A 566,809-nucleotide genomic window follows, 5' to 3' on the forward strand; every position below is an offset into this window, starting at 1 on the left:
TGTACTTGGCCCCCGGCGACCCGGGCGATTTGCGGGTCTTCCTCTTGGTTTAACGAAGGCTCTAGCCCGGTTCCGGAGCCCACCAAGACGCTGAAGCCATCAGTTCTTGGCTTGCATTTCTAGAGCCACCCGTGTAGTTGCGAGACAGTGAGAAAGTTCGCCCGAGTTGCAATCCTGCCCGTGCCTCTGTCTAGGAGCGACTGTGGCTTCGGGTTAAGCCTCTGTCTTTACCTGTAGTGGGAGATGTCTGCTCGTCACCCACAGGCGCGGCCCATGTGTGTCTGCCACGTTGTGTCGTGCATGTGCCCTGGTCCTGTGCTTCTCAGTGACTGAGTTCTCTCGTCCACCCATGCCTGGTCTGTGACCTCCGGCACCGTCCACCACTCGCAGCCCCCGCAGTGCTCCCAGAAGCCCTCCACTCTCCTCTCTCCATCATCTCACCAATAGCTGTTTTCCTTCTCTGAGCGTCCTGAATCGAAGCCCCGTTATTCCTGGACATGGACTGTTCGTGGGGGCGGGGTGTGCTGAGCCTGTGACCTTCCCGTCAGTAGATTAATTCTGCAAGACTTCCTCTTTGGTCAATCTCCTATCCCCCACCAGGACAACTAAAATTGCTAGATGGCGGCGCTTTTATTAACCAGAGATGGTTTTATAATCGTCAACTCAGAGTAGCCAATTAGTCCCTCTCCTCACGCACTCACACAGACACGTGTCCAGGGCTGTGCTGTTCTAAACTCGCTGACCCGCATTCTCCTATCAGGAGCCCTCCAAACGGAAAATGGCTCCAGCAGCAATACCGCCAACAAAAACACAGCCTTGCAGGGCAGCTGCGTCTGCGATGCGCTCAGCCCAGACCCGCCCACCTGCCTAGCACCGCCCACTCGCCTAGCACCGCCCATGCACCCTTCAAGGCCCAACTCCTGGGGCACCTCCTCTATGAAGTCCTCCCGAGCTTCACCGGTCAGGCCAACTCCCTCAGCCTCCTGTCTCTGGCCGCAAAGTCTTTAGGCTCAGCCCTGCCCAGTGCCTGCTCAAGGGTGTTCATCTCCGCAGAGGTGGTGAATGTAATCTCTCATGCTGAAAAAGTGTGGGACGGGGCTGCCTGGTGGCAGAGGTTACTGTCAGAGATTGACAGGGCCTGGAAACCCTCATGCCTCCTCCTCCTGGGTTGGAAATCCTGGAGCAGACTTTCAAGGCAACTTTCAAGGCCAAATACAGACGCCAAGGTCAAATGCAAACAAGCACAAGCGCCGCTGAGCGTTAGGGCTTGCAGGACGTCAGGGAAGGAGCCCAGACTCTGGTTTTGGGGCTGGGAGAGATTTCCAAGCCCTCTTCTTTCACATTGGACAAAGGACGTTGTCACTCTGAGCTGTGGCCATCTCCCTGCCTCGAGGATAAAGTGGGTGAAGCCTGAGGGCTGCTCAAGGGTTTTAATGACCTACATGAAATGGTGGCTTGATGGGGCCCATTGCGCTAAAGAGATTCTTATAAAATAGACACGGGGGCAGCTAGAAGCTTCGGGCTCCTCCGTGTCCAGTGGCCTTGGGCAGCCTCCCAGCTCCATGAAGCCTCAGTCTTTGCATCTGTGTAAAGGGGACACTCACTTCTGTCCCGCTTCATCCATAGAGTGATAGACACGTAAGCTAATGTGTGAGAGAACGCCCTGACAATGGGGAAGTTCCTACAAGTATGAAGCTTTGCTTGCAGATCTCAGAGAAAAGAACAACGGGTGGTTGTGGAGTCCTAAATTCCCTATTGCCATGTGTTTGCTCACTTAGAGGACAGTGAGGATGGCTTTGATTCCCCAACGTGAACCACAGTCATCGTTTCTTTACCCAGTGTGGTCAGCCCTGAGACTTGGGCTGAGGCTCCAATGCCATCCTGGGGGCTGGGCCTGCTGGAGCTCCTGGAACCCCGGAGGGAGTAGCCCTGTGCCCTGGGGGCCCCTCTGTCTCTGCAGTCTGACATCGTACAACCCCCAGCTCTCAGCCATGCTGACATTTGACCCTCAGTTCCTTCTCAAAATATCCCTGACAGTTCCCTGGATGAAAATGCAGTGGCATTCAATGAAAATTTATGTGACGGGCCCCAGAGGAAAGAGTCAGGGCCCTGATGGGTTTGTTTAAGCCCCACCCACCACCTCTGCTGACCCCAGCCCTAATGACAGGGTGAGCTCCCAGCTCCATCAGGAGTCGCAGTGGGAGGCTCAGCATGAGGCTCCGGTTACCAGCCGCCCGCAGCCTGCCAGGAGGAGCAAGCAGGGGTGGACACCAGTCCCCAGACCTCAGGCCCTCGGGGTCCGCTAGGGAGCTGCCTCCTGCACCCCTCCCTGCACCGCTGCACCATTCTGACGCTGGCTGCGGTCTGGCTTTTCCTTCCCAGACCTTCCCCTGATCAAAGCGAGTCCTTCTCAGGTGCCCGACCTGCCCAGGTGGCCCTGCACCCGAGGCCCAAGATCTGCCCAGTGGAAGGAGAAGAGAAAGGAGCTTCCTTGCCTGGGGTGTTGAGGACCCTGATGGGGGAGCCCCTCATCTTATCACCCATTATTTTGCAGGACTGAAAAGCTGCCTCCCAGCAATCCCATGCAGATGTGATCACCTAAGCAACATGGTGACCTGCAGAAGAAGAGAAAGAGAGGGAGAGAGGAAAGGAGCGTGATGTGCAATATCGGGATCTGTCCTCCGCATCTGTGACCTGCCCAGACGGCCCAATGGGACACTTGACCTTGCCTCATGGTGCTGTGGTCCAATGTATGACTCCAGCGCAAGATGAGCCTGAGGAAGGGTGGCACTTAGCTGGGTAGGATTTGTGCCTACGTGTGCCACATTTCTTGGATAAAAATTAAAATGGTTAATAACCTCCTAGAATAATGTGGAAAATCGGAAAGGATTCTGCAGGACGCAAGCGGCCAGAGGAGGCACACACAGCATCAAGCCCCAGATGGGGGCCCTACCTCGCTCCTCTTCCTCCCTCTTTCTCTTCCCTTTGGTTTTGTGGACTCCATGGGGCTTCTCCACCCCTTCCTCTGCCTTCATGCCATGTGAGAGGAGGGAGAAGGCTCATCCCCCCAGCATCGTTCAACAGTACCCAGCCCCAGTCACGCCAGGACCCAGAATTGATCAGATGCCAACAGAAGGCACTGAGGGTGCCTCAGGTAGAGGGCTTCTGGCATCTGGAGCGTGGCATGGGGAGAGTAGGAATTTGTGGGTGTCAGGTGGGAGGTTGTGGGTTCCCCCAAAGGGCTGGCTGGGAGGAGGTGGTAGAGCAGGTTTCAGACCTTGTGGGTGGACACCTAGGCAGGATTTTCCTGCCCCTGCAACCCAAGGGCTTTCAGGCTGAGGTTCAGATGGGCTCTTTCCCCAAGAGCACTGTGCTGGGTTGGGTCCCCGAGTCTCTGCATCAGTTCCTCACAGAGTTTCCAGTTCTCTGGAATCTCTGGAACCCCGGCCCCTGGAGTTCCCAGTTCTCTGGAATCTCTGCAACCCCGGCCCCTGGAGTTCCCAGTTCCCTGGAATTCCTGCCCCTACATCTCCGCTTAGCCAGTCCTTAGCCATCCTTCAAGGCTGGACACACAACCCTCACATGTACCAGGCAGACCCCAGCCCCATGCATGCCCACTGTAGACCATCGGTGGAGGCTCTCCCTCCTCCTCTCTCTCAATCACCTGCCTGAGGAGGCCGAAGGCCAGGTGTGACCAGCCAGGCTGACCTAAGGCCCCTGTGACTGTGCTGGGCTCTCCTCTGCCACCTAGTGGCCAACCCCTGAAACTGCTGCAGGCTTTGCCTCTGACTCAGGGGCTGACCACGTGGCCCCTTCCAGGTCACTGGATGCTCTTGGGGGCTCTTCTCCTCACCCTCCACATGGGCAGCATTGCTGACCTCAGTAGCTGCCCACAGAGGCTGTGCTGCTCTTCTGCGGCCGGGGTTGAGCCCTGGGTTCAGATGGGGGATGAGGGCTCTCTGTCCTTGACGTCAAGCTGTCTGATCTGTTTGCTCTTGCCACCCTCTGCTTGGTCTCTGGGGTGCCACCTTCTACCCAGCCCTCACTGAGTGTGAGGGCAGCCCGCTGAACAAATTGGAGGCACGTTCCTGGGGCCGGGCTGGAGTCTTGGGTGCCTCAGCCTCACACACATCCCAGAGTCAGGCCCCCCACCCCCGCTAGTTATCCACAAGGGCCCACAGGACACTTGTGCCTCTTGGAACCCCATCCTCCCAGGAATACCCCAGAAAGGCAGAGAGTGACCTTCATTTCATCTTTATTCAAAAATCTTAGTCTCAATCAGCAACCCAAGATGGCATCCCCCTCCGTTGTAGAAGGTCCTCCGAGTCCTCATGGGAACAGAATTCCTGATGCCTCCAAGTCCTTGAGGGCCTGTGGTCCTTGCTGCACAGCAACACACTTCTCACCTGACTAAGGACTGGGTTGGGGGCTCACTGCTCATTCCTGGAGGGGCCACAGAGCCTGGTGCAGCACTTGGTGTATGGGGGCAGATGGATGTGCAGCCAACCATGGCCAGCCATGCCCACTGCAGGGCTGCTTATGCCAGCCTCTGCCTCCCTTGTAGGACAGTGAACTCCAGCTCCAGCAGCCTCCCCCAGGACAGCTGCTGTCTCTGGCCACTTACCAGGGCTGGGCTCCATGGAGGTCATGGCAGATGCAGATCTTCCCACAGCTGGGAGGCTGCCAAGGCCAGAGGCAGGTGGAAAGAAGCCCATCACCTGGGCAGAGGCCCCCAGGGCAGATCCTGGTACTCACCCATAGCCCCCTGCCTCCTGTTACCACAGGCTAGACAGGGATGCTCAAAGCCCCCAGAATCTGCTTCCTCGCTGGAACCGAGCCTTGTGTGAGGCCGCTAGCGGACTCTTAATGTCCAGCAACCCCCATGTCTCTGAGCCCGGAGTCAAGTCAAGGAGCATGCAAGCCCCAGCCTGAGAAGCTTCTAGGCACCCTCAGGCCCCCATCAGACAGGGGGAGATGTCAGGGTCAGGAGGAGTCCAGAGGTTGCCCAGCAATGGCCACCTGAGCAGGGACTGAAGTCCCTGTGACTTGCATGACTAGACTGCCTGTCCAGAGAAGGTTCCCCTCACCCCAGCCTTGCCCCCAGATGCTATGACGCGCCGGGATTCTGCCCATCCCCACACCTCTGGTGTGTGCACCAGCTGCTGCAGAAGCAGACCAAAGGGGAGCAAACACGTGTTGTGCTGGTGTCACACAAGGCTCCCTGTGCCCTTCCACAGATGGACGGGGTGGGGATGTCAAGAACACACAGCCAGTCAGGCAGCCCCAGATCCTGTGCCCGTGCCTCACTGCTCAACTCTGTGGCCCCCACAGTGAGGGTGTGAGGCATGCCACCTACATGGGGCCTCATGCAATGTGTCTCTGTAGGGATGTCCCAATGCACCAGCTGCAGAATGATGAGCACTGGAAGACTGCCCCTCCCAGGCCCCCTCCCTGAGACCCGGATCTGCCTGCTCTCACCAGGAAGACGTCCTTTCCGTGTTCGATGGGTTGGACTGAGGAGGGGTGGTCAGGACATATCCCTCGGCTGTACACACCTGAAAACACACCCCTTCCAGCATCCAGCTCTGCAAAAGTGAACCTTAGGACTTCCTCCACCCCACTAACAGCACTTTGGAGAGAACTATGTCCACCACTTGGCAGGTTTCAACTATTTGAGAGTAGCATCTCGATCCACTTCTTCCAGAAACTGTCTGTCTGGGTATCCTGAGCAGCACAGCCTACTGAGCTTCATCAAACTTCACATTTCTTAGATTAATTAATTTTAGAAAAATAGAGAACTTAAGCTCCGATACACCTAGGACACCCTGCTTTGAATATGTATGAGCATATAACAGATTAGCATACAGAGGCTCTGACAAGGCCTGCAGCAAATGTATCTGACTTTATTTCATCTAGTTGTTGCCAACCATTTTCATGTATTGCCTGTTAGCATCCTACCAAATAGAGACTCATGGGGCTGAAGTGACCAGCTCATCCCAGGAATTTCATGGGACTTTCCTGGTTTTAGCAGTGGAAGTTCCACACCCCTGGAAACCCCTCAGTCCCAGGCAAACCAGGACAGTTGGTCATCCTACAAAAAACCCACTTTGGGAAAGCTGCTCTGATGAATTATTTCCAAAGCACATTCCACTTAATTTTCCCTTCCCTTCTTCAGATGCTTAAGAGAAAGAAAATATTTTTTTTAAAAAAAAAAAAAAAAGCAGGATAAGAGCCGCAGGATGATGGAGTGAAGCTAAAAGCCCCAGGTCCAGGGGGAGGGAGTGGCAGGGAGGAGCAGTGGAAGGGGTGGCCCAGTCATTATCATCAGGAAGGTGGTACCCCCCCGGGGGGGAGATGGGGCATCCATCAAGAGCCTTTGTGACCCTGTCCAGACACTGAAAGATTCCTGGATCCCAAAAATGCCAAGATAATTCATGAGGCTTATATTTCATTCGAGACTTCACAATTATTTATTGGAAAAACATCTTCTCTAGGAGGAGGGGAAGGGTAGAGAGCCTTTCTCCTCCTCCTCCTCCTCATCCTCCTCCTCCCTGTCTCCAGGCAGCTCGGCAAAAAGCTGCATTCCATCCCCATCCCGGTCCCTGGAGTCCATCCTGCTGACAAGGCAGAGCTCTGTCCCCAGGTCATACCACAGAGGAAACCCCTGGGCTATTACAGCCTCTGCCACAGGATGCCTCTGACCAGTGCCAAGTCCAGCACATAGGGGATACAGGGAAGTATTTCTTTCTTTTAGACATGTTGACCTATTTTTTTTTAACTTTCAATTTAGTGCGCTCATAGCATAACAATAAGGTGGGGGAAAATCTAATTTAAAAACCCACAGTTCTCTCCACCCTAACAAATTGTGTTCACTTTTCTCTCTTCCTTTCTGGCTATCGTACATGCATATATATAATTGTTCCAGAGGCATAACCATGGTGCAAATAGAAGTTTGCATTTTGCTTTTTTCAACAAACACATCCTAAAAAAATTCTCCTTATTACTGTTTGGTCTTCATAATTATCTCAGACAATGGGTGCAACCATTCCAGCGAGAAAATGCAGAGTATTTACCTACCCTTTACCCTGTTTGGATTTTGAAGTTAATTCTAATTTTTCATCATATGGCCAATGTTGTAATGGGCATCTATGTATTGGGTTGTTGCACAAGTAATTACAGTTGTTGCCATTTCTTTCATGGCAAAAACCGCCATAACTTTTGGACCAACCTAATACATAAATCTTTTCTTCTGTCTGGATTAGTTATTTACATGTATATTAAATAATGAAATTTGGATCAGCTTCCCTGTGATGACTCAGACCCATTACGAGAATGACTGCAAACGTTCCAAAGACAGAAAGTCACAGTTGATTATTGCGGCTGGGTACAAAGGACACAGTGCTGATTTTGCTTTTTTATTCTTTTTTATAAATACAGATGAGTACATAAACCATATATAAAATGAAGAATCATTGCTGGGTAATGTCAGTGGAAATGCAGAGGAAGTGCCTTTGAAAATCATTTTTATATAAGCAGTGCAAACACTGGCCAAAAAAAAAAAAAAAGTCAAAATAAACTTTTCCAGGACTCTGGAAATTAACCAAAGGCTTGCAACAATTCAGGGAGCATTTATTCAGGAAAAGCGGCTGAATCGCCATAAGAACAGTGAGATTTGTGGCACCATAACTTGCCCTAGCCCAACCCCTCTCTCCAGCTCTGCAGTAACCCCAGAAGTCAATGGGCCTGCAGTCACAGTGAAAACCAGCAGCCTGGCAGACAAGCTAGGGGGCGGAATTCAGCTGGAGCTCCTCCAAAGCCCCATTCCCAGAGAACTGCCATTACTCATCCTATTCATTCCAGCTCTCTGGCAATTGTTTATTATGATAGCAGCTTGAGGTGATGAAACAATAGAGGTAAACAAGATGATGGAAAAAACCTAAAAGGAAAAGCTTGGGAAAGAAATATCCAGAAGGAGGCTTTGAGAAACTCCAACACATTTGTGGGACTCCAGAAGGCCACATGCATGCCCAGGAAAGACCTGATGGGGCCTGAGGCATCGCACGGGCTCAACTCCAGGTGCTGTGAAAGCAGGAAGTAAAGGATTGTGCCCAGTTGGAACCTGCTTGCCTGAGAGTTGAAGCATTGCCCCCTCACAGAGGCAGGGCCCCTCAGCAAAGGCTGTGAAACTTACTGGTTCTAGGTAGTCAAGGAAATTATCCAGTCATGATAGGCCAGCTATCCCGAGTACAAACCTCAGTGGCCACACAGGACAAAGAACACAGAAATAGCTCGGGAAGCCACTAAACAAGCAAATAGCAGCAACAACAACAAACCCTGAGGAGAAGGAGAATCTGATTTCCAGAGCTGGCATATTATACTATTTTACATGTTCAGTTTTCAACAAAAAATTAGGAGGCAAGCAAAGAAACATGCAAGTATGGTCTGTCAGGGGAATTAGAGCAAAAGCACGGGTGTTGGACTTACTAGATAAGGAATTTAAGTCAGCTACTTTAAATATCTTTAAAGAAATAAGGAAACTATGTCTAAAGAACTGAAGGAAAAAATGAGAACTGTGTCTCATGAAATAGAGATTAATAAGGAGATAGAAATCGGTTTTTCTTTAAAAAACACATAGAAATTCTAGAGTGGAAAAGTATAGTAACTGAAATAAAAACTTCACTAGAGGCAGTCAATGGCACATTTGAGCTGGCAGTATAAAGAATAAACAAGCTTGAAAATAGGTCCACGGAGTTTTTTCAATCTGAGGAAACAAAAATAAAAAGAATGAGGAAAAATAAACAAAGCCTCAGAGATCTGTGGGCCTACAAGCAAATACATAGTGGGACTCCCTGAAAGGGAGGAGAAAGAAAAGGAGGCAGAAATAACATTTAAAAAACAATGACCAAAACTTCCACGCGTGATGAAAAATCTTAGTCTACACATCTAAGAAGCTTAATAAATTCCAAGTAGAATAAATGGAAAGAGATCCATACCTAGACACCTCATAATCAATTGCCCAAAGCCAAAGACCAAGAGGCATCTTGAAAGCATGAAGAATCAACTCATCACATACATATATCCTCAGTAAGATTAACCGCGAATTTCTCACCAGAAGCTATAGATGCCAGAAGGCAGTAGGAAAACATACCTGACATGCTGTCAAGACTGTCAATCACGAATTTAATATTTAACAAAACTATCACTCAAAGAGAAAGAGAAATTGAGACATTTCCAGATTAAAAGAAAAACCTGAGAGAGTTTGTCACTAGCAGTCCTGTACTACAAGAAGCATGCACCTACTATGTACCCACAAAAATTTAAAATTAAAAAAATTTAATCAAAAAAGGAAACACTGAAGGAATATTTCAGGCTAAAATGACAAGAAATACACAGTAACTTGAGTCCATGTGGAAAAATACAGAGCACCTGTAAAGGTAAGTATATAGGTAAATATAAAAGATGGTATACAAGTATCATTGTTTGAAACTCATTTTTCTCTATCTGATTTTAAAAAACAACTTGTGTTGATGGTTTTTCACTGCATAAATATGTAATTTGTATAACAATAATAGCAGAAAGGAAGGAGAAAGTAATGGTAGTACATAAGGGTGAAGTTTTTATATACTATTAAAATTAAGTTTATAGTCATCTGACCTAGACATTACATTAGGATGTAATTGTAATTTCCGGGGCCACCACTAACAAAATATCTCAAAAATATATAGTAAAAGAAATGACAAGGGAATTAAAATAGTACACTAGAAAATATCTTCTCAACACCAAAAAGTCAAAAATAGAGAAGCAAAAAAGACATAAGAGATACAGAAAAAGTGCCAAGATAATTCAATGGGAAAGGAATAGTTGTTTCAATGAATAGTGCTGAGACAATTGGATAGCCACATATGAAAAATGAAGTTTTACCCCTATCTCATACCGTATACAAAAATTAACTAAAAAGAGTAACCTAAATGTAAGAGCTAAAACTATAAAATATTTAGAGAAAATAAGTGTAAATCTTCATGAGTTTGAGTTGGGCAATGGTTTCTGGGAAATGACACCAAAAGTATAAGCAACCAAAAAAAATAGACAAATTGGGCTTCATCAAAATTAAGAACTTAGATAAATTAAAGCACATTATCAAGAAAGTAAAAAGGCAAGCCACATAATGGGAGAAAATATTAGCAAGTCATAAATTTGATAAAGGACTAGTATCTAGAATACATAAGGAATACTTATAACTCAACAATAGAATGAAAAATAATCCAATTTTAAAATGGGCAAAGGATTTGAATAGATATTTCTCCAAAGAAGATACACAAATGGCCAGTACACACATAAAAAGATGTTCCCATAAGCCATTGGGAAACCTCATCTACTAAGATGGCCATGTCAAAAAGATGGACAATAGCAAGTGTTGACAGGGATATAAAACAAGTGGAACCTTTTTACATTGCTGGTGGGAATGCAAAATGGTGCAGGCACTTTAGAAAGCAGTTTTGAAGTTCTTCAAAAAGTTAAACATATATCACCATATGATCCATTCTACTCAGATACATATCTATGAGAAACGAAAATATATGTACATGCAAAAACTTTGTACGTATATATTCATAGCAACCTTATTCATAATAGCTAAAGAACCCAAATGTCCATCAGTTGATGAAGAGACAAACAAATTGTGATATATCCATGCAATGGAATATTATTCAATCATAAAAGGATGAAGTGCTAATATATGCTTCAATATGCATGAACCTTGGAAACATACTAAATGAAATAAGCCAGACATAAAAGGCCACATATTATATGATTCCATTTGTATAAAATATCCAGAATGGGAAAATTCATGGAGACAAAAATTAGATTAGTGGTTGCCAGGGCCTGGGGGGAAGGGGAGATGAATGGGAGGTATAAGATTTTGTGATAAAGTTGTTCTGGAATTAGATACTGGTAATGGTTATACAGCATTGTGAATATACTCTAAATCACAGAATTGTACACTTTAATGGGTAAAAACATTATATACAGTACGATGTCACTTTGGTAGAAAATTCACTTACATATTATATATATTTAGAAAAAGATCTGGGAGGATATAAACTATTAACAGTGGTAATTTTTAGGTGATGTGAATATAATGTTGCTATCATTTTTGTGTTCTGATTTTCTAAAATGGAAATACACTGCTTTTGTTAAAAAACGATTATTTCTAGTTTAAACAAAACAACATATGATTCACTGTAAAGCCAATTCCTATGTAGCTTTTTAGCTATTTTTTAATAGCACATCAGCCTCTGGAAGAGTTTCCTAGTTAGAACCTCCTCTTACCTACCCACCCCTAAGGGTGGCCACTGTTCAATTTTTATAATGATCACTCCTTGCTTTTCTTCTCTCAAATGCACCCTTGCATTGATTGTATTTATCCCCAAACATATACAGGCTAACCTAGTTTTGAACTTTTTTGAACTTCATGTTAGTGGAATTGCACCATAGATAGTTCTTGGATCTTGAGTCTTCAGCTTGTCATACACGTCAGTTCACCCTATATTGTTGCATGTGGGGATAGTTATTTAAGTTTCGATTTTGACTAGCATCCCATTGAATAAATATACCACAATCTATCCATGGTACATTGAAGGACACTCGGGATGATTGCAAAGAGTGCTGCTGTGACGATTATGAAACGTTGCCCTAGTACCCATGGGCACAAGTCTCCCTAGGGCATATGGAGAGTGAAATTCCATTCATAGGAATGCATATCCTCAAATGTACTGGAAAATGCCACTGTTTTCCAAAGGGGTTGAAACAGTTCATACTCCTACAGTGGTATGTGAGTTCCTATTGGGCCACACCCTCAGCAACATTCTGCATTGTCATGGTTTTTTTATTTATCGGTCTGGTGGGTGTGTGATGGTATCTCACTATGGTTTGATTTGCATTCCTCTGATCATTGATGAGGTGGAGCACATTTTCATTCATCTATTGGCCATTTGGATATCTGCTTTTATGAAGTGCTACTTACATCTCTTGCCCATTTTTGTCTACTGGGTTCTCTGTTTTTTATTATTACTTTGTGGGAATTCAAATTCTTTTTTTTTTTTTTAGACCAGAGTCTTGCTCTGTCACCCAGGCTGGAGTGCAGTGGTGTGATCTCGGCTTACCGCATCCTCCACCTCCTGGGTTCAAGTGATTCTCCTGCCTCAGCCTCCCAAGTAGCTAGGGTTACAGGTGCCCACCACCACGCCAGGCTAATTTTTGTATTTTTAGTAGAGACAGGCTTTCACTATGTTGGACAGGCTGGTCTCGAACTTCTGACCTCAAGTGATCTGCCTGCATTGGCCTCCCAAAGTGCTGGGATTATAGGTGTGAGCCACTGCGCCTGGCCAGGAATTCTTTTTATATTTTATAACATGAGTTCTTAGAAGATATGCGGGTGGCATATATCATCTCTCACTTTGTGGCTTGTCTTTCCCTCCACAATGATATCTTTCAGTGAGCTAGAGGGGGCTACATTTATTGTACACCAGTACAACGATCTTTTCCTTAATGGTTAATTCTTTCTGTGTCTCGTTTATGAAATTCCTTTCTACTCCATGGTTATGAAGATAAATTCCTACAATATCTTATGAAAGCTTTATCGTTTAACTTTTGTTTTCAGTTTTTGTTTTGACCTGCCTGAAATTGAATTTCGTGTGTGACGTGAGGTAGCGGTCTGCTCAGTTATCAGAGCTGTGTAACAAATTAGTCCAAAACTTTGCTGTATAAAACAATCACATAGTTTACTCACAGATTTTTGTGGGTGAGGAATTCAGAAAGGGCCAAAAAAGTGAAGTTTTTGTTTGTTTATTGTTTGAAGTCCACAATGACTGGGTTCTGAGAAACTTTTGAAGGCCGAGAGCCAGAACCAGCTCATGCACTCACATATCTGTCATTTGATGCTGCAGTCAGCTAAGGCACTGTTTCTCTGCACGTGGGGTGGTGGTTTCTCCATATGGTCTGGTTTTGGCTTCCTCTCAGCGTAGTGGCTGGGTTTCAAGGACAAGCATTAAGAGAGGCGGGAAAGAGAGAGAGAGAAAGCCAGGTGGAAGCTTTATTGCCCTTTTTGACTTAGCCTCAACAGTCACTTCTGCGCATGCTGTTGGTCAAGGTATTTGTAAAAGTCTGCCCTGGTGCAAGGAGAGAGAACACAGACCCAGGTCTCGATGGAGAAGTGTCAATGTCATCTTGAAAGGACAGCCTGTGGGATGGGATGTATACAGGTGCAGTCATCTTTGAAAAATGTAATCCACCATGGCATCCAATTTCATTTTTCCACATGGATATACAATTTACCCAGGATCACTTATGGAAATGTTCGTCCTTTTCTCACTGGCCTGAAATGCCACTGCTTACACATATCGAGGTCCTGGATATGGGAGCTTCTGTTTCAAGATGTTGTTTTCTGTTCCATTGTTCTATGAGTCCATCCTTAGGCCAGTGTGACACTTTCTCAGGTATTACAGCATTATAATAAGTATAGATGTCTCACAGGTCAAGTACATATTGTGATATTGTGCAATTATTTCTCTTTCTTTTTTTCTTTCTTTTTTTTTTTTTTTTGCAGTTGCAAGATTTAATAGAGTGAAAACAGAGCTCCCATAAAATGGGAGGGGAACCAAAGGGGGTAGCCATTGCCGGCTCGAATGCCTGGGTTTATATCCCGACCATTGCCCCTCTCCCTGTGCTCTCAGGCAATAGATGATTGGCTATTTCTTTACCTCCTGTTTTTGCCTAATTAGCATTTTATTTTATTTTTTTTTTTATTTTTTTTTTATTATACTCTAAGTTTTAGGGTACATGTGCACATTGTGCAGGTTAGTTACATATGTATACATGTGCCATGCTGGTGCGCTGCACCCACTAATGTGTCATCTAGCATTAGGTATATCTCCCAATACTATCCCTCCCCCGCATTTTAATGAGCTCTCTTTACTACCTGATTGGTCGGGTGTGAGCTAAGTTGCAAGCCCCGTGTTTAAAGGTGGTTGCGGTCACCTTCCCAGCTAGGCTTAGGGATTCTTAGTTGGCCTAGGAAATCCAGCTAGTCCTGTCTCTCAGTCCCCCATCTGAACAGGAAAACCCAAGTGCTGTTGGGGAGGTTGGCTGATGACCACTCTAACTGCTTCCGGCTGAACTGGGGAGTAGTAGGGGTCATGCAGTTGAGATTTCCTAGGGAAGGGTGCCTTTGATATCATCAACATTGGAGCAAGGGCTAGCAGGCCGGTTCAGGGGTCCATGGTAGATCTGCCATGGACTGCATCTGGGGCTCGATTTGAAGAACCATTTGTAGTTTTACAGCTTTGATTCTGGAAGAGACAAACCTAACAAGGAGGCTAAAGATGCAGGGATTGAAATGTATGGCCTAAAGTGCAGGGGATTATTTCTTTGGCACATTTCACAGGCCCTGACTATCTGCTTGATAGTATTGAATAGGCCTGGTCCACTAAATAATAATTTGGCCATCTGATGGGTGCTATCAATGCCTAAGTGAAAGGTTTGGTGAAGGTTTTAAGTAATTTCCATTGGTTAGTTGCAGGAAAAAGTATTTGTCCTTTTTCAGTGGCTAGCCATGCTGAGGGGAGGAAACTATGTCTTCGTGAGGTTCCCCATTTCTTTTGCTGAGTACTGGGGCTTGGTTTCCTGGAGGGGATTACCTCATACTGGGGGTCCTTCTATAAGCATTTCTAATGGAGGGTCCTGCCTTGCAGCTCTTTTGGCTCCAATATCCCCTGGGCAGTTCCCTTCTATTTTCCTTTCCTTTCCTTTTTGATGACCCTGGCAGTGTAAGACTGTCACCTCTTTAGGTTTCTGTACAGCCAATAATAATCTCCTAATGGCTTCCTGATGTTTGATAGGTTAGGAATTCCCTTTCTCTCCATATTGCTGTGTGGGCATGGAGGACTAGGTAAGCATACTTAAAGTCTGTATATATATTTGCCCTTTCTCCTTTTCCTAATCCTAGTGCCCGAGTGAGGGCTATTAGTTCTGCCAGCTGAGCACTAGTTCCTGGAGTGAGGGGATTACTTTCAAGTATTCCATTATCACTGACCACTGTATACCCCGCTTTTTGAAGTCCTTTTTCTACAAAGGAACTTCCATCAGTATACAAGTTGAGGTCGGGATCAGTCAAGGGAACCTCTAGAAGGTCCCCTCGAGCAGCGTAGGTTTGAGCAATCACCTGTTGACAGTTATGTTCTATCTTTTCTTCATTGTCTGGAAGAAATGTGGCTGGGTTAAGAGTTGCACAAGTGCGCAGTTGCGGCACTGGCCCTTCAAGTAATACAGCCTGATATTTAAGTAAACGGTTGTCTGACAGCCATAAGTCTCCTTTAGCAGTGAGTATGCCGTTCACATCATGAGATGTCCACACAGTAAGATCTCTTCCCTGTATTATTTTAACTGCTTCAGATACTAAGACTGCTACTGCTGCCACTACCTGTAAACAATGAGGCCAACCTTTGTGATTATTTTTCAAAAATGGCTTAATTCTTCTTGGCCCTTCATGTTTTCATATACATTTTAGTGTCATTTGGTGTCAAATTCCACCCTAACCCTTGCCTTCCACCCCTCCCAAAAAAAACTATGGACGCTTTGTTTTTGGGGGTTTTTTAGAGGTTTTTTAAAAAACTTCTATTTTAAGTACAGGGGTGCACGTGCAGGTTTGCTACATAGGTAAATCTGTGTCACAGGGTTTGTTGTACAGATATTTTATCACCCAAGTATTAAGCTTAGTACTCATTAATTATTTTTCCTAATCCTCTCCCTCCTTCCACCCTCCACCCTCCAATGGATCCCAGTGTGTGTTGTTCCCCTCTATATGTCCCTGTGTTCTCATCATTTAGCTCCCACTTATAAGTAAGAACATGTGGTATTTGGTTTTTTGTTCCTGTGTTAGTTTGCTATGGATCATGGCCTCCAGCTCTATCCATGTTGCTGCAAAGGACATGATCTCATTCTTTTTTATGGCTACATAATTATATTGTGTATATGTATCATATTTTCTTTACCCAGTCTATCATTGATGGGCATTTAGGTTGATTCCATGTCTTTGCTATTGTGAATAGTGTTGCAACGAACATACCCGTGCATGTGTCTTTATAATAGAATGATTTATATTCCTTTGAGTATATACCTATGGGATTGCTGGGTTGAATGGTATCTCTGTCTTCAGGTCTTTGAGGAATTACCTTGCTGTCTTCCACAATGGTTGAACTAATTTATACTCCCACCAACAGTGTATAAGCGTTAAAAACTATGGACTTTTTGACTGGGATTGCATGAAATCTACATACCTATTTGGGAAGAATTTACATCTTCATATATTAGCTATTTCTCATCCATGAACTTAATGTATTCTTCCATTTGGGAGGCTGAGGCAGAAGAATCACTTGAACCTGGAAGGTGGACGTTGCAGTGAGCTGAGATCGCACCACTGCACTCCAGCCTGAGGGATAAGGCAAGACGATCTCAAAAAAAAAAAAAAAAAAAAAAAAACCAAACAAATAAAATAAATAAATGAATAAATAAATAATGTCTTTATAAAAAGTTCTCTTTTTCCATCATAGAATTCATATGCATTTTGTTCAAGCTTATTTCCAGGGACTTCATTTTTTTTAAAAAATGGTTTGTTTTTCTGTTTTTTTCCCTAGTTGTTTCTGGAATGTAAAATGTAATTGATCTTTGTATATTGATTTTGTATCCAGCAACTTGTTACATTCTTATTAATTCTAATAAATTCAACTTAGATTCTTTATGTACTTTTAGGCACACAATCATAATATCTGTGAATAGTGGGGGAGCTGAACACAGCTCACTAAAAGCAGGACACCCATGTGGGTGGTTATGGGTATATTTGGCTTTCTCTAGTTGGTCCTATGTTAGAAGCAGGGACAAAAATTAGGGAAGATGTCAGCTGTTCATTGAATCCTGGCCACTTGGGGTCAGTTGTTACAAAGGCTCTTGTTTGGCTTCCTGGACAGGTTGCTGGAGATGGTGGCCTGCCTTCCTCCACATCTGGCTTATTGACAGCAAGCTGGCCTCGGGGCTGGTCACTGTAGGAAAGGGGTGGGTTTCCGGGGCTGGTTGCCGCAGGTTGCAGGCCAGAGCTTTGTTTTTGTTTGTTTGTTTGTTTTGAGACGAAGTCACGCTCTTGTCACCCAGGCTGGAGTGCAATGGCGCAATCTCGGCTCACTGCAAGCTCTGCCTCCCGGTTTCAAGCAATTCTCCTGCCTCAGCCTCCCCAGTAGCTGGGACTACAGGTGTGCGCCACCACACCCACCTACTTTTTTTTGTATTTTTAGTAGAGACGGGGTTTCACTATGTTGGCCAGATTGGTCTTGAACTCCTGACCTTAGGCGATCAGCCCGCCTCGGCCTCCCAAAGCGCTGGGATTACAGGCATGAGCCACCACGCCCGGCCGCTCTGTTTGTATACACGGTCTGACCAGTGTCCATCTGTGTAGTCAGCTTCTCACTCTGCAACAGGTAACTAAAGGAAGCATGGAGATCACTCAGCTTCCAACCTGGCTTCTCTCTTCTCAGCTATAAGACTGAGTCAGGATCCACCATCTAACTCTGCTGTGAGCAGGGTCAATATTAAATGATCCTGTTCAATGTTTTCACCTGTTTTCCAAGAAAGGGTCTGAATGATTTGAAGAGGAAATATTTTTGTTTAGAAATAAATTATTGTCAAATAACATATATCAAAATTTGAGAAAAAATAAGCATTCAAGGTCTCTGACTTGACTGAAGAAAGCTTCAACATGTGCATCTATAGTGAGACACAGTCATTTTTGTGGTTGGTGGGGAGCTGCTTTTCCTACAGAAGTACGGAACCATGCATGACGCTGGCAGAATCCAGGTCAATGAGCATGTGCTTAACCATAATTTTTAAAAATACATATTTTGTTTTGTACCAAAGGGCTTTCATCTTCTCCTCCTTTGTAAAAATCACACAGCTTTTGAGTCCGTTTGTGTTGGCTTTCATTGAACTGTCCTGGGTTTTATCAGCCCAGAGACATTCCCTCCAGGACTCCTACGGGTGCCACCTCCAGAGCGGTAATCAGGGCTAAGCTTAATTAGAGAGAAAAACTTCCAGAAAGGGCAACTCCATCCCTTTTTATGGTAAAATAAACACATTTCCAAAAGGGGCCTTTCCTTTAATTAAATTCTCTGCAATGTGGCAGCTGCTTGGGAGGTATTTTTGCATATTTGGGTTTAAGAAGATGTATGTACATAGAGGTGATGTCACATTTGGAATGATGAGTGTTTATAAGACCAAGTTTATGAGTTTACTAACTCGCAAGCCAGCTATCTTCATACCAGAAAGGACAAAGCCAGCGTCCAAGCGTGGGCCTTCCCACGTCCAGCCATCTCGTAAAAACAGGCGAGGTGGGCCTCGGGAGAGACACAAATGTCAGGGGCGCAACACAAAAACCGAACAGGAATGTGGGGATGGGGGCTGCCGGCCCCTGGCGCTCAGCGGGAGGCCCCACCATAGAGCTGGGGCCCAGGGAGTTTGAGTATTTACCCCAGAGGTTACCCAGGATGGACGTGTTCAGTCTGGGCACACAATCAAAGCCCGCGCGGGCCCCTCAGGGAGGGTCTTTCCCCTCCTGCTGGGAGGCAGGGTCCCCAGCGCCCCCTGACCTCGCCCTTGCAATTGCTCAAACTTCAGGACCGCTCATCCCAGGCTCCACGGGGCTGCTGCAGAGCCAAGAAGACCCTGTTCTACTGAGCGACCGTTCAAGGGACAGTACTTTTTAGGGGGGTCAATATGAATCTCCTAATTTAACCTCTCCGCTGCCACAGCCATTCAACCCGTCCCTACAGAGCTCCTGCAGCGGTGCTCACGTGGCCTTCGGGAGGATCCACCAAGGTCACCTGCGTCACACCGGGGAACGACTCCCTCCCTCCCAAGAAAGCTCCGAGACAAAACCTGTACCAGGAAGGGTCCCTCGGCTCGTGGTGCTGCAGTGAGCCAGGCTACACCCTGGCTGGCAGAGCCCCGGGGCTTCCAGCAGCGCAGCCCTAGGCCTGCGGAGGGAAGGCTGCACTCCAGCCTGTCGGGGCCGCCGGACAGCTCTCCTGGGAGGCTTGGGCCTGGCACACTGGGGCCCTCGCTCCCCTCTCCATCGCCCTCTAACCTTGGTTCAGCTCCCGGCCCGCCCCTTCCCAGTGGGAACAAAGGCAGTAGCGATGTCCTCGCTGCCGCCTTCTTCCTCCAAGAGGAGTCCACTCCCTGCAGTCCGGCCCCGCTGCCTCTCCACGCGGGCTGCCTCTTTCTCATCCCTGCGCCGGCGCATCCTCTCAGATCCACAGCAAGGAGGGGACGTGCGGGGGAGGGGTCGGCTGGCTAAAACCCAGGCTCGCCCACAGAATGGTGGGACCCCTGCCTCAGGTGGTGGGAGATGCGTGCAGGGTCCCAGCCCCAGGGCAGGCGCCTCAGCCTCTGCGCGGGGCCGCCCTGCTCTTCCCTGGCTCGCTGGGATCCAGGCCCTGGTCTAAGCCCCTGGCCTCACCTGCCCTGCGCAACCAACGGCCCCAAGGTCCAAATGCAGGGACCCTCTCGGTGACCCAGGACGTGCTCAAGTTACCTTCTTCCTGGCACACACACCCACCCCTAAATTCAAAACTATCCCCGGCCATTTGGGAAGCAAGGCTCGCTCTCGCTCCCCTGGGGCTGTCTCCTTGCGCGGAGGGCTCCAAGCTCAGGGCGGGTCGGCTCAGGCAGGGTCTGGGGGCTCGGCGGGGCGCGGGTTCAGGCAGGCCCAGGGAGCAGGCGCATGGGGCGACCGCAGAGCTCCAGGACACACAGTCCGGGTCAGTGTTCCCTAGAGACCCCTCCAAGAGCCCCTCCTGGACACCTGTGCCGACGCGCAGCCACATTTGTCCTCTTCAGGTGGAAACAGGGCCAGTCTGACACTCCCCAGTCCACGCCCTGCACACCCCCAGACCCTCCACCCTTGAGGTGGACGCCGCCCTGAGAAACCCTCTCTCCTTCCTCTGGCAGCGTCACCTGCCGTCTGCACTGGCACCTGCCGCAGTTCTCTAAGTGCACCTGGGGACGCTCACTTGTGGCCTCAGGAGAAGGATCTGGAGGACGAGGAAGACAGAGGCAGGGACATTTTCTGATGCATCAGAGACCCGCGCCTACTGCGTTAGCCCCAGTAGAGACAGCCCTGGATTTTAGAGCCGGTAAAGCCTGGGGTCACTGTGGAAGGCTCTGTCCCGCTCCTGAGGAGACCCTCCCTCTTCTGCCGGGTTCAGGCGTGGAGATCAGAGGGCAGGCAGGGACCAGAGCATCTGACTCCCGGGACGCCTCACGACCCCGAGAGAGGAGCATAAATGTGGCCTAACAAGAATGCCCTTCTCACCCCCTTGCATCCTCCCCTCCCGCAAGCATCCCTGGTGAGGGGACAGGCAGGACACACCATTGAAACATAATTTGAGAACACAAGAAAACAATATGAGGCTGATTTCTTAGCATGCTGAATGGAGAGACGGTCAAAACAAAACAAAACAAAAAACAAACTAGATGGATTTCGCAACTGGAGGCGGAAGGAGCTTTGTAAGAGCCCAAGGAGAATCTAATTAGAGACTTCAACTAGAGTTTTGCAAATGAATTATTTACAATTCTTCAGAGGGAAATGATTATAATAATAACCTTTACAATGCTGAAATTAAGCTTATTATGCTCTTTTCCTCTGCCCCAGAAATTGTCTGAGGTCTGTCATCAGGCAAGATGCAAGGCGTAAGCTCTGCCTCCCGCTCCGGGCAGCGCCTGGGGCCAGCCTCGGGCCCTGGCTCAGCCCAGAGTCGGGGATGTGGTCAGCCAGGCGTTTAAAAGAGAAAGCCAGCAAGCGTCCTTTGCGTCTTTCCGTCCTTTGTTTCTCTCTTGTGACTTGAGGATGCTCTAAGTCAGGCTTGAGGAGTTGCAGAGGCTCAAAGAAGAAATCACAGCATCTATTCCTAGGGTGGGCAGGCCCCGGAACTGCCAAATGTAAAATAAACCATGTGAACTGAATGAGAAGAGGGGTAGAGGTGTTATGAAAAAGCAACTCAAAACAGGAGATTCCTTATGGCCTCCTTGGCACGTGCTACTTGGATTGGGAACTGAGGGTCAATCTGTTTAGAAGTCAGCGCATCCCAGGGGCTAGGCAGCTGATGCTGGTCCTCACAGAGCCCCCGACAGGGGTGCAAAGCGGGTAAATGCTACACCTCAACATCCCTCTTCAGGCCCTGCACTGCTGTCCTTCGATTTTATTAACTTCCTCCTTGACATGGGCCAGGCCTCCTCCCAGCCCTTCCTTGCCTCGGGTCCCCCAGGGCGTGGCTGCAGACAGGGCTGACTCTGCAGGTTGGCAGGCACTGCAGTGGCTGTGTCTAGTCACTGTACCCGAGTCCCCATCCCAAGTCCACACCACACCTGTAGTGGGTTGAATGGTGGCCCCCACAAAAGATAAGCCCATGTCCCAGAACCTGTGACTGTTTCCTTGTTTGGAACAAGGACCTTTACAGGTGTGATTAAATGAAGGCTCTCGAGGCCAGATGATCCTGGGTGATCTGGGTAGATCCTAAGTAGCCAACGACAGATGTCCTCCTAAGAGACAGAGGAGAAGACACAGGGAGAGGCAAGGGCCGTGCCCATGCGGAGACAGAGGCAGAGATGGAGGAGAGCTTGGAGCCACCAGAAGGCAGAAGAGACGAGAATATTCTCCAGGAGACCCTTTGGGGAAGCACAGCCCAGACACACCTGGATTTTAGACTTCTGGCCCCCAGAACTGGGAGAGAGTAAGTTCCTGTTGTTGAAGGCACCCAGGTCATGGTCCTTTGTGGCAGCCCCAGTGCCATCAGCCTTCCCCAGTGATCCCTCTCCATCTGTCTCTGCCACCGCCCTCCCTCCCTGAGAAGGCAGCGGTGGGCGGTCATGCCCTGTCCCATCTGCTCACTCACACAGGCCTCATTCTTGGCCAATCTGTAAACAGGCACCTGCTTGGGCAGGACTCTGGCAGCAAGTGCTGGAGTCCAAGTGCACTCAGCATCAGCCAGAGCAGCCTTATAAGATCATGGGCCCACCAAGGGCAGGGAGGCCCATAGCTGGAGACGCAGGGCCCTCTCACCAGTGGCAGCCACAAAATGCAGGAGGGCCTGTGATGAGCCCTACCTAGGTTGGGCGTGCAGCCACACCTCATCCCTGAGGCAGTCCCTGGGATGATACCGATGGCTCGGTCTTGGACCAGGTTGTGCAGACAGCTTTCAGCTACCAAGCAGGTGGAGGCAGCAAAGACATGGAGGTGGGCTGTACTAGTGAGGGCTGTCCAGAGGGACAGATCAATAGAATAAATGTAAGGGAGTTTAATAGGGAGAATTGGCTCATACGATTATAAGGCAAAGCCCCACAATAGGCTGCCTGCAAGCTGGGAAAAGAGAGAAGCAAGTGGTGTGCTCAGTCTAAGTCCAGAAGCCTCAAAGCCATGGAAGCTGACAGTGCAGCCCTCAGTCTGCAGTCAAAGGCCCAAGAGCCCCCGAGAGGCTGCTAGTGCAGGCCCCAGAGTCCAAAGGCTGGAGAACCTGGAGTCTGATGTCCAAAGGCAGGAGGAGAAGACGCAAGCATCAGGCATGGGAAGAGAACGCAGAGACTCAGCAAGCTGCTTATCCCCCTTCTTCTGCCTGCTTTGTACCAGCTGCGCCGGGAGCCAATTGGATGTTGCTCACCCACACTGAGGGTGGGCCTTCCTCTCGCAGTCCGCCCACTAGAATGTCAGTCCCCTCTGGCAACACCCTTGCAGATACACCCGGAACGATGCCTCCCTCGCCATCTAGGCATCCCTCAATCCAGTCAAGTTGACACTGAATATTAACCATCGTGCTGATGAAAAAAATCCAAATCCTATAAAATATTTGAAGAGATTTATTCTGAGCCAAATGTGGGGACCATGACCCATGACACAGCCACAGGAGGTCCTGAGAACAAGTGTCCAAGGTGGTTGGTTTATAACTTAGTTTTATATGTTTTAGGGAGATGTAAGACATCAACCCATGTATGCAAGGTATGCATTGGTTCAGTCCAGAAAGGCAGGACAACTTGGAGTAAAGTGGAGGCTTACAGATCATAGGTGGAGTCAAAGATTTTCTGATTGGCAATTGGTTAAAAGGGTTAAGTTTTTAATGTTTTTTTAAATTATACTTTAAGTTCTAGGGTACATGTGTATAACGTGCAGGTTTGTTACATATGTATACATGTGCCATGTTGGTGTGCTGCACCCATTAACTCATCATTTACATTAGGTATATCACTAAACCTATATAGCGATACTATACCTATATAGTATAATGCTATCCCTCCCCCCTCCCCGCACTCCACAACAGGCCCCAAAGTGTTAAGTTATTATCTAAAGACCTGGAATCAATAGAAAGGAGTGTCTAGGTTAAGAGAAGGGGGTGTGGAAACCAAGGTTTTTATTATATAGATGAAGTCTCTTAGGTGGCTACCCTTAGAGGAAATAGAGACTTTTAGAAGGTTTTAGACTCTCAGTTAATCTCTTCAGGAGCAGAAAAAAGACCTGAAAATGGAGGAGAATTCTCCATAGAATATTGATTTCCATCACAAGAGACAGCTTTGCAGGGCCATTTCAAAATATGTCAAAAAAATACATTTTGGAATAAAATACTTTGATATTTCTTCAGGGCCTGCTATGTGTCATGTGATGCTATGGTAGAGTCATGCTGGAATTTGATATCTTACTGCTACCAAGAGTCTGCTTTTTTTTTTTTTTTTTGAGATAGAGTCTTGTTTTGTCACCCAGGCTGGGGTTCAGTAGTGCAATCTCAGCTCACTGCAACCTCCACCTCCTGGGCTCAAGTGATTCTCCTGCCTCAGCCTCCCAAATAGCTGGGACTGCAGGCAAGCACCACCACACCCAGCGAATTTTTCGTATTTTCAGTAGAGACGGGGTTTCACCACATTGGCCAGGCAGGTCTCAAACTCCTGACCTCAGGTGATCCACCCACCTCAGCCTCCCAAAGTGCTGGGATTACAGGCATGAGCCACCCCACCTGGCCAAGAGTCTGCTTTGTCAGTCTTAAGATGTCTGTTTTAATGCTAATGCTGGTCAGCTGTGCCTGAACTCCACGGGGACGAAGGCATAATGAGTCATGTCTGACCCCTTCTTGGCCATCATGGCCTGAATTAATTCTTTAGGTTTCTTTAGAATTCCCTTAACTGAGAAGGGGGTCCGTTCATTCAGCTGCCAAGCTTAGGATTTTATTTTTGGTTTTTACCATCACACGGGGAACCTGCAAGTCAACGGCTCCCTGGTGTGTGTCTACCTCCAGGCACAGGCCTCAGGCCAGTCCTCCTCCCCTCTTCCTTGCTCTTTTCCTGTCTCTCCCTGTGGAGTTGCCACCACACAGCAAACTCCTCCAAGACCCCAGTCATCAACCCTCCACTGATCTCACATCCTTGGGCTTCCCCAACTCCATTCACCTGGATGGGAGCCAGGGTTCACCTTGCTTGGATCAAACTAAACCATTTCTCTCTCTCCTCCTCCACACTCGGATCTCCCTCTTCAGCAAAAGTGTCGGACACTCTGACTTTTGGGGATTGAGTTTCTCTGGCCCCCGCCATTCCACCTGTCTTCCTTGGATTGTCCCCACTGCCCGAGAGGGAAGGATACACCCACCTCATCTTCCCCCATCGTCTCCTTGACCTGCTCTTGCTAGACTGCAACCTCTTTCCATTTCTCTTTGCAACCATGTTCCCTTGTGGGGCTGGATTGCAGCCCATGTGTTAGAGAAACCTGGCTGGAAGTTTAGGTTGCTCTGCCCAGAAGCCGTGAGAGTAACGGGGAGGTGATAGATGTGAAGGATGGAAGACCTTGTAGCAATTTGGACAGAGACTGTATGGCGCCGCCCAGAGAGACGGTGTTCCCTACCCAGTGGTGTTTATTTATAGGATGGCCATGACTACGTAAAGGTTATGAACCCATGTGATTGGTAGAAAACAGGAAAACCCTGAAGGGAGGGCTTTCCATTTTTAATGCCTATTATTGTTACAATGCTCTTTGCACAAAAAGAAATACAAGGTTTAGCTCATTTGCCACTTGGCTATCATTCCATGGCTGGGGGCGTCATTCTCCCACATAGCAGCACTGAGCAGCTTGGCATTGGTGGGTTGTTTTGTGTTTTTTGTTTTGTAAATACAAACCTCAGGCTTGTCAGAGAATAACCCAGAAAACTGGCACTATTGCCAAAAACCGTAATGGCAGGAAGAGTGTGGAATCCGCAGCTACAACTGGCTCCACGTCTGCAGGGAAGCAGCAGGGGACGCCTCCGTTACTGTGAAGTCCTCTGCGTGGAGATGAGCTCGGAGCAGCCGAGGAGCCACCACTTTCAGCATCAAACCTTTGAAGCATTTTCGTAGAAGTTTTTTTTTTTAAATGGATTAACCACTTCTCCAACCTCTTAAGAGAACCACACTAAACAGTATTCTTTTCTCTACAAACTCAAGGTCATCAACATGAACATAGACCTCTCTTGAACTGAGATGGGCCACAGTGAGGATCCCAGGACTCAACGGGTGGGGGTTTGCAGGAGACCTCAGAGACTATGCCTCTACATGAGAGCTTTGTAAATTCTTTGTAGATTCTTTTATTTCTGAAACAGTGCAGCCAAGTGCTGATGTTCGTTGAAGCTGGGTGATAGGTACACAGAGGTCCCTGGTAATCTCTACTTTTACGTAAGTAGAGGATGGAAATTATGTGTGGAAATTTCTACCATAAAATCTTGAAATTTTTTCCCCTGTTTTGTACAGTTTTTCCTGTCTTCTAAGAAAGATCTTGGTGTCGGGCTGGACAGATGTCATTCCCTGCTGTTTCCAGCATGCCCACCTCTAACCTGCTGCTTCTCATCAACTAGGACCCTACAGTCTAGAAACTCCTAACTCCTGTTAGCACTTCAGGTAAAGCACAGGTCCCCAGGCTCTGCCTGAAGGATTTTTTTTCGTAGGAATTTACTCCAAAGATATACCCCACTATACAAAAACACCTGTATATAAAGTTATCTAGTAGGGCACCGTGGCTTATGCCTGCAATCTCAGCACTTTGAGAGGCTGAGGCGGGTGGATCACTTGAGGTCAGGAGTTCGAGACCAGCCTGGCCAACATGGTGAAACCCCATCTCTACTAAAAAAATACAAAAATTAGCCAGGTGTAGTGGCAGGCACCTATAATCCCAGCTACTTGGGAGGCTGAGGCAGGGAGAATTGCTTGAACCCAGGAGGTAGAGGTTGCAGTGAGCAGAGATCGCACTGCTGCACTCCAGCCTGGGTGACAGAGCAAGACTCTGTCTCAATAAAATAAATAAATAAATAAATAAAGTTATCCAGTATAGCAGGGATTTTTTATAATTAAAAAATATTGAATGCCCACACACAGGAAATGTGTCGAATTAATGGTGGCACAGAGTGGGGCACTATGCAGCTGTGGAAAGAGAAAGATTGCTGTGAACTCACGTGGCATGTCAAGACACCATATTAAGTGATATAAGCAAGGGGCACAGAAGTATATATATAATGTTAACTTTTGTTTAAGGAAGGAAAGGAAATAAGTACATATACTTATTCTTACAAAAAGAAACCAAAATAAACCAGACATGAAATAGGTTTGGAGGAATGGGTAGGAATGGTATGGGTAGGATAGGAAGGAATTGGTACTTCTCTGAGTATACCATATCTCTTTTGTATAGTTTTTGATTCTTGGAACCAAGTTAATGTTTTACATATTCAAAAAAATTGAGTCAACAAAGAAGGAAGGGAAAAACATAAAGCTATATACACACAGAAACAAATGAATCCAGCTGCATCTCACAGGGCTGACATAACTGCTGTAATTCCCAAAGTCAACTGTGCCCACAGCCCCCATCCCACCAATTCTTGGTGGAAATGATTTGGGGCCAGCTTCAGGAACATGCCTTCACTCCTGCTCTTGAAGCCTTGAGCTTCTGTACAAGAAGTTCAGCCTCCTCTGCTGGAAAGGGAGTTGTGGAGGGGGAGCTGAGGCCCCACATGAGTGATGAAGCCATCTCGGACATCCATCCAGGCTGAGTCCTTGCCTGACTTCACACTATCTGCTACACCCAGATGAGACGCCCCAAACAAGAACCACCCAGCTGAACACAGTCAACCACAAAATTGTGAGGATAATGAAATGTTTTTACACCTCTAAGTGTTGGGTAGTGTGTTATAAGGCAACAGATGACCAGAACAGTAACCACATAGAAGGGGAAAAAAAACATATTAAAGTAACATTTGAGGATAACCTCAGTCGAGAGAGAAAAACATCCTTTTGCTGGGTATAAATCTTGAACTTTACTCAGTATGTTTATTTTTGAAACTATTTTGTGTGTGTGCTATGATTGTGTAAATGAGTAATTATAAAGATGTAGGAAAAGGAGAAACAAATGTGAAATAGTGGAAGGCAAGTCAGAACTTTGCAGCATTAGGCTAACCTGAGACCGGTTTGGACGAACTTATAGCCAAGATACCTATATAAATATGAATACCACACACAAAACTTGAAAATGTTTGTGTGTGTGGTATTCATATTTATATAGGTATCCTGGCTCTGTCCATGGAAAGTGCTCTGAAACAGTGACACCCATCAGCAGTGAGCACACTAGTGGCCACACTTGGTCTCTAAATCCCATTCTTCACTAAGAGAAAGCAGAGTTCTTTGGAGAAGTGGTTGAGTCCAGGACCAAAGCAAGTGAGAGAAGCCTAGAATGTCTTGTTTCTGCCACAAAGTAAAAAAAAATATGCTCAAAATATGATTGAAGCATATGAAAAGGAGGGGGCTCCCACCGGCCAAACCAAAGGCAACGTGAGTATCAAGATGAATAGTAAGACCAATGGGCTAGAATGCATTAAATTTGTTAAAAAGAGAGAAACACCATGTGTCCATATTTATTTTAGAAAGAAACAGAAGAGAAGAAAATGTCTTCTACTGTAAATAGAATATCAACTAATAAATGTGGAAGGAATGATAAGGGTTAGAAAATAATAATTTTGCAACCAATACAGTAATAAATGATTCACGCAAGAATCAGCAACAGATGCTAAAACCAATGAGTCAAAGTATATTAGGAAACAGCTTGTTTCTTCAGTTTCAAAGTTTCAAAAAAATGTATGTTGACAGTGGAGGACTCTGCAACATCACCTTAACCAAGTGATCAAAGTAACATCTCTAACCATGGGACAAAGGGACTTTGTGTGCCTCGTGATATGGTACACTGAGAAGGACACAACATCAGTTGTTTCGTGTCCTTGCCAAAAATGCAACCATAAATAAAATCATAAGGCAACCATGAGACAAATCCAAATTGAGGGGCATTGTACCAAACAAGTGGGCTGTACTCTTCAAAAATGTCGTAAAACACAAAAGACACACAATGTTATAGCGGCATTATTCAGAACAGCCAAAAGGCTGAAGCAACTCAAGTGTCCATTGACAGATAAATGGATAAAATCTGGTATACACCTACAATGCTGTATTATTCAGCCTTAAAAAAGAAAGAAAATCTGACACATGCTACAACATGGATGAATCCTGAGGACATTATTTGAGTGAAATAAGCCAATCACAAAAGATTATATGATTCCATTTTAATGAGGTACCTAGACAGAAAGTAGAATGGTGGTTGCCAGAGGCTGGGGAGAGGAGGAATGGGGAGTTAGTGTCTCATAGGTACAGAGGTTCAGTTAGGGAAAATGAAAAAGTTCTGGAGATGAATGGAGGTGATGGTTGCATGGCAATGTGAATAAACATGACTGACACCACTGGAATGTACATGGTTAAGATGGCAAATGTTAAATTATGTGTTTTTTACCACAATTAAATAAACTTTTTTAACAAGACAAAAGGAAGCTCAAGAATATTAATAGACACGACAAACAAAAGCATTGTGCAATCCTGCATTGGGAGTTGGGGGTAGAGATGCTACTAAGCACATTATTAGGACAATGGGCAAGATGTGGCTGCAAACTGCATTTTTTGATAATAGTATTATATCAATGTTACATTTTCTGAATTTGATAACTTTATCATACCGTGCTGGAGAATGTATTATTATTTTTATTATGAATTATTTTTAGGAGGTGTGCACTGAACTTTTAGAGCTTAAAGGTGATGATGTCTGTGACTTACTTTTGTATGTTCCAGGCAACCCAGACCCTGGATCTGCTTGGTCTTGCCCAGCTTTTTAGGCACTCGGACGCTAGGCAGCTGAGCTGGGAGAGGGGCATCCACCAGCCTCAGAGCCACCACATGGCTCTCCACTCCTTCCATCCCTGATAAGCACAGGTGACTCCATCTGGAACTTCATGTCCTTGAACTCCAGGACTCCTCAGCCACCAGGAAGGACCGGGAGCTCTGAGGCTGGTTTCCGCAGGAGTCGGCCCGAGCTGGAGACATCTGACCAGTGGTGATGGGGCCGGCTCCGCTCCCTCCATCCCACCAGGCCAGGTGAGGTAGAGCCAGAGAGGGCATCTGAGCGGGAGGCAGGGCCCCTTCATAGTGTGGTCCCTGGCTCCCCTGTCCCTGGGGGTTAGGAGGGTCTTGGGGGCAGCCGGGAGCAGAGCCCAGGGCCGCAGGAGGAGCAACTTTGGCTGCCCTTTCCTTGGGGCTCTGGCCAAACGCCAGCCTCTGCAAGAGTCCAGACCCAACTTTGCCCAGGGTGCCTGTGGAGGGTGGGCTGCTCAGACCCGTGCGTCCCCACAGAGGGGCCGGAGTCCCACTTCCATGGGGGCAGGGAGTGCCCAGTGCATCCTTTTCCCTAGAATGCCTCACCTCTGGGAAAGCTGTCACTGGTTTCGAGCCAGCTGGTCCGCCTGGGACCGTGTCCCCTTCACCATATTGGGCAGGCTCAGCGTGGGCTCGGCCATGCCATGGGACAAGGTATGCCTATGGGCTCCTGGCTGCCTGGGCCCCCGCCTCGGCCCACCTTCACACACAGCTCAGCAAGAGCTTGCTCTGGGCACTGGGCTGAATTCCTTCACAAGGGGGAGAAGGGGAAAAATATAATCTAAAAATACAATATGACAAAGTGCTGGCCTTCAGCTTGTGTGGGCCACTGGTGAAAACTGTGCCAGCTTCCTGGCAGGCTCGGGAGGGCAGGGAGATGCAGGTTCCCGCAGCTCACAGTAAAGTGTTGTGAACCCACGAAGGACCGCTCCAGGCCTGCGCTCCAGCACCAGCCACCGCCGTCCACCCCACACAACAGAGGTTTCATCACCACATTCTTAGTGCTTTGGAAAGACCTGCTTGACCTTTCTATGACCTAAAATTAACGCTCCGAAAGCTCGAAAGCTCCTTAAAATATTACCTTTCTCCTCCCTCCCGAAAATCTTAAGTTTGTGTCTCTGCCAAGGACTGGGGGTTAGATCTGGAGCAAACCAAGGGCCGGCTTTCCCGGAGAGGCCCTGGGGGCCAGCATGGCCTCGGTGCTGGCCTTCTTGTCCCTCTCGGTGAAAAAGGGTGATGGGAAAGCACGACCCTTGGCCCGGCTCAGTGCACTTCATGCTCCCTCCTGGTAACATCAAAAAGATGAAAACTTTTAATCCCACCCTGGACCCAAAAGTGTTGCTCTTGGCTCCAGAACAACAAAGTAAGAGTAATTAATAGAAGGCCAGAGACTCAGGAAAACAGCAACTGATTTCATGAGGCTATGAGGACCCTTTACGAGAGCCTGTGGCACCCCATCCTGCTCGCTCCCCGGCAGAATGGCTGTGGCTCCCGAGAACAGATGGCAAAGGGATGCACCTTTATGCCAGAGACGCACAGCATTCCCTAAACTCCCAGTCATTCAGCAGCAAAGCCTCCCGTGAAGGCAGGACAGGAAAGAGCCGCAGCTCTGTGAGTTAGGGGAGGAGGTGCTATGAACCACACTCCCTCGGCATGGTGCAGGGCACCGGCAGGTGCCTGGGTCACCTTCCTGTCTTAATTGTACCAGGTCTAGACCCAGCTACTGGGAGGTGAGGTAGACCCAGCAGTCCTGGGAGCTCTCTCCCCGCAAAAAAGACCAGTCCCTGTATGCATCTGCAGATTCCCCAGCAAAGGCAGCAAAACATACCCCCAACCCCTGCTGGGGACCTACCCTGAATATTTCCTACCCTTAGGAAATAATAATCTTCCTTCCTTCCCTCCTTCCCTCCCTCCCTCCCTCCCTTCCTTCCTTCCTTCTCTCCTTCCTTCCCTCCCTCCCTCCTTCCTTCCTTCCTTTATTCCTTTTTTCCTGTCTTCCTTCTTTCTCTCTCTTCCTTTCTCTCCTTCCTTCCTTCCCTCCTTCTCTCCCTTCCTTCATTTATTTATTTATTTCTCTCTCTCTCTTTCTTTCTTTCTTTTTCTTTCCTTCCTTCCTTCTTTCCTTCCTTCCTTCTTTCTTTCTTTCAACAGAATCTCACCCTGTCACCTAGGCTGGAGTACAGTGGCGTGATCCCAGCTCACTACAGCCTGAACCTCCCAGGCTCAAGTGATCCTCCCGCTTCAGCCTCCTGAGCAGCTGGGACTATAAGCATGTGCTACCATGCCTGGGTATTTTTTTTGTAGAGCTGGGGTCTTGTTATGCTGCCCAGGCTGGACTCCCCTGGGTTCAAGTGATCCTCCTGCCTTGGCCTCCTAAAGCACTGGGATTACAGGTGTGAACCACCACGCCTGGCTATACACCTTTTAAATGTTGTTTCTGCTCACATTTGGTGGGGAAGAAGCCTCTATCTGAGGTTTGTTTTCTGAGAAGCACATGGGGTGTGGAGGGAGGGGCCTGGGGAGAAAGAACGTCACCATTTGACAGCCATGCACAGGAAAGGTGGGTGAACCTGGGCAAATCTCTGGAACCATCTAAGCTTCCCAATTAAAACGTCAGCCCCACAAGACCGGTGTCTGCTTGGTGTGTGCACACATATGAACTCATCAAGTAGGCAGGGAAGATATTCACATTCCAAGAAGAAAATACAGCTTGGAGAGTGTAAATCTCGTTCAAGGTCACAGGCTGAACACTGGCCAAGCCAGGAATAAAAATCAAGTCCTCTGACTCCAAGCCCTGGGCGCTTTCTGCTGCAGCACCTGGGCTTCCAGAAATCTTAAGCATCTCAAATACAGCCATGAAATGGAGAATCAATTTTAAAGTCCCTCTGAGCGGCAGTAAAAATATCTACTGGAGAGGCGGCCTCACCCCAAGATCCCAAGGGTTGCATTAAATCTAATATTAAGATTACGAGTGTGACAGAGTTGTTTGTCGGATCGGTCCTGTTGTAAGGAACAGAGATGTACTCAGGTTGCTGGGGTTAATGAGGTCAGGGCTGGAGAGACGCAGGAAGCTGGGAGAAACGTTGCGAGCTCAGAGCAGGCCTTTCAGAGGGCGGGAATGTTACCCAGAACACGCTTGTTTGCCACTGCTCAGCCACGAAGTCCGTCACTGATTCTCAGGTACTCCACTTCCAGGCCCCGGCCAGGCCAGCTGGCCCCTTTCCCTTCTCTCCAGTCTCAGCACTTGGCTTTCCTCCTGCCCCTCCTGGCTTCTGTCTCGCATCCCCACGCTGGACTCACCAGACCCTATCACTCTCTCCTGAGCTGCTTTAGAGTGTGCTTGTGGAGCAGAGCTTTCCTGCCAGGTCAGGCCAGAGGCCACTGGGCAGTCTGCCAAGAGTGGCCTGGGGTCAGTTTCCTACCCTGGTCCATCCAGTTGGCTGTGGCCAGCATGACTCAATTACAGAGGCAGCCTCCTCAGAAGGCAGAGTGGGGCTGCGGTAGGAACAGAGACAAAAGCAACGGATGCCAATTTCCCCCAATAGTCTCTCTTTTTTTTTTTTTTTTTTTGAGACAGGGCCTCGCTCTACCACCCAGGCTGGAGTATAGTGGTGCAATCAAGACTCACTGCAGCCTGGACCTCCCAGGCTTAAGCAATTCTCCTGCCTCAGTCTCCTAAGTAGCTGGGACCACAGACACAAAAAATAATTTTTTTTTTTATTTTTCATAGAGATGAGGTCTCACCACGTTGCCCAGGCTGGTCTCGAACTCCTGAGTTCAAGCAATCCTCCTGCCTCGGCCTTCCAAAGTGTTGGGATTACAGGTGTGAGCTACTGAGCCCGGCCACCCCTGATAATTTTTGATGCCTCCCCATCTTGTCCCAAATGACCCTCAGTATCAGCAGAAGGAACAGGTGTCAGTGCGTTCAGGCTGCTGTAATGAAATGCCATGACCCGGATGGCTCCTGAACAGTGAGATCTGTCTCTCGCAGCTGCGGAGGCTGCGAAATCCAAGAGCCAGGCAGATGCAGTGTCTGGTGAGGGCTACTTCCTGGTTCACAGATGGTGCCTTCTTGCTGTGCCCTCACATGGTGGAAGGGGCAAGGGAGCTCTCTGGGGCCTCTTTTTTAAGGGCACTGATCCCATTTCTGAGGACTCTGCCCCCATGACCTCATCACTTCCTAAAGGCCCCTTCTCCTAATACCATCACCCTGGAGGTGAGGATTTCAACCTATCAATTTTGGAGGGACACAAATGTTCGGCCCATAGCAAATAGAAATTGCAGACAACCTCCCGAGGTGCTGAGTCCACATTGGTGAAAAAACTTACTTGTGCATAAAATGTTTGTTCCTTACATGCACGCAAGCTTACGGTGATGGCCTGGCTTGTTTGTCAAGGCTTGGTGTTTCTGCGCAGCACAGGGCGGGCTGTCGCTGGTTGCCCTGATTTGCATTCCCCTCCCCGTAGTGAGAAGATCCAGTCCTCACCACTGAGCTCAGGAGGGCTTCTCGGCCAGGGAAGTGTGGGCCAAGTCATGTGGGACACTTCCCATCAGAAACACAGAGAGCCAGCCTGTGGTTCTGGAAGTCTCCCTGCCCTCTTTGCATGAGCCTGGCAATGTCCCAGGTGGAGCCGCTCCTGTCCAGGACGTTAGGGAGCAGAGCCACAGCCCATGGGTGGTGGAGTGAGAAGTCGCCCTGTAGTTGTAAGCCCTGAGAATTGGATTGTTCCCACAGTCCTTAGAGGCTGTGAAGGTTTTTGCCATAAATCTAGCTTGTTTCTTATTGATACACCCTCTTCTTTTTATCTGTATTTGCTGTGTGTTCCTGTTTTTCATCCTTTAAAAAAAAAAAAAAACTGGCAGGGCGAGGTGGCTCACGCCTATAATCCCAACACTTTGGGAAGCTGAGGTGGGCGGATCACCTGAGGTCAGGAGTTCGAGACCAGCCTGGCCAACATGGTGACACCCCATCTCTACTAAAAATACAAAAATTATGGTGGTGCATGCCTATAATCCCAGCTACTCAGCAGGCTGAGGTAGGAGAATCACTTGAGCCCAGGAGGTGGAGGTTGCAGTGAGCCAAGATTGTGCCACTGGACTCCAACCTGGATGACAGGGTGAGACTCTCTCAGAAAAACAAAACAAAACAAAAACAAAGTCTCTGCCTTGTTTTATGTGTCTCTTTGTGAGCAGCATCTAGCTGAATTTGGGGGATGAAGGTTTAATCCTGTAGTCTCCGGTTTTTGTACATGAGTTTAATCCCTTTACAGTTATAGTTAATACTAAAGTAATTAAAATTGTTTCTATTATTGTATGTGATATTTCATTTGCCATGATTTTTGTTTGCTTTCTTTTATCTTTTCTGCCTTTTCTAAGCATGATAACATTTTTGGATTTTTCTTTTCCCCCCAAGATGGTTTGGCAGCTGTAGATTTTTGTTTCTATTCTTGACAGTGACTATCCTTCATTTTTAGTCTACATTCGGCACTCTGGGTTTTTTCTAATGAAATCTAAAGTATCTACGTCCTTTTTCTAAACAAGGAACGTTATTTCCTGTATCTTGCCCTATCTTTGTTATTGTTATTGTTTATAAATGCACAAAGGTGAAGTGTTTTTACAGCGAGCAGGTACTTTATGGACACATTTGACCAGCAGCATGCAGAGATGGGGTTTATGTTTGGTCGACTTGCTCACAGTGGCTTCCGGCCCGAGGGTTGTGTCATTCCTGGGCTTGGGACCCTTCTTGGCGTTGTCTGTTCAATCTCACTCCCCCACCTGATGCTCCTCTTTCCCGGACCTCCTCCAAGACGGGCCAGAGTTGCCCGGCCAACTCTGCCAGTCTCTTGCCTGCTCTTTTGTGGTGATTTTCTTTTGAAATCTCAGTTGCTGTGTGATGCGTTCTTGGAGAATTCCTTACGTCCGTCTTCCGTTTCACCCGAGATCTGTTTGCCTGAATTTGCTGAGGATTTTATTGCATTTGCTGGTTTCCTTTTTATTTCAATGAGCATCTTTTTAATTTTCAGGTTTACTAATTAGATATTTTCCATTTCCATCAGTTCTGATCCTTTTCATTTCTGCCAAGTTTTGTGTATAGCCAATTACTCTTTTTAGGCTATTTCTTGTCTTTCCTCTTTAAGATGCTAAAAAACTTACTTTAAGGTCATTTTCCTGTTGCTGTGGTTCTCCCCCGTGTCCCTCTCCACACTCCTCCTTCTCTCCCTGTCCACGCCTCTCACATACACTCAACCCTGTCTGCCCTGAGGGTTTGCATCGGTCTTCGCCCAGCCTCCAGGGATGCCCTCCGTGAACCAGGTTTCATGTCCCACAGAGCATCGGCTAAATCACAAATAGAGTAATGGCATTGGTGGTGCCTTACCTGGGTCCTGGACAGGAGGCTGCTTCCTCTCACCTCCTGGTCCTTGAATCTGTGGAAGCTAAAGCCCGAGAAGCACTCAGCTGGAATTTTCTTTCTGTTCCCTCTCTGGGGTGGGGGTCTCTCTGTGCAGTCAGCTGGCCTCTGCTCCCAACCGTGGGGGCTGCACCAGGTGCCAGCACTTCCCCGACATTGGTTCCGGACCGGAAGCCCCATCTCAGACCCCACCCACGGGTTTTGTTCTGTCTGTTTTTGGTGTCTGTGATGCTTGGCTTGTTTTGTTGAAATATGTTTTCTCTAATGCTGCTGCGTATTCGGAGCAGAGAAGAGGCCTCAGTGCATGAACTTGTAGGGCCGTGCTGTCCAGAAATCCGGAAGTTTCATTTCTTTGTTTACATAAATCAACTTAAACCCAACTTGGAGCCCCACCCTGTGGGGCTGGCAGAAAATGCAACTCTCTCCCCTCCTAGAGTCCCTCCAGGATCCAGAAGCTTCCATGGTGCCCAGAAGAGCTGAAGGGCTGGGAGCTGTCACCACTGCCTCAGTGCCACTCGCACGCAAGTCCCGCTGCCCTCAGGCTGATGGCTGTTCCTCCACCCTGCCCGATGCCTGGGGATCCTTGCCGGGGATGAGAGCCTCAGGGCACAACATGGGCAGCCGTGTGCGCTCCACCCTCCCAGGCTGTGCCTTGGAGCTGTGCTCAGACCTCAGGTCCTTGGGGACACCAGCCTCCTCCTTTTCCCAGCCTCAGTGAATCTTGCCCTCTCCCTCCCACTCGCCTCCTGGGTTTGGGTTTTTATGAAATGGGTTTAGGTTTTTACAAAAGACAGAAAGAGCCTTTGGCTTTGAGCTGCTTTGGCGTTCTGCCTGGAAAAAAAATCCCCGAGGCAAAAAAATTACAAAGAGCCGGGTGATCTGCTTGAAATTGGATGAGGGGGAGAAATAAGAAAGCAAAACAAAGATTAATATCTCCACCCACCCCCTCAAAGTGTATTCCATCACACATCCCATTAAGAGCTGGCGAATGAATGGGCTGCCATTCTGAGAAGGGCCAATTCTTGGGGGAAACAGCTGGCAGTCACCACGTCCAGAAGCCGGCGATGTGGGGGCAACTGAGGCAGGGGCCACGGCCCAGCCAGTCGAGCAGAACTGGAAGGATCACAGCCCAGCCCCGGCTCGGAATGGCCCCTCGGCAACCACCCTGAGTTACCGACAAAATGCCGACGGACTGTTTCAAACTTGTATTCTCTTAAGCACGTTGGGAGAGTATGTTTCTGTGGTTTAGAACGCTTACTATCAAAAGAGCATTTTGAACATAATTTTGTCCCTTAAAGAGGTAAGCTTCAATTACTTGAGAACTTCATGGAAGCCTCGCATTTTGCAGCAATGCCGGGTCCGTGCGTACCATCGTCTGTCCTGGTTGTGTCTCTGTGTTCTCCATGTGAGAGGGCGGGGAGGGCCGACCAGGGCTGTTGAGGCTCAGGTTCCTCGCGAACTCTGCAGGGACTCCTGGGCACGCCACTCCCCTTTTGCCCCCCATGGCATTTATCTGTAAAGTAAGAGTTCTGCTGGGTTAAATGGCGCCACCTCCAAAAGATATGTCCAACAGGAACATCAGAGTGTGCCCCTAGTTGGCCCAAGGGCCATGTCATTAAGATAAGAATCTCGAGATAAGATCATTCTGGTTTAGGGTAAGCCCTAAACCCAATGCCAGGAGTCCTTAGAAGAGAAGAGAAGGGGAGAAGACACAGAGCCACGGGGAAGGAGGCCACGTGGAGACAGAGGCAGAGGTTAGAGTGATGCATCCAGCAGCCAGGCTTCCCCGCACCTGCCAGGAGCTGCAGAGAGCCCCGGAGAGATTCCCACTCACAGCCGCAGAAGAAACCAGCCCTGCCGCCGTGATGTAGGACTTCCGGCCTCCAGAACTGTGGGAGGACACATTTCTGTTGTTTGAAGCCACCCAGTTTGGGGTCATTTTTTATGACACCCCTAGGAAACTAATTCAGGAGGTTAAACTAAATCATTTCGAAGCCTCCTCAGAAATCTCCAGGCTATGGTTAGGAAGCGGGGTCCTGAATGTGGAATCCCTCTGAAGAACACAGCACACATATTCCCGTCTCCATCGTCTCCCTTCTCTCTGGAATCCGGGCCGGCCGAGAGGAAGCTGCCCTTCCCAGGCTGCTGCACCAGAGGACTGGGGGCCTGCCAGTGAAGCTTACAAGAGAAATGGCTGTAGGATGCAAAGATAGTTAGCCTGGGAAAGAGGAGACGTCCAGGGCCGTGGTAAGTTGAAAGCTTCTCATTTGGAAAAGAGATTAATCTTATTTTCGGTATTTCCAGAGGCAGCCCTGCAAGAGGAGTCAGATCTCTTTTCTTATTTCTTTCTTTCTTTATTTAGAGATAGAGTCTTGCTCTGTCGCCCAGGCTGGAGTGCAGTGGCACGATCTGGGCTCACTGCAACCTCTGCCTCCCAGGTTCAAGCGATTCTCCTGCCTTGGCCCCCCGAGTAGCTGGGATTACAGGTGCCTGTCACTATGCTCGGCTAATTTTTTATTTTTAGTAGAGATAGGGTTTCACCATGTTGGCCAGGCTGGTCTCGAACTCCTGACCTCAAGTGATCCGCCTGCCTAGGCCTCGCAAAGTGCTGGGATTACAGGTGTGAGCCACTGCACCTGGCCAGGCTGGTCTCGAATTCCTGACCTCAAGTGATCCACCTGCCTTACCCTCGCAAAGTGCTGGGATTACAGGCGTGAGCCACCACGCCCGGCCCAGATTTCCTTTCAGTACAATTTCCTACAGGGAGAAGACTGCAGCCCTGGAAGGGCAGAACCTGCCTCTGCTGGTAGCTGTGCAGGCAGGTAAGGGTGAGAGAGGGTCACAGCCCTGTGGGTGTTTGGGCTGGACAACCTGAGACCCCTTTTAAATCTGAGTTTTTGAAAGTTCATTATTCCTTGGGCTTTTTAGATCTCACCAATACAATTTAATTCCACAAAATCAGAAATCTCCAGTGAGCAGGGCCCAGGAATCTGCATTCATGCAAAGAGCCGTTGTGTCTCAGGCAGTCTGGAGACTCAGGCTAGTGACTGAGTGTTCCCTCAGCTGAATACAACCCGACCACAGCCAGCTACAGCCCCAGGGCTTGACCCACTGGGGACACCCCAAGACCACCTGCCCTGGCTTGGGAGGAGCTCCCCTTCTCTGCTGCGGGGTTGGGTCCTTGCCCTATGCAAATGCCCTTGTTGGCTGCAGATGGATCAGCCTCTCTCTTCCCATTTCTGAATTTTGGCCAAGATTAATAATAGGAGATAATTTCTTAAAATGCCCTTTACTCCTCTTTCCATCTTTCCCTAAAACCCGCCTCCTTCTAGAAGCCCTTTCTAGCCGCTATTTTCTGTCTGTCTCCATTATTCTCTAACTTAGCAAGCAAGCCATTCCCTTAGTTTATTGAATTTATCAGCTGGGGTGAATGTGTTTGTTAGCTTACTTTTTAAACAAAATTTTTGTTTTGAATTGACACATAACAATTGTACATGTTTCTGGGGTTCACCGTGATGTTTCCATGCGTGCACACGTGGTATAATAATCAAATCAGGGTGGTTAGCATGTCAACCCCTCAGACCTTTATCATTTCTGTGTTGTGATAACATTGAGATCCTCTTTGCCAGCTCTCTTGAAATATATAATACATTCTTATTAACCCGCTGTGCCATAGCACACCAGGCCTGTTCTTCCTGTCTCACTGGAACTTTGCACCCATTGACCAAGCTCCTACCCCCGCCCATCCATCCTCTGGGAACCACTGTTCCACTCTCTATTTCTATGAGATCAACGTTTTTGGATTCCACATGCGGGTGAGATCATGCAGAATGTAACTGTCGGTGCCTGGCTTATTTCAGGTAACATGATGTCTTTGATCTGTCTCTTTCTCTCTCTCTACTCTAAGCTCCCTGGGAGCAGGGGCTGTCTTTCTCTTATCCATTCTCAAAGTCCCAGTCCTTAGCACAGGGTCCTGATGCACAGTAGGCGCTTATATCCACCAGTATTAGGTTCAGCAGCAAAGAACAGAGACCCCGAATTACCATTGACCCAACCACACAAGATTTTGTTCCCTCAAGCAGAAACTCCAAAGGTGGACAGTGCAGGTGGTGTGGGCAGCTCGGCTCCACACAGCCGACAGGGATCCAGGCCCCTTCCACTCTCTGCTCCACTGTCTCCCAGTGTTCTCGTAGTCTGAGATGGCTGCTTAGATCTAACCTATATATCCATATATCAGACAGCAGGAAGGAGGAGGGATGATTCGGGGCACAGCCACTTCCCTTTAGGGAAGCAGCACACAACACTTCCAGTTACATGCCATGAAGCGGATGTTAGTCATGTGGCCAACCATAGATACAGGAGAGTCTGGGAGGTATAGTTTTATTCCAGTCAGCCATGCACGGTGCTAGAAAGAGTTCCATTTCTAGGAAATAGGGGTGTGTCCAGCAGCCTCTGCAGTGGAGCTCAGTAATTATAACTTGAATAAATAGGTGACTCAGAGCTCAGCCCGAACTGGTAGAATCTTAGGTCACCTTTATTTGACAGGGAGGATGCCCTGCTATTTACGGGCATTGATCTTTCTGCCCATAAAAATGCTGCTGGCATTGCTTCAGTGACTCAGGGACATCAGACCAGCACCCAGGTGGATGGCAAATCCCTGGAGAACACAGACATCCTTCCCTTCCCTTCCATCATGTTCATTTGTCCCTCATTCCTCTTTCTGTCCCTGCAGCACCGGGCCCTCTGCCTTGCACACCGTGGGTTGAGCAAACGTTTGTTGCTGGTGATGATGGTGGAGGGAAGGATGGTGTTCTCCACAGGGTTTGTGAGGGGCACTCACCTGCCTTGAGTGTTTTCCAGATGGGCTTTCACAGTTCTCTAAAGTCCAGTATAAATACGGCGGGGAAATGGGGCAGGGCTGTTGCCATCTTCCAGTCGGGAAAGGACTGGCAATTGTCCTCATGGCAATGGTGCTCCGTTCATCACCAAATCAACGTGCAGAGCTCAGGGTGCAGACGGAATCATCGCCTTTCTTAATTATTTTTGGTTAATAAGGAAAACACGGGCTCCTGGGCCCTAGACAGACCCTCCTGAGTTGCAGAATGATCAATCTTTCATGGCTGTGCCTTCACCTTCATAGCAGTCACTTCTTCCTGCTTTGGATGAATCAAATCCTATTTTCAACCAGACTTATCAATGTGCCCTTAAGAGGATTTGAAACCCTGTCGCTACTGAAAAAAAAAAAATTAGCTGGGCATGGTGGTGAGCACCTGTAATCCCAGCTACTCAGGAGGCTGAGACAGGAAGAATTGCTTGAACCCGGGAGGTGGAGGTTGCAGTGAACCGAGATTGCACCATTGCACTCCAACCTGGGTGGCAGAGTGAGACAAAAAAAAAAAAAAAAGACAATTACTTATGTGCACCAAACACACACTCACTGTCTCTCTCAACCCATAACTCACTGCAGCCAGGTTCCTACTCACACCGCAGCCTCAGTTTCTCTTATGCTTCTGCCGTCCCCTGTGAAGACCACACCCAGCCACCCTGCAGCGTTTGTGCCCCTCCGCTGCTCCGAACGGCTGAGCCCCTCGGGATGCCTCCGAGTAGATGAAGCTTCCTCATGCCACTGCGTCCTTCCTCTCCATCCTCCTTCATCCGGAGGTCTCTGCTATGTCGTTTCTGGGTTTGCCATTTCATTAGAACTGTTTCTCCAGTGCTTTCCTAGATGAGGCACTTAGGTGATAAACTCACTGAGGTTTTATGTATCTTCAAATACCTTCTGCTCCTAACACTTCGACAATCTCTTTATTGAGAACAGGGGTTCCTGGGGTGCAGTCTTTTGCTCTTCCACTGCTTTTAGCTTGCAGTGTTGTAGATGAGAAGCCTGAGACCATTCTGATTGTTTTGCTTTTTTAGGTAACATATTCCTTTTGACTGAAAAATGGTTGACTTTTCTTTTTCCTCAATGCAGAAAGTACAGCACTTATAATTTTCCATTCCATTTTATTTAGTAAAATTTGTATACAATAAAATGGATCCATTTTAAAAAGTACATGTTTTGACATGTTTATACATCTATGTATTCATTAAAATTTCCATCACTATCCCAGTCAACTCGGTGGCCCCTGACAACGACTGGTCTGATTTCCATCACTATGGATGCAATTTGTTGTTTCTGGAGTGTCACACAAAGGGAAGAATACAGTGTGTATGCAGAGTTCGGAGGCTGTTACCATGACATAGCACAGAGGGCATCTTTTCTCATCAGCTGAACCTAGAACTCCGTGAGCCCTTCCATGCCTACTCTGCAGGCGTCCCCCAACTCAGGGGAGAGTTCCGATATGTAATGACTGCCCTTCCTCCATCTGTGATTTTCCGCGCTCCTGTAACTTGTTACTCTCAGATCAGATCTCCTGGGCCCGACCCCCAAGCCTCCTGCATTCCGTCGGCGTCGGCCTCTTTCCCGCTCTGCTGTGTCTGCCTAGCTGTTTCTCACCCTTTTCCTTCCTCGGGTCAGCGTCTGCATCAAGAGTGAGTCTTCAATCGTCTGCCGGATGTTTTCATGATGCGGGCCAATTTTGAAGCTCCTGGACTTCGTTCGCGCCCTGGAATTGGGATCTTCTCACGTGCCCTGTGGGTTTTGATCTCAGGTGTTCGTGGGCCTCCTCCCACGCTCCGTTTCGCTGGCCACGTGGGTGGACGGCTCCCTCTGACCTTCCTCACCTGACAATACCCAGGCGCTCCCTCCACCCCCTTCTATGCCCACCCGGCCAGATGGAACGTTCTTTTTTTCCCACCTTTGTCAGCAATTTGGGGCACAGGTCTATTGCTGCAATGTCCTTAATGCCCAACAGGTTAAAGACAACAATAACAACTAAGGGATCCGCCCCCACCCGCTTAAAGGTTCTCAGCCCCTCCGAGGCCCCTAAGGAACTCTCCTTGCCCTCCTCCCCTCAAGGACAGAGAAGACTCCACCCGCCCACTCGCCTCCCTCTGGGAGGTCACGTGGCCTTCACATCCCCTTCCTCAGACCAGCTTCCCGCTCACAGGGTCAGAGGCGGTGGCCCCTGAACCATCCAACCGCAGGGCCGGAGGCCTTGTGTCACTCAGCCAGTGGCCGCAGCAGTAACGTGGCTCTGCAGAGGAGCTGGAGAGGAGACGGGGACTCTCCAGGCCCAGGTGCGCCCTGGGCACCCTCCCAATCTTCCTCCTCACCACTGGGAGGATGTGGCACTCTCTTCTCTTACAATATACACATGGTTTCTATTTGCAGACTTTTCTAAGTGACCGGTGACTGACAGTCTATGCTATTTACAGATACCTTGTGGAAAAATAAACACAGTCTGCTCCTCAAGGTAAAGTTGGCATTTTAATAAAGAATGAGAAAATAGGGGGGATTTTTTTAAAGAAAATAATTCAGTGGAGATTGCACTTTAAAAACAGAGGCTTTAAAACATTTTCCACTGTTATATAATTTTGTGGCTTAAAACAATATTTGTCTTCTACAAAAATTCTTATATATGGACACTTTAAAAATTTAAGGACAGAATTTTTTTCAATCTGTTCGAAAATCTTCCAAATGAAGGATCCTAGTGAGTTTTAAATATGTTTGTTAAAAACTTTTAAATACAACTCCTCCCAATTAATTTGCAAGAGCAAATTATTAACATCAGGGAAGATGGGCACTGACTGGACAAAATTTGAACAAAATCTTTTGCATAATTGGTGGATGGAATTGAAAAGTTACAGCATATTTAATAAGTACAGCCTTCTTTTATTTGGATCTACATGACTTTGTAAGCAATTTCTTTCCAGCAGTGATTGTCATTAAAACCAAGTTACAAAATAAAATGAACTTAGACCTTTGGATTTTGGGGTTTTTATTTATTTATTTATTTTTTGAGACAGGATCTTGCTCTGTCGCCCAGGCTGTAGTGCAGTGGTGTGATCACAGCTCACTGCAGCCTCAACTTTCTGGGCTCAAGCAATCCTCCCACCTCAGCCTCCGAGTAGCTAGGACCACAGGTGTGTGCCACCGTGCCCAGCTAATTTTAAAATTTTTTGTAGAGATGGGGTTTCACCGTGTTGCCCAGGCTAGTCTCAAACTCCTGGGCTCAAGCGATCCTCCCACCTCTGCCTCCCAAAGTGCTGGGGTTGCAGGCATGAACCACCGTGCCCAGCCAGAAACAGACCTTTGAATCACTATGTCACAAACTATTAAAGCAGCCATAATAACACTGCTCACACTAATGGTAAATTTCTCTGGTTTGTGTTTTGTTTGTTTGATTTTCGGTGGTTTTTGTTGTTGTTGTTGTTTTTGTTTTGTTTTGTTTTTTGAGATGAAGTCTCTCACCCAGGCTGGAGTGCAGTAGCGTGGGCTCGGCTCACAGCAACCTCCTGTCTCCCAGGTTCAAGCAATTGTCCTGCCTCAGCCTCCCAAGTAGCTGGGACCACAGGTGCAAAAATTAGCCACCACACCTGGCTAATTTTTGTATTTTTAGTAGAGTTGGAGTTTCTCTATGTTGGCCAGGCTAGTCTTGAACTCCTGACCTCAAATGATCTGCCCACCTCTGCCTCCCAAACTGCTGGGACTACAGGTATGAGCCACGGCGCCCGGCCCTTTGGTCTGTGTTTTTCTAAAGTGCATTAGTACAGTAGTGCAGTAGTATACATATATCATAAACAAACACTGTGTGCTGGTATCAGTTTATTACCATTCAGCTCCAACTCTGCCCTCCTTGGACCTGCCCTGTGATGCGGGAGCTGGGCTGTGAATGTGGCTCCTTTGCAAGCTGGCAGCGCCAGGCTTCATCCATGGAGGGTACTGGGGGTGCTGTCAGGCATGGCAGAGGAAGGGGCCTATCTCCGGGTTCCACGTCCCTCCCAGCTTGTTCCTGCAGCACGGCAGCCGGCAAGGCATGGGACGCCCAGGACGTTCACCCCAGTGGGCATCAAGGGCACCACCATGTGGGTGGTTCCCCAGCAAGTTCCACTGGCCCCCACAGGACAGCTTCCCAGCGGGTTCCATTGGCATCCAGAGGGTGTCTTCCACAGGGATTTCAGCAGCTCCACTCCCGAGGTGGCCTCGCTGGGAGCTCTACAGTCACCCTGGTCCTGCTGCTGACCTGGCGAGCCGCTTCCCAGGGGAATTTCCAAGTACCCTAGAAGGCAGGCGCTCAGCTTCTGCCTGAGAGGTTGTAGCTGCTGCCCGTATCTCAGATTCCTGTACTCTCTAGGGTTCCTTAGGGCAAACTTTACCCTTTCAAATGACTCTGAGGCTCCTGTTGGAGCAGCTGCTTTGGAGGGACATGGATTTGTCTGGTTGCTTACTGGTGGGTTTCCTTAAGACGGGTTTCCTTTTTGTGCAATGTGTGATTTTTGTGTCAGAAAGTGGCTGGCCTCTTGCAGTGGTTTTGCCTTTAAATTGACATTCGTTATTATACCTTCAGCTCAGGAAAATGATCTTCAGTCATTTCTGATTGTTCATTGGGCCCAGCTGTTGCTCGCACTTCCCCACAGCGCCTCTTTCTGTGCAGCTTTAGCAGGAAGCGTGTGAGAGAGGGGCAGGCGCAGGTGCAGAGGATGGAGCCACGGACCGACTAGCCCATGGGCTCTTCCAGGGTCCACGTGAACTGATCTGGGCAGCAGGAGGGGAGTCGGGTTTAAGAGGAATGGATGGGGCTCAGGTAGCAAAGTCTCAGGGAAGACAGCGCTGCAGACCTGCCCCGGGGCAGCCAGAATCCAGGACCACCACCGGAGGCAGCTACTCACCAGCCTCCACCCAACAGCCATGGGCGCCAGGCCTCCCACACCCAAGCACAGCTTCCTCCAGGGCTTGAGAAGCAGCCAGAATGGAGGGGGCCACAGAGAAAGCTGCAACCCCCTCCAAAGACCATGCTAGGAACACCAGGAACCACTGTGGACCTGGTGCCCAGGCTGGTCCAGGGCCATCCTCCCTCCCAACTGTGGAGGAGAACAGGAAGACATAGACCAACCACTCCTGGCAAGGGTGAGTCGGATGCTGCTGGGTGCTGGTGGGTGCTGCTTGGTACTGCTGCATGCTGCTGGATACTGATGAGTGCTGCTGGGTACTATCATGTGCTGATGAATACTATTGGATACTGATGGGTGCTACTGGAGGCTGCTGGGTACTGCTGAGTGCTGATGGGTTCTGCTGGGTATATTGGGTACTTCTGGGTATGACTGGATACTATTGGGTACTGATGAGTACTGATGGGTGCTACTGGCTACTGATGGGTACTGCCAGGTGCTGCTGGGTACTGATGACTATTGCTGGGTACTGAGAGGTGCTGCTGGGTACTGATGGGTACTGTTGAGTACTGCTGGGTACTCCCAGGTGCTGCTGGTTACTGATGTGTACTGGTGAGTACTGCTAGGTACTCATGGGTATGGCTGGGTGCAGCCAAGTACTGCCAGTTGCCATTTTCTTTTGGTCCACGAGGTGATTTAAACAGTAACACACCTGCAGGGTATCAAGCTTGGCCCCAATAAAAGCAGTTCCGTTCCGTTGGCTGGGACCTGTCCTCTGCAGGCGTCCGGGTTGTCAGGCCCTGCATGCAGTGTCTTCTCAAGATGGCACATCTGAGCCATTAGCAAATGCACTGCAGACCATTATCTCCTAGGCCAGCACCCATGGCCTGGGAGGTGCTGGTGGATGTTCCCCCAAAATTGCGGAGGGTGGTAGGGGAGGCCAGAGACTTGGCCAAAAAAGTTTGGGAGATTCCTCAAGCTATGTCCCTGGGGGCTCACCCAGGCTCATCCCAGCACCCCAAATGTTCAGAGAAGCCTGCCTTGCTGCAGGGCCTGGGCTCGACTTCCGGGGCAATGCTCAGCCACGGTCAGGTCCAGGAATACAGAGTGATCCATCGAGGCCTCTCCCTGGGAGACAAGCTTGTGTCGGGGCACCCCTGTGCTAGCTGGAGGCCAGGACAGAAATTCTGTGTGCTATCCACCAGGCCACGCTGCCTGCCCTGGGGACGAGATGGCTCAGCTGCAGACACAGTTCTGAGACAGACCCTTTTATGCACCACCTCCTCCTAGGAGCACTTGTTCCAGCCAACACGCATCGTTAATCTCAAGTCATTGTAAGCAGCTCAGTGAAGGATTTCCACTTTTGGGATTCGGATGATTCATAAAAGTGACAGGACTCTCCCTTCCGAAGGAGAGTGACGCATTAAGAACTTGACTTATGGAAGCAAATCCAAACGTACATAATTTTTCTGCTAAAATTGGGATGGGGGAGGATTAGATATGACCTCAAAGTTGCTTCATTTTATTCCTCAAAAACAGACACTTATATGACTGATTTTAAAGCCCCTTTTTAAAAATAATGGGAAACTTATATGTATATAAAGTTCCAATGAAAAGCTTAAAAAAGGAAACTAAACAATTTGAATTTTCAGTGCTACAGGGATAGTAATACAAATTATGGGATCTCTGCAAAAAATGCTAGGCAGTCCTTAAAAATAATAAATATATTTACTAGACACAGGTAAAAAGCACTGTGAACGTGTTAAACACAAACATGAGATACACAGCACCAATGGCTCACATTTGCTGGGGAATCAGGAACTCCAGCCACGAAGGCAGGCGGCCCAGTGCGGACTCAGGCTCGGGCACCCTCCACCTTGCTATCTTGGGATGCTATTTAGACGGTGAGATTCCGAGTGAAACCTGCTTTAATTTCTTTTTATAATGGCTTAAATTCGATTTAATACCAAATGAGTGAATAAAGTAGGGTTTTTTTTTTTTAGAAATGGGAGTTGCTTCTGATTCTTCGGTAAAACAGGCTATTCTAAGTAGTTTTCCCCAAGGTCCACCCATGGACGAGCTCCTGGAGGGATCCAGGTGTGACCACTCCTCCCCAGGGAAGCCTGTGCTGGCTTTGTTAGGTCGCCCCCCAGCTCCCATACCAATGGGCACACCCTGCAGGGACCTGGGAGGGGTAGCAATGGGATTCACAGCCTTTTCCAGCCCAACCAAGGGAGCTGCCTACTTGTTCCACCCTCGCAGCCTGGGGGTTTCAGTCCATGTTCCATGGACCCTTACCCAGCCCATGCCTACCTCAGGGAGGACAATCCTAGTTGGGCAGGGGTGGGGCAAGGGCCCTTGGCTGCCAGCCCCCCATCCCCCTTAGCAGCCTGTGCACGTCATGCTTTTGTTCAGTCTCCTTTTTAAGGAATGGTTCCACCGCTGGGAGGAAATGATTTTTGAGATCTGTTGGTGTGGCTGGAAAAGCACTGAGCTTGGAGTCCAGGGACCCAGGTACAGCATGGCAGGGCCACCTGTGGCAGTGTGGCCAGGGCCTTGGCCCCTGCTGCCTGGAGACTGTGTTCTTCAGGAGGCAGGAGGAGGGGTTGCTGAGTGCTGTGAGCACAGACTCATGTGTGTGGGGGCGCTTGGCTAGAATCTACCTGAGGAACTCGGTGTGGGGGCAGCTTGGAGAAGTGGAGATGGGATGGGCATCTTTAAACACGAGTGGCAGACCCCTGGGAGGGAAAAGCTCTTGCTGTGTGGGGTGCCAAGGGGCAACACTGGTGGGCAGTACCAGAGAGGAGCCTTGTTTCCTATTAAACTGGGATCTCTGGCAACCGAGAGGTGCCTGGGGGTGCTGCAAGGCCCCCGTCAACAGGAGTCGGAAGCAGGGGTTCGCATTAGGAAGACAGAGGGACCCCTGCAGGACTTACCTCCTCCTGTGATGGGGGCGCACTCCAAAGCCCTGTCACTCTGCCTGTGTCACCGTGACAACCGTGGACCCACGGACCCATAGGGAGGAAAGATCCCCGAGGATTTGGGGCTGTGCCGGGCTCCTGCCACATATCGAGCAGACATCAAGGATGCTCTGCTGCTTCTTTAAAGGAAAATAGAGCTGGGAGCGTGGTGCCCCAGGGAGGGGTGCGGCTCACACGCACAAGAGGCCCTGGGTGGGGAGCACCATCCCCCTTTGCTCTCTGGCTCATGGCCCTGCAGGAGCTGGCTGGGAAGCCACGCCGGCCACCCTGCGTGGGGTGCACGGCCCCCTCCCTGGCAGGCAGCTGCAGCACACTCCCAGGTTGATGAGGATTTGTTAAAGTCGCACTATTTTTTTCCGCCTACTTTCTTCCCATGGACCTCCCTCTCCTCCTCGAAGTGAGAGTCCAGGGCCAGCGGGCTGAGCCCCTGCGGCCTTCTGCACAGCTGCCTCCAAGAGCCCCACATACACACCACATTCGTTCCGCCATATATGGCCTCCCGTGCCTTCCCTCGCCTCTCCCCCATCCTCTCTCTCTCCTAGGAGGAAATTTGGCCCTTGTCTTGACTGTCGCTTCTTCGCAAGGATGTCAGAAATCTGGCTGGAGATCCCGGCAGCCTCCCCCGTCCCCTGTCCCTGCCTACGCCGGCATTCCATCGCATCCCTGCGTCTGGCTTTATCTCCAGTGCTGAGCCCTGCGACCTCATGTTCTGGGCACCAGTGTCTGCTGGACTTAACAGCCTGCAAAGGAGGACCCTGGCCACGGATGTGTGGCTTGACCCAGAGCTTTGGCCACAGGAGGCATCCCTGCTCCCAGCACCCACCTCCTCCCATCTATCCATAGCCTTGCAAGATTCCTATCTAATCAGATACTGCCCTTTATCCCTCCAGAGCAATTGCATAGGACAGGACGCTGGAATCTGTTCATGTGTGATGTCATTGCTTGGTCAGCAGCCTCAGAGCCTGATAATTGCCAGTATTGATCCTGTAAACACTTCAGGACATCACAAAGGATCGAGGGAAGACCTTTTTAAATAGGTCAAGCAGTCCCTCTGCAGGAGGACCACCTCTGCAGGGCGGCTCCCGGAGGCCAGGGAACAGCAGTGAGGGCCCTGCCACAGGACCCAAAGGGGGCTGAGCCTGCTCGGGTGCCCGCCACCCTCCAGGCAGGCCCCCAAGCCTTTCAGAAGAGCCTTCAGATGGCTCCTACAAGCCCTGCAGGGCCCAAGTCCTGGCCTTCTGTGGCCCACGATGGGCTATCTGCCCCTGCTCCCACCAGTTTCACCTGCAGAACTTTTGCACAATCCAAAGGTCACCTTTAGTCACACTTCACTGCATTGTCTCTACCTGCCCAGTTGCCTCAGGATGTCCCCTCGGGGCAGGGCCTTTATTCAGCTCTTTGTTGTGCCCTCTAATACCCTGACACCAAGATCGGTTGCAGGAACCATGAAGGATTTGAGTGAATCCCATTGACCTTAAAGAACCAGAGATCCCACTGCTCCAGCATCACTTAGCCTGGCCGTTCCCTTGTATGATGTTCAGGCTAATTTTCTTGTACCACCGAGTGAGGAAGAGCTTGGCCCAGGATGGATCCATTTGCATTCAGGGAAGTAAGAGAAATGGATTGGACTTTCCAGGAAAGCAAACAGTACAGTTTGGAGGCATGGGGAAGGTTCTGAGGTACAGGGGACGTTCTGATTCTTGATCTGCAGGTATTCACTTGTAAGTTTATTGTTCTGATCACTTAAGATCCCAGCCCTTTAGAGCATCTTCGACTGAAATGCAAGGGATCCCTGTGCATATGCCTGTGTGTGCAAGCATGTGTGTGTGTGTGTGTATGAGCATGTGAGCACGCACATGTATTTGAGCAGGTGGGTTTGTGTGTGTGTATGAGCATGGGAGCACACACGTGTATTTGAGCGAGTGGTTTTGTGTATGTATGAGCATGTGAGCGTGCACGTGTATTTGTGTGAGCAGGTGGGTGCGTGTGTATGAGCATGTGAGCACACACATGTATTTGAGCAAGTGGGTTTGTGTGTGTATGAGCATGTGAGCACACACGTGTATTTGTGTGAGTAGGTGGGTTTGTGTGTATGAGCATGTGAGCACACGTGTATTTGAGCAGGTGGGTTTGTGTAAGTGTGTATGAGCATGTGAGTGTGCACATGTATTTGAGCAAGTGGGTGTGTGTATATGAGCATGTGAGCACACACGTGTATTTGAGCAGGTGGGTTTGTGTGTATGAGCATGTGAGCACACGTGTTTGAGTAGGTGGGTTTGTGTGTATGAGCATGTGAGCACACGTGTGTTAGTGTGAGCAGGTGGGTTTGTGTGTGTGTATGAGCATGTGAGCACACACGTGTATTTGAGCAGGTGGGTTTGTGTGTATGTGTGTATGAGCATGTGAGCACACGTGTATGAGCAGGTGGGTTTGTGTGTGTGTGTGAGCGAGCATGTGAGCATGCACGTGTATTTGAGTAGGTGGGTTTGTGTGTGTGTGTATGAGCATGTGAGCAAGCACATGTATTTGTGTGAGCAGGTGGGTTTGTGTGTGTGTATGAGCATGGGAGCACACACGTGTATTTGAGCGAGTGGGTTTGTGTATGTATGAGCATGTGAGCATGCACGTGTATTTGTGTGAGCAGGTGGGTGCGTGTGTATGAGCATGTGAGCACACACATGTATTTGAGCAAGTGGGTTTGTGTAAGTGTGAGCATGTGAGCACACACGTGTATTTGTGTGAGTAGGTGGGTTTGTGTGTATGAGCATGTGAGCACACGTGTATTTGAGCAGGTGGATTTGTGTGTGTGTGTGAGCATGTGAGCACACGTGTATTTGAGCAGGTGGATTTGTGTGTGTGTATGAGCATGTGAGCACGCACATGTATTTGAGCAGGTGGGTTTGTGTGTGTGAGAGAGAGCAGGTGGGCATATATGTGTATGTGTGTGTGTAAGCATGTGGGTGTGCGTGTATGACTGCCTTCTCTCCTCTACCACTGGGAGCAAATTCCTTTGGTCCCTGTCTAGGGCTCCCGGCTGCAGGTGTGAGGCCCCATGCAGTGCCCATCAAGGGTGACCCAGGCTGCTCTTGAGCACAGGTCTGCAGCACCCACACTCACAGCCTAGGGAAGCCGAGCTGCCTTTTGGGGATGTCCCCACTTTCCCAGCTGCAAGAGCCTTGAGGCAAACCTACCTCTCCTTCAGGCAAGTGAAAGAAGTCACAACTGCATGTACACATACAAGTGCACACCTGAACATATGCACACACACACGTGCACACACACGTATGCACATGTGCACATACGCACACATATGCACACGTGCACGCCCATATACTCACACACACACACTGTTCAGAATGCCGGCATTCCCAGACAGTAAAGCTTTTTAAGTCAAAGCCCCCACGCCCACTCTGCCCTCCCCACCTGCTGCCTCCTTCCCACGCTGATTTACCGCCCCCAAGACGTCCCGCAGAGAGTGAAGAATCCCAGACTCCCTGAATTTCTTCGCAGATTTTACTTCCTTGCCAGAAAAGTTCAAGGTTGGGTCAGATCTTCCCCTTTCCACCATGGGCTGTGCTTTCCCAGCCCCCTGTCAAGCCGCATCTGGGGGTTCCCTCTTGGGGAAGGAGGCCTCATGAGCAGAGGGTCCCAAGGAGCTGAGGGTGGCTCTGCACACACCTAGCAAGGGGGCTCCAGGGACCATGGGCACTGTGCCCTGCTACATTCCCCTGCACATACTCTCAATGAGCCCTGTCCCCTTCCTGTGCACACTGCACCTGGGCAGACACCCATGTGGGGGCAGGGAGGGGTGGGGGCCTGTTGGTAAGTGAGGTGGTAAACCCGGCCAGAGCACCTTCTGCTCAGCCTGGGTGCTCGGCCTGGAGACCAACGTGGCCCTGACCTTTCCAGGCAACTGGTCTCCACCTGGGAGTGCCCGTGGCCCCTGCCTGCCTGTCTCCTACAGGGTGGCCACCCTAAACTTTGCTCCAGGTTGGGCCCTCCTGTCTGTCCCTCACTGGACTGGAAGCATCCTGCAGGCAGGCACTGCCTCTGTGCCTTCACAGCAGTTGCTGAGCACCCAGCACTCGAAAGCACCATCACCTGGTGGGAAACTTTCTGGGAAAGTCCCTGAGGGTTCCCCGCAAAGCCACTTGGAGACACAGATGATCAGCCCCAGTCATGCGCTGCTGTGGATTTTGCACATGCAGTTGGTCTAGCCTCGGCCCCGCCATCACCTTGTCTTAACACCGGTTGTTATATTTAAATTCGTAACCTTTTTTCTTATTAAAAAACAATATGCATTTTTTGTTGAAAACTTAAGGAGCACAATTTTAAATAAGCAAAAAAAAATTTAAGTATAATTTTCATCTCACCACACAGAGCTAAGTGCTGGTAACATTTTGTTGATTAAGCTTTCAGACGTAGTCAATACACAAATCACTAACCTTTCAGTCCTGCCTAGTTGAGCCATTCTTACTGTATAAACTGACCTTTTTGGAGGGCATTTAACCTGCCTCCATTCTTTAACTATTAGAAACACAGAGTCCATCAATATCCTTGTGAAGCATGGTGCACCTCCTTAATGATCTCTAATACTTTTCTAAGTGTAGAAATTGCCATGCCCTCCATCTTCCTTCCTAAAATGTTCTAGGCTTGGACCAGACACTTTCTCTGGTCCTTCTGCCTCAAAAAAATCTCCCATTCGTGAGATAAGATTGGAACACCTTAATAGGGTGGGAAGTTTGGGTTTTTTTCTTGCTTGCTTAAAGAGTTAGGAGTCTTGTATTTTCACTGTACAGCCTCAGTGTGAAGGCCCTGCTGTGGGGGAAACTCAGGAAGAGAGCATCCTTTGAGCCCTCAAGGGCAAAAACAGGGACATCCCTTCAAAATGTTAGCCAAGTTTATGTCCTTCCTCCCTGAGCCCCAGTGAAATGACAGAAGAAGAAGAAGAAGAAACATAAGAACTAGTCCCTGACTGTGCTGGAAAAACAGATCAGGCTCTCCCCATCTCAAGGACAATGAGGAATTTCTAGAAACGAGAGTGGAAGTGATCAGCTTGGAAGCACCGCATCATGGTTGAACAGCTGTGGGTGCAAGGAGGGCAGTCTCCACGTGAGACAGAAGAGCCCTGGGAAACTCAGGCTCCGAGGCCACACTGAGAGTGGGAGGCGGCGGTCACTGGCCGGCAACCCCCACGGACTAGAACAAGGCTCTAAGGCAGGGCGCGTCGGGGAGGCCAGTTGGTGCCCGAGGAAGGGACTGAAGCTGGAGGTGAAGGGGAGCGGAGCCCCAGGGACCTGATGGCCACCAAACAAAAGGAAAATCCGGGCCCCCAGAGCAGCCTCCTGGAGACCGTCCCCCTCCTGCCTCCCTCTGGGGCAGGCTGTTCCCGACCTCAGAAAGCTGCACCAGTCAGAGGTGCATTTCCTATCCAGTCCACAGAGCTGCTTGTGAAGACAGAGGTGCAGAAAACCACTGGGCAGTGACAGTGACCAGCGGGTGTTGGGAGCCTGCTCGGCCACTCACCAACCAAGCAACTCACCCATGACGGCTCTGACCCCCCATATGCCAGGCCTCCGCATCACAGAAGTGACAGCTCCTGCTTGTGGTGGGCCTCTGGGATTGTCTAGGAGGGATGATGCTCCCAAGGCAGAACCCACAGCACCCAGGTTTTTCCCTCTGTGAAGGCTTCTAGGGAAGTGGGGCAAAAATATCTGTTGTTATCTTAAGGTCAGGCTGGTTTCTGCTTTGCTATGACTGCTAGGAAGCTCAGAGCCTAATTTGCAACTCACCCCTAGCAGCTATACAGGATCACTTGGTGTGCATTTGTGGTTCTCTTTTGATTCTTGGCTTCATCTTGATTTCTTTTCCTCTTATTTTTTTTTCCACCTCAATTTCACTCATAGTGTCTATCTTGTTAGCCAGTAGTGCCATAAAGTCTGGGGCTGGGGGTCGGGGGATTGCTCAGGACCCAGGGGCTGTCTTGGCTTCCATCTCCCACCGCAAGCCTCTCTGGTGCCGAGTTCAATTCAAGGACTGGGGATGCTCAGTGTTTGTAAACATCCCCTCAGACGGAAACCCAAATGGTGAAACTGGCTGCTTGCAGAGGTCTTTCCTCAGGGACACGCCCAGAGTCCTGGAGGGCGTTCCTGCTGTCCCTTTGTTCTCTCTCTCTCTAATGTTTCTACCTTTGTGTGTGTGCATCACAAAGGTGAGAAGCAGTCAAACTTGGGAAGAAGAAATGGCTGAAATGCTACCATTTACAGCTCAAGCCATGCTTCCTCGCTGACGTTGGCCGATGCGTGGTCAGAGTTGGTGCCACCTGCTCGATTTCACATGTTGTGGCCAATGACATCACCACAAAATGACCCAAGTGTCGGGAAGCTTAAGGGTGTCCAGGCATCCACCAGCGGGAAGGGTCGGTGAAGACTGGACAGCCACATCCACTTCTGAGCAGTGACCCTGTGGCCTTCAGCGGCTGGGCGGGGAGTAGGGAGGATGGTCCGCCAGCCACGAGCCCCACTGCAGCTTATCCGGGTCAAGAACACACCACACAAGCACTGCAGGGCCATGGCTGTTGGAACTACCCCTTGAGTCTGGGCAGAAACTGAGAGCAAGCATGTAGATACTTTGCTGTCCCTTGATGCGGCCAGGGCATTTTTGCCTGTATTTTATGAAAATATCAGTCCACAGTGGATTGGACATTTTAAAAAGCTGGTTCTTCATCACAGAAAGTTTGAGAAGCACATGTCTGAAAATATTGTAAGAAACACCAATATCAAATCCAGTAATAATCATATTCGCTGCCCTCGCTCTGCTTGTCCTCCCACAGGACAGCTCTCTTGGATGAGCGTCACAGCAAAAGGCTTGTCCAGATCATCTCTCACTGATCCGGCCTCTAGGAGACTTAGCCCTGTAGGCACTGATTCAAATTACACAATGCCTTTCTCTTAGTTTTTGCCATCATTATTTATAAAGACACACTGGAAACTTGGATTACAAAAATGTTACTATTTCAGGGACTCAGAAGACGACAAGTCAATGGCTATTGTACCCCGCAGTGCACCAGGCTGTGCTGTGCTTCCTGGAGGTGTGAGCCCAGGATCGTCCCTTCCAGGAGGTAGATCCTCACAGCTCTCACCGCTTCCCCAAACTTTATGGCAAAACAGCTGTGACAAGCCGTCAGCGGGGCCTACCATATCTGACAGTTTGGAGTAACTTGGCCATTGGCTTGAATCAATCGTCAAATTGGCTGTTGGCAAATGGATGAAACAACCCAGAGCTTGTGCGTGGCACTGACTGTCCAGAGCCAGGAACCCGCCTGAGGCAGACTCTGTCCCGGCAACATCAGGTCTGAGTGGAGGGGGATAAACAGAACAAGCAAACAGCCAGAAAAATACATGGGGGGAGCTTGGGGAAGGGGGATTTGAGCTGAGGCCAGGGTGGAAAAAAGGCCAGAGCCACTCACTGTTTGTGGGTAGTGAGGTCTCCATTTGGGGATGTAACTCCTGGGGCTGGAGGAGGGTCTGACGGCAGCAGACGTGGGGCCGGTGGGGAGTCCGTACAGACACACACACAGCTGATGGGTGATGCTGGCCCTGATGAGGTGTGATGGAGGAGATGTAGAGGAGAGATTTACTTCCAGAAATACCATGAATCACTCCCTGTTTTTGCAACACAGCGCCGTGACTCTGTGAGGTACAAAATAATTATAAAATGCTGTCCTTTCCCAGTCTGTTAGCTTGTTTTAAAGTTAAGTAATTTCTCCCCTCCCTGTCCTTTATTTTAAACCCAAGACCTTAAAACAATGAGCTAAAACCCCAAGACTTCCACAGGTTGTTTTGGAGGCTTCTAGGGAACTGGGGCAAAAATATTTGTTGTTATGTTAAGGTCGGGCTGGTTCCCCCTTTGCTGTGACTGCTGGGAAACTCAGAGCCTCATTTGCAACCCACCCCTAGCAACTGTACAGAATCACTTGGTGTGCATCTGGGGTTCTCTTTTGATTCTTGGCTTCATCTTGATTTCTTTTCCTCTTACTTTTTTTCTTCACCCCAATTTCACTCATAGTGTCTATCTCATTGATGGGTAGTGCCATAAAATCTGGGGCTGGGGGTTGGGGGATTGCTCAGGGCCCAGGGGCTGCCTTGGCTTCCCTCCCCCACTGCACGAGGATGGGGCCTCTCTGGCGCCGAGTTCAATTCAAGGACGGAGGATGCTCAGTGTTTGTAAACTTCGCCACAGACAGAAACCCAAAGGGTGATGCTGGCTGCATGCAGAGGGCAGTGGCGAGGTAGGAACTCCACCCTTTCCTCCACTCCAACAGCTGCTGCCACAGCAGCCGTGGGCCCTATGGGCAGCCCAGGTCCTGCATGTGCTCCTGTCTGGGCTGTGCTCCCTGTCCTCCTTAGAAGAATCGAGACTTTAGAACAGCAGCCAGGCCATGCCCTCTTCCCCCAAGCCCCACGCCCTGCAGGGGGGCTGTGGGAAGTCTGGAAGCCGCCTCCGCTGTTCTGTGGATGGTGACCCTTAGCTCTTGTCTCTCAGTTGGCTTGGAGCAGGGTCCCCAGGTAAGCCCCTACATTAGTTCATTCTCACGCTGCTATAAAGCACTACCTGAGACCAGGTAATTTATAAAGGAAAGAGGTTTAATTGACTCACAGTTCCACAGGGCTAGGGAAGCCTCAGGGAACTTACAGTCGTGGCCAAAGGGGAGGCAGACGCATCCTGCTTCATGTGGTGGCAGGAAGGAGAATGAGTGCCCAGTGAAGGGGGAAGCCCCTTATAAAACCATCAGCTCTCCGAGAACTCATTCCCTTTCATGAGAACAGGATGGGGGAAACCGCCCCTGTGATTCAATTACCTCCACCTGGTCCCTCCCCGTGACACGTTGGGGGTTATGGGAACTACGGGAGGAGATTTGGGTGGGGACACAGCCAACCCATATCAGCCCCACATTCCAGGTGGGGCAGCCTCCCTTGCTAATGCAGTTCACGACTCCGCCATTCCTGGAATGTTGACCGGGCCACACTGAAGGGCACTGAGGCCACAGGAGGGTGTGCAGACACTCACTGCCCTTGGTGGCCATGATTAGGGTGTCAGCTGCCCTCCTGGTTCTGGCCCCCTCTTGTTCTTCATGTTTCCATCTGTTTTCTGGTGGCTGTGGGGAGCTCAGGATGCCCAGGGTTTCCATAAAGTTGTCCTGCAGAGTGAGAACTCCAGGCTTCCCACATCCCTGTGAACAAACAGGCCTGTCCCTGGCCCAGAGTAGCCAGGGCCTTCCCACTGCTTGGCCCCACTTGTGCTGGCCACAGAGCACGGTGGCAGCCTCAGCTACTTGGGGCCACTATTGTTTGTCATGAGATCTGAGCTAAGAATATGCTGTGTGCCATGGTGAGGTGTATTTGCAGAGTAAAGCCTCAGAATATTTGCTTTGCATGTGTTGTTTGGAAACCAAAGCCTTTGAATTGTCCGTGAATTTCTTGGGCTCCTCCCGCAGTGTGGGGTCTGCAGGCCCAGGGGTCTTCTCTCCCTTGCTGCAGAAACACACCTTGCAGCCATAGTCTTCAAGCCCACAGGGTACACTGTCAAAGAAGAAATGTGTCCTTAACTTGGGTACAAATCTGTAATCCATAGAGTAGAAGGAAACCCACATCTCTGATCATCCCTGATCATAAAATCTCATCCTAACCCTCTCTGGACCTGAGAATCGTGTTCGTGACCCACACTCAGGGTCTCCCCAGGTTCACTGTGAATAAGCGGGATGTTTTCACTGAGAAACTTTGTGATTGTTCCCTCCATGTTAGACAGTGAGTCATGTGGCAAAAACCGAGTCAGGAGGAATTCTGCTGAATCAAGACTTTACTCTGATAGCATTAATCATGAGACAGACCTGCTAACACTTTTGGGCGTTCCCAAGACAGAAACTTACAGGCAAGTGGGAAAGGCAGCCAGGAAACTCAGCCTCCTGCATCCAGACTCCTCCACGGTCGCATTCTGCAGGGTTTGCTGGTCCCCTCTGCCAACCTTGTGGCTCAGCCACCCCCAGCAGCAGAGCCGAGGGTGTGTCTGCTCCAGGAGACGCTGGCCTGGAGGTGCTGTCTAGGGCAGGAGACACTGGCCTGGGTACTGTCTCCCAGGGAGGCTCAGCTCTGCCCGCCTGGCTTCCTCTGTGTCTGGTCCTGCGCAAGACATGGTCCCTGCCACACCCATGGTCCTGGTGTGGCAGGGATCCGGGGGGTGGGGACTGCATCCACGCTTCTGCTGTTCCGCTGGGACCAGGGCCCCTCGCGTTGTGCCCTCTGACGTGGCTTCACCTTCACTATGGCGGGGTTGGGGAGACGGAGGGTCCGCAGCAGCCCCATGCAGGCCACCTGCTGCTCCCACCTCAACCCCCTACCCCGCCCCCCGCCCCCCCCAGGCCAGGTCGTCCCGGGGGCTCTGCACCAAGTGGGTTCTGGAAGTTTCTAATTGCATCTGGGTGGGAGAGGGAGCTGCTTGGCAGCTCTATGCTGCTTCCTGCACTTTTCAGAAGAAAAAAATCATCTCCATCCCCATCTGTTTTCTTTTTGAGATAAAATCTATTTTAGGACAGAAGTATGTGCCCTGCTTTGCCCATGCTCACCTCCCCCACAGCTGGGACGTGGCTGCCTCTGTGGGTGGCTGCAGCTGTGCCCCGGCCGTCCCTCCAGCGCAGAGCCGGGCAGGGGGTCAGACCCTAGGAGCGCCTCTCACTTTGGCAGCCCCAGGAAAACTCATAAATAACAGTGTGCCCGCCCCCACCGTTGGCCCACCCTGTCCAGGGCCCTGTCTCCCTCAGGCTCCAGCCTCCAGGCTGCCAGGGAGGCCCTGGCCTGAGGAGTGGCCTTGCAGAGACCTCCCAAGGCAGCATGTGGACCCCCGAGACGCAGAGTGTGCGCTCAGAGATCCTCCCACCACTCAGAGTGCACACTCGGAGATCCTGCCACCACTCAGAGTGCACACTCGGAGATCCTCCCACCACTCAGAGTGTGCACTCAGAGATCCTCCCACCTGCACACGTGTTTTTCTCTCTTAACTCCATTGCAGAGAGGGGGCCGGGTCCCAGCGACACAGAGAGGGGGCCGGGTCCCAGCGACACAGAGGGGTCGGGTCCCAGCGACACAGAGAGGGGCCCAGGGTCTCAGCGACACAGAGGGGTCGGGTCACAGAGACACAGAGAGGGGCCCAGGGTCCCAGCGACACAGAAGCTGTTTTAGCTGAAATCACTTTGCCTTAAAGGCTTCCTGGGTACATGACGGATGTCCTCGTAGTTCCAAGCATGAGTTATTCTGGTCCCTTCTGGAACACGTTTCTAGAAGGAGGCCAGGTGAGAGGTGAGGCAGCACCGGGGCTGTGTCTGCCTACAGCAGAGACACCAGCACATCCTGGGGGCAGAGAGGGACGAGATCTGTGTCTGCCCAACCAGGCTGTCAGCTCCATCCATCCACACGGGGCTCTCTTCCCCGCCAGGGCGTCTTCCCCGCCACAGTCCCGGAGCACCTGCAGCACAGCCAGCTGCAGTCATGCTAGCGCCACCCGAGCCAGCACAGGCCTGTAGGTCGCGTGGCCTAATCCTCAGCCTCCCTGAGTGGAACGGTCCAGAGCGAACATTACTAGACGTGCGTTACAAGAAGAGTGAGTGGATAGCTCAATAGATGATGAGAAAAGATCCCTCGCAGCCCACACTTAGCATGCTCCCCCTGTCAGCACACTCAGTGCATTCCTGGGGGCCGTTCCTGGAAGTTGTCAGCAACAGGAACGTGGCGCTGGAAGCAGGAAGGGCCCAGATCCCAGAGAACCAAGGCAGGAGAATGTCATGCGTGGAGAGCCTCAGATGCAGCCCACCCTGGGCCGGCACTCCCAGCCGGTTTTATTGTCCCCAGGTCACAGAGCTGAGTTTGACAGGAGCTGCGGGGCGAGTTTGAATCTGATTCAAGGTGATGTTTTCTAAAATATTGGCAGGGTTTTTAGGACACTGAGAAAAGTAGGAAAAAATAAAAATAACAGAGGGTTTTAGACAACAAATAATAGAAAAATAAAGAACTGGTCTGAGCCACCCAGGATCGCTGTCCCTCCCTGGTGACCTTGGCAGTGCTGCATGAGGACCAGGCGTCACAGCCCTCAGAGCCCGTGACGATGCTGGCCTCGTCTGCCTGAGGACCCAGGGCGAGCATGGCGCCGGGGAACGTCTGGGGTGATAAGAGGATGTTCTCCCCACCGCTAATGAAACTGAAGGAGTTATGGACCCACTTCCAGGCCTGCGTGTCTATGCCACGTGTCAGCCCTGCCATCCCTCATGTCAGCACCATTTCAGCTCCAGGCCTCGGGTGTGAATCTGGCATTTCTCAGTTTCTCAGCAAATCTCCCACAGGGCCCCCAGCAGTGGCCACTGCACTCCAGGAGGTCCTGCCAAGCAAGTGGCCAGGACGGCGGGTCCCTACCGGTGGCCTTCAGCAGCTCCCGAGGACCGGCACGCCTATGGAGGGGACGCCATAACTCCAGGCCACCAAGCCCTTCCCCTCACTGCCCCAGAAGAGTTTTAATCTTTAGGACAACGCAATCAGAACCAGATGTTCCCCCAAACAGGGGCCGGGCCAAGGCGCGCCCTACACACAGCGCCGCTGAGCCAACAGAGTTGCGTCTTTTGTCTGGCGTGGTGGCCCACGCTGCGCGCACAGCCAGGGACCCAGCTGCCGACACCTTGTTTCCCCCCAGGCATGTTGACCACAAGGCACAGAGCCACGCTCGGGTGGGCCCAGGCGCAGCATGGGGCTCGAACCCTGCTGGGCAGCCCAGGGGACCAGCGGCTCCATCCTCGGGATTCTTCTCCTGGCTTCTGGGTTCTGTCCCTCCTCTCGCCCTGCCCTGTGGCCACGGGAGCCTCCCAACCCCAAACTAGCCTCATGATTTTCAGCTCAGCTTTCCCAGGGACTGACTCAGCCCTTGGTCTCCCACTGCCAAATTCCCAACCCAGGTTGTCGCTGGGAGCCAGGTCCTGGGGGTCAGAGGGTCAGGGTTGCTGGGCAGCTCATCAGAAGGCTGTCCTTGGGGCATGGGCCCACCTGGGACACAGGTGCCACAGAAGGGACAGTCCATGGCAAAAAATCCACAGCAGAGATTCCCTGGAGTGGCAGCAGGCTGTGCTGACAGAGCGAGTGTGTCCTGCCCGTCCCAGCTGCACCCCTTTGCTCATCAAATCCCAACTTCATCCTTCTCTCCAGCTCCAGTTGCTGCCTGCTACCACAGAGCCCTCTCACCCACGTCACCGGCTGTTTTTGTTTGTTTGTTTGTTTTTTGAGATGGAGTTTCACTCTTGTTGCCCAGGCTGGAGTGCAGTGGTGTGGTCTCGGCTCACTGCAACCTCCACCTCCCGGGTTCAAGCGATCCTCCTGCCTGAGCCTCCTGAGGAGCTGGGATTACAGGCACCCACCATCACGCCCAGTGAATTTTTGTATTTTTAGTACAGAAAGCGTTTCACCATGTTGGCCAGGCTGGTCTCAAACTCCTGACCTCAGGCAATCCACTTGCCTCGGCCTCCCAAAGTGATTACAGGCGTGAGCTACTGCACCCGGCCTGACGTCGGCAACTTTCAAGGCCCTGCCCTCCTCCGTGCGAGGGCCCTCGAGTCATCCCCTCCTTTGGGAGTCGGTGACAAATACCTGCTCCAAACCCACTAAGGTAAGACACACTCACCTCAGAAGTCACTTCTCAAAGGGAAATGGACAAAGAACTGCAGAGGACTCACAGTTGCTGCTGTGAGCCCGTGTGCAAGGTGCCAGGCGTCTTCTGCGGTGGTGGATGTGTCCTGTCTCTGAGCTGTGTGCTCCGGCAGCCACAAGCCACATTGGCTATAAAACCCTCAAGATGTGATTGAGGGGCTGAGGAACAGGACTTCTCATTGAATTTCACTTTAATGAATTTGGGTCTCATCTGAATAGTCACCTGCAGCCAGCGGGACCGTGTGGGACAAAGCCAGCCCTGGAGGACCCAGGGGAGCCTCATACTTGGGGTGCCAGAAACAGCACGAGAAGGTCAGAGCCAAGACGTCTTTGAATATGGGGCTAAAAAATGTGAACACCTGGTAAAGCTCTGAAAATGAAGTCGATATATGACTGGAGAATGTCAGTAGCGCCAGTGCCCTGTCCATACGGTACAACAGCATCAATAACCGGCCAGGAGTAGCCCCGTGCCGGGAAAACAGGCCCTGAGAGGCGAGTGATACATGCAAGTGAACATTTGACCCAAACAGACAATGTTCCAGTTGGCCAGTACTTAAAACCTTGAGCACAGGACAGTGCTAGGGAAGCACTGACTGGACGTACCTTCTCAAAGTCCACATTTGAAAACCTGAACGCAGACCTGAAGCCACAGCATTACGAGGGGCGTGCAGGGAGGCCCTCTTCACGGACGTCACAGAGAACAGACTGAGTGAATGCTGTTCACACCTTCCCTGGCCGCTCCATTCTAGAAGGTGCCAAAGGGATTTGGGGGTGCAGGGTGGTGGTGCATACAGACCATTTCTTTCCACAGAAAAGCATTTATTTAATGAGTAAATGAACACTCTATTGATGTTTCCAGGAATTAATTTTTCCCAAATAAAATGACTTTATCCATAAACTCTCATCACCATTCCCCGATGCCGGAGTGAGGTCCCACAGCACAGAGGTTAAGAGCGACGCTGCGGCAGCCACCCTGGGCTCAGGAGGGGCCACCAGGTACCAGCGTCGCTCCAGGGCTGTCTCTGAGATAAGCGTGAGGTCCAGCTGGGCACCTGTGACTTCAGCCCTTTCACAATGATAAGCATCTCATTCCATGCACTGACATTCTTCCTTAAAATAACTTGAGTGATTTTGGTTTCCTGCCTTCAACTATGACAGACTTGGTAAAGTGGAATCCCACGGAGCCATGAATAATAAAATCAGATCTGCTGATGAACCCATTTGAGTTTTCACTCAGACTATGACAGAGCCTAGAAAAGCTAAGGCAGTGATTTTTGTTTGAATGCTGATCTTATAGAGAAGATTTATTTCTAACATAATTTATTCTTATTGAGGTTCATTTAGGTACCGTGCAATCCACCTGTTGTGACAATTCAATGATTTTTTAGTCAATTTCTAGCGTTGTGCAACTGTCACCACAGTTTTATTTTCATGTTTCAAGCATTTCTATCACCCCAAACCAAAAAGTTCCCTTGTGCCCATTTGCAGTGAATCCCTGCTCCCATACCAGCCCTACCAGGCACCTGCAGAAATGCCTTCTGTCTCCATAGATTTGCCTTTCCTGAGCACTTCAAATCAGTGGAATCTCATAATGTGAAGTCTTTTGCATCTGATTCTTTCATTAAGCATGATGTTCTTCACACACATCCGTGTTGTAGCATGTGTCTGTACTTTGTTCGTTTTGAGTTGATGAGTAATGTTCTACTGCATAGACAGACCACCGTTTGCTTATCCACTCACCAGCCAGTGGGCATTTGAGTCTGCTGTCTGTTGTGAATCATGCCGTTGTGAGCATTCTCGTACAAGTCCTTGGGTGGGTATGTTTCATTTCTCTTGGGTATGTACCCAGGCATGGGGTGCTGGCTAATAAGGTAACTATGTTTAGCATTTTGAAGAAAAACGGCCAAACTATTTTCCAAAGTGGCCGCACCATTTCAAATTTCCACCAGCAGTGAACGAGGGTTCTGATTGCTTCATGTCCTCACCAATACTTGTGATTGTCTCTTTAACGACAGCCATTTCAGTGGGGGTGAGGTGGTGTCTCTGATTTGCATTAACCCTAAGACTAATGATATTGGGCATCTTTTTGGCTTATTAGCCATTTGTACAGCTTTGGTGAAATAGCTGTTTATATCTTTTATCCATTTTTAATTAGGCTGTTGATCTTGTTATTGAATGATGAAAGTTCTTTATATGTCCTGGATTCAAATATTTCACCAGATATATAATTTGTAAAACATTTTCTCCTGTCTGAAGCTTGTCTTTCATTATCTTAATCATGTCTTATGATGTATATATAAAAGCTTTCAATCTCGATGAAGTCCAATTTATCATTTTTATGGATTATGTTTTTAGTATCAAATCTAAGAACTTGTTTCCTAACCCAAGGTCCCAAAGATTGTCCCCTATGTTTTTTTTTCTCAGAGTTTTATAGTTTTAAGTTAGGTCTATGAGTCACTTTGAGTGAATTTTTGTGTATTACATGCAGTAAAGGTCTAATTCGTCTTTTTGCCTGGGTATCTAACTGCTCCAGCACCATTTGTTGAAAGGACCATCTTTTCTTTATTGACCGTCTTGGCAGCTTTGTTGAAAATCAGGTGACCATAGACGTGCTTATTTCTGAACTCTCGATCGTCTCCCATTGATCTGTGTGCGATGATTACCATAGCTTTACAGAAAGTTTTAAAATCTGGTGGTGGAAGTGCTCTCATTTTGTTCTTTTTCAAAATTGTTTTGGCTATTCGGATTTCTTTGCATTTCTAAGCAAATTTTATGGTCAGTTTGCCTACTTCTACCACAAAAATCCTGCTGGGTTTTAGCAAGATTTCATTGACTCTATACATCAATTTTGGAAGAATTACAATCTTGACAACATTGAGTCTTTCAATCCATAAACACAGAATGTCCCCGCCAGGTTATCTAGATCTTTAATTTCTCTCAGCAAAGTTTTCTAGCTTTTAATTTAAAAGTCTTGCACTTCCTTTGTTGGTTTCATTCCTAAGTAGTTTTATTCTTTATTAATACTATTGCAAATGGAAGTGTTTCTTAGTTCCATTTTTTGATCATTCACTGCTAGTATATAGAAATACACTTGATTTTTATATGTTGATTTTGATCTTGTATCTAGTAATCTTGCTAAACTCATTTACTAAATTTATTAGTTTTGTGGGTTCTTCAGGGTTTTCTATTATATGTCAATAAAGAGAGTTTTACTTCTTTTTCAGTCTAGATGCCTTAGTTTTTCCTTGCCTTATTTCATTAGCTAGCACCTCTAGTAAATGTTAAATGAATGTGAAGAGAGTGGACCTCCTTACCTTTTTCCCAATCCTAAGTGGGAGGCATTCAGTCTCTTACCATTAGGTATAATGTTAGCTGCAGGATTTTTATAGATGTCTTTAATAGAAATGAAGATGTTCCAGTTCATTTCTAGTTTGGTGAAAATTCTTTTCATGAATGGGTGTTGGATTTTTTGTGTGTGTGTGGGGAGATTTTGTTAAGTGTTTTTTTCTGTGTTTATCAAGATGACCATGTGGTTTTTTACCTCTATTCTATCAACATGATGTATTAAATTAATTGATATTGAAATGTTAAACTGACCTTGCATTCCTGGGATAAACCCCACTTGGTTGTGGTGTATCATTCTCCTTATATGTTGCTGGATTCAGTGTGCTAATGTTTGATAAGGGTCTTGGGGTCTAAATTCATGCCTGATATTGGTCTGTAGTTTTCTTGTCATAACTTTAGTTATTTTTTGTATTAGAGTATACTGGCCTCAGAGAATAAATGTTGCCTCTTTGTTTATTTCCTATGTTTGTGAAGAATTGGTACTATTTTGTTAAATATTTGATAGAATTCACCAGTGAATATTCTGAGCCTGGGCTTTTTTGTGGCAAGATCTTCAATTACTAATTCACTTTTTGCACTTGTTATTGGTCTATTTTGATAATGAGTCAATTTTAACTTTTTTGGTGATTTTCTTTAATGTTATAATATTGGTGGTATAAAGTAGGTTTTTAAAATAAATTCTAAGTCTATAGTAAGTAAATAAATATAAAAAAACACTCTTTCTCACCACTAAGAATATTCAACTGTTAACATTTATTCACTTTTTTTGCCAATATTTTCTCAAAATACTTTATTGTATTTACAAAAATAATAACCAGGGCCGGGCATGGTGGCTCATGCCTGTAATCCCAGCACTTTGGGAGGCTGAGGCTGGTGGATCACCTGAGGTCAGGAGTTCAAGACCAGCCCTGCCAACATAATGAAACCCTGTCTCTACTAAAAATACAAAAAGTAGCTGGGCATGGTGGCACACGCCTGTGGTCCCAGCTACTCAGGAGGCTGAGGTAGGAGAATTGCTTGAACCTGGGAGGTGGAGGTTGCAGTAAGCCAAGTTCACACCACTGCACTCCAGCCTGGGTGACAGAGTGAGACTCCCTCTAAAAGAAAAAAAAATCTTGAGCTTAACATCTACAGAGACACATTCACAAGTTCCAGAGACTATAGAACATGGACCTATCTTTTTGGGGGGCACCCCTCAACTCACTACAGGGAGTTTAGACAATAGAACCTGCGGTTGCAGAAGAACACGTGGACACGCCCAGAACAGTAAATACCTGTTGGTTATGTTCCTGCCCCAGGCTCTTCAACACCACACAGATTGGCTGAGCATCCCTATTTGGGAGGCACCAGTGACCTAAAGTTCTGTAATTCCATTTGAAGTACTTATTAATTGAAAATGTCCTGAGCATTTTTCAGGTCTTCTAGCTCAAAAGAAGTTGCTAATGAGGTGCAAATATGCAAATGGAAATATGGCTGGGGCTGGAGGCCACCTGGCGGGTACCTACCTGGGGCTTTGGAATCAGGAGGCAGCCCTGGCACCAATGGTGGCGCTCCTACTGAAAACCAGTTGCTGAAACTTGGTCAAGTTTCTGGACCTCTAGGAGCCTCAGTTTATTCTTCCATAAAGAGTAACACCTACTTCTCCAGGCAGGCTGCTGTCAGTTTGGATGGAGTCAATATGTAAATATGTGGCATAGTTCCAGGAAATCGTAAAGCCCCAGTAAACAGCAGGTCTTACGACAATCATGAGGGTGAAACAGACGCGAAGTCCTGACCAGTGAGGCCTGCCCATCGCTCTGGGGGAACCACATCCTGATGGTTGGATCTGGTTCCCAGTGCTGTGCTTACGGTGGAACACCAGGTTGGCGGGTGCCCAGGTGTGCCAGGAGGGTGTGTGTGCAGCACGGAGGAGCTGGGGTGTTGGGGGCTGTGTGCTCATGGTGCTCAATCTCCCGGCTGTTCCTCGGTCCATGGATGGCACCTTCCCCTCTGCTGACCCCTTGATCGCTGGAGCCCCCCACTCTGGGTTTCCCCAGCCCCACACACTGCTCACCCTGCCTGGCCTCCTCTGCCGGTTCCTCTTCTCTCCAGCCTCTTTTTCTGGGGCTCGGTGTTTCTTCTCTTCTTTGTTATTTCGCTCCCTCGTTATTTTGCTCCATGTTGTGGCCATAAATGCCACCTAACTGCTGACAGGCTCAGGATTCTATTTCCAGCCAGGCTTCTATTTCTCAAGCTCTAGGCTCAACTATCCAAGGTTCTAAATAAACTAACAGAGAACTCGGCTCATCCTGTCCAAAGCCAAGGCCCTCCTGCCCTGCTCCCCACCCCCCAGCCTCCTGCCTCCTCTGCACCATCTGGCATGTCCCCAGCAACCCTTCCCTGCTCTCCCTGGCCCACCTACCTGTCACCCCCTGCCCTGCCCCTCCGTCACCCCCAACCTCCCTGCCCTACCTTCCTAGTTGGCGCATCTCCCAGCATCCTGACATACGCCATTGTATGTCTGTTCTCTGTCCCCACCATGAAAGCCCCTGGAGAGGCTGGCAGTGCCTGGCAGCCCATGTAGACAGTGAGGAGTGAAGCAGGTGTTTAGGGCCACGTGGGAGCTGCGGGTGCAGAGCAGCCATCCCGGCCCAGCACGAGGCAGGACGTCCCGGGTCCTCACCGCCCAGAAAGCAACGGGCTGCTCCATGGGGCAGTGGTGGACTGTGCCCTGGGATCCTCTGGCAGAGGAGACCGCAGAGGAGGTCCACCAAAGTGCCCTGCGCTTCCCAGGGGGGTGGGGGGAGTCTCACTTTGTCAGTTTTGTGTCTCCCCAGAATATTGGGGAATGGTTTGAGGCGCCTGGCTTCTGCAGGCCGCACCACTGTCACCTCCATCATTGGCTGGGGTCAGGGTTTGGGACCAGGGCTGGCGGGCACTGGGTGGGGTGGGGCCTCCGGATGAGGCCGCGGTTCCAGGCAGCACCACCAGGTGGCGATGGAGTCCACGAGCCTCCCCAGCGGGGCCTGGGTGTGGGAGCAGCCGGGTAGGGTGGGGTGGGGCGGGGCAGGTGGGGGTCCCCGCCAGGCGCGCCCACCCCCTAGCCTAGCAGCCCCGCTCTCCTGCGGGCTCCCCCGTGGGCCAAGTCTCCTAAACTGGGCCAGCCTGGAGTCAGGTGCGTGCAGCCCTGCCACTCTACCTCCTTGCAGCGAGGCCTGGAGGGCGTTCCACGCGTGGGCACCGCGGCCTTCGGAGGCCTCCAGAGTCGGCCTCAGTGGGCGCGTCCTCCCTCCTGCTGGAGGGGACTGGACACCGTTAATGACAGCGAAAATCGCCTGGAGTTGATGACATTAATCTCCACCAGGCCTAATGAGCAACTCAGTTCCCCAGGCCAGCTGTGGGAGGGGCCTTGGGTGGGGGCAGAGATTAGCAGAGGGGCTAGGTGCCAGTGATGCCAAAACCCCAGGGGAGGCAGCCAGGGGTTAGGGTCAGGGGTCAGGGGAGGTGGGGTCCCCAGGGGAGAGGCAGCCAGGGGTCAGGGGTCAGGGGAGGTGGGGTCCCCAGGGGAGAGGCAGCCAGGGGTCAGGAGTGAGGGTTCAGGGGAGGTGGGGTCCCCAGGGGGAGGCAGCCAGGGGTCAGGGGAGGTGGGGTCCCCAGGTGAGAGGCAGCCAGGGGTCAGGGGCTCCCAGTCACTCAGTTGTGAAACGTGCAGTGTGTGCCACGTTAAGTCTTCTTAGCTCCTTTGCCAAGCAGCCCGAACATTTCAGAGGTGCAAGAGGGCAGAGTGCCACTACCTGAATGCCCCTGCCTGGCCAGGCGTCACTGTCCCTGTGGTGATGGGTGGGATGCAGCTGGCTTTTGGCGGGAAAGAATCTCTGGACAGGGTCACGCAGGCATCCTTGGTGAATCTGCAGTCCCAGCTCCGCCTGGGCCCAGCGGGCTGGGGGAAGAGGGTTTTCCTGCTGCGACCCACAGCAGAGGCTCACAGGCACCACAGTGGGGACAGGGGAAAACAGCGCAGCCACAGGAAGGATCCAGGGACTCAGGCCAGGCTGCTCAGGAGTCTCCAACCTGCTCTTGCCCTGCCCTGCTCTGCCCCGCCCCCTCCTGCTTCCTGCCTGGTGCGTCTGGCACGCAGGCCCGGGGAGGGTGCCCAGCCCTCCTCTGGGGGGCTTTCTCCTTGGCTTCCCTCTTGCCTTTGCACTCCAAGGCCGGCAGGAGGACCCTGCCTCCTCACCCATCAGTCTCCCAGGCTGGGCTGCTGGGCACAGTCCCGACTGCAGGTTTGGCACAGGGCAGAGCGTCGTCCCTGAAGCAGCAGCACGGGGCCTTCCCAGGCTGGGTAGGGTCTATCCAAGACCCTGCACTTGTTCTTCTGTGTTGACCTTGGTAGCTCAGCCCTGACCTCGGGAGTACCCCAAACACTCTGTGAGCACCTCCTACCGCCCCAGGTAACAAGACCTGTCCCTGAACCGAGGTGCCCTGCAGGAGAGAAGGAAAAACCAATGGAGTAGCAGCAGCAGAACAGCCAGCCCCACTGAGGGCCGAGCAGGGGGCTCAGGACATCGAGGATGGGCTGAGGGCTTCAGAATCATCCCGAGACGCGGGGAGCTGACCTCCTTGGGATCAGATGAAGACCCCATGCCCTCCCCCTAGAGAACTTTGCACACACAGGCCCTCCCCCTAGAGAACTTTGCACACAGTGTTCAGGGGGTCCCAGAGCTCTGAAGCCCCCACAGACTGTTGGGGCACCCCAGATGCAGAGCCCCTGGTGTGATGGGCCGTCTGCCGGCAGGTGGAGGGTGCCCTCTGGGGTGCTCGCCTAGGCCGTGTGGGTTCTCTGTCTTTCCTGTTCGCTGCATTTGTGCTGCCCTGGCATCCGGGGTCTCACTGACTGGAGGAGGTGCCTCTCCAGGGCTGGCGGATTCCTAGGGATAGAAAATAATTCCCTCGGAGCATGTGCGTGGTGTGTGTGCAAGCCATCCAGACCCCCAGCCACCCCTCTCTCCCACTCTCCCGTGGTGCGTGTGCAAAGCCATCCAGACCCCCAGCCGCCTCCTCTCTCCGACTCTCCCTTCAGGACCTAATCACCCCCTGTCCTAATCAGCCCGGGCCAGGCTCTGACAACGTGGAGCAGACCCTGCCCCCGGGGTCTGCTGATCCTGCCTCTCCAGAGTGGACCACCAAGAATGGCTCTTCCCATGTCTCTCGCTCACTCCTTCGGCCTCTGACCGCCCGGGGTTCCCCGGCCTACTGTGCGGTGTGCTACGCCTCCTCCTGGGAACGGTGGGCCACGAACTGTCTTCTGAAGGCCAGTGTTCTGCTCCGTTCGCCCCACACCTGAATAGCAATGAGACTGCACCCGGGCTGCCCAGCCCACGGGCACCCAGGACCATGCATTGGGGGATTCAAATAGTGAGTCTGTTCTCTCACAGTTCTTTTAATTTTTTTAGTATTTATTGATCATTCTTGGGTGTTTCTTGGAGAGGGGGATTTGGCAGGGTCATAGGACAATAGTGGAGGGAAGGTCAGCAGATAAACATGTGAACAAGGGTCTCTGGATTTCCTAGGCAGAGGTCCCTGCCGCCTTCCGCAGTGTTTGTGTCCCTGGGTACTTGAGATTAGGGAGTGGCGATGACTCTTAAGGAGCATGCTGCCTTCAAGCATCTGTTTAACAAAGCACATCTTGCACCGCCCTTAATCCATTTAACCCTGAGTGGACACAGCACATGTTTCAGAGAGCACGGGGTTGGGGGTAAGGTTATGGATTAACAGCATCCCAAGGCAGAAGAATTTTTCTTAGTACAGAACAAAATGGAGTCTCCTATGTCTACTTCTTTCTACACGGACACAGTAACAATCTGATCTCTCTTTCTTTTCCCCACATTTCCCCCTTTTCTATTTGACAAAACCGCCATCGTCATCATGGCCCGTTCTCAATGAGCTGTTGGGTACACCTCCCGGACGGGGCGGCTGGCCAGGCGGGGGCTGCCCCCCACCTCCCAGATGGGGCGGCTGGCCGGGCCGGGGCTGCCTCTGTTCTCTCACAGTTCTAGAAGCCAGAAGGCTGGGGTCCAAGTGCCTGGGGGACCATGACCCCTACAGAGGCTCTAGGGGAGGCCTTCCTGCCTCCCCCAGCGTCTGTGGCTCTGAGCACTCTGCGGCACATGGCAGCATCCCCCCCAGGCTCCTCCATCTCCCAAGGCCCCCTTCCCTTCTCCGTGTGTCTCCTCTTCTGTCCCCAGTAAGGATCCTCCCACTGGATTCAGGGTCCCCCTGGAAAACTCAGGCTGAGCCCATCTGGAGAGGCCTTCACCTATAACTACCTCTGCACAGGTGCTTTCCCGAATCAATCCACTTACCGGGTTCCCAGGGTAGGATGTGAACACAGCTTTTGGACGGAGGCTGCCATTCAGCCCACTACTGCCCTTCTCAGTGAGAAGGGGCTGGTTGGCAGGAAGGAGAGGGGGCTCCGGACACACGGTGGCAGTGCCCACCCCCGGCTCAGCCCAGGAAGAGGCCTTGGCAGGACAAGGATGTTGCTAACTTCGGGGACCATCAGGCTCAGCCTCAGGCCTTGAAGTACCTGCCCATCCATCACCCTCCCGGTTACTCCCTTACAGACTCAGAGCACTGGGAGCCACCTCTGGTCCTCAGGGTAATGGAGCCTTCTGGACCCATAGCTGATCTCCCCCTACTGAGAAGTGAACTGGCCATGAGGCCTCATGAACGTCCATACTCAAGTCTACCCTGAGAGAGGCTGGCATGCAGCTTGCAGAGGAAAACGGAGGGCGGGACTCAGGCTGTAGGTCACTGTCTGGAGGAGGCACATGCTGTGCTGAGACTCTGCAGACAGGCCAGGCCTCCCCGGCCACCTCTGTGTCTCTTGAGGCGGAGGAAGCCTTTCCTCCTCCTCCCCGTATGCTGCTGATGGGAGATGAGTGTCTGGGGGAGGGAGGCTTAGAAGGGAGGCCCCACTGACCTTCAGGCTCACAGGATGAAGGGGAGGTCACCAGGTGGGGAAAGGTATTCCAGGCGGGGGAACAGCCTGTGCAAAGGCCTGGAGGCAGGAACTGGTTTGTGCCTTCAAGGAGCCCAGCCGGCAGGATGGAGCTGGCTTTCCCATGCTGGCGGTCAGCGTGATGCTGGTCTCCAAGACAGCCGTGGGCCCACTTGTGTGAAGCATGTGTTCTGTGTCTGCGTGGGCTGAGGAGAGCTGAACAGATGCCAGTCGGATTCTCTTTTGAGGGCAGAAGGCGCGAGGCAGGACTCTCAGTTCGGTGGCAGTGGGCATATGGGTGTGGGAGACCGTTTCTGCCAGGATCTGTAGGGGAATGCAGGAGCCCAGGGCAGAGGAGTTGGGAGGGCTGGCAGAGGCAGGGGGAGCTGGGCGAGGTGAAGCCCGGAGTGACACAAGATGCCCAGTCTTTCAACGCCCCATCCTCCTTGGTCCCAGCCACAGGGGGTTTCTGTCCTTGCAAATGAAGAAGCTTGACTGAGCTGAGAGCTCATAATTCTGCTCTTTTGTCCAAGATGTGCACTTCTCATGTTTTCACCTTTCTAAAATTTATCTTAGAATTTGTGGCACCAAAAGGACGGGGGTGTCCTCTGCTCCCCTCTCTCATGGTGCAGTTTTGGTCTTCCAGCAGGCGGCTCTGAGACCCCGGGTTCGCTGGGGGTGCCGGTGAGCTCCTCCCATGCGAAGGAAGGGAGGTGGCAGAGCCGGGCAGAGGGAGGTGCTGAGCCGTGACACGGTCTCAACAGAGGCCTCAGCCGGCCCCATGGACTCAGCCCTGCCCTGCATGACAGTGAGGGCCTGGCCTCTGTAATCCCACGTGGACTGCTCCTAAAGTGTGGGCTACCCCGAAGGCACCCCTCTCTCTCCAGCTGAGGGTGGTTTCTGGAAAGGGGTGGAGGCTGAGTCCGAGGCTGAGCTGGGAAGTAGAAAGTGGCCTCAGTCTGGCAGGGGCGCTGGGGGTGCATCTCAGTGGCCCCCGGGGGCTCCCCTAAGACTGCTGTTAACTATCTTCCAAACAAGGACTTTGTAGAACAAAGCACGCATTGTGGCGTCCATAACAACAGTGACAATAGCCATTTGTGGCCAGAAACTGAACTTAGTGCCTTTATACTCATTGCCTGATGCCATTCTCAGGACAGTCCCATCTGGAAGAGTGGCAGGTCAGGTGAGGTGGTTCAGCCCGCGTCACCCTCATGCCTGGGGCCTGGCATTCTTACTGTAAATGACTGGAGGCTCCAAGTGGCTTTACTGACTCTCTGGTGGCAAGGGCTGCCCTGGCCGGCCTGGCCAGACAGACACAGCCCCCAGGGAGAGAGATGCTTTGCCCACCTGACTAAGGCCAAGGCCTCCTCTGGGTGTGTTCTGCACATGGGGGAATGGGGACCGGATGTCCTTTGGGATGGGGGGTGAGGGAGCTCAGAGGAATGTGCTAGAAAATACTGTCCCTGCATTTTACCTTTTTCTTTGGGGCAGCTATTGATTCCTTGAGGAAACCGTGTTCTGTGGCCGAGGCAGGGAGGGCAGCTTTAAAGTCGATTCTCAGGAATGTGAATACCATGAATTAAGGGTGGTGTGTACTCCTGACGTCAGAAAAGGGGAAACCTAGGGATCCACAGTCTAGATCTGGAAGAGGATGCTCGAAAATTTCAGCCCCTGTCCCCGCAGACTCCTCGGAAGGCATGGCTGGGTTTTTGTTTGCTTTTCCCTCACACTGTCTTAACACAGGCAGGGTCCACGGGTGGCCGGCCCTCTGTGAGTCTCGCCTCCCAGGGCGGCCTTGGTCAGTCGCCCGCCGCAGACGCTGCCCACTCACCCAGCACCTAAGTACCATCCAGTTCCCAGCTGTTAAATATTCCCAGGTGTTTCCAGTTGTTCATTCAATAATGCTGAAATGAGCGTCTTTGGACACAAGAGGTTTTCCGTAACTAGGTTTGTGTCCTGGGCACAGGTGCCCAGAAGTGTAATCAGGTCCGGGCACAGCCGTTTGCAAGGCTCTGAAGGGCTCTGCAGCCTCTCGTGGTGACGGTCCCCCAGCCATGGTGCTGAGGGCCGTTCGTGTCCACACACCCTCCCCAGCATTTAACGGGATAGATTGTTGAAATATATACAGGCCCCAAATCGTTTTTCTCTTTTACTTTTGCTTGCAATTTTTATTTTGTTTATTTTTTGAGACAGGGTCTCACTCTGTCACCCAGGCTGGAGTGCAGTGGCATGATCACAGCTCACTGAAGCCTCGACTTTCTGGGCTCAAGCGATCCTCCCACCTCAGTCTCCTGAGTAGCTGGGACCACGGGTGTGCACCACCATGCCCGGCTCATTTTTTAAAAAAATTTTTTGTAAGAGTGTCACCATGTTGCCCAGGATGGTCTTGAACTCCTGGACTGAAGCAATCCTCCCGGTTTGGCCTCCCAAAGTACTGGATTATAGGCGTGAGCCACTGTACCCGGCTACTTGTAATTTTAAGAACTACAGACAAAGCTTGTTAGTTTTCTGTATGTTTATCACACAGTTGTGTCTCATCTTTTGGGATTTGTCCATGGTTTTTAAAAAATTTCTACGATCATTGCACAGATTGTCAACACTGGCCCTGGCTGTCTTGGTTTGGTACGTTCCATTCATTGAGACTGGGGTTATTAAATCGCCCTAGAAGTTTTCACATTTCTATTTAGTCACATTTATCAATGTTAAGTCAACCACCCTCCCCGCCTCCACCAGCCTCAGGGCACCCACTCCCACCAGTGTCATGGCAACCTGGGAAGGTTTACATTTGAGTCATGTCGACGCCAGGCCCCACACGTGAGCACTCACCGAAGGTAGTGGCAAGACTGCCACTGTCACCATATGGGCCCTGTGTTGGGTCTGTCACTAGCCTCTCATCTCCGGGTGTAGTGATTCCGGAGGGTGCTCTCTGCTAGAAAAAAATACATCCCATTTTAATCACTCCATCAATCTTGATTTTAAACATTTTCCTGAAAGCTGTCTGGGTGGGATAGTAGGAAGCCGACAGGCTCATGAGGACGTTCTCACTCAAACAGGTTGCAGGTGTAGGGGCTCAAATCTGTTTACAAAGTCAACTTCTGTGTGTGCTTTAAAGAGAATCGAATGGGCCCCTCATTTTCCTTGGAAATACACTTTTCATGGCAAAAGAATGCCTTTGGCCATGTTCCTTTTCAAAATCAGTGTGCCTTGCTGTTTGGATGTGAGGAGTTTGTTAGCCCCGAATCGTATGTTCCTTCTTCATGACTGTCACTGGCAGTGGGGAGCCACCCTCCAGTGCACGCAGAGCTTACACTTTGCATGAAGACACGTCTTCCTAAAACAGACGATATAACAAACCTATTTTCCTGTCGCAGCTTTTTTGATTTGCATGGTTCTTGGGACTACTGGAACAAACTTCCTAGTATCATGGGAACCTCCTCCACCTGCCCACCAAACTTGGCTTTGACTAAAACTCGGTTTTGTGATGGTACAATACAGAGGAAGTCTAGATTTAGAATGAATTTCCTGGTAACTGGTTTGTGAATAGAATATGGTTTGCGTCTGTGCCCCTGCCAAATCTCACATTGAATTGTCATCTCCAGTGTTGGAGCTGGGACCTGGTGGGAGGTGATCAGATCACGGGGGCCGAGTTCCGTGAATGGCTTAGCTCCATCCCCGCTCGGTACTGTGGAGTGAATGAATGAGCTCTCATGGATCTGGCTGTTTCAAAGTGTGTGGCCCCTTTCCCATCTCTTGCTCCTGCTCCAGCCATGGAAGACGTACCTGCTTCCCCTTCTGCCATAACTGGACGTTTCCTGAGGCCTCCCCGGAGGCCGAACAGATGCCAGCCTCATGCTTCCTGTACAGCCTGGGGAACTGTAAACCAATTAAACATCTTCTCTTTATCAGTTGCCCAGTCTCAGGTATTTCTTTATAGCAGTGTGAGAACGGACTCATACGGAATATCTGCAGTTTCTTCTTGCCTTTCTAAAGAGGCATGAGGGCCTCTGGGTTTGGCTGGCCAGCTCTCCATTGCACGGCACACCTGGTGGCTCCTGCCAAGTCGCTGCCAGCTGGGACCAAGTTAGAGAGGCGCCGCTTAGAGAGCTGCCCACTGTGACGCTTCATCCGTTCCCTCTTCAGCAGCCCTTCCCACCTGGAGCTTGTAGGAGAATCCACGATGTTCATCCGTGTGATTATTTTTTATTTCTGCTGTATGCTCCTGTATGCGCCTGGCCTAACATCTCTTCGAAATGTCTTTTTGTATTTCTAGTGATTCCGCTTGAACAGCATCTCATCAGCTTCGCAGCTGTGCACGCAGCCATTACTTGTAGAATTCTCCTGGTACCTGTGTAAATTTTATCCTTAGTCCTCCAGTAATTCACTAGCCAGACAGCACAGTGCCAGCTCCTGGTCTGGCATCGTTTGGTGACTTCCTTCTGGTCATGATACTCACCTTGGACCTGTGTGTACCACCTTCTTCTCTGGGGAAGGCTCCCACGATTGCTTCTAGGAAAGAAGAGAACCTCCGATTGGCTAGAATGTGGTTGTAAGGGCCGGCCACCCTTGCTGGTATCATTAGTTGGCTGTGCCTACCCAGAGAGTCCAGGCAGCACCATCCCTGACCCTCCGCCTTCCCACTGGCACAGATGTCTTTCAGGTAGAGTGTGGACCTCATAGGAAGGCCCTGGGGGTTGTGAGGTACCTGGGTACAGTGGTTCCTCATGTGTTGGTAAGGTTTGCAGGTGTTCTTGGTTCTGTGGCAGAGACTCTGGTGTCTCTCAGTACCCACCCTCCCTTTCTTCTGTAACAGCAGAGCTGCTGTCTCCACTTGGACAGGTGGGCACCTGTGGAAGACTGCACATCCTGGCCTTGCTTGCAGCTGCTGTGGCCACAAGCCCCAGGGGGTCTTAAGCAGAAATGCTATGTGCAGCATCTGGGGAGAACCCTTAAGGAGCCATTCTGGGTTCTGGTGCCAGGTGAGAAGGCCCGAGAAGCAGCTAGGCAGGGGGTGGGCTGTGGTCCCCCCAGCAGGAGTAGGAAGAGAGAGGCGGTGGCAGAGGCTGCCGAGGGCCCCTGGGAGGCTGAGAGCCGCGGCTCCAGCCTGGCCTCCTGCGTCTTTAGGGAGGTGGATTTGTCAAGGTGGTGAGGAGCCCACATTTCTGCATAACACTTTTGGAGCTTGATCTGTGTCCACATACTTGGGCATATGGCGGTCTCCACTTGAACCCTGGCCCCTGGCCCTGCGAATATCTGTGGTTGGCTCGGTAGATGTGTGTCACCCACGCAGACATTAGCTTTGCCATCATCTGTCATTTTGTCATATATCTAACTGCCCATTACTGGGAGTTGTTTACTTTCCAAAGGGGCTTTACTAATAACTTCAACACTGTAACACATTAGTCTGAGGCCCCAAGTACATATTAGGGACTCAGTGTGACTTCAAAGAGCAGCTGCATCCAGATTGAAACTAAGAGTGTGTCAGGGACATACAACTCCCTACAACTGCACCCCAGAAGTTTAAGTGGAACCACTTCCTGGGTCCTCCCAAGCTGCATTATGACCTGCGCTTCCTGAGAATCTGATGTAAAAGACAGCATGTGTTGAAATTATAGCACGATTTACTTGCAAACCCGAATTTCCATTTTTTTGTACACTCAGATATCAGACAAAAACTTTTAAGAAACTGAGAACACCGCAGCATTTTAGTTTTTGTACATAAATCCCAAGACTTGCACGAATTACAATGCCACACTTCTTTTTTCCCACATTTTCATATGAATTTATTTTCCATCACTATCAGAGAAATGTTCTTGCATTTGAAATCAAATCAACAAGTTTAATTGGCCAGAGAGTTCCTTTTAAATAGAAATTTTGAGTGCATTTAAAAATAAACCTTCAAGTCTCATATATTATTCAAGTCTCATATATATAGTATAAGTATAGTATATATTTATATTAAAGTCTCATATATATATAGTACCATATAATATTACCATCCTTGGCTGGGTGCAGTGGCTCATGCCTGTAATCCCAGCACTTTGGGGGGCCAAGATGGGCAGATCACCTGAGATCAGGAGTTTGAGACCAGCCTGGCCAACATGGTGAAACACCATCTCTACTAAAAATACAAAAAAGCCGAGCATGGTGGCGTGCGCCTGTAGTCCCAGCTACTCGGGAGGCTGAGGCAGGAGAATCACTTGAACCCAGGAGGTGGAGGTTGCAGTGAGCCGAGACTGTGCCATTGCGCTCCAGCCTGGGCGACAGGGTGAGACTCTGTCTAAAATAATAATAATAATAATAATACCATCCATAAATTATTGGCTAAAGGATCTCGTATCAATGGGACGCTGAGTGGAAACCCTTTTCAATCTGTAATTCTAACCTTTACGTGTTTACTTTTTTCTAAACAAAGGTGTTGGGCCTAGAAACTTGGTAACAGTTGCTTGCTTGTGGTGAATGTGAACGCGTTGAAGTATTGCATTTGTCAAAATGGGATGGCAAGAAAGCATTGCCGCCTTCAAACCCCCAGTGAAATAATGGGCCCAGTGGCCTCGTGGAAGAAGAGTGGGCCCCACCTCTGAGGGGCTCCTGCTAGGGGTGTGAGCCTGAACTGGCCAGTGCTCTAGGCCCACCCTCCTGTCCCTCCTTTACTTGTCAGAGGAAAGGGCTAGGACACAGCGGATGTACAAATGCATAAATGGCCGGATTTCTTCTGCAAATACATTGCAAGAAAAAAACCAAACCAAAACAAAACAAAACAAAAAAAACCAAAACAGCAACAAAAAAAACCTGAAGACAATCTGAAACAATGGGGAAATCTCAACATTGGCTGAATATTTGATCATGATACGAAACTGCTCACTTTGACAGCATGATAAGATACTGTGTTGTCTAAGAAAAGAGTCTATCTTTGAGAGAAATCTACTGAGATATTTACAGATGAAATGATAAGATGTCTGGGATTTGCTTCTGCCTCCTAACACTCCTGTTTGTGGTGAGGAGGGGGTAGACTAAACACATTTGGGAGTGTTTACAGCTGTTGAGGCAGGTTGATGAGCACACAGGGCCTCAGAACTAGTCCCCTTTTGTATGTGTCTGACTTTTTCAGAGACAGAGGAGAATCTAAAGACCAGAAGATACTAGAAATTTATGGTGGATAAAGGATTAGCATCCCAAAATAGATTTTAAAGCTTTCTAGTTCACAGCCCCAGTAATGAAACAAATGGGCGGAGAACAAATGGGCGGAGAAGACAACCCAGGAATCCTTCATTCCATCTGCTTATTGGGGAGCAATGATGTCTTCATCTCTTGGGCTAGAGGAGTAGACCAGCTTCCAACTTTCTACTCTAGCACATGAGATGGACAAACCCAGGGAGGCGCTGCAGGATCTGAGCCTGAGGGTCCTTGGGCCTTGAGCAGAGGAAGCCTCTCCCGTGAGTGTGGGCTGGCCTCCTGCACTGGCTTCTATGCCCATGGAGATGAGGCTATAAAAAGACTGGCTGTGTCTCCTGGTGCATTCTCCACTTGCTCCTAGATCACGTGCTGTGGGAGACGCTGACGGCAAGGCCTCGAGGCGGCCCTGTGGAGAGGCCCATCAGGCGAGGGAAGGTGGCCACCTACAGCCACAGGCATGTGCCTGGAGGCCAACCCCCAGCCTGGTCCCCCAGCAGCTGGGCCCCCAGAGGAACCCTGGCTGAGCATTTGACTGGACCCCCAGGGAAGACGAGACAGGGACCCTGCTGAGATGCACCCAGACTCCGGACCTTCAGAAACTCCAAGGTAATAAATGTCTGCTATTTGAAGCTGCTAAGTTTTGAGGGAATCTGTTGCAAGCAATAGATAACTAATATACTATAACCAGTAAACATGCCAACTGAATCAGTAACAATAACAAAACCACTCCAGCCTCAGTGGCTTCAGGCTCCAAGTACCTCTTCTTATACTGGGGCCGACTGAGCCCCCCTTGCCACAGGGCTATGCCTTGGGGCCAGCAGGGCCCTCTGCTCCAGAGGCCTCTTTCGGGGGCTCAAGGGCAACCTGGGTGCCGTGGGCTGGGTTTCTGGGATGCAGACTGGGTGGGCTTCAGTGTGCAAGGTGGTTGAGGTGTCCTTGGGTTGGCAGCTGTGACAGGGGAGGAGGGAAGGCAGTCAGCCTAGGGAGGGGCTCAGGCACTTTCCGGGAAGCCAGCAGGCCTTGAGTTGTCCTAAGTTGGGCCAAGGTGGCCTGGTGCTTACGCTGCCCGGCACCCAACTGATTAGTCACTGGATGCGGGAGCCTGGGAAGGGGCGCTGCTGAGGGTCAGGAGCTGTGGCTGGTGTTTGGACTCCAGTCTCAGAGGTGTGTTTGCCCGGCTGTGGGCAGGTGGCTAAGCCTGGGCCCTGGGCCTCTCTCTTTGGCCTTGTTCTCTCCAAGATTATTTCCAGCTCTCTATGGCTTGGTAAGTGTTTTGGGGGAGAAGATAATGTAAAGATTTAAATTACTGGACATTTAAAATGAAGACACTCCTATGGGACCTGATTATGCAGGCAGAGGGGGACGGGCCTGCCGCTGGTCTGGGTCTAGGGGCCGTCCCCATGGGGTCCAGTGATTCCCATGCAGCCATCCGGATGGGACCCAGGGCACTGGCCATTCGGCCCACAGGGTCCCAGACATGCGAGAGCCAATGAGGAAGAGAGCGCACGGGCAGAAACCAGAGCTGGGAGGGCAAGTAACGCAGTCTTTATTTACACCACAAGATAACACGTTGCGTGATGTGGTACAGAATACTGGACTCCAGTGAAGTGGAAAGAAGGTGACCGTCAGAAGAGGATATCATTGGTCGGTGAAAATCCACCCACACAAAACAAGACAAGAATGAGAAAACCAAACACAAAACCTCCAACTCCACTGAGCAAAAGAAAGAACCATCGGGCACGTCCAGACAATCCAAGAGAAACGGATTAAATTACAGAGGTGAATGGTGGCCACGGCCAGTGCGCAGCTCACGGCGGGCGCGAACAGGCATCAGGTAGGTTACAGTGTCGTTACAACTTGGTTTTCTACCACATTCCGTAAGAAGCTCTTGGGTGAGTAAGGTTCAAGCCCCCTGTATAGATAGATAGATAGATAGATAGATAGATAGATTATATATGTTTGTCATTCTCATCAATTGGAAAATAGCGCCTCCACTATGGAGCACACACGGCAAAAAAAACAAACAAAAACTGTTCGCTTTCTTTTTCTTTCAATAGCAGACTTTTAATCAATGCCAGAGACAAAGTGAGGCCGAGCTAAGAACACGCTCAGCTTCGTTACAATGAAGAAATGGTTTCCTTTCGATGCAAAGTATAATTGTAAACCACAGTGCTCGCACAGTTCACGACTGCTTAAAGTGAAATCTTAGCCATACATCACCTAAAAGTAATTAAAAAGTCAACACAGCTGTGCGGAAAAGGGGACTCTTTCGAGTCCGCCCAGTTCTCAATCAGAATAAACCGTCACAAGGCCAGTGAGGGCGGGCGGCGCTCGCCTGGCCCGTGGAAGGAGATAAAAGGAAACAAACAAAACAAAACAAAACAAAATTCCTCCAAATCAACTCGAGAGAGACAGGCAGTTCACTGTGAATTCTGAGTAGTTTCCCTAAAACACTGTTTCCACATAAATACAATAAACTCTATTATTGGTATGTCACAAGTGCTAGATAAACTTTTTTTCTTAATATGACAAATGTTTAAGTAGTCCTTTTTATTTTTCTTACAATAAAAAGTACAATTTCTTAAGAATAAGTTCAATAAGACGCAAACTTCCCCGCCCTCCTCTCCTTCAAGGTTTTGTTTTACAGAAAAATTTCCATCTTTTGTATCTGCAAATGTCATGAGAGGGGAACAGAAAGGCATTTTTCTTCTTCCCCAAAGCTGCCGAGTTTGGCGTGCAAAATCTGTATACAATATAAAGTCATGCCGGTCGTACAGTCCATGCAACCTCCAGGTGTAGGAAACTTAAAAAAATATATTCATATATATTTATATCTATATATTTATATATGTATCAATGCCCATAAAACACGTGGGCCCAAAGTCTACAAAAAGAAGAATGGAATGAGCACGTGGCTGTGACCAGTAAAGAAGGAATGTTCTGATCAAAAAGAAAAACAACAAAGTCCATTGCTAGTGCTGCAAAAATCAAACTTGCTTTTGTGTCAGACCATTACGAAATGGTCCTTCCCCTTGCAAACAGATTTTCAAAAGAAGTAAAGAAAAACTGAAACACCTTGACAAAGTGGCCCTCCAGAACCAGAGCCCTGGGACGCTGGGGAGGGGCGGCCAGTCCCAGCGGGCCACGGCCTCCGGGACAGCCGCCTGCTGGTGGGGCGTGGGCACGTGGGCACGCTGCGGCACGGCGGGAAGCCGCGAGGGCAGGGCAGACGCCAAGAGGCCCAGTGGCGTCATCAGGGTTTCCCTCAAAGGGATATAAAGTGCTCGCTTGCTGACTCCCAGCCAGTGCCCCCAAGGCCTTTGCAAAGGAAGAAAAAGGCTAAAGGTCCAAGGACCCACAGGGAGAACACATGAAGGAACCCTCCCTGACGTGGTCCCGCCTGCAGACGCCGAGGCAGATCCTCTGCCATCTGCCCTGGACGCTTGCTGTGGAGAAGAGCCGAGTGTGTCTTCAAAGAAAAGGCTACACAGTAATGCTCTCAGCACATTTGTGAAGCTGGAGTGAGCTGACAGATGAAACGTGCCTCCCCCTGCCAGGCCTTTGCAGAGGGCGTCTCCATTTGAATGAGATTAGAATTAAGTCCCCCCACTGATAACCTGGCCACTGAGCAGTCCATGTTATCCCATCATCTGCTTAAAAAAAAAAAGTGAGATGATGCATTCCTCCCCATAAGCCACGGCGGGGTAAGAGGGCAGGTGGCAGGATCCCCAGAGGGCTATGCAGAGAATGAGGCCAAGGAGGCCAGAAGAGCCTGCTAGCTGGGCCCTGCCACTGCTCTGTGCCATGAATGGGGAATGGACCAGCTCCTCTTGCCAATCTGGGCTTCAGAGCAAAGAGTGGCCACCAGGGAGGGGAAAGTCAAACAAGTCCCAAGACCGTTCTGCCTGCTCTCAAACCACTGTCTCAGAGCTGACCATCAGCAGCCCAGTGACCAAGTGAATCCAAGAATCTGCACTCATTTGGTCAAAAGTTTGAGTTAATTTCAGAAGCTACCCTGTAAACTTTACCAAACTCCGAAACTCGGCTCTGGGTCCCTCCTGAGCACGGTGTGTCTGAACTTCTGCCCCCAAGTCTGAACCCAATATACACTTTGGAATGAAACTGGTGGCTTCATGTGCTGGAAAATAAGTTACCAGTAAAACGTGACTGTCAGTTACTGTTGAAGAGAAAAAGAGTAAAGACTGGCTGTCCTGGTCAGGCAATCATACCCTCCCTGCAGGTTCACCAGGCAACAAGGGTCCCTGGGTTCCTTGCAGCCACAGGCTCCAAAATCCAGGGCTGGCCACGTGGCTGCAGTGGAAAAACCCAAGTGGGTAAAGAGCCCCACGTGTGCCCCATGCATTGCTGACATGCTCAAAAGGTCTTTGGAAAACTCAAGTTAGAATTCTATCCTGACGATGTGGTCAGAGAAGTTTAAACATGAGTTTCATTAATGCTGACTGCCCCCGGCATCTGGCAAGCCTCCCAGGGTGGCCGGGCATCCTAAGCAACCCTCCCTGCCCTTGCCACGGAGGGGAAAAACACACCACCCCTCGTAATACTACTAGTGTTGAAAGTTAAAAAGAGCCCCTGGGCTTCTTTATACAGCTCCTAGGACAGACCAGGAAAGACACAATCGTTGGTGTCACTCCGAAAAGACCTACGGTCCCTCCTCTCACTTTCTGAAAATAGAATCTGACAGCAACAATTCTGTACGCTGCAGAAAACTCATCGTACAAAAATAAAAACAAAAATAATTAAAAACCTTTGAAAGGTAAAAAAAAATGTACAAGCAAGAATTCAGAAAGGAAAAAGATTTAGACATTATTACCATTCAGAAAATTGCTAAATGGTGAGGAAAAATGTAAAATTCATAAAACAATGCTTATTCAGGATCTTTTTGTGAAAAAATTCATACAAAAATCAACAGCAAATTTATATTCTTTGCTATAAAAACTCATTAGGTACATATGTGCATGAAGGCTTGGAGACGGGAGCGGTTCTGTTAGAAAATAATTAAAATGAAAGTACAAACTTGTAGGGTAGTTGCCCAGTGGCGAATGTGTTGGCGATCTGAAATCTAGCCAATCTGGAGCTTGAGAAAACATGAATTTCAATCAATCAGGATCCCTTTCCATAAGCACCTTGAGAGCAAATTCACAAGCCATCCATTTGCAGGGACCTTCGCAATCTGCATTCATTTTATATATATATATATACTTTTTCTATAAATGCATTATAAATATTTTATCAAGATTTCATAAGAATCAAGTAAGTTTCTTAGCTTGGAATACATTGGAATATATATTATACATATATATATTTATTTATACCTAAAATTTAAGCAATACTTCATGCTACTTGCTTTTAATAAAAAGCATTCCGATCGTAACACTGCAAGTGTGCCTACCACATGCTTCACGACCAGATGGAGATGCTCAATCGTATGTGACGTGTGAGAACACTTTGGATTCGTTTAAAATTTGTTGGACTTCAAAACCTCCAACGGGATTTGCCACTTTTTTGGAACTACCTCCATTTTTCTTAAACAGCAATAAAGCAAAACAGGGACCGCCGGGCTGCAGCCCCTGGCCCCGGAGATGACGGCTGGTGCCCGTGCTTGAGGCGTCAGGCCAGCTCGCGGTGCCAGCACTGCCAGGCTCGGCTGGCCACAGGAAACTGTCCCACCGATTCCTGCTGTTTGTTTTTTCTTAAGGCATTGTTCCTCAGACTTCAGAAAACCCAGCCACAAAAATCCACCAGAGCAATAAAAAAAAAGGCACAAACTCGCATCTTCCGATGGCTTTTGAGAAACTCAAGCCAGCTCCCCCAGCTCACATTCCTGTTTCTGTCCAGTTTTGTTTTCTTTAAAGGTCCCTCTGTCCCCCACCCGGGTGCAGACCCCCCGCCGCACACCGCTATGGTTCACAGAGGCGGGCCACAGCCGTAGAAAACGTCCTCTTTAAAAAAAAATAAGCTACAAGATGAGTCGAGTGGTTTACACAGAGACTGTGGAGTTGTGGGTAATAAACTTTAAGCACCAGTTTTAATCAAGTTTGTTTTGTATTATTAGATCTTTGATATTTGTTTTCTGTGCCTCGTGTCAACTGAATTCGGCAGCTCGGCCGCCTGTTGCCACAGGCTCCTTTCTTCCACGGCGTCCCTTGCGGGACCCGCCAGAGTGTGCTTGGCTTCCGCGTGTCCGTGTGTCTGCGCGTCGCCGGCGTCTGTCCCGTGTTCCCTGTGAGGCTGCCACGCCCAGGCGTGCATGTGCGTCTCGAGACCTGTGGGCCTGGGCGGCAGAAAGGCTTCCCGTGGCTGTTGCACGCTGGGTGTCCCTGGGTGCTCCAAGAGAGCCCCACGGTGGGACGCAGGCGTGACACGGGAAAGTTTCTTGGCTGAGCTTCAAGACAGAGACAGACAGACAAGAGAACAGCAGCTTCGAGGGAGTGCTACAGGGGCGGCTCCTCTTCCATGGGCTCCTCATCTGGTCTGTGGATCCCGCAAGAGAAGGAGATGGGGGCGTGGGGCAGGTGCACCACAGAGAGGAGAGAACAGAACGTGGGTTAAAGGCTGTGTGCTGCCCCACCCGCCAGCCTAGCCCTGGCCTGGCAGCCCCGGGTCCATCTGTTCAGGATCTAATGCTCCTCATGCGTCTCTAAGGGGCTTTGGCACTGGAAGGAGGGGGCCACACTGGCCTGTCTCTAGTCTGTTGGGCAGGGCATGTGCCATAAAGGTTCTGACCCTGAATAGTGTGTCAGTGGGCACAGTGGGGCTGGGTGAGCCTGCAGGCGGGCGGCAGGGCAGGTGCTCACCTCTTTTCGGCGGGCTTCACGCCCACGGACAGCGAGGCCATGGCGGTGACCGTCTCGGCTTCTTCGTTCTCGCAAGTCTGAGCCTCGATCAGAGAACGCCCCGCTGTGGAGGTTGTGCGCTGCAGGCAGCGCCAGTACTTGCCTGGGGTGGTGGGGTGAGGAAAGTCGCTCAGTGACTACAACTTAGCAGGATGCACTGAGGCCCGGGAAGGTCCTGCGGGACCCTGAGCCTCAAACCAGATTGATCCCTTATGATTTTAAAAGCACCCGTCTTTGAAGAGACACGAAGCAGAAGACTGCATGGCTACAAACTCACAAAGACCCAAAAAATCTCTGGAAATGTTTCCCCATTGTGAGTGGCTCGAGTCCCTCCAGGAGCAGGCCCACCTAGGACTGCAGAGGGAGGCTCCTGTAGGCCTGGCTTTCCACGCTCACGGGCCCCTTTCTGCCCTGGGTGGCCAGGGCAGGGGGCTGCCAGCCTGCTGGGTTGAGCCTTCCTATCTCTGGGAGCAGGTGAGCTGGGGGATTGTCGCTGGGGCTGAGGGGTCTTCTGCCTGGGCCCTCACAGAGGCTGGGGGTGGAGGGGTACTGCGTCAGGCGCAAGGGGGTGTATGTGGAGGGCTGGGCCTGGCCCAGGGTCAGCTTCAGGGCTCTGAAGCCAGGACTCCCTCACACAGGGAAACGGGGAGCTGAGCTCTGGACTACCCCTGCTTCTGTGGACAGTCTCAACCATCTGGGTCATCTCAAAGGCAAGACAAGCTGGGCTTGCGACAATGACAGGGTGTGGGAGGCGCCTCTGAGATAGGCTGCGTGCCACGCCCTTGCACCCAGGACCTGCTGCTTGAGGGTCGGTGCCAGAACTCAGAGGGCCTACACCCTGCCTCTCTGCAGGGCCAAGGGTTCTTTGAGGTCAGGACGTGGGCTTCTCTGGTCCAGGGAAGAGGCCGGAGTCCCCAGGGTACAGGCTCACAGCCATGGCCCCCGCTGCTAGCTGGGGACCTAGAGCAAGTGACTCCACACTGAGACTGTCTGGGCCTTGATTCTCTAGACTTACAAATTGGGCTGATGGAACCATCCCAGCAGGCCGGGGGAAATCCAGTCGGGGTTAAATGTGAGTCTCTACCAGCTCAAGAAATGCAGCTGAAAGCAAGGCCTTCTGCTGCAGGCCTGGGGAAGCAGCCGGCAGTGGGATGGAGAAGAGCTGGGGGTATAGGGGGACAGGGATGGGGTGTGGTGCAGTCCCACCCCCAGGGGCGTGTCCCCTGTGAGCACCCAGCCAGGCAACTTACTGTGGATCTCCATGACTTTCTCCATGGAACGGACAGCGTTTGCATTGGGTCTTTGCTGTAAAACCTTTTCTGGGAGAGGATCAAGCTGGAAGAAAATGCATAAGAATATAAAGACTGCCAATATAATCCACACGTGCGTTAGACGGGTGTTCCGAGACTGCAACTGTTTCCTGAGCACAGAGACCCTTGTGGGGTGCATTTGCCCACAGAGTAGAAAAAAATAACTTTAAAAAGCCAAATGTGCCGTGGTATTTATAATTTTTTTGTAAAAGTGGATTTTTTTTTAGGACGCTATAAGATATTTGTGGGTTCCTACAAGTAGCAGGAAGAAAGACAGTCCCCAGGAGTGGGGCTGGCACCTGCACGTGAACTTGGTATCTGCCATCGACGCCACAGGGTTCCATGAGGGGGAGTGACGCTTACTTCATCACTTTTCTTTCCTTTGTCTTTTATTAATAAGTAAGAATGTCTGAATATCCCCTGATCTTGGTTTTCTTCCAGGGCAGCGGAAGGTGGGGTCGGGGGAGATGAAATGGAAGAAGTAGTCAGATCTCTCAGAGGGAATCCTTCACACCGAGTTTTTCCCTAAGTACTGGCAGCAGATAAAAGCAGGGAAGAAGTTTACAAGTCAATGACAGGGCAACAGGGCAAAGCATTTGCAACACAACAATTAAAAATGGTTGACTGGCCGGGCGTGGTGGCTCACGCCTGTAATCCCAGTACTTTGGGAGGCCGAGGCGGGTGGATCACTTGAGGTCAGGCGTTCCAGACCAGCCTGGGCAACGTGGTGAAACTCTGTCTCTACTAAAAATACAAAACTTAGCCAGGTATGGCGGTGGGCACCTGTAGTCCCAGCTACTCGGGAGGCTGAGGCATGAGAATCACTTGAATCCAGGAGGCGGAGGCTGTAGTGAGCCAAGATTGTGCCACCGCACTCCAGCCTGGGCAACAGAGTGAGACCCTGTCTCAAAAAAAAAAAAAAAAAGGTTGAAATGGATTATAAAAATATAGAAATACAACAGTTCAAGAACCTTTAAATAACTGGAAGAGCCCACAAAACCAGGGGAAACCTGCTGGGTCTGGAACAAAGCTGGACCTGAGTCAGAAGGCCAAAGCACCCATGTCCCCAGGTGTCCTGGAGCCAGCCTTGCTGGGGCTGGAAAGACCACTGTCAGGACAGGACGGGTGAGCGAGGACAGACGCACGACGACGTGTCAAACAGAGGCCATGGGAAGGAGCGTTTGGGTTTTAACTCTGGCTTCTGGGTAGAGGTGAAAAGACAAAGTGACCCTGAGAATTTGCCTGCTTCTAGACACTGGGAGTGGACAGCTACTATCGACAGTGGCAGCTCCGCCAGGCCAGGGCGCCAGGCAGAAACCACAGCAGGGCCTCTTTGGAGGCACACATACCCACAGCAGGCTTCAAATGAGCACAGCCGGTTAACTTCCAGGAAGCATGAGTTCCCAAACACAAAAACCCCAAACAACACGGAAGTGAGTCAGCACGAGCCTGGGTCAGGAGGGATGATGAGCGAGGTTCCCAATCCCATTCTCCAATGAAGGGAAGCAGGCTCCTTGGAGAACAGCTCGGTCCAAGGCTGGGGCGGGGAAAATACAAGACACGAGAGCCTGGAGCACCTCGTGGTGCTGGGAAATCAGGACGTGCCTGAAGGTCAAGGGACGGGGCCATCACAGGACATGCAGGGCCAGTCTGAAAGGTGCCCCAGGGCCAGAGCAGGAACCAGCTGGGCAGCAAAATCAACACCGTGGTATTGAAGCATGACCCAAAGTGTAAGAAAGACAGATACACAGGAGTTCACCGGGATATGAATAAATAACGAAATACACACACAGGGGAGCAGAGACAACTCCTTGAGCATTTCAAATAATGCACGTATCTACTCCCCTCTCCAGGAGGTGGGGCTTAAGGCCTCTCCAACTCTGTCCCCCTGAGTGTGCACTGCACTGTGACTTTCTTCCAAATAATACATTTGGAAAGGCGGTAAAAGCGTAACCCGATGGTGGAAGGACCCGGCAAACATCACTCTCAGCAAATGATCAAGGTCAGTGAGCCGTGCTGGCAGCACATCTGACAAGCGAATGGCATTTCGATCCTATGATCTTCCTCCCCAAAGCACAGAACCAGGAGAAGAAACTCAAACATGAACTGAAGGGCAGTCTGCAAAATCTCTGGCCAGTGCTCCTTGAAAAACCATGAAAGACTGAGAAAAAAGACACGAAATGACTAAATGTGACGTGTGATCCTGGACGGGACCCTAAAATGGAGAAAGGGCAGTTGTGGTAAAGCTGGTGACATCCAAATACATTCTGGAGTTAATAGTCATGGACCAGCATTGGTTTCTAAGTTGTGACAAACGACTCATATCGAAGTAAGATGTTCACAGTAGAAGACGTTTTCTGAGGGGGGATATGAGGAACTTGTACACGATCTCTACAATGTTTCTGTAAATCTCAGACTATCCAAAAATAAAAAGTTTATTAACTTTTAATAAGTTTTAATTGATTAGATCCTTAAAGATCGCAGTTACTGAAATGATCAGTTATAAATTATAAAAAGTAAATATAGTGAGTATGTATTAAAAATAAATGACATTTCTGTATGATGAAACAACCAGAGATTTATGAACGTGACATGGAAGATGTGAGACCCAAGCCAGGGGCAAAAAAACCCAGGAATGCACACCTAGGTACATCAGAGTAAAACTGCAGAACATCAAAAACAAAAAGAAAATTCTAAAAGCTGCTAGAGAAAACAGAATCTTCAAAGAGGTAGCCATTAGCCACACACCAACTCCTTAACAGCAATGGAGGCAAGCAGACAGTGGCTTAAAATCTTAAGCCAATCAATGTGTCAAGAGCAAATCCTTGTCAACCCAGAATTGTTTATCCAGTGAAACTATCATCCAAGAACAAGGGTGAGATAAAGACCTGCCTCCTCACAAACGCGAGCTGGGGAAGTTGACCACATGAGTGTTTTCCCAAGGGACACTCTAGTGGATGTATTATACTTAAGGCAGTATGAAAATAATCCTAGAAGACAGTGTGAGAAATGAGAAGGAATGATGAGCCAAGAAAATGACATAAGTACAGGAAAGCCTGGATGAACAGGGATGACATAGAGCAATAATAATGGTGTCTTATCAGTGAAATCAAACAAAAGAAAGAAGGAAATGAAACACCAGTCAGTGATATAACCTGGGATGGGGCACTGAGGCTAGGGCTGCCAGATTTAGTAAAACAAAAACAAACAAAACCATTCACGGCCCTGGTTAAATTTCAGTGTCTGATAAACAAGTAGTTTTGCAGTGGAAGGATACCCACCTGGGTGCTCTGTGTCTACTCTGGCACCCTAATTGGGGCTGGCCCAGTCCGGGCTTTGGTTTGCATGGAGGTGGGAGTGAGGATGCTGACTGTGTTGACAATACATGCTCCAATTGTTAAAGATGACGAATGAAAAACAAGAAAATAGGTTGCATATCTTTGGACTCAGTAGAGGGAACAAATGGAATGCAGGAAACCCTCAATTACCCCAAGAGAAGGCGAGAAAAGAGAAAAAGGAAAGAGCCACAGAAACTGGGGACAAACAATGAATAAGATGCTAAGAAGGCATCTGAAAAAAGGGATCAAACTAACAGCAAATGACCCACGTTTCCACTTAAAGCACAGACCACAGGATAGGACGTGAAAATAATATATTGCCCAGGCTTTTGCTGTTTATAGGAGACACATCTGAAACTTCAGGGGAAGGCTAAAAGTCCCAAAGGAAAACTGACGCTAGGCAGGCAAACCTGGCCAAAGGGCAGCTGGGGTCACAGCTCCAATATCTGGCACAAAAGATGTAAGGGAAAGGCCATTACTGGATATACAGGTTATTGTGATAAGACTTCAATTCATCACGAAAGGGCATAATGATGTCAAATGTCTATATTTAGTAAAGCAGCTTTAAAATGTCTAAGTAAAAATGGGTGCAATGGAAAGAAGACAAGAATATGTGTGTCCCACCATCGTGGGAGACTTTGCCATGTCTTTCTCAGATCCAGCAGACAATCGTCGGTCAGGAAAACCAAAGCGTGAACAATACAATTAGCAAGTTCTGTTTAATGAACACAAACAGAACTCTGGGAAACAGACGGAGAGGACACATTATCCCAAACACATGTGGAATGTCTCTGCAGGCTGACCACGCACTGGCCCGTAAAGCAAGTCGCCACAAAAAAATAAATGCCAACCACACTTCCTTTTCTTACCACAGTGCAATTTGTTAGAAATTGATAGCAAAAAGAGAACCATGAGTCCTTATGTTTGGAAATTAGAAAACACACCAACTCATGGCTCAAAGAAGAAATCATAACAGACATCAGGAAATGCTGAGAATTAAAAAGTAATGAAAAGTGCTACCTATCACGATGTGAGATGCGGCTGGATGCCATGTTGGAGCCATTTACAGCCCTAACTGCACACATCAGGAAAGACTAAAAATAAATATCCAATGTAAGAAGTTAGCCAGAGAACACAGTGGTCCTAAAGCAAGAAGGAAAGAAGATAGATGGGAAAGCAGACAAATTCTGAAAAGAAAAAAGGATGCTGCAGTTGAAAACTGATTCTCGGAAGTGCTTGAGTAAACTGACAGGCTCCGGCAGGACTGACGGAGGAAACCCAAGTTCGGGGGGGTACACAGGGACAACCCCAGGGATGAAAGGGGGCCCCGGCTACAGGCAGAGCAGAGACGTGAAAGGCAGGAAACTGGGGACACTTAACTCTTGCCAAGAAATCTGAAGAAATTCTGGTTGAAATGGAGACATTTCTGGTAAAATGTAACTTCTCAAAATTAAGAAGGAATAGGAAACTTCAATAGACCTATAACCATTAAAGTCACTGAATCTGTAATTTAAAATTTTCACCCAAAGTAAACCTGCGGCCTAGGAGAGTTCTCCCAGTCAAGGAACAGATTATCCTGATCCTACCTCCACTCCTCCAGAGGACAGGGAGAACACTCCTAGGGAGCCAGCTACCACCCACCAGCCTGGAGCACAGCTCTCCTGGGGGCCTTGGACCCATCCACCAGCCTGCAGGACAGTCCTCTGGGGGGCCTTGGACCCACCTACCAGCCTGCAGGACAGTCCTCTGGGGGACCTTGGACCCACCCACCAGCCTGCAGGAGAGCTCTCCGGGGGCCCTTGGATCCACCCACGTCCGTCACACTCGTAGTTCTCGAGAGTGACCGTGGACTGTGCTGGGCAACACAGCCTGAGATGTGAAGGACACGGGCTGGCCAGCCTGGCTCTGTCCCAGTCCTCCGCCGGTGGAAACAGGGCACCCTTCAGTGCTTCAGCTCAGTGTGTCACATGGCACTCGGGGTACAAAATTCAGGACAGGCTGTTTCCTAGAGGAGCGCACTGATGGGACTCCATCCACTGGGGCATTTCTGAGCCTTGGGGGACTGGCTCATGGTGCCCTGGGCTTCTGCCGTCCCCTGCTGCCTGTCTGTAAGTAGTAAATCTGCTGCACAGAATGTGTGTGTGGGTGTTGTCTCCCTGGACTCACACAGGCTGGTCACCAATGTGTGGAGAACCTGCTTCACACCACCGCTCTCTCCTTCTCTCCCTCTGTCCATCTGTCTAATTCACCCCACTAAGAACAAATAGGGAAAAGACAATCCAATAGAAAAACGGGTTGACATGAACTTCACAAGGAGGGAAAGCCCAGGTGGCCAATAGGCAGATGCGGGGCTGCTCTGCCGTGGCGGTCATGAGGAAGGGACCCTGGAGCCCTGCAGAGGGGCCAGTTTTACCCCCGTCCAGCTGGCAAAGGTCAAGGGCAACAATGCCAAGTGCTGCTGAGGTCTGGTCACGCCACTGCTGAAGACAGTTTTAACCCTTAAAAAGCCGCTTGATGTTATCTCCTAAAGGTGAACAAACACATCCTGGGCCATCTCCCCTCCTGGACGTTTACCGGAGACACGGCCACCTAGGTGTATTGGGGACTTGCCCGGAAGTTCAGCGTAACTCTGTCTGTCACAAGCAAACCCGGAGCAGCCCGCACCTGCCCCGGCCCGGGCCCGTGTGGGATGCACGCAGGCTCCTTTACAGAGGGGGCCCCAGGGAAGGGGGAGCGCTGAGATGTCCCTTACATCCCAACACCCAGGTAACAGGGCCCAGAGGGACGGCCCCGCTGTGTGTGGCCACAGCTCCTTCAACTCTGAAGGCCACGAGGCTGGGCTCTGTCTTGCTGAAAGTCGGCCAGGAAGGCTTTGGCAGCCCGGATGGAAAGAGGAGCAAGCGGGACACACGACGTGGACCCTGTGCGCGCCACAATCGGCTGCATGCAGATAAAACATTCACCGTTGGCACGGGGGGAGTGTGACTGAGTGTGAGTGTGTGGTGTGTGTAAGCATTCATGTGTATGAATGTGCGTGACAGCATGTGCTTGTGGGGTATGTGTGCGTGTGTGGTGTGTGTGTGCACGTGAGACTGTGTGGTGCATTCATGAGTATGCACGTGCAGATGTGAGACTGGTGCTTCTGTGGGTGTGCAGATGTGTGGTGTGTGCATGCACAAGAGGGCATACCTGTGTGGTGCATGTGATGTGTGAGACTGTGGTACCTGTGTGGGTGTGCGTGTGTGTGGTGTGTGCATGCACAAGAGGGTGTGTGGTGTGTGCACGTGTGACTGGTGCCTGTGTGGGTGTGCGTATGTGTGGTGTGTGCGTGCATGAGAGGGTGCACGTGTGTGCACGTGTGACTGGTGCTTGCGTGGGTGTGCATGTGTGGTGTGCATGAGCAAGGATGCACGTGCATGTGAGACTGTGGTGCCTATGTGTGGTGTGTGTGTACAAGAGGGTGGCCATGTGGGGTGTCAGTGTGAGAGGAAGAGTGACTGGAAGCAGGCAGCCAGCTCTCAGGTTAATCCAACTCAGTCCCTCACACACACTTGGTTTTCGTTACTTTGTTAGAGCTGTTTCACAACCACACCTTTCACAAAGCATCAGGACATAACTAATAAGCTAAACTCCCGGGGGAAAACCTTTTCCACACGACACCACCCTCCTGCTCCACGAATGTCTTCCACGAATCCTGGAGTGGGTTAAATGAGATGGTGGCATTTTAACCCTGAAATGCCCCATGACTAAAGTAGAAAATTGGCCCAAGCAAAAACCTGCTTTGGGCATGGTCTCAGACAGGAGAGACGGTCCTTTCCTAACCTCCCGGGGGCACGGGCCTGGGCCACAGATCCCCGTGGCCGTCTGGTGCAGGGTCTTTGATGGAAGTTGGCTGGAGGCCCGACTCGGTGCTGCGCCCACACGACTCCACGGCCCATCTACACTGCAACATGCAACACTCGTAGGGAACTTTTCACTGCCCATAGTCACTGGCAGTTGCAGATAACTGAACATGGAAACTATTAAATAAAATGGTTGCTGGGAACAGCACAGGCCTCCAGACCTACGCGCTGAAGACAGAGGGGTCGCTCTGATAGCGGGGACGCCAAGGCCCCTCTGCGCTTCCTGTCCCGCACACCCTATAACTCAGCCACTTCTGCAGCAACAGGGTCCCCGCAGGCCACTGCCGTCACAGCTGGCGGCCCCGCCTGTGTGTGCCAGATCGCCTGGCACACTGTATATCAACCTTCATCAAAGGCTGCCGGGCAGAGGGGCGGGGCCCAGGCCAACTCTTGTGCATTAAAGAGACTTTTAAAGAGACCTTGATAAAACTAGTGCTTCCTCCTTTTTGACGTGTTTAAGTAAAAGAACATTTTCTTGTTAGAAGCGCAAACACGCATCAGGAAGCAAGAACAGGCCACGGCTGAAAGCGAAGTTCCCTATTGTTATTTAAAATAACTAGCCAGAAGAACCATAAGGCTTCGGGATGGTAGAATATATACGTCAGTTGCCTTTTAACTGGAGCAAAAAGGGGGAAAAGACTGTTTGATGTGAAGAAAGGACCTGTAAAGTGCTTTGGACATTTTAAACAGCAGCCCGGTCTTTTATCCAGCCTGTCGCTGGCCAGCTCACCCGCTGCAGGGATGCCACCTGGATCTTTGATCTACTTGTGATTTATGTTAACATGAACACCATCCCTGACCAGCAAAGATGGCCAGAAGGCAGGGCGTGTCCTGGTACCTGCAGCCACTGCCCATGTCCCCTCTCGGCACCCCTCTGGCTGGCGCAGGCCCCTGCGATGGCCCAGGCTGCAGGTCCCAAGGGGCTCCCCTTGGCGATGCAAGGTCCTGACCCCGCCAAGGCCCTGACCTTGGCCATTGCCTGCTGTCGCTCCTCCGGCTAAGTCTTGTGCCCTTGGGGCTTGGCACACATGGGGTCTCGCATACTCCAGGTCTGCTGTCCCGGGGTCACGCACCCAGGGGTCTTGCTCTGTAGTGGGTCATGGAACCGTTCCCATCCCCCATCCTCCCAAGCCGGGCCGTGGCCCTGCAGTCTTTTTTTGTTTTTTTTTTTAGGCGGAGTCTCGCTCTCTCGCCCAGGCTGGAGTGTGGTGGCGCGATCTCGGCTCACTGCAGGCTCCGCCTCCCGGGTTCACGCCATTCTCCTGCCTCAGCCTCCCGAGTAGCTGGGACTACAGGCGCCCGCCACTGCCCCCGACTAATTTTTTTTTTGTATTTTTAGTAGAGACGGGGTTTCACCATGTTAGCCAGGATGGTCTCGATCTCCTGACCTCGTGATCCGCCCGCCTCGGCCTCCCAAAGTGCTGGGATTACAGGCGTGAGCCACTGCGCCCGGCCAGCCCTGGTCTTTAAGGCAGCACTGTCAGCTGTCGGCGGAGGTGTGCAAGGGGACGTATGCGCCCACCCCTCAGAAGATCCAGGGGTTTCAGTGGGGCCCAACAGACCACCTCAGGCCTGGCCATGCGTCCCTCTCTCCCCTTTCCCCTTCTGCCTCGTGCTCTTGGCTTGGCCAGCCCAGCCTCCCCCACACCTGCGAGAGCCCAACTGTCCTCCCGTGAGGTGCCTGCACTTCTGGGCTCTCACTGACCCCCAGGGTCACCCTGCCCTTGGCGTCCTCTACTTCTTCAAGCCACCGAACCTCCCTCCTGTCTGGGAGACCACTGGCCAGTGCCCACTTCCCTGACCGCCAGCTCCCTGGCTTCCCAAGTCTGGGTCAAGGCCCCATGGGCCCCATGGCAGCCTTTGGGTGAGCCGAGGCTCAGCGCTGCCGGTCCTGGGCCTCCCTCAGCGGCTGCGCATGGTCACCGGGGCAAGGCACTGAGCCCTGCCGATCATCTGCAGGCCTCACCCACGGCCCTTAGATCAGGAGTCACTGCAGAGAGACGGAGCCTCGTAGGTTCTAAGGAAGCTGCCCCTCTCCCTCTAATGGCAAGGGCTGGAGGAACACACAGCTGACGCGCACCGCCCTGGCTTCCCTGGCCTGGAAAAGCTCCCCTTGCTGTGCCGGGCAGTTTGTGTCACCTGGAGATATTGCTGGTGTGCTTGGCCTTCAGGCCTGTGTCTGAATGAGACCTTTCCTGGAAAATAAAGCAGGTTTGTCTCAGAGTGAATCTTTCAAAATTTAGGATTACAGTGCTGGCCTTTCTGGGAAAGCCATGGCAGCAGCCCTGCTGGGGGCGGGGGAGGGGCCCGGAGGATGCCCTGTGCTGCTCCCACTTCTGGCGCAGGGGGAGACCCCTGACTGGAGTGCCCCTGGCTGGAGGCGGGACCTGCAGTCCCAGGTCCCACCTCCGCCGTCTCTGATGCTGCCCCTCACATCGGCCTCAACAGAAGGGGAGGGAGGAAGGTTCTGGTGCTGTGGCGGCCTGGGGCCCTAGAAAGGTGGGGGTCTTGACTGCTCACAATAAGACCCTGCTCTCAAGAGCAGACCCAGGTCAGGAACGTACGGCTTCCTCGGCTAAAGCAGCACCCAGTTAGCAGCGAGTTACCAACCGTTTGGAAAGCAACCTGCTTCCCAGGGACAGACGGCAGAGGTGGTGGAGGTGGGAACTGGCTGTGACCAGTGGGGTTCCTCTCATAATGGGGTTTGCACTGGGAAGAAGACACCCTTTTGTTCTAACGCTCACAATGAGAATTCCAGCACCCACGCCCATGTGCAGGAGGCGTCCTCTGCGAGGTGCCCTGTGTGCTGGCCACCTCGAGGCCCACTGCGCATGCTGAGGCCACTCACAGACAGTGGGCCAGAGAGTGGACCCTCCCTCTGCATTTTCCAGAACAATGCGAACGATGCCTGCACACCAGACCCCGCGAGCGCCGTGCTTAACTACAGGGGTCCGTGGCCTCCTGTGCGGCCTGACGTTTCCCCACCGCTCGTGACCTCGAGTGCCTCTGGGCGCTGCCCTTAGTTGCACGGCACCCGGACCGTCCTGGAGTGAGCAGGGCCAGCTTTCCATCGGGGGAGGCTTGCACAGAGTGTCCTGGGATGGCTGCAGTCCCTGCCATCCCTCTGCCCGCCCCACAATGCCAGGCCAGAGCGCCTGTCAGTAAGAGCCATCAGACACCAGAACCCAGGGGCGTGCAAGGCACCTGTAAGTGTGTGACCGCCTGTCTGGTGAACAGAGGGCCTGGGACCAGCACCTTGGTCTGGAGCACCCACAGGCAGGCAAAAGCCAGCACTGACCCGAGGGCATCTGAGCTGCTGTCCCACTGGTTCCCCAAACATAAGGGACTGGGGAGATTTTTTTGTAAAGACAGGTGAGGTCGGATGGTAGAGTGCTGCCTTTTCCTTGAGCTGAAAATGAGGATGCTGCTTCCAGAGAAGTCCCCCAGAGTGGGGGCTGAGCATCAAATGGGGGTGAAAATGCAGGTTTCCTGCAAACCGCTGAGCACCAGGACACCCCCACTAAAGTGCCCTGTCACCCCGACTCTACTGAGACTGTCCTCAGGACTGCCGGGCTGGGGAGGGCAGTCCCAGAGGGCACAGGAGGCAGACTCCCACCCTGCCCCCTGGCAAGGCCTCTGCATCTGGTGTGCTGGAGCCTCAGGCACTGCCCTGCCCTCCGCTTCCTGTGGTCAAGTGATCTGGACACATGGCCCTTGAGTCCCCCACGTGCCAGCTGGCTGTTCTCCGGACCTGCACTGGACACCCAGCGCAGGCAGCCAGGCAGAGCTCTGCGTGGGGAAGCCACCGACTGAGTCGTGTCTTGGGGATCTGGACTCACACCCAAAACCCTGTAGACGGGTTCAGAGGCTCAGGAAGAGCAGGTGTGGGAAACTCAGAATGAAAGGTACCCCTCCACTTTGTGTCACACACTTCAGACACTCTTGGAGGTGGATATGACATTGGTAGCTGTGGCACTGCCTCCTCCTCCCATCTCACTGGCCCACGCCTGGTGGAGGCCCTGCTGGGAGCAGGGAGGCCCGGGCCCCAGCGTCATGCTGGAATGGAACGCTGCAGGTGGCGCTCTCACCCCGAGCCCGTGGAACATTCTTTTTCTCTGCCCAGGTCTCAGAGGCCAGCTGTACAGACCACAGCGTCTCTGACTCCCTCCGGCGGTGTTGGTAGGGACACAGCAGGGAGCCCTGTCCCTGGGGGCTCAGAGCAGCAGACAGGCCTGCTGGGCAGAAGAGCCCCAGCCTGCCTTGGGGCCACTGACCGAAACCCACATGAGGACTCCCTAGAGAAGCTGACTGTCCACAGAGGAAACGAAGAGAGAAAGAAAAAGAAAACCTCTGGTCACAGTGTGCTCCACGTAATGGAGAGAGGGACCCTGAACTGAAAGGGTGCAGTCGCACCGCAGAGGACCCTGAGCCATCTTCTCACGACAAGAGGGCTCCTTCCAGTCCTGCCCCCTGCACCTCTTCCAGCCATCGTCACGGTTCTGCCACATTTAGAGCTATGCGGGGGTGGGGGGCAGGTGCAAGGCGGAGCTGCAAGCATCCACGTGGTCAGAGACCCACTGGCTTTTTCATGCTCTGGGGCTCTCGGGCAGCCAGGCCACAACCCCGAGCCTGTCAGTGTGGAGCATCCTGTGGGGTCTCTGGGGTCTTCCTACCTCGTTTCCCAGCAAGGCAGAAACACATGCTTCCGAGGCGTCGCAAATGGCGGTCAGGTCGTGGCCTCCCTCGAGGGCCAGGACAATCCGGCCGCCAGCCAGGCCCATCAGCTGCTTCGTCAGGTACCCGAAGCCTGCAACGGGAAACGGGAGACTGCAGTGTGAACGGGGGAGGACCGCAGCCAGCACAGCCCAGAAACGCGTCTCATGGCATCGTAAGAAGACTGGGGGCTGGGGTGTCGAGACACATGGCCAGGCCGGGTTTCGTTTAATAAATTCGCTGAAGAGTTTCGGCTTTGGATTTCCTCTTTGATCTGTTTGAGAGGAGGAATTATGGCTTCAATGCTTTGATTTTTAATCAGCAAATCATCTGCTTTAGGGGACGAGGGCAGCCAGCCCCACCCAGAGGCTGCAGGCCACCTGCCCTTCGGCCCCCGCAGAGGGGCTATGGCCATGCTCTTGTGGCCGTGGCCCAGCGGGCTCTGGTTATCTGACATGCTCCAAACATGTATGTGTACACATGTGCACAGGCTGCATGTGCTCCTGAAGCGTTCTCCCACGTCCAGGTCTGAGCGTTTGGCTTTGATCAAGAGCCACAGTCCCGCCACTGCACCCACATCACTCACCCCAGGAGGGAATGCCTGGTGGATGAGGGTAATCACCACCCTCAGCCAGGCCAGGCCGGTGCTGATTAGAGAGCCCGGAACCACGCGCCGCTAATTAGTGGCCCCGATCATGGGCTGGCGAGGCCGTAACTTCCCAAAGCCTCGGTTCATCCCATCTGATGGAAACAGTGACAGGGGCTTCGAGGCAGCTGTGCGGACTGAGGAGGAAGCTGAGGATGTGGTGGCCGCGGTGCTCCGGGCCGGGTGCTGTGGGGCGTTGGGCACAGTGGAAGCTCTTTGCCCTCTGTCTGGTCACTTTGCTGGCCACTAGGCTGCACGGCCTGGTGGACTGTGGGAGGCCCCAGGGGAGCACAGCCACCGAGGGCTGCCTCAGGTCTCCTGGGTGAGCCACACCCTCCCCACGCAAGGACCTGAGAGACGGGCCCCTCCTTGGCCGCCTGTGCCGACAGGAGTGGGGAGGGCCATACACTGTGGACGCTGGGGCCTTGAGGGCATCACCAGGGCTAGGACCAAGGCCACAGGATGCTTGGGCCTCGGGAGGCTCTCCAGGATCCTCGGGGACTCCAGGGTGGGGGAGGCGGCCAGGCCTTTGTGTGCGCCAGGTTTTCATCTCCTTGTGAGTTGCTGAGGCACAGCAGGAGCACTGCTGGGCAGTCCCTCCTCCCATCCTGACAGCATGGCCCCTAACGCTGATCCTGAGAGGACACACACATCCTGGGCTCCCTCATCCAACTCTGAACTCAACTGTGCCCCCAGCAACTTCCCTTTACAGTTCCAAGGAGCACCGCCTGCCAGAGAAGCGGCATGGGGCACATCTCAGCTCTTGGTGGGACCAGGACCTGCCCCTGGAGGTGGCCTGCAGGTCCCTAGGCACCCGCATCCCAGAGAGGGAGCCTCGTGTGCCCTAGGCCCTTCCTGGGCAAAGAGTGCCCGAGGTGCCTGGGTCTGAGCTCCCGCTGCCTGCTCTGGGCTCTCTGGGGCCTCCCAAATGGACTGGTTCCCAGTACGGTCAGAACCTTGGTCATTAGTAAAAAGGTGCCCTTCCTTATCTCGTTATTAAAAAGGGGACCTGACACGCGGAACACAGCGGATCATGGACATGAGCAGAACCGGCTCCTCAGTCATATGCAGAACCACTTACATCTGGCGGAGAGGTTGTAGCCCCCAAGAGGGGTGGGGTGGCCCTCCACGGCATCGAAGCCTGATGACACCAGCACCACATCCGGGGCAAACTCGCTGGCGATCGGCATGACCACCGTTCTGCAAAGGACAGGAGAAGGCGTTACTGGGTCAGCTGAAAGAGGGACGGGACGGTCACAAAACCCCAAGGTTCCCTCTGGCATTGATAATGCCTGCCCCGCACCCCCTCGGCCACTGGCGGGCTGAGGGCTCCACACAGCAGGCTGGAATCTGGCGACCACGCTTAATTAGAAGGGAATCAACCCACGTGTGATCCAGGCTCATTTCACATCTTCACAGTGCAAGCCAGCAAGCCCCACGACACTTGCTTGGTGAGAGGGAGTCACGGTGCAAGCCAGCAAGCCCCACTGCACTTGCTTGGTGAGAGGGAGTCACGGTGCAAGCCAGCAAGCCCCACTGCACTTGCTTGGTGAGAGGGAGTCACGGTGCAAGCCAGCAAGCCCCACTGCACTTGCTTGGTGAGAGGGAGTCACGGTGCAAGCCAGCAAGCCCCACTGCACTTGCTTGGTGAGAGGGAGTCACGGTGCAAGCCAGCAAGCCCCACTGCACTTGCTTGGTGAGAGGGAGTCACGGTGCAAGCCAGCAAGCCCCACTGCACTTGCTTGGTGAGAGGGAGTCACGGTGCAAGCCAGCAAGCCCCACTGCACTTGCTTGGTGAGAGGGAGTCACGGTGCAAGCCAGCAAGCCCCACTGCACTTGCTTGGTGAGAGGGAGTCACGGTGCAAGCCAGCAAGCCCCACTGCACTTGCTTGGTGAGAGGGAGTCACGGTGCAAGCCAGCAAGCCCCACTGCACTTGCTGGGTGAGAGGGAGTCACGGTGCAAGCCAGCAAGCCCCACGACACTTGCTTAGTGAGAGTGAGTCACGGTGCAAGCCAGCAAGCCCCACGACACTTGCTTAGTGAGAGTGAGTCACGGTGCAAGCCAGCAAGCCCCACGACACTTGCTTGGTGAGAGGGAGTCACGGTGCAAGCCAGCAAGCCCCACTGCACTTGCTTGGTGAGAGTGAGTCACAGTGCAAGCCAGCAAGCCCCACTGCACTTGCTTGGTGAGAGTGAGTCACAGTGCAAGCCAGCAAGCCCCACTGCACTTGCTTGGTGAGAGTGAGTCACGGTGCAAGCCAGCAAGCCCCACTGCACTTGCTTGGTGAGAGTGAGTCACGGTGCAAGCCAGCAAGCCCCACTGCACTTGCTTGGTGAGAGGGAGTCACAGTGCAAGCCAGCAAGCCCCACTGCACTTGCTTGGTGAGAGGGAGTCACGGTGCAAGCCAGCAAGCCCCACTGCACTTGCTTAGTGAGAGTGAGAGCATTGCTGTTTCTTGGTATGCTGTTTTCTGTATAATTTCTGTAACCCCCATGGGACAAGCTGCATTAACCTGGGGGAGTGAAGCCAGCTCCCTGTCCCACTAACACCCCTCCTTGGCCCCGTGCCCACCCACCCTGGCCCTGTCCCGTCCTCTCTGTCCTGGTCCTCCCTGCCCATCCTCTCTTCTGAGACTGGGTCAGCTCCACTCGCCCCATCAGGCTGCTCTTGCTGCGACAATGCACTTTCCACAGCTCCCACTGAAGACACGTGCAGTCACCCACTGCCCCTAGTGCTGGGACTGAGTGTGGCCGAGAGGGCGGAGAGCCCTTGCCAGCCCTGCTGGGGGAGCCCACGTGTTCCTTACTCACCCTGGAACACCAACACACACAGGTGTAAGGGAATTACAACACAAGACACTTAAGAATCTTTAAAGGGAAAACTGATGACAAATGTAAGAGAATTCACTGGAAAAGACAGAACCACTGAGAAATTCTTTAAATTATATTAGGGAAATAAGGAAAGTATTCTATTTGGAAAGGGGAAAAAGCACTCCTTAACACAAAAGAACTTATCAGTCTTTAGTCTAATGATCTTATCAGTGTGTGCTATGAATCCATGCGTATGCTATGAATCCATATGTGTGCTCTCCGTGAGTAGGGAAGTTCAGCAGTTTCATGTCTCCTTTAGGCTGCCGCCTTCGATCCTGAGTTAATCACCACCACTGACTTTCAAAGTCTCCTTCACTCCCTCTGTGGGTGAGGGGAGCAGAATCAGGGCCTCCCTTTCCTGGCGGACAGCAAGGACCTCATGAGACAGGTGGTCTGGTGTCTTCCTGCAATGACGGCCCAGGTGCAAGGGGCCTGTGCAGGTGAGGACGGTGGAACAGAAGTGGAGCCTTTAAAAAGGGGCTTCAAAAAGTTCGTGGAAAAATTGAATTAAAAGATAAAAAATATAAACTTTATTTCTCAAGCTCCATCAAGTCCAAGACACTTTTGCAATGGTGACCGCAGCCATTTAGTCCCTCCCGAAAGGACTGAGTGTCCTGGGAATCTAACCATGTCAATGCAGTCTCTGTTGTTTTTTTTTTTTTTTTTTACATTAAATGAAGAAAAATAAGTGCCCTTTACAGGTTTTTCTAAGATTAGGAAAGAAGAAGCAGCCAACTCAGGACTGGAAGGTGGATGCCTAATGGTTTCTCTTCAAAGCTCTTGCAAAGGTTTTCTAGTTTAATGGAGTGAGCAGAAGCATTGTTGTGGAGGACTCTTGGTGGCGGCGGAGGGAGGGGTGCTGGGCACGGTGGCTCACGCCAGTAATCCCAGCACTTTGGGAGGCTGAGGTGGGCAGATCACCTGAGGTCAGGAGTTTGAGACCAGCCTGGCCAACATGGTGAAACCCCATCTCCACTAAAAATACAAAAATCCGGGTGTGGTGGCATGCACCTATAATCCCAGCTACTCGGGAGGCTGACGTGAGAGAATCGCTTGAACCCAGGAGGCAGAGGTTGCAGTGAGTCAAGATCATGCCACTGAACTCCGGCCTGGCTGATAAGAGCAAAACTCCACCTCAGAAAACAAAAAAAGACTCTCGGGGGAAACTCTCCCAGTGATTTTCTGTGAAAGTGCTGAGGAACTTTCTCAAAACACTCTCACAATAAGCAGGTGTTATCATTCTTTGGTCCTCCAGAACAGGCAACATGCCTTGGGCATTCCCCAAACCTGCTGTCATGACCTTTACTCCTGCTTGACCAGCCTGCTACTGCTGTGACTGGGCCACCTCTGGCTCTCGGTAGCCGGTGCTGTGGTTGTGCCTTGTCTTCAGGATGGTCCTGGGAAAGCCGTGCTCCATCTCCTGTTATGACACTCAGGACCCTGAGTCCACCTGTTGAACATTTCCACCGAAAGCTCTGCTCCTGTCGGCAGCTGATCTGGACGCTGTGGTTTTGGTGCCCACTGACTGGAAAGTCTGCTCAACTTTAATTCTGCAGGCAGAGTTGTGTAAGCTGAGCCGGTTGAGACGCCCATGGTGTCAACTGTTGCTTCTGCTGTTAATTGTGGGTCCTCTACAATTAGGGCATGAACTGGATGAATTTTTTCCTCACAAATTGATGTGGATGGTCTGCAGCTGGGGGCTTCATCTTCAACACCATTGCACATTCCTTCTTAAAATGAGTCATCCATTTGTAAACTGCTGATTTCTTTGGGGCATTGTCCCCATAAACTTTTCATAAAGTATCAATGATTTCACCACTCTTCCTACCCAAGCTTCACTGTAAACTTGCTGTTTGTTCTGGCTTCAGTTTTAGCAGAATTCACGTTGCTCTGAGAAGGGCTCTTTTCAAACTGACGTTTTATCCTTGGTGCCTCAAACTAGATCCTGTCCAGATATAACACGTTAGTGCGAATTTATTTTGGTGCAGAAACATTTTGAAACCCATGCAGTTTTTTTCAAAATATGCATTTTCTACGAACTTTTAAAAGTCTCCTGGTATTTCCACCATGAAGCCTAGTTTGCACGATTCCCACTTGTGCTGTGAGCTCTGGGGGTCCCCTCACCAAGCCCTTGTGTGAGTAGGTCCATGTTTTAGGGTTTCACCACCGCCTACTTCCTGGAGCTGCTCAGCCCAGCCTGTCCTGCACCGAAGCACACTTCTGTGTCCCCACGGCCTCCCCAGCACACGCGTGTGGGCCAAGTGCATCACCCGATGGGCGCCTCCCTTCATATGGATTTTCAGAGGCCCCTCCCTGGGGGCAGCCAAAAATGCACTCACCGGGCCCAGTGTCCCTTCCCACCACCAAGGACCTTCCAGAAACATCACGGCAGACGGCAGCAGGGCTGGCCCTAAAACTTTTTCATTCAGCTTTTATTACAAATGAAATTCCCCACTGATGTCACTGAAAGTATCAACTTTGACCAGAAGAAACAAAAATGCTGAAAATTCAATGTGACCCCTTTTCGGGGATGACCGCAGATCAGAATCTTATTGAAAAGTTCCTCTGATTTCTGGTGGTGGAGGGACACAACCCCCAAGGGCTTAAACACCAGGTGAAGATCCCGCGGGCTACTCTCTAGAGGGCCAGCAGTCATGAGTCCCATCAGGGACGCTGAGGCAACGGGAGGGCCCATCTCAATGCTGGGAGCACGCGGTGCCTGATCCTGGTGCCCCGCGTCCCATGAGCAAGCTCAGACGGGAGAAGAGTGATGCGTGGGACTGTGTGGCTTCAGCCTGTTCAAGTCAGTGCTGACAAACTCTGCCCTCCAAACATGCGTCAAATCCACACCTAGGCACCTTGCCCGCCAAGAAACTCACTTCTGGAACTTAGATGGGAGTCACAGGAGACCCTGGGTGGCTTCTGAGCAGTCTGCTTCTGTTCTTTTTTCTGAAGAGAGCCAGTCCACACAATTTCCCCTAGACCTGCCTCTGCGGCAGCTGTAGAAAGTGCTTTCCAAGGACACAGGAGCTGTGCCCCGAGGGCCATCGTTAGGGGCTGAGGAAACAAGGTGAATCTAGACAGGGGCAGCGAGCTTCCTGCCACGGGTCAGATAGGAGGCACCTGACCTCAGTCTGTGGGCCACACGGTCTCTGCCAGGACCACGTGATGCTGCCCTTGTGGTGCCCAAGACAGGACAGACAGTGCATCGGCGTGCGAGCGTCCCTGTGCTCTGATAACACTGTGCCAAGAGCACAGGCGGCAGGACTTGGCCCACCAGCTGGAGTTGCCCAAACCTCTGCTCTGGTCCTGTCCATACAACTTCTGTAACATTCTTCCATGCATGATTCTGGTCCCAGAGTGAGAGGTTTCTTCTCACCTACTGGGACCCCACCACAAAGCATGGCGATTTCGCAAACATGGTGTACAACACAGGAAACACCGCACTGGCCTCAGAGCGTGCGTGGAGTTGGTGTCGGCACTCCCGCCGCAGGGCTGGGAGGGGAGAAATCAGTCTAGTCAGTGGCAGGATGGAGAGAATGCCTTGGAATCCAGGAGTCCTTTGACTCTTGCTGGACCCAGGGCCCTGCCCTGGACACTGGAAGGCACTGGCCCCACAGTCCTTTCTGACCGACATTCCGAGGCTTCCTCCATGGCTCTGACCAACCTAATGGGCAGCAGGACTGAGGGGGGCCGCAGGACTGAGGGGGCCGCAGGACTGAGGGGGGCAGCAGGACTGAGGGGAGCAGCAGGACTGAGGGGGGCAGCAGGACTGAGTGGGGAAGCAGGACTGAGGGGGCCACAGGACTGAGGGGGGCCGCAGGACTGAGGGGGCCGCCCTCTGCTTTCAACTGTCCACATCATCCCAAGGAGACTCGCTTCTAATTATTTTAATAAAGTTCTTGTCATAAAACCTTTTTCTTTGGACAGAAAAACACATTTCCAGCCATGCTTTTGGTGTGGATTTTAAAGCCAAGACCTTTTTCAATGAGAACCACAGGCGTTTTGTGTGGACGCTGTGTCCTTGGCGAGGCACTCTGACTGCTGCTTTGCAGCGAGCGCACGTGGAGGCTTTACTTCCCCACTTTGAAGTGCTGCTGAGCTATTTTACTTCTAATCCCCCTCCAAAAAGAAGTCCTGTGAAAATCGCCGTTAAATGAAGTTCATACCAAGAGAGTCTCTGCTGTCTAGGCTTGGTGTGTGGTGTTGCCTCAAAGCCAGTCAAAACAAAATGGGAAAGATGAGCCCAGGCTCGTGGGCACTGGCACGTCGGCCACACGTGAGGCTGCGTGGGGCACAGTCGGATGCACGTGCCCACACACTCATTTTCATTTTACTGGGCTCAACACCCTCTAGGTTGTGATCCCAAACACCTGCTAGACATAAGAAGGTCAGAACGTGAGGTGCATGAGTGCACCTTCAGCACCCGTTTGTGGCGCGACTAAGAAACGTCCCTTCTCCTCCATGGGACATGACTTCTTTGCCTGTAAAAAGGAAGCTGAGCATGGCACTCCCTGTGTCTTCAGGACTGTGCTTACCCTCCACGACTTTCCTACAAGAGGAAGCTGAAGGAATGTCCCTGTTTAATAGATGCTGCAAAAAATGGGAAACTGGACTCACATTTTATTCCCAGAATTAAACTTTTAATAAAGAACTCAGTCTCGGCCGGGCACGGTGGCTCACACATGTAATCCCAGCACTTTGGGAGGCCGAGGCAGGCGGATCATGAGGTCAGGAGATCGAGACCATCCTGGCTAACACGGTGAAACCCGGTCTCTACTAAAAAATACAAAAAGTTAGCTGGGCGTGGTGGCGGGTGCCTGTAGTCCCAGCTACTCAGGAAGCTGAGGCAGGAGAATGGCATGAACCTGGGAGGAGGAGCTTGCAGTGAGCCGAGATCGCGCCACTGCACTCCAGCCTGGGCGACAGAATGAGACTCCGTCTCAAAAAAAAAAAAAAAAAAAAAAAAAAAAAGAACTCAGTCTCTAAAAAAATAAGATTGAGATGTTTGCCGTGGGCCTCTCAAGCCATCACTTTAAGGAGAGTATTTCCATGAGGTCACTTTTGGCCTTTCTTGGGGCAACCTGAGGGGAGAGAGGGGTGGGCTCGCAGTTTCCCAAGGCAGTAGGCCCACTGATCGTCCACTGATCGTCAGCTCAAGAGGCAGGAGAAATGGGTGGAAAGAGGGGATCTTTAGAGAAGGTGGACAAATGCCTGTAAGGTGCACCCCTGGGGCCGGCAAGCCCAGGGAAGCCATGACTGTGGTGCCCAGAGGGTGCCTGTGCCCGTGAGGCACGTACAGAGGGAAACGTGGTGCTAAGGGGAGAGAGCGGCTTCTCCTCGCGGTGGCCTCTGCATTTAGGGAGGTCCCGTGTGAAGCCGTGGGGTGCCACGCATCCCCTTCCCGTGGCCTCAATGTGGCTTCTCTGGCACCTTCGTTACCGACACAGCACTGCACCCTTCACTCGGTCATCAGCCAACCTGCACCTGCAGCCTGAAGACGACATCTCCCCTCAGCTTCCCAGGGAATAGAGCTGGGCTGGGACAGCAGACAGGTGCCAGCCACTCCCCTTGGTTTCCCGGGAAACAAAGCTGGGCCGGGATAGCAGGTGGGTGCTGGCCACTTTCCTCGGCTTCCCAGGGAGACAGAGCTGGGTTGGGACAGCAGGCGGGTGCCAGCCACTCCCCTCAGCTTCCTGGGAAACAGAGCTGGGCTGGGATAGCAGTAGCAGGCGCGTGCCAGCGAACTCTCCTTGGCTTCCTGGGAGACAAAGCTGGGCCAGGATAGCAGTAGCAGGCGGGTGCCAGCCACTCCCCTCAGCTTCCGGGGAAACAAAGCTGGGCCGGGATAGCAGTAGCAGGCGGGTGCCGGGCCACTCTCCTGGGCTTCCCAGGGGAACAGAGCTGGGTTGGGTTGGAACAGCAGGCGGGTGTTGGCCACGCCCCTCGGCTTCCCAGGGGGAACAGAGCTGGACCGGGACAGCAGGCAGGGTGCCGGCCACTCTGCTTCCTCGAAAGGCCATCGCTCGTGCAGCCTCCCAGCTGTGCTCTGCGCAAGGGGCTGTGTCACGGGGCACGTCTAGCTCTAAACCACCACATACCATCAAATTATGGCCTGTACATACCATCCTCAAAAGCCACAACTGCATCTAAATGCAATAATTCACTTAACAGCTGGGTTTCAACATCTGGAAAGAAATGACCTTCCAGTTCATTCCCCTAGTAGGACCCTAAACAAAACTCACCACACCTTCCGTCAACACAAGCCTCAGAGCAAACCGAGCTTATGGGGCCAAGAGGCTGCAGTCCTGTGGCCACCCACAGCCGGCAAGCCTCTGGGGACTCCGTGGGAACTGGGCTCAGGGCTGGCACGCCATGCTTGAGTTTCTGGCTGCCGTTCTGCCCCAATAAATGCCCTGGGGCATCGTCCACACAAACTGGCTCCTCACTGGCTCTCCCTACTAAGGGGCCTCCAGGTGGAGATGCTCCCAACCACCCACTTGGATGGACACTTTCTCACTTTTTCCTGAAAACAGACTGAAGCAAAAGCGTCCCCACTGAACCCTCATCCACCCCCACCTGAACCTTCTCCCGCTGGATCTCTGCCCAGCACCCTTCAGCCTCCTCTAAGCCAGCACCTCGAGACCTCACCAAGTGCCCTCTCCCCCAAAATCAGCCCCTACTCCCCTCAATCCCATCTCACTTCAACCTCTTTGAGATGGCCCCACCTCACCAGCCTGTGGCCCTGTCCCAATCTCTGCCGCTGTTTTCTGGGCTTGTCCACTGGCCCCCAGATCCTACCCTGGAATGCTCTTTGCCAGGTCCAAGTCTGTCACCTAAGCTGCCACAAGACGGGCCTGTCCAACATGCAGAGCTGGCCGTGATGCTTCTTCATTCCACAGTCAGAGGCCCCGATAGAGCCCCTGCCATCAGGGCCAAGGTCTGGCTCTGTGGATGCAGCCCAGGTGAGCGGGTTTGCACCATCGGGCTCTGTTCCTTCGGGACGGCCCTTCTCCCATAATGTCCCGTGCCAGGCTCGTTCTTCCAGGACTCAGCTGGGGGCTTGCCTCCTCCAGAAACTTCCTTGGCCCCACCAAGTGGGCAGGTCCCCTGAGGTCTTACCGGGCCTGCCTAGAGCTTGTCCTCCCAGTCCCCCGCTATCCTCCAGGGCAGGCACTGTGCCGGCTCCACTGTTCGCTTCTTACAGGGCCGGCCCCACAGGCGAGCGAAGGCTGGCGCAGGACGAGCTCTCTCAGCTCTGAGGCTGTAGCTTATATGCTTTTGCTTCTTTTTGCTTCTCAGATAAATTTCTACATAGGAAAATACTTGGATGCACTTAAAGAGACATAATTGCTTTTAGAAAAGAAGGTGGCACGGTCTGTATGAAAACTTCATAACCCTGACTTCCTCAGGCAAGAAACCCAGGGACCAGCGTGGTGTGTGCAGCGGGTGCCACTCAGCAATGGTGAAAACAGCAGACATCAGGCGCTGCGACTCCTAAAACACACCTGTCTACAAAAGGCAGCAACAGCAGCAACACAGCAACACAGCTTACGGAAGGAACGAACATTCAAGAGCCTCAGCCTTCCCGTCTTACTTGAAAGTTTGGGGAAAGTGAAATAGCTTTGCCCAGTTGCTCAATTTCAAGGCTAATGCCAATTCGTGAAGCTATCACAGTTATTGCTTGAGAAGATCCAGTTTCAGAGACATCTTTGATAAACTTCGTAATATCACAGTGGAATCTAAGCTACGAACCACGGGCATCTGGATGTGGCGCTCATCCCTGACGGAAGAGTCCCCATGTCCCCGCGCACAGGTGAGGGATGGGTTACAGAGCACCATCTTCATCGTCATCGTCATCTCCCTACAAGCCCCCACCCCCAGCGGCTCAGACTTTACTCAGCAACTTCAAAGCCGCGTCTGGCACCGGGACTGGTTTGAATTAAGGTTCCCTTTTCTCCTACGAGTCTCCGGGCCTGAGGAGAAAGTGCCGGCTGCTTCTGGATTTCATTAGGGGCAATTTTCTTATCTTTTCTTCGTCTTAGGCTTGATCCCCTGAAAATGCAATGTGGCAGGCAACGGGTCTGAATAACAAGGTGCTGCCTGGAAGGCATGCATTGTCCCCGGGGGGCCCCCGTGGGGGAGAAGAGCAGAAGAAAGGGGAAAACCAATTTCTGACCCTTCTTCCCCATCATCGGATGCCCAGGGAACCATAAATTGTAAACTTCAAAGTGCTATTTTACATTAAAATCAATAAAAAAAAAACCCTGAAACAATTTTCCTTTTCAAAGATGCTATTTAAGCTTTAAAAAGTTCACTTGATAAGGTATTATCACGGACACACTTGGCAGGAGATTAAAGCACACGCCAAGAGCAACTCAGAAAGGCACGTTCATCCTAAAGGCTGGCTGGGCCGGCCGGGGCCTGGGGAGGGGGAGTGACCCTGACGGCAGACGCCCATTGCTGCTTTGGGCCTGGGCTTGCCCGCCAGCAGGGATGCCACGGGGTGAGGGTTTCACCCCAGGACCCAAGAGCCGAAGGCACCACTGAGAAACGCCTATGGGGTGAGGGTGGCTCCATCAAAACCTGGCCTGGGACCACTGACCTGAAAGAGGGCAGCACCCCCTTTCTCCCCGTCCACCAGGAAAGCCCTGCCTTCTCTCTCTGCACGGGAATTTGGCCACAGTGGGCCCTGGGTCCCCCGGGTGGCACCAGTGTTCACTCAGGCAGGAAGTCCATCAGGCAGCATGCACACCTCTTATGGTGGCCAGAGACTTTGCTTTCAGAGAAGCCTCCAAGGGGGGCCAGTTCTCTGGGGTGACAACTAAGTGAGGGGCAACGGGAGCACATTCCATGAGCAGATGGTGACACGCCCACGCCAGGGGTCCGATTTCATATGAGCTCATTTTCGGAAGTGGTACACATTGGGGGACGTCCTTCTCTCTTAAATTAGGCAGGGCATCTGTCAACATTACATTAAATCTGATCAAGAGTAAGAAGAAACATCAAAATCAAACCGATGAGATCAGGGGAAAAGTGGTTCAGGTACAGATCAGGGCAGGTCCACTGAGGAGCAGATGAACTCCCACCGGCACAGCCCGGGCTCACTGCCGGAGCAGCCAAGCAGCCTGGGCTCCGTCAGATGGGGTCTGTTCCCTCTGGGAACCACTGAGTGCCTGGGGAGGGGGGCCCACGTGTCCTGGGCCAGGGCCTTTATGTTACCAGATCTCAACAACCTTTCCAAGGAGGGCAACGGACCCCAGTTAGAGAAGAGTGAGCAGACACTGAGAGGGGTCTCGTGACTTATTCACCGTCCCCAGAAAGCATGTGGTAGAGTCCACACAAGACGTTTACACATGTCCTTGTGAAGGGCCTCACCTGCCGGAGACGTGCATACTCAGGTGCACACGAAGACATGTGCATGCAAAGACACACAAGCACACGTGTGTGTACTCATATACAGATGTGCACACACACACAGAGATATACACACAAAGACGTGCATGCAAAGACACACAAGCACACGTGTGTACTCATATACAGATGTGCACACACAGCGATATACACACAAAGACATGTGCATGCAAAGACAAGCACATGGGTGTGTCCTCAGAGATATGCACACACACGTATACTGCATGCACACAGACATGCATCCACACCCACACAGATGTGTGTAACACACATAGGCATGGACACACACCTGCAGACATGCACATGGCTGTAGACACCTGCACAAGCACTGAGAGACATGCACACAGATGAACACCCACCCACACAGACACACACACAGATGAACGAACACCCACCCACACAGACACACACACACAGATGAACACCGACCCACACAAACACACACACGCACGTGGACACACACATATGCAGACGTGCACTCACATCCATACACAGACACATGCACACACGTCACAAAGACACGTCTGCACACGTGCGTTTTATATGTATGTAAATCAGAACAAGACCATGGAGACAGAGAAAGAGAAAAGCGCTGAAGACTGTATGGGGCTTTGACACCATACTGACAGCGTTTTCTAACAGAGACACGGCATGTCAGGCTCAGCCACGCTAATAAAACCCTTCTCCTCACGTGGCTCTGGGAACCGATGTGGGCTGTGGGCTGCTGCCCTGGACGCCCGTCACTCCACCACGGCAGGTGAAGCTGCCATTTTAAAACGATGACAAGAAAACCTGCGCTGCTCAGCATCCCATTTTGGGTCACAGGAATGACCCCAATCTGGCCTAGACCAAAGGAGAAGGAACCGCTTGATGACAAAAGCAAACACTGCGTCTTTAAACGGCGCGCCCTGCGGCTAAATGCTGAAGGGTCACAGCCACACGAAGGAAATGGGAGGGAGGGCGACAACTGCCTTTGATTTTTAGGAATAAATAAAGAAGAAATACTTATTTCCATTGGACATCACATCACAGGAGGTTTGCGGAAGAAGAATTAGGAGATCATGAGACCCTGCAGGTCTTTGCCTTCGTTTCTCATGAACATAACACTCTGCACAAAAGTCCCTGCCTCTGTCTCCATCACTCTCTCACCATCGACCCAAAGTGAGCTCCTGGTTTTATTTCATGCACAAAAGGGAGCACTAAGAGCTGATGGTAAGAAGATAGTCGCCAAGATTCCACGCTTGGCACTGAAGAATGAACTGAGACAGCTCCTCCGGACCCCACAGCCCCGTTCAGCCACAGACCAGTTTCAGACACGCTCATCTCCAACAAGTGCTTCCTGGAATGTGTGCACAGAGGAAAAGCTGCTACTTCAGGTGTCATGTGAAGCCGGGAGGCTCACCTGAAGGCCGCCAAGTACTCAGCGTCTCCCATGGGGGGGTCCAGGCCGCCGGTGAAAGCCATGTTGACGTTGAAACCCACGCCGGGCCCTGTGCCCACCTGTGGCCAGAAGGAGAGAAACACACGTCATGGACCCCGAGCGGGACCTGTCTGACAGGAACGCCTGATGCAGGTGGCACCGGGATGGGCTCGGCCTTGGTGGGCCCCTGGGGAGAGCCCACGTGTCCTGATCTCCTGGTGCATATTCATTAAGACGCGTGTGAAGGGGCCCCACTGACAGGGGCACACTGACATCAGCAAGGGGGCCCTTTTCCTGGCTGCTGTAGGCTCTCGCCGACCCTGCCCTTGGCACACCAAGGCCCTGCACTGACATTTCTGCGGACCCGCCGCCCTGTGTTGTGTGCCGTGTGTTACATCAGGGAATCAGACCTGGGTCTCTCTGGGCAGAAAGTGTCTCCGATGAGCCTGTCATTTCCTACTTCCTCTAAAAAAATAATATCCAGAGGCAGACGGAGCGTCTTCCTGGATGAAAGCCCTGCTGTTGGAGCCTCTGTTCAGAGTGGGCAGGCTCTGAACGGGGACCTGGGGCGTTGTCAAGGAGCCGCTGGGCCTGCCGTTCCTGGGGCCGCCATGCAGCCCCGCGCCGGGCAAAGGACAGTGGACAGAGCCCCTTGCCGGAGGGTGTCCTGTGGAAGACAGTGGCCTGGGCCCTGCCCGGAGGAAAACGGGCACCACACACCTCCTCCTTCACAAACACCTCTGTCTGCCTGGATGGGAACCAGAAACAATATCCAGCCTCTCATTTGTACTTCAGACAAAACACAGGCCACCTGTGCACACGCGATACGATGCAGGCTGACGTCTGACTGAAGTTACTGTCTGGGCTTAAGTGAGCACGAAGGCCGCACTCACTGCTGCCGGGCAGCTGTGGACCGTCTGCCCCGTGCCCCCACAGCGGCTCCCCGCAGTCCCCCTTTCCCCCCAGAGGCCCTTATATACCCCACCTACCTCATCAGGAGCCCCGCTGCCTGGGAAGAAGTTCCCATCGTCGTAGCGGTGGAGGGACATGTACAGGACGCTGGGGTCGCTGTAGAAAGCCTGCTGGGTCCCGTTTCCATGGTGCACGTCCTTAAAGAGCAGGGACAACTACTTCAGGGCTGAGGCAGGTATTGGAGGGTGGCCTCCCCTGAGGGCCGTCCCCAACCCCAGTTGTGCTTAGTGACAACGGCTCCTGCTCAGGAATGACATTACCCTCCAGCTGGGCCCGTACCCGGCAGGCGCGATTCTGGGGCTGTGTGGGTCAGGGCTACGTGGTGCAGGGTCGCAGGGGTTCTAAGGGCCAATGTTCGCGTCTGCAGCACTGTTTCCCTCGCCCTTAGCGCCATGGCACAATCCTGACTCCAGCAGCCGATGGGGCTGGAGTTCAGCCAGGCCTAGAGGCCACCATTTCCCAGACGAAGCCATCTGATCAATTTCCTACACCTGCCGTGTCTCTGACAAGTGAGCCACTTCCTCAGCCTCTGTCAGGAAGGAGGTCACTGGCTGTGGCCTGCCCGCTTGCAGGCACGTGGGAGGTGCCAATTCCATGCCAGGCAGGGCGTTCGGCAGGAGACAAGTCCCAGGTGTCCGTGAGTGACAGGCACACACAGTACGGGGTCCAGGCCCCTGTGCCCAAATGGCAAGCACCGTTTCTTAATCACAAAACCCACAGGTCAGATGCAGCAGAGAGCACAGGCAGCCTGGGGCTTTACTGACCGTGGCTGTTCTGCCCCGGGCCACAGGGCAGGTGGTCACCAGGATGGGCGGGCGAGGGGGTGGCCCCGCTGAGAACAGCTGTGTGCCTGAGAAGACAGCATGCAGCCCTGATGTTCCCAGCACGAGAACTTGCTGCTCCGTTATCTGTGCTCATCACAGAAAAGGCGGAAGGGCAGCTACAGGTGAGGAGCGATGGACAAGAACCTTCCACCCCACAGAGTAGGTAATCGCTGTGAAGACGCACATGGAGGCTTTCCCGACATGTGGCTTCACACTGAGATGACCCTGTCCGCATGGTGTGTACATGGGCAATATCACAGCTCAGCGCGCAGGGAGCACGCCACACAGGGTCTACGCAGCCTGTCTGCGTGTCCTAGCGCTTCACTCTTTTGGGGATGGGTCCCCAGTCTTTAGCCATCAGCGACCTCACACTGCTCTCTTCCCAGGCACTCCTACCTGCTCCCTTAGGAGGAGCTGAGGGAGGGCTCCCGGCTCGCAGGTCCTTGGGTGTGGGGGACCCGCTGCTCTGCCGCATCCCCTGACCTGCCTCTCCGAAACAGCATGGCTGTCCTGGCTGTGCCATATTGTTTCTTTACCCAAACTCAGAAGGACTTCTCCAATTCAAATCATAACCCTACCTGACAGGGCCTGCTTTTTTCCCTTAAAAATTATGAAATAAATCATAAATACCAAAGAGAACACTAAATATGTATATATCTGGCTTTAAAAAGAGTAATAAGATGAATATCTTGAATATTAATTTCCGGTATAAGAATGAGTATACCTATTCGTGGAATTCAGATTCGGACATCATATAGCATTATTTAAAAAGAGATGACTCTTTTGGGGGCAGTGGCACCCCCCATTCCAGCAGGACCAGGTGCCCACACAGCAGCAGGAAGGCACGGGCTTCACTGGGGTGACTGAGAAGCAGACTGCCGCCTTCGACCAGGGTGAGGGTCCTCCCAGGCTCCCAGGCCACACACGCAAAGTAGATGTGGACACAGCCTCCTCCCCAACACCTGTCTTCCAAGAAGATCTCGTCGAGGGTGGCCCTGGCCGCTGCCGTCACCCACAGGCACATTTTTAGACACGCCAGGACCCCATTCGCCAGGGTCGGCTGACGGAAGCTGTACAATGACTTGTAGCAGGTTTGGGGCTTTACTTCTCCGCATCTTTGAGACCGTTTCCAGAAACCTAAGCTTCCCACATCCAAGAGCCCAGCTCCTCTGTCCACACGCTGCTGTCCGCTCGGGGACGGCAAAGGAGCAACCTGAGCTGCGCTGGCCAAGGCGGCTCTGCTTACCCAGTCCACGATGAGGATCTTGCTCACGCTCAACCTCTGCTGCAGAAGCTTGGCTGCCACGGCCACGGAGTTGAAGTAGCAAAAGCCCCTGCGGGAGAGAACTGACGCTGGAGACGAAGCGCAGGTGGGCGGTGGCCAGTTTCTCCACGGCCCGCCAGAGAGCCACTCGGGGTCCACGCAGACCTAAGAGGTCTCTGTGAGTGCAGAGCTCCTGAATACGTCGCAGGGAACCCTCAGTGATGCCGGAGAATCGGTTAACAGACAGACACGTACACACCCCACATGCAGACACACTCACACGCGTGCGCGCGCACACACACACACACACACACACAGCTCCCAAACAAGCCACTGGGGAATCTTAGCCAATGCCATAGGGTCGGCTAACCGACACGGACATGCACACACCCCACACAGACACACACACCACAGACAGAGACACACACACACCCCCCACAGACACACACACCACAGACAGAGACACACGTACACCCCACACAGACACACACACCACAGAGACACACCCTCCCACACAGACACACACACCATGCAACACGCCCTACACACATACATGCCCCACAGATACGCCCATACACCACAGACACACACCCCACACACACTCCACACAGACACACACCCCACACACACCCCACACCCCACAGATAGAGACACACACACCATGCAAACGCCCTACACACATATATGCCCCACAGATACGCCCATACCCACCCCCCCCACGTAGACACACATGCACAGATACACATGAACACCCCATACAGAAACACTCACACACACACAAACCACAGACACATACAAGCACACACACACATATACACATAAGCATATACCTATCACACACATCCACAGTTCCATACTGAGACAGACAGACACACACACACACACACACACACACACACACTCTCCTGCTTGGAGGTCCCCCACGCTCCTCTGGTAGGGAACCCTATTTCACATGTTACCAACATTTCCCTCATCTTCACCTGGAACCCTTCCTCTCAGGAGCTGCCGCCACGCCCCAGGAGACATGGCAGCCGTTCATCTCAGTTGCTTCCTGCTGACCTTCCTATATTCCAATACATAAATTACCTTTAATTTTAGAGAGTCTTACTCAAGAGACCAAGAAAACAAGCTATGAAAGTGATTCAAATAACAACGAAAACCTTCTTGATCTCAAATTCCCTTTGTCCGAATGACCACAGAAACGGAGAAACACTAGTTGTTTTGTTTTCAGAATCCGGGCTGGCATGGGGAAGCCCACACGCCCCAGGACATCCTAGACGCTGAGCTCCTGCAGCGGCTCACGGGGAGCACAGCGAAGAGCTGCAACAAAACACAATTCGTTTGTCTCCTCTGAGGTTTATTATTTGGAATATCCAACAACTCAGGTTCAAATTAGAAAAGAAACTTCAGAGAAATGAAACAAACAGGAAGCCTGGTGCCCAAGTGACTGTTCTGGGATGTGGAGCAAACACGTGGTTTTCAGGTAAAGCTACAAAGATTCCAACAAGCATCCCTCCCTGGCGGTTACAATCTCCTCCCTGTACACGAAGGACACTCTGCTCTAACACGCGGATCTGACTATCTCTCACGTACAATCTCCTCCCTGTACATGAAGGAGACTCTGCTCTAACACGCGGATCTGACTATCTCTCACGTACAATCTCCTCCCTGTACACGAAGGAGACTCTGCTCTAACATGCGGATCTGACTATCTCTCACGTACAGTCTCCTCCCTGTACACGAAGGAGACTCTGCTCTAACACGCGGATCTGACTATCTCGCACGTACAGTCTCTTCCCTGTACACGAAGGAGACTCTGCTCTAACACGCGGATCTGACTATCTCTCACGTACAGTCTCCTCCCTGCACATGAAGGAGACTCTGCTCTAACACGCGGATCTGACTATCTCGCACGTAGTCTCTTCCCTGTACACGAAGGAGACTCTGCTCTAACACGCGGATCTGACTATCTCGCACGTACAGTCTCTTCCCTGTACACGAAGGAGACTCTGCTCTAACACGCGGATCTGACTATCTCTCACGTACAGTCTCCTCCCTGCACATGAAGGAGACTCTGCTCTAACACGCGGATCTGACTATCTCGCACGTAGTCTCTTCCCTGTACACGAAGGAGACTCTGCTCTAACACGCGGATCTGACTATCTCGCACGTACAGTCTCCTCCCTGTACATGAAGGAGAATCTGCTCTAACACGCGGATCTGACTATCTCTCACGTACAGTCTCCTCCCCGTACATGAAGGAGAATCTGCTCTAACACGCGGATCTGACTGTCTCTCACGTACAATCTCTTCCCTGCACACGAAGGAGACTCTGCTCTAACATGTGGATCTGACTATCTCTCACGTACAGTCTCCTCCCTGTACGTGAAGGAGATTCTGCTCTAACACGCGGATCTGACTATCTCTCACGTCCTGCCGGCCCCTCCGTGGACGCCTGACTTCCCAGGGGTGACAGGGAGGCCCTTTCCCGGGCCCCTGCGGTTCTGTCTTGTTCTGACTGCTTCCTGGCCACAGCCTGATAGTGAACTTGTATCTGCACTTGTTCTTGCGTTGCCATCTGACAAACTGCTGCTCCAACTCTCCAAGGCAGAGCCCTATGCCACCTCCTCCTCACCGAAGCTGGCAAGATCAGGCACGCCTTCTCCATCTCCAGAGCATGGGGAGACGCTCTTTCTAGCACCACCCCTCCTCACTAGAGCGGCTACCGTCCCAGGAGACAGCATGCTCTTTGACGGGATAGATCATTCATTCACCACCCAGGCTGCAAGGCACTCCACAGACAGCTGCGGGTCTGTCCTGCCACTGGCTCTGGACACACAGGGATGGATCCGGGAGGACCCACACCCCACACTCGCCACCCTGCCCAGATCCTCAGCTGTATGGACCGTCGGCAGTCTCTGAAAGACCCGAAACAGCATCAGGATAGCTGCCTGCATGGACGTGGCTCTGTGGCTTGCTGCGTCAGTACCAGGCATTCGGCAGGCAGCTAAAAGGCCATGCGCAAAATGACCTGAGTCCTCTAGACAAGCAAGTGCTGCAGTGACTCACTTGAGGGTGAGTGGTGTTTCCTCTCCCAAGTGTTGACAACTACTCAACAACCAGAGGCTTCTCTGGACTAACCTCCACAGACCCTTTCCCATCCTTTCCTCTGATCTGTCTCCGTCATAACCGAGCAGTGATGCTCGCAGACTTTGGCATCTGCACTCCACACCCAGGAGCTGGAGCCAAGCCGGCATGCGGCACATCCTGGGTGGCCAGCAAACAGCAGCCCAGCTCCCCGCAGTCACTCACACACCCACCCAGCCCTAAGGGAGGGAAGGAAGACCTGGGTTCCCCTGCTGTGCGGGGCTGCGGCGTGTACTCACATGGGCGTGCTCTCCTCCGCATGGTGTCCAGGGGGGCGGACCACAGCAAAGCCATTCTGCAGGTGACACCAGACAGCCAGGAGAGAGCAACAAAAGACACACTTTGTAGCCACGGGAAAATGGTTGCACACTCAACTTTTAGCAGAGTTGGGCTACACAGGAGGACAGTTTCTTGCTGCACCCTGGCCACAGTGATGGGGACAGGATGCAGGGCCAGCTGGGAGCCTTTCCGGGAAGCCTGGGCCCTTCTCCTAAAGAGGTCTGGGGGCTACTAATGGTTCCCCCGAAACGCAGTCACTAGGATAACAGGTGGGTGCCTGCCCACTCTCAGAACTGTCGGTGAGGCGTGGTGCCCTTGGCTCAGGGGTCGGGGTGATGTGGAAAGGATGTGCTCACTCCCCGTCGGCTCGGGACCAGGACCCGCTAGGTGGCCACTGGAGGAAGATGAAGCAGAAGGGGCCCCACTCAAGGACTTGGCCGCGGGGCAGAGACGTTGTGTCCCAGCTTGGCCTTCACGTGACTGCCTCTGTCCTTACTGCAGTTCAGCTCTCAGGATGGCGGGCAAGTGGGCAGCCCACGAAACAGCTCCTCTCACACTGGGCAGAAACGCTGTCCTCTGCCCCATCACTTCTGCGTCAAAAATCCATCTGCAAACCACTCTGTAGTTGCTGCCATAAAAATGGATTCCAGTCCTCTCCTGGTCTCACCAGCAACAGGACACTGTGTGGTCAAGGTCTGTAATGAAGCCTCAAAAAAAGTGCCGGCCAACCATGAGTGACAATGCCATGGACGGGGTGAGCCGGACGCCGCAGGGACCAGGCTCAGGAAGGGGCGAGGGCAGCCCATGAGGTGGCGGCAAACGCTCTCAAGAGGCCCTGGCCTCCCTGCGTTTCTGCACTCAGTGCTTCCGAGTGTAGGCTGCAGACCCCTCGGTCCCGACCCCTGCTGAGGGTCTGTAGTCCACGTAGTCCTGAGGCTCTATGTACTCTTTTCACTGCCCTGACACCTGCGCCGATGGTGCTGAAGCACCGGAGGGTAGACGGCGGGCAGGGAACAGCACCAGGGCGTGTGTGTGTGTGTGAGCAGCTTCTCTTAACAATGTGCTCGATGAAGCAGTATTCAGACATTTTAGTAGATCTCCGCCCTCAAACACGTCCTTTTAACATCCCGAGTAAAGAGACGGGAAGGAAGCGTGAGAAACTGTGAGCTTTCCAGTGAAAATTACAAGTTTGGAACACACGGCTCTGCCCCTGTGAGCCTGCTGGCTCTCTCACTACTTATAAGACTTCTGGTGAGATGGGGGTGATATTAATGGTTTCAAAAATTAATGACTTTTTTGATACTGTATGGGTCAGAATATGGAAGATCCATGTAACTCCGTGAAGCTAAGTTTCCAAATGACCAACGCACGGTGCTACCAATCACCCATGAACGAAGGATCGATTTGATCTCCAAGAAGGGCTAATGGTTCAGTTAAACAAAACGGAGGGGGAGGAGGCCACGATTTGATTTCAGATCCACACTGCAGCTAATTTTCAAGACACTACCACTTGCTGAATTTTTGGTATACTGTCAAAGAATACCCACAATTAGAATACCTCTGAAAAGTCTATTAAAATCCTGCTCCCATTTCCAATTACGTATCTGTGTGGGGCCAGGATTCCTTCATGTACTTCAACATGTCCCAAGAATGACGCCGGGCAGGTGTGAGAACCAGCTGCTGTCCACAGGCAAGACATTAGTGCTATTTTTATTTTTTTATTACTTTTTAATTTTTTAGTTTTTTTTGAGACGGAGTCTCACTCTGTCACCCAGGCTGGAGTGCAATGGCGTGACTCGGCTCGCCGCAACCTCCACCTCCCAGGTTCAAGCGATTCGCCAGCCTCAGCCTCCCAAGTAGCTGGGATTATAGGCATGCGCCACCATGCCCAGCTAATTTTTGTATTTCAGTAGAGAAGGAGTTTCGCCAAGTTAGCCAAGCTGCTCTTGAACTCCTGACCTCAGGTGATCCCCCTGCCTTGGCCTCCCAAAGTGCTGGGATTACAGGTGTGAGCCACTGTGCCCGGTCGCTATTTTTAAATTAATAAACATTTTGAAAATTTCTCAGTTGTAATCTCTAATAGAGTCAATATTGTGGATATAACTCATGTAAACAGAAGCTCTTTGGAGCTTTTTTTTTTTTTTTAAGAGTATAAATTTTTAAGAGTATAAAGGGTTCTTAAGACCCAAATCATTGAGAATCTCTGTACTATGCACATACCCTATCACAAATGTGGGCAATGTCTCTTTGATTCAATAGCGAGGCTGTGCTGACAGAGTGGGGTCCACGCCTCCCCATCACAGCCGCCTCCCAGCCTGATGAGAGGGAGACGGAGTGGGCGGCCCCTCCCCACACTGGGAATCTATGGCAGGCCTCCTGGAGGGCCACCACTGTCCAGGCCCCGACTGACCTTCAGCTCCCCTGTGGCCACCTTGAAGACCAGCTCTACCACGCAGCCCACAGCCAGGCGGGCTGCCCCCGCCGAGTGCACCTCGTTCCATATGGTGTCACTGTCCACCTGTGGAAACAACACCCCACAGTGAGGTCACCCTCCCAGGCCACCGTCATCACCAGCCCTGGCTGGGCAGAGCAGCTCAGGTTCCGTGGGCTCTGCTTCTGAAACCCCAGGGCCTACCAGAGCCAGGGCAGCTGCAGCCCACGTTCAGCCTTCAATCTTTTTAAGACATGCCAAAAAGTTTAAACAGGAAAATACAAGAGAATTTACCAGAAGAAAGATGCATGTGTCCTGACCTGTTCTGAGGCATCCTCCTTTCCCTCAATTGCTTCAGTATACTTCCATCTAAAAGTAATGATGTCAAGGTGATCTATTTCCTTTTTTTTTTTTTTTTTTTTAACTGGAACTGTAGTTAAGAGAGTTATTCAGCTTGAGTATCTCTGATCTGAGAATCTGAAATCCGAAATACTACAAAAGCATTTTGTAGGCTGAGGCGGGAAGATCACTTGAGCCCAGGAGGTCGAGGCCGCAGTGAGCCATGAATGCACCTCTGCACTCCAGTCTGGGTAACACAGTGAGGCTCTGTCTCCAAAAAGGAAAAAAAAAAAACTGGAAACTTTTTGAGCGCTTACGTGACGCTCAAAGGAAATGCACTCTGGAGCATTCTGGATTTCAGATTTTTGGATTAGGGATGCTGAACTGGTAAGTACAATGCAAATATTCCAAAATCTGAAAAACACCAAACTCTGAAATACTTCTGGCCCCAAGCATTTCGGATAAGGGATAGTCGACCTGTCAAATAATTAGCAGCAAAATGAAATGTAAGGGGAATCACGACCAGTCTCTTCCAATAGTGACTTTCTCCTGTGCCGAGTTTAACTGGAAGCTCCACATGTTGACCAGCGTAGCTAAGCGGGACTGGCCGTGTGGGCGGGTGAGGAGAGCTGCCCTGCTCTGCCCTAGTGACGGTACACGGCTCTGCCTGGACACCAGCAAGTCAGCCCGCTGGCCTTTTCCACTTCAGACAGAAAACGTGTTTCACACAAACACGTCAACAATCCCCGATTGTGTGTTGGCTCATTTATTTATTTAGGCACACCAGAAATTTCTTACAGCCCTGGCTCAATTCAGGAGGAAAGTCGACAGACAGAGACCTGGACAGCCAGTTCTGCACAGAGCAGTCTCCTATGGGAGTCTGGCCAGGGGAGGGAGGTGTTAAGATGAAATACACAGCCCTTGGGCTGGCCCCAGGGAACCTGAGCATCTGTCCCCAAGTGTGTCCCTTGCCTGCAAGCTGCTGTGGGGTAACACACCGGGGACTTGGGGGTGCCCAGCCCGGTGGAGGTCTTAGAAGCCGTGTCATAGGTTGCTCAGCTTCCACACGGTGCTGACCAGGGCGATTGCAGGTCCATTGCAGGACGCCTCCTTCTCAAACTGAGCCCCTCTGAGCGCCGAGTGCTTTGGGGCTCCTAAGCAGGAGCCAGGCGTGTCCACCCTGCCTCTCCCTTCCCCAGACCAGGCCCTCGAGGGCTCCTGTCCACCACCAGGCAGACTTGCCACTTGATAGACACCGCTCATTATGTGGGGAGGGAGGATTTCTTTCCAGGCGGTCTTGAAGCTTCATCATCAAAGCAAGGTGAGTTAAAATGCATTTTCAAGGGGCTGAAGACATTTCCTGAAGTGTATTCGGTGATGGTTTTCTTTTCAAAAAATTAGCCAGATGTGGGCCGGGCGCAGTGGCTCATGCCTGTAATCCCAGCACTTTGGGAGGCTGAGGTGGGCGGATCACAAGGTCAGGAGATCGAGACCATCCTGGCTAACACGGTGAAACCCCGTCTCTACTAAAAATACAAAAAAAAAAAAAAAAATTAGCCAGGTGCCGTGGTGGGCGCCTGTAGTCCCAGCTACACGGGAGGCTAGGGCAGGAGAATGGCGTGAACCCGGGAGGCGGAGCTTGCAGTGAGCCGAGATCGCGCCACTGCACTCCAGCCTGGGCGACAGAGCCAGACTCCGTCTCAAAAACAAACAAACAAAAATTAGCCAGATGTGGTGGCCTGGGCCTGTAGTCCCCACAACTCAGGACGCTGAGGCGGGAAGATCACTTGAGCCCAGGAGGTCGAGGCTGCAGTTAGCCATGAATGCACCGCTGCACTCCAGTCTGGGTAACAGACTGAAGCTCTGTCTCCAAAGAGGAAAAAAAAAAAAAAAAAAATCCAAGGTGACATCGCAGGAGTGAGAGCTGGGCAGGGCAAGATTCTGCCACCTGCTCTGTGTCAGCCAGCAGAGGCGGGGTCCCAGACAGGCCAGGCCCCGAGGCTGCCCCTGTGGGGACAGCACCCAGAGATGGTTTCTCTCCAACATACAATGAACTAGGCTTTGGGATTAGGCCAACACTGCAGGGAGCGGAGGGTGTACTACACCCGTGTTCTGAAGGGTCTTCTGGGGATTCTGCACACCTGGGGTGCCAAGGAGCTGCTCGGTCTACCAGGTGCCTGTGTCTGTGCCCCCTCCCATGGGACCCTGGGGTTCAGAAGCTTCTGGAGTCTTGCACAGAGTGAAGGACAAAGCCCCAGCCAAACTGCAGGACCCCAGTCCCCAGAGAACTCAAGAGACCCTCCTTCGCCTGCTTCAGGACCACGGCTCCAGCTCCCAGGGACCAGCCTGGAGCTCCAGGCCTCTTGCAGGGAGCCTGGCTCAGGCGTGCAGCGCCACCACTGAGCAATAGCCTGGCTCAGGGCAGGCGGCCGCAACTGCTAATGCAGGAAGGAGCAAATGGCTCACTCTGTGTTTCGTTTCTTTTTTTTTTTGTTTTCTTTTCCTTTCTTTCTCTCTCTCTCGCTTCTCTCCTCTCCTTTTCTCTCTCTTTCGCAATAAAGACAGGAAAAAGGCGGGGGGAAACATGGAGAAAGCTTCCCACGGATAATCCCATGGAGTCTAAAAGGGACATGCCGAGGGCTGGCAGGGCTGGGAGGCCTTTGGGAAGCTCAGAGGAGCCGCGGGGAGCCGGGCGTACGAGAGCAGGCCAGGACTCCGCTGGGCGAGGCCGAGCAGGGACACCAGCTCCTCACCCAGTTGAAACTTGCGGTCACTGGAGAGGAGCAACGCAGGAGCTGATCTGGTTTGAAAAAGAGGTCAAAGCACTTTACAGCTCCCATTTCCCAGCGCCGAGGAGTGGTGAGTTTTCCGTGTTCCAAGCCCCACTGTTCTGCCTCCGGGAGAGTTTGCAGCTGCTTTCGGGGAAGGTGGCTGGCTCTGCTCACCTGCTCTGCCCTCCCTGACAAGAGCACCTGCTGTGTGCCCACACTTCGGCTCCCGAGGTCTACTTTGCTCCTCCTGACACCCCAGGAGGCTGGCCCCTCCTGGCTCTGGAGGAGACATGAGGCTCAGGAGAGCTGCATCTGTGCCAGCGACAGCAGGTGCATCCCACACCAGGGCAGGGGTCTGCACCGGCCTCCTGTCTGTCTTCTTCCTTTTGGAAAACAATGGGAAGAAAACACATCCTGCCGGTGGCTGTACCTCAGGAAGCCCCACGGCCTGCACTGTTCCCTGCCCATGCCAACAGGCTACCCTCTCTGCCCGCGTCCACGTGGGGAGCTTTTCCATCAGCATCTGCACACCCAGACGTGAGGGTGCAGCTCTCATCTGCTGTGCCTCAGATCTGGATTTAACACTTGGGAGGGGCTGCTGGGCTCACCCCCTCAGCTCTGAGTCTGCACTTAGCTTTCATTTGCAAATGATAAATTCTGCCTTGCACAGGCGTGCTGGCTGCAGGGCAGTGCAAATTCAATCCTTTTCAAGTCTGGCCAAAAACATGCCCCAAATTAAGAGATTGCAGCCTATTTACAATACAAAATAAAATAACTCTAGGAGGGCTTGGTGGTGGTATGAATAAATGCCGTTTATTCTCTTTCTGACGGGATAATTTTCAAAGCAGTGATTTTTATAAAAACTCAGGAAGAAAACAATTTTGTTTCATTTCCATAACAGAATCCAGACCTTGAGCTTCACCCTGCGATCAGTGATTACACACACACTGCACCGTTTCGGCTGCAGCGGCTCCTGCTGTCCACCGGCTCCCGTCCTCCCTGCCTGTAACCGTCTGTGGTGATTCGCGGCACTGCAGGACCATGATGGCCCGGATCTGCTCGGACGCTCCGCCTCAGCTTCTCATGGCCGCCCTCGCTATTGCCACCCCTGCCCAGGCTGCATCAAGGAGGTCAGGGGCCAGGGGAGAACTCTTTTGTTATTGAGAAGTTTGATTGCAAGACCTGACCCTTCCTGTGTGGACGGATGGGCAGATGCCCAGACTGGAAAGTCCTTGTGAACTTATGCGCCCAGGCCAGGTCCATATCATCAGCTCGTAGAAGCCAGCACAGCCCAGTGATTCATATGCCCAGGCCAGGTCCATATCATCAGTTCGTAGAAGCTGGCACAGACCAGTGATTCATATGCCCAGGCCAGGTCCATATCATCAGCTCACAGAAGCCAGCACAGCCCAGCGAGTAGCCCTACAGACTCCACGTGGCCCATGAGTATCACGGTCACTGCACTGGGAGCCCCACCTGTAGCTTCGGGTGGAAACTAGGTACAGAATACAGAAGCACGCATCCTACCCGCACCATACTCGTGGCCTGATGTGAGCAGATTACTGCCACAGACTTCGAAGGGGATGAGATGCTGGCTGCATACAGGATCCTGTTTCTTAAAGCGAGAGCCACTGCACCCCAGAGCCCCAGCCACCTGCGCCAGACAACCTTCCCCAGAGAAAGGTGCCCGAGTCGGCGATCAAAACGCTCTCGGCTCACACGGCCTTTGAAGCCGCACATGGGCAGCCCCTGCGTATGGAAAACACCTGGCAGCAATTATTCACTTTGAGGGAAGCAAGGCTGCGATTTCTGTGACCACTGGGACTCGAGAAGAAACAGGACATTATTTACACATTAAAGGAACACTTACCCCAACACCACCGCAAGGGAGCCGGACGAACACGGAGGCGAGCGAGCCTGTGGGGGGGAGGGAGACGGTCAGAGAGGCCAAGGGCACGCGGCCAAGGTGCTCGACAGGCCCTGGGCGCACTCCGGGGTCTTCAGTGGCACTTGGGCATTTGTGGGACAACGAGGGGCCACTGCTCCCCCTTGTGACACCCTGTGGCCCTGCTGCAGGGTCAGTGTCTGGCCCTTAGAGGTGCCTTGACTCCTGTGAGGGCTGAGCTGGGTCACAGACCCTGGTGGGGACACCTCAAATTGTTGTGGCATCAGCCTGTCAGGGGCCCAGGAGAGGCACCAAGCCACTGGGGAGCACGAGGTACCCCTGGTGGGCGTCTGCCTGCAGCCCGTGCCCCTGAGGGGCTGTATCTAACAGCAAATCCTGCTCCAGGACCCCGAGCCTGGCTCCTCAGTGAGCTCCTAGGGCTTGTCTAGCAGCCCCCTCCCATGGCAAACAAGGGGCAAGTCCCGGGATTAAACATGGGTCCTGAGGCCTCTTAGACCCTGAGATCCTCGGGAATGTATGCAGCGACAGCCCCTCCCTGCGACACAGGCGGAGCGTGTACAGCTGACTGAGGGCTCCAAGGACGCTGCAGCTGCACGCCAGGCCTCCTCCCATGGAAATCGGGGCCCTCGAAACCCCCACCCCACTGCTCTGGCACCCGCGCCTGCTCCGGCAGTGAAAGTGCTCCCAGGACAGGGGTGCTGTCTTTTTCCTGTTTGACCCAGTGCTGGCTGAATGCACGTCACCAGCTTAAAACCCATCTGTGGAGGACAAGAGACCCCCACTAACCAGGGGCGGGACCTACCATTCCTAGCGGCTGCCTGGGCCCCAATCCCTCACTCTCCGCAGCCCCCGGCCCCTTCCTGGGCTGGAGCTGGAGTGACATCTCACATGCTCCAGGGAGACTGGCTTGATGTAACAGGCTCCTTTATCCAACGTGGGACCCCACTTTCTGGCCTCAGCTGGGCTGTACCCCCCGCTGTGGGGCTCCTCTCCCATTCTCAGCCTGCTCCAGAACAGTAGCCTCCACTCTGTGTGCTCTGGTCCACGCTCCTAGGGCTGGCTGCCGGGGGCCATAGGAAGGAGTTGGCCATAGGTCCATTAGGGCCTGTCTGCCTCTTGCCTGGAGGGCTTGCCGGCCCGGTTAGCACGAGAGGAACCCTTCCTCAGGGAACAGCGTGCCTGGCTGGGAAGAGCAACTGCGATGGCCCCAAGCTGCAGGAGAGTGGCTGGCACAGACGAGAAGCTAAACAGAGGCCTGCTTGCCTTAGCCCACGGATGCCCGCACCCCCTACGGACGCCCACACCCCACCGACAGATGCCTGCAACCCCCCCCGACACCTGCAACCTCCCCACAGACGCCTGCACCATCACCCCACCACGGACGACTGCACCCCCATCACCCCACCACGGATGACTGCACCCTCCCCATGGATGCCCGCCCCCCGCCCCGCCCCCATGGACACCCACACCCCCCATGGACGCCAGTACCCCCCACGGATGCCCACGCCCCCCACAGACGCCTACACCCCCCACGAACACCTGCACCCCCCACGAACACCTGCACCCCCCACGGATGCCAGCACCTCCCATGGATGCCAGCATCCCCCACTGATGCCCACCCCCCCCATGGACGCCAGCACCCCCCACAGACACCCACCCCACCCCACGGACACCAGCACCCCCCACGGACATCCACACGGACACCAGCACCCCCCACAGACACCCACATGTCCCACAGACAGCCACAGCCAGGCCCTAGTGTGAGGCCCGATGCACAGAGCTGACTCAGGCTCTTCTCACTCTGTGGAGGTCACAGATCTGCATCAAGGCCGGAGGCTTGTAGAATGGCCACGTCCACGGCCCGGGGCTGGGGAGCTGCCATGCCAACAGGGAGCAGGGCAGGAGGCAGGAGGCAGGGGGCAGCAGCTGCAGCCACTTTCAGAAGGGGCTCAGGGGCTCCCAGGCCCCCCAGGCAAAGGGAGGATAGGCCCGGCCCCCATCTGCTAGGAGGGCCCGGCCAGCTGAGGGGCGCAGGCGCCATGCAGATGCTGTGACGTTTTCCAGACAAAGGCCTACGTGCTCGGAGGAGCCAGCCTGTGTCGGAGGGAGCCCGCGCTCCTCTCCACCTGGCCTGGCTCCAAGGGCAGGGTCTGTGCCCGCCTTGTCCCTCCTCCCTGCCTGGGCTGTACAAGGCATTGAGCCAGCAGGGGCTTCAGTCGGCCCTGGCTCTCCCTGCAGCGCTCAGCAGGCATGCCTCGGCCTCTGGGTCCTGGCCCTCACGCCCACTGAGGGCAGCAGCACCAGCATGCCTCCCCTTCCTGGGCGCTGTCCTGGGCCTACTTCCTCCGTGTCCATGGCTCACGGACCCGCCACTGCCTGGAGTCGTGGCTCCTGACCCTGGTTCCCGTGTCCACATGTCAGCGTGGCACATGGGACAACATCAGCTAACACTTCTCGCCTGAACCTCATGGTGGTCAGCCCTCATCCCCGCAGGCATGTTGGCCCTGCTCTCCTCTGTGCCTTGGTGACAGCAAGTAGTGGACGTGGGGCTGACCATGCGGGGAAGCGGCCTGCACGCCGGACCCCTTTGGGAGGTGCTGGGGCTGGGCAGGAGCTGGCGGGATGTGGTGGGCAAGAGAGCTAGTGCGCAGGTGGAACGAGACTGAAAAAGGAGGAGGGCGTGGGTGCCAAGGTGCCAAGCCACCTGCTGTCCTGCTTGCTGCCCGTCGTCTGTAGTGGGGTCACCTAATGCCAACCTCACCACAGTGGGCGGGTGCTGCCTTGGAAGGGCGGTCATGGCCTTGGTGAGTGGCTGAGTAGCTGGGGCTGGGAGTGGCTCCGTGGGCCACGTCCTTCCATCACTGACTACTCCAACGCACGGGAAAGACACTGCCAGAAACTAGGGAGCTCGTTTTCCAAATAATGCACGCGCTCAGCTATATGAATTCACAGTAGACACACGTGTCCAGGTATCTGCAAGAGACTGAATCTCTTTGAAATCATAGCCAACCATGTCTACATTAAAACCACAAGTCATCCGACTGTTTTGAGTTTGCTCATTATCTAGCAAAGACCAAAACAACAAAGAAAAAGTACACGATTATGCATCCAAATGCATGCGTATAGGAATGGAGTTATAGGCAGAGTTTTGGTGACAGTTGTGAGGAGCCCAGCGGCCTCCTGTGGTTTGGAGCCACAATCACCAAGCCCAGGCCACGAAACGTTCCAGCCTGGTGACAGGGCCTGAAGCTCTGCAAACGACCAGCCTTACTACTTGTCTGTTTGCCGCGGGCTGGCAGACAGGCGTTCTGTGCCTGGGGCAGGGAAGGCTCGGCTCCAGCCATCCTCTCGCTGCTGCTCCTGCTCCCTGGCTGGGAGGAGGCCCTCGCTGTGCCAAGTCATTTTCCTGCCGCACCCTACCCTGAGCATCACCGGCACCCACTCGCCAGGGGCCCAGCTCTGCCCGGATGCAGCACCCTGCCAGCTGACATGAGCAGATGAGCCACGTGACTTTCAGTGACGCCTAGGGCAGCGGCCAGCCTGCCTCAGGCCCACGAGCCAATTCAGCCACGCCTTATGTGTGGCATCTCACCACATCAGAAAGGAAATATGAAGGCCCTTGCACACGGCTTAGCGGCTTGTGGATTCCATTAAAAGAGGAAAGAAAAAAAATCACACAGTAGTGTTTAAACACCTCATTAGGGTTATGTTCACAAAACTCAAGATAATCATCAGCTATTACCATGTCTGAAATACTTAGACTGATGATAATGAAGTTTCTGGGTTAGGACAATTGTCGGAAATTCAAAAATCGATCTTGAGTTGTGAGAAGGTAATGGGAGAGGCATCCTCACAGGAATGTGAACAGATTTTAAAGCACAAAGCTTTCCAGGAAAGAACAAGAAATAGAATGATCAACCTTCCTGTAAACAAAAGAAACTGACTAGAATGGTTGCCTTCGGAGAACAGGAATGGTGCAAAGGGATGCTGCAGAGACACTTCAATAAAGAAACCAAAAACAAGAAAGGGGTCTTCCTTTTTGATCATCTCTCTTAAACTTTGTTTGAAACTAGCTTAGAAACCTAAGCAAGGTGGTGGAGCTAAGCCTGCCTTCATCCTTCTGCTGGTGGAGCTGGTCCTGCCTCCATCCTCCGCCCACTGAATTCCACAGGTTTGAAAGACTGAAGGTGGTAGGGGATGGACCAACAGCCGGTCCTTTGAAAATGGATGAAGGTGTCAGGAGCAGCCGCCATTCTGAAAGGCGTGGAGGTGGGCGCACAGAACTGCGTGTGTGCAGGACACGGCCTGATGAGCTGATGCTTTGAGGCTGCTCAGCAACTCCCACGCCTGCTGAAGCCCCTGCTGTGGCAGCCCCGGTGACATCGAGGCAAAGATCTTGTCCCCTCATGGGGCCCACAGGCAGCCCCTCCCATGCTGGAGAACCCGGCCAGAAGCTGAGGTGTTACATGGGGAGGCAGTGACGTTTCCTGGTAAGGACTGGAGAATCCTGAGGGACAGCACACTCTAGCCTCAGTGCCTCGATGCATGGCCTTTGTCCACCCAGCTCCCGGACAGAAAGCCGCCTGCCCTCTCTGCCGCCCTTGCCCTCTAGGGCTCCCTTCCCCAGCCCCAGCGGTGCTCCCCGCCTCCGCTAGGTACTCCACAATCCATGCGCCATCTTCTCCCCAAGGAGCGCGTGCCCCCTTCCTAGGGGTAGCTGCATCAGCTTCTCCCTGCAGGGCGATCTCAGACTTCCTGGCCGCCACCCTCTCACAGACCACCCAGTAGAGGCCGGCCTCCATGATGGGCCTCCCAATGTTCTTTTGCCCTGGGACAGCGTGTCCTCCGGTGGCTTCCTGAGGAAGAACAGCTGGAGGGTGAAAGCTCTGGCCCTTGCATGCCTGGAATGCCTCTGTGCCACCTTCCTACTCACCCGGCAGTTTGGCGGGACACAAACTTCAGGAGGGCAATGAGGCGCCCTTAAAACTGGCATGGCCGCAGGCCCCATGGAGTCTGCAGGTGCCCTGGCTCTCACCTGTCCCTGCATTCTGAGGCTCTGCTGTTTCTCCCTAAGAGGGTCTTTCTTACCCCTGGTGGGTCCCTGCAGCCCAGAGACTCTGCCTTTGGCCTGGGGCCTTCTGAATTCCAGACACCTCCTCCTGGCCTCTGCCTTCCCTGGGAACTCCTGCTGTTTGGACCCTGCACACTGCAGTGAGCTTTGGCCTTCTTCTCCATCATCTCACTTCCCAGTTTCCCAGAGCTGTCACGTTTTGCTCCAGTTTCTGGGAGATGACATCACCGTATCTTCCAGTCTGAGGAGGATTTTCTTTTTCTGCGGTCAGGTGTTTAATTTTTGTCTTCTCTGAACGTTCTGTGCTTTCCCCTTTTCCACTGAACTTGTCCACGTTACGTGGATGTGGCATCCTCTCTGAGGGTGCTAATGGCAGCTGGGTTAGTGCCTCACACTGTCTGCCCCCAGCCTCCTTCCCCTGTGTGGCTCCAGCTCCAGGTCCCTGTCCAGCCGTTCCTCGGGCCCTGGGTCCTCCTTGGTTGTCCGCTCCTAAGGGGGAAGTGCCAACGGCTGGGTGGAAGCTCTGGGCCCACAGGGGGTGATTAGCCGTGAGTGCCAGCATAAGGGATCTCAGGGGCTATTTGTTGGGAACCCCTGATGTCAGCTTCTTTGGGGCTGGTCAAATCCACAGAGGGGTCTCCTGTCTGCTTGGACGGTAAAGGTCAGCATGCTGGCAGCCCAGTGGGGAGGGGTAGGGGCTTGGCATCCATGCCCTCATCTAGAGCAGCTGTCTCCAGTCCAGGAAGCCCCTGTCTTCCACCGTCCCTTCCAGAGGGACGGTGGAAGGGTGCTGTACCCCTTCTAGAGCAGCAGCAGGCGAAGCCGCTGTGTAGGGAGTCGGGGCCCAGAGGCCTTTCCACCAGCTTTGGCCCAGGCCCTTGACTGAGTGCCTCCCTGAGTCCATAGCCTCTGCAGTTGCTGAGCCTGAGCTGTCGGAGTCTGTGGGGTGGGTCGGTGGCCCTTGTCCCCGGCACTAGCTCAGGATCCACCTCGTGAACCTGCTCAGCCACACCCCGGCCCACCTGCTTCCTACTGCTGTTCACTCCCTTCTCACTTTCCCCAAACTTGAGGCTTCTGTCCTTTTAGAAGCCTCCATACCACAGGGCAGGGGGGACTCCGGAAGCAGCGTGACCGCCACCCCAGGCCAGAGCCCATGCGTGTCCTCACAGCCCTACTGGCTCCATGGTCTGTGACCCCGTCTGTACCTACAGGGCATCCAGTACAGAAGGTGCCCTCGGCGAGTGGATGAAGGCGTGAGCGAGTGAGTGAGTGAACGCATGAAGGACTAGGAGTGCAGGTCTCTGTGAGGCTGAGTCTGCCGGGCACAGGCCTGGCACGGAGGACACCTCCTGCAACGTGTGCCCTGCCAAATGCAGTCAACGAGCCAGGCACGGCCCACCCTCTCCTTGCCCCTGCAACCCCTGCGTTCATGGTTCCTAGTTCTCCCTCTCTGCCTTCCTAGGGTCCTGCTCAGGGAAGAGCCAATATGCTCTTCCCAGGGCAAAGGCACAGAAGATGGGGAAGAAAACCAGTGGGCAGTGACTGTCCTGGTTCAGGGTGGCTGGGAGGCAGGGAAAGACGTTATCGAGGAACAAAGGGAGCCCTGGGATCCCCCATCCCCAGGTCCGTGTTCTGTGCCCTGGGATCCCCTGGCCCTCGGTCTGGGTTCTGTGCCCTGGAAGCCCCCGACCCTGGGTCTGGGTTCTGTGTCCTGGGAGCCCCCGGCCCCGGGTCCGGGTTCTGTGCCCTGGACACCCCCGGCCCCGGGTCTGGGTTCTGTGCCCTGGGAGCCCCCGGCCCCGGGTCTGTGTTCTGTGCCCTGGACGCTCCCCGCCCAGGGTCTGGGTTCTGTGTCCTGGGAGCCCCCAGCCCTGGGTCCACGTTCTGTGCCCTGGAAGCCCCCGGCCCCGGGTCCACGTTCTGTGCCCTGGAAGCCCCCGGCCCCGGGTCCACGTTCTGTGCCCTGGAAGCCCCCGGCCCGGGGTCCACGTTCTGTGCCCTGGAAGCCCCCGGCCCGGGGTCTGGGTTCTGCGCCCTGGAAGCCCCCGGCCCCACGTCTGGGTTCTGTGGCCTGGGAACACTGGAAGCCCCATGGAGCTGGCTGGGAGTTCACCTGCCTCTGCTGAAGATCCCTGTGGAAAGCCTCTCACCAGCTCCCCGGGCAGAGGATGCCCATTAGAAAGTTCTCTCCATGAGGCTAAAATTCCCCTCCACCACCTGTGCAGGTGCTTTCAGCCAGAGCCAAGACACCAGCAGCCTTTCACCCCTAAGCAGTGGACACTCCCTAGGCCTCCTCCTGGTCTTGCTCTGATGGGCCTTAAAGCGGAGCTCAAAACAACTTCAGGCTCCCTGCAGGGCAGGGCGGGCAGCATGCTGGCTGTGTTCCTAATCAGCCTCTCAAACCTAAACTCTGATTCAAGATGCTTCTAAACCAACGGTTCTCAGCCCAGTTTTTACACAAACACACCTGCTACCTGGCACGTTCATCAACAACCAGTGGCTTGTGAACAGAGGGTGAAAGGTTCCCTTTCAGGCCCTTTACCTTATAACCTGGCAGGCGACACCCACAGGTGCCCCAGACACAAGGGGTTGAGAGCTGGAAACACAACCTCAGGGGACTTCAAACCCAATATGGGAGGAAAGGAAGGTCCTGAAATACCTAGAAGTTTCTTACTGTCCAGTTTCTGCCGGTTGAGGGGGTTCGTGCCATACAGGAGGGTGTGGGCTTCCGAGTGCACCGTCTGTAGCTCCTCCAGGGTGGCCTTGCGTCCGCGGATGCACTGTGGGGACAGGCGAGAGGACACTCACACGTTCTGCAGAAGCTGCTGCTTCAGCTCCACAGACAGAAACTCCAACTGAAACCATTGCCCAAAAGGAAACTTAATTTGATACAAAAACAAGCATGTTATTTGGTTACTGCAAAAGAAGAAGCAACATCACCCAACGTGATATTTTAAAATATTTAAGAAATATTTTAGAGGGCTTACACTTAATTATAGCTTTGAAAAAACACTTTAAAAGATAATTCCAGCCTTCAATGCATTACCCTTCACTGTCGCACGAATGACTTGGCATCAAATTATTACTTTGCTTTCCAGCTGCCAGGGTCTGGTCTTAAAATAGAGGTGAGCTGCTGAGCTCCCTCACGTTCAAGGGAAACCCCAGCCGCGCTCCCGGAGTCTCTGAGCCCCAGGATGAAGCAGCCTTCCTTGGACCGCCCGGGGCCACAGCTGCCAGGGTCTGGCATCTGTCCTGGATGGCTAGCTGGCATCCGGCTGCGTCTCTCTGAGGTTTGGAAATTCTTCAGATTGAGATCCCTGGGCTAATTCAGATTTTCTCCAGAAATTCACAGGAAAATTAGTGTTCTTTAGTTGAGCTACATTTATTTAGCCTTTTAAAGGGGACGATGGCTTTGGACATGAGATTCGAGTTAACATTTCACATGGAAATGGCTCTCAGAGGGTTAGGCCACCACAGGATGAGTCAGACGCCACTCAGGTGGCCCCGGTTGTGGCTGTTACCTGCTTCCCCCAGGCCTGAGCAGGATCTGCTCTCTCCCTCCCGACTGCAGCCCTGCCCCAGCATCCGCTGAGCTCCTGCAGGCCTCGGTGTCCACCCTGTATGTGAGACCTGTGGTGGGCGAAGCTCGAGGGCTCTCTATGCCAGCCCAGCACCTGGGGCTCCTCTCAGACCACCAGGAGCCGTAGCACACAGCCTTCCTGCAGGACGCATTGCACCTGGGGGTCCTGTCCATGCAGGGTGGAGGAAGAAGGGGCGGAGCCAAGAACTCAGTCCCCGCCCACAGGGGAGAGACCTCCAGAGGGCAGGTGCGCTGGGCAGGGACGGATGCTCTGCGGGTTCTCTTCTCATGAACAACAATTCCACAAAACCGGGCTTCCTCTATGAAGGTCTCTTGTTTAACAAAGAAAAGATGTGACACGGCTTCCGGTGGTAAAAAACGACTCTATGGTCCCATCCACATAACCTAGTGCTGCTTCTACTTTGGGGACATAAGTCACATGTCCCTGGAAAGCCAGGCAGGAGGGACGTACTCTCTGGGTAGGGGTCAGGGTGCAGTTGGGGCCCTGGGCGGCTGCGGGGGCTTCTAATTTATTTTATTTTATTTTTTTTGAAACGGAGTTTCGCTCGTTGCCCAGGCTGGAGTGCAATGGCGCAATCTTGGCTCACTGTAACCTCCATCTCCCGGGTTCAAGTGATTCTCCTGCCTCAGCCTCCTGAGTAGCTGGGATTATAGGTGCCCACCATCACACCTGGCTAATTTTTGTATTTTTATCAGACATGGAGTTTTGCCATGTTGTTCCAGGCTGGTCTTGAACTCCTGACCTCATGTGATCCACCCGCCACGGCCTCCCAAAGTGCTGGTATTACAGGAGTGAGCCACCGCACCTGGCCAGGGCTTCTCATTTCTAATGACTTCAGGAAGCCCACATGTGTGTACAGGCACAGGCAGCTGTGGCCAGGGCCAAGTTCCCTCTGGACAGACGGGCCTAGGCAGCCCACGCTTGGGAAGGTCCCCGTAGGGGACCACAGGCTGTGCCCTGCGGTGCCAAGAGGCAGGTCATGTAGTGTGGACTTTGGGTGAAAGAACGGCAGGGTAGCCATGTGTGTCCTCCCCACTCAAAAGCGACCCACTGGATAAGAGACTGAATTGCAGAAAGAGAGATCTGACGTTAGACCACAAATGAAATTCACAAATTAAAGTTGATGTTAGAATAAGGCAAAGAAGAAAAGTAGAAAAACCCTCTCCTTACAAACACATGAAATGGACACAGAAAAGACACAGGATCAAAGCCCCAAAAGCTCTGCGACACCGCGACGGCTGGGGCTGCAGGTGCGCGACACCGCAAGGGCTCGGGCTGTGCGTGCGGGACACCGCGATGGCTCAGGCTGTAGCGTGCAATATTGTGACGGCTCAGACTGAGCACCTGAGAGGCTTTTCCAGAGCCACTCTGGGAGCGGTGGTGATGGTGGCCCCTTCCTGCTTTCTTGGGAGGCTGACCTCGTTATTTCTGTCTCCCTTTAATTCCTAGGATAAGACAGAAGGAGTCTTTGCTCCTTACAGCAAACACAGGCTTGGGGCAGGGTGCAAATCCCAGTGGTGGCCCTGGTCTCTGTGGCATCTGACTTCCAGCCCACCCACTTCTCCTCTCCTTCCTGGACACCGTGCCTGGAGGCAGGACAAACCAAGCTGGGCAAGCAAATTGGCCAGGAGCTGTTCTGGCTCCCGGGAAGCCTCTGCAGGAGGGCGGGGCCCGCACACACACATGGCTATACTCAGAGGACCCCCGACTGCTCAGAACGTGTGAGGCAGCTTCCCAAGGCCTGCTCTGGAGTGAGGCAGGGAGCGAGACAGCTGCACTGGGAGCCACGTCTTGCTGGGCCGGCCTGCCAGTATCGACAGGGTCCCAAGCTTGCAGAAAGTATCTCCCAGCCCACTCTCATCCTTCCTCACCACGCGAAGCCAACTCAGCAGTGTGAGGGGAGGGCCTCACCCCCCAGGCCTCCAGGCAGTCGTCTACCCAGAGAAGGGGTGCTGACTCTGAGGCCCTGCCCTCGGGCCTGGGCTTCGGTCTTGCTGTGGCCTCCAAGTGGTCCGCGGACTGGGGAAGTCACAGCCCCATCCACCCCATCTTCTCCTATCGGGTACCCACTCTAACCATGCCCCGTACCCATGGCCCCTCTGCTCGGCCATCTCAGGAGGCCAGTGACCCCTGGCAGGCTGGCACTGGAAGTCTGGTGGGTGACGTCACGTCCCCCTGGGCTGAGTTAGCACACTGCTCGCTCTGAACCTGGAGGGGCACCCGCACTGGAGAGCTGCCCCACGTGTGGGAGCAAGGCACTGCTGTCCAGGGAGTATGGCCTCCACCGCCTCTGTGGCTGTCTCCCAGCCACCTGTCTTTCTCCAGCTCTCCTCTCCCTGAGATCCTGCCAGGCTCAGGTCTTGTCCCACAGCCCCAACACCTGGGGACCCTCTGCCAGCCCCTGGCCCAGTCGTGGCTGGCACCTTCACCCATGGTGCTGAGGACAGGCAGAGGAGCCGAGGGCGGGCGGAGGAGCTGAGGGCGGGCGGAGGAGCGGGCTGTTTCTTCCAGGGTCTTTGCTTTCTCACTCCTCCCTCCCTTGCTTGCATTTGCTTTGCTTTTCTGGCTGAGAGACCCTCTCCCAATCCCCTGGCCTCAGCGGAACCTCCTGGGGGTGGGGGCACATGTAGGGGAGGGACAAGGAAGCAGGTTATGGAGCTCTGGAAGCCTCAGGAGGCCTTGGGCAGTCCCCAGAAGGGGCAGCAGGACAGCTGTCTGGTCCTGTGGAGGGAAGGGACGTGGGGAAGGAGTTTCCTGCAGCCAGTGTCTGCTGGGCAATGCTGCCCTCCAGTGGCACAGCCGTCCTGACCAGATCCCTGAAGCAGGTGCCAAGAGCCTCTACAGTGGCTCCTCCCCGCCTTCCTCCTCCCTCCTCCCAGAGGGCACTGCAGGAGAGGGTCCTGGGCCTGACTTTTAGAGAATTCCCCCCTGAAAATTATGTATCACCAATAAAACTGGTAAAGGAAACGGGGGGTAAGATGAGGCACAGATTAAAAGTTCACAAATATCCCAGCTTCTAAAGGAGGGCAGGCGAACCTGCAGGGCGGGACCCTGCAGAAACTAAGCCAGGAGACCAGAGGCCCTCCGTGCCACGCCAGCTCCACGTGCTCACTCATCTCTGCCACAGCCACTTGGGCCCTGGGCTGTCGGGTGTCCAGGACTGTTGGAGGGGTGGGTGTGGATGTTCCTGTCCACCCTGTGCGCTATCTGTAGGATGGTGGGATTCCTGGTGTGGGGAGTGGACATAGCAGGTCTCTACTGGTGGGCCCTGGCATGGGTGGGGCCTTGTGCGACCCTGCACAGTGTTGCCAGCCCCTCTCTACAGACAAAGAAATGGAAATTTGTCCAAGGTCACCAGCTCCCAGACGGGAGTCTCTTCTCTTCCTGCCCTCGCTATCAGCAGGGCCTGGCCACACCCTCCTCCCTGTCAAGAGCTCAAGATCCCCTGTGACAGCTGCCTCCAGGGTGAAGAGCACCAGCTGGGACAGCCTCACCAAAGTGCGGCCCCCGTCCTGCCCTCAGGTGTTAATCGGCTGATCCTTCTTGCCTCCTTGGGCCTGGGAGTCCACTGCAGCCAGATTCGGGGCAGGGCTCTGGTTCCTATCAGGAGGCGGGGCCGGGCCCTCCTTGTATGAGAACAAGTGAGGCCGCTGCCATCGCCTGGCGGCCAGGGAAACTGAGGCACAGCCAGAGCTGCAGCATCCCCGAAGCCTCCTCGTGTGACTCAGCCACATAAGGGAGCTGAATTCAAACCAGGCCAGGGCCCTGCCTGCAGCTCCATTCCCTTCACGACCCACTGCCTCGCCAGCACCTTAACTCTGAGGAGGGCCCCAAGGGCCTGAGGTCTCCCTGTGTTCTCGAAGAAGCTTTTCAAAATCTTAAAAAAAGAGAAAATTATTTTAACAAAAAGCCAACAGGCCTGATCTGAGATATAATCGGATCTCCCCGTGGCTCCTTCCTGGCAGCCCTGGGGGAGCATGGTGGGAACTGGTTTCCTTGGGGAAGTGACCCGGAGGCAGAAAGCAACAGCCCTGGACCTTGAGAAGAGCCTGCTAGGTGGGAGGTGGGAGCGAAACATCAGGAAAGGTCACAGACAGAGGCAGCAGCTTCCTGCAGGGAGGGTACGGGACTCCAGGGAGACAGCCCCGGGCTTCTCAGCAGATAGCTGCCCGCCCAAATGCAGACAGTGAAGATGCTTGTGGCCCTTCCCCCGGGGCTGTAAGCCCAAAGAACCACCTGCAAAACCAACACCCTGAATCACGCGGGCCCACGAGGGTCCCCTCTAATGGTGCCCAAAGCCGCAGCTGCCCACCTGCCCCGGTCGGCGTTACCTCGCATTTGCCCCGGAGGCCCGTCTCCTGCAGGCGGGACCAGATGCTCTGGATCCTCCCGGCGTGCTCGGGGTGGCTGCTGCTACTCCCGCAGGTGCACTGGTGCTTCAGCATCAGCGTGTCATACACGAGGCCTGGGGCGGGGCAGAGGGGCCAAGATCAGCGCACATCCAGGGGCGAGCCGACCACCCACTGGCAGGCTGCCCCCGGGTGGTGGCGGAACCACCACTTCCCTAGAAGGAGACGGAAGCTGGGACGGTTCTTTAGAAAAATACCACGTTTGCCAAGACTCCTTGACTGGCCAGGCCCAGAGAACGTGGACGAATGCAGAGGCCAGGCGGGTGGGAGGGCCTGCCTGTCACTCATGCTCACAGTAACGCCCCAGGACCCAGGCAGGGACGTGCGCAGCTGCCCTGCTGCAGCAGGCTGAGGAGAAAACAGTGATGAGGAGGTCTGCCCTGGGTGGCTGGACCTTGCAGGGGTGAGCTCTATGTGGGACTTGTGCTGGGGAGGACGGTGCTGACTTCTAGAAGGAGGCGACTCTAGCCCCCTACCCTCAAAGTCTGCCTGGTCCTGGACCAATAGTAACTCCAGTTCTGCTGGACGGAGAACTGTCCAAGGTACTTGAGATTCCAAAGAAACACCAGATTCGAGCTCTGCCTTTAGAAACTTCCAGAGGGACTGGAACACATATGCTAGAAAACACACGCAAAACCCATGTACACAGGTCTACTTAACCTCTGACTGTGAAAAGAGGCCAGCCATGTGCTCACCACAGCACTGAGCTCAGCATGGACGGGCCCCCAGGGTGCGGCAGCCACAGAAGAGGCTCCTGGTGGGGGCCCCAGAACCAACTGGGCCGGCAGCCTGGGGCTCTGCAGCAGGAAAGGCAATGTGCCTGAACCCGTGTTGGATGCCACCCTGTCTCAGTCAGCATACGTGGGACCGCTGTGAAGGGGAGAGTATCTGACCTGTCTGCAGAGGCTAGAGATGCGAGGGAAGGCCAGGTGGCCCTCCGGGGCACAGCTCTGCCCCGGCCCCTTCTCACCAGGCCTTGGCCCCTGGTGACACCTGGCAGGAGGGCTGCCCCGAGGCCCTGCCGGGACATGTCTGTGCTGCACACACCTGGTCTTCCAGGACTTAACAAAGGGAAGGCCAGGCTGGGTGAACAGACGCCTTCCGCAGGCAGGTCACTGGCCAGGGGCACCTGTGCTAATGTGGGTTCATCCAGGCTGATAAGGGCGGGGCGCACGGTGAAGAGCCTGGGCAAGCTGCCCAGACAGACCTGCTCTATTGCTTCAGTGTGCTGGCCCAGGATGCGGCCCTCCCCACTTGTGTTCCTATTACTGGGAACACAGGCAGCATCCCCAGCCAAGGGGAGCTGAGATTCAAGGTGGTCCAGTGTTTGCAGGGTCCAGCTACAGGATACACTTGGTGCATATTAGTTCCCATACTTCCTGGCTCAGCCTCTTGTGAGTCAGGCTAACAGGAGTCAGTCTCCTGCACTTGAGGAATTCTGGAGGTACTTGCACAACAGTGCTGTGGGATGGGACTTCTGGTAAAAAAAAAAAAAAAGCATCAGGGTAGGTGCAGGCTTACAGGAGTCAATGAAACTAGGACTCACAATCAGTACACTGTGTGTGGGCATGGCTGTGCTTGGGAGTTTGTAATGGCAACACAGACACATAGGCAATGACGGACACTGCCCCGTGAAATACGTAAGTGTGTGTGCAGAAACAACCAGTTGCTCACGGATACAAGGAATGGGGACTGCCCCTACAGTGGAATCATCATGATAAGGTCACGTGCGCTAATATTTACTAAGCACACGGCTGGAACTTACGAGGCAGACACCTGCTTTACTGCCTTTACAGACAGAAAAGCTGGAGCGTAGAGAGATGGAGAAGCGGCAAAGCCCACACAGCTGAGGGTGGCAGAGCCAGCCAGGAGACCACGTGGCTAAAGGAACGCACTGCGTCGCTGTGCACGGACACGGGAAGATGGCTGAGAGTGTGAGGTACTAACAGAAAGCATCAGACACAACAGAGTCCCGTCTCTGTGAAACAAATTATGTTTGTGTCTATCTGTCCATCTGGCTATGCACAGAAATAGATCTGGAAGGTTTAAAGCAAATACTAACAACCTGCCACCACTGGGGAGTGGCATTACGGGCAAACGGCATTTCCTGTGGGTTTCTATCATGTTTTTCTTTACAATGAACATGTACTGTTTTATAAATTTGTTTAAAAAGTAATCAAGACAAACTAAGAAAGGACACCAACGAAGCGGGACTCCCTGCAAGTCTCCTGGGACCAGCCAGGGTGGGCCAGCTTAGTGGGAGGATTCTCCTTGGTGGCGGTGACTGGGGTCTCCCTTGTCTGAGCTGCATTCTTTCAAGAACACACTTATTGCAGTCAGCTGCCCAGGACTTGTGGAGTGGGTCATCTGGCTGCTCCTGTGACCTTCCATGGTTTTCTTTCTGAGAAGCAGCATTTTACTTGCTGGATACCTACTCTGGAAATTTGTCTCTGAATATGAATAGCATCCTTCTAAGACCTGAGAGTGAGAACCTCGCAGACTGCAGAACACTAAGCCACGTGATGAGAATCATCTGAAGAATGAAGCCGTGCTGTATTTACAGAACATTTTTCTTAGTGCGTCATTAACAAGAAATATTAGATCATAACAACATGAAGAGCGCTCCTGCCTCTGTGCTTGTCTCAGAGGCAAGCCCTGCCAGAAGCCAGCCCTCCTTCCCTCCTCTCCCCTGCAGGGGTGGCTGGGTGGCGGGGCGGCCCAGGACAGCAGTCTCCTCCCCGGCTCTGGCTAGCTCCAGGCAGACAAGTCCAGGGCCCGGCCCCTCCTGCCTCCTCAGCCGTGGTGGACGCCTTACTTGCCTCCTTCTTGTGAGGGAAAACCAAGGACCCCTGCTGGCAGATCGCCTCCCCGGGGTGAGGATGGTATGAGGGATGGCACAGACAGAGGACGTGTGGCTCCCACAGCGTGTCCCAGGGGTCCCGGGCTCTGCTCTCGTGTAATCACAGCCCCCCGCCAGCCATTCACAGCCCTGTCACTGGAGCCTCAGCGTCAACGCTGTGGACGTGGGCGAAGTGTGAGGGAGTAAGCGGAGAAGCGTGGGCTCATGATTCCTGAGCCGGACCAGAAGCTGTAGGTTCTCATGGCCCCACGGGCATGGGCTGTGGACTGTTCTTGGAGGAGACCATGGGTCTCTGGGACAGGAAAGTGGGCAAGTGAGCCCGTGACAGGTCCCCAGCATGACAGAACTGAAGGTGTGGGGTGTAGGGCGGGGAGAGGGCCTCTGTGACAGACCTGTGTGGTCCCCACCATCCAGCGTGGCCCTCGTGCCTGCCCAGCCCCTCCTCAGCCTCTGCAGAGCTGGGCCGGGAAGAGCCCCCCGCGCTGTGCCCACTGTGGCCCGCGTTGCACCCTCAGGCTGCACAAAGGCCACGTGTTACCTGTCGTGAACCTCGGCTTGGTGGGGGGCTCCTGCACAGACACGGGGAAGGTGGCAGACGCGGGTGAGGACTGCGCCCGGGACAGAGGCCTGTGGCCGCCGAAGGACACGGGGATGCCGGCGGCCTCCATGGACGCCTGGTAGTTCCTCAGCTGGTGGATCCGCTGCTGCTCCAGCAGGAGGGCTTGCTGCGGGGAAGAAACGGCCGTGTTGGCGGTTGCGGATGTCTCCCGCCCCTGGGCTGCAGGGCTAGGGGTTGCCCTCTCTTGCAAGTCTCCCGTCCACGCACAGGCCATACATGGGCCACAAGGATGCCGGGAGGCCAGCTGCGTGGAGAGGCCTTCCCTGTGAGTGCCCTGAAGCCTGAGTGGGCCCAGAGCCAAGAACGAGGCCAGCACAGGCTCTGCCTCCCAGGACGGTCTCTCTAGGGAAGGCAGGCTGTCCACGTGGGATCCTGCCATGGGTTACGTTAACAGGATAACACAGGTTGAGTCAGGGGGTCCCAGGGAGGCCTGGCCCAGTATGGGGTATCAAGGAGGGCTTCTCTGAGGAGGTGCTGAGCCAGGAGCAGCCTGGAGCAGGTGCAGGGGAGTAGGGCCTGGCAGGTGTGGAGAGAAGCTCTTGCTGGGGCGGCAGCCTGGCCCTCGCTGGTTTCACTGGGGGATATGCGAAGGCCATGTAGATGTGGGGACCACAGCGTCCACTCTGCCATACCACACACATACGGTGAGTGGGCACGAAGCCCAACCCCCTTGTTGGGTTTGTGGGTCTTAGTTCTGACCAACAGCATTGAATCTGCATGCCAAACTTGGGCGAGAAAGCACCATCGGCTCTCAGACTTGAAAGTGCCAACTGGGCTTCATCTGCAGCCGCTCCCCTCCCTGGTCTCACATCCCACACACCCTCGTGCAGGCTAAAAGCAGTAACAGCCCATCAGCTTCTGGGCACCCAGGACCTTTGGGGCCTAGAGCAGGCCTGCTGGTGGGGATGTGCCTCTCTGATGAGATGGAGCTGGGCTGGGCTCTGTGTGTGGGGGGGGCACTCAGCCAGGGGCCTGGGACACCCTGAGGGATTCTGGGAACAGGCTGAGGTGCAAACCCCCATACGAGGCAGAGTGGAGTGGAGGGAGCAGGGCAGAGATGAGGTCACAGCTGCCAAGCCTCTCCCCAGACAGCAGCTGAGGGAGAGCACAGCAACCTGCCACCCAGGCCGAGGCACAAAGAAAGCCGGGCGCCTCCTTGCTGGGAGCTCTGCGCCAATCCTGTCTTAGTTTTGATGAACAAATCCTGTGAACATGGAAAACCAGGTACCTACATCCCAGCTCCTGTATGAAGGCAGAGCCCAGCCCTGTGCTGCCAGCACTGGGGGAAACCAGAGCTACCCGGCCAGGCTCCGATCTGTCCTGCCTTTAGGAATCAGGCTGGGCGTGGTGGCTCATGCCTGTAATCCCAGCACTTGGGGAGGCTGAGGCGGGTGGATCACCTGAGGTAAGGAGTTCGAGACCAGCCTGGCCAAAATGGTGAAACCCCATCTCTCCAAAAAAACAAACAAACAAAACAAACAAACAAACAAAAAATTAGCCAGGCGTGATGGTGGGTGCCTGTAATCCCAGCTACTTGGGAGGCTGAGGCAGAATAATTGCTTGAGCCCAGGAGGCGGAGGCTGTAGTGAGCTGAGATGGCACCACTGCACTCTAGCCTGGGCAACAGAGTGAGACTCTGTCTCACACACACACACACAAAAGGAATCAGAGCCAGGAGGGAGCAGAGAAGAAGGAAGCCCTGAGACAGTGGGAGGAGCTGCAGCAGGAGCTGGAGCAGGAGCCAGCACCCACAGGCCCCCAGTCTGCTGCTGACCAAATTCAGCTGGGATTGCCGTGGGCCCCACGCGGTTAAGTGGTTAATAAGCAATCCTCCCCGACGCGGGCTGGAGGTGCCCCGCCTTATGTTTACCTCGGCAAATTGCTCCGTGTACTACGACGTTTCCCTGATAAGGGGTTCTGCCTATTACTCTCCAGAGAGAACAGAAAATAAGTGTTTCTAATAATCATCTCATGCTTGGAATATAACAAGCCTCTTTTTCTCAAAGTAAAGGCTGATCTATGAGAAACTAGCCCTAAAAATTATTAATGTAAATAGTTTCCCATTTCTTATCAGCCTAATAATAGCACACTGAATTTCAGATCTTCATCAACTTACAAGGCCCGACCACAGGAAGAGGCCCCCACCCTGGGCCTGTCGGACAGGACCTGTGGACGAGTGTTCACCATGAAGCACCGTGTGTGTGCCAGAGAGGCCCGGGGCTTTCTCTCTCTGTCTTTGCCAAGCGTTAGTTCTGCTGGGCTTTGTAGTGTTTAGTGCCCGGGGTGCTAATTAAGAAGGCCCAGAAATTAGAGACAGGCCCCCCTCTGAACAAGAAGGAGAAATAGCACCCAATGCCAGCCACTGGGGGAAGCTCGGTGGAGAAGGGCTCCTGACCCAGAAGCCTCTGGAGACCACTGAGCACTGATCCCGTGTGTGGCAGGCTTGGGTCTAGGTGCTCCAGGTACAAGGCCCCACACTGATTCATTCAGTGGCAAGCATTTAAGAACTGTAGCTGAGAATTAAGGGGAACAGTTTACTGCAGGGCGTCCTGCTCCTGGCTTCCAAGGTGCTGCTGGGGGTGGAGATGCAGCGTCTGGCCACACAGCTGGCAGTCAGGAAGCTGGGGAGGTGCTCAACGGCACGGCCGGCATGGAGTCCAGAGAGAAGGGAGGGAACGAGCCAGTGGCTCCTGCAGCCGAGGCAGCAGCTCTGCTGCTGGAGGATAGAATCAAATCCTACAGAGCTGTGGTTCCTCGGACTGGCTTCCTGCCTACAGGGAGGAAGCCACTTTCCTGAGGGCACTCTAGCTGCAGATACGGGGCTCCAGCTGGCTGCCCAAATGCCTTAGGTATTTCTGCTGACTCAGAAGTTTAATGTTTCAATGGAAATTAACCAGTCATTCACTGGCCTTCTTCATCAGTCTCCTGTGAGTTTGGTTACTGGGTGTCAGTGCCCTGAAGCCTTACTGGCTCTGGGTGCCACAATCGCACCCGTCTGTCTGGATCTGCAGGGCTGCTCATTAGCACCTCTGGGTCACAAAAGGTCTTGACTTCTGATCAGGCCCTGCCTGCCTTTTTGATCAATTAATACCTCTAGTTCCTTCACTTCTTTAAAAAGCATGCTGTATCTCACTAACACATGGATTCTGTGTTCATTTACAGCCTACAGACAGGAAGGAAATCCATTCTCTGGGGCCTGCGCATGGCTGGAAAGCAGTTACGTAACCACCCACAGGGGGCAAACATCTCGTATCCCTAGGAACGGCTGGGACAAAATGGAAGCCACATCAACCTCCCTCACTGGCCAGGACAAGACAGGTGAGACACTGGACAGTGACCGCGCAAGGATGCCCTGCAGCCCCCGTGATCACCACAGAAGATGCCACCTGGGGACCGAGGGTGGCTGTGCGTGCCAGCCTTCTGGTGCCCTCCCCGCCTGCGGTCACCTGTCTGAAGAGCAGCTCCTGCTCACTGGGCTGGCGCTGGCCCGGCTCCACCTCCCGTGGGGGCTCTGCCTCTTCCTCATCGCTCTCAATGGGCTCCTGCTTCACCTGCACGCCGGCCTGTGCGTGCGCCTCCTTCTGCCCCGGCAGCCGGTCCAGGTAGGGCTCGTCCAGCAGAGCCTGGTGCTCACGGAGCTCCTCCTCCGTCTCCTCCGGGTGGCTCTCCGGCTGCCGGGCTGGCTCGCTTGGCTTGGGGATGATCTGCAAGGCGGAGGTAACACATGAAGCACAGAGAGCTGGGTCCTCTGAGCTCATCTGACAGGAGAAGGGATGCTGCAAACCCCACCCTCTGGGGCAGACAATCAGGGACTCAGGGCACCTTATCACCCTGCCACAGGCCAGCAGGCACCTTTATCTCCCAACAGGCACTGGGGTGCCTGAGTGCCTAAGAAAATAATGCCCAGTAGGACCCCAGCCCAGGGTCAAGGTGACCTGGCCCAGGGAAGGAGGCTGACTAACATTTGGGGTTTACTAAGCACCTCTTCTGTGTCAGGCACCGAGAAACAGAAAAGAAGCTGCAGGTGTCAACAGAGTCTGCAGAGGAGAGCTTGAGTGTGAAGGGGAGAGGCCAATGCTGACCTCACAGCCACAACTGCTAAGAGAAACAGCCCACCACCCACTCAGCGGAAGACAACCACGTCCACAATGCTCACTGCCCAATCCCACCAACACGCCACGGCCTCCCCTCCTGCAGGATCCCACCGATGTGCCATGACCTCCCTCCTGCCGGATCCTGGGAACACTCCAGGACCTCCCTTCCTGCTGAATCCCAGGGATGCCACGGCCTCCCCTTCTGCAGGATCTCAGGGACACCATGACCTCCTTTCTTGCAGGATTCCATGGGTGCTCCATGACCTGCCCCGCTATGGGGCCCCAAGAACCGCAACATCCTCCCTCCTGTGGGACTCCCTAGATGCCCCCGACCTCTTTTCCTGTTGGATCTCACGGACGCTTCTCGGTCTCCCTCCCCGGCCTCTCAGTGCGGAACAGGCGGCAGGTGCTCCTCTCCTGCTCCCCGCCTGCTCCTCCGTCTTGGTTTGTCCTGGGCCTGCTCCTCGGCTCATTTCCCCATTCTGGATTCCAAGTATCAGCGACTCCCAAAGGTGGTGCTGAGCCCAAACTCGCTCTTTACCTCCAGACCTAATGGCCTGCCAGACGCCTCAGCTTAGCCTAGAGTGCCCATGAGCCCCAGCACAGCAGGTCCAATGCCGAACGCAGGGCAGCTTCTTCCAAGCCTCTCCCTTCTCTAGGACCTGTTCTTGGCTATTGGGACCTCTCTCTGGCCAGCTGTCCAGTCACACCCCAAGCTCCCAATTCTGTCCGCCAAGCACTGCCCATGCATTGCTCACGAGAAACGCCTCTGGACGGTGCTGCTTCTCTCCAGCCTCGACCTCCTGCCTTTCCTGCTTTGCCCCACCTGGCCTCTCCTGCCTGGATGACAGCATGGCTCCTGGGAGGCCCCCACCTCCAGCGTCAACGCTTTGCAATCTTCTTCATGTAGCAGTGAGGGCACGCTTTCAAACGGGCCAGTGGACCTGGTCACTCCCCTGCTGAATGTCCCCCAAGTGCTCTTCTGCCATCCTGCCTCTGCTGAAGAGCCCCTCCATCGTGTGGCCATGTTGCCCCTGCAGCCTCCCTGCCACCCTGCTCCCGACCACGCCGCTGGCTCTGCATCCCTCATGCCACACTCGCCTCCAGCCCGCTGCTTGCCTTCCTTCCTCGGCCTCCAGCCACTCCAAGAGGCTTTGTGAGCCTCCCGTGCATGTCACCTTTTCCAGGGTCAGCTGATCTTCCTGATAGGGCAATGTGCCCTCCTCCAGCACCCCCCGACCCCAGTCCTCTGGCTTTTCTGTGGTTGCCATTCATGTATCCATCTTTCCTGCAGTCTGCAGTTCCCAGGAGGGTAGGGACCACTTCTGACTCATCCACGTGGCACAGGCATTGCTCATCGCACATTCACTAAAAGGATGGGGCAAATGCAAGGGGTGTCCGCGTAGTGGGGCAAAGTGGAACAGGGTGTATGGCTGACCTCAATGCGCTCTGGGAGCTGTGGGAAGCCAGCAGGGCTGCAGCGTGGAAGGCCAGAGAACAGGAACACAGGGTGCCGGAGACGAGGTGGGGCTGTGGGAAGGGCACTCTGGGCTGAAAACAAGCAGGTGCACGTTCTAGAAGCATGCCCTGCTGCAGACAGGCCAGAGGTTGAAAGGGTGAGGCCAGCCCCACGTCTGGCTAAGGCATGGGAGAAAGAACAGGTTTCCATGACACCAAAAAGGAAGCAGCTCTAGGCCCAGGGACAGACTGCATATGGAGAGGCAAGAGAGGGTGGCCAGGACAACTCCTTCGTTTTGGGCAATGGAGCTGCCCCATCACATCTGGGAGCCAGAAAAGGGATGAATGTGAGCAGAGCAAAGGCTGGAGTTGAGAACAAGAGGGGAGAGAGGGATGCGGGAAGTGGCAAAAAAAAAAAAAAAAAAAAAAGCTCAGGAGAGAGGGCGGGGGTCTGGAGTTAGACTAGGAAGGGCGCACAGGGAGTTTCTCAGAAGAAGGCACTGACTGAGCTGCATTCCTCTGCAGACTGTGAAAGAACGTCCCACAATCCCAAAGTCCCAGATCGAGGGGTCTCTCCGGATGCTCGATTCATCTGTCCCCGTGGGGAACGGCCTGAAGGGCAGATTCGAGGGACGGTGGGACAAGCCGAGTTCCTGGCAGAGAGAGGAGCTACAGCGCGTGGAGGATGGATCTCGGCACCGCATCCGACTGTTTCCAGAAGGAAACTGAGGTGTGCAAGGAAGACTGACACCTGAAATCCCCCGAGCCCTTGCATTTCAACACCCTTAGAGCACTGCATGCTGCTCCACACTCACGCGAGGCGGCCTCTCCAGCAGCCTGAACTACGGGGCACGGGTTGGTGGGCACTCAGTGTCCGCTTGCTCCCAGGGGTCAGCCGTATCAGACGACACCGGTCCCCACGCAGCAGGGCTGAGACGCAGACTCACACACACACAACATGGTGAGTTTTCAGCCTCCAGAGCCCTGCTGTGCCTCACTGTGGAACATCAGAGACTTCAGATTGGGCGGGGGGTTTGTTTTATGATTGATCATCCCTTAACTTTCTTTCTAAGAGCAGTTTAAAGTACGGCAGTAAAAGCCGAGTGAAGAAAACGCAGATCCATTGTTTATCTCTAAACCGAAGGCAGCTTTTCTTCAGAAAAGCTTTCAACCTGGCACAGGGAAATGGAGCCAGGTCCAGCCGGGTGCAGGCAGCGTGGGTGTCGGGGCGGGCCGGCCATCGGCAGTGTGGGAACCAGTAGGCGGCGTGGCACGTAAGGAACTCAGCTTCAGAAAGCCAAACTCGCAGGGAGGAGAGTGCAGCGGTGGGTGGCCGCGCGTCGGGAACAGGAACGTGCTGTCCACGGGTGAGCGTGCCGTTGGGAGAGGAATAAGTTCCGGGACCTGATGCACAGTTTGGTGGCCCCGATATTCACGGACCTTACCACAGACACAATGAGAGCCCCGTGAGGCCAAGGGGGCATGGATGAGGTCCCTTGTGGCGATCATTTCACAACGCATACAAGTATCAAATCATCACGCCGTACGCTGTAAATACATGCGACTGTTTCCGGTTAGACTTTCACAAAGCCGGGGAGAAACAAGTTCAACTAAGGAATCTAGCAACATTGTCCCCATTTGCTCTGACAGGTTTCTCAGTGGTTGACCAAAAAAAGCATGTGTTTCAACACTAGTTTCACTTGATGATTTTGAGGTCTGTGATTGCTTCTGGTTTCTCAGTCCCATCTTCTTCCTGCACACTGAGAGCCTGAGAGGCCCTGTGGGGGGCAGGGAGAACAGGGAGCCTGGCGGTACCGCTGTCGCTGTGAGCAGGGGTGCCAGGTGCAGCAGGGGCGCCGGGTGAAGCAGCGCTGTTTCACAGGGGACCTCGAAGATGGCATCCAAGTCTTGGCTTTCAGGACACTCATCAAGAGGGCACCCATACGCTCAGTTCCTGCAGCTCCCCCAGGGCCCGGTGCAGTCTGATGTGTAACGGGATGTGACTGACTGAGTGGTGTATGGGAGGTTTCTTGAGAGCGGGGCCCTTATCACTCGGTGCACCGGAGGGAGAGCAAAGAACAAAGAATCTGAAAGCAGAACAATTCCCTAAGAAGGTGGCACAGAGCGCTGAGGACAATGCCCTGGATGAGGAGCAGGAGGGATTCGGGAGGAGGGAGAGCAGCAGCCAGGACGGGCCTTCAGGAAGCAAGAATGTCCTGGAGGCTGCAGGTGTGGAAGGAAAAGCAACAGGCTAAGGATGAGGAGACAGGGCTCAGACCACAGGCTGAGGACATGGGGACAGGAGCTCAGGGCTAAGGGTGCGGGGACCAGAGCTCAGGGCTGAGGGCGCGGGGACCAGAGCTCAGAGCTGAGGGTGTGGGGACCAGAGCTAAGGGCTGAGGGCGCGGGAACTGGAGCTAAGGGGAACGGAGCTCAGGGCTGAGAACGCAGAGATGGGAGCTCAGAGCTCAGGGCTGAGGGTGCGGGGACCAGACCTAAGGGCTGAGGACACGGAGATGGGAGCTCAGGGCTGAGGAGGTGTTCAGGGCCTCAGAGGGCTCCTCACAATGTGGGCTTTGCTCATCAGTGGATGGGCAGGAGAGGCTGCGGGTCTCTCCGAGGGGTGCATGGTCCTGCCTGTGCCACAGGAAGGTGCTAATGAGTCAGCGCGAGGGCAGGGGAATGCCTGCAGAGAAGCGACTGCACAGAGGCAGCAGGGCCGGGCAGAGGCTGGCACAGAGGCTGGGTCCAGCGGCAGTGGGGACCACCCGTGGACAGGAGAGTGAGCAGGAGGCACCAGGACTCCTGGCCAAGTGCCAGAGAAGGCAGTGGGGACCACCCGTGGACAGGAGAGTGAGCAGGAGGCACCAGGACTCCTGGCCAAGTGCCAGAGAAGGGCCACCACAGAGGAGGTGCTGGCCCCGGGACGGGGAGGTGGGTAGAGGGCAGCTCAGAGAGGCTGAATCCCAGCATCCGGTGGGGCCCTGAGAAATCCAGCAAGAAAGTGCAGATTCGAGTCTGGGATTTGGGAGACAGATCAGAACTGGAGCAGTACGCAGGTGGAATAAAGTCAAAGCTGGGAGCACAGAGGAGCTACGCAGAGCTGGGGAGCTGAAGAAACAGGGATGAGGCCTCAGGGACCAGTGGTAGGGTGTCGGGAAGCAGGGAGGCCACAGAGGCTCACATACAGATACATACACACACAGATACATATACCCGCAGAGGCACACACAGACGCACACAGACACACACACACAGACACAGACAGATGCACAAATAGACAGACATGCAGATACATATACACATGAAGAGACAGATACACAGATACACAAATACACATAGGCACAGGCACACAGAGACAAGGAGAGGAGACCAGAGGGCCAGCAGAAGGGTGGGTACAATGCCAGGAAAGGGCAAGGGGAGAAGGAGGAAGGTGGGGGAGGGAAATGGGGGGGCGGGGAAGGGAAATAGGGGGAGGGGTGGGGGAGGAAGGCTAGGACCTTAGAGGGGACCCTGTGGGGCTGCCCCATCCCAGCAATGACCGAAGTGGTGTGCCTGCCTTTCTTTAGCAGCCCAGGGGCCATTCTGAAGTGGATAAAAGTGATGGAGGGCAGCAACCCCATAGAGGACACAGAGGCAGGTCCCTTCTCTAGGGTGGGGTGGAGGACAAGGCAGCTGAGGGTGGAGGGGAGGGGTTCCTGCAGCAAATGGCCACTCCCAGGAAGCCAGGCTGATCGAGGAAAAGGGTTTGTCTGTTTGCCTTTTAAAGGAGACGGCCCAGGGAGGACTCGGTGGACACAGAAGCTCCAAGACTTTTCTTCTGATGCTTTCCTTTAAATTTCTTTTTTTTTTTTTTTGAGACAGGGTCTTGCTCTGTTGCCCAGGCTGGAGTGCAGTCATGCATTAGGCAGTCCTCCCACCTCAGCCTCCTGAGTAGCTGGGGAGTACAAGCATGCACCACCTTGCCTGGCTAATTTTTGTAGAGACGGGATTTCACCAGGTTGCCCAGGCTGGTCTCGAACTCTTGAGCCAAAACGATCCACCCACCTTGGCCTCCCAGAGTGCTGGGATTACAGGTGTGAGCCACCATGCCCAGCTTTAAATTTCAAACTTAAAGAAAAACTTCAAGAACTCTGTAAGAAAATCTCAAACGTCCTTCCCCTATGCACAGATGAATGGCGGTGGAGGTAGTGGGGGTCATAGCGGGGGTCAGCCTCTCTTCCTGGGGGGCTGTTTCAGGGGCCCCAAGGCCACTGCAACCTGCCTGCCTGAGGCTTTCGGCAGCCGCGTCTACCGTGCTGTGCATCAGGAGACCTCCCCACTGTTCCAAGGGCTCTTGGATGGCCCTTCCCCGGCTGGCTGCGGATGGCGTGTGCTGCCAGGGGCCGCATCTCTTTAGTGTCCTTTAGTGACAACATTCCCAGGTCTTTTTCCTCCCTTTCACGAGGATGAAGCCTCTGAAGTGTCCCCCGCTGCCGCACGCCCCTCGGCCTGGAGGAGGGATCATCTCCACACCGTGGGCCTCCGGCGAGGGCTCTCAGGCAGGGCCTGAGGAGGATGTCACTTTGGCAGTGGTGCCACGTCAGAGCCCTCTGTGACGCAGGCCAGGCCCCTTGCCTTGGCACTGACGCAGGCGCCTGTGGGTCACCTCCCTGGGCCATGGCTGCAAACAAAGCCTGCTTCTCTCTCTCTCTCTCCTTTGACATTCAGTTCTGAGTCTCACTGGCTGGGCTGTGGGCTGGGGCTGCACTGCAGAGCTGGCTTTGGGAGGTGAGCCGGACGCGGGCAAACAATTGAAGCAGCTCTGTGCAGCCCGAAGGCCTTGGGGACACTGAGAGCCCCTTTCATCAATTCAGGAAGAACAAATGCACCTCCATATTTGGAATAATTACATTTTTAAAAAGTCAGGCTGGAGTTCACGGCCAAAACCGAACTGGTAAACTGCCAGTATTTTAAAACAATCGGACACACTCGTAATTAGACCACCCAAAATATGAGTCCAAGTTTTCATATTCAAAACCGAGGATGTCAAGTTAAAGGGAAACACACCCGAGGCCCTCCGCTCTGCAGGAGGCAGGTTCTTGTGCAGAGTCCAGAAACCATGGGAAGAACCACCTTGAGAAGCAAGGCTTCTTGCTGTAGGGGTGGAGGACACCTTCCAACGAACGTCCTCTTTTAATAGAAAGAGGTATTTCGCCTGGACACACATCACCCACTGCTCGCAAACCAGACATAACTGAGGCCAAGTCCGGACGTGGCCAGCGAACACGGAGGGCCAGTTTCACCTGCAGAGTTCCAAGGTCCACTCGCCCTCTGATGGTGTGCGTTCTCCAGAAAGTTCCTTCATGCAGCAAACCCTTATAAACACCACTGCATACAAGGCACGGGCAACAGAAGCTGACACAGTTGGAAAACATCTGCCACCATCCCGACCACAGGCTGGGGAGAGGAGAGCAGAGCCAGCTCGGGGTCGATCCTGTCCACCTGGTGGAGTTTTCTCAGCCAAAAGGGGCAGCTCTGCAGGCTGCAGGCCTCGGGAAAACTAGAGTGGCTACATATGGCTGCAGGGAACACCAGGGCTAGGCACGGGCCGCCTCTCTTTCTTTTTTATTCACAGTGATGTTTCCAAAACAACTGCCCTCTAAGGTACAGGCTGAAGGAGGGGCAGACCAAGCCGGCCCCAGCTGCAACCCCAATGTAGGCTGGAGCAGCGCAGTGGGACAGGAGGGTTCACAGCTGCCAGAGCTGGGCAGATGCCCTCAGGGAACAAGCCCCTGGGGACGTCATCCTCCAAGAGGAAGGGCCGGGACGTCAGTGTTAGGCGGCCCTGGGCAAGATTCTTGTCTTCCTGGGCATCCTGGGAAAACACTGTCTAAACGTTTCAATCAACTGTCATTCACTCCCGTAAATCAATCAGAGAACAAACTCCAGTGAGAGTACCCGGTTTCTAAATCCTTCAAGAGTATACGGCATGTGAATAGGTGTTTCCTGTCTTCCTCAAACCTCCTACCCCATCACTCAGATAATGACATAATAAAATTAACAAACCTAAGTTGGCATTAGGAAGACGGATGTGAAAGTGCTTTTGACACCTGGGAGTAAAGATGCCTGGCAGGCGCCCGACACGCCCACAGCCTGTGCCCTTCCCGTCCCAATGAGGGGATTTGCTGGGTGCCCCATCCATTTCTGATGCGTTCCCTGCTGTCCGCTGATGAGGGCTTGGGGGTGGAGGGGCATGTGGGGTGGGGGTGGTGAGCCTATTTTGTGGTGTCCAGTGGGCAGCAGGGGCCAGGCTGTGGCCTGTGCTGGGCATCTGGTCTGACGTGGCTGCCACCCTGGAGCAAGGCCCCAAGGGGCCCATCTCCTCAATCCTGAGCCTGCAGCCCCATGATGGCTCACACACTAGGATGGATTTGGGCCACAGCCGGCTGCCATCTCCCAGGGGCCTTCCCCGACTCAGCCCCACTGGACCGGACACCACGCAATCAAAGCCTTTGACCACTGCGCCAGGGCTGAGCTGACTCCTCTTCTGGGCTGGAACTGTGGGGCTTGAGAGAAGGAAATTGGGACCAGGCAGGCAGGAGGGGCTAATGGTATCAGGAGGTCAGGGCTGCGGGAAGAGGCAGCAGTGTTGGTGGTGTAGGGGTCTCTCCCCACGGCTTTACCTCTGCTCTTGCTGGGATCCTGGTATTTCACTTTCCAACTCCTGTCTACGTGTGCTAGGAAAGTCTATCTCCTCCCCAGTCCTAACCCCAATTTTTCACCCTCAGGAAAACCACAGAAGACCCTGAGCCTCCGGACAGGTGGACAACCCAGGACCGGTCCTGAAATCCAGGGAAGCAACGGGGGTGGGGTGGAGTGAGGGGGGCACTTTCACAGGAGAGACAATAAACGGAGAAATGATTCCGTCTGTCGCCAAATCTGCCAAAGGTTTCTCCACGTTCCCCTCCCATCAACTCATCCTCTTTCTTCCTTGTAACAGCTTTACTGGGATATAATTCACATACCATCCAATTCACGCTTTTAAATGATATCATTTGTTGTTTTTAGTATATTTACAGAGCTGTGCAGTCATCACCATATCTAATTTTGGAATATTTTCACCATCCCTAAGAAGAGGCGCTGTTCCCCAGAAATGCTCCCCATCTGCCCGCAGCAGCCCAGGCCTGGCTCCCACGAGTCTGTGTCCTGTCTCTGTGAGTCTGTCTGTTGGGGACGTTTTATGTGCATGAAATCATACCACACGCGGCCTCTCGTGCCTGGCATCCTGCTTCCAAGGCTTCCCGTGCTGCCGCTTGTCAGTGTCATTCCACTTTATGGCTGAATGACATTCCGGCGTGTGGCCACGTTATATGACATTCCGGCGTGCCGGCGTGTGGCCGTGCGTCATTCCACGTTATATGACATTCCAGTGTGCCGGCATGTGGCCGCACGTCATTCCACGTTATATGACATTCCGGCGTGCCGGCATGTGGCCGCACATCATTCCACGTTATATGACATTCCGGTGTGCCGGCGTGTGGCCGCGTTATATGACATTCCATGTTATGTGACATTCTGGTGTGCTGGCGTGTGGCTGCGTTATATGACATTCCATGTTATGTGACATTCTGGTGTGCTGGCGTGTGGCCGCGTTATATGACATTCCACGTTATGTGACATTCCGGTGTGCTGGCGTGCGGCCGCGTTATATGACATTCTGGTGTGCTGGCGTGTGGCCGCGTTATATGACATTCCATGTTATGTGACATTCCGGTGTGCTGGCGTGTGGCTGCGTTATATGACATTCCACGTTATGTGACATTCTGGTGTGCTGGCGTGTGGCCGCGTTATATGACATTCCATGTTATGTGACATTCCGGTGTGCCGGCGTGTGGCCGCGCATCACAGGATGGACACCTGGGCTGTTCCCATGTAATGTGGCTATCACGACTGATACGGTTATTACGACTGATACGGTTTGGATCTGTGTCCCTGCCCACATCTCCTGCTGAAGCCTAGCCCCCAATACTGGAGGTGGGACCTGGCAGGAGGTGGCTGGATCATGTGGGTGGATTTGGCATGAACGGCTGAACACCGTCTGTTGGTGCTGTCCTCACTGTAATGAGTGGGTTCTGGTGAGGTCTGGTCGGTTAGAAGTGTGTGGCCCCTCTCCCCACCCCTTGCTCCTGCTCTTGCCAAGTGATGTGCCCGCTCCCCCTTCGCCTACCACAGTTGAATGTTTCCTCGAGGACTCCCCAGAAGCAGAGGCCAACACCACGCTTCCTCTACAGCCTGCAGAACCAGAAGCCAATCAGACCTCTTTTCTTATGAATCACGCAGTCTGAGGTATTTCTCTACAGCAGTGCAGGAATGGCCTGAAACAGGGACTCAGGTTGCTGTGAATGCCTGAGTGAGTTTACGTGTAGATGTGTGCTTTCATCTCTGGCCGCAGAGCTGTGGGGCCATGTGGTGGCTGTGTCCAACCTTTTGAGGAACTGCTGGACTATGTTCATAGCAGCTCATCTCATCTCTTACCTTAAAGATGCTCTATGTCAAATGCCAGCATTTGATCAACACGTAATCAGCATGTTAGTTTTCCTCTTCACGAGCATCACAGTGCTAGCCTTGCCTACTACCTCCTCCTGAAAATGGACTTATCTGAGTGACTTTCAAGATGTCTGTAGGTTATGCAGACCTCTGTGGGCTGGCCGGGGCCCAGAACCAGCTCTGACAGTGTCCCTTCGACTTCCTGCTGGAGTTCTGCACCTGTACAACTGCACCCGGGCCCCCCGGCCCTGTACGCTGCTTACCCTGTACGCTGCTCATGCACTCAGGCAGGCTGCAAGTGCCGGATGGCCTGGGAGATGGGCACTGTGGGTTGCTAGTTTATTTAAAGGTATGTTTACTAAATGGCCTTAGGAAACCCAAGAAAAAAGTGTTGCCCAAGTAGACTATTCCATTCGCTGGCACTGATGCACCACAGGCAGGACGTGGTCCAGTGGAACTCACATGGGCTGGTGGGAGAGGGCACTGGTCCAACGGAACTCACACGGGCTGGTGGGAGAGGGCACTGGCCCTGCGCGTCCCACTCCCTGCAGGTGAACTGTTCCTGAGCCCAAGCTCCCAGCAGCATCCCTTCTGCCCCTGCCCCTGCCCAGCTCTGTGCTGTGGGCCAGAGCATGTGCCTCCTCGGTTCCCTCTTTCTGCCTCCTGGCCTCCCTTAAGGTCAGAAAGGGGCCAGTGCTGAAGCCTGAGGCTGAAGCGCACAGCACACAGCCGCCCTGGGGCCTGGGAGCGCTGAGCCGGCAAACCCACCTTGTTCATCTGCAGTTGCTGCTGCTGGAACTGCTGCTTGTGTTTCTCCAGAAACTGCTGATGCTGCTGCTGGATGACCAGGTGCTGCAGAGCCTGGGCGTTCTGGGGCAGCGGGGCCGACTGGGTCCGCCCCAGTGGGCGGTGCTGCCGCAGCTTGTGGATGGAGGGGGACACCCGGTCTGCACCAACCAAGGACTGTGCGTGGAGGGGCAGTGCTCCCAGGCCTGAAAGATACCAGTCTGAAGATAATTGGAGGAAGAAACAGCAGAGGGGAAGAGGAAGAAGAGAGGAGGGAGAGAGGGCTATTGAGTAAGTGATGGAGACAACTGCGCCCTGTGCCCGCCAGCCCAGGCGTTCTGCCCTGGTGCCCCAGAGCTGGCTCGCTAACTGGGCCCCTTCCAGCTGAGGCTGGGGGCCGTGAGCTGGTGCTTTGGGACTATAGGAACCATAATTTGGAGGCAATTTTCTATGAAAATCAGGTCGACACAGGAAACGTCAGGAGTCCTGTGTGGCAGGTTTCAAAGAGCAAGCCCTTCCCCAGAGTGGCTACCACACAATTGTTCCTGGGGGCCACAGGCCCTAGAAAAGTGGGTTTTGGTCTGAACAGCACGGTGGGAGGGGAGAGAGGGCCACCAGTGTGCTGAGGAAGGCTGCCACGGTTCTGGGAGCCTCCACATATTTCCAAAGACAGCCTGAGTTGTGAGAAAAACAATTGTCCTTAGGGTTGACATCGTTTTAAGGTCTCTTCGAGCACTGATTTTATGCACAAAGATGGCGTAAACATTTTAAAAAGTCCTTATGCATATTGTCAAAACCCCTTTCTGAAAAGATCTGGCTAATCCCTGCCAGCGAGTGGAGGATGCCCACTTCACCAACCCTGTATGTTTTGATTAAAAGAATCCATTTTGATAGATGATCTTGCTTTAATTGGCATCTGTATCTTGATTTACAATGCAACCTAGTGAAGTACATTTTTTCCTTCTGCATGCGTTCATCGAGATATATATAAATTGTTGGTTTAGGTCGTTTAACATTTTTCCATGGTTTTGTGGGCAAAAGGATCTAACGAACCCTCTGTCCTGCTCTGTGAATATCTGTTCCTCTGGTAACCTGAGTGGGGTAAACACTAAACTAAACAATGCTGCTCAGGATAAAAATGACCCTGACCCGCTCAAGGGCATCTGACCGGGTGAAATGACAAAGGAAGTAACCACACCAGCTCTTGGAGGCCCTGGTGGGGGACTCTTTGGAACTCGGCATCCGCCTGAGGCAGCCTGCTGTTCCTGCTGCCAGGCGGGGCTACATGCCTGCTGCAAGGGCTACGGGACCTCCAGGGATACCAAGGTGGCCCTGCCGGCAAGTGGCAGCTCCTGTCCTGTCCCTCCCCCAGGACACTGATGCCAGGGCTCGCAGGGCAGCTGGGTGTGTCATCAGGTTTAGTGGAGTCCAAGCCTCCCAGTGAGAGCCATGCTGCTTAGTGCTTCTCAAGTCCCTTTGCAGGGGCTATTTCTAAATTTAAGAAATACTACGTGATATGCAAACACAAAGGACACATCCAGACAGACTAAACCCAGCAAGACCCCAGCAAGGCTGCTCTTCACTACCTTTTCAAAAGTTATTCACTAGTGTTCTCTAAACCACCATCCCTTTTCACCCAACCCCACAACTTTCCGGAAAGACATGTTATCTTAAATTTTATCATCAATGCTTGGCTATTAAATTACAGTGAATAACTAAAAATCCATTCAGAATCATTCCCTGAAAACGTAAAAAAAGAAAAAGGTAAACCATCCTAAAGAAGGCATTTCAGGCTGGGCGCGGTGGTGGCTGTAATCCTAGCACTTTGAGAGGCCGAGGTGGGTGGATCACCTGAGGTCAGACTGGCCAACATGGCAAAACCCCGTCTCTACTAAAAATACAAAAATCAGCCATGTATGGTGGCACATGCCTGTAATCGCAGCTACTCAGGAGGCTGAGGCAGAAGAATTGCTTGAACCTGGGAGGCAAGGTTGCAGTGAGCCCAGATAATGCCACTGCACTTCAGCCTGGGCGACAAACGAGACTCTGTCTCAAAAAAAAAATAAAAAAAAGAAGGCATTTCAGAATTTTTCAATTGTTGACGTGTGTATTACGTGGGATTGAACTACTTCACGGAGGAAATAAGGAAGTCAGTCACACAAAGCTGCTTTCAGGGGACGCAAAGGCTACGTAGTTGCTGGAAAGGTCTCTCCTCGGAAAGCAATGGGAACCTGAAATACATTTTCCTTAGCGTTGTTTTCCCCCAAAGCCTCAGTGTGCACACCATTCAGGGGTGGAGGCGGTGATGAGCTGCACAGTCCCCTGCCCAGGCCTGACCCTCTGCAGAGGAGAAGGACACGCCAACTTCATAGGATTCAGCTTCCTGGTGTGACACACGGTAAGGAACAAGCGACTCGAGCCAGCGGTGTGAGTGGGGGCTACACAGCGCTCCCAGGCTCCTTCTGGTCCAGGGCTCTGCCTCCCGCCATCCTCCGCATGGGCCCAGGAATTTCCCAGGCCACCAGCTTCACACGGGGACACAAGCCTACGCCCCATTGGAACAGGGCTTCATTTTCAGAACTGGTGTGAGCAGAGACCCCTGTGCAGACCGGCCCTGTTCCTTTTCCAGTTGCACTCCCCACGGACCAGCCCCTCACTCTCTCTCAGCCTATCTCGCCCACTCAGAATTTCACTCTGCTGCCTCCAGGGTGCAAAACCCAGGGCCGCCATACACAGGGACACCCTACCCCTGGGTATCCTTGAAAAGCAGCGCCCTGACCTCTGCATAGCAATGCTATTTGCTGGCAGGGTGGTTTCCAATTTGGATCCCTGAGATCATTAACAAGAGCTTCTGATGACAGACCATGATGTGGTCTTCAGGATATGCTGTCAGGGACTTTTGAGCATAAGTCCATCAGGACACAATTCTGTGGTCGGTGACCCAGCTGCAGGGGCTGGCTGTGTGGTGCTGGGCGGGGTGTGGGGCAGAGCCTGGCTCCTGTGGTCCCAGTGGCCCCCTGCTCTGGGCTCCTCCCCTGGGCATCTTAGCCAGGGTTTTTCCAGCTTCTGCTCTTTCTGCCCTGAGCACTGGCAGAAGCCCTTCCCTGTGCCCAGTGCAAGGGCAACAGCTGACCCTGGCTCCTGAGCTGACCCTGGCTCCTGGTGCTGGACGGCTGTGTCCCTATGGCTGCCGGCTCCTGCTCCTCCTGGAGGCACTTGGGGCTGGGCCTGAACTGTGCTCAGTGGCCAGCTCCCCTGGAAGTCCATACTCTAACACACAATCACAATAATTGCAATGACAGTTCCCGAGTGAGCATGCTGGAATGCACCCAGCCATCCAGGGTCTAAGTTTAGAACACCCTGCTCAGCAATACCCAAACTAATTAGTGAGTGTGCAAATGCATCACTTAGACACACCCCACCAGGTATGGGGATTTAAGAAAAAAGAAGGTGAAAGACTGGATTGCTCTCAAGTTCCGGACCCAGTTTTGAAGAGCGGGTCTGCACACACTGGGATTCTGTTTAGGTGATGAATTCACATGAGATGAACAATTCAGGGTGCCTGAGTCCTTAGAAGTCCATCTGGTGTATTCCATTGCTTTTTCTGCAAAATTCTTTAAAATCCTTCCATTGAGAAGCAAACCAGGCAAGAGTTAGATCCAACTCACAGTTTGCAATCCCGGCCGCCCAAGGGAACAATGTGGGTGCTCTGGATTCGCTTGGACCAATCAGCATCTGTTTGAGCTTCTGGGGATGGAGCTGAGGCCAGGCCAGGGCTGAGGACCACAGCCTCGCGTGCCAATTATAGGACATGAACCACGGCCAGCTGTGCTCAAGCCCTTCCTGGGACTCGCTGTTTTTTGGGGAAATGAGGCCTAAACAGTAGCATGCCATCGCTAACACAGAAGCCAGGGGCACCCTCCACTCAGCATGTGACAGCGGGACAGTGGGTCTCCACTGCCAGCTCAGGAAGGCTACGTAGCCTTAAGACGCTGGTGGCATGCTCTGTTTCAGGATGCTAGAAAGATCTGTGACAGGGCCACCTCCACGAGGCATACACATCTCCCTCCACCTGTCCTTAAGACGCTGGTGGCATGCTCTGTTTCAGGATGCTAGAAAGATCTGTGACAGGGCCACCTCCACGAGGCATACACATCTCCCTCCACCTGTGCCCTTCCCTCTCCGCCTGCAAGCTCCTACTGAGATCTCAGCTCCGACGCCACTGCTCCGGGAAGCCTTCCCTAGGCCCACCTGCGGCACAGCCCTGGTCTCCAGCCTTCTCCTCCACATGCCTGTACTACCAAGCTCCTCCTGGGTCTTGGGGGGCCCTGTCTCTCGGGTCCTGACAGCAGATTGCATGGTTCTCAAAGTCCTGCTTCTCAGCCACACGGGCATCATAAAGGACTTAGCTGGGCTGTCCAGGCAACAATCATGCCCACAGTTTTGCGTCCAACTAAAGCAGCAGCACAGGGCTCTGCACAGACACTTTCCTTCTTACCCGGGAATGGGCTCCTGAGCTCCACTCCCCGCCTCAGCTAGTTATGCGGAGACTAATCTCCGAGGATGTACCAGACACTCTGCAAAGATCTGAGTCCACAGTGACCACGTGCGGAGTGCCGCACTGGAGCAGCACATGAACAGGGACATAGAAGAGGCACGCCCAGCCTGTGACTGGCGAGGAACTGCCCGGAGCGGTGCGGAAAGGGGCTGACTGGAGGTATGTGGCGTGTAGGAGGCAGCTCTGGGAGACCCTGGACCATGGCTCACCCCTCTGGTCTCTGACAGTGACCTCACCCACAGAGGCCTCTGTTTCAAAGCATTTGTGGCTGGAGGGCTGTTCTAGCTTTGATATCCTATACACCTATGCACCACGATTACCAGCGATAAGGTGGGTCTGTCTGTGGGCCAGGAAAACACAGGCACTGCTGTCCAGGAGACCAACTCAAGCAAGAGTTCGTCAAAAACTGCAGGAAAGGGCAGAACATGGAAACGAAGATGCAGTGTGATCCAGGGAAGGAGCAACAAGGCAGGGCTGGGGCAGGGATGGAAGCCTGGGATGAGGGGGCAGACGAACCACACCTGATGGGGAAAAGGGCCCTGGGAAAGAGCCCTGGCTCTGGGGGCTGGCTGCGGTCTGGTCCAGCATTGAGCCGGCTGGCCTGGCTGCTGTACCGGACTAGGGAAGAGAAACGAGGCTTCTAGAGGAAGGCTGGAGTTCCTGCTCACAAGCTGGGACTTCACTCCAGGCCAGTGCCGCCCTGCCAGGACCTTCTGTGACAATGAGAACATTCAGGGGACAGCCGTGGGCCGTGCACTGGATGTGGTGCACATGTGACTGAGAAACTGAATTCTAATTCTGACTTATTTATTTAACAGCTCCCCGTGGCTGGTGGCTCCTGACCTGGCCAGTACTGCTCTAGACAGCGTGGGGGCCTCCAGGCCTTCAAGGAGAGTCCGGTGGATACAGGAGGACAGACCGGAGGGGAGGAACCTGCACAGGAGGCTTCTTCCCACAAGAAGATGGGGCAATCCCAGCGGGTTCCAAATGAGGGCCCTGCTCATGGCGGGGCTGGGGGAGGGCCCCTGAGACACTGAGGACGGACAGGGGCTGGCTGGGGGAGTGAGAGAGCATGGGAGGTGGCAGGTTAAGAACAAGGCAATGACTACAACAATGATGCCAACACCTGCAGGGGCACATGAGTGCACAGCCCACTTAACCCTCATCAGGCTCACGGGGGCGGACCGCTTAGTATCCCCACTTCCTAGATGGGAAAACAAGGCACACAGAGCATAAGCGGCTTCCCAGGGTCATGGAGCAGGAGAAAGCTGGGACAGAGGCGGCTGTGTGGCTGCACTACGCTGCACACGTGACACTGGCTCCGAGGCTCCCTGCCAGGGGGTTTGCAGGATGAGCTGCTGGCAACCTGGGGAGGCTGTGCAGGAGAGAAGGGGCTTGCAGGGTTTTGGAGGTGGCGGCATAGGACTGGAGGGGCTTGCTGGGCACAGGCGTAAAGCAAGGCCAGAGCAAGCTGGGCAACCATGCATGGGCCCCCTGGTGGCACAGAGCCTGGGCAGGGCACGGTGGGCAGGTCCCCATGCCAACGAGCAAGCTGCACCTGGGAGGAAAAGAGGGATGAGCGCACACAGGGAAGAAGCAACGCCGAGTTCAGTGCGTTTCTCAGAGAGGTGAGACCCATGCACACTCGATATCCAGGTTCTATCAAAAAGGCTGTTTTCCAAAAACCTGATACACAAGATTACGCATGCTATTTAATCGTGCAGAATAAACTGATTTAGAGAAGGAAAGAAGATAAGTGACAAACATCTCTGACGAAGTGAATCCCAGGAATCCTGAAGATCAGGCACATTTTACGTTTTTAAAGACAGGCGAGAAACTCAGGTGTCCTTCACTACCCACACTCGTGCCAGCTGATCTAGAGCATCCAAGAGACTCAGACGCAACCTCAGATACATTCCTCCAGAGAGATCCGCGTGCCTGCCACTGTGGCCGCAGCTCAGAGAGGCACTGTGAGGGCTGCCCCCTCCCTCGTTACACCACGGGCTCCTCTGCTCTGGACAGGCAGGGACACGAATTCAAGCTTCTGGAGAAACAAACAGAAAGGGGCTCAGGCACAAAACAAAGATTGCGCCATTTGGCTTCTGGGCAAAGAAGGAATAAGAAGGAATCCTCTCTGTCTAAACAGAGACACATGGGCAGCACAAAACAAGAAAACACCAAAATCCACCAGACTAGTCAAGCCAGAGGCCCAAGCCCACCCAAGCCAGCCCCTAGCCCCACGCATCCTGCAGCGCAGCCTCCTACAACACGCCAAGCCCCTGAGTTTTCACCAAGTTCACTGCCAGAGTTTCACAGGTGCAGCTCTGAGGGTATTTCAGCTTTCAATTGGCAACAACAGGTTTCCAGGAAGCCAAACACAAAGCTATGAAGATGTACAACGATGACCCGCACGGCAAGGGGGTAGGTAGCTGCTCCCTCATTTATTTATTTTTGAGACGGAGTCTCGCTCTGTTGCCCAGGCTGGAGTGCAGTGCCACCATCTCGGGTCACTATAACCTCTGCCTTCCAATTTCAAGCAATTCTCCTGCCTCAGCCTCCCAAGTAGCTGGGATTACAGGTGTGCGCCACCACGCCCAGCTAATTTTTGTATTTTTAGTAGAGACGGGGTTTCACCATGTTAGTCAGGCTGGTCTTGAACTCCTGACCTCACGTGATCCGCCTGCCTCGGCCTCCCAAACTGCTGGGATTACAGGTGTCAGTCACCGTGTCCGGCCGGTGTGCCCTCATTTCTGAAGTGACACTTTCACATTGCTGTTGCTATGTAATTTCATAAGGACGTTCCCATTTTCCTCTAAATTGTATTTTTCTAAATGTAACCACTCCCCCAGACAGTGCACATTTGTAAAAGTTCGCTAACACAAACTGACCACAAGAGTCGGTTCTGGGCTTCCAGCGCTGGCTCAGCTTGGTCCAGACAGAAACCCAAATCGCAAGAGCCGGTGGCCTCTCCCAAAAGGTGAGAAAGGGGAAGTGACTTCTGTTTCCACTCCATCTACCTGACTCTGGGAGTGAGGCATGGATTTTCACTGCAGTCACGGTGGCTACATCACGTGATGGGGATGTGTGTTTGGGAACTGTGGGGGTGGGACAGGCGTGCATTCCTGTCTCCTCCAAAGGCAGGCGAAGGCGGGGCACCATCCAGAGCGTGGGCAGCCTCAGAGCCTGGCTGCACCCAGGCCCATTTGTGCTCACCTGTGACGAGGGGTGCTTGTGCCGGCGGCTGCTCCAGTAAGACCATGTGCTGCAGAAGAGGGCTGTGCGCTGCCCCTCCGTCCCGCTCCAAGGGCGAGGTGCTCAGGTAGGGAGTGAGGTGGGTGCCGGGGAAAAGGGAGAGCCTCTGCTGGAGGGCGGGAAGGGTGAGTCTCTCGGCGTCCTGCTGGCCCGCCGTGCCCTGGAAAGCACAGCCAGGATGCTCGGGTGGAAGGACCCATCACCACCACCCCACACCACACGGACCCACGGGGGCTGACTTACCGCAGAGGGGCCGGTGGCAGGCAGGCCCAGCGTGATGTTGGGCAAGGATGGCGATGTGTAGAGGGGAAGTGGAGCGGCCGAGCCTTCTCGTGCCACAAGTCTGTGCGCCAAACTCGTCTGGGGACAGAACACACGATGACCATCACAGTCTGTCACGGCCAAACATCAGCAATATACACCAAGAAAAACAACGATGAAAACACCTGCACTGAATTCTGATATATGAGCGTAAACGTACATGTAACAAATGAGACAGCAATGAGAGCATGAGATTTCAACACGTGCCACAACATGAAAGCACAATTCACCACTCCAGTTTCCTCCTCCCGATACGAGTTCTTCTTCTGTCACCTTGTCCAGCATCATCTCGTTGATTTCTATTCAGTTTGATTATTTACCACAGAACAGTTAGAAGGAAATCTAGGCTAATATAGTTTACAATGCCGTTTTGCAGTTTCTAGGATAATATAGTTTACAATGCTTTTTTGTAGTTGGCAATGTCTTTCCAGACATAACATCAAAGGCAGAAAACAAAAAGGAAATAACATTTAACTGTACATTTAAAAATAACTATAAGGGTATGATTGGATTGTTTGTTACACAAAGGATAAGCACCGGAGAGGATGGACATCCCACACTTCGCATGACGTGATTATTACAAATTGCATGCCTGTATCAAAACATCTCATGTACCCCACAAATATATACATTATGTACCCACAAAAATTAAAAATAAAGAGAAAATCATAAAACAACTGCCTCTACGAAAGGTGGGCAATGATGACAATACTGGCCATGTATGAGGCAGACGAGGGTCAGCACAGAGAGCTTGCAAATCAAACAACTAACAGTGAGAAAAGCACGCGGTGAGGACCAGTGACGGCAGAGCTCAGGAAGGGGAAGGCGCTCAGGAAAACACATCATGGTCATCAAAAAAGGTATTCTGAAACCCAACAAATTGGCAAACACTTTTGAAACATGGTAATACCATCTTGGCCTAGAGGAACGGCGAACACTGTTGGGTGAATCACAAATCAGTTAGTGGCACCCTTTCTGCAGGACAATTTGGCAATCTATGTCAAAGGCCTTCAAAATCTGTCTAACCTTTGATGCTGGAGCTCCACTCTTGGGATGTAACGTTAAGAAATAAGGAGATGGCCTGATGCCCATGAAGCCTCCGCTGCAGGGCCGAGCACCCAGCAGGCATGGCAGAGCTATGCGGCTTCCCCGACACCTTGGTGTTAACAGAACGGAGGGGCATTGCACACCGGGATGCTCTGGGGGTTGGGAACGATCTAGCTGATTACTTGGACACTTGTTTATGATACATTAAGTTAGAAAAACAGGTTATAGATCATGTACCTTTTAAAGAATGGGCTTGGATAAAGCAAACACAAGCCAGGAGTAAAGATTAGAAGGCCACACAGGAAGAGTCAGCAGCAACAGTCTCCAAGGACTTGAACTACTGTGATATTTAACATCTTTTTGCTTGTAGAATGAACGTGTTTTGCTAAAAAGGACAATAGTTTATCACCACTATATCCCCTACACAGTAGCTACTCAAGGAATGTCTGCTGAATGAATGGGCAAACAAAGAGAAGGAATAAAATGTTGTTGTAATCATGCTAGTTAGTGGGGTTTGGCAGATAGAAATCCCCTTGCCAGAAGCTAACGTTAATAATGAATAGATAACAGATTTCATTATACTCTCTACCTCCATGACAGCAACGTTTTTAGCTCCCCCAGATGAATGAGAAAATGCCATGTTTGTCTTTCTGTGCCTGGCTTAGTTCACTTAACATGAGGGCCTCTAGTTCCATCTATGTTGCTGCAAATGTCAGGGTTCTATCCTTTTTGATGGCTGCATGGTATTCCACTGTGTACAGCACCACATTTTCTCTGTCTATTCATCCACTGAAGGACACTGAGGTTGATTCGACCTCTTGGCTATTGTGAAAGATCCATGGCTAAGACCTCAAAAGCACAGGCAACAAAAACGAAAACAGGCAACTGGGACTCTGCTCAACTAAAAAGCTTCTGCACAGCAAAGGAAGAGAATCACCAGAGTGAAGAGACGACCTGTGGGAAGGGGAAACATGTGCAAGCCATTCATCCGACAAGGGAGCAGTATCCAGAACATGCGGGAACTCCAGCAACTCACCAGCAAAACCTGAAGCAGCCAGTATAAAAGTGGGCCAAGGATCTGAAGAGACATTTCCCCAAAGACATATGACTGGCCATTGGGGATAGGAAGAAACGCTTCTCCTGACAAACACTTACACTCAGGCTGTTCCTACAGAACAGAAAGCCCGGCCTTCTCACTTAGGAGCAAACTCACGGCGCACCTCGCCCCAGAGGAAACCCTGCAACTCCCTTTAGATTTGCTCACATATTACATTGTGTAAGGAATGATTAAAGGGCTACTGAGGAAAACATTTTTCCTAGGCAATTTTTTTTTTGTCAAAAGTTAAAGAATTATCAGTAAGTTATGCTGTAGAGGAAATGCTTGTGTTATCATTTGGGAACAAAATAAGGAGACGTTCTAATGTTTGCAAAGTTTTCATTTCCTTTGTAAGCAAGGTTTTTTTTAAGCCCATTTCTGGAACTAAAGGAGGCTTCTGAGAATTTGTTCCTTGGAGATGCCGACTGGTCCACCTGAGAAATCGCAGGGCGTTCTGGCATCTGCTGCCTCGGGGCCGAGCCCTGCGGGAGGCATTCTGAGGCTGGCGCCCCCGGACCGCATCTCAGCATGTGCTCAGAGGGAAAGTCCGCGGGCCTGAGGTCAGAGCATCCAGGCACGCGTGTAAATAACAGCAGCAGCGGCCACAGAGGAGCTGTCCCCTTACGCACCTGGGCGACTTCCTCTCACTCTCTGAGCCCTGCCTCCTCCCTGTAGAGGAGGTGCCGGCACACTGGGCTTCCCTGGCCTGTAGAGGAGGAGGTGCCGGCACTCTGGGCCTCCCTGGCACTGTAGAGGAGGAGGTGCCCGGCACACTGGGCTTCCCTGGGTCCAGGGGGCCTTCAAGGTACAGTAGTGTTTCTAGGGACCCCAGGGTGAACAGAAAAGGCAGTGCTGAGAGCCAGGCTGGGAGGCCCCTGCTCCCCCCACATCCTCATCCACTCGAGACACCCCCTCTGACGGGCAAGCTCACTACACTCTGCACCACGTGAGAACGGAGAGCCAGCCCCTGGCCATGAAGCACAGGTGTTCTCACAGACCCGTCCAACTCTAGAGATACTGAAACCCAGAAAGGGCGCCTGGGTGTGATCCAACATGCAAAGGCTGCCCGTGCCCACTCTAATGAACATCTGATGTGGAACATGAACAATGGCACCTCTTGGTATTTCCTGTAACTCCTTCTACATGTTCTATTAATTTCCAGTAGCTTCATTTACGTATCGTGATTTCTAAAAATTAACACAGAACTGGAATGATGCAGACCCACCCAAACAAGGCACTGTTCCAATATTAACTACCATGTACATAAGTGCCTCATTTTAAATAAAAACATGTATCTAGGACCACAATCAACAAGATGCAACCAGTGTTAACCTCAGGGCAGGAAGTAATTTCTAGGTTGCATTATAAGGCTTATTACTGGTAGACCTCAGCTATGACCACAGCCATACAGAGGACTGTTAAAACTTCTAATCATCTAAATAAGTACTGAAGTTGGCAGGCTGAAGAAGACAGGTAATAAAAGAAATCGATGTATGAAGTAGAAAGAGTAAGAGAAATTGGGGATTAAGCAGCCTGGAGACAAAGGGCAAAATTCGTTCTGAGCAGTAATTCTAGTCTCTAAAAATGTTTATACATAAACGGTCTTGAAATTTGAAATGAAAATGCTAAACACTCATGCCTCTGTATCCCAGCTAAGATTTGCCAATCCTTTGGAAGGGCAGGATTCATTTCTAAATATTTAAGAAGGAAAGTCAATAACTATATTTAATAAATTATAGCCTTCTGTAAGTTGGAGAGAATTCAGAAAGAACCTCCCACTCAGTAGAACTCTGCCCCATGAAGCAGACACAGCATTTCCAGCTCAACTCATCAGAAAACTCACTGCTAAAGCGTACCCCTCCCACCCCTGCCCTGCAGTCAGGCCCACCCAGGCCCAGGGCACCACTCAGCCTGCGGGACTGCCTCTCTCTGCCTCTCTCTTCTTCCCCGTGCTCTGGGGGTGGCCTCTCCTTGTCAGTGGGGCATTGTGTGGAGTGTGGGGCAGGTCCTTGCTGCCTGCCTGGTTCTGTCCCTGGGCCTGGCACAAGGCGCTCGGGACACGTGTGGGATAAAGGCAGGGGGCGCAAAGGAGCTCAAGGAACACGGAGCGAGGTCCTCGGACCTGCTGCCCTGGAAAGCCTCCGAGTATGGTCAGTGTGCGACTCGGCCAGCCTGGGCGCCACTCCTCCCTGCCTTGCCACTCAGCTCCTGCGTCTCTGACATCTTTCCCACCTAGGGACTCCAAGCGTCCCCTGACTCCTCTCTAGCTTGCCAATGTCCCTCCCAGACTGTGGCACCACTTGGGGTCTGATGAAGGCAGGGGACCAGGGGTGCTGAGCTCTGCGGTCTGAGATGCCTGGTTCCCGTGATGCCTGGAAAAGTTCCCCGCTCTGTGGCTTTGGCCGGCCCTGCCATGCTGACCACGGGTGACGCTCCAGTCGGCCCTGACACATAGTTTGTTGGCCGACATCGTGTTGTGTATTTCTCAATACAAAATAAAAAATGTTAAGTCTCACTTAGCAACTATACCCACGTGCCCACGGCCTCTCAGCCACCCTCAGAGCACTGGCGACCACAGCGAGCTGGGCAGCAGGGATCCTGTCCACCTAGAGCACCTGCCATGCGTGGGCTTGTGCTGGGACACCATCTAGTGACATCTGCTCTGGAAGAGGTCAGGAGAAAGGACCAGGCTCAGGGCTGTCCCCGACGTGCCTGGAACTAGCGTGTTCATAATGAAAGGAGATGTCTGTGATGAGAGGAAGGCAGGAGAGTAACCTCCAACTGCGTCCTTTTTAGGATGGCTCACAGGCCACTTTCCCTCACCCCAAATTGGAAGGTGAAGAGTGAAGGGCAAGTGCAAAGTGGGGTCATTTCAAGCTCATCCGTCCCGAGTCCGACTCTAGCCGTAGGACACAGGACAAACGCTTCGCACTGACCTCCGCCGGGATGCTGGGGACGGCGGGCGCGATACCGTTCTCCGCGCTGACGCTCCCGGAGCTGTTGTTGGGTGAGCTGGGTCCGGAGCCTGGGGCGCTGCTGCACGCGGAGTCTGCGGAGGCAGAAATACCCTGGTGAGTGTTACTCCATGCGGAGGGAGGGCCGTGCTGACCTGTGGCCCGAATGCCCGGTGCCTTCCACGGACCTGCTCGTTAGCTTGCGACAGGCAGAAGTCCCAACAAAAAGAACATGGCCATGGTTTCAAAAAAGAAAGTATGATGCTGATTTCTGATTTTCCAGTTTTGCCACTGACTTCACTTTTTCTAGGACATGTACGTTACCAATTTTATACCTCGTTTGATTTTCAAGACAATTTTAAACACCAAAAAGATAAATCCTTAAACACTTATTAGTGACCTAACAACAGAAGACCAGAAAATGCAGAAGCTAAGTGACTTTGAAAAGCAAAAGGTCAGCTTTCCTGTGCTCACTATAAAAAGCTTAGTTCAAAATAAAGCAACCTACTATTAGTGTTCACTCTGAGCTGAATCCTCTCATTTTCCCTACATAGCAGCAAGCATCCAGGGGAAAATATAGCCAGTGTCTCCTGAGATCTATCCGTGCTACTGGAAAACACACGCTCGGACAGTCTTAGAGGATCTTTAACCATCGGTGCGGCTTGACCCTGGTTAATGAGACCAGGTTCCGCTCTGACTGAATGTGACTTCCAAAAGGGGCCACGTCCAATCCAAAGATCCCTTCACCTCTGAAGGGGTCTGCTGCTATTTTGGGCACACACATCCACCGTGGGAGGCCGCTGAGGCTCTCGATATTCACACAAGGATTTGTTTGGCTTGTCATATGTTTAGTTTAACGGCATTTTAACAATGGCATCATCTGGTTAAAGCTTTCCAAAGAAAACACAATGTGACCCATTTGCCTCGAGAACTCTAGGCGTCTGCTGTTCAGCAACGACTCTGGGTGCTCAGAACCTCGCCCCAACCTATATGCGCAGCGCATACAGGTCAGAAGGAAGGGACATGGTGGGGGCCCTGGAGGGGAGGTTAAGGGATGTTTTCCCCAAGCAGCCCCTCAACGGAGCCATCCCCAGCAAAGCCTCCTCCACGGTCTGCTTGCTGCCCGCGTCCTCCTGGAGCCCACGAGGACGCAGGTGCCCACTCATGCTGACTCACGTGGTATCCACGCCTGCTGGAGGTGGTGACTCTGCAAATATAGCCCCGAGCCACAGTGAGGAGGATGAGGAGGGTGGGGGAACAGGTAAAGCCACCCACAGCTCCCCCAACCTGGCAGACCTGATTCCAAACTTTGCCTTTATTAGCTCATCCATCTCTCAGTCACTGTTTGAGGAAGGTGCCATTATGACCCCGTTTCCCAGAAGAGGAGATGGAGGCATGGAGCAGCAACATCACTCGTCCCAGGCCACGTGGCTTGAGGGAACTGTCATGGGCGTCTGCATACCAGAGTTAACCCAGCTGGGTGGTGAAGGCGCACCTCCTCTGTTGACCACGCTGCCCACCAGGAACACCCTGGGAACATCTTGCCCTCAACAGCAGGGCAGTCTAAACCTCCCAAGGGCAAACCAGGGTGTCCACCCAGAAGCCCTACACCAGCCGCTCCCCATGGCTCTTGGAGCTCAAAAGAGTGTGGGGTCAGCTCACTGTCCTGGGCATTGAGCATGAATACAGGACTGGGTCCCGACCCTACCCCATCCTCTTTCTTTCCCTGGCCCTCTCACCCTCTCACTTCCACCAGACACTAACTCCAGAGGTAGGCTTCTCCCGCTGCCGAGGCCATGTTATTTGCACTGTGAGTGGGCATTCTGAGAATGCCACCTGGGCTGAGCCAGTGTTTGCATTTCACTCAAGAAAGCAGGACCCGCCTTCTCCAGGCCCCTCCAACTCTCCCATCTCTGCCCCACCTGCAGCCCACCGTAGCCCACCCTAGACCCCTGCTCTCTGATGTCAAGCTGTCTCCAGCTACACACCAAGATCCAGCAGATCTTCCCTGTAATGGGTGCCTCCCAGCTGTGTCGTCAGATAAATACCCTCACGCATGTGCCTGGGGAGTCCGGACAACTTTTTGGGGCGGTAAAAATTATATGTGTAACTTTCCACCCACTTTTAACTCAACGAGGTTAATTTTATTTTTTTGCATTCTACTTCCAGGAATAGGTCTAAGAAAATTCATATAAATGCATAATCTTCATAGTATTACTTAGATCAGCAAAACGGGAACACCATTGGAGGTGCTCAAAAGGCGTGTGGCTGAAATTGAGTGGAGAGGGATGCAGGATGGCGCAGGAAGATGGTGAGAACTCAGCTGTGAGGAAGGCGCAGAACATGGGCTGCGGGAAGGCGTGCAGAGTGAGAGAACTCAGGTGTGAGGAAGGCACAGAACACGGGCTGCGGGAATGTGCAGAGTGAGCAGGATTCACTCTGGACAGAGTGCGTATGGGAATGCATTTTCTTCTTTGTGCTCTACAGTAGACACCCAATTAATTAGTGACTGAGAAAAAGCAGAGTATCCACCTGGCTCTCTTTCTGCCAAGAACCGCGACTGCCTCCACCGCTCCATATGGGACCACCCTGCCTAATACCTGTCTTCTGGAAATCGGCTCCACTCCTCCGTGTGGGACCACCCCGCCTAGAACTCCTAATACCTGTCTTCTGAAAATCAGCTCCACTCAGAGCAGCCTCCCCATCGTGGCAGCTCCCTGGTACCAGTGCCGGCCAGGAGATGCACAACCCTCTGCCTCTCTGCCCCAGCCCCACTCACCCGCCAAGTCCCAGTGCAAATGCCACCTTCTGCAGAGCTCTGCTGGCTTAGAGTGGCTTGTGCTGATCTCCCAACTCCTAGGTGCCTCGGCACGGGCTCCCTTTATGCCACAGCTCAGCACTGATCACGCCCTGCCACGCATGGCTCCTGGGTGAGCTCAGCACTGATCACGCCCTGCCACGCATGGCTCCTGGGTGAGCTCGGCACTGATCATGCCCTGTCACACATGACTCCTGGGTGAGCTTAGCACTGATCAAGCCCTGTCACACATGGCTCCTGGGTGAGCTCAGCATTGATCACGCCCTGTCACACATGACTCCTGGGTGAGCTCAGCACTGATCATGCCCTGTCACACATGACTCCTGGGTGAGCTCAGCACTGATCACGCCCTGCCGCATGGCTCCTGGGTGAGCTCAGCAATGATCGTGCCCTGTCACACATGACTCCTGGGTGAGCTCAGCACTGATCACGCCCTGTGACGCATGGCTCCTGGGTGAGCTCAGCACTGATCAGGCCCTGTCACACATGACTCCTGGGTGAGCTCAGCACTGATCACGCCCTGTCACGCATGGCTCCTGGATGGTCTCACGTGTGATGTGCTGCTTGCTCAAATTACATCACAAGCTCCTTCCAGGGAAGGACTCTGTCTCACTATTTTTGCGCCCAGCCCAGTGCTGACTCAAAAACAGCACTCAGTAGTCACTGGGTGACAACAGGAACACCAGCTTTAACACTCAGAAGAAGCTTGCTGAAGACTCCGTCTCACCCACTGCACACTTTAAAAAAAAAACAACAAAAAAACGCAAAGGTTCACGTGTCCATTAGAGCTGGCCAAGCAAGGCACTGCTCATAGGAAAAAAGGCTGCATTGGAGTTTGAAAGCTTTTAACTCACATGATTCCTCGTTTCAACTGAATCTTCCCCAGTCAGCTAGACTTAGTGAAACTTTAGATCATAACATTTCTTGATGGCTGTAGAAAAGGTCTGTGTGTACTATAATGGCCAGAGGAAAGAAACCTACATCAGAAATGACACATATGGAGTTCCCCTGGGCATGAAGATGTCAGATACTTTTTAATAGAAATCCACAAATATTCAGACCCAGACCCTTACACCGTGGTTAGGAACTCCTCAAGTAGAGAGGGGACAGGGCACGAGAAACAGGCAGGGCCCTGTATTTAGCGGGTAGGTCTGGCTCTCACCTCACTGCTGAAGCAGAGTCCCTGTGTGATGCCAATGCTCGCACACACGGGGCATGGCACCAGGAGCCCCTCCCCGGCTTCCCTAGGTCAACAGCCTGCTCAGTGGAACTGTGCCTTTCACAGACCACCTACCATGAGCCTTGGCCTTCAAGTTGAACACTTTCTGTTGTGCAAACATGTCCGCTGCCTCCCCTCTATCCAGGCCATGCCCAAGCAGCTCCTTTATCCTGGTGCTGTGATTTCAGGAGTGGTGGGGTGAGGGGTGTACCCTGGTGGTGGTTGGGAATGGGTGGTCCTCTGGATGGGGATGTACCCTCAAGAGGGGCGGGTGAGCCTTCAGGATGGGGGTCTGCTCGGTCTTGTCCTTCTGCGTGTCCACCACTAGATGGGGCCAACCGTGACACGTCACTAGGGCCAAGCTGAAGCAACTTCACTCCTTGCTTCCCTCCCTGCTCAGTTGATGGGTGCTCTGGCGTGGGAAGACGTTAAAATGCCCCGGTGGTTCAGACACTGCTCAGGGGCAGCGGAACAGGGCAGAGCATGCGATTCACCACTACTAGGGTGGGACTGGTTAAGACCCACCTTCAGAGGAGCCTCAACTCAAGCTCCTGACTGCATCTCCCGCAGTGCCAAGCTGGGGCACCCTTGTGCACCTCAGCCCACCTAGAACCAGCTCTGAGTCACTAATGCCAGGAGCAGGGCCCGGCTTAGACATGCCGGAGTCATCAAACCTGGTCCCCTGGGCCTGGCACTTCCAGCGCCATGGGAACAGGACCACACTGGGGGTTGACAGCGTGAGGCAGACACGTGGGTTTTCAGAAGCTCCTGAGAGAAATCGCCTATGGCAGGAAGGCCTGGCAGAGAGGGCAGCGGGGCGGGTGTACCTGCTCAGCCGACATACCTGTGACATCCAACGGACGCTTTTTTAGAGCAGTGACCACTGGCCCGTCTTTCCTGCGTAACAGGGGGCTGCTCCGTCTTTCGGCCACTTTCTGCTTTAGCCTGGACCGTAATTTCAGATTCGGTTCAGAAGCTGCACAAAAAGGAGATGTCATTACAGCCAGGCAGACACCACTGGCTCAAGGTTATCCTGTTGGTGGTTTTTTAAAAATACGCACTCTGGTGAGTAAATATTTGCTCAACACTGCTGTGTTGCTGCAGGGGAGAGCGCAGGGAGCTCACGAAGCAGGGGATTCTAAATCCCATTCATCAGTCCCAAATAATGAATAAAACGAATCTGGTGCTTTGGATAAATTTCTGTGGCCACAGCATTATGCAAGCGCTGGCACTGTCTTCACAGAATCAGGCCACCACTGTTTACCAGGAGATGGAAACAGGACTGACAAGCTGATTTACTGGGCGTGGCAGGAGGCTGCTGAGGTGTGAAGTCACTTAATGGCGATGTCTCGTAACTAATGCTCTTCTAGATAATACACCCCTATCTTCATAGCTGTGTTGCTCTAAAATCAGAGAAAGACTGACAGGGATGTGAGGCTGGGCCCAGGGATGTGAGGATGGTGTCCACGTTGCACACTTTCTTGCTCGCCCATGCATCGCCCCAGCTGTGTCAGTCAGTGAGGCCTCCAGAGCGTGAGGCTGCTATCCCCACCCCGACCTGGGGAGGCTCAGCAGAGCCCATCCCAACATCTGCGCCGGCTTCACCTTTCATCTGACCACAGGGTGAAGGTACTGGGCGTGGGTCGGTTTCTGTGAACAGCTCTGCCTGTGTGGACAGAGCCATTTGCGAATCTACACCTTTCAGCCCACCGTGGTCCCCAACTCATCTGCATCTGGAACCCAAACCTCCGGCGCGAGGCCCGCCTTGGGAAGCACTAGGGATCTAAAGGCAGCGACCGGAGTCAAAGAAATCCCCAAACCCACCCGGGAGAGGTTATCGGCTTTCAGAGTCCAGAACAGAGCCAAGAATACCGCCACGGAGACGTGTGTCACACAAGCCTTTGAGTTCTGAGGTTTTACTTGGCTACTTTCAAGATTCTACCACTTGGAGATTTGCACATTAGGGAGATTTTACCTCTTCTTAAAGAATCAGCACTCCTGCTGTTCTTAATCTTTCTGGAACAGGCAGTGCACCGCCTCCAGAGCAACAAGGAATGAGACGGAGTTTCTCCTGGAAGCAGGACTGATGTGGCTGGGCGATGGGGACCAACATGACTTCACTCTTTGGGACGTGCAGACAGCCCAGGACCTTCTCCACTTTGGAAAAGGCTTCGAGTCAGGGACAGTTTTTCTGCAGGTCTTGGAAGGATGTGGGAGAAGCAAGCTCCCTAAAACAGCCTTCCCAGAGAAACCAGAGAGGCGCTGTGAGAAGGTACCAGACTCTAAGCCTCTGCAGGGAGCGAGGCCTCTGTGCTGTGGCACGGGGGACCTGGATGACGACAGATGACGGATTCAGCCACAAGCCGGCCTCTCCACGGGCTACTGACGAGGGCACACTTCTGTGCCTAACACAACCGACCGAGGCAAGCGTAGATTCACAAGCTCCACTTCTATTTCCACGCTGGGTTTCTTGCCATTATTCAAAAGACAAAACAAAACCAAAAAAAACAAGCCAAAAAACCCAACTGATGACTAGGCAAGAAAACAGTACCTCTTCTCTCACCACCAGATCTCCACTGAAACCCACATGGGCTCTGCAGGGATTCCCCGGGCCTGGGACAGGAGCCACTTCTGAGAGGCAGGGGCTGTGTGTGCCCACAGAAGAGCACAGGGTCCCTGGCCCTGTGTGAAAGGTCTTCCTCAGTGGCTGCCCTGCCACATAGAGTGGGACACGTGGCATCGGGAGGCGGGCATGACATGGTCACTCCAGGCTACCATGGACTGGCTGTGGTACTGCAGCCCAGTGCACCGCCTCCCCCAGGCCCTGTGGGGGTCATCACGCTGCCACCAGGTCATCAGTCAGGCGGCAGATCCTCCACAGCCCTGCCGGGCACTCCAGACTCTTTGTGCAAGAGACTCTTGAGGAGAGTCCCATGGTGGCTGCTTCACCCCACCCCTTCCCTCCACTCCCCTCCCCTTCCCTCCTCTCCCCTTCCACAGGCCTCTGCTCCACGCCCCTCCCAAGGCTGCCCTGACCCCCCACAGCCCCACTGCCCCCATCACAGCCCCACTGCCCTGTCTTCCTCACAGCAGCCTTCTCACCATCTGGAATTCTTCTGTCCCCTCACCTGTTTACCCCCTGCCTCCCAGCCTGCACACCTGCCTGGGCTCCCTGATTCTAGCCGACTGCACGTCCCTGGTCGACTCTGCCTGCAGGGTGGCTGCAGCTGACCAGGAGGCTCCAGGACACCATGCCAGCACTGCCAGGGACAGCATGGCATGAGGCTGGGGCCCTCCGCTCGTCCCTGCCCCGTGGGCTATTCAGCACTCTGACTCCCCCGCAGAACCTATCAGACAAGCAGGGTTTTGGATGCGGGGCTCGGGGAGGGGATTGAGCAGCAGCACGTGGACCAGGAGAGAAGGGGGATGCTGGAGACCACCCGGGGCACATGAAGTGGCCTTCCTGGGGAGAACAGAGAAGCCCTAGGGGGCAGAAGGCAGCCGGGGGAGCCGCATACCACGAGGACCGGCTCACTGCCTGCTTTCAGGGTGGCCAGCCTTCCTGCTTCCTGCCCTCCCTCATTACTTCCAGGCCGGGCATCTCATAGATTGACTTAAGACATAGGGACCTACAATATCAGCCCTTCAAATGCATGTGTCTTAAAGCTTGCACAATGCCTGTAACTCCAATAATTCTGCCAAAGGCAGCCAAAGTGGAAGATGCAGGTAAGCCGGCACCTGGTGACTGTGAGGGTCGAGGCTGCACGTGTACTGGCTCAGTGCAGCAGCCCCTTCACCGCCCTCGCGGGCCTTCCACTCATTCCAGGCACGATGTGGCCAGGTGGAGGAACTGCAGAAACTGGATCCCACCCCTAAGAGGGCTGCAGGTACATTGACAGAACCAAAGCATCAGGCCGGAGGCCTCATGGAAGAGTTGCTCCCACCAAGCGTGGGTGAGGGCAGGAAGGATGCCAACTGTACTTCCAAATGCAGTGTCTGCTCCTTAGGGAACAGGGAGCAGGTGGGATTGTTTCTCCTGAAGCCAATCAAGTAAATGACTAATTAAGGCGATACAACATTCCAATCACAACCTTAAAATTCAACGCAGTGCCCAATGCCTAGCAGGTGCCTTCATCCTTCTGCCAGAAGCAATTCTGATGGAGACACAGGCTGGCTCCTCCAACTTAAACATCCTGAGAGTCAGCTGCAGGTGAAGCGGCTCTCAGAGCCGGAACGCTTTAACTCTTAGGGGCCGGGTTTACAGAGGGGACAGGCGTGCACCTGGCACCAGTGTGGAGGGCGGTTTCTTTGTGGGCCTGATGCAATGTCCAGCGGCCAGCGAGGAAAGAACCCATTGATGTAGCATCAGAGAATGCACGCAATATCGCCGTGGGACAGGGCGGGCAGGCAGAACTGCAGAGAGAAGGAGGCACCTGCTTCCAGCTGCTCTGCCCTGAAATCCTAAAGTGACACCAAAGGAAATATTAAAGAGGATAAAGACAAGAGGACAAAAACTAAAGTGCAGAAGGAAGGGGCTGGAGAAAAAGTTGAGAATTGTCAGAAGGGGGAATAAAAGGATAAAAAGATGAAAAATGGGAGTGCAAAGGTCGTACAACAAATTACTGGAAACGCCAGGAGAAGAGAGAATCAGCAGGGTGGAGAAATCATGAGCAGCAATTCCAGGCCTACTTGTCCAGCTGAAGAGGAGCTGGACACGGAGGCCAAGAATCCCCCACCTGCGGGATCCCAAACTGCTTCAGAGCTCTGGGGACAAAGGCTCGGCCTTGAGAACAGTTTTGTACTTGGCAACAGCCACATCGAGGGCAAGACGATGACCTGAAAACCCTGCAGGAAACCCGTCCCAACCAACTGATCATCCAAGAGTGCGACAGAATAAAGTGATTTACCAGCAAATGAGGACTCCAAAAACTCATGCTCCATGCACGACTTCTCCAAGAGCCACTGGAAGACGTGCATGACCAAGATGGCGAGGCCGCAGAAAGGAGGCCACGGAGCCCGGGAGAGGAGGCGGGGGCCAGGCCGGGAGAGCAGACCGTTCACACGCACCGGGCAGTGGGGCCAGAAGCACCAGGCGGCCTGCTGTGCAGAGGAGGGTCTCCTAGGTCTGCTGAAATGTGGGCCTGAATTGATAGCAGGCAGGTGTGAAACTAAGCAAATGAAAAAAATGATCAACTTCCGGAAAAATTTCTACGAGGTGAATGCAGTCCAGGTGGACTCTGGTTCTGCTGTGAACGTGACACACGCTGTAATAACGCAGGCGGGACAGGCAGTCAGGGACGGCCGTTCTCCTATCATGAACATCATGGGGGTCTATGTAAATGTACGTTTATTTACTTCGGTGAAAATAAAAAGATAATTCTGGCCGGGCATGGAGGCTCATGCCTGTAATCCCAGCACTTTGGGAGGCTGAGGCAGGTGGATCACCTGAAGTCAGGAGTTTGAGACCAGCGTGGCCAACATGGTGAAACCCGTCTCTACTAAAAATACAAAAATTAGCCAGGTGTGGTAGTGGCACCTGTAGTCCCAGCTACTCAGGAGGCTGAAGCAGGAGAATCCCCTGAACCCAGGAGGCGGAGGTTGTCTCACTTGGGCGACAGAGCGACGTTCCGTTTCAAAATAAATAAATAAATAAATAAATAAAAAGATAATTCTAAAAGACAAATGACAGACTGGAATCTAACTTCTGTAATACATGAAAACACAGCATTGCAAACAACATATAAACAGTACTTACAAAGGAACAAGCAAAGACGATGCCCCACAGAAGAACAGGTGAACGCACTGCCGCTAAGCAACCTCCATTCAGCACTGATGGAACCGCCTCACGTGCCCTGCGTGGCTCCAGATGCTGGGCACAGGGTGGCTCTGAAGACAGAGCCTGCTCAGGGCAGCCCCGCTGCCCAGCTCCGGGGCACCAGCCACCCTCGACTTTGAAGCACGTTGCTCACGTGCTCCTGGGGAGGGGGCAAGCACACAGCCATGCCCGCCCTTGACTGACGGTGACGGCACTGCTCACTCAAACACCAACAGGCTCGCCATCTTCACCACTGGCCACATTGCCTAGAATGAACTGCAACACCATCCCGCCTGCTCGTGGAGGGGGTGGGGAAAATGGACTCTCAGGCTGCTGGGGAGGGGGTATCATTTGCTCAATGTTTTGGAATATACATACTCTGAACCAGCAGCTCCATTTTCAGGAACCTTTCCTACAGAAATACTAACACAGTGAGGAAAGGTGCTCAAAGTTGCTGGCAAAATGGTAACCAGAAAACAGTCCAACTTATATCTATGTCTTAGACTACTTGAGAGAAAGGCGTTGAGCTTCATACGTAAAAATGGAATAATGGCCACCATATAATATTAATTAAAAATAAAGGTAGAGGAGAAAACGCAAAATGGGTATTTTTGTTAACAAGACAACTCAGATACATACAGAAACACAGGTACACACACAGACACACAGATACACACACAGAAACACAGATACACAGACATACAGATACACACACAGAAACATAGATACACACACAGGTACATACACAGATATACACACAGATACACAGAAACACAGATACAGAAACAGATACACAGAAACAGACACACACACAGAAACACAGATACACAAACACAGAAACGCACACAGATATACAGAAACACAGATACACACCCCACACACAGAAACACAGACACACACACAGATACATAGAAACACAGATACACACACAGGTACACACACAGATATACACACAGGTACATAAACACAGATACAGCAGCAGGAAGTCTCACCACGCTGCACCTCCTCAAGTATATACCACACCTTCACATACAGCAGCAGGAAGTCTCACCGCGCTGCACCTCCTGAAGTATGTACCACACCTTCACATACAGCAGCAGGAAGTCTCACCACACTGCACCTCCTGAAGTATGTACCACACCTTCACATACAGCAGCAGGAAGTCTCACCACGCTGCACCTCCTGAAGTATGTACCACACCTTCACATACAGCAGCAGGAAGTCTCACTACGCTGCACCTCCTGAAGTATATACCGCACCTCCTGAAGTATATACCACACCTTCACATACAGCAGCAGGAAGTCTCACCATGCTGCACCTCCGTATGTACCACACCTTCACATACAGCAGCAGGAAGTCTCACCACACTGCACCTCCTGAAGTATGTACTACATTACACCTTTACATACAGCAGCAGGAAGTGTGGGCACTGCCCATTTCTTCCTGGTCCCACCCCTCTCCAGCAGTTTCTGCAAACTGCATTAGAACAAGGGACAGCAAGCAATGGTCAGAGGCAAACAGAGAGCCCCTTCCCAAACTCAGGGATGAATGTGAGGGTGGAAAACACACTCTGTCCTATTTCACAGTACCCTGAGCCTACTCTACACACAGATAAGAACAAACACTTGTAACTTTATTCAGGTCACTAGTACACAGGGCGAAAGCCATGAGCCTATTGATGAGCTGTGGGACTTGACTAATGAAAGAACCATGAAGCCATGAAGTGGATGCCCACCGCCCCACCTTGCAGACCTGCGGACACAACGGGAGGTCATCTAGTCTGCCCAGGATATGGTGTCGTGGGCGCCAGCCTGGCCACAGGCCCTGTGCTCTTCCTCACCAAGCGGGACAGCTTCCCCCCAAAATGGAGGAAAACCCACCCTATCTGCACATCTAAGCAATGGATGGATGTTTCCCATGGGCAGCCGTGACCTTGAGTGACTGGTTTCAGAAGGCCCCAGGTGAGGAGGGCAGAGCTAGATGAACACTTTTCAAGCCTGACCATGGAGGCAAGTGCAGAGGGAGCCCAGGACCTTTGACTGACTGCCCAGATCCATGATCCATACAGGGGCCAACAGAATTCGGTCCCTAGGACCAGCCCAGCCTCCTCCCAATTCACACCCAACTGTGGGGACCAAGCCCTACCAGGCAGGCTAGAGAATGCCGGAACAAGGCTGAAGTTACCAACTTCTCACCAAACGTGAGCTCTGGGATTTTGCTTCCTTAAAAGAGCCAGGACAATCCATGGCAGTGCCACAGCCCAGGCCAGCAGCCGGGCCCCAACACATGCTGGGGAGAGTGTTTGCTGCTAGGACCATGTGCCCAGGGACACATGAGGATGCTGGACAAGGAGTGCTGTGGAGTGCACGGTTTTCAGTGCTCAGGCCCAAGAAGCTGCTGACAAATGGGAACGAACTGTGCTGGCTGGACAACAGTTAGTTAGTTGTTTTGGCCTCCTTTCATCTATCAGCAGTCACATGAGGGGAAAATTTAAGAGTCATTATAAAAAATACACGGTGACTAATATCTTTAAGAAGATCACGATGAAGATGTTACTGGGGAAAACTAAGATCCCTCAACATCATCAAAATGACAAAACGTTGCTTGCTTTTAAAAGTGGAAAAGCCTCCATTCCTCAGCGTGAACATGGACTCAAAGGCTCTGTTTAAATGCAGTTTCTGGTGAAGCCATCTGACACCCACACAGTGCAGGAAAGATCCAGCGTCCTATGTCCATGACAGTGATCCACACAGTTCTGTCTCTTCTGACTATATTTAAAAATACACATTTGGCGGCTTCACAAGTCTGCAGAAACCCAAAGTCAGGGTGACACTTGAGGCTGCACAGACATGGGAAGGGACCAGGCACCTCACCCTGGGCCGAAATCTGGCGGGAGGTGAAGACCTCTGAAGTGGAGACACCCCTGCTGCCAATCTCCCAGGAAAGGGGCGGGGCCTCTGGCAGGAAGAGCTGGACCTGAGGCCCTGGGTAGAGGTCTCTGACTCTCAAGCCCAGCGGTGGAGGCTCCTCCTGGGAGATGGCACTCAGGTGAAGGCAAGCCAGGAGCGAGGAGATGAGCCCTGAAAAGCCAACAGAGCAAGATGGGCCCTTCTGGCCAGATTTTGGGTATAAATCTTGGTGTTCCCATCCTTGTGGTCCTTCTCTAAGTGGAGGTGAGTGGCTCCTGCTGGTTTCTACCTGAACTGTAGGCATGGAGGCAAGGAGGTGGGGGGATGCTGGGTCTGGCAGTTACCAGTCATTGGATGGAGAAAAAAATCAAAAACACCCTAACAGCGTAGAGAAACAAGAGCAGAAAACACCTCGATCTGGTCCTACTCGAAGGACTTTGCAAATATTAATTAATTCACATCTCATGATAGCTCCAGGAGAGAAGCAATTTAAAGGTACATTTCACAGATGACGAAACTGAGGCACAGAGAGGTTCAAGAGCTTCCCCAGGTCCCAAGGTGGCGGGTGAAGGAGCTGGGTAGAAACTCAGGCACCTGGTCCTGCCCACAGGTGCAGGCGATGTGAATGCCCAGAATATGCCCAAGCTCCGAATAGGAGTCACTGCATTGCTTTCACCAGGGAGGTCAGACGTTTGAGCTGGTACAGGCGTTACCTGTCAGCAGAGCCAGCAAAGGACATGCAAAAAATGCATGGGGTGACGACAAAATTCACAAGACAGTGACAAAGCTTTTCACATGTTCACAGGTCATACAATTGCCCTTTAGAGATGCAGAAATGGGCAAACTGTGTGCCGGGTCAGGATAAGTTAATGTAAAATCAAAATCATATAATTATTTAAGTCTACATCACAATTATTAAAGACTATTTCAGTTCATTCAAGGAACTTCATAACTAAAATTTAATGACGTGTTTCATATTACCAATTACTGCAGAAAAGCACAGATATAACTTACTTAGAATGAGCGATGTCATGTGTTTGAAAGTAGATGTCAAGGGTGATACAGGGTGTGTAACTACACACTATTCTCTTAAGTGGTTTAAACGTTTTCTCGGAAATCTTTATGTTATTATTATTAATGTGGTAGTGATGACTTTTTAAAAAACTGATAATGCAATCAAATCTTAATTAAGTTCTTCTGGAGCACTATGTATTCTAAATAACATTTCCCGGAGTGTGAAAACAGAATTCTCTCTTCCGTTCTCAAGAAAGCAGGGAGTTGGAGGGTGGTGCTATCACAAGGTTAGAAGCACAGTAGAAGGTGTTGGAGACTTTGCTTCCAATCATCCCCAGAGAAACACAAGGCAGCATGGGAAGCCAACAGCCACGGAATCTACGAGAGATGGCGCGGGCCCTGCCTATGGGAGAAAGGCCTCTGATGGTGAACAGCAGGGCAGGGCCGTGACAGTGTGCCGTCTCCCATGCTGATAGCCTTCCTTGCTATGAAGTACTCAAGCTGGTTCTGTTTCTTAGAACAGGAGGCTGATCCCCAGGTAGTGCTGACATTTGGGATGGGGGAGGAGCCAGTGCAAATAGCTCCTAGGGCTCCCCCATCCCTGCTGTTCTGTTGCGAGTTGGGGTGTGGAGCTGCTGAGGAACTGCTCTGGGGCCTGATGGGATGGGTGGTGTGTGCTGTCCTTTCCTGGGGCCCTTGGTGGAAAGGCTCCAAATGGGGAGTTTCTGGGAAGGCACGTCCCCACATGAGGCCGACTTGCTGGGCTTGGTGCTCTCGCTGGAAGCTCCCTCCTGGGTCCATGGCTCTGGAGTCTGAGTGCCACAGCCATCACTCCCAGGACAAGAGGAGACTCTGGGGATGGGTGCATGCCACAGCCGTGAGGATGTGGGTGTGGGCAGACCCACTGTGCTGATGAGGAAATGGAGGCCAGGGGAACGGAAGGCATTTGTTTCAGGGCACACAGAGCTATTACATGAATGAGCACACATCCAACCCACAGCACTTGATGACAACACCTCCGGGCTCCCACCCTCCACCCTCGGCATCGCTCCAGTTTCTAGGGCAGGGTTCTTCCGGGTAGGCATGTTCCTTGCCTCCCCATTCCCCGGGTCTCTCTCCCAGCATAGGGCCCACCACTCACCGCGGACTTTGGTTTTGTTGATGGAATTTGATTAATAATAGCATCAGTCCCCAGAAAGGGAACCTGGAGGGCGATTTGTAAGAATCAGCCCACAGATTCTCTCCTGATACTACTGGGCACATCTTTCTGGAAAAAATACTGATCTCTAAATCCGTTCTTTCTGTCAAGCTTTAGGGCGCTCTCCAGGTGAAATCCAGGACCATTCTCAGTAGAAGCATCAGTAAGAACCACAGGCTCACACCCATGAAACAAAGCAGCAGAAGCTCTAGGTTCACTTTTCCCAATAAAGGTTTATGGCCCAAATGGAAATGCGCCCATGTTTGCAGGGTTCTTGACTTGGAGAGGACATGGCCGTGCTGATATGGCCCACTCCAGCAGGGTCTCCACCAGCCCGATACGGCCCACTCCTCTGAGGTCACAGCTGGCCTGTTATGACCCACTCCTCCAGGGACTTGGCCGGCCCCATACGACCCACTCCACCTGGGACATGGCCAGCCCGATACGACCCACTCCACCTGGGACGTGGCCAGCCTGATATGACCCACTCCACCTGGGACATGGCTGACCCAATACGGCCCACTGCTCCAGGGACACCACCGCCTCAATAAACCCTAATAGGTGTACTGGGAACATGGCCGGCCTGATATGGTCCACTCCACCTGGGACATGGGCCAGACTGATATGACCCAGTCCACCTGGGACATGGCCAGCCCAATACAGCCCACTCCACCTGGGACACCACCGCCTCAACACACCCTAATAGAGCCCACTCCATTGGGAACAGGGCTGGCCTGATATGGCCCACTCCACCTGGGACATGGCCCACTCCACCTGGGACATGGCCGACCTGATATAGCTCACACCTCTAGGGTCACAGCTGGACCAATACAGCCCACGGCTCCAGGGATGTGGCTGGCTGATATGGCCTACTCCTCTAGGGTCACAGCTGGCCTGATATGACCCTCTGCTCCAGGGATGTGGCTGGCCTGACACGGCTCCCAGCAGCCCCTCACAAAGCCTCATTGTTCCAGTGAAGAAGCCCTTGTGTGACTGAGTACGTTCACTGTTTCCGCCCAGAACTGGCCAAAACCTTTGGATAACAGAGAATTTGTTTAGCAAAAAAAAGCGGTGCCCCTAGGCTCTCATCTCCAAGAGCCGCCCCCTAGGGAGGACGCCTTGGGATTTCCCACACTGTCTTGCAGTTTGTAGGATCCACTGGCCACATCTGGGATGAGGCACTGCCCGCCCTCAGCACCTGCTCCAGCTCCTGCCCTCACCAATTCTCTGGGCAGAGCCTCTGGAAGGCACTCCCTGGCCCCTGCCCTTCTTGCTACCCCAGCGCACTGCCCACAGCCACCCTAATCATTATCTAAAGCCACTGCCGTGGCCCCTGAGAAAGTCACAGAGGGTCCGTCCTGACTTGCCAGACACTGCTGCAGCCGCCTCTCCCTGCTTCTAAGATGGTCCAGGCACCTGCTTGTGCCTAAATGCCCTTCTCCCTTGGCTTAGGACAGAACTGTGGCACATAACTCTGAGCCCAGCTGGGATATCCCCTGCAGGACATAGCGAATTTCTTTCTCATAAAGATTTCCCTCCCACTCTGGGGACCTGGAAGGCCCTGCTGCTGGCACTGCCCAGCGCCATCCCTGAAGGCCACAGGCTCACCTGCTCTCAGACGGCACATGGCCCACCAACAGGAACTTGCTTCACCCTGTGACCACTGCGGGGACGCCCCTCAGTGTGGCAAAATCTAACACACCACCGAAAGAAAACTAAACTGAGTGTGCTTTCAAAGTGAGTTTGAGTGTTCAGCAGTGGTGTACATGCGTTAGGTTCATTTCTTTTGAAATAAATAATAAGGAAATGTTTAGGGATATCTTTTAAAAACGATGCTCTATGAAAGGAGAAAATATTTAAAAATCTGCAGGTGATTCCTTCTCTAAGTGGAAGACAGCGGTGGGCCCTGCGTGGCTTGTGGCGTGGAAGGTGCCCGTGCAGGAGACCTCCCGGCCCACAGCATGCCTGGGCACTGACCTGTTTTCCTAAGAGGGAAGTCATCTTTGGCGTCGTACATTCCCAGGACCGGGTGGTTATAGGAGGTCGACACTCCGCTCTGGGGTGGAGAACTCTGGTCAAGGGAACTGTGCTGCGTTTTCCTGGAGAGAAGGCAAAGACAGATGGTTTAGTTTACCCAGCGCACTGCCCCAGGCATGCTGCAGCCGAGAAGCCACACACGATGATCTTTCCCTTGAAACCTCAGCCCCACCTCAACAGACACACCTTTTCCCTAGGGTCAAGCTGAAATTAAATGGAAACAAACAGGATGCTAAACAAGCAAGCAAACATCCGATGCCCACATCCTCCTCTGCGGGACCAGCAGTGCTTGGGGATGGGATGGGCAGCACCTCTGGCCGTTTTCCTGGTGGCTGTTCTCCACCTGGCCCTGTCCTCTCAGATGGCTCCAGCCCAGTCAGTTCGCTACCAGGGCCACCACTGGCCACTCAGAGAGCCTATCCCCGGTGGGGAGAGGAAGAGGAAAACAGTAGGCTGCTGCATAAGGAATCAAAGGTGAGTTCATAGGCAGCTGAGACGGGGCAAAAAACGGTCTAAGAACAAACGCTGTGATGTGTGGGACTCTCTCTGCCACCTGGAGAGAAGAAGCCCATGGGGCTGTCTCTCAGAAGGCACCCATCGTCATCCGTGCCTTCACCAAACTCACCCTGGTCACCTCCCTCTCTGGGGGAGGAACAGGATGGCAGCTACTGATACCCTGTGCCCAGGGAGCTGACCTACGAAAGGGACTTCCTGTATGAACAGCTGGGTACAACTCCACACCCTCCAGGCAGCAAGACAGGAATCGTCTGCCAGGAGAATGGCCGGAGGACGGACATGGGGAGGAGGCGGGCCCTGGGCCGGGACGGGGATGTGGGCTGCCACCCGGATGACCATCAGCAAGGCCTTTTTTGACGGCACTGACAGCTCAGTCTTGCTCAAAACACTGTGCTGAGTGGAATAAATTCTGAGTCTTTAAACTGCGTAATCTGCTTAATGACTACAAACAAATTTGCCGACTTACTTATTTGGAATTGGTTAGACTATTTGAATACATAGTATGGCACACCAATGCACCTGGAGTTATTTGAATTAAGAATGGGAGCTTGTAAATGGGTACAGGTGTATATTTAAATATTTGAGAGCACACCAGTGCAAAGAATGTGCTGAAGGGAACTCATAGACAAAATTGAGGAGCCGAGCCCAGGCACCTGGGCAGTGGGGTGCTGGGCCGTGCATCACAGGAGGAGCTCAGGGAGCTCCGGAAAACTGCACAGCTTCAGGCCACGCCCCAACCCCGCCCACTGCTCAGGGCACACCTCCAACCCCAAGCAGCTTCTCGCTGTTTCCCGGGGAATTCCACCATGCAGTCAGGCTCGGACTGCAGGGCTGGGACACGCCTGTCTGCACCTGTGCAGGGGCTGTGGCCTCCAAGTGGGACCACGTCCTTGTGCAAGCCTCCCTTCTCTTCCCTGTAGTTCTACCCCTCGTCTCACAATCTCATGAAAAGGTCTGGGGGCAACACTCTTTCTCTACCAAATAGTATTTTCAGATTGTATCCTATGGGGAATGTGATCTTGGCTGATTCCAAACTTCTTCAACACCAGGTGACAGTCTGGGACCATTTCCGCGTTCACTTTTTCCTTCATGGGAAACACGGAGTGACTTGTACATGCATCCCACGAGTTAAAAAGATCAGTATTTACATAATAATAAATTTAAATAAATGGAATAAAAATTATTATATTTGAACGGTAGGATTTGCTTACAGTGAAGTAGGAGTTGCAAAAGTTACATTGGTTTAAGATCTAACAGACGTTCTCTTACTATTCTGATCTCTTGAGGTGCTTTCAGTGTTAAAATCCCCACTTTCCTGTCAAACCTTAAAACGAGCAGAGCAGCAGGTGCAGGAGGGGCTGGGCCCTGCCCCCCAACTGCCAGCGCCTCCCCGCTGGACCACCTCGATGGATCCAGAGACCTCACAGGAGCGACCTCACCTCCTGCATAGCCCAGCTCACCGCCAGGAGCACACCATGCAGAGCCCGCCCCACCGCGCACCCGCCCTCCAGACACCAGGAGAGGGCGGCCCTCACCGTCAGGGCAGGTCACACCCGCCCAGCCCTGGTCACATGGTCCCAGGCCAGACCGCACACGCGTGCCCTCCGCGAAGAAGCGTCCAGCAGGGCGAGCAGAAGTGAAGCTCTATCCCTGCTGCAATCACACCCGCACCGCACACAATTACTCTCACTCACATCCGCACATCACACAACTGGTAACACTCACATCCGCACATCACACAACTATTCACACCCATGCCTCACGCTACTCACACCCACCCATACCTGCACCTCACACTATTCACACCCACACACACCTCACCCATACCTATATCTGCATCTCACTACTCACCTCCACACCTCACACACACACACCCGCACTTCACAATACACCCACTCACACCTGCAGCTCACCCAACTACTCACACCTGCACCTCACTACTACTCGCCCCCAATTCACACTACTCCCACCCACACCTCACATTACTCACACCCACATCTCACTTTTCACACCTGACGCTCGCACCTACACTACTCACACCCACTCACGCCCACACCTCACCTCACTACTCACGCCCAACTACACTCACACCTGCACTGCACACTACTCACACCCACATTCCACACCCCACACCCACCTCACACCCACACCCCCCTCACAACCTATACCCACCCACACCCCCTCACCTTACACAAACTCATGCCTACCTCCCGCACTCACACCCATCTACCTCACACCCACTTACACGCACACCCCACCCACACCCCACACACCCACACTTCATGCCTCACACCCACCCACACCCCACCTCCCACACACACACCCGCATCTCACACTCACACCTGTCACCTTTCCCACACCTCACACTCATACCCCACACTCACCTCACCCACTGCACACACCCACATCCCCCATTCACACCCTACACTAAGCTAACCCCGGCCACAGCCCACACTCACACTCACCCCGGCCACACTCCACACTCACACAGTCACACTGGCCACCCCACGGAGCCCTGAGGGCAGAACCTACAGAGCTGCTCCCTCTACCTCACCTGACCATAAATTATCTTCCGATTTTTCAACCTTTCATTTCCTGCAGCCTGGGGATGGGACACAGACGCTGGGCCAGGAGCCGAGGTGCAGCCCCCACGGGGCCCTGGGGCCAACCCGGATGCCACACCTAAAGGCAAACCTTGTCTTCCGGAGGAAGATGGAAAAGCAAATACTGTTTTCTTCTAAACACTGGCTTGACTGTAGAATAAAGCTTCATACAAACTCAACCATTTCAGTTCCAAACCATTGCCCTTTCATCAGATTCGTACCAGTGATTTCCAAGAAATACAACGAGGAACCACATACGCCAGGATACTCCAGCAGAAATGTACCATGATGGGAGCCACATGTGAAATTTACAATTTCCTAGTAGCCACATTAACATGGATAAAAATAAATGGGTGGAATTAATTTTAGTATTCGATTAAACCATTATAAAAACCATCCTTTCAACTTATAATCGATATAAACATATTAATAAGACACCGTAGGTCCTTTCTTCAGACCAAGTGTCTGAAATTCCATGCTCTGCATCTATGGCATGTCCTGGTCGGACCCAGCCACGTTTCAAGTGCTCGGGAGCCACGTGTGGCTTGTGGCAGCCACACTGGAAGGTGCCATCTTGTCTCAACAGTCTTAAAGCTGGAAGCGGTGACTCACGTAAACACCCACAGAGTCCACGCCCTGATGAAGCCACAGCACCATCCATCTCTGCAGCCTCCCAGCCCTGGTCTGCTTTCTCTCACAGTCGATTCACTTTGCTGACTCTGAATTTCCCATCAGTGGAGTCATGGGGGTGGCCTCTTTGTCTAGGCACCGTGCCTCTGGGGCTCCCCCAAGCTGCTGCAGGCGCCAGCGGTCCGTTCCTTGTCACTGCGGAGTAGCAGTGCAGGGGCCCCAGTTTGCACGGTAGCGTGTGCAGGGGCCCCAGTTTGCGCGGCCGTTCCCCTGTTGATAGCTTGGTTGTTTCCACTGTTTGGTGACTGTGACCGTAAGATGACGACTCGTCGTGTTGCTTGCTTTCATGTCTTGGGCAAATACGGAGAAGCATTGCTGGGTCACAGGGTTGGTGGGTATTTGTCTTTGTAGGAAACTGCCTGCCTGTTTTCCCACGTGTGATTCAGATTCCAACAGGCAGCACACAGAGGTCCAGGGACACCGCATCTGCTCCAGCACCCGGCCTGTTTCACTCCGGCCATCCCCACAGGTATGAAGGGGCTGCTTGCCGCAGTTTTGATTTGCATTTACCTGATGACCAGCCATCTTGAGCATCTTTTCCACACTTACTGGCCATCCCCATGCCTTTTTTTGTGAGGTACCTGTTCAAACCTTTTGACCGTATTTTTAAGTGGGCGGCTTGTCTTTTTACTATTGAGTTATAGGAACGAGCTCTACATTTTGGATACAAGCGGTTTGTAAGATATACGCATTGTGAATATTTCCTTCCATTCTGTAGCTTGCTTTTTAATTTTCTTAATGGTGCCTTTGAAAGAGCAGAAGTGTTTCAGTTTGTGGAAATATCATGTTTTGGGTTTTTGGTATCTAGCCGATGATTTTGGCGACCTAAGAAATCTTGCCTCCCCCTCCCCATCAAGGTTGGGAAAAGTTTCTACTAGGTCTCCTTCCAGTTTGATCAGTTTTGCGTCTAGGCTCAGGTCTATGACATCTGAACTAATCATGCGTGGTGTGAAGCTGGGATCAGGGTTTCAGTTCTTTCCCTATGAAGAGCCGGTTTTCTGACAAAGTTTCTGCCACCACTCCATGATGTTTAAGTTCAGGGTTCAAATACGGCAAAACAAGAAAACCACCAGGCTCCAGGAAAACAAACCTGTCCTATGGCTGACTTGAGATCAAGTCCTTCCCCCTCCAGCCTGAAGGTCCCCAGAGCCCTCTGAGAAGAAGTACCTCCGGCCCCTGCCATTAAAGCCAGGGCACGCCGCCCTTGTCCAGGCCAAGACACTCACCTTGAACACCCAGCTCACCCAGGGAGTTCCAGGAAAAGTCAGTCCTCCCAGCCCCAGCCACTCTGTTTGCCACCCCTCCTCCCTGGAAGCCCCCCATCTCCCGTCTCTCAGCACGTCCCTCAGCGCCCTGAGGCTGCCCCAGGCCACTTCTTCTCCCGTGGCCTCCTTGACTGCAGGTGCAGCCTTTCCTTGGGCCTGCTGCTCCGTCCTCCCCTCAGGTCCAGGCCACTGCCCGGCTTCTATTCCTGCTGGCCTCGGCCCCCCGTCCACTGTCCACTGACTCCTGGGCGAGGGGGCGCCAGCTCCCCACCTTCTTCCATGCTGCCGTGGCCACCCTCTGGGGGCTGCCCTGTGCTCACCGTGACCCCTGCTTCCCAGCAGCCCCACTGCTCTAGTCCTCCAACTCCCGCTGCAGCCTCCCAGACTCTGTGCTCCTCTTCAGAAAGGGCTGCCCGTGCTTGCCCCACTCCTATCACTGTCTTCTCAAAGCTCGCTTGCTCGGCTGCCTCACAGGGGGACCCAAGGCGGCCCTGCCCTGGTCCAGCAGGCTCTGCACTCCAGCTCTCCATCCTCCGCCAGGCCCCAGGCCCACCCTGCCCCTGGCTCCTCATCCTGCCCTTTCCAGCTTGGGCCCCAGGGGCACCATCTGAACCACGATCCACACTCCTGTCCCTTGCTCCTTCTGCCCTGCAACCCCACGCCCTGCCCCAGCCAGTAGGACAATGGAGTTTCTCCACAACCAGTCCAGGCAGTGGACTGGCTCTGGGGGCACAGATCGGGGTCTCCCCCAAAGCGGGCTCCCAGGTGCCGGTTGCCAGCGATTCTCAGGAAGCCACCTCCTCTCTCAGGTCCCAGTGGGTCACTGCTGTCACGTGCTGCCTCCCATGGACGCCGGTCTCACTCCTCCTTGCAAGTTTGTGTGTCCCTGGTCGAGTTACCCAAATCCAGACGGTGTGTCTGCCGTGAGTGCAGCTTATGTGCCACTGGCAAGCACAGCGGCTGCCAGAGTGGAGGACGTGGGCCACCTGTGCTGGAAACACCTTTTGGGATGTGTCGGGGTAGCGGGCGGCCTCCACGGAAACAAGGGGGATCGCGTCTGAGCTGTGGGGGGGTCTCACTACACATAGCTGTCCATTTTGAGGCTTGAGAATAGCTATTTTTTTTCCAACGAAATTACTGATATTTCGATTTACAAAAACTCCCTTATGGGATTTTTTTCTAGAAATGAAATGAACCTTGAGAGCAGCAGAAAACTACATTTCAAAGCGATCCTCTGTTGCCCTTGCTCACTGTTTCAAGCCGCATCACCTCGCCACTCGCTCGCACTGTGCTCTGTGAACTCTCCCCCGAAGGCCTTCTTTTGCATGGCAGGTCGGCTCTCTTCAGTCCTCAGACGAACAAGCCTTTTGTGGTCTCTGTCAATTGCGTGGGCCCTGGCAGGGTTTCTTAGTATAAAATAATAGAAGTACCACGGGGGCTTCCTGACTAGCCTAAGAATTATTGAAACGTCAGGTGGGAGCGCTGTCGGAGCACAGAGGATTCAGACAAGAGTTCCAGTTTAAGTGGCTCTTATTGTGGCTGAAAAATGGCACAACATTACCAAGAGTAACGACAGGCACCAGCCTCCGGAGCACTGCTCGGTCCCTCTGCAGGGGGGCCCACTCCCATGAGGACGGCCACCGTGTGAGTGGACCCCCAGACCACGTCACTCTGGAGGGGGGCCCACCCCGTGAGGATGGCTGCTGTGGAAGTGTACCCCCAGACCACGTCACTATGGAGGTGGGTCCCCCTGTGAGGGCAGGGGCAGCTGCCGTGTGAGTGTACCCCCAGACCATGTCACTCTGGAGGTGGGCCCCTCCGTGAGGACGGCTGCCGCACGAGTGTACCCCCAGAACACGTCACCCACATCCGAGCACCACTGTGCTTGGGGTTTCAATTCCTCACCCTCCTTCCCTGCCTCCGGTGAAGAGCTGGCTCCATGCAAATCTACCGGCGATCAGACAGTCCTCTGGGCCCCCAGAGAGGAGGCCGGGGTGCTCCCCACACCCACACTTACCCGTACCAGTAGCGAGGGTCGCTGGAAATGCAGTGGTTCAGATTCCGGTGGGCCAGCGCCTTCTTTTTATTGAGGACAAATTCTTGTAACTTCATCTTCACTTCTGTGCTGGCCACGGCACCTGGCGTGGGAGAAAGCATAGCAGGGGGTGAAGTGTGGCTCTGCCCTACAGCAGCAATGCAGGGCAGCGGGGCCACAGAGGGAGGGAAGGGCTGGGGACGGCTATGCACCTTCAGGACGCTGTGGCCTCCTGAGCGCTTCCTCAAAGAACCAAGGCCGGGAGGGGTTTTAATGAGAGGTTTTCTTCCCATCAAGATTTTACATCATTGCATTCTATTTAAAATGCAGATTTAATCATCCGAAAGACTTATTGTTAGCTAACACAAAACCCACTTCTGAAGGAAGTTTTAATATTCTTACATAAAAGAACACTCTGAATTAGGCAGTGGCAGCGTGGTGGTTGCATTCTTGCTACCGCAAAGCAGAATCTAAGAGAGAAGGCTTTGTGCAAATGGATGCATCACGCAGGGACAAAGCCAGTCTCACAGGCAGGCGTGCTTCCTTCTACACCTGCGCCGACATGACGGCCGGCTCTGCTTCCAACAGCATCAAAGGGCAGCGCCTGTCCTCCCCAGCTTGGCAGCTCAGACTCAGGCAGAGTGACTGCACCAAGTGGGACCGAAGTCGAAACTGTGGTTTTCTTCCGTGGCGGTGATTCTTTTTCAAAGCCTCATTAAAGGGAACTGGCAAAAAAGGCCACTCTCACCGCCTGAACACAAGGCCTGTTAGCACGGAGGCTGCTCGCCTCAGATCTCCAATCTAACCACACAGTACTTCTATCCTTCTTACAGCACCTTAAGTATCTTCCTAGTGTTGCATAATATTCAGATAGCGTTTGTAATGGTCAAAAACACACCTTGAGGTGAGTGAAGCATGTTTACAAAACCACTTCCCGACTGGGAGACAGTTTTGGTTGTTAGAAACCACGCTGCAGTGAACATTTATGAGTGGGTAACACTGACTACCTTTAGAATTACTTGCTTAGGACATCTTGGCAAAGTGACTACATCTAACAAACTTACTATTCTAACCCTCGGCACATCTTGGTAAATTGCTGTCCAAAATATCCCTACACATAGGCCAGGCCCGAAGGCTCACACCTGGAATCCCAGCACTTTGGGAGGCTGAGGAGGGCAGACTGCCTGACCCCAGGGGTTCGAGACCAGCCTGGACAACATGATGAAACCCTGTCTCTACTAAAAATACAAAAATTAGCCGAGTGTGGTAGCATGTGCCTGTAGTTCCAGCTACTTGGGAGGCTGAGGTGAGATAATCACCTGAGCCCGGGAAGTCCAGGCTACAGTGAACCAAGACTGTGCCACTGCACTCCACCCTGCGCAATGCGAGTTTAGACCCTGTCTCAAAAGAAAAAAAGAAAAACGAAACTTCTCTACACGCTGACCCCCTGAACCACCCATCCACCTGCAGCAGGGGCAGCTGCTCCTCCTGCTGGTCCTCAAATCACCATTTGCCCAAATCCAAAAGCCAGCAGGCATCACTGTGAGGCACCCCTGAGCACCACTGGACACGCGCCGATTTCCTCTCTTGCAAGATAATTCATGTCCTTGGCTTATGTGTTCTTAGAATCTTCCGGCGATGTGCACAGTGGTGTTGTGGGTCTGTGTGTGTGTGTGTGTTTCATACTTGTATCCACTGGAGTTGCGTGGGTTTCTTATGATAATGGCTGTATCGAGAGCCTAGTATATGCCAGCCCTGGCCTGGTTCGGCCTCGCATGAGAGCTATAAATAGGTATTCTCATCCCCCGACTGTGGATGGAGAACACAAAGGCGGCCAGGTGCGCCTCAGGTGAGGTTGGCTCAGTTACCAAGTCTCATGGACGCCCTGGTTCGTGGCTCTCGGCTGCTCCGTGTGTGTGTGCATTTACCCTGCCTCTTGTTTCCTTTTACAATTTGGGTAAAATGTTCAAATGCTTGTTTTTATAAAGTCTATTTTAGTTTTTCCTTTGTGAGTTTTCCCTTTCCTTAAAACTCTGCCATTGTTCCTCCTTTCAGTGGTTAATAAGCCATCATTTTAATTTTATCCTTGGTTCTGGTGCTGGGTTTTCATTCATTTGGTTATTTGCTAAATTTTTTCATGACTCACTCTGATGGCTCAGAAATGGATTTGGCATATAAGGCTCTATGGATATTCTGACCAACTGCTAATAAATGATTAATATCATTAGAAAGATGTCTTTTCCTTGCCACCTTCATCACATACCAAATGTCTTTGCTGCCACTCACAAATGGAGTTTTTGTTAGTTAGGCTCATTCTGTGTTCCCTACGGCAGAACCCCACTCCCATTACATTAAGGTGGAACTTTAATGTCTGGTCAAGGGTCAGTCAGCAATGAGACGCCTGGAAACAGGGTCTACCCAGGCTGTGGTGGGGCCTGCACTAGCCAAGCCAGGGAAACACAAAGACATTAACTACACGACCACCAGCATGAGTCCGGGAAGGGCCACCGTGATGCATGAGGCTTCAGGCTCAGGGCTCTCTGTCGGTCTGAGAAAATCATGTCATTGCCCGAGTCAAGCTGTGCCTGTGACGTCCCCCAGCTCATGCTGCTGAAGATGTCTCATCACCTAAGTTGTGACTGCGGTGAGCACTGCCCCAGGTAGGGTGGCGGTGGGGGGACAGGAGGGATGCTTTTTCAGGGCACCCGGCGTTAGACTCGAACATCACTTAGAAGCACTTTTAGCTGAACTGTCTGTCTGTAAGGGGACTGGTCAGAAGATCACACACTTATGGAAACCATTCGCTTCTACCATTCCCAGGCATGTGAGCACTGGCATTCCTAAAAGATTATCAGCAACAGGCTGCTAACTTTGGAAAAACAGACCCAGACATAAACCAGAGAGTTAACCTCGTAAATATACAAACTGCCTCCACAACTAGGAATAAAAGGAAAGGCCGGGCGGTGGGGAAGATAAGTGAGCAGAGAACACAGAAGGCGAATTTCAAAAGGAGAAGGCAAATTTGCCAATGAGTATGTTAAATCAGCTTAACTTTACTGATAAAAGAAATAAGAAGTGAAATGGGTAACTTCAATTTTTTGCCTTTACACGGATAACATTTTTTTGGGTACTACCCATGCTGCTGACAGTGCAGGGAAGTAGTCCAACCGCAAAATGATGCTGGTGACAGCGACAGTGAGGATGAGGACCCAGATGGCCAGTTGTTGGAGGGGACTGCCCTGCAGGTCCCCCTACATGGCCGTCCTTGAGTGGAGGCAGCAGAGCAGGACAAGAAGCAGGTTCTCGGTGTGCGGGACGAGGACGCCCTCAACACTTTCCAGTAGACCCAAACTCAGTGCAGTCAGCCTTACCTGCTCAAAACACCAGTTCCCAGGGACAGCTGTTACTGTGGATCCACTGGCCCTCCACGGGGGAGGGTGCGCACTCCAGGAACAGGACCCACTTTATGACCCACGTCCTCTCCCTGCTTCTGCAAACACCATTCGGTGGCAAAGGGTGACTTGGCCACAAGCCTGGGTCCTGCCTGGCTCCCTCTATGCAGGGCTGGGTGCTGGGCATGACTGGCGTTCATGCCCCATGCAGTGGGGGGCAGACATGACTGGGGTTCACACCCCACCCATGCCCAGCATAGGCCTGGCCAGCAGGAAACACGAGGAAGGTAAGTCTTCGATTCATGACCTTTCTAACCACCAAGGAATCTTCTTTTGATCTTTCAGACTTTACTAGGAGAGTATTCAAAATGAGGGGCTGATTCTGACCCCCACCCCGTTTCTGCACTTCTGGTTATGCACACGCTCATCTGTCAACAGGTTTCTCACTTAAAGTTCTAGAATGAAAAAACCCATTCAACAAATGGATAGCAGATCTCCCTAATTTTTACTTTTACTTTTTTTTTTTTTTTCTTAATTCACATTGAGTATCACTCATCCCCTGCATGGAGGCTTCTACAGAGGCTCTATGAGATGCCAGCCCGTTCTGGCCAGCAGAGATGAAGCGGTGGATAAAAGAGGCCAAGTTCTTCCCATACCAGGGGGCAGAGAGTGCACCCGAGACCTAAGGAATGAGCGAGCAACAGCTGAGCGGGGCAGAGAGAGGAGGACAGCAGCTCTGGGTGGGGCGGGGCGGGGCAGGTGGGGAGGGACGGCTGTGTTCGGGGAGGGACGGCTGTGCTCCCGGAGGGCCGTGGCCTGGGCCTGGCGAGTCCAGACGACAGAGCTGTGGCAGGTTCTGCTTGGCTTCTGCCTGAAAGTGCTCCTTTTTCTCTCCACCCCCTTGCCTCTGAGGAAGGCACAACTTCATGGAAAGGACACCTAATGACTTTCAGGATCAGCCTTTCACGTCATTTTTACACAGAGCAAAGGACTTGCTCAGTGACCTCCCTCCATTCCCTGCAGGGCTGCGCGTGTGGACCGCAGTGAGAGAAAGCGGGGCTGTATTCGCTCCACACTGCTCGGGCCGAGTCCAGCCTGCCCCTGCTCCTTCCCCGAGCTTATGTGAAGAGCCGTGTCTTAGATTCCCAAGTGCCGTTAATCTAAATCAAAACCTAGCTGGTTAAAGACAGTGTGTTCTTGCTAAACATGATGAAAACTGCCACCGTTCTGTCAAATGAATTGCATTACTTGGTATCAATAAATAAAAGTGCAGAATTATTTAAAATTAAAAGTAATGTAAATGTTTATAAGTGTAATGATATTTATTAGATACTCAATAAGAAATTCACTTAAAAAAAACCCAAGAGAATAAACAGATGCTGTGCACCGTGTTTTCAAATGCTTAGATGCTGGCGGTGCTTCGTGTCCCCCGCGCCGGCCCGCCACTGCTCCTCCAGCCTGCACAGACAAGAACCTCCTTCATGGGGGAAGACGCCGGCTTGGGCCCCGCTTACATAAGAGCCCCCGAGTGGCGTCCACCACAGGGGCCTGCGGCCCTGCGTCCTCACCACAAGACCACACTCTGAGGGCTGCAGAGCCGACACAAGCTTGCCAAGTACCCAACTGTACACAGTTTATTATTAATAATAAAATCTGACCACCCAAATCCTCAGTGAAAACCACCGGGACGGCCGCCTGTGACGGGGCTAGAGGGGAGCAGGAACATTCCAGAGCTCCAGTTAAGGGTGGACGGCGCTTCGGATGCAGCGCAGGGATTGTTTTGGGCTGGTAAACGGATCCAAAATGTTTTCTGAAGTGAAGTCTTTTCATATTCTGTGAGCCTCAAGATGGTATTTTTATTGGAAGAGTCTGGTAAACTCTGAGGAAGTAATTTAGACCAAGCTGCTTTTTAGCAATCTGAAAAACTCTTATTTGTTGGTTAGTTGTGGCACAAATCACCCAGCTGATATTTAAATTTTAAACTTCAATTCTTTGATAAGCAACTATTTTCCCTACTCCAAAGAAAAATACATAGGATACACCCTGGGCTACCGGCGAACCACAGAAGCGTGGAGGGGAGGCCGGACCCCAGGCAGAGGCCCCAGTGCTTGGGCCCGTGGCGCACACCCGCGATGTGGGTCCCACGCACGCCTCCTGCACTGCAGCGTCACCAGCACAGGCCAGACAAGTCAAAGCCCCGCGCACAGGGCTCCCACGGGGACCGCGTGCTATTGTCTACGGAAGGCAGCTTTCTAAAGTGGAAAGCAACCCCACAGGGTGGGCCCCGCCCAGCAGGCCGTGGAGCCCCTAAGATACTCAGATTCCTCACACGTGAAGCCAGAGGGCTCAGCTGCGCTCCTGGTCCTCAACCCAGGCAACGCACTAGGCAGCTTCAGAAGCAAGAACACTGCCAGCCGGGTTCCACTTGGGATCAGTTTGGCAGAACACCCTGGAGTGAACAGAGACCCACAGCACAGCCGTCCACTACCGAGAGGGCCCGGATCTGCATGCAAAGACCAGGCGTGCGTGTGTGCAGCCCTGTCTGCAGGGTCCTTCTCCTCAAGGCCTCTGCAGCCATGTCTGGAAGCTCTCCCCTATGCCGCCCCGTCTCCTCAAGGCCTCTGCAGCCATGTCTGGAAGCGCTCCCCTGTGGGCAATCCCTGGGGATTAAGTCACCACCTTATCTAATCAATGTGCCAGGAGCCAGGGCCATCAGGCAGATTTGGTACTCACTTTCAAATCCTGATGCAAAAATTAGACCTACAATGGAATATAAACCCTCCTCAGAGGCCTTCTACCTTGAAATTCTACCAGTTAAAGTGAAAAAACATTTAAAGTGCATTTATTATTTCAAGAGTAAAATGCTGTGATAATTGATAAAAGTGTTAGTTTTATGGACAAAAACAATTACTAAGAACTTGGAAATAGCTAAATAGAGGAATAAACTAAAAACTCAGAGAGTGCATTAGCTATGTACTCTTAGGAAAAATATATCTAGTCTGAAATAGCAAATATTTATAAAAATGTACAACATAATATAGGCATAATAATACAGTTTAGATTATATCCCAATTCTAATTTAGCATTAGTTATAACATTCATTACATTAAAAATAAACTTACAAACTGAATTTACTTAATAGTTATTTAATTCTTTTTAGAACACAAGGATTTCAAATACAAACAAATGAACAAAAATGTCCTATTTGGAAAAACTTCAAATCTAGTGCAGATTAATTAAAAGCAAAATGCCAATTTCACAATCTAAAAATTATATGAAGGCAAATCACCAAACACACCAAATATTAACATATCCTTTCACTCCAGACAAAACGAAGAACATAAACAGTATAAAGAACAGGTTAGGAAACCTGGAGTACTCCAAGCACATGGTGTTTTCAATAATGTAACTTCAAGAATTTTTATTCAGGTAATTCAATTAAACCTACTGGAAATGGTCAGAAGATCTAGACAAAGCACCCTAGCCTTCTGTGTGAAGGCACAGAGAACAACTAGGGCAGCATGGAACACCAGGGCCGAGGTCAGAAACAGGGACCGCGGGGAGCAGGACCCCACCCTCGGGTAGCCTGTTCTCTAGACTCAACAGTGGGTTTCGGAAGAGGCCCTTGATAGGGCCACAAAAACTGAGGAAAATTAAAGGACCCCAATAAACCTCATGAGCTTGTGCGTAGGACCTCAAAGGGATATGCCTTATGAGTAACGATGGCCAGAAATCCACCAGGCCTTTGAAGGCCTGAAACCCAACTCAGAATCAGCTCCAGACCTGACTGCATTCAGATGCTTAAGAAACTTGGCCACTTCTGGTCAACTGCAAGAAGGAAAACAAAGTCCACTCGAAAAGAATGTGTCACCATCCCAGGTCCCCCATCATCACAACAGTGCAAAGTCAGACATGCAACCTAAAATATCCAACCATAGAAATAAACACAATCTGACCAAAAAAAAAAAAAAAAAAATGAGAGAAACAACAGGCAGGAAAGCCTTGCCACAGGGCCAGAGAGTGTTACCAGTCAGACTCCAAAATAACTGCACTACGTGCAGAAAAAAATAAGATCAAGAAAGTCTATGGAAAACTATGAAAAAGGGCCAAATGAAAATCCTAGAACTGAAAACCAAATAAATGTAAAATCCAATGGATGAGTTTAACAGCAGATTATTGTGCAGGTAAAGCACAAATTAGGGAAGTGGATGATAAATTGGAAGAAAATACCCACACTGAGGCAAAAGAAAAAGGAAACAAAGACACAAAAATAACTTAAGAAACTTAGGGGATACTGAAAGCTAATCCAACACAGGTGTATAACTAAATCCCAGATAGATTAAATGGAGAGACTGGGGCAAAGTCAGTATCTGTTGAGGTGAAGTTTGAGAATAATCAGGTCTAAGAATTCATAACAGTATAAAACAACAGATTTAGGAATTACAAATCCCAAAAAGAAGACATTAAAATGAAAGCAACTACAGTTAAGCACATTAAAGAAGAACTTCAAAAAACCAAAGACAAAATCTTAAAAATAGCTAGGGAAGAAAGATTATTTCCAAAGAAGGAACAATAGGATGGACAGCTCATTTCTGGAGATTAACAATGGAAGTCAGAAGAGAATGGAATGGCATTCTCAAAGTGCTGAAAGAAAATAAATACAAACCTAGAATTCTATACTCAGCAAAAATAACCTTCAAAGATTAACCTGAAATCACATTTTGAACAGAAAGAAAATTCATCACCATTAGACCCACATTAAGGTAAACAAAGAATATCACAGATGAAAGTTCAGACATGCAGAAATTAATAAAAGTGGAAAGGATAAATTTATGAGTAAATCTTGACTATATAAAATAATAACAACAATGTCTTGTGATGTTAAAGATAAGTTTAGAGTTAAATACAGGTCAAAATAGTATATAAATTAAGAGTTAAAGTATCCCAGACCCTTACTTTGCCAGAATTGGCAAAAGTATTAATTTAGATAAGGCTGTGATAGATTAAAGACAGTTGTTGAAATCCTACTGATAATCAGTAAAGAAACAGCAAAATAGTGATTACCAAGCTGGTGAAAAAAAATATATATATATATATATATATATATCACTAAAAACATACACTAAAGGCAAGACAAGTGCATTAGAATAGTTGAGATAATTATAATTCATATTGTACAATGATAGATTTAAGCATAAATATATCAATAATTACATTAAATGTAAATGGGCCAAACTAATTGAAAGACAAAGATTGTCAAACTACGTATCAAAACTTGTGGGATGCAGATAAAGTTGCATTTAGAGGAAAATGTATAGCTATATAAGCATATGTTAGAAGACAGAGCTGAAATCAATGCTCTATGTATCTATATCAAAAAGCTACAAAAACCACAATACACCCTAAGAAAACAGAACATAGAGAAATAAAAATACTAGAAATTAATGAAATCGATATTCAACAAACAACATCCATAAAGTCAAAAGCTAGTCTTTGAAAAGAATAACTGATAAACTTCTGGAGAGAGTGACCAAGAAAAACAAAAGCAAAACAAAACAGCAGCAATAAAGAGAAAAAGCACAAACAACCAATATCTGGAGTGTAAAAGAGGACATCATTAAAGGTCTGACAGACATAAAAAACACCAGAAAAGGACATGACACCAAAAACCACTAAGTCAAAAATACAAAAATGTATAACAAAGGCATATATTTCTTTTAAAAAAATACAACTTAGCTAAAGTGAGCCGGGGGGGAAAAATGTCCCAGGAACTATTTTAAAAATTGAATAAGTAATCAAAAACCTTTGCACAAATGAAATCTTAGGGTTAAGATGGCTTTAGCAGTAAGTTTCACAAGATATTTATGGAAAAAGTAATATCCATGTTAAATAAACTTTGCCAGAGAATACAAAAGGAGAGAGGAATGATGCTTAACTCATTCTGAGGCCAGCACAGTCATGACACCAAAACTTGACGAGGACATTATGAGAAAGGAAACTGTTTGGCAATCTCCCTCAGGAACACAGTTGCAATCATACAAAATAAAATGTTAGCAAATCCAAGTTTTCACTACATAAAAGATAATATATTACAATCAAGTTGACTGGGGTTATTTTAAAAATGCCAGTTAGAATTTATATTCAAATAAATCCATATGCTTTACTTCATTAACCACATAAAGCCAAAAAATCATACAATCATCTCAAAAGATGCTGAAACAGCACCTGACAAAAATCAATATCCATTCATATTGAAACCCCGAGCAAACAAGGAATGGAAGGGAAACTTCCATGATCTGATAAATAGCACCTGTCAAAAACAAGTAGACAAATGAGTAAAAAATACAAAGCCCCTACAGAAAACATGGCACCTAACAGTAAACTGGGAACCAGACAAATGTTCCTGCCATCAGGACCACAATTTGATACTATATTGGCAATCTCAGCCCATTCTATATAATAAGCAAGTAAAAGACATAAAAGGTATTCCAATCAGAAAAGAGGCAATCTTCTCATTATTTATAGATGACAGGATTCTAAATGTTGAAAATTCAAAACAATCTATTAATGATTAGGATATCTGAGTTTAACAGGGTTGCTGGACACAAAGTCAATGGTCAAAAACTGACTGCTTTTCAAAATTATAAAAACCAAGCCATTCACAATAGCAACCAAAGCCATCAAATGGCTTGACATATATTTAATCAAATATATGCAAGCCTCCTAAACATAAAACTATTAAGAAATTATTAAGAAAAATTAAAGAAGGTAAATAATCAATGTTGTAAAAATATCAGGTCTTCCTAATTTGAACCACAGAGTCAATGCAATCACAAACAAAACCCCACTAGTATCAATTCCAGGTACAATCAGCTCCTAGGAGATAATTAAAGAGGATGTATCCAAGATTCTGAAGAAAGGAAAGATTTCTTAAGGCACAAAATCATCTAAAGGAAAAGACTGAAACTGTATTAGAAGGGAGAATTTCTGTGCCTGAAAGATAACATTAAGAGAGTGAACAGGCAAAGTACAGAGTGGAAGAAGAGATTTACAGCATGTACAACTGGCCAAGGGTTGATTCCATAATATATAAAGAACAACTCCAAATCAAGAAAAAGGGAGACCTCGCATCAGAAAAATGGGCAAGAGACTGGAACAAGCACTTCACAAAAAGGGGAATATTCATTCGGCAAAAAAAACTTATGAAAATAAACTATCTTATTGGTAATCAAAGAAATGTAGCTGAGGGCATGAGGAGGAGCTGAAATTAAAGTGACTGACAGCAGCAAGTGTTGACAAGGACATGGAGCCACAGGAACCCCTGTACATGGCTGGTAGGAGTGTAAACTGGTACACTACTTTGAAAACTTTTGGGCATCACGTATGAACACTGACAACATGCATGCCCCAAAGTTCAACAACTCCACTTCACATTTGCCCACATGTACCAAGAAACATGTACAAGAATGCACATAGCAATACTGCTTTTAATAGCTCTGGTTAGGAAACAAGCCAAATATCTAACAACTTTAGAAGAAATGACTACATTGGTGCATTTATAAATGGGACACCATGCAGCAATATATAATAGATAATGAATGACCTCTTGCTAAATGCAAAATGGGGATGAATTTCACAAGCATAATGTCCACAGAAAGAAGCAAAACGCAAAAATCCTACATATTAAGGGTTCCATTTACATACATTTCAAAAGCAGGCAAAATTAATCTTCCATGTTAAACATCAGGAGAGGAGTTATCTTTGGGGAAGGGGGAAGTGCATAAGGACTTCTCTTCTGACTCATGGGCCAGCCCTACAAGAGTAAATCCCTCTACTCTCCTTACCTGGAATCCTGTTACCTGAGGAAAATGTATACCTCGACTCCTTTTCAGTATTACCAGGGAACAGACAAATTTAACTGAGCATGTAAGTCCTGGGCAGAAACTCGGAGTGTCTATGAAAGTCCCTTCACTCTGGTGATTAGATCCTGACTGTCTGTGTCACTTAAAACAAGAAGTTGTCCATGGAAAGGATATAAACACACAGTGAGCCAAGGGCTCTTTTAAGTGAAGATCTGAGAGGATGCTCAGAGCTGACTCAGCCCCACGGTGGACCCTGCACCCCGGGGACACGCCAGGGCTCAGACACACTGGCGACGCTGGGCACCGTCCTCGTGCAGAGGAGCCCACGGGTCATCGTCCCAGCAGCCCACAGTCAGCAGGGGCGACACTGTTACCTTTTCCTCAGTAGATGCGTCCCTCTAACTGTCCAAAGTGGGAAACAGCAAATACAGTGTTCTCCTGGATAGTATGAAGTGTGGGCTCTCCTTAGAAGAAAACAGACCATGCTGGTCTCCAGATGTACAAACACAGCCCCCACAGAAGGCAAAATTCAGAGTGGAAGGAGCAGATAGCAAGAGCACGCTGCTGGCCCTCACTGGGCCGTGGGTCACTCTACAACCTCACACCTGCTTTGAAGGCACTTATAAAATGCTCCCGAAAGAAAAGTACTTTGAAAAATGCAGGGCAGAACTCACAGATGAAATTCACTGTGCATCTGGCATGCTTTATGGCTTTTAATATTTTTAAGTCTATTAGGAATCCTGCCAAATAGTCTTTAAAATGTTTAAATCAAACCAAAAGTCGGGCTGAATGCCCCTTGCTTTGATGTTAATATTGAATCCTGCAGCCCTGGATGAAGATAAATCCATGGACTCTGGTTCACTGGGGGAGCTAACCATGGGTGGGCTGACACACTGTCACACTCACTGTCCCTGTCAGGGGGTGGGGGTCCCATTCCTGGCCTGCTTCTTAGAAACCCAGCACAGGCAAAGTGGCAAGAGTCACCATGGTGAGGCTCAGCTGCCCCTAGATCTTTCCCTACTCCCCGTGTGCTGCCCCAGTGCCCTCCTGCACTCACTCCTTCTGCCCCTCACCTTCCGGAGTCCATGCCCCCACTCCCTCCCTCTGCCCGGCCTCCCTCCCTCTGCCCGGCCTTCTGCGCCCGCACTCCCTCCCTCTGCCCAGCCTTCCGTGCCCGCACCCCTCCCTCTGCCCGGCCTCCCTCCCTCTGCCCGGCCTCCCTCCCTCTGCCCGGCCTTCTGCGCCCGCACTCCCTCCCTCTGCCCAGCCTTCCGTGCCCGCACCCCTCCCTCTGCCCGGCCTCCCTCCCTCTGCCTGGCCTTCCGTGCCCACACTCACTCTCTTTGCCCTTCTCCTTGTTCTTGAGCTGCTGCAGCTTCTGCTCCCGGTGCTGCTTCTCCAGCTCCTGCTCCTGGCGGTGCCTCTCCAGCTTCCGCTGGTGTTCCAGCAGCTCCTGCTGGTGCTTCATGGCCAGCATCTCCTGTTGTTGCTGCAAGTGGAAGGAGGAGACAGACGGTCAGAGCCCAGGCTCCACACACACACAGAGACCCAATGAAGACCCAAGAAACCAGCCCAGGCCCTACACGTCTGCCCTGGTGTGGCCCTGGGCACTGCCCTGCCCTGCACTGCTGCTATTTCAGTCCAAAAAAAGAAGTCAGGGCCATTCCGGGCTCTGGGCATTGTCTTACCTTCGAAGTGGAAAACATTAAAAACAAAAGCCATTGGCTTGCTAGAAGAAAATACGCAAGAAGAGTTATGTTATCTTGCAAGTTGGAAATGCTATTTTGAGAACGACACAAAGACAGTGAAGAGAGCGTGAAATGGTACAACCACTTCAGAAAACTGCTGGGCACTTCCTTATAAAGTTAAATGCACATCTGCCCCGAGACCCAGCAATCCCATTCCTAGCTATTTATCCGAAACACGGAAGCACACCCACAAAAAGCCTGTACAAGAATGTGCATGGGAGCTCTGGTCACAGACCAGCCTTGATGCAACCCACATGTTCCCTCGAAGGTGGACACTTGGAGAAATGATGTGTGTTCATCAAAGAGAATACCACCTAACCATAAAAAACAACAACCTACGTGTACACAAGAAAACACAGGTGAACTGCTAAACAGCAGGTGTTGGCAGAGGGTGAAAGAGCAGAGAGAAGAGGCAAGACTGAAAGACCCTCCGCTGAGCCTCTGCACTTGCAGCTCCAGATCCGCACATTCCACCACAGCCTGGTGTGGAAATACGGGTGGTTGGCCCTCAGTGTCTCCAGGCTCTGATCCTCCGCTGGCTCAATCAGTGGAGGTGAAACCCAAAAATATGGAGGGCTGACTATATTCACATGAAGCCCTAAAACAGAAAAAACTAACGCACAAGGATGAAAATCAGAAGAAGGCTGCCTCTGCGGGGGTGAGGTAGGGTTGGGGGTGCCGAGGCCGGAGGAAACGCCCCAGCGGGTGGAGTGTCCGACCTGTTGACTGTCTACAGGGAAGGGCACAGCCACCCAACAGCACCCTTAAGGGCTGGCATTCTACCGAGTATAAATTATATCTCATATTTCAAAAACTGACGTCGACATAAAATGTTTGTCTTAATAACAAAAGGCAGAAGGTAAAAGAAAAACTGCAGTATTTATGACATACAAATTTTATATAAATGGTTGTTATCCATTAATGAGAACATGACAGGCAGCCCACTAAAACGTTGGGCAGAAAAGAACAAGATGCACAGAAGAACTGTTTAAAAAGAAATCGGGATAAATGTTCAAGCTCACTAGTGAACACTTCCCATTTCACTCACGGTATCGGAAAAGGTGAAAAGGAACAATTTGGCCTGGCGCTGACGAGTGTGGGAAGGTGCAACTGACCAGACGCCCTGAGAGGGACTCCCGCAAACCCAGAGCACCTCTGTCCTGGGACCCAACCCAGGCTCCAGGGCTCCCGCACGTCCTTCCGCTCCTCTGAGATGGCTCCGCTCTCGTTCGCATGCTCCAGGGTTCTGTCTGCACACACTTTCCTCGGCTTCCACACAAACCCCTGGGCCAGCCCGGGGGAAGTGCCAGGCCTCCACAGGTGTGAGGAGCTCTGCCACCTGCCTGCCTGGGAGAGCCTCTCTGCCACCCTCTGTGGCCGCACGTGTCCCGGTCATGGTCTGTCTGCTGTCCCCAGTGATTGTTCCGTTACCAGTTGTCTCTTGTCCCAGTGTCTTGTTTATTTTAGACATAGGGTCTCGCTCTGTTGCCCAGGCTGGAGTGCAGTGGCGCAATCATAGCTCACTGTAAGCTTGAGCTCCTGGGCTCAAGTGATCCTCCTACCTCAGACTCCCAAATAGATGGCAGTTAATTAAAAAAACAAAATTGTAGAGAAGGGGTCTTGCTATGTTGCCCAGGCTGGTCTCGAACTCCTGGGCTCAAGCCATTCTCCCACCTCAGCCTCCTGAGTAGCTGGGACTACAGGTGCACACCACTGCACCCAGATACGTTTTCTTCTTTTTTGATGAAACAAGATCTTGCTCTGTTGCTGGGGCTGGTCTCAAACCCCTGGGCTCACGTGATCCTCCCGCCTTAGCTTCCTAAAGCTCTGGGATTACGAGCGTGAGCTGCCTCACCCGGCCACTGGTGGGTTGCTTTTTGTTGGTCTTGCTCCCCTTATGGAGGAAGAGGGGACGGTGAGAGGGTACGGGATAAGCAGGCATCCTGGCAACCAGAGTGGCCCGAGGAACTTTCTGTGGAGGAAATTTAGTGAATCAGGGGCTCCGGGCTGGCTCCAGAGTGGGGCTTCCACCAGCTGGTGATTCTTCCTGGAGGATGAGGCTCAGGCCAGGGAAAGGATGAGCAAAGCATAGAGTGGGGTGTGTGTGCGAGGCAGCCACCGGATGCCCGAGGCATAGAGTGGGGAGTGCGTGCGAGGCAGCCACCAGACGCCCGAGGCATAGAGTGGGGTGTGTGTGCGAGGCAGCCACCGGACGCCTGAGGCATAGAGTGGGGTGTGCGTGCGAGGCAGCCACCGGACGCCCGAGGCATAGAGTGGGGAGTGCGTGCGAGGCAGCCACCGGACGCCTGAGGCATAGAGTGGGGTGTGCGTGCGAGGCAGCCACTGGATGCCTGTGCTCCATGAGTGGCTGCGCTGGCACAGCAGGACTGGCGCCCATGGGATGCCACCCACGTCACACTGTCGTCCCTGTGTATTCTTCAATCCCTCTACGACAGGGGTCCCCACCTCCGGCCGTGGACGGGTAGCAGCAGTCCCTGGCCTGTTAGGAAATGGGCCACAAAGCAGGAGGTAAGTGGCAGGCTAGGGAGCATTCCCGCCAGAGCTCAAGCTCCTGCTGGATCAGTGGTGGCATTAGATTCTCACAGGAGTGTGATCCTGTTGTGAACTGTGCGTGTGGGGGATTTAGGATGCATGGTCCTTATGAGAATCTAACGCCTGATGATCTGAGGTGGTGGAAGTTTCATCCCGAAACCATTCTCCTGCGTCCCCCACCCCTGTCCACAGAAAAAACCATCTTCCACGAAACCGGTCCCTGGTGCCAAAAAGGTCGGGACCGATTGCCGCTCTACAACAAATGCGCATCACTTCAGAGCAAGAGGTGATAACAAAGGAAAATGAAAAGTGGCTGAGGGGTAGGAAAGCAGATGAAAAGGATTACATCGGACGGGCAGAGGCAACCCCGACAGAGTAGGGCCAGCAGGGATGGGGGGCTGGGTCCCTGAGGTGCCACAGCCTGAGAGCCCACGCGGCGTGCTCAGGGTGGGAGGCGGCACAAGCCTTCTGCTACAGGGCTCGCTGCTCCAAGACAACAGGGCTGCCCGCACGGAGGAACCTGCACATCAACGTGCTTGTGCACCCAAGTGTGCGTTCTGAATGTGAGTGAGCGCGTGGGATTGAGCATGTGTGCTCCAGGTAACTGTGAGCGTGCAAGGGCGCTGCCCTTCTCTGTGGGCGCCAACCTTCAGCGGCGTTGGCAAGGTGACGGGGGCAGGCGGTGTGTGTCCGGGAACATCTCCTGCATCTTGCTGGGTCCTTCTTCACATGAGAGGCCCGAGCCGACTGGCAAGCTTCACACCCTTGCTGCCCCTGCACAGCCAGCTTCCAGGTGGCCACCACACCCTCTCCTGCGAGAGCCTGGAGGTCCAGCTCAGCCCCCGGGCACCCAGCACACACACCTTTCCAACCCCTAGGCTTCTGGGAAGATCCAGCCTGCAAAAACAGCCTGGCCCAAGCCCTTTCATGGTCACAGGCGGTGCAGGGGATGAGGAATGGCCTCACCAGGGCATCAATCCCGTTCCTGGACCTCGCTTCCCACTGCTGAGGACTCAGCCGGTTTCCACGACCACCCAGAACCACTTGTAAATAGGGAAGAAAGGATTTCAGCTTGCTCACAGCCTCTTCCTACTCAAGATGAGACATGCCAGTCACCCCGCATGTCTGTGACCTGTGTGAAATTTGAATCACATTGTGTCCACGATGTTAAACGTAACATCAACTGTGTAATTTTGTAAGGTAAAACTCCTCATTCTTCCATTCTGTAAGTAAAGCCCCCAGCCCAGACAAGGGACAGAGACAGGCATTGGCCAACCAAATGGCATTCGGCAACCTCAAACTGGCGCTGGCAGTGAACAAGCAAAATGAACATGATTGCCCCTCATGAGTGCCCCATGTGGATGGAAGGGTGTGCTGGGCCGCTGCCCCCCATGGCCCACCCCGAGGAAGAGTCCCCAGGCAGAAACCGCCTGCCCCATTGCAGTGACCCCAGCAGATAGCTCTGGACTGAGGCTGCCCCAGCCTCCAGGACGGAGACCACAGCGCTGGTCTTTCCCGGCCCACCTGGGCTGGGTCATTGCAGCCTGCAGCCCACAGCCAGCCTCCCCGTCCACTGTCCCATGGCAGCGGAAGTGGCCTGGATGGCAGAGCCCCACAGGAATCGCTTGGAGTCCAGGGCAGTGGGACCTCGGGCTCTAGGCAGGTCTGCCCAGTCACACCTGTGGTCACACACAGCAAGGATTTACAGCAGCAGAGAGAGCAGATCAGCATCCAGACATTGGGGACAGGACCTGCCGGCTCTCCTCACAGATGAAAAGCCCTGTCCACAAACACGCCCACCCACCTACAGCCCTCACAAGGGGGGTGGGACTCAATTCCAGCCAGGAGCACGGGGATAGAAGAGCTGCAGAGGTGGCAGGAGGTAGGCCCACACCCAAGGAAGGAGGGAGGAGAGGAGGGGCTGAGGCAAGACCCTACCCAGGCAGGTGCAATGCAGGCTTGCCTTCCAGCAGGGGTGCTGCTCCTGGCAGATGTGTGGGCACAGGCAAGGCAGGAGGCCTGGGTGGGCCGAGGGAGAGGGGGCACCCACCACGCCCGGCAGCAGCGTGTGCGCAGGAGGGGCAGGGAGGGCCGTCAGGGCTAGCTGCACACACCAAGCATCTCACCTGTATCTTTCCCATGGCAAAAACTTAATTCCGAACAACCAACTTAAATGAACTTCTTGGGGATGGTGGGATAAACATAAGCAAGCTCTTGCCGTGTCCTTCATCAGGGCAGCGCTGGCCTCCGAAGACTCACAGGCGGCCCATAGCACGCTGGCTGGAGGGCAGTGCCCAGGCCAGGCTGCCTGGCTGATAAAACCTGCTCCACCCACCTGCTTGCTGCCAGCGCACTTGCACCTAAATATTTAACCTCTCCGTGCTGGGTTAAATGTGGCACCTGCCCCCAAGGGTTCCTGTGAGGACTGGAAGAGGTGGCATGGGGAGAACACTCAGAAGAGCTGGTCTGGGCTTGCCTCCGTGCGGCCTGATTGTCATCAAACCGTCACTTTTGAAAGATGTCGCCTAGAGACGCCGACTTCCTGCAGACACTAAATATCCTAAGGTAAAATCAGGCCCCCTCAAGGCTAGGGAGATACTACCTGGAGCACACCTTCCTAACGCGGTGTTCCTTGCCGCCACATGCAAGCAAAGTCCCTCTACCAGGACAAACATCTGGGCATGTACAGATTCAGGACTCTGCCCTGGGGACCCGGAGCTGTGTACACAGGGAAAGGTGCCCCGAGAGCATCCCTGGGCCACACTGTCTGCAGATTGGGAATGCCACCAGCAGGTTAACCTATAAACATACAACCCACAGGGCTTCGGGGTGCTTCTCAGCTCAGAAAACAAACACAGTCCTTTGTTGAACTGATCTCCTCGTCATGGCGAGCCCCTCCCCTCTGGCTGTCACCTGCACAGGGCCCCTTGGCTCCCTCCCTCCCGCTGCTCAGAGCTCACTCAGGGCGGAAACGCAGAGCGGACAGATGCAGCCTAATGCAGTCTCACAGTATCTACTTGTCAGCCAGAACCCAGAGGGAAAGTGAGCTCTTTCCACCATCATTTCAAAAAGAATGAAAGCAACAACCATGGCTGCTGGGGATTAAAATTCACAGGAAGGCAAAACTCCCAGAAACATGACTGTGGTGGAGTTTTAATGAAACCAGCAGTCACAAACAGTGACTGATTCCCTACCTGCCCCCGGCAACGCTGTGTGATCTCGGCTTCGCTACTTGTAGGGAGGCATTCCACCTTATTAGATTTATAACAGATTATCTGTAGAGCAAAGCCTGCAAAGTGAAAGCCATCAGGACAAACTGGATTTCAACACTCCCTGTTCATAGCACAAGCTGAGACGTCAGGCCTGTTTCTTGATCTTCAAAGAAGACACAGGGACCCTCTGCCCTCGGCATGCTCGGAAAATGCTGGAACCACAAGGGAAGATGGCCATTTCACTCTTCTTCACTCCTGCCCCACATCCTAGCATCGTGAATAGGTACTTATTCTCCATGGGAACCCTCAGTTGGCTTCTGGAGGGCAGGTGCGTCACTGGAATACCAAATTCAGGCTTCGAAAAACAGGACTTTGAGATGCGCTTATTTTTAAGTTAGCTAAAATTGTCTGCAACTAGTCCCTCGCTAACTTTACACGTCAGACTACTCCATGGGGCAAGGGCTGTTGGGAAGCAATTTTTTGCAGACTGAAACTATAATGAGCAATTTAAAATAAGATGACTACGACCTCATTCTTCTAAGAAAAGCAAAAACAAAACCAATCATAGCTGATCCTATTACTCTAACCAGACTTTAAGTTTACGTTAAGCGTACACTGAACTCTGAACCAAATATAGGAGCCCCAGAATTTAGCTGCTTTGACTCTGACTTCAGAATTTAATATACAAATATTCAAGTGGTAACCCAAAAAGATTTTCACTTTTAAAACGAAACTCTTGACTTTCTTGTGTCTCTTTTTCAACTTGCCAGGGGAACAGCCCCAGAGTGGGCAGATGCCGCGCCCGCATAAAGCGGCAGGGGCCAGGAGGAAAGGGCGGCAGAATGGACGCCACGGACGGTAAGCTGCCGCCCATGGATGGGAACACCAGGTGCAGACCAGCTGGGGTAGGGCCACGGCATCCATGGCTCTCCAGGTGTGTGCCCACGTGCCCTATGTGTCACCTGGCCCCACTGCCCACTGCCACGTGCATGTGCCTCTGCCTAGCTTGGGAGGCAGCTCATGCTAAGCAAAGGTGTGCACGAGGTCTTCCCGTCTATTCTTAACCTTCACCCAGAGGCACCACAGAGGGACTCTGCTCCAAACCAAGAGTGTGCTCCTGCCCCCTGCCTCCCCACCGCACCCCTGTCCTGGCGCAGAGCCCTGGATCAGGCATTCGGCACAGCTCAGGTGAGCTCTAATGCTCACTGACAGCTGCCTCAGGTGACCAGAAAGCTGGGCCTGGGCAACATCTCTTCACCTTCCTCGGCCAGGTATTAAAGAGAATAAGGATCATGACCCACGCTCCCAGTGCCAGAAAACTAGGTTCCTTTCCGTGTTAGTTCCTCCCTGAAAGGAAGAGTCACACTATCAACTAAACAGCTCTGAAAACTCTCTCCTATCCACTGTGCTCTCCATAGCACAAGTCACATGGACACACACACACACACAAGCACACGAAAAAGAGGCCAGCCTTGCTAGTGTAAAAAAAAAAAAAAAAAAAAAAAAAAAGACATGCCACTAAAACAGTGTGTAAATGATTTTTACTCTTCATGCATTCGACTGGGAATAGGCTGAAGTTAGGGAAGAAAAGGCACGCCTTACACCAGTGCAGGGAGAGAGGGTAAGCCTTGCAGGAGGGCGATGTGCAACCTACATACAAAAGGTGCCCTGTACCTGCCCTGGAGGCTGTGCCCTATGGGGGGGTCCCTAAGTGTCTGTCCTGGAGGATGTGTCCTATGGTGGTGGGGGGGTCCCTCAGTGTCTGTCTTGGAGGCTGTGCCCTATGAGGGGGGGTCCCCCAGTGTCTGTCCTGGAGGCTGTGCCCTATGGGGGGGTCCCTCAGTGTCTGTCCTGGAGGCTGTGCCCTATGAGGGGGGGTCCCTCAGTGTCTGTCCTGGAGGCTGTGCCCTATGGGGGGGGGTCCCCCAGTGTCTGTCCTGGAGGCTGTGCCCTATGGGGTGGTCCCTCAGTGTCTGTCCTGGAGGCTGTGCCCTATCGGGGGGGGTCCCTCAGTGTCTGTCCTGGAGGCTGTGCCCTATGATGGGGGGTCCCTCAGTGTCTGTCCTGGAGGTTGTACCCTATGGGGGAGGTCCCTCAGTGTCTGTCCCGGAGGATGTGTCCTATGGGGGGGTCCCTCAGTGTCTGTCCTGGAGACTGTGTCCTATGGTGGGGGGTCCCTCAGTGTCTGCCCTGGAGGATGTGTCCTATGGGGGGGTCCCTCAGTGTCTGTCCTGGAGACTGTGTCCTATGGTGGGGGGTCCCTCAGTGTCTGCCCTGGAGGATGTATCCTATGGGGGGGTCCCTCAGTGTCTGTCCTGGAGACTGTGTCCTATGGTGGGGGGTCCCTCAGTGTCTGCCCTGGAGGATGTGTCCTATGGGGGGGGTCCCTTGGTGTCTATCATGGAGGGCTATCCCTCAGTGTCTGCCCTGGAGGGCTGTGCCCTATGGGGGGGGTCCCTCAGTGCCTGCCCTGGAGGCTGTGCCCTATGGGTGGGTCCCTCGGTGACTACCCTGGAGGCTGTGCCCTATGGGTGGGTCCCTCGGTGACTACCCTGGAGGCTGTGCCCTATGGGAGGAGTGCCCAGTGTCTTCTGGGGAGAGGTGCACCCCATGGGGTGCCTGTATCCCCCATGGGGGTTGCCCTGTATCTCCTGGGAAGAGTTGTGCCCTATAGGGGTGCCTCGGTGTCTTCTGGGGAGAGGAATGCCCTAAAGGGGGTGCCCTGTATCTCCTGGGGAGAGGTCTGCCCTATGAAGGGTGCCCCGTGTCTCGTGGGGAGACATGTGCCCTGCAGGGGGTGCCCCACGCCTCCTGGGGAGAGGTGTACCCTAACTGCTGGGGAAAGGTGTGCCCTGTGGGGGTGTCCCGTGCCTCCTGGGGAGAGATGCACCCTGCAGGGGGTGCCCCGTGTTTCCTAGGGAGAGGTGCACAGTGTGGGGGGTGCCCTGTGCCTCCTGGGGAGAGATGCACCCTGAGGTGGGTGCCGGGGCCCAGTCTTGTGCTTGGGGTCTCCCACATGCCCCTGCTCCATCACTCACCAGCCTGGAGCATGCTCTAGCCATGGCTTCGTGGCCTGTCCTTGGACCCTCTCTGGGTATCCATGTTTGTGTCCTGCCTCTCCATATTCTTCTGGGAGGCATTGATCAGAAATGCAAGAGAGAGGCCGGGCGCAGTGGCTCACGCCTGTAAACCTGACACTTTGGGAGGCTGATACAGGCAGATCACTTAAGGCCAGGAGTTCGAGCCTAGCCTGGCCAACATGGGAAAAACCCATCTCTACCAAAAATACAAAAATTAGCAGCAGGGTGTGGTGGTGCATGCTGGTAATCCCAGCCACTCAGGTGGCTGAGGCATGAGCATCGCTTGAACCTGGGAGGCGAAGATTGAAGTGAACTGAGATGGCACCAATGCACTCCAGCCTGTGCAACAGTTGAGCGAGACTGCCTCAAAAAACAAACAAACAAAAACACAGAAGTGCAAGAGAGAACTTCCACGCTTACCTGGGATCCGCTTCTTGGTGGAAAAGCACCATCCGAGAAGGAGAGGCAAGGCTGTGTCTAAACCACCACAAACAGCCAGGAAACCGGAAAGTCCAAGGGGACCACGAGCATTAAAATTCTCCTAAAAGATCCTATTTACCCAACATTAATAATTTAAGTTATATTTTAAAAATGACTCCCTTTTCAATTATAAAACTCTATTCAAATTCACTGATGATTTAATGACACTAATTAGATTTTGTGTTCAAGAAATCTGTCTGACAAACACTATTGCCAAATGTCACTAACAAACAATATGATGGCTTATAAAGAGAGTTTAAATCATCCAAACAAAAGCCTCCTAATGTAATGAAACCACTATGTAGTTCAAATGGCTTTTATAATCTCTATTTTAATGAAGAAATAAATGATTAAAATGCAAAGAGAAAGGCAACCTTGAACTTCTTTCTGTGCTTTTGAGACCCTGGCCCAGAGACTGGCTCCAGAGCCATGGTTCTAAGGTCTCTGGCCATCTCTCAGAGGGTGATGGGGTGGGCTTTCCCAGGGACCCCTCCAGGAATGAGGAGCATGGCCTGAAGGCCTGGCCTGTAGGAGCGACGTGAGGACTGGGGTCGGGGTGCTCTCTTCCAAGCAGTGAAGCCAGCTCCTGGGGCACCAGAAGAGGAGAGGCAGAGGGGTTCTGGAGGTGAGACCTGGCCTCACCCTGAGATGGCAGCACTGACCCCAACTCAAGTGTCTTCTTTATGTCTTCTGGCCTCCTAGGACTACCTTGAGGAGCCCCAGTCAAACACACGGGGCTTAGGCTTACTTCTCAGCTTCTCATCTACGTCGTCTTCTTGTAAAAGCTACAAATTCAACCAGCACGGAATGAGACATCAGCAATCCCATCTCTTTAACCTCGCTCTGCACCGACAGCCATGGCGGCTTCGGGGTGGGGTCCTAATCATGCACTGTGAATGCTCCAGGTGGATCAACGGCAAGGACTGCAGGGCTCACCAGGGTGCAGTGACAACAGGAAAAATGGAATTCAGCAGGAGCCCCTGAGGCCATCCTCAGCCAGCATCTGTGTTGGCCTGCAGGAAGGCAGGGAAGCCGGAGTGAGTGAGTGGTCCTCATGTCCCCGAGGCAGGCGGGACCAATGGCCGACGGGGGCTTCTGAGAGGCACAGGGCAGTGCCTGGGTCAAGACTGCTGTCAGGGAGTCCTCGGGCTTGATGTGGGGTTGCCAACATGCAGAATACGAAGGAGCTACGGTACTCATTTTAAAAAATTACTTCTAGGAGTCATAGAATGTGAGCCTATGGCGCAAAAACTAAATAAAACGAGTGGCCTCTTGAGGGCTGCTCTTCGCAGATCATGGAAAGGCTGGTGAGCTGAAGCCCTGGGCAGGCTGCAGGGATTGCCTGCAGTGACTCCCCCGGACCCGCGCCTTCTGCCTGGCATGCACCTGTTTCCTGCAGCCAGCTTGAAAACTCTTCTCCCAGGCCAGAAAAACAGAGGCCAGCTGCAGTTGCCCATGGTCAGGGCCGTGAGGGAGGCAAGACTGGCCTGTCCACTGCACCGAGTGGTGCCATCAGTAAAGTGAAGACTGTGTCCTCTCTCATGTCCCACCTGCCAGGAGTGTCAGGATCACAGGGATCCCAAAGGGTATGGTGCTTGTGGAGCTCTCAACTGCCCCACCCTAAACTCGAGTGTGCTTGTTAAAGTGGACAGGGTGCCAGTGGAGGCTGGTGGGCCAATCTCCACAGGGACAAGTGACGTGTTTGTTACACACGGCTGCTAGGTCGCTCTGAAATCTGAAGGCAAAAACGATAAAGCATGGACTTCAAGAGCTCAGGAAAGTGTCCTCTCCTTGGTTTGTCAAACACTGACATTAGCAGGCCCATGCATCTGGGAAAAAGCAGCAGCAACAACTCCCAAGCCAACAAATGCCAAGGCAACGGTGCCAAGTCCAAAGACCCAGAGCCCGCAAGCAGCCCCTCAGGGTCCAGCCAGAAACCTCCCAGCCCCCGTTCCCTCAAGGCCAGAGGGGGCCGAGTACAGAGCTCTCCGGGCTCACCTTTGAAGCACAGGCACTCACAGAATGGTTTGGCACCCATGAGAGGGGACATGGAGCTGTCCCTGAGCCTGTCCTCCAGGGCCAGCCCAGCTTTGGGATGCAGCCTCCCCCACAATCTGCCACTAAGTCTACAGACAACTGATACTACTTTACCTCCATTTCTCGACAGTGATTATGAAATAAAGACACTGAACAAAGTGTCTTACATATAAAGGAAGGGAAACTGGGATCCTGTGGTCAAGAGAATTATCAGCTAGGGCAGAAACAGAGGGATGCACCCCTAAGCTACTCTGCACACTAGGTGGGCACACTAATATCTGTGTGTGGGCTAATGCCAGGTAGCCAAGACCTCAGGTGAACAACTTCTACCCATGGACCACGTGAGCATCTCAGAAGCACCAGGTTGCATACGGTCATAGGCTTTTGATGCCCTACATCTGTGCTGTCCAACAGTTGCCACGAACCACGTGTGGCTCGAAATGCGGCTGGCCTGAATGGAGACATGCCCTACGTGCGACCCAGTGGCTTGCCAAGACTTAGCATGAACAACAACAGCAGCAGTGTTGGTGGCGGCCTGCCACTTCCCAGATCAGGGCACGAGAGACCCTGTGGCTTCCATGTTGGCCATGCTTCCTCTCGGGTTGCTCCCTCTGGGAAGCTGGCTGCTATGCTGTGAGCAGCCCTGTGGATGAGGACCTCAGGCCTCCTGCCTGCGGCCATGTGAGTGAGCCTGAATGGAGCTCCTCCCGCCTCAGTCCAGTCAACCCTGCAGATGAGACCACAGCCCTGCCTGACATCTTAATAACAACATAATGGGAGACCCCATCAGCGAAGCTGCTCCAGGATTCCTGACCCACAGAGCAAGACAATACAAACTTGCTATTTTAAACTGCTAAGTGTTGGGGTAATTTTGTTACACAGATATAGATAACTTAGTCTGGTTTTGTGGGATTTTTCACTTTGTTTACTGTGACCACTAGAATATTTAAAATTACTGGTGGAATTTTAATATACTCATGTATATTTCTATTAGACGGTGTTGCTCTAAATGGTTCTAAATGCAGTGACAGCATATTATAATCACAGATATCATAACTAGCCTGCCAACTATATAACTTTGCTACATATCACTAGTACATATTTCCAATTGATTTAATTTTAAAATCTGGTATCAGATTAAATATTTGTAGACAGTAAGTACCAAAAAAAGTCTTTTTTTTCTTACCGCATTTAAATTAAAAGAAAATATTATCTTTTTCTAATTATAAAAGGTTAGTAGAGAAAATAGAAAATATAGAAAAGTCCTAAGGAAAAGAAAACACAGATTTGTCAATACACCTCCCAGCAACGATCATTAAGGTTCTGGTGCTTCTTCCCTTTGGTAGCTTTTCTATTTCTGAGCATGTTTCGGATGAAATTAGGCGATAAGCATTTTTCCTATTTGGAATATGCTTCCACTCAATGACTTTGGACCGCCGTTCCCACTCAGCACCACGTCCTCCACAATACACGCAAGTGCTGCCCGCGGTTTGTTGCCTGGTGTTACCGTCCCAACGCAGAAGGCCTCCTGCAGGAACCCTGCATCATGCCTGGGGCCCCAGCACACTCCGCGGAGGCAGGGCTGGAGTCACCGGGAGTTGAGGGTGCCGGAGGCCTGGCCCACCCGCAGCCCCGCACCGCGCCTCACCTTGATGTGCTCGTGGAGCTGCGCCTCGTGCTGCCGGGAGAGCTGCTCGTGCTGCCTCTGGAACTCAGCGATGAGGATCTGCCTCTGGATCTGCTGCTTCTGCTTGAGCGCCAGGAGCTCCTGCTGCAGCTGCTGCTCCCGCAGGGCCGGCTCTGCCACAGGCAGTGAGAACTGGTGGTCCAGGCGCAGGTCCATGGGCACTGCCGAGGGGGCCACTTGCAGAGGCAGCGCCGTGGCCACATCCACTGTGGGAAAAACAAGCAGGAGAGCCGGTCACTGCCGCCCTTTGCTGTCCCTGGGCCCCAGAGCCCCCACCCAACACACTGGCCACCTTCACGGGGCGGGGGGGGGGTTGTGACCATTTGAGGATTGGATACCCCTCTCCCCCTGTCCCCCTCTTGCCCAACAAACTCAAAATGCAAGACTCAGAGGCCTCTGGGGCCCATTCCTCAAGGGCAAAAACCACAAAAGCCCATGGGAGGTCAGGCCAGGACGCACTCCACAATCCCTGTTCCTTCCTCCACCCTCCCCGGGAGGCCGGCTCTCAGAGGACCCCGCTACAGGCCCAGAGGCCTTGCTGACGTCATTTCTAGAGGCCAATAATGAGAAAAATAAAGAAAAAGGTTGTGGCTGTTCAAGGAAAAGCGCGGGCGCCAGGTCTCAGCCAGGAAGACTGCCTGTCCTGCTCCTCTTCCTCCTCTTCCATCGAAGTCACCGTGCCGCTGTGAGAGCCACAAGAGCGTGTGCCCCAGAAGTGGTCCAGACAGACGCTCGAGACCCGGAGCCCGTTTCCATGGTGAGACAAGCGCCCCCTTGGAAAACATGTTTACCAGACACAGCCAACGAGACGTGCTCCTGGCTCTTGGCACAAGTGCGTTCCTCTGGGCATGCGTTTCTGCACCTCGCGAAGAAATGGATTTTCTGCCCTGTACTAATGTGCTATTGAGAAAAGGCTACAAGTAATTTTGATGAGGAACAGAAGCTGAATCAATTTCATTCCTTACAATCAATACCAAATGAAAGTGAGAAAAGTAACACAGGAAGAAGGGTAGGTTTAAATTACAGATATCACAAACAGCCCGACCTGCGCACCCCTTTTACGGCAGGTCCCTATTCTGAAAGCATGCAGTGTGTGCAGGCACTCACTCTGAGCCAGCACTGCTCCTGGCACAGCCCAGGGACATCCCAGCGTCACTTCTCAGACACGCGACTCTGCCGAAAACTTCACTGAGAGTCCAAGTGAGAGCCCAGCCTGCCTGCTCCCCTCCCACAGGCCCACCCCTCAGAAAGCTCCCCATAACCAACACTCATGTGACCTGGGCCAAGTGGGGAGGTGGGGCCTTGCCCTCTAGGAGGGTCTCAAGCTCAGAGGGGTGTCTGGGCCAACAAGAGGGCTGCTGAGAAAACAGCTCCTCGCCCCTCAGGGTCAGCACCTTTGGGCGTGACCTTGTCCAGGTGCATCCCTGAGAGCAGCCCACCCACGTTCACCCTGACACTCAGCCCGTCTCTGGACTGGCTTAAGACCAGGCCTTGTCAGCAACTCAGTTCCTAGGAAAACCTGCACTCCACAGTCTCAAAGCCACCGATTTGGGTGAAACAGCCCATAGGTGGCAGCTGCCCCTGGGTGCAAAGCATTTCCACAGTCACTGCCCAGGCAGCAGGTCCCACACTGGCTTTGTCTCCAAACCACTGGAGGTCCTGGTCCCAGGACTCAGCCTTCTCCTGAGAAAAGGGTGGGAAATGCTTTGGGGGAGGCCTGGGCACTGGCCGGAGCTTGGGGTTCTGATCCCTGGGTTGCCGCTTAGCCGTGGGAGCTGCAGTCACCTGAGCTCCTGGTGCCCAGGGTGAGGGGTGCTCTCAGCTTCTCTGGCTGACTTCACTGTCTCCTCACCCCTCCCCTGCCCCACCGCAGTCAATCATGCTCCTAACCTGGCCCTGCTGGCTGCCCTGGCTGGACTGGCTTGAACCTGAGGAGTGCCCAGGCCTCAGGCCACGAAGACCAGCTCAGGCCACTTTCCTGGACAGTGAAAAGACACAAAGCAACCCAGAAGGTGACAGAAGCTTCTGAATATATCTGATCACATTCCACAGCGCAGCACGGGCTGCCTCGTTGTTATTGTTGTTTTTTAAATGAAATCCTCCTCTCTGACTGTTTCTGTTTCTTTCCCCAAATCAGTGAAGTGCAACCCCCAACTTTTAAAATGCATGTATTTAGTTTTTAATTGGGTGTCGACTTTGACACAGTAAAAGGTTTTCATTTGCTATTATGTGAGAAGAATCTACGCACATAAACTGCGTGTTCAATGTGCGGAAGCAGGGAGTAGGGGTCCGCCCACCCCCCACCCCGCACATGGGTGAGGACTGTTCCATGTGCAGGAGCAGAAAGCAGGGGTCCACCCACCCCCCACCCCACACATAGGTGAGGACTGTTCCATGTGCAGGAGCAGAAAGCAGGGGTCCACCCACTCCCCCACCCCATATGTGGGTGAGGACTGGACCCTATTCATTTCCTTTCTTCCCTTTTCTGATCATTTTTATGACAAAATATAGCAAAATGGAAAAACTGCGTAAGCAATGCTGGTTTTATGAAACATCAGCGTTCACCTACATTTGCTTCAGACTTTCTTTTAAGGAATAAAATATATGAAAGGCAGGGAGGAGAGCTAAGTCAGCAAACTCGCAAACTCGGAGAAAAGAGAACGGGGCCTGGCTTCTTGAAGAAGACTCAGCTGGCGGGCTCCCTGCTGTGGGCACTGGGGGCTACGGGTCCGGCTCTCACAAGCACGGCGGTGCTAAATGCTTTCCTGAACACACAGTCTCGTGAATGACTGTCAGGTTGCGGTTCCCTCTTCCGCGTTCATGGCTGTGATTGGCACGCGGTTCTCCTGGGACCAGTGCCCTGCAGTGACTTCCTAGAGTGCCTCAGGTGAGCGGGCCCGTGCTTTCCAGGGATAAACACAACTTTGTTCTTCTAAGTTACACAGTCAGCACCCATGGGTGAACCCATCGGGGAAGGCATACACTTGTATAATGTAGAAGAACAAAGTTGCATTTATCTCCAGGAAGGGATAAAGTTAGAAAAACAAAATAGCATCAACAACGACCATGTTATTTAGAATGCTGGTGTCTATATTTGTAGGTGAAACTGGTCTCTCTCATATTCTTTCTGTTTGGTCAAACAGAGACATTTTAGCTTGAACAAATAAGCACAGGGAATAAGTAACTGCACAGCGTTGCATCTTGGAAGCTGGGTTATTGCCTACGTCTCGCCTCATTTATCCCTGTGTGGGGGGCCTGGGTGGGACCCCTGCTTATAAGATGTGCTGCTGTCACCCAAGGTCCCATGTAGAAACAGGGTCCCACCACAGGCGCTGGGCAGAGGCCTGACCCGCTGCTGGCTTTAGCGCATCCCCCTCCATTTCTAATTTCTCACAGATGGAGGGAGGGGGCAGCATTGTAAACGTCTGGTGTTAATCTCTTTAAAAACCGAACATAAAACAACTTTTAAGGGATTTTTTTTATTAACTTCAAAAACATGACATGCCCGCATTTCCACTCCTCATTCAGTTCCCAAAGAACATTCATGGCTCCTGCTGTGTGCCAGGTGCTGTGGGAACGGGCCCAGGGCAGCCGCTGGGGCGCCGAGGAGCACAGGAGCTGATGGCAGGCCCAGGGGAAGGGCCCACAGTGGGCTGCGTCTCACCGAGGGCAGGGGCTGCCTGAGCAAGGACCCAGAGGTCTGGGTGCAGGTGGAGGGTCATGGGGACGGGGGAGCCCAGAGACCAGCCTGCCATCTGCAATCCTAGAGTGTCACTCAGGCTTGGGGCCGGGAGAGCAGCCAAGAGCGCGAGGGGAAGCAGCAGCAACTCTGGTGCTGGGGAGGACCCAGCTTCTCAGGACAAAGTGGGGAAGGCGGGGCAGGCTCTGCACACCCAAGGTTGGCTGGCCGAGTGGAATTTTCTTTCTTCAAACTTTTCTCAGATTCCCCTGAATCTGGAATCACAGGACATCTTAAAAGGAAACCCAAGTTCATGTTTGCTCCAAAGCATCTAATAGAGATGACACTAACATGATCTTGATGCAAATGCCACCGAAGCTATTTCATCAGGGTCAGAGGCAAAATTCAGTGTACTGAAATTCCCATCACAACGCAGGCACCTGGCCAGATCTGAGCCCGGGGTGGTCAATGCTGATGTGGGCCAAGGGCCCCCACCACCTGGGAGTTTTCAGAAATGGAAAATGATCACAAGGTTCCTCACAGGGATGCCGGCCAGCATTCATCATTGAGCGTGGAGGAGATGCGCTCACTTGGATGCCAAGGAGGACAGGCAGCGCCCTCTGAAGGTAAGAATTGCTCCCTGGATGTAGCCTCATCTGGATAACCTACACAACTCATCTTTCCATCCAGTCTACTCAAGAGCTATTAATGCTTTAATTCCTAAGGCATTCATTCTTTAATCTGTTCCTTAAGCTGTTTTCTTGGAGATTTGTACAAGTTCTGCAAATTAATTCAAATTTCATCTTAAAAGGAATTTGTCAACTGGACTGAGAGACAATCAAAACAGTCAGACACGGAACATGCTGAGCGCCACGCTGCTGCCGGGGAATTCTCTTCTGAAGCTTGGGTGACGCTCCTGCCCGCCTCACAGGCACACAGCTGAACCTCCTGTGCGTGCATCACCTGAACGGTCACAGCTCGACCCAAGTCTGCTCTTAAATTCCACCACCTGTGAAACAGCCAGCGAGCAGCCTGGCCCAGCACTCCCCACTCCCAAAAGACAGGACCCTATGGGGGAAGAAACTGCTGCCCAAATCTTCTGAATGTCGCTTACAAACTCCTTTTTCTGCTAAAACCTTCCATTCTGTGACAGCACAGAGAGGATGATGCAGACTGCAGCTGGGAAGCTGCTTCCTACTCCTCCAGGCCCCTGCTGGGTCACCCTAGAGCTGCCAAGGCCAGCAACTGAGGAGGAGGAGGGCAGGCAGGCAGGGCTCCTTCCAGCCACTCCAGCTTCTCCAGCAGTTTAGCGCATGCTGGAAGGTGCTGGCGCTGATCCGCCCCTGGCAGTGCTGGTGAGAGAGGCAAGTTACTCCTCGCAGATCTGTGTCTCCAGCTCGGTGCGCGTCTCCCTACGGACATGGAAGAGTGCGGGTCCCCTGAGGAGCAGGGAGGCGAGGGGCCCTGCAGAGCAGCCACCTTCTGCTGAGAAGGAGCCTGGACTCACTGGCACAGTGCAGCCAGAGGGGGCTTCGGTGGGCACCGAGGCTGGGGAGTCGGGCTCACCAATGCGCAGAATGCTGTCGCTGTTCTCACTACGGCACCTCCTGCATTTTCACTCATTGTGGGGAAGGGATGTTCACACTGCCTTGGTTTACCGGACTGCCACGTGAAACTCCACTATCTGCTAAAGTAAGCTAAGAGCAGAGCAGAGAAAATCAACAGCAGCACACGCCGCCTGCATCCCATGCGCACCTCCGGCCACGGCCATTGCTCACCTCTGAAGACAATGCTGCATTTATGTTGGATTCAATAACACAAATGGAGCGTTCACAGGGCAAGGAGACCCACCCCAGGGCTCCTGAGGGCTTCCTAATGAGGATCCTGGGAGCCGGGTGGGTGGGGATGAGGCCCAAGCTGTCCCAGGCCCGGCCCCACACACCAGCTGCAGAGATGAGAACCACAATCGCATTCACGCATTCGTGCGCCTACGGCTGTGTCAGACGTGACTTGTGCTATTTCTGTATCAAAAACCATTCAAAATGCCACGAGTTCCCAACAGAAGCTGCTAGTGCTTTTGACCCAAAGCACCCTGAAGAAAACAATAAAACCTTCTCTCCTTAAAGAATGCAGCATCAAAACAAAAAAGTCTGTATTCTCATGAATATTCTACGGTACAGCAGAAAACGGCTTTTATAGGTTGTGCCTTGAGAAACATATTAAGACAATCAGACTCCTGACGTCAGTGAGAGCACAAAGGCCGCATTCAGAGTCCAATGGGAGACGGTCAGTGTGCTGTGAATGAATTCTCAATCACAAACAGAAAAACCTGTTAGTCTCTCTCTCTCGCTCTTTTAAAATAAATGTTCATAAAGAAGCATACTGATTTTCCACGACATGCTTAGGTCCTCTTCTCAGGACGCGATTTCATGCCATCATACAGATATGGAAGAAAAAGAGGCACTATTCTTTAGGTAACACAGTCAATGTTTAGGGTCTCTTCAAGTAAAGAATGACTCATTCAAATCAAGGGAAAAATAATAGATATTTCAACTATGTAACCATGATTTCCTCTTACACTGATATTTTGCCTCTATGTGGGGGTGGGGGGAAGAGAGAGGATGGGACAGAAGAGGAGGGAGACAGCACATCAGAAATGCATGACTTAGCTACAATGTCCTTCACCCTTTATTTATTGTGCAGTGTGCCATCCATGCTGAAGAACAAGTATGTTTAGTAAAAGAACAGTAATGAAACCAGCACCAGTGCATCCTCCGCTTCAATGAGGCCCAAACGTCACCCTCTGCGTCCCTTCAAACCACATGCACCCCCTACCCCGTGAGCAACATCCTGACCTTGTTAAGTGTCCTCTTGCTTTGCTATGATAATAACATCTGCATATATGTGGCCCTGAAAACACGTCCTTTGCTTTCTGAAGACTGAAGGCAGCAACACCAGTGCAGTGGAAGGAGGAGTTGACGATGGTTCCCGGGACAGGACAGTCTCGAGTCCGAGTCTGCCGTCAGCTTCTGGGACAGGGGACCAGAGCTTCTTCTGGGGTGAAGCCACGGGTGACCCCCAGGAAACCAAGTACACCCCGTCTAACATCTGGCAGGGCAGTCATGTGGACCAGAACCAGGTGCCAGAAGGTGTGGTCTGGGGGGTGAGCTGCCCTCCATGGTGGCCACCTCCAGCTCTCAGGTGGGAACTGGGCAGAAGACCCCCTTGGAGAAATGAGTGACCTCGGGGAATCGAGGCAGTGGGGCAAGGAAGAGAGAGTGGGGCCATGTGGTCAACAGAGGTCAGGCACAGACAAGCGGCTGAGTGTTGCATCCTCAGGTTTAGGCAGCGAGGCAGGCAGTCTGGTGAGGCCGGCCCAGACGCTGCCTCCGAAGCTGTGCCACTCACCCCGGGCAGGCGCTCCCTCTGTCTGCACTGCTGCTGGCCTGGACGGGTCCAACTCCTCCAGGGGATTCCCTCTGTCTCTGCCCTACCTTAAGTCTCCCGCTTCCTTTGTCCCAGCCATCGTCTTCCTTGGTTTATTTTCTCACTCTGCAGAACTCAGGCTCCAGCTGTGTCTTAAAAAGGGAGGCATGAGAGTAAGTTCTGCACATCTGAAAACGTGTCGATTCTCCCCTTCACGCGTCCTGACTTTGGCTGGGTATAGAATTCCAGCTTGAAGACCATCCTTCGCCTTCGGGATTCTGAAGGCGCAACTCTGTTGTCTTCCTCTCCCAGTACTGTCAGGAAAATGGGCGCCACGTGATGCTGCACCTTGAGTGTGACTCGATGTCTCTCTCCGGGTATCTATAAGGTCTTCTCCAGGCCCCCAGCGTTCCGAAATTTCGAAGCCGTGTGGTTTGGTGAAGACCTTTCACACCCACTGCTGGGCGCCTGGCTGGTCCTTTGGAGACGGCAGCTCCCGTGCTCCCATCGTAGGGGGCTCCCTGAAGCACTTCATCAAGGGTTCCCCTTTCCCATTCTCTCCTTCTGGAACTTCTACCCCTTGAGTAGGAGATCTCCCAGAACAATACTGGGTCTTTTCCATCCTCCCTGTTTTCCTTGTCTTTGTCTTACACGCTTCTTCATGTGTGATTTCCTTAAATGTATATTCTAACCTTTTAAATGAGGTTTCATGATTTTTGCTATTTTGTTTCTAACTGACAAATAAAACAGCCATTTTCAGAGGACAATGGACCCTGGATATTCTTTTTTTAAAATGTCATCCTGTTCATATTTCCTAGATAAAATATCTTGTCTAGTCTCTGAAGATAGTAATGATAGCTCACTAAAAGTTTGTGTGTGTGTGTGTGTGTGTGTGTGTGTGTGTGTGCTGAGTGTCACCCAGGCTGGACTGCAGTGGTGCGATCTTGGCTCAATACAACCTCCACCTCCCGGATTCAAATGATTCTCATGCCTTGCCTCCCGAGTAGCTGGGATTACAGGTGTGCACCACCATGCCCAGCTAATTTCTCTCCCTTCCTCCCTTCCTTCCATGTTGGCCAGGCTGGTCTCAAACTCCTGACCTCAGGTGATCCTCTCGCTGTGGCCTCCCAAAGTGCTGGGATTACAGGCCTGAGCCACCAAGCCTGGTGACAAGTTTTCTTTTCCCTGTGGAGTCTCTGTTTGCTCTCCACCGTCCCTGCAAAAGCCTCCCCTCAGGTGCCTGGTTGCCCCTGGTTATGTGTTGCCGAGTGTGAGTGGAGGCACGAAAACCACCTGCCAACTGTGGGCACAGTCTGGTTCTCAATGCCAGGCTTCATGGAGGGTGACTGGAGGTGGCATCATCAGGAACCCCCTGGCTCAGTGCCCAGAGAACCTTCCCCTAGGGCTGGCCTACTGTCCACGAGAGGCGCCTCTCCATCCTGGGACTAGAGGGTGAGAGCTGGGCCTTCAGTGTACCAAGGGAGGGACCCCCTACTCAGTGTTTGCTGTGGACACAGTGACTAGCCCCCCGTTCTTGCTGCAGTACCCACATCCTCAGCTTGCTCCTGTCCCCATGCAGAGGCGCTCAGGATCATAGTCGCTGGAGAGCACCCCTTTGTGGCAGCGCAGCTTCCATCTGGTGAGTTCTCAGTGCTCCTCGTGGTTGGCTGAGATCTGTTTTTTGGGTCTGCTGAATCGCTGTGACTCTGTCACCTGCTGTCAGTTGCCAGGCTCTCATTCGTGTCGCCCCTCTTCTGTTCTCCCCATCTTTGTGAGCTTATGACCTTTCTCTGGAATATATATTTTTATCTTTCATGAGAAATTCCAAAAATACACAAAAGCATGAAGAATAGTGTAATCAAGCCGATCTCAGGTCCTCTGCTCATCCACCACTTCCCCACCTTCTAGATGACAGGGAAGCAGGCCCCAGTCGTCACTGCGAAGACTTCCAAATCAAATGCCATCAACACACGCAAATAAATGGACAAGTCTGTAATATTATGAAGTAGCCAGAAAGTGTCCCCATAGTTTCATAAACACTTTTAAATATTTTGTTCAAATCACGATCCAAATACATTGTAATTAGCTGATGTATCTTTTAAGACCCCTTCCCCTGACCTCCTGCTTCCTGCCCCCCACCACCCCCACCCCGATAATTTATTAGCTGAAGACATCGGGTCATCTGCACTTTGCTGATTACACCCTGGTGCTGACGAGCAAGGCTCTGTCCCCCGTTCTTCTGAAAGCTGGGTGCTCACCGAGAGGCCTGGTCAGAGGCAGCTTAGACTTCCCAGCAAGGCCTAAGGCGAACCCCTGCTCTCTGGGTGGCTTTTTTGTGTTGCGAAGGCTCAAAATGATCACTGACTAGATTCTCTCATCAGGGTTAAAAACAGAGCTCTTCGAGTCCCATCAGCCCCTCTCCATGTGTTAGCAGGACCATTTCTATAACGGGAAGGAATCCAAGATCAACTATCTTGTTACTCTCACAAACAGCGCTTATGAGAAAGGCAGTGTCATGCTTGATTCTCTTCCTCGGTTTGCCCATGTCTGAAAATCCTGAGTGGGTCTCGTGGCAGCCTCCAAACTCGAGCAGTGAGGAGGGTGTGTTTTCCGGTCACTGTTTACGAATGCTCACAGTCCTGTCCTTGACGAGCAGGAGCCCCGTGGTTGGATCGGGCGGCCCTCCAGACCCTGTGAGTGCTCTCTGAGAGCAGCGCCCTGTTCTGCTACCAGATGCTTTGGGGTCTTCCTGTACATTTCTTTTTTTTTTTTTTTGAGATGGAGTCTCGCTCTGTCACCCAGGCTGGAGTGCAGTGGCACGATCTTGGCTCACTGCAAGCTCCGCCTCCCGGGCTCACGCCATTCTCCTGCCTCAGCCTTCCGAGTAGCTGGGACTACTACAGACGCCAGCCACCACACCCGGCTAATTTTTTTGATTTTTTCAGTAGAGGCGGGGTTTCACCGTGTTGGCCAGGATGGTCTCGATCTCCTGACCTCATGATCCATCTGCCTCGGCCTCCCAAAGTGCTGGGATTACAGGCGTGAGCCACCGCGCCCAGCCCTCTTCCTGTACATTTCTTGACCCCTGTGTGGGTCCCTTTCTTGGGAAATAGTCTTAGAGACCACAGTCTGGAGACTGGGGTAAGCGCTGTTATTGGGTTGGGACTTACGAACTATCGATCTTTACTGGCGTTTTTGTGAATTTCCTGAGGGACGGACATGCGTGTTTGACCTGCCATCCCTCCTCAGAGCTATGGAGAGCACCTCGCGCTGAAGCTGACATTCAAACGCCTGAACGGTCATAACTGAGACCCATTCCAAACGCTGACTTACATGTGATGTCATTTTCCCCCAGTGTTCTTAACTGAATTGCAACTGTTGTATTTACCATGGTGGGGAGGGGCACGCACGCAAAGTAGAGACGAGGTAGAGAAAGTAGAAGTATTCTTTAAGGTAAAGATATAAAAATATTCTGTAGATAACATGTAACTTAAGTGGCCCTACCTTGGAGCTTCGTATGTAGGTGAGTTTTTATATGCCACTTCTGTTTCTCTCATTTAGATGGATATATGCAATGCCAAAGACAAAAGCTTATGTTAACAATCACTGTAAGTTAAATTATGCTTGAAAAATAAGAATAAAAAATATTATGGTGCAAGAAGAAGGTGCTTTGTATTGCTTTCCATTGAAATCAAAATGTAAAGAAATAAATGCAAAGAGAAGATACAGTGGTATTTATGGATGTGCACAGGGGAGGCTTTCTCTGTGTGGGGCTGGGCGGGAGAGAGACGCGTCACAGGCAGATTGCATTCGACGCCGTGCTCGGAGTGGCGTTCTCGGTGCAGAGTTCTAGCATGAAGGCAGCTGCAGCACATGGCCAGGCCTGGATGGCACTGCGCTTTAGCCTTCTAGAAAAGAAGGGAGGTGGAGCTCTTCAGGCTCCCTGAGAACTGCAGCAGAGGAGACTGCTCGCTCGAGCAGGAGGTGGGAGAGGGCCCACACAGGAAACTTCCCCTGCCTCCTTGTCCTCTTCACTACCGGGGAATCACAGGGCCTGGGGTGAACTCTGGCCCACGGCCTTTAGTGCTGATGTATTAATTCATTTAAGGGACACCCCGCTTGACAGGTGTGGGAAACTGATGTACAGACAGTTTTAAGTGACTTGCCCAGGGCCACACACTAGTGCACAGCAAACCAGAACCCTGGCATCCTAACCTGGCTGAACAGTGAGAGGAGGCTGGTCTTGCTGGAAACATCAGGGGCTGAAGGAGTGTTATGGGGAGCTCACAGGTCACCCAGGGGGGTGCCTCAGGCTGGGTGTGGTCAGCAACACAGGGATTTGGGAGCAATGAGAGGGCCTGGGTCCTAACCTGCCGTAGAGACCCAAGCATCCCTGAGGCCTCAGAACTTCTGCTCCGGAGTCGATGGTCTTCCAAAGCCAGCACTGGGGGCCTGCCCGACCCCTCGGCCTGCTCTGTGTGGCTTGGGCTTTGGTTTCATTCCTGACCAAAGGCCAGGCCCCCCTGTAATTACTATTTGCTGAGAGCCTACAGCCCACAGCTCTCCGTGAATAAAGTCACTTTTTCCTAAAAAGCTCCTGGGGCTGTGGCAGCAACCTAGATCTGCTCCCACAAAGCTGCTCAAGGCCGAGACAACAGCCCCAGAGGCACAGCCAGGCCCCACCTCCCTTCTCAACAGCACCAGAAAAACAGGTGACGAGAGGGGAAGCCCGGCCAAGCCCAGCCTGCTGAGCACAGAGATGGAAACGACACATTCCTGAAACAGTATTTTCACTGCTAAAAATAAAAAGCTACAATTAATACCAGGTGTGCATTTTACTCCACTGTCTTTTTGTTTTTGTTTTTATGTAAATCGGCTTTCACTTGCACCAAACTCAAAGCACCTTCCAAATCTACGTTTTCAAACTGCTTTCTTACTGGCAGAAAAAAAGTCTAAGTAGATGCATGCATAATAAGGTATGAACTCAGCCCAAATCTGTGCCACTGAGAAGGGTGGTCCCTGCAGTTGGCAGGATCTTTCCCCAGCCTCCACCCCCCTGCAGGCATCTCCAGCATCCCAGGGCTTCTCCGGGTCTGCTGGACCCGAGAACATTCTGATGGAGAAGGCGAGCGGGTGCTGCTGGAGGGCTGGCTGTCTCCATGCCCTCACCTCATCCACGAACCTTGGAACCAGCCTGAGGGGACACTGGCGTAAGATGGGGACTACCTATAGTAGGAAGCTCTGCAGTCTCCAGTACCAGACTGCAGGATGGTATTTGTCAGGAAAGCCTAATGAGAGTAATCTCCACCCAGAATCTCCTTTTAGGTTGTCTCACAGGACACTCAGATAGAAAGACCTGGTCTCTCCAAATTTCCAGTGTGGACTTAAGACACGAGAAGAAACAGGTAACACCTGGAGACAGGCAAAGTGGGGCAGTGGACGGGGCGTAGACTTGGGTGGGGTGTGAGTTCAGACCCAGCGGGGTGACTCTGGAGAAGGTACCCTGGCCTCCATCTATCGGGGCGACAGCAGGATGTCTGCTTGTTGCAGGGCAACCGGAGCTCTGGGAGAAGGGCTGGCATGGGTGTGGCTGGTATTCAACACAGGACTCTGGGAGAAGGGCTGGCATGGGTGTGGCTGGTCTTCATCACAGGGACAGGATGCACCCTCCACGCGGGAGGGGCGGTGGCAGGGCCATGCAACATGGAGAATCACCGTCCAGGAGAGACAAGGCAAGGCTTCCTCGATGGAGCTGTACCCCCTGACCTCATGAGCTCCACACACTTCTGGGACAAAACAGCAGGCCCAGAAAAAGCTTTTCATCACCCAGGGTGATAAACCCAGTGATCAGGATGCCACGAGTGTGTCCAGGAGGGCGCAGGGCTGCAGGTTTTGGCATGTCCTGTTAGTTGAGCACCAGGAAGGCAAAGAGCATTGACAAGAAAGGAAGGGCCTGTCCACGCCGCCTGAGCAGCAGCAGACTGATCGCCGCACCTGGATGTAGGCTACGGGGTGCAGCACAGCCCAGGCAGCAAGCCCAGACTCCTGGGTGCTGGCAGCGCTGAGTGGAGCCTCAGCCCTACAGGCACACAGCCCTGCAGGGCTCCTGTGCCATAGGGTGGCAGGCAGAAGCTACCGCGAAAAGGCCAAGGGCCTGACCTGTCCACTGGTCCAGCAAGAGAGCGGGAAACACCAAGGGGAAGAGCTCAGTAAGCCCAGTGTGGATGCCTAGCCCTGGAGACTCCAAACCCCCAGCAAGTGGGTGCCCACCCAGCACAGACAAGGTGGACACAGGTGCACCTGGGAAGAATCCTCCCTGTCCCTTTTTAATAATAGAATTATTCTAGCAAAATCAGTGTCAGCTTCACACACGAGTCAAGGATAAAAATACGTTTGACCGTGCTCAGATTTAGAAAATTCCATTTTTTACTCTAACTAGAAGCCAAGAAGGCTCATTGGAAAATACAAAAATTACACTTTCAGGATATAAGAAAGAAACCAAAGGACCTGCCTTTCCCTCCCTCCAGGATCACTAACCAGTATGAGTCCTGTGGTCTCGAAGCTGAACCGCTTTAACTGAAACAGACTTGGGTTCTAAAACATGCATGAACTGAACGTCCACGGTCTGACTGTCTTCTGTAAAAGGAGGGTGTGGTGACTGCCGTGGTGACTGCCAAGGCGACCACAGACAGTTGCCCATCCCTGACCCATAGTCCAGTAGGGAAAGACTTCACTGCAGCCTCCATCCCTCACCCCCAGCCCTGGCTGGGGATTCCTCAGTCTGCAAAACCTTCTGTATGCAAAGCAGTGGAGATGAGGGACTGCGAGGTACTAACACAGACACGACACTAAAATGGAATTATCAGCTTCAATGGATTCGAGTAGGACTCAGAAACACTCCCGCTTCATAAGGCACCAAGAAAATAGGAGCTGATTTGTTCTCCACTGAAGAGGGAGAAAGAAACACTGGCTTTCATTTCCTCAGCGCCCTTCCCACAGCTCCTGGTTAGGAGTCCGGGTCCAATGCATCCATCGAGCTCTCTCTCTTCCAAGGGAAATAAAAAGCTCTTCATAGTGTAGGAGAATGAAGGGAAGAGAATTCGAACAATGAAGCAGATTCTGGTAAACCTCATATTCCTGTGTAAAGCAGGAGTCCTCATTTCTAAGCATCTAGCCTGGCGGCTTCTGTGAACCTGTGAGCTCCTCTCTGCGCAGGGCATCCTGCTGGCCGGCCGTGTCCCGGCGTCCCCATGCTGTGCAGGTGTAGTGACTGCAGATAGACAGCCGACCACAATGCTGACCACGATGCAGCGGCCCCTGTGCCCGGGCCACGGGCCCTCCAGTTCAGGCAGTGGTGACTCGGCCTGGGCTTTATTAGAAAAGGCACCCTGAATACACAGGGCTCCGTAGGGAAGGTGTCTGTACTGCGGAGGGTTCGGGAACACAAACACGATTTCCCAGGCAGAATGTCAGGAACGGCAGGTAGCTGGCAGGCAGGCTGCGATGGGCCCAGGGAAATGGGCAGAGGGCTCTGATTCGGATCACGTCCAGTGAAACCGGCCCTTACAGTCTGCCATCTGCACTGCCAGCCCCTACGCTGGCCCAAGAACCCCTGCTTTCAGGGAAAAGAGGGTCCGTGGAGGGCTGCACCACTGAGGTGTGCTCAGGAAGGGCTTAGGGATGGACCAGGCGTCCCGGGCCTGGCACAGAGAGTCTGCCGCTTCTCGCCCTTCAACAGCCAGACCCTGGGAATGGGTCAGGTTTCAACCCTGCATCCAACCCTCCAGGACAGAGGGCACCCCAAGTCTATCCTCTGGAGCTCCTATCAGGGCAGGTGCTGAGACCACGGAGGGGCCTCTGATGGCCCCTTCCTCTGTTTTCAGACACCAAAGCCTCTTAGGGTCCCCATTGCCCCCAACAGAGCTAACCCCTGCTACCTGGGTCAAAGAGCTAACTCAATGTCACAGGGAAGGTGTCTGTGCTCCTCCCTACCCCACCTGTCATCAAAGCTGATTGCTAGGGCCTCCCCACCTTCCCCCGTCCCCGAGCCGCCTCTGTCCCTCAGCACTGAACTCCTGCAGGCACTCATCCTTCCGGCCTGGTCTCCCCACCCCACGTGGCTGGCAGGTGGCAAGGCCTACATTTAGGCCAGGGACTCAGGTGCCAGAGTCTGTACTCTGAGCTGCAAACCTCTACATACTGTCAGAACTCTGGAGAGGCAATATTTGAAGATAGATGGCTGACAATTTTCCAGAACTGGTGGGAGACATGCATCTACAGACACAGAAAGCACAACGATGCATGAAAAAGCAGAATGGAATCAAGACAACTTCAAAGCGAAACAGCAGACCGCTGAGACAGAGTTCAGAAGACCCCGCAATATGGGCAACGTTATCCAACAAAGGAAATGCAGTCACAGAAGCCAGGACCAGTGAGCCTCTGAGAACTAAGAGAAAGCCACTGTCAAGCTAGAATCGCATTCACAGGGAAGCTATTCTGCAAGAAAGCTCAGGATATAAACATATACCAGGCTGAAAACTAAGAAAGTTTAAAAAACTCACCAGGAAGCAGTCAGGGGAGGATCAACAACATGGAGGTGGGCAGAGAAAGGGGGAGGGAAGAAAAGGTGAGCAAAGAACTGGGGGCTACGGAGAGAAATCTAAACAGACTTCATCTGAACAACACAGGAAGAAGAAGAAAGAAGAAGGAAGAGGAGGAGGAGGAGGAGGGGAGGACGAGGAGGGAGGGAGAAGAACAAAGAAGGAAGAAGGAAGAAGTTTACCTAACTTGTGGGGTTGAAGTGAAGGAAAATTTAAATAGTAGAGAACGGCAAGAGGTGAATGGGGAAGGGGTGCTCAGTGTTAAAGTGTCTGTAACCCACGTGTTGTAGAGGTCAGGGACATAAAATAGGGACTTTAGACATTTTAAGCTCATGCAGTAACGTTTCACCTTAACTGCCAGGAATAAAGCACATCACCTCCAAAGCAGCGGTCAGGTTGGGGCAGGATCCATCAGAAAGAATTTTAAGGAGAAGAAAGAAATAATTTGTTGGATAACGAATATGGCTGTTAGTTACACCCAGTGGCTTACGCCTGCAATCCCACACTTTGGGAGGCTGAGGCAGGTGGATCACTTGAGCCCAGGAGTTCAAGACCAGCCTGTGAGGCATAGCAAAACCCCATCTCTACAAAAGCTACAAAAAATAGCCAAGTGTGGTGGTGCATGCCTGTGGTTCCAGCTACTCAGGAGGCTGAGGCGGGAAGATGGCCTGAGCGTGGGAGGCAGAGGCTGCAGTGAGCTGAGATTGCACCACTGCACTCCAGCCTGGGCAAAAGAGCAAAAACCTGCCTCAAAAAAAAAGAAAGTAATTAAATAAATGTTTTAAAATACGGCTGTTATATACATGCACACATACGTGCACACACACACACACACACACACATGGGTATGGCTGGTTGCCTCCCAAAAGAGGTGCACCATTGCATCTATAAAGTCTTACCAAAAATAACCAAGCTTGAATCTGATCAAACCTCTAGATCTAACTGCCAATTTATAGGAAATCCAGGCAACAAAGGAACATTTTAAATGACATGACAGGGCTAAAATCAAGTAAAATTTAGAACCTAGGAAGGAAAACTCTGTGGGACAAACAATACAGTGTCTTCAACAGATAAATCTCAAGGACTGAAAAAAAAAAAAAAGGTAGGAAGAAGAAACCTAGAGATTAACTGAGGACTTCATGACAGGTGCCAATCACAGTGTATGAACACTGCTTGGACCCAGAGACTCCTGGTACCAAAAGTCAAACCACAAACTAAAAAAGTGATTTTAAACACCATCAGGGATATATCAACATTGGGTAAAAATCTGCTAATAATAAAGAATGGTTCATCTTGTCTAAATATGTACATCATCAATGCAGTAAAAGAGTCCCTATCTTTTAGAGAGCTAGGCACTAGAATGTTATTGATGAAATGACATGGTGACTGGGGTCTGATTCTGAAAGACTGAGAGGCTGGGGATGGGAGGGAGGCCTAAACGCAAGTACTGGAGGGACTGCCCTGGCCTAAGCCACCTGACCACGCCCCAGGGCTCACTCCACCTGCTCTCCCCACCGCTGGGTATGCCTGTAATTCTCTACAATAGAAAGTTCAATTTCAAAAAAAAAAAAATTTCTAAATATCTATGGGCCAAAGAAGAAGCCATAACAGTTAAAAAGAATAAGAATGAAAAAAATACATACAAAATCTTGTAAGATTCTGTTTACTATAATTAGAGGAAACTTGGTAGCCTTAAATACTTATTATGACAATAATAATACGAACTGAAAGACGAGATATATCTTTAAGAAATTAGAAAAGCAACAGTAGAACAAATCCAAAGAAAACAGATGAAAGCAGATAATACATAAATGAAATGAAATGTAATCATTACATACACTCATATACACCAAAATAATTTTAAAAAGTGATTCTCTCAAAAGACCAATACAAGACAAACTTCTGTTATGAGTGATTTAGAAAATAAAAAGAATAGGCACAAATTAAAAAACATTAGGAGTTTAATCACCTAGCCTCAGATATGGCAGAGATTTAAAAAATAAAAAAATACAAAGGAACAACTTGAGGCCAGTAAGTTTTAAAACTTACATGAAGTAGACACATTTCTAGAAAAACATTCCAAAGTTGACAAAAAATAAATAGAAAACAGAATTAACCCTATAATCATGAACTAAATTGAATTAATACTTTAAAATCTTTTCACAAAAATCATTTTAAAGGCAGCGACAGCCACGTTTCAACTAATGGATCATGCAACTTTAAACAAACTCTTCAAGAGAATGCAAAGGGCAGGCAGGATCCTGAGCCAATCCTATGAGGGGAGAATAAATATCCTTTTAAAAGAACTGGGCAAAGTATAAAAAAGACAGAAAAATTACAGTCTTGGTCATAAATACAGTCACAAAAATCTCAAATAAACTATGAGCAAGCTTAATCTAATAGTCTATAGAAAAGACAGCAGACCAATACACCTGGTGTTTTAACACAAGAAAACACAAGAAAAGGCCGGGCGCGGTGGCTCACGCCTGTAATCCCAGCACTTTGGGAGGCTGAGACAGGCGGATCACGAGGTCAGGAGATGGAGACCATCCTGGCTAACACGGTGAAACCCCGTCCCTACTAAAAATACAAAAAAAAAAAATAGCCGGGTGCGGTCGTGGGTGCCTGTAGTCCCAGCTACTCCGGAGGCCGAGGCAGGAGAATGGCGTGAACCCGGGAGGCGGAGCCTGCAGTGAGCCGAGATCGCGCCACTGCACTCCAGCCTGGGGGACAGAGCGAGACTCCGTCCCAAAAAAAAAAAAAAAAAAAAAAAAAGAAAACACAAGAAAAGCAACCTATGTACAAACCACCTATAAATCCAACTCACCGTTAATTATGATCATCTTCAGAATGAAAGTAAGTATATGTTAAAATCCAGCTATTCATTATAAAAGCTGTTAGCAAACTAGAAATAAAAGAGCGCTTCTTTAACCAAAAAAGAGTTATCTATTAAAAGGTCCCAGCAAATATTGCTTTTAATGGTGAATCCTGAAAAAGCTGATGTAATGATACAGGCACAAAGGGAGGGAACACAACTCCTGATCCAGACTCCAAGGCTACAGATACTGAGCTCCTCCCACCCCCACCACCTGCAAAGAGAAGAATGACAGGGAAGTCAATAGAGCTAATAAGGAAATGTAATACGGTGTTAGATAAGATCAACATAGAAATCCAATTCCACTTCAACATACTGCAACAAGCAGAAAACCTAACATAAGAAACAAAAAAAATACAAGGCACCTAGAAGTATTTCTAACAAAAAATGAGAACGACCTTTATGGATAAAAATTATAAAATATATTGAAAGACTTTTTTTCTTTGTTTGAGACAGGTTCTCACTCTGTCACCCAGGCTGGAGTGCAGTGGCACGATCATGGCTCATCGCAGTCTCCACCTCCTGGGCGATCCTCCCACCTTAGCCCCTCAAGTAGCTGAGACTACAGAGGCGCGCCATCACGCATGGCTAGTTTACGTATTATTATTTTTTAAAGAGGGGGTTTCGCCATGTTGCTCAGGCTGGTCTTGAACTCCTGAGCTCAAGCAATTCATTTGCCCCAGCCTCCCAAAGTGCTAGGATTACAGGTGTGATCAGGCCACTGTGCCTGGCCCTGAAAGACATTTTTAAATGGTCTAAATAAATGGCAAGATAGCTCGTATTCAAGGATAGGAAGACTTACTATTCTAAAGATAGTGATTCTCTCCAAACGGAACTACAGGTCCAGTGCAAGGTAGTTCATGATCTTAAAAGCTGAATATAAAACTACATGGAAGAAGAACTGAGAAGCAGTTGAGGTGGTCCCAAAGAGGGTAGATGCAGGTCCTTTGCAGATTACTGTGGAAAAAACAGGGTGTTCCACAAATGCAGCTGGGACAAACACTTATCCTACTATTCTACGGGGAACAAAAAGATGGGATTCGTCCCTATTCACACCACAGGCCAAAATGGATTCCATGTGGATTAAGACTCAAATGTGAAAGACAAAATGTTGAAATTTTTAGCAGACACTATTGGAAAATATCCTTGGAATAGAAAACTCAAGATGTGAAAAGTGCTTCTTACGACAAAATATGACGTTGTTACATCTGACTACATTTAAATTAAAATTTTCTGCTCACTAGACAGCCTTAAAAAGTGAAAGGCTGAATCTCAGAGGAGCTACTTTAACACAGCAACTGACAAAGGACCTGTATCCGTAACATGTAAGTAACTCCTATAAAGCCGCCAGAAGGAGAGAATTCCAAAGAACAGCAGAAGGTATGAATGGGTTGGTCACAGAAGACCCTGACAGCAGGGGAAACAAAGGATCAAACGCTGGACCATGTTAGTGAGGGCGGAAAGGCAAATCAGACCCCTGGAGACCCCACTTTACGCCCACCGACCCAACTACGGGTGGAGAGGCAGGGAGCGGGGGCGTGGGAGCAGCAGCAGCATGAATGAGACGGGGCCTTCTAGAACAGTGGGCTTTCTCATAGACAGCCGAATCTCGCTTTCGTGACCCAGCAACAAGCCCTCTCCTTAGGACAGCCACCCTTGAAAAATTCCTGCACGTCTACACAAGGAGAATGGTACAAGGATATTCATTATAGCAGCATTAACTACAAACCGCCCAAATATCAACAGAGCAACAGATAAACAGTGGAATATTGAGAGTGTAGAATTGTATCTGGCATGAAAGTGAACGAATCCCAGCCATGTGGAATGACGTAAATGAATCTTAGAAACAATGCTGAGTTAAAAAAACACAAAAAACAAAAACAAAAATAAACAAGCTGCAGAAAACGACGTCAGTATGATTTCGATTATTAAAAGCTCGGAAAAGCAAATCCAAACCGTATGCTGACTGAGGAAGCATACTTACACGGCAAAACTAGTTTTTTAAAGAAAGTAACTCAGTGCTAAACCCTATTCTCAGCGTTGTGTTTTGGGGAGTGGTGAATGGCTTTACTACAAACGTGTACATTTATTACCCGGCCTGTGAGCACAACGGCTTGGGGCTCCCTTGGAGGAGACCGGCCCTGCTTAAACCAGCACAGGGAAATGTCTTGCCCCACTTCCACCAAAAGTGACTCGCTTGTGACACAAGGTCCCCTTTATATTATCATAATAAAGGAGGAAACGCCAGTTTAGAGGACAGAGTGACGGCACAAAATCCTACCATCCTGAATTCCTGGTGACAGAGGACACTCAACAGGTGGGATAAGAACATTTATACAATGACCTGCTTGGGATCTGAGCCTGGAACGCGGCTGAGACCAGAACCCTCTCGAGTGAAAACCAACCAGCTCCTGCGGCACCTTCCACGGGACAAGGACGAAAAAGCACTATTCCTTCGCCGGCCAACTCTTAAAGGGGATTTATGGCATGAACCTGATCACAGAAAACACACTCCACAAACACTGAGGGTCCTTTACACATGCCATCCTAAAAGAAGGTGGATGCTGGCCTGTCCTGCTTTACTGGACAGTATTTGAAAGGCTGGATGAAGCAATCTTAAACGTTACAATACCTGCAGATCAGAAGCCTGACTGCAGGGTAAAATCACCTAGCTTTCATGCATCGAAAATCACTTTCTCACAAAAAGATTCACTTACATTCCATTTTAAATGGATCTATTCAAAAATTTAAACAAAAATGTCTGACAGAAGAAAATATATTATTTCTTTCATCCTATTTTTAATATTATAAACAGAATTGTTGCCCTCACAATACAAAATCACTAAGCAGTATAAAAGCCAGCTTCCAGAATGCTGGAAAGAATTGGGCTCTGCCCTTCCTGAGAGCCCTGCCCCGTGCTTCTCCTGGGGGCCGAAAGTCCTGGTTGCTAACGGTGATGGTCCCCAGGGTGGTCCGGGCCCCTGCACACATCTTGACTGGGTTTAGTCAAATGAGGATGAAGAAATCCCCAGCACTGAGTTTTATCTTGAGATAAAAGAAACATCAAAGGAATCTGCATTTGAAATTGCCATTCCGTTAGTTTCTCACCTCACTTGGCTTAACTTGAATGATATGGTTGCCAGCCAACACCAGACTCCAATTCTTGGGACTTTGTCTGAAGCAAGGGCTGTGGTTTCTAAACCCAATGATTCAAAAGCTGAAGCTGCAGACACACCTTTAAATCCCAGGCAGTGACTTTTCCACTTTGCTTTCACTGAGCTGTCAGATGTTCTTAAGCCATATAACATATTCCCCAGAATCCAGCATCTTAAACTGTCTTCAAGGACTGCTATAACTGATCATGCCTTTGCTTTCAAAAATAAGCCCCGAAAAAAAGGACAAAAACAAACAATCCAGAGGTAGTGGCACCACGCGCCACCGAGGAGCTTCCTCGAGAGCAGTCCCGTGCCCTGCAGACGCTGAATTTAGACTTCAGCGTGAAGGTACAAAGGGTTCCATTCTCCTTAGCTGACTATTTCATCAAAAGCACAGGGTCACTTTTTAGAAAACATCCCTTAAGTGAAAAATGCTCTTGAAGACTTTGCTCTAATGTGACCGATGGGAAGGTTGGGAAAACGATGTTCTGTCTCACTAAAATTTTAATCTGTAAGCCCAATGATAAGCATTTTTACAAAGAAACAGATAAAAGTGATGTGAACTGGGATGCTTTAGATTTCTAGAGTATTCTTAGGAGCCAAAATCATCTCTAACCTTAATTGTGAGACTTGGTTGAAAGGGTCTTTCTACCCACGGCCTCCTGGCTGAGCTGGGCGGGCAGGGGGCATTTCCCTCTTGACATTTAAAGAATTGCTTCCTGTAAAGAACACAGGCTAGGGCACTGACCCGACTCCCTCAACCCCATTCTAAAAGCAGTTTAAAAAAAAGAAGAAAAAAGGAAAAAAGATATAAATCTCTCCAAAAACACAGATCCCACAAGCAGACAGCAGCCATAGAATTCTGGAAGCCAGTCGGGGGCTGGCTGACCAGAGAGCTGAAGCCAGGCTGGTCTGAAGGCCAGAATGGCCCAGGGAAGGCTGAGCTATAAAGAGCATGTGACCCCTCATCCCTTCTGCCCCCCATACAGGGACCAACCCCATTCCCCCAGAATTCCCCAGGCTTGGTGCTATCAGGCTGAGGGCAGGAGCGCCAGCATGGGCAGTAAACAGGGGCAGTGAGAGCTGACATGCCAAGGGGTGAGGCTGTGTGAGCCAGGCCTGGACTCCAGGGAGGAGCTGGGAGGGTCCTCTCTGGGCTAAGAGAACAGGACAACAGGCAGTGGCATCCAGGACCACCAGGAAGTGATCAGGTCCCTGTCTGCCACCTGGCCAGGAAGATAAGCAGTCAACATGCCCCGCCCAGCTTGTTAGAGACTCACTCTTAGACGCTGGCCAGCCAGGATCACCAAACATTTGGGAAAGACTCTAATTTGAAAAACAGAAAAGCAGACCAAAACAAAGGCCCCCTCTAGCCTCTGTACCCACGTGGGTTCCAGTCTGTTGACTTGTTCACTTCTTTACTGTCTGCCCCTCCCTGCAATCGCCCAGGAAAACGCAAAGCTGGAGGAGGTGTGGCATCTGGGTTGCTCTCTCTGGTCCCGCCAGTACCCAGAGCTGTCCCCAGAATATGAGACGGCCACGATGCTGGAAGGAAGGACAAGAATGAGGAGGAGGAGGGCTTAGCACAGCTCATCAGTCCCATAACAGCAAAGTAGGGGCCAGGGAGGGGCGGGCGGGGCACAGCCACAAGGACAGATGCTGGGTAGCCAGGAGGAATGCTGAAGGGTGAGCCGTGGCGGATGCTGAAAAAGAACGCACTCAGCAACGGCCATGAGGTTTCTTTAAACCCAACAGCACAACTCAGCGGTGCCCGCGCCCCTCATTCCCTGCTCGCTGAAGACTGCTACTCAAGTTCAACCACTCACTGGAGGATTGAGCTCTCCACAAGAAACTTCTGGACCCTACACAAACAAGCCTGCTGCTGTTGCTACTGCATCTGGAATTCACTCGGGTTCTGGAGGCCCATCTATTGTCTATCCCCAAAAGCCTGCATCTGCATAGTCACACCAGCTTGTGTTTTTCCAGCTCGGAGAGTGGCCGGAGCCACTACCCAACTCCAGCAACAAAACTCCTGATGTGCTTACGCTGGAAAACCCAGCATCAGGGTTCCCAGGAGAAAAACCAAGGGGAGACGCACAGGACAGCCCACATTCAGCACACACTGAAATAAAAGCATGGAACACACACTGCCTGACAGGGACAGAGTGAGCCTTCATCTCCAGCTCCCTGGAGCGCTTGCAGTGCACAGGGCAGGGCCTGCCCTCCATGAGTACACAGCTGGATGAGGGGGACCCGCAAGAAAGCAGAAAGCTATGCAAAGCATGTGCCTAACCGCCTGCTAGTCCCCATTTCACAGATGTGGAAAACTGAGGCAGGGAGGTAGAGAAATCTGCCTAGGTCACATGGTTGGGAGTGAAAAGCTGAGTCTGGCTGACATAAAGTTGACAGGCTCACTCTGGGTGTTAGCTTCTTGTGCTTGATGTGTGTGACACGTTACTATAAACTCAATGGCTTGAAACAACGTATGTTTATTATCTTACAGTTCCGGAGGCCAGAGTCTGACATGGGGTTTACGGAGCGAAAGTCAGAAAGCCAGCAGGGCTGTGCTTCTTCTGCAGGCTCCAGGGGAGAATCTGCTCCTGGCCTTCTCTAGCTTCCGGAGGCTGCCATGTCCCCTGGCTCCTGGTCCCTTCTCTCCTCAACACCAGCACCTGCATGGCCCTGTCGACACTCTGTCTGCATACCTCCTCTGACTCCGATCCTCTTGATTTCTTCCTTAAAGAACCCTCGTGAAGACAAAGGGCCCACCCTGATGATCCAGGACAACCTCCTCATCTCCAGTGAGTAACAACCCCATCTGCAGAGCTCCTTTGGCCGGGTAAGGTTACACAGTCACAGGGGCTGAGGATTAGCTGAGGGACATTTCGGGGGTTCCATTATTCTGTCAACCGCACTCTGGCTCCTTGGCCGAGATCAGACTAGAGGGGCAAGAACAGAATTGGGGCCAGGTGAGGAGGCACCTGCAACAGCCACATGGGTGACACCTGTGGCTCGCCACGCGTGGCAATGCTGGAGCTGTGAGCAGCCGCCAGGCTCAGCACACGTGTTGATAGCTTTAAAGAGGTATATTTTACACTCTGCCCTTCTCAAATGTACAATCCAACAATCTTTTAGTAGATTTACCAAGATTTTAGAACATTTTCACATTTGACTGGGACCCTTCCCTCTGCACACACTTTAATGGGCAGCTGCCAGTGCTGGCTGACAGGCCATGCATGGGACTGGAGAGAAATAGGAGTCAAGGGGACTCTTGGGATCCTGAGCCCGGAGGTTGCCCTGAGTAGGAGAGGCCGCGGGAGAAGCAAGTTTGCAGGGGAAGATCAGGAGCCTGCTTTCAAACTTGCTGAGTCTGAGAACGCCCAGCTGGGGATCGACGGCAAGCAGGCTCTAGGATCTGGAAGGCAGGTGAGATCCAGGCGGGAGCAGACATTCGAGCGGCAGAATCAAGATGGTGTTGTGATCTATGATTTGACTGGATGAGGCCAGGATATCACCAAGGGAATGACTCAGTGGAAACAAGGAGTGGGCCGGAGACAAGCCCTGGGGCGCTTGGATGTGATGATGCTGGAGAGATAAGAAAAACCCACCAAGGCACCTGAGGACTGGTGGCCGGGGCGGGGGAAGGTACCAGGAGCATGTGGTGTGGTAAGGAGGTGCTTCCACCAAGTCAACACTGGTGAGAGGCCATGGGCTGAGGCCGGGCATGGAAGCTGGCAACAGGGAGTCACTGGTGACACGAAACCAGGGGCTGGCTGCTGGGAGCCCAGAGAAGCAGGGTCGACGCCCCAGAAACCTGGGCTCCCTGCAGGCCAAAGTGCCCTCCCTCATCTCACCTGAAATCAACAGGGAGGGCACCAAAGACCGTCGCCAACCTCCTCACATCTGGAGTGGGCAAGGGCTCAGGACGGGGCTGGCTCAAGGCGCAGGGAGATCGAGTTCTGCCCACCTGGACTCCATCTCTCTTCTCTGGTCAACAACATGAATGGCGGCAACACTAGGAGACATCCCCGCAGGAAATGCCACACCTCTCTCTAATCTCCAGACAGCAGACACCCCTTCCCCACTAACCAAAACAGAAACAAGACACAAAAACTTCAAAACAAGAAAGTGTGGACTGGCAAAGCTGTCTGCACCAGCGCCTCTGCACCGGGCTCCCTGGAGGACGCGGTCATCAGTTCCGCGCAGGCACTGGGGGTCTGCGAATCTTGGTTCATAAAAAATCACCCTGAATAAATAATGAACGGTGCAACCTCTCTGGAAGGCAATTTGATAATGTGTGTTAAAGTCCCCAAGTAAATATTTATGCCATTGGCTGGACTCATAAAAGTTATGATATATTCATAGAATGCACCCAAATTTATTTTAAAATAATAGGTACTTTTAACACATTAAACCCTAATTTGTTTAAAAAATCAAACATATATACTCTTCAGCATATATATGTACATGTGCTTACATTGTATATAGCTTTTACATTTTAATTAGGGCCATATTATGCATGCTTTTCCCCTAGTAATCACTGTGAGCACTTTCCACATCAATGAATATAAAAACGCACGTGTTTATATATATACACACACACACATAGATATTCACACATACTCACATATGTACATGTATATGTAGTATTTATGCGGAAGATTCCATTCAAGAACAAAAATGAAATGTTCTCACACATCTTCCCAGAGAAAAAAAAAAATAAAAGAAAAAGTCTCCAAAAAACCTTGGCACTAAGAGCTGATGTTCTCATGTTCTGACCTTAAAGACAACTGGCGATGAGGAGGAAGACGATGAGGAGGGCGCCCTACCAGCCCTGATCTTGCCCTCTCAGGACACCTGGGGACACAGGTGCTCACTGTCCACACCTGCTGCGCTGCAGACCACTAACAACCAAAACCTTCTGAAGAAGAGAAGGCTTTGTTTAACTGAGTTTTTAATTTTATGTGATGCTGAATATTTATGGTATGAACATCTGAGCCTTTGCTCTTGAACTGAATGTCCTTCCAGGAACACAGCCTCCTTCTCTGGGTGAAGCTCCACCTGCCAGACCCTCCGCCTTCACTCTGCCCTGCTGCACTCCTTCCTCCTGTGGGCTACTTGGGCCCCTGGGAACAGGACTGACCGGGAAGGGTGTGTGTCCTGCCCCTTCCCTGTGCCGGGATGGGAGTCTGGTGAGAAGGGGGTGCACAGGGGTTCCACCCGCCATACTCGGCATCTTTCTAGGCAAGTCAGAATGTGCACAGGAAGGAAGCTCTGACTAAGCTACCTCGAACTATTCTCAACAATTTCTAAATGACACAGTCCCTGGTTTGTCAGAAGAGAAGTAAGTAGCAAAAGACAGGTGACTGCATTCACGCCACTTTCCCTTCCCCCAGTGTAACCCCAAACCCCGAGCCCCCTTACAGCTCTCCTATAGAAAGGGAGCCTCCTTGGCAGACATTCTCACACCCTGGGCCATGGCAGGCTGCGGGCACTGGGCCTAAGGGTGGGCTCAGGAGGACACACCTCCGCAGGGCTCCAAAGGGGACCCGCTGGTGGCAGAGCCTGAACACAGCACAGGCGGTAGCAGGGTCTCCAGGAGCCGGCAGCATCGCTCCCGGAAGCTCTCCAAAAGCAAGAGGCCCGTCGACTCCCCTTCATGGTGGATAATCAAGCGACCAGATCTTCAAACCCAACTTTCCAAAACCTAGTGGTTAACCTAAAATTCCTCGCATTTTAAATGGAAATGGTAATGAAACTGAAATTTGGGGGAAGAAACTTAATGTATCTGTTTTCTCATTTTTCTCAGTGATAGAATCAGTAACCATTTTAAGGCTAATAACTTGATAAATGTCAGTCTAAATATATTATTTATATGTTATAAAGAGAATCACCAAAACTCAAAATAACACTGCAAGTAACAAAATCAGAAGGTTGGAGAAAAGAGACGGCAGAAAGTGTCTGTGCCGACGGGCTACTCTCTCACATCGTCTGAAGGTGCTGGAACAGGAAAGCACAGTTTAGGGAAAGCGTATGAGCTCATAAGAGTTCACACAATAAGAACTAAAAAGAGAGCACGGCCTTCCAAATCACCAGAAGGAAAAGAAACCACACACACCAGACCAAATAAAAGGTAAGAAAGCCCATATCCAAGAAGTCAAATAGGAAACAAAACAAGAAGCATTCACAACAGAAAACAGGGTCGGGCACAACAGCTCACGCCTGTAATCACGGTGCTTTGGGAGGCTAAGGCGGGAGGGGGATCGTTTGAGGCCAGAAGTTTGAGACCAACCTGGCCAACATCATAAGACCCCATCTTTCCAAAAAATTAAAAAGTCAGCCAGCAGTGGTGACACGTGCCTGTGGTTCCAGCTACTCGGAAGGCTGAGGCAGGAGCACTGCTTGAGCCTGGGAGGTAGAGGCTGCAGTGAGCCATGATCATGCCACTGTACTCCAGCCTGGGCGACAGAGTGAGGCCCCAGCTCAAAAAACAAAAACAGATAAACAGAATATAAAATTGGATGAAAATTTTAGGAGAAATATGTCCATTTTATCAACATTCATAAATAACACAGAGTCACATGAAAATTACCAGATTGGATAAAAAACAGGACTGAACAATCATTATATTAAAAACAAATCCATACTGGTACCAAAACAGAGATATAGATCAATGGAACAGAACAGAGCCCTCAGAAATAACACCGCATATCTACAACTATCTGATCTTTGACAAACCTGAGAAAAACAAGCAATGGGGAAAGGATTCCCTATTTAATAAATGGTGCTGGGAAAACTGGCTAGCCATATGTAGAAAGCTGAAACTGGATCCCTTCCTTACATCTTATATAAAAATTAATTCAAGATGGATTAAAGACTTAAACATTAGACCTAAAACCATAAAAACCCTAGAAGAAAACCTAGGCAATACCATTCAGGACATAGGCATGGGCAAGGACTTCATGTCTAAAACACCAAAAGCAATGGCAACAAAAGCCAAAATTGACATATGGGATCTAATTAAACTAAAGAGCTTCTGCACAGCAAAAGAAACTACCATCAGAGTGAACAGGCAACCTACAAAATGGGAGAAAATTTTCGCAACCTACTCATCTGACAAAGGGCTAATATCCAGAATCTACAATGAACTCAAACAAATTTACAAGAAAAAAACAAACAACCCCATCAAAAAGTGGGCGAAGGACATGAACAGACACTTCTCAAAAGAAGACATTTATGCAGCCAAAAAACACATGAAAAAATGCTCACCATCACCGGCCATCAGAGAAATGCAAATCAAAACCACAATGAGATACCATCTCACCCCAGTTAGAATGGCAATCATTAAAAAGTCAGGAAACAACAGGTGCTGGAGAGGATGTGGAGAAATAGGAACACTTTTACACTGTTGCTGGGACTGTAAACTAGTTCAACCATTGTGGAAATCAGTGTGGCGATTCCTCAGGGATCTAGAACTAGAAATACCATTTGACCCAGCCATCCCATTACTGGGTATATACCCAAAGGACTATAAATCATGCTGCTATAAAGACACATGCACACGTATGTTTATTGCGGCACTATTCACAATAGCAAAGACTTGGAACCAACCCAAAAGTCCAACAATGATAGACTGGATTAAGAAAATGTGGCACATATACACCATGGAATACTATGCAGCCATAAAAAATGATGACTTCATGTCCTTTGTAGGGACATGGATGAAATTGGAAATCATCATTCTCAGTAAACTATCACAAGGACAAAAAACCAAACACAGCATGTTCTCACTCATAGGTAGGAATTGAACATTGAGAACACGTGGACACAGGAAGGGGAACATCACACACCGGGGACTGTTGTGGGGTGGGGGGAGGAGGGAGGGATAGCATTAAGAGATATACCTAATGTAAATGACGAGTTAATGGGTGCAGCACACCAGCATGGCACATGTATACATATGTAACTAACCTGCACATTGTGCACATGTACCCTAAAACTTAAAGTATAATAATAATAAAATAAAATAAAATAAAATAAATAAAATAAAAACAAATCCAGTGTAAGGCTCAGATTAGACGGGTAAAAAGCCCCAAAAGGCAAATAGAAACAAATTGAAATGTGCAATCGAGATATCGGTATCACAAAGATTGAATCCAACACTAAATATCAAACATATTTGACCATTTCCTAAGTATAAAGCATGCAATCTACAAAGATGACGGAACTGTCTGAGGCACACACTGTGGGTACCTTCGAGTAAAAACACAGAACACACAGAATGAAGACACACATGGTCAGCACTAGATATGAACTTGCTCTTGTACACTCACGGCAGAGCAAACACACAGGAGGTGTGCATACAGAGGATGGGAATAGTACAATTCTTACTTCAGCCAACAGATAGGCCTCGAACCTCTTATCATTAAGCCATGTATGCCTTTTGCTGCAAGCCTCCATGAAACATTTACAAAAACCAATGCCACATAAAGAACACAGTTTCCAAATACACACAGTGTAGACTAAACACTGGAACACACTGCAACAGAACCAGAAATAAAACCAGGAGAAACAAAAATCCAACCATGGGAAAAATGAGTCTCTTTCTCTTAAACGCTTCAAATTCTAGTGAAAGTGGTAAAAATTTATAAAGTAATGAACACATCACATATCGAAAATTGTAGGAATTGCCTAAAATTGAGCTCAGAGAACAATGAATAGCTGCCTACATGTAAGTAACTACAAAAGGAACCCAAACAAATAAAAACATTAGACTCAAAAAGTTAGAAAAATAACTAGAAAATTAAAGCATACACTGTGCACTGAAAAAGAGGAAGAAGATAATAAAGATGAAAGAAATCTGACAGATTGCGGATCTAGGCAGAAGCGATAAAGCCTATGGTGGGGACAGTTTGTGCTTGGTAGGGGAAGACAGTGACCTCGGAGAAGATGGTGCCAGAAGACTCTTAGGAACTGGTCAGCGGCCTTTCATCATGAAAATCTTCAACGACACACAGAGTTAGCGAGAGGAATATAATAAACACCCACGTATCCGGCTACCACAATGATCAACCTTAGTCATTCAGCTTCATCTACGAACATCCATCTTTTTTTCTTTATTTCTAATCCCATGGAATGACACATCTCAACTTTAAATGGATAACAGATGGGAAACGAGCCATATATTTTATTAAAGGTTTCTCACACTAATATTGTGAATTTAAAAGATAATTATAGATTCACAGGAAGTTGCCAAGAAAGTCCAGAGAGGTTGCAGGTACCCTTCCGCCAGGTTTCCCCCACTGGTTCCACCTTCTGTAGCCAAAAAAAGCCAGGGACCGACCTTGGTACCGTGTTGTCATCATGACCAAGGCGAGGTACTCCCTCACCACGAAGACCTCCCTCCCACCAGCCCTTGGACTCAGCTCATTCTGCGGGCGGTGGCGTGTGACCCGCTGAGTGAGGCACAGAGGCCTCACCGCCCTGTCTCTCTTTACCTTCCCCGTTTACAGGCGCCTTAAATGATTCCTCTACATGAAGGAGAACCCTGTCAGATGGTATTAGTGTTCTTGCGAATACCATTTAGAAGAATAAAAGAGAAGCGAAGGGGATGGAGCGGACATCGGCCCGTTCTCTGACATAAACCGCTGAGGAAAGCCAAGGTCTGTGCACAGGAGCGGGGGACACCATGGTGCCACCTGACACCACATCAGGGGAGGAGATGGGAGCATTCTGGGAAACCCTCTGGAAAAAAAAATCACAGCTCCAACCAACAAAGCTAAGAGCATCTGGTTACCCCACAGGGACTACTGAATTGCAAAGCAAAACAAAAAAGACAGGAGTGTGGCAGGAGCTTCGGAGACCCTGTGCCCCTCCCCAGGGGTTAAGAGTGGCCAGCTGGGAAGGACGGCCCATGCCCATCTCTGTGTCCTCAGCACTCACCGCAAGGCCTGGACTCAACTGTGTCACCTCGAGTTGCGCCTCAAAGTGCGCTGAGAGTGGGACACACACACACACACACACACACACACACACACACACACACAGCCTTCAACTGAAGAACAGCTACTTCCACATCTGTCCACATTCTTAAGGGTCCCCTAAATGTATGACAAACTCAAAAATCTCATTTTTCAGCCAGTCATCGTGGACGAGAGCCATTTTTATAATGCACACACAACTTGAAGTGATTCTTTTCTGGTGAATATTTCTTTCAAAAGGTCCTATTAAATGACAAGCCGAAACTATTGAAGCTATCACGAACTTTGAGGAAATAAAACTTTCCTTAACAGGTCACTTAAAAGGCTTTTTTTCTTCTGAGTAATAAGCTGTATCAACAACGCAGCAAGCTTTACTCAAAAACGTATTCCAAATTTGATTCGAACAGAAAATAAAGTCCTTCCTTGCCAGCATTAAATCCAAATGCGGCTGTAAACTTGCTGCCATAAGGGGCTCCAAAGACCCTTCCCACCCAAGGGATGACACCCTGTGCCAGCGCAAGGCCAGAAACAGATCAGAAACGCCTCCCTTCGCTTCCCTGGCTTTTACGGCAGCCCGTGATGTTATTCTCGTGGAATTCCGTGTGCAGAGTCCCTGGGTGCTGGCCGTACCAGCCAGGGCTGTATCTGGAGGGAGCAAGACCATCTGTGTGCTTCTGTTCCACAATTTAATGAAAACGCAAGTGTTAGATTTTTTCCCTGCTCCCTATTTCAGAACTATCCTTAAAGCTCTTTAGAAAATCCTTTTAATGTTTCTAATTTGTTCTATATCCCCAGGAAGAAAAAAACATCTTTTGGAAATATTTGCAAGCTCAAATTGAGCAAGAGCTGAAAATAAAAACCTGGCATGCAGTTGGTAAGTTGGCTTTCAAGAAGTGCACAAATGTACTTCCTGGAAACTATAAATAGAACCAGGCCTTACCCCATACCAAAAAAAAAAAAAAAAAAAATGGTGAAATGTGCTTTAAGTTCTCATACAGAAGCGCAGCCATGAAAGACAAGCATGACCCCCAGAAATAACAGACAGAACCATCCGTCTGAGATGCTGCTACAATCACGTTATGGACAAAGCATTCCTGGAAAATCTTTCTAAGACTCTACAATTCCAATGCAAAAGCAATTGAATAGAAACAATAACAAAAAACTAATGTTTCAGGACTGAGCACGAATTTAAAGTATTTTTGCTTTGTGATCTCCTTTCGTCCTCACAGCCCCCTGAAGCAGGTCCCAGCGGGGACCTGGGTATCACAGACGGGAGATGCAGCCAGTAAGCATTGTCACCTGGATTCAAAACTGGCCACACCTCCTGGAACACCACCACCTCCCTGAAACCACTGCAGCCCATCTCTCCAGCCTGCTCACACCAGCACAAGTTACACGTTACTCCTGAAAGCTATCCAAATACCCTAAACCCAATGGATAAAAATATATTGTCTGAAAATTAAAAATAGTTTCAGTGGTCTAGGAAGCCTACAAATCCCACTGCAGTTGCTCTTGCCTTCTCAGTTACGTAAGATCAAGTTTACATAAGAACGCATTTCAGAATTTCCTTCTTAGCAACCTCCAAACGTTTGGTTATGTGTTTCACCTAACAGCTGGGCCGAAGTAGGAACCACTATTACTTAACAGTAACAGTTGAAATATTTAAAAATAGAAACCATTGGAGAAGAAGAGAGGGCACCAAGGACGAGGCCTGAAGGAGGTAGCCCCTCTCTCTGGGGCGAGCCGGCCTCTTCCAGGCAGCAACGTACATTCCGCCGGGGCTTTCTGGAGACCGGCGTGGGCTGCAGCATCTTTCAAGGGCGCTGCGGGTCACTGGGGGTGGAATAATCCAGCAGGCAGGTGGAAATGCAGAAGGCAGGGGGCTGGTTCAGACTTCTGTCCAGAAAAATCACCTGGGCAGCTTGATAAAAAGTGACTTACGCCTCCCAGCCTCAGTTCCTGAACCAGTAACTACTGTGTGATGTCCCCAGGGGCATTAAATGCCAATGAACACACGGTACGTAGCTGAGTGACAGATGGGTGGCCTTGGTAAGGGGACCTGTGGCCATCAGTGTCCTCATCATTGCTGTAATTAGGAGCAACCACGAGTCCCACTTTGAGCAGGACCTTGCTGCTGGCTGTGGAGGCTGTGCGCTCACACTCTCTGCCCAGCAAAGATCCCGGAGCCAGTAACTCTCTTGCCAGCAGGAACACTTTACAAAGTAGGATTTGGTAGAAGATGCATGCCAGCACTAAGCAAACATTGTTTAAAAAAAAAAAAAAGGGAAAAGAAACAAAGTCTACTTTGTGGACCTTGCACGGAGGAGATCCACTGCCCGGGAGAGTTCATGTCCATGTATCTTTCTGCTATGAATGCCCAGCGCAGGCCCCTCCCACGTTCAGCGCAGGCTCGCCAACGCCTACCACTCAGTGTTCCAAACTGGGTGCCTTTGAAAGCACTGCACAGATCCATACTAATCCTCATCCCAGCGCAGGGTCTGCTCCACCCACATTCCCCATGAATTCATGCAACTCCATCAGCAGTGCTTAAAGCCAAAAATCCTGAGGTCACCCTCGACTCTTCTGTTTCCTGCACAGCCCATCTGCAGGCTAAGGAAATCCCATCTACGTCAGATATCTCTAGAATTTGTACCATTTTCTACATTCCCACTCCACCTACCCGGACTGAGCCCCATCCACTGCCTGGGTTGCTCCCAGACCCTGGTGGGTCTCCCTGCTCCTCCGATGCCTGTCCCACGTGGCCACTGCATTCTCTGTGGCATACGTCACGTGGTGTCGCTTCTCTGCTCAGAACCTCCAGGAGCCTCCATGTCACTCAAAGCCATGCCTAATTGATTAACCCGGCCTTTTATGTCTCCCGCACCGCCCACTCCCTCTTCTCCTGACCAGGTCTTCGGCCTGCAAATGTCTGCTCACCTTCTAAGGAGGCCTGCCCTCACCAGCGGGTGTAAAATCGCAGCCCCTCCACTCCCGAGCCCTGCTCTGCCTTCCCTGCTCTACTGTTTACTCATTGCCTTTACTAGTTTCCTCTCTTCCTCCCAGGGTAACATGAGTACCATGAAATAGGGGTCTCTGTGTCAATCATAAATACATGTATTCCATATGCCAAGGGCAGGGGATGGCATTAGAAGGCCCAATCAATATGAATGAGTGAATGAATGAATGAGTTGAACGCAGAAATCCACCCTCCTGAATCCCCAGTCCTTGACTGCTCACTCTCCTCCACAGCGATTCTCGCCTCTCACATGTTCTAATATTGTAGGTAATTTACAATCAATAAGCTGGAATTAATGAGCATATTTAGAATCCAGCACCCAATTACTAGAGAATTCAAAATCTTCTCACACATATATTAAAGATTCATAAAAATTGACCACAAAGCAAGTCTCAGTAAAATTCAACAGCTGGGTAATTTCTAACCATAATGGAGTAAATTAGAAATGAATAACAAAAAAGATGACTTGGAAAATTCAGACTTTCGGGAAACAAAAAACACTTCTAAATATTTCATTTTTTCAAATAAAAAAGGAACCAAAAAGCAAATTTCAAAATAACTCTCTTGAGAAACACCAAGACTTTATGAAGTGTTAATGTAATATGCTTTACAAATTAAATAATACAAATTAGAACTTATCCAAAGCAGCCCCATTTGAACCCCAAGGGAAGCACAGCACAGAACCCTGAATGCCTCCATCCGAAAGGAAGAAGGGCTAAAAATTAACAAGTGAAATGTTCAACCTAAAAGAACAAGCATATCCGAATAAATGCAGAGAAAGGAGAACAGCTATTAAAACAGGAATTAATAAAACAGAGAACACACCCACAAGAGCAGATCCACGAAGGCAGAAGTCGGTCTGCGGGAGAGTAAAGCATAGCTGGACTCCCACCACCTGCAGGGTGCCCCCACCCCAGGGGGGGATGAGAAACACCTGGATGGAGGGGTGGAGCCTGGCTGGGCTCAAGAGCAGGAGAGGGAAGCCAGGAAGGCGGGGAAGGCAGGTCGGCAGGGGAGGGCAGGCCCGCCCAGGAAGGCCCACGCAGGGCTGGGTGCTGTAGAACTGAAAGAAGTGCCAGCCCCTTCCTCAGGCGCCTGACTAAACCGCCTTCAATTTCTTCCCCTCGCCCGTGGCCACGTACTGCTACCCAAGGGACACCTCCAGTCCTCCCTCACCTGGTCAGACACCTGGCTCTGATGGCCCCTCGGAGCCCCTCATTGGAAACACAGAGGGCCTGAGTTTGGTTCTGCATCACGTGTGACAGTGTGTGCATCTTGCTGTGAGGTCCAGAAATGGAAACCTTCCTTAAAAGATGGGCAGGTTCCTCTGGTAGGGGACATGGTGTTGGTACGGCGAAAACATGACATTAGGGTCAAATGTGGCTGCTGAGAAGGAACTCCCTTTCAGCTGCACCGCGACACCCTAACACAGACAAGGGTCGGCAAAGAGCCATCTCCCTCGTCCTGGCGGCACAGGCTTCCAGATGCCACTGAGGGGCTCCGCAGGCCCTCTGGATACATTTTACAGTCCACAGCCTTAAAGCACACAAAGCTGGTAATAAAAGAAAAAAGATAAAAAGCCCTTTAACCAGAAATGATGTCATGATGCAAAAATTCATTCCTGGATAATACTTTTGGCCACCAGTGACACTCCGAATACACAAACCAAACCAAATTCTCAGTGGAAAAAAAAAATCCTTTCTTCCAACCAATCATCACTTAGAACTGTGGAATCCTCCCTGAGAGATACTCAGTGAGATTTCTCTGTATTCTGTATCAACACGGTTGAGGGGCACTGCTGGGACTGCCACATAGCTTTCTCTCTCCCTCTAAAGTAGAGAAACAACCAGTCACCAGCTCCACCCCATCCAGATTTGCTGTGGATGTGTGGACGGTTTTAGAAGCACCCAGAGGATATTTCTCAGACAGCACCCCCAATTCTCCACGACGCCCCAACCAATAACCGTCTGCTTTCTTACCACCCATGTTCCTTGCTAAGGGCAGACAGTAAGCTCTTCAGAAATCTTTGGGTCGACAGCAACAACAACAATGTAACATGTAATGGGGGGGGTGATAAATGTAGATAACCCAAACAATCTAATGTCCACCCAGGATGGAGAAACTTTCTATCTTTCTGCCTCAGGCACTGCGGACAGGGAAAGAACCAGTTGGAAAGTGAGGCCGGCAGGCTCACGGGTGGGGCTGGCAGGCAGCAGTGTCCTGGGCCGCGTGGGGAGGCACGGTCCCACCTGCCAGCCACAGGGTGGCATTTCAGAGCCACAGGGCATTTCTGGTCAAAAATAACAGAGTGAACACAATCACGTTGTCAGGATCCCTCCAAGATTCTGCTGAAACAGTGTGTGGATTGTTTAGAAAGACACACCAACACAACACACACACAGGAGATGAGAGAGCAGCCACAAAATGCTGGAAGTCAGAAAGGATCTGGGTGAATAAGGTATCAGAGACAGCAAAGCTGACCCATCAGCCAGGGTGGGCCAAGGGAGGGGCAGACCAGTCTCGGTCACACAGCCCTCCGGGGCACAGGGGCTGGTGGGACCAGGACTGGAGGTGAAGGAGAATGAAATATCTGCTCAGGGAATGCAGGGCCCCAACCACCGCTTACCCCACGTGGCTGGCAGAGCCCAGGGACTACTACCCTCTGGAGAGGGAGATGGAACAGCACTGAAAACTGCGGACCAGTGGAAGCTGGCCAGCTACACGTGAGGTGTCCTGGTCTTCCTGCCCCAGCATGGGGGCAGGGCAGGCAGCATTGGGCCCTCCCAGTGAGGTCACAGGGGCTAAGCAGCCTGCTGGACACCATGCCAAGTGGGACCGGGCAGCCCCCAGCGGCCAGCACCCTGCATGCCCCTGCAGGTCCCGCCAGCCTCAGTGCCCTCTGCTACAGATGGCAGATACCGTGCTCACCAGAAAGGCCAGGAAGACTGTCATCACAGAAGGCAGAGCCTGGACAGACAGACAAGCACCTTGGGGAAATGCAGACAGAGAGAAGGGAAGACAGGCCCTCCAAAGACAAGCGGAAGGAGCGGGAGGCAGCCCTGGAGTTCCAGGACAGGAGGGCATGCCTCGGGTGCGGAGGAACATAGTCTCTGCCCGGTGAAATGAGCAAGCAAGCCTCAGAGGGCTAACACCATTAAAAGCCAGAAGGGCCCTCTGAAGGCAAATGTGACTGACTCAGCAGCTTCACGAGAGTCATCGCCCTGCAGATCAGGTCCAGCGGACTGCAGGTCCAGCAGCTGCCACTGCAGGGTGGCCCGGGCCCTCTGCTAGGTCTCCCAGCTGCTTCCATCCACCAGGCATCTTCTCAAGACACATTTTCAACGCAATTCAAGCCCTCCTGTTGTTATGCTTCCCAGCATCAGCTGGGCTGGGTTTCACTTGAGACAGTTGCTCCTAGGGACATTGCCACAAAGGGATGGGAAGGTGGAAGGGACGGTGGTTGAGCTGCAGGAAGGGCAGAGCCACGAACCTGGGGCCAGGCACACCAGAGGGCACCAGGAAGCAAGAGTGCAAGAGAACACAGACCCCTCCTGTGTGCCAGACGCTACGCCAGACACTTGCCCTTGCTGCCTGCGCCCTGGCCCAGGACCAAGCAGCCCCGGGACACCAGGTGAGGAGCAGCCTGCTGGAGGCCATGTGGCCAAAGGGAGACAGGAAGACTGTGCTGCCCCCATGTCTGCCAGGCTCCCAGGCCTTGGAGCAACTCAGCTGAGCCCAGGACCTGATCCTTCACTGGCCTCTGTCAATACTGAGCCGGAACGGGATGGCAGGAGGGAGCTGTCACTGTGAGAGTTAGGAGGAAAGTGAATGGGGTGCAAATACAGGCTGTGTACGCCACGTGAAAGGTGGTGTTCTTGGCCCCGCAGTGTTTCCAGAGAAACCTGATGTTACTGCTCATGGGAGTTCACAGATCTGAGGGGAAGGAGAGCAGAAATCAGAAGTGACTTGTCTCCAGGTGGCAAAAAGCAAACAGCATCAGAGAAAAACAGAACGATCTGAAGGTTTAGGGGCGGATAGGGATGAGATATTGGGAAGGACTGGAGAAGGGGGCATGGGTATGAACAGACCTTGAAAAATAACACCTTTTGAAATTCTTAAGAGGTAATATGCCTTCAGCCATCGAAGGGGAATTGGAACTTGAGGATTACTCGACACCACATCTAGTGAACAAGGTAGTGACCAAGCAGGAGGGCGCAGCTTCTGGTCCAAAACTATTCTCTACTATAAAGTAACAAGGGCTGGGCACAGTCGTTCACACCTGTAATCCCAGCACTTTGGGAGGCTGAGGTAGGCAGATCACTTGAGGTCAGGAGTTCGAGACCAGCCTGGCCAATGTGGTGAAACCTCGTCTCTACTAAAAATACAAAAACTAGCCGGGCGTGGTGGCGGGCGCCTGTAATCCCAGCTATTCAGGAGGCTGAGGCAGGAGAATCGCTTGAACCTGGGAGGCAGAGGTGGCAGTGAGCCGAGATCCTGCCACTGCACTCCAGCCCTGCACTCCAGTCAACACAGTGAGACTCTATGTCTCAAAAAATAAATAAAAATAAAAATAAAATGAATAAAGTAATGGGGCCAATTCGCCTAATTGCCAAAAGTGACTCTTAAAGCATTTCTAAATTGCTCATAATTGTACACGACACACACATGGCCTCCAGGAGTAACGCTATATTGCAGTCAGCTTCTAAAGCCATGTGGGGGGCAGACTCCTGCGTCTGGCCTTTGAGTCATGGCTATTCATACCGGCCCTCAGGTTAACTTGATGGAGGGCAGTCAACAAACTCTCAACATTAGTTTGAACTAAGAGAATCAAACCATGGGAATTCTTTTCAGATTTTTCAAATGTTGACGAAAAAGGCCAAACTCTGTAAAATAGTTGAAGAGGTTTATTTTAAGCCAAATACGAGTGACCATGGCCCAGGACACAGCCTCAGGAAGTCTGTGCCTGAGGTTGTCACGTTACAGGTTGGCTTTATGCGTTTTAGGGAGACAGAAATTACAGGCAACACATGTAAGGTATATATTGGTTTGGCCCAGAACATCTTGAAGAAGTAGGGTGAGGACCTCACAGATCCTAGGCAGACTGAAAGGTTTTCTGACTGAAGAGTTGATGTCAGCATAAAAAAATGTTTGAGTTAAGATAAGCGGAGATTCTCGTTATGTGGATGAGGCCTCCAGGAAGCAGGCTTCAGAGAGAATAGATGGTAAATGTCTCCTATGGGACTTTAAAAGGTGACTTGTAGTTAAATCTCTCCTGGATCAGGAAAAAGAGACCTGGAAAGGGCATGGGATTCTCTCCAGAATGCAAATTTCCCCCCCAAGAGGCAGTTTTCTATAGCCACTCAAAATAGGTGGAAGGAATATATTCTGGGGTAAAATACTTTTATTTCCTGCAGGGCCTGCTCTCTGTCGCCTGCTGCTATCCCAGAGTCAGGGTGGAACCGGGAATCTTACTGCTGTGTCTGTTTTATCAGTCGTGAGATCGCTGTTTTGATGTTAACGCTGGTCAGCTGGGCCTGAACGCCAAAAGGAGGGGGCGTCTAAGGAGGCCTGTCCAACCCCCCATTCCCATCAGGGCCTGAACTCATTTTTCAAGTTTCTTTGGGACCCCTTGGTCAAGAAGGGGGTCCATTCATTGGGTTGGGGGACTTAGAATTTTATTTTTGGTTTACACAAACAGTTTTACTTTGATGTCTTTACATTCTACACTTCATTTTACCTCTAAAAATTAAAACAAAGCAAGCAAGCAAAAAAAAAAAAAAAAAAAAAAGCAAAGCAGGTGACATGTTCCGTGGCGGACATGACCGTCCTGGCCAATCCTTGCCCGTGGCTGGCAAGCTGCCGAGTCCGTGGGCCGGAGGGCATTGATTCCTCAAAGACACTTCCCTGATCGGAGGAAAATAACCCAAGCAGTCACGGCAGGCGCCGCCAGGACGAGGCCGCCACGGCCTCTCTTCTTCCTGCCACTCCTGCCCAGTCCTTCCGTGGGGGCCACTCGAGGAACCACCAGAGATGGCCGTGGGTCCTTCACTGGACCCTATCCAAACCCCAGAAATGCCAGCTTTATGATGAAAACTCACAAAGGGGCACCACGCAGGAATATTACAACCAAGGACTTTGTTACCACGGGCTCTGTGTATGAAGGTAATTAACAGCTTCCGGTGCCAATAAAGGGAGACTTTCGAAGCTTCCCCTGAGGTCACACGTCCTTGCAGATTTGTACCAGATTCCACTTTCTTCTCACCAAACGAAACAATGCAACAACCGCCACAAAACACATCTAGGAGGCAGCATGAGCTCCAGGCACCAGCCAACCTCAAATACTTCCTGTTCCAAAATGTAAGAGCAGTGTCTGGAAATACAGCTCCTTTGACAGTGTGCTGGTCAAACACCCCTTAGATGTGGGAATCCAACGCTGAAGCCAAACGTGAATTTTGCGTTATTTTGGAGAGTTTCTCTACAGTTTCTAGTTAATCCCCTTTAAGGTTCCAGAGTTTTCTTTTAAAAATGGTGCTTTTGAAACATAACCTTAAAAAGAGCCTCCCTAACTCTGACAGATACACGTTTCCCAGGACACAGGTACAGAGGGTGATGAAACCGCCACCCCTATGCCTCAGGAAACCGTGGAACGTGCTTCTCTTTAGTCCAGCATCCCGGTCTTAACATCGGCCTCTACTTCCCCTTTTGGCCGATGGAAGGGCATCGCATTTTCTGAGGATGTCTTTCTCCCCAGTAGCACAGCCCTCAGGGCAGTCATGTGTCCTGCCCTGTAATGTATATGCTGAGCGACCCTGGGACAGCGGCCACGGGATCTGAGGCTCTGGCTTTCCTTCTGTAGGAGCAGTGGGGGGCACAGGAGCCAGGGCACTCGGTCACGGTGGAGAGCAGCGCCATGAGGGCCGTAAGCCCTCAGCATGCCGTCTGTTTAACAGTAAGTCCTTCATCCACACTTCCTGTTGCTACTGACTTTTTTTGTTTGCCTCCGGTTTGCTCCCGGATGCCTGAGGTAGGTGTCCTCCCCGAAGCACCCCTCTCCTCAACCGAGGCTGCTGAGCACCTGCTCCCGGATGCCTGAGGTAGGCGTCCTCCCCAAAGCGCCCCTGTCCTCAACCGAGGTTGCTGAGCACCTGCTCCCGGATGCCTGAGGTAGGTGTCCTCCCCGAAGCGCCCCTGTCCTCAACCGAGGCTGCTGAGCACCTGCTCCCGGATGCCTGAGGTAGGCGTCCTCCCCGAAGCGCCCCTGTCCTCAACCGAGGTTGCTGAGCACCTGCTCCCGGATGCCTGAGGTAGGTGTCCTCCCCGAAGCGCCCCTCTCCTCAATCGAGGCTGCTGAGCACCTGCTCCCGGATGCCTGAGGTAGGCGTCCTCCCCGAAGCGCCCCTGTCCTCAATCGAGGCTGCTGAGCACCTGCTCCCGGATGCCTGAGGTAGGCGTCCTCCCCGAAGCACCCCTCTCCTCAATCGAGGCTGCTGAGCGCCTGCAAGGCCTGGCTGGAAGCCAGCTCGACCTCCAGCCTTGGAACCCAACACCCACCACTTTAGTGATTTTTTTCTACAATAAACATACATTGCTTTTATAATCAGGAAGGGGAGGAGTTTTAGCTACAATGAATCTGAAACAAATGACTGAGTAGTAATAGTTTTTAAGTTCCCCGTAATTCAGCCCTTGGGCATAGTTGGGTTTATAATCCTGTATGACATTTTGCTGGTCTCTCCTGGCTGACTAATTCCATACCTTCTCCTCTGTCCTCAAACTGCAACATCTCCCCAGCCTAACTCAGTCAATGGCTCTGTTTGCTCACTCCATGGGAAAACACAAGGCTCTGGCAGAGAACCGGGGGTCACGAGCTCCCGCCCCCACCCCACCCTGCCACCATGTCTCCGCCTGGGATCTGCCTCGGTGTCAAGTCTCCTCCAAGGGTGGCCCTTCCCCTCACCAAGCCAAGGGTGGCCCTTCCCTCACCAAGCCAAGGGTGGCCCTTCCCCTCACCAAGCCAAGGGTGGCCCTTCCCCTCACCAAGCCAAGGGTGGCCCTTCCCCTCACCAAGCCAAGGGTGGCCCTTCCCCTCACCAAGCCAAGGGTGGCCCTTCCCTCACCAAGCCAAGGGTGGCCCTTCCCCTCACCAAGCCAAGGTGGCCCTTCCCTCTCCAAGCCAAGGGCGGCCCTTCCCCTCACCAAGCCAAGGGTGGCCCTTCCCTCACCAAGCCAAGGGTGGCCCTTCCCTCACCAAGCCAAGGGTGGCCCTTCCCCTCACCAAGCCAAGGGTGGCCCTTCCCTCACCAAGCCAAGGGTGGCCCTTCCCCTCAGCAAGCCAAGGGTGGCCCTTCCCTCACCAAGCCAAGGGTGGCCCTTCCCCTCAGCAAGCAGACAACAACTCCCAGGAAGGGGGAAGAGCAAAGCCACGTCCACAACTGTGACATTCCACTTATTCAAAACGCAAAGAAATAGGAGGCAAAGATGGAATAATACTAACAACATGTCTGTTATATCTTAGTGGTAGGCAAATGGTTATGTGTTTTCTTTTATGATAGAGCTACTTTACAATTAAAATTTTTAAAACATTTTAAAAAAGAAAGAGAACAAAGTCTACAGATAAAAAGTTATGAGGGAAGTTGAAGAAATCAAAGTTGATCTAAGACAAATGGCATTTTGGCTTTTTCCTCCTCCAGTACAGCTGACAATATCCCAAACCCAAAAACCAAAATCCAAAATGCCTCCAAATCCAAAACTTTTTCACGGTGACACTCAAAGGCAATGCTCATTGGGGCATTTCTGATTTTGAATTTTTACACTTAGGATGCTCAACCAGTAAGAATAATGCAAATATTCCAAAATCCGAAAAAAAAAAAAACAAACCCAAAATCCAAAACACTTCTGCTTCCAAGCATTACAGATAAGAGATACTCAACCTGTATAGACTTTCCCAAAGCACATGATATGCTCACCTGACGTTTCTAAAATCTCAAGATGGCACACGAATACATGGTATGAATAATGCTTTTCTGTTGGAAGTGGGAATTTATTAGGACTAAGTGTATTGAAAAAGAACCATAATCAGAAAAAGACCTGTGTTGAACATAACGGCATTCACACGAGGGAATGGTCAGGAAACAGGACAGATCAACAGTGGGGAGGGCTGCCCGGGCGCCCTTCCTGCTCCAAGTACACACTCATCTGTTCAAAGGGAGCGAGCTCTCACAGTGACTGCTGGAGTCATTCCTGACAATTGAGTGTGTGTGTGTATCAGTCTGTTTCCACACCTTCAAACATCAAAATGTCTAAAGAATAGTTAAGATTAAATTCAATCATTAGGAAATGTATAACAGCAATTGAGGACTGACATAACATATACCTAAAAATGTTTATACTCCCATACCATAAAAATGTGGCTTTAAAGACATTTTCCTATCAATTTTCCAGTTATCACCTAACCTGAGATTAATATTTCTTTGCAGTATTTTTCAGTGGGTTGAAATGACCAAAATGCAGTTTGAAAGAACACGCTTCACATTAGAGGCTTCTAAGGCACAGGCCACTGTGCAGGCTCAATGATGGATGTCATACAGGACTGCTGCACATGCATGCATGCTTTCTCTGCCCACTGTTCCTGGGCATCGCTGCTACGTTATTTAAAATTACCCTGCAAACACTCCCACCACGCCCACCAACCCATGCCTGAATATGCAATAAATGCCAGGAGACACGGCACTCTCTCTGACTCAGACCAATGGGAACCTGATGACAAGGGAGGTAAATGGCCAGCGTCATGGGGCAGCCTTCCCAACATGCCACTTCTCAAGTCCGGCGGCTCACCCCAAAGGAAGAGAATGAGGGTGACAGGCTGCAGGAGAGGTCCAGGCCTTGAACGGGGATATAAAGGCTACATCACACACATTCCTCAGTACTAGTCAACGGGACACTGAGATGACATTTATTGAGGAACTACTAAAAAGCTGACACATATCTTTCATCTTTATGAGAACTCTGTAGAGAGGCATTATCATCCCCGGCTAAGAAATGAGAAAACAAAACTGAGCTATTCAGCAACTCGCCTAAGCTCCCACGCAAACAGGCAGCAGAGGCGGGCCCCAGGTGCCCTCTGTGGGAGGCTGAAGCCCCGGCCTGTCCTCACACCAGGCAGGGATCCCATGGCAGGTCTCGACAGGCAGGGTGCGCTTCCCAAGCCAGAATATTAATTTGAAGCCCACCTTTTTTGGTTCACTTGGAAACTATGCATATTTACCATCTTTTCCCAGCCCATCAAGCTATCAGAAAATCCTCTTACCCTCGTGCCACGCCTGGTTAAGCACAAGCAAGTTGTCTCAAAAATGCCCCAGCCACAGAATTCAGTGTTTACACGAAAACAACACCGGCAAAGTGAACTTGAGAGAAAGTGAAAACCAAAACTGTCGACATAAGCCAAAATTTTAAAATTGTGCATCTTCATCTGGTACTTAAAGCTCCCCACCGCTCCCCCAGGCTCCAGTGTGCTGGGGTAAAAAATAAACTGCTTGATCAGTAATAATGCAGAGTAAAATCAAGGTGTAAAAAACAGACAGAAAGGAGCCCCCCGAACACCCCCCAAGAGGCCAGGGGACCGTACCCCACAGACACAGAGAGCCTTCCCGGAGCAGGGCAAAGACACCTCCAGAACTCCGGGTTTGGAAAATGACAGAAAACCTGGCCGACTTGGAAGAATCACAAGGCAAAGAAGGAAATCTCTTCTTGGAAACGTTCAGCCTGGCTTCAAGCTGGCTTCAACTTCCTTTCGGGGTGATGAGTGGGTCTAACTGGGGCACCGGAGGGCACAGGCGGCAGCAAAGGCTGACTGTCAAGGAAGGTGCAGCAGAGCCAAAACCAGAGACCCAGGCCTCGGGACGCAGTCCCTGCAAGGCCCAGCCACACTGCCCTGCAGGACGCATGTGGAACGGAACACTGGTTCCCTCAGCCCCACGCCATCAGGAGGTTCAGGTTTTATTCTCGGAGAGGCTGCATGGCTGGGAAGAATGGTACCCTCACAAGGAGTTTAAACCCTGGAGGATTCTATGTGGAAACGGGTTTTACAGACAAAGAAAAGGGGGAAAAAGTCTGTTTCCATGGCCTATAGACTTGGAGTACCTTAAAATGTTACCTATGGGGCTGGGCGCGGTGGCTCACGCCTGTAATTCCAGCACTTTGGGAGGCCGAGGCAGGCAGATTACTTGAGCTCAGGAGTTCAAGACCAGCCTGGCCAACATGGTAAAACCCCGTCTCTACTAAAAATGCAAAATTAGCCAGGTGTGGTGGCACACACCTGTAATCCCAGCTACTTGGGGAGACTGAGGCAGGAGAATCGCTTGAACCCGGGAGGTGGAGGTTGCAGTGAGCCAAGATTACGCCACTCCACTCCAGCCTGGGCGACAGAGTGAGATTCCGTCTCCAAATAGACAAATGCATAAATAACTAAAAATTACCTATGGAATGAAATATTTCTGATCACCACCGATACTTTTTTTTGTTAAAGAGCTGAAAGGTACTTGGAAGACAGATGATGCCACTGACTCATTTAACCAACAAAAGCTGGTGGCAATGGAAAAGGCGCGGTCTGTCCACGGTCACGTGGCCAGTGGGACCCAGCCCCGCCCACTGCAAGCTCAGAGGTCTTTCCTACAGGCCCTCACGGGGATCAGGGCCAGGGGTTACACCTAAGCCAGGCAGTTGGTGCCTTTGGGAAGAACACATCCTTTAGCACCAGAGAGAAAAAAAACAACAAAAAATCAGCATTTCTCTACCATTTACATGGCACGGAGCCATTTCATTTCCAAAAAGGATGGCCTCTTTTACCACCAGGAAGAGCACCCAAATTCAGTGAACCTGATACCCCACACCTCCCCCCTCGCCCTCTCTGCACTCCTCCAATAAGGCAGAGCGTCTGAACACCTCTTTGGCTCAGCGCAGGGCCGGCCGGACAGGGCAGGGGTGGGCGGACTTACCCGTGCTGGGCATGTGGTTCACGCGGGCAGGATTCAGCAGCTCCACTGGCTGGTCTCGGCCAGAAAGTCCATCTGGAGAACAGAGAAGGCACTGGCTTCAGAAACTGCGCGCATTTCAGCCAACATACTTTATGCTGGGAGTCTGCAGGGAGTAACTCCCCAAACAATGAAATGCATGTGTCCTTCCTACTTTTACAGGGGGACACTTTCAGCTTCATCATAGATTATTTGTATTTGCCAATGTAGAATAATCAAAATAGCCTCCTACTGAGATATGGCAAACGCCCGTTTCTGGCCTAAGAGCCACTGGCTTAGCAATTTGGGTTTACTTCTGTTCAGCAACCACATTATACCCACTCGTGCTGATCAGAAGTCGGCTCTTCTGCAGACCACAAGCATTAAGATAACAAAAAGAGAAGAGCAGCTCTTCCTCTTCTCAGATAGTGACAAACGGTCTGGACGCTCACAGAAACACAGCACAGGGAGCCCTCGGAACCCGCCAGGTGTGCAGACAGGGAAGGAGGCAAGCTGAGGCCACTCTAGCTGCAAATAGGCATGGAGGAGAACGCTTCACCAGGTGTTCTCAAGGTATAGAGTCCTTTCTTTTAAATCCATTTTTAGACTGTATTATGGAGCGGTTTCCATCTATTCAGACTCACTGCAAAGATGAGACTGGAACCCACCCACCACCTAAACCTGGCACAGGCTGGATTTAGACCGCCTGGGATTTTTCTATATTCTCCCAAGCAGAAAGGAAAGAAAACTCTGGCAAGATTTCCAGGAATCACACTTTTCTTTTAAAATTAGCTTCTGACAAGTGGTGTAAAATGCCCTGCAATAATATGCATATCATTACAGACTTGCACGCGGAGGTCATTTTCCTTACTAAGCGAAGGAGAGCACCAGTTTCGCAGGGCAGCCATGGAACTCTGTAGATACAAGTTTTAAAACAGGACAAAAACGACTAACATCAGGTCAAATGACTGCAAAAAAAAAAAAACCCATTTTTTTATCCAAAATAGATAATTCCTAGCATTGCCAACCCGTGCATGTCCTTGGAGATGTTCAATATTCAAGAACGGAAACAAGGGTCCCAGGAGATTGGAGGGCATGCTCTTGAAGTTAGAACTGGGAAAGTGTGAGGCCAACATGGACCTGCAGGAGCTCAGCAGGTGAGGCTGCTCTTGGGCAATGCAGAGATCAAACGTGGGTGCCAGAAATAAAAATCAAAATGAAGACAACAACAAAAAACCACGGGGACCTCTCCAACCAACCAGCAGCTCCTCCCAAGTCTCGGCAACTCTTAAGGTTTGAAAACAGAAGTAAAGACAGTAAGACACTGGGCATATTCGGAGGCAAAACAGTTCTGCTTCCCTGGGTCAGGAGAAAGACCGGCAGGTCATAGTTACACCTTAGAAGCAACCACCAGACCTGAGCAATCGCCCCAAGTCTTCACACATTCCAGGGCTTTCTCAAAGAACATGGCCACCTTAGGAGATGGCCTGGATGCTGAATTGTAAACATGATGCCATGTCTCAAGAGAACCTTCACTGCAACTCAGAAAGAGACCCCAGATAGTGGTGGAAAGTACTTTTCAAGCCTTTTTTTCCCCTAAAAATAAATATATTTGTATTCATTTTTATAATAAATAAAAATAAATAAATGCTCATTGTAGACAAAAAATAAAAAATTCGAAAAGGTGCCTGTATGTATGTATGTTTATATGTGTGTGTGTATTTAACCCAAATCCCACTATAAATACTTTCAGAAACAGCAGAAGGCCCTTTTGAAGATCTCAATGTAGCTGCAGTTTTCCAATGGGAAGGGGTCAAGAGGAGGGGGCTTGGGGGGACCACCCTGGTCAGGGTTCTGCAACAGTTCCTACGAGCCAATGCCTGTCCCCCAGAACTGCCTCCCCTGTAGTCAGCTCAACGCCCAACCTTAGCTTCCACCTCAGCAAAAGCCCTAGAACCAGAAAGTTTGGAAACCAAGAAGCCCCCAGTGGTGAGCAGCAGCGGTGGGGCCAGAGTCCCAGCTCACATGAAGCCCTTTCTTGAGTTTGGAAGTGAACTGCTTATGCCTGAGCCCAAAAGGCGGATCCCTCCAGCACCGAGTTCATACATGAGGCCTAATTACAAGTTACTTTTACTACACTGAAGCAGGAAGACACATCAGATCTCAGTGCAACCGATTTGACTTGTAAGTCACGATACGTGGTGTTCCTGTATCCACAAGCATCACTCGTGTGTTTCAGATCAAGGTGCAGCTTAGTGGGTCTTGGCTCACCTACATTTCTGGGCACTGGGCTGGTCCGCGTCCCACCTACCCTTCAAGAAGACATTTATTGCATGCTTGCACTAGCTGGCACACCAAGGAGAATGCCGTTCGATAACAGCATGTGGATTCCCTGCGTAAACCAGACCTTGACCTTAACATGTCCAATCCTGTATACTGGCGGGTGGGGTGGTTTCTGACACCAGCCAACTGGCACCAACTGGGCGTCCAATGATCCAGTTCCACTCTGACAATAACTGCCCAGAGCTAGCACACACGCCACAGGGGCTCAGGTCCACAAGGCTGCCCCCATTTCAGACACAAGTCCTGGGCCTCCTGGACTTCTAAAGATCGGCTATAAATCAGGAGTTCCCACAAGCCCCTCTCAGGTTCTGTAATTTGCTAGAAGGGCTCACAAAACTCAGAAAAACACTTTACCATGTTGATGGGTTTATTGTAAAAGATGCAAATAAACAGTAACATGAAGGCAGGGTCTGGAGGGGTCCTGAGTGCAGGAGCCTCTGTGTCAGTACCACTGGGGTCAGCAGGTGCGGCTGAACATGCTGCTCCTCTCGTCTCTGCGTCCTGGTGACTGGCCCCATCCCGAGGCTATCCAGGGGTCCTGCCCTAAGTCACTTCATTAGCATAAACTCAGAAGCACATAAGAAGCTCCTCCTTAGGAATAACGAAAGGCTCGCTGGACACTCAGGAAGCTCCTGGGATCCTAAGAGCTCCCTGCCAGGAACGAGGACAAAGACCAGATAAGGCTTATTCTTCCACCACACAGAGATGCTGCTTGTTCTCGTTGTGTGCCACTGGGCCTGGCTAGTCTCATAACAACCTGTACATTCAAACCCCCAACACTGCCATGTTCACATCTTTGTAGAATGACATGGAAATGCTCGAAGGGAAAGCTGTTCTGAGGCGGCACTGGGTTAATAGGAAGTGCCTGCCTCTCGCGGAACAGGGCAGCCATGTGGAACTATCAGAAAACAGCAGGAGTGTCTCAAGCACAGGCGGCCTTGGAGGCGGCGGCACAGACATGGGTCTCAGTGCCGGACGCTAACCCCACATGTGGAGGCCCCGTGAGCCCCAGCCAGCTGGAAGCACGGCCACAGTCTCTTTAAGACAAGATCCCGGCCTGAGCCGTCCTTGGTCGTCCACCTGGACAGCATGACAGATGCCGCATCCCTCATTATGAAAGGCTGGGGCTCAGGGCAGCAGCCATGATCGAGAAGCCAAACACTAAAGGCGTTTTGCCAGAGGTGGCTGGTGGAACACAATCCTGGGGGTAAAGCAGTGGCGGTGAGTGCACTTTGCAGGCGCAGGGGCCACCAGGCCTGGGAAAGACAGCTTTGGAACGGACCTAAACAAAGCGTGGCCAGTGGGGCAAAGAACGTCTGTCACCAGGGTGAAATAGACAAGCTGCGGTACACAGCCAGCTGGAACGCATGACGGCATCCGTGAATGTGCACAGAATAGATTCTTAACGCTGTGTTTTTTCAGATATCATATTCCAGAGTGAGTTAAAATGAAATTAGTGATGAGAGGTGGAATTTCCATATTTATCTGCCTCTGGGCTGAAATTTCTCAGGCTGAGGAGAAAGCGGTGCTAAGAACCCAGCGTTTACAAGCAGGAAAATAATGAAGATGGGAAGCAAAGTACCACTTCCTCATCACACGCCTGCTGCAAGCAGGTTCCCCCTTATCTGTCTCCGCTTGAGAATCTATTTTTGGAAACCCTGCTGGACAGGGACGATCGTACTGAGTGTCCTCAAACAGCATTTAATCAGCGCTGGGGCTGCAGACCAGATGCACACTGAGAGGGAGGCCGAGGAGCACGGGTACCTCGTGTCCTCACCAGCACATGATGTGCCCCAGTGTGCTCAATGCACCCACAGTCAACTGCAGTGACCACATCACTCTTGCCAGGAGTCCCTTTCGCGCCGACAGGACCCAGCCTGAACTGAGCATTGTTTGAGACTCGGAGTCCGCCCATGGGAGGAACAGGACTAAGACAGACAGTGCTTTTGCTTTTCAGAATCCACCTTGCATCAGACGGGTAGGTATGTCTAACCAGAAACCCGGCCTTCTGGAGCCAAAGGAACCTCACTTTCACCCGGAGGGCCCAGGCCCCCCACTTCACACTTGGGGAAATGGCCTCAAGGGCTGTGCAGTTTCCTAGGATCACGGAGTGAGCACCAGCCGGAATCCAGTTCTGTCTCAATTAAACCAGCGGCTTGTCTGAAGCTGGACCTTGAGCAAACAGGTACCCACCAAGACCAGTGCCCTCCACCAAGGGTTTCACATCACAATACCGACACACAAGAAAGGAGGTTTCTTGAGCCAATAAAGAAAGTACATGAAAGCCCCACGCACAGGCTCCTGAACTGGGAGGGGAAGGGAGTGGGGAGAAAGTGTGGTTTCCACCCTTGGGACCTGCCTGGGAACACCTAGTCCTGCCCAGGTTGGGGTGAAAGGGTGTCTCTTGAAGGTTTCATTTGTCTTTCCCAGATGACCAATGACACTGACCATCTTCTTACATGTTTATTGGCTTTTTCACTGGCTGTTTTGGATTCATGTCTTTTTGACCTGTTTTTTGCCCCCAGTTGGGTTGTCTTTTTCTTATTGATTCAGAGGAATTCTTTACAAATTCTGAACATTAATCCTCTGTCAATTAAATGCTGCAGATATCCTCTCAAAGGTCCTATTTCTCAATCTTTCAAAGCTTCTGCTTTTATGTCAGGTTCAAGAAACTCTTCTCTTCCTGGAGGCTGCAGAGATATTTTAACATATTTTTACCCTGAAACTTTGCAGTGTTCCCTTTTATATGTAAGTCTCTCATCTACTGGCACTGATGTTTGTATACGCTATGAGACAGGGGTTTGGGGTATGTTTTCCTATGATAACAGCCAAATGTCCCCTCAGTGTTATTAAGAGGTCTTATCTTTCACCATGGATGGGCAACATTAGTTCCCTTATAAGCCAAATCTCAATCCTGTTGGCCAACTTGTTTTTGGTTTTGCCAATAATCACACTGTCTTAACCACCATAACTGTACAATAACTCTTAATATTGGCAAGGCAAAAAACCCTACTTTTTTCTTCCAGATCATCTTGGGCAAAATTGGCCTTTTACTCCGCCACATAAATTTTAAAATTAACTTGACAAGTTCCACCAAAAGAAAAGAAAAGAGAAAAAGAAAGAAAGAGAAGGAAGGAAGGAAGGAAGGAAGGAGAAAAAAAGAAAGAAAGAAAGAAGGAGAAAGAGAAAGAAAGAAAGAAAGAGAAAGAAAGAAAAGAGAAAGAAAGAGAGAGAGAGAAAGAGGGAGAGAAAGAGAGAGGACGAGAGAGGAAGGAGGGGAAGGGAGGGAGGGAGGGAGGGAGGGAGGGAAACGAACAGTGCCTGGGATTGCACTGCATCTGTCATTTTGAGAGAAGATAATCTTTACAGTACTGCATCTTTCAATCCATGAACATGGGCTATTACCTCCTTTCATTTCTCTCAGAAATGTTTCAGAATTTTCAGTGTTGCGGTCTTGAACATCTTTAGATTTATTACTAGGTATTTGATATTTGATTTCCATTATCAATTTCTGTTTGCTTGCATATGGAAACACAATTAATTTTTACTTATTGGTTCTGTATCGTAGAATATTAATTTCAATCATTTTTCTGTAGTTATCGTGTATTTTCTACATATAGAATCAGGTCACGTACAAATAATGACAGTTGTTTCCACCTTCCAGACCTCACACCTTTTCTTCTTCTTTATTCTGCTGGCTCAGTCCTACAGTACAGTAACTAAAGAGAAATGGTGATAAAAGACACTTTGGTCTTGTTTCTGATCTTACGAAGGATATTTCAATGTTTTACTGGAAAGTGTATTGCTTGCTGCAGGTGTCCAACAGGTAACTATCAGATTAAGGAAGTTCCCATCTACTCCTAGTTTGCCAAGACATATTTTTAAATCACATGTTTGCTTAACTGTATTAAACTTTTCTGCATCAATTCAGCTTATTAAATAATTTCCCCTTCCATCTGATAACGTAGTAAACTTTTTTTTCTCATGTCAAACTAACTTTGCATTCCTGTGACAAACCAGCGTGGTCAGGCCCAGGGGGTTTTTGGGAACAGGAAGGCAGCAAGAGCTCCACACAAGCTACACCTAAACTCTTTTCCACGCTTGATTCTGAAGACTTGGAGACCTCAGTCCCACATTTCACCTTAGCACCTCACTTCAATATTTCGTTATGAGCATAAAATGAGAATTGGATAAATTAACATTCCTTTTTTTTTTTTTTTGAGACATTGTCTCGCTCTGTTGCCCAGGCTGGACTGCAGTGGCTGGATCTCAGCTCACTGCAAGCTCCGCCTCCCAGGTTCACGCCATTCTCCTGCCTCAGCCTCCCGAATAGGTGAGACTACAGGCACCCGCCACCAAGCCCAGCTAGTATTTTGTATTTTTAGTAGAGACGGGGTTTCACCATGTTAGCCAGGATGGTCTCGATCTCCTGACCTTGTGATCCGCCTGCCTCGGCCTCCCAAAGTGCTGGGATTACAGGCGTGAGCCACCGCTCCCGGCTGGATAAATTAACATTCTAAAGTGTGTTTGGTGGGGGGTTGCTGACATAGACAAAAACAATGAAACCGCTGTGACTCAAGAGTAGTATAGGTCACACCTCACTGTGCACACCCCACTGTGCTAACAGAGCTGCTTTTCAGACACGGGAACGGAAGCTTAGGGCTACTGGGAAACAGTAACGACACAGTCTTCATTGCAGCCAATCTCCCCATCCTTTCATATTTTTCAAACAAAGGTGTTGTTTTAGAACAGCTGTGAGTTTATAGAAAAATTAAAGCTAGTAGAGACTTATCCTATACTCTGCACCCTCCATGCCCTACAACTAACATCTTCCATTCCTGTACTCTGCACCCTCCATGCCCTACAACTAACACCTTCCATCAGGATGCTGTGCTTAGGTGTCATGACAGAAAAAGCCCGGACTTGATTCAGATTTCCTCCGTTTTTCCCTGGTGCCCATTTTCTGTCCTAGCGCCCATCCAGGGTCCTGCCTCTCTTGGCTGCAACAGTATCTCAGACCTTCCTTGTTTTTGACCACCTTGACAGCTTTAAGCAATCCTGCTTGGGTATTTTATAGAATGTGCTTCAACTGGGGTTTGTCCCAGGGCCTCACTGGGACTCCAGGGACTGAGCTGCGTGAACACCTAAGCAAGGGCTGACGTCAGACCAGAGAAGCCCCGATACCTTCAAACCGAACTTCATGGGCAACGGCAGAGTTCCCATGGTTTAAAGAAAGAGCTTAGCCTTAAAGCAAAGACAAAAGAAACCACTTGGTTCTCGTGTCTGGGGCAAAAGGACTTGTCTTTTGCCTGAATAAGGAGGGACGGAAAACTCCTTCTGCTGGGAGGATTGGCCATGAGGAAAACAGCCTCTTGGCCTGCACCAAACTGGCAGGTGTCTGTGAGAAAGCGCTGCGCGAGGGCCCATGTGGCCCACCAAGACCTGCACCTCCTGGAGGGCGTGGTGCGGTGCACACTCACATGCAAACCTTCCCTCCACACGGCGTGTGAGTCAATGTGGAATGAAGTGGGTATCTATTTGGGTTTGGGGCCATCATGCCATCCCCTCAGGCCTCTAACCTGTGTGACCAGAGGTAGTAGAATTTTACTGGCACTCTGATGCCCTTGTTCAATTAAATTATAAAAGGAAGTTCAGTGGGCTGAAATGTCATGGCTTGGAAACAAAATGATCTACAAGGTCAGCCAAATACTCAAATTCCCCCTAGGTCCTTCCCCTGACCTGAACCCCCAGAGGGGTCTCCATCTGCCACCTCAAGCAGGACCTGCACCTGCGCTGGCCTCCTCCCAGCTCAGCCTCCTGCTTTGCTGAGTGACCCCAGCAGCCCATCCTCCCTCCACTGTGCGGCCCACACCCTGGCACTACCCCTGGGCCTGGCAGATACTAGGCATAGGCTTGATGCTCCATAAACTTGTGCCCACCCAACCGGCCCTCCCTGGGAGCTCTGCTTATAGCCTCGAGCATCCCAGGCCACTAGATTCTGCTTTTCCCCACTGCGCAGGTTACTGAAAATTACCAAAGTTCCATAACAGTGCTTGCATCTGCCCATTAATAGAAATTAAACTTTAATGAGTAAGTGCTGTGAATTCCTCAGGCATGTCCAACATAGTTTATGTGCATTTATTAGAGAAAATGAAAATGGAAAAAGATTCTTTCCCTAAGCAATATTTTTCCTTCAGGGTAATCAGGCAGTCTTAAAATGTCAAGGATAACCTAAGAAGTATTCCTGTTGTCTCTCCACTAAGAATCAAAACTAGCTGTAGCTGCCGGCTTACAGGAAGTACGGGTTTGGCAGAACCTGCTAAAGGACACTGGATTGGCTATGATCAGTCAAGCCCTGAAACAGAAAATCCCAGGACAAAGGACTCAGTGAGGCGGAGAGTGGGCAGGGGAAATTTCAGATATGCCCACCAGTCCCGATGTTTTGGTCTGGATTTGAACAACTGGCTGTAAAAAGACAGTTTTTAAGACAACCAGTAAAAATTAAACATCGTTTGGGTATAAGATGATATGTAGGAATCATGATTCCTTCTGCTGAGTGTGATAATGGGGTTGGATCTGTTAGAAACACACATTCAAGTATTTAAGGGATGGTGCTGTGGCCTCTGAGATCGGTTTTAAATTCTCCAGAAAATAAAGGTGTGGAGAGATGAAGTGGTCACGATGGAGAGCCTCAGGGATTTCCTGGCGGGAGGTGGCTGTGGGCACTCGCTCTATGCACTGGTCTCTTTCCTTTCATATATCTTTGAAACTTTTCATAACAATTTTTCAAGAGATGCCAGGAATAAAGACGAGCCTGCCCCCACCTTCTATTCAATATGTCTTTCCTGAGCATCTGCTGGGTGATCTACCTAACTTGTTCCTTCACGAATATCCCAACAGTCTTCAGTTCATCCCCAGCCCCTATGTGTTCAAGCAGACACACACGTCTGGTTCACAGCTCAGCGAGCAGGCCCTGAGCGTCTGGGAACGTGAGAGTGAGCAACGCAGAGGCCTGGCCCCGGCCCAGCAGAACCGGCAACCCACACTGGCTGCCTGCGTCCAGTCCCGCCATGGGGTCTGCCTGGTGCCAGCACCTGCCCAGACACAGGGCAGAGGAGACTGCAGGGGGGTGTCCAGCTGCTCTCACGTGCCAGGCCAGGCTTGCTAACACCTGTGGCTTAGTCGGGTGATAGGGACAAAACGTGCAAACTGAGCCCGCTGGACACGCAGACTCAGCAGGCAGGCAGAGCCCGGTGGGGAGGCAAACGCGGGCAGGAGTGAGCCACGGGGGAAAGGGAACAGCAGGTTACTCGGGGATTTTCCCAGGGAAAATGTGGCAGTGGAAACACAGCACCTCGCCCCTTCCCCTCCCCCGTCGGAGAAACCATCCATGCACCCAGGAGGCGTGGCAGCCGGAGAAGCACCGGGGTTGCTGCAGGCCACAGGACGCGAGGAGCAGTGTCAGGAATCAGTGTGGAAAAGGGGCTGCCCGGGGGCTGAATGGGGCTGTCCTGTTGCCACAGGTCCTGGCACCGAGCATAGAGCCAGGTGTGTGGGCGGGGGCCGGCCAGGCGCTGGCTGAGCAGGTGATGGCCACGGCGCCGGCAGGAGTGAAAGCAAGCCGCTCTTCCTGCTCCGCAGGGCCCTGCTCTGTGCTCTAAGGGCCGGAGAACAGCGTTTCCTGGAGGGAGTGTCTCAGGGCCTCTCCTAGACGGTTCTGCAGGGCCTGGCATGGCCAGGCTGCTTCCTCCCTAAGTAAGACAACACGGAGAGACAGCTCTCAGCTACCCCTACCTACCAAGTGGCACAGGCCAGCTGAAGCGTTCATAAGTGATTTAGCAAATCAGGAGAAAATGTCCTCGCCTGCCTTTGAAAACAGCACCATCTCTGCTCCTGAGAGGATGTCCACTGCCCAGTGGCGAGGGCACATGTGGGTGCGTCACTGCACAGCTGTGCTGTACAGCGCTGGGAGCGTGCGAGGAGGATCACCTGGCATGCACCGTGTGCAGTTTCACCAGAGCCAGTGGGAGGAGTCACACACAACAGACGTCAAATAGGAACGCTGCAAAACACACAAATAGCATCTCCACAGCTAATGTAAAATAGTTTTCTGGATAGGTTCCCTTCAGTTAATGATGAAAGGTGATGCAGCTATCGGCAATGGCTGGAGACTAGCTCTGCGGTCTGCTCGTGGATAACCGCGCTCCCTCGCTGCCGGGCCACCCGCACAGCCGGGCAAACCAAAAGGCCCACTTTTTCATGCTGTACCCACCACTTCTGTTTCCCCGCAGGCATCCTACTTTCTAAACTAACACCTTTTCACTCCCGAGAATTCTAACAAATATTATACAATTCCTACCCGCATCTACCCTCCACCTGGACGTAGAACCCGTGTGGGAGGCAGTCCTGCAGGGTTTGGGGTGGAATATCCCCCCTGTCGAGTGGAGACGAGGCTGACATGAGGAGTGAATAAACGAACACAGATAAAGAACGAGGCACACAGTACGTGCGGGGCGAGAGACTCCCTTTGCTCCTCCCGCTTCACCTTTGCTTCAGTGCCGCAGCCGGGGCCCGTGCCCTCCACGCCAGGGCATCTGAGCCGAACAAGCTGCTCACCAAACGTGACTCAGCAACGAAAACCACTATACAGACGAACCATTCTCCCAGAATATTTTCCACACTGCTGAACATCACAAACTCGCTAAAGGTGCTTGTGGTTAGGTGGCAGGAAGCTGGAAAATAGGTGCATGTTAATAAGTAGCTCACGAAAAATGAGTCACTAATTTAGAACAATAAACTCAAAGTGGCCATTTGCGGAAAGTCTAGGCAGGCACATTAACTGCGCGGCTGGGAGCATCAAAGCAGAGATCCCTCCCTGGAGCGAGGTGGAGAACGGAGGGCGCTGACCACAGTGGACCACACCCTCTCCTCCTCTCACCAAACCAGACCTGAAAGCACCGCTCATTCTCTGTGCAGAAAAAGGATCCTTTGATGCCAAGTTTAAGGCAGCATTTCGGAAGTGACCAATCTGTGGTCAGTGGCCAGTGAGATGGGGAGAGAGTGAGGCTGGGGCTCCCCCAGCGCCCATAACACTCGGTGATGTTCTGTGCGAGTCAGGCTGACCCTGCCAGCAGCTACCCAAGTGACAGGCCGGTGGCTTCACCCAGCAAAAGTCTGCTCCAAGGTGCTTCAGCCAACACGCCCCTTGGGTTGAAAGACTTACTCCTCTTGCACTTTTTTTTTTTTTTGAGATGGAGTCTCGCTCTGTCACCCAGGCTGAAGTGCAGTGGCGTGATCTCGGCTCACTGCAACCTCCGCCTCCCGGGTTCAAGCAATTCTCCTGCCTCAGCCTCCCGAATAGCTGGGACTACAGGCGCCGGCCACCACGCCTGGCTAATTTTTTTGTATTTTTAGTAGGGATGGGGTTTCACCGTGTTAGCCAGGATGGTGTCAATCTCCTGACCTCATGATCCGCAGCCTCAACCTCCCAAAGTGCTGGGATTACAGGCATGAGCTGCAGAGCCCGGCCACCTCTAGCGCTTTTTAGGACAATATTTGCCTCAATTCACTGAAAATGTATTTCATTTTCTAAACTATTGTTGCCATATCTTGCTAGAACTAAACATAACATCCTGCTTACATTCTAAATGAGAAACAATAACAGCTAAGTAACTCCTAGCAGGAGCTGACGATGGTCAGGCACTTATCTCTGGGTTTCATTCACAGAAGTAGTACTCATGGTTCTCACCAGAGAAATAACTGGCACAGATACTGTTATTGTCCCCATTTTAAAGAAGCCAGGGAGATGATAAAGACCATCCTGATCAAGGTTGGGACCAACTTTCAAAAGCAAACTGACCCCCACTCTGCTGTTCTGCCTCTCCACACGGACTCATTCAAGCCTCAAGGTCAACATCCCATCACTGGCTCATTCATTCAAGTTTTCCTGAACTAGCGATTAAGTGATGGCCACAATTTTGGGGACACAGTGTTGTAAGTCCCTGCACCCCAAACTTCCACTGCTGAAGAGGTGATGACACGTAAATTAGAAGACCGTGTGGGATCACGTGCTGGAATAACAATCACGCAGGCGGAACACGGCAGGGACTGTTCTTTTAGACAAAGTGACCTGAGAGGGCCCTGTGAGGTGGTGGCATTTGAGCCGACACCTGAAGGACATGTGGGATCAACGATCCCAACGAGGTACACACGAGGTGGAGGGAACAGCAAGGGCAAGGCCTGGGAGGGGAACAAGCCTGGGGGTTCCCACGGGGCAGACAGAGGAGACACGGCTGCAGGTCCGAAGGCCATGGTAAGGACCTTCCATTCCGACTTCAGCCACCATGCGGAGTGTCGCCCAGGGCGGGGAGGGGCTGCGGAAGGCGGGGGAGGCGGAGAGAGAGCTGGGAGAGATGGGGAAAGGGATCCATCAGGACTCTGCGATGGACTTGGCGTGGGTGTGCCACACTCACCCAGGTAGGGAAGACAGAGAGACTTGAGTGGGGAGAAGCAAGCCGGAAATCCAAAATGCAGATTTGATGGAACCTGCTGATTTTAAGAGAGCCAATCACCATTTTGAAGAGCAAACAGTACGTCTAAACCTCCTTTGAATCATTACTTTGTGACTTTCTCAGGAAAAAAAAAATCCAAAATGTTCAGAATTTGTGTCAATGGTTCAAAATTCAAGTTCTCCATATTCTACAACAACATGTATTTCAGCAGCATCCTTTACTCTACCCGAAATCTCACTATCCAAATACCACGCCATCCTGGGAGGGGCTCTAATCTTCTAAAATATTTATTCATTCCTTTAGCTGAGCTATTAAAGAAAAAAAAAAAACAAGGAGCTGAATATTAAGTGACACACACTGCACTCAAAACTCTTGTGTCAGGAAAGAATGTGCACAAAATATACATAAGCAGTGAAGACTCGTTTAATGTGTCAGCTGGCTGCTCCACACTGGTTCTGCCGTCTCTCACCCCGCGACAGCTGTGCTCCTTCCTGCTGTGACGCGTCATCCAAGGGGAAGCTCTGCTTCCGGGCCTCCCGCCTCTGGAAGGAGGCCGTGCACAGCCCTCCCGCCTCTGGAAGGAGGCCCAGCGCAGCATCCTCCGTGATGGCCACCGCGGCCTCTCCCATCGGAATTGCAGGGAATACCCCGCTCCACATCTCCTATGAGGATGCGTGGATGTCCTCTGGTTAAACAAAGCACCCTGCTTTTATTCCATGACTCTGACAAGCACTATCAGGAGACACGTGTGGTCCAGACATCACCTTAGGTGCTGAGAACCCAGCTGATGAAGACACAGAGTCGGCCCCCAGGGGTCCGAGAGGAGAGGTCCAGGTGATAACATCACTGTGTCTTCAGTACCCGGTCTCTAACCCTGCAGGTGGCTCCCCAGAGATCCCGGGGCCACCTGGCCAGAACCAGTGGGGAAGAACAAGGAATTGAAGGCTGTGAAAATGTGACATGAGATTCAGATAGTCCAGGGCCCCGCACGGCCCAGCTCCAGGCAGTCAGCTCCACGTGCCTTCCTGCCACTGGGGCTGCCACTGGCTGGAGCCTCCAGCAGCTTGTCTTGGGGCAGACACAGTGGGTACAAAATCAAGCACTGGTTCACACAGCAGGCCATTCTCCTGAAGTATCCAGAAGCTGCTATGGGTTCAGCGTGCACTGGCAGTGGTGACACAGGCATCGGGCCTCCTTTAGAGGAACGTCTTGGCCTCTCCAAGGAGAAGGGGCCAGAAGAGGCACTTCCTCCCTGGGACCTCGACAGAAAGGACGGTTTTCAGTGGCCTGACTGTGGACTGCTGTGTTCCAGCCAGAAGCCCGCTGCCAGAGGCCACAGCGAAGGGGCACGACAGTGGACTGGCTCATGGGCCTCCCCAGCAGAAGAGCTGCCAGAGATGGGACTCGGGGGCGGTTTTCCCTCACCCTTGGCGGGATCCTCCCCTCTGCAGACCCGGGGAACCTGCCCACGTGTGTTCACGTGCCCCCGCCACACGCCTGGTTCACCTCGAGACCTGCATCAACTTACCGGTGCAGCCAGCACGTCTGGAAAGAGACTCGTCAGCTGGCACCTGGCCCTGTGGGCGCCGTCAGCTCCCTTAGAGGATGACGTGGGGTGGAAAGGGCCTTTCCACATGAGTGGTTTCCATGTCCTCAACTTTAAACGATTTCAAGACGTTTTACTCTCCTTAATTTTGGTACTACCGAATAATATACACCACGTAGTTTTATTTTCATATCTAAAATGTTTTCAAACAAAATTTTATTTCTAAAAAGTGAAGATGGGGGAGACACACAGATGCCACCACAGCTAGCGTCGTGGGTGATCTGGGTAAAGATTTCCATTCCCAGCCAGGCACAGTGGTTCACGCCTGTAATCCCAACACTTTGGGAGGAATGAGGCGGGAATATTGCTTGAGGTCAGGAATTCAAGACCAGCCTCAGTAACATAATGAGACCCTGTCCCTATCAACAATACAAAAAATCAGCTGGGTGTGGTGGCGTGTGACTGTAGTCCCAGCTACTTGGGAGGCTGAGGCACGAGGATCTCTCGAGCAAGATCACACCACTGCACTACAGCCTGGGTGACAGAGCAAGACCTGCCTCCAAAAATAAAAATAAAAAATAAAAACAAAGAGTTCCATTCTCCACACACTGGCCCCAGCTGTAACCACACAGTACCTGCAGTCCTAGCTCCTGCTTGAGATGCCCCAATCTACCTCCTTGTATTCTAGAACACGCTCTCCCACTGCACAAGGCTCATTATTCAATGGTACAAATGTACATTCAAGATAATCACATCATTATTATTTAATTCAATAGTACTCCAGCACACTCCTCCCTCCAACAAAACCAGCTTTTCTGGATCCTCTAAGAAGCAGGTGTACCATGTGCAGAAATCACTATTACATTTCTGTTATGCACAGAATGAATATACCCTACACATCACAACCTCCCCTACACCAAGACTAACTTAATCTTATCACTATTCCTTTTTATACAACAGAAGCTTCAGTTTCTAAATATACAGTGATTTCTTTGTATTGCATTCTATTTTAATCTTCTAAAAATAGAGCCACCACCAGGAGAAGCGACTTGCTGTTGGATGTTCACTACGCTAATGTCACTGGCAGGATGTGGATTTCTGCCCCTTCCAGACTTTCCAGCTTGTGGTTTCCACATGACGACTGTCATGGTGGTTCCAGGATTCTGGCCGGGAGTGTGGGAGCAGGATCGCCCAGCATCAAAGCCAGGATCCACTCCCAGGAGCCTGTGATGCCACATGAGCCAGCTGATCAGTGTGGGCCTCACCGTCAACAGCCATCGAATGGGTGCCAGGATGCTCTCCAACCTTGCAGGACTGAGAGGACTGGACTAAGCACCCACAAACGTACTCACAAGCCGCAGTGCCACAGATAGCCTATGCCATGGACATGGCCCACGCCACCATGGACACAGCCCACGTCACCATGGACACAGCCCACGTTGTGGGAGCAAGTCCTCTGACTTTCCCCTCCTTCAGCAGATTGGCTGAGAGCATTTCTCAGGTTTTAGCAGAAAGTTAAAGAGAAAAATCAAAAGGCACGAGGGAAAGAGCAGAACAAAAAGGAAGCTGTTGCCTCCAAGAGCTCTCATGTCCCACGGAAGTTCCTTCTTGAGGATGGGAAGATGGTCTGTGCCCGCCACCTCCTCCCCTTGCTTCTCCGCCAAAGGACAAACACTGCACCAAACCAGAGGGCAGTCAATAGGTTAAAATGTTTTCTTAAACGATTTTCCAAGGTTTTAAATGCTTCATAGCTCTAAGAACAGAGTTATCCAAAATTTTAAAAATATAATCCCTTATCTTCTGTTTAATAAAGTTATTTTTGAATTTTGAAGAAGCAGAAATCCGATCATTTCTCTCCTCCCTCCCTGACGCACACACCCTTAAGACCCAGCCTGTTCTCCGCCAGGAACGCACCACCTGCGCTTCGCCGGCCACCGGTTTTGCAACGGAGAGCCCGCTGGCCACGGCGGCCCGCACTGCACACTTCCTAGCAGGCTTCCTGTGTAGCTGGCAGTGTGCCTGGCAGAGCAGAGGCACAACACACATTCCCATCACACTTCATACGCGGCATTAAGCTCATGACATATTTTCATCTTCTCCTAAGATATTAGAGTCTCGGGAACAAATCCACTTCCTATCACTCAACGTGCAACTCAGATGATAAATCTTGTACCACTGCGTTAGCGTGGTAAAAATCAGAATCATACGGCAAAGAAAACACAGAAATTACATCAAAACAAAACAAAGATGCAGCTTTCGTAATCTAAAGCAAATTTCTTTGGTTTTATACCCATAAAGTCCCACACTTGGGCATGAAGGCAATCTTGAATTAAAACGAACACCCCTGTATGCTGTTATGACCGATGTCACATCTAATATTCAGACAACTAGAAAGAAGGGCTAGCCTTTTAACTCAACTACAAGAAAAGAGGAACTGGAAAACAGCAGTGGCTGAATGTGTACTCCTTGCTTTGATGTTCTGAATTAACACGCGCCTGTAGTAAAAGCCAATTTTACACTTTGAAAAGCACAGAGCCTCCTCATGTCCACAACACAGAGCTACAGAACACAGCAAGTCAACCAGAACTTTAGGTTCCCAAACCTTACTGCACTGACTCGATAAGGATCCCTCGCTTCCCACTGTAAGAACAAAGAAACAGTTATGAAGATAGAATAAAATCTCGCCCTAATATTGTAGGCAGAGTTGAATTCAAGAGAAGACCCCAATTACCAGAAAGGAAAGAAAGCAAACGGCCCTCTGAGCAGGTGCACTAAGACCCAGCTGCCTGTTCCTGGGGCCCAAGAGTCATCAGAACTGGAGACAGGCACCAGGGAGCCAGTGGGCGGCTGCATATCTGGGTGGGCAGGAGAGGTGGCCATGAGCGTGGCTTGGACAGGGAACTGGAACTGAGACCCTGTGTCCGGGCAGAACTCTTGGAGGACTGTCTGGTCTATGAAAAGAGAACTAGAAAACCCCACCCACCAGGCCTGGGAAGCAATAGAGGGTTGCTAGGAAGAGGCTTCAGTGAGAATCTAAGACCCTAAACCTGGGTCCCTGTGGATGTGGCCTCCAGATTCATATTCTTTGAGTAGTTCTGGAATCTCAAGTCTAGAAATAAGGGTAAAACTAGTCTAGAACCTGGGAAACCCTGTAGCCCCAGGAAGACAAAGAAAAATAGCTCCTTAGGGCTACACCCACAATCCACAGCACACAAAACACACAAAGAAGGATGAGAGGAAGGGAGGGAGGAAAGTCCCCTGCTGAAGAGTTTACCATGCAAATTTAACATCACAAATGATAGATGGAAACAACCCACCATGTGGGAATCGGCAAGAACAACAAAACCGAGAAATGACTCCAAAATGTCCACAAATATTAAAACAATGTGGAAAAGACAACAAGCTGCGCTAAAAAAAAAAAAAAGTTAAATGAAGAAGAGAAACTATCATGAAGGAAAAAAACCTGGAAATGGGAGATGAGAAGTTTTTAAAAAGAATTAAGTGAATTTTCTATAATTGAGAAGAACAGATTAGATCTAGTTAAAGATAAAAACAGCAAATTAGATATAAAGATAAAACTAGATCTAGATAACTAACCAGAATGCAGCACAAAGATAGGAAAAGATAAAGGAGAGAAGCAAGGATAAAAGAATAAGATGGTCCAACATAGACCTAGTATGAGTTCCTAAAGAATGGAAAAAATGTACAAATGCAGTATTAAAACAGATAACGAATGAGAATATTCCAGAATTCAGACATAACAGTCCTTAGATTTAAGAAGCATGCTAAGTCTCTATTAGGATAAATAAGTGTGAATCGACATCTAGACACAGTGCAATAAAACATTTAAACACTAAACATGGAAAAAGATCTTAAAAGCACCAAGGTAGGAAAGTTAGATGATCTAAGAACATTGAATTGAGAGGCAATGTTTCAACAGCAACAAAAGTAGCCAAAAGATAATGAAATGTCTTCAAACATGCTGAAAGACACAGCAACCTGCAATTCTACACCTATCTAAACTATCATTCGGGTAAAAGGGAAAACAAAAACATTTTCAGATAAACAAAACTTGAGTACTTACCATTCAGAAACCATTGCTGAACTAACAAGGGATTATGTCAGAAGGAAGAAAATCATATCCCAGGTGAAAGAGTAAGATGACAGAAGCAATGGTAAGGCAAAAACACTAGTAAATCATGTAAGTACACATTAATAACTACTGAATATTCAATTAATACAAAGGTTCATACAGATACCGAGACTATGTGTAATCTTGTTTTCTCACTGTGTGTGTGTGTGTGTGTGTGTGTGTGTGTTTCAAAGTCACTGTTTAAAACACCTGGTTGGTTTCCTCTTAAGAACAACATAGACCTTAAAATTAAAGGGCTTCCCTTTTTCCTTTGACAGCTAAGAAACTCAGAGCCAATTATGCAGGGTTTATGACCTGCATCTCCGGGCTCTACTTCTCTTTGAGAGACCGTCATTTTTTCTTTGCTCTGAGTCCTTTGTCTTTATTCTTACACAGCCTTCACTAATGAAATAAGAATTAAGTACAGCTGTCCCTGAAATTGTACGCACAGGCACCAAAACACTTGACACGCCAACATGCCACAGCCTTGGCTTCTTCTCATTATAAGGAGGAAGAGGAGGCCACTGAAATATGGTCTAGTGTGAGTAACTCTGCACAACTCTGCTGAAACAAAGTTCAGTACCACTAAAAGCAGGGTACGAGCTCAGCAATCCTACTCTGAAACACAAAAAGCTCCCAAGAGCATGACTGACAGCAATCACTGCCAGGCACATGGGCCATTCTTCCTGTGCTGCACTCAACATCACACGTGCATGTCGGAGAGCCCGTCTTTGGAAACAGCTACACACTTGGGCAAAAGCAATTCTTTGTGAGAAATAATCAGCAAAAGATTGCTTATCCTTTCTACACTCAGAAATTAGTTAAGAGTAACCAGCTCTTGGAAAAGGATAAACCACTCTATGCAAATACTCCTGCAAAGGTTCTCGATTAATGCAAATATTATGTTTGTCTTTTATTTTAATGCAAACAGCATCTGTTCTGCACAGTCCATGCCATCACTTTGTAGTCTGTGTGGAGCATCTCAAGTGTGTTCCAGCTGCGTTTCAGAGTTTGAAACATTCTCAGAGAGGCAGAGCCACAGAAAGCGGTTCACTGAAGAAAACAGCAAACAAGTTCAGTGGGGCTCCTTCTAGGAGGCTTCTTTCTCTTTTAAGGCAGGAGAGAAACAAATCCAAGAATGAATTCCCAAATTTACTTCTGCAGAGGTCTGGCTTTAAGTGTGGGATTTTTCTTTTTTAATAGTTTTGACTAAGGAAAAAATTAGGTTTGCTTTTTCTGTGAATTCTGTCGCAGGGGAAAGAGATTCAGAACAACACATGGGGGAAAGGACAGGCTGGTCGGGGCCAGGCTGCCATCCAGAGCACTGACCCAGCGCCGAGGCGGGTTCCAGCCCCTCCCAGAAGGCCAGGACTTCACCCCAGCAGCATCCTCCTCTTTCATAGAAGGTGTTGGCCATCTAGAAGGCTCCCTGCCAACACTGGCTTCCTCAGATCGCTCCACTGATACTGTTCTGTGTCTGCCCCTAAGAGGGGCATACCCTTGTCTGTTTTTGTGTCCATGACCCTGAAGCAATGACTAGTTCAGCAGCAGAAGGGACTGGATGGGCAGATGACTGGATGAATAAATCAAGCTACCTATGGGGAAACAGATAATGTGGAGAAACACTGACTTGTCACCCTTCAGATTTCAAATATAGTCAACTTCCAAATCTCTACCCAAGCAAGAGTACCTGGAAACAGTTTGACCTTAACATGCTAATAATACTAATTTTACCATTCCATTTGTTAGAATGCAGGTATACTGCTAATCGGATCCACTAGACCAAGAATCCACGTGGGATAGCCTAAGAAGACAGAAGAACCTGGGTATTTTCAGATGTCCCTCAACAGAAACACCTATTCTCACATAAACTTGCTGTTAAAACTCTAAAATATCCATGTAGACAAATAACTCTGGGTAAATAACAGAATAAGCATTCCTATAAACCCTTTAATAATTATCTTAGTTATTAATTTCATTTCAAATTGCCTGATTTTCCATATATACTGCTAATCATCTTATAGAAGAATTTTGTTTTTGACCAAAAAAACTCTGAATATCGATATTTAATAAACATGACTGCTTCAAAAAACACAAGTGCAAAAAAAAAAAGAAAAAAGGTGAAATAGGCCATGTGGTCCAGCCTTAGCAGAGAGAAAAATCACAAAAGCTGGACAAATATAAACACATCTTCTTGATGACACTACTAAGTTAAAAAAAAACAGTGAAGAATTACAGGACCAGACAAAGGCTGGGGGGTGAAGATGGCATTTGGGGCTGATTTTCCCCTGTTGGTATTTGCAGAGCCCCACCCCCAGCCATCTAAGAATCTTTAGTACTTTTGACCGCCTCTTGCAGATATTAGGGTTAGGAGGAGAACTCCAGGGACTGACAGGCAGGAGAGAAGGAGGGAAATGTGGGTTGGGATCTGGAAGCAACCCCTAGGGAAAAAAAGAGACTCCACAATAAATGGACCCTCAACAATTGCAGCTCTGCTTCTAATGACTCTGTAATCCTTGAAATAGAACTGAAGTGATGACTCATTGCTAGGGCCCCCAAGCACCAGGCAGAAACAAACTTCAGTCTACTAATGAGGATGATGTCATCATCCTAGGCCTCAAACTGTCTCAACAGATTTTGCAAATAATATTTTCAACACACACACTTACACATTCACATATCAGGCAGAGGAAAAGACAACCCAACAAAAAAAACCCAACAGAACAACAAACAATAGAAAAAGACCCTCAGGTGCTCCAGATAATAGAATTCTGAGAAAGAGACTTTGTTACTTATTTGCTGCAATACCAGGACCCATAAACAATAGTTTCAAAGTAGGAATATCAATAGTGTTCTAGTAACGATAAAAGAGTTGAATGCAATTTAAGATCCTGCGGCAGTTTTAGAAATAGATTTTAAAGAAATGATGATTTCTATGTTTAAGAAGATGAGTTGGAAACTTGAAAAGAGAATTCTAGAACTGAAAAATGCAAAAAGTGAAATTAAGGACTCCATCATTTAACAGATTAGACACAGCTAGAGTGAATTTGTGAGTAGGAAGGTGGGCCAGAAGGACATTTCCAGAATGATCTCAAAAGTCAAGGGCAGGAAGTTGGAGAAACAGAAGGCACCGAGACAGAATGTGCAGGCAGACACAGGAAAGGAGACACTGAACGGGTCAAAAGCACGTCTGAAAGGACCCTGGCCAAGAACTACCCCAAATGGCTAAAAGACACCAGGGAAAATTGCTGAAAACAAAAACGGCCGTGGAGGGGGAGGGGGGATTACCTACAAAGAACAGCAGTTAGGATGACTGGTGATTTCTCAACGGAAACACGTAAACCAGAAAACAGTAATATCTTTCACAGTGCAGAAGGACTGCTTAGAAGTACTAGAAGATGGTAACTGTCAAACTAGAATCCTCTAACCAGCACGGGCATTCTTCAAAGAGTCATTTTCCAACAAAGACTGATCATCTTACACCAGAAGACATTCTCACACCTGATCTCAGAGGGAAGACTGGAAATGAACACCCATATAAAGAACAATGAAAAGGGTTTACACGTGTGGATATATGGAAATGAATATTGACAAATAATAAAGTATGCCACAGAAGAGACAGGACAAAGGAGTAAGGGCACAGTGAAATGGCAGATGGGCACACAAACATTCTAGGCAATCATGTTCAATGTAAACAAACTAAAGGCTCTACTCCGAAGTGAAGACTGCCAGACTGCATAGAAGAACATAAACTAAAAAAATTCCCAAACACATGCTTTTCACAAGGAAATATCTAAAACATACAGCTATGCAAAGTATGGAAAGAAAACAGTTGGAAAAATATGTACCTTGCAAATAACAGCCGAAGGAAGGCTGGCATAGCAATATTAACGTCAGACAAAGTAGACTTTAACACAGGTACTGATTCCTGACTTTGACAGCGTATCACCCCATTTTTTTGAATATAATGCAACTAAAGTAAAAATCAACAACAAAAAAGAACTAGGAAAACCTTAAAATACACTTGGCCAGATGCAGTGGCTCACGCCTGTAATCCCCAACACTTTGGGAGGCTGAGGTGGGCTGATCAATTGAGCTCAGGAGTTCAAGACCAGCCTGGGCAACAAGGTGAAACCCTGTCTCTACCAAGAATACACAAAATTAGCCAGGCGTGGTAGAACTGTGGTCACAGCTACTCAGGTGGCTGAGGTGGGGGACTGCTTGAGCCTGGAAGGTGGAGGCTGCAGTGAGCTGAGATCACACCACTGCACTCCAGCCTGAGTGACAGAGCAAGACCCCGTCTCAAAAACAAAACAACAACAAAACAACAACAACCAAAAAAACACTTATAAATTACCTATATGCCAAAGGGAAATTGGGTAATAAAAATAGCACACATTAAATTTTCTGGGAAGCAGCGAAAGCCATGCATAGAGGAAAATGGCCTTAAAATCCTCATATTCGGGTTCCACTTCAAAGGCTTAGAAACAAACGGAAATTAAACTCATAAAAGTGAAAGGAAGTAATAAGAACAGAACTTACTGAAACAGAAAAGAGATATAGACCGAAGTGACAAAACCAAAACCTGGTTGTTTAAAAAGACTAATGAAGAGGAAAGATCTCTGCTGACAATGTTGAAGAAAAAAGGAGTTTCTTCTCAGCCCAGAGCCTGTGGTATGGCGTGAGCCCCAGTCCCTAGATCACAGCCTGCAAGTAGGAAATATGGCCTTGTGGGGCAGGAGAGGAAGAGAGAAGTGACACAGTGAAACGTCCTTTGTCACACAGAGGGCATCTGACAGCCAGCTAAGGAGAAGAGGATCTAAGGGTGAAGCTCCTGCCAGAGCCCAGGAAGGAAGGCTGAAGACTCAAGGAGCCAGATGACACCGCTCCCTTGCCTTCCACCCCCAACGCTGTGATTGATTTCCTAACTGCATGCCAGGCCGCCACCTCTATAAGCTGAGCAATTCCTTTTGGTGAAGTTCAGCTGAAAGACAGAGGTTGGGGTGTCCCATCCAACGGAAGCCCCTCTGCGGACCGCGTGTCCAGACTCTGCAGGCGCCCTGTGACGACTCTCTTGCACACACGCACACACACACGCTCATGCAAAAGCATCGCATGGTGGGTAAGACCGTGGACTCTGAACCCAGACGTGCAATTCAAACCAGACTCCCTCACTCACTAGCTGTCAGATCTTAGGCAAGTTTTATATGTCCCAGTTTCTTCATCATAAAATGGGAAGGACAACGCTTGGATCTCAGGGTGCTGATACGAGTATTAACTAAGTGGTACAAATAACGGGTCTGGAGCAGGGTCTGTTTATTGTCCAATAAACATGCTAAGTTTCTATTATCCTTCATCGTGGTACAGAATGCCCCAAACCGGCCTGCTGGCCTCATCTCTCTTCCCGCCAGCAATCCCAACACTGTAGCCTCAAGTGTCTCTATCAAATGCCTATCAGGCCACTCACTCCTGGGAGTACCGCTTCTCTGTGGCCCTGCTGTGTGGCCTGTGGCCTGTGGCCTCCGGCTCTGCTCCTGCAGCCTGCAAGGTTGGATGTGAGGGGATGTGAGGTCCCCCTGCTGCAGTGTTCTCATGCCTGGCCTCCCCCTGGGCACGCCTTCCACCTGGGGCCCGAGCGCTGCCTCTCTTTCCCATGGAGGGCAGGAAGGCGGCTCACATTGCATTGTGCAAATGGCTCTGTCTTTGCTGGGATGGGGACTCACACCTTGAACCTGAGAAGGAGGCACGGAAGCCTATCCTGTCAGCGGCCACCAAGAAAACCCAGCTTCCTACGTGGAAGATGACAAGGCCAGGGCACTGGGGTGGAGACGGAAGCCAGCCTGGGAGCGGCTGGAGCGGCAGTCTCCGCTCCCCACAGGTACATGCACCTAAACTCGATGCGGCACTAAGGTTTCAGGTGGACGTTCTGGATGTTTTGTTTGTTTCTGTAGAGACAGGATCTTGCTACATTGCCCAGGCTGGGCTTAAGCCTCAGCCTCCTGAGATGGGGTGGCCGGGGTGGTGTTAAAGATAAGACTGAGCCCAGCTGGCCCATTCTGTAAAGGCAAACAGAAAATCAAGAAACGTGCAGGTGAGACAGGTACTGCCGAGGCCTAAATGCACTTTAGGAACTAAATTCAACAGAATGTACACGAGCCCAGGTAACACGCTAGAGATGAGACTAAGGAGGGCGTACAGAAGGCACCAAGTCCAGAACTCCACCCCAGCAGCTGCCGTGTGCTGAGATGGAGCGTGGTCACAGCCAGCCAGGCTCTGCACAGACGGAAGCAAACCGTGGCAGGCCTGGGCTCTGGGAGGTGGGCAGGCCCTGGGGACCCTGTTAGGTGCATCCATGGGGCATCCTAGGACATGACAAAACACGCTTCAACAGTTGCCAAAAATGGGCATCTTACTAGCCTGCCAGCCAGCATGTAGACTTCCCAGGCTGGGAGCCTCAGGTCCACAGAGGAGGAGCCTTCTGGTTCCCCCACAACCCACGGGCTAGAGACAAGGCTGGACAAGGGGTCTCCCTGCTGAAGAAAAGCAGAAGTCAGCGTCCTAAGAGGGCCTGGTGAGATGGTGGCCCAGGCCCACGGGGAGGAAGGGGCAGCAGTGGGCTGGTCCACTCTTAGAAGGCGAGGTTTCCAACTCAAACCACCCCAGAACCTTCCCTCGCTCCTTAACAGTGGCAGGAGCCCGGCAGGGACACCCCCCACCCGGCCCAGCCAGGAGGTTCTGCTGCCAGCCTGCCCAGGGCAACTGAGAGTCTCGAAAAGCCTATGTCGGAGGGTCCTCGGGTTGCCTGGCGCCATGAAAGCACTGCCTTCGTGAGCCCCCGGCCCCTACAGGTTGGCCTCTTCCCTGAAGGCCCCAGACACAGAGGCCCTAGGTGGGAATCCAGCAGGGTGGCATCTGCCCCCTTGTCGCTCCAAGGGAAAGCCCTGAGGGACCCTCCCAACCACGCCAGCGCCGCCTGCAGTGACGCCGGGCCACGCTCACCCCAAGGCCCAAGAAGGAGCCACGGTCCACTGAGACCCACGACAAGGTATCCACGTGGCTTTTTATAAGCTAGTATTTCCTCCTGTGGTGTCTCCTTGGGGGAATCCTAAATTTCTGTGATGTGAGATAAAATTTTAGTGGGATTACAGAAACCTTGGCTTAGTATCAGAGACCACAATAACACACTTTAGAAACAGAGTAGCAATTTGGTTCTCTGCGGAATCGTAAGTGGAAGGGATGTATTTTCCTTGAGATTTTAAAAATAATTAGGAGGAAGAGATAAAAGAGAAGCTTTTGTGAAAGCAGAGATAGAAATTTAATTAGAAACAGACGAGGATCTTCTCAAATCACCCTTGCCTTGTTTGCCCAGGTCCGAGATGAGGTAATGCCATTAGCAGGCAAGACTGATCTCTACTCTGAGGGGGCCAGAGCCTGGCTCTGACACTCTTGGCCAAATGTCCCCATCCTCAGCCTGGCTCCATTTTCTGGGCAAGAGTGTGGGACCAACGAGACCTGGGCTAGTGCAGGGGTGGGCAGGCACCACAAGCGGGACACCCCCAAGGGTGCACACGGCTGAAGGCGCAACGGGCACAGGGCATTCTGTGGGCCACGCTCGCAGCCCAAGAACACAGACGAGGAGGCCTGTGCTCAGGCACTAAGGACACGGAGGGACTGTTCTGGGATCCACCCAGCAGCTCTTGGAAAAGCTGGTGCCCTGGTGAGCAGGAGAGCGTGAGGCTCTAAGGAGTGGATCCCTCACTGGAAGGTCACGGCACCACTGAGACAGCCTGGAAGCTTCTGTGCTTCACGAAAGATCTACGCGTGAAGCCCCCGGGAAGCCAAGCCCCAGGAAGGGCCCATTATGCCGATGAAGACACGAGAGAATGAAGGATGTGGACACTGCCCCAAACACTCGGGACCAAGAGAAGATCCCAGAACCTGCTGCGGCGGTGACACAGGCACATACACACCACTGCAATTACTGCTAGAAAATATGAAAAACACTACCCTCCTTCATGTCTGCTGTGTCGGTGCCCTAGCCTCTGCCCCAGAGGTCAGAATGGCTCCAAGGGCACGGGGCCACTGTGCAACTGCACATCAGCCATCCCGAAGCCCGCCCTGAGGACCCCCGCCCAGCCCAGCCCCCTACACATCAGCTGTCTCGAAGCCCACCCTGAGGACCCCCGCCCATCCCAGCCCCTTGCACATCAGCCGCCCCGAAGCCCGCCCAGTCCCCTGCCTGGAGATCACCCCTTCTCTTCACAACAGGCAGCAGGTGAACAGCTTCCCCCTCGGAGCTGCCCCATGGGCCTCACTGCACAGGTGTGGAGGCGTCCACGTCTACACCACCAGGAACCCCCAGGCAGGGCAGCTCTTGGCACTGATGCCCAACGGGTATTGCTAGGCCCGCACGGAGCTGCTGTCAAGGACAGGGGCAAGGGCAGGGAAGTGAGGCTCTACACACAGCAGCATCTTCATGCCTTGCCTGAGAGTATGTTCTAGAAGGACACGGGAGAGAAGAATAAACAGGGTCAGGACAGTCAGGAAAGGCCTCCAAGTTGGAGGTGTTAACCACATCTGAAGGGGTTCCTGAGAGACACGGGGGCACCGACGGGGGGACAGAGCCCAGTGCTGCTGTCCTGGGCATGCAGAGCAAGCCGCCTGCCTGGCCCCAGCTGTCCGACTCGGCTGAGCCTCGCCTCCTGCTGCTCGATCTAAGCTGGCTGCCCAGTGACGCCACTCTGCCCCTTCTCTGCAGAGGGGAAGCTCCGTGAAGGCAGAGCCCTGTCTGGCCACTGCTCCCCTCAGTCTGAAAGGAAGGGTACGTGGGCACCTCTGAGAGCCAGTGGCTTACTCAGGGCACACAGGACCTTTGGGGTGGGGGCCATCCTCGAGCGGGGGCTCAATGACTGAAAACAAAAGGGGGAAGACACAGCCCTGGAAAGGAGGGGGCTGACTTTCCCAGGCCAGGCGGGGAGCTCGTGGGGAGACGGGCTCTGGCCTCAGCCTAAGGTCACACCCCAAAGGCCATCCCAGACACCGGAGTTCCTGCCGCTCGGGGACTCCCAGCAGGCACAGGCTTCACCTCTTTCTGCTCGGGCCGCCCCAGCCTCCACTGCGGAGGAGCAGATGCGCCTGCCAGGTTCCATTCAGCTTCGGTTTGCAAATGGAAGCACAGGCATTTCCAAATGCAGCTCACATTTGTGAGTGTGGCAAAAGAGCGAAAGACCGTGGGGGCAGGAAACTGGATTTTGTTTGGTTGGTTTCTAAATGTCTGTTAAGAATGTGCTAATGTAAGACTACACATGAAGGTCGCTGGGCAGATGCAGCGGTTTATCTTGGAAAAAGAAGTGTGGCTGCCCACGGCTCTGACAGGACAGCCAACCACATGCGACCAGAGGGAGATGGCTTGGGTGAGCCGAGGCCCTCCTGATCCTAAGTGGCCAACAGGGTGCTTTGAGTGATGCTCCCTAGGGCTCGCAGCCTGAACCTGCAGAGGTTGAGGAAGCTGATGCAACAGTCGAAGAATAGATCAGCCTTCCTGGGTAGAAGCCAAGGTCTCTAGAAGCCCCGTCCTGTCTGCAGCATTTCTTGGGGGGAGGCTCTTCTGAAAGCCATGCCTTGCGGCAGGTCCCAGGGTGTAAACACTGTGCAGGGGGGACACCTGGCCCACTGCTGCCCCGTCGGAGGGTCCTGCCCCTTCCTTCCTACTCGGTGTTCCGGGGACCTGAAGGCCCCCATATGCTGCTGGAGGTGTGGCAATGGGCTTTCTTTTTTCCATGAGCTGGAAGCTGCCTCTCAGAACTGTCCAGCTTCAGAGAACCCTGAAGATGGACTCTCCTGCCCCTCCCCCTGCAGAGCAGGGCAGGCCCAATGCGGGCTGAAGTGGACAGGGGTGCAGAGCCTGACAGGGGCTGGAGAGTGGGGGATGGGGGCCAAAGAGCCAGGGGCCAGCCCTGGGGCTCTCCCACCTCCCTTGAACCACTGTGAACCCGCCCCAGGGGAGGACTTGCTGCTCCAGGTCACCCTTAACCCCCAAGTGACAAGCAGGGCTCCCACATGTGTGCCAACCCCAGGATGGGTCCAGCACACTCAGGAAAAATCACAGCCTCTGACAGTACTCCAGAGGCATCACAGATGAAGTCATAAAACCCTCCCCTTCAAACGTGTGACTTCTCAGCAAACACCGCCACAGACTTTCGTATCAGGAAGTCAATCTTAGCCCAGCAATGGGTGTGGTTTCAAAATAAATCACTCCTCCAGAGAAGCCAAGGCCTCCCACTCAGAAACAGCACTTCCAAAATCAAAGAAAAACCCCACTGTTAGTGGCCTCCCAGCACCACCCCTCTGTGCTTTCTGGGCACTGCATGTGGGACAGGTGAAGAGCCCTCCTGGGGGGAGGTGCGGTGGGGCGGGAACCCAGGCCCTCCCTTTGCCCCTGACTCTCCTGCTCCGCAGAGCCTTGAGGCACAAAGGACAGAGCAGGAACACGAGGTGATGCCAATGCTCACCAGGCCACAGCGCCGGCACCAACACAGGCACCCCACAAAGACACAGCCACCAGGCTGGGTGCAGGCTCAAGGTCAGCCAGCTCTGCAGGATCCCAAACAACAGTGTCAGAGACACCAGGCTTCTTGGAACTTCCAAACACCATTTTAAGGTTATGCATGAGCTCAAGCATTCTGCTAGGTCCTGGGGGTGAATGGGAATGCGGGAACCATGCCATGGGCTGGCTGGTGCTGAGTGGGCAGTGCCCCGATCAGGCTGGAGTACTGACCTCCTGGGCCTGGTGGGATGAGGTGAGGCCAAAGCGAGCTGCCTGTCCATCCTCATACACCAACCGTATGGCAGGAGCGTGGCCTGCCTTGCCCAGCTCCCCCTCTAAGGACAGGGAGGGGGACACAGAGCCCCTAAGCCTGCGCAGAGGCTGCTGTGGCATCCAGAGGGGCTGCCAGCCAGTGAAGGCTGCTGAGACCAGAGGTGAACCATAAGGCCAAGGGGCCAGGCCAGCCGGAGCCCACCACACTGCCATAGCCCCTCGCCGGCATCCCAGCACAGTGCCCGAGGCAGGGAGCCCACACTCCAGGCAGGCCTACTTCCTGTAGCAGAGCCGCTAGGTGGGAAACGTGCCCCTGATTCTCCATAGGCCGGGACCCTGGTCCCAGGAGCCCACACTGAGATTCTGACTGTCCTCAATGCCCTGCACTGCAAGCCACTGGCTTGGCCTGCCCAGCCCTCCATGACCTCCGCACAGCCATCCTGCCTGCAGCACAGATTCACAGCCCACCTGCCCAGGGGGGCCTGGCCCTGTGCTGGCCATGCTACCCCCACCTATTCCAGAGGTGCCTCCGGGGCTGCTGAGGACAAATGAGGCTAACAATTACATACCAGCTGTCCCGAGGCAAGAGTCCACGATTTCATGACACACACCTTTGCTCCCTCTGGGAAATTATAAGCCACTGGCCAAGAAATCATCATGGCTTCCACACACCCAAAGGCAAGCGCTGCAGCTCACAGCTCACATCCCACCCTCTCTCCCTCTGTCTCCACATTCTACATCTGCCTCTTGGGACCCTCCCAATGTCACCATTTCCAGGTAGCCCAAAGGGGACTGTGAGCTTGTAAAGTGGAAGAGGCTCTTCCTTCACTTAGCCAGCACTGACGGTGTCTACAAGGCACCCGCTTGGCCTCTATAGCTCCTGGGACTCCTGCTCCACCCCACACCCAGGTGCTGTGGCCTTCCCCAGGGGACACCAGGTCATTAGTTTCGTCTCCCCCAGCCCTAACCACTGGAGGTCCCCTAAGCCACAGGGGACAAGGCAGGGCTACTGGTAATCTCTCAGGACACCACCCTGGGCATCCTGGGCACAGTGGCTGTGCACAGCTGGTGCTCACAGCTGTGCAGAGGGAGAGTAAGTGCCCACATGGTCTCCGCGGCAGCTGTACACTGCATGGGGGGTGCCGCTTGACCACCTAGCACTCCTGTGGCACTGGACACATTACTTGACCTCTGATGTTGCCATCTATGACCTGGGAGATGGTGGGACCTACCACCGTCCAGGATCTAGGGCAGTGCCCGGCCCACAGAAAGTTCCCATCCACTGCACCTATAATTACACTTCGTAAACACTAATCCGTGACCATGGACACGCATACCACACCCGTCCATATCACACCAGACAGACGGCCTCTGATACAGACCCTCCCGAGGAAGCCGATGGAGTCTGAAGAGCACCAGTGGCCAACAGTTCCCAGCGGAGCACCAGGGCCCATGGCACCACTCAGCAGTTGCCCAGGGTCCCCAGATACAACGGTGGACAGCAAGGACTCCCCAAACCCTTGAGGACGTGCTGAAGGCAGCAAAAATCTACAACTGTTCCCGGAAGGGCTTGGCACAGCTATAGAGAGTTGTACACACAAGAAACTAGCCACAAACCGGAAACGTTAAACCACAGCTCCGTGACACTTCCTCACCAGGAGGCGGAGCCCTGAGCCAAGGCAGACCTGGAGGGCTCCACAGAAGAGGCCTGTGCCAGGGGCCCTGCGCCCTTCTACACGGCAATGGGGACTCAAATCACAGGGACGAGGCCCCTCACGAAGAGCTCTGCCCTGGGGCAGGTCCTCTGCATCCCCTCGCAGGCTTCTCCCTCCGTCAAGGACAGAGACTGCTCCAGCCAGCTGGTTAGTTTCCACCCAAAGCCAGCCGCTTGCCATTGTTCCCAGCTTCTGAGTTCTTACATGGTAATTCTGCACATTCCAAACAGTCTTTCAAATACCGTCTCGTCTAAGAATGAGTGCACTTTCCTAAAAAGACAAATATCAAGCACTTAAAACACACACACCAAGCTACAGGCTATACTTGAATTCCAGGCATAAATCTGAATTTCTCTAACTGTTGTCCAAATTAGGTCAAAGAGTTACCAGAATAATCAGAAAATGTTTTGAGAGGGGTTTAAATTCACTTGGTTGTAATTTTTTTTATTTGCTCAATTCATCCCATTCTCGCTGCTGAGCTTTCTCCTTAGGAAGTTGGAATGGGTGCTGGAGGAAGTGAACTTGGTCCTCAGCAAACTGGGAATGCCAACAGCGCTGGCCACTCCCAGACTCGGGCTGGTGGCCAGGACGGTGGCCCTGGCGGGCCAGGCCCCACTGACAGCCCTAGGCAGGCCTGTCCTGGAAGGAGCAGGGCCCATTCCACACTGTGAAGAGTGACCCAAGAGATCAGAGATTAGACTTGGGTCTAGATTTTTCTCAGGATAAAGTGTGATTTTGAAAAGACGCTGAGTAAATAAGCCACATGTCAAGGATAAAGATATTCATCATGAAAGTAAACAAATTTCTCTCTGAGTTCTAACTTACCACAAAAAGGAATCAACATACTTCTTCCCTGCTGGCTTTTACCAAGCATTTCCACAGTACAATCGGTTTGGTGCTCATGACCACCTGGAGGGACAGAAGAACCTGCCCTGTGACTAGATGGCCTGCAGGCCAAGGAAGACAGGGTAATCCCAGGTGACCACCCATTTCCTGTCAGGGACACAGCCCCTCAGGAGGGCTGGACAGAGAAAAGGGAACAGGACTCCCCAGGAAACCGCAGAGATCCAGGTGTGAGAACTGAACTTCTCTTAGCCTTTTCATCAGTTGTCAACCAAGAACAGGGTCAGACAGGCAAGCTTTTGTGCAGAAGCCTACCAGGGGACCTTAGGGCACCAGGTGGATGGTGCCAGGCTCCCTACCCCCACAAAATGGAAAGAAACAAAGAAATGGCGACATAGAAGAATGGAATTGAGCTGGCTTTTAAAGAAAGACTAATCGCACTGGCAAGAAATCTCAAGGACCCATCACTTCCATAGCTGAGCTTCCAGCGGCTTGATTCTAGGAGCTACCATTGGAAACGTTCAATTAGAAGACCCTCTTACTGTGCACACTAAGACCTAATTTACCAGCAGATGGAAGCCATCCAAGCACCCCCATCATTCAGACGTACATACATTCATTATCTACATACATTCATACATCTACACAATTCACACACCCACATTCACACACCCACACACATTCACACACCCACACACATTCACACACCCACATACATTCACACATCTACACACATTCACACACCCACACATTCACACACCCACACACATTCACACACCCACACACATTCACACACCCACACACATTCACACACCCACATACATTCACACATCTACATACACGTGCATGCATGCATGCACCTAGCAAATATTGTACATTGTCTGTGTGCCCAAGGAAGGGTGGGGTCTGACTTCCTGGCACTGGCCAGGTAACTCCTGCAGGTGTCACCTCAACACCTTTTAGCTGAGTGCCAAACTCCATTCCAGTCTGCAGGAATTCTCTGCAAGCTCCATTCTTCAGAACCCCAGTTTTCCCCACTGAATGAGAAGCATGAGGCCCTGCTGGCCTCCTGGAGGAGGAGGGTCCTTATTCATGCCCCAGTGGGCTGGCCACTGCGAGCCCGTGCGCTTTCCTAAAAAGACAAATATCAAGTACTGGTCACCTCGTGGCCGGGACTGCCGGGTCACCGTGTGTTCAGAGGCTGAGTTTCTACACAGAAGGTTTCTAAGGGAAGATGACTCAAGTCATTTCAACTTAAAGACACAGCAAATCTTCCAAGTTGCTCGAAAAGGGAAAAAGTACAAACTGTCCACACACAACAGTATAATTACAAGGCCAGCAATGATGGGTTTGGTTCTTACGACCCAAGGCTGGCTCGGATCTCATCCCAGCACTTTGTTAATTGCACATTATCATGTGTCAGGGCTTCATAGACAAGAGCAGCGAGTGGACCTGACTTATCTCCCCGCCCCCCAAAATGATGTCCTTACACAAAACACAACAGGCAACTCTGAGAGAGAGTCAACTGCACGCAGGTGGCCCTTGAGGTCCCAGAGCCTACTCTCTGGATGAGCTCAGGATGTCACCAGCCTTTCAGGAGCCTGATGACTCCCACGGCAGCAGGTAAGGACCCAGAGTCCTGGAGGCTGCCCCATCAGCTCTGTCTCGGGCTGCACTGGAGCAGCTGTGTGGACCCTGTGGCCTGTCCACATCCGTATGTGTAAAAATGAATGGATGACGGAAACAGAAAAGCGCCGTTGGTGACACCTTGGAGAGGGAAATTCTGAGCAAGCCGAAAGAACTCGCTGTGGCCTCAATGGGATGCTCATTAGCTGCCCCCCGATGTATTCAACTGGAAAGGAGAAAGAGCAGAGCTGGCAACATGCAGAAAAACAGGAAATTTCATGGTGAGACACAGTGAAGCAGGCGATAGAGAAAAGGAAGACTTTAAAATGAGATAGAATGAGGCGATAGAGAAAAAGAGGCCTTTAAAAATGAGAATCCAGAATAAGCTGAAATAGTCCGGGGGCTAAAAAACCTAGACATTTATAACCTAATCAGGAATATTATAATGCTTTCAAGTCTCCTCGGAACTGGACCACTCCCTTGTTCCAAACAAAGATGTGCTACTTGCATTCAGCATTTGTATAATTTCTTACATGCACTAACAGGGAACTATCTGACATTTCTGAAATCATTAAACCATCTACTTAATGGAAAGGAGTAAGACGACCTGTTGACGGATACGACAGATGTGAGCGTTACTGTGAGCAGCACGTGCAGACTTAAGTGGCTCTTAGTTCAAACCAAAATATGCACAGACCTCCAAAAAACCCCAGATACAGAGTAAATTATACACTGGTAGGCTAGCTTTTGGCAAGGAAAATACAGTGTCCGTTCCTCATTCAGAAACATGGCAAATATGTGCATTAATATTAAATATATCCTAATTAGTTACAAATCTCTGAAAATACTTACAACTCAAAGGACCGGGTTTATCTGATAGACACACAACCTTCACTTTTCTCATTAATTTGGAGCTGAAGGAAATGCAAGATTCAGAATTTAAAACCAGTAAAAAGGTTGGGGCTTAGTATGTTTTTTGGTGTTTTTTGAGACAGGGTCTTGCTCCGGTTGCCCAGGCTGGAATGCAGTGGTGTGATCACGGCTCACTGCAGCCTCGACTTCCTGGGCTCAGGTGATCCTCCCATCTCACACTCCTGAGTAGCTGGAATCATAGGTGCATGCCACCATGCCTGGCTAATTTTTATACTTTTAGTAGAGTAGGGGTTTGAGAAGGGGTTTTGCCATGTTGCCCAGACTGGTCTTGAACTTCTGAGCTCAAGCAATCCATTCACCTTGGTCTCCCAAAGTGTTGGGATTACAGGTGTGAGCCACTGTGCTCGGTCGGCTTAGTGTGTTTTTTGTTTACACATTCTAAGTTTTCAGTGCTGTTGTGTTTGGAATAATGAGGAATACTCAATTCACATGAAAGCAACAGTTCATCTTGGTGATTGTGTTTAGGACTATGAGAGCCGATTCTGCCGGCATCCTCCCTAGAGCTCTCCATCCCCCGATGTGGATCTCCGGATTATCGGGTAGACACTGTCGTCATCCCCATGTTACAGACACAAAGCCTGGGTGGCTGAGGCCGGCACAGCTGCTGAGTGAGAGTCCAGTTCTGGACCCCGAAGACAGGTTGCCCTTCATCCTTCCAAGACGTGGCCTCTCTCCTCAGGATGTGTGTCCCACATTCAGAGTCCCTGATGGCTCCACGTCCCATAATTAACCTCTCAACAGGGAAGATGTCCACCTGGAAGTTACACAGAGCTTCGAAATTTCCTGGAACTTGTGTTTCGAGTGGGGGAAAAGCCACTACAATGCTGCCATACTCAACAAGACCAATACAAGTCTCAGCAGACATCACAACCTGGCGCCAGATTCCAACAAACTCTGCACAGTAATGACAAAAAAGCACAGTTTCAAAAAAAATCAACAAAGAAACCCAGCTCTCTCTGTGAAACCTTCCATTTACTTGGCCACTTTCCCACGGACATTCAATTAAAAACAACTGTGGGAAAAGCGAATCTAGCCATTAGACACTGCAGAAGCTGGCTGGGCAATAAAATCTGCCTCTCTCCTAACAGCCCAGAGAAGCCTTTTAGCATTTACATTCAACAGAAGCCAAAAGCCAGGAGCCCCAAGAGGGGGCCCACATCATCGTTCCAATCCAATCCGAGTTCAATAAATGTCTCTGATAGGACACCAAAACACAGGCAGCAAAAGAAAAAAATAGCCAAACAGGATACCAGCAAAATAAAAATCTTCTGAGCTTCAAAAGACACCATCCAGAAAGGCAACCTACAGAATGGAAAAGAATATTTGCAAACCATATATCTGATCAAGGAGCTGTATCTAGAATATAAAGGGCCAGACAACTCAAACAATAAAAAGGCAAATAATCTAATTTTAAAATGAGCAAAGGATTTAAACAGACATTTCTCCAAAGATGCACAATGGCCCATGAGCATGTGAAAAGATGACTGTCATCACTAGTTGTTAACCTCAGGAAAATGTAAATCAAAATCACAATAAGATGTCACTTTCTATCCACAAGGATGGCCAGGATCAAAAAGATACAAGACCACCCTGACTGTCAAACCCAGCATCGGAACCTCTCGCAGCCAACCATCTGCACTCACCCCCAATGCACCCCTGCGCTGCTGCTGTGGGTGCCCCAGGCGATGCCCTCTGACTCTGGCAGAGCAGGGCAGGCAACTGTAGGGGACAAGAGCAGCAGAGGGGCTCACCTCTGTACCTCCCTAGACCCTTAGACAGGCATCTACCCTGGCCCTCTCGTCCCAAGCTGTCCCTATATTCCTGCAACGGCTTCTTCCCTCCCTAGCGACCTGGCCAGAGAGTTGCCCACGATGAGCGGCAGAGTCAGAGACCAGACCTGCAGGTCTGAGGGCTGAGCACAGGAAGGATAAATGATACCCCACACAGGGTCTACATCCTCATTCCCGGAACCTAGAAATACACCACCTTAGATGCTCAAACGGACTTTACACATGTGATTAAGGATACTGAGATGAGGGATTATCAGATAAATTCCGGGGACAGGAATTATACAAGGTGACAAGGTGTCTTGTCACAGCAGAGCAAGGAAGCAATCAAAGACTGCAAGGGTTATGTCCAAAAGACTCAAGGGCCAACTCCACAGGGCCTCGTGGATCAAGGAGGACAAGGTGAACATCAATGAGAGTAACAGCAGCAAAGGCCTAAAAGGCATGGAGCACACTTAAACCCACAAGCTCACAATTACACACAAAAACAAACGACAAAACTCACCAGTGACCTTCAGATGATGTAAAGCAACGAGCTCATTCCTCTGAAAGATGGTAAATAAAGAAAGCCTTTCCTGTGTGAGCCGAAGAGCTGATGAGGGCACTTCCTCTCTGCAGAAGTCTTTTACCTGATTCAGGAGTGAGTGTCTTGGATTATCACTCTGCAGCCCCCAGGAAGGAAGGAATGAAGCTAGACAGCCACCTTCAGGACCCGCTCATCACCCAGCAGAACGCCCACGCCCCCATGCCACAGTCTTGCCAACTAGCCCCGGTCCGGCGCAGGCTCCAGCTGCAACCGCCAGGTCACCAGAAAGAGAGGGAGGAGGAACTTGCTCAACACGCCACATGGACACAGGCAGTGAGAGCTCTGCCGTGGCCACACAACAGGACAAGCCAAGCTCCCCAACAAATAGACTGGAGAGCAAGAGGGAGGAAACGGCTGTGTCCATCACAAGTGACAGTGGCCCATTAGAACCCACGAACCTTACTTAACACTTATTTGAACAACAGCCACATACAAAAAGAAAAGAGACTGAAAACTTTTTGAGACAATGGGGATTTTAAATGACTGATTATTTGATGGATTCACGTGTTGATGTGTTAAAGCTGTGACAATGGTATTAGGGTCGCATGTTCGGAAGACACCTGCATGACGGTAGAACTGCTTTGGAACAATACAGTGAGGCAGGCCTGGCCCTGCTCAGCCATCGCTGAAGATGGGGACAGCAGCCTAGTCCGCTCCTTATTGTCTTTTCACTTTCGTAAATGTTTGAAATTTTCCGTAATAAAAAATGAAAGATAGCCAGTGAAGGTGCTAGATTTGGACGGGGGTATCACTCTGTTCTGTTTTGCTGTTTATTATTTGTTGCAAACATAAACCTGGGCTCACAATTGTGGAAGGTTACACCCTCCCAGCTCATTCAGAGAGAAATTTCAGAGCCAGGGGACCTCATGGCCACTAAGTTTCCACGATTCCCTGGAAGAGTCACATATAAACACACTTGTGATCATTACCAAACGACAGGACAAGCCCAGTGCACCCCGGCGTCCCCTCCCAGTTTTAAGGACGAATCATGTATGGGCCCCCGCAAGAGATGGGAATGAGCCAGGGCGCCGCTGGTCTCTAAGCCACGAGCCACAGCCATGACTAACTAGGAAACTAGGACAACAGCTACCATTCAACAGCTAATTCAACAACAATACAAGTAACCTTCACGGTAAAAACGAGAACCTCATTTGCCTACCTCGAAAATAACCAAAGCAAAGCAAGCCAGTGAAGCTGGGGGGCCCTGGGAACCCTACTTTCCCAGATGGCCCTCCACGGCGGGGCTCTCTCAGCCCAGCACAGTGCAGAGCTGTCACCGTGACTCAACGGAGGGCAAGCCTCATCCCCAAAGCTGCTCCAGAAAAGAAAAGGCTCAGAAGTCCCAGGTGGATGGCCCTTCCCTAGGCCTGGCCTGGCCCCCACGCTCCTCCCAGCTGTCCTTCTGACCCTGGGCCACTCCCCCTTCTGCTGCTCCTCTTGGTTTGAAGGAGGGGAGGGGCATGGTGACATCTCTTTTTAATTAAGGCTTTCTTACAAGTAATCTTTGCAAAGAGCCCTGTCCTGGAGTGATTTTGTGTGAGAGGGAAGAACAGATCAGCGGAGGGGCTTCCAACCATAAACATTCCCAGAGCTGCGAATATGTGCCCCTGGCCACAGGATTACACGTAGGAAGCCAGCACACGCTACGCTATCATTACCATCTCACCCATCTCCCGTGGCTGACGGGGATCGGGGGAAGAAAGGGTGGGGGCCGGCCGGAAGCCCCGTGGGCCGAAGCCACCCCAGGCCCTCAGCCCAGACCACCAGGCCGCGCAGGCTGGCCTCCTGAGGCTGTCCCTGGCAAGCCGCCCCACGCTGGAGCCAGGCTGCCGGCAAAGCGCTGCTCACTGCCGCTTTCTTCACATGTGGTTTGATTGACGCAAATCAAGAGGCAAGCAAATGATTCATAACTGTCCAAGCACAGGGCTCACCCAGAAACGGCAGGAGCCCAGACTTGCTGATTCACCAAGAAACGGCTTTGTGTACCGGAGGCGCTGTTGGTCGGGACGCTATCATGTATGCACACGGAGCTCTGCAAATGTGATGGCAGTGGCGATGTCATGGCCCACGGAGTGACAGCAGACCCTAACCCCACCAACAGGCAGCAATGCAGGGCCGCCACGAGGGGGACACACATGGAAGAACAGCAGCCACCGCCCCTGCCTGCACGGTCTGTGTGTGTGCGGGTGGCACACCTGGGTTCGGTACTGCCACCCTGCGACTCCAGGTCCAGCCTCAGAGTGAGGCTGGGGGCCTCTGCAGTGCCTGGTCCCACTCCCCACCCCTCAGGCTGCCAGGCACACCCATGATGCAAGAAGGCAAGATAGAACGCCAGGACCCCTGCCTTCCAGGAGCTCACAGGGAGGGGAAGACACCCAGGGGAGCCCCAGATAGCTCCTCATGGTGCCACGTGCCACCCTGAAGGTATGGGGCGGAGAAGATGAAGCTCCTCTGTCGCCTGCCTCATTTGGGAAAGCTTCCCAGAGGAGGAGAGGCCTTAAAAGGATGGGCGGGAAGGCACCAGGCGGTGGTGGACAGGCTCCGCCCAAGCAGATGGCCAGCATGCTCTGAGCCAGCGCAGGCCAGGGACCTCTGGGGCTGGGACTGCCCTGGGGCCAGGCAAAGAACCAGTGTTCCTCCACTGCCAGGGAGGACTGCGCAGGGACCTGACTCACGGCAGACACCGACCCCCACGCCAGCAAGTTCACTCTGGTGGCAACGCAGAGAACCTGAAGATGGCAGACAAGTTAGAGCAGCTGCACCAGTCTTACAGAGGCAGGGAGAGGCCCCGAACCAGAGAGCGGGTGCGGACCCTTGGCAAGTATGCCTTGGAAGTGTTGAGGGGAGAAGGCGTCAAGTCGTGGTCCCGCCAACAGAGAGGCCTGTCTAACTGACTCAGCAGCCCCTCTGCCTCCAGCTCCCTGTGTCTGGACCCCAGGCCACAGGACGGGGGCAGGAGTGGGACAGGCACCCGGGTTCTGCATGTATGGCCTGTGCCACCTTCAAAGCAGCCCTGACGGACCTCCCAACTAGGCCAGAGATTGCTCCATTGGTCATCAGTGCTGTTCCTGAAACGGCTTCACCAGTCATGGGGACCTAAGTCCCTCTAGCTGGAGATGAGACACCGATACACCGCAGACACCATCTGCTCTCCAGACACAGGCCACTTCCTGGACATTGCCTGCTGCCTGGACACTGCCCGCTGCCTGGACACTGCCTGCTGCCGGAACACTGCCTGCTGCCTGGACACTACCCGCTGTCTGCTGCCTGGACACTGCTCGCTGCCCAGACAAAGGCCGGCTGCAGAGGCCAGCAGAGCAGCAGAGCCAGGCGAGGCAAGACGGCAGAGGGAGGCCAGGGGGAATGACAACAGGCTCCAGGGTGAAGCCACCACCAAGTGATCAGGTCTGTGTATGAGTTCATTCTTCTTGCAACACTGTCTGTCACCGTGCCACAAAATCCCCCAACCCTGACCCCCTAACACACACCCCTCTAGCCCTTGGGGAACACCATTCGAGAGTCAGCTGTGGAGCCTCCCCTGCTCTGTGCAGCCCCTTTCCACTGCCGCGCCCTCCTGGGCCTGCATTTGCCCCTGCTGGTGGCACCTGGGACTCTGCACGGCACTAATATTTTGCAATTCTCTTAACCATTCTTGAAAGCAGGGACGGGGTCCTGCTCACCTTGGTGTACCCAGCACCTGGTATAGTGGGGTCCCGAGGTTAGCAGAAGGATCAGTAAAAGAAGAAAACATGTATTTGGAGGACAACCATGCTCCCAGAGCCGAGCCCGGTGAGCTCAGCTTCTGAAGCTCCCCAGAAATAGCAGATGCCCTCTTGTTCCCGGTCTGTCCAGTAAGGCCTTTCCAAAGGCACAAGGGTGAGAGGTGGGGAGAGGAGGAGCACCAAGCTCATTACCAGAAGGGAAGCTGGGGAAACGACAGGGAAGCCCAGAAGTGCAGACCCAGGTGGACAGGCCCTGGGCCACCACCCTGGGAGTACGGGCCGGTCAGCAGGAAGGAACATGTTTATGGTCTCTGCGCTGTTGGTGCCAGTCACGCCATGGTGGCCCATCGCTGATCATCACACGTTCTGTACTCCGGAGCAGGAACCAGGGTCTCAGGGCACTTCCACAAGCTCACCGGACATGTGCCCACTCTCACCGCACGCATCCCCGGAACCAGTGAGGCCAGTTCTAGCTGCCTAAAAGGGCCACACAGCCGCCCAGCCTGGTGTAGCCACAAGGACCCTGGCTTGATAATGTCTGCTTTGGAAAGACACTTCCAGAACGCCCAACAGCGCTTAGCAAACTCACACAGAAAACACCTGCGTTCCACAGCAACTCCACCCGGGCCGGGACCCAGGCCTGAAGCAGTTCCTACTACTCAGGTTCTCAGATCTGCCGGAAACAAATAACTGAGAATACTCTCCGCTCAGCAGGCCCCAGTCATACGCCCCAGTCACACACCCCAGCCACACACTCCAGCCACACACGCCAGCCACACACTCGGCTCCCCGTCTCTCCTGAGCAGGCCAGCCACACACCCCAGCCACACACCCCAGCCACACACCCTAGCAACACACTCCAGCCACACGCTCCAGCTACACACTCCAGCCGCACACTCGGCTCCCCGCTGGTGGAGGCCACCTGGAGGCTCAGGGTGTCTTGAGAAATGAACAGGTGCTCACCATTGGCTGGAAAGGGTTGAGTTTTCAAATTATCCCACCATTAGAGAAAAAAAGAAAAAAAAAAAAACAGACTGGTAACAAAGCATCAAGCCAAGTGGGGGTGACTTCACCCTGAGGACCCTCCAGTGGCAGTCTTCCAAGAAGAGGTGCCCACCAACCAGTATTTTCTACAAGGCCACAGAAAGCATTTGTTTAAAAAAAAAATTGACAATCTAATTGGTAAAGAAAAGGATAATTTTTAAAATGTAAAAACATATTTTGGGCCAGGACAAGGGCTCACGCCTATAATCTCAGCATTCTGGGAGGCTGAGGCAGGCAGATTGCTTGAGCCCAGGAGTTCGAGACCAGCTTGGCCAACATGGCAAGACACCATCTCTACTAAAAGACAAAAATTAGCCGGGCATGGTGATGAGCAGCTGTAGTCCCAGCTACTCAGAAGGCCGCAGCAGGATCGCCTGAGCCCAGGAGACAGAGGCTGCAGTGAGGCGAGATCATGCCACTGTACTCCAGCCTGGGTGACAGAGGGAGACTGTCTCAATAAAAACAAAAAACATGTTTTGTACCACATGTCAGTCAAAATAAGTGGCCGAAGGCTGTGGTTTGCTTTAATTCACCTTCTAAGGTGGCTCTGGACCTTCCTTCAGGAAACGGCTTTCCTGCCCATCAGTGTGGCTCTCTTCCTCTTTAAACATGAGGACCATTGGGGCCGGGGCCGGGAAGACCACACTCCTGAAGCCAGGTGCAGTAGTGTGGACATGTAGTCCCAGCTACTCAGGAGGGCGCCTGGAGCCCAAGAGCTCGAGGCCAGCCTGGGCAATAGTGTCAGACCCTATCTCTTCCAAACAAACAAATAAAAAGACTATGCTGCCGGCAGGACTGAAAAACCAGAAAGAAAGAAAAGTGGGGCTGGTGTGGGGCCACACCCTGCCCCAGGCGGGGAAAGTGGTTGGAGGTAATGGGGCAGCAGGGCCCACAGGCCGGAGGGCTCCCCTCCTGATTCCAGGGCATCAGCAAACTCAAATTTCATAATGGCTTTTGCTTGCAAAAGCAAAGTGCCTGATTTGCTGTTTCTCCCAGGAGACTCTGGGCTGCTAAGAAGGCAAAGCCTGAGGTCTGTGCCTGACCAGGAGATGCTCACGTCTCTGAGCTGAAAACAGTGACTGAACAAATGACTCATTAGAGGGATCAATGAACAAACTGGCACCAGGCACTAAATTCACACTTGATCCCCTCAGCCTTATAATAAACTCATGAGGCAGTTCTACTACATCCATCTTACAGACGAGAAAATCAAGGTTCAAAGAAACTAAGTAATGCTCCCAATATCTAGGCAGAAAAGCTGGGGTTCAGGCCCGTCTCTCTGCCTCTGAAGTCTGTCCTCTCTCCAACGTCCCAGCAGAAAACCTCTCCCTAGAGAGGACACTGTCGGGGTGAGGAGCAGAAGGGCAGGGGTGGGAGCAGCCCAGGGTGGAGTGAGCTGGGACAGCTCCAGCAGCAGCAGAAGCCAGAAATCTCACACAGCCCCCACAGTGCCTCCCACAAATGAAGGTCTCCTGAGAGCAGGGGACCTGGGGACAAGAACCAGCCACACCAGGCCAGGCCCGCAGGGGGCATGGGATGGGGGCGACTGAGTGAGGAGTGTCCCCTACCCTCACCACGAGAGTCCAGGTGGAAACCGCGCCCTCAGGATGAATGGCCAGCTCTCACCGGGCTTCTCCACGCCTTCCCCAGGACCCTTCCCTAATGTTTCCAAAGTGGCCACAAACCATGAGTGGCCTGTCTGACGTTTCCCTCCCCGAATTCTAGGATCAATAACTGTGGTCCACAGAAAGTGCGGATCCCACCTCTCGGGAGCATCTCATCCCTTCCACTCCTGCGGAAGAGGACAGCACCCCCCAACCCCAAAGTGCCTGTGTTTCCTAGCACCCTGGGATTCCAGCTCGTCAGCTAAGAACTGGCCATGCTGATGAAATCTCCTTATGCCACTTGAGACATGTGCTGGTTCTTGTGGCATCAACCCTGAAAAACATGTTGGTCAAAGAAAAAAAAAGGCATCTGGAAATTTCTACCTTATATTCTCTCGTTTTTAACAATGCCAGCAACCCAAGAGTGGGGGCAAAGCTGATGTGCGAGTGCCTCGTACTCCCGAGACGCTGTGTTAAAGAAGGAAAGAAGGCCACAAGCCCTGAAAGCACATTTTGCCCCAAACTCCACTTCACGTTACATGCACGAAGAACATTAGAGGAATACAGAGCTGTTTCTGGGAAGCCAGCTCCACTGTATGAAACATTGAGTCAGCATGACTCAGCCGTGCCGACTGGTCCCTCCGATGGGCGAGCCAGGGGCACAGAAGGCAGGCAGGTGACCCGGGCACTGCACGCCTCCCCACCTGGTCCCAAATGCTGAAGCCTCCAAGCAACTTAAAAAGGGTAAGGAAAACATTGTGGGAGCAGGTGCATTGTGGCCTCTGCCAGGAGGCTCGGGGGCCTCTCTCCCGCGTGAGGAAGACACCAGGCACAACAAAGATGCGACGCAACATCCTGGAACTGTCTGCTGTTAACAGGGGATGGCAAACTCCATCCAAGTCTTGTCCCCATGCACACACGTGTGTAAACCATGTACACCACTCCACAATGTACACACCACTCTACAATGAACACACCACTCTACACACAATGTACACACCACTCTACAATGTACACACCACTCTCCACACAATGTACACACCTCTACAATGTACACACCACTCTCCACACAATGTACACACCACTCTACAATGTACACACCACTCTCCACACAATGTACACACCACTCTACAATGTACACACCACTCTACAATGAACACACCACTCTACACACAATGTACACACCACTCTCAATGTACACACCACTCTCAATGTACATACCACTCTACAATGTACACACCACTCTTAATGTACACACGACTCTCAATGTACACACCACTCTACACACAATGTACACACCACTCTCAATGTACACACCACTCTACAATGAACACACCACTCTACACACAATGTACACACCACTCTCAATGTACACACCCCTCTACAATGAACACACCACTCTACACACAATGTACACACCACTCTCCACACAATGTACACACCACTCTACACACAATGAACACACCACTCTACAATGAACACACCACTCTACACACAATGTACACACCACTCTGCAAACAATGTACACACCACTCTACAATGAACACACCACTCTACACACCATGTACATGCCACTCTACAATTTACCCACCACTCTACACACAATGTATACACCACTCTACAATGAACACACCACTCTACACACCACTCTACAATGTACACACCACTCTACAATGTACACACCATGCTACAATGAACACACCACTCTACACTGAACACACCACTCTACACACAATGTACACACCACTCTACAATGTACACACCACTCTCCACACAATGTACACACCACTCTACACACAATGTACACACCACTCTACAATGTACACACCACTCTGCAAACAATGTACACACCACTCTGCAATGTACACACTACTCTACACGCAGTGTACACCCCACTCTACAATGAACACACCACTCTACACACAATGTACACGCCACTCTACAATTTACCCACCACTCTACACACAATATATACACCACTCTACAATGTACACACCACTCTCAATGTACACACCACTCTACAATGAACACACCACTCTACACACAATGTACACACCACTCTCAATGTACATACCACTCTACAATGAACACACCACACTACACACAATGTACACACCACTCTGCAAACAATGTACACACCACTCTACAATGAACACACCACTCTACACGCAGTGTACACACCACTCTACAATGAACACACCACTCTACACACCATGTACATGCCACTCTACAATTTACCCACCACTCTACACACAATGTATACACCACTCTACAATGAACACCCCACTCTACACACCACTCTACAATGTACACACCATGCTACAATGAACACACCACTCTACACTGAACACACCACTCTACACACAATGTACACACCACTCTACAATGTACACACCTCTCTACACAATGTACACACCACTCTACAATGTACACACCACTCTACACACAATGTACACACCACTCTACAATGTACACACCACTCTACACACAATGTACACACCACTCTACAATGTACACACCACTCTCCACACAATGTACACACCACTCTACAATGCACACACCACTCTCCACACAATGTACACACCACTCTACAATGTACACACCACTCTACAATGTACACAGCACTCTCAATGTACATACCACTCTCAATGTACACACCACTCTACACACAATGAACATACCACTCTACAATGTACACACCACTCTCAATGTACACACCACTCTCAATGTACACACCACTCTACACACAATGAACACACCACTCTACAATGTACACACCACTCTGCAAACAATGTACACACCACTCGACAATGTACACACCACTCTACAAACAATGTACACCCCACTCTACAATGTACACACCACTCTACAATGTACACACCACTCTGCAAACAATGTACACACCACTCTACAATGAACACAGCACTCTACACACAATGTACACACCACTCTACAATGTACACACCCCTCTACACACAATGTACACACCACTCTACACACAATGTACACACCACTCTACAATGTACATACCACTCTACAATGTACACACCACTCTCCATGTACATACCACTCTACAATGAACACACCACTCTACACACAATGTACACACCACTCTGCAAACAATGTACACACCACTCTACAATGTACACACCACTCTCAATGTACGTACCACTCTACAATGTACATACCACTCTACACACAATGTACACACCACTCTACAAACAATGTACACACCACTCCACAAACAAAACATGTGATGTTCCAGGATTCGCTCGCCCACAGTCAGCCACGCATGCAGGAGCAATGCTGAGGCTGAGGGTGCAGAGGGAGCTTGACAGTCAGTGGAAGAATGCGCTCTACAAGAGGACACCACGGGCCTGGCCCGCAGAGGACTATGAGGGCAGGGGCTGGCGAGTCAAGCTGGCTGGAAAGGCCTCTCTGAGGAACTGAGGCTTAAGCTAAAAAAACTCTGCATGACGCTGGGTCTCTGAGATCCGGAGGAAGGGGCTCCCGGCAGCAGAAGTGCCCAGGGTGCGGGCCTGAGGTACAGGAGCTGCGGGGCTCCTCAAACAGCAGAAAGCCTGGTCTCATGGCTACCGCCCCCCATGAGCAGGATCAGTGCCGACGAGGCTGCAGCGAGTGTCGGGCTGGCCACCGCGAGGGGCCTGGGACGCCACTGCCGGCAGAGGCTAGAAGGGGCCTGACCACACCTGGGCGTTTCCACCATAAGAACACAAAAGCCCTGCGAGCAGAGAAGAGAGCACTGCAGTACAGAAATCAGGAAGGCAGAGTTGTAAGCACTGATTGCATTTGTTTTAATGTGACTTATTTAGTCGTAAGTTTAGCTAATTTCGTTTTCATAACGGCTGTGTTTGGCAACCCACTTCCGCGAGCGGTAACAGCAGTGCCGGCCACCACGGGCGGTCATGGAATTGGAGAGGATCAGGCGGCCTTGATGGCGTTTTGGTGGAAGCACTGTCACAAAGGGATGATGGGCAGGCTGTCGGGAGTTAGGAGAAGAAAAGCAAAATACATTTGCTAGCTTCTGGCTTGAATGCCTGGGCTGACTGGAGGGGCCATGTAGTGCCGGGGAGAAGTGGAGAGCAGTTCCAACATTGCTGGGGGACAGTAGTGCTGCCTCGGGATCTACAGCGGTGAGGCCCCGAAGGCGCCAAGGGCGTCGGCGCAGGGGCCCCCAGCCAGTCACAGTTCCCGCTTCTGCACCCCAGGGCCTCTGAAAACTGTGAAGTCCATGCTGCGGTCTCCACGCCCAGTGGCTTTCCACGTCTCTCCACATGACACTCACCTGCTGCCCATCACAGGCCGCAGACACACTGAGAGGAGCCCAAGTGGTGTCTGAAGCAGGACTCTCCACCAGGACAGTGCCGGTCCTGAGCCCAGCTACAGGGAGCCGACCACAGCGGAGCCGAGGACACCGATGGCAGGACTGGCTGCGCTTCTGATGAATGTGGTTTGGGATGCTGGGTGAGGGACAGAGGGAGCGGGCCAGGGAGTGGGCAGAGTGAGCCAACGCATGGGGGCAGCCCTGAGCCACTGTGCTGACCCAGTGATGGCCAACAGCATGCTCCATCACGGGGACCCTCCGCGGGGCCTCGGGGAGCATCGCAGAGCTGCCTCCCTGAGGAATGGGGGCAGGTGCATTGTGGCCCTCGTAGTCAGGGGTGACCCTGAGAGCAGCTTCCACACACGCCAGGTGACATGCATGAAAGCCCATCAGGTGCCCCTGGGCATCCGGTGCCAACAGAGGCAGAGGCAGGTGAAAGGCAAGATGCCCCTGCATGAAGATGGTCCCAGCACACACAGAGCAGGCCACCACAGTAGGGACTGGGTGGGAGGTGGGGCCTCCAGGATCTGCAGGGGGAAAGGCACCAGACGGTGAGCGCCCACGCCCCAGAGCCAGAGGCCCTTCCACTCTCCAGTGTCCTGGAGACCAGTGTCCCGGTTCAAAAGTAAATACACAAGCAGCCCTCCCACAGGAAGCTGAGGAGAGTCTGGGCTGCAGACTGGGGAGACCCAGGATCGGGAAACTTTTGTTTCATTGTGTTTTTTAATGTAAGTAATTAGGGTATATTTAGAGGCTCAGAAAGGAAGCCAGAGACAAGTGACAAAACTTACAAGGAAAATGAGAGGATATTCACAATGAAAGGAGAGATGGGATCAAAAGCATGAAGGAAGCCCAGAGACAAGTCGTCTAAATGCATCCATCAGTCTACCAAGCCATCAAATAAAATACATCCCACCCCACACCTAGACAATCTACAGTCTACCTTCATGGCAACCTGGAAGGCCAGGTTCAAAGTTCAAAGTTCAAAGACTGCAGATGGTACAGAGAAAGCGTTACACAGTGAGAAAACAGGCAGCTGGATGAGCACAGAGCCACGGTGGAGGGGGACAGAGCCACGCTAAGGAGGAACACAGCCATGCTGGGGGTGGGAGGGGCAGATCCCTGCTGGGAGTGGAGAACGCGCCGCGGCTGGGCCCCCAAGTTCGCGGCTGTGCAGCGTGGCCAGAATGCTGAGCCGGTGCTCTTCCCTGGCATCCTGCACTTCCTGGGTAAGGAAGGAGAAGCCTTACAGCAAGGGGTTCCACCGAGGCTGGGGCTTCGCTAGTGTGCGGGGAGGCAGAGGAGCAGTGCCGGCTGCCAGCAAGTGTCTCCGCCGCGGGACCTGTCATCCCAGCTGGTGGGGAGAAAACGAAGCTGGGTAAAAGGGGCTGAGAGAAAGCTGGCCAAAGGTTGGGCTTTTGAAGTACTAGAAACTTCCTCTTCTGGGGACGTGGCAGACAAGTCATCTTACAGGCTCTTGTGCTGTGGAAACCCCAGGTTCTGCATAAGACATACCTTCTGTCACACTGCTGGGCTCACCAGCAGTAAGGAAACCCTCCAACAAGCCAGAAATATATAATTAAGGGAAACAAAAGCAACTCGAGCTGACAGGAGAGTTGAGGGCAGCGGGTGGAGGACTGCATGGGGGTCAGGACCGAGGTGAGCCCAGAGCTGCAGCGTTCAGGATGCAGGGGCTGGAGTCCAGGGCAGCTCCCAGGAAATGCACGTGGCATGCCTATCAGAAGAACGGCCTCCTCACTCCCATCCCTCTATTTCCAAACAGTAAGACCAGCGAGACATACGCTCCCAAGCAAACACAAGCCAACACAGAAAGAAGTGAAAAAAGGCAGCAAACACATCAAAAGACAGTCAAGTTCTTCAGTTACTCATATCATGAGAAATGGTACGATTACTGTTTCTGAAACTTTCAAAGAATCTCTTAATGCTTTATTCACTATCATTTTCCCCATGTATGTTTTGATTAAATAAAAAGTTTATGAAAATACTTGAAAAATTTTAAGTAATGAATCAGAGGAAGCAACAGAATTGTCAAAATTAATCATTTTAGGAAAAGAACAAAGTAGACTTTCAAAAATAATAAGTGTAATTGATGCATTTTAAAAAAAAGAAAACCCTCAATGAATGATTTAAGCAATAAATGCCATGCAAAAATAAAAAGGAGATTCGGTGAGTGAGAAGATCCTGACGAAGAAATCAGCTGAGCAGAGGGAATCAAAATACAAAAATGAAGGAGAGCCCAAATCCTGTATTTTGTATTCTGAAAGTAAAAGTCCAAGGAGAGTTGAAAACCCATAAGAGCCACCTGAGGAGGTGTGACAGCTGACTCTGCAGGACTGGGAAGGAAGGGAAGGAAGGGAAGGAAGGAAGACTATGGAGCAATATTTAAAGGGGCACTAGCTGCGGATTTCCAGGACTGATAAAACACACAAACTCACAGACACAAAGGCAAACATATGCCAAGACAACAGGGTGCTCCACACCCAAACACACCCTGACAAAACTGGGAGCATCAAGGACAAAAGAAGATGTGACGAGCAGCCAGTGAGACACAGACAGACAAGGAAGGAGCGGCTGCTATGCTGAGGTAGGCCGGCCAAGGATGAGAAGAATACACCAAACGTGATGAAAGGAGAAAAAGAAAACTCACCTCCAAGTTTTGCCTAACAGTCACTCAGGCATGTTGGTGAAATAGAGACATTTTCAGATCAGACACACATACACACGCAAGGACTGTATCACCAACAGGTCTACTAAAGCTACTCCTAAGGGGTATGTGTTCATAAAGAAAAGAGAAAGTGACCCCAGCAGGAGAGTGTCTGATGCAAGCAGGAAGGACAAGTGCACAGGGAGTTGGACACTGGCCTGGGCAGGGAATGTCCTGGGGACCTCTCGGACAATACGAGGCATTTGATCACGTCTATACCAGGATGGGGCATGCGTCACACTTCGTGAGCCCACAGTGATCCATCAGCATGAACTGCAGCCGTGCCTGGATTTCCTGTTTTCCCTGTGGTCCTCCTGTTCTGAGACCCCACCCAGGACCCCACTGTCCTTCCTTTATCCTCCTGACTCCTGAGGCTCCTTCGGCTGCGACGGTTTCTCAGACTTGCCTTGTTTTTAATGACCTTGACAGTTTAAAGTACTTGATTGGGTGTTTGCTAGAATGTCCCTTAATCAGAATTTGTTTGATGTCATGACCAGATGGGGTTGTATGTTTTTGGGAGGAAGGTCACAGAGACCAAGTGGCACCTCCTTACATCATCTCAAAGGTGTACTGTTGACACGACCTTTTAAAAACTTGGGATGGAAATGAAAATGCTAAGTGTCAAAACTTGTTGTATGCACCCAATGCCTACTTCAAGGGAACTGTGTAGCTTATAACAGAAGGAAGGCTAAGAACTAATGGGAGCTGCACATCCAACCTCGGGAGAGAGAGAACACTGGGTGCAGCCAGCCACAGAAAGTACCAGGAAGATAAGAGCAGGCATTTAAAACACAGAAAGCTGACTTACAACTAAGGGAATCCACAAAGCCAGAGTGACTCAAAACGATTAATACAGATTAATCAAGAAGAAGACTAAGTCATGTTGTAAATGAAAACGGGTACACAGAGACAAATCCAGCAAAGATGTAAACACCAGAAGCAAATCTATGACAATAAAATTGAAAACGTAGATTAAGTAGGACTCCTAAAAACTTTCTTTTAAATCCATATGACAGGAATTAAAAGTTCAGGTTATCAGTAACCATTAAAGATGTTAAATCAGTAGTTAAAACATCAAACCACCAAGGAAATATGAACCCCAAATAGTCTGAGGTTAATTTTTACAAACTTTCAAGGAATAATTAATTCTAATCTTAAATAAACTATCCCTGTAAGTTAAAAAAAAAAAAGACCTTAAAAAAGGAAAATTACCGTCCACTCCAATTCAAGAACAGAGATGAAGAATCCTGAAGCGCTAGCAAAGTATGAAAATGACAAGATTTATCACAAACAAGCTGAATCCACTGGAAGAGATAAGGGAAGTTTAACAGAAAATTAGAACAGAAAACTATACGATCATCACAACAGACGGAGTAAAAGCATTTGGCTAATGGAACACAGCTATCCATGAACTTAACTTGAAAAAGGGAATCTAAAATAACCTATGTCAAACATCATACTTAAATTGGGAAAAATGTTAAAAATCTTCTCTTTAATGTCAAGGACGACAGAAGGAAGTCCAGTATTTCTGCTCTTACTCAAAACTGAACTGGAATTCCCAGCTAGCACAGTAAGACAAGGAAAATAAACACAGGAATTGGAGAGGAAGACACTAAACTAGCATCGTTACTTTAACAGTCTTTGTCTTAGAAACCCTGAAGAATTTACAGAAAAAAATTTTTAGAAATTATAAGATTTTAATAAGATGATTGGATATAAAAATAAAATATAAAAATCAACTGCAATTCCAAAAACTAGCAAGGGAAAACTTAATTAAAAAAAAAACGTATTGTCTGCAACAGAAAAACAAAACAACTACAATCTACCAAAGAATAAAGAATAAATCTAACTTGACACGTACAAGACCTTTATAGAGAAAATTATAAAAATCTATTGAAAAAAGACAGTAAAGAAGACCTGATGGAGGGAAAGAGAAGCCACACACACAAATATACTGTCAGGATGCCAACCCTGCCTTCAAATTCATCCATAGAGTCAATGCAATTCCAATCAAGTTTCAGGCTAGGCTTTTTAAAGGAACTTGTCTCTAGACAAGTCACAGCTTAGGAGGAGCTGGGACAATTGCAGGGAGGGGGCTGAGACAGGGGAGTGCGGCTGCAGCGCCTGTCAAGGAGACAGTGCCCTGCTGGCCCCAGGACAGGCTCTGGAGCAGCTGAGCACAGGGAGGGTCCAAAACAGATTGAACTTGGAGGATGAGCTGGCCGCACAGCTATCCCAGAGAAAGGGTGTAAAGTGTCAAACATTATGGTTCTCAAAATGAGAAAAGAAAATGAAACTGATCCCCACCCTGCACCCCACACAAAAACCAAAGGCTTAAGTATGAAAGACAAAACGTCAAAGGCCTTAAGAGAAAATATACAAGGTTATCTTTATGGCCTTGAGGTAGGGAAGGTTTTTTGGTGGTTGTTTTGTTTTTAAATGAAATACGAAAAAGCACTAACCACAAAAGAAAAGGTCTGTGTTTTGTCTTAGTCGAGGTGTCATTTAAGAACTGTTTTTGCATATAACTTTTCTTATGTTACAATATGTGTGTGTGTTTCCAGATCAAGGAAGTCGAGTAAAACACTTCTAAGTAACATTTTTTCCTTCTTCACTCACTAAACCTTTACTGAACTCCAACTAAGTGCCCAGCACCAGGCCAATAAAGAATAAAAAGACAGGAGGAGCAGAGGTCTTTTCTTCTGGAAATCCAGGCTGGGGAGAGAGCACACATCACAGGGCAGGAGCAGCAGCCCCTCAGCCACTGTGTTGGGCACGCAGGGCCCCTCCCAGCCACCTGGCTCATCTGATGTGGGAGCCCACGGAGAGCAGAGAGCACCCCCCAAAGTCCCCGCCTGATGGGGCACCAGAGCTCTGCCCGCTGCCTGATCCTGCCCAAACTCTGAGAATGCCCCTGGTTATAACCCTCCGTTTCCCTACTGTACACACTGGTGCACAAATCTGCATAAACCCTCACTTCATAATCATCCTTCAAATTACACCTAACCTTATCCTCTTGATGGTTCACCACTTCCTAAATTTTAAAACAGCATCGTGATCTTTACTCACCATTTTTGAGTTAAGGAAAACAAATGAGAGAATAAAATTAACAAAGTTCTATCAACTACAGAAAAGATCTTATTTTCTAATCCAATTACGGCAAATAAAAAAGGCATCAAGAGTTAATATAAATGTACACTCCATTGAAATGGCTTAATCAAAAGACACAACATTAACCAGGAAAAATTCACTCAAGTCTTGTCATTCAAACTTAAAATATATCAACATTTTTACTAAATTTATTTTTTTTCAAATGTGCACTAACATTTTCCATGTTATCAGACTTTACTCTTACCTAGTTCCCTGTCAGCTGAGCTAATTCCTTAACTATAAAGAAACAGAGCACCCTAAGGCCAGGCTGTGGGGACACCCAGAACCAACGGCACGTGACATGAAGCACCAGCGACATGGGGACACCAGCACCAATGGCGTGAGGATGTCCAGCACCAATGAGTGGCCCATTTTATGTGGCTGAAGGACACCTTCTGTGTGGACTAGGGAGAATATGGTAAAACTGGAGACCCTAGGAGTCTTCCATATCACCCCAAGAGAGTTTTGGAGAGAAAGGGGATTTAGAGTGTCAATCTTTAGAAAAATCAAACAGGCAGGGCAAGCTCCTGAAATGGGAGTAGGCACACACACACACACACACAGGCACGTGCGCACAAGCAGTCACGTACACACATGTACGCACACACAACCACACATGCGCGCACGCATGCATTCAGTTCGCACGCGCATGCACACACACGCACGCACACACTCACATACGCACTCACGTACGCACACACGCGCACGCACTCACACACACACCACACACGCTCCCGTGTTTAGTGTGTTTCTAGGGCACTATGGGGAGGGCCGGGGTTCTATACAGGGCCTGGCCCACCTGAAAGTCCATGTGAAAGGCAGCCTCCAGGGCTCCTATCAAGTGGGTGGCTTCGCTCATTCACTCAGGAATTTTTCGTGGCACAGTAAGGCAAGGGGTGGGGATTTTTCTTTAAAAGCTTTATCCAATCATGACTAATGGAATAAGTGAGCCAGGCCTCAAGAAAACCGAGGACAAAAGGAAAGAGCCGTTCAGAAGGCAGCGCCTGCCTCCACCTGCTGGTGCGTGCCCGGGACAGGGAGGACGGCAGGTTTTACCAAGCACTTTCAAACAGAAATCCAAGTTCCCAACAAAGAAAACCCCAAATACAATAGTCCCTGGGGTCCTTGTTCAGCCCCCTTTTGACTGGGACGCTGCCGTCGAGTGCCAGGGGGTGTTATGACAAAACTGAAAAGCATGGCGGGTAAGAACGTTCCAAGGCATGGCTCGCCTGCCAGGGCTGGCCCGGGCTGGCCAGGGCCAAGTGCACACGGGGATGGGCCTTGCCAGGCCAGCTGCGACACCACAGGCTTGCTGAAAATAGCCGGTGTTTGTTTACATGGCCTGGGCTGAGAGCCTGATCGCCCTCAAAGAGGGGTCCCCTGGGTGGCGGGGGGCCTGAGGGCACACAGGAAGAGCTGCAGTGGGATTTTCAAAGAAACGTCATCATCTAGAGACCCTGGAGCTCTGGAAAGCAGGAAGGCCGCTAGGTCGCCCCTCTGGAACTTTGGTTTTCATGGGTGTCAATGCGCAGCAACCCACGGTAGGGCCCGAAGCCAGCCTGCTGCTCAGGCCTGGAGAATGAAAACAGCTTTAAAAGACAACCTACAATTAACACAGGGACAATTATCTTCCTAATTTAGGTTAATTTCTACTTACAGCCCTAGCTGGCAGGTCGGGGGAAGGGCAATATCTATGTAAGAGCTTCTTATTTGGTTCTTCTAAGTCCACACAGATATCATAAAGAAGATTTCCAGTGTCCACCATCGCCTTCTAGAAAAGGGGCCTAAGCTCAAGAGTCCCAGCTAGCTGGGCCTTCTCCCCGGGAGCCGCCGATTACATTTGCATGAAAATAGAACCTTTGTTTGCAAGAGTTCCCGCTCCAGTGGATCCCTCCTTTGTCTGCAGCACAGCAACTGATGGGGCAGGATGCTGGTGTGTGCACACAGCCCAGCTCAGGACAGCCACGCCAGGGGCTGCGCGCACGGCCCAGCTCGGCCCAGCTCAGCCCAGCTCAGGGCGGCCACACCAGGGGCTGCGCGCACAGCCCAGCTCAGGACGGCCACGCCAGGGGCTGTGCTTGCCCATCGTGGCAAGGCAGGCAAGGGGACGGCCAGGATGGTAGGTGGGGCCCCAAGTGTTCCGGTGTTTTGTCAGTGTGGCTGGGGACTCCCAGCCGGGCAGGTGCTGCAATGCGCTGGCTCCCAGAGCACCTGCAGAAGCAGTCCCAGGGGACCCTGAGGTCACCTTCACCTGGTACGGCAGAAGACAAGATGCCCTCACTCACTGCTCTCTGCGTTCGAGGATAAACCCCTTTCTAGCACTGGCTGTTTGTTAGATGTGTGACAGAAAGACCCTGGAGAGCTTCTGCACTGAGATGGGCAGTGGAGGCTGAGCCCCGCTGTCCATCTGGAGCACAGAGCCAAACAAATCTGAAGGGCTGGCAGTGACCCCACCACTCCAGCGAGAAACCAGTACCCCTGTGGGCATACTTGGCAGGGCCCAGAAAATACAGACCCACCAACCCACATCTAAAATGCATCTCTTTACTTCCAGAAAAGCAAGTCAATATATCCTATCTGGGAACTCGAGCCAAGTAATGGGTCAGGTCAAATAAGGCATGATCCAGTGTCATGAACTAGCAGACTAAGGCGGGAGGCTGGGTCGAGAGGATACTGTTTCTTTTTTGTTTCTTTGTTTGGAAGGGGGGTGATGGAAGTTCATTACCAGAAGCCAAGGAGGCTCTCTTTCACCAGGTCTCTCACGTGGACCTAGACCGTCCTTTTAATACCCAAACAGAAATTACAAGAGACTAAAAGCTGGGTGGAAACAGGTATGCAACAGCACTAAGAGCAAAACCTTGCTCAGGCCTTTCAGTGGGAAAAAGAACATTTCCGATTTGAAGTTATCACTCAATAAATAGCAAGCTCCATTAGATACAGTTTTACTTAAAAAAATAACAGCTGAATGTCCCTATAGACATGAAATGAGACCACCCACCTGGCCTTCAGGTTCAGGTGTGAGGCCAGCGGCCAGCTCCCAGGTAGCCCAGAATCCCTTGGAAATGACTTTCCTTCCCAGGTACCTGCTCCAGCTGGGTCAGTCCTCACAAGGCGTTTCCCAAAGGGCATCCCGTGAGGAATTTGTGTCCATGGGATACAAATTCCCTGAAATAATAAACTGGACAAGTCTCTTCTCGACAGATCCCAGCTGGCTTCTCTACTCGGGAGCTTCCCAGAGCTTGAATGTAGCAGTTGCCTTCTGAATTTCTCTGAGCTTCCCCCAAAGGGGTTTGACCAGGGCCTGTCCCCTGCCCTCGGTTTTTATGGTGAATAACTGCAAACACCTTGCAAAACCGCAGGGTCCCAGAAAACCCTATTTGAGAAGGGCCCTACCCTCCACAATCAAAGGGGGATACAATCTACCCCAGCAGGGGCGGAACATTAACAAGGGCGGAGAGCAGCAAAGGAGCGTGGGAGAAAGGTCACATTCTTGCTACCATGAGGTAGTTAAGGGGTCAAGAGCCAGGCAGAAGCTGAGAGCAGGAGCCCGAGGCCCACCTGCTTATGGACACAGGGATCCCCAGACCAACGCACAGGGCACCTCCAGGCTTCCTGCAGTGGCTACGCACAGGGCATCTCTGGGCTCTCTCCAGCTGATGCGCTTCTAGCTGCTGTGCCTGGCCACGTGGTTTTCCTGTTTTGGGTCCACTGCACCCTATACTGGGAGGCTAACCTGTATCACCTGGACATACAGTTTACGTGCTCCCAAAATACCTGCACTCAGCGGATGGCATAAAAACCTGACGGCGAGAACGCCAGCCTCCTTCCTCCTTACAAAACCTTTCTAGTGGGAAAACATTTAACAAGTATTTGCTAAGCACCTGTTAGGGCCCTAGAACTCTAAAAGTAACAGGAGGACTTTAAATCATCCACTTGCAATTTACTAACTTGCCATTTGTTAATTTAACAGAGACATTTCTAGAGAGAACTGGGCCACACAAATACCCGCCCATCGTCTCCCAGCCCACCCTCTGCTGCCTATGGGAGGAAGAGCAGCTCATTCTCACAGGTTGGGCAGAAAGCTCATGGATGCTCCGTGCAGTGCAGGGTCGCTGAGGCGTCACATTTACGCTAAAACAGAAGTGCCCCATGATCCACCTCTATCAACTCCCAGTGACTCAGACAAGGACCGCAATCACCAGGCAGGGGCAGCCCCTTCTGAACCTGGGCACAGAACACTCAGGGAAGCTGTTCGCCGTGAGGACGTGGACACTGGGAGCTCCTGATGGGCCTTGGCAGAGGCCTGACTGATCAGATCTGCACTTTGGAAAGGTTCTGAAAGCTGTGGATAGGCTGATAGGGAGTCTGGAGCCTACCTGGCTCCCAGGGCAGAGATGAAAAAAAAGAGAAAGAGACTGCAAGGAGGTCGCGCCACTGTGTTTCAGAAACTAAGTCCCCGTTGAAGGTGGAAAGGAGGGAAGAGCTCTGTTAGACCTAGGCTTCTGAGTAGGTGGGGCTCTCTCTTTCTGGGAAGGGACAACAGTAGTGGGAACAGCTGGGGCACACACAGATGTATTTGTGGGCACCCCAGAATTCCTCATGGCTGAGGCTCAGGATAGCAAGCAGAGCTGGCTCCAGAACAGGGAGTTGGAAGGAAGGGGAGCAGGTGGGCCTGCCTCGGAGGCCTCGGAGGCAGCACAGCCCACCCAGGCCAGGAGCTCAGCGTCTCAGCTTCCTCATCTGTAAAATGGGGCGATGCCACTCCTCCCTCAGGGTCATGTGAGCACCATCCAGGTCAGGACTGTGCGCTCTCAGGACAGGACAGAGGGCCACAGAAGCTAGGCCTCTGCTCTGACTAAGGGGGTGGGTGTGTGGGAGGCCCGGGAGAGACTGTCCAACGGCTTCGGGACAACGCCCGTCTGATAAGACTTTTAGTGCTAGGGAACAGCTGCTAAGGGTTTTTTAATAATGTGAAAAGATGATTATAGGCCGGGCGCGGTGGCTCACGCCTGTAATCCCAGCACTTTGGGAGGCCGAGGCGGGCGGATCACGAGGTCAGGAGATCGAGACCATCCCGGCTATAACGGTGAAACCCCGTCTCTACTAAAAATACAAAAAATTAGCCAGGCGTAGTGGCGGGCGCCTGTAGTCCCAGCTACTTGGGAGGCTGAGGCAGGAGAATGGCGTGAACCCGGGAGGCGGAGCTTGCAGTGAGCCGAGATCGCGCCCCTGCACTCCAGCCTGGGTGACAGAGCAAGACTCCGTCTCAAAAAAAAAAAAAAAAAAAAAAAAAAAGATGATTATAGTAAACTGGCAAGGGTGAAAAGCAAAAGAGCAGATTTTTATTCATCCAAAAGCTGGTTACATAAAAACCAACGAGAATGAGACAAGATGGGAGCCGGAAGGAAACACATGAAAATGTTCACAGCTGAACCCAGGGTGACAGGACTAGGAGTCAGAGACTCTCTCCTTCATACGCCTTTGTCCTTTCTAAAACTTCCCAGAGCAAACAGGTCCTCCCTTATCATTAGAAAGGAGAACAATGCACCCTGGTTTGTTAAAGGAGAAAGCTCTTGGCATTCTCACTTTGTAATTTGCTGTTTCCTTTCAAGCTCAGCCTCTGGGAGGCTTTTCATTCTGTTTTGTGTCTCGTTTACCATTCCCGTTCAGTTTCATTTTATTTCTTAAATGGACATCCTCACCAAAACCACCACCACCAACAAAATCACTACCAATGACTTTTGCACAAACAGACCAAAGAAGTGGGCCACCTGTGTGAGTTCTAGGGCAGCTGTCTCTCCAAACCACATCACAAGTGCCCCCAGAGCCCTTCATTGTCTTTCTCAGCCTCTTCACTGCTCTGTCACCAACTCACACTTCATTTGCAACAGCTTCTTACAGGGTGCTGAAGGAAGAGCCAGTAATTAGAGCTACCAGGCAATGGGCGCATCTACAGAGGGACTCTTCATCTTCACAGAAGCAGCAGAGAGCTGAGGATGCTATCACGCCCATTTTACATGAGGACACTGAGGCACAAAGAGGCTCAGGGATGGTCCAAAGTTAATCCAGCAAGAAAAGGGGAGCACCAAACTGGAGCCTGCACAGGCTGACCTGGAGCCGTGTCCTTGAGCACTCTGCTTGTTCAATCAGAAAGCCACCACTCTCAAAGCACACACACACACGCACATATGCAGGTATGCACACATGCACGCACACAGAGGATGTGCTTAGCTGTATGTGTGCCCTGGGCGTGGACACCAGCACTCTGCCCAGAAGGAGGCCAATACCCGCCTGGACCAGGGTCTCTGCAGACAGTGGCACAGGGCGGTCATGGCCAGTCCTGCAGCGCCCTGGCCCAGCTGGTTTTCTGGTTTTTCCCCATTTCACTGGCTACAATGGCTCCTTTTTCAGATGCAGGCAGCCAGCTGAGTGCTGACACTCTAATTCTAAAGGTCACCCCGTGACATTTCCTGCAGCCTCAACTACCTTCCAAGGCCTCAGCAGATCAGGGTCACAATGCTGGCCGGCATTTAAGAGAAACTGCGCTGTTTTCTTTTTTAGGACTTCGCATTTATCTAATCATTTCTGGATCTTTTTCCTTGAAAATAAGTCACTAAATAACAAACCGAGGCAGCACTGCTTAAATGTGTCCCCAGACAGGGATGAAATGGGGTGCCTGTCCACTGTCGGGCCCCGGAGCTGTGCTTCAGTCAGGTCAAGGGAGCATGGGAACCAGGACTTTCACCTCCGCCCGGGAGATTCTTCGGGGCAGATATATTTAGAAAGCGTGGATTAATGATTAATGATTAAACTCACTCACCAGGTCTGTCAAAAGTGGACAGTCCTGGAGCCATTTGCCCTAATTTCCCTCAACATTCAATATTTGATTGTCCCCGCCAAAGAAGTGATCAGCTCTCCAGATGGCTCCAAAAGATGTTCGTGGGGCTGCAGGGAACAAATAAAACTCCCATTTCTGTTTGTTTTCATGTAAAAAAAAAAAAAAAAAAAAAGGAATTAAGTCTTATGCTGCTTCCTACAAGGGCTGGCCTATGCATCCTTGGGTCAGGGGCACGGGTGGCTCCCCAGAAGCCTCTGGACCCCATGTGCTGCTCTTTGTAAGCTCTGACAGAAGTGGAGACTGAAGACAAGGCAATCACAAAGGTGCCTGAGCCCCCAACCTTCCCACGAGCAGCCAGCGCTCACCCAAACCTTGGCCGCAGGATGAGGCAGGCCCACAGCTCTGTCAGACAGCAACCCAGGGTCTCTGAAGTGGACTTCGCTCCAGAAAGGGTCCCATGCTGTCCCAGAGAGCAGCGATCCGTGCCACCAACCTGTGGGCAAGCCACAAAGGTCCCCGCTAGAAGATGGGACCCAGAGCTTTGCATTGCCATTTAACTCAGACACTGGTGTGACAGCATAGGGTTGAGACGGGGTTGCAGAGGTCAAGTCCAGACTCTGCGGCTCCCTGGCTGCCCGGCTATGAGCTACTGTGGAGCGGTGCTGTGCTGCGGTTTCCTTAACGGAGGGAATCCAAAGCAGGACATGAGAACGCCTGTGCATCACCTGTGGTCACTGCTGGCTAATGAGGCCTGGGGATGCCAGGCCCCAATGGTAGCGCCCATCACAGTGCCAAGGACTTGCCTCGGGATTGCACCACGCTGTCACCATGAGCCCCATCCCCTCAGCACCCTCTGGGCTCAGCCCCACCTGACACAGGGCTGTGCCACAACGAAGGCCACAAATGCAAAAAGAAAATCTTAGAAAGACTATGTTTATCACTTTAGAACTTTTGAGAAAATTGAGACCTTGAAAGTGAAAGTGAACTTTCAAAACAGAAAGGTAAATAGTGTTCTTAGAATTCAAGCGGCAACATGTGCCTCTTCCACAGGGCCCCCAAGTCAAATCATTATTCCCGGTGCCGCGGCTGCTAAGTGCCTCTGTCCCTACATGGCCACCACTACTGATGCTGAGATGAGAAGACACCAAAAAAAGGCAGGAATTAGCACAATATTGAAGAGATACCTGTGTGTCATGGGTCTTTAGGGTTGCTAAAATATTTCACAGGATAAAAAAAATTAATGGACTAAAACATAAACAAGAAATTCCAAACCAAATAATTCTCCTCACCAAACATTTGCTGACAGCAAGCTCAGGGAACAGCAGAGGCCCGTCTCGGTATTCCGGAAGCAGCCAGACCTAAGATCAAATCCAGGCTTGACGACAGACTGGGCTGGTGCCCTGGACAAGCGGTGGCTTCCAGAAGCTGGGGGAGCCCCTGGGCATCACGTGGAGATGAGAGAAGATGCTTCCAGAACCTGACACACAGTAGGGATCCGGAATCGCCAGAGCTCTTGCACCTCAGAGGGAAACAGGGTATCCTGAAGTTCAAGTGCATGCACACCGTGGATACTCTAGGGTCCCAGCAACCCCAGCTATTACAATCACACTGTCACTGGGTGAACGCTGTGCACTCTACAGGGGCCTCCTCATTTAGTCATCATAGCCACTGGGGATGCAGGTGCCCCTGCAGCCTCATTCCACCCACATCCGGTGCACAGCACACACAGGATCAGCAGTGATAGGAACAGCCTGCCACTCTTTACAGAGCCGTGAGACTGTGGCTAAATCATTTATCCAGCACCCAACAACGTGGAAATCATGACACTCCACCTACAGGGGCTAGGCTAGAAAGGCATTTAATCAAACATTTTAGAATGATTTTCATTTAATTATCTCTCGGAGACTTAACTGTGTCATATGATGAACAACATTATTTCCTCCTAAATGTACTGAATCCGGAAGCAACCCTTCATGGCCATAGCCTATTTTTTTTTTTTTTTTTTTTTTTTTGAGATGCAGTCACTCTGTCGCCCAGGCTGGAGTGCGGTGGCGCCATCTCGGCTCACTGCAAGCTCCGCCTCCCGGGTTCATGCCATTCTCCTGCCTCAGCCTCCCGAGTAGCTGGGACTACAGGTGCCCGCCACCACGCCCAGCTAATTTTTTGTATTTTTAGTAGAGACGGGGTTTCATGTTAGCCAGGATGGTCTCGATCTCCTGACCTCGTGATCCGCCTGCCTTGGCCTCCCAAAGTGCTGGGATTACAGGCATAAGCTATTGCACCCGGCCTGTCATAGCCTACCTTATTCCAAATATCCAAAACCTGGAACTGGGGGCAGCCTGCCACCATGAATATCCTCTCAATGTCAACACATCCACTGCCAACATCAGAGTGAAAATGCCTCATGATTGGTCCATCCTGTACAATAGGTTTATTTGTTTTGTTTCAAATGCCAAGTAGAGATATTTAAGTACAGGGACAGAGCGTGGTGCAATGATCAGGACGGAGGTGCCTAACAATCCCAATAAAATGCTGACATGGGCTAATCTCAAGCAGATATTCTGATCCCCTCGCACAACCACGGCACTGGGGTGCCGAAACCAGAAGAGACATGCACACGAGGCAGGGCGAGTGGTGTTTATTACAGCTGTACAACTGTACAACGGGAGGGCAGCGACACGTGCTTATTTGTATTAATGTTTAACAGACTAAGGGCCAACATTTGCTTACTGGCTAAGTGATTTTCAATAGGATGCACTGAAACAAAAGCCAATTCCTTGAGTGAGAAGCGTCATGGGTAGAATCACGGAGCAAGGTCCTGCCCACCTGCACTGGTGGCCTCCCAGCAGCTCTCATAGACCCTGGACCCAGCACAGTCCAGCTGGGGCCCAGGGACTGGCACAGCTGTTCCGCTCTGCTCCCGGCATGTCACAGGGGAGGCACACACCAGACGAACCAAACCAGCAACAGAGCGGAGAGCCTGCAGGGACGCAGCTGGGGACTAAGCAGATGGGAGACCGGCAGTCCTGGGGCTCGGGAGACAGGGGAGACAGAGAAGGAAGAGGGGTCCCATCAGAGGACTCCCTGCAGTGCTCCATGAATTTCTCCCGAATTCCATCCGTAAGTGCCTTTCAATCCATGCCACTGAGGGCATTTCTGCTCCTTGTGACTAAGTGAACTCCTCTAGGGCGTCCCTCTCTCTAACACAGAACTTCTCTTCCAGTCTCCTCAACAACCTTGGGAAGGAGCATAAATTCAGCAACACACTGATGCTGGCCCAGGCTGTGCGCTGTGAACCTACTCCCATTCCAGTACAAGCATCCCCTCTTTTTACCCCAACTGGGAAATTCAAACAGATGAAGCCTCATCCATTCAAATCACTGATAAAGGATGATCCTCAAACTCTCAGTCTAGAGCCTTCCTGAGAGTGCGCTGTAGGTAGCTACTGGCCACATGTGGTTACTTAAATTGAAATTTAATTTAATTTAATTTGAAATCCAGTTCCTCGGCCACACCATCCATGTGTTGATGTGGCTGCTGACAAGCTCAACAGTCAGGCATGACCAGTGGCTGCCCCGATGGGCATTGCTGCTATGGACCATTTCCGCCATCGCAGAAAGTCCTGGAGTGGAGGACCAAGGAGGCCTCTTCTTTATAAAGCCCTCTTTGTATCCCAGTGTCTTTTCCTCTTTTTCCAAATGAGCAGGAAAAAAAAAAAATTCCCAACTGAACTTGACTCTGCTCCACCCATGTGGATGAAGCCAGGCTGAGCTTCCCTGCAGAACAGGAATGAAGACACAGAAGTGGAAATAGCACACCTTTGTTTCCCGGAGAACCCCAGGAGCTGTAAAAACACCCGAACTCCCCTCTCCGGTTCTTACAGAATTTTTCCGACTGCTCTTTCCTTCTTTATCCTCTTCCATAATTGCACGCTGCGTGATGGGAGGGAGAAGTGAAAGAGAAGGGAAAGAAGCTCGTTTTCCTCATTCCGTACATCGTGTCCACGCAGTGCCAGGAAGGGCTGCAGAGAGGAACGTCTTCGGGGTCCATGTGGGACCCCTCCCTAGGGCAAGGGCCCTTAGCTCTGGGCTTCTCTTTTCCTGGGGCTGCCCGTCCAGAAGGACAAGCCCTGCCCCCTCCTCCGGGCTCCAAGAGCACTGCTCATTCCTCCTGCTGCTGCTGCTCAGCCGGGTCCCTCAGCCCCGGCGGGGAGCAAGGCCTTCCTGCAGCAACCCCTCAGGCCAAGCATAGCCAGCACCCCTCATGCCCCTCATGGAGCCAGCCGGGCACCACCCCCTTACTCAGCGGCAGAAGGCCCCTTCTGGAAGGGGGTATCTCCCTCTTCCCAGCCTCTGGTTCTAAAGTCGGTCTCCCATCCCAGCCACGACGAGGGGCGATGGTGGGGCGTATGCAGCGTGGGAACTGACCCTGCCGTGAACATTCCTCCTGCCTGCTGAGTCCTCGATCTGCTCTCAAAGTAACAGCTCCAGGGCGAGAGCAGCAGCCCACAGCCAGTGATGCCAGGCGAGGCCAGTGATGCCAGGCGAGGCTCCCACACTGGCCCACATTTCTAAATTCTGCTGGTGCTTTCTTTCTTTTTTTTTTTTTTTATTTTTCTCTCTTGAAACAGGGTCTCCCCTCTGTCACCCAGGCTGGAGTGCAGCGGTATGACATGGCTCACTGCAGCCTCGACCTCCTAGCTCGAAGGATCCTCCCACCTCAGCTTCCTGAACAGCTGGGACTACAGACGCATACCACCATGCCCAGCTAATGTTTTTAATCTTTTCTGTAGAGAGGAGGTGTTCCTATGTTGTCCAGATTGGTCTCAAACTTCTGGCCTCAAGCAATCCTCCTGCCTCAGCCTCCCAAAGTGCTGGGATTACAAGTGAGAGCCACTGTAGGCCTATTTCTTTCTTTATGAAAAAAAGTAAGAGTAAATTGTGATCAAATACTACAATGCTACTGCGGTGTGATTCCTGAATGGTAAAAACCTTACCATGCTTTGTTTCTCCATCAGATGCCTTGCTCCTCACTACTGCCAAGGAGATTACGCCTAAGACTGATGGTACAAGTCTTTTCTTTAAAACAAACAAACAAAAAAACACAACAACAACAAAAAAAACAGGCAGGGGGTGGGGGATTCAGAGTCCTTTACTGTGAGGTCAAGAATAATTCCTAGCCATGGAAAATAATCTCTAATGATGCTATAAACAGACAGCTCACCAAATCAATCAGAAAACATTCTCAGTATCATTCTCAGTCTGTCAAGAACAGAAAACCTAACTCCTGCAGGCTTTACTGTGAAATGCTTAGAACTCTGTCCTGATTGGAGAACATGGCCCCTTGTGATGGACAGGCAGGCGGCGGCCAAAGCCCAGAACCCAGCATTAGCCAAAGGAGGCATCAAGCTGAAGTCTCGGGTGAGTTCATTTCAAAGTCAAGGGCAAGGCCACCCTGGCAGCAAATTCTTCTGGCTACTCAAATTCGAATATTGCAGAACTAGCACTAGAGTTGCCAAGCTATAAAACACGAGCAGAGAGAGGAGGCCCTTCCACAGGAATCCAGATTAGCAAAACCCCTTGCTCTCTTCATCAAAACTCAGATAAGTTAGCTGAAAACCTGGGGACGGAACAGCTTCCCCCAGGAAGGAGAATCCACGTGGGGCCATGACCAAGCACTCCAAACACTGCAGCGGGCGCTGCCCCTCTTCCAGCGACACAGTGGGAGCAGCCCAGCCATCCAGTGACTTTTTGTGGACATGGCCCAGCCCCTCAACCCTCGAGCCAGGACCCAGTCCAAGAGCACAGCACCCTCCACTCTCCCTGGGCCTGAGCATGGCACCAATGTGCTTCACGCAGAGCGTTTCGTGGGCGCACCCCTGCAGGAAGAACCATCGCTGCTCAAGGCAGTCATCTAAGAACTGCTCACTCTTGAGAAGGGCAGGTCATCTTACTCCTCCCCAAAAGAGTCTCTCAAGTTAGGCTCTCACCCATAGGAGGGACTTGCTGGGCGTGCGGGGAATGGCATTGTGGTGACAGCCCCAAGCAGGGGGCCACACAGGCTCAGGCCCGGAGCACCTTGGCAGGGAGAGGAAAGGTGTGGGCACTGCCTGGGCACTCTGCATGCTGGGCTGGGCGTCACCCCTGCCACCTCGGGAGTCCTCAAACCCCCCCCGGGTGGGAGAGGTCATCACCTCCGCGTACTGAACAGAAGCCCAGCTCAGGGTTCAGGGTGGGCCCCTGGATTCAAAGTGGCAACAGAGCCTGACTCCAGCCTCAGGGCGTGAGGCACCTGGCCCTGGCCTGTTCCCATCCCACACCCGGCTGCTCAGGCCTGGGGACAGGAGGGCACAGGGACAGGCCTGGAGGACAAGGTCCCTGGAATCCCCGACAGCTTGACAATGTGAAATAAGTTTCGCTTCCTTTTTATCTACGCTCCCGGATTGACTTGTCCTCCTCTGATGCCTGGTTCCTCTGCCATCAAGACCCGCCGTCTGGTGTGAAGGGAAACGTCCCTCACCCTTCTGCAGTCGCCACCGAGCACTCGTGGTGTGGCCCACAGGGCATCCTGCGAGAGCGTCACAAGCACCCCACGAACAAGACACGGCAGCGTGCTTCCTCGATCTCCCCGCTCCTTTCTCGGGACAGCCTGTGGCTTGTTCTCCCTTAAGAATCCTCTCATCAATGTTACGTTGTCAGCTTTCTCTGTTTTCTTTCTTTCTTTTTTTTTTTTAATTCACAATTGAGGAAACCAACAGGTTGAGCTGCTGCCTCAAGTAAAAAATTCAAGTCAGCCCTGATGCTGTCCATGTTTTTTGTAAAACTTGCTCACTTGTAAACAACGTCGGGCAGCAACTGCAGGCCTCACCCCTCACTCTTCAAAAGCGACTGCGACAGCTGCATCCCCCGTGCTCAACTGCAGGGCGCGGCACTCGCCTATGCTCTCATGAAGCCCCGTGCCAAGGGCTTCTCCGGGACCCCAGATACCCACCAGACCCTACAGGCCTGCCCCGTGGCCCTGGGAATGCTTGGCACCAAGGTCCCACTTCCCACCTCAGTCAAGCACCTGCCTCCCAGGCCTCACCAGTCTTCATCTCAGCCCGCCAGGTCCTCTCGAGCCCCTGGAGTGCCCTGTGAGCCACAGCTTATAAAGCAGATAGGACCAGCTCTGCATCAGACCCCTGTGTGCAGGCCCAGCTCCCCGACCCGTAAGCAGTTGACCTCAGACCAGCTGCTTAACCTCTCTGAGTCAGCTTTCTTACCTATAAATGAGGATAAAAGCAGGATATTCACAAAGCCCAGAGCTAGAATGCCTCAAGCAGTGTGAGCTCGGGGAAGAAGTCCACACAGGACACAAAGCCCAGAGCTGGGAAGGCCTCAAGCAGTGTGAGCTCGGGGGAAGGAGTCCACACAGGAGCAGTACCTGTTGCAATATTTTTATTACATGCTGGGAAGATTAAATGAGATAAGCCGTGTAAACACCAGGCACATAGAAAGCATGAAATGATACCAGGTGGTGGCATGGTGTTACTTTCATTATTAATAATTTGAAAAAGCAGATTAACAGCTCAGGCCCTGCTGAACTCAGAGCCCCCATGAGGATAGAGGCTATAACGTAACAGACATGAAACGTCCTGAAAGCTCCACGTGCAAAGTGAGTTGCTTATGCCTGCGTAAACTTCTTGTTCTTCAAAAGATATGCTGTTTTTAAAAGGGACTGACTGGTGAAAAAACCTCACACACAAGGCAGTGCCCCTTTGCCAGGTCCTGTAAACACTACCGTGTCCTGCCCTCGGCTCCTGGGGTCAGGAGCTCTCAACGAAGGTGTGACCCTTGTGCCCAGCGTGCAGACTCCAGGGGTAACTGCTTGCTTCTGAATCTCCTTAATGGAGCTTAGGAATGACACGCTATGGACGCTGACTGTCCAAGCAGAAACAAGGCCCCCTTGGGGGCTTTCTAAAGTTAGTAAATACATGTATATATAATATATATACACACACATAGGAGAACGCGAATGACTGGGCACCCAGGGTCTCTGTGGGGAGCCACATGGCCCAGCAGAGAACACAGTTAGCATCACAGAGTCCAGCCGTCCCCTCCCCACGTCAATAGGACAGTCCCGCGCTTTCTTCCAGCCGGCCTGGGGCATGTCAGGAGGCAGGGCCTGTACTGCAGGCTCTGTGTTCTTAGACAGCCTTTGCAGGGGGCAGAGGTGCCCACTGCCACATGGGCACACACAGGAGGCTCACCACGTTTCTTCAAATGCAGATGACAAAGCAGCTTGAGTAACACAAATACGGCCACACTCATCTGAGGATTGCTGCTGTGTTTTCTAACTGCATGGCCATGACCAAGCAGTCGGTTTTCATCCAGGTTGGTAGTCAGGTTTCTGAAAGCGATGGCAGTCGCCTCAGGGCTGACACGGGGAGTCTGCTTGGCACACCTTCACCCTCGTTACATTTTCTGGACAATGGTAGGGAACATTCCTTACTCCGCTGGCCTGTCAGCTTGGCTAAGCCTGGTGCAAGTGGCTCGCTGTGGGTCCGCGGCTCCATTACGGGGGAGTCTGGGTCATCTGTGAGCCCAACAGCGCCCTGCAGGCACAGACAGCCCTGGCTTCTGCCTCTTTCTTTGTGGAAGCCACTCTGTCAGGCCTGGGATGGAGGGGCAAGAGGCTTTCAAATTTTTCCTTATTGTTGTATATTTTTTAAAAAACTATTTATTTTAATGGTGAAATAAGTTCTAAAAGTTTCTGGACTTGTAGGTAAATGAATAAGAACTGAGTGTGGTTTTTAATCATGTTCACATTATTGGTGACGGTGCGGCTTAGTTTCATTTAGTGACTAAATTCTAGCCATCCCTAGACTGATGGCCACGAAACGTGTATTTCGAGTTGAAATACATTTATTTAACACACATGCACACACAATTACACGTGCACACAGGAAGCTTTAGCAAGTACTTCTCTGACCCCATTCCCTAAACACGACTGGGAACGAGGCTGCCGCTGCCCACACGGGCCCTGAATCTGACAGCATTCAAGGAGACCACGGAGGAACCGTGACAAAGAGCTGGTAGCCACCGGCATTTCAGATGAATGCAGCACCCTGGGCAAGCACAGTGTCTGCGTCTCCCCCACGCTGAAATGATTCCTAGTGTCCTAGACTGCCTGGCTTCACATGAGAAACACTCTGCTTAAGTAACTACTTCATCACTCAAGGTCCCAAAGAATGCTGCCCACCTCGGTCAGCCTTGCTTCTAGAAACCGAGGATTCTGGGTTTGGAGGCACCCCAGCTCTTCCCTGGGAAGTCATTTTCCTGAATAGATCTGACTTCCACTTATTTTCCTATCATTTCCCATCTTTTCATACATTTAGAAGGCAAAAAAAGTTCATCTTTCTAGTGATTCCAGGAGCTCCCTGGCCCATCCACAGGTGGGTGAGCTCCCACCCAGGTCCAGCAAGTCAGTGACTACAACAGAGGACACAGCCTTCCAGTGGACACGAGGACCTCAGAGGCCACCTGGCCAGGCCCCATCCACGGATGTGTCCCTGCCCAGGTGCCAGCAAGGACTGACTAATACCTGACCCAGGGCCAAGCTATCCTGTGTCCCATACTCGGCCCGTAGAGCCATCAAATCATCTGGGCCCCGACACACTTGTTTCGTACCTTTCCCGGTCATGATACAAAACATAAGCTGGAAAGGGTGCTCTTCACCTAAACAAGGTCAAACACAGGCACTACATCAGGCACCCCATGTTCCCCCTATATGCCCCCCACACTGCCCAGGTGATGGCAGAACCCAGGTCCTCGGGCGCAGAGCATCCAGGGCCCAGGGCCCACAGGGTTTTACATGGTGAAAAGGGGTAGGGGGTGAATGCTAAGGGGCGAAGGCAGGACCCCACCCCAGCCAACAACCGGGAGACCCTGGCCTGGTTTCCCACACACCCCCGAGGAGCCAGACAGGATCGAGAGAACCTTCTGGAAGGAGCTGCAGGGATGCATGGGGGCGTTCAGGAATGTCCAAGGAGGGCCTGAGCCTCCCGTGTGCACCTCCCCAAGGGCGCCTGCACCCTGGGCCCAGGGTAACCCAGAAGCAGCAGGAGCCGCAGGACCATAGGGGCCACCGGCAGGGTGGGTGATGCCATCCTTCCCACTCTCGCCCTCCGGCCTTCATTCAGCACTCTGGTGAGCCCAGAGGCCCGAGTCGTCCGGATGGCCCATCTCAGGCCACACCCTCCAGCTCTGTGCCTGCCGTCCATCCTGGGTGCCCACGAGGGGTCTGGAAACCCTGACAGGGAGGGAGAAGAGAGCCCTGGGCACAAAGCCCAGGGCCTGGGGCAGGCTCCGTGCCCCAATGGTCATCCTCAGATGAGTGGGGGCTGTGCTCAGGACCCTCAGGGGACCATGGGCTACTTTCAGAAACAAGAGGGTGTTCTGTTTAGAAGCAGAGAGCCGAGGAGCCGGAGGCCCCAACACAAGAGCGGCTCTCCGTGATGCCCAGAGGCGGCCACTGGGCCCCAGGAGAGAGGGGCTTGAAGGATGGGTACCCCAAGCTGTCAAAAGACCAAGTGGCTACAAAAGGGAACCCCCCTCCCACCACTAATCAGGGACCTGCCAGAGATACGAGGGCCCAGTGGTCACTAAGGCCCATCTCTGCAGCTCCGTCCTCTCACCTAGATAAAGTGAGTGTCTGCTTCCTGGACCTCGCAGACTCACCAGGGACCCTAAACTTGGTTTTCCAAATAGCCAAACGACAACTCCTGCTCAAGAAAACGCATGCAAGAGAAGCCCTCCTCACTCAGATGACGTTCTCATGACCGCACTTGGTCTAAGCAAATGCTGCTGGGATGATTTTCTTCAAGTTCTCTTTTAGAACAAGCAAAATGGAATGAGGATGTCGGAGTGTTTCGTGCTTTCTTTCCAGAGGGTTTCCCAGCCTGAAACGCCACCCCACAGCCACTGTGGATTTGGGGACTGTCACACACGTCTCCACGCACCCCGAGCCACATCACGTTTTGCCACTATCTCAGAATTCCTGATCTCCACCTGAAAACGGAACACAAGGCCCGGCAGCAACAGCCAGCAAAGTGTCCCCATCCCCCCCAAAGTGAGCGGCCACACAGCAATGAGTGGCCACACAGCAACGAGCTGCGAGGAGCCAAGGATGGCCCATCCCACCCCCAACGGTGAGAGCCGGGCCCATCACAAGCCCTCTCTGGGCCTTGTCACTCACCCTTCCTACACCCCATCACTCACCCTCCCTGGGCCCCAGCTTCCTCATCTGTGAGATGGGGGTGGTCAGCGTGCAGGAAGCCCTCCTTGACGATGAGCTATCAGCTTAGGGACAAGAGAGCTAGAGACCCGGGGGGGAGTCCACTGCCTTGGGGACACGAGGGAGCCAGGGTCACTTTCTTCCTCATCAAGCTGGCCCCCTGGTGACACGGGACAAGAGGATAACCTGCTTGGTACTCAGCAACAGGCTTTCCTAATAAGAATTCCACACTTCCATGAGGCTGTAATCAACTTGGGAGTGAGGAGTTCCTTAGCTTCCTGTTTTCAGAGAGTCTTCTTAGCAAAGTGAGGAATCTGCAGATCTCTCTGAAAGATCAGCTACCAAAGGAAAATAACAATAATGAAGATATCGTTGGTGGAATACATAACCTCCATCCACAGCCAGATACTGCTTCCGGAACCACACTTCGTATCCAGGTGAGCTCGTTTTTTGTATTTCAAAAGCACAAAGATCTATGTTCATGGTGTAGTCCAGGCAGAGTGTGGTTAACAGGCCTCCGGGTGTCCCCCCCTTCCAGCCCAGTGCAGGGGTTCAGCCGCTGCAGAAACTCCGAATCTGCTAACGTGAAGTGCCAAGACTGCTGTCCGCCAGCGCCCTCACTCCCCCAGGGCCTGTACCTGTAGCAGGAGGCTCACGTTCCGAGTCCTCATTGCTCCCAGACCCAAGGGCAAGGCTGTCACAGGCGAAAGACGGGTTCCCCTTCCTCTACACCCAAGCCCTCGGAAGCACGCTGCAGGCCCCTGGAGGTGCCACAGTGCTCCCAGCTCCCCCAGAGGCTGAGTTCAAACATTCTAAACGGATTCTTGATAACAAGCCGCCGGCTCGCTGGAAGACACTGAGCAGTTACATAACAGCACAGAAAATCCCTTACAAGTTTCTTAAAAAAGAGTTAATCGTACTGACTTGGTGCTTTACCTTCAGCCCAGACTTTCGCTTAATCCCGGAAACTGCTCCAAAGGCGTTTTTCTCAGGGCGTTCGGCGCCGTAACTCAGGAGAAACCCAAGTCCTGCTCTCCCGGCGGCCTCGCTGGGGAAGAATTCAGCCGCTCCACCCTGACATCTGGTTTCTATTTCATATCCATGTTGTCACATTACATAACAAGCAGATGATACGAGAGATCACCACAGTGTTTCGGCTCGAGAGTCACAAAGAACGCCCAGAACACTGTTTATATTGGGGGCCATGAACGTTCACCAAACCAGACTTAGTGCAGAGGCTGCACCCTTCCAGGCTGAAACCCAGCACCTACAGCAAATGCCCAAGGAAGCAAGAAGCGGGACCCCGCCTTCTCAGCCACCTCTCACTAACACTCAGCTCCACTCCTGCTTCCTTCCTCTCACTCCACATCCGAGTTAGAGGGAAATACGATTTATCTCTGGCCTGCATTTACTTCTCCTGCACCTGGCGGGAGGCTCTGGCCTTGCAGGCGTGCAGGAGCCCCTGCCAGTGAGGGCCAGCGAGGGGCCCAGGGAGAAGATGGAGGTCAAGTCATAGGGCCTCCACCGCAGGCAGAGCTCCGCCAGCAAGTATCCTGGGAGCTGGGGGGCCTCAAGGGAGGCAATCCCCCCACACACCATCCCCTTCCCCTTCGCTCATCTGGGGAAGCTGTGAGGACTGGTGTTGATAAAACATTCCAACCACACACTCAGACCATGGATGTGGCCGTGCCAGCAGGGAGGCCAGCAGCCCCTAGCAGAAGGGTGTTCTGGAAGCTGCCCCCTCCCATGCTGCTGCCTGGTCCCATGGGGCATGAAGGGAGGGTGGCCAGGGTGGCCCGAGCCAGCATCAGGCACAAGGCCCAAGGAGTTTCTCCAGAGCAGCCTGTCCTCTTCGGTCCAGAAAAAGTCAGATTCCACAGCAGGGTTAGCCGTCCAGTTAGGGAACCCACTAAGGGGCTCTGTGCGTAGAGGTGCTCAGAATCAAACCACTAAACCCCAGGACCCCCTGCTGGGGGAATGGTCCGTGGCAGTCATTCAGCCTTGGAGTGAACCGTTCTGCCCAAGTGCAAGTGAGAACACAATACTTCTTATTATATACAGAATTGCCAAAGCCAACGTGATTAGTAGAAAAACCGACATGTCAGTGACTTGGGGGTCTGGTTTGCCCCAGATGTGGGTGGAAACCCCAGGCGTCCCTCAAGCCTGGTCCAGAGCTCCACAGACAGCAGATACACAAACTCTGAGTGACAGCATTGGTGTTTAGCAGATTCTGGATTTTGCTCCCCCCCGAACCAAGTATAGAGAATGTTTCACAGAGTAGCTTCAACAGAAAATGGCCACAGTGTGTCTGTGAGAGAGTGTGATGTTCCCGGGGGGATGGCTGGGGCCAAGGGAAGGCCCCTCCCATGAGCCCTGCCTCCATGAGACTGCGTAGGGCAGGACTGCCAGGCAGAAAGAACACAGCACAGGCACAAGGGCAGACCCAGGCTGGCAGGGCTAAATGGCTTCAGGAGCTCCCCCCTCTGCCCCCCAGGGAGTAAAGGCAATGATGCAAATATGATAAGCAAACAGAGGTCCCAAAACACAGAAAGGGCCAGGACCCTGATGCCAACCAAGCAGACCCAAAACTGGGTCTGGGAGCACAGGGCAGGGTCGCTGAGTGCAGAGGGGCCTCACTCAATGTCCAACACTTCCCTCCAAAACAGACATGCTGGTGAGAGGCTTCAACCCTTCCACTGGCCTGACACCTGGATCTCTGCTGCCCTGTGCCAGGTTAGCCACGTCCAACACCACCACGGCCACCGGCCATTTAAGAAAACGAACCCTGACGTTAACCTGCTTGAGCCCTAATACTAAGCAAGAGCAGCGCCACAATTCCAAAACTGCAGAGAGCGCCTTTTAAACATTCTGCTGAGATCTGCGCGGTCGCGGTCTGACAGGCAGGCCTTCTTGGCTACCTGTGGTTTCATTCCAGCATTAACAGGCACCTAAAAGGCCTGTGAGCTTTTGTGGGGTCAAGCAGCATCAGCTCCACTTTACAACCCCGCAGAGTGAGGTGTTAGCTCTGCAGCTCCAGGGCAGAGCCTTGCAGCCTTAGGGCCAGGGGGACGGCCTGGCCCCTTCCGAGCTCTCAGCAGCCTGAACTCCACGTGTCCCCTGCTGTGTCACTGGCATGCTGGTCTTGCATGGCACTGAGATGTGTGGCACAAGCAGGCACCAAGCCCGGAGACACCCGACGCTCACCGTTAGACTGGGTAGCATTTGTCAAGCGCCGAGCAAACAGTGGATGAAGTGTCCTCAGCCGGCGTCAGCTGTTCTGATCCGCAGAACACATAACTCCTGGCACTCCTTTCCAAGCATCCGGGAAATGTAGAATCCAAGTGTTACACCATCCAGTTGAAGATGACAGATTTACGATATAAAACGGCACCCGCGACTGAGGACTTTGTAGGAATGGAGGCCGCTGTCATTATTTCATGGGTGAGGGGGAGAGGGACACTGTGACCCATGACAGGAAAGGACAGCTCAGCCCCTCCAAAACCACACACAGGGGACTCCGTTTCTCACAAAACTTCAAGTTTCTGTTCTACGCAAACATTACAACACATTTTAAACTACATTCTGACACGAAGCTCCCGTGCTTTTTAATGGCAGGTGTTACAATGATCATGGAACAGTGATGGGGCGGTGCTTCCTCACGGTGACATGGCAGGGAGAAGTCTGGACCGGAGCCAGCAGGGTCCTTGACCTAAGAGGCCTTGGGCAGCCCACGGGGCAGCTCTGAGCAATCTCCTGTGAAAGGAAGAGCTCAGAACGGGTTCCTCTAAAGGTTCCTTCCAGAGCAGGGGTTCTGTGGTTCCCTGGGGCCCTAGACTAACATGAGGAAGGGGAAACAGAGAAGAATGCCCACTAAAAGCCTTACCCAAAAATTGAAAGCCAAGAAAAATCACACCAGATCATCTCAGTTTAGACTTGAGGAACCTCGGCGCTGACATCACTGTCACCATCACAAAACACTGGCCACCAAGGTGCCACCTACCACACTGCAACCTGGAAGGAGGGGCGGGCAGGGGCACCCCTGGGCAGGGCAGGACACCAGGCCAGCCAGCCACCCACGCTACAGAGGAAATGCAGCCCCTCCCAACTAAGAGAACCCTGGTACCATCACCACAGCCTTGGTGCCAGGGCTCCTAGCACCTGACAGGGAAGATGAGAAGGACATTGGCTGCCGCCAAGAGGCCTGCTGCCCACCCCCAACTGCACGGTGGTGGTGCTGCCAGCACCACCATCCATGCTGGCCCAGGAGCCCACACGCAGGGCACGCACGCACGTAGTTCCACATTAGGCCCTTTCTTCCTCAATTGTTGGAAAGAAGGCCAAAGCCAGATGATGGTGAAATTCACGAGGAAAATGTCCCCGACTGTCCTCCATTCTAAAGCAAACGCTAAGAATGGGCTGCTGGGCTTCAGCAGAAGCCAAGTCACCTTTCCTCTATGCGTCCAATGAAACGAAAACATCCACACTTGTCTTTATAAAAACGGAAAACTGCATCTGGAACAAGGTCTGTGGCGTTTCTTCCAGCGTGTCCCATGGACATGAAGTTGGTCTTCCTATGGGTCCTCCAAGGCACACCCCTCGACTGCACCACAGCACTGAGGGCAGAATGTGGTGGTGGCCCAGCTGCCGTGGCGCCGGCAGACTAGCCTGGTACACGGAGAGGGGAGCCTGCTGACTGTGGGTAGGCCACGTTCCCCCAGTGTCTTCATCTGCAGAGGGAGACCGGGAGCCTCTGAAGACCGCTCCAGCTCTGCACTGTGGGGGCGGCCGGCCAGCAGGCAGGCAATGCTCTCAGGCCCCACGCTCCTCTCACTGGCTGCCGACGGGAGGCAGACGAGGTGCCGGGGGCAGCCTGCAGAGCAAGGAGTCAAGGTGGCCAGCCTGGGGCAGGGTGTTCCCCCAGCCAGGGAGCTTCACTCAGGCTTGGGCTCTGTCCCGTGCCTCCCCGGGGGCGTTCCGAGGTGGCGGAGGAGGAAGCTGCAGCCCGTTATCCACCGCCCAGTCTCTCCCTCTCACCAGCACACAGATGTTCTCAGCGGCAGAGCCTGGCTTCTGCCTGAATTCATTTCATATTTTTAAATATGCTCTTAATGGAAAGCAACAAAAGTACTTAACAAAATGCGCTGATGTAAATGTCCCTGCAGCAGCCAGGGACTAATTTTAGAAGGGGCTTTGAGGAGAAACCCAAGGGACACTCACTTGCTGGAAACGGCCTCCTCCCCAAAGAGTGTGAGGATCTGGATTAGAACCAAGTATCCCCAGGCTGCCCAGGAGCCCGCTCCTCCAATTGGGGGCTGGCCATCCCACCGAGCACTGATACCGCAGGCTGGACTCTTCCTAACCTCACGAGAGGTGATGACCGGAATCATCCCAGTTTTCCATGGCACTTCGCAAACACAGCTGGTCAGGCCCTTAGCACCTCCTGACCCCCCGATCTCCCAGACTCTCTGCTGGAAGTTAAGGACACAGAGAAAGTTTCTTATGAAAATAAGCGCCTCAAAAGAAAGCCAACGTACAGCACTGGTGACAGAAAGGAAGATTCAGAAAAGCCTTCACGCCTGGCAATATGGCACACGCACTTTTAGAGACGTCTAATTATACTCAGGGCTGAGTTGGCTGAAGAGTGAGGAATATACTCCAAAGACAGGAATTCAAGGCAGGGCAAATAGAACATGAAAGCCAGCCTGGAGCCCAGGGCCTGTCCTGGGGCAGCCACCTGCACTGCCTCTTACCACTGCACCGTCCCTGTGAGTGTGCGTGGGGAGGGGCTGTAGTTCCCTTGGCAGGGGAAGCCAGAAGACAGGCCTGCAAGGGACACATCCGGGCCTGGGCTTGGTGCTGGCTAGAAGGGGTCAAATCGAGAGAGGACTCCCCTCAGAACTCATAATCCCAGACCCCTCGCAATGGTTTGGGGAGAATTCAGACAACCCATGAGGCCTGATGAGCATCCCTAGCACCTGCAAACACAGGCATGTCCCAGGTGGCACCTCCCAGCACCAGGCAGAAACCTTCTCTAGAGGAACACGCTATGAACCTCAAAAAAACATCCAAGAAGGACGGACATAAAGTCACAATCAAGAACCATGGGTAGCGGGAGTAAGTCCCGGAAAGACCTCAGTTGTAGGAAAATCAGGCACTGACCCAAAACACATACGAAGGACACTCGACAAAACAAGAGAGGTCATCCAGGGTCAGGCTGGAGCTAGAGGCCTCCAGATCCTGTCACTTAGTGACTGTACAAACCTGGTGGCTTCCTCAACCTCCCTGTGCCTTAGCTTCCCATTTGCCAAAAAGGGGGATTAGAAGAGCCCACACTCTCCCTGGAGCAAGGCTAAGGAAGAAAGGAGACAGATGTCTCAGCTGTTATTATTAATAACTATCAGAAGTGTCACATGGATCTGAATGATCCAAATGGAACTTGTAGAAACAAAACTGTCATCATTAAAATTTAAAACTAAATGAGTGAGTTAACTAATCAAGTATTAATAGACAGAGCTGAAGAGAGAATTAGTGAACAGTAAAATAGCACGGAAGAAATAAACCAGGATGCAACACATAAAGGTAAAGAGATAGAAAGCTGGAGACGTTAGAGGACTGGAAGGACAGAGGAAGATATGCTAACACACATCTGTAAACCAAAAATAAAATTCTAAGCTCCCAACCATCTGAATGGACCCCTCCTCTCAAGCCAAGGGCATTCCAACATTAACCTGAAAAGCTAGTTCAGGTCGTGATGGGGACGGGCATTCAGATGTGCCTCATGATACCCTCCTCCCTTTTGGAATTGCTGATAGAACAGACTCTTTAAGTCTGATGAGAAACATTTCAGTCTATTCTCTCTGAAGCCTGCTACCCGGAGGCTTCGTCGGCATGGTAAATCCTTGGTCTCCACAAACCCTTATCATAATCCAGACATTCCTTTGTGTTGATAATAACTCTTTCAACCAACTGCCAATCAGAACATTTTAAAATCTACCTATAATCTGAAAGCCTCACACTTCGAGTTGTCCCGCGTTTCTGGACTGGACCAATGTTCATCTTCCACATACTGACAGACGCCTCATGTCTCCCTAAAAATGTATGAAACCAAGCTGTTCCCCGACCACCTTGGGCACATGTTGTCAGCACCTCTTGAGGCTGTGTCACAGGCACGTCCTTAAGCTTGGCTAAACAAACTTTTTAAATTGAGTGAGACCTGTCTCAGATACTTTTGGTTTACACACCTGTAATCAGAATCCCAGAAAGAAAGAAGAGAGATGATGGGAGAGCAACGGGCAATGCCGATGCACGAGCGCTAGAGAAACATTCAAAATGAAACCCAGCATGCCCAACCACATGCTAAAACACGCCTCAAAGCCCCTACGCTTCAGAGAGCACGACAGACACCATCAACCCGGCAGACCAGGTGACAGTGAGAAAGTCCAGAAACAGAAGTACAGACGGAACTCCAGGGCAGGATAAAGGTGCCCATCTCAACCACTGGGACAAACAGGGATGTTTTAATAAACAGTACTGGAGACAATTGGGTTGCTGTCTGGGAAAAGATAACATTAAATCCAAACCTAACACCATACACAAGGGTAAACTCCAAACGAATTGGGGATGCAAATGTAAAAAACGAAACCGTACAAGCACTCAAAGAAAACATCTTCTGGAAGTCAAGGAAGGCTTTCTAACCAGGACTGAAAATCCAGATGCAATTTAAAAAAAACAGTAAGTTTGATACATGGAGGAAAAACCTTTTACAGGGTGAAAGCAGCATGAGAAAGAATGTCAAAATACAGTGGACAAACTGTGAGCAGTTACTTGCAATACACATGAAAGACAAAGGCCAAAATCTCTTCCATCAGTAGAACTCTTACAAACTGTGTGAACAGAGACCAAAAGCCTAACAGAAAAGCCAAAAGCAAAGACAGAAAAACGGCCCTTACAAACTGAAATATCCTTCATCTACCAAATCAGCAAGTAAGTAATACACTCCACTCCAAAGCCCCGTGGGAATAGGCTCGCTCAGACACTACTGGCGGAAATGCAAACTGATATAAGTTTCCTATAGGAAATCTTGAGAAAAATCTAATAAAATGATATAATCTACTTATCTTTTGATAGAAATCACTCCATAAACCAACTCTGAAGATAAAACTCAGATGGCAGGCCCGGTGACTCTCACCTGTAAATCCCAGCACTCTGGGGGGCCAAGGTGGGAAGATCACTTGAGCCCAGGAGTTTGAGACCAGCCTGAGCAACACAGCAAGACCCCATCTCTACAAAAAAATTAAAGATAAAAAAATTACCTAGGCATGGTAGCACGGGCCTGTAGTCCCAGCTACTTGGGAGGCTGAGGCAGGAGAACTGCTTGAGCCCACGAGGTGGAGGCTGTAGTGAGCTGTGATTCTACCACTACCCTGTACAGTATACCAATGGGCCCTAGGTAAGAGAGCGGCTGGATGAATTGCAGAGTGTATGGCTGTCCACAGGAATGAGCAGGAGCCTGTGGACAGACGTGGCGTGGTTTCCAGGACATACTGCTAGGGAAGAGGAGTTCCCTGTAGGACATTCTTTCCGTGCAAGAAAGTGGGCAAATGAAAGCACACAAGGCCACCCAGGAAAGAAAGGGTAGCTCATGGGGACAGGGTGGAAAGGACAGGGGACAGCAGGGGTAGGGGACCCGCTTCTCTGAGTCTGGCTGCTACACAGTTCTGGCTTTTGAAGCTGCAATTGGGTTTCACATCATCAAAAAGTGAAAATTAATACAATCAAAAAGTACACAGGGGGAAAAATTCTAAACTGAAATACAAACAGAAACAAATAACCAAACCCCATTTCAGATGAGTAACAACCACGCTGGGGCAGGGTGGGGTGTGCGTAAGAGCTTGCCAAAGTGGCTTTTAGACCCGGTATCTGGACCATACGCCTTCAGCGACTGCTGGACTCTAGTTGGGGGTTTCTTTTTCACAGAGGCATAGGTTAATAATCTCTGAGTATTCTGGGATTGAGACTGAACAAATAAGTAAGTACATGATGGATTCTGAGAGCTCCACGTCTCCTTGTCAGCAGAGGGAGTAACAAATGTGAAAGGAGAAGGCCAGCCGGTGGCCTTTGTGAGGCTGGGCTGGAAGTGAACTGCCATGTGTGTGGGTGGGGCCGGCGTGTGTGGGTGCAGGGGCCGATCTACACACATCTATTCACAGCTCTGGCGGCCGAGAGCTGGTTTCTAAATAGCATTCCCCGAGAAAGGAACCAGGCCGCCTTGAGAAAAAGCTGATTCCAGGCCAGGACAGGGTAAGTACAGGCGAGATTAGGACATTTTGTGTATCCAAGAGAGTAAAGAAGGGTCCCAAAACGGGAGGGACCTGCCAGAAACGCCAGCATGAAGGGGCTCTCATTGGCCAAACTGGAACAATTTGGGCAGCAGAATAGATATTGATAATAAAAGGTTATAACCCAGTTAATAAATTAGGAATCTATGAGTTCAAACTAATATAAGTAAACAATAAGGAAACACATAAATAAGGAGGAAAGGAAAGCTCTTTACAGGAGAAAGTTAACTACAGGAGTCCACATTTCACGTTGTCCACAGGTTCTTGGAAACCGCAACTTTAAGCCAACGACAGAGGGTCCTCAAGCAATGCCAGTCGTTTGACTATAACACTGGTGCACTGGTGAGAAAAATAACCTTGGTTTTATTCTGTATTATTTCACTTAAAAGTCAGTTTCCAAGAACCTCCTGAGGTTAATGAGGGCTTCCCGTCCTGAATGTAGCAAGAACGGTGACACTAGATGACCATTTCACTTAAAAGTCAGTTTCCAAGAACCTCCTGAGGTTAATGAGGGCTTCCCGTCCTGAATGTAGCAAGAACGGTGACACTAGATGACCAGTAGCCACCACCACGACAACAACAGACTCCGACAAAGAACCATCAATGATGCTGAGACTTGTGGGTCAGTGCTCGGGGAGTAGCAGGCTGTCTGCACAGTCCCAGATTATCTCCCTACCAGATACCTGCTAATTATGCAGGAAACAATGTAACTTCACAGTGGAAACACCCGCCAGCATCACCTTCACTGAGAGCTTCCGGGCAGCATCAGCAGCAACGAAATACTGCGGTGGCCGCCAAGCCCAGCGGCATCACTGGAATCCAATCACGAGGAAACATGCCGAAATCCCAAGCTGAAAAACATTTTACAAAATAGCTGCCCCTACGCTTCCAAAATGTGAATGTCACGAAACATAAAAATGACGAGGAGACTGTCCCGGAGCAAAGGGGACTGGGGAGGACGTGAGAATTGAAGGCCCTGCAGGGCCTGTCATCTGCTGTTGATAACGAGACATCACTAGACTATCAGCGAAACATAAACAAGGCCTACAGATGAGAGAACAATGCCTGCTCGCTGTTATTTTCCAACTCTACTCACTGACCGTAGTTGAAGAGTGACCACGCTTATCTGAGGCAACATGGCCTGGATTATTAGTTGGGGGAAGGCATCACATCTAACACTAACTTTCAAACGATTCTGAAAAAAAAAAAAAGGATGCATATCAATAAACAGTAATTCTTTGGACTATTTTTTGCTGATTTTCTGTAAGTTTGAAATTACAGCAAAATTAAAAGTTAAAAAGAAAAAAGTTAAGGAATAAAATTCCCCATTATTATTGGAAGACACTAATCTTCAGATTCAGGAAGTCCAAAAAAATATCAACAGGGGTAAGTGAAAACGCTTACAAAAATGTAGAACACTAAGACTACAAAACACCTAGAGAGACACAACGGATTCCTGCCAAGGAACGGAACAGCCCCAGTGGAACTGAGTGAACCAATCACATCCTCAGAGCCCTGGGGAAGAGCAGCTGCCTCCCCAGCACTGTCTTCTGTGAGGGATCATTCAACAATGAAGGAAAAGGAGGCAACTCTCAGACGAACAAAAAACGGAACTTCTGCAGGAATTTCTAAAGGATATTACTTCCAAAGGATATTACTTCCAGAAGAAAAGTAAGAGCAAAAAACCAGAATATCTGATATTCAACAAGAAACAGCAAGCAAGTAATATCCACATATAGGAAACTTTAAGGAGCAGTGGCCATAGGAAGCTGTGACAATGAAGGCAGCACACGGCCGCAGCCTCCCGTTAGCTGCTGGAAGGAAGCCACACACACCCAGATATTTCAATTCTGCAAATGATTAAGAAAACGAAACCAACAACAAACATAAAAATGGGTGACCCATGTCAGAAGACACTGACAGCCACAGCAGGCTGGCGGTCAGGCACAGGCCAGGCGAGGGCCACCTCCCGGGACCGAGCAAGGCGCCCTGGTCAGCCTGAAGACACTGGCACTAGGTCTAAGACGGTGTGGCCGTGCTGGAGGTCACGCAGAGTTAAAAGTAGCTTACCCGTGACCCGGCACTCCCATTCCCAGGCAGGAACCTGGCAAAGACCCAAGTTTGCGTGTGTCAGAAAACACACAAAAGAATGTCCACAACATCATGTTTGAGAGCAGCCACATCTGAACATGAATCAAAGTTGTGAAAATTCACAAAATTGAATGCAAGACACTAATGAACACCAGTCACCGACAGCTACAGGCAGAAACCTGGTTCTCAAAAACAGTCCTGCCTGAAAAAGAACCCACGAAATAGAAAACGTATAGTATAATTCTATTTACATGAAGTTCAAAAACATAAAACTAAAATCATATTGTTTAGGAACATGTGCATGTATGATAAAACTTTTTTTTGGAAACAGCAGAATGAAAAGCAAACATGTAAATGTCCTTGTAGTGGTCTCTGTCTCACAGAGCACACGGTCACTGCTATTGTATTGCTTTAAATGATGCAGATAATGTCTATGAATTGTTTAATTCTTTAATTAGAGATTTATAATTAAAATTTAAAATAAATGCGTGTGGAGGGGATAAAAACAGAATGACTAAGCGGGCTGAGAAAGTGATAAATCACCTGTAATCCCAGCACTTTGGGAGGCCGAAGCAGGCGGATCACCTGAGGTCAGAAGTTCAAGACCAGCCTGGCCAACATGGTGAAACCCCGTCTCTACTTAAAATACAAAAGTTAGCTGGCGTGGTGGGAGGCGCCTGTAATCCCAGCTACTCGGGAGGGTGAGGCAGGAGAATTGCTTGAACCTGGGAGGCGGAGGGTGCAGTGAGTCGAGATCGCACCATTGCACTCCAGCCTGGGGAACAAGAGTGAGACTTCATCTCAAAAAAAAAAAAAAAAAAAAAGTGATAAATCAAACAAACAAAAAAATTTAGAAGGAATTATAGAGAATGGAATGCTGATCTCCACCAGTGACAAATGACATAGGTAAATCTAAATTTGCCAAATATGGAAATAAGGAAATTGGTAGGACTCTTCTGTTATGTAAAAATATGTATTTTAATCAAAACTATTTTGCTGTTGAACTTTTCTAGCTATTAATTATTGGCAAATACAAAATCCATGATTCTAGTGGGTTTCTGATAATCTATAAAATTTTCTGAATCTTTTTGAGTCTTTTTATGTGAATTTATTTTGGTTCTTCCCATCTTAATGAAACTGCTGACATCTCAAGCCATACTGAACACATGTGCTACCGTAAGGTCAACCTCAGAACACAGCTCTTGTTAAGACAAGGCCTCTAGAGTTTTCCAACCATGAAAAAGATTCATTTTTGCTTTCAAATGATCCCCAACTTGTAAGAACTACATATTCTCTCCAACTTGGGTATTTTAAAATCAATTATGAAAACTGAAATAATTATTTTATCTAATCTTTTTTATTTTTCAAAACATTCTCTCATATTTACATGATTTATACCGCTTTCCTTGTATAACAACTGTCCTGTAATAAAACCTTTGATAACGAATAACTACATAATGTACTGTTATTTTCTTTTCCCCAATATTCTATTCAGGGTTTTAAACCTATGTTTACAAACAAAATGTGCTTATAACGTTTGCTTTATTATTGTCTCTTGCAGGTTCTAAAATCAAGATACTCTAAGCTTCATAAGATTAGCTTGCAGCCAGGCGCAGTGGCTCACGCCTGTAATCCCGGCACTTTGGAAGGTGAAGGTGGGCGGATCACGAGGTCAGGAGATCGAGACCATCCTGGCTCACACGGTGAAACCCCGTCTCTACTAAAAATACAAAAAATTAGCCGGGCGTGGTGGCGGGCGCCTGTAGTCCCAGCTACTCAGGAGGCTGAGGCAGGACAATGGTGTGAACCCGGGAGACGGAGCTTGCAGCGAGCCGAGATAGCGCCACTGCACTCCAGCCTGGGTGAAAGAGCAAGACTCCGTCTCAAAAAAAAAAAAAAAAAAAAAAAAAAAGGTTAGCTTACATTTTTCTGTGTTTTGAGCCAATCTTAAATAAGGTGAACGTGTGTAAATGTTGGAAAAATATTACATTATCCCTGAAGGAGTAGCAGCTTTCAACAATTACCTAACTGGGTCCTTTGTGGGGTTCTCAGAAGTTCTTCCTTTTAGTGACAACCAACTCATGCTGCTTCCTGTCAGAGTACAGGATGCTTTTCTTCTAAGGTCTGACATTTTATAGTTACTTGCTCTGGCCCAGTCAAAGCCCTCCAAAGCCCTGCCATAGAGCACAGAACATCACAGCTCCCGCCCACACCAGGACTTCCCCTAGACACTGGCTTCATCATTCTCAGGGCAGCATCTATCCCTGATGGCACATCCGGTTGTTAAGGGGGAGGGTCTTCACTGCGAGTCGTCCAGGTTCTTGACATGTTGAACAAAGAATTGGACAAAACACACAAACAAAGCAATGAAAGAATGAAGCAACGAAAGCACAGATTTGTTTAAGCGGAAGTACACTCCACAGAGCAGGAGCAAGCTCCAGAGCAAGCTGCTCAAGACTCCCACTTGCAAAATCTTCTGGGGGTTAAGTACCCTTTAGAGGTTTCCTACTGGTTACACCCTATGTAAATGAAGACTTGGCTCATGACCAATCAGAGGCCAAAGTGAAGTTACACCCTATGCGAATGAAGACTTGGCCTGCAACCAATCAGGGGCTGAAGTGAAAGCTCAGCCTGCAACCAATCGGATGCTGAAGTGAAGGCCCCCTGTCTCCAGATCCTATTCTACTGCCTTGCAATGACAAGTTTAGGGGAGTAAAGCCTTACACTTCAGAGCGCAAGCTCACTGGTTAAGAGTCAGTTGCTTGGCACAGCCCCTTGGGCCAGTGACTTCCTTTCTCAATGCCTCTGTTTTCTCATCTGTAAAATACAGATGATGTAAGGTTAGTAGGACCCATCCGTAGGCTGTTGTGGGGATCACAGCTGTAAATATGTAGAAAACACTTAGCAAAGTGCCTGTGCAGGGCAGACTCCATCACTGCCAGCCATATTTACCATTATGTAGTTGTTTATTTACCCATCTACTGTTTGACTTTCCCACTGGCACTGGGTGTGGCAATGGGTGGGGGCTTTTCCTGTGTGGTTCACCAGTAGACCCCAGTGCTTACAGCAGCCTGGCATGTAGCAGATGCTCACAAGAGGTGTCTTGACTGGCTGAGTGCTGGTGTGTGGACGGGAACCAGCCTAAGGAAAGCACTCTTGAGACTCTTCATCCTGCCCGGGTGTGGGTAGCCTGGGTCTGTCACTCGGCCCCACACCCGGGGCCCCACTCCTGGCTTCGATAAGCGACGTCACCAATGTCTGCCCCAGCACCTGGACAGACTCTTGTGGCCCTTCCTTCTCGGGAAGCCCAGAAAGAACTGCAGTGACTGAGACAAACCCAGCGCTGCTGCGGGGTGTGTGGAGGCATCTTGCCATAGTGGGTGGGGTGCACGTGCCACAAACGGCTCACTCTTGATGATGAGGGTGACTCACGCATCCCCTTGTCCCCACAGTTCTGTTTCTTGGACTTTATCCTAACAAAACAATCATGATAAGAACAACCAGCCCCAAACATAAAGACACATGTGCAACAATGCTCGCTGAGGTGTTATTTACTATACAAAAAATTTAAGTCCCATTAACAGAGGATTTTTAAATACTGAAATATTACGGAGCTACAAAAAAATCCCATTGCTGTTCTATCGTGTATGTAATAGGTACAGGTATGGACATGGGGAGACAAAGAGGGAAAGAGAGAAAAAGAGAGAGAGCTCCTGCTTGAGAATCTACAAAATGTCACCTGTGACTTTCTCTGAACTGTGTGCCTCCCAGCTAAATGTGGTCTGGCAGGGTAAAGAGAGCATTTTCCTTTCTTTCATCTTTCAGCATTGTTGGATGTTAAGTAAAGAAAAGACTACATCTTAACTTTTGAAACTGGGGAAGGGGAGTATTTTCCCATTTATTTAATAAACTGCTTTCATCCAACAAAATCAAAGCAATAAATGGGGCAGATCCTCGGAGAGCCTGTGTGTGGAAGGCACTGTGCAGTGCTAGGTGAGAGAGGAGGCGTCTGGGAGCTCAGGCCACGCCCTCCAAGAACCCGCGGCCAACGACTTAGGTGTGTGCGCCTGGAAAGTGCTTCTTCACGTGTGGACATGGGAGAGGTAATGCTGAATTCATGTCTCCGCCCAATCTGGATTTAAGGAGGAAGATGCCGGTGAGAGCTCAAAAAGCATCCCCTGTCACGGGGCCCCGGGGCAGCCAATCACACACACCTGGGGGCCTGCACAGGGAAAAAACGCTGCCACTCAAGCAGGCAGAAGCGCCACAAAAACATTCATTTTTATTTTTTCTAAAAAAAGACAAGAACATCCATTGCTGTTGAAATATTTAACTTAAAAAAGAAACAGTGCAAATTTCAGAATGAAATATATCCTCTATTGCTTCCCCTAGAATCCAGGCCACAGAAAGTGCATCTGAACGGGACCACATGCGCTACGGTATGCACTGATGAAACACTGACAAAGGCTGGTGTAACTTTTAAAATGCGAAGGATTAGCACAATTGAAGGTGTGAAACTAGAAGGCAGCTGAAAAAATTAAAAAGTAACTAACGCACATAAATAAGAAATCTGGGGTCTCTGGAAAATATTTTCAAACATAGAGTACTTGGACAATCCTGAATTTGAAACCCAAATTGGACACGCAAAGGCAAAAATGTAGCCACAATTAGCTGAAAGAAACACAGCCCTGAGCCATCCTACAAGAAAACCAATCCTGCCACAACTCACCAGTGCGAACTTAACATGGAGAAAGAGGTCCTCACCGCACAGTATCCTGAACAGAAAGGCTGGTGAGAGTGAAAATTAAAAGCCAAGAGAACAATAGCAATTTTTAAACTCCTTCAGATAAAGTAAATAAATCCTACTCCCTGTAAAGCCTATTGCCATTATGTGTTTGCTCTCCAGGGGCCAAGCAAAGCCAAAGTGCCTGCGTGGCATGCTGTGGCTTCCTGCTCAGCAGCCCACCCGCTTCAGTGCAGCAGCCAGCACACTCAGGACCCCCAGGCAGATAGCACGCAGGACTCTGACGCAAGTGGTGACAGGATGGTCGGAAGAGCCCCACTCACGAGGCACCACAGCTCACAGCACAACTGGGAACCCACGCTGCAGAAAGCCTGTTCTCTGTCTCCTGTGGAAACCCTGGTCAGTTGTTGTTAAACTCGCCATCCCTTGGAGAGGCCATAACAGAAGGGGGCGTGGGCGAGGTGCTGCTGTAGGGACGCAGCGACAGGGACGGGAGCCAAAGAACAAGAGACTGAATATGGCTGCAGCGCCCTGGCTTAGGAAGAGCAGAGTCTACACCGACCTGGGAAGGAAGAACAACTGCAGCTCAGACACTTCCAAAGCACAACTTCAGAAATGAGCAAGATCTTTCCTCTAAGACACATGCTCTCTTACAGCAGCTAAAGGCAAGCAACATCCTCTTCAACAAATGGTGCTGGACCATCAAATTGCCACAGGCAAAGGAATGAAGTTGAACCCCTACCTCATACCATATGCAAAACTTAAGGCAGAATACACCAATGATCTAAATATAAGAACTAAAACCATAAAACTCATAGAAGAAAACACAGGGGGTTAGTCTTCATGACCTTGGATTTGGCAGTGGCTTCTTAGATATGACATCAAAGGCCAAGCAACAAAAAACAGATTAACTGCACTTCATCAAAATGAAAAACTTCTGTGCACCACAGGACACCATCCAGAGAGTGAAATGACAACCTACAGAATAGAAGGAGATATTTGCAGATTATATATCTATAACATATGAAGTACCCCTACAACACAACAACAAAAAAACAAACAACCCAATTCAAATATGGGCAAAAGACGTGAAGAGACATTTATCCAAAGAAAATATGCCAACGGCCAATAGGTACATGAAAAGATGTTCAACATCACTAATTATTAGGCAAATACAAATCACAACCACAATAAGATACCATTCACACTCACTAGGATGACTATTATTTCAAAATTGGAAAATAAAAAATATTGGTGCGGATGTGAAGAAATTGGAACCCTCATACGTGGTGGGCAGGAACATAAAATGGTGCAGTGTTGTGGAAAACACTTTGGTGGTTTCTAAAAACTTAAACACAGGGCTGGGCGTGGTGGCTCACGCCTGTAATCCCAGCACTTTGGGAGGCCGAGACGGGTGGATCACCTGTGGTCAGGAGTTCGAGACCAGCCTGGTCAACATGGCAAAACCCCATCTCTACTAAAAATACAAAAATTAACCGGGCGTGGTGGCGGGTGTCTGTAGTCCCAGCTACTCGGGAGGCTGAAGCACGAGAGTCACTTGAACCCCGGGGGACAGAGGCTGCAGGAAGCCGAGATTGTACCACTGTACTCCAGGCTGGGCAACAGAGTGGGATGAAAAAAAAATAATAATAAATTAAGCACAAAATTATCATAGGATTCAACAATTCTGCTCCAAGGTATATACCCAAAAGATGTGAAAGCAGGGACTCAGAGACGTGTGTACACATATGTTCACAGCAGCATTAGTCACAATGGCCAAAAAGTTAAGACGGCCCAAAGGTCCACCAAGAGATGGAATAAATAAGATGTGATGTATGCACACAATGGACTGCTCATCCTTAAAAGTTTTAGGAACCAAATTCTGACCATGCCACAATACGAGTGAACCCTGACACATTATGCCAAGTGAAAGAAGCCACGCACAAAAGGACAAATACAAGTCCATTCACAGAAGGGCCCTAGAGGAGTCAGATTCGCTGAGAAAGCAGAATGGTGAATGGTGGGTGCCGCAGCCAGAGGGAGGGAAACAGGATTGTTTACTAGGTATGGAGTTTCTGTTCGGGAAGATGAAAACGTTCTGGGAATGGATGGTGGTGATGGTTGCCCAACAATGGGAAAATATTTACTGCCACTGAACTGTGCGCTTCAAAATGCTTAGAATTATAAATTTATGTTATGTATATTTTACCACAATAAAAAAGCATGATGAACAAAGAAATTAATATACATGTTGGTAGACAGAAACAACACCCAAGTGTTATTTCAAGAATTAAAAAGAAATATGTTATTTATTAAAAGAATCAGGGATTGCTTTATTAACTGATATGAAATAATCTTCAAGACAGAATAAATGGCAAAGCAAGGAGTTGGAAGAAAACAACAGATGGCAGTATGTTTTAAACTCTCTATGATTTGCTAGATACTTCTGGGGCCATGGGCATCCCAGCGAGCCAGCAGCTGGCTGCTTCTCTGGTCCGAGACCCCCACATCCACCGCACCTGAGGCCTCTCTGAATGCTGATGGGAGCCTGTGGGGCAGTTCACATGCCACCCCCAAGCACACAGAGGTCACCCCTGTCATACTGCTAAAGAGAAGTGCACAACAGGCCCAGGGGTACGACCTTCCCAGGCCATGAGTGCAGGCATGAGAGGCACAGTCTGAACGAGACCACATCACTCACTGGCGGTGCACCTGTTTCTGGAAAAAAACCCTGACTAGGATGATTCACCAACTGCCTTCGCTGAACAAATGTTTCAGAATCTGAGAAGCAGAGCCCCAAGGAAGCCACAAGAGCCTGGGGTCAGAAGGCGGCAGCCTCGCCTGGCTCTGCTGGCAGCTGGGTTTCCTGGGGCACCTGGCTTTGCCCTGGGAGCCTAGCCGTACCCACCTGGGAGGGAGGGTGTGCCTTTCCCACGGGGTGGCCCAGGGCTCGGCTGAGCCAATGGCATGAATAAGGCAAGCCGGGGCCCGATGAACGTTCCTCCCCTTCCCCAGGGGTTGGGAGGCACCCCCATGCAGCTCAGAAACTGGGGCCCAGGTCCCCTGCCCTCAGAACCTGCTCTGCAGAGCCCAGGTGTCCAGCGAGTGAAACTCAGCTGTTCTGCCCCTCAGCTACAATACGGAAGTCTTTTCTCAATTTTACACACAAAGTTAATTATCGTAGACAGCCTGGACTTTTTTTCATTCATGAAACTCCCTTAAATTTGGTTCATACCACAGTTTATGTGCATAGGCAGAAAACAAGTCGAAACTGCAATCTTGAAATCAGACGCTAGCCCCCAGCCAGCCAGCCCAGACTTGGCCCGGGACTGCCCTTCTGCCTACAGGGCTTTCCCAGAGAGACTGCCTGGCTCACAGGATGGGACTCAGAACCAGGGCCTGACAGCCTCCCCAAAGCGTGCCTGTGCCCTGCAGGCCCTCGGAAACCCAGAGCAAGCCTAGAGACACCCTGGCCAAATTCATGGGCATGGCCAAGCCCTGCCTGGTTCCTGGCCCACACTGCTCCCTGCAAGCTAACATCCAGCAGAGGCCCCTGGACAGTCTCTGGACAGTCTTCCTTCCCATGCTCTCCCCGCATACACACCATCCAGGGGCCTGGGGTGGCTGCCATTTCTTCTGAATGTCTGTACAGGCCCATGCCTGGCCCTGTCCACAAGGCCCCTCACTGCACATCCCTCCACATCTGCCAGTGACTGGTCCCCGCCCTGAGCAATGTAAGCTGGATGACACGCTGAAAGCCACACATTCCCACCATCCACCTATAGCAGGGGCTCAATCAATACTTGCCAAATGCCTGAATCAGCCCTGAAATGACTGGAGGCCCAAGTTCTTTCTTCTAGCCACCCTGGAGGAGCCCTGGCGCTGGCCCAAGTGTGCTCCCCGGTAACCCAGGACTGTGGGGAACCCAGCTCCCAGGCTTCTGGCCTCTTCACGGGTACCCCAGATGAAAAATGTTCTACAAAAACAAGGGCAGGATGAATGTAGTCCGGGACCTCCTGACGATCTCAAACGCTGCTGAAAAGGCCTTAAGATGAGGTTTGCTGTGAGCAACAGGAAGCATTCTGTAAGGCATTCTGTCCTTGAGATCTGGACAGTGAGGTACTTGCTGTCCAGCCCCTGAGTTTCCCAGACCTGAATGTAACACTGTGCAAGCCTCACACACAGGGATCTTTCTTAACCCCTACAGAATGCCCACTGGAAGGAGGCAAATACTCCCAACGAGGAAAACATCCTATCCATGAGAGTGGGGAGCTGGTGGGGGAGGAAAAAGAAACACCAAACATTTCAGGAAATAAATCACATCTGTGCCCGGCATCCTCCCCCAGCGAGCACAGCACACATCCGAACTGCCAGGCTCGGCACCTCTGAGAAAAGGACTTTGTCGGGTGCAGCCATACGCCTGACCTCTCGGGCGCCCGCTGGCCCTCTTTATCTCCAGCAGCCCAGCCCGGAGCTCAGAGGGCAGGCCAGCCCTGGCCAAGAGTCAGGAGCGGTGGAGCTGGGCTTGGTGTTTATGTCTGATCCAGACAACTGGGGGTTTATGACGATTTACTGACGCAAGAGCTCCCCGAAGCAGCATGCCAGAAATTAATCAAGGGAGGAGGAATTCTTTTTAAGAAACCACTTGGCTGCTGCGAACCTGCCTGAAAGGCTGGGAGTGTAAGCTGAGCTCCTTCCTCCAGGCCCAGGCCACCAGGCAGCAGCAGCACACCCAGGACCCACAGGCAGAGCCCAGGGCCAACTCCTGGCCCCAGATGGAGGCAGGCGGCATGGAAGGTCCTGCAATGCCAACCCCCCACATCCCCCCCAGTGCAGCTACCTCCCCACCAGCCGATCCTGGGCTAGCCCACTCCCAGAAGGACTCAGAAGGGGTCCACGGGGACCCCACCAGCTGTGCAGACCCCAAAGGCGGGTCCTCCTATTGGAATGACAGGAACCCTCCATTATCTGCTAGTAAAATTCCTTTCTCAGGAGTTGAGTTTTATGGTTTACCATCACTCATCACCAAAAGAGAAAAAAAGGTAAAACATACAAGTTTGATTCTGCCCCGTCATCTCAGTGAGACAGGCACAGCCTCTGCAGCAGCAGCTTGGGCTGGGAGGGCAGGGGCCACGTCGGGCCAGCAGCTCCTCTCCAGCTTTCTGCACACCCCTCCTCCCACCGGGACACCCCTCCTCCTTGCTCCCCCATTCCTGCTCCGGCTGGGGGAGGGAAGCTGGCATCACACAGACACCCGTGCTCCATTTGTTTTGTGATCTGATGTCCAAGTTATTCTGAAATTTCAAACACTGAAGGACACAGGTTATTTATATTTATCAAAAAGGGCATGAGTCTGACAAGGCTGACTAAACTAAACCTTGCCAGACACTCAGGGCCTGGGCTGGGCTACAAAGGGTTCTGGATCCCAACAGGAGGACAGCAGCTGACATCCCTGGGCAGGAACAGGCGCTGGGCTCCGTGCCTGCCTCACTGGATCTTCACGACAACCCTATAAGGTGAAGTCTCTTAGGAGCCCCATGTCTCAGAGAAGGGAGCAGAAGCCTAGTGGGAGGCGGCCACGGGTGTCTGTGTGATGCCAGCTTCCCTCCCCCAGCCGGAGCAGGAATGGGGGAGCAAGGAGGAGGGGTGTCCTGGTGGGAGGAGGGGTGTGCAGAAAGCTGGAGAGGAGCTGCTGGCCCGACGTGGCCCCTGCCCTCCAAGCCCAAGCTGCTGCTGCAGAGGCTGTGCCTGTCTCACTGAGATGACGGGGCAGAATCAAACTTGTAGGGGCCTGGATCAGCGGCCACAGAGCCGATGGCCGGAGGCCGTATGCAGGCCAGGTACAGCTGCCTGGAGAGCCATGGGAGAGCCACAGGAGAGCCAGAGGGACACTGGGAGTGGTGCCAAGTGGCCCAACTGCCAGCTTTCCATAGGAGCATCGGGAAGGGGAGGTCCAACCAGGCCCCAGGGGGACCCTGTGCCAAAGGAAGAGATGCCTCACAGGAGACCCCGCGAGGGAGTGGCAGCTGCTAACCCTGCCTGGTTCCAAAGGCCTGAGCAAGGGCCACTGGGGCCTGCAGCCAGCAACCTGGCAATCAGGACTGCAAGAGGGCGACAGGAAGGAGTGTGGCTCACCAAGGACACCTGAACTCTGGCCCCACCGAACACTGGCCTGGACTTCCGCTCCAAGAAGCTCTTCTCCACCAACACTGAACAGGCTGCCAGTGACCGCGCACAGTGGTTGAAGGCAGCCACGTGGCAGAAGTGGCACAGGTCAGCCAACCTTCACACTCTGTTTTCTTATCTCAGAGGAGGATGCTGATTCTGACAAACAAAATGGCTGCTTCCCCATAATGCTAACATCCCCTGGTCATGAGGCCTGGCCTTCTACAGGGAGAAAAATCGCTGGCTTCCTTACTAGACTATCTGTAATTCAATGTGTCAATACAAGTATATTTATCTTTAAATGTTTTAAGTGAGCAATTATACTGAATAAAATATACTTTTAAACGTAGTATACTAAACGTGGTATTTGTAACCCAACCACTTTGGTTTAATGTGGCAAAAGAGATCTCACCCTCAGCCTTCTCCATCCCAAAAAGGCCACTGAAGAGGACAGGCTGTGCTGCCACCCCAGCCCCACATGCCACGCTGCTGACACAGACCTGCTGCCCTGTGCGTGCGCATTCCCAACCTGCCTGACCTTGGCTGCCCGAAATTCGGAGTGGGGAGGAAGGCAGATATGCCTGAATACAGCCCAGAGGACATACTGAGAGAGCGGCCAAGTGAAGCTCTCAGCCTGCCCAGGAGGAAGCGGGGCTGATGGGCCATCGGAGCAAAGCGCGGCCAGCACTGTCGTGACATTGATGGCACGAAACTCAACGTCCTGCACATGATTCCTAAAGCTAAATCTGGAATGAATTCTTCCTTCATATTCGAGGGGAAAACGGTAAAAGCCACGAGAAGGAGGCAGGATGGGGGAGGGAAGACAAGCAGGAAGGGGTGGGGTGGCCCTGCCCACTGCATTTCTGGTCAGGGAGATTTTAGAGCATTTATAAGGTGCGACATAAATCACCTCATAAAATATCTGAATAAAAGTGCTATAAGAGCTGCTCAAGGCTGCAGATATATTTCAGTCCACTTTAAAATATGCCCAACAGTTATTTTACTGCAACATAAAGATGAATGCAAGCCTGGAAAGCAAGCTGGGACTCGTGAACTAAGCCGCCCAGATAGTGAGTTCTACGGGGGAAGCCTTCAGGAAGCACACACGGGCCAGGTGAGCGAACTGCAATGACACGTCGCCAGGGCTGCACTGGACCCACCGTGCGGGGACTGCCAGGTAAACCTCAGCTTCCACTCTGGGCTACAGCGGGCCATACTAACCCTCCAGCCAGGAACACAGAGGACAGGATGCAATCTAAAACACGGCGATGCACGAGGAGCCCAGGCCTGGGAGAGAAGGGAGGTGGAAAGAGGGCACACTCGGCCCGCGTGTCCTCCAGAGGCTGAGGAGCGGAGCAGCACCGGACGGCTCGGACCCTGGGAAACGAACGCCAGACTGAGCGTGGGGGTGAGGAGAGCCCCGTGCCAGGAGTGAGGGCAACACGGACCTGACCAGTCCTCACAGAATCCGCAGCTTGAGCGTAAGAAGGGATACAAGAGGGAAAGGTGGACATTTCACAGTAACAAAAAGGCAGTTATTCCAATTTTATGGAATAATTTTATGCATAAAATTCTAAATCTGCCTAGGCTTAAAATAGCTTCAAAATAAACAAAGGCTAAACCTGACAGAGCTAAAAAGAGAAACAATGCCAATCCACAGTTACATCAGGGGGATTTTAATATTCCATTCCCACTATCTGACAGAAAAGCAGACAATAAAATAGTAAAGATAACAGGAGATCTGAGCACAATGATTAATTTGATTAAATGGACATGTAGAACTGGCAAATCTCCACGGCTGACTTCTTCTCTTCAAGTATACATAAAATGTTGACAAAACTGACCATATAATCAATAAAGCAAAATTCAAAGAATTTCTAAAAACTGAAATTACATAAAATGAGTGACCACAGTGAAATTAAACTAGAAATCAATAACAAAATGAAAGCAAAATACTAGCAAATTCATAAAGCACTGAAATTTAGAAATATATTTCTAATTAACACAAGTCAAAAAAAGAAACTAGATAATATTCTAAACCAAATTATAATTAAAATGACATTAAAAAGCTCACATAATCTAGCGAAAGCCATACATAGGTGGAAATTTATAGTTTTAAGCACGTGGATTACAGAAGAAAGTCTGAAAAAAAAAAATCAGTGATCTAAATATTTACCTTAATCAGTAAAAACAACAACCCCAGCAAATTAAATCCCAAAAACAAAAATAATAGCAATAAGAACAGAAATTTATTTTTTTAAATTCAATTTTAAAAAATCAAGAAAACCAAACACAGTTCTTAAAAAATATTAATATAATAAATAAGCTCCTAGCAAAGTCCAATGAAGGAAAAATGAGAGAACAAACAATATCAGGAATTTAAAAGGGGATGACACTACAAATCCTACAGTCATTACAAAGATAATGAGAAGGTATTTAAACAACTTTATTTCAATACATTTGAAGATGCAGATGGAATGTAAAAAATTCCAAGAAAAACTAAACACACAAAAACTGACACAAGAAAATCTTAAAAATCTAAACAGTCCTATATCAGTTGAGGGTGTAATTTACAAATCTTCCCACAAAGAAAACTCCAAGATAAGTTCATAAGCAAATCCATCCCAACTTAAGAAAGAAATAGCATCTTTCCTACATAAACTCTTCAAGAAAATCAAACAGGTGTCAGCAAACTATGGCCCATGGGCCAAGTACAATCTGTGGCTTGATTTTATATAACCTGAAAAATAAGATGGGATTTTACATTAAGTGGTTGGTAAAAAAAAGAAGAAAGAAAAGAAAAAAGGGAAAAAAACGTGCAATAGAGACCATATGTGGTCCACAAAGCATGAAGTCTTTACTGACTCTCTACAGAAAAATTTTGGCAATCCTAGGAATAGAAGAAGAAAGCAACTTCATATTTTAAGAGATTAGTATAACTTTAATATTAAAATGTGACAAAGCATTTCAAGAAAAAATAACACGTCAATCTCATATCTTTAGATGATAAAAATTAAACTGACTATAAGCAATGTAAATTCAACAGTATATAAAAAGAATAACACATTATAATAATTATTACAGAAGTGTAAGGTTGACTTAACATTCAAGTCAATCAGAAAATTCAACACAATAAAATAAAGAAAAAAAGCATAAGACTATTAACAGATGCAGAAAAAGTCTAATACATTAAGTTGAACCAAATGAAAATACCATTTTTTGTAGATGGAAAAAGATCAAATATCTGCAATTTCACATGACTCCATCTAATATTTTAACAGCTGCTTATCAGAAAAACTCAGCAAACTAAGAACAAAAGTAAACTGCATTCATCTCATGGACTACACAGAACTTATAGCAAATTTTATCTATAATGATGAAATACTAAAAATTTTTCTCTTGATATTAGAATAAGACATAGATGCCTACTACTACCAATGACTGATATAGATGCCTACTATTACCATTTGACTGAAGGTCCTAGGCAGTGCAGCAAAGCAAGAAAGACATAAAAGTTTTAAAAATTAGCAAAGAAGAAATGAAACATTCACCGTCCATAGACAATATGCATTAAAAACCCAAAAGAATATATAGATAATGAGTATAATAATAAACACTGTGCGAGGTATCTGGAGACACGACAAATATACAAAAATGAATTGTGCTTCTAAACATTACAAAAATAAAATTCCCCCAACAAAACAGCATAACCTAGAAGTAAATCTAACAAAAGAAATAAAAGACCTCTAGGCCAGGCACGGTGGCTCATGCTTGTAATCCCAGCACTTTGGGAGGCCGAGGAGGACGGATTGCTTGAGGTCAGGAGTTCGAGACCAGCCTGATCAACATGGTGACGCCCCGTCTCTACAAAAAATAGAAAAAATTAGCCAGGCATGGTGGCATGTGCCTGTAATCCCAGGTACTCAGGAGGCTAAGGCACGAGAACTGCTTGAGCCTGGGAGGCGGAGGTTGCAGTGAGTTGAGATTGTGCCACTGCGCTCCAGCCTGGGCAGCAGAGCAAGACTCCATCTCAAAACAAACAAATAAAAAAAAACTAAGACCTCTATACTGAAAATTACAAAATATGATCGAAAGAAATTACAGATGCTCGAAAAAAATAGAGAGACGTAGCATATTCGTAGATTAGAAGACTCCTAATAAACTGATTTCATATGCAAATCAGTGGATCCCAATTGAGACCACAGCAGGTATTCTGTTGAAATTGAAAAGCTGATTTTAAAATTCATATGGAGGCCGGGCGTGGTGGCTCATGCCTGTAATCCCAGCACTTTGGGAGGCCGAGGCAGGTGGATCACAAGGTCAGGAGATCAAGACCATCCTGGCTAACACGGTGAAACACCCCCCTCTACTAAAAAATACAAAAAAATTAGCTGGGCATGGTGGCGTGCACCTGTAGTCCCAGCTGCTGGGGAGGCTAAGGCAGGAGAATGGCGTGAACCTGGGAGGCGGAGCTTGCAGTGAGCCAAGATCGTGCCACTGCACTCCAGCCTGGAAGACAGAGCAAGACTCCATCTCAAAAAAAAAAAAAAAAAAAATCCATATGGAAATGCAAAGGGCTAAAAAGAACCAAAACAAGCTTTGAAAAGTTTTAAAAAGTTGGAAGACCTACATTATTAGATACTATGGTTAACTGCAAATCTATTAGTTAAGACAGTGTTGCACTGGTACACAGATATGCAAACAGACCAATGAACTAGAATAAAGTGCAAAAACAGATCCATTTATATAATTTATTTCACTTATGACAAAGTTGCATTGGATAGCAGAGAAGAAAGGATGACTCTTTTAAATAAATACTGTTAGGCCAACTGAATTTCCAAACGGAAAAGTAACTCTCAATCCCTACCTCACACATAAAAAAAAAAAAATTCCCAGTGGATCACAGATCTAAATGAGTGATAGAACAATGAAGTTTATCAAAAATAATATAGAATATCTTCAAATAGGCATAGATAAAACTATTAAATTGGACTATTAAAATTAAGAGCATCTGTTCAGCAAAAAAAAAAAAAAAAAAAAAACACCATTAAGAAAGGGAAAACGCAGCACACACATAGAAAATAGCAACAAACAACAAAAAGCTCATTCATAGCCAGTGTACAGAAATAGCTCCTACAACTCAGTAAGAAAAATAAAGACAAACCAATTTCTTAAATGAATAGAAACTTCTCCACCAAAGATGACATCTAGTTGGTCAATAAACGTATGAAAAGGTATTCAACATTTTTAGTAATCTGGGAAATACAAATGAAACTACAATAGTTAAAATGAAAAAGAATTACAGTACCATGTATTGGCAAGGACAGAGCAACATTCTATAGGTCAGAGTGTAAATTGGTACAATCAATTTGAAGAACTGTTTGGCACACATACACCTTATCAAAAGAATTGCATACTTATATGAACCAATTGAAATATACAAGAATGTTACAGTAGCATTATACATAATTCCAAACTGGAAACCACCAAAATGTCATCAGCAATTGAACCAATAAATAATTTGTGATATGTTCATACAATGAAATATTATATACCCATTAAATGAAGAAACTACTACTATAAGCCACAATATCAATAAATCTAACATATTGTCAAGTGAAATAATCCAGACAATAAGAATAAGTATTACGTGATTTATATGACGTTCAAAACCAGGAGAAACTCATGTTAGAAGCTAGAGAAGTGGTATCTAGAGGGTGTGAGAGTGAGGGTACAGTAACTGAGAGAGGACATATACGGGGCTTCTGGGTGTTGGGATGTCCCATTTCACAATCTGGGTAGCAGTTACAGGCATCTTCCTTTTGGGAGAGTTCATCAAGCTAAGCAGTCATGATTCTTGCACTTTCCTGGATGCCTGTGATACTTCAGTTAAAAAGTTCACTTAGACATTGGCGGTCTTCAAGGCTACATGTTTATAATAACAACAATGGAAAGGCTGAAAACAAACTCCCTGTCCACCAACAATGACTTGTTAAGTTACTCTACCACATCCATGCACAACCATAAAAAAAAGAGTCCCCAAAGGAAAAACTGTAAAAGCTAGGTGCTAAAGTAACTACAGTATACAGCCATTCATGAACAAACATTAAGCAAAAGAGAGTATCTATAAATGTACTTCATTTTGTGAACTCAAAATTCTTGACATATTTTATTAAAACTTGAGTAGACAGTAGAGAGAGCTGCCATATACCCTACCAATACCACCTGCACATTCCCCGCGATTATTAGCATCCTACCTTACTACGGTATGTTAGTCACAATTGGGAACCAATACTGACATTACTGTCATTAACTAAAATTCTAGAGTTTAGGATTTCCTGAAGTTTCCCACTAATGTCTTTTACTGTATTCCAAGATCCATCCAGGATCCCATCCAGGAATTCCACATCACACTTAGGTGTCGCATGTCCTGAGATCCCTCCTGGTGGTGACAGTTTCTCAAAGGATGCTTGTTTCTGATGACCTTGGCATATCGAGTGGGCCTGGCAAGAGTAGACTGTAGGAAGGGTGTCTACTGGAATTTGTCTGATGTTTTTCCCATGGTTGGACTGGGGCTATGGGTTACTGAGAGGAAGACCACGGGGGAAAGTGCCATTCTCATCATATGAATTGATTTTTAAACACATGGACTAGAATTAACACACACCCACTCCACTAAACTGGTTTTACTGAACAGCAGGTTGTCACACAAACGGCTCCAAGGGAGGGAGTGGAGGAAATGGCAAGGCTCGGAGACACTGCTGTCAGATGCACGTGAGACTCAGCTGTACTCACCGGCGAAATAAACGTTTTGGCTCCGGGAAGGCAGAAAACGTCCACTTTGAGAGAAACTCACACCCTGCATAAGCCACTAACCGGTGGGGACTCCCACGCCACACATCGCACCAATACAAGCTCCATTCACAGAAAACCCCACTGCAAGTCGGTTATCGCTGCAAACTTCCTCTCTCTAACAGGAAGAAATCAGGACTCACGGGAGTAAGCAAAATGAGGCCTAAATCCGGCAAGCGAGGAAATCAAACACTTCCATCTTAATCACATATTATAGCGATGAGCAACCGAGTCAGATGGCCGCTGCTGGGTTTGACATTTTGTGGCTCTTCCTTTCCTCTGAGCTCCCAACTTGCTTCCAAGAATGAGGATAAATTAACATCCACATATCTGACCAGAGCCAACTTCTGCTCCCAAACATACGGCGACGGGGGAGACAGGATGCACCCAAAGTGGCCCCTGGCTGTGCGTGACAAAGCTTTCCAGGAACAGAGCGAGCCAGGCAGGACAACCGGCTTCGGCTGAGATCTGCAGACTGGGCCCTGGCAGAATAAATGAGCGGACTGGACCCAGTCCAGGCTCGGGACAATTACAAATAGCAAGAGAACAAGAAATGCTGGCTTGTTTTTGTACACTGCTATCTCTTCGGGGGCAGAAAGACAAAGAAAAAGGGGAGAAAGAGGTGGATCTGGTCTGGAAATCCCAGGAAAGCCAGGCCATGCAGAAGGCATCCCCCAGCACACCGAAAGCCAGGGAATCTGCAGCCTTGAAGGTGAGGCTCAGCCCCGCCCACCAGCCAGGTGCAGAGGCTGCTCAGAGAGCACAGGCAGGTACTCCAGACAAGCACAGAGAGACAACTCCGCTCCCAGCTGGCTTGGTCTGTGCCACCAGCTGGACGTGTTTTATCTCAGTCCCAAAATGCACGGTTTCTAGACCTCCCGTGGCACCTCTCTCGCGACTCAAAGCCAGTGCAGTGAGTTCCTGGAGGCCCATGCAGCTTCCTATCCACCACGTCCCTCACCACCCTCTAATACAACTGGGGCAGCGGCAGCCTCTACTCGTTACCCTCTCCTCCCGCTTCCCTTCATTCCATCAGTGCCCCAAAATCCCTATTACAGGAGGCCTTGTCTGACCCCTGCAGCAGCCCAGTTATCCCTGAGATTCTCACACCGACCTTCGTCCAACCCCCTAGTGCAAACATCAAATGACACCTATTAAAATTGACACACTAAAAGAACGGCTGCATCTGAGCTCAAAGTTTATTCACACTGAGCTTTTAAAATCCAAAACTACCATTTGATGTTCAAAATTTAAATAGCCACTACATAAAATAGGAAAAAATAAATTCCTTTTATTTTTCTAAGGGAGTTCTCCAAATCCTCAGCAGCTGCTATGAGATTCCCGTGGATTTTTAGGTACAAAGTTCAGACTGAGAGGACCACAGTATTCAATGAGATTCTGAGCTCAGTCCATCCAGAAGATTCCATAAGCATCCAAGGCAGAAGTGAGATTCAGCCACCAACCACATTTCAAAAGCCACTGGTGGAGGATTCCAGAGCAGGTGTCATCCAGGGCTCAGGGCCTCCAGGCTCCCCCCAAGGCTGAGATTCTACCAAAAGCGTAGGTTCGGTTCCCCAGTGGCTGAGTTTTGTTTCCGGAGAGCATGTGTGTTAAACTGACTTGAAAGGTATCCAAAGAAACTGTGAAGGCAGAGGTCATCTGTATTTAAGAAAACTATGTATTTAGTTTACATAAAATCAGAAAATACAGAATCTGGCTTTGAAGAAAACAATGGTAAAGATGTTATATTGACAAGTAATTTTAACCAATGTCTCTGAATGAATATACCAACTCAGATACATCAGCCACCTGCTGTTCCTATCCAGGTGAAGGCCGGCTGCCCTGCCCTCCCCTTCTGTCATAAGAGGGTCTGGGGTTGCCTGTAAACACAGGGCTGCCCCACTGCTCACTGTCCCAGTGAAGTCCTTTGCTCTGCCAGTTTCCATCAGCTGCAGGGCCAGGTGCCGACAGAAGGCAAAAGTCAAAGCCCAGTATCTTTCTAAAGAAACAGGGCCCGATGAAAGGAAGCAACCTCAGCCCCAGGAGGCAATGGGCCCAGTCCAGGTCACCCCGGACACAGAGCCACCCCTGGGCAGTGATCTCCCAGCTCCTGCCCCTGTCCATTCCCCAGGTGAAGCCTAAATGCTCTGATCTGGACATGGGTGAGGAGCACCAAAGCCATGCTCTCTCGGGTGATGTGAGCAACTCAACGGAGACCTACGTTGTTCTTTTGTTCATGAAGATAGTACTGAAGTTTGAAATAACATCCCTCAGCAGAGCTCCAGAGCAGAATCTTCCCAGAGAACCACACATGTGGCCCGCGGCCCCCTGCAATCTCCTGGCTAAGGCATTAAAAACACCATCTCCTTAGAAAATGCAGTCCTTGAGGCCACACCCATGCAAATCAGTCCACCAAATCCACTCATAACAGCATCCAGGTAACTTCCAAAGAAATGGAAACACTGATAAACACAAGAAACACCCTCCCCACATGTGATTCTCATGCATCAGGTCCTGCAGACCACAGAGAGTTCAAGGAAACCGCAGCCAAGAACCAAGAAAGCCACATCCATGCTCAGGCCAGGGCCACCGGCCTTTGTGACTGCTTCCCTCAGCAGAAGTGCTAGCAGCTGAGTAGGGAGACATCAAGACATCATGACAGAAAGAGGCTGGGGGCCTGAACACAAAGCAAGAAGAGTGGGATGTGTCCCCACCCCAGATACCCTCCTAGTTTCTAACACATTCAGGCCAGGATGGTCCCTGCAGCAGTTGGGGCATGGGGTCCTGCTGGTGCTGCTGCTCCCTCACCCCAGGACACCCCAGCTCTTCCCTGAGCCTCAGCTACACCAAGCCAGTCACAGGGCAGTGAGCTCAGCTGTTCACAGTAGGCTGTGCAAGCATGGACACAGCCCCACCCGTCTTCCTGAACCATCGAGAAATTACGTCTTACCAAATCCTACTGAGGACTGGCGAAGAACAAAAGGGAACCAAATCACAGATAGATGTGAAGGCAGATAGACAATTCAACTGTTCTCAGAAGCTACAGAGGGGCCCCAGTGGGGGCAGCCCCACTGAGCTCCAGTCTGCCACCCAAATGCCTGTTGGTGCATCTCCTAAAGGCTGGGCTGCATGGGACAGAGGAGGACCATGGTGGGGTGTCAGCACTTCCAGGCTGGGTACTCCATCGGTGCTGCTGCTTAGAGATGCCTCTGTACCCTTCCAGCTGTCAGATGGCCTCTGCACCTTATCATTCTGTTACAACAGCCTGGACATGGAGACACACACCATCTCTCAAAAACAGCCTTTGGGGATGCTCACGTGTATGTTTGTGTTCAGAAAAGAACCACCTGCCTTGAATGAAGCATCTGCTTCAAAGCCACAGGGCTCCCCGTGCTGAGGGCCACACTGAGAGGACATCTGTGCCCTGCAGTCCTCGGCCCAAGTCCACCCCTCCAGGCCAGGCACCCTGGCCCCATCCTGATGCTGCAAGACCAAGGATGAGAAGCCCACCAGAGATAAAGGGCACTGAAGATCTGGCCCCCTCTTCAGCAGTCACACCCTAGTCCCTGTCACTCAGAAAACTGGGCTCACTGCAGCACCCACTAAACATCTCTAAGGGGATCCTAACCTCCCATCTCCACCATCATCAGAGCCACCATTACCATCAAGGACTCGGCTTTCAACACGTACAATGCATCGGGCACTACAAAAACTAAAACTCCTCATCTCTCTGGTTTACCAACGAAAACCTCTGCTTTCCATGTCTCCAGTTTCCCCTAGGGCCTCCTCAAATGTTCTAGAACTCTTTTTATCCACTAGTACATCAGAAAGAAAAAATTAACCTTGCCTTCCTCCCTCCCCGATCCTTTCACAAAAACAAGGCAGTGCTATGGAAGCACATGAGAGAGACGTGGGGCGAAGGCCGCCTTTGCTCCCGCACAGCCACATTGAGACTGCAGGTGTTCAGGCAAAGACAGGGCCAGGCAGCACCTCGGTGAGCCTGCAGCAGGAAGGTTTGTGTTGTGCAGTGTCAGACCGGGATGAGGAGACAGGGCTGGAAGAATCAGCCCCACCTGATTTGGATTCAGTCCATGTGAAAACAAAGAGTGTCAAGAATTCTGCATCACACTACCTAACAGGGAGGGAGGAACTTCCCCTCAATACGGCCTTACCCTAGATGTGAAGAGGTGAGAAAGGCTTTCAGGACAACACATGGAAACCCTGAGTGTGCTCAGAACAGACTCCACATCCTTGCCTGAAACTCCAACAGCATTTCACAAACCCTACTGAATCAACAAGTCACTGAGAAACACAGTGTTAATAAGCATCCAATTTCTACATATTTCCTAGGAAAACTCATAGGTATTTAAAAAGGAATACCTTTGGCTATGAATGCAAACTAATTGAAAGAAAACCATTAGCTCTTATAATGAAAGGTATTCTCTTGGCTTTAGCAGCTGCTGTGGTCTGAATGTTGGCGTCCCCCCCAAAATTCACGTGTTAAAATCTAATACCCAATGTGACAGTATTAAGAAGTGGGGCCTCTGGAGAGTGATTAAGTTATGGACTCTCAGGAACAGGATTAGTGCCCTTATTATAGAGGTTCAAGTGAGACCCCTCACCCCTTCCAACAGGTGAGGACACAGCAAGAAGGCACCATCTGTGAAGCAGAGAGCAGCCCTCACCAGACACCAAGTCCGCTGGCACCTTGATCTTGGACTTCCCAGCCCCCAGAACTGTGAGCAAGAAATTTCTATTATTTACATATCATCCACCCTAAGGTATTTTATGATAGCAGGCTGAACGAACAAAGGCATCACCTAAACAACCACATTATGGAAGCAATCTTCTAAGAAAATGGTCTAAGCATTTTAAAATTTAAAATTAAAAAAAAAAAACTGGCTCCAATCACAAAACTTCTTTTAGGGAAAGGCTCTGAAGACAGTGGCTTCATAATAACAAATTCTGACATCTCAAGTGAATACAAACTCAAAGAGCTAATTTGAACCTTTGAGAATGTAGTTGTATACAGAAAAGAAAAAACTCCCCCAGTTAATGACCATCACTAAATAATGAACACTAAGACACACAGACCAACTTGTCCTAATTCTTTATAAATGCTATTTCAAATGGAACAAAAATAAGTACATTTAGGTCATTTCTGTATTTTGAAAAAAACAAATACGTTACAATAAGTTTTACTACTCCTTTTGAAAGTACAGAGTCTTGGTGAAAGCTAGGAAATGACAGTCATCCTGAACACTGTGTTTCAAGGTAATATCCCAACAGCTCTACAGCTGCCCGTCAGCATGGAACCACACTGGGTCCTGAGTCCGTGTTGTAGCACTGAAGGAAAGGCAGCAAGGGGACACTGGGCAGAGATGGAGGAGAGTACAGTGAGGGCTGAGGGAGATGAGGGAGCCTGGGGTCCAGTGAGAACAAAGCCACCATAAGCCAGCCGGGCTCAGGATCCTCACAGACAACCAAGAGCCCGCAGGCCCAGCGTCGTCTTGGAGGGAAACAGCCGCCTACACTGTCAAGGGGGCTCCCAAAGGCCTGGCTATGGGCTTCGGTCTCCAAATCAGCTGTGCCTAGCTCCCTGAGAGGCAGAATTTATCTTTTCTATTTGTATTTGTTTTCCTAAAAAGGGGGAAGGAGAGAGAAGCAAACATGAAAATAACGCCCCAAGGCCTCCATCCCCACCAATGCGTATCACTCCTGAAGGGCCAGCACTCCCAGTGTCTTACTGATTAGGTGGCTGAAAGCAAACCAGTTTAAAAGCTCAGGGCCAGATATAATTCAAAAAAGTTTAGGTATATGCCTCAGTTGATTTTTGTCTTAATTTTAATTTCTTAAAATTAACTGTAATTTTCATTATAATTTTCCCCAAAGTGCCCATTTTTTGCCATGTTCTCATGAAATAAACAAAGAGAAGGATGCTAAGTGGCCACAACGTGAAAGTTTCAGCCCAAATCTCAGAGTTCGCTTGGTTATGCCAATCACCCAGTCACTCCTTCAGTCCCAACATTCTAAGGACCGGCAAAGAGAGCTCAGAGAAAGTTCACAAAAAGACAGAGGAAGGACAGATGAAGTTCCCTGATGGCAAAACCCATGCTCGTTGAAACCAACTGGGACACAAAAAAGCCTACGTTGCAGGACAGGGCCCCAGCCGGCGGGGCAGGACCTGCGGGAGGCCCACCAACCCTCCTCACAAGGCTGTTTCAGCCTCAGGTCCTTTCTAGGGGACAGCCTCCCTTGGCCTCCACATCCCTCAGGGGGCTTCCATGCCCAGCCCATCCCTCTCGTGGCATGAACCACACTGGACCAGAGTGCCTGCTGCCCTGCCTGCCCTGCCTGCCCTGGCCAGGGAGCTCACACAAGCAGACAGGCTCAATGCCTCTCAGGTCCCAGGTGCCCAGTGTTCTGCCGCAGAGAGGCGCACACTCCTTGAGGGAAGGTGACCGATTCTAGCGGTGCCAGATTGGCCTCTGATGCGCTGCCCAGCCTCAGCCTACCTAAGCACTCGATAGCAGTAACACTGGTTTCCTCATCTACAAAACAGAAATAACGTGTCCAGCTCACGTCACAGGCTATATGCAAGCACAAATGGAGTAGCAGCAAGCAAAACTCAGAACAAACCTGCTGTTCATTTCGTTCTCTTAAACGCGCAGTGGGGTTGACTGAGCAAGCAAGTCATCAAGGCTGATGTATTATTATGATGAGTTTTGAACACCTATGGTCAAGTAGAGCCAGACCTTTGATGGCAGTAGCTCCCGCCTCACACAGCCTGGCACCCGGAGGCAGCCACGCACCTGCACACCTGTCCACGTGCGACCTGCCCCCACTGCCGGGTGCCTCAATCACAGCCTTTCTGTTCCCCGCCAAGCTGTGCTCAATGGTTTCTAATGATTCTCACACCGCGTTTTCTATGTCAAATACATACCGGGAGTTCATTCTTAAATTTCAATATCATTAATCATCCAACATTCAGCATCTCAGAACTCAGAAATTTGCATTTCTACAATAGTGGCTTTGAAAAAGGGACACAAATGCAAATGTTCCACAAACTGTGTAAGAATTTTCAGAGAATTGCCAAAACAAACCATCAATGCTCCATTGACAGCGAATTTTCTGAGCTCTTCATAATGACTGAGTACTCGTGATTTTTAAAAGACAAAACACAATTTGAGGATCAAAAAAAAAAGTAGGTTGAAAAATAAGTCCTTATGTCTACATGATTTCCAGAACAAACCTTGACTGATTAAGATCCCAGATAATGATGGCATGGAGAATCCAGGCTAGTGACAATCTGAGAGCTGCAGACGCCCCGTGCCGGGTGGCTGGGAGGATGCACATTCAGACAGGCGGTGCTGTGCGTCAGAAAACGTACACAAGTATTTTTGAAACCTTGCCTTTAGAAAGCGGAAGCAAGCAGTACATGGGGATCAAAAGCATCTCCCACCCCAACATCAGCCGGAACTATCCAGGCATTTCTGTTGTCCTTCTCTAAAACCTCCAGTTGATGTAGGGCTGGTCTACTCTCCCACGTTCTCGGGGTTCAATCTCACTCCCTCCTATCCAGAACCCCCAGGGCTGCCCACCGCAGGGGCCATGAACAAGCTCTTCTCCAGCTGGCACCAAGCATGCTCTCAGGCCCTGCCACCTTGTCCAAGCTCCCCTGGACTCCTGCCAGCTGGCTGCACCTGCTGCCTACACACCCCCTCCTCCTGGGAGCCCTCTTGGGCCTCCTGCAAAGCCACTCTCAGCTCCCAGGCTTTCTCATTACCTCCCGCCACCTTGTTTCTGAGCAAGGGCCATGCTCAGAATCTGCAACCCACCTGTCACCAGAAGCTCAGAATCAAGGTCTTGGGTTAATTGCAGGTCTTCAAAATTCCTTTTCTGCCCCTTAAAACTTTGTAGTACTCCTGGCCGGATACAATGGCTCATACCTGTAATCCAGGACTTTGGGAGGCCGAGGGGGCAGGATTGCTTGAGTCCAGGAGTTGGAGACCAGCCTGGACAACATGGTGAGATTCGGTCTCCACAAAAAATTTTAAAAATTAGCTGGGCGTGGTGGCATGCAGAGGTGCATGCCAGAGGTGGTCCCAGCTACTCGGGAGCCTGAGGTGGGAGGATCGCTGAAGCCCAGGAAGCTGAGGCTGAGGTGCATACCACCACACTCCAGCCTGGGCGACAGCAAGACCCTGTCTAACACACACACACACACCCAACACACACACACGGACACCCTAACACACACATACACACACCCTAACACACACCCTGTGTAAAACAACACTCTCAACCCTGTCTAAAAAACACACACTCCCTAAAACACACACACCCATCTCACACACATGCACTCACCCTAACACACACACCCTAACACACATACACACCGTCTAAAACACACACACCCCCGTCTCACACACATGCACTCAAACACACATACACACCCTAACACACATACACATCGTCTAAAATACACACCCCCGTCTCACACACATGCACTCAAACACACACACCCTAACACACATACACACCGTCTAAAACACACACACACCCCCATCTCACACACGTGCACTCACTCTAACAAACACACACATCCTAACACACATACACACCGTCTGAAACACATATACCACCGTCTCACACACTTGCACTCACTCTCACACACACATCCTAACACACATACACACCGTCTGAAACACACACACCCCCATCTCACACATGCACTCACCCAACACACACACACCCTAACACACATACACACCGTCTGAAACACACACACCCCCATCTCACACATGCACTCACCCAACACACACTGTCTAAAACACACACACCCTGTCTAAAACACACATACATACCTTAACACACACATATCCTGTCTAAAACACACACCCATACTTTAATACACAGACACCCACACCCTAACACACATACCACACCCTAAAACACAAACACACCCTAACACACACGCATACAGACCATACACACCCGTCTAAAACACACATACACACATCTTAACACACATCCTGTCTAGAACACACACCCATACTTTTAACACATAGTCTAGGACACACACACCCTGTTTAAAACACACATACATACCTTAACACACATCCTGTCCAAAACACACACCCATACTTTAACACACAGTCTAAGACACACACACCCTAACACATACCACACCCTAAAACACACAAACACACCTTCACACACACACACACACACACAGACCATAACACACACACCTGTCTAAAACACACATACACACCTTAACACACACACACTCTGTCTAAAACACACACCCATATCTTAATACAGTCTAAAACACACACACTGTCTAAAACACACACCCTAACACACACATACCCTAACACACACGCTCTAAAACACACCCTGACACACACACCCTGTCTAAACACACACCCTAACACATACACCGTCTCACACACACACACCCTGTCTAAAACACACACACACCACCTAACACACACACCCTGTCTCACACACACCCTATCTAAAACACACACACCCTAACACACACACCCTGTCTCTCACACACACACCCTGTCTAAAACACACACACACCCTAACACATACACATTGTGTCTAAAACACACACACGCACCCTAACACACACACCCTGTCTAAAACACACACCCCATCACACGCACACACCCTAACACACATACACCCTGATTCACACACATACAACCTGTCTAAAACACACACCCTAACACACACTCTAACACACACATACACACAGACACTTTGTGGTATTCCTGAGACATTCAACCACTGCAGAGCATTATTTAAATGCCATAAAAATGCATCTTTATGGATCATTTCTATATTAAAATATAATAATCTTGGCGGCCACAATAGTTAAAATAAACAGATTCAAGATCAAATAAAGTTAGAGCAGAACATGAGGACTGGAAGCAATCCCAGAGGAGAGCCTTCTCCCTGGACTCACAGGGTTAACACTCAACAGTGGTCTGAAGCAACTGTATTACCATGAACTCACTCATCACCAAGTCATTGTGGACAGAGACTTTTTAGCTGCTTTTATGTGGATGGGGGTAGCTCAGACTGAACAGAATATTAAGAAATCATAGAATGGCCCAAATGAACACACTGATCTTAAGTTACACACGTTTCCCACAAAATCCTTTTTTTTTGTTTTGAGACAACAGTCTTGCTCTGTCGGCCAGGCTACAGTGCAGTGGCACCATCTCGGCTCACTGCAACCTCACCTCCCGGATTCAAGCGATTCTCCTGCCTCAGCCTCCCGAGTAGCTGGGACTACAGGCGCGTGCCACCACGCCTGGCTAATTTTTGTGTTTTTAGTAGAGACGGGGTTTGACCATGCTGACCAGGCTGATCGCGAACTCCTGACCTCAAATGATCTGCCCACCTCGGCCTCTCAAAGCACGAGGATTACAGGTTTGAGCCACCGCACCCGGCCACTTATTTTGTTTTGAACTAAACATTATCCGTACCTCGCACCAAGATTCCAGGAGCGAGAGGATGCTCAAGTTACCGACCACTGCCTGCTCAACCAGCTTCCTATCGAGAGCATCATCCCGGTGACCATAGACACGTCCCAGCAAATCCACGTCCCAGCAAATGCACTGCTTCCTATCGAGAGCATCATCCCGGTGACCACAGACACGTCCCAGCAAATCCACTGCTTCCTATCGAGAGCATCATCCCGGTGACCACAGACACGTCCCAGCAAATCCACTGCTTCCTATCGAGAGCATCATCCCGGTGACCACAGACACGTCCCAGCAAATCCACGTCCCAGCAAATGCACTGCTTCCTATCGAGAGCACCATCCCGCTGACCACAGACACGTCCCAGCAAATCCACGTCCCAGCAAATGCACTGCTTCCTATCGAGAGCACCATCCCGCTGACCACAGACACGTCCCAGCAAATCCACGTCCCAGCAAATCCACTGCGGGGCTCCTTGACACTGAGAACTTTTCTGGGCAAGACTTTCTCTAGGCACGAACATTCCGGAAGGGAAAGTAAATGACACTGGAGGGACGGGGTAGTGTTAAGTGGGTGGCCAAGTAACAACGTCTGCCTTTCCTGCTGGCCAGTCAAGTCACCAGTATCCTAAGCCCTTAACCACAAGGAAAGACAAGGACAGTTACTTGGAGAACTGTCCTTGGAGGAAAACAAGGGAATGGGAGAAAAAAAAGGAGGCGTAGCTTGTCCTGCCAGCAGGCCCCCGTGGGCTTTCCGTCCACACTCCCGGTTTCATGCCAGGGACTCTGGCTTCAAGGCAGAGGCTCTGTGTCCTGACAAACGCATCCTGCCCTGCCACAGCGCATCCCCTCAGGGAGGGTGTGGAGGGCTGGCCGGGCAAGGGGCGTAAGGCTCCAGGGCCTCCTTTCAAAGGAGAGCCCTTCCAGGCTAAGTCAATCCAGGTTCTTCCCTCAGGCCGCTCACATCATTAGAAATCGTTCTTTAGAGCAATAAAATCCCAACAGTTAAGCAGCTTTGACGTCAGAGAACCAGGGCCTGGCTCTGGCAAAGTTCAGCGGGAACAGCAATAAAACCGTAACACAAAACTCACCCAGCAGCAGAGGACTTTCACAGAACACAGGAGAGGAAAGCCACACACACTGCACTAGAAGGGCACTTCATCAGCAGGGCAAAGCCAAGTCACATGACAAATGTGAGAGGGGGCCCATGGGCGGCTGGACTCCCCCAGCCCGGCCTGCCCAGGGAGTGAGGGCGGCACGGGCACCCACACCAGGCCACACAGGAGCAGGGCCCCCATGCCAGATGGGCAGGCAAGGGTGAGCCAGGCAGGCAAGAGTGAGCCGGGTGGGCAGGGCGAAGGACAGGGCCAGCTAGCAGAGGACGGCACGAGAGACACACGGAGGGAGGGGAGGTGCAGCCAGGTAGGCCCCGAACACCACGTTGCCAGGACTCGGCTCCTCGGCTCAAGGAAAAGGGACAGCGGTTCCGTGGCTGTGCTCTGACACACCTAGAAATTTCCCGCTCAAGAGAGCAAACTGAATCCTTTAGTATTAATGATTTCTCTTCCTCCCAAAACCCACTAAAATGATGAAAAGCAGGATTGGAAAGCACTTCCAGCAATGCCTGGGAGCGGACGGACAGGTGCATCAGCTGACAAGAAACACAGAGGAACTTCCCGAAACTAGAGATCTCTGGGGATGGAGCTGCTTGGGAAGGCACACAAGCGAGTGGGCCTCGCCCAGGAGGGAGGGCACGGTTCTGGGCAAGCCCCATCCCCCGCCTGAGACGTGGGCAGAGGCCGCTGGGCCACCAGCCAGTGTGTGCAGGTGGTGGTATGCACGTGTTGGGCACAAGGGGTCCTGCCTCCCAAGGGACCTCCGGGCGGAAGGGCAGACACGGCAGGGAAAGATGACAGCGGACAGGGCAGAGGAGGCAGCCAGCAGACTTCAGGCCCCAGGCAAACCACCTCAGCTGTACCCCCTGCACAGATGGAGAGCAGAGAATGGGCTGGGCCAAGGGGCAGCCCTGCCCTCACCAGTGCGGCCTGTCTTCAGCCTCCAACCCACTGAGAGAGAGAATGGAGAGGTCGTGGGTGGCAATAAGGCGCACACAACCCAACTCACATGGGCAGGACAGGCCCGGGCAGGCCGGTGATCAAACTGAACCGCAGCGGCTGAAATTCCCACAGAAAAGGCCAAACAAACCCAGCACCCCGCGGTTTCCAGAGCTGAGCCTCAAAGAACCCGGCCTGAAAAGGTTAGAGACAAGCGGATGGAGAAATATTTGTTAGCCAAAAGAAACCAAGGGTAGAAATACCTCATGAAACACTATAAGCTCTCGGTCAAAGAAACATTAAACAAAGAGAAATATATTATATTTTGATAAGAGACCTGATCTACCAAAAGAACAGTCATTAATTTTTAAGCTTTAAAAAAAAACACTGAACTATATAAAGCAAAAAATGGTTATTAATGTAAAAAGAATATTATAAGACTATAATCACAGTAGAAAAATACACTTTTCCAAGAAATCGAGCAGACAGAAAAAAATAAGTAAAGCTATACTGATTTAAATAACTCAACTGAGTTAATATATAATTAAAACAACATATAAAGAAAGGATACATATCCTCCTATATATAAATAAAATATATATAAATGAGAGAACTTTTTTTTTTGAGACGGAGTCTTGCTCTGTCGCCAGGCTGAAGTACAGTGGCGCAATCTCAGCTCACTGCAACCTCTGCCTCCCAGGTTCAAGCGATTATCCTGCCTGAGCCTCCTGGGTAGCTGGGACTACAGGCACACGCCACCACGCCCAGCTAATTTTTGTATTTTTAGTAGAGATGGGGTTTCACTATGTTGGTCAGAATGGTCTCAATCTCTTGACCTTGTGATCTGCCCACCCTGACCTTCCGAAGTGCTGGGATTACAGCTGTGGGCCTCTGCGCCCGGCCGAGAACTTTAAATACAATATTGATACATACATACAGACGTCTTTAGACTGAAACAAAATCCTAAGAGCATACTTTCTCTTCAAATGCCTGCAGAGCATGTACAAATTATGATTATGTGTACACCAAGTCATACAAAAATATGCACCCCCATTAAAATAATCAAGTGTACTCAAACAATAATTTTCCCATAGCACACTGACAAAAATGAGAGAGACTGAACCTACCCAGTGCTGGTACAGCACAAATGAAAAATATGCATCCTCTTACACTGGAATTAGGAAGATCAGTTGGAACGAGGCTTCTGGAGCAATTTGACAGTCAACCTAATGATGTTTTAAGTGCACGGGCTCACTGACCCAGCTTCCACTTCCTGGAATTTGTCTAGTAGTGATACTTAGAAGTTTACAAAATATATGTATAATAATTGTTTGATGCCAATTTGGAATTGGTATAAACACTGCTACAACCACATAAATATCCATTCGCAAGGTATCAAAAGAGCAAGTTATATTTGCACACATACTGATACCAAAAGATGCTTATAACACATTAAAATGGACAGAATGTAAAACACAGGGCCCTGCCTATAGAATTATACTCTATGAAAATGCTCACACACATCACACTATGTTTAGACACAGAAAAAAGATACACTCTCACCCAACAGCAGCCCAGTGTAGGAGGGAGAGAGCCAGCTCCATTCAATGTCTATTTAGACACTTTGAGCCATAGCGCTTAATTTTGTCTTGGAATGATCATAAACCATTTCTTTACATCAGTCAATACATAAACAATTTAACTCAATAAAACTTTCATATCTAAAAAAACCTGGAATCTTGCCCTCTGGAATTTTCAGACAAAGACGATTCCACCCAGGGAAAGATGTGTGTAAGCGTTCCGGCAATCTCAAAGAGAGTGACCCAGACAGACCCTGAGCCTCTCTGCCTCTGCTCTAAGGAGCAGGACCCAGAGCCAAGGCTAACAGAGCCTCAGGTGCCTGTCCAAGCGTCTGTCCAGTGGCCACCGTCTTCTCTCTCATGTGGACGCAAGACAGAAGTCGATGGCTAAGTGCCCTTGAAGGCCACGGTGCGCTGGAAGTGGCAGGAAGCTGGGCAGCACAGGACTGGCTCTGCAGGAGCCCCACACTCAGGCAGGTCGGCGGCAGGCCTCGAGGTTTCATTATGGTGCACGCTCTCGGTGACTTTCCAAGGACAGAAAGTGTGAAGTCGTAAATGGATGGGCCCATGACATGCTTCTGAAGCTCAGAGCAGGACAAGCTTGCTTCCCAATCATGTGGGTCCCCCACCTACCAGCTCTGTGACCTCAGGCAAATTACTTCTTCCCTCCAGGCCTGAGATGATCTGGGGCTGTACTAAATGCTTGTAAAATGCTTAGTGCAGCCCCTCACAGAGGCCCTCAAACACCAGGAGCAACTGTGGCCACGACCTCAGTGGGAACATGAGCTTCTTCCCAGACAGCCCAGACGCCCAGTTGGAGGAGCACTCCCACCCCTCACACAACCCCTCATGAAACAACAAAGACACTGGGCAAGAAACCAGCTCTCCACATCACAACCTGACCTTTCAACATCACCCTTGTCAAAAAGCATCGAGGAAACCTGTGTGCCTCTCAAGTCAGCCTGCAAACCGGGGTCGCAGACTTGACTCCACATCCTCCCAGGTTTTATCATTCTTCTTTCACCAAGAGGAAGAATAAACCATCCATTTTGCACTTTGTGCTGTCAAAAACCAACAGTGACCACTATCAAGAAAAACAAAAGTCTCAAATCCAGAAAGCAAGCTGCAGTCACAAGAACTTCTACTTTGGGCAAAGAAAGCCCCGCTGTGTGCCCAGAGAAGAAATGACCCGGCCTTACCTGGATGGCTTTGGGAGCTCATTGCTAGCAATGTCCACTCCTTTAAGTGATTCGAAATGGCTCAAAATTTCCACGGAAACGATAGCTCCAACGAGCTCCAAACTCCCACCAACACATACAAGTACCGGGACGGTGAGGGCTGGGTCACAGACGTTCAAGCGCCGAGCCTCGCCGGCAAGGTCTCATGAGCCAGGTAACCCACAAGTTGAACAGAGGCGTCCGCTGGCTTCTGCAGATGAACCTGCAAGGTCAGAAGGAGAAAAGAGACTGGAGTTACAACATGGAAGTTCCGATCTGGAAAACAACATCCAACTAGGGAAATGATGACTTCCTCTTTTTTTTTGGAGACAGAATCTTGCTCTATCGCCCAGGCTGGAGTGTGGTGGCACGATCTGGGCTCACTGCAACCTCCACCACCCCTGCAACCCTGGGTTCGAGCAATTCTCCTGCCTCAGCCTCCCGAGTAGCTGGGAACACAGGTGCATGCCACCAGGCACAGCTAATTTTTGTATTTTTAGTAGAAACGGGGTTTTGCCATGTTGGCCCAGGCTGGTCTCAAACTCCTGACCTCAAGTGATCCACCCACCTCAGCCTCCCAAAGTGCTGGGATTACAGGCTTGAGCCACCACGCCCCACCAACTTCCTTCTTTATCCTTGTTCTGACCAAGGACTGATAGAACAGTTCGACGGAATCATTTCTACAAATACGAGCAGTGGGATTTTTGTTAGTAAATCACAGACATGTAAAAATGTCTCCAGAGAGCAGGGTTTCTCAGCCTCAGTACCACTGGGATTTTGGTTTGCGTATTTAGGTGTTGGGGTGTAGGGCTGCCATACACATTATAAGATATTTAGCAGGATCCTGGGCCTCCACACACCAGATGCCAGCAGCATCTTCCAGGTCATGACAACCAAGAATGTCTCCAGGGAGTGCCAAAGGTCCTCTGGGGGATAATATCATCCCCTGGTTCAAAATATCTGATCTAGAGACACCTTCCTTACCCCTTCCAGAAGTTTCTCCAACATTAGGCTTTTGAAAGGAAGCAGAGTATCTTCCAACTAATATAAATTTATTCTGTCATATTAGCTTATGAAATAAATATGAAATAAAATGTTTTAAAAGAAAAATCACTTTCAGCACATTCCCACCACAAAATGTCATTACTGCACGCTTGCATCAGCCTGGATCCATAGACATTCGTAGTCACAATGTCTGTGTAATCACAGAATTTAATTCTAAAGTCCGCATTCCTCACGTAACATGATAACCTAAAATAGTTCCCTCATGTTTCTGTCTTCATAATGACCATTTTCTCAGGTTTTCATTTTCTGCTTATAAAAGCAATACATGCGCATCACAGGTTAAGTATTTAAAAAGTCATCCATGATGCCATCACACACAGACAAGCCCTTGGTAACATTCTGACATGCTTCCTTGCCGTTGTTTTTCTTTGCCTTTTGCCCATACGAACCTCTAGTGATACAGCTGTCTATCACGTTCTCTGTGCTGATATTACAGCCAGGCATTTTCCAATGGCATTAACAATACCTGGTAAGCTTCGTTTTGAAGGGCTGTTTCCTATTCCATGTGTGGATAGACAGCTGCCCCGCCCCACTTCAGGAGCTTCGGATGAGCCTGCTGCTCCCAGGGAAGTGTCGGGCCAAAGAGTGGCATGTGGCACCAGCTGAGCTCATCAAGTTCTCTTTCCAAGGCCTGCCTCTTCAATAGATCAGTCACTAGATGAACCCAAAAGAGACAAGTCTCAGCACTCCTACCACTGAGAGTCCCTGGCTGATCCCAGCTCAAGTGCTTTCAGAGGCTTCTGTGTTCATCTTTCTTTAAAAGTGTGACCAATTCCTTTTCTTGATTTAATTAGTCTAGAAATTTTTTTTTTTTTTTTTTTTTTTTTTTTGCCAATTGCTTATAACCAAAGAACTCTAACCAGTTCATCATGTAAAGAATCACCCCCGCCCCCAAGGCTGGCTATCTAGATGCTTTCCAACTTTATGTTCATTGTATCTACAACTCTGATTAATATCTTCATGACTGTTGTTCTGTATCTGGTTATCTCCTTAGGAATGACAATGACTTATTTGTCTTCAGGGTCAGAATGTTTATTCATCTCTTGGTCAGAAAGAGACATTTTCTTGAAGGGAATGTAGATGGCATATTTTTCAAACCCTCACAAATCTCAGATGACAGTATCCTTCACACAAAAAAACACATCTCAGCTGGGTATAAAAATCTTAGATCACAAATATGCCCCCCTCAAAATTTTTGGATGTCATTCCCCCCTCAACATTGTAGGGAAGTTTAAGTCCAGCTCAATTACAGCTTCTTTCCAGGTAAAACTTTGGGGGCCGAGTCTTGATGTTGTGGTTGTTACCATTTTCTTCTGCCTGGAATCTACTGGCATTTTTTTCTTGAATCTTAAAATTCAAAAACGTTGTCAGAAGATACATAAGTAAGAGTCTTTTATTTTGTTCAAAACATGACTCTTTCAACAAATATAGGTCTTCTTTCTGCTCAGGAAAATGTTCTTCAATTATGTCACTGATTATTATTTTTGTTAAACTTGTTCTGGCTTCTTCAGAGTTCCTATGCTATTTGGCTGAAGTCTCCCCATCAGATCTGGCCTCTTTCACCGGTGACACATCTGTTGTTTATTCTGCATTCCCAGGCAGCCTCTCAAGTATGTTCTTCACTTCACTGCTGCTATTTTCCACAATATCCATTTTATTCCTTATGGCTTCAAATACAGATTTTAACTAAGCCATGAACTCTTTGTTCTCAACCACTTCCCTTTAAACTCATCTCATCATCTTCTCACTCGGCCTAGTCCCTCCTCATACATCACCTTCTGCTTCTCTTTGTTGAGCCAGGTATTCTTCTAGCCAAAGCCTTTTGAAAATATTTTTTCCTGATTTAATTTCATTTTCAGAGGCATATTCTTCTGCACTTCAGGGTATTTCCCTCTTCCATACATTCTGGGATACCCTTTTTTTGACAGGTCCAAAGGTGAGGTTTGTTTCTGTTTATTTATCTTCAAATAGGAATAAGCTCTAGTCCAGACCTGAGGACTGCCAAGAGGCTATGTGTGCTCACTCCTACCCTGTTCTGTGTTCACTTTAATACTGGTCAATTATGCTTCTCAAAGCTATAATTCTGGCAAGCTGACATGCACGGTTCCTAGCCAAATGTCCAGTGTCTAGCAAGGTTTCACCTAACATAGTGCTGACAGCTAGAAACGGATTCTTCTCCCAACTGCAGATTCAATAGAGCACAGGCATTTTCACTATAATAGAAATGTTCTGGAAGAACCTCACGCTCTTGCAAAACTGTATACTAAAAACACAAGGGCTTATCTTAGAAAAAAGAAAAGTTGCAGTAGACTATTCAAAACTATGCTATTTCATCACCAAGGCATTACAAAAACATTACACAGAGAACATTACATTAAGAAAAACATCACATAGTTTTAAAAATATATATATAATAGTCCTGATCAATGAAAAGTCCAGTAAACATAGAAATTTACCTTTTAAAAAGGTGAAAACAGTTTGACGGAACAGTAAAAGGAAGAATTAAAGCATCTAAGTTGCAGAACTGGAGACAGCCAAGCCCAACTATATCAGTGAGCATATCAAACTGTCTCAACACCCCATTTAAAGGGCAGGGGTTGTCAGACTGGATAAAAAAGCGAGACCCTACTTTCCCAGAGTATAAAGAGGAATCGTGTGAGGAGGGACTAAAAAGCTTTTGGAGAGAGGAGGCTCTGTGTTTTATAACGTACAGTCAATCTTCCCCAAGCACTATACACCCAGCTATGTGCTGCCTACAAGAAATCTATCTTGTTATATTTAAAATATAGAAATAGATTAAAAGATGGACAAATGTATATCACATAACTAATCAAAAGAAAGCTGTAATGGTTATATGTATATCAAAGTAAAATTTAAAGAAAGAATACTACCAGCAATACAGAAGACCACTTCATAATGATAAAGGGGTTGGTTCATCAAGTGGGCACACAGTCCTAAACATTTATGCACCTGTTGGCAGGGCTTCATACTTGATGCAAGCAGTGTGCATAGGTATTCACTCACACCACGATATTTCCATATGAGTTTACATTTCAACAATCATGAGTCTATACCGAGACCTCAGATCCCAACATCACAAGGTATAAAATAAAATAATAATATAAAATAATAAAAGCATAAGAAGAAATGGACAAATCTACAATTATAACTGGGAATTTTCACACCCTGCTCTTAGTAGCTGTTAGAACAAGTAGACAGAAAATAAGAACAGAGAAGACCTGACCACTACCACCCAACTTGACCAAAATGACATTCATGGAACACTCCATAAACAACGGCTGAATACACGTTATTCACGTTCTTTTTTAAAAACACACACAGAACATTTACCAAGATAGAACACCTTCTGGGCCATAAAACCAGTCTCGAATTCAAAAGGACAAGTCAAGTCATACAAAGTATGTTCACTGACAAAACTGAAATTAAATTAGAAGTCAATAACAAAGATATTTGAAAATCCTAAGTATTTGCAAACACATCATGAATCAAAGAAAAAATTTAAAAGAAGTTAGAAAACATTTTGAAACGAATGAAAATACAACATAAAAATCTGCAGTGCTTAGGAGGAAACATAAGTACCAAATGCCTGTATTAGAAAAGAAGGCCTCAATTCAATGACCTTAGGTTTCACCTTAAAAAATTAGAAAAAGAACAAATTAAACTCAAAATAAGAAAAAAAAAACAGTAACAGAAGACAACAGAACAGAGAAAAATCAATGAAACTAAAAGCTGATTCTTTGAGACTATAAAATTGATAAACTTCTAGCAGAGCTGATAAAGAGAAAAGACAAAGATTAACAATATCGAGAATGAGAGAGGGGGCCAGGTGTGGTGGCTCACACCTGTAATTGTAGCACTTTGGGAGGCCGAGGTGGGGGGATTGCTTGAGCTCAGGAGTTCGAGAGCAGCCTGGGCAACATTGTGAAACCCTGTCTCGACAAAAAATAATAAAAAAAAATAAGCTGGGCATGGTGGTGCATGCCTGTAGTCCCAGCTACTCGGGAGGCTGAGGTGGGAGGATCACTTGAACCCGGGAGGTCAAGGCTGCAGTGAGCCAAAATCACGCCACTGTACCCCAGCCTGGGTGACAGAGCAAGCCTCTGTTCCAAAAAAAAAAAAAAAAAAAAAAAAAAAAAGAGAGTGGGAATTAACTACAGATTGCACAAATATTAAAAGGACAATGGGGAATATTATGAAAAACTTTATGCCAATAAATTTGACAACTTAGATGAAATAAACAAGTGCCTTGAAAAGCCCAAGCTACCGAAGCTCACTGGAGAGAGACACATATCAACACACGTCTTCGTGGGCCTGAATCCATCAGAGCAGCCGGGCTGTGACACTCACTGTCATGATGTTTGCCTAGTGGTGACATCCAAATCACCTCCTTTTTGCTGCACTTATTACTTAGAATTCCAAGGCAAGGATGAGCTTTCACTGCTCCATCTTCCCAGTGACTCAGTAATCTGCTTCCGTTCGTGTGGACTCACAGATAGTTACGTTATCCGCTGTGTTATTAGTCCCATACTGCCACCATTGGTGTTGGTGCTAAAGCGCCGGCCGTCGGGAGCTCCTGCAAACCAGCTCCTAGGTTTTTCTGGCAAGCCTCCAATCCAGTCTTTTGTTTGTTTGTTTTTGAGCATTTGCTTACTTTCTGATTTTACAAGATGTCCCTGTCACAGTCCCGGAATCAATGGCTTCTCCAGGGAACCCTGGATCCATGTTTGGGAGAACTGTGTTCGGACCCAATCTAGTGCTAGGTGTGCTAACTGCTGCTGGGCGACAGAGCACGCAGGGCCCTCTCAGCAGGCAGCGCGCGTAGGGACTCACTCACACCTCAGTATCTCTGTATGAGTTTACACTTGAATAATCATGAGTCTATACTGAGACCTCAGATCCCAACATCACAAGGTGTATTTTAGTCTTCCTCTTTCCTTGTTTTTATTAAATATCTTTCTAACAGTGGGAAACCTGGTTCCTATTATCTACAGTATCTTTTCTCATTTGTTTAATTCCGGTACACACACAAAGTCATTTCAGAATCGCTAACCTCTACACATGAGAAACACATTCACAAGACCACCATTTATACACGATTCTCCTTGTTCTCAGCCTTACCGTATCCAGGTAAGACACTGGTTTCCAAAGTTATCAGGTGAGTGCATTTGTAAGAGAGTTAAATTCCTTGGTTAGCATATGTATTTCATGTTGAGTTCCCCACATACTGGTTGGTTTTAGTCATTTGTTTATTTTTTGGATATGTAAAAAGTACAAATATTTTAAGTAAAAAAAAAGTGTTTTCATATTGATATTTGCAATTTAAGATTTCACAGGTTTTAACATGAATTTCTCTTTAAAAACAAAGCTTTTATATTATGAAAACTTCAAACATATACAGAGTAAAGAGAACTGTGTGACAGCCCACGGCATCTAGCTTCAACGCCAGCCAACACCCTGGCATTCACGCTGCGTCGGTACCTCCTTCCACCTACACTGAAACGTCCGAAAGTTAACGGCACTATTTTGAAAATGCATATACCCATGTAACTCTATTACCATGTGAGTTCCTCCTCACTTTTACACGCACAGCCAAGCTAATGGGAAACATGTTTCACATGATGTGGCCAGAATCCGGCTGTGTCATGAACAAGAGGGCTTCTCAGAATCTTGTGTCCTCTGCGCTGAGGGAAGCAGAAGCCACTGAAGGCTTCTGAGCAGGACAGAGGACCTGGGGTCGGGTCTAGGATAGGCCGAGATGACAGAAGCAGCTTGGGTGGGGACCCCTTCCCAGAGCTGGGGGGTGGGGGCTCCAGCTACTGGGGAGTGCATGGAGAACATGCCCCTCCACTCGGTCACATACTCAGCCTTCGGGTCACCTTTTCAGCCAGAAATGGTCATTCCCTGGTGCCTCTGGTGAAGGCTCACTGAGAGCCAGGTCACCAGGAACCACCCACAGCCTCCTGGGAGGAAGCCAGTGGGAGCTGCGATTTAGAGAGGAAGCAGAAGACTCGGGAATCTGTAGACGAGTGGATCTGACATGAGGAGGCTAAGAAGCCAGCTCCAGAACCTGCTGGACAGAATATCAATGCCCACAGTCTATGAACCCTTCTTTCTGGAAACCGGCGAGAACACAGAGTACTTGAGCCAAAGGAAGTGAGAATTCAGGTTTTACAGAGCAGGCATGCTAGACCCAAGGTACACCTGTTAGGAGTTCATGGTTGCAAGCAATAGAAAATTGACTTTGGATAATCTAGGCAAACAGAGGAAGCTCCAGCGAGTGAACGGGGTAGCTGGCAAAGCAGGTGGAGGGACCCAGAGGCAGGAATTAACGGAGAGTCCCTCCAGAACACTGTCCAACCACACCTGATGGCCTGCGCTGAGCCACAGCCCTTGACCAGGGAAGCCAGGACACCCTGACAGGCAGCGCCGCCAATGTGGGACCAATGGGAATGAGGGTCATTCCTCGAAGGAAAACTGAAGAATCATTACCAGAGGGGGAAATAGGACAAGGCAGACAGACGCCACAGACAGCCGCAAGGGGACCCGGAGACCCCAGCCCCCGTGTCACAGCTGGGGAGACTGAGTCAGCAGCCATGATGCTCAGTTGGGCTAAAAAAGTAGCTCCAACAGCCACAGACAGGACCTTCAGGGTCTGCCCAGGCACCCTGCCTTCCTGCAGCAGGACCCCAAGCTGTTCTGGCTCTGGCTGGGTCTGTTGTGACTCATGTGCTCGCTTATCTGATGAGCACCTGCCCCGTGCCTGGCTGCAAGTTCCACTGAGAGCAAACGGGAACATGTATCTCTTCACACCCCCGGACTCTGGCTTGGAAAAAAGTACTAGATAGGAAGCGGGGGCACCCGAGCTCCACCTGGTCCCTTAGGAAAGAGTACTAGACAGGGAGCGGGGACGCCCGAGCTCTACCTGGTCCCTTGGGAAAGAGTACTAGACAGGGAGCGGGGACACCCGAGCTCCACCTGGCCCCAGCACTAGCCCAGTGTGTTCTCTCACCCTGGACCAGTTCCTTATCACCCCTGAGCCTGATTCTTTTCTCCCCATAGAAGTACTGGGTTGGAGTTCATCGGCATCCCTGGTGTGCTGTAGGAAAAAGGCTCTGGGGCCAACGCTGTCTGGGAAATGTAAGTTCTCCAGACGGCTTAGAGGCTGCAGGTAAGGACAGGAAAGGCACCTCTCTCTCCACCTCCACACCCACGTCCCACCTCCCAGAAACTGCTCCTGATCGCCCCACCCCAGACGCTCATTCCTGTCACCCTACTTTCTTGCCCTTCCAAGTTCTTTCCTTTTTCTGATATTTCATTCTATGTTGACATTAAGTAGTTGTTTGTTTTCTCATTATCTGTCGGCCCCTCTGCCTGCCCCTGGCTGGAATGTGACCTCCTGCTGCACCCCTGGCCCAAGGCACACAGTAGGCACACAACAAAACTGTGAACTGAATGAACGTTTTTAAGGTCTTCCTGGATTCCCCTCAGAAACTACCTCACAGGGGGCTGAAGTTGAAAGCAAATTGCAAAAGAAACCGTTTTCTGCCTTTTGGGGGCTAGAGTTAAGTTTTAAGGATCTGATATCAAAGATTCCAGAAATTCACAAGTTTGTGGTACTTTAAGCCTCAGGACTCCCAATGCCTCAGAGAGCCTGCAGAGGGCTGCCATGAGAAAGCCAGAGTCACATACAATGCAGGGAACTGCTGTTGGCCCTCAGAATATCTGGGTTAAAAGAAAAACTTCACATTCCCTCATGAAGATCACAGGCAGAGAAGAGAAAAATTATGGAGTTAAGAACAAACGATTCTACAGCTGAAAACTAAATGGAACCCCTCATAAAGAAAGCAGCGCTATCTGAAGCCCACGAGGAAAGCAGTCTTTTCTATTGGATATGGGATGAAAACCCATCAGTCAGCTGTCTGCCTGATACACCTCTCTTCTTTCTGCCCATTCCGTCACCTTCTCCTTAGGTGGTGTGTCTTTGAACAACCCAACGCAACACTCACAACATAAAAACCTACTAGAAATTAAATGGTTTAATAAGACTTAAGCATGATCTAGTTCTTTTTATCTTGATGTATGTGTCTAATGATACTTCACTAACCAGATTAGAGAACTACGATGATCACTTTTCTAAGAAAACACATGGAAAGCACATGCTACTAAGATCTCAAGGATCCATTTGTTTCTGAAGGACGTTTGAAATGTGTATCTGTACATCCCTAACTAAAATACATTCTAATAAATAATAGACGAATGTGGACATATTACAACTTTCAAACACAATGCCTTTTAGGATGTATTTTCCCCTAACTTACCAGATGCACTAGAAGTCCACACTGAGCCACAGAGCCTGTGATTTTAATTTACAAGCACCTTTAGCAAGACAGCCATGGTCACTCTGCCAAGTGGGCAGTTTCTGACACTGGGCATCTGTTTACATAAAGACATCTCTCTCTTTTCATTTCTGCTCCACACAGAATCAATGAAAGCAAATGCATCACTAACGCTTACGTGTGGGTGTATTTCCTTCACCAAACACTTGGAATCTAAGGTTACCTATGGTTCCTCCTCCCGCAGCTTGGAAATTTTGAAATTTTGGTTGACTTAATTTCATGGAATAAGCCATAAACCTTCCAAAGAGCAAAAGTCTTAGAAGCTATAAATCCATCAGAGAACATTCTTCTAAAACATCTTACCAAGCTACCACAAAGAAATGTGACAGTGTGGGGAGGGCCAGTTTTGTCCCTTACCACACACCCTCCCCACCCCATTTCACGGGCAGTGACTATAGCTCAAAGTGCCCACCATGGCCTCAGCCTGCCATGCTGGTGACGGAACGGCCAGTGCTAGTGAACCAAAAGGAGAACCCAGAGTCACACAAAGGAGAGCAGCCTGCAGAACCCAGTCCAGAACGCCAAATACACATCATCTCCTGGGCAACAGAGAGCCTTCACCAAACAGGGAGTGAGGCCAGGATGCCCACTCTCATCATTTCCATTCAACACCCTGGCAGAGATCCTAGCCAGGGCAGTAAGGCAAGAAAAGAAAAGAAAGCAAAAAGATTACAAAGGAAAATGTCACTATTCACAGATGATATAGTGTATACACAGAAAACTCAAAACAATCTACCAATAACTATTAAAATAACTAAGTGAATTTTACAGGATTGCTGAGTAAAAGGTCAATAATGTACCAAAATCAAAAGCTATTGTATTTCTATACAGTGGCAATAAACAAATACAAAATAAGCTTTGAAAACAAGATAACATTTATAATAGCATACAATATTAGCAAATATCCAGTACTAAATCTATCAAGAGACGTAGAAGAATTCTACATAGAAAACTATAAAACGTAAGTGAAATTAGAGATCTCAATACAAGGAGGAATATACCATGTGCATGGACCGGAAACCCCAATGAGATTCCGATGTCAATGTTTTGCAAAGTAATCGGCAGTCAATGCAATCGCAATCAAAATCCCAGCAGAATTTTTTTGAAAACTGACAATTTTACATTTTAAATGGAAGCACAAAGAACCTGAAATAGCAATCTGGAAGAGAAACAAGCTTGGGGGACTCACACTACCAAATATCAAGACTTCTTCTAAACTTGTGTAATTAAAGTAAACCAAGGAGAATATGCTAGAATGAGACCAACACAGAGTCATCTGATTATTGTGAGGATTCCACCCCAAATCCATAGGGAAAACAGGGTCTTTTCAATATGCAGTGCTTGCGTCAGCTGCTCTTTGATGCTAAATGAACCACAGCCCATACAGCCCGCCATGATGGAAATTAGTATGAGCTGGATCACAGACCTAAATGTTAAAGGTAAGCAATGAGGCCTGGTCTAAAAGACAACAACAAAAAATATCTTCAGGTGGGCAAAGATAGACAGATGTTAAAAAGGTACTGACCATGAAGGAAAGAAAATGATAAATTGTGCTGCACTCAATTAAGAACACTCATTTATCAAAAGATGCAGAAGAGGGAAAAGGCAAGCCACAAAATAGAAGAGACCCTGCCACACATACACCCAGCAAGGGACGGATATTCAAAATGTATAAATAATTCTTACAAATCACTAAGAAAAAGGCAGACAACCTGAATGAAAAATAAGCAAAACACATCAACAGGTACTTTACAAGACAGGATTCCAAGTGGTCAATCAACACACACAAGGTCCTGCGCATGTGTGACTGCAGGGAAACGCGATAAAGCCACAACGGAACACTCCATACCCACCAAAATGGCTAAAATCTATAAACGAAAGGATACCATGTGTTGGTAAGGATGTGGTTGGCCGGCACTCACACACGAGGTTACAAAACAGTCAACGGCACACACCCTGTGGGAAACCCCTCGGTGGCAGGTACTACAGCCACACAAGTGCCATGCCCCAGCAATGCCAGCCCGAGGCATCTACCCAACAGAAAGACATCTACGAAGACACGGCAGCATTATCTGTAACAGTCAAAAACCAGAAACCTCCCAAACGTGCCAAAAGCTGCACGAATAAATACCTTGTGATGTCATCATACCACAGAACACCATACAGCAGTAAAAATAAACAAACTACACCTATATGCAGTGACACAGATAAATCACAGAAACATCATGCTGAGAAAAAGCAGACACACACAGCAGCGCCTACTGTAGGGCTCCGTGTGCATAAAATGTGAAAACAGGCAACACTAATCCGAGGTGGGAGACATCCAGACAGGTTCCCCTGGGAGGGGTGGGGGACGGCCACTGAAGGAAGAACAAGGGAGCGGTGGCGGGGGGAACACCTGCTCCTTGATCTGTGGAAGAGAAGGCAGAGCCTTCACTTGCAGAAAGTCAGCACCCGCATATCCCTCCTGGCTTGTGTACTTTTCTCATGTATTTTATAATTCAATAAAAAACTGGTGCAGACCAATGACTCAAAGCCATCTTGCACCAAGAAAGATCCAAATAATACTGATCTGACTGGTCCATGCAGCTTGCACGATCTTACCTGGACTTTCCAGACAGTGAGGAAGTATTTTATAATTCTTGCCACCATTTCTTACAACCAGTACATGTAGGAGAAATAGTCACCATACTACTCCTCTTAAAAGAAACCTCGCAGAAACGGAAAAGAATTCTTTCAGAACCCACGAGGGTGCAAACACAGGGTGCAGATTTTAAATGGAGAAAAAACAGGGAATTCCCAAAGAGGTACTAAGTCAGGTTTGTCAGACAAAATATATATGAAATCATTTTTAATTTGTGTAATTAAATGATTAATTTAATTTGAATTTAGGGTAATTAAAATTGAAATAAATTTTAAGCTTTAGAAAGCAAACTGTTGCTATATGACATTTCTGACTCCTGTCTATACAGTGAGTTTAATAAGCACTGTTTTCCTTAGTGAAATGTGGAGTGTAAGGTCTGGCTATTGTGTTTTATAAGAGTGTCATTTTATGATACGTGGCCACATGGCGCAAGACTTCAGATATTTTTCCTCCATAATTTGTTGGGACAGATTTATACTTTAGTTTCATAATGGACTCTACACTTGAAAGTAATAAAATTCCATTTCACTGTGCTGTAACGGGAATAAAATAGGAAGGATTTCACACAATCCACAGGCTTATGCTGAACAAGGCCAAAACAGGCTCTGCTGAGCTGAGGCCACCATTCCATCTGAGGCTCTGATTCCCCCACCCTCTGATTCTGGAACGTTCGGAAGATCAGATACCAAGAGGATAAAGAGGAAGGGCCATGGGAGCCAGCAAGGCTAGGTCTTCAGAGCCATGCATGAGGCACCAGGGGACACACACACACACTTGCACAGGCCAGGGTCATCAGGGTCATGCATGTGGCACCGAGGGACATGGACAGACATGCACACACAAGCCAGGGTTGTCAGGGTCATGCGTGTGGCACCAGGGGACACACACAGACATGCATGCACAGACCAGGGTCGTCAGGGTCACGCACGTGGCACTGGGGGACACACACAGACACGCATGCACAGACCAGGGTCGTCAGGGTCACACGTGTGGCACTGGGGGACACACGCAGACACGCATGCACAGATCAGGGTCATCAGGGTCACACGCGTGGCACTGGGGGACACACAGAGACATGCAGGCACAGACCAGGGTCGTCAGGGTCACGCGTGTGGCACTATGTGACATACACAGACATGCATGCACACAGCAGGGTTGTCAGGGTCATGCATGTGGCACTGGTGGACACACACAAACACGCATGCACAGAGCAGGGTCGTCAGGGTCACGCGTGTGGCACTGGCGGACACACACAAACACGCATGCACAGAGCAGGGTCGTCAGGGTCACGCGTGTGGCACTGGCGGACACAAACACGCATGCACAGAGCAGGGTCGTCAGGGTCATGCGTGTGGCACTATGTGACACATACAGACATGCATGCACACAGCAGGGTTGTCAGGGTCACGCGTGTGGCACTGGCGGACACACACAAACATGCATGCACAGAGCAGGGTCGTCAGGGTCACGCGTGTGGCACTGGCGGACACAGACACACAGATGAACGCACAAGAATAACTGTCCGTTAGCAGCAACAGAGCATCAGCTTTCTCCATGGAGGAAAACAGACGTCAGCACTGAACTTTCTCCATGGAGGAAAAGAGATGTCAGCACTGAGGCCCTTTTGCAGATGCCTAGGTGTGTTTATTGCCAGTCTGCGTAAGCATAAGAGTGGATAAAGATCCACATTCTGGCCTATGATCTCTAGCATGTACAAACTTATTGGTAAAATAAACTCTGGAGAGGAAGAGTCCAAATGGAGAAGGCATCCAGATAAAACAAGACTTGTTTCCGTTTGCTGTGAAATAAAAGAATTTCAGAGAAAAAGATTCAGACAGACACACAGAAGGCCCAAGGATTTGACTTACGGTGTGAAACGCTGGGCTCAATGGATCATTTAACATCAACTGCCATGAACACCCCGAGAGAGCAAAAGGCCAGTGGGGTCCCAGGCAGATGGCTGCAACCCCACGAAGGAAAACATGACTTATCCCTGACTTATCCCTGCCCTACGCAGGGCACCCCCAGGGCAGGTGACAAACAGCCCCAGAACCTTATGTCAGTACCAGACTAAGTAAGGAAAGATCTCTTCCACCATAACCACCATGCACCCAAGCACGCGTAGCTTCACCAACAACGGGCCTGAATTGAGCTTCACCAACAACATGCCTGAAAGCCTCCGTCACTGACAGGCACTTGCGGATGGAAAACAACCCTTTGACAAAAGACCCTATCGGCCAAATAAGTGATCAGCCCCCAGGCCCCCAGCCACACAGAAACCCGTTTCTAAAACAGCGGTCCTCATAATGCGATCTGGGGTCCCAGAGGGTCCCCGAGACCTTTACAAGAGGTGTGTGAAGTCAAATTTTTGTTCATAATAGAAAAATGTCATGTGCCCTTCTCTCACAGGGGTACAGTGGACATGGACTGAACGAGAGCCGGTGTGAGAAGCAGAAATACTGTCGCCATTAAGCCACACCTTCCATAGACTGGCAAAGGGTAAAATGATGCCTCTCTTCTCACGACGCTTTGTGTTTTACCGAACGGTTATTTTTTGTTAAAAATGTTACCTATCTATTTAACATGTAATGGGTTTATTCAGTTTCAAATGAGTAAGCACGTTTTTTAGATGTGTGTTAGTTTCTAATACAATAAATACCAATACAGGTTGAGCATCCCTAATCTAAGAATCCACAAACCAAAATGCTCCAAAATCTGAAATTTTCTGAGCACCAACATGAAAACCCAAGTGGAAAATTCCATACCTGACCTCATGTGATGGGTCACAGTCAAAACTGTTTGGCGAACAAAATTATTAAAAATACTATATGAAATTACCTTCACATTATATGTATAAGGTGAACATGAAAAATAAATTTCATGTTTAGGCTGGGTGTGGTGGCTCACACTAATCTCAGCACTTTGGGAGGCTGAGGCCGGTGGATCACCTGAGGTAAGCCTGGCCAACATGGTGAAACCCCATCTCTACTAAAAATACAAAAACTAGCCAGTCATAGTGGTGTATGTCTGTAATTCCAGCTACTCGGGAGGGAGGCTGAGGCAGTAGAATCGCTTAAACCTGGGAGGCGGAGGTGGCAGTGAGCCGAGACCACACCACTGCACTCCAGCCTGGGCGACAGAGTAAGACTCCGTCTCAAAATAAATAAATAAATAAATAAATAAATTTCATGTTTAGACTCAGGTCCCATCCCCAAGATATCTCATTATGTATACGCAAATACTTCAAAATCCAAAAACTCTGAGAGCCTGAACACTTCTGGTCCCAAGCACGTCAGAACGACAGTCAGCCTGTGCATCTCAATCATTGAAGCTAAAGCTCTTTGGAGTCCATGCTAATTTGCAGGAGTGTGAAGGGCTCCGGAGTTTGAGAACCGTGGCTCTGCAGGTGTGTTCCAACCCTCTTCCTTCGGAGACACAGGAGGGCCCTGAATGTCAGATGTGAGGGATGTGGGGCCCGCAGAGACACAGGAACTTGGCTGTGAGGAATTCAGGGACTAGCAAAGGGGGCGATGAGAAGACCCTGAAATGCACCGTCCAAAGCACAGTACCATCTTGCGTGGCTGGCGCTGCTGCATTTCACCTTTCTTCACGTGGAGGGGGTCTCATCAAGGCAGCAGAACAGCTTCTTGAAACAAACTCAAGATTGACAGGGTGCCAAGCAAGAAAAACTGGAAACTGACGTGTCCCAGCCGCCCACCCACTTCCTTCTCCATTGGGGGATAACAGGGGGGTACAAGTGAAGGGCCTCCGTCCTGAGGAGAGGGGCACAGGCTGTTTCCTCCAGACACAGACACTCCTCAGTGGTCAGGACCGTCCTCTCCATGCCTGTCTCAAGCTGCAGGTGCCTCTCCTGCCCAGGTGAGGTGGGAGACCTGGGCAGGCAGCCCTCCCTGTTCTGCAGGTGAGGTGCTTATCACTGCTGGAGTGGACCCTCCTAAGTGTTGCGTTCTTTCGGACCAAAGCAGTAAATAAAGGTGCTTTGATTCCAGGTGATAGCCCAAGTTCCTCCCCAACTCTACTCAAAACTATCGATGTCGGCATCGACAGCTGAGGCTGCCCTGCAGATGGGAACCCGCAGACAATCCTGGTACCTGCTGCTGTGATTATTCACAGCCGTCAGAGAGCCCTCACCTGGGGGGAGGTGAATGCCAACCCCACGGGTGACACACCACTCCCCTGGTGACCCCAGGGAAGCTGCAGGAAGGTGACAAAGGACCTGCACACACAGGCAGTGGACAGGCTCGCCGGCAGGGAGGAATCCTCTCTGTTTGACAAGACACAGACAGGCCCTCTCTGGTGACAGTCTCCAAGAAAGGAGGGAAGGCTTGGACAGATGCCAACAAGCGGGAAGGAAGACAGCAGCACGGCCCATTCCCCGACGGTCCCCTTTCATCTTTCCAGGTCTGAACTGCCCACAGTTCTGAGTTTTGGGTCCCAATAAATGGACGTCTGGACCAAGAGCATGTCTACGGTTGGAGCTCACACCTGCTGGTGGCAGCAAGCCGACTGCCCGGCGGGGGGTGGGCAGCCCGGGAGCCACAGGGCTCCCCAGAGACAGCCGCTTGGGCTGCAATGTCTCCAAGCTACAGTCCCGCTAACCCGGTTGGTTTCCCAAGCATGTGAGCGAAACTCAGAGGTTCGTTAAACTCCTACTTTCTAAGTTTATTTATTGTTGCAATTGTTTACAAAAAGCATTTTTATTTTAATGTAAAAAGCAAAGCTATTTCTATTTTAAAATAAATTAAAACTGCTGCAGATAATCAAGAGACGGGTCAAGCCCTGCTCTCATTTCCGCGTACACGGTGTAGCTGGGCATGAAGTACTTATAAACTCATGAAGTCAAGAAGTGTTCAACACAGCGCCTCGGAAGCCAGGTTGCTGGATGACACGGCCCATGACGTCTCAGCAGGCCTGGGCCACCTTCTCTCAAGCAGAACACACAGAATCGTAGCCACCTTTCATAGAAAACAACGGAAATGAAGAGCTTAAAGGAGCTGAGGACAGTGCAGGGTGCATGAAAGGAAGTGGCACAGATGCCTGAAGGCTTGTACTGAAAGTGGCGTCATGCCCTGATGGGAACTTCCCATTCCTCCCTGGTGGGCGGAGAGAATCATAGGACCGCCACATCCTGTCATCTCCACTTTTCTTTCTCTTAAAGAACAGATGATTGCAGCGTGGCTGGCGACACACTTCATGAGGCAGAGAAAAGCACGCCCAGATGCACGGGGCCCTGTACAGGACGGCAGGCCGTCTGCCCTGTGTCCCCGGGACTGGCAGGTCAGTGAGGGTAGCATCCCGACTTTTCCCAAGGGGCTCTGCGGGGTCAAAACAGAGTTTAAAAATGCAAAGACAACCATGCAACCCTTAGCCATGGGCCACCAACAACCGTCAGAGAGTGGTGCTAGAGGTCCAAAATGCTGCGCTGAGGGAGGCACCCCACAGCTCTGAAATGTTCCAACTCCCTCGATCCCACTGAAAGACATGGCTCGGGGCTCTCCTGTTAAAGGGTAGAGTAAAAGCAGGTATGGTTCTCGCAGGCAGGAGACAGGTGCCACACCAATCAAGATGCAGTTTTAAAGACTGCTACTTAGCAGACTTGTAAAACTGGATTTGCCCAGAGACAGACCAAACCCAGTCAGCACGGGCACTCTGGACTCCCTGCAGCGCCCCCCTGAATCCAGGCCTCCCTGCTCCCTGCCTTGCCAGCCCTGGGGCCTGTGAAGCATGTCTGGTGTTTTTCAGGAGGTCATGCACTGTATGGTTAACGGCAACAGATAGTGCAGAGCTGATCCTGCACAGCGGCCTCCGGGAGAGCAGGACTCTTGTGCTGGCCAGGCACCTGGTGGAAAGGCTGGTGCACCTGCAGCCCTGCGGCGCCTGGAGGAGCCGAGCAGAGGAGCTGGTTGAGCACCCACTGGACTTGGGCTTGAAAACCTGTCTTCACAGCTCATCCCCGCATCATGCTGGGTCTTTTCAAAATGATGATGATTACTTTAAGAACGTTCCTGGGATGAATTACAGACAGCTAAATGAGTCATAAAGGTGAAGGACCAACATGCCCCTCATCTCCTAGTTGGATAGTCGATGACAGCTGCCATCTAGGGCAATTGCTCTAACCCTCTGCCCTTTGGAGCCACTGATGTGCAGCTGCTGTCCACACCACAGGGCTTCCCACAGCCTGTCGCCCCCAGAGTCAGTCACTCCTCAGCTCCTGGCAGCCACAGGGCAGGCCCCAGCTGGGACAGGGAATCACCCAGGACAGAGTCCACCTTTGTCCAGGCAGGAACCCTGCGCCTCAGGCCACCTTGTCTGTGCAGACACCTGTTCTGGCCTGCACCACGGCCCCGTCCACTCAGGCCAGGCTCCAACAAGGAGTCCAACATATAAACACGTGTGTCACTCACACATGACCTCAAACTCACACACTCAATCACATACACACATCCTTATACACTCACACACACTCTCACATAACCACAAACTCACAATCATGAACACACTCAAACACGCACACTCAAACCCATGCGCTCATATACTAACACTTATACACTAATACAAACACAAGCATGCACTTACACAACCTCAAACTCACACATTCAATCACACTTGCACACTCACACCCAGGCACTCACACACACTAACACAAACACACAAACATGCATGCTCACACACATAACCTTAAACACACCCGATCACATTCATGCAAACATGCACTCATGCTCACAGTGTAACACACCCACAGACATTCACAAACACTCATGCTCACACATTCACACTCACAAATACACTCATATAACCTCAAACACACATACGCACGGACTCACTCACACACACACGTGTGTGGCAACAGCACAGGGGACCTGGCTCAGGCATGGCCGCACAAGCAGGATGGAGACTGGAGCCTCTGTCGGCGTGGCCCGGGCCTTTACCTGTGGTCCCTCAAAGCTTTTGCACAAAGATGAGGATCTGGGCCTGCGCATCCGGCCCTGCCTCATTCACCTGTATTGTTAAATCGGAATCAAGTGATAGCACAGGCATGGACCCAAAACAGTGAAGAGCCCGTGGAGGGGCAGGGGGCAGCATCCATCAGAGATTTCAACAATGCCCCACAAACATCCAGCAGCTGGCGGACGGGAGCAGCTGCACCCGCAGAGCTGCAAAGCAGACCAGGGCAGGGCGCGTGGGTGGCTGCTCGGCCAGAGGCATCCTCAAGGCCCCAGACTGCTGGGGGTCTCTCCAACGAGGGCAGTAGGGTGAAGCAGGAACCCATAGGAACCTGATGGGGAGCCTCCCTGAGGGTCTCTGTCTCAGGAACTCCTGGACAGTGGGCCCCAGGACTCTCCTCTGCAGAACCAGAACAGAACCCACTGCCCGAGGCAGCAGGTGGGGAGTTTGTGATCCAGAGAAAAGGCCCTCAAGCCGGCACTGGAAGGGCCCAGCTACTCATCCGACCGCTCCCCATCCCCGGGCCCTCCTCCTTACTCCTGCCTTTAAGAAGCAACACCTCAGCCATGCACTCCCATTTACAAAAGTCGTTGTTACCACAAGAGTAACACCACCACACAAAGACACACACAGGTGATCTCTGTCCCTGGCTCCCTTGCAAGGCCACCAGGGTCCTTCCTTGGGCTGGGCTCCCGCGCACACACGCGCGCACACACACAGACAGGCTTCGCTTCTGTGAGTGCCCAAAGACTCGCACTCCACACGCTGCTCTGCAGCTCCCACTCCTACATCCCGGCCTCCCGGTACACCAGGAGCTCTGGTCCCCTCTCTCTACAGAGTGTACGCGGCAACACGCACAAGCAAGCAGTTTATACACAGCGACAGAACAGACACACTGCTTCATGTTCAGAGCAATAGCTTCTTTCTCTCTTTCCTGCTCTCTCCACCATCAAACACCCAACAGGAAACCTTTGCGTGGTTGCTGTCCACACTTCCCTCCATTCCATACACATACACACACACGCACACACATGCTCACAATGCACACATGTGCACATATGTACACATGCACACACCAGGTGGTCACTGCCTCCAAAAATGAAATTGTATCCTACAGACTTCTCAGCATCTTCCGTTTCTCATTCAATACCATGTCTCGGGGGAGTCCGTCACGTGGCTGTGCCAACATTTAGCCAAGCATTCTCCCACTCATGGGCACAGACTTTCCTCCAAGCGTTTGACTCTTACCACAACACTGCAAGAGACTGCCGGGTGCAAAGAGCCTCACGTCCTGGGGTCTGTGGCCCTGTGGAGCACAGCCCTGGGAGTGGGGGCTGAGTGAAGTATCTGCTTATTTCTCACATCAGGACATGTGAGCAGAACGACCTCTAAAGAGGCTGCAGCCGCGCGTACCTCCTCCAGCCATGCCCGACACTGCTGCGGCCTCTACATCCTCCCTTGTAATGGACACCATCTCTCTTGCCATATTCTGCCAAGCTAGGTAAAAAGCACGATCTCTGCTGACTTTTCTGGGCATCTCCCTGGGGGCTGGGGAGTTTGGGCATGTCTGCAACGACCCCTCTTCCCTGGGCTGCCTGGTCACACTGAGCGTTCATTTTCTAATGTTGGTCTTTCTCTCCAGTTTGGAAGAGACCTCTCCATAGTAAACTTTTTGTTGTTGTTGTTGTTTGTTTGTTTTGAGACAGAGTCTCACTCTGTCGCCCAGGCTGGAGTGCGGTGGTGTGATCTCGGCTCAACCTCCACCTCCCAGGTTCAAGCGATTCTCTCACCTCAGCCTCCCAAGTAGCTGGGATTACAGGCGTGCACCACCACGCCCAGCTAATTTTTGTATTTTTGGTAGAGATGGGGTTTCACCATGCAGGTCAGGCTGATCTTGAACTCCCGACCTCAGGTGATCCGCCTGCCTCAGCTTTGTCAAATGTTACACATATTTTTCCAAAACTCTCATTTCTTCATTGACTTTGTTGCTAATATCTTTATCCACTCAAAAGTTGTCATTTTTATTCTGTCAATTGCATCTTTGTCCGCTTCTAGAGATCCGGGGTCAATGAGGACGGGTCCTTGATGCCCCAATTGTCTTTGGAGATTTCTCTTGCTTTACTTTTTACAGTTAAGCCTTGAATCCATCTGAAATGTATCTTCCCCTCATACTTAGATATGAACAATTGACCAGCCACTGAAAAAGTTGAAGCAAGAAAAAGAATGACCAAGGTACACAGAAAAACTGAGCCCGGAAGACACAGAGGTAATTCAAGCCCCTCTAAGGAGGGACACTGAGAACAGTGATGCTATGGCGTCCGCAGAACAGGCACCAACGGATGCAAAGCAGAGGCGATCAGGCAGCAGGGCCTGGAACTTCAGCCGGTGAACAGCAGAACAAAACTGCACAGAGGACCTGGGAGATCACATTGAGTAAATATCAGAGAAATAAACCAGTAGCCAAAATGGCATTCACAGGAATCCCACCAAAGGAAAACACAGGTCAGAGGTGCTGCAGGGAAATGACAATGATGCCGACAATGATGACGAGGGTGACCAGGAGAGGAGGAAACCACCCCAGATGAATAGAAAACAAGGCTTTTTTTTTTTTTTTTTTTTTTTTTTTTTTTTTTTGAGACGGAGTCTCGCTCTGTCGCCCAGGCTGGAGTGCAGTGGCGGGATCTCGGCTCACTGCAAGCTCCGCCTCCCGGGTTCACGCCATTCTCCTGCCTCAGCCTCCCAAGTAGCTGGGACTACAGGCGCCCGCCACTACGCCCGGCTAATTTTTTGTATTTTTAGTAGAGACGGGGTTTCACCGTTTTAGCCAGGATGGTCTCGATCTCCTGACCTCGTGATCCGCCCGCCTCGGCCTCCCAAAGTGCTGGGATTACAGGCGTGAGCCACCGCGCCCGGCCAACAAGGCTTTAAAAATTAAGTTAACTCATGTGTGCTAAATGGGATAAATTTTAAATTTCAGAATATCAAAGATAATCAGAAGATCTCAAATTTCAGATAAAATGAAAATAAGACACCTAAACCTGGACGAGAGCCAAGCTGGCCACAGGTCCTGTCAGCTGCACAGGCCCACCCTGGCGGTACGTGAAGGGCAGCGTGCAAATCGGGCACCCTGTGTAAGTCAGAGACCCGATCTAAAGAGAGGGACGGTCCCTAAGGCTCACGGCCTGAAGACCCAGGTGAGGGGTGACGCTGCCAGGGCACCTGGACGGGTGGGTGTGAGCTAGACAGACTCAGGAGTTGCCTGCTGCGGGCAGGAAGGGCAGCCGCAGGGGTCTGATGGGTCAGCTGGGAGAACACGCAGAGCCAGGCAGGGTCCACAGAGCTGTGAAGAACACTGACATTGGGAACCAGGCAGCAGGAACGCCCAGATGTGCCTGGGGCAGGGCAGCCACGTAGGAAGAAGTCAGCAGAGCCAGGGGCCTGGGAATCAGAGGAGCAGAGGGTGCCCCGGGAGGTGCCAGAGCCTGCTTGGTCTCTCTGCTGTCCTGCAGGCCTGCGGACTCCGCCCACCCACCCTCCCATCCACGCATGTCCCTAAATGTTCCCTGAACACCTGCCAGGCCACGGACCGTCCACTCACTTGTCCTCACCGGGCCAGCGAGGATGCCTGGTGGCCCACGGCCAGCCCAACCCCACCGTGAGGATGTGTGAAGCGAAGCCCCTGCCTCAGGCCTGAGCGTCCTCCATGCAGATTCAGCCCCACCAGGGCAACACCACTGACCTCAGCGAGTGGTGACGCCTCACAGCGTCCACAGGATGGCACTCACGCCTACCTGGCACACGGACACCACGGACGCTACAGGCCATCACAGCCTTCCAGTATGACTGCAGGAGAGGGTCCTGCCAACTCAGTCACGCACAGGCTCCAGTGGCGCAGCAGAAGGGCAGTCTGGGGTGGAAGATCGCATGGGGACGCTGCTTGCCATGGAGCACCCACTGCCAGGTGCTCTGGACGGGCGTTTCCTCCATGGCCCCCCAGGGGGCCTGGGGAGTCTGGGCTCCCTCAACCAGTGAGTGCCCCCGACTGCAGGCAATCTTGCCCAGCCCAGGCCTCTTGCCGGCCCTTATGGGGGAGGGTGCTGGAGAAGAGGGGGGTGCCTGGCAGTCACCCCACCCGACTGCGAGTGTCACCTGGACCACGTCATGTCCTGTCCACAGCCTGCTGGACGCCCTGGGGCCAGCCTCGTCTGACTCTGCTTCAATGTGTCCTTTGATGGTCCCTAAAGCAGGGCTGGCAGGTTCTGGGCAATGATGTTCCACCATCCAAACAGCAAGGCAGGTGCTGTGTGCTCACAACCCTCCACCATCCAAACACCAAGGCAGGTGCTGTGTGCTCACAACCCTCCACCATCCAAACACCAAGGCAGGTGCTGTGTGCTCACAACCCTCCACCATCCAAACAAGGCAGGTGCTGTGTGCTCACAACCCTCCACCATCCAAACACCAAGGCAGGTGCTGTGTGCTCACAACCCTCCACCATCCAAACACCAAGGAAGGTGCTGTGTGCTCACAACCCTCCACCATCCAAACACCAAGGAAGGTGCTGTGTGCTCACAACCCTCCTGATGGTGCCCAGATGTGAGGAAGGTGCTGTGTGCTCACAACCCTCCTGATGGTGCCCAGATGTGAGGAAGGTGCTGTGTGCTCACAACCCTCCTGATGGTGCCCCAGATGTCACCACCGCGCCATCAGAGGTGGGACACAGACTCTGTCGACCGCCCTGGCCCGAAGGCACGTGTCTACTACCATCAGTAACATGGCCTCCTGGCCACACCACACACACCACCTGCCGGGAGCACAACACCCGCCCCAGGGGGAGGTGATGAACGCCATCCAGCCACAGATTGCCCGGGACGCCTAGTTTTTTGTTAGTTCAGACCGTGTGTTCCTGAATACAGCCTGAGTGGCCACACTTGAGTAACGATTAAAAAGCCACAGTGCTCAACAGAACACGCCACTGCTATGACACAAATCCTCATAATGCAGGCATACGGCTGGGAGGCAGGGTCTCGGTGGAACCAGACTCCCTGAGTAAGCACAGCACAAAATGTTTCTGACACACTGATGACAACTACAGCACAAACTGGGGTTGCACGATGATAGCAAGTTTCAATAATAAGTGGCTCTGAGTGCAGGTCCTTATTGGAAGGGGAGCTATTCCACGCCCGTCCCTCCTGGACATAGACCACTTCCTTACTCACACCACTGCCCTGCCAGACACGGTCACTTGGAACCAACACCTTACCCGTGAGCGTGCTTCAGAGACATCCCCAGCCTGCGGGGCCTCTGCCTTCGGTGCCCAGATGCTGTCCTCCCAAAGCCGGGGTGGGCTGCGCTCCTCTATGGCAGCCCAAAGGCTACCTCTGCTCACTCTGACTCTGAACTTGAAACCAAAAGCAGTTCCCCAGGCGTCAGCTGCCCCAGCTCAGGCGTCGCCACCACAGGTTACGAGGCCGTCCACTAACCGAAGCCACTGCCAGGGCGCTGTCCACACAGGTGCTGGCTCACAGGCCACGTGTGCCTCTGGAGGCCCCAAAATGTCCAGGGCCTCTGACTCCGTGACTCTCTGTGTTGCCAGCATGAGAGGCCTGCTCCAGGCTGCAACACAGCACCTGTCACGAGGGCTGCCCCGACGCCTGCATCCTCTCTGCCACCAATGGGCCTCTCTGGACCCTCCTGGAGGCCCTGTCTTCTATGCAGATCTCCACACCTCTCAGTGCATCACCACAATGGAGGGAGCACGAGATTCTCCTTCCCCAAAGGGACCTATGATGTATCCTGCCTCACTTCGCCCAGACCACCAACCTGGAGCAGCCGAGGTGCGGGCAGGAGGCCCCAGGGCCACAGTCTCACCACTGGCTTCTCACAAGGGGCAGGGCTGACAGCTCATCTGGCTGGGACCAGTATTATGTGCAGAGACCCAACGTGGTGAAAAGACCCCCAGGACCCTAGAGCACCTGCCAGGATGCAAGACGGACATCTCAGACACAACTGGGCACGGCCAGGCAGACAAGCCCAGGCCCAAGACTGATCACCGCGCTGAGCTCAGCTGCCGCCACCTTCTGCTGGGACTGTCTCCATATGCCACAGGGGGAGCGCCCCACCTGCTTGGTTTTACACCCACCTCAAGGACCTCTAATTTTCCCTGAAATAGGAGTTCTATGGACATCAAAATGCCTGGTTTTCAAAAAGAATTATGGCCATTGTCCTCCAGGGGAGACGTCGCGTCCTGAGGCATCCCCTCTGTCCAGCAAACGCGGTGCCCCTCCACTCAGCCAACATCCGGGGAATGCCAGCGGCAGGTGGGTGCCCCTCTCAGCCTGGGGACATGCCCTGTGCACATAGATCTGGCCCGGGAGACACCTCTTGGACCCTGAGGCGTCTGTCGAAGAGCAGCCCAGTGGGCATCCGTGACAGCTTGGGGACTTCCTTCCTTCCTGGGGGAGACGAGCACCCAGGCACATAAAGTCCAGCGGTGACCAGGGTGGGGAGGGCACTAAAGCAGAGTCCAGGATGGAGACGGAGTTGGCAGCTGGGGTCCACACGATGATGGCCTGGAAGAGGGAAGGCGTTGGCCCCGGGGAACGAAGAGCTGAGTCACATGCTCAACGTGACCACGGCTGTTCTGACACTGCGCCAGGGCTGGCACCCACACTGAACGTGCACCACCCAGATGGCAGCATCACAAGGACCATCGTACTGTTGAGGGCCATATCCAGAGGTCCCTGTCCTCACCTCCCACTCTCCTCTGCAGGCCTCCATGGGCTCCCCTCGCTCTCAGGAGCCAGAGGTGGCCTGAAACGGCCCCGGGAACCAAGAACCCCGGGAACCAAGAACCCCGGGAACCAATGACCCCGGGAACCAATGACCCCGGGAACCAATGAACCCGGGAACCAATAACCCCGGGAACCAATAACCCCAGGAACCAATGACCCCAGCAACCAATGACCCCGGCATGTCCTGGGCTCTTCTCTTGTTCACTTGAGGGATCCATGCATCTCCTACTCTCCTTCCTGCCTTGGCAGAGTCGGACAATTTGGCCTGAGGCAAAACAGTCTTTCGAACAAAGAGGACACACCAGGCCTCCTCGAAGACTGCCAAGCTCTGTCTAGTTCCCCAGGAAGCAGCCCTCTTTCCCCTCATTTCCAAGGAAAAGTGTCCCATGCTGGGCCCGCTCACTCACTGGCACACAGCAGAATCTTCAGTGTCAGCCGCAGGGGTGGGACGGGAAGGTAAAGAGGAAGTGCCCTAGGGAAGGAGACACAAAGGGAAGAAACGCTCCTCAGGCTAAGTAATTCAGAAGTGACAGGGAGCCCAGGGGCAAGTCACTCCAGGAAGGCAGGAGCTGGGGGTGGAGGCCGCCAAGAAAAGCTGTTCCTCGGAGGACAGAGGGAGAGTCCAGCCAGGGGGAGTGGGCGCTGGGGGTGGAGAGGAAGGAAGCCAGGTGACCAACCCAGGAAGGTGGGTCCCTGCAAGTGCTGGCTCCCGCGCAGGTGGGCGAGCCCCGGGGAGACGCACCAGGCCGGTGCCAGGAGAAAGCAGAGCGTGTGATGATGCTGGGCATGCTGGCAGTCACTGACAGACACCAAGACTCACCCCGTCTACCCGTTGTGGAGCCACTGCCCTCTTCTGCCTGTCACCCTCCAGTCCCTCAAGCACAGCCCCAGCCCAGCCCCATCAAGGTCTGCTCCTTCTTACCCAAGGAGGTCCAAGCTCCCAGGAGGGGTCTGGCAGGTCCCCTCGGCCTGAGCTGGCCCAGTGCCCGCCCTGCTCTCAGGGCACCGGCTCCTGGCAGGGCCTCCCTAGCGCTCCCCACAGCCCCCACCTTGGTGGCCCAGTCATCTTACCCTATCTTCAGAGCCAGCCTGGGCACCATTCCCCTGGCAGCCCCAAGGAGCCCCAGGGTGGGGTAAGCGCCCTTTCTCCAAGCCCCCCATCGGCTGCCGGGGCCCCTTGCTCATCCTCTCCACTGGGAAGGCCAGAGAGCAGCCCCTGCCCCACCACGGGGTCACACTCACCACAGGGTCACAGGAAACAAAGGACAGAAGAACACCAAGCCAGGCTCAGCACCTGCACGCAGACACTGACAGTGGGATAGGGAGACAGTGGAATGCTCCGGACCTGGCTGCGGGGTGACTCGGGGGGAAGCGGATGCAGACTGCAGGCTCCATCTGGCCCGTGGTGGAGTGTGGCCAGCCTGCCATCCAGCCGGGGGCGCCAAGACTCCACTGGGCTGGGAGGGCGTGCACGAAAAAGGGGATGAGACCTGGGGTCGGGGGCGCGGCGTGGGCCCATGGGTGCCAGAGCCAAGAGGGCCCTCATGAGGCTCGATTCATTCAGAGAAAGAAAACAGCACAATCAGTTCTGGAGATCTGGACCAGAGGAATAAGAAGAAATCCCACTGCGGAATGCGCGAGCTCTGCAATGGCCCGCGTCTTTGGGTAAATCGAGGATGGGCATATGCACACACACGTCCGTGCACACATTTAACTTCTTATATAATTCATGTATTTAATGTACATTTACATTAAATTATACATATGTTATAAATACACATTTACTATGTATTCTATATTGATAATATAGACATATTTTATCTATGTGTAGCTATAGTTATTGTATGTATAAACATTTGTTTTTTCCCATCTTTCTCTCTATAGTTAGCAAACATTTGAGTTCACCACGGGCCTGACAGTAACCTTGTGTTTCAGAAGAACCACCTGCCTTTAAAAACTCTAATTGAATAGCTATTTAATGGGTGTATGTTAATAGCTTCAGTTTTGCAAGATGAAAAAATTCTAGAAATTGGGTGCACAACCACGTGAATATAATTAACACTGCTGAACTGTACACTAACAAATGGTTACAATGGTTAATTTTGTTAGGTGTTTCTTACCACAATTGAAAATTTTTTTTATATTTAAAAGCCGGAAACACACACACAATCAAATAAATTGCCCAAACTGCTTGTTCACATGGATTCTTTCCCGCTTTGTCCCCAACTTCAGAGGCATTGCTGCTGCCTACCGATCTCCACTCGGCCTTCACGTCCCATCTCAGAAAACGAGGGATGCCCGGTTTAAACGTTCCCGTACACAGCGCACACTTCCTGTGGATCGAGGTCACCCCTCAGCAGCGCCTCCCGGATGCAAGGAGCAAACACGGGTTCACGTCCTGATAGCTGAGAAAATGACTGGCAGTGACTGAAACAACAGCATCCCACACACAACACACACATCAGGATGTTTAAAGTATATTTATGGTGACTGAGCTGTCACCTGAACACGTGACGTACACGCGATGCTCTGAGGAAGGAAACCGTCTAGGAACCAAGAGTCACGGAGCTGCCTCCCGCGACCGCCTTCCTCAATCACTACAATGAAAACACGCAGTGAGCTGAGCTGCAGTGAAGACAAATGACTCTCAGTGCTTCGTTTTAGCATATTCTAAAAATGCAATTTACAATTCAGCAATATCCTTTCTTTTTATGTAGTCACTACAACACAAACATGCCTCTTTGTTATCTCGAACTACATCTGCATGCAAAACACGCTCTGGCTGGGAAAATGTAAGTTCTGGGGAATCGAAACCCATTTTTCAAATCTGAAAGAGATGGAGAAATGAAAAGAAACGAAAAGGAGAGGAGAAAGGTACATTTTATTCACATGCAAAAAAATGTAAATGAAAGCTGGTTTCATTTCCTCACCCCCAAGCTGGTAAATGATGTATGTAACTTGTCCCAAGAGTTTTCAAAATTACTATTTAAGTTCTATGACTGTACAGTGGAACAAAATCCATACTGGGCAAATGCGGTGCCATTTACTTCTAATGCTAAATAAATGCTCATGTTCTGGACTTAATGACAAGAGAGCTTCTCACCCTAGGTACCAATGACATTTGCGACGGACAATTCATTGTCCCATGTGCTGTAGAATGTTCAGTGGCAACCCTGGCTTCAAACTACTACAGGCCAGTACCACGCCCCCAGATGTGACAACCAAAACTGTCTCCAGACACTGACAAATGTCCCCTGGGGGAGGAGGGTGCAAAACCTCCTAGGCGAGAGATCCCCTAAAATAGACTCAAGCCAGAGTGACTGAAGTCACCGCCCCCCAGTTCCACGTCACACACACACACTCCATCAGCTGAGACTGCTCACTGGGCTTTGGAAGCCAGGGCAACACAGTCCCAGTTGCTCAGGCCCCCAAAGCCAACAGTGATACAGATCACATACGGCTCCCTAGGGCCAAGGGCTCTGCTTCCCCAAGGGCTGGGATCTCCATATTCCTCAGCACAATCAGCGACAGCACAGACTCACACCAGCAGGAGCTGCCTTCCCAAGTTAGTCAGGACCTGCACCCACGTAACAGATTAAAATTAGGCACGCTAATTGTTAAACTGTCGCTGCAGAAGCTGGGAATACCATTTTTTTAAATGAATAGAATTAATGGATTCTTTATTTGCGTGCATTGGTGATACTCAGCCTGTCTTTTATTATCAAAGCAATCATAAAACGTCGCTTCTGCCACATATGCAAATTAAATCATTAGTATTTTTCCCAATTACAGCAACTGCTTATTTGTATTGCTGATCTATTCTACCAATTTAGTTCCTCTAATATTAATGATACTGGAAATGCTTTAATAAAACTCTCAGGCAATACAAGATACACATTTTCTACTTTGTGCCTTTCTGATCATGTAATGGGTAGGACCACCCAGAGTGACCCAGATGGGCCACGTCTCAGAGACTGAACCCCGGAGCCACAGTGCTCTGCCCTCTACATGGGCCCCCAAACAGGGCTTCCCTGACTCCTCCCCACAAAGGGGAGAAACAGCCCAGGGGTCCTGTGGGTGGGGCCAGGCCAGGAAAAGCCAGCCCACCGTGATGGGAGCTTTCTTTAACAGCTTACACTTTCTTTTTCTTTTTTTTTTTTTAGACGCAGTTTGGTTCTTGTTGCCCAGGCTGGAGTGCAATGTTGCGGTCCCGGCTCACTGCAACCTCAGCCATCCAGGTTCAAGCAATTCTCTTGCCTCAGCCTCCTGAGTAGCTGGAGTTACAGGCATGAGCCACCACGACTGGCTAACTTTTTTGTATTTTTTTTAGTAGAGATGGGGTTTCACCATGTTGACCAGGCTGGTCGTGAACTCCTGACCTCAGGTGATCCACCCACCTCGGCCTCCCAAAGTACTGGGATTACAGGCGTGAGCAACAGCTTACACTTTCTAACAACTCAAGTGAAGTGTTCATTTCACTGTGTAACTGCCCACGTTACAGGCATGGTTGGCTTAATACCCAGTGTTCTCCAACACGGTCTCACAGTCCAGTTCACGGATCTCACCCCGCTCACCCAAAGGCTCCCCTTGTCGAGGAAGATGTGCTTGTTTCCCGTGGCCACCCCTGACCCTGGCTCCAGCCCACAGGGGGAATCCTCCACCATGATGCCCCTCACAAGCAGGAGGCCCTGGCACTGCTCTGAGCCCTGCACCTTCCCGTAAAGTGCATAACCACTGAGCAGATCCTCGCTTGGAGGCTGGACAAACGTCAGTGTCTGTGAGTTCAGAATCTGAAAGAAGGATAAAGCTGCCTCTCGGGAGATGGAGCAGGGCTTGGAAACAGATCTGATGACATGTGGGCAGGCAGGGGCAGGGGTGGCAGAGGTCGGCTTCTTAAGCACTCAGCCGGAACAGGTGCCTCCTCAACTGGCTCCTCTGAGCGCCACAGAGAAACCCACGGCAAGCGCAGTCTGGGCCACAATGAAGCAACAAGGAAGCAGTTAGTTTTGCAAACCCAATACGCTCAAAGAGCGCCCGATCAATCCATTACCATTTATTCCCTCTCTGTACCTGGTGGGAGAAAGCGCGGCAACGACACCGCCTCAGCAGCTCTCACTCAAGGGCGTGGGGTGGGGGGCAGGGTAGAGCACTGCCTCGGGCCAGCTGATGGCCCCTCCCTCAACGATGGCCGGGGCAGGAATGGACAACAGAGACTGGAAAGTGAGAAAAATGATACAAAGTGGAAACAGGATGCAGACAGGATGAAGCTCATCCACACAGTCCCACAGAGTCCCCCAGACAGCATCAGCCCCGCCAACAAGGCCAGACAAGGACAGACGTGAGAGCCACTGGAGGGCAGGGCGGCTGGAAGAGCTGCCATCGCTGGCACCTGGGCACCGTGCGAGAGGCCTACTGACGTGAGTAACGAGGCGCAGTCCACTCTCGCCTCTAATGGGAAGCCACGAACAGCCCGGACACAGACAGAGAAGCAGCTCGTGGGCAACCCTCCATCGTGCTCTGCAAAGGCAGAAAACCCAGGGGGACCTGGCTGCACACCACATCGATGGGAAAGACACCCAGGCTAATATTAGGGGATGCCCAGATCCCAGGTCCTCTGTATCAGCTGTTCGTAATCTGGGATACCTGCGTGGGCTGAAAAGATCCATGATCTCCCTAAAGCCACATTCGAAATGACATATTTTAGTACCTCTCTCTATCATATGGAAATGTTTAATGAAAAAGAAAACTGAGGCTAGGCATGGTGGCTTACACCTGTAATCCCAGAACTTTAGGTGGCCTAGGTGGGAGGATCCCTTGAGACCAGGAGCTCAAGACCAGCCTGGACAACATAGTGAGACCCCTGTCTCTACAAAAAAAAAAAAAAAAAAAGCCAGATGTGGTGGTGCACGCCTGTAGTCCCAGCTACTCAGGAGGCTGAGGCAGGCAGATGGAGAGAGCCCAAGAGGTCAAGGCGGCAGTGAGCCATGATTGTCCCACTGCACTCCGGCCTGCACAACAGATCAAGGCTCTATCTCAGAAAAAGGCAAAGGAAACGGAAGAAAAGAAAGAGAAGGGAAAACTGCCCTGCATCCGAAGGAATGGGTCCTAGGCGGCAACAATGAGTCTGCTTTGTTTCAGTGGACATGGCCCCAGCACCATATACCCCACGGCTCTGTCCCCTGCTTCTGATCCCTAAAATGCCGATTTGTATTCAAACACATACAAAGATGACACTTTAACAATACAACAGCTTAAATAAAACTTCCAAATACATCAGCCCTCGGACCAAGCACCAGGAAGATGAGACACAGGCAGGACCTGAGGAGGGGCTCAGGGCTCCTCTCTGCACCCCACCGGGCCCAGAAACTGATGGGGAGGTGCACACCCAAGGGCTCCAGCGAGCCAGGATACAGGAGAACAGAACTGCGGACATTTTGTGCACAGGGACAGGGACAAGGCTTCCATGGAAGAGCCCTTCCCATCCCTTCCCTTCCATCTTGGCTCTCTCTCCTGAGAAGGGCACCTTGCTTCCCGGCCGCCTCCACAGGACTGGCACAATCGGAGGCCCATAGCCCCTGACTGCTTTGCGTGGAGGCCCTCTCCCCAGCATCCCCAGCACCTCAGCTGAAAGGTCTCCTCCAAGCCTCAGGAAGAAGCCTTGCCCTCAGCTTCCCTTAGCCAGAGGCGACACTCTTGGAGCTCAGTACATGGGGGCACACAGCGGGCTGGCTGCTCTCAGCAGGAGGAAGCACTGGCTGGCAGTGTCAGGAGGTTCCGGGGGCCTCCGGGTCACCTCCGAGGACTGAAGAAAAGGAGGCTCCTGGCCCACGACTCTGCCCAGCTCAGCAGCGGGGAAGCTCTGCCTCCACCCGGCTCCCTGTTGGTGGCCAGAGCGGGAAGGCAGAGCTAGAGCATGGAAATGAGTGGCCACAGGGGCCCCTGTTCCCTCTGAAGTCTCAGCCTCAAGCCCCCTGCCTGCCTGTGCCAGGAGCCCTTGCAGCTTCACGTGCACAGCACAGCCTACCAGTGGGCAAAGCCGGCCTGTGATAAGGAACACGCACACGCCTGTCCCTGATTCTACAGACGCCACCCCAGGAGCCCCAGAAGGACCATGTGATACAACAGGACACAGGGAGCCTGACTGCAGCCTCGTCCATTACTCACTACAACTCACAAAGGGGACAGGAGGCCAGGCAAGCCACGGTGAGTGCCGAGGAAGCCACGGAGGCTGTGATGACCCTTCCTGCCGGTACAGAATCAAAAAGAGGCCACTGGGCCCCGGAAAGCGGTCCAAGACAGTCTCCTACAGCTCTGCTCTGGGAGCCCCAAACAAGCCCCGGAGGCAAGGTAAACAGAGGCCCAGGGACAGGAAAGCTCAGGTGTGCCCTAAACAAGGGCTAAACAATGTGGCCAGACCCAAGGATGAGGGAGAAGGAATCTGGGTCGGGGAGGCTGGGCCAAACCCTGGAAGACCCGGCAGGCAAGGCAGAGGGGCCTGCGTTTTACTCTAGACAATGATGAGCCACAGGATGCCAGGACCAGGGCAGAGAAGGAAGGCTGAGAGTCGGAGCACAGGGAAGAGAGGCTGGGGCCTGTGTCTCGGAGGTTCAGAGCCACTGTCAGGTCCCAGTCCTGACTGTGCTGCTGGGGCTGGGGCGGCCGCACAGGGGGAGTCAAGGTCACAGACACTGAGACTCAAATGCTCAAACGGAATTAGAGGCATCCTCAGTTTCTGTACGAAAATGGGTGGCACTGGAGGGACGAGGAAAGACCAAAGAGAGATGGGTCACACCAGAGGCAGATGAGTGTGTCCCAACCACGGGAGGAACCACATGACAGAGGTTCAAAACCACCTTCCCAAGAGGAGCGTCAGCTGAGGGTGCAGGTCCTGGGGGCATCCCGGGGTGGCCGGCCAGGGGAGGGTGCGAGGCCTCTGGAGCCCACGGATGTTGGTGGGTAAGGCGTCCATGCAGAGGCATGCTTGGAGCACCACTGTGTGTTCCAGACAAGCCGCCAGACCACGTCTGGGCCTGAAATTTAACAATGTAATGCACTGTAAGGAAATCCCATGAGCACCGGCTTTAGGTGTAAGAGCTTGACTTTCATAAACAACGTAGTCACGACCTAGAGGAGCAAGAGCCACATCCCAGACACAGTACCGAGAACTTCTGCTCGTAACAAGGCTGGCCCTTGTCCAGAGACAGCCCAGTTCTAACAGTGAAAACACAGTGGTCTCCCTGGAGAGAAGAGAAGCTGGGTGAGAACTGTGCATGAGAGAGGATTTCGCCACCCTCACCACCATCAGATGTACCCATTTTAGAGAAACTCCACCCTTCCTCATTAGGTGGCAGCGATCAGAGGTGAGTGGCTGTTCTGGGTTCACCAGGAATCACGCCAGAGGAGCCAGACTGCACACGACTCCAGTGCGTGAGCACGTGTGTGCAGATGTCTGTCCGTGCGTCTATCTGTATGAGGGTGTGTGCGTGTCCGGGGAGCACGAGTGTGTGGGTGGGAATGCTTGCTGTGTGTGGCACGTGCACACGCACGTACATGTGTGTTGAGGAGGAAGAACACTCACTAGGGCTGCAGTCCTAGAACTTCAGTGGGAGCTAAAGACAGAGAAGAGGGGACTGCTCACAAGTGGCCTGGATGGGGTCACCCACTGAAGCAGCCGCGGGCCCACAAGCACCAGAATGGCTGCAGCAGGGGCTGGAGAGTGGCCAGAAGATCCCCCGGTGCACCCAGGCCAGGAGGCCACTTCCAGCCTCAGTCCCGCCGCTGCGTGCCTGGCCAGGACCACAGGGCCGGCCGCCACCAACGCAATGCCCAGGAGAGCCTCCCACCCCTTACTTTACAAAACCCCCCACCTTCGCCTGGAAGAAACCTCCTCTTAGAGGTGTGCAGGTTTGAGGTTCTCTGCCTCTCCCTCCAGCCTAGAGACAGGACGAGGCACAGCACTCTGTGACCAGAGAAAGCTCCAGCCTGTCTTCAGGCAGCATCTGTGCCAGCCTTGTGCCCCAGCTGACAGGGACAATACGCTTTATACCCAAAACAATTCAGCCAGGGCAGGGATACTGCAATTCTGATCGTGTGGAGAAGAAAACCGAGGCTTAGAGCGGTTGGGTCAATGGCACCAGAGCAGCTGGAACGTGGCTCCACCAAGATGCACCTGGGCCCTAAAAAGCCTAAAAAGCCGAGCTCCTCCTCACTCTACTTTCCAACAAGAGTGCGCCCCTGGAGGAGCCGCGCCTCCTGCCTGGGGCTCATGGTTCCACCACGCATTGCAATGGGCACTAAGGGGAGTGGAAGGCGTGGGCTCAGGAGCAGCAGCCAGCTCAGATCCACACCCCCACCCCACCGCTCTCGCTTGGGGCCGCAGTGGCCACAGGTATCAGACGGGAGGACGGGTATCCACGCCACAGGTGTGCAGGGACTAACGGACCACACGTCATAACATGGGGCCCAGCACACAGAAGACACCCACTGCAGAAACATGGCAGGACGCGGCTGGGCAGGTCCTCCCTGAAGCCGAGGGAGGCAGCGAGTTCATTCACCTCATAGCACCTGGGGTTGGGGAAAGGCTGGGCCATTGACCTCCTGTGTTACTTATCCTGACAACAGTTCTTCAAGGAGGAAACCCTGAAGTCTGCTTTGCAGATGGGTGGACCCGGATGAGGGAGGTGGCAAACTGACCACTGTGGCTCTCCGCTCGCTGGAGGGCCGCAAGCCTGGACTTTGAAGCTCATCCACCTAATCCCAAAGCACATTCCTTCTAACACACCACTTGCCCGCAGGGAGGCAGATGCGGTCAGTGCGGCTTCCAGGACTATCTGGGCCCGGGCCACGTTTGCATCGGCCTTCTCAGGCACCTGCCCACCTCTGCATGGGACAGATGAGCCAACATGGCTCAACCCTTCTCTGGAGCATCCTCAGATGACCAGCAGAGCCTTGGTCCTCTGGGTGACCTGGGTGCCTGGCCCCAGAGGGCAGCTGGACCGCACGGCTGGAAGGACCACCCTCTGGGCCCCCCTTTGGCAGCCATGGCCCTGATCCGTCCTCCACCATCCTGTGGGTTGGAGCCCCCACCCCGCCCCTTGGGGTCACTGGGCTGCAGCCGCAGGGACTCTGCCACACAGGCTCCTCCCTTCCTGGCCCCCACTCCCCACTCTAAGGGCCCCAGGCTTCTCTGCATCCAGCCAGTCATCAGCGGAGGGAGTGTGTGGAGGGATCTCCCTGCTGAGCTGCCATTACTTCTATCCACCTTTCCCACTGGCCATTTTGGCACACTTGGGCTCTGACTTCCAGGGCCCCGGGTTTTCCCAGGAAGCAGCAGAGACACAGGGAGGCCACTGTGTGTTAGTCTCCACTGCCAGAGAACCCTGCCGAGGGCTTCTCCCACAGGCCCTGGGAGCCCGCATTCTGCCTCTGGGATTGAGAGGTGAAGCCAGCTGGACTTCTGGGTCGGGTGGGGACTTGGAGAATTTTTCTGTCTAGCTAGAGGATTGTAAATGCACCAATCAGCACTCTGTAAAAATGCACCAATCAGCACTCTGTGTCTAGCTAAAGGATTGTAAATGCACCAATCAGCACTCTGTAAAATGGACCAATCAGTAGGACGTGGGTGGGGACAAATAACGGAATAATAGCTGGCCACCCCAGCCAGCAGCGGCAACCCATTTGGGTCCCCTTCCATGCTGTGGAAGCTTTGTTCTTTCGATCTCCACAATAAATCTTGCTGCTGTTCACTCTTTGGGTCCGCACTACCTTTAAGAGTTGTAACACTTGCCGCGAAGGTCCGCAGCTTCATTCTTGAAGTCAGCAAGACCACGAACCTGCTGGACAGAAGAAACCCCGGACACATCTGAAGGAACAAACTCCGGACACACCATCTTTAAGAGCTATAACACTCACCGCAAAGGTCTGCAGCTTCATTCTTGAAGTCAGTGGGACCAAGAACCCACTGGAAGGAACCAACTCCGGACACAGGATGGGGCCCACCCTGCCCTCCTAGAGGCCCGCTAAGGGATTCTGAGGCGAGGTCCGCAGAGCGTTCAGTGTGGCACCCATGCACACTGAGCCCACACCAAGACTATTCTGGAACTGCTGCTGGGATTCATGAGGCACGAGGAGCTAAATTCACTGAGGACGCTACTGGCGGCTTTCCTCCTCAGCATCTGTCCCCTTCCCCCTTCCTTCCTGACATCAGTGAATTCCATACCAGGGAGGCCAGTTCCCCAGCCGGCTTCTGGAAGAGGCATGTCCAGCACCCAGGCTGAGCCACTCGGTGCGCTCTGCACCCCGGTCACAGTGACTGGTTCAGAGTTCAATACGTGGCTGGAGCCAGACCGAAGGAGAGTGAATCCAAGACTTGCTAAGACAAAGATGCTGTCCTTCCTGATGGGTGTGAACCAGCCAGTGTATATAACCCTGGGAGCAGCGGGCAGGGCCTGTGTATCCCATGAAGCTGACTCTCCCCAGGTAGGGCAAAGAAACAAGCCCCAGATGACACTGTGGAGGAGCTGGATCAAACAGTGCCTGAATACTTCCTCCTCCGGCACTTTCTAGGAAAACAAGCCAAACAATTCCCTGAGGCCACAGTACCTAGCGAGATCCTATCTGATGGGGAGCTACCAGAAATACCTCCCTGCTCAATACCTCCCTCGAAGCCAGCCAGGTACAGTACCTCACGCTTGTAATCCCAGCACTTTGGTAAGCCGAGGTGGGCAGACTGTTTGAGCCCAGGAGTTTGAGACCAGCCATGGACAACATGGCGAAACCTCATCTCTACAAAATATACAAAAAATTAGCCAGCCATGGTGGCATGCGTCTTTGGTTCCAGCTAATCAGGCAGCTGAGGCAAGAGAACTGCTTAAGCTGGGAGATCAAGGTTGCAGTGAGTGGTGATTGTACTGTAGTGAGTGGTGATTGTACCAGTACACTCCAGCCTGGGCAACAAAGCAGGACTCTGTCTCAAAAGATATATATATATATTGGAAGCCACCCCCAAAAATCCCCTTAGAGTGCCTTTCCCACCCTCCACCTGTGGAGGAGCTGTGCCCACAGGGGCACCATGCGGCCGCAGCCCCAGCCCTGACCTCTCCCATCTCCCTGTCCTTCACTGCCCTCCAGAGCGGCACTACCCCTCACTTTGCTACCAGGAGCCGCCACATGCCTGGAGCCCCGAGCCTGGACCTGAGCACCCAGCCACGCAGCCTCCCTTGAGACACTGCAGCCACACCCGGTAGCCCTCTGACCAAGGCAGTGGGCAAAATGCACACAGTCCTTCAGGGTCCCTGCTCATGCAAATCAGAAGCAGTGAAGACGGGACAGAAAGAACCAAGGGGAGGGAAAGCGGGGCAGCCTGGATTTACGCACAGCCACAGTCTCAGGGCAGCTCCCTCTCCCAGCACACTGGGAAGCATGACAGACGGCAAAGCCGTGGCACAGTGTCCATCAGACCGCTCGAGTCATCCTCAGGGCCAGGGGCCTCGGCTCGGCCTCGATACGAATCACACTGTGGCCAAGGCGCAATCTGGACATGCCATAGCAGCTGAGCCACCATCACGAGCCGGGCTCTGCATACCGGGTAGGGACGCTGGCCCTTCAGGTCCCTAACAAGCGCAGCATGCCCTGGGGGCTGACAGTGTCCGTGGGAAGCATCACGGTGCTTCTGAGCTTTCAAGAGTCTAATCTCTGTAAACTATGACACAGTCCCTGCAAGGACAAAGGCAGACGAGAGCTTGTTCTCAAACTGTACTAAGGTCCTTCGGGGAGACGTCCACCACACCACGACCTGCTGCAGAGACACCCTGAGCAGGTGCAGGAGCTTCAGAAAGTCCTGCAGGTGCATCCAAGGCCCGGTCAGCAGCAGGCCCCGGGCAGGGGACATACCCTACTCCTCATTCCTCCCAAGACCTGCCAGCAGAGAGGGCTGTGTGTCCTCAGAGCCAGCGGGGGAGGAGGAAGAGGAAAGCTGAGTCTCTGCGGGAGAGACACTCACTCAGCAGATGACAAAGGACTCACTGAGGTGATGGGGTCATGACAGTGAAGCTGGGATCTCAACCGATGCTCACTCAACACCCCAGAGCCATGGAACACAGGACATCACTGCAAATCACTCTTGTCCACTGCAGGCACATTGGCAGTGTGACGAGCAGGAGAGAGCACATCCACCAATCAGACCCTTCACCCCACACCCACGAGAGCACCGAGGAACCAGGAGAAGGATACGTGAAACAAGAGAAGAGGCCCTCCGCAGCTCCCACGTGCCTCAGCTCTGGCCTCCGCTTAACCAGAAGAATTCTGAAAACAGAACTTCGTCAGAACGCAGCCCGCGTGTGCTGAAGCTGGCACGCTGACATGGAAAGACACTCTTCTTCAGGGAGGGACCGCGGGAAGCACTGCACATGGTTGGTTGTGAACTCCGAAGCCCAAAAGGTCAACATCCCCACCAGCTTGGGAGGTGAGTTGGATGCTCCCACACCAGGCCCCATCCTGCCCGGGCCACCATGCCGGGCAGGGGTGGGATGGCCCAGCCCGGCTGCTACCCTCGGATGGCAGCGGGCATGCACGTAACGGCTCTGCAGGTCAGCTGCTGCCCCAGCCAGCAACCGAGCTACGCTGGGCTGTGCTGCACACTCAGGGGCAAAGGAAAGCAAGCTGCTTCAGGGCAGGCACTCGAAAGGCGAGAAGACACAGGCACCCCAGTGACATCTCCTTTGATGCATCCTTCTGACCTGGAGAGCCAAGGGGCGGATTCCAACACAGAGCCCTTGAGCTGGCAAACAAGTGTTCTCCAAAGAATGGGGACTGTGACCACCTATGAGGATTTTTTCAGTGCAAAATCTGATGTAAATTTTATAGTAGAGGGGGTTTTAATATGCCAGAACCTCCCAATGGTTTTCTTTATGGCTCACTTTAAAGGTCCAAAAGGTCAGAGGGCCACCCACATCCTGCAAGCAAGGAGGCACAGTTGGCATCACTAATTAAGATACACCCCGCTTGTGTGGACCCACAGGCCATCTTCCCCTCCTTGTCCACAGCCCCCAGAGGTGGAATGGGGGTCAGCCTCCTTAGAACACTCTAACCCCTGAGCTTACGGGGCTCGGACATGAGTCCTGGGGGTGGGTAAGTCCTCAATAGCCAGCTGGGATTAGCCCCAGGCCACAGGGAGGACTGAGGCTCAGGGGCCCTTGGCCACGCTCTGCTGACCTGCTGGGGGCCCACTTTCTGCCACTTGACTTACATGGCACGGTGCCAGCCAGCAAGGCCCCTGCAGATGGGCCAGGCTGGGCTCAGCCTCAGACCCGGAATTCTGGTGTGTAAACCGGTGGCACTGGGGGTGCCAGCTCGGGTCCCCCAGCGGGTCCCCTCCAGCACGGTTTCTACACAGACTCCTGGCAGGCTTCAGTCCTGACAGCTACTCTACAGAATCCTGGACCTAGGCACAGAGGAAGCTCTCGCCAGCACTGCTAGAAGGAAGGAACCCCCTCCCTTCTGGATGCGGCCCGTCTCAGAGCCACAGGACTGGGACCCCCGGCGTGTGAGCCACCTTCTTCACCTTGCCCTTGTTTTGGAAGCTGCCCTTGCTTTTCATGCAGAAGTCCCCACAACAGCACCACCAAGCATGTGCCCCAAGGAGGGCCTAGCCGCGCCATGGACCACCTGGAGGCCTCCTTGGGATGCATCTGAATGGGCCTGCCTCCACAAAGTTAGAACAAGAGAGATCAGGTCCATCACCCAGCTGGAGCCAGGCACCAGTGCACAAAATAGAAAGAACAGAAGCAAACTCTCCATTAAATGCAAGAAGACTACACATACATGAAAACGCAAGGAAGTCCTTTGTGCAGACCACACCTCCACCCCACCCAGGCAGCCTGCCAGTTGGCCCGGCTCATCACTGGCTCACGCACTCTGGCCTCAGAGACCTCAGTCACCAGGCCACCATCTGGCCACAATGCCCTTTTCACAATGCAGCCCCGAAACTCTGGCTCTGGCTAAAAAGGACCACACCCCATTCCCACCCACCCAGCCTCCCCTTCCTCCTCCTCATCTGGGCCTGGCTCCTGCACCACGGCTCTCCCTACCAAGCAAGCCCTCCAGCCACAGCCCTGGTTCTCAGGATGGTGACCCGTGTGCACCTGCCTGTTTAGCTCCTTTTTCTCCTCTGTCCCTACCAACACCAAAGCCTCTTGTGGGCAGAGGCCAGTTTTCCTGATCAAGCCTGGGGTCATGGGGCTGGCCACTGCGTCTGGCACAGAGAATGTGTTCAACTGAGTCTCATCTCATGTAAAACCTAGTACTTGGGCTGGGGTGTAAAATGAGTATTTGCAAAATAATAACTAATCAATTAGAAATATTCAGGGAACATGGCCCCCAAGGACCACCCCCCCTCCACCCCCAACCCCACCACCAGGGAGGCCAGTGGAGATACCACAGAAACTTCTCTTCCTCAGTTTAAAAAAGAACCGCTCCAGCAAATAGCAACACATAAACCAGATGATGGGCCATTCCCAAGGGAAAATGCAATTCCATCACCGCTTGAACAATACTCCCACTTGGAATGCTGGTTCAGACTTTCAGGTCCTAAGAACTGATTTATTGTTTCAAGCTTAAACATCAATCCAGCAAAAGCACTTGACTCACACAGACGGAGTACTTCATAAACAACAGTAAACTCACAAAGCCCAACACTCACATTTTTAAACAGAGCAGACTCCAAAATGTTTATGTACACAAACATATTAATGTATCATATTAAAATTATGACGCTAAATAAGAAGTGATTAAATAATGTCATTAATTCTAATTTAAAACAAGCAGAGAAAAACTTCTTCATAAAAGCACCACTCGCCTCCTCACACGCCGGGGCCCTGGGCGAAGCGGCTGGAGAACAAGCTGCACACACCTGCCTTGGCCTTGGCACAACAGTCGCATTTGCCACTCGACAGCTGTGTTGAAGGCCCTTCTCCCTCCCATTCCTTTCTGCATCACAGAATTCCCTCCACTTGCATTTATGACATCTCCTTAGGAGCATGTAATCTCCAAAATCAGGACCAAGAAGTTCCCAGATGGGGGCAGGGGGTGTCAGGAAACAGGCAATTCCAGAGCACTGGCAAGAACCCCGCAGAGGGGCCAGGCCAGAGGTGGGGCCTCACCCCAGCTCTCCCACCCAAGGCCCGCATTGTGCCATTCACTGGGCTACCTACTCATCCATTCATTCATTCACTCATTCATTTTCTTTCATTCTTCGAGCACCTACACTGCCAAGCACAGGGTACAGAGCAGGCATGAGGCCCTCAGGGCCCCTCAATCCTACAGAGCCCCAGCTAGTAGAAAAGGTGGCATTAAACAACTAAGGTCACAATGAGCTCCTTCCTGAAATTGCACAATGGGATGCTGTTAGAAAGGAGGAAAAAAGCTATTAGGCTAAGTTTAACAGGGGATCAAAGGATGAGAGGATGAGCATGAACTGAGGGGCTGGAGAAGAGGAAGGTAAAGGGAGGCCATTCCAAGGAAGGGGAACAGTGTGTGCAAAGGCCCCGAGGTCAAAGGGGACTTAGAGAGAGCTAGAAAGTAAAGCAGGTGGCAGCTGAAACTCCACAAACACAGCAAGTGCTATCAGATGAGGCTGGTAAAACAGAGGCCAGGATCAGGCAGGCCTTCCAGGGCCCTGAGACCTTAGGATCCTAAGAATACAGGAAAGTCATGCCAGGGTTTCAAGCAAGGGAATGAGAGGTACAAACCTGCTTCTGGTGGAAACCTGGGAGACTGTTTGTAGGATGGGCTGTAGCAGAGCCCGCTCAGACCCCGAGGGTCAGTCCCCACCTTGAAGAGCTTACATGTGAGTTAGAAAAACAAATGCCCCTAAATTCTTCTATTGCAAAGCATATTTATCAACTTGCCAAGGACTTAAAGAGTACTTTTCTTTCCAATGAAGATATCTAAATGTTTTCAAATTACTACTGTAAAAAAGTAATACACGCTTACCAAAAGAATCTCTACAATACCACCATGTATAAAAGAAAAGTGTACCCCGTCTCCTCACCTCTGATGGTTACCTTAGAGACCCATGTACTTAAAACCAGGAGTGGCCCGGGGACTGCTCCAGACCCCGCCTTTCCCTCTTACACTGCACACTTCTGCCTGTCTACACATGGAGGATGCCACAGTGCAGAAATGCCAGCAGGTTTAACAAGTACTCCTTTTATAAATAATGCAGCCCCGACCTCCACACACGTCTGGATATCTACACACTTATCTTCTTTCCTTAGAATAGATTTCAAAATGTAGAACTGTGGGGACAAGGAGAATGGCATTTAAGATTTTGACACTTAAGACTTTTCTAGAGAGCAATTCGGTAATCACTATTTTATGTTTATACATTACATATATAAACTTTTTTGGGGGGGACAGCCCAGGGTCTCGCTGTGTCACTCAGGCTGAAGTGCAGTGGCAAAATCACACCTCACTGCAACCTTGACTTTCCAGGCTCACGTGATTCTCCTGCCACAGCCTCCCAAGTAATGGGGACTACAGGCACACGACGTCATGCCTGATTTTTTTTTTTTTTTTGTAGAGATGAGGGTCTCACTATGTTGCCCAGGCTGGTCTTGAACTCCTGGGCTCAAGTGATCCTCTCACCTTGGCCTCCCAAAGTTCTGGGATTACAGGCATAAGGTACCTCGCCCAGCCCTATTATATTTTATATAATAATACATATGGGTCTCTCCAGAGAGCAAATGATAATAAATAACAGCCAACATTTATATCATGCTTACTACATGCCAGGCCCTATTCAAGGAAATTTCCATACATTAACTTAAACTTTGCAAAAACCTTACAAAATAGAAATTATTATTATGACCAGCAACAGGTATCATCAAACTCGCCAATATGATAGGCATAAAGGGAATCTCCTTCACACTGAATTGATTAGTAATGCTAACCTTTCATCACTGGCACAATGATTCAATGTTCATACGTTCTGCTCATCTTGCAATGGTGATCTCATGCTCTCCTTATTGGTCTGTAAAAGCTCTTTATATATTGACTGTTAAGCTTACACAGGCATAATGTGGTATGTATTTTCTCTCTCGTCTCTTAGCCCGGCTGACGGAGTCTTTTGCCAAAGAGATTTTTTAAAAAACTCTTATCCTATTAAATCTGTCAAGATTTTCTTTAAGGTTTCTGGGTTGGTATTGAAAGAGTAGATTAACTTGGTCCTCAAATGCTTTCTTCCAATAAAATCTTCCAAGGTAATCAACAGACCGAACAACAAACACTAAAAGCTGCTCCGGCTGAAGTGGACTTGGAGCATTAGCTCCCTTCCGTCACCCCCACCTGCCTCCAGGCGTCCTGGGGACTTTGCAGGAGAAGAACATGATGTCTTCTAGTTCTGCAGTCCCACACGTGACATAAGACAGCATGAGAAAGCCAGAAGTACTGCCCAGACCTATGAAACGCGCCTGTAACAGCGCCAAGAACAGTCAACACAGCACTAGAAAGTCTAACGACACTGAACTAGAAAGGTATTCCAAATCGTCCTCTTCTCTAAGAGGCTGTGTTCGCCCAAGCACCTCGACAAGCTGAACTTCAGCTTCAAGGTCACCACCAGCCTAGAAGCAGAGGCACGGAGAGGAACTGGCCTTTGGGACTGGAGATGCAGGGGGTGGCACATGGTCCATTTCATTCTACCCCCAGTTCCTCCAGAGGTAGAGCCCACCTGCAGGACTGTGCTGACACCTACATGGTGAGTGCATGAAACAGCACGAGCCCCAAGCAGGTGCTCATCTGGCGTCAGCTACGGGAGCACGTGACAGCTGCTCGTGGCATCATCTCCTTGCTCCAGGATACATCCTCATCCCCCGACAGTGATACAGGAAGTCACGGTGGGGGCAATCTATGCAGGACCCCGACCTTCCTTCCAGGAAGTGAGTAGGAGGTGTGTCAGCAAGGCCACAGCAAGGGGACATGTAGGACCCTGACCCTCCTTCTAGGAAGTGAGTAGGAGGTTTGTCAGTGAGGCTGCAGCAAGGGGACATGGCCATTTAATGCTGCAGGCACCATGGCCCTCATGCCACCCCAAAACAGGTCCCACTCTTCCCACGCACAGAAGCCCAAGAGAAGAAAACTGACCGTATGAAGAGAACTTACTGACCTTAGTGACACTTGTTCCCACAGAAACGCTTATGAATGAGTTAAGGTCTGTTCAAAGGTAGCATCACTTTTGACATGGCACCCCTCATCTGACCTGAACCAGAAGGTGCAGTACCCGCCTCTAACGTCAAGGCCAAAAACCCAGAGCCCACCACACGGCAGGGCATATGCTGACCACCTGAAATCAAAACAAACACTCCCTCCAAATCCATCCTTTCCGACTCCTTACCCCAGGACAGACTGGGGGCTGCCAACAACAGGGCAGGGGCTCAGTCTCGGTTCCACAGCCCCAAGCTTAGGTGGAGACTGGGCCCCTTCGCCCTTCAGTTCCCCCATCCCCAGCTAGTCATCAATTCTGAGCCTCGGAGGAAAGCCCGGCCACAGCCTGTCGCCCCGCTGCCTCTCAGCAACGGCAGTTCTCTCGGCCTCTGCGGCTCCTTCGCGCCCTACATCAGGTATTAATATATTACTCATGGCAGCTTCTGAGCTATGAAAGCCCAGCCGTTTTCAATAGAGAATGGTATGGATGAATTCTACAGGAGTGATGAAATGTTTCTTCTGCTCCGGCAATTAAGACAGCATAAAGTCGCCTTTCCTTTGGTGCCACCCCCAACATTAAAGGATTGGAATTCAAAGCCATTCATGCTGCATTGAAACCTCACAATGAAGCTGGAGAATGGAAGTCGATTACTGGGCATAAATATGCAGTAGTTAAAAGGAAAGAGTTATAACAAAATTAAACTGCAGCAACCCCACAATGTGTGGAAACTTCCAGCACTAGAGTCCTCCTGGTAAACATCCATAGGGCATTCTTCTCAACGAGGTCTCTGGCCACAGAGTCCAGATGGGCTGCCTGAGCCGCACGTGGCCAGCGTGCCAGGTTGTCCTGTCCATCTTGCTACAGCAACAGCCCCCAAGGCCTCCGAGAATATGGCATTTGGGGATTTTTATTTTGCATGGCTAGGAAGCTGCTGAACACAGAACATTCTCTCTGGTGCAGGGCTCCGAGGCCACATCTGTCCTTCGTCCCTAGGCCTTCCAGGCCCATATGCAGTCCAGTCATCTTCCCTCCACCCCGTCCCCTTAGCCCAGGGCTCCCCCGGGGGCATGCCTGCTGCCAGCTCCCCTTGCAGGAGAAAGAACCCTAAAGAGGGCAGCGTTACATCTGCCTGCTGAGTACAGCCGGCTTCTTTTCTAATTGATTACTGCTCTCTTTAGGATGGGATTTGATCTCTAAAATAAAAGCCCAGAACACAGAAAGCTATAGAAGTCTTACAATGTGTTGGGGTGTGTGTTTTTAAGGCATGAAAATACTTCCCTCCCACACAAATGTGAGTTCTTCTGGGGAAAGATGCCACAGATCCCAGAGAGTAGAATATCTGGGAAAGCCCGATCAGTCTTAAAAATAGGTAATTGAACACAGATTTTAGAATTCACAAGAGCTACCTGAAAAAAAATTAAATTTCACATATTTTTGATATCCAAAACTCCATTCTGATGAAACTTCTAACTCGGTGGCATTTTGCATTTCCAATTATAATAGAGTAATTGTGTTGCCATAGTTACTGCAAAATTCTGCAATAACTTTTGTTGCTTTGTAACTGCTGTAGTGTATATTTGTGTACAAGCAGCTGAGTTTTCTTAATTCGATCTCCCTCCCTTCCACCCTCCCTCTCCCCAGCCACCACCACCACCTTTCCTGGCTAGGTCCTGAAACCACCACACCAGCCTTCTTTGGACAGTCCCGAAAATAATGCACAGAATTATCAGAAGCAATTAAAACTCCAGGCAACCACGATCATATTACAAAAGAAAAAGTGAAACCAGGTCAAGGTGCAAACCTGCCAGTATCCCCCCAGTCCTGCTGGGCTGGCGCTGGGCCAGGACTGTTTACAGGCTTACTCCCAGGCCTTAACTGCTTCGGTGATTTGTGGGAATAAACAGAAAAGCCTGAACAGAGAAAAACGGGGCGGCAAAGTGACTGCACAGGCCCTTTCCTCCCTCACGGAGAGCAAGCAGAACTGCTCTCAGCAAGCAATTAGGTAGGTCTCTACAGTCATGCAATTAGGATTTAGTGAAGAAAGTCATTAGTTTTAAAATAACTTAAGTTTAATTTCTGCAACGCTTTATTTGAAAACTGTGTCACAGCAGGTCAATTTACAACATGCAATAAAGAAAACACTCATATCAGCTGCCTCAAGTTATTACAAATTTTTGATGTGCATTAAATGAGTACACTGGGTTCCACCCCCGGCCTTTCCAACTGATACGCACGGTCTCCTCCTATAACAGTGTCAAATAATTCAACGCTCAATGTAAATACGAGATAATTTGCTTATGATTCCGTGGTGTGTTTTCGCAACGCCGGCAAACGCGGATCCCACCCCCGAGCGGGACCGGGCCCCGTCTCGGCCTGCTGGCGCCCTGCGGGCTGAGCCGAGCGGGTCCCGGGCAGCCCCCCGCCCTCCCGCGACCCCCCGGGCGCTCGCAGCGGCGACGACAAGCGCGGGGCCGCGGACCCCCGGCAGGGACGTTTTTCTGCAAACTCACAGCATTTGACAAAGTTACATAAACGGCGCCCGGCCGGCCCCGGCGCCCGCCCGCCCCCGCCCTCACTCCCGGCGGCCCGGAGCCCACCTGCTCGGGGGGCGCGGGCCCCGCACCGGGAGACGGCGCCGCTGCCTGCCGTGCCCACCCCCGCGCCCCCGCCCCGGCGGGCGAAGCCGCCTCGCGGCGCGGGTGGAAAGGTCCAGAAGGGGCCGGGCGGCCCTGGGGACCGGCGGGTCCCACGGCGCGCGGCCAGCGCTGGCCCCCGCCTCCCACGGCCGCGCGCGGGGCGGGTGTGGACCGGCGGCGTCCACCTGCCGCGGGCTCCAAGGCCTGCAGGCTGCGCGGGGCGCGGGGCGGGCGGCGGACAATGGCCCGCGGGCGCCGGGCCGGGGCTGCGCTTACCGCGGCGGGCGGCGGCGGCCGGCTCTAGCCCTGCTCCGGCGCTCCGCGCCGCATCTCCTCAGCCTGCGCCGCCACCCGCCGGCGCGCGGGCTCGGGCTCGGGCGGCGACAGCCGGGACGCGGCCACGGCGCCGCCGGGGGCCCAGGCTGGGAGGCTGTTCGGGCGGCGGCGGCGGCGGCGCGGGCGGGTGCGCGGGCTCGGGCTCGGGCTCGGGCGGCGGCGGGGACGGTGCTCCGCGGCGGCGGCCCCACAACCTCCCCTCCTCATTCACAAAAAATTGACCCACGTTGAACCATGATGCTTCTCCCCACTCCAGCGTCGAGCCAGGCGGCGATAGGCCACCCCGCACGCCCGTCAGCCGGCCCGGCCCCGCCCAGCCAGCCGGCGGCTCGCCAACCATTGGCTGCGGCAGCCTTGCGTCACCTCCCCTTGCGGGCCCCGCCCTCCCGCCTGGTTTCTAATGAAGAGCTCGTCAATTACGGCTCGGCCCCGCCTCCCGCCCGCCCGCCCCGGGCGCCTGGCCGGCCTTCCATTGGCCCGCTGAAACCTGCGCACAGCCCGTCTGCTCCCACCCCTCGCCCAGCGGCTGCTCAACCGCGGGGCCGGATGCCCTATGAGCGGCAGAGAGGCTCCACCCCTGCCCGCCTCCCCGCACGCGTCCTGGACCTCATTGGCTGCTGGAGCTGCCAATTCTAGAGGGTGGGGCGTACCAAAAGACGCTCCAGGCGCCAGCCGCTGGGTGCTTCGCGGTTGAGGAGGCGCAGGGACCGGGGGCCAGTAGTGGCCGTAAACACGGGCCCCGGCCGTGTCCGGTCGCACTCGGTAGCCCGCATGGCTGCCTAGCGGTCAGCACCGCATGTCTGCGAGCCTAATTCGCGCTTAGAGGGCACACAATGGGGTGCAGGCTAACGCGGGGAGCCGGCCAGGCCTCGCCGCGGCGTCCATCTTGGATACTGGCAGTGGGTCACGTGGTGCTGCGTGCGCACGGAGGCGCAGGGCGGCCCGGTCACTGAGTGCGCAGGCGCCGTGGGCCTCGCCCTGCCCCGCGGCGGGAACGCGGCCGTGAGGGTGTGGGGTGTAGGTCCGCCAGGCCTGCAACGGCTGCCGAGGGTCGTGGGATGCGCTCGCCGCGTCCCTGCTCAGGCGGAGGGAGCCCGGCCCGCCGCCAGGGTCTCGAGTCCGGGTCCAGGCAGGCGTGGAGGTGGCGGGAACGGCGCACCGCCCGGGTGGGCGTTGTTTTAAGGCCGCAGGGCTTGGGAGGCTTGTGTTGAGTTACAGGTCGGCCCGTAGATCCCCGGAAGCGCCTTTGGTTGCCAGCAGGTGTCGGCGAGGGTCTTCAGTGGCCACCCTCCTGGTGGTGATGTTTCCGTTTCTTTCCAACAGGAGTATGACAACTTTTCAACTTGAGTGCACACACTGTCCCCGGAATCCCGCGTTCCAGGGAGGAAGCGCCTTTGACAGCGCGCGCCGGTTCGTGGGGCCCGACGGCGTGGGCCTGTGGTTGCGGACCTGGCGGAGATGCGCGTTCGCTTCGATTGTAGGCCATTCCTTTTAGGAGCTGAGAAAGGATCCGTTTTTACAGCATTCTCGACCTGTGATTCTTGGTGGGGGAAACTAGTTATGTGGATAAAAATACAGTTAGCAAAATAAAAATGCCAATTTTACATTTCCTTAAATATCTCATTAATAATTAGAAAACTTTGGTCATTGCAAGAAATGCTTAGGCTAAACTTAGAAGGAAAGGAATGGTGAATTAGAGAACTTTAAAACAAGATACAGCTGAAGAAAAGGAGAGCAATTACGGGGTTTTGGAGACTTGGCTGCTGATGGAAACGGTGCACTATCTAATTTTCATGTAGAATGAAACAGGGTCTGTAGCTAGCTAACATCTAGATAAGATTCAGTATCATTTGACAGGATTCTCAAAAACATACAATCACGAGAAAATATTAAAACCTGCCTGTAAGTCTACCAAAGTTAGTTTTTCACGTACAAAGAGAAGTGCCTGCGCAAAAAGTCACGTGAAACGAGCTCTGGGATCTAATGCTTGCAGAGGTAATTTTTAAAAAGTAGATTTCCATTAGAAGGAATGGGTAGCCCCATTGCTGCGTGCCATTTAGTCCTCACAGGAGTCCTGAGAGGCACTCCAGCAGAGTGAGGCACCACGCAGACGTTGGGTGGATGGTGCAAGAACCTCACTCGCCATGTCTGGAAAAGAGAAACTTGGCCTGGGTGGCTGTGTCTGCCATTATGTGTCAGAGGGGCTGTCTGAAGGAGACCGGTGCACAGCCAGTGCAGAGCAATTCAGTACGATAGTGTGCAGTGAAAGCAAACACGCTATCCTGTGAGCTGTGTATAAGGAGAAAGGTGGGGTGACAACCCCAATGCCTGGGAGCATTCGCGCTTGGGACTTCACATACAGGTATTTGACAGAGTCAAATGAATCACACTCAAAGGAATCTCCGTGTTCTCACAGTTGAAAGAAACCAGCATCAAAGACTCAAATTTTAAAATCTAGGGTTGGTGGATCCAATAAATTGGTAGAACTCCTAGACTGGCTACGATCGGCAAGCTGGCCAATTATAAAATATACAAATAACAGTAACTTTCAGATAACTGACAACATTCAATCGGTAATTAAATAATTGTTGCATATTCAGTATGTGGTGAGCTTTGTGCTAAGCACTTACATATGTGTTAGAAAATATGAAACATTCTCAATTAGCAAAAACATTTTAAGTACCTAAATGTAACAGTAAGTTCCAACAGAACTTCCTGGGAATTGTGAAAATCGTTAAATAGTTCATCTGGAAGAATAAAGATTTGAGAGCAGTCAAAAAGAAGAGTAATGAAGGAGAAACTGTGCTTCCAGAAAATAAAAACATGTTATCTGGGCTCCGAAATGAAAACAACGTGATATTGGCCCAGATCAATGCAAAATAATAGAAAGTAAAGGAATGGCCCCAAGCAAATGTACTGACTCCAGGCTGATACCCAGCCGATATGTGTATGATCAGTGTGCTCCAGCTGTTCTTAATGGGCAGCTTTGCAGGCTGGTCAGTGCCTGTGCCTCACCAACTATTGACTAGTTTTAATACCACCCCTGTAGGGATTTAAAGTATAATGAAAGTGGCTTTTCAAATCAGTGAGAAAGCAATATGGTAGGGTACCTGCTAATCATTTGAAGAGAAGATATTAAAGTTGAAATCTTTACTCATCAAATGGAGTAAAGACTTCAGTTTTAAAAAAAGTACTAAGGAAAAACTCTGGACATCTCTATAGGGTTGTGGAATATAAAGAATATTGTCAACAGTCATAAAGGGAAATAATTGAGAATTTAGCTATGTTGTAATTAAAATTTAGTGTATAATCAGTGGGAAAATGGATAAACCCCAACTGCAAAATACAAGGGAATATTACTCAGCAATAAAAAAGAATGAACTGTTATAGACGGTTGAACGTCAAGAACATCATAAAAGATGTCAGATACAAAAGGGTTTACACTGTATGACTGTTAATATGAAATTCAGCCAAATATGGGGTAGAGATCAGAACAGTTCTCTCCAGATTGGGGGCCTACAGAGGGTGGACTGGGAAGGACACGAGAACCTTCCCGGGCAATGGAGATAATACACTTTCTGTCTGGGGTGTAGATCGCATAGGGGTACGTACCGATCAAAACTCGTTGAATTTAAGAGCTGTGCCTTTCTCAGGAAGATTTTAATTCAGAAGAAAAAAAAATTGTTGAAGGCAGTGGCTGCCCCAGTTTGGAGGGGAAGGGGGGACTTCTGGTGCTTCAGAACACAATAAAATTAAGACAAGTGAGTGGGGAAAGCGTTTGCGTGGGATTCGTAGAGGCTGATCTTCACAGGCAGGAGGGTTTTCAGAGCGGAGCAGCCCATACATAAAGCAGGCAGGGACAAGGAGAGGCAAAGACAAAAGAAGAAACGCCCATAAACATGACAGGATGTTCTCTAATAAAAGAAGTGCAATGCTTTGTTTGATAAAAGCAAATGTGTGGAAATAAACGCTATTATACAGCAACTGAGTGTCAACTGATAGAAACTTTCAGACAGCTACTTAACCACACTCATAAATAAAACCTGCAAAATTTGCACCTTCTTTCACCTAGTGATTGCAATTTTAGAACCTCATTCAAAGAGACAAACATGGATGCTGATAAACATTTAGCTAAAAGGTCCACAGAAACAATGGTTGGTTGGGATGAATATGTATGCATATATCACCAAAAATAAGGGGTTTTATATCAGGGAAAGAAATTCACTTTATAGTTTCAAGGGAAAAGAAAGACAAGAAGACCTCATTACAATGTGATGTAATTTTTACAAATGAAAGCATTTATAGACACAAAAACAATGAGGAAAAATGTGTCCTCTTCTAAGTGGAAAATGAGAGATTCTTGTTTTCTTTTGCTCACTTGTTTTCTTAATTCTTCAGTGAACATGTTTTTCTTTTGTAAAAAAATAATTATTTAAAAAAATTCAAGAAGGACATGAAGTTCACTAAGGAGACAGCAAGGTCTGAGAGACTCTGTCAAGCGGGCACGAGCCGGGGGCTGTAGGACAGATGTGGGAGGTGCAGCCTGGGCTGCAGTGGAGGGAGCAGGGGTGGGGTAGTTCAGGGCTCTTCTCACAGCCCTAAAACTTTCTTTTTTTTATTATTATTATACTTTAAGTTCAAGGATACATGTGCACAATGTGCAGGTTTGTTACATACGTATACATGTGCCATGTTGGTGTGCTGCACCCGTTAACTCGTCATTTACATTAGATATGTAATGCTGTCCCTCCCTCCTCTCCCCACCCCACGACAGGCCCCGATGTGTGATGTTCCCCAGCCTGTGTCCACGTGTTCTCATTGCTCAATTCCACCCTATGAGTGGTACGCACTATTCACAATAGCAAAGACTTGGAACCAACCCGAATGTCCATCAATGATAGACTGGATTATGAAAACGTGGCATCGATACACCATGGAATACTATGCAACCATAAAAAAGGATGAGTTCATGCCTTTGTAGGGACATGGATGAAGCTGGAAACCATCATTCTGAGCAAACTATCACAAGGACAGAAAATTACAGCCCTAAGACTTTCAACTCTTCCATATCTTTCAGCGGACCCTCTGCCCTCCAACACTTTAACCCAAGACCTGCTCCAGATAGGGATGACACAACCAGCTCATTGAAATAAGTAGCAAGAGACCAACAAAACAGCTGGTGATGGACGCTCCCCTGGGTCCCCTTGCCCAGCTTTCAGCCTTGGGTGACTGATTCAATGGAAGTGAACTTGACCAAGCAGACCCAGTCAAAAGCTACCAAAGTTGGCTTGAGATTTTTGCTTTAGTTTATGTTTTTTGAGGTAAAATATTGGGGTCATTAGCATGTAAGGAGGAGCTGAAGTCACTACAGGGGGTGAGGCCAGGTAGGGAGTGGCTAGAAATGGCAGGAGCAGTGGAGTCCAGGAAGAGAAGAGAGAAGAGGCCGAGAGCTGAGAGGCTGGAGGCTGGGGGACTGGGAAAAAGTCCTCCGGATGAGGCCTTTGCTGTTCAGGGAAGTAAGTTTGCACGTGATTGCTATCTGAGGAATTTAAGTGCCAACTACCTTAGCTCAGGTCCAAAAGCAGAGCCTGATACAAGGACACAGGTGCAGCAGGGGTTTGGGAGGAGGCCCCAGGAGGCAGGAGTGACAGACCTGGGGGCTGGAGATGGGACAGGAAAGGAAGGACAGCCAGTCCTGGGCTGTGATGTGCAGTTGGCCAGACTGTTCATCTCTGAGAAGGAGGAGGAAGCATTTTTCGATCAGCTTCCAAACACCAGTGGTCAAGTGCTGCCCCACAGGGGTTAAGTAAGGCCCCCCATGCTTCCAGGCTGGGCAAGCAGGAGTTCTGAGAGAGCCCCCCAAACACCCCACTCTGAGCATCAGAGAATCTCTGGGAAATGAGACAAGAGAGGCACCACAGGCCAAGGGGAGGAGACACCAGGGCGCATCTGCGGGGCCCAGGGAGCACTGGCCATGGAAGCGTGGCTGAGATGAGAGGGAGCTCCAGCTGCTAGAAGGGGTGCTGAGGCGAGGCCAGAGGCCAGGTCTCCTGCTGTTCCAGGAGGTGCTACGGACCCTGGAAGGCTCAGAGGCATCGGCTGGGTAGCTACCACGGTCACCAAGCAAACATGAAGTGAGGAGCGTCTGAGGAGCTGGTGGGGGAGACCCAAGGCAAAAAGTTTCATGTGCGGCTCCTCCACTTCCCGCAGGCAGCATCCCCATAAGTCCATCCTAAGTGGAAAATGCTTCGAATACACCGAAACTGCCAAGCGTCATGGCTCAGCCTCGCCTGCCTCCAGTGGGTTCAGAACACATGCATTAGCCTACAGTGGGACAAAATCATCTTACACAAGCCTGTTTTATAATAAAGGGTTGAGCACCTCACGTCACTCATTGAACACTGTAAATTAGGTCAAAACTGCAACAGGCCAAGTCAGACCCTCCTGAGTCGGGACTGTCTGTATTTTCCTCTTAGTACGGGAGACCGGGGTAGGTCTGTGGCCAGGGCGGAGGCGTGGGGGAAGTGCCCCTGAGAGAGTCCCAGGGAGGAATGTGGAGGATGCCGTGGGAGTGCCAGGCCCGTCCCGAGCGTGTGTGGCACGTGGCAAGTGTCAGGCAGAGGCTCACACATCTCGTGTCTAAATACTATAAATAAAAGGGCAAATTCAGCCAATAGACTGTGACAAGGAAAGTGCCCATCCTCCTCCTGCCACACTCATCCCGCTGTAACTGTCTGGAATTTAAAATCCTCAGGGGCCTCAAGATTCTGCCTCAGAGGGAGCTGCAGTCAGCCTCTGCCTTGTTCCTTTCTCCTTTTGCCACTGGCCTTGTCTTGCACTTCAAGGAGCCTGTCTCCCATGCCCAGCCTGATTCAAGCTCTACCCACACTCCCAGACAGCCACCCCTTGGCCTCCCTGCAGACCTGAGTGTGGCAGCCCCGTGCCACAGTCTGCCTTTGGGCCATGGATCTCAGAATAGGCCCGTGCCTGTTTGGAAATGGCTTCGGGTCATCTGGATGTGGAATCCTGGGCCCCTGTCACCTGGAGCATGGGTCCCCGAGCAACACCCACGATGGTCGGTCGCAGCGACTTCTCAGCTAGAGAGAAAGATACCCTGGAGGGGCCAGATAGCCTGCTTCAATAGCACGGGTCCTGGAACAGGAGGCCAGGTCAGGACCCTTGTGCTCAGGTCTCAGACGGGCTCTGAAAACCCCAAGCAGGAAGATCCTCAAACAGTAGGGGGCCTCTGAAAGAAAGGGGAGGGGGTGAGAATGGGCAGAGATGAGTCTACAGGTGAGGGCAGGAGGCTGAGGATGGCAGCCTTATGTTTATAATAGACATGGTCCTGAGCTGAGACCCAGGAGTAAAGACAGGGTGATGACAACAATAATCAACACGTGATGTGCTTGCTATGAGCCAGGTGCTGTGGGAGTGGCATTGGCAGGGTATTGAAGAGAGAGCTGAGCAGGCTATTAGAAAGCATTGCTAGCCAGGTGCTGTGGCTCACGCCTGTAATCCCAGCACTTTGGGAGGCCGAGGTGGGCGGATCACGAGGTCAGGAGATCAAGACCATCCTGGCTAACACGGTGAAACCCTGTCTCTACTAAAAATACAAAAAATTAGCCAGGCATGGTGGTGGGTGCCTGTAGTCCCAGCTACTTGGGAGACTGAGGCAGAAGAATGGTGTGAACCCGAGAGGCGGAGCTTGTACTGAGCCGAGATCGCGCCACTGCACTCTATCCTGGGCGACAGAGCGAGACTCGGTCTCAAAAAAAAGCATTGCTGAGTGGTGCTGAGGGCCCACCCAGTCAAATGCAGGGTTTGTAATGGCACCAGGGTCATTTATCTTTTCTGGTAGCACTGAGAAGGCCAGCTGCAAAATTCTTGTATTGTTGGATAGATGCAAGGTTGGTGGTAGGGCTGAAGGACAAAGGAGCAAAGCCCTAGGGGTACTAGCTATGGTGGTGGGCATGACTCACTGTGAGGTCCAGGCCGCAGAGGACAGGAAGGGCAAAAGGGCAGAGTTGGATGAGAAAAGGGCAGGGGTAAGGACCTGGAGGTTCCAGTGAGCTCAGTGCCCGGGCTGAGTAGCTGTAGCCCAGAGACTTGTGGAAAGACATTATTATTTTCAGCTTAAGATTTCAGTGGTAGGGGAGAGGGCAAAGCTCAGGATCCTGGCAAGGGGGCTGACTCGCTTACCTGGAAACATTCTCATTACAAAGGACCTAGGAGTGCTGCCTAAAAGGCTGCGTTTTGAAGAACACATGGCTGAGTATATACAAGCAAGTAAGGGAACTCCGTAAAGACGAGAAATCTCCTAAACTGATGCCTTAGGAAAAAGCCCTTCCTGATACCTCTAACTCAGGGGCTGAGGCGTTTGAATTCTAGATCCTTAGTGAAAGGACAGACTAGAAAAAAATCTGGCCAGTGGAACACAGAGACAATGAGGAAGAGCATCTGTTTCCACCTTGGTTCTGGGTGGGGAAAAGGCTTCTTGCAAATTTGTAGCAGGGCCTACCCTCACTTGGGTTTGATACATGCTACCCGCGCAATCCAGGAACTCTCAGGCCCCAAAAGTAACATGAAAAGTAGTCCAGGTGTAGGATACTCTCAGAACTTCTGGCAGAAGCAAACAGTGGCAATGAGGGTAACACCCTCAACCTAGGTTACACGGGATTCCCAGGAATAGAGCCTCACGCAAAATGACCTCACGACCGAAAATGACAGGATGTAAAGGTTTTATATAAATATGTAAAATGTTATGTAAGTTTATAAAACCCAAAGGAAACAATTCACCATGAGCAAGAGTCAGCAGATGAAGAACAGGATGATGCCTCCAGCCAAGGCAATGGGATTATAAGAGAGCTTAAAAATAAATGTTAGAAATTGCTAAAGGCATCAAGGAAGTTACATTGACTATGAACCGAAGAATAAGACACTAAGAAAAAGAAGAGTGGAATTTTTCAAGGAACCAAGTAAAACATCTGGATATGAGAAATGTAGTCATTAAAATTAAAAATTCGGTGGGGAAAATAAAAAGCATCTTAGAAAACCTTGTTAGCAACTTGTCAAATGGACCCAAGGAATTTATCCAAATGCAGACCCCAGGATAAAAGATATGGAAGCGTCTCTTTTTTACTAGGAGAGTGGTGGCCATGTGGGTGCTTGGGACAGATCTCCATTACCTGGAAGTGTGGCCTGCGAATGGCTTACAGCTGTGTCATGCTCCAGAGAGCTGTCGTTGGTCAAAGGGGAGTCACCTCACCTGGAAATGCTTGGGAGGTTACCTGTCTCCGCTCCCAGATGGCCAGTGTCTGACCCCCAGGGATAGGAAGCCCAGATCCCTGTACAGCAAGTCATGCTCCTGAGCTCCCCATGGGCTCAGGCTGAGCCTTGGCTGGCTTGAGCCTAAATCACGACCTTTCCTAACTTCCCCCCACGCCTGCTGTGCACTGTCCTTCCTCTGGCCCTACTCCCTGCCCTGCCATCCTCCCTTCACTTCCTGGCAGGGTACCCCCTGCGAGTCATCCTCGAGAAAGCATTTGTACAGCAGCCCTCACCTCACCCTCAGCCTCTTGGGTATCTGATCTAGAACAGGGCATTGCAGGAGGAGAGAATGGAGGAGGAGCAAGATAATGGCTGAGAAGTTCTTAGCATTACGGAAGGAGGGGGATCCTCAGGCTCAGGAAGTCCTGCGAGCCCTGAGGATGGTAAGTAACATAATGATACACTGGACCTATGGTAGCAACACTGCCCAATGCCAATGCAAAGAAAGCTTTCCTAAAAGCGCCACAAAGAAACGGCAGGTGGCCTCCTGAGGAATGATCATTGGACTGATGGCAGACTATTTGTTTTTTGGGTTTTGTTTTTTTTTGTTTGTTTGTTTGTTTTCTGAGACATAATCTCACTCTGGCACCCAGGCTGAAGTACAATGGCCTAATCATGGCTCACTGCAGCCTTGAACTCTTGGGCTTAAGTGATCCTCCCACTTCATCACCCTCCCAAATAGCTGGGACTATAGGCACACACCACCGTGCTTGGCTAATTTTTTAATTCTTAGTTTTAGCAGCTTCTGCAGTTGGAGAGCAAACTGTGCTGAAAATCAGGCCCAAGCTTGGATTACAAAGTGATAGAGGCTGAGTTCATACTCCAGCAAGCTTCTGGTGTTAAAGTCAAGGGTAGGGTCCTTGGTGGGGAAAGAGTGGGATCCTAGATGTAGGAGAGGAACATTTCAGAGGATGCGTGTGAGGTCTTGGAACCTCCAGACTCTCCTACGGGCCCCAGGCCAGCACGAGTGGCCTTCCCCATGCCAGAGCAGAGACTCGCTCAGCACCTATAGGGTTTGCAAAGCCTTGGCTCAGGCAGTTCCTCCCAAGGTGAGGAGCCACCTTCCCTACCTTCCCTCATTGCTTCTAGGGTGACTGTCAGCTCCTCCCTGGATCAGGCAGGAGGCTTACAGCCCCAGCTACAGGAAAAAAGGGATTATTTAACAGAAACTTGGGAGCTAATGAATATAACATGGGCAGGAACAGGAGCATAGATCCCGAGGGTGCCGATGGGAGCAGCACAGACCCAAGAGAGAGAAGACGTAGTCACGTAGGTCCCCCTCTGTGACTCAGGATTTCACACCCCAGTAAGGACATGGAGGACTGGAACTGATGGGTTGCCAGAATGTTCCTTGAAGCATGGAGACAATGGCCAACAGTGGTGGAGGGGAGCCGCCAGGCCTGCCTTGGGGGTCAGTAAGGAAGGGGTCAGGAAGTCCAAGAGGTGGGCGCACTGAGAGAGATTGATCACATGAAGTTCCCACAAGGAACACAGGACTCTCTCTGCATTCAGGTGGCAAGAAAAGAACTTTTAGAAGAGGTGTGAGCATCATTGAGAAAGCTGGAGGTGTCTGTCTTCAGTAGGACAGGGCAGAAGAGGGAGGGCCTTGATGAACCTGAGTCCTCGCGTGTTCTTGGGAGTGGCAGGATCCTGAATAGCAGGGGCAGTGGCAGTTCACCATCTGGGGCAAGGTGCACGTAATTTCCATGACGGGCAGCAAGCCAGGACAGCAGATAAGGTGCTCAATTCACAGGTGTTGGTGGTGATGCCAACAGACCAGGGAGGTCCTGGGGGGCCGAGAGACAGCAGCCAATGGGGGGCACTACTTTCTAACATAGAATCAATAAAGGCTAGAGGTGGGTGGACAGAGGCTGGTGTCAGCTGCCACAAGGAAAATCACAACCCCTCACCCAATGGCCAGACCTGAGTCAGTTCTCAGCCACCAGTCCAGCGATGGAGGTCCTGAGGCACCACAGCCAGTTAATAGACTAGCTCTTTTCCCTGTGCTTCCCCACAGGACCTCCAGCCATTCAGAGCAACTGCCCCCTGTGGAGCAGGGAAGATCCAGGCCTCGGGAGAACTGCTGCATACAGGATTGAGCTGACACTGAAATCAGAGGTGCCCCTACAATCCTTGTTTGAGAAGGGCACACACAGTGCAGATGGTACCTGGGTCTTGCTGTGTGAGTTATCTATGGCTGCATAACGAACTCAACAGCTTAAAATAACCCTCATGAATGATTTCTTTTGTGTCCGTGGGCCAGGAGTCTGGGTCCTCTGTGCAGTCTCACCAGGCTGAAATCAAGGCGTCGGTCAGGACTGAGTTTTCATCTGAGGTTCGGGGTCCTCTTCCGAGTTCACTCGTGATGGTAGAATTCGATTCCTTGTGGTTGCAGGACTGAAGTTCCTGCTTTCTTGCTGGTTGTCAGCCAGGGCCTGTTCTGAGCTCTTACGGGCCACTTGCAATTCTTTGCCACCTGTCCCCTCCACGACCAAGCAGTCTGCTTCTGCCTGGCCAGGAGGAGGCTCCCTCCAGCTCAGCATCCCTCTGATGTCTTTTGAGTTCACCTGATTAGTTCAGTGTCACCCAGGACAATCTCCCTTTGACTGTCTCAAAGCCCACTGATTAGGGATGTTAATGACACCTGCAGAATCCTTTCTGACCTACAATGTAATGAAGGGTTGCAGACCATGCCACCCCAAAATACGTCACTTTGGTAAAGGATCATTTCGAGCTAAAGGCACCTTAAAACAGCAGACACAGGAAGGGTGCTCTGACCTCTCCATTGATTCCTGAAAACAGGAGATAAAACCTGTGTGAAAGATGCCCTCCCTGTCCCAGCAGAAAAAGAAATGTTCTTCAGTGGGAGTCAGAGCTGAGAAAATGCTGTACAAATGGATCTTGTTAAAATAATTCTTATCTTCTTTTGGCATCCCACATAATTTAGTTACTTTCCTGCAATTGCCTCTCTTTGCTCGAGCAGGTATAGAAACATTGTGGTTTTGCCGGTTCTTTCTGTTCATTTCCTAATGAGGTTTCCTGTGTTACATAAAATTTAGATTAAATAAATCGGTATGCTTTTCTGCTGTTAATCTGTCTTATGCCAAGTGAATTCTCAGGCCTATCTGGGAACCCTAAGAGGTAGAAGTAGAGTGTTGCCTCTCCTATGGTTGCATAATTGCGGGAGGGATATCCCATCATATTTGCAAATCCTGCCATCCGTCACTATGCGCCAGAATCTTGGTGCCCTCGAAGAATTCTCCTTCCCACACCACGTCTGTCACAGTGGGTCTAAGGGATTTGCAGACCTCCCTGTGCTCACTTCTCCAGCCCTTGACTATATGTGGTACTGATTCACTGGTATATGTTAATATTTGTTTTGTGACCTGATGTGTGGTCATAGCCGGTGTTTGTCAATGTTTCATGTATGCCTGAAAAGAACGTGTTTCCTAATTTAGGAGTGCAAAATTATTATTATTATTATTATTTTTCGAGACAGAGTCTCACTCTTTCACCCAGGCTGGAGTGCAGTGGCACAATCTCTGCTCACTGCAACCTCCGCTTCCTGGGTTCAAGAGATTCTCCTGACTCAGCCTCCCAAGTAGTTGGGACTACAGGCACACATCACCACGCACAGCTAATTTTTGTAACTTTTAGTAGAGACAAGATTTCACCATGTTGGCCAGGCTGTTATCAAACTCCTGACCTCGCGTGATCCGCCTGCCTCGGCCTCCCAAAGTGCTGGGATTACAGGCATGAGCCACCACATCCGGCCAAAATTATTTTGATATATAAACATTAGTTTAAGCTTAGGATGGATGTATTTAGTAGATTGCAGAGCCTCTTCACCTCTTGGGCAACAGGTATCATGATAGGAAAGGCCCAGTGTAAGCCCTTGAATTGGCCTCCCTGCTCTCTGGAGCCCTGCCCTGGCCAAGACAGTAAATTAGTTGCAAGAAAATGGAGTGCAAAGACATTGTGTGAGTAAATCTAAGCAGGCATGAGCTATAGCATACATGATATAAGATAAGGTGATGGGTGGTGTCTGGCATACAATAATATAGCTTATAAGGCATGAGGGGACGTTGGAGTTGAAGCTCTCTGCATTCCTAGTGTTGGTAGGAAGTATACATTTGTATTTTGTTAAGCAAAAAATGTTTGTTCAAATTTTTAAAGAAAACACTAAACCACTTGAAATAAAATATATAACTTCCAAAGCAGCAGAGGGGACAGAAAAAAAGAAAGGAGAAAAAGAGGTGGGAAGATCAATCAATCCAAATGGGGGAAAACAAAAGAGGCATAGAAAGAGTAGGGTAAAACCAAAAGTGAAACTGGGAAATATGTCCAAATATATCAGTATTCACAATGAATGTAAATGGACTAAATTTGCCAGTTAAAGACAGACTGCCAGGTTGGGCTTAAAAATAAAAGCCATCTCCCTATTTTTTTTTTTTTTTACAAGCGATAGCATGAAACATGAAAATTCTGCAAAGCTAATAGTCTGAGCGGGGCAAAAAAAAAATGATGTTCTTAGCCAACACAAATCACAAGAAGTATCTGTTGTTATAATGTCAGTCAAAATTGACCCAGAGGAAAGAAAACATTTTTGGAGATAAAGGTGGCCACTGCATAAGGGTAAGAGGGACAATTCACCAGGAAGATAAATCAATTTAAACTTTTTGCATTTAGTGATTTAGCCCCAAAATAATATAAAGAAAAAATTTTAAAAATTCTAAGGAGAAATTTATAAATCCATAATATTGTAGAATACTACTCATTTGATAACTGATATATACAAGATTTGAATTAATTAACATGGTTATACTAATGTCCCCATATCAAAAGAATCCTACACTCCTAAATGAGGAAGCACATTTTTTTTTCAGGCATTCATGGAACATATAAACACTGGCTAAGGCTACACACTAGGCCAGAAGGCCAATCTCAACACATTTCAAAGAATTGATATCATACAGAATATATTCTCTTACCAAACTGTGATAGGGCTAGAAATCAATGGCAAAAAGATGACATCAAGAGAATCTATAGGCAAACTATTTGAACTGATAGGGAAGCTCAGGAAGTTTTCCAGACATAAGATCCATACATCAAAATTCATCGTATTTCTATACACAGAAACACTTAGAATTCTAAAGACACCATTTACAGTGCAAAAACTTCATGCTGCCTAGGGATAGACCTAACAAAACTTGTAAAAGATATTCGTGGAAACAGTTGTGAAACTTACTGAAATATATTTTAAACGGAACCAAATAACTGATGGTATACACCAAATTTCATCAATTCTGAAACATGCATTTTTTCACATTTTTAACATCTCAGAAATCAAATATGTCTTAAAATTAACTGTGTCATAGTTTCGTGTCGTAGATCAATTGGCAGCACTTTCTGTTTCCTCATAGCACATAAAATAATGGTGCATCTTCTACTTGATGGCATCTCGGATTCAATTAAATGAATACCATATCCATGGATGGAAAAGCTGAAAATTGTAAAAAATGATGATTCTCTTCAATGCATTTTAAAACCTCAATGCAATTTTTGGCAAATCACTTCTGAAAATCATTAAATAGCAAAGAGCTGAGAATAGGCAAGGCAATTTTGATAAATAACACAGTGGTGGAGGGGAGGTGTTTTACCCAAATGTCAAGATCTATTCTAAGCTTTAGGAATTGTGCCACATGGCCTTGGCACAGGAATAGACAAATACAGCGGCATAACAGAACAGGGTCCAGGCAGCAGCACATGTATGTATGGAAACTTGATCTATGACAGAGATTGCATTACGGAGCAGAGGAGAAAGACGACTAAATCATTGATACTTGGACAATGGGTTCTCCATATTAAACAAAAGAAAAATAAAATTACATTTCACATCAAACACATAAACTTGGCAGAAAAATAGTCTATATACGAAAAAGTAAAACTTCAGAGTCTTAGAAGGAAATGGGGTAGGAATAGTTTTATGTCCCATGAAAAGATTTCTTTCATAGCACACAGAAGCCAGAAGCCATGAAGGAAAATATTAATAAATTTGACATCACTGTTCAATATCATTAGCCATTGGGGAAATGCAAATTCAAACCACAATGCGCTGCCACTTCACATCTATCTGCTGGGCTGAAAGAAAACACAGTGGAGACTATGAGGCTGATGGGGATGCAGAACAACTGCAACTCTCACGTCTGGCTGATGGGAATGCAAAGTGGTGCAGCCAATGCAAAAAAAAGGCGTCTTGTTGCGTTGCAGTTTTTTCCCATTGGTAAACATCCACCTACCATATATATGATCCAGTGATATGGTTTGGCTGTGTCCCCACCCAAATCTCATCTTGAATTATACCGCCCACAATTTCCATGTGTTGTGGGAGGGACCCATGGGAGGTAATTGAATCATGGGGGTGGATCTTTCCCATGCTGTTTTTGTGATAGTGAGTAAGTGTCATGAGATCTGATGGTTTTGTTTTTTTGTTTTTTGGTGTTTTTTTCCGTATATGTGTGTGTGACAGAGTTTTGCTCTTGTTGCCCAGGCTGGAGTGCAATGGCACGATCTTGGCTCACCACAACTTCTGCCTCCTGGGTTCAAGCGATTCTCTCAGCCTCCTGAGTAGCTAGGATTACAGGCATGCGCCACCATGCCCAGGTAATTTTGCATTTTTAGTAGAGATGGGGTTTCTCCATGTTGGTCAGGCTGGTCTCAAACTCCCAACCTCAGGTGATCTGCCCACCTCGGCCTCCCAAAGTTTTGGGATTACAGGCATGAGCCACCACACCCGGCCGACCTGATGGTTTTATAAAGGGGAGTTTCCCTGCACAAGCGCCCTTCTTTTGTCTGCTGCCATGTAACACATGCCTTTCACCTTCCGAGATGATTGTGAGGCCTCCCCAGCCACATGCAACTGTGAGTCCATTAAACCTCTTTTTCCTTATAAATTACCCAGTCTTGGATAGGACTAATACACCCAGCAATCCTGTTCCTCAGTATTTACCCTAGAGAAATGAAAACATGTGCTCCACAAAAATCTATATGAAAATGTCTATCATAGTTTTATTCATAATAGCCACAAACTGGAAACAACCCTAAGGTCTTTCAGTGACTGAGTGGATAAACGGAGTGGTCCATCCATGCAACGGAACACTACACAACAAAGAGGAATAAACGATTTTGGATACATATGATAACAAGCACGGACACATGTGGTCATTAACTCTTCTACTTCTCTCTAAGCTTGGAATATTTAACATTGGTATCCAAAATAAAATACACACATACATACATAATAAATGTGGAGGACAGTTCCAAGATCAGAATCTTTCTCTTTCAAGATTGTGTTAGTATTCAAACAGCCAGTGGTTTACCCAGTGCCCACCTTCCACAGTGGTCAAGCAACTCTGACGCCTCCTCTCTTTTCCACTGATGAACTTTCTCACCTCACACAGTTCGTGACCCTCAACAAATTATGTCGAAAGGACAACTTCACTTCTGTGATCTGGAAAAGACAAAAATTCTATGTTATTTCTTTTTTTCTTCTTTTTTTTTTTTTTTTTTTTTTTGAGACAGAGTCTCGCTCTGTCACCCAGCCTGGAGTGCAGGGGTGCAATATCGGTTCACTGCAATTCTCCTGCCTCAGCCTCCCAAGTAGCTGGAATTACAGGCGTGCACCACTACACCTGGCTAATTTTTGTATTTTTGGTAGAGACGGGGTTTCACCATGTTGGCCAGGCTGATCTTGAACTCCTGACCTCGCGTGATCCACCCGCCTTGGTCTCCCAAAGTGCTGGGATTACAGGCGTGAGCCACGGCGCCCGGCCAAATTCTATGTTATTTCTTAATCGTGTTTAGAAGCATTGCCAGTTGCACAATTGAAACTCATAAAATTTCCTTGGGTATCAGTCTTAAGAATTAAATTCTGTGGAGACTATTGAAGTCAATTATTTTTGCATGAAAATCAAATTACATTTTTCACTAACAAGTAGTTTCTAGGACACAAAAGAAATTCCAAACTGTCATAATGAAAATTGGAATAAATGTGTATAAGGGTGGGCAAATAGTTAACGTTACTTTTCAAGTGCACACGATGCTCTAAATTCATTTTGTTGAGGAAGAAGGCACTTAATATGAGAAATCATGTTTCATCAGGATTTCACTTTTAAGTGGAAATATTATTTGTTATTCCTTGACTTTTTTTTAGCGTTAGATGATTAAAAGCCCCGCATGATCATAATTTAAACATCTGAGCAGTGACTGTGTGTGCGGGCACTGAGGCAAGCCCACGGCAACCCTTGCAAGCCCCCTGAGAGGCAGGTGCTCCTGGTATCACATCGTACAAGCACAAGAAGACTTGGGGAAATAAGAAAGAACTTGTATCTATCTTCAATTCACTGCGGAAGCCCTTGCACTTAGCATGCTGCCCAGCAAGTAGTGGGCATTTAGTGAGTAGCTGCTGGGTGAATTATTCCAGGAACATCTATGTAGAGCAGAGCTAGAGAGTCTGGACCCAGGTCTAGCTGAGCCAAAAGTGTGTGCTTTTAATTAGTACCATAAATTTTGTTATTCCTTTCTTTAGTCCCAACCCCCATTGGACATTTCCCTTCTAAAATGGTTTAGTAGGATAGGACTAATTAAATAATTACTAGATAGGACTAATTTAATAACTCCTTTAATAAAATGAAAACCACTCTCTGCTCTGTAACACCAAAGGTAAGAACCATTGAGAAACAGTTTCCATACCTTGTTGTGCAAGACTTTGAATCTGTCCTTGGGAGAGTCACGTTGAGTGTTTAGCACTGGAGGTGTTTCATTATACAAGACATCCTCTACCCCAAAACCCCAGGGCTTAGTTCCCAAAACCAGTGCTGAACTCTCCTAACTACACAGGGTACTTCAAAGCAACCCATGCAATTACTATATAAACACAATAATAGGGCATCTGTTTTTTAATTTTAATTTTATTTTTTCCCACTAAAATATTCAAGCGAGAAACATTTGGAGATTTATATTCAGGGCACAAGACCAAATGGCATCTGAAGCATTTCTTTGTTAAATATAATTAATTTTTCTTGGCTTTTTTCCCCCATCATGACAAAGCTGGATCTGTACCATTCATCCTGTTTATAGGTGACTCTTTTCCTTCCCCAAAGATTCTCTGCAATAACCACAGAGATGCTGGAGGGGAGATGGTAATTCTGTTTCCTTTCTTGTCCTCCTATGGCCAAATAGGAACCAGGCACTTTGAGTTACTTTAATTTTTTAAAACAAGCAAACAAACAACGCTCAACTGGGCTTTCATTGTGTGTAAAGAAAGTGGCCGAGCTCATTCTATTTCACTTAGAATGGGCACGGAGAAGCATACCAGCTGCTGAGGAAAGGGTGGGTGGCCGATATGGGTGTATAGGGGAGACAAAGAAAATATTGCGTCTTTCTTTTCCCTGTTTTTTTTTCTAGAAAAAGAAAGACTTCTTTGTTATACACACACACACACACACACACACGCACGCACCCCTCAATTAGAATCTGAAGAACTGAAGAAAGCGAGACTACATAGCAAATGTTATTTTTCCAATAAGAGATATATGTGATCTGGCCCCTGGGTGTTGGTTTTAAGTGGAGATATTGACTTCTGGCTGACTGATGAGTGGAACATCTTTCTCCTGAAATATTGATAGTAGATTACACAAAACCACAAACTATCTCCATAAAGCATATCATTTCGAATCCTAATGGTGTTTTCTTTCCTCGGGATGACTGCTACATTCATGATATGATGGCTTTATTCTATCTTGGGGAAAAACTTTTTACCATACTGCTAAATTAACTTGTCAAAAGGCTTCAAACTTCGGAAGCTTTTACAGCTCAATTCAGTGCTATTATTCAAGATTGAATGGGAAGGTCATGGACTGTAAAAGCTTGCAAGAAATAAATTTCACAGGCTTTCCTAGACGGAGTGAAATACTTACCTTTTGTTCAGGTTGTATATCTTTATTGAAGACTCTGAGAATAGCTGCATTTTGCCTATAAATCCTCTCTGTTACCCTGAAAGACTGTGTTTTTGTCCGTTGCTCTTGAAGGTCCTACCCAGTGTGTGCCATGTTGATAATAACTCGTTCCTACAGAGCACAGTCGGGATGGGAGCGCTCTCCAAAACGCGGGGGCAGAGGAGAAGACAAAGGCTCCTGCTCCCAGAAGGAACCTTGGTGTTTTTGAATTCTTTTCTTCTCGAAACAGATTCACAAAGGATTTGATAGCTAATTACTGCTTATAAATGCAAGCCAACTGTCATGGCGCTTTACGAGGTTCTATCTGTAGATCTGAGAGGAAGGAAAACAAAGATGTGGCTGGATTAATGTCAGCGCTCGAACTGCGAATGGGCCATTTGGAAAGTCAGGGAGGTGCAAATGTCCAACATGAAGTCAAGTCTCAGCACCAGCCTCCTGAGAATGCCGGGATGACGGGGGGTTGGGTCAATGACACATACGTGACTTGATTCGCTGGGAGGAAACACTGCGTTGGTGAGAGGGGAACTGGTGGCCCTGTGCAGATGCAGCCCAAGGCTCTCACCGGGCAAAGCCCCCACCTGTGCACCTGGCACTGGAAGAATCCAGCACCGGTCTGGGAAGACATTTGATAGGATTTGCCTCTCCCTTCTGTAGGTAATTTCTGTTTTCACAGAATTATTTCTTAAATAAATGCCCTTGGTAGATGCTGGTGTTTCTTAGCCTTCTGAGGAGGTTAGTCATGCTGGCTAGGCTGCCCTGTGGTCTTGTGGATGAAGGTTTTGAAGATCTCTCCTCAATCAATAAGAACTTATTTCAGGCCAGGCACAGTGGCTCTCACCTGTAATCCCAGCACTTTTGGAGGCAGAGGCGGCAGGATGGTGTTAGCCCAGGAGTTTGAGACCAGCCTGAGCAAGATGGCATCTCTAAAAAATAAAAACATTAGCCAAGTGCAGTGGCACATGCCTGTGGTCTCAGCTACTCAGGAGGCTGAGGCAGGAGGACCGCCTGAGCCCAGGAGGCAAAGGCTGCAGTGAGACATGTTTGCGCTACTGAACTCCAGCCCAGCCTGGGTGATGCAGCAAGATCCTGTCTCAAAAAAAAAAAAAAAAAAAGAAGAAGAAAGAAAAGAAAAAAGAAAAAAACAGGCTGGGCCTGGTGATTCATGCCTATAATCCCAGAACTTTGGGAGGCCAAGGTGGCGGATCACCTGAGGTCAGGAGTTCGAGACCAGCCTGACGAATATAGTGAAACCCCGTCTTTACTAAAAATAAAAATAAAAATAAATTAGCCAGCCATGGTGGCAGGTGCCTGTAGTCCCAGCTACTCGGGAGGCTGAGGCAGGAGAATGGCATGAACATGGGAGGCAGAGCTCGCAGTGAGCCGAGATCGCACCACTGCACTCCAGCCTGGGCAACAGAGTGAGACTCCGTCTCAAAAAATAAATAAATAAATAAATACAAAAATTAGCCAGGCTTGGTGGCGGGTGGGTGCCTGTAGTCCCAGCTACTCGGGAGGCTGAGACAGGAGAATCGCTTGAACCCGGGAGGTGGAGGTTGCAGTGAGCTGAGATCACACCACTGCACTCCAGCCTGGGCAACAGAGCAAGACTCCGTCTCAAAAAAACAAAAAAAAAAAAACAAAAAAAACAAAAACAAAACTTATTTCAGCATTTTCCAAACTCAAGATGCTCAAGATAATTAAAAAACACTTAGATTTTGTGTGCCCATGCCCCACAGAGTTGACAAGATTGTTGGGAAGGCACAGTATGTAAATATACCACCCATCTCTATGCTCCTCATGTATACAGGCAGGTTTAAAGGCCTTGTGTCTCACAAAGCCTTCTGTATTCCCCAACCCTAAGAAATCTTTTTTCTCGAACTTCTTTGGGAACATAACCTTCTTCTCTCGCAACACCCCACAGCTCCCATCTCATGGAAGGGGTAGTTGCATGCATATGTTATTTCCCCCTCAGATTGAAAACATCTGTGGTTTGGATGATGTCTTAGTCTCTCTCCCCAACACCCATCCCAGTAGTTCACACACTTAATAAACCTCTCGGGGTGGGGCCCAGGAATGAATATTTTTAAAAGCCCCTTGAGGTGCCTAATGGACAGTGAAGATTGCAAACAGCTGTGCCGGGTGACCAGGAAATAAGGAACTCCCTCTGGGTTTCTATGACTTGCCAGGGGAGGCTCACCAAGGGATGAAGGTTGGAGCTAGGTTATAGGGGGCAGGTGTGGCTGAAACACGGGCCCAGGCAGCGGTGCATTCAAGGTCTGGGAGGACGTGGGAAGTACAGGGCTGGCACAGAGGCTGGTGTCTGGGCGCATGACCTAGGCTGCCTCCGTTGCAAACAGAACTGGAATCTTGCTCCAGGGAGGGTGTCGGGCTACCCAGCAGCCAAGGTGACCTGGAAGCCCAGTGGTCTTGAGCAATTCAGATCTTCAGGATTCCAGCCTGGGCAGCACTTCTGATTCTCTGTGCCCCTCATGGCCACTCCACAGGGCTCCTGCTCCCACTTAGATGGAGTTTTGGGGCTGGGGCTTCAGATCTGGTCTCCTGCTTTATCTCTTAATGCCAACCTAACTTGGATGGACCAGTTAAGAGGGAGGATAGGGAGAAGATTGCTGAATTTTTCAAGGAGGACGGTTACCCTGAAATGGATAAGCTGGAAAATCTTCTCACGGATGCTCTATTACTGCTTCATTAAGAGTCTCATCTTTTGCTCTGAGCGGCTTAAGTGAAGCAGGAGGAGCAGGAAGGGGACTTACACTCACAGGAGCATCTGCTCTTTGCCGGGCTCCATGCTTGGCATTTCACTCATGGCTCATATTGATTCTTTGCCACAACCCTAAGTATCTCCCTGATTCCTGTTTTCCAAGAGGAAAGTTGACCACTCAGAGACTCTGGGCAGCTCCCCAAACTCACATGACCAGGAAGTGGCAGGTCAGGGGGATCTTCGATCTGTCCACATAGGGCTTTCCCCATGCACAAAGCCACCTTCTGTGGTTGCCAGGGATGGAAAACGTGGCCCTGGGGGTGTAACGCTGAATCTGACCAGGTAGACTCTGCACCCAGCCCAAAGAGCAGAGGAAAATGCAGACTCTTAACAAAGTCAGAGATTCATTGTTTGTATTAACAATGGATTTTGTTGGCCGGGCGCGGTGGCTCACGCCTGTAATCTCAGCACTTTGGGAGGCCGAGGTGGGCGGATCACGAGGTCAGGAGATTGAGACCATACTGGCTATCATGGTTAAACCCCATCTCTACTAAAAATACAAAAAATTAGCTGGGTGTGGTGACGGGTGCCTGTAATCCCAGCTACTTGGGCGGCTGAGGCAGGAGAATGGCATGAACCCAGGAGGCGGAGCTTGCAGTGAGCCAAGATTGTGCCATTGCACTCCAGCCTGGGCGACAGAGCAAGACTCCATCTCGAAAAAAAAAAAAAAAAAAAACAATGGATTTTATTTGCCAGAGATGCTTTTCAATATTGAAGTTTTTTTTTTTTTTTTTTTTTTTCCAGTAGAGGTTTTCTGGCGAACTACTCAAAATATAATTGGGAAGTTAGAAATGTGATTTTTGCCAAGCTATCTTTACTGCACACACAAATAGATGAACTCGATGGACAACTTGAGTTTTATCCACGGTGACTGCATCTGTTGCATTGGCCTTCATGCTGTCAGTCTCAGGCAACAAGAACATGAGCAATGCAGGAACCAAGCAAAGCAGAAAAAAGTCATCCATGAAAAATGCTCTTAGGATTTTGAGAAGCGTGTCACTCTTGAAAATAACAAACACAGAATGTAAGTCAAGAAAAAGGAGAGAGGAAAATATTCTGAAACAGGTAGAGAGGGTCAGTATGAGTGTGTCTAGAGATGTACACACCAATGACAACTGTTATACAAATGTGCAATGGATCGAGTCTTTGCGTCCCTCCAGAATGTGTATGTTGAAATCCTAACCCCCAAGATAATGGTCTTAGGAGGTGGGGTCTTTGGGGATCAGGCCACGGGATGGAGCTGTCACAAATGGGATTAGCACCCTTATGAAAGGGACCCCAGTGAGCTCTCTTGCCCCACAAGGGTGCCGTCTGTGAACTGGGAAGCAGCCCTCACCAGGCACTGCATCTGCCAGCAACTGAATCTAGGACTTTCCAGCCCCCAGAACTATGACACATAAATGTGTGTTGCTTAAGCTCCCCAGTCTGTGGTGCCTTGCCATGGCAGCCTGTGCAGACTGAGACAGGCTGGATGTATGCTGTGGAAAAAATGGAAGCTGGGTTCCCAGTTTAATTGGTACCTGGTACCTGGTACCCCTGCTAAACCTAGGCCCCTGTGCTGGTGAGATGAGCTCTCCACATGAGGGTGGGGCGGCCCTGCCAGTCTTGGCCTGCTTGGGTCCTCAGCATCCCTGAGGGCTCGGCCCCACTGCCAGCTCCCCTGGAGACCCTCCCTGGCCCTTGCTTTTCTCTGTGACAGCCCCTGCTGGTTTCCACCTGAGGACTCACCAAAGCACCTTGGCTGCAGCCACCTGTGCTTCCACTATGGTCTGGCCCCAGCTGCGAGGGAGCTCCAGAGAGGAAGCATCTTCCCTGAACCTCCAGGGGTGGCCTCATGAGGGCATGGAATCAGAACTAGAGCAGCTCAGAGGCTCAGCACCCCTCCGAGGTGGGCCAGAGGGCTCCGTACCTGGGGTTCATCTAGGGCCCAGGTGAGGGTGGTTTTATCGTTCCATCAGTCTCACCCCCCACCCCCCAACCTCAGCCTTCCTGCCTGGACACCAAGGGCTCCCCCGTGCAGACTGTGTGTTCAGGGAGCCCACTGCGTGCGCTGTGAGAAGGAGCCACAGCTGCCAAGTGCCCCGTGCACTGGACCAGGTCCAGGGAGAGGGCTGCGGAGGAACCCCAGGGCAGCAAGGGCTGGGGACCCAACAAAGGGCATGGGGTGAGCCAGATCACAAATGACTTTTTCTAGGTGTTTAAATAAAAAAAAATGAATGGCACCAAGAAACATTATCTGTGAGACTTAGGTTCAGAGAGAGAAAATATTTATATGAAACAGGTAATTTTAGGGAATGGACAGAGAAAAATCGCTTTGAGAACACAGATTTATATGTTAATTAACATGAGAATTTTATAGAATATCCACTGCATTTATATTTATATGTGTGTGTGTGTGTGTGTACACCCATACACCCCTCACTCTCCCCCATCGCATGAGGGTTCACGCGAGACTGAAGCTTCCTTTACCAAAAAATATCCCAAAACAAAAGAGCTCAGAAGAATTTGGAGGGCACTGAGAGGAAGAAGTAAGAAAAAGAAGTAAGCGATTGTACTTTTTATGGGGTGGGGGAGGAGGGAGACAGACAGAGAAAGAAAGAAAGAAAGGAGAGGAGGAGGGAGAGAGAAGCAACCATCATCGCCCACGGCCCTCCAGTGGCGTGCCCAGGACAGCCTGTTTCGGCATCAGAGAAAGATTGACTGGCAGCCAAAATGTTGAAAAGATTGTAGCCCACTCTCGTTCCTCTTGGTCTCTTGTGTTTGGCTGCTTTTCCTGTAAGTAGCCAGCCACTGTGCTAGCATCATGTCCCCAAAACATGGCATCCAAAGGAAGAAACACAGTGTTCTCTGGACATTTACTCGGGGACATCCAGAGTAATCACTGGAGGTTTGAAGGGAGGCGTGCAGAATAGCAATTGTGTGAGTCTTTCTGCCAAGTGTTGGGAAGCCCCTGCTGGCCCGAGTAGGAGTAATCCTTTTCTGAGACACGGAAGCCTGGGGTCAGGGTGCGGAAGCTCTAGTCCTCATAGATGACCGCTGCTGGGCACAGCTGATGCCACGGGGCCACCCACAACAAGCCAACGCTCTCCCGGCCTGCCCTTCAGCTGCCCCTGCACTGGGCATTGGGGGAGGTGGGGTCCCTGCTTCCTGGGCGCTGACTCAGAGCTTTGGATCATGGCCTGTCCTGGACCCCAGGCAGTACTGATGTCTTTTCACTTTGGAGTCCAAGGGAGTTGGTGAGTAAAGAATTACAGGCTCAAATTTTATGGCACCAGCAACACCTTTTAGAAATAAGTTTCACAGCCGTGAGTGAAGTACGAGGCTCAAACCTTTGCGAATTCCACTCCCATTCACGTTAGTCAAGCCCACCTCCTCTGGGGCCAGCAACATTCTCGTTCCACCTCCCGTCATCCCAGCCATCCTTTAGCCCAACTCTTTTGTCCACTGGCCTTGGCCACATCCTTCTATCCTTTGCCTCGACCCAGCTGGGCCTAGCTCAGAGGTCAGCTGTGGGCTCTGTCCTTCATGGAGCTGGCCAAACCTGATGGAAACCCTAAGCCGATGGCTTTAACCCCAGAGCCATGCAGACGGTTGCCGACAGTGTTATCACTGGCCTTCCTCCGCCTCTGCCAGGTCGGGAGAGAATCACTGCACCGCCTATTCCTTCCAGTTTCTGCTCAGGCATTTTGTTTGCTGAGTGTCTCTAGGGAAAGCACACAGAGTGGGTGGCAGAGGCCCTGGCTGTCCAGGAGGGGCTGTCCCACCCACCTGCTGACCTCTTCATCCCTGGGAGTGCAGAACACAGGGACCTGGGCTCAGGATGGGCACCTCTAGCCAAAAGGCCTCTGAAAAGCCCAGTAGCCTCCTGAGCATCAAGTTCCCTTTGTTGAGGTGGGAAGCCCAGCGCTGCAGGGCTGTCCTGAAGATTAAATGAGTTAGTGCAGGAAGAGGGCTTGGAGCTCCCTCCACAACAAACCAGCCTTCCATCCTTCTGTCACCCTCCCTCTGGTTCCAGGAGCTCCAAACTCTCACATCCTGGTCTCACTTTCCATCCTAAGCCCTCTTCCTACAAATCAATTCCCTTCTTGAGATGCATTTGGCTAGTATGATTTTTCTACCTTTCTGTAAAGTTAAGTAAGTTTTCATACCATTGATAACATGTCAGAGTCCTTCTCCTTGGAGGGGAAGGACTCCCTTTTGAACGCCTTTGCAGAGTTATTTTAATAGAACAAAAACATTCGGGTGGCTAAGGAGAAAACAGAGGTAGAGGCTGTTGTCCCCTTGCCCCCTCCAACACCCGCCCCCACCCCCACCCCGTCATCCCACCAATACCCACTTCTCCATTCTTCCCCTTTCTTTGTTAACAGAATGCCAGTTTGTCCAGATCTGGGCGGCAGTCTCTAGATCTCAGGCACAGTTAATGCTGATCTCAGTCTCAGGTTTTAAGTCCTGATTGATCTAACCCTTTGCTGGTAGTTCATCTCTAGGCTAGTAATTGGTCTAGGGGCAGCTAGCAGTCCTAATCTGGCAATGAGATGTAAATGGAAGTCGGTAGCCTGGTTACCAGGGATGACTTTGTTTTCTGGATTAAAAAGGATAGGTTTGAGGCCAGGCATGGTGGCTCATGCCTGTAATCTCAGCACTTTGGGATGCTGAGGTGGGCGGATCACCTGAAGTCAGGAGTTTGAGACCAGCCTGGCCAACATGCCGAAACCCTGTCTCTACTAAAAATACAAAAATTAGCCAGGCATGGTGGTGTGTACCTGTCATCCCAGCTGCTTGGGAGGCAGCTGAGGCGGGAGAATTGCTTGAACCTGGGAGGTGGAGGTTGCAGTGAGCTGAGATCATGCCACTGCACTCCAGCCTGGACAGAGCCAGACTCCATCTCACACACACACATATGAAAGATACACTTAGATGCCCTGCCCTGTTTTCCTTTTGCTCTTCCCTGTAGTTTTGCTTTTTTTTTTTCAACTGGAGCATGGATGCGACGCTAGACGTGCAACAGCCTGCTGTAGGCAGGAGGCAGCAAGCATGAAGATGAAAGGTAACTTGCTGAGGATGCCAGAGCAGAAAACTGGGAGACCCCTATTTTCCTGGACAATATGAGTGAGGAGCCATGGCAGTCTTGGACTGTCCACCTCCAAACTTTTTGTATGTGAGAAAAATAAACCCCAATGTGTTTCAGCTGCTGAGACTCAGCGATCTGTTACTTGTAGCCTAAAGCATTCCTAACTGATAGCATGTATAACTTGAAGTTAAAAAAATACTTACAGCTAACAATCATGAGGGCATTACTTAGCTCTCTGCAACCTAGGGTAGTCCTGCAGAGCTCAACTGCATTTTCGTCTAGTATAACAAACCCTGAGTCTAAACGCTGGTCAACGAATGCCAGTATCTCCAGTGGAGACAGATGCAGATCGCAGCCTGAGGACCAAGGATCATCATTTCCAAGAGATGCAGATCTGTGCTCTGAAGAATATGCTTTTATGAAACTGATGTTAACACTTAGGTGCGTCTGTTATTAACAATTCTCTAACACCATCAGAGATAGCCGTGTCTGGTAGGAAACCCAACAGCCTGGGAGCTAAATTTGCTCTTAGTTATTTAATAGCAAAAACCACGATTATTTTTGCATCAACCTAATACTCAGTACCGTCTTCAGTTTGCATCCAGTCTATTGGTCTTATAATCTGAGCACTGCTTCCAGTCTTCTCTCTTCCAGCAAAATCAGATCAGTATCTGGAAGTAAATAATTCATAGGAAGTCCCTACACAATCTCTCTGCCTTGATCTGTCCTACTGGTTCTATTTTCCTCTCCTTTGATGCATTTCTTGTTACAGGGAATGAAAAGCAAACACAAATCACTTTTTTTTCTGGGTCATTACCGCAGAGAACCATTGTACACTGAGATCCCCTATATCTTGGAAACAGATATTTTAATACAACTTGTTTTTATAAGTAGTCCCTTCTTTGTGGAGTGGTTTCAATTACAATAAAAAGGGAAACTGTCAGAAACTGTAATTCATTATCTTAGATTGGGACACAAATGCCAGCATTTCAAATTTATTTGTTTCAGCATTTTTCCTTGAATAACAACTTTCAGTACCTGAAGGCTTCCTAACATTCTACAAAAGGTCATGGAAAGAAGTAAAGTGTTGTGAATTCATAAAATATGCACATTTTTATATATGTATGAGGAAGACATAAGTCCTTTATGACTTCTTTTGCTTTTATTTTCCTCTATTGATTTTTAGTTAGAGATGACTTTAGGTACATACAAATATGAAATTTATTTATCTTAATTCAAGTAAAATGTATTTCCACATATGTGATTAGCGAGGTTTAATAATTTAAATAAGATAATTGTGGTGGAAACTCTCTATAGTATTAATCATTACATGAAATTCTATTATTTGTTTTGTCGTTGATTTTGGTTCTCCTAGGAAAAAGGATTTTGACTTTCATTTTCACTGCTGGGTGCTCAGCACTGAGTAGAATGCCTGGGACTGAGTAAGCACTCAATAAATATTTGTATGTATTAATTACTGTATGATCCATGTGGCTTCTCTAGCGTTGCATTTAATTCCATATTCTCTATTTTTTAAAAAGTGTTTGGCTTTTGCCTGAACTGTAACATTTCACAAAATTTCATAATTCCTAGATTCCAACAGGATTCGTTTATAAAAGATGTCTGTTCTTTGGGTATTGTCAGGATGAAAGCACAAGATTACTTATTTTGCTGTTGACCCTGGTGACTGTGAACTGTGGCCTCCCTGGGCTGGTTCCATTCGCTTGTTCACTTGCCCATGCTAACTACAGCTGCCCGTGTGTTTATTTTGGTCATGTATTTCAAAGGACCATTTCTACCCCAAAGTAAACAAACATAATGGAACAGCTGTGACTGATAAAAACTCCCAGGCATAATCATCACCCGCTTGTACATATCCTGTGGTTTCAGATTTAATTTTAAAAATTTTCCCTTAACTCTTGATTCACGATTGGGACTGTGGAGTCCATGGAAAATGACTGCAAAACTGTTCTGTCCCCTGAGGAGGCACAGATGAAGAAGAACAATGGAAGTTGTCCTCCTTCCTGCCCGGGCAATGGGGATGCTGGCTGTGGGCTGTGGGCTGCAGGGCCGTGCCCCCCTGGTGCGAAGGTTGCTGGACCAGTGAGTGGGTGGATGAGGCAGGCTGTAATGTCCCCAGGTTGCAAGTCTCACATGGAGAATAGGCCGTGGGTTGATGCTGGGGCCAGGCATAAGTCTGGACAAGGACCCTCGTGAGAGATACCCCCACATAGCTAGGGCAAGCTCTGAGACCACTAGGGTCCACAAGTCTCAGGGGGGACCGCGGTGGCTCTTGGCTGGACAGAGCCTAGAAACTGTCCCCCAACAGCCTGGCACTGGACAAGGACCACATCCCTTTGTCATCCTGTCCACACAGCAAGTGCAGCCATCAGCCTCATAAGTTCTAAGAGATCTCTATCATGATGAAAGCTGTGAGATCCCAAGCGTTTTATTTGTTTTATGAATGCTAGATTACACCTTATTTATATGTGAAAAAAATACTCCTTTCCGAAATCATTCATGAGCTTTGGAGTTCCTTATGAGCCACAAACCACGGATGCTTTTGATAGAGCTAACCATTGTGGTGGATCAACAATGCATTTAAACTTGAGACAGTCCTCAAAACATCCAACGTATGATCCATATGTTACCATACGGTAACATGCAATCCCATATGAACCATCAGTCCCACTTCGTTACCATACGGTAACATGCAATCCCATATGAACCATCAGTCCCACTTCGTTACCATACGGTAACATGCAATCCCATATGAACCATCAGTCCCACTTCGTTACCATACGGTAACATGCAATCCCATATGAACCATCAGTCTCACTTCGTTACCATACGGTAACATGCAATCCCATAGGAATCATCAGTCCCACTTCGTTACCATACGGTAACATGCAATCCCATGTTCACAGAACATGATTCAGAAAAGCCCACCTTTCCAGTGGTGGGAACAACCCAAATGGCAATCAACAACTGAGGGTATAAACAAAATGGTGGTCTGTTGATACATGGAATATTATTTAGCCTTTAGAAGGCAGGAAATTCTGATACATGCTACAATATGGGTGAACCCTGAAAACCTCATACTAAGTGAAATAAGCCAGCCATAAAAGGAAAAATATTCCACTTATATGAGGTTCCTAGCGTAGTCAAATGCATAGAGACCAAAAGTAGAATGGTAGGTACCAGAGGCTGGAGAAGGAAGAATGAATGGGAAGTTAGTGTTGAATGGGGAACGATGAAGTTTGGGAGTTTGGGATGATGAAAAAGTTCTGGAAATTGACAGTAGTGATAGTTGCACAGCAATGTGAGTGTACTTAATGCCACTGAAGTGCACACTTAACATAGCTACAGTGGTAATTTTGTATGTATATTTTCCCACCAACAAACAGAAAACAAAAAACCCAAAAAAGCTGAAACAGAATAAGTATTTGCAAAAGAAATTACAGAAAATTCTTCTGAGGATGAATAAAGGTGATCATTAATCAAGTCTCTGTCTCATGAGGCTGCATAGCTTACACTCCTTTGAACAGTGGATACATGTGCATGTAATCCCTTCATCGGCTGGGAGCTTCCTGCCCCTTGCTTTATGAGAGAAGCTTTCTCAAAGGATCCCACTTTCCTACCTCCAGTTCCATGCTCTGTTAACATCCCAAGTCCTCTACAGGATTTTTGGGCAGGCCTGTGGACTTGAGTCATGGGGTCCCCTGCAGCTCCTGTCTGTGACTCAGCCTGTGGTGTCTTGTCCACTCCCACACCCACCTGGGAACAGAACTTGGCACTTTCACCGATTTCCTTGGGACATAGAATCAGGACCCACACAGGGCTCAAGACAAGACACTCCCACACCCACGTGGGATTCGACCCTGGTGGATTCTACCCTTCTTCACTTATGACAGCTTTGCCATGTATCCTGAGAGCTGGCTGGCAAGCGCGTCCCACTGCTCTTTTTCCAGAACATCCTAATGATTCATGAGCTTTCCACTTAATTGTGAATTTGAGGAACAGTTTGTCGGTGTCCATGTGAAATCTTGTTGGGATTTTGGTTAGAATTTCACTGAATTTATAGATTAATTTAGGGTACAGTTGATGTCTGTGGAGTCTTCTCATCAATAATGTGGTATTTTTTCTCTATTACCTTGAGTCTGATTTTTAAAGATCCTTCACCATAGTCTTAGCGTTCAGACAGGCAGAGCACACTTCCTGACTTCCTGTTGCATTTGTTCTTAGGTGTTTTTTGTAGTTTTTGCTGATATTATGAAGGAGGGCTCTTTTTCTGTTCCATTTTCTAGTTGGTTATTGGTGCTGTAGAGGAAAGCCACTGAAGGCAGTATATGTGGATCTGAAGTCTTAGTCCCTCAGGGCTGCTACAACAAAAACACCATCAGCTGGGCAGCTTGTGAACAACAGACATTTATTTCTCACAGTCTGGAGGCTGGAAAGTCCAAGGCCAAGGTGTCAACAGATTCAGTGCCTGGTGAGGGCTGACTTCCTGGCTCACTGTGTCTTCACATGGTGGAATAAGCAAGGGGGCTCTGGGATCCCTTTTATAAGGGAGCTAATCCCAATCACAAGAGCTCTGACCCCATGACCTAATAACCGCCAAAAGTTCCACCTCCAAATACCAACACCTTGGGGATTAGGCTTCAATACATGAATTTTGGAGGGACACAAACATTTGGTCTATGGAGATCTGCTATCCTGTCTCCTTGATGCATTCTTTTTTCTTTTTCTTTTCTTTTTTTTTTTTTTTTTGAGACAGACTCGCTCTGTCACCAGGCTGGAGTGCGGTGGCACAATCTTGGCTCACTGCAACCTCCGCCTCCCAGGTTCAAGTGATTCTCCTGCCTCAGCCTCAGCCTCCCGAGCAGCTGGGACTACAGGCGACTGCCCCACCATACCAGGCTAGTGTTTTGTATTTTTAGTAGAGATGGGGTTTCACCATGTTGGCCAGGATGGTCTTGATCTTCTGACCTCATGATCCACCTGCCTCAGCCTCCCAAAGTGCTGGGATTACAGACATGAGCCACTGTGTCCGGCCAATGCATTCTTATTCATTCTAAATGTTTACTAGTTGGCCAAGGCCCCCATGCTACACAACTCCAGGGAGCACTGCACACATGCATTCTGTATAAATGGCAGCTGTGAGGGGTGAGTGTCTAGGCAGCACTGCTTGAATCTCTTAGGTTTTCTATGTAGCTAATTATGTATCTGCAAAGAATGTCTCTTTTCCTTCTGTTTGAATTTTATTCCTTGTATTCTTTTTTCTTACCATTGTATTGGCTGAAACTTCTGGTAAAAGTGCTGCAGGATAGAATAATGAGCACATTTGATTTTTTTTTCTGACTTTAATGAAAATGCTTGTGCTACTTCACCATTCAGAGTGATCATTGCTATAGATTTCTTTTTTATCAAGTAAATGCTCTTTATTATGTACTTTTTGATTCTTAGTTTCCAATGACTTTTGTTTTCAATCATGCACATGCATTTTTAATTCATCAAAGCCCTTTTATTTGGCAAATATTGAGATTCTTTGCTCCATAAACCTATTATTGGAGAGAATTACACTGATATATTTTTGAAGTACTGACTCACCTCTGGATTACTGGGATAAAGGCTCCTTGGACACGATGTATTTTTAACTGTTTTCCTATGAAATATAAAGAGAAAATGCGTAAAACATATATGTACAGTTTAATGAATTACTCTGCATTGAACACCAGAGTCACCACTATTCAAGACAAGAGACAGAACCTCTCTCTGAATGCCCCTTCCCAGTCACAGCACCTTCTCACCCCTTCAGCCAGTCACAATCTCAACTTTTATTGTAGCTACTTTCTCATTTTCTTTATACTTTTTAGCCTAAATATGCATCTCCAAACACTATAATTTTATTTTGCCATTTTGACCTTTATATAAATGGAAACAATCATACAGTTTGTTTTGCTTGTCTGGCTTCTTTCCTGGCCTTTCTACTCTCTAGGTACCTGTACTGGTTTATTTTGTCTGTTGTTTGTATTGGTTCTCATTCATGTGGTCTTGTTTACTTATCTGTCTGGTTGTCTTTACTTGTGTAGTGAAGAGGGTATTGTTGTTGGTTTTATTTATTTTTCAGGAAAAAATGAGAACAGTTGTATATTTTCTTCTTTCAGAGGAGTTTCATTTATGCGTGAGTCACCTATGAGTTCACTACGAGTCATTGGCAATCTAGGATCACTTTAATCTAATTTCAGGGTTTGAGAGATTATCTGCATCATTCTGCTGATTCAGAGCTGGACCATAAGAACTGGCTTCCTCCGGTTCACCCTAACTTCTAGGAAGTGGTGTGCTGTAGCCATGAGAACCGACTGTGCACTCTTTTCTCAGCTCTGTGTCCAGCAATGTCATACTGGCAGCATGAAATTGGCCTTGGTAGGAGTATTTACACCATGGCAGTTAGCAGATGTTGCAAACAAGGGCTTTGTATCTTGGAGAGCCAGTTGTTAAGAATTTATTACTACATGACTGCTACGAGGGGTCAGCTCTTTGAGGTTTCTACCTAAAATGGGGGGTTGTTTTCTAGGCTTCCTGCCCTGGGCAGGCCTCAGACTTCAGATTTTTCCCTGAAGCCTGGCAAGGCTGAAACATACAACCCAGCCTCTCAGCCCCCTCTTCCACATCAGCAAAAGACCATCTTGGCTGAAGCAATCTTAAAAACTGGTATCACTTGGTTCGTTTCCATTTTGGCAATTATGAATAGAGCTGACATAAACTTTTGTGTACAGGTTTTTGTACAAACATACATCTTAATTTCTCCAGGATAAACACAGTGGGATTGCTGGGTCATCTGGTAAGTGTAGATTCAAATCTGTAAGGCGCTCCAGGTAGTTTTCCAGCATGGCCGCACCATTTTGCATTCCCACTAGCAGTAGATGGGAGATCCAGTAGCTCCGCATCCTTATCAGTACCTGGCGCTGTCAGGTTTATTATTTATTTACTTAGTTACTTACTGATGTATGCATATATGTACTTATTTTATGTTTTATTTTAGCAATTCTAATAGATGTGTAGTGGTGTATCACAATGGTTTCAACTGGCATTTCCCTAATGCCTAGTGACGCTGAGGATCTTTTTGTGGGCTTCTTTTCCATGGATATATCCTCTTTGGTGAAGTGTCTGTTTAGGTCATTTGCTCATTCTTAAATTAGATTATTGGCCTGGCATGGTGGTTCGTGCCTGTAATCCCAGCACTTTGGGAGGCCGAGTGGGGGTGGACCACTTGAGATCAGGAGTTTGAGACCAGCCTGGCCAACATGGTGAAACCCCGTCTCTATTAAAAAATACAACAATAAAAAATTAGCCTGGCGTGGTGGCACACACCTGTGATCCCAGCTAATCGGGAGACTGAGGCAGAGGAATCACTTGAACCTGGGAGGCAGAAGTTGCAGTGAGCTGAGATTGTGCCACTGCGCTCCAGCTTGGGTGACAGAACAAGACTCTGTCTCAAAAATAAATAAATAAATAAATAAATGGGATTATTTGTTCTCTCACTGTTGGGTTTTGAGTGTTTTTTATATATTCTGGACATAAATCGTTTGTTGGATATGTGATTTGCAAATATTTGTTTTCTCATGCTTATATTTTATTTAATTTCTTTTTGTTTCTTCCATTGGCTTAGACAAGTAGATAAATGGAACCGAAAAGAGAACTCAGAAGAAAAAACCCATGCATGCAGCAATTTCTCTGCAGGTACCTCGGAAAGAACTGAATGGTTTCCCATGACACCCATCATTATGAGTATCTTTGGGAAGTTGAGGTTGACTAGGGGCAATGGCCAAGGTGACTGTAGTTTTTTTCTGTAATGCTTGACATTTTTACTAAGAGAAAGTTTTTGATGTATTTATGAAGAAGCATATTAATGTGTGAATACAATCTACCATCTACTATCACCAATATGTCCCTAAATGAAAGACCTTTAAAGTCAGTAAAGCAAAAGAGATATTTTAAAAGGAACATTTAAAAAATTATAATTAATATATTTAACTTTATGAGAAGTCTCTTGCGCGCACACACACACACGCACATCCCCAAAGAGCACGTGACTAAAAACGGTTCAGCTGCAAATAATAATATGTTAGATTAACACCAGTCTCAGCAGACGGAGTGAGTCAGACATGCTTCACACACCTCTCTGAGTCCCTTTGGCATGGCGGTCCATGGCCCCTCAGACTTTTGTTCTGTCATCAGGACCCACTACTCACTTGCCCTGGGAGAGCCAGGCACCCCCTCCGATTGTTGCTGTGCATTCAAAGTGACCAGCTGTGCAGCTGGAGTTCCTGACTTCCCTTACCCCTCCCACCACCTCGCAGGGCATGTGATCAGGCATCCTAAACAACTGCCCAGGAGGTCTGAGATGACACCTGGAGGCCAGCGAGTTCACACCTTGTGGGGCAAATCTCTGACTAATCAGAAACAAGAGATGAGAGGGAGTTGTGAAGGTAACTGCCTTTCCCTCCTTCTTGTTGACAGACTGTTTTAAGACGTTGATCTCTACAGCCTGGCCAGAGGCATCCCATATGTCCAGCTGGCACATCTGCCAAACACCCTCAGTGTCCATTTGTGAGACAGTGGGTGCTGTGGCAATATGTCACCCTGCCTTCCTTCTCATCCTAACGTGACCCTTTGTCAGGGTTCTTTACTCTGGCAAACTGAGCACCAGCACTTAATCTTTGTCTCAGGCTCAGCTCAAGATATGAAATAGTACTTATTTTCCTCATTTAGCAAGAAATGTGGAGGTGAACAGACTAGGGATAGTGAAGTGTCTTTAGGGACCCACCCTCTTTCTACCTTCCTGTTTCGCCATTCCTCATATGTGGCTTTTGTCCTCACCATCACAATAGGGCTGCCGTAACTCCAGACCTTTCATTCATATTCCAGGAAGGAAGAAAAGGGAATGAAAAGGGGATAAATAGCTGTGTTCTAGTAAGGTTTTATCTTTTTATTCAGGACAGCAGGCACTGTTCAGGTGTCACATAGCAACTACTACCTTCAGGAGTAGTTCAGAAATTTTCTAATTAATTCCTACTTTTTATAGTAGGGGCAGATTAGTAAGAAGGAGGTTTAGAATGGGAGTTGAGTGCCAACCTATATGATTTGTTGAAAGTGGGAATGGAAACCAAGGACAGGAACTTACTTTGCACAACTCACATCACATGATATATTTCACTGGCTCTGTCTTCCTGCTCTCAACCTAGGAGAAAACAAATTCTTCTTTTTGCTTCCTGCAGGACAAGTTTTCTCTCTTTCTTCAAAACTAAAAATTGGGATTCCATAGTAGAAATTTTAAAAATCATTTATTTTTAAAAACAATGTTAGGTAAACATTTAAAAAGTGAGAGATTTCACATAAGCACCTAGATTTCCTTGAAAAATTTGGAAGAACTGGCCAAGTTCCTCTCAAAATTGACTAGTGCTGAAGAGTAACGCCCCGCTATAAGATGGTGCAGGTCAGCATCCACATCTCTCTATGGCCTTCACCAGCCTGGGGCTGTCCCAGGCCTTACCTACCCGCTGGCTTCTGGGGGGTTCTGCGCTACCACAGGATCCTGGATGCAGCTGAGCCCTCTTCTGTAATGACTTACCTTCTGCAAGAAAGTTTGCAATTAAAGAGGATTCTGCCCTAAAACAGCTCTGATTCTAGCTGCTAAGAAAATTGTGTTTCCTCTTTCCTTGTTACACATGCTTAAAGCCTGGCCCCGTAACCCCTTAAAGTGATTTTAAAGAATCTGATACAATAAAAAACCTCCTAGAATTAGCTCTTGAAGAAGAAGGTCATAGTATATAAAGGAAGCCATGACTTCACCATCGGGACCAGGTCATTCCTTTTTAAAAACTCAACATATTTATTCACAGGCATTAAAGATTCACAATTGATCACCTGTGTTCATGTGTGTAAGATATCACTCATTGTTTTTCTTATTTTTTTTTTCCTATTTACTTTCATTTATTTCAAATGGGTACACCTCGCAGAGGGAGCACATGGATAGACTTTGTAATATTGATGAACCCATGAAGTTGACAAAAGAGGATTTTGGCAGGTACGATTATAATCAAAGAAAGTGTTGTTTCATGGCCTTTTATTTTTGTCTTGCATTTATTTAGAAAGATCCAGAATTGTATATGAAAACACAATATTTTCAGCTTTCCTCCATTTCCCTTTTTTTTGGCTTTTGAAATATTATAAAGAATACATCTCTTATTGTATAGTGAGAGGTAAGATGGTATTTTACAACGTATTTGACATATCAATGTCTGACAAATGCCTGATGAAAATTATTTATAAACTGCACTGAGGTGTTTTTCTTGGTTTTAAAGTTTGTAGTCAATTTTACTATATGCTATTTGGAAAATAAAAATATATTTTACATAAAATATATTTATGTATAAAAAGTTTTAAGTAAAACATATTTTACATAAATCAACACCAACATAAGAACAGAATATAGAATATTATGATGTGGTGTCTGATTAGGTTTATGTGACTAAGCATTATGGGAAAAACTATCCTGGTTATAGTGAACGTCCTCTTTCTGTATGACAAAGGCTATTCTTTCCGAAGAATCCTGAATATGAAGAACCAGTGGAAGCATTCCTGTATCATATCACATCATGATGTCATACAAAGATGCAATAAAAACTCCAATAATTATATTTCAACCTACCTAAGTACGGTGTTCTTGGACTCTCCAAATATACATAGGTATTTAAATTTTCTTTTCTTGTGGGATGACAAAGAATGTTACATATTGAACCAGCAATAATTGTAAATGATGTTTCGATCTGAGATGCAGCAGGGGTTTGTGACTTTAGAAATTAATGAAGTTATGTAAGAAGGTGAATTTTAGAAGGTAATTAGTCATGAGATAGGGCCACATTTATCTCTAAGTGTGTTCTATGACCCAACTTTAATAGAGGGGTCTAAGACACCAACAAAGTCCCGCGTCTGAACATGTCAGGCTTTCCCCGCCTGGGACCTGGCTTTGGCTATCCAGATACCGGGGGTGCTGGTAGTCTTACGGTTTCTCATTCATAAAAATTTCATAAGTGAGAGTAGCTTTGGGCAGATTGAGAGCAGGCAGAGACACTATATCAGCTACTCATTTCATTCTGAATAATTTCCCCAGCAAGTTTCCGGTGTTTCTGTAAATGTGGAACTAACTGGCTTAATTCAACATTTTCTGGGGAATTGAGTGTCGAGAGTCAGAAGTTCTGTGATATGTTCACATAGTGTTCTGTGTTTCATTTCCTTAGGGATCTTCTTTAATGACTATGTTTTTTAAAAAGGGAGAAAAAGCCAAGTGAAAAGGAACAGGCGAAAGAAAGGAAAAATCCTCTCGCCGAAATCACAGGCAATCTTGGAGTCATTTTAGTGAAGACGCATTTCTGAAGCTTTTAATCTGCAGCTGCACGAGGCGAGATGCTGAGCCACCGCAATCCAAACCCTTCAGAAGATGAAGCTGTGTGTGCACAAAATCGCCTCCTTATTGCATTGCTCTCTCGGAGGCTGGATGTGTGGAGAATTCTAGGGAGGTTGGCGTGGGCGTGGACTTCGGGTGCTGTGTCGTGGGGAGGCCTGAGGGCGTGTCCGCCTGTCTGCCATACACTCCCAGAGCTGCTCACCAGGCAGCTAGATTGAGGGTGAGGTTAGAGTGGCACATGGCTCTGTACCCCATTGGGTACCTCCAGCAGGCCGGGCACTGCAGCCCCTTGGCCTCCGGCACTCTGCGAGGGAACATGCTGGCATGAGTTTGCTGGTCCCGATGGGGAAGAGTCAGGGATCCCTGAGAGAGCCTGTCAGGAGGAGAGAAGGGACGCCGGGGTGAAAGGGAGGAAGGAGGTGGCAGAAGAGGCCTCGAGGATGACGTGGGGCTGTAGATGCAGGAGGCAGCTGGAGCCTGTGGCACTGGGGCATGGCGGGCCTCAAGGATTTCACTGCCACCCTTGCCGAGGAGGGTACCCTGAGGTAGGTGCACCCCTCTGTGCAGTCAGGGATGTAGGGGAGAGGCTCAGGGAAGTCTGGGGACCTCCCAAGCCACAGATCTGGGCCCTGTTTCCTCTTTGTATAGTCCCAGAGCAGGACTCAGGGGTGCTCAGAGAGCTCTCGCCCCTAAAACTCCACCACGGCCCCTCCCTCCACCCCAAGGCTAAAGCCCCGGCCAGACCCCCTGGCCAAGTGCCTGAGTTCTCCATGGCCCTTGGCTGTTCGAGGCAGGCAAGAGCCCATCCTGCCTGAACCCCAGTTCCCAGCTCCCAGCTCAGGGTGGGGAGAAATCAGGGTTCCCCCAGTGCCATCTAATCAGTGGTGATGCACCAGCTGCCCTCGCTGGGGCCAGATCCCTGGCTTCTTCCTGCATGATCCCTAGGCTTCCTCCCAAGGAGCTGGTGGTCAGAATTCCTCAGCAGGTGAACAGAAAGCCAGGAAAACATCTTCCCAGGGACCTTGCCCAGCCCCAGGTGCAGCTGTTGTTCTGGAAAATTACTGCACTGCATTTCAGAAGCATCTCTAATCCCCAAATCTGTCATCGCCTTGCCCACCCTGGCCCAGCTTTTGTAAAAGGGCAAAGAGAAGAGCAGGTGAGAATCAATTCACAGAATCGCAGCCGTTCTGCCCCCTTCAGCTTCCAGCTCGGGCTCGCCTGGGAGCTGAGCCGCACCGGCTCTCTCTTTTGTCTGAAACAAGCAGCAGGATTGTTTTGCTCAGTGTTGTCAGAGTTGTTTTTAAACAGCCGCCCATCGTGCTGCAGGGAGGGAGGGCGAGACACATGTGGATCAACAATGAGATGGGTCTTGGCCTCGGGACGGGATGCCCGGGTCGGGGAGTGCAGCTTTGATCTGGCAGGCCGGCCTGAAGAACAAAGCCGGTCTCCTGGTCCCTCCTCGGCTGTGCCCAGCTGCACTCACTCTGAAGCTGAATCTTGGCAGTTGTGATTCTTCTGCTGGCAAAACGGAGATGGCAGGCCCCCTGGGTCTGGGCTGTTGAATGCCACGCGGGCAGGGGGCCTCTCCTTCCCCCACTGGCACGGGCTGTTGGAAACCCGTCAGTTCGGACTCTGAGCTGTGCCCCCCAACAGACAACATAATAGGACCCAAATCAGATACTCGTGAGCCAGGCAGTGACTTGGGCTCGCTTTGATTGGTGTGTGAGGCACAAATAAACAGAAAATGTCTATAAACTTCTTTTAGTTGGAATCAGAAGTGGGCTTTACTTGGATTACTCCTCCCCAGGGAGGGGCATGACAACCTATTTTTAAAGGCTCAAGTGGAAAAGTCCTTTTGCAGCTGTGAAAACACCCTCAGGGGTCAGCCCCCCCACCTCCCTGCCCCCCAAGGCTCTGTTAACCGCAATGGGGATGTGGTCTCCTTGATACGGGTTCGTGCCACGGTTCTAGGGCAGCAGGGAGGGAGGGAGGCCGGTGTTTACTGCTCTTCCTTGGGAGAGACCGAGGTGGAAACATGACGGAGAAGCGTAAAACCTGGAGAGATTTCTACGTCCTCCAGTGGGTCATTGAATGTTCTCAGGCTTCAGTGACAGCCCTTCCCTTTCATTTTTCTAAACGCGAGTGCATTCGTAGCGGCACTGAGAAGCTGAGATGTCTGATGCTGACTCCTGCTCGCAGGAAGAGATGGCTCTTTTGTTTCATACATTTGCAGCACGGCCCTCGTAAGAGCGGGCCTTTACTGGAAAACTGGACACATGTCATCTGGGGCTGTGAACACATATCCATAGTAAGTTGAAATCCAAAGGAGACCTTGGATCGTTGCATTTTGGTTCAGAACATCTGGAAGGCTCCACTGCTAAATTTTCTAAACTATAAACTGCCATGACATGGAGCCTCATCATAGCCTCAGCCAGTTCCCCAGGATTACACTCTGGGAGGGCAGAGTGTAATTTGCAGAGCATCTCCACATGCATCTTTTCTCTCAGTCCCCTGGGTGCTGGGGGAGGGATTTGTTGTGGCCGGCATGATCCTATTTTACACAGGAAGAAACAGACACCCAGAGGGTTTTTGGAAATGCCCAAGAACCCTCATTTCTGCAAGTCAAATTTCACCCCAGATACAAAGAGGCACCTCATGGTGACAGGGAAAAGCATCTAAAGAGAATTTCCTTCTTGTTCCTGGGCGTGAGTGTGAAAATGGGTTCTGCTAGCTTTTGTGCACGTCTGTGGTTATTTTAATGAATAGCTGTGTAAACATTATTCTTTTTGCAATTTTCTTCAGCAAGTTGTGACTGCAGGCTCCCTCTTCCCTGATGCCCAGAGGGAGCACAGTTCGATTTAAGGACCGGGCAAATGGATGTCATCCGTGTACTCCACCCATTCCTGCCCCAAAAGGCCAACTTTCCGTTGACCATTATTTTGGATTATCTGAGTTTTGGCGCTTCTCTGGCAAGTCACTGTGTATCTCTGAGCCTCAGGCTCCCCTCTGTGCACAGGGAGAGTGCCAGGAGGGTCCTTGCCCCCAGGGCATGGGGATTAAATGAGCTACTGCACACGCAGTGCTCACCTCAGTTCCCGGCACATTTGTGTTATGAGATGGAGTGCACAGAAACAAAGGAGTAAAGATGGAGAGGCCCAGGAGACAGAAGGCAGCACAGCTGCCTGAGTGAGGCTAAACATGAGCCCCGGCAGGCAGCGTGGGCACAGAGAGAGCACGAGACAGGACGCTCCATACCCAAATCAAGGCTCCAAAGCTTTGGGTCAGAGGCATCTTGCCCTGGAGCCAGAGGTTGCTGGCAAATGTTTATCAACCAGTTGTGTGGGGTGGGGGTGGGGGACGCTTTCATCTGTAGCATCTGCCCATGTCTCTGGTGTAAATATTCCCATTGTAGCAGATGTCAAGCTACTGATATGATGCCACTGAAAGCAGAGATGGGAAGATGCATTGTCAGCTTTTGGGAACCCAAGTGAACTCCATGACAGCACTGAAAAGGCATCTGACACCAGAGCTGGGCCCAGGGTAGAGTCCACTAAGCCTTCACAGTCCTCATCTCACATGATCCCCTCAATAGCCCACACATGAGGGGCTCCTGGGCAAGGGAACAAGCGGGCTCCAGCACACCACTGCCTAGAGTGCATCATGGTTTGAATGCTGGATGTGAACAGAGAGGGAAGTGGCTTTTCTTTCACCTGCCTCCTGGGTCACAGCAGCTCCAGGCACTGGCAGATGCAATCACGGCATCATGGCGTGGAAGGTGCTATAGAAACCATTTTGTTTCATCTCTCGGTCAAAGCAGGGATCTCTTTTCAAAGAGACACTCTTGGGAGGTGGTCCCCCAGCTCTCTGCCTTCCACAGGACCCTGGCATTGCTGGGCAGTTTGATTCCTTGGAGAAGTGTCTCTGTATTGAGCTGAAGTCAGTCTCTTGTCGCTTCCACCTTCCACCACGGCTTGGTCATCGGCGGTTCCTCCTGCATCTCCTGTGTGAACACCAGCCTGTGTCTGACCCCAGCTCTCATGGGCCCAGGTTTTCTCTCTTCCCGCTCAACTTGGCCAGTCCTAGTCAAGAGCCATGGCCCCCAGTTCTTTCCTGTTGGAGCTTCAGAAGTCTCTTCAGAGCATCATCCTAAGTCAATAAGTGTCCTCAGGACTGAGAAGAAGGTGTCTTTGGGGCACTGTTAATTAACATTTCAAAATCACATTCCCAAATCTAAATGAATTCCTCTACATACACAGATAAACAACCAGGACAACTTTTACAACCCTACAAAAGTGTACTAAAAGAGTATGATTTTTTGTATTAAAAGAGAGCTCTAAGAATTTTCCATAATACAGACCAGCGGCTGCCTCCATCCTGCCCACTCACCCCTTAGCCCTTTGCCTGCTGCCATTTCACCCTTTTGGCGGCCTTGGGACCCTGCCCCTGATGTCCTCTGCCTGACTTTCTGGGCTCCGCTGTTCCAGCTTTTCATTCCCCTTTGCCCTAATTGCAGCCTTTGGCCTAGTATCACCTGCCCAGAGCTCCTTGTTGTCAGGTTCAGCTGCCTTCTTGGTCTGGAGGCCTCTTACTTGCAATTGTTCAAGGCTGTGCCCGAAAGGGAGCTCTTTCAGAAGCTGTCCTTGTTTGCTCCAACCTCCGGCAGCTCTGAGAGCCCTTCTGCACTCACAGGCTACACCACTCTGCTGACTTTCAGGCTACACCACTCCGCTGACTTTCAGGCTACAAGCTGTCCTTGCCGCTTCTCGAGTCGGGACACCCAGAGCTGGCTGAAGATGGGGGGGCAGCACCCTTCCTCTCTGTGTTGCCAAGGCCTTGGCATCTGCTCATCAGGCCTTGGAGTGTGACATGGGGCTGGGGCTTCGTGTTTTCACTCTGACAAGCACAGCCTCTGTGCTCCTAGAGCTGGAAGGACTCCATTGCCCACAGTCGAGTGCTGGCTACACGTGTGTGTCTCTCCTTCCCGACTTCTGCCTGATCTGTCAGCCCTTCCAGGAAGGCCATGGCAGTGTCATGACTCACAGGGGCAGGAAATACTTGTTCACACACCCATCACTCATCCTCTGTGGATGCCTGACCTGCTCTTCTTCCATCCTTGGAAGTCAAGGACGTGAGTTTTGGAGTCAGATGGGTTGGGTCCTAACCTGGCTCCTCCACCTACCATTTGCGTGTTTAGACCTTGTCAGCTATGAAAAAGAACACATTGAGAGAAATGTAGAGTCATGGATTAGGTGGAATGAACCACCCAGGTCAAGAAACAGAACAAAGCCAAGCCCCAGAGGCAGACTGCGATGACTCCCTAAGCGGATAAAACACAAGGGAGGGTGAGGGAATTGGAGATCTGCCACGCTTTGACAGCGAAGCTGGGTTCCAGCCAGGCCAGTCCACGGGGCGCTGCTTCATTCTGTCAAATGGGCACTGACCATCCATCACATGGAGCTGGTGGCAATCACTACCCACTTCATCCTTGGGTGAATCACTTAAAGCAAAAGAAATACAGAACCCCGGAATCTTCCATAGTACTATACCAGGTGGACCCCTTTGGCTAAAGTAGCAGACAGATACATTTTAGATTCTACTCTCTAGATCACAAGCCTCCTAGTTTCTTGTTTCGGGAGCCCTCGATTTCCATGCCTTTGAAGGATGCTGGCGTTTCATAACAGTCAGACTTCTCGCTTTGTGAAATCCCGTCCTAATCTCCAGGTCAATAAAGTGACTCATCTTTGGGCTTAACGATCCTTTTGTTTAGGGAGAAAATAGTTTCTACTGAGTGATAATCTATTTATAAAACGTTGCATCTGATTAGCCACTATTTTATCTTCCAACAATGCTTAGGCTTTCGTGTTTTAAGGAGGAAAATTTAGTGGGGGTGTGGAAGGGGAAGGATACATTTTTCTTGGCCAACCTCAAAGGTGTCTGCTGGGATTGGTTCATTTTCCGGAATGCCTAATGCTTGGGATTGTGAAACATGCCCTGCCTCCCAGCAAGCAGGTACCTCACTTGGCCTATTGTGTACGACAAACATCTTCTGCCCTCTTGCCAACCCGAGCATGTCGCAATGAGCTGGGCTGCTGTTGATCCCTTCCAGCCGAAAGCATTCTGCACCAGAGAAGCTTGGTATTTGCATAGCAATTAGTTTGTATTCCTACAAAAATTTTCATGGATTCAAATTCTTCATAGAAAGAATGAACCAGAGAGTAAACTGAACCACAGATTAAAGGGCTCATGTCAGGCAATTCTTTGAACAGTTTTTTTTATGGTTTTGAACCATCATTATTTGTAATATTCTCTGAAAAGCCAGCAAATAATTGTTTTCCCCCTACTGATTTTGTTCTTCTCCTCTTAGCAAATATTGATTCTTTCCCCCCCTTCAAACTTGGTGCTGAATGGAACTGAAATTAACAGGGCTGCTTTTGTTTAATACAATGAACAAAAACTTGTGTTTGGAAGGTTCTAGTCCTGCCAAAACATCTGTGCAAGGCCCAGATGGCAGCGGGCTCTGGAAATAGGGCCTGGGAGTTACATGCTTCTGCCGAGTCAGCAGAGGGAGTGAATACGCTGAATTTTTATAGGTCCTACAAAAATAGTAACTTTTGAAAACTTCTTGGCAACAGAGACTTTTTTTTTTTTTTTGGAATGTGCTAAGATTGTGGGGCTTCCCCATTAGATAACTAAGTAGAGAAAAGCCCAATTTATCATCAGAAAGTCTGTTTGTAAGTACAACTATAACTTTTGTCAGCTTCATTCTCAGCAGGTCCCAAACTGCCAAAACTTTCAGCTTCTTTGGTAGGGTTGATGCCTGGAACATGTTTGCAAAATGGAAAAAGGCCCCAACAGTTTTTCCTTCAACAAGCAAAGCCTGATGTGCCTGCTGCGTGCCAGGTACACTGACCAGCAGGGCAAAGTTGGAGGACTCAGGAGGAAGGATGAGTAAAGGAGAGCGTCAACTCATGATCTCCCCTGCAATTCATGGTTAGAGACTGTTTCAGGCCCTGGAACTAATTTTGTGATTAGTTTGGAGAAGGCGAAGTGTCTTGTCCTGGCTGTGGGGAGACAGTCCTCCCCTTTGCCTTCTCAGAAGGCAGGTATCTCCCAATTCATCATGGCAGAGATTTTGAACTCCAAATCAATGGGATCTTACTGTTGGCATACTTTTGTACTTTGCTTCTTTTGTCCAAAATTATATTTGTGAGTTTTATTCAAGTACAGCTGTTACTGGTTCATTTTTATTGCTATACAGTCTTCTAGTGTGTAGAATTCAGTACGATTTGTTTGTCTCTTCTGTTTTCTGTGGGGATAAGGTTGAAAATTTTATGTGTTTATTGGCCATTTGGATTTTCTTCTTGTTTGAAGTACTTGTTGTAGTTTTTTTGGTCTGTTTTCTATTTGGTTGTTTGTTGTTTAACATTCGAATTTGCAGGAGTTATTTACATAATTTGAAAGACAGTCACAGTGGGCTGCATGTGTTACAGATATCTTCTCCTAGATCGTGTCTCCCCACTGGTCATGAGGGATGTTTTTGTGACTTTGGATAACTAATTTTAATGTAGCTAAATGTATCAATCTTTTTCTCTATGGGTAATATCTGTTTGTGTCTGGTTGAAGAATTTTTTTCCATCCAGAGTTTGGGAAGATATTCTCATATTAATATAGTCTAAACAATTTATTTTTTGTCTTTCCAGTTTAGTCCTGTTTATGGTGACCAGTCTATTTTTGCTTGGGACTTGACTAGTTTTAACACTAAAAGTTCTGGGGATTCCTCAGTCCTGAGCAGGCTGAGACAGATGGTAACTTTACCTATAATCTAACTGGAATTGATATTTTGGATATGGTGTGAGGTAGGGTGTAATTTCATATTTTTCTTGAATGGATAGTCAATAGGTCTAGCGTGAATTCTTAAAAATCCCACCCTTTACCTGCCTTAGCATATGATAAAGGTGGCATTTCAGCTATCTGTTTTGGGATCACTATTTGGTCTTATGTGACTATTTGTCTATCCCTTTTGTATTAACAGAGGTCTTAATACCTAGGAAGGTTAGACCTCCAAGTTATTTTTATTTAAAAATGTCTTGACTCTTCTTGGACTTTTGTATTTTATATAATGCTTAAAGTCAGTGTATCAGTTTCTACAAGGGATTTTGATAGGGATTATGTTGAATCCATAAATTGTTTTAGAAAGAATTGATATGCTTCTAATAGAGAATGCTCCCATCCATGGACATGGTCTCTCTCCATTTATTCAGGGCTTCTTCATAAATTTTATTTCTTTTTCCATAGAGGTTGTGTACATCTTTAGTTAGATTTATTATTGGCATTTTATGGTTTTGGATGCTTTTGTAGATGATATTTTAAAATGTATAATTTTATAACTGTTTATTATATTTCTGTATATTGATTTAGTACCTACCCATTTTACTAAACTCTTATTAAATGTTATCTATGAATATTGGCAGTTTTGTTTTCCCTTTCTAATTCTTATATCTCTTAGTTTTTTCTCTGGTCTCACTGTGCTGGCTGGGGCTTCCAATCCAATTTGAAAGCAAGTGTGAAAGTGTATGTCCTTATCTTGTTCTTTATCTTGAGTGTATAAATATTTCAATATCTTGCCAATAAGGGTGCTGTTTGCTGTGAAAATTTTGAAATACTCTTTATCAGGTTAAGGGAATTCTGCTGTATTTTTAGTTTTTAAATAATAAAAATGTTGAATTTTATCAAACACTTTCCCTCACATTTATTGAGATAACAAATGTTTGCTTTTCTTTTATTTGTTGATATGATAATTCATTACCAACCTTGCATTCCTGGTATAATTCAACTTGATCATGATGTGTTCTCGTTTGTATATATTGCTATCTTTCCCCTGATAATTGTTTTGTTGTCATTTTTAAAAAATGTATGTTGCGGGTAAATGAGATTAGCATGTATGTTTTCATTCTCATGATATCATTTTTGGATTGTGCTAGTCAGAATATAATAGCCTCATAAAATGAGTTAGAAAGTGTTTCTTCTTTTTCTGTTTTTTGTTTTGTTTTGTTTTGTTGGTTCAGTGGGGCAGGGGAAGAGATTTTGTAATTCTTTCTTTCCTGAGTATCTGAATTTTCCAGTGAAGCCATCTATACCTGGAAGTTTGTTTGAGGAAAAAAAATGTCACTAATGATTGCATTTATTTAATGATTATAGGCTGTTTCTTCTTAAGTTTTGAAAAGTTTTTAGGAATTTCCTATTTTATACACATTTTTAGATTCATTTTCACAAATTATTGGATATTTTAAAAAAATTCTCTTATTACATTTCTCATATATGTAGGATCTGTAGCAATGTCCCCTTTCTCATTTTTGATTATGTGTATGCCTTTTCTGTTTATTCTTGATGAGTCTTGCTAGGGTATTGACACTAATATTAGTTTTTTTCAAATAACCAATGTGTTTATATGCTTTAGTGAATGTTTATTTTTTACTTTATTAATTTGTGGTCCTATTAATATTATTTTTCCTTAATATTTTTGTGATTTTTTTTTTTTTTTTTATTGATCATTCTTGGGTGTTTCTCACAGAGGGGGATTTGGCAGGGTCATAGGACAATAGTGGAGGGAGGGTCAGCAGATAAACAAGTGAACAAAGGTCTCTGGTTTTCCCATGCAGAGGACCCTGCGGCCTTCCGCAGTGTTTGTGTCCCTGGGTACTTGAGATTAGGGAGTGGTGATGACTCTTAACGAGCATGCTGCCTTCAAGCATCTGTTTAACAAAGCACATCTTGCACCACCCTTAATCCATTTAACCCTGAGTGGACACAGCACATGTTTCAGAGAGCACAGGTTTGGGGGTAGGGTCACCGATCAACAGGATCACAAGGCAGAAGAATTTTTCTTAGGACAGAACAAAATGAAAAGTCTCCCATGTCTACCTCTTTCTACACAGACATGGCAACCATCCGATTTCTCAATCCTTTCCCCCCTTTCTATTCCACAAAACCGCCATTGTCATCATGGCCCGTTCTCAATGAGCTGTTGGGTACACCTCCCAGACGGGGTGGTGGCTGGGCAGAGGGGCTCCTCACTTCCCAGTAGGGGTGGCCGGGCAGAGGCGCCCCTCACCTCCCGGACGGGGCGGTTGGCCTGGCGGGGGCTGACCCCCACCTCCCTCCCGGACGGGGCGGCTGGCCGGGCAGAGACGCTCCTCACTTCCCAGACGGGGTGGCTGCCAGGCGGAGGGTCTCCTCACTTCTCAGACGGGGCGGCTGGGCAGAGACGCTCCTCACCTCCCAGACGGGGTCGCCGCCGGGCAGAGACGCTCCTCACCTCCCAGACGGGGTGGCGGGGCAGAGGCGCTCCCCACATCTTAGACGATGGGCGGCCGGGCAGAGACGCTCCTCACTTCCTAGATGGGACGGCGGCTGGGAAGAGGCACTCCTCACTTCCTAGATGGGATGGCGGCCGGGCAGAGACGCTCCTCACTTTCCAGACTGGGCAGCCAGGCAGAGGGGCTCCTCACATCCCAGACGATGGGCGGCCAGGCAGAGACGCTCCTCACTTCCCAGACGGGGTGGCGGACCGGCAGAGGCTGCAGTCTCCGCACTTTGGGAGGCCAAGGCAGGCGGCTGGGAGGTGGAGGTTGTAGCGAGCCGAGATCACGCCACTGCACTCCAGCCTGGGCGCCATTGAGCACTGAGTGAACCAGACTCCGTCTGCAATCCCGGCACCTCGGGAGGCCGAGGCTGGCGGATCACTCGCGGTTAGGAGCTGGAGACCAGCCCGGCCAACACAGCGAAACCCCGTCTCCACCAAAAAAATACGAAAACCAGTCAGGCGTGGTGGCGCGCGCCTGCAATGGCAGGCACTCGGCAGGCTGAGGCAGGAGAATCAGGCAGGGAGGCTGCAGTGAGCCGAGATGGCAGCAGTACAGTCCAGCTTCGGCTTGGCATCAGAGGGAGACCGTGGAAAGAGAGGGAGAGGGAGACCGTGGGGAGAGGGAGAGGGACAGGGAGAGGGAGAGGGAGAGGGAGAGGGCGTGATTTTTTTTTTTTTTGAGATGGAGTATCACTCTGTTGCCCAGGCTGGAGTACAGTGGCGCAATCTCAGCTCACTGCAACCTCTGCCTTCCAGGTTCAAGCGATTCTCCTGCCTCAGCCTCCTGAGTAGCTGAGATTACAGGTGTGTGTGCCACGTGCCTGGCTATTTTTGTAGTTTTATTAAAGACAGGATTTCACCATGTTGGCCAGGCTGGTCTTGAACTCCTGACCTCAGGTGATCCATCTGCTTCGGCTTCCCAAAGTGCTGGGTGATTTATTTTAGAACTATATATTTTTTCCAAATGTCCTGAGATGGATTGTTAGCTCATTAATTTTCCCTTTTTTCTAAGATAGACATAAAAGGCTATGTTTTCCTATAAATGCAGCATTACATGCATCTCACAAGTTTTGATACATAGTATTTGTTATTGTTCAGTACAAATATTTTCTGATTTTTCTTGTGATGCTTCAAACACATGGGTTATTCTGAACCATATTAATTTCCAAACATGGAGATTTCTAGTTATTTGTTGTTATTAGCTTGTAGCTTAATCTTATTGTGAGAGAACTTGCTTCTGTAGTTCAGCACATTTTTTTTTGGCATAACATATACTCAACTGTTTAGTATATTTTCTATGTATGTATAAGGAGACACACACACATAGAGAGAGAGAGAGAGAGAGAGAGTGTGTATTCTGCAGTTGATGGGTAACAGTGTTCCATAAGTTTGTTAATTGTGTTGTATAAATCTATATCCTTACTTAGCATTGACCAGCTTTATATGTGTATTACAAAAAGAAGTGTGTTGAAATCTCCTATTACGAGTATGTATTTATCAACTTCTGAGGTTCTATCGAAATTTCCTTTGTATGTTTCAGTGCTGTTATGAGGTGCATACAAATGTATTGTCACACATTTTATTTCCATCTTTTTGAACCCCTCCATACATTGTTGCAACCATTTAGTCAGTTTGTTTATATTCACCCACATATTTATATTCTTTACTCTTTTTTGTGAATTAGTTCTTTGAGATTACTTTCTTTTCCCTTTAAATTTTCCCTTAGTAAAGTTCAGTTAGTGGCAAATTCTTTGTTGTGTTGTTTGTTAGTTGTTTCATCTGAAAATGTCTTTATTTCTGTCTCATTCTTGAAAGATGTTTTCCAATTCTAGAATTATAGATTAATATTTCTTTTTCAATACATTGAAAATTTCATTCCACTGTTATCTGATTTTTATTATGGTTAAAAATGATACAGTTAGCTAACTGATATTCTTTGGAACAAACTGGTCCTTTTAAAATTTTCCTCTTATAGCTTTTTAGATTTTCTCCTTGATTTTGGTGAAATCAAATTTTATTAAAGAGTGTGTCTAGTTGCGATTTACTTTTAAGTATTTTGCTTGAGATTCATTGGGTGTTTTGAATCTGCACATTGGTGCTTTCCGCCATATGAAATAACGCCTGGCCATTATCTCTTTAATATATCTGTCCCACTCTTTGCTCTCTGTTAAAGACTTTGATTTAGGAGGGTGTTAGATTTCACATCATTGTCATGTATCAATCTCTTCATTATATTTTTAAATTTCCCCCTTTCTCTGTGGTACATTCTGGGTAGTTGCTTCTGAGTTTTCTTCCAGTTCACTAATTCTTTCCTCAGCTATATCTAATAACCTGTTATTTCTGTCCCTTGCAGTTTGAATGTTTTGATCACTGTATTTTTAATTTCTATAAGTTCTGTTTTTTTTCACATCTGCTAAGTCACATATTATAGTTTCCTATGTACTAGAGATATTTTCCAGCCTGTATTTTATTCCTTTAAACATAGTACTTAGGCTTCTTTCTAAATCTGTGACTAAAAAATGATGATGTTTGAAGCCTTGGGTCTTATTTTTCTATTTACTGTTCCTACCTGTCTCATTGTGACTTAGTTGTGTTCTTGACTAGATTTTTATGAAAAACACTCTTTTAAAAATATGTGTGTGAATATTCTTTAGGCCTGGGTGAAGGTGAAATCCTTTAGACAGAATATGTATCAGTTTCTGTCTGGTACTTAGGGGAATTTCTAGTACATGAACACTTTAAAACAAGTTTAAAACTGGTTTTATGAACCACACCAGTGATGTGAATTTGTGCTGCAACTCCTGCAAGACCAGCTTGGTTACAATTTCTCATGGACAATATTCCTCCTGATTTGATGAAGACCAGGGCAATTTTTCTGCTAGTCCCTTCTGGTTTTTCCTTACCCAGAGCTTTAGTCTTTTGTGGTCCAAACTGTGGGGACATGAAGGATAGGAGTCCAATCATACCTCTCTCTATGGCTGGGGCTGGCCTTTGTCTTCTTCCCTTTTACTTATTCCTCCCCGCAACTTACATGCTCTGATTCCCATGCTTTAATTCTCTCTCTACTTAAAGTACCATTATATCTTTATTATTTTAATTAATTTATTTATTTATTTTGAGATGGAGTCTTACTCTGTCACCAGGCTGGAGTGCAGTGGCGTGATCTTGGCTCACTGCAACTCCGATTCCCAGGCTCAAGTGATTCTCCTGCCTCAGCCTCCTGAGTAGCTGGGATTACAGGCGTGCACCACCATGCCCAGCTAATTTTTGTATTTTTAGTAGAGACGGGGTTTCACCATGTTGGCAAGGCTGGTCTCAATCTCCTGACCTTGTGATCTGCCTGCCTTGGCCTCCCAAAGTGCTGGGATTACAGGCATGAGCCACTGCGCCCGACCCTTTATTATCTTTTTTTTTTTTTTTTGAAATGGAGTCTCGCACTGTCTCCCAGGCTGGAGTGCAGTGGATCTGTCTCAGCTCACTGCAACCTCTGCCTACCAGGTTCAAGTGATTCTCCTGCCTCAGCCCCCCAAGTAGCTGGGACTACAGGCACGCACCACCACTCTTGGATAATTTTTGTAGTTTTTAGTAGAGAAGGGGTTTCATCATATTGGGCAGGCTGGTCTCGAACTCCTGACCTCGTGATCTGCCCACCTCGGCTTCCAAAAGTGCTGGGATTACAGGCATGAGCCACAGCGTCCAGCCCTTTATATCACTTTTAAAATCAATATTCAATTTGATTCATCTATATACTCATTCACTTTGTTGCTGTTTATTCCTGCCTTCATCTCCCAATGAAATCATACTGTCTCTGAGATAGTTTTCCTTCTTCTTGAAGACAACAGTGAATTTTCTTTAATAAACTGCTGGTGATGAACCTCTCAGGTTTTGTCTGAGTACCTGGTAGTATTCTGTCTTCATCCTTAAAAGAAAATATTCACTGGCAATACAATTGTAGATTTGTAGTCATTATTATTTTAGTATTTCAAAGATGCAAATCCTTTCTCTTATAACTTGCACTGTTTCTGTTGAGAAGTCCATCTGATATTTGCTCTTTTGTAAATTTTTTTCTCCCCCTCTAATTGCTTTTAAAATTGTTTTCCTTGTTTCTATTTTTCTGCATTTTTATTATAATGTGTCTAGGCGTGATTTACTTTTTATTTATCTGGCTTGGTGCTCACTAAACTTTATGACTCATCTGTAAATTGATTTCTTTCACCAGGTATGGAAAATTCTCAGTCATTATGTTTTCAAATATTGCTTCTGTTTCACTCTTTTTCTCCTCTTTTTCCAATGCTTAATGTATGTTAAATGTTCTCACTCAATTATCCATATTTTCATACCTTTATTTTTCTTCCTCTGTACTTCATGTCTCATTTTGAATATTTTCTTCTTGTCTATCTTCTAGTTTATTAATTCTCTCTTCAGCTTTGTTTTTTTAAACTGCTGTTAAAGTCACCCATTTAGGTTTTCTTTAAAATTTAGTTATTCTATTTTTCATTATTTTTTAAAATTGAGGTCTTTAAAATGTTTTCCAGTTGTCTGCCAAGTTTTTCAATATTGTCTTTATCATCCTTGAGCATAATTATTTTAAAGCCTATATCTTTTCATTTCAGTATTTGAAGCACATGCTTATCTTTTTCTATTATGTAATATATCTGCTGAGTTTTGCTTATGTTGTTTTATTTCCTATGCCTTGTTCATTTTTGATTTTGTGCTGGACACTATGTTTGAAAAGTTGTTGTAGAAGTAATTAGAGGACTAGGATGATGTTATCTTTATTCAGAAAATATTTTTATTTGTGTCTCTCAGGTGCTTGAAGACATTAGCAATGGAGGATCACTTTAACTCAGTATTTCAGACCCAAGATTTTTCTGTGCTACCAGATGACTCAAAACCAATTACAGTCTGTTCATGGGATCTTTCACTTCCAATTCAGTTTCTCCTTCAGACACATTTTTGGTTTCTGTCTTAAAGGATGAGGGAGGTGCTTAATGGTGCCCCTGCTCTCAATGGGCCCTGGGCTCCGGTTTCTGTATCCTAATCAAAAATTCTCTTACCCACATCTAATATGTTCTGTAACTTGTTCCATGCATTTTATTTTTAACGATTTTTTTTTTTTACTTCTAAAGTTCTGGTTATTTTTTCCACATCTGTCTAGTCGTTTTTGATGGTCTCAGGTTGCCTGTTCATGTTTATGATTCTATGTTGCATTTCTTTAAATATTTACTACATTGGTTTTATATGCTCTGTCCTTGATCATTCTAATATTAGAGGCTTTTGGAAGTCTAAATCTGCTGTTTGTTTCTATTGCCCTAATCTCCGATGGTCTGTTCTCTTTTTACTTGTTGATCTTTGAATGTGAGCTCATATTTGGTTGGTCTTAATTTGTGGAGCCTAAACTGAGGACGTTTTCCACTAGAGAGGATTTGTGTTTGCTTCTGTAACAAGCCAAGAGACCCTGATGACTGGGACCACTGTCATCCCGCGTGATTTAGCTTGCACACCTTCTCTAGGCATTGTCTTTAAGTCTCAGTTCAGTGTCATTGGTCAGTGTGCTCCTGGGCAACTTCCTTGATTTTCTTTGAGCCCAGTAACACTGCAGATCAAGCCTGGTCAGGGTCTAGCTTCTTGTAGGCAAATGGGGAGCCCTTCAGAGTGTCCAGTCCACCCTGCTTTCGGAAGCATTAGTCTATTCTTGCTGAGCGTGAGTTTGGCTTCCTCAGTGCTTCTTCCCCGCATCGCGCATTATATTAGTCTCCGTGGAGTTCTTCCTGTTGCAGCTCTCCAACATGCTGCCTCCCCTCATGCTTCTGATGCTGGGTCATGTGCCCCTGTGATAGCCGTGTAGGGTCCAGTGTGTTTCCCCCATCCAGCCGCTCTTCCTCTCAAGCCTCCAAGCACAATGAGCTGTATGGCTGGGTGGTGTCCTAGGTGCAGGGAGCAGGTGGGTGGGCTTGCTGGAGACCTCCCTGTATGCGCATGGCCAGGAATAACAGTCCATGAACAAGCTGGGGTCTCGTGGAAGCCCCTAGTGGCAAAGGTCTCACTTTCCTCACTGCACTGTCCTTTTCAAATGAATCCAGGAGCTGGTGTCTTGATGGGTCTGGCTTGCTCTGGACACAGGTCTCTATTGGGTCTCCACGTCCCGTGATGCCTCCCAGTGACCCTTCCCTGCCTCTTCCACAGCTGCTGCCATCTCAGGAGCTTCTGTGTCTCAGCTGAGATGCTTGGCAGAGGCACGTAAGGGAGGCATGGCCATGGAAGCTGGGGCGCTGGGACGGCCATCTCGTTTCATCTGCACTGGCTCCAGTGGCCTCTTATAGAGGGGGCTGCTGCCTTCTCTGTCCGGCCCCTCTCTCATGTTTTCACTCATTGGGGGCTTTGCCTGGGGAAGCAGAAGACACCAACAGCTATTTTCCTGCACCTGGCGCAGTTCACAAAGTCTTTTCGATGTAAGCCTCTCAGACTGTTCCCAGCCCACCCTGGATCCTACTCCCAGGCTGTTCTGCTCCAGGGCAAGAGGTTTCCAGGCCTGTGTTGAGAAGCCCAGCATGTACCCTGTGTTGGTGTGGAACCCTGGGGCAGATACCCTGACAGTCGTGTGCCCAGCCAGTCCCAACTGCATCATACAGCCTAGACTTTTCTCAAAGTCAAAAATTGGCTCATCGCAAACTCTTCTTTGTTTCCAGGTGTTGCTGTACATTATGCTTTGGTTTGCCTTTTTATTTGGTTATTTCAGTGGGGTTTATAACATGCAAGTAAACATGGCACAAGACGTTTGAGACCTGGTATAGCTTTTTTTTTTTTTTTGAGATGGAGTCTCGCTCTGTCTCCTAGGCTGGAGAATAGTGGCACAATCTCGCCTTTTTTGATCAGAAAAACAAAGAACAAACAAATAACCCTTTGGTCACTGAACAAGAGCTGAGAAATGGAATGCAGACACTCATTTGATTCTGTGAGCAAAGAAAGGGACTGGAAAACCACCCTGAAGACCTGGGTCCCTCCCTGGAGCCTCTGTTTACCTGTCTCTCACCTGCAGGGGTGCACAGAGGAGCGAAATGTACTTAAAAACAGGCAAAACCCACACAGGCTGGTTTCCAATCCTAGCTGCTACTGCCACGGAGGCAATTCATAATGGGACACAGGGGAAAAATAACAGAGAGAAAATTTCACATGAAGACAGTGGGGGAGTCCTGCAGGGGTCGGTCAGCTCAGACTGTGCCATCCCTCCCAGCTGGGGCCATCCACAGGCTCTGAGAGTGGCTCTCGCAGGCTGTGTGTGTTCTGGGAATGGCAGGGGCCAGGGCTGCCTCCAGAACTCCCTGCACAGCCTGGATTTATGTAACAGCAATGAAGAACGGAGGTGCATGAACAGACTTCAGGTGGATGAAGTCTTCTACCCCCAGCTGCCCATTCACCAGGGAGTGGAAGGTGTGGGGTGGAAGGAGACGGCTACACAGAGCCCCAGGTGGGGACTAGTTGCCCACGGTCATCTCTGGGTCACCTGGGCAGGGGCTCACTGTGTTGGAGGCACAAGAGGAGTCCTCTATTTTCATGTTTCTCAAACTCAAATGTGCACACACATTTTTTTTTCCGTGTCCCATTATGAAATGCCTGCGTGGCAGTAGCAGCTAGGATTGGAAACCAGCCTGTGTGGGTTTTGCCTGTTTTTAAGTATATTTCACCCCTCTGTGCACCCCTGCAGTTGAGAAACAGGTAAACAGAGGCTCCAGATAGCCCCAGATATCCTGGGAATCTTATCAAAATGCACCTTCCAATTCAGTGGATCTAGGATGCGGGTCTGGGTTGGGGCCTAAGAATGTGCATTTCTGACCAGCTCCCAGGTGATGCCGAGGCTGCTGGGCTAGGACAACACTTTGAGCAACGTGATCCCAATGGAACTCCCTTGTTGATTTGGTGAAGCCCCAGATAGAGCCAGGGTCCCTCGGTGTGGTGCCCAGACCCCAGCATCAGGTGGGAATTCTCTGACTCTGCTCCAGACCTGCCGTGTCAGAAATGGACATGGAGGGGCCTGGGCATTTGTGCTTTAACAAAGCTGGCCAGGTGATTCTGACAGATGCTCCAGTGTGGGAGCCACTCAGGCTTTGCTTAAGGGGAGTGGCGTGACCCAGGAAAACCCAGCCGCCACCTGTGTTCTGGCCTAGCATCTGGGGAGAATCTTTGTAGGGACTGCCCCTCAAACAGGGCTTACCTTCCAAGGTAGAGAAGCGTTTTCATGGAACTTCCCTGGACTTTGGCTTCACAGCTGCAGTTGATGGAGTGTGACTTGATGGCTTAAAACAACACTAATGTATCCTCTCACATTTCAAGAGGCCAGAAGACTGAGATCGAGGTGTCGGCAGGGTTGATTCCTTCTGGAGGTTCCGAGGGAGAAACCGTGACAGGCCTCTCTCCTTGCTCCTGGTGGCGGCTGGCTGCTGTTGACTTTCTTTGGATTATAGACGCATCGCTGCGCTCTCTGCCTTCCTCTCCACCAGGCCTTTCCTGTCGGTGTGCCCTTTCCCTGGACAGTGAGGACGCCCCAAAGTCCATTAAGGCCACTCTCATTGGATTTGGGGCCCACCCTAATCCTGTATGATCTCATCTCATCCTCACCTTAACTACATCTGCAAGATCCTATTTCAAATAGGATCACTGTCTTAGTCTATTTTCTGCCACTTGTAAGAGAATGCCCGAAACTGGGCAGTTTACAAAGAAAAGGAATTTACTTCTTATAGTGATAGAGGCTGAGAAGCCCAAGGTCGTGGGGCTGCCTCTGGTGAGAGCCCTCTTGCTGGTAGGCTGGCTCTCTGCAGAGTCCCAACGTGGCTCAGGGCATCCCATGGTGAAAGGACTGAACGTGCTGGCTCAGTTCTCTCTTCCTCTTCTTATGAAGCTCCCTGTCCCACTCCCAGGATAATGCATTAATCCATCAACCCAGTTGTTCATTAACTCATCATTCCTTGAATGGATTAATGCATTCATGAGGGCAGAGCGCTCATGACCTAATCACCTCCAAAAGCTCCCCCTGCCCCAATACTGACACACTGGGGATTCAGTTTCAACATGGGTTTCAGAGGAGACAAACATTCAAACCATAGCAGTCCCGCTCTGAGGTTCCAAGTGGATGTTAATTTTGGGAGATGCTATTGAACCCAGACATGCTCCAAATTAGTTAGAAAGTAGACCAAGGGCAGGGCTCAACCAGAAAAATGGGCACCTCTGCCAAGCCCTGGATACATTTCTGGTGATCATTGGTCATTTTCTGGGCCTCCCTGCATCTGAAAGCTCCCACAGGTTTGGAGAACCCTCTTTTGAGAGGCCCCATCTGCCTCCCACCAGAGGGCTGGAGACGCTGGGCATCTGCTGTCCAGCCTCCCTCACCCACCCTGGGGTACAGGCCCTTGCTTAGGTCCAGACAAGCAGGTTTGCCCAGCCCAGGCTTCAGGCTGGACTTCAGCAAGGTTGGATGTCCTGGGAGGATGGTGGTGGCAGTGGCCATGGCTCCTCCAGGTTCCGGAGGGCAGTGTTCCGAGTTCAGCATAGTGACAGCCGAGAGAGGGGTGAGCTGGGTGTCTGTACCCAGGCAGCTCCGGGGCATTCGGTGATTCAGTGACCCTCTGGCTGTGCATCTGCTGTGGCTGGTTGTGGGCCCCTGAGGACTCAGAGAAAAAACTACCACTGAGGACAGGAAACTTCAAGAGCACCACAGGTCAGAAGAGCAGGTGCATCCCAAAACCTGTGAAATCATGCTGCTTCCTTTTATTTATTTATTTTTTTATTAGCATTTGCTTTGAATTCTAATTTGGGAAGGAGACGTCTGTTCTGTGGCTAAGAGTTCATTTCTACAACAGATCTAGTTAGGTGCCACTGCGTATCTTAAAGTAACACAGTGGACAGGAAATAACGGGAAGGTGTAGGTACTGCTGGCTTGGTTCAGTCAATCCGGCTTAGGGTGAACCGTGCTGTGGCCAGCCAAGGGGGAACAGCTGTCAGCGGAAGCAGAGACAGAAGGTGGCAGAGGCATCTCGTTCGCTGGTCACTAGGGGAAGCTGGCCGGTTCACACACAGTTACCGTGACAACAGAGTCATCCCCACTGACAAGACGTGGTGCTGTGATTACCCACCATATGCACTAGTCTTGGATTTGATTGGCTTTGACAGTTGTTATGAGCTGAATTGTGTCTTCCCAAAATTCATATGTTGAGATTCTAACTTCCAGTAGCTCAGAAAATGACAGTATATGGAGACAGGAGACTTACAGAGGTAATTAAGTGACCATGAGGTCATTGGGGTGGTCCCTAATCCAGTATGACTAGTGTCCCAAGGAAACAGGGGAAATGAGGACACACTGGCAGAGATGCATAGAGGGAAGACCAGTCGAAGACAGGGAGAAGACGAACATCAACAAGCCAAAAAGAGACTTCAGAAGGAACCAGCCCTGCTGACATCTTGATCTCTGACCTCCAGCCTCCAGAATGGTAGAAGTGTGAGAAAATCAATTTCTGTTACTGAAGCCACCCCGGCTGTGGCATTTTCTTTCGGCAGCCATGGAAAACAATTACAATGATTTCTACGAATCCTAAGTCACCATCATGAAATAATTTTCCACTGTTATGGACTTTTTTTTTTTTTTTTGAGATAGAGTCTCCCTCTTTTGCCCAGGCTGGAGTGCAATGGCATGATCTTGGCTCACTGCAACCTCTGCCTCCTGGGTTCAAGCAATTCTCCTGTTTCAGCTTCCCGAGTAGCTGGGATTACAGGCATGTGTCACCACACCCAGCTAATTTTTGTATTTTTAGTAGAGACGGGGTTTCACCATGTGGGCCAGACTGGTCTCAAACTCCTGACTTGTGATGTACCCACCTTGGCCTCCCAAAGTGCTGGGATTACAGGCATGAGCCACTGCGCCCGGCTCACTGTTACGGATATTTAACAAAATATGTGTAGGGAATAAAGGCAATTTTTAGAGAGGAGTTCCAAAACCATTTTCAGAAGAGACATCACTTAAATAATTCTCCTTACCAAGCTCACTGCTTTGCAGGGTAATGTGTGTTTAATAGCAACATTGGTTGCCAGCCTCTCTTGTGTGCCATGTGCTGGGATGTACCTCATTCATTCAGGCACGGTCCATGCTGCAAACTCATGGAAGCAAGTGCTTCCTGTTTTCATTGTCACATAGATCCGTGAGACTCGGGATGTTTGCAGACAGTCTCATTGCATCATACCATTCCTATTTTCTAGATGACAAAATTCCATATGGATTTTCTCTGGGAATGTTATTATCATCTTTGGATTCTCAAAGGTGTCCACGGCTAGGATTATTTTCGTCAATGTCATTGATATTGGCATGAATAACTACATGTCTTTGTAATTTTGGAAACTACTTCTTATCTGCAGAAAAAACAGGAGGTAATTTTCAAAGGGCCAAATGTGCCTTCCCACAGGCCCCTGCTGGCCTCACGATCGCTTCTGCTTCTGTCCCATTAGCTGGAGATAGTAATCGAAAGATTATCATCCCCAAAGCTTGGGGAGGAGCTGGGGAATATCGATCCATTTTCCATTCCCTGAATTTACCAGTTGCTTTTAATCTTAGCAAGCAGAAGACAAGGAGAAATATTGCATCTGTGCTTCCCAAGTTAACCGAAGAATAAAGTGTACACTTCTTCTTGTTGGCTTTTTTATTGCTTGAGTAAAGGTCACAGTTCAGTCACTCGAATCAAGTGATTTCACCGTCGGAGACTCATTTATAACAGGAACATGCTCCCATTTTCTTGCAAAATTTCCGAATGATACCAATCGTTCCTGGCACTCTTCCCCAGGACGCATTCCCTGGTTACATTTGTGGTTTCAGGGGTATTTTTCAGAATCCCGCTGTGGACTTCCCACCATGAGACCAAGGGGCTGGCTGCTCCTGCTGTGAGTGACGTGCTTGGATGATGGCTGTGGGGCAACTTTTTAGGACAGGCCGGCTTCCACTGGGCCTTGAGTGCTGAGTCACCAGCTGCGTGTGGTAGAGTGATGGCTGCCCTGCCATTCCGGGGACTCCAAAGAGAATGCACCCTCTTACCTCTTGCTTTCCTACATTTCTGCAGCTTTCCTCCTTACTTTCATTAGCAGGAGTCTGTGAACATCCCCGTTGTCCTTTTTGGAGACACAGAGAGAGAATGGACAGGTGCCGGGGAGGGCTGGGGCCCACCCAGGTCAGGCGGCCTCCCACCTGGGGTTCATGGGGTCTGCAGTGACCCGAGGGCTCAGGGACATGTCCTGGAGCCGGCCACCCTCCCTCTTCACTCTGGGATGGTATGTCCACAGCTAAGCCCCTTCCCCACTGACCTACTGACTGCCTTCCTGGACGGCACCTGGAGGAAGGGAACCAACTCCAGAGCATGGAGGGCCTTGGTCTGGAAGAAACTGAGGTCACGAGGACAGCAAAGGGAGGCTCATCGGGCTGTGATTTTTTGTCCAGGGAGGAATCAAGGGGAGCTGGGAGCCACAAACTGAAAAGTCCTTGGGAATTATGGAAGCTGGCCCTGGGTTCTGAGCCCTGGGGATGGCCCTGGGGGTGCCCCGTCTCAAGGAACTTGTGGGCAGCCCCCTGAGCTCCTGACAGAGCCAGCAGGGAGCAGCTGGGTGAGCCGAGGTTGCTCTGCCCACTCACTGGTCTTGTCCTGGCCCAGGGAACTCCGGAACCGGGGTCCTCATCTGGCGTGAAGAGCAGGAACATCTCCATTTCATTTTCTGGGTTTTTCCCTCTCACCAGGACTCAGGTGTTTCCCTCACAACTTTGCACCATCACCCAGACTCATTACCCATTGAGGGAAATTGAGGCAGAAGAGGGGGTGGGGTGGGTGGGCTTCGTGGTGCCCCCTCGGAGTCGGGGAAGATCACAATGTGGCCACTGGGCCCACTCTGTGACCTTGGGCAGATCCCACATGCTGCTGGTCAATGTGGCAGGGGGTGGGGGGTGCAGAGCTGCTGTGCTACACTTGCAGGAGCCCTGAGGAAACTGAGGCACAGCAAGGGGTGTGCCTTTCTCAGTGTCATATGACAAGGAAGTGGCCGGACTGGGCTGAAAGTGCAGGTTTTCTGATGCCTGCCACATCAGTCCTCACACGCGTTCCCCTCCTAGAGCAGGACACAAGCTCATTAGGGAGGGTTTGTACTTTCGGGAAGCTGGAATGTGGGGCTGCCCGGTGCAGAGCTGAGCAGCCCAGGGGTCACGATGGAGAGGTCAGCAGCGCTGCCATCACTGGGTGGCATCTCAGGCGGCTGGGTCAGCCAGGGGAGGGTGGCAGGGTGTTCCCCGAGGGCTCTCCTTGTCCCTCGGGCCCTCTGCAGGCTCTTCTCAGGGTCCAGGAGAAGGGGCTCAGGGACGTCCTTTTGTGTCCTGCCAGCCTGGGTCTGAGGCTCACCGTGGGGTGTAATTAATATTCCTGCTCTGCACCCAGCACGGCTCCTGACAGCTGATGGGAAACACCAGGTTGCCTTCATTCAGCTGTGCCCATGGACAGGGGTGACGCTGAGAAGCTGCTACTAGAGGTGGTGGTGGCTCTTCCTGCTCCTCACTCGGATGCCCCAAGGGGCTGTTGCTTCCTGAAGTCCCCCTGGTGTTCTCTCAGGCACCCTTTCAACCCGGCTGGAGGAGGTCGTAGAGGGGGCTCCACCTGCCTGACTGCTGTTGCCCTGTTAGGGGGTTGCCATCGGCATGGCGCCCCTCCAGGAGCCAAGAACAAGAGCCACCCCTAAGGCTTCATTCTGCCACATGTGTTCGTTTTAAATCACCTTCCACCGTGAGTGTGTGTCTGATTCCCACTCTAAGTGCTGTTGACAGATGTGTTAATTCATGTATTTAAACAGATATTAAGCAACTGGCAGAAGATTCAGCTAAAAATAGATCATCTTTCTAAATAGGCTGCTTAACACCGGGCTAGTGCTCATGGCTATGACACAGAACTCTGTGCAGCCATTGGCAGCATGAGGCCACTTTAGCGAGGCCAGGAGGCCTCAGGTGCAGGCAGCAGGAGGGCACGCCCTCCCTGGGGAACATCAAAGTACCCGGGCCACCGGGAGAGAACGGGACATGGAGCTGGGGCAGTGGCTGGCGTGCCCTCCAGACTTGGCTGGAGCCTCTGCTCCCTGCGGTCCTAGGGGGTTATGCTGGTCATTGCCTGCCCTTTTGGCTCCTTGCTTTGCCATTTGCAAAATGAGGGGTCCGGACTGAGCGGTCCCCACAGCGCCTCTGGAATGAATCCCAGGAAAGCAGGGTGTGGTGCGGTGAGGGCCGGGGCCCCTGGAGGGGTGGAGCTGGTCCATGCATGTCATGTGCTGAGGAAGGGCCTGGAGTGGGTCCTGGCTGGGATGGAGCCCCGGCTGTCCCTGGAAGGTTGTAGCTCACTTCCTGGGGAGCACAGCTCGCCCCAGAGGAGAGGGAATGTTGGGTGTTTGGACCCTCCTCTCCTGGGATGGAGAAGCACTGGACTGAGCTGAGTTCTCAGGGTGACACCACCACCTCTGGCAGCCCCGTGGTCCCTGCCGCTTGGCCACTTGGCCAGGAGGCTGTGCTTGGCAGAAGTAGGACAGCAGAGACACAGGGGGCTCTGGCCTAGATCCGGTGGGCAGCAGCCACACCCCATCTTACAAGGGGGGTCCCATCATTATCTTCTACAGATGATGAGCCTGGAGCCCAGGCCGGGAGGAACTTGCCTCAAGCCCCCAGCTGAAAGCGTTGGAGGTGGGTTTGACTCAGGCCTTGGGGACTGAGCCCAGGGGCCCCACACTCAGTGGCCTCAGAGTGGGGGTCGGAACTGCGTCTCTCAGGTGGTCAGGTCAGGCAGCATGGTGGAGCAACACAGAGGCCAGGATGGAGACCGTGGGGCATGGGGGCTGTGCCATGACCGGGGGGAGCACGAGGCTGCTGAACTGGGGGTGGCAGTGGTGGGGAGCCGAGAGTAGGGAAGGAGGAAAAGAGGTGGCCTTGGCCCAGAGCCTAGAAGTGAGGGGAGGAGCCTGGCGGAGGAGCTCATCTGCCAGTTGGAGACCTCCCTTGCGGAGCTGCGGCCCACCTGGCCGCCTGTCTGGTGAGTGCATGGCAGAGGCTGGGAGGTGTGGGGCTGTCTTGCTCCAAGGTGTCCGCGGACAGCTGAGAGGAGGAAGTGAGGAGGGTGCAGCCTCCTGTGGACAGGAGACACCCGTCACCGGTGCCTGCCACTGTCTGGGGGCGGAGGACAATGGGGCAAGGACACAGTGGGGGATGCAGGGAGGAGACCAATCAGTCAGGACCCCGAGAACTGGCACAGGGAGAAGGGAAGGGGGCAGTGTCCGTGTCCCCTGCAGCTCCCCTGTCTTCCTGGACATCTGTCCCACCGTGCCCCCTGACCCCACAGGGCCGCCTCACAGGCCTCACTCAAATCCTGAGGCTCCTCTGACATCAGGCCTCCCAGGACGTTTCTCTCCTCCTCTCCTATGGCGTTAGGGCACCTGCTAATGAGCCCCGACGGGCTTGCTCACTCTCATCCAGCCGGGAGGTGGGGGACATGGGTGCCAAGCAGCGCGGGTGGATGACGTGTGGCTGGCAGCAGCTGGATCCTTCCCCGGCTTGCTCTGTGCCCTTCCCATGGAGCTGGGCCCTCCCTGGTGCCAGGGCTATGAGTCACCAGGTCTGAGGGCAGCAAGAGGCCCCTCCTTCCCTTCAGCCAAACCCAGCAGGATAAACACTATTTTAGAGACAGGGTCCCGCTCTGCTCCCCAGGATGGAGTGCATTGGCTCCATCATGGCTCACTGTAGGCTTGAACTGGGCTCAAGTGATCCTCCTGCCTCAGCCTCCTGAGTAACTAGGTTCACAGGTGTGCTGCCGCGATAAATTTTTTTTAAGCGGCCCATGAAGTTACTTAAATAGGCAGACAGCTGATTCTCAACGCTGAGTGCTTCCTGTGGCTCAGCGCCAAGTGCTTTGCACACACATCACGAGGAATCTCATGACCCGTGGTGTAGACAGTGTGCATCCCCGTCCCATAGATGAGGAAGCTGAGCCTGCCCCAACACAGCCTTCAGCCAGTGGGCTTGGAGCCGTCCCCGAGGACAGCGCTTGCTTCTCAGACTGATGCACGGGAATCCCTGGGGCGGGGCCTCGGTTCTGCGTTTCTAACAGGCTCGTGGGTGACACCTGTGCTGCCAGGCATCAGGAGCCACGGCTGGAGTAGAAGGCTGTGCTCTGCACCTCTGTGTGCTGTGGCCAGGGAGGTCACAGGCTCTGGGGGTGGAGGTGATGGACGCAGGCAGAGAATACCCAGGGTCCCTGGGAAGGTCCCAGGCAGACACCTGCTGGGTAGCTGGTGGGCACCTGGTAGGCACCTGGCTGGCCCATCTACAGACCTTATTCCTCCCTCTATCTCCACCCAAACCAGCCCAGAGCCTCTGGGAGGCATGAGGAGCTCCTGGCTGGGGGCAGGAGAGGCGCTTATTTCTTGTCTCTGCTTGCTCAACAAGACACGTGGAGTTAATTAAGACCAAAGTCCTAGCGTTCTGTGCTTGTCTGCAAAGCTTTTTAAAAGCCCACACAAGGTGACAGGTTGGAGGCCTCAGGCCCCTTTAATTAGTCTTTTGTGGCCAATTTCCACTTGGTTCCATAGTGCTTGAGGTCTCTCTTCCTGCCTGAAGCTTCCTTGGCCCCAAGCAGCGGGCCCCTCATTATCAGGGGAGCAGCTAATCAACTGGGCCTGGAGCGGGAGGAGGCTGGCGGGAGAAGGCTGGCGGGCAGGAGGCTGGTGGTCCTGGTTTCCATTTGGGGACATTGCATGACACATGGCTTTTCCTGACTAGTGGACGCCCCCCAACCCTGGCTCTGGCTAGCAATCACTTCTGGTCCTACAGCAGGCGTCCCTGGGGGTCACTGTCTCACCCATCACTTCTCCTTCACTGGTAAATGTCAAGATGCCGATTGTGTGGAGTGGGGATCAGCTTGGTACCAAAGGAGCTCACAGAGAAAAGGGAAGGTGACCCCCTGGTGCTGCCCAGGACGAGCTGGCCTGCGGCCCCTGGCCTACTCTGGGGGGCGGGGCGGGGAGTGTAAGCGTGTCTCTCCTGCCGAGGCTGCCCCACAGCTGCTCCCTGACAGCCACGTCTGGAAGCTGCCTTGCAGAACAAGGGCCTGGTAAACCCGGGCAGACCCTAGGGATCCAGGGTGAGGGGTGGCATTGCCTGGGGTGGACAAGGTGGGTCCCTCTGAGAGGGGACATCGGAGCTGAGACAGTGAAATGGGAGATGGGGCTGTGCACATCCATGGGAAAAAAATGTCCCAAACAGACAAAGCCTGGGCCAGGCCAGGAGGCAGGTGATGCTTGGTGTGTCAGGGCGTGGGGGGAAGCTGGATGGAGCAGAGGAAGGTAAAGCCGGAGGGGCAGGTGGGAGCTGGGCCGCAGGCTTTCCTGGGGACGGTGAGGACCGTGGATTCTTCCTAAGGAGTGGGGGGCCCTAGGTGTGGGGGTCTCATAGGTGGGACATGATTTGATTGATGTGTTAAAATGTCTACTTATGCTGCCATGGGAAGTCTAGGCTGTGTGTGTGGTGTTTGAGTTTATGTGTGTGTGTGCATGCATGCGTGTGTTTGCATGTACTGTGTGGTGTGTATGTATCCTATGTGGCACATGTGTGTGCATGCGTGGTTGGAGCCACCCTCAGCCTGTGTGTGGTGTAGTGTGGCATGCACATGCATGTGTGATTTGTGGTGTGTGTGCATAGTGCGGTGTGATATATGTGTGTGCATGTGTGGTGTGTGGTACGTGTGTGCATGTTGATATGTGTGTCTCCATGTGTGGTGTGTGTTTTTGGTGTGGTGTGTGTGATGTGTGGTGTGCATGTGTGTGATGTGTGGCATGTGTGTGCATGGTGTGGTGTGATATGTGCAATGTATGTGTGCAAGTGTGGTGTGTGACATGGGGTGGCGTGTGTGTATAGTGTGGTGTGATGTGTGTGTTGTGCATGTGTGTGTGTATAGTGTGCTGTGATGTGTGTGTTGTGTACGTGTGTGTAGTGTGGTGCATGTGTGTGTGTGTGGCATGGTGTGGCATGTGTGTGTATAGTGTGGTGTGATGTGTGTGTTGTGTACGTGTGTGTAGTGTGGTGCATGTGTGTATGTGTGTGTGGCATGTGTGTGTATAGTGTGGTGTGATGTGTCTGTTGTGCATGCGTGTGTGGTGTGGTGCGTGTGTATGTGTGTGTCGCATGGTGTGGCATGTGTGTGTATAGTGTGGTGTGATGTGTGTGTTGTGTACGTGTGTGTGGTGTGCGTGTGTGTATGTGTGTGTGGCATGGTGTGGCATGTGTGTGTGTGGTGGGGTTCAGCGGGGAGGCTGCTGCTCTGGTCCTGATGAGAGAGGAAGAGGCTCCGGGGAGGAGGTGGTGGTGGAGGTGCTGAGGAGGTTCTGTTCTGAAAAGGTTGTGAAGTTAGATTGGAAAACATGTGTTCACAGGTCAGGTGTGAGGTAGACAGAAAGAGAGAGGTCAGCATTGGCACCCAGATTCCATGTCTGAGCCAATGGATGAACGGTGGCTCCGTCTCCTGAGCGGAGAAGACTCAGGGGAGAAGCAGCCTGAGATGGAAAGTTGAGTCTGTTTTTCGACCTGTTCCTGGTTTGGGGTCCCTGGGAAGGGTCCTGAGGTGGAGAGCTGTAGAGAACAGAGGGGTTGCTCTCGGGGCACACCTGCAGGGGAGCACGGAAAGCGTTGTTTACAGAGGGGGCTGTCGAACCATGATGTGGTTGCACTGAGCCTCAGCCATTCCCATGGAGGCTCAGGAGCTGGGAGAGCTCTTGGCGTCATCCTGCATGGGGTGGGGAGGGAACTCCTGCTGTCATCCGCCAGTGGAGGCTGCAGAGGGGCCTCAGCAGTGCAGCAGTGGTGGCTGGGAAATGAGCACCTTGGTCCTATGTGGGGACATTGGGGTGCACCCCATGCTCCTGGTGGCCCACCCCACCCCCAGCTTAGGCCACTGCCTCCTATGGTGAGTCCACCCCACCTGGGAAGGTCTGCCCTGGCATCGGCATGATGTCTCCTCCTGGAGAAACTCAGCAGACAAAGGTTAGTGGGGTGAGCTTCAGCCCCTGTGTTGGCCGTATCTGTCCACTGACCATCAAGACTGGTCAGGGGAGAACCAGGACATGCCCCAGCGGGTTGGCTGGGCTCCCACCTCCTCCTGGGGACCTGGGCCAACCCTACCAGGTGGGCACTCCCCTCCTTGCTGCTGGACCTCTGGCGGGAGCAGCCTCTTCTGGAACCAGGACATCTAGACCCGCTTGACCTAAATTCACTGGGTGGGAAGTGCACAGTCTAGTGTGATGGTCACTGGCAGTGATGAGGGCAGGGGCAGAGCCCCAGAAGGCCAACAAGGAATGGTGCCTTCTTCTCTGGTGGGAGGACGAGATTCAGTCACTTGTCCTTTACTTTGTGGGGGATGTGCTGCATGCCTTGGATCACTGGGTCCCGAAAAGCTAACCTGATGCTGCCAGCCTCGAAACATTTTGAGAGTTTCCCTCTCATCCTCCGGATAGGAGGGTGTCCTCTAGAGAAGTGATCCCCAGGGACCACTGGCACCAGGGACCGGTTTCATGGAGGACAACTTTTCCATGGACTGGGGCGGGTGGTTGGGGGGGGATATTTTGGGATGAAACTGTTCCACCTCAGATCATCAGGCATTAGATTCTCATAAGAGGCAGGCAACCTAGATCCCGAGCATGTGCAGTTCACAGGAGGGTTTGTGCTTCTGTGAGGCTCTAATGCTGCTGATCTTGTAGGAGACAGATCTCAGGTGGTCATGCTTGCTCACCTCCTACTATGCAGCCTGGTTCCTAACAGGCCACAGACTGGTGCCATTCCCTGGCCCAGGGGTTGGGGACCCCTTCTCTAGAGCACTTTTGTCGTACCAGAGGCTCCGATGTGCTGGACACTCTTTGTTTTATTCATCAGGTCTTCCTGTCGTGACGCCGTCCATGTGGTGGGCACTGTAAGCTCCTGCGGTGTGTGGCATCCTCCATTTGTTGGGTGCTGCTGCTGGAGGGCTTCCCGTCGCCTGTGCCTGGATGTTATCCTGGATGAGGGCAAGTCCCAGAAGGAACCCAGATGTGGGCTGTTAGCAGCCGACACTGCCAGCAGCTGGGATGACAGTTGTCTTGATTTTAAAGGGGAAGTTGGGATATGGAGGGTATGCAACCCAGCAGCCACTGTACACATGTGAAGTTTGGGTTGCATATTTGACATTTGGGTGGTGCTGTGGTTTGAATGTGTACCCTCTAGAATTCAGGTGTTGAAACTTAATGGCCAATGGGATGTGTTAAGAGGTGGGTCTTTAAGAGGCCACGAGGCAATGAGGGCTGCCCCTCTTGTGAGTGAGACTGAGGCCCTTATGAGAGAGCTTTGTTCGGCATTCATCCCTCACCTGCCTTTCCACCTTCTGCCATATGGGTACACAGCGTTCCTCCCCCGGAGGATGAAGCGTTCAGGGCACCATCTTGGGAGCAGAGACCGGGCCCTCTCCAGACAATGAACCTGCTAGTGCCTTGATCTTGGACTTCCAGCCTCTTTCTGCTCTTTATGAATTATCCAGTTGGTGACATTTTGTGACAGTCGCACAGAGTCCGATGGGTGGACTTAATCTGTGGATTTGAGACTTAATCTTGTTTGACAGCTGGTCAAGCGAGCCCTGTGGAGTAAGTCTGTAAGAAAGACGAGGCATGGAAATGGCAATGCACATGTCGTTTGTGCAAAGACAGCATCTAGGCCATGGGACTGGGACTCAGAGACCACCCAGTGGGCAAGTGCAGCTAGGAACAGGGTCTTGTGTAGCATCCTGGAAGGGGAGGAGGATCCAGTCCCAGAGGCCACAAGGAGCAGCCAAGAGGTGAACTGGGACCCCCAGGGAGCACAGAGCTGGGAACTGAGTGGAGGAAGTTGGCTGTGCGCAGGGGTGCTCGTGCATGGTGAGTGCTCCCAGAAGGCCAAGGGAGGTGACAGCATTGGCTTTGCATTTGCCAATTAGGGTTGGGGTGGGGTCATTTGCTGACACGTGTTTCCCCCACCCCCATGACCCATGATGTCCTCCCGAATTGGAAGAAATGAAGGCCTGGCCCTCTGGTCTGTTTTGACCTTGACTGTTTTGGGGGCTCCAGGAGGTAGCCTAGCTTCTGCTGCAGACAGGTGGGTGGAAGACAGGGAGGGAGATTCTCTCCATGCCTGGAGGGTTTCCTCACAGCCTGTGTGGTAGGGAGCGAGGCAGCCATGCTTCTGAGACCTGTCAGCTGGTCTCCTGCCACCCACCCTCCTGCCCTCCTGGGCCAGCTCCTACTGTAGCCTCACCCCTACCCACAACACCCAGGATAGAATGGCTTCCTCAGGACCTCTGGGAGGTCACAGGCACCAAACCCCAGGCCAGCTAATGACCAATCCTGGGTGGGGCTGAGACCTTCCACCACGGAGCCTCACCTTCCTGATGAGCGTGAGCAAGGCGTGTCCAATCGCTGGTGCCATGTCTTCAGGTGCATTAGTCAGGGATCTCCAGAGAAAGAGAACCAGAAGATTTTTTTGCAGGTGCACACATGCACACACTTGCACACACACACATATGGAGAGAGAGAAAGGGAGAGATGTATTATGGGATGTGTTCCCACAATCATGGAGTCCAAGAAGTCCCATCAGCTGCTGCCTGCAGCTAGAAACCCAGGACTGCCAGTGGTGCAGCTCAGTCCACATCTGAAGGCCTGAGAGCCAGGAGTGCTGCTGTCCAAGGGTAGGAGAAGACAGGTGTCCCAGCTCAAACGGGAGGCAGGTTTACCCTTCTCTGCCTTTTTGTTCTATCTGGGCCCTCAACGGATGGTTGCTGCCCACCTATGCTGGGGAGGGCAGGTCTTCTTTACTCTGTCCACCAATCCAAATGCTAACCTCTCCCAGAAACACCTCACAGACACACCCAGAAATAAGATGTTCCGAGCTATCTGGGCGTCCCTTAGCCCAGTCAAGTTGACACAGAATTAGCTGTGGCATTAGAGTACCCATCATCCTGTCGGTCACAAGATATTGGGACATAAGAAATAACTCCTCCCTTCCTCTATTATTCTGAAGACCTAAGAGTTTTCAGCAGCAGAGTGGAAGGTTCGAACTGCCTGACTCAAGATTATTTTACTCTGGGAAAAAGAGGGTCTTCCTTATGACATTCTGTTGGGTGGTCTGGAATGTATTCTCTGGTCCCAAGGGATCACCAAATTATAAAAGTATGGTTGCACGCAAGCAGTTGGCTGGTCCTTTACAGTCTATGAGGTGCTTCTGCATATAGCACCTGGCGCATTCTTGCAGATAATCCACTGTGTACTCTTTCCCTTTTTTTTTTTTTTTTTGCTCTGTTTCTTTTTCTGCCCCACACCTGCGACACTGAGGTTTGAAAGGGCATCCTCCTCTTTCCCAGGAGCCCTCACAGTTTTCCGACCTGGTGTCCTCTATCTGTGCCGACCAACTGTTTTCCATTCAACACTTTGAAATTAAAATGAGTTTGTAGGGTTGTTTAAGCCATAGATGCATCAAGTGTAAGCCGTGTTTACATGGTAACTGGTGACCACTTAATTACATAGTAATTACAGCATAGCGGCAGGAGATCACACAGTAAGTGCTGTGTCATTAGCCCTGATTACTCCTGTCTTCCTGAGCGCAGGGAGGCTGCAGGGTAATTGCTTTTGGATCTTCCAAATGCGGGTGAGACAAATCCACAGCAGCCTGTAATTATCAAGCATGTATGTGGTGTGTATCGAGTAAGCAAATGTGGGTGTTGCCATGCAGAGTGAGCAAGATCAGAGTCCCGCTGGGGAGGCTCGGCCCCCTCAGCTCACAGCCCCGAGGGCAGCTGTCTCCACCATCCCCAAATTCATATGGCTCCTTTGCATCTTCAGGTCCAAAGAAGAGTTAAAGAACACAGTACCAGGATTGAGAAGCCCACATCTGATGTAGTCGTGTTTGTTGACGCCTACTGTGCGTGTGAATAGGCTGTATCCAGCAGGGAAAGAGGGAGAGAGAGAGAGAGGAGAAAGCATAGTCTATGTCCTTGAGGAGGCCCTGGGTTCCTGGAGGAGGTTGGTGTGTGAAAAAAACGCTTACAACGCAATGTGAAAAGTACAATAAAAGAGGCACAAACGTAAATCTCTGAGATCCCAGAGGATGAAGAGGGACCCTGCTTAGGGGAGTCACTTAGAACTTTCTGGAGGTAGCAATTGCACAGCGTCTTGAAGGATGAATAGGAGTTCGGTAAGAGGAAGAAGGGGTGAGAAGGACATGCTGGGTGGAGTTTCAGCTTCTTTTTCTGGAACCCTGAGTCCTGCAGCTCTCTCTTCGGTTCTGTGAGATCTTGAATGTGGTTTTCAGTGGTTGAAGGCAAAGAATTTCCTCTTGGGTCGAAGATGCTCTGAGTGTGGATTCTGTCAATCACCTGCAACTGAAATAGTCCCCATGAACATGCTGAGTTCAGGGCACTGTGAGAGGCGCACAGCAACTGGAGCCTGGGCACGGAGGGGACATGTTGTGCCTGGGTATTGAGGGAGAAAGTGAGGGTATCCAGACTACAGGATGACAAGGACAACTTAAAGTGGGGGTTACAGGACTGCTCAGTGCTAAAGACATTCTGAGACAGGCCAAGACATTCCCAACGTGCTGTGGGGTGAGCCCCTCACACCATTGGGCATTGTGCGCTTGGGTTCTCTTGCCTGTGCTTGGGAGCTCCAGGATACCCCCTTGATCATTATTAGAAGGACAAACCACACTGGGGACCAGGAGGTGCCCGATCTACACCCCAACTTCACCCCGGGGAGGGGCAGAAGGGCAGGCTCGGCGTCTCCTGGAACTGAACCTGGAGCATGGACTGCACAGCACACAGCCATGGACACTGGAAAGGGAGATCACATAGGACTTGGGGGTCTTGGGAAAAATGGGAAAGTACCCTAATGGCAATGGGAACACTTAAAAGGATTTGAAGCAGGGGAAGGGCATATCTTTTCAGAGCTGTCTCTGGCTGGTATGTAGGTTCCAAGGAGAGGACATTGGAGTGAAAGATCAGCTAGTAGGTCCCTGCAGGGTGGCGGGATGTAGGGCAGGCAGTGGCTGTCCTGTGGTGGCAGTGAGAAGGAGAGGTGTAGGCTCTTCTTTCGTGCTTTTCTTCCTCCCTCCTTTCTGTCTCTGTGGTCACTCCTCTGTCTCCCTTGTGAGCTCATCTTCTTCTGGCCTGCTACCGGATGCTAGGGTTCAGCCAGGCACAGCCCTGGGTCTCTTCCTTTCTCTCTCTATTGGCTCGCTCTGGGTAAGTGTATCTACACCCCCTGCCTCCAGTGCCACCTGCATGCTTATGGCTCCACATTTATTCTTCTGCCCAGATTCTTCTCTGAGCTTCCACTCTCTTGCCCACCTGCCCACTCAACGTCTCTTTGTGAATTTTTTAAAGGCACTTCAAGTCCTCTTCAAAGATTTCCTCCTTTAAATCATTGAAATGTTACTTGATGTCACCTCTAAAAGGCCATGAACAGTTTGGCCCTTGCCTGACTTTCTGACTTTCCAACAAAATTTCTTACCCTAGTCCCTCCTTTTCTGGGCACAGCAGCCACTTTTGTCTTCTTTCATCTCCTGGAATATGTTCATTCTCCTCATGACCACAGGGTATTTGCATATGCTGCTCTGTCTAGAAAGCTCTTTCCTCCTCTCTTAATTTCTTCTGTTTAGCTCTTCTTCCTCGTTCAGATCTTGGCCCAGGCACCGTTTCTTAGAGGACACTCATATGACTCCCCGGTCCAGGTCAGATTCCTTTGTTAGGTGCCTCTTATCACTGGGTTCCTTTTCTAGTTTGTAATTATACACCAGTCTGTGTGATCATTTGGTTACTATTTATCATGTTGTCTGGATCATATGCTTCAGGGGCCATATTTGTTTTTGCTAATCATGGAATCTTCATGGTTTCCCTGGTGTCTGGCACATAGTAGTCACTCAATAAATATTTGCCAGGTGAATTTGATAGGACTTGTGATGAATTGAGGGAGGAGAGATGGAGAACTGCTCATCTTCCATTCATTCATTAGCAAATATTCATGGAGTGCCTGCTCCGTCCCAAGCCTGTTGGAACAATCCTACCCACTTGGGGCTTACCTTGCAGAAGGGGATCCTTGGCTTCTGGCTGGAGCAGTCAACCTACCTGATGTGGCCTCTGACCCTTAGTCTAACTGCGATGGTCAATGCTGATTACCACTCAAGGAGGGTTAAAGTAATGTTAATGTTCTGACTGGCCAAGAAGTGGTCCAGAAACCCAGCTTTCGGAACTTTGAAGATACATTTCTTGGGGCCACTCAAATGTGACACTGTGCAGCCCCTTCTGGACCAGAACTTAGCCCTGCTAGTTCTGGGGAGAACACTCAGAAGGGTCAGAAGAGCGTGTGGGTTCTGGGTTCTGGGCAGAGGCCTCCAGAGTATGGCAGGCTCTGCATGGAACAGGCACCTCGCCTGGGAGTCACTGTGGGCCAGGCCAGCAGAGCTGATGGGCCTTTCTGTGTCTGGGTGGGATTTCAGGGAGCAGCCTTGGGCCACGCAGGCTTCCATGGGGACATCTGCCAAGGGGACAGAGGTTGAGGTCCTCTGTTGGCATACCCAGAGCTTGCCCACTCCCCTGGGCTTCCCTTGGTAGAGGACTGGCAGGGAGGCAGCAGGTGGAGGGCTGCCTGGTTACCACTTCCCAGTTCTCACCCATGTTCTCCTTGTGAGTGACTGTTCTGGGGTGCACACACCTGTGTGAGGGCCCAGGGCGGCGTCTCCATCCTGGCCTGGAAAGCCCTCTGGGGTGTGTGTTGGCAGTCAAGGCTGTTGGTAGCAAGGTCTGGGCCCCAGGGCTGTGGAGAGGCAGGCTGCAGCTTCTCACTTGGGGATGGCCTGGGGAGGCAGTGGCAGCCGTTTCAGTTTGGAGGATGTCCCAAGGGTGGGGGGCTTCTCTGTCCTCCCCTCATGCACCAGTAAATGCGACAAAATCCCTCCGGGGCATCTGCCTTCCTGGAGCGAAGTGGGCTTCTGCTCTGTGGCAGCAAGGGCCTCCCTCACTGAGCACCAGGTCGGTTCCAGCAGGGCTTTGGCCCCAGGAATCCTTCCACGGAGGACCTGAAGGCAGCCCGGTATGGCCCCCTCCCTGGCAGCCAGAGAGTGGAGTGCGTGGCTCACTGGGCTCTGGATTTATGTAACTTGGAGCTGAGCCTCATGGGTCCTCCTTCCTGGTATATGTGGGAAATGGCTCTGGATTTTTCTGGTGATGGCCAAGAGAGAGAGCTTGAGACAGGCAGGGGCAGGTGTGCTGAGGGATGCTGCAGGCCAAGAGCCTCGCCTGGCCTTCGAACCACATCAGAGTGTAGACCTCCCTGGACATGGCACGGAGACTCGAGGGCGCCGTCCATGTGTCTGTGTGGCCCTAGCAATGGACTTGGCGGGGGGAAGCAATTCACACAAAACACCATGCGCCCCTCTCACTGGGCTGGAGTAGGGTAAACTGCAGTGCTCCCCACACAGACTGTTCCCACTGAGATTCCCAGCATCAGAGGAGCTGGAAGGAGGGATCCAGCTGCGGGCTTCAAGGACCCTGGAGGGCTGAGGTGAAGAGGACAAGGTTGACAGCCCAACGTTAGCAGGGACATGGCCCAAGGTCAGCAGGGAGACAGCCCTGGGTCAGCTGGGGGATAGCCCAAGGTCAGCAGGGAGATGGTCCAAGGTCAGCAGGGAGACGGCCCAAGGTCAGCTGGCGGACAGCCCAAGGTCAGCAGGGAGATGGTCCAAGGTCAGCTGGGGAACAGCCCAAGGTCAGCAGGGAGACGGCCCAAGGTCAGCTGGCGGACAGCCCAAGGTCAGCAGGGAGATGGTCCAAGGTCAGCTGGGGAACAGCCCAAGGTCAGCAGGGAGATGGTCCATGGTCAGCTGGGGGACAGCCCAAGGTCAGCAGGGAGATGGTCCAAGGTCAGCTGGCGGACAGCCCAAGGTCAGCAGGGAGATGGTCCAAGGTCAGCTGGGGGACAGCCCAAGGTCAGCAGGGAGATGGTCCAAGGTCAGCTGGCGGACAGCCCAAGGTCAGCAGGGAGATGGTCCAGGGTCAGCTGGGGGACAGCGCGAGGTCAGCTGGGACACAGCCGGTGGTCAGCAAGGAGCAACAGTGATGTGGGAGAGGTCCAGGAGCAGAGAGTGAGGGGCCTGTGCCTTTAGCCAGTACAGCAGGAATCCGTGGTGGGTCCTGGTGGTTGTTGGGGGGACTCCGTGAGGGAGGCGGTGTTGGAGATGGACTGAAGTGAGGCGGGGCATGGCCCATGGAGGGATAAGGGAGGCAGAAGGGGCCGTGTAGGGAGCACCTAGGCTGTGGGGTATGCAGAAGGGGCGCTTGGTGAAAAGGCTGCTGGGAGGGTTGGCAGCTGTTGGGGGAGGTTCTTGCTGCAGAGCTGGGGTTTGGTTTGGAAGGCAACAGGGAGCCACTGAGGGCTCTAGAGCTGCAGCGGCGTGACTGCACTGTGCATTAGGAAAGTCAGTCTGGAACCTGAGGACTGCACACACAGCTCTTCTCTCTCAGCACTGCACGCCGTGCACGAGCCGGGCGGTGTCCCCGTGTGCACAGGCCCGCTTCTCGGGGCTGCTGCTGATCCAGTTTAAACAGGTCTACTGAAATAGGTCACTCTCGAAAGCAAGCGGACTTAATTGTTACAAGGCAAAAATGGAAACGAGGTGAATCTCTGAAGAATCAATCATTTATTAATAATTCCTCCGTTTTCAGATTGAAAAATACTTAGATTACCTTTTGCCTCAGTTTAGGAAGGGGAACGTTGCATTTCCGGCACAGGGTGGCGAGAGGCTGACGGTCCACACGGGAAGTCTGTGCCCACCCCCACCCCACCCCTACCGCACCTCCGTGATCTTGCTTGTGACCCGTCCCCTTCCCAAGGTCAGGACGGAGGTGGGGCTGGGCTCCAGCCTGCATGGGGGCCTGGAGGGCCGGGCCGTGCGTTGTCTTGTGGAAGCAGCTGTGCGGCGCTGTGGAAAACGTGACAGTTTCTCCAAGAGTTTCACATGCAATCACCATGAGGCCCAGCAAGCCCACGCCTAGGCAGACACCAAGGAAGCGAAAACAGACTCTGCTCATGACTGTTCGTAACAGCACTGAGCGCAACAGCCAGAATTCAGGAACAACCCAAATATCCATCGACAGAAATGAGTAAACACATTGTGGCTCAGCCACGCGATGGGACGTGATTCCGCCACGGAAAGAATGCAGTGCTCAGTGAAGCCCCGTCTCCACTAAAAATACAAAAAATTAGCCGGGCGTGGTGGCGGGCGCCTGTAATCCCAGCACTTTGGGAGGCTGAGGCAGGTGGATCACGAGGTCAGCAGATGGAGACCATCCTGGCCAACACGGTGAAAACCTGTCTCTACTAAAAATACAAAAATATAGCCAGGCGTGGTGGCGGGTGCCTGTAGTCCCAGCTACTTGGGAGGCTGAGGCAGGAGAATGGCGTGAACCCAGGAGGTGGAGCTTGCAGTGAGCGGAGATTGCACCACTGCACTCCAGCCTGGGTGACAGAGCGAGACTCCGTACCCCCTCACCAAAAAAAAAAAAAAAAAAAGAATGCAGTGCTGATTCCTCCTGCAACGTGGATGAACCCTGAAGATGCTCTGGCGAGTGATGAAGCCAGTCCCCAAAGGCCACATACTGTAGGATTCCATTTATATGAAATTTCCAGGACAGGCAAACCCACAGAGGCAGGAAGTGGATCAGAGGCTGCCTCAGGCTGAGTGGAAGGGAAAATGGGGTGTAGAACTTAACAACTTTCCTTTTGGGGTGGTAAAAGTGTTTTGGGCTGGGTGTGGTGGCTCACCCCTGTAATCTCAGTACTTCAAGAGGCTGAGGCAGGAGGGATGCTTGAGCCTAGGAGTTTGAGACCAGCCTGGGCAGCACAGCCAGACCCTGTCTCTACAAAAAATAAAAAATAAAAAATTAGCCAGGCGTGATGGCACACACCTGTGGTCCCAGCTACTCTGGAGGCTAAGGTGGGAGGATTGCTTGAACCCGGGAGGTCGAAGCTGAAGTGAACTATGATTGCACCACTGCACTCCAGCCCTGGTGACAGAGTGAGACCCTGTCTCAAATAAATGTTTTGGAATAGAGAGAGGTGGTGGTTACAAAGCATTGTGACTCTCCTAAATGTCACTGAATTGTATATTTAAAATGGTCATTTTTCTGTTGTATGAGTTTTACCTCAATCAAAAAAACCAGAGCCTGGCTGGGCGCGGTGGCTCACGCCTGTAATCCCAGCATTTTGGGAGGCCAAGGCGTGCAGATCATGAGGTCAGGAGATTGAGACCATCCTGGCTAACACGGTGAAACCCCATCTCTACTAAAAATACAGAAAATTAGCCGGGCATGGTGGCAGGCACCTGTAGTCCCAGCTACTCGGGAGGCTGAGGTAGGAGAATGGCTTGAATCCGGGAGGCGGAGCTTGCAGTGAGCGGAGATGGCACCACTGTACTCCAGCCTGGGTGACAGAGCGAGACTCCATCTCAAACAAACAAACAAACAAACAACAAAACAGAGCCTGTAACCGTGGCACCTTGCAGAGGTTTTGGAGCCTGCACGGGGTGGGGGCACAGGCAGGTCCACGCCCAGGCATGGTGCCCACCTGGGACAGGCTTGGGGGCTAGCTGGGGGAGAGAGCCCCCGTGGCAGGGCTGTAGGAACACTGAGTAGGGGTCCACACTGGGAGGCTGTGCTGGGGTCCCTCTCAGTCACCACAGGGTCCCCCACAGGGCCTGTGTGTCCCTCTCCTGCTCTCTGTCTCCGGATGGGGCCACTCCTGGGAGCTGGGGTTGAATTTCTCCATCTTCAGCATGGGGCCTGACTCAGGGTGCATGAGGAGGTTGGGGATCTTGCAAGGTGGGGAATCTATGTCTTGGAGGTCTCCATATTGCAGGCGCCCTGCTCCCTACACAAGGACAGTGCAGAGCTGTCTAGGGACACAACCGTTGTCCTCTCTGCTAGTGGCCCAGGGTTGCCTCGTGGAGGAAGAAGACCAGGCCCAGAGGGAGCTTCGGAGCTGGGCGCACACCACCCACGTCCCCTGGGGCCCTTGAGGGACTGTGCTCCACACCCCTCTTCTTGAAACTTAAAAATAATTCTGAAGTAGGTATTACATGCCAGGCGATATATTTAACATGTAGGTAATGACACCTAATAGGAGGAAGAAACTCTAGGAGCCTGGAACCAACCTAAGAACTAGCAGGGCATTCTGCAGTCGTTCCAGGCACCGTGGCAACGTGTTAGACACACAGGTTCTTGGCCCTCCAACCCCCAGGCCCGTGAAGCAGAGGCTCTGGGGACACCCGTGACCTCCTGTCCATCCGATGTGCACCCAGGCACCAGGCCCTTTGAGGGAGGGCAGCCCCTCCATCTCCCCCCGGGTCTCGGCATGGGAGCTCCTGTGGGGAGGGCTCCCGGCTCGGCCCCAAGCTCTCCTGTTCAGTGCTACAGGGCTTCCTGAGGGTTGGGGCCATCACCTCCCATGGTGCCCAGGACCATGCTCTCCTTAGACCTGGGTGGTGGAGAAGGGAGCGCCGGCAGCCTCCAGCCTTAGGCAGCCTCCTCTAGTTGCCCCCACATGCCGCATGGTACAAGCACCTCCTAGAAAGGTTTGCAGCCCTGAGCCAGCTACTCCTCACATAGCCACCATCATGGTGGTCAGGAGGAGTGAGACTGAGCCTGGCCCTTGGGCCCCAGCCCCATGCTATGAATCCCCCCATCTCAGAATGGCCCCTCAAACGATGCAGGTGCATGCACGCCAAGCCTCCACTCCCATTCTTCCTGCCTCTAGCCCCCACCTTTGCTCCATCGACCATTTTCAAAAGTGATCCTGCACCTGCCCATTCCTGCCCACTCCACACCCGCCACCTTAGTTACTTCCAGCCCTGGGCCCTCTCCTCCAGAGAACTGGGGGTGCCTCTGGCTTTTCTTCTCTCCGGATCCCACTGTTTGCTTAGTTGCTAGAGTGTTCTTTAAATTTATTTATTTATTTATGAGTCTCGCTCTGTCATCCAGGCTGGAGTGCAGTGGCGTGATCTTGGCTCACTGCAACCTCCGCCTCCCAGGTTCAAGTGATTCTCCTGCCTCAGCCTCCCAAGTAGTTGGGATTACAGGCACATGCCACCATGCCCAACTAATTTTTATATTTTTAGTAGAGACGGGGTTTCACCATGTTGGTCAGGCTGGTCTCGAACTCCTGACCTCAGGTGATAGGCCCACCTGGCGGATGTATGTATACGTGGCTAAATGTATATAGCATAAAGTGTCCCATTTTAACCATTTCTGAGTGTACAGTTCAGTGGCACTAAGCACATTCACTCTGTTGTGAAACCATCACCGCCATCCATCTCCTGAATTGTTCATCTTCCCAAACTGAGACTCTGTCCCAATCAAACATGAATTCTCCATCCCCTGCCCCGGCAGCCCCTCTTCTACTTTCCACCTCGGTGAATCTGACCACTCCAGGGATCTCCTATGCGTGGAATGGCGCAGTGTTTGCATTTTGTGCCTGGCTTATTTCACTTAGCACGATGGCCTCAAGATCCATCCGTGCTGTAGCATGGGTCAGAGTTTCCTCTCGCCTCGAGACTGAGCATGATTCCATCCATGGCTGGGCGGCCTCTGTGGATCCATCCATCTGTCCGTGGATGGGGGCTGCTTCCCGTCTTTGCTTCTTGTGAGCAAAGCTGCTGTGAACATGGGGGAACCCATATCCGCTTGGGTTGCTCTTCTCAGTTCTTTTGAGTAGATATGCAGAAGGGCAATTGCTGGATCAAATGGTAATTCCATGTTTAATTTTTTGAGGAACGTCCCTGCTGTTTTCCATAGATATTTTTTTGTAGATCCCAAATCCAATCACATGACTCCCCAGTTCAAATGCCAAGGCCTCTGGTTGGGTCCCAGCTGGATTTTCACCCTCTCATTCCTGCTCATGCCACTCTGGGCATCTTGTCGCCCTCATTCCTGTCTCAGCCCTGAGGATCCACAGCTGGCTCTGCCTGCAGGGCTCTGAGCTCCTGCTCCTCCTGCTCTGTCCAGAGCCACGCCCCGCTGCTCTTCTCCTTCCCTGCTGCTCCGCGCTCTTCCCTCACAGCACGATGGTTCCCTGGCACCGTGTGTCCACCAGTTCCCATTTCTCTCCTGTCCTAGGGCAGATTTGCCCAGAGGGACATGACCTGTTCATGGTTGCCTTTGCTTTGCAGGCCTGGAAGTGGGCACAGACATTTGTCAAAGAAAAGAAAGAATGGGCAAAGATAGCTGAAGAAATTACGTGCTATGAAGACAAGCGTAATATGAGTAAAATTTCTTTCTAAACAGAGTGGTCATTTTGATCTGTGATTACATTTTTAGAAATTGCTGTTTGAAAGACAGTTCTGTAATTGGAATCGTGACTTAGGGACTCTGAGGACCCCTCAGGAGATCTGTGTTAGACAAACAGGGTTTCTGTGGGCGGGAAGGACGCCCCCCCAATCCTGAGGCTGCAGCTCTTGGAATAGTGACTTAGAGACTCTGAGGGCCCCTCAGGAGATCTGTGTTAGACAACCAGGGTTCCCATGGGTGGGAAGAATTTCACCGGGAATCCCGATGCTGCAGGTCTGTCGAGGCCGGAGCCTGGGTGTGCTCAGGATGGGGCCCTCCTGCAGGGAACCATCTTCAGCACCATCCTGGGGGATGTCGTGATGTTTTGCATATCGATTTTTGGTAAGAATTTTTTCTGTGACTTCTCAATTTAGGGGAATCTCTTCTGAACATGAAGTTGAGGCTGGTGGGTGGTGAACTGCTTCCAATCAATTATAAATCTATTTTGAATCCATCAGATCACTACACTCCTGGGAACATGCCTTCTCCTGACCTGCCTGATTAATCTTGTGTTTTCAACGGATTTGTCTCAGTAAAATGCACATTACAGTGATTATCTGAACTTTGTCCTATTGATATAAATACTTAGTGTTTGTGCCAAGTCGTAACCATGGTGAGTATATGCAACATTAAGTAAACTTGTTTCCCTGACAATCTCTGTGTCAGTAGGCATATTGTTCATAGTGCATTAAAAAATAGCGTATGGATACTACTCAGACCCCACCACTCACGGTATGAGTCATTTTCTTAGCAACCGGAATGCAGCTGTGCCTTGCCTTCAGGTACACCGTGGAAGGAGGAAGGGAAGGAGCGCTGGCCAGGCAGATGGAGAGACGCACAGTTACCACCTCCGCCCAGGCTACTTCCGGGCGTGCCACAGGGGCCCGGCCCTGCCTTCAGCATCTCCAGAGGTGGAGCTGACGGTGGGGTCCTCGTTGGACATCAGATTCCACACTGAGATGAGCCTGGGAAGCAGCCAGGGCCAGAGAAGACAGCACGAAGCACGCAGGCGTCAAGGCGACCTCCGGCATTCCCTGGGACCTATCGTGCGTCCGCCCGCAGACATTCCTCAACAGAGATCTGTGATTTAAAACACTACCTCGGTGGTTCGTGAGTGTCAGGATTCATGCTAAGCAGGCGCCCTCCTCGGGACACATGGATGGTGCGTTCTCTTGTACAGTAGGAGAGGCCCCTGGGCTCTGATCAATGTCAGAGGCGGGGTCTCCCCGTGGGGCTGTGGGGGCGGCCAAAGGCCAAGGCCCACTTCAGGTCCCTCCTCTCAGCAGCAGCCACTGTGTCCAGAGAAACTCACAGCTCGGGACTGAGCCTCGGGATGGTGGCCTGTGCTTGAGAGCCCCCTCCGGGTAGAGTCGTGGCTGCTCCATCCGAGGACCTCTGCGGTGGTGGGATGGACAAAAATGCCGGGAATTTAACCTGCAGTTCTGCTAGAAGATTTGATAGATGGGCTGCGGCCCCTTTAGCAGGCGTGGCAGCACTAGCATTTCCTGCCCATTCAATGAATAGTCCCCGTGCTGAGCATTTTACTTGTAAATAACCAAAGAATCACAAGAAGCATCAAGAAGGACAGCCCATAGAAGTATTAACCAGCAAGAAAAAGTTTTGGATCAAAAAAAGTTTTTTCTAAAATGGGGGAAAAAAAGCAATAAATTGGAACCCGCCACCCGCAACCCTCATCTCAAATGCTTCTCCAACAAGAATGGGTACTAGGCTTAATACCTTCGTGACAAAGTAATCTTTACAACAAACCCCTGCGACTCGAGTTTACCCCATAACAAACCTGCACGTGTGCCCCTGAACTTAAATAAAGGGCGCCTCCGGGGGTCATCTCCGTCATCATTAGACGGCACACCTGCCGGAATCGACCGTGCCCAAATCCCAGTGAATGAAACACATGATAAACTCAGACAATGAATACAGAACAAAAGGAGGAAAAATAAATGTAAATGGAGGAGCGAGATTCAGAAGCGGAACGGAGCCTGGAGAGTAAGAGAGCTAAGCTGCAAGCCACCGCAGCTCCTGCAGAAGAAGCGAGGCAGACGGCCCGGAAACCACGGTGCTGTCGTCGAGGGCGATTCTGGAACTGGAAAAATAACTAAGATTGGAAAAGGAGGGCTTGTGGAATCCTGAGTCAGCAGCAACTGAGGTGACAGGAGGCGTCCTTGGAAGGTGTTTCGCCACAGGGAGGATCTGTAGGAGCTGAGGGCAATGCACTGGTCCCTGAGCAGTCCCCAGCCAGCCACCAACCAACCCATGGTGCTTCCTAGACATTCCTGGAATGAAAGACCAAACACATCAGAAAGGTCTGGGGCTATCTGGTGAGACAAATAAAAGGAGAAGGTGGCAGAATGACATCTATGGGGAAAGTGGCTCCATGTCCACTGATGATGCCATCTAGACGCAGAGGCCATGGGAAGCGTTTCTCGCATGAATGCCCACCAGATACCCACATTCCTGAGCCGGGCACCACTGCCGATGAGGTAATGGGCACTGGCAAGCAAATCAACCCCCAAACTTAACCGAGCAGAGGCTGGTGAGGAGAGACAGCTTGGAGAGCCGCTGGTGTCGCGAAGGTCAGGTCACGCACGCTGGGGTGGTGAGGACAGCTTCGAAGCTTTAGACTTGCTTTTCACAAAAGGCTGGAGGAAAGACTTTTTTAAATGAGAAAGATACACGTATAAAGAGAATTAAGAAATTTTGCAGAATCCTTTGGTGTTTCCATCAGTGGAGTTACAAGCAGGATTTACTTTGTAGATTTGTGCAACAGTTACAAGGGCACGGGGACACTGGGGGAATGACTGAGAAGGCAGGACAGGACCAGGCCTAGCCATCGGTGAACAAGGCGACGCTGAGCCCTGCGTTAGGGGGAGGCAGCCCCAGAAAGGAGACATGGCGAGGAGGGGAGGGAGGGCTTGGTGGCCGAGGCTGCAGCTTGCTGACTGGCCCTGGCGCCTGGCCTGGCCCGAAGGCCCCATCTTCTCAGCCTTCTCAGCCACTGCTGGGAAAGGGCAGGGCAGGATGGGCCTGAGTAGGTGGAGGATGGAGCTGGGACAGGGCCTTATGGGATTCATCATGCTCTGTCTGTCACTACCTGAAATTCTCCATTGTATTAACCTGTTCTCATGCTGCTGATAAAGACATATCCAAGACTGGGTAATTTATAAAGAAAAATAGGTTTAATGGACTCACAGTTCCATGTGGCTGGGGAGACCTCACAATCATGGCGGAAGGGAAAGGCATGTCTTCCATGATGGCAGACACGAGAGAATGAGAACCAAGGGAAAGGGTAAACCCCACATAAAACCTTCAGATCTCATGAGACTTATTCACTACCATGAGAATGATATGGGGGAAACTGTCCCCATGATTCATTTATCTTCCACTGGGTCCCTCCCACAACATGTGGGAATTATGGGAGCTACTATTCAAGATGAGATTTGGTTGGGGACACAGCCAAACCATATCATCTGTCATATGAAGCAAGCTCTGTGCACAAAGCAGCCAGAAGGGTCCTGGAAGACACCAGAGAGAAGCTGGCTGAAGAGGATCCAGCTGGGCTGTGGTGTCAGCCAGGGACATGGGATCCTGGCAGGGGTGGTCCCTGTGGCTGGCTCCAGGACGGCATCAGGACCAGCACCACTGGGGCGAGGATTTGAGCAGCCTGTGGCATGGTCCCTGGGACTAGGCCCTGAAGACCAAGCCAAGGAGTGCCTCCTCCACATCTGTTTTATTCCTTTAATAAAGGGAAAGTCGCTGCTTGCCTGTTTCCAAATGAGAGAATGCTGGAGATTTATTTTCTACAGAAAGGTGTAAAGTGAATAGGAAGTATTATTTCAGAGAACTCGTACAAGGTAATTATTTATGAATGTATTACCCACCATCTGGTTTACCACGCTGGTTCATGGGGTAATGATTTTTATAATTACCTGTGTTTAGAAATACCTTCACGCAAAGAAGTAAACATGCCTCCTACTGAGAATAGCAACAGTCTTGCCTCTTCCATAATCAGTGAGCTTTTCTTCGGCCAGAGCCTAAGATTATTTTTGTTTTCTCAGGAGCAATGTGGGACAGAGAAGGCTCAGGGCTGGGGTTCAGCAGCCAGGGGGATTCAAGGCCAGTTTCTACGCTGGGCTCCTGAAGTGTCCTCAGCACCATACTTTCCGGGTACTGACCAGGGCCACCATGGGGGAGATCAGAGCAGACCCCACCAGCGTGCACAGAATTCCCTCCACTCTGCACCTGTGGGTCCAGTGGCCCCATGGCCCCTTGAGCCGGTTCTCGCCATGGCTGCCAGGGAGCTCCAGGCTCGAAGGCAGGCTGCCTGGTCCCCCACCACCCTCTCCCTACCTGCTCGGACCTCCTCCTGGTGTCTAGGGTGGTCTGGTCTGGAACCTTAGTTGACTGTCATCTATAGTGAAAGTCCCTAAGTGAGTGGGACTGAAATGTAGGCAGGAAAGGATGCAGATATGAGAGAAATGAAGCAAAAGCAGGTTGAGTTTGAAGATCTGTTCTTTATTCTGGAATGTTGTCTTTCTTACTTCTGCTGTTAAAGTGTTCTTTATAAATTGATGGGGGACTTCTGATTTAAAAATGGTCATTTCCTGCCCTCCCTCAAAAACCTGTGTTGGTTTTCCAAATTAGCCCTGTGTGTGCGTGGGGTGTGGGAGGAAGCCCTGGGCCCATGACGGGGCCAGGCCTGGGCCCACAGGCCCACCATGAAACCCTCAACTTCACAGCCACAGCAAGCCATACACCCAGGGCCGTGAACAGACATGGGGGTGAGGTGGGACCCCGGAGCCAATTCTAATCTTGGAGGGCGGTCCATGGTGGGTTTCATTTGAGATGCTGATGGCAACATCCAAGACAGGCCAGGACTGAGGACTTCACAGGGAACCAGAGGGCTCGGTGACTTTGAAGTCGAGCTGACCCCTAGGGCGGGAGCCAGCGAAGGGCTGAAAGGAGGGACACGGGACAGTAGAGGAGGGACAGGAGAGAAGAGCTGGGCGTGTTTACAGCCATGGCACTGGTGCCACAGCATGACACTTGTTTGGTAAAAACTGAGTGAGGCCAGGGCGGCAGGTTCCTGCAGGTGGCCACCCTGGAGGCGCTGCCAGGACATGGGCAGGCCCTGTGGCCCAGCCGTGGGGAGCCCGTGTGGCTGGGCGGGTCCCTTGGCTTCCCTGTGTCTCCATACCTTCGTCCCATTCTTTCCTCCCTGAAGTGGGGTTCGTGGCAGGGTCAGCCTCCTCGGGGAGCCCCCTGCTCATGTCTGAGTGCCTGGCTCAGGCACACACATGCATATACACACATGTGTGCGTGCCCACCCATGGGAGCAGGAGTGCACGTGTGCAAAGGGACCGCCACTTTGTCTGGAGATAATTTGCTTGACTCTAAAGAAAGATCAGGATCTTCAAAGCCGAGGCGTCAGGAGCAGGGCGAGCCTCAGGCCGTCGTGCCACTGGGCCAGGGGCCCACCCCTCTCCTCTTTCTCTTCCTGTCCCCCTCCCATGCATATTTAGCTGCTGCAAATAAATATTATAATATATGCTACAGATGCATCGTATAAATAATATAAACACATATTTCAGGGTTAAGCCTCTGACCCTGTTTGGTATTCTGTGTCTCCTACAACAGGGGAAGTCGTCTCCCCAGAATTTCAGGAAACGCCTTCTTGTTCTTAGTTGAAATCTGTATTTTCTAAGAGCAGTTTGTGCATGACCCAGCCGTGAATATGTGCCTTTAGTGCAAGTTTCTCAGCTTGTCCTTTGGCCACGATGCCCAGCTTTGTGCTGATAAACACGCGTTTTCTCCTGACCTGGGCTCACGCTTATGACCTGGCCTTTCTGACTGGCCGGCTCCTTCAGGACTCCACGGTGAAATCAGCACAAGTCAGCTCCAGGGCACCCACTGGGCTGGACACAGCAGCATTAGGGCTGTAGGCAGGTAATGCCCAGTACAGGGCGAATGCAGGGATATGGCACCTGCCTCTGTCTTGCAGCCCTGGATGGGAAATGCCAGGGCTTAGCAAGACCAGCTGAGGCAGAGAAGCGGCTGGCTGGGATTCAAGGCTGCCTTCCTTTGTCGAGTGAGTCTGCATTGCAGGATTACACGGAGTCAAACTCACAATGGGAGCACTTATGGAGCACTTGCTGTGTGCCAAGCAGTTTGTAAAGCGTGTTAAGCACTTCTACACCGGTGCACCTCAGGGCAGTCATGTGGAGCAGAGGCTGTTTTTACCCAGCTTTAGAGAAGAGCCGGGTTGAGTGGCCTGCACACCATCACGGGGTGGGGACTGCTTCATTTCACTGCAGACTTCTCTGCCCCAAGAGCCTGGGCTCTGGCAGCGTCAGTGCGTGTGGGTACCATATTTATAAATATATAAGCACTTCTCAGCTCAATCCATGCCGTAGCTTCTCAACCACAGCATGCTGAGCGAGTTTGCAGCCCCGCTCACTCTCTGGGGTCACAGAGGAGAGGCTTCGACTCTCAGCCCAGGGTTTCATGGCTGCTGATTCTGATGAAAGCCCAGTGAACAGAGAGCAAATCCCGTGGCTCATGAAAAAAAAAGCCAGTGGTTAAGTCAATGTACACCAAATCCACAAATCTGTGTGTGTGTAAGAGGAGGCACTTGCCTTCCGGTGCTCTTTCCCCGTTCGACTTCACTTTGAAAGTCACGGCAAAATCATGGTGACCTCAGGGTTGGCTTGACCAGGGAGCTCGGGCCAGGAGGAGCCACCCACTCTCCCATTCATCTGCTTGTCCTCCCAATCCATTCACACCTCTGTCCACACATCCAATCACCCACTGATAAAGGATTGGTCCGAAAAACCCTCTCTGAGACCTTATTGTGCGACAGGCATTGTCTGGATCTGAAGATCCGGAATGCCCCAGCCTCAGCCCCTCCCCATGAGGGACTCACTGTTTCCTGCAGAAATTGGACAAACACACAAATAACCCCAATATAATGAGATAAGAACACAGATGGCTTAGAGTTAGGTTTAGGGTTAGGCATAATTAAGGAAGCAGATGGGGAAATTCAAGTTAAAATTCAGTAAAATTTTAATTAAAAGATTATGTATTTTTACCCTAAGATCTTTTAAAGATGAGCTCAAATTTCAGGTCCCTGCCTCCCCCTCCTTGTCCCCAGCAAGCACACAGCTCTGAATTCAATCTGCTCTGAGCTGTGTGCACGTCCTCCATGCTGGGATCTGTGGTCTGGCTGCCCACACCCCACTCACACCCTGGAGAGTTTGACTCTATCACTCTGTCCCTTGTCATTGGCCCCAGCTGGACAGATACCCACACACAATTTGCCCTAAGAGGATGAGAAAACCAAAGGCAGGATGTGGAGGAGAAAGGAGAGCAGCTGGAGAGACAAGCGTGACTTGGACTTGCCCTGGTGCAGCAGAAGGGAGACGTGGCCTCTGGCTCCTGGCTGGTCCATGCCTGTCTCTAGGTGCTGGGCTGCACCCCTCCCGAATGTGCTGGGGTGTCTCTCTCTGCCATTGTTTCTGGTGATCTGCCCCAGGCCACAGCCTGGAGCTCTCTTTGCCTGGAGGGGGCTGAGCAGGGGGCTGTATACCAAGGTCCCTGAAATCCTTGGCCTTGGGGTTGTTTCTGATGCTCTGAGATACACCAAACTGATGAGAGCAGAAGATGGGAGCAGGGAGAGGCCCTGTGCTGCCCTGCCTGGGGCAGTGCTTCTCAGTGCCCAGCTTCCTGGGGGTGTTCGTCACACTGCCCTTTTCAAGTTTACTTGCTGTGGCTGCGGCTCTCTCTCCAGCAGGGGATGAATCTGTTTGCAGAATATTCGCTCCCCTCTGTGCCTGTCCTTGTATTTGGGCAAACTGTGTTCTTCAAAGCTCTTTTCCAAGTCTTGTATGACCCTTCATCAACCAGACTCCAGTGGGCTGGCCCTACTATCCTACTTGTCCATCTGTCCTCAAAAAGTCTAGGATCCTAGAAAAACATGCAAAAGGACACACTGTAGTCCACTGATGCATTATTTGATCAATTGATCCATTGATCCATCCATTGATCCATCCATCCATCCATCCATCCACCCACCCACCCATCAATCTATCCATCCATCCACTCATCCATCCATCCATCCACCCATCCACCCACCCATCCATCCATCTGTCCCATCCATCCGTCCATCCATCCATCCATCCACTCATCCACTCATCCATCCCTCTATCCATTCATCCATTCACTAAAACTTCCTTCAGCAAAGAATGGATTTATTCCCTCAAAAAAGTAGTAGGACGGTCTACCACAAAATATCTCTCCACTTCTTTAAATAAGAGGATTTTTAAAGATCAAGGACAACCATGTGAAACATTAGCTGCTTTTATTGGACATCTATCATGGGTCTCCATTATACTGAAACTTGATCTTTTTTTTCACATATTGCCCACAATTTTCTTGCAAAATTAATGGCTTAAAATTTTTTGAGATGAGAATACTGAGTTAGATAGGTGCTGGAAGGCTTGTACAAGGGGTGGCCCAGCTAACGAGAGGTGTGGTCAAGATAGGAACTGGGTTGGCTTTCCCCGGCTCCACTGCCTTCTGGAGAAGAAACCTCAATCAGAACCCACCTTGAAAAATGTATTTCAGGAGGATTAGCCAATGCTGTAAAGGTGGCGTTTGCTCTTACCTTTCAGTTCCTCATGCTAGTATTAGTGATAATGTAGTGATCTTGATGGTGGTGGGGGGTGTGGGCTGAGAATGCCCTTGACCTAAGGCTACTTCCTGGTGGGCACACAGGCTTCCAGGAAGCCCCTTAGGTGAGGTTTGTGAGACCCTCTCTTAGAGGAGACATGCTTCCATCGTAATGCAGGAGGAATCCTGGTTGGAAGTGAGTGATGGTTATTTTAACTGGGTGAGTCTTATTATCTGTGTTAGTTATCTATTGCTGTGTAACACAGTTCCACATGCCCAGTGGCTTGAAGCAGCACACATTTATGGTGGTTACCGTGGGCCAGCAATCCAGGCACAGGTTCGCTGTGTCTTCTGCCCCAGGGTCTCACAAAGCTGCCGTCAAGTTTTTGGCCCAGGCTGGGAATCTCATCTCAAGGCTCACCTGGGGAAGGATCCACTTCCACACTTCTGTGGTTATTAGCAGAATACAGTTCCTTGTCAACTGTTGGACTGGGGGCCTGTGTTTCTTGTTGGCATTTGTGATGTCAGCTTTATAACAGTGAAATTTTATATAAGTTACAGGTAGTTATGATGGTAGATATTAAATACTGTGGCAAGATCCACCACCTGAAGAACTTCCTGAAAGTGGGTGGCCAAGGACTGGTTGGAAACTTTATAGAACAGGGGTGAGCCTGGTGATGGGCAGAGAGTTTGGGAGGGAGACTTTTGGGGCTGGCTGCTGGGAGCCTGGAGCCCTTTCCTGGTCCCTTACCACCAGCCAAGTGAGGGGAGCTTCAGCAGGCATGTGTCCCCTACAACAGGGGGTCGGAGCGATGCCCCTGAGGAAATGAAGGCGGATAGAAGGCCATGCTGGAGGGAGGAACAGATCTGGTGCTGGGTGGGCAGTGGCTGCAGGGGCAGCATTTGTGGGTGGAGTGTGCCTGGTGCTGCCGGGACCACCGCCCATGTGTCCGTGGACCACGTGTGTGTGAGAGTGGAGGCGCGGCATATCCTAGGGCCTTCTGAGAAGCCTCCTTGGTGGGCGAACATCCCCGACAGCAAGAAGCTGGAGGTACCATGGGAACGCGAGGGTCTGGGGACAGAGAGCCTTGTGGAATAGAGATGCCAAAGAACCAGCCTGGAGCACCTGCTGCTCCAGACACATGCAATGTCTGTTTTTTGGCTGCAGTAACAAATGACCACAAACTGGGTGGCTTACAAGAATAGGAATGTGCTCTCAGCACACAGGCTTCCCCAACGCTGGAGGACACAAGTCCAAAATCAAGGTGCCAGCAGGTCTGTGCTCCCTCCGGAGCTCAGGGAAGGAGGCTTCCTGCCTCTTCCTGCTCCCAGTGGCTGCAGGGTCTCCACAGCTCGGGACTGCGTCCTCCCATCTCTGCCTCTGTCTCCCAGGGGCCCCTGCTCTCCCCCCTGTGTCTCCTCCTCTTCCTCTGTCTCCTATGGATACACCTGTCCTTGATTTAGGGCTCTCTTGGGTGAGCCTGGCTGGTTTCATATTGGGATCCTTCATTATATCTGTAAGCACCATTTTCCCCCCAAATAAGATCACACTCATAGGTTCTAGGGATTGGAACTGGACATTTCATTTTGGGGGCCGCAATTCAACTTATGACACCAACTTACAAGGGAGTCATTGGGAGACTTTCCTGCCATACCTCAGCTTCTCCTCCAACCCAGAGGGCCAGAAACCCAAGGCTGTGCAGGGGGGCGGAGGTGGCATAGGTGGAGAGAGAAGGTCAGCCCCAGCCCAACAGCCCTGATGAGGCCATCAGGGACTTTATGGGACCCTTTAGTATTGAATACCTGGCATGTTCATTTGATTTCACCACGCTTCTAAACATCCCTCCCACCTGAAATGATTTTCTTGGCTAATCTCACTTGTTTATTTTTTTTTGGACAAAATTCAGAATTATTTTGTTAAGTTTTCTCCAAAATGTGACTGGGATTTGTATTGAAACAGCACCAAACATCTACATTAATTCTGGGGGAATAGATATGTTTTCCACACTGAGTCTTTCTTTGCAGGAACAAAGAATAAATCTCTGTTTATGCAAATGTTCTTTCACTGCCTCAGTAAAGTCCGCAAGTAGTAATAGGCTCTGCGCTCTTCCTGTTAGGTTTGTTCCTAAATGTCTGCTGCTTCTCATTAATAGAATTTGTTTTAATTGTTCTAAGTAATAATTGCTTATATATAGGAACACTCATGGTTCCTGTTTTTAGTTTCTTAGTATATTAGTCTGTTTTCATGCTGTTATAAAGAAATACCTGAGGCTGGGTAATTTACAAAGAAAAGAGGTCTAATTGGCTCGTGACTCTGCAGGCTGTACAGGAAGCATAGCGGCTTCAGCTCAGCTTCTGGAGAGGCCTCAGGAAACTTACAGTTGTGGTGGAAGGCAAACGGGGAGTGAGGTGTCTCACATGGCCAGAGCAGAAGGAAGAGAGAGAAGGAGGAGCCGCACCCACTTTTAAACAATTAGATCCCACGATAACTCACCCACTCACCATCATGAGAACAGCACTGAGGGGATGGTGCAAACCACTCATTAGAACTCTGCCCCCATATCCCACCAGGCCCCACCTCTAACACTGGGGATTACAATTCGATGTGAGATTTGGTGGGGACACAGATCCAAATCATATCAGTTAGCATGTTTATTAGTTTTGAGAAGTTCTCAATTTACCACTTGGGTTTTTTAGGCTGACAGCAATATCACCTGGTTCTTATAGATGTGATCCTGGATTTGTTTCTAGCAGAGCCTGCATTGTGACTGGTAAGTGTAATTCCCCTTAATAAAGCATTATTGTTAGCGTTTACATGCCGTGTCGCCGTTTACAGCCGGTTTGTAGACAGAAATCCACAGGTAGATGGTTTCGATACTTCCTGTTGGTCCTTTTTTCGAATGACTTCTCTATTCTCAGCTTTTAAATGTTGACTGCCCTTTGGGCAGAATTGCTTATACCTCTAAAAAGTCTTCTGGGGAAGGGTTCCCGGTTCATATACTTAAAATCGGGCCTGTCTGGGAACGCCCTCCTGTGGCGTGGAACGTGGCTGTGACGAGAGCTTCCACCGGGGCCTTCTCCTTTCCGTTCTCAGCAGCACAGGCACCCTCGGCTCTTTGAGGCTTTATGTTATGGAAATTCAGCGATCCTGTGTTCACCTTCACCTAGTCCTTCTTCACCTTTGTGGGTTTCTTTTTGTTGATTATTTCTGCCCTTGTAGCTTCTCTTAAAAAACCTTCCGTTCCCCCTTGACTTTCTCATCCTGAGGAAATCTAGCCCATTGCAGTGTTTGTCCTGGGGACGCCCCGCTGGCTGCCTTTCTGTTCATTGCCTGTCTTCCTGCCTCTGCGAGTGACACCAGGGTCTCTCATCTCCCTCATTTGGAACCAAGTTACTCTTTCCGCGAAACGTTGGTTATAATTCCACCTTTCCTCTATTTCAGTACAGACATACCTGAACCTTTCTAGTGGAAGTTGCATGAATCAAGTGATGTCAGTTTTCTGTGTGGTACAGGCTTCCCTAGCTTAAAAAATATTTCCTTTGGACTCTGGAAAGGGGAGCTAACTACCTATACTTACCCTGCCATTTACATGAAAGCCACCAAGGGGAAGGTCTTGTTCGGTTTTGCTTTTTTAATAGATGATCTTTTAGAACATTTCTGTGTTTATAGAAGCACTGTGCAGGAAGTACAGAGAGTCCTTGTATTATTCCACCCCCCCCCACCCACCACCCTTCATACAATTTCCCTTATTATTCTCTTGCATTTGTGTGGTGTCTTCGTCATAGTTGATGAGGCCATGTGGACACCTTATCATTAACTAAAGTCCATAGTCTCCTTTAGGGTTGGTGCTTTATGTGGTACAGATCGATGGCTTTTGGCAAATGTACAATGTCATGTACCCACTATGACAACATCATATGGAAGCATTCCTCCACCCTAGTGCCCTGGGCTCCAGCTACTCATCCCTCCCACCTTGCCCTGAACCCGTGGCAACTACTGATCTCTTTACTGTTTCTGTAGTTTGTTTTTAAGATGGGAGAGAATGGATTGTATACATAGGATGAGGGGAAACAGCCAAAAGAGAAGAGAACCTGGAGATTTCAGGAGGGAAAGCGTGCTTGATGGGGTGAGGTTCCTGGGAAGGCAGGAGAAGATGGGCATGAGGAGCGCAGAGGTGGCTTTGTCCTGGAGACAGGCAGGCTCAGGGAAGCACGTTGAGTGGGAACTGCCTGCTGGTTCTATTATTTCAGTTGAGTTCCAGGGTCAGCTCCGGTCAGTATGGGGGCTGGTGAAATTGTCTCAGAGGGGAAGGAGAAGCAGCCAGAAGGGGACAGAGGATGAGTATGTAGATTCTTGGCTGGGCAGCAAGGAGCACTGGCTAAGGCTGGAAACTGGTTTGTACGCAGTAGCCACTAAAATCCAGGGCTGGGCTGGGGAGGCAGGACAAGGAGCAGAAGTTCACAGAGGCTGGTGGTCGGCGGGAACACAGGCCTGTGCAGGGCTGCAGAGAGTGAGAAAGGGTCTGCCTGGGGCATGGCTTCTCTTCCAAGGTGTCCAATGCCACCTCTTGTTTCATGAGTCCTGACCATACCTGGACAGCACACAAGAGTCAGGTGATGCCTCCAATTTGCAGAAAGCAAGACTGGTCTCCATTTCTCTCCGTTTGGGGAGCTGGGCTGGAGATCTTAAGGAACCAGAACAAACGTAAGCCACTCCTCTTCAAGCACTTTTGCCCTTGAAATACGTGCCCAGAACAAACATCTCTTTTCAAACAATTCTTTGAATTCTTTTTTTCTTGGGGGGGTGATTAACATTTTGTGTTTTCATAGAAGCCATATTCCATCAGAGTTATTCTGCAGCACTCTTTCAGAGCCAGGGCTATTTTTTAAAAAGCATTTGGCACTCTGAAGTGTTACATGTGGCTTAGTGAAAACAGCAATATGCAGAGATTCAAAAGATGTCACTCCGTGTTAGGGACAAAACGTGATCAGCTTTAATTATTCTCCAACACAAACACTGACTTCAGCGGTGGGGCTGTGGGAAGCAGGGGCCATCTTTTCAGGAGAGTCGTTCTTTGTACATAGCCTTCAGGACTTGACCTCTCAGTGACTTTTGAACTGCTTAACAACAGAGAGAGGGAGGGAAATAAAGCCGTCTCCTGGGCACGTGCTTCAATAAGAACAGCTGCTCAGAGCAAGCCAGTGGACTAGGCAGGACCCCCTAACTGCAGCCTTGTATCTGACAATGGCAGGAACACGTCTGCTTCCCCTGTGCTGGTGTCCACCCACAGACAGGAGCCTCGGTGGCCACACTGGCCCTCCCTCTGGCTTCCTTGAAGAAGCCCTCACACATCCGTGGTCTTATTGAATTGTTGCAACGGTCCTTGCAGAAAGAATTAGTATTACCACTACCCTAAAGATGGTAAACAGAAGTTCCCGTAGATTAAGTGTGGGAGGCAGGAGCTGAACCGAGGTTGTTCTCTCCGCAGAGACCATGTATGTGAGGCACGTTGGGCTCCTGTAACAACCATAAAGAAAAAACATGGTCATGCTCAGTGCCTGATCCAGGGAGGAGCTAGAACAATGGAAATCATTACAATTATGGGTTAAGATTGCTCACAGATGTACCAGTGGGCCAGGCAGGCAGCTCGTAATGTTCTTGTTGAAACCTGTGCGAGGAATAAGTGCCTGTCCTCCTAGGAAAAGGCTCACGGTTCTTCGACCACAGTAAAAAATTAACCAGAATCATTTAAATCCATTCCAGTTGATCAACAGCTTTCTGCCAATACACAAAATCCAGTCAATCAGTGATAGCCCCACTCTCCTGAAAGCCAGCCAATCAGGGACAGCCCCACCCTTCTGAAAGCCAGCCAATCAATGACTCCTCACCATTCTGAAAGCCAGCCAATCAGTGACAGCCCTGCCCCTCTGAAAGCCAGCCAATCAATGACATCCCTGCCCTTCTGAAAGCCAGCCTATCTGTCACAGCCCTGCCTTTCTGAAAGTCAGCCAGTGTCAGCCCCGGCCTTCAAAAAGCCAGCCAATCCGTTACAGTCTCACACTTCTGAAAGCTGCCAATCAGTGACAGCCCTGCCCTTCTAAAAGCCAGCCAATCAGTGACAGGCCTGCCTTTCTAAAAGCCAGCCAATCAATGACAGCCCTGCTCCTCTGAAAGCCAGCCAATGAATGACAGCCCTGCCCCTCTGAAAGCCAGCCAATCAGTGACTGCCCCACCCTTCTGAAAGACACCTCATCAAAATAGCCTCACTTTGGTACCTGGGATGCCACCGCTGAAGGTGGACCAGGTGTACCCTCTCTAAGACTGGCTCTTCCCTGGGGTGGAGGACCCCTGTCTCTCTGGCTTAGCAAACCGTCATTAGGGCTTCTGCCTGGGCAGAGCTGTTTCATGCCGAGGACTCACTCCAAGAAGCTCCTGCCTGGGGCAGGAAGCAGTTACTTGGCGGTGGCAGGTGTCCCTGTGTGTGATGGGACTGACCTCAGTGTGGGGTCTCTGAGCTGTGGCCCAAAGGAGGAGAGTCCACAGGGCCAGAGTACCGAGAGGCGAACTCCTGTCCGTGGGAACGCCTATCGTGGGCTCCCCTTCATGAATGTACAAGGCGAACAGTGTGTCCGGCCCTGCCCCTGCGTCCTGATGGCCAAGGTCAGGGCTCTTTCCCCGTCGGCATGGCCTCTCCCAGGCAGCGGTGAAATCACCCAGTGGAGGGTGGTGGGTCTCCTTCTGAACACCCTGCTTTGTGAGGACACCCATCAGGTCAGGTCTACTAACTTCAAGTCTGGGCAAAGGACAAAGCACAGGTGGTCAGGAGGACCCCATAAGAGCCAATACCAATCCAAACTGCCCTGAACGCACACCTGCTCTGCCTTGACAGTTTGTAGACAGCCTCCCCACACCCTCCGTTTCCACACAATTACTTTCTGCACATCAGTGCCCCTGAGAGGGTGGTCCAGTGACCGAGCGGGCACAGTGGCTGCAGGGAGAAGTGGCGGGGCCCAAGCCTTCACTGTCATTGTCGTGTAGCTCCCGTGGGGTGTTTGTGGTGGGAAACACAGTAAGAGACTCGAGTCTTGCTGAGAGTGAGGTCTTAGAAGTGTCCGACCTCTCCTGTGGCATCCCAGCAGAATTCCTACGGAGGTGCTGTACTTAAGGTCTTGAGTGGCCCCTGGACCGGCCTCCACACAAAAGATCTTGACATGGTCCGTCATATTCCCATTGCTTTTATCTTGACGACAGGCCCATGACATCTGTGCCACTAACCTGGAGCCTTCCCCTGTCTTCAGCTGCCTCCTCCCAGCACTCTTCCAGGGGATACCACCACCTGCCCTCCTACATCCCAAATCTGCAGTGAGGGTCCAACCAGGCAGTGAATTCCGAGTCTTCTGCAGCCAGCCCAGGGCAGGCTCAGCTCCTCTGACTTGGCCACATCCAACTTTCCCAGATCATAGTTCCACATGTGACGTAAATGTAAACAATTGGAGGACTTCGGGGAGCTGGCTCTGCTCGGGGCTCCCCTGAGTTGTGGTCCACAGAGACAGGGCAGCAGGTCACTTGGCTACTGATGATTGGTCCACACAAATGCAAATTTAAAGGGCAGCCTTCATTATTTCACTAAATGGTAATGATCAATGCGTTGATGGTGATGTTCAGTTCCGCGTGTGTTTGTGGAATATTTGCCATGCATGAGGCCTGCACTGGGTTCCGAGGACAATCTGGGCCGGACTGCAAAGGGAGGTGGGGCCACACCAGTTCGAGGACAATCTGGGCCAGACTGCAAAGGGAGGTGGGGCCACACCGGGTTCCGAGGACGATCTGGGCCGGACTGCAAAGGGAGGTGGAGCCACACCGGGTTATGAGGACAATCTGGGCCGGACTGCAACGGGAGGTGGAGCCACACCAGGTTATGAGGACAATCTGGGCCGGACTGCAAAGGGAGGTGGGGCCAGGTTCAAGGAAAATGAACGCCGAGTGGGACCGTGTCTTGCTCATGTTCAGGCTGGAAGATGTTTGTGCCTGTCAGGAAGGGAAACCTGAACTACACGGAGGGGGATGACACGGGGGCTCTGAGGGTTGAACCCCGGTGGCTGGACCACAGGAGAGCTTTAGGGAAAGTCAAGAAAGCAGAGGCAGGCCCTGCTCACCGCACAGCAGTGGTGTGGGCACGACGGCCCAGGGGCCATCTGCTCTGGCCTGTTTGCATGGGAATGCATGAGGACATAAACAGCCCGATTCCATGGGAACAACACAGGTGGAGGAGGTCGACATGGGGCCGTCCCCTTGTCCCCTTACATCTCCAGCTGGGTGAGCTGCTGGCCTGGCCGGCAGGGCAGTGGCTCCCGGCCTCTGACGTCCCCCGGCCATGGCTGAGGCTTCCCAGTTCTTGGGTTTACGTGGAAGGATCCTGAGTCTTTAGTTGCGTAGAGGACTTGGAGCTTAGAAGAATGGCAACTGGTGTGGTGCTTCGTTGGTCTTGGTTTCCACAGCTCTGATGTAATTCTTTGGAATTGGGTGGGAGTCAGCACAAATCCAATGGGGACGAGTGGTGGTTTGGCCCAGAGCCACCTGGCTCCACCGGCACTGCTCTCGGGCAGATTCAACAGCAAAGCGTCCGGGAGAAAGCCTGGCTTTTCATTATTCTGGTGACCCTGACTGAGTTTCCTTCCTTGGGTGAAGGTGAGGGGGTCTCAGCTTTCCCATCGGTGGCCCAAGGATGCTGGGGTTGGGAGCATGGGAGTTCTGTTCCAGCTGTGAAATGCTCCTTCTCCGCGTCTAAGGCCAAATGAGGCTCTGGGATAGCAGGAACCAACTCAGAGTGCACTGCAGGTTTAGAGCCAAGATCTGGATGAAGAAGAGTGGCTTGGACCCTCATTTCTTGGAAGGCACGAGGCAGCGGAGGCCAGCATCTCTCCAAGTGTTTGGGGTGGGGTGTTCTGAGCCTGGAGCCTCTTCCCAGCTTGGGTGGGTGGCAGAGAGTAGGATGAGAGGAAGGACCAGGGTGCTGTGCCGGTCCCCAAGGTTCTGTGGGCTAGGGACCTCTTGCTTCTCCCTTCTCTCCTTCTAGGGTTTCAGTCTTTGATCAGCCCACAGTGGGTTTCGGACTGCAAGCTGCCTGTGATGAGTTGCTGGCTACAGCCACGTGGAGCTGCGGGAGAAGGACCAAGGCTGAACAGCAGCCAGCACATTGGCCTTTTCAGCTTGATCTTAATTTGTCAGAAAATGCTCCCTTCTCACCCTCAGCATTTCATGAGATGCTGAAAACCTGATGCCCTAATGTAGTGGATTGCAATTATTCTAAATTAGGCAGAAAAGCACATTTCAGAGAGTTTCTCCCCATCTGTCTAACTTGAAGTTTCTGCTGTTTGTAATGAGTCATTTCTTCAGCACAGACTCCTGGACCGAGAGGAATTTTCTTATTTCATCTTTGCTTTTCCATTGTGTAGAAGCTTGAAGCCTCCCGCTCCTCTCCCAGGGCCAGAGCTTTGGCTCTGAGGACGGACTGAGCGTCCTCAAAGCCACAGGCTCATAAACAAGACCGAGGACGAGGAAGTCCTGAGATGGGCAGTCAGGGCAACAGAGGGCAGGAGGAGGTGGCTGATGTTGAGGCAGACGCAGGAGGTGCTGGCATCTCTGCTCCCAGTTCCCACCCTCGTGTCACACACCAGCTTTTACTAGTGACCACAGAGCCATGCTTCATGCTCTGCTTACAAGTGACAGAACTTGTTGCACCCAAAGGGAAACTTGGCAAGGTCCCTGCTGTCCTCTCTTCATCCTGGGGAGGCGTGGACTGAGGCACCTGCTCCGGTCACTCTGCTGGACGTGGTGGGCATGAGGCATGGCCTCAGGGACCCTTGGACTCCATTGCCTCCCCTGTCGGTGGGGGCTACTTTCAGGCTGTGGCTCAGGAGGTGGTTTAGGGTTAACTCTGCTCATGGACCTGGGATCGGGGAGGCACAGGGGGCCCAGCTCTGTGGGCATTTGCTGATAGTGTCTCAAAATGCTCTGTAAGGTCCACTAAGATTTGTCTTGAAGCCACGTTAAAGCATTTTTAAGGTGGAATTCACATAACATAAAGCGAACCCTTTTGCAGTGTCAATTTCAACAGCATTTAGTACATCCTCGGTGTTGTGCAACCACCATCTCTGTCAAGCTCCGAAACAGTTTCATCACCCCCAGAGAAAACCCCGTCCCCATTAAGCTGACTGGAAGCCACTTTTGACTTCCCTCTTGAACCTTCAGGCACAGAAAATGAAGAAATTCCCCTCAGTGGTGGTCAAGGGTGAGGGTGGGTCAGGGAGGGCTCTCAGGGGGCTTCCGAGCCTGGAGCCTCTTCCCAGCTTGGAGAAGTGCCCCGGGCGGCTCACAGCACCACTGACTACCTGGTTTGACACAGAGACTGCACGGGACAATGCTACAAGCGTGACTTGGAGTGTTCGTAGATTCTCCCTTCCTCTATTCAGCTGGTGGCTACGTGACCTTGAGCAAGTTACCTAACTTCGTGAAGAAGGAACTTCTAAGAATACTTCCCTGCAGGCTGAGGTGGGGCCCACATGGGCATCGCGGGTGAGAAGAACCTGCAGGCTCTCGGGAAATTGCCTTCTCCATCCTCCTTGAATGGCTCTGACTCCGGTTTGGAGGCGGGCAAGGAAGGCAGATAAAGAGGGAGTTCTGGGTTGGATTCTCTTTCTGTTTGGTGCCCTCCGGTGAGCTAAGGACAAGGAGACAGGATGGGACCAATGTTCTCCTGGACGTGGGACTGAGGCTGCTCCTCCAGTGTGGGGAGTGGGAGATTGGTGTTGTAACAGGGGGAGGGGCAAGGGAGGGAGAGGGGTAGGAGGGACAGCTGGAGAGAGAGAGGGCCTCAGGTCCTGGTGACACCAGACCCCATTGGAATGGCTGCTGCAACCTTCTTGGTCCGGGGTGGACTGGTCTGTGTCCCTGTTTATATGTCGTGCAAGCCTAGCCCTGCTCCACCCTCTGTGGGGAGGGCCCTTTGTGGCCACTGGGCCGATGGCTGCAGAGCCCCCCAGCTGCAGCCCTGCCCAGCTCCTTCTGCTCCAGCACTTCCACAGTGCGGCCACTGTAGGGTGCAGCCATTGAATGAATGAGTGCGGGCAAATCCGCATCGACAGCTTGCTGATTTGAACCGAAATCTGGGCTACAGGTGAGAGAGGCAAGAATCCAAGGAAAGGATGGAGACCAAGAGGCTTAGTGAGGTGGCCAGTGGGGGCGTCTGAGTTGGATGGAAGCCGCGTGACTGACCCAGTTCCTGAGGCTGCGGGGCAGGCTGGGCTCATGGGGAAGGATCTCATTGCTCATTCATGCCTTCAGGACCCTCTCCTGTGGCCTGAGCCTTCAGCAGCTCTGCCGTCTGCCAGATGCCAGACCCTGGTGTGTACCTTATCATGTCCTCAGGCCTCCGCGGTGCCCGTCTCTCCATCTCGTGGCCCAGGCCTCCGTGGTGCCCATCTCTCCAGCTCATGGCCCAGGCCTCCACAGTGCCTGTCTCTCCAGCCCATGGCCTAGGCCTCCACAGTGTCTGTCTCTCCATCTCGTGGCTCAGGCCTCTGTGGTGCCCATCTCTCCAGCTCATGGCCCAGGCCTCCGCTGTGCCTGTCTCTCCATCTCGTGGCTCAGGCCTCCACTGTGCCTATCTCTCCAGCCCATGGCCTAGGCCTCTGCAGTGCCTGTCTCTCCAGCTTGTGGCCCTGGATGCTGGTGGTGCACACCTGGCAGCGTGCCCGGCCCATGGGGAGCTCAGCAAACCCTTGCCAACAGGCGGTGGGTTCCCAAGGGATCCAGCGATCGGATGAGTAAATGAGAGCCTGCAGAAGCACTGCCACCCTTGCCTTTTCTTTTTGGGTCATCGAGGTGGCAGCCCATGTGTTGATTCTGCAAGCGTAGACACAGCTCTTGAATAATCACATGGAATCGCTTTACCCAGAGAGGCCCAGACACCTGTGGGAGGCCAATCCAGCTTCCCGCCAGAGGCCACTCAGAGGTGCTCATGTGCCCTCGGTTTGGGTGCCTTCCAGCATCCAGCCCACAGGAAGGGGAATTCTAAGTGCCTGCCGGTCACCCTGGTCTGCACTTACTGGCATCGCTCTGATTTGTTGCATGGGGTGGGGAGGAGCCAAAGACAGCATTGGAACAGGGGACGGACCAAGCCTCCACCCTGGTGGCCTTTCTCCTGTGTGGGAGGCAGGCTCCCTCTCCGTTTTCCTCCTTCCCGGAAGCTCTCGAGGGCAGGACTCATCTGCTCAGCTCACGGCGGCAGCTCTGATGCTGGAACAAGGCCTGGGTAGATGGATGGATGTTTTCCCAGTGGGGGTCTCTGAAGCCTACCTTATTCCATCAAGAGCAGGACCAGCCTAGATGGGCTATGTTGGCTGCAGGATGCACAGAGGACAGAGACTGCCCCAAAGGGAGAGGGAAGGCAGAGCCAGGACCAGCCTAGATGGGCTATGTTGGCTGCGGGATGCACGGAGGGCAGAGGCCGCCCCAAAGGGAGAGGGACCAGCCTAGATGAGCTCACCCGTGGTGGGAGGGTGGCGTCTGATGGGGGTGGGTGGAAATGGCTCATCTTGGCATCCATGCAGCAAACCCCACAGCCCAGGAACCCCAGAGGGGAAGGGACAGGTGTCCAGTGTCCACCGGGATGGCAGGAGTGGAGCTGGGGTGCCGGGCAGGGAGGTCCACAGAACTCCATGTGGGGCTTCATCCTCAGTCCCTGGGCCCCTTTGGTGCCCACCCCTGCTGGCCCCCTGACTGCACGCAGCTCATTGAGGAAGGCAGGGTGGCAGACTCGTGGCGTGTGGTGCTAGAACAGGCCCCAGATACCCACAGAACACGCCTCAGAGAGGCTGCAGACCTGCCCACAGCCACACCGCCAGACAGCTGGCCCTCCACTCTAATCTTCTGACCCCACTATGCCCTCCTGCCCACACGGGCCTATGTCTTGGGTTTCTTTGATAGAGAAGAAAATTCTCCTAGGATACAAGAGCCTCAACATTTTAAAGATTTTCTGCATCTCAAAAGCGTAGGCTCCTTGCTGGGCAAGGTGAGCCTCTGTGAGTCCTCATAGGACCGAGCAAATCTGATTCACCCCAGAAAATCCAATATCGAAGCTGAGCTTTGGCCTGAGCGGGTTCCATTTCCTCCCCAGATCCTATTTAGGAAGTGTCTCCTGACAACCTCCAAAAGGTGCTAACATGCAACGTTCTGAAGGGTTATTGCTCAAAAACAAGATTTTCCTTGTGGTCAAGACTCTGCGAGCCTCGAACACGATGAATCCGCTCGAATGGGCTTGGGCTTTGCCCGGGTGGCGCACGCTCACACGCTGGAAGCACAGCTTTGACGATCTCCACACACGCACAGGCACACACGCCACAGATGATGCCGGCTCATTCTCAGGGGGTGTCTAAGTTCTGCTTTAAATATTTACCCCCTAATTGTACAAACAATAGGGGCATGAGCCTGGTACTCGATAAATGGGGACTTCCTTAAAAGGACGCCTGCTATCTTTGACATTTTACAACAAAGCTTTTACTGTTGAAGAGCGATTGCATATAGAAAAGCCTCTTCCTGGCGGTCACAGCAAGGTGAACTTTTGGGACACAGCCACAGACAGGGAGAAGGCCTCTGAGAAATCCAGACAGCGGTCCCAGAACTCGAGCATTCGGCCAGAAAAACGGCCACTCAGGGCAGTGCTGACCTGTGCTGCAAGGAAAGGTAAATTTTCCGCCTTCACAGATCTGTTTTCCTGTCTGTTATTTCTCCCTGGGAACCGCCAATTCTGTTCTTGTTTCTCAAGACGGCCTTAGTGGAAGCAGCACGAGGTCATGGCCTCTGCATTAACAGAGGCCACCTGCACAGAAGACGCCACGGTGGCAGGACCTTGGTGTCCTTAGAGCCCTAGACACCAGGCCAGAGCCTTCCGGGGGCCCCAGGCCGGTGGGGTGCCACTGAGTGTTTAGCAACCAGCTCTCCAGAAGAAAAAGGGCCTGGTTTTTACCTTGTGCCAATTTCTGTAGTGTAAACACTCCCACCACGGCAGGTTTCAAGCCACCCACGTGAGCTCACTTGGCGTGGAGTTGGAAAGAGACACCCGTGATCCATTCCTGCAGGCGGTGGGAGCTGGCACCGGCATGCCACAGCAGGCTGTGGGTTTGGAAACTCGAGGACTGTGTGCTCCTTTTGAAAAGAAGTCCTTACTTCTCCCAGGTGAGGCCTGTCACCCCAGTTATCAGTGATCTGAGAGAACTCGAGAGCATGTGTGTGTGAGTGTGTGTGTGTGAGAGAGAGAGAGAGAGCGAGAGAAAGAGAGAGAGAAAGACAGAGAGCTAGAGTCTGACACTGAGGTGTGAGGTGGTGGGGGCCTGCAGTGCTGGGAGCTAAGGTGGAGAGCTCACCTGCTCTGTGGGGTGTCCTGTTCTCCGGGGCCCTGGGCAGGCCTGTTGGACGGGGCTTAGCAACCACATTTTGTCCGTCATTTCCTGTGGGGATACTGCCCTGACTTCAGAGCCCTGTGGTCGGGGTGGGAGGAGACACCCGAGCTCTGTTCGTCCATCCATGAGAAGGACCCTGACCTGTCCATCTCCCGCACCGCCCCTCTGCCCCTCCACCCCTCAGGTCTGCTGGCAGGCAGAGTTTCCAGTCCTGATGTTTTTAGAGTCAGGATTAGCTCACTCTGCCCTCCTGCCAGAGACCCTCTCAGCTTTTTGGAAATCACTTTGGGCCAGAGAGATGAGATCATGCTACGTGTCTTCAGTTGCAGGTGGATGGATGACAAGGGGCCCCACAGCAGGAGTCCCATCAGGGTCGCTGTGTCCTCCCCATGCCCAGGGTGACCATGGGTCACCCACCCCAGATCGGAGGCTGGCACTGGCTCCCACCCCAGATCCAAGGCTGGCACTGGCTTCCCGGCACTGGCAGGGGGTGTCACCTGCACTGCCGGGTGCTTGGTGGGTGACGGGTCTGCTTGAGAGTTCATTTCTCTTTTCCTTTCCTCTCTCATTTCTCCAGAAAGGGGGTGTGTGTTTGGGGGTGCTTAGGACTTGATCTGGGCAGTGGACTCCATCCCTCGGTCCAGTAGGCAGTGGGGGGCGGGGGGCATCACGGCGGGGCTGCTGCCATCTGGCCAGGAGAAGCGGGGATCTGGGGACACACAGCTCCTCTCCTGCTCATAAAGGTTGTTGGGTTTGTTCCCTGAGCCACCAAGCAGAGGAGGAGAAAGACGCAAGGAAGACAGACATTGGCTCAATATGGCTCATGGAGAGCCCTTGATTGCAAAGGGGCCGTGGGAGAAGGTCTCGAGTTTCTGCCATTGAGGGGTGAGCAGAAGAGAGGCGGAGCTTGCAGGGCCCATGACTGTGGAGGGAAGGGCAGTCAGGTAAGGCGGTTCCTAACTCACCGCAGGGCAGATGCTGTGAGGACCCAGCTCGGGATGTTCCACAGCCATAGCCGTCCCCTGGTTTCTGGGGTCCCCGCCTCGTGGCCCCCCACAGTCCCAGACCTAGAGTGGCCCGCGCCTAGTTTTCCCCGGGATCTGGCTTAGTGTTCTGTCCTGCAACCCAAGTGTGCTGCAGCACGTCTTGAAAATCTTGAAAGGAAAGGTTTGAAAATCTTACAGGAAACGTCACGTGGACGAGGTGGACACAGCGCTCGTTCGCCCTCCTGCACGTCCGCTGAGCCGCAGGGACAGGCAACACGCTGTGGCGAGTCCTCAGACAGGCCCCGCCTCAGGCTCTGCCTTCATGATTTCCACTTGCCAGAGTGACATAATGACACTGGGGAATCCGGTCATTTTCTCCAAACTTCAAGTGAGGCGTCTTTATTAGCAGGTGCTAAACTGCCTCTCCAGATGCTGAATAGTAACAATGAGCTCCATTACCATCGCAACAGCTGTCATTTTTGAGGAAATGAAAAACATTAATAACTACTACCAAAAGCTAAAAAACAAAGCCAAACAGAAAACACAGCAGCCCCCAAAGGCTTGAAATTACCAATATGGGAGAAGAGCCTGCTAGGCCCAGACAGCCCAGGGGCCTCCTCCTGGAGGGCAGCACCTCCTCCCTGGGGAGAGCCACGGTCAGAGCGGCCTCCTCCCAGGACGAAGTGTTGGGCTTTGGGGCTCAGTGAGAGGGATGTGCCCAAGGGAGGGAACCGGATAGGGTGCCAGGAAACCCTTCAGAGCGCATGTCCTTATGAGCTGGAGACGAAGCTGAGCAAAGTGTCCACACACACGTGCACCCTCGCACACGCATACACATATGGGCAGCCCCACGCGGCGGCTACCCCCACGGTGCACGCTCACACTCTGTGTGTGAAGGCGCACCTGGGGTCTAGGCCACAGAGGCCGGCCGGGTGCCTGCAGACAAAAGGTGGCCGTGTTTGGCTGTGCAGGACATCGGCTGCTGACTTGGATGGAAACGTTTCAGGGAGCTGAGAGGATTTGGTGGCCCAAGTGCTTAGGTAAAAAAACAGATATATTAACCGGGCCAACCTCCCTCTCAGAGACCATGAGTGGAAGTGATTCTTGCCAAACAAAATGTCATTTCCAAGTAGTGATTTAATTTTCAAAAATTTAAATTAAAGTCAGCTTTACTAAAGTAATTTTGATTTAAAATGTCAACATTTATTATAGGTTGTATTTTGCCACAAATTTTAATAAATCATTAAAATTTTTAGAATAAAAAGTTTGAAAAATAAAAGTATATATGGTTTGGTTTTTATGTACTTGATTAAAATATTTCACTGAAAACACATGCAGGTGTGCACCTGTTCGCATGTATATGTGAGCACGTGCACACAGGTGAAGCAGTGACCACACAAACACGTGCACACACACATGCACCCACCGACTTGCACCCACCCATGGGGACACATGGGCCACGTGTGCACATACCAGCCTTCGGGCTGGAGGACGGCAGGATCAGGAGTGGGAGAGAGTGAGGAATCGGAGAGGCTGGGAGGAGGGGAGGTGTCGGAAGGCCAGGGCCTGTGCCGGCCTGTGCAGGGCTTCTGCTCCAGAGCCGGGGTCAGGGCTGGAGCAGGGAGGGCTTGGGTTGTGCAGCTCCAGGCAGCTGTAGGGTGCAGGATGGTGGGGAAGCGGCTGGGGAGTGAGCACGCCCCTCTTGCTGAGTCCCTTCAGAGGAGACGTGTGGGTAGGGGAAGGTCCCCCCTTTCTGCTTCCTCTTCTGCCCCTCCTTTGGCTGCTGCAGCGCCCTGTGGCGGTGGTGCCCTGGGACCCAGCCTCCCTTCTCTCTGCGAGTCTCCATGGCTGGTCACCTGCCCCTCGTGTGGAGCCAGGGCCCACTGGGTCATCTTTATTCCCTTGAACTCATTCTGGACGTGGCTCTGGGTGCAGGGTTTATGCAGTGAACCGACTTCATTGCGGTGGCCTTCCTTGCATCCTTTCTTTGGGAGAGGCAGACATCCTCCAGAAATAAAGCTCACACCCCAGCTTCATGCGGAATCTCCCCGAGAGCATGCTATTCAGAATAGCAGTATCAAGTTGGGGCTAAATGAGTCCAGCACTTCCAAATTAGCATTTTTTAGGAAAAAATGTGCCTCATGCCAGCTTGCAGATTCCATAAGTTTCCGTTTAATCTTAAACTAAATTTAAAGAGGATTTAATTAGCAATTCATTTCTTTCTCTTTATTTTTGTGTTTCTCTTGAAATGAGATTTGAAATGGAATCTTTTTTCTGTCCCAGGGCACAGTGTTAAGTCTGATTTCCAGCGGTGATAACAGAGGAAGCCTCCCTGGTGCACCTCTCTGTATGGACGTGTGTGTGGGTAAAACTGCGGCTTTCTTTCCTTAATGAACCAGCAGAGCCTCCTCCACTCCCTACCTTGGCCAACGCCCTGCACCCTCCTCACGCTCCAGCCTGGGGCAGCCGGTCCCTGCCCATCTTCCCACTCAGGGTGTTTCCTGATTCGCCGAGGGAAAGGGGTGCCTGTTGCCAGCTTGCTCTGTGGTCATCCCGACCCTCCCTGGCCTCTCCTGGGCTGAGGTGGGCAGGGGCCTTTCTCTGGTGTCCTCGGCCTCTCCCGGCTGCACCACGGGCAGGTGCCCTAACCCAGTCTGTGTTGATTTGGCCAACTAAAGCCACCCTTGATTTCGTCTCATGCTCAGGCTGTGTGAGCTCACCAGCTGCGGGGGTGGAGTCTTCACTTCGAGGATTCCCTGCAGGTTCAGTGTGACCCTTAACACAGGTGGGTCTCCGGAAGCAGCCACCCAGGAGCAGTCTCCCAATCTGACCTGAGGGTCTTCCACACTCCATGCAGGGGTGTATGTGTGCATGAGTGTGTGCACACGTGAGTGTGTGCACACGTCAGTGCGTAGGTGCCCACGTCAGCGCGTGGGTGCCCTCATGTATTAGTCCACTGTCACACCGCTATAAAGAACTACCTGAGACTGGGTAATTTATGAAGAAAAGAGGTTAAATTAACTCACAGTTTTGCAGGCTTAACAGGAAGCATGGCTAGAAGGCCTCAGGAAACTTACGACCATGGCGGAAGGCAATTGAAAGCAGGCATTTCTTACAGGGTGGAGCAGGAGACAGAAAGAGAGAAAGAGCAAAGGGGGAAGCCCCACACATGTTCACACAATCGGATCCGTGGAGAACTCACTCATCAGCACGAGAACAGCAAGGGAACTCCGCCCCCATGATCCAATCACCTCCCACCAGGCCCCTTTCCCGACACGTGGGGATTACAATTTGAGATGAGATTTGGCTGGGGACACAGAGACAAACCATATCACCTCGAGTATGCGTGCTCTGCGTGCATGTGTGAGGTGATATGGTGTGGCTCTGTGTACTTGTGCATATGAGTGTGTGCATGTGATGTGTGCATATGTATGTGCATGTGATGTGTGCATATGTATATGTGCGTGCACATGAGTGCATATGTAAATGCACTTGTATGTGTGCATGCATGATGTGCACATATGTGTGTGGGTGTGTGCACATGTATACATGTATGCTTACACATGCGTGCATATAAGAGTGCGTGCATGTGATGTATGCATATGTATGTGTGCATGCACATAAGTACATATGTAAATGCACGTGTACGTGTGCATGCATAATGTACACATATGTGTGTGGGTGTGTGCAAACGTGTACGTGTGTGTTCACACATGTGTGCATATATATGGGTGTGTGTGCGTGTGTGCAGTGGGACTCCAGTTCTGAGGGCAGCTGGTGGCGAGGCAGGCCTACAGCAGCAGCTCGGGCAAGACCTACACTGAGGTCTCCAAACAGAGCTTTCCCCGTCTTCACATGGCCCCTGGCTGTGCCCACCTTCTGCTCCAGGCAGGTGCCGGGGTGGCTGGTGCAGAGGGGTGGAGCTTTGTCTGCAGCTCACTGACGTTCTGTGATTTTCCACTAGTTTTTCCCCCTGTGTTTCACTGGTGCAAGTTCCCATTGCTCTGTTTTCAGTTCGCCCGTCTTTCCCTTTGAGTCTCATCTGCTGCTAATCCCTCCAGGGTGGTTTTCATGTCAGAGTTAGGGTTGACATCATTGTTGTTTCCTCTAGAAGTTTCCTGGTTGTTTATTTACTTTTTTTGGTATCTTCCATGGCTTAACATGATCAGTCTTTCCTCTAGCTTCTTGAACAAACAGATATAGTAATTCTTTTATTATCTCTATCTAATTATGTGTTATTTCTGAATTGATTTCAAATGGTTTCTCTCCTCACTGTGGGTCATATTTTCCTGCTTCTTTGTATGCTTGGTAATTTTTCACAGGATGCCAGACGTTGTAAATTTTGCCTTGTTGGGTGCTGGATATTTCTGTAGTCCTGTGAGTATTCTTGGGTTTTGTTCCAGGAGACAGTGAAATTATTGGAAATGGCTTAACCCTTTTAGATGTTGCTTTGTTAGGTGAGACCAGGGAAGCATTTACTCTAGGGTGAATTTTGCCCCACTCCTGAGGCAAAACCCTCTGTGTTTTCAACCCAATGGCCTACGAATGACAAAGTCTTCCACCCTGGCCACCCCTGACTCTGCGTGAGTTTCAGGCATGCTTCCCTCTACTCCTTTCGAGTGGCTCTTTCCCCAGGGTTGGGCAGTTTCCTCACATACATTTATGGGAATGAGGCGGAGGCCTGGGGGGCCTTCTGCAGCTCTCTGGAGTTCTGTCTTTGCAGCTCCTCCTCTCCAGGACTCTGGCATGAGAACACCAGCCTTCTCTGTCTGTTTGAACATCAGCCTCCACCCCCCGCCGCTTAGAGGGGGTCTTCAGGCTCTGCTTGAGCCCCCTCCCTGTCCTGCAGCCTAGAGGTAACCATGGGCCTCTCTTCTTTTGATTCTTATCTCAAGGACTGCTGTCCTCTGTTGCCTGATGTCCAATGTCTTAAAAACTACTGTTTCTTTGCCGGGCGCAGTGGCTCACGCCTGTAATCCCAGCACTTTGGGAGACCGAGGCGGGCGGATCACGAGGTCAGGAGATCGAGACCATCCTGGCTAACACGGTGAAACCTCGTCTCTACTAATAATACAAAAAAATTGGCTGGCGTGGTGGCGGTTGCCTGTGGTCCCAGCTACTTGGGATGCTGAGGCAGGAGAATGGCATGAACCTGGGAGGTGGAGCTTGCAGTGAGCTGAGATCGCGCCACTGCACTCCAGCCTGGGCGACAGAGCAAGACTCTGTCTCAAAACAAAACAAAAAAAACTATTGTTTCTTTAGTTTTTTAGTTTTTTTTTTTTTTTTTTTTTTTGGTTTTTAGTTGCTTAAGGCAGGAAGGTAAACCTGCTGCTGCCCCTCATGAAATCTTGGCCAGAAGCAGAATCCTATCTACAAGTTTAGGCAGTTGAGATTTATCCTGAAGGTCATGGAAACACTGAAGCAAGCATCTCAGTCCCTCAGCTCAAGGCTGTGTGGCTGGGTCCTAATAGAACAATTCTTTCTCCCTAGTGCACACCTGTGGTTTACTGGACATTCCACCCATGCGGGCAACTGCACAACTAGGATTCTAAGGGCAAACTTTTGCTTGTAGCTTGCAGAAGTGGCCATTCGACCATAGACCATGCAATGGAGAGACTGATTAGGGATAACACAAGGCTGTGTGAAAGACTGAACGTTTGTGGCCCCCTGAAATTCATACATTAAAACCTAATCGCCAGTGTGATAGTATTTGGAGGTGGGACCTTTGGGCAATGATCAGGTCATGAGGAATCTGCTCTCACGAATGGGACTCGTGTTTTTATCAAATAGGCCCCAGAGAGCTCCTTTGCCCCTTCCACCACGTGGGGCCGCAGTGAGAAGGCGCTGTCCATGAACCAGGAAGTGGGTTCGCAGACAGGAACTGCTGGTGCCTTGATTTGGACTTCTCAGCCCCCAGAACTGTGAGCAATATCTGTCTGTTGTTTCTAAGCCACGCAGTCTATAGCATTTTGTCCTAGGAGCCTGAATGGAGTGACACAACTGGTGGTAGAGGCTTCTGGCTGTCCTTGAATTTATGAAAAGGAATAGATAACAACATGAGCTTTAAGACCCCTGCAAAAACCGAAGTATAATCCTCCCCTAAAAGTTGGGGGCCTCTGCCTCCCCCAGCCTGAGGTGACCTTGACAGGCAGTTGTCCCACAGTCTCATTATTGTTCGGGAATGGCTACAGATGATAGAATTCTTTCCTTTCTTTCTTTCTTTCTTTCTGTTTTTTTTTTTTTTTTTGATGGAGTTTTGCTCTTGTCACCCAGGCTGGAGTGCAGTGGTGTGATCTCGGCTCATTGCAACCTCTGCCTCCCAGGTTCAAGTGATTCTCCTGGCTCAGCCTACCAAATAGCGGGGATTACAAGTGCGCACCACCATGCCCGGCTAATTTTTGTATTTTTTAGTAGAGATGGGGTTTTGTCATGTTGGCCAGGCTGGTCACGAACTCCTGACCTCAAGTGATCCACCCGACTTGGCCTTCCAAAGTGCTGGGATTATAGGCATGAACCTCCACGCCCAGCCCAGATAATATATTTCAAAACTAGAGTGATGGACTTCTCTTCCTCAGAGGTGGACGTGACTGTCCTGACACAGCCACATTGCACTTAGAGTTCTAGGAGGTAACTCGTATTTTCTTGATTATTTGCTTGTTAGAATGTAAACCTGACACATAGTAGTTGTTCAAGAATATTTGTTGAATGAATTAGTGTTGCTCAAAGCTAGGTTTTTAATGAACCGGTATGGTTTGGCTCTGTGTCCCCACCCAAATCTCATGTAGAATTGTAATTCCCAGTGCTGGAGGTGTGGCCTGGTGAGAGGTGATTGGGTCACAGGGGCGGTTTCTCATGAATTAGCACCATCTCCTTGGTGCTGTTCTCGTGAAGCAGAGTGAGTTCTCATGAGACTGGCTGTTTCAAAGCGTGTGGCACCTTCTCCTCTCTCTCTCTATCTCTCTCATTGCTGTGGCCACATGATTGCCTGCCTGCTCCCCCTTCGCCTGCCTGCTCCCCCTTCGCCTTTCCCCACGAGTGTCAGTTTCCTGAGGCCTCCCTTGCTATGCTTTCTGTACAGCCTGCAGAGCTGTGAGCCCATTAAACCTCTTTTCCTGATAAATCACCTGGTCTCAAGTATTTCTTTACAGCAATATGAGAACAGACGAATATATGATTGGTTTACGAATATTTGGTTTTGATGGAGGTGGGCATTAGTGACACTTGCATTTATTGCCATTTGCATTTTCATTTCTGTGATTTCTGGGGGGACTTGCTGTTCTGCTGGTGCACCTGCTAAGAAGTACACAGTTACTCTGCTTGGACACTGAGGTGCACTGATGGTTCTTTGCCCTGAAAGATATTTAAACCAAGCGATCAACAGTGAGCTGATGGGCATGAGATCTCTTGGTTTCGTGCTTATGAAGGGCCAAGGCTCTTTGTGATTTTTCTACCCAGCTGCTTCCAGATCACACCCATGCTTCGTCAGCTATGCCCATGCTGGCTGCAGGGAGATGTGGCTGAGAACCCTGGCTGTTCTCTCCTGTTTCAGACTTGCCATTCCTTGTACCTTGGCACTGGGAGTGGGGGTGGGGGGACTCACATATGCATCAGGCTCCTCCTGACAGAAGATGGTCTCCATCAGACAGTCCCGCAGCCCCTACAGGGCGACCTCCGGTGCTGGGCCCGAGACCTTTCAGAAAACATGACCCATTCCTTCATGCATCCAACAATTGAGATCCCGCGTGTCAGGCACAGTTCTTGTGCCGAGGGCCATCCCCCAACACAGGACCTGGAGGCAGAATGGGCTCTTCTTCCAGGCTACAGGGAGGGCTCTGTCCAGGCCCTTGCCTTCCCCGCAGCCCTCCTCAGGCATGGGGGCTCTGGCCCTCAGCCATCTTTGGATTGAACAGAACCCATTTCCTCCTATCCTGCCTGGTAGATGAAATTTCACGCTCTTGAGATTTCAATTTCGGGGTCCCGGGGTGGGGGTGGTGTTTAAGAACGACATTCGCATGTCACAGTGTACAAAGCATTTTACCCCCATGATCTCATTTAATCTTCATAGCAGCTGGTGGAGGAAGCACCTCCTCTCCTTTCACAGGGTGGCAGATGGAAGGCCAGAGACCTTGCTCTTTGCTCACCGTCTCCTGGCCAGGAAGTCTTAGAGTTGGGCCTTAACCCCTTTTCTTGGACTCCAAGACCCAGGTTCTTACTGTGGCATGACAGCTGCCAGGATCTGACGTCCTTCCGGGATGGCTTGCCCTACAAGTTGCTGGAGAGCTCTTTGCATCTGCCGAGTTTCTGAAGGGTAGACCCTTCTGTATCCTGCTGTGAAGGTCTCTGGATCTCAGCGTTCTTGTGGGAATTGATTCACTTCTTTCAGAGCATGAGGGCCACACCTGTGTTTGGAGCACACCCCTGAAAACAAAGAGTAGCTTCTCCTTCCGAGGGCACGGAGCCCAGGGTGCCGCAGGCATCATTCAAGGTCAAGGAAGATAGAGCAGTGTGCTTCATCCCAGTGACCTGCTCTTGAAGGGAAAAGGGGCACTGCCAGGTGGGGTGTGACGTCACCAACCTTTTTATCGCCCCCCTCCCCCGCCCCGTGGCCACCCGCCGCTGCCCCCGTGTGACAGGTATGGCAGACACCGTTCCCATCTTACCAGTGAGAGGAGGCTCAGGCTCACTGACTCCTGAAAGTTAAGTCACCCGGGATCTAAGCCCAGGTCCTCCAACCCCAACTCCAGCAAGCTGCCTCCCTCCGGTTATTCAGGGGGCTCTGGGCGGACGGGAGGGACTTTCTTGTCAGGGGTCCTTCATTTCTCTCTCCTGCTGCACGGCCCTTCTGCAGGACGGCTCCTCCCTCGGGCCTCTCCTCCTCTTTCCTTCCCTCCCATGCATCTCCATGGCAGGTGGATTTCCATGGGGCAGTCCTGAGTGTTGCTGAGCTGCGGGGCCCAGAGCATGTGGACATTGTGGGGCCACGGTTGGGGTTGCTCCCTGCCCTCCTGCCAAGGTCCCACCCACCCAGCCAGCCCCATCCAGAGGGTGTGGCTCCTATGAGAGCTGGGGCCTCCGGCCACAGCCACTGCCCACGCTCCTACCTGAGGAAGGGACGTGCACTGTCTTCCCTGCTCCCCCAGCCCGGATTCAGACCCAAAGTACCAGATGCGGGGCTGAACACATGGACACAAGTGTGTTTTCATGACTGGATAAGCTGCTGACCTGGTTCTCCCCACTGACAGTAGCCCAGACCTGTCTGGAGCCCGGGAGGCCCCTCAGGGCCACAGTTTCCAACCCCTGCCCTTCTCCCTGCTCATTCTGCACACCCACTTGTGCCCCTACCTCTTCCAAGACGCCCAGGAAGTGCACCTGCCTCCTCCCTGTGCCTTGCGGAGCCCCCTCCTGGAGATTCTCCCCACCCTGGTGCCGTGATTCCCTCTTTGTGCCACTCTGACCAGATACTGCATGTTCGCTGGGTTCTCGTCTGCCCTCCACCCTAGAATAAGCTCTAGGGGGTTGGGGCTCTGTCTGCAGGAGATGGAATTTTGCCCTGCATGTGGCAGGCGCTTATGAGCATTTGTCGAGTGAATGAAAGAATGAAAGGGGGCACTGGGCTGGGGCTTGGGATGCCTTGGTTCTGGGTCCAGCAGGCATGGACAGGCCTGCGGCCGGTGGGTGCCCTTGTTCCGCCCCCTGTCATAACAGCATTTGCAGCCATGATCAGGGCGTGCTTTCTGAGAGATGGCACACTAGCTCAGCTCAGTGGATTCTTCCAGAAACATCATGGTACGGCACTACTGTCCCCATTTTTCTAGGAGGGGAGGGTGGGGCTGGGCTGGGGGGTAGTGAGTGGTAGGGACAGTCTTACCTGTGCACCCAGGGAACCAGAAGCCTGCACTGATGTATGGATGGGGCTGCCAAGGTGAAAAGGATTCTGAGCCATGGGATCTTCGTGGCAAGATGCCCTCTGGCCCTGGTGATGGAGGCAGGTGGGAAGGTGGCCATGGGATTGTGGGGTGGGTGGGTGGCATTTTTTCCCTAGAAAAGCCTGGAGTCTCTGGTGCAGACACTGGGGAGCCCCAGCCATCTTCGTGGTGCTCATGAGGCCGAGCTGAGGCTGGTCCGGGAACCCGACTCTGGCAGGGAGTGTGGCGTGCAGGCTGTGAACTGAGGAGTGCAACCCCATGGATAGGGAAGGAAGCTGGGCCCAGCAGAGGCAGAAATTCAGCCGTAGGAGGCCCCACACCAGCCTTGGCCTCACGGGAGCTGGGGCTAGAGTGACCCCCCAGGGCTGGGCTGAGTTGGGCTGAGGTGCCTGGGCCTTTACACCCCTCATTGGCCAGGCGTTGGATTTGGGGGGCCCAGGAGGATGTGCCCTTGGGTGAGGCCACTCTCTGCAGCGGAGACCACCCCTGCAGCACCAGTGATGCCACATGCAGTCCCAGAAGGGTGTCTGGTCAGCCCATCCCAGTGCTCACCATCACAGCTGGCAGACAGCCAAGGTCACACAGAGGTGGGTGACACCACGGGTGGGCGGTGTGAACTTCTGATTTGGAACAAGACACCCTCTCCCCACCCTGATAGGAACGTTCCCCAAAAATCCCCACAAGGAGGGGAGGCTCCGCACTGTCCTGAGGCCTCCAGAGGGGCTGCCCGCCGACCCTGCCCCACTTTGCTTTCATTTCCCCTCCTACTCTGGGGGCTATGGAGACCCAGGCCCATTGGGGAATGATGGGAGCACTCCGAGACTTGCAAACCCAGCATCTGCATGGCTGTTCCTCCAGATTCAAGTCCTCATCCCAGGGCCCTACGTTCAGGGCTGTGTCCATCGGCGTGCCCCAGGGGAACAGGACAGAAACAGAACCGTGAATGGTGGGGCTGGTGAGTGTGAACTCCGTCGAGCGGGTTGGCAGCCTGGAAACTCAGATAAGGGTGGATTCAGCTTTGAGGCAGAGTTGCTTCTTCTCTGGGAAGCCTGTCTTTCTGCCCAAGGGCTTCTGCTGATGGGACGAGGCCCACACACGTCATGGGGGAGCTTCTGCTTTACATAAAATCAGCGGTCTGTAAGTGTCAATCGTATCTAAAAATTACCTTCACAGCAGCATCTGGTGTTGGTGGGCAACCAACAACTGGGCACCACAGCCTGGCCAAGTTGGCATACAAAACTAGCCATCATGGGCCTAACGGAGTTTAGACAATGACCCTGCCAGTTAACAGAGCAGATTTTCCCCAGGAGGCTGGGGGAGAGAGAGAGAGACAGAGAGAGAGAGAGAGAGTTGAGTGACATGCAAGGAGAGGGTGTCCCATCCAAGGAGACGGTTGTGCTTTGGTGTCTTTGGCCCCAAGGGAAGCGTCAGCCCGACCCCTGTCCCATAGCTGCGCTTATCTGTGCAGTGGGGCAAACCTCCTGCTTCACAGCTGTCCCAGGCCCGGGTCTCATTCCCTATACCCCAGGGCACCAGGCCCCAGCTCTACGGTCAGGATGGTGAGGGCCATGACCCAGGCACTTGGGGCAATCACTGCTGATTCCAGCAAACACCAGAGTCTTCTTTGTGGCCTGGTGCCTCGGGAGCACACCCCCGCAGTCCCACCATCCTGCAGGACGCTGCGGGACGCTGCGGGACCAGCATGCTAGCTCGGAGGACTAAGGACGCGCAGGACTCCTGTCTCACATTTGGGGCAGCGGGTGGGTGCCTCGAAACTTGAGAAACTGTTACTGCAGCTCTGAAAATGGTTGTGGCTTCATGTAAATTCCCCATCATGCCTCTACCTTCACGACAAAGTGCTTTGGGCTGGACTGGTGAGCCCCAGCTTCCAGGCGATTGGACAGTTCTGGGTGAAGTCTCCCGGGGGTCACGCTGGGGAGGCAACTGGGCCCAGCAGTCACTGTCACACCGTCAGCTAGGAGGTGGCCAGTGGAGACAGCTATTCACCTCAGCTCTTACCACTGGAACTGGGTCCTTCTCTGTGCGTTTTGGGAATGGAAAGCTATCTGCCATGTGCAGGAAGGATGTGGAGTGAAAATCTGGGTGAACGTCAAAAGCCATCCGTGCACAGAACTCGGGGCCCTGCAGCGGGCCTGGGGCCTGGGGCCGGGGCATGAGGCCTCCTTGCTGGGTAGACCCTTGTCTAACTCACGCAGAGCTTCTTTCGTTTTTCACTCATGGTGAGCGAGTCTCCTGCTGTCGGTGTGGTCCCCAGGAAGGCGACACCCACTGCTCCATGCTGACCCCTGAGCTCCTGCCATGGGGCACTTTCCAGAAGTTTGATGAAGGACTTCAAATGAGGGGTGGGCAGCTCCTCCAGGTGGGGCCTGGACAGCCTGGACCTCACTTGCCAGTGGGCAGCTTCTCTTCCCGGCAAGAGAGGCAGAAACAGAAGGAGACACCTCTCTGAGCTTGGGGCCAGAGCCTACCAAAAAGGGGTCAGGGGATGTCCCCCTACCTCCACAAAGCTGAGGGGCTGATCCATTTTAGTAACTGTTCCTGAGCGACTACTGGGAGAGTCAGTGCAGGCACCCCCAGCAGGCGCCCTGAGCTGGAAGGGTGGGGTGCCCAGAGTGCTGAGCTGTGTCACCCTGGGCCACAGACACACCCAGCGCATGTGCCCTAGGACCCCGCTTCGAAGGCCTGTTGCTGTGTGCGTTTGCGTGTGCTCAGGGGATCCCATAGACTCTCAATTCCTTCTCAGTTCTACCTTTTGCTGAAGTCTAGACTTCAGCCATGTCCTGTGCTTCCCCAGCCCCGGACAAGGGCAGGCAGGTTCTGGGAAGCAGTGCAGGCAGCTGGCAGCTAGACCTAACGTGCACCGGCTGAGCCAGAATGCTCCCCTCTCCTGGGGTGGCTGTCGGGCTCAAGCACAGAAGGCGAAAGCCACACAGGCTGGCCCGCCGCCAGCTCTGGTGTTCTTTCCATGAGGTGCTTCTGAAGCCCTGATCACTATGGCTCTGTTTGTTTTTTCCTGCCTTCCATTTGCAGCAATCTTGAAAAAGCATCTCAAGACAGTGTCAGGAGTTTATGTCTTGTTGTTCAGCATCTGACATCTTTTAAGGGAATAATCAGGACCCATCTACGTGGGAGGAGGGATCGATCCCGCTCTGGCCCATGCTGCCTGTCTTGCTGTCAGGAGGAAAGATGTATGATGGTTTTATTTAAGATGCTGCTTCCTCAAGGGCCCCCGGAGATAGGCATCTCGTCTGTGTTATGCTAAATCTTTAAGAGCTTCTGACTGTAATCTATGCTGTGAGGATTCTCATCAGCTGGGCTCAGGCACTTCATCCCCTTTTAGAAGGGAAGGCCAGAGGCGGCTGGCGGCTCCTTGAACGGTGCTGCTTGCATTTACCATGTTGGTCTTGGGGGTGGCACAGATGGAAAGGAGGACCACAGTGAAAACACACCTGGGCTGGGGGAGGGGCCGCTCCTTCATTACAGAGGCTCCTGACCTCTCTGGCAGCGCCCGGTGGCCTCGGGTGCTTGGACATGAACCAAGGTCCGGGCTCTGTACCCCAGGCCCATTGCGGTGAGGAGGACCAGCCGTCACCTGGAAGGGCCCATGAAGGTGCTGGGGCTGCAGGGAGGTTCTGGGCCCATCTGAGATGATCCGGAAAGAACCAGGGCCTCCTCCGAATGTTCGAGGGGTTAAGGAAAGAGTCCGGGGCACGTGTCTGGGGTGCTGGACATCATATCTGTGCAAGTGCACCTCCTCCCAGCTCCTGATTGTGCCTCGATCCCCAGCAGTTTCTGAAAATGGTGGTGGGCAGGCGGGAGAGCCAGCCTGGGGCAGCCGTGGAGGCATTTACATCCGCTGGGCGGGCCCTCCTGCTTCAAGGCTCGAAGCTTTGGTCACCTGGTCCCATACTTTGGACTTCTGGAAAGAGAACGGAGGCATGGAGGGGCCAGAAGACCACAGACTCCACCTGGGCTGCTGGAGGGAACTGCCCCTGGCCCCACCTGACATGCTCAGAAGCCCCAACTGTGCTGGAACCCCTGCTCACTGCACTTCCGGGTCCCTGCTCCCCAGGCCCCACCTGGGCCTCTGCCTGTCCTTGTTTCCTGGAGTCTCCCTCACCTTCCATCTGATGCGCGTCTGCACCCCGAGGGCACCATCTAGCCATGCTCTTGCAGGCTGCTCCCACAGCAGCCACGCCTCCTTCCCCTTCCTGCAGATTTGATGGATGTTTTAATCCCAATCTTGAAGCTACTTCAAATAATTTTGGGAATAAAGCAGTCAAATTGGCCTCCATTCCAGGGATAGCACGACTTTGCATTCATTAAACACACTTCACCCCTCACTGGATGGGAGGGATTGGTTTGCTGAGTTGGGTGTGAGGCTCTGTGCCTGATCTCCTCTGGCTGGGCAGCTGGGAAGGGGTGGCCTAGAGCTGCTCTCTCCTCCTGCTGCAGCCACTGGGGACCAGCTGTTCGCATCTCTCTCTGCTCAAGGCACCTTTACGGGCCATGGGGTTGCCACTGAGGAGCGGAGACACAGTTCCTCGTGAGCTGTGGACCATGAAGTGTGGGACGACCAGCCCAGCGCTCTCCTGACAGTGAAAAGGGCACACGGACAGAGTTGTCCCAGGAGAACCAGCAGCAAGACCAGCCTGTGGGGCCCCGCGGACAGCCCATGGGTCCAGGCCTGGGGACGCGTCTTCGGAGGGTGGGGTAGCCCTGAGAAGTACACATGTTTGCTTCAAAGGGCCAACGTGGCTGCCCACCCGCTTGCCCGCCCGCCTGCCCTCTTTTCTTTTCTCAGAGCGTGGAGATTTAACGTTGAGTCCTTTCTTCCCCACCCAGCCCTCAGCAGGGATGTCTGTCCACAGGGACCCTGGAGGGTGTGTTGCGTTGTCCTGGGAGCCAAGGACCAGGTGCCGCGCTGTGGCTTGCCTGCGGGGAGGGAACAGTTGCCTGTCCGGTGCAGAGCTGGTGCGAGGCGTGCAGGGCTTGCTGTGTTTGGGCGGCAGCAGTTACTGAATCAGGCTGGGCCCAGTGTACTCAGGGCTGGCGCCCAGGACATGGCTGTCCCTGCATCTTGGGACCCATTCCCTCTCTTCCTGCGACAGGCCCCTGTGATTCTGGAATCCACCACCTCCCTGCAGCATTTCCCCTCCCCACCTGTCTCTTGGCTCCTGGCCCCTCCCGCCTCCAGCCCCGTGAAGTTGCCGCATGTCACGAGTTCCCAAGATCAGGTTGATGTTGCCCTCCTTCCTAAGTCAGAGGCAAATCCCGTGCCTGGCATGTGGGGCAGATGTGGGCCAAGAAGGTCTGGGTCTGAGAGGTGCAGGTGCATGCCTGCCGCATGGATGAGCAGTAAGGAGTGACTCCCATGCCCTCTCGCTCAGGGTCTCCAGTGATTAGAAGACTTGGGGGCAAGAATGGGTGACCCAGAACATTTCTGAGTTGACCAAAGCATGCTGTCTTGGGGGTTCTCCCGTAATATTTTTCTGCCCACTGAACTTTTCAGAGGGAAACGCTGGCTCACGCTCCTGCTTAGGGAGTTGAGATTCTAGTCTGCCCATGAGAGCTGCCTCAAAGTAAAGCCAGTGGGTTGATTGCTCTCAAAAGTCACAACTGGGCTGTGTAGGAATAAGTACTGGGCCCCTGCACCGCCTCAAACCAGGATACACCCTGGTTGGATAACCTTGCCCCTTTCTGTGGCTGTGTAGAGAGTACATGTCCCTGGCTAGCTGAGGGACGGGGCTGGGGCCAGCGACAGCTCCTAGGAGCATGTGATCATGGGAGGGGCAGTTCACAAAGGGCGGTGTGTGATTTCCCCACAGCAGGACTTATCAGTACCTCTGAGAGGCTAACATACACGGCCGCCCTTGCAGGAGAGGTGGAGCTTGCAGATTTCATGCAGCAGTTTTGCTGTGAAAACATTTGTCAAGAGGCAATTTGTGGACTAGTGCTCCATGGAACCCAGTTTGGCAAAGGCTGCTCCACAGCCCAGTCAGCACACAGCTGCTGCAGAGAAAGCTGAAACCCAACTAGGACAAAGGGCGTGATAAGGAGCATGGCATCCAGCTGCCTTGGGCTGTGACACCAAACCTTGCTTGTCTCGGGGGCCTGTGAGGTCTACCCCTTCCCCAGCCTGCACCCCACTTGTTGCAGCGGCCTCACTGGCTGGTCTTCCAGCTCCTTGAGGTCCCTCCCAGCCATGAGCCACTGTACAGCATCTTCCTGCCTTCCCCGTCTGAGCCCGGTCACCCTAATGTCCTCCATTACGTCTCCTTCCATGATGCATGCTCGTGGAGACCAGGCCCCCAGTGCAGCCCCCATCAAGGTCCACACGAGCTCACTGATGGCTGTGTGATGCACTGTCTGCTCCATGTCTGTCTGCCGCATATACCTGTCAGCTCCTGGAGGCAGGAACCGCATCCCTTGACTCCCTGGCACTGCCTGGGATCTGGGAGAAACCCACAAACATTTGTAAGACACGTGAATGAGTGCCACTGCCTTTGGATGGTGATGTGTGACACATGACACGTCACCACTGGTCACGTGTCAGCATGGGGGCCCACGAGGAGGTGCATCGCATGGCCCACAGCATTGCTGACCACTGACCCAGCCAGTTGGAGTGACCGTGAGTCTAACTGGGCAGGCAACAGAAATGCATCGAGGGTCCCTGTGCCGGGCCTGGGAGCTCCAGCCACTGGCACCTTCGGGGATGCGGCAGACCAGCAGGGCTGGGGGCCACCTTCTCGAATTTGTCTGCTTCTGTGGGCAATTGATTTCAGTGGATCGCTATGGAATGACCCAGACAGCACATAATTCTGTTGTGATGATTTAAACTGTGCAGGGGCAGGAATGGAAAACCCAGGTGTGTTGGGGTCAGCTGATAGGGGCTCTTGAGGCTGACCCAGACCACCCAGGGTGGAACCCGCCAGGGCCACGAGGGTGCAGTGGGGAGGGGTAGGACCTTCCCAAGCTTGCCCTGGTGTGGCTATGAGAGGCATTCGAGATGCATTGAGTGATGATTTGCCCAGCAGCCGCACCCTGAGGTTCTTCATCCCTCATGCCCTAATGGGCCAGGAGAGAAGCCACTTTGCTGTGAGCTGCCATGGTGATAGGGCTTGCTGTAGCCCTGGTCCACCCAAGGCTGGCCATCAAGATGGCCCCCTGTGTTGACACCCTACCAAACTGGCCTTGGGACCGTGGGCATGAGGGATGCCACGTGCTAAGCCCCATGCCCAGCCCTCTGGGGTCTGGAGCAGGAGCCCTGAGCTGACGCCTGGCCCTGCAGCAGGACCCCAGGCCCCCTCCTTCCCCCTCTGAACGGGGAAGATGTTCCTAGAGAGGTCAGGACTGGGGGATCAGTCCTGAAGACAATGCCCAGATGTTTCCTTGGCTTCTGGTTAGAAGGAAGCTGCGGCGCGGAGGAGTAATTTCCACACTGGGTGCTGTGCGGCCAGCTCCTGTGCCCTCCTCCTCACTACCACCCCAGGTGGTGGGTGCAGACGCTGAGTCCTGGGGTGTAGGGATCAAAGGAGCTGCCCAAGGTCGCAGAGCGGGCAGTAGGGGTGCCATGGACATGGTGGTGGTGGGGGAGGGTGTTTCAGCCCTGTCTACCTGATCCCAAACCATTCTTTTCCTTTTCCAGAAGCAGAATGAGGTTGGACCTGTGTTAGGGGCATGGAGGCCAGCCTGGGAAAAGGCTGCGCTGCAGATAACCCCCTGCCCACCCCCAGCCCTGATTGCATCACGCCTCTGACTCAGCCCAGGGTTTATGGCCCAGAAAAAATTAGCTGGTTTCTCCTCCAGCCACATGCAATTAATTTATGCTTAAATTAGCAAGGCTGTTTACTGAGACCTGCAGAATGTCCAAAAACCTTTTTATAGCTGAGAAGGTTTAATATTTTGTAAAATCATGTGATCACAGGGTTTCAAAGTTATTTCATGAAAAGTGTGAGTCAGAAACTCCAAACTTGTTAAACTGGTGAATTCTAAACCTGGTAAGACACTTTCTGTATCTTTTAAGTGTGAGAAACCGGCAACCTACCCCACCCCCTAATTACTTGGTTGCATTGAAACTGAAGTGGTTCAAATGGAAATTCAGCCATTCAAATTCTGCCCAGATCTAGGTATAATTTTTCTTTTTTTTTTTTTTTAGAAAATTTATTTATTTTTGAGACAGGATCTCACTCTGTTGCCCAGGCTAGAGTGCAGCGGCATGAACATGGCTCACTGTAGCCTCAACCTCCTGGGCTCAAGCGATCCTCCTACCTCAGCCTCCCACGTAGCTGGGACCACAGGTGCATGCCACCACACTTGGCTAATTTTTTAATTTTGTGGAGACAGGGTCTTGCCATGTTGCCCGGGCTGGTCTCGAAATCCCGGGATCAAGCAATCCTCCTGTCTCAGCTTCCCAAAGTCTGGAGTTACAGGCATGAGCCACAACGCCCGGCGCTATTTTTTAGTGATATGTAACATATGTAGAGTGACATGCACAAATATAAAAGGTGTGGCTTGATGAAATTTTACAAAGGTTATCACCTTTTCTAAAAACTACAAGTACCACTGAGATCAACATACAGAACATTTCCCACGTCACGTGAGATTTCTTGTGTCCCTTCCAAGACAATATCTCTCCTGTCAACCTTCACTCATAGTGTATGAGCTTTGCTTATTCTGGGACTTCATATAAATGGAATCATATGCTATGCAGTCTTTTAGGTCTGGCTTTTTTTTTTCTTTTTTTTTTTTGACAGTCTCGCTCTCTCACCCAGGCTGGAGTGCGGTGGTGTGATCTCGGCTCACTGCAACCTCTGCCTCCCGGGTTCAACCGATTCTCCTGCTTCAGTCTCCTGAGTAGCTGGGATTATAGGTGCCCGCCACCAAGCCTGGCTAATTTTTGTATTTTTAGTACAGACGGGGTTTCACCATATTGACCAGGATGGTCTCAAACTCCTGACCTCAGGTGCTCCACCTGCCTCGGCCTCCCAAAGTGCTGGGATTCCAGGCACGAGCCACCACGCCCAGTCGGTCTGGCATCTTTTATTAGACTTTGTGTCTATGGGATTCATCCCTGTTGTTGCCTGTAGCAGTGTTTTTTTTTCTCTTTCATATTTATGCCTGACACTATATAAAGATATTACAGTTATTTTATACATTTTCTTGTCGATGGCCATCTGAATTGTTCCTGATTTGGGGCTGTGCTGAATAACTCTGCTATGGACGTGCTGGTCCATGTCGTGGGTACACTCTGTTTACCCATGTTTATTACACAAAGTCTTCCAAAGCGATCTTACCCATTGCTGTTCCCACCAGTAATGCACAAATGCTGCCATTCCTGCCTGTCCTCCCCAATACTGTGCATTCAGTGATTTTAAAACTTTAGCCAGATTGACGGATGTGTGAGGAGGAGGTGGCAATTTGAAATTACCTGTAAGTAATGATGCAGATCATCTTTTCGTGTGCTTTTTTTCACTTTAATTTTAGGTTTGGGAGTACATGTGAAGGTTTGCTGAATAGGTAAACTCATGTCATGGGGGTTTAATTGTGAAGATTATTTCATCAGCCAGTGTTCATTCTAGTGCCCAATAGTTCTATTTCCTGCTCCTCTCCCTCCTCTCAGGTGTAACTTTTCTATCCTGGTGGGGATGAGAAGGGTAGCTCAAACACTGTTGATTACCAGAAATGCCGGAGCAAGAAAGAAGGAGAAAAACCTGTCCTCTTGGACAATGGGGGCAAATACAGAGGGGGCCCTTCAAACTCTGCCCTTGACCGGTAGGAAGAGCCCTGGACTAGGGGTCAGAAGGCTCCAGCAGCCCCGGGAGCCCCGCAACTTTCTGAGCTGTAGTTTCTTCCTGGATAGGAGGAGAAGGGGCGTGTCCACCTGCTGGAGAGCTGCTGAGATCCAGGTGCACGTGGACCTTCCCTGGAAGGATGGTTCTGGATGACGATAGCTGTCGGTGCCCCCACTCATGAGCTGAGGGACACTGGGCACTCTGATCAGCCTCAGTCTCAGCCTGCTCATCTGTCAGATGGGATAAGATGACCCATTTCAGGGTGCCTAGAAGATTAATTGACATAACCCCCCAGAAGTGGTCAGAGGAGAGAGGGGTCAGGCGCTTGCACAGGGGCGTCGTGTCTGCACTGTGCGGCTGTAAGCACTTCTCCGCACACTGCATCTTTCTCCTGCATGTGGATGTGCATGTGAATTTGTGAGAGTCCCAGTCTGAGTGTGAGAGGCCGGGGATGAGATCAGGTGGTGCAAGGGGCTTGTCCTTGAGGCAGGAAGAGAAGCAGCTCGGGCTTAGTCAAAGCATCGGTGCCAGAAAGGGCTCCAGGTGTGACCATTCACCCTCAGCCCCTCCAGGACAGGGTCTGTGGGAGGATTGCACAGGGAGATGGGCCGTGTTTGTAACACCCACCATGAGGCACTCAGCCTCCTGGAATCGGGGGGCCAGAGACACAAAAAGCAGCAGCATTTGGGTCGGCACCTGCTCCCCACTCCCTGGTACCCAAGGGCACTGTCCAAAAAACAAGCCTGCCGTGGAGCGTGGGGTCTGGCGTCCACCCGTCCCTCCGCCCGAAGTTCTGCCTCTTCGGGTTCAAGCCAGAGGCACAGGCTGGTGCCCACAGGACTGGGTCAGGATTGGGCAGGGACCAGCTCTGGCAGCCCTGCCTCAGTGGCCACCAGCCAAGGTGGTCTCTCTCCTTCCTTGTGGTGACCCTATCCATCCCAGGGACCTCGTTGTCCCTCCCTGATACCAGCCTGGACCAGGGCCCCCGAGCTCCTCGGGGTTCATCCCCCAACTCCAAAGTTCGGAAGGCAAACTGTGTCACTGTTTCCCATCCCTGCCCCTCCCTGTACTCACATCCTGTGCTGCGTGGGCCACTCAGGGACCCCGGGAGGCAGACGCCAAGACAGGGTTCGACAGCAGGAGGATATGGGGTGGGGCCATGAAGGTGCCATGTGTCCTGGGGCTGCCGGAAGGAACCCACACACTGGGCAGCTTCAGGTCACTGAGCTTCGCTGTCTTCCAGGCTGGAGGCCCTGGTCCCCTGGTGCACCATCACGAAGGCGTGCCATCACGAGGGTGCACCGTCACGAGAGTGCACTGTCACGAGGGTGCACCATCACGAAGGCGTGCCATCACGAGGGTGCACCGTCACGAGAGTGCACTGTCACGAGGGTGCACCATCACGAAGGCGTGCCATCACGAGGGTGCACCGTCACGAGAGTGCACTGTCACGAGGGTGCACCATCACGAAGGCGTGCCATCACGAGGGTGCACCGTCACGAGAGTGCACTGTCACGAGGGTGCACCATCACGAAGGCGTGCCATCACGAGGGTGCACCGTCACGAGAGTGCACTGTCACGAGGGTGCACCATCACGAAGGCGTGCCATCACGAGGGTGCACCGTCACGAGAGTGCACTGTCACGAGGGTGCACCATCACGAAGGCGTGCCATCACGAGGGTGCACCGTCACGAGAGTGCACTGTCACGAGGGTGCACCATCACGAAGGCGTGCCATCACGAGGGTGCACCGTCACGAGAGTGCACTGTCACGAGGGTGCACCATCACGAAGGCGTGCCATCACGAGGGTGCACCGTCACGAGAGTGCACTGTCACGAGGGTGCACCATCACGAAGGCGTGCCATCACGAGGGTGCACCGTCACGAGGTTGCACTATCACGAGGGTGCACCATCACGAGGGTGTGTCTTCACGAGGGTGCACTGTCACGAGGGTGCACTGTCACGAGGGTGCACTATCATGAGGGTGTGCCATCCCTGTTCTCCCCATCCTGCCCAGCTTGTGGAGATGCTCAGGTGTGGTCACGTGCCCTATGGGACTCAGACTGCCCAAATCAGGTCAGGCTCTGTAGGAGCTCAGTCGGTTTCCCTGCTGGTGAAGGCAATATGGGAAGAGACACTTTCCTCCCAGGGGTCCTGGCCCCTGCTTCCAGCCCCTTGAGGGGCAACGCTGGGTAGTGCCATAGACGTGGCCTCACTTAGCGGGGTACACCGCATCTGGTAACTGCCGCCATCATGCACAGGGCTTGTGACTGCTGGGCCTTGGATGCATCACCCCATGAAGGGCTGAGCTCATGGGATGCTTGCTCCAGGAACCCCCCAGAGACGTCCGAGGAATGGAATGTGGGTCTGAGGGGGCCAGCCTGGATGCGGCTGCTCAGGCAGGACCAGCAGACTTCACATCCAGCGTGAACACTTTGGGGTGTGCAGGCAGTTAAGAGCCTTCCTGAAGCTCCTGGGGGGTAAAGAGAGATTGCTGTGGGAACTGGGGCCCTTGGCCCAGTTGTCTCCCTTTAGCTGGAAAACAGCATGGTCCCCATTAAAATGGAGATGGTGCATTTCACAGCCAGGGCCTTTGGGAGGCCACAGCCATAGAAAGTAGGCCTGTGGGGCTCATTCCAAATCCTTTCTTGTGGCATCTTTCCACTGAAGTAAAAAGAAGCCACCGGGGAGTGTTTTCCCTCCTTCTCACCATTTTCAATTCAGAGACTTGATTCTAAGGGACACAGATGGGTGGGCTAGGAGAGCCAGGCAGCTTCCTGGTGGCCCAGCCAGGTCAGTGCTACCTGCCTCTCCTGCCTTCTTATGGAGGTCATTGTACTCCTGAGGAGGGAGGTGGCATGGCCCTGCTGGCTGGAGGCAGGGAGAGGACCCCAGGCCATGTGAGTGCAGGTGCCTCTCCCCCAAGGGCCTGGATGGGGTCACCAGGTTCCATGTAGATGTGTAGCTGGAGGCCAAGTGTGCAGGCTGCAGGGCTGTGCCCATGGGCAGGGGAGGCTCAGGGCACCAGGAAGGTGTGCATGACCTCCCCTTGGGGTCTGCTCCTGAGCATGGCCGAGCCTCCCCAAAAGGCCTTTGGGTGTGCAGCCTGTGGCAGCCTGCTGGGGCCCTGTGTGTGCCAGGAGCAAGGGTTTGAGTTTCAGCTCACCATTGCTGCTAGTGGGGCCTCAGGGAAGTGGCTTTAATATTGTTAGGTCTGTCTCCTCATCTATAAACTGGGGATGACATTTTCGGGGTGCTTTGAACAAAGTAGCTGTGCAAATCTCATAGGCAGTAGGTGCTCAATGCTCCCTTCCTTTCCTTTCCACAAAAGCAGGTTACTAAGACCCAGTAAACCCTCCGGCCGGCGGCCGACAGCTGCTTTTGAGCCCTTGCTTCTTTTTCCCCTGTACAATTTGAATGTTCTGTGCACTGAAGGGGGACTCAGGGACCCGGCCAGTCAGCCTAATGCTGGGGCACAAGTGATGATTAGAATGCTATGATCCCCTGTCTTGTTTTGCAGACACCAGATTGGAGCCTTCATTGTGGCCTCCTCCAAATCCCCACGGGCACCTGGGAGGAGGGAAGAGGCACAGATTCACCCTGCAGAGAACCAAGAGAGCTGGGAGGCAGAGATGCCAGCATGGGAAACCCACCCAGGCAGGACCTCATGAAGCAGAGGACAGCATGCAGGTAGCGCTGGCCTGGCCGGGCCCTCAGGAAGCGACCTGGCTCTCCTAGCCCCACCGGTCTGTGTCCCTTGGAAATCAAGTCTCTGAATTGAAAATGTTGAGAAGGAATGAAAAACACTCCCGAGTGACTTCTTTTTTCTTCAATGGAAAGACCCTGCACAGGGACCCGGCTCTGAGCTGGTGACAGGACAGCCCACCCACCTGTCACCTGCAGAGATGCCCCCCTCCTCCCTCCTACACCCTCACTTCCTCCCATCTTCCCTAATCCAGCCCGAGCCGGCATCTCCCAGAAACTGCTCAGAAGAACTAGAGAGGGGTGCTGTTGGGAATTAGATAGTGACCGCAAAGTATATCTTCATCCAGAACCTCATAATGACCTTAGACCCCAAGGTCTTTCTTGGAAATCGGTTCTTTACAGATATAATTAGTTAAGGATCTTGAGATGAGATCATCTTCGGGCAGGTGGGCCCTAAATTCAATGCCTACTACCCTCATAAGAAGAGGAGAGCACACAGAGACACACAGGAAGAGCGCCCTGTGAAGAGGGAGGCGGAGATGGACGTGATGCAGCCACAAGCCAAGGAATGACTGGAGCCGCCAGAAGCTGGAAGAGGCAGAAGAACCCTCCGCAGAGCCTCAGGAGGGAGCATGAATTTCGCATGTCACCTTCAGAACTGTGAGAGAAGAAACGTCTGTGTTTTAAGCCCCCATCCTCTGTTTGTGATCATTGTTATGGCAGCCAGGACCCTTATGCAATTGGGGTCCAGGAGTGAGGCGGCCGGGCATTGCTGCTTAAATGTGGGTGCACCCAGCAGAGTGCTCACAGCTGTGGGGTGAAGAGGCTGGCATTGCAGAGCAGAAAGGCTCACAGGGGGGCTCTGATGGGGACACAAACTGGACTTGGAAATAAACGCACAAGAGAGGAGTGAAAGACAACATTGAGGCTAAAAAGGAGGATCAAGGATGTGGAAAATCCACGGTGGAGGTACTCCAAAAGCGTAATCCAAGGTGAAAGTGGAGGAGGAGGTGTCGGCTGGGGGCAGAGAATGAGGGGAGTGTGGAGCTCAACCATGCTCTTCAGCGCACAGCAGTGTAGCATCCTACCTGAGGGTAGGATTGGTGGATTCCTGCCTGGGTTCCATTGCTCAATGCTGTGTGACTTCAAACAAATCACCCAACCTCTCTGTGCCTCATGTGTATCATCTGTGAAAAGGGACAATAGCTGTTTTTTATGCTTCTTGTGAGGAGTAAATAAAAGGACAGCTGGTAAGGAGCTTAGAACAGTTCCTGGCAGATGGAAAGTATCCAAATAGATTTCATCTGTTAATATTAAGAGAACAGAAACAAAAGTCAAAGACATAATCAAAGAAAACTCCCCAGGCTGCAGAAAGGCAGTGCAGGCAGAGTTGGTCAGTGCACCACTGGGGGAAAAAAACACCCCAGCATGTATGGAATGACAAAGCGTAAAAACAAATGTGTGTATGTGTGCCCTGCACAACACCACAGAGCTACTATAAGCCAAGCTCTATGCATTACTGACTTGGAGTGACCATGTAATGTGCTGTTAATGGAATGAAACAAGTTGTGGGAAAAACACAGAGCACAATCCTGTTTATAAACATCTTGGTGCTCATGTCTCCTGCTGGACAGGTGTTGGGAGGCTCCCTGCAGGTGTCGCCTGTGAAGGGCTGAGTGAGGCATGGAGCCACTGTGAGTAGGTGTTCCTGTCCCTGCAGCACCTTATGGCTCAGAATCGCCTCATTTGATGCATAGAAGGTGGGAGGCCAGGTGCTTGTCCCCTACTCACTTGCAGAGGAGACTGAGTCCCTTCAACTCAGTGCTGGCTGGGAGCTGGGCAGGGGCTCCAGGTCCCTTCTCTGCCCCCTGCACACTGTGCCTTGCGCCTGATTCTCCTCAAGTTCCCGAGGAGACCCAGAGTTCCTGGGTGCAGCTTTGGGGCATCTGGGGCTCAGAGCTGTCCTTGTAACCAGGCAACACTGACAACTTTTAAACTGGTTTGATTACCCAGAAAAAACCAAATGTCCCATCTGATTCTATCGCTCTCATCATTGCAGGAAGCATCTGCCGTTGCCAGGCAACAGCTGGGTGCTGCACGTCAAAGGCCAGAGCCAGCCTGGCTTTTTGCACCCTGTACGCAAGCCCGAGCCACTAGCTTGTGTGACTGCGTGTGGCCGAGGCTCTGACCCTGTGCCCCGTGGACAAGGCTGCGGTCGGGATAACATCTCTCTCCCCAAGCTATAAAATCCCAACTCCCCGCCTCACTGCAGCTCCTCCATCAGAGGTCCCTGGAGGAAGCGCTTTCCCTGAATTATGCATTTCTCACTGACCTTTCCAACCCGCTGTGGCCTCTCCTTGCATTTCTGGCAGTGCTGTGACTTGCTGATTGGAGGAGGCTCGAGTCAGGGGTCAGAAGGGCCTCTGGGGATTATCCCGTCCAAAGCCTCTCACCAAGGCCTTTCACAGTATCTTCTTTTTAGCGCCAGAACCCTGTGTGTGTGCACGTGTGTGTGCACCTGCGTGCGCGTGTACGTGTGTGTGCACCTGCATGTGTGCACCTGCGTGTGTGTACGTGTGCACCTGCATGTGTGTGCGTGTGTGCACCTGTGTGTGTGTACGTGTGTGCACCTGCGTGTGTGCACCTGCGTGTGTGTGCGTGTGTGCACCTGCATGTGTGTGCACGTGTGTGTACCTGCGTGTGTGCACCTGCATGTGTGTGCACGTGTGTGTGCGCACCTGCGTGTGTGTGTGTGTGTGTGCATGCGCATGCCTGTTCTCCAGATGAGACCTTGGTGCAGAACCCTGGCATGTAAAGCAGATCAAGGAGGGGCTGGGCTGACAACTCGGGGAGGGGCTCCCGAGGCTTCACCCACCCAGGCCCACAGCTCCCTCCTCTCTCCCTGCCCTGGAGACACCTCTGGGAGGCTACTTGGGAATCCCTTGTCTAGTTCCATTGTCTGGTTTCACAGATGGGGAAACTGGCCCCAGACAGGAAAGTGCAATGCACTCACGCTTGGGGTGGAGCTGGGTGGCCCAGGCGTCCAGGTGTGTCCTGGTGGGTGGGGTGGTATGGGGTTCTTTCTGTGGAACAAGAGCTGGCCCTGGCAGGAAGAACTCTTCCCCAGGACAGGCCTCCTTCCAGGAGGGAGTCGTGGCATGATTGTGTGTGGAGAGCAGTGCTCCTCTTTCTCTTTGGTCTCGAGCACAGGGGAGACTCCAGGAAACGTGGTCTGGCATGAATCCAGGGATCAGGAGCAGAGAGTGCACGCTGACTGAGCAGCCTTCCATCTGTGGAGGAGCGACACGTTTCCCATTTCCCTCACTCCGCTTCTTCATCTCGGGGTCAGGCCTGGGTGCCTTGGGATCTGGAAGGCTAAGCACCAGTGCCTTAGCACGTGCTGTGCTCAGCCTGGAGCATTCTTATCCTGTCCCACCTGGGACGCTCACCTGTGTCTTTCCCGCCCTGGCTCAATTCTCCCTGCTCTGCAAAATGTTGGCCAGGTCTCCCCACGCCTTCCCAGGCTTCCCCGGGCAGCACCAAGTCACACCATGTGCTGTGATGTGATCTTGTCTCCCCAGCACTTCTTGAACCATCTACTGCCTTATGTTAAGTCTTTTCGTACCTGGGAGTTGCTCAAAGAATCTGGGGTGCAGAAGAATTGATTATTGCTTCTACTTATTATAGATAATTTTTTAAACACTGAAAATGATTTTGTTGGAGGCTTGGGCAGGGCCAGGCAAGGCATGCAAGGTGGTCTACATCCTCAGCAGCTTCAGGGCCCAGGCAAGTCCCTGCCTCTTGCCCAGACACCGAACGATCATGAATGTGGGATTGTGGGAACTCTGGGTGTGAGCTTTGAGGAGCCCTGCAAAGAGGAGAACACTAGAGCAGTCTTTGCTCCAGCCCTGCTTG

General features: G+C 50.8%; 1 protein-coding gene, 4 long non-coding RNA genes and 4 other non-coding genes across 60 annotated transcripts, besides 53 other annotated features; 3 read left to right on the forward strand and 6 right to left on the reverse strand.

Annotated features, from left to right (window-relative positions):
* Positions 18,064-19,046: an enhancer, noted in NCBI's record as "H3K27ac-H3K4me1 hESC enhancer chr2:239906676-239907658 (GRCh37/hg19 assembly coordinates)". NCBI's record gives its function as "activates a minimal SCP1, AML or CMV promoter by ChIP-STARR-seq in primed H9 embryonic stem cells {active_cell/tissue: H9 hESC(primed)}" and the evidence as "EXISTENCE:reporter gene assay evidence [ECO:0000049][PMID:30033119]".
* Positions 19,047-20,027: an enhancer, noted in NCBI's record as "H3K27ac-H3K4me1 hESC enhancer chr2:239907659-239908639 (GRCh37/hg19 assembly coordinates)". NCBI's record gives its function as "activates a minimal SCP1, AML or CMV promoter by ChIP-STARR-seq in primed H9 embryonic stem cells {active_cell/tissue: H9 hESC(primed)}" and the evidence as "EXISTENCE:reporter gene assay evidence [ECO:0000049][PMID:30033119]".
* Positions 30,454-30,623: an enhancer, noted in NCBI's record as "experimental_57531 CRE fragment used in MPRA reporter constructs". NCBI's record gives its function as "activates a minimal promoter by MPRAs in K562 erythroleukemia cells, with activity observed for both the introgressed and non-introgressed 2:239919151 variant alleles {active_cell/tissue: K562}" and the evidence as "EXISTENCE:reporter gene assay evidence [ECO:0000049][PMID:34662402]".
* Positions 48,385-49,214: an enhancer, noted in NCBI's record as "H3K4me1 hESC enhancer chr2:239936997-239937826 (GRCh37/hg19 assembly coordinates)". NCBI's record gives its function as "activates a minimal SCP1, AML or CMV promoter by ChIP-STARR-seq in naive H9 embryonic stem cells {active_cell/tissue: H9 hESC(naive)}" and the evidence as "EXISTENCE:reporter gene assay evidence [ECO:0000049][PMID:30033119]".
* Positions 68,963-69,582: an enhancer, noted in NCBI's record as "H3K27ac-H3K4me1 hESC enhancer chr2:239957575-239958194 (GRCh37/hg19 assembly coordinates)". NCBI's record gives its function as "activates a minimal SCP1, AML or CMV promoter by ChIP-STARR-seq in naive H9 embryonic stem cells {active_cell/tissue: H9 hESC(naive)}" and the evidence as "EXISTENCE:reporter gene assay evidence [ECO:0000049][PMID:30033119]".
* Positions 81,252-434,733, reverse strand: HDAC4 (histone deacetylase 4). 50 transcript variants are annotated; one of them, XM_047446483.1, is made up of 27 exons: positions 434,486-434,733; positions 385,762-386,002; positions 269,677-269,748; positions 222,917-223,161; positions 209,497-209,647; positions 196,887-197,007; positions 189,736-189,857; positions 177,667-177,798; positions 172,768-172,880; positions 167,611-167,727; positions 167,329-167,527; positions 159,540-159,763; positions 148,137-148,394; positions 144,610-144,796; positions 141,134-141,267; positions 135,875-135,980; positions 128,094-128,140; positions 123,093-123,200; positions 120,643-120,698; positions 117,239-117,326; positions 115,186-115,305; positions 114,179-114,276; positions 101,573-101,691; positions 99,806-99,939; positions 87,833-87,917; positions 86,544-86,685; positions 81,252-86,220 (listed from the first exon to the last, which is right to left on the reverse strand). In XM_047446483.1, the coding sequence occupies exons 2-27, from the start codon at positions 385,781-385,783 to the stop codon at positions 86,181-86,183; spliced, it is 3,240 nt and encodes a 1,079-aa protein (XP_047302439.1). In that variant the 5' UTR covers positions 385,784-386,002; positions 434,486-434,733; the 3' UTR covers positions 81,252-86,180. The 50 variants fall into 50 exon arrangements, 46 of the variants coding, with proteins under 46 accessions (XP_047302439.1, NP_001365346.1, NP_001365344.1 ...); NM_001378417.1 differs by having other exon boundaries at positions 135,860-135,980; NM_001378415.1 differs by having other exon boundaries at positions 135,860-135,980; positions 159,540-159,778.
* Positions 100,427-100,928: an enhancer, noted in NCBI's record as "H3K4me1 hESC enhancer chr2:239989039-239989540 (GRCh37/hg19 assembly coordinates)". NCBI's record gives its function as "activates a minimal SCP1, AML or CMV promoter by ChIP-STARR-seq in naive H9 embryonic stem cells {active_cell/tissue: H9 hESC(naive)}" and the evidence as "EXISTENCE:reporter gene assay evidence [ECO:0000049][PMID:30033119]".
* Positions 100,929-101,428: an enhancer, noted in NCBI's record as "H3K4me1 hESC enhancer chr2:239989541-239990040 (GRCh37/hg19 assembly coordinates)". NCBI's record gives its function as "activates a minimal SCP1, AML or CMV promoter by ChIP-STARR-seq in naive H9 embryonic stem cells {active_cell/tissue: H9 hESC(naive)}" and the evidence as "EXISTENCE:reporter gene assay evidence [ECO:0000049][PMID:30033119]".
* MIR4440 (microRNA 4440) lies at positions 101,901-101,998 on the reverse strand. Its single transcript, NR_039642.1, has one exon. It is a non-coding gene; the product is annotated as a microRNA 4440 (primary transcript).
* On the reverse strand, positions 118,911-119,010 carry MIR4441 (microRNA 4441). Its single transcript, NR_039643.1, has one exon. It is a non-coding gene; the product is annotated as a microRNA 4441 (primary transcript).
* Positions 160,443-167,322, reverse strand: LOC124908009 (uncharacterized). The gene is made up of 2 exons (XR_007088257.1): positions 163,724-167,322; positions 160,443-163,629 (listed from the first exon to the last, which is right to left on the reverse strand). It is a non-coding gene; the product is annotated as an uncharacterized LOC124908009 (long non-coding RNA).
* Positions 222,544-223,061: an enhancer, noted in NCBI's record as "H3K27ac-H3K4me1 hESC enhancer chr2:240111156-240111673 (GRCh37/hg19 assembly coordinates)". NCBI's record gives its function as "activates a minimal SCP1, AML or CMV promoter by ChIP-STARR-seq in naive H9 embryonic stem cells {active_cell/tissue: H9 hESC(naive)}" and the evidence as "EXISTENCE:reporter gene assay evidence [ECO:0000049][PMID:30033119]".
* Positions 223,062-223,578: an enhancer, noted in NCBI's record as "H3K27ac-H3K4me1 hESC enhancer chr2:240111674-240112190 (GRCh37/hg19 assembly coordinates)". NCBI's record gives its function as "activates a minimal SCP1, AML or CMV promoter by ChIP-STARR-seq in primed H9 embryonic stem cells {active_cell/tissue: H9 hESC(primed)}" and the evidence as "EXISTENCE:reporter gene assay evidence [ECO:0000049][PMID:30033119]".
* Positions 223,908-224,506: an enhancer, noted in NCBI's record as "H3K27ac-H3K4me1 hESC enhancer chr2:240112520-240113118 (GRCh37/hg19 assembly coordinates)". NCBI's record gives its function as "activates a minimal SCP1, AML or CMV promoter by ChIP-STARR-seq in primed H9 embryonic stem cells {active_cell/tissue: H9 hESC(primed)}" and the evidence as "EXISTENCE:reporter gene assay evidence [ECO:0000049][PMID:30033119]".
* HDAC4-AS2 (HDAC4 antisense RNA 2) lies at positions 226,729-230,824 on the forward strand. Its single transcript, NR_198956.1, has 2 exons — positions 226,729-227,260; positions 227,446-230,824. It is a non-coding gene; the product is annotated as an HDAC4 antisense RNA 2 (long non-coding RNA).
* Positions 229,334-229,834: an enhancer, noted in NCBI's record as "H3K4me1 hESC enhancer chr2:240117946-240118446 (GRCh37/hg19 assembly coordinates)". NCBI's record gives its function as "activates a minimal SCP1, AML or CMV promoter by ChIP-STARR-seq in primed H9 embryonic stem cells {active_cell/tissue: H9 hESC(primed)}" and the evidence as "EXISTENCE:reporter gene assay evidence [ECO:0000049][PMID:30033119]".
* Positions 234,410-234,976: an enhancer, noted in NCBI's record as "H3K27ac-H3K4me1 hESC enhancer chr2:240123022-240123588 (GRCh37/hg19 assembly coordinates)". NCBI's record gives its function as "activates a minimal SCP1, AML or CMV promoter by ChIP-STARR-seq in primed H9 embryonic stem cells {active_cell/tissue: H9 hESC(primed)}" and the evidence as "EXISTENCE:reporter gene assay evidence [ECO:0000049][PMID:30033119]".
* Positions 246,259-246,764: an enhancer, noted in NCBI's record as "H3K4me1 hESC enhancer chr2:240134871-240135376 (GRCh37/hg19 assembly coordinates)". NCBI's record gives its function as "activates a minimal SCP1, AML or CMV promoter by ChIP-STARR-seq in naive H9 embryonic stem cells {active_cell/tissue: H9 hESC(naive)}" and the evidence as "EXISTENCE:reporter gene assay evidence [ECO:0000049][PMID:30033119]".
* Positions 247,492-248,190: an enhancer, noted in NCBI's record as "H3K27ac-H3K4me1 hESC enhancer chr2:240136104-240136802 (GRCh37/hg19 assembly coordinates)". NCBI's record gives its function as "activates a minimal SCP1, AML or CMV promoter by ChIP-STARR-seq in naive H9 embryonic stem cells {active_cell/tissue: H9 hESC(naive)}" and the evidence as "EXISTENCE:reporter gene assay evidence [ECO:0000049][PMID:30033119]".
* Positions 248,191-248,889: an enhancer, noted in NCBI's record as "H3K27ac-H3K4me1 hESC enhancer chr2:240136803-240137501 (GRCh37/hg19 assembly coordinates)". NCBI's record gives its function as "activates a minimal SCP1, AML or CMV promoter by ChIP-STARR-seq in primed H9 embryonic stem cells {active_cell/tissue: H9 hESC(primed)}" and the evidence as "EXISTENCE:reporter gene assay evidence [ECO:0000049][PMID:30033119]".
* Positions 258,202-259,096: an enhancer, noted in NCBI's record as "H3K27ac-H3K4me1 hESC enhancer chr2:240146814-240147708 (GRCh37/hg19 assembly coordinates)". NCBI's record gives its function as "activates a minimal SCP1, AML or CMV promoter by ChIP-STARR-seq in primed H9 embryonic stem cells {active_cell/tissue: H9 hESC(primed)}" and the evidence as "EXISTENCE:reporter gene assay evidence [ECO:0000049][PMID:30033119]".
* Positions 263,599-264,099: an enhancer, noted in NCBI's record as "H3K4me1 hESC enhancer chr2:240152211-240152711 (GRCh37/hg19 assembly coordinates)". NCBI's record gives its function as "activates a minimal SCP1, AML or CMV promoter by ChIP-STARR-seq in primed H9 embryonic stem cells {active_cell/tissue: H9 hESC(primed)}" and the evidence as "EXISTENCE:reporter gene assay evidence [ECO:0000049][PMID:30033119]".
* Positions 264,843-265,382: an enhancer, noted in NCBI's record as "H3K4me1 hESC enhancer chr2:240153455-240153994 (GRCh37/hg19 assembly coordinates)". NCBI's record gives its function as "activates a minimal SCP1, AML or CMV promoter by ChIP-STARR-seq in naive H9 embryonic stem cells {active_cell/tissue: H9 hESC(naive)}" and the evidence as "EXISTENCE:reporter gene assay evidence [ECO:0000049][PMID:30033119]".
* Positions 276,955-277,652: an enhancer, noted in NCBI's record as "H3K4me1 hESC enhancer chr2:240165567-240166264 (GRCh37/hg19 assembly coordinates)". NCBI's record gives its function as "activates a minimal SCP1, AML or CMV promoter by ChIP-STARR-seq in naive H9 embryonic stem cells {active_cell/tissue: H9 hESC(naive)}" and the evidence as "EXISTENCE:reporter gene assay evidence [ECO:0000049][PMID:30033119]".
* Positions 280,195-281,394: an enhancer, noted in NCBI's record as "MED14-independent group 3 enhancer chr2:240168807-240170006 (GRCh37/hg19 assembly coordinates)". NCBI's record gives its function as "activates an origin of replication core promoter dependent on BRD2, BRD4, P300/CBP and CDK7 cofactors, and independent of MED14, by STARR-seq in HCT116 cells {active_cell/tissue: HCT116}" and the evidence as "EXISTENCE:reporter gene assay evidence [ECO:0000049][PMID:35650434]".
* Positions 285,507-286,008: an enhancer, noted in NCBI's record as "H3K27ac-H3K4me1 hESC enhancer chr2:240174119-240174620 (GRCh37/hg19 assembly coordinates)". NCBI's record gives its function as "activates a minimal SCP1, AML or CMV promoter by ChIP-STARR-seq in primed H9 embryonic stem cells {active_cell/tissue: H9 hESC(primed)}" and the evidence as "EXISTENCE:reporter gene assay evidence [ECO:0000049][PMID:30033119]".
* Positions 295,137-295,636: an enhancer, noted in NCBI's record as "H3K4me1 hESC enhancer chr2:240183749-240184248 (GRCh37/hg19 assembly coordinates)". NCBI's record gives its function as "activates a minimal SCP1, AML or CMV promoter by ChIP-STARR-seq in primed H9 embryonic stem cells {active_cell/tissue: H9 hESC(primed)}" and the evidence as "EXISTENCE:reporter gene assay evidence [ECO:0000049][PMID:30033119]".
* Positions 297,187-297,854: an enhancer, noted in NCBI's record as "H3K27ac-H3K4me1 hESC enhancer chr2:240185799-240186466 (GRCh37/hg19 assembly coordinates)". NCBI's record gives its function as "activates a minimal SCP1, AML or CMV promoter by ChIP-STARR-seq in primed H9 embryonic stem cells {active_cell/tissue: H9 hESC(primed)}" and the evidence as "EXISTENCE:reporter gene assay evidence [ECO:0000049][PMID:30033119]".
* Positions 298,285-298,384: an enhancer, noted in NCBI's record as "active region_17384". NCBI's record gives its function as "activates an Ori minimal core promoter by ATAC-STARR-seq in GM12878 lymphoblastoid cells {active_cell/tissue: GM12878}" and the evidence as "EXISTENCE:reporter gene assay evidence [ECO:0000049][PMID:35858748]".
* Positions 300,328-300,377: an enhancer, noted in NCBI's record as "active region_17385". NCBI's record gives its function as "activates an Ori minimal core promoter by ATAC-STARR-seq in GM12878 lymphoblastoid cells {active_cell/tissue: GM12878}" and the evidence as "EXISTENCE:reporter gene assay evidence [ECO:0000049][PMID:35858748]".
* Positions 306,127-306,904: an enhancer, noted in NCBI's record as "H3K4me1 hESC enhancer chr2:240194739-240195516 (GRCh37/hg19 assembly coordinates)". NCBI's record gives its function as "activates a minimal SCP1, AML or CMV promoter by ChIP-STARR-seq in primed H9 embryonic stem cells {active_cell/tissue: H9 hESC(primed)}" and the evidence as "EXISTENCE:reporter gene assay evidence [ECO:0000049][PMID:30033119]".
* Positions 308,553-308,652: an enhancer, noted in NCBI's record as "active region_17386". NCBI's record gives its function as "activates an Ori minimal core promoter by ATAC-STARR-seq in GM12878 lymphoblastoid cells {active_cell/tissue: GM12878}" and the evidence as "EXISTENCE:reporter gene assay evidence [ECO:0000049][PMID:35858748]".
* Positions 308,801-309,009: a silencer, noted in NCBI's record as "fragment chr2:240197413-240197621 (GRCh37/hg19 assembly coordinates)". NCBI's record gives its function as "represses an EF-1alpha promoter that drives an FKBP-Casp9 reporter gene in an ReSE screen in K562 erythroleukemia cells {active_cell/tissue: K562}" and the evidence as "EXISTENCE:reporter gene assay evidence [ECO:0000049][PMID:32094911]".
* Positions 324,274-324,803: an enhancer, noted in NCBI's record as "OCT4-NANOG-H3K27ac-H3K4me1 hESC enhancer chr2:240212885-240213414 (GRCh37/hg19 assembly coordinates)". NCBI's record gives its function as "activates a minimal SCP1, AML or CMV promoter by ChIP-STARR-seq in primed H9 embryonic stem cells {active_cell/tissue: H9 hESC(primed)}" and the evidence as "EXISTENCE:reporter gene assay evidence [ECO:0000049][PMID:30033119]".
* Positions 324,804-325,335: an enhancer, noted in NCBI's record as "OCT4-NANOG-H3K27ac-H3K4me1 hESC enhancer chr2:240213415-240213946 (GRCh37/hg19 assembly coordinates)". NCBI's record gives its function as "activates a minimal SCP1, AML or CMV promoter by ChIP-STARR-seq in primed H9 embryonic stem cells {active_cell/tissue: H9 hESC(primed)}" and the evidence as "EXISTENCE:reporter gene assay evidence [ECO:0000049][PMID:30033119]".
* Positions 327,242-327,301: a silencer, noted in NCBI's record as "silent region_12499". NCBI's record gives its function as "represses an Ori minimal core promoter by ATAC-STARR-seq in GM12878 lymphoblastoid cells {active_cell/tissue: GM12878}" and the evidence as "EXISTENCE:reporter gene assay evidence [ECO:0000049][PMID:35858748]".
* Positions 328,611-329,227: an enhancer, noted in NCBI's record as "NANOG-H3K4me1 hESC enhancer chr2:240217222-240217838 (GRCh37/hg19 assembly coordinates)". NCBI's record gives its function as "activates a minimal SCP1, AML or CMV promoter by ChIP-STARR-seq in naive H9 embryonic stem cells {active_cell/tissue: H9 hESC(naive)}" and the evidence as "EXISTENCE:reporter gene assay evidence [ECO:0000049][PMID:30033119]".
* Positions 329,228-329,843: an enhancer, noted in NCBI's record as "H3K4me1 hESC enhancer chr2:240217839-240218454 (GRCh37/hg19 assembly coordinates)". NCBI's record gives its function as "activates a minimal SCP1, AML or CMV promoter by ChIP-STARR-seq in naive H9 embryonic stem cells {active_cell/tissue: H9 hESC(naive)}" and the evidence as "EXISTENCE:reporter gene assay evidence [ECO:0000049][PMID:30033119]".
* Positions 336,223-336,312: an enhancer, noted in NCBI's record as "active region_17387". NCBI's record gives its function as "activates an Ori minimal core promoter by ATAC-STARR-seq in GM12878 lymphoblastoid cells {active_cell/tissue: GM12878}" and the evidence as "EXISTENCE:reporter gene assay evidence [ECO:0000049][PMID:35858748]".
* Positions 338,546-338,629, forward strand: MIR4269 (microRNA 4269). The gene has a single exon (NR_036229.1). It is a non-coding gene; the product is annotated as a microRNA 4269 (primary transcript).
* Positions 340,649-341,295: an enhancer, noted in NCBI's record as "H3K4me1 hESC enhancer chr2:240229260-240229906 (GRCh37/hg19 assembly coordinates)". NCBI's record gives its function as "activates a minimal SCP1, AML or CMV promoter by ChIP-STARR-seq in naive H9 embryonic stem cells {active_cell/tissue: H9 hESC(naive)}" and the evidence as "EXISTENCE:reporter gene assay evidence [ECO:0000049][PMID:30033119]".
* Positions 343,990-344,490: an enhancer, noted in NCBI's record as "H3K4me1 hESC enhancer chr2:240232601-240233101 (GRCh37/hg19 assembly coordinates)". NCBI's record gives its function as "activates a minimal SCP1, AML or CMV promoter by ChIP-STARR-seq in primed H9 embryonic stem cells {active_cell/tissue: H9 hESC(primed)}" and the evidence as "EXISTENCE:reporter gene assay evidence [ECO:0000049][PMID:30033119]".
* Positions 384,808-384,888, reverse strand: MIR2467 (microRNA 2467). Its single transcript, NR_039948.1, has one exon. It is a non-coding gene; the product is annotated as a microRNA 2467 (primary transcript).
* Positions 385,551-385,744: a silencer, noted in NCBI's record as "fragment chr2:240274162-240274355 (GRCh37/hg19 assembly coordinates)". NCBI's record gives its function as "represses an EF-1alpha promoter that drives an FKBP-Casp9 reporter gene in an ReSE screen in K562 erythroleukemia cells {active_cell/tissue: K562}" and the evidence as "EXISTENCE:reporter gene assay evidence [ECO:0000049][PMID:32094911]".
* Positions 398,489-399,025: an enhancer, noted in NCBI's record as "H3K27ac-H3K4me1 hESC enhancer chr2:240287100-240287636 (GRCh37/hg19 assembly coordinates)". NCBI's record gives its function as "activates a minimal SCP1, AML or CMV promoter by ChIP-STARR-seq in naive and primed H9 embryonic stem cells {active_cell/tissue: H9 hESC(naive and primed)}" and the evidence as "EXISTENCE:reporter gene assay evidence [ECO:0000049][PMID:30033119]".
* Positions 399,026-399,561: an enhancer, noted in NCBI's record as "H3K27ac-H3K4me1 hESC enhancer chr2:240287637-240288172 (GRCh37/hg19 assembly coordinates)". NCBI's record gives its function as "activates a minimal SCP1, AML or CMV promoter by ChIP-STARR-seq in primed H9 embryonic stem cells {active_cell/tissue: H9 hESC(primed)}" and the evidence as "EXISTENCE:reporter gene assay evidence [ECO:0000049][PMID:30033119]".
* Positions 402,683-403,002: an enhancer, noted in NCBI's record as "active region_17388". NCBI's record gives its function as "activates an Ori minimal core promoter by ATAC-STARR-seq in GM12878 lymphoblastoid cells {active_cell/tissue: GM12878}" and the evidence as "EXISTENCE:reporter gene assay evidence [ECO:0000049][PMID:35858748]".
* Positions 403,023-403,182: an enhancer, noted in NCBI's record as "active region_17389". NCBI's record gives its function as "activates an Ori minimal core promoter by ATAC-STARR-seq in GM12878 lymphoblastoid cells {active_cell/tissue: GM12878}" and the evidence as "EXISTENCE:reporter gene assay evidence [ECO:0000049][PMID:35858748]".
* Positions 418,977-419,827: an enhancer, noted in NCBI's record as "H3K4me1 hESC enhancer chr2:240307588-240308438 (GRCh37/hg19 assembly coordinates)". NCBI's record gives its function as "activates a minimal SCP1, AML or CMV promoter by ChIP-STARR-seq in primed H9 embryonic stem cells {active_cell/tissue: H9 hESC(primed)}" and the evidence as "EXISTENCE:reporter gene assay evidence [ECO:0000049][PMID:30033119]".
* Positions 433,753-433,922: a silencer, noted in NCBI's record as "silent region_12500". NCBI's record gives its function as "represses an Ori minimal core promoter by ATAC-STARR-seq in GM12878 lymphoblastoid cells {active_cell/tissue: GM12878}" and the evidence as "EXISTENCE:reporter gene assay evidence [ECO:0000049][PMID:35858748]".
* Positions 433,933-434,372: a silencer, noted in NCBI's record as "silent region_12501". NCBI's record gives its function as "represses an Ori minimal core promoter by ATAC-STARR-seq in GM12878 lymphoblastoid cells {active_cell/tissue: GM12878}" and the evidence as "EXISTENCE:reporter gene assay evidence [ECO:0000049][PMID:35858748]".
* Positions 434,393-434,512: a silencer, noted in NCBI's record as "silent region_12502". NCBI's record gives its function as "represses an Ori minimal core promoter by ATAC-STARR-seq in GM12878 lymphoblastoid cells {active_cell/tissue: GM12878}" and the evidence as "EXISTENCE:reporter gene assay evidence [ECO:0000049][PMID:35858748]".
* HDAC4-AS1 (HDAC4 antisense RNA 1) lies at positions 434,520-435,448 on the forward strand. Of its 3 annotated transcripts, none has more exons than NR_135575.1 (2): positions 434,520-434,620; positions 435,159-435,441. It is a non-coding gene; the product is annotated as an HDAC4 antisense RNA 1 (long non-coding RNA). The 3 variants fall into 3 exon arrangements; NR_135576.1 differs by lacking the exon at positions 434,520-434,620 and adding an exon at positions 434,804-435,053 and having other exon boundaries at positions 435,159-435,448; NR_135577.1 differs by lacking the exon at positions 434,520-434,620 and adding an exon at positions 434,832-434,964 and having other exon boundaries at positions 435,159-435,439.
* Positions 434,783-435,052: a silencer, noted in NCBI's record as "silent region_12503". NCBI's record gives its function as "represses an Ori minimal core promoter by ATAC-STARR-seq in GM12878 lymphoblastoid cells {active_cell/tissue: GM12878}" and the evidence as "EXISTENCE:reporter gene assay evidence [ECO:0000049][PMID:35858748]".
* Positions 435,183-435,312: an enhancer, noted in NCBI's record as "active region_17390". NCBI's record gives its function as "activates an Ori minimal core promoter by ATAC-STARR-seq in GM12878 lymphoblastoid cells {active_cell/tissue: GM12878}" and the evidence as "EXISTENCE:reporter gene assay evidence [ECO:0000049][PMID:35858748]".
* Positions 440,353-441,304: an enhancer, noted in NCBI's record as "H3K4me1 hESC enhancer chr2:240328963-240329914 (GRCh37/hg19 assembly coordinates)". NCBI's record gives its function as "activates a minimal SCP1, AML or CMV promoter by ChIP-STARR-seq in primed H9 embryonic stem cells {active_cell/tissue: H9 hESC(primed)}" and the evidence as "EXISTENCE:reporter gene assay evidence [ECO:0000049][PMID:30033119]".
* Positions 509,267-510,224: an enhancer, noted in NCBI's record as "H3K27ac-H3K4me1 hESC enhancer chr2:240397877-240398834 (GRCh37/hg19 assembly coordinates)". NCBI's record gives its function as "activates a minimal SCP1, AML or CMV promoter by ChIP-STARR-seq in naive H9 embryonic stem cells {active_cell/tissue: H9 hESC(naive)}" and the evidence as "EXISTENCE:reporter gene assay evidence [ECO:0000049][PMID:30033119]".
* On the reverse strand, positions 526,631-529,795 carry LOC124908011 (uncharacterized). The gene is made up of 2 exons (XR_007088272.1): positions 529,623-529,795; positions 526,631-529,520 (listed from the first exon to the last, which is right to left on the reverse strand). It is a non-coding gene; the product is annotated as an uncharacterized LOC124908011 (long non-coding RNA).
* Positions 534,477-534,978: an enhancer, noted in NCBI's record as "H3K4me1 hESC enhancer chr2:240423087-240423588 (GRCh37/hg19 assembly coordinates)". NCBI's record gives its function as "activates a minimal SCP1, AML or CMV promoter by ChIP-STARR-seq in naive H9 embryonic stem cells {active_cell/tissue: H9 hESC(naive)}" and the evidence as "EXISTENCE:reporter gene assay evidence [ECO:0000049][PMID:30033119]".
* Positions 534,979-535,478: an enhancer, noted in NCBI's record as "H3K4me1 hESC enhancer chr2:240423589-240424088 (GRCh37/hg19 assembly coordinates)". NCBI's record gives its function as "activates a minimal SCP1, AML or CMV promoter by ChIP-STARR-seq in naive H9 embryonic stem cells {active_cell/tissue: H9 hESC(naive)}" and the evidence as "EXISTENCE:reporter gene assay evidence [ECO:0000049][PMID:30033119]".
* Positions 538,852-539,540: an enhancer, noted in NCBI's record as "H3K4me1 hESC enhancer chr2:240427462-240428150 (GRCh37/hg19 assembly coordinates)". NCBI's record gives its function as "activates a minimal SCP1, AML or CMV promoter by ChIP-STARR-seq in naive H9 embryonic stem cells {active_cell/tissue: H9 hESC(naive)}" and the evidence as "EXISTENCE:reporter gene assay evidence [ECO:0000049][PMID:30033119]".
* Positions 552,979-553,650: an enhancer, noted in NCBI's record as "H3K4me1 hESC enhancer chr2:240441589-240442260 (GRCh37/hg19 assembly coordinates)". NCBI's record gives its function as "activates a minimal SCP1, AML or CMV promoter by ChIP-STARR-seq in naive H9 embryonic stem cells {active_cell/tissue: H9 hESC(naive)}" and the evidence as "EXISTENCE:reporter gene assay evidence [ECO:0000049][PMID:30033119]".

Source organism: Homo sapiens, chromosome 2 (genome assembly GCF_000001405.40).
Source record: "Homo sapiens chromosome 2, GRCh38.p14 Primary Assembly".
Lineage (NCBI taxonomy): Eukaryota > Metazoa > Chordata > Mammalia > Primates > Hominidae > Homo > Homo sapiens.

Coding starts and splice junctions, on each gene's coding strand:
- HDAC4 (XM_011512217.3), bottom strand. CDS start 341,717: ATGAACATAGATCTTTGTGCTTTTGAAATACAAAAAACGAGCTCACCT. Junction 128,141..135,859: donor GGACAGTAAGAAACTTCTAG/GTATTTCAGGAC, acceptor TCCCCCCCACAG/GCTCGCTCGCCTCCGTGTTC. Junction 120,699..123,092: donor TGGCCACAGGGGAGCTGAAG/GTCAGTCGGGGC, acceptor TGTCACCTGCAG/AATGGCTTTGCTGTGGTCCG.